Below are 459,580 nucleotides of genomic sequence, written 5' to 3'. Positions count from 1 at the left end.
TAGATAGATTTTCTTGGGCATACACTCCGGCCATACGTATATGTCACCCGTAAATCTGTACATATATGACATATTTTTTTCATGATGGATGAATCTAGCATCAAAGGCAAGACAAACATGCCCATGGTCATGTTTCCCATTCCTATTACTAAACCCCATCAGTAAATGGACTAGAACTTCATTGATAAAAGGCAAGTTAACTTTTTCTCTGGTTTTGTGTGTATCTTTAGGTACATACTGGTTATGCAAATTAACACACACACTATATGATATATACCTGAACTCCAGCACTACATGATCAAACACATGTGGATTTATAATGGTAGTAACACCTCCAAGCCAATGTGTGTACCCAACAATAACACCAAAAGTTTTTTGGCACCCATTCACCCACTCCCATAATCCTTTGCACAGTATATTCTGGATCACCACAGTAATATAGTTCCCCAAAGAACAAAGTAGTGTACTACTATACGTGCATGTCATGAAGTATACTTTAGTTTAAGTATAAGTATACACTAGTTTTAAAGTATAGTGTGTCAAAAGTAAACTTGAAGTTCACTACCTCAATTTTAGTATAAAAAAATATATATATACATAGTACAATAGAATGAACTTATTTTAGTAAAGGATTTAAAAGTATGTAAAAACTTGTGTACTCAAGGTACACTTGAATATAGTTATTTTTTTCTGATGGTAGTTTCATAAAGAGAAGAGAAAGCGACACATTATCCATAACTTCGTCACATGACGACTATTAACAATCCAAAATAAAGAGAAAAAACCTAAAAGTCACAAACCTGAAGTTTATTTACTGTACATCAAGAAAAGCATTGAAGGCTTAATGTGACAAAAGTCTGTCAACATTTGATGGTTCATGTTTGAAAATTCACACAAAACCCGAACGCAACGTTTGATCCTCAGTCATGCATTACAACACACCCGTGAAAATAAGTCTTTACAGAGATTCTTCAGGTAATGAAGCGTGAAGGATCCTCCTGCTACGGCGCTCAGTACTTTATCAGTCTGTCCATCTGTCTGTCTAGTTCCTGACACCGTGCTCACGCTCTCGCTCTGATGCTGCCTTCTCGACTGTGCCTCCCTTCCTGCTCCCATCACCCGCCTGGGCTGTTGCTTCAGACCTGGAATCAAAGAATTCCAGAAAGATAATGTCAAATCATGTCTATACAGATTCATGCATCAACAGAGGTTTTTACATTTGGCACGTGTTTTCCTTGATGTGGTTGTTCTGTTTGTAGTAGTCCATGAAGGTCCGAGCCACATTTCTGCCGAGCTTCATGTCTGAGGTTGTGGAGTTAAAGCTGTTCTTGTGAAGTTCAAAACTGTTCTTTTAAGTGTGTGTGAGCGTGTGTGTGTGAGAGTGTGTAAACGAGTCAAACTCAATGAGACAACAGGTGGCAGTTTTTAATGAAACAAGATGAAGTTCCTAAAATATTAAGTGTGTGTCTGCCTGATGATTATGTAGACTACTGACTTCTCAGCAGGGAAAAACTTCACCATTTGAAGGAAAAGGAGCAATGGGGTGGTAGAGGACCCCAATAAAATTCAAAATACGTCCAATTATAATTACATTTAAACCATATGTATAACCTAATAGTTGTATAATATTCCACAATTTCAGTTTATATGTCCAAATAGGTCACATCCATCCATCAATTTTCTGCAGCTTATTCCCTTATGAGGGTTGGCGGTACCCCAGTTTCTATGGGAGCGAGAGGCGGGGGACACCCTGACCAGGACCCGAGTCTGCCGCAGGACACACAAAGACAAACAACCATTCACACACACACTCATACATAAGGACAATTTCCCGAAGTTCCCAATCAACCTCTGTATTTTTTTCGACTGTGGGAGGAAACCGGAGTGCCCGGAGTAAACCATACAAACATACAAACTACACACAAAGGTCACGAGTGGCCTCCCTCCCATCCGGGAAGCGAAACCTGCAACCTTCCACTGCGACATCATGCACATAATAGGTCACATTACAACTAGATTTACCCCATTAATACGTATTAAATATGGATTATATTCAGAATTTCAGCAGCTTTTGGTATAATTGTACACCGAGTTTCTTCTTTTCCGCTCTATTAAGAGTTATTTGGTTTTCAAAATACAAGAGCAACGCCAGGTATTTCCGCCAGTAGTCCATAATAATGTGAAAAAAGTTTCAAGAAAAAGAGCAGTGGGCTGGTGGAACATGATACATTCTGATTGAAGGACATTAAATCGGTCACATTCGACTGTTAACAGCCAAATCTATGAACCTGGAATGAATCACACATCGGCAATTACTTAAGCACAGAGCCCTTCATTCATATTCAGAGGTGAGATGCTGCATATAATCCGGCGGCCCGGTCGTCCCTCGCTACATTAGGACAGATATCAATAACGCCAGTGCTTTTATAAAAAAAAGGCTGAGTGTCTACGAGTGCTGTTGCCAGGCCAGCGGCCATTAGGCTTCCAAGGCAAGTAATGATGCCAATCAGACCCGGGTAATGAACAAGTACAGCGCCGCAGAATGCCGACAAGATTCCCAATCACCAAGAGAGGGTGATACAGTGACTGCCGGATAAATAATAACAATGTCGGTAACAGAAGTAGATTTCATTGACTCACTGAGACGGGGCGACTGAAAACAAGAGGTCGATCTCAGCTGCCAATCAATCACACCTTCCGTCCACACGCCCCCCCCCCTTTGCTTCCTTACAGATATGTATAGATTTTTGAGCTAAAAGAATACAGCGAGGCCTTTTTTACTCACGGACGCCTTGATGAGTCCCCAGGCCGTCAATTCTAAAGAAGGATGGAACGTGATGGAACAATACGGCGACATAATCTGTCACTGTGTCATTGGAGATCGTCAGATATGAGCTTGAATCCATCTGTCACAGTCACGTCGGTGAGGCTCATGCATACATTTACTTGACGCTTTGTTCTAGTCGATTCTTGTTCTGCAGTTCAATGTAGAAAATAAGAAAACTAACTGCTCTACGTTTTGAGTTCTTTACCGGATCTAACCATGCATATGTTTCTCCGATAGTACTGTGATTGTAACAGTTAAATGAGTTCCAAAAATGTGGTTCATATAACATAAACAGTTTAAAGGTTTGGAACTATTGTGGTGCATTATGTTACCTGTTATATATGTGGTGGGATGTACCTACATCTTCAGGGCCTTGAGGAGAGTGAAGGTACTGGCCCATTGAATGTATTTGCGTGGCCCTTATATAGTCTGTGACCACTCAATCCTGATTCCACTGTAAAAAATAACTTTTTTAAGCATATGTTTGCACTTTAAGTATTATTTAAGTTCCCTCAAAGTGAAGCCAATTATAAACCATTTGAATGAACTCTAAAATAAAAATGATAAGGCATTTAAAGTAAAGTACTTTTGAAGAATTTTACATATTTACAATAACTGACTTGGCCTTTTGTTCTTACGTTTATCTACTATGTTATGTCTGGACTATATTTAACACTTGGGACTCTATGTGCAATTACACTGGAATACACTGGAGCACCGGGGGCGTCATAGCACTGATGGTAGAGTGGTTGACTCGTGGTCTGAGAGGTTGCGGATTCGATCCCAGTTCCGGATGAGATTGTGGCATTGTGTCCTTGAGCAAGACACTTTAACCCTGATTGCTCCTGATGGTGGAGCTGGCGCGCTGCGTCGCAGGCTACTCCCATCAGTGTGTGATTGTGTGTGTGAATGGGTGAATATGTAACTTAGTGTAAAGCGCTTTAAATATAATAGTAATCCTTTAGATTCAAAAAGGCCGTGATTCAACAAGGTACTGAAAAAATTCCTCAGAGAGTTTGGTCCATATTGACATGATAGCATCACGCAGTTGCTGCAGATTTGTCGGCAGAATCTCCCGTTCTACCACATCCTAAAGGTGCTCTATTGGATGGAGATCTGGTGATGACTGTGGAGGCCATTTGCGTCCAGTGAACTCATGTTCAAGAAACCAGTCTGAGATGATACCAGCTTTATGACAAGGCCCGTTATCCTGCTGGAAGTATCATCAGAAGATGGTACACTGTGGTCATAAAGGGATGGCGATGGTCAGCAACAATACTCAGGTGTTGCAACGATGCTCAATTGTTACTAAGGGGCCCAGAGAGTGCCAAGAAAATATCCCCCACACTATTACACCACCATCCTGAACCGTTGATACAAGGCAGGATGGATCTATGCTTTCATGTGGTTGACGCCAAATACTGAGCCTACCATCCCAATGTCACCAATGTCGCAGCAGAAATCGAGATCCATCGGACCAGTTTTCCCAAACTTCTGTTGTCTAATTTCAGTGAGCCTGTGCTAATTGTAGCCTCAGTTTCCTGTTCGTTTTAGCTGAAGTTTTCAAGAGTACGTTGAGTAGATACTGAAAAGGCTGACGACTTACTAAAAGAAAACATAGTAAACACAGTTTTAAATGTCTTTTTCCACTTTTTCTTACTGGTTGAAAAACCTGTTGACTTGTAATCCAATGATCATCTAATATTTATATTTGACATCAACATTATATCCGAGTTAAAACATCCTTTACAATGTGCACGCTGACCTCTGTAAAGTTTTTTTGAGAGTGTTTCCTCTGCTTTCATCAGCGCCGCTCAGAGCCAGCGCTGAGTTCTTTGGCCGAGCACGCTCTGTGACAAAAATATCTCCCGGACCCCACCGCGAGCAGATGGCCTCTCAGCTTGGATTGTCACGACTCACCGTCTGATACAGGAGGTTTTGTGATGGACGGTCAGTTTCTGAAGGAGAACTCCATCCGCTGGGTGAACGGTGCGGAGACGCACAGGATGCCCTGGCCGCTGTCTAGCAGGTTGCCGGGGGTAACCGTGAGTCCTGGAAGGAGCCAAAGCTGATCTGTGTGCGAGCCAGAAGACGGTCGGCGGTGTGTGGCTTCCAATTTAAGAGTTGGGTGTAACCACTATTCAAGTGCTTTAAAGTGCTTTGATATGGATAAAGTGTAGATGGGTTCACTTACGATTGATGGAGTCGATTTAATAAATACTTTTATGAGTGTAAAGCGGCGGTCATTCAAGTTGTGTGCTGGACACAATCTCTATTAATGGAACCAGGTTTCCTGCAGCTTAAGGCAAGTTAAATTCAAGAGCATTTGAATTCATTATAAACCAACTCCATAATTAACCAAACACATTCATTACATGGGTTTAGGGACAATTTTTTACCTGTTTTAACATAAAACAAACAGAAAACAGGACCCTTTTTTGCCTCCAATTGTGCTGATAAAAAAGAAAAAAGAAAATCTTAAACAAAGTACTCCTTGTAATGACTTCAGTTACAAGAATAAATGTTGGTTGGACTTCCAATTTTCATTGAATTGTGCACCTGCTTTCACAGCAAGAAACATTCTCTTTTTTCTTCTATGTGAGTCAATTTCAGATTAAAGCACCACACCTTCAAATCTGTCATTGAATTCTCTACCGTCTGAATTATTATTTTCAAGATAATTGTTGAATCTCTTCTGACTATAAAAACAACCTTTGCCATCTTTACAAAACATTTACTACATTTTGAGCCTTCAAACTATATTTAAAGCTCTTTTAGGGCCACATGAAACGACTGGGTGTGTAAGAATATACAATCTGACCTCATGTTTGTGGCTCAAAGTATTTGCACAGGTCAGGTCTACACGCAATCAAAACAGTCCCAGTATCTTCAAAAAGTGTTTCGCTGCCCGACTACTGAGGATGCTGTTGTGTTCTCTAGCATCTCAGGACGCATAATGGCCTTGTTGAATCAATAACGGGTCATTGTCATGGCTCAAGGGCATCCCGGCTTATGCACCGATGAGAGGCTCTGATGAGTTGGACAAAAAAAAAAAAAAAAAAGCATGACTTGTTTGCTACAGATGTTTACTGTCACGGCGGCATTTGGCCCTTCAGAGCGACGTCCCCTCACGTTCAGACGGACAAGGTGACAACCAGAAGCCCGGCCCCGGGTGGCACGATGGACAAGACAACGGGACAACGGCGTTCAGATCTGATCAGTTAACAAGGAGACGGGCAAGGAGACGCCGGACCCATCAATACAGGCCAGCGACACTGGCTGTCACCACGGTGACACGCGGGGAGCTAATTATCAATGAATAATTAAGGGGCCAGTCAACAACAGAAGCACAGGAAAAAAAAAAAGGGGTCAATTTTGTCCCCAGACAAAAGACGCCCTGTTGCCAAGAGATAAACACGGAGCTCAAAGCTTAAATCTTTGTCAGGAGGAATCATCATCGCCATAGAGACAACATCTGAATCTTAATTTATATCAGAAATAAATGTTTTCAAGTTTGCTCTGCCAGGTCGTGTGAACCATGCTGAGAAGAAAACATGTTGACAGTTTAATATTCCTGCTATTATTTTCCTCTTGTGTTAAAAATGTATTTCCCTTTCAAACATTATTATACTTTTATGACGCTCTTGCTAACAATATACTTCAAGTACTTAAAAGTGTTAGAGGGAACAGACAGGTAGAGGGAACAGAATCAATAGAAGCAGAATAAAAGTTAAAAATGTATCACTTATATGATTACATTTTAGTTTATGGTGCTGCAGAGAATATTGAAGGCATTTACTCAGTAGCATAACTAGTTCTAAAAGCAGTAACCAGACTCATCAAGGTTACGGAATCAACCAAACTCTCCTGACTCACTCCCATGTTTTAAAAGTTGAAGTCTTCCTCTCAAGATGCAGGTCTCTCATCATGACCATGTTTTGAGCTTATTACTTTATAAACTCCAACTGGAATCTCGGCGAACAAGAGGTTACGAGAGCAGAGTCCATTATGATGTAGTAATGTCTTCACTCATCCAGCCGGGTGTAATCACTCCCCGATTTGTATATACAACGAGTCCCTTGTAGGTGGAGACTTCCGGGATTGATGACACGCGGTGACAAACCTTGTTGTTTGACTAATCACAGCAGAGTGAGTTTGGTTATGGAAAACAAGATTTAATCTCCAGAAAAACAAAATGTTTTCAGTGGGCGGGGCTTAAGATCATTTTCTAATGTAAATATTTCAATGAAAAGAGAGTTTTGTACAAACAGACACTGATGATACAGTAGAGTCCAACATCTATTTAAGACACACTTAAATCAACACCTGAAATATTAAAGGTAGAAAACAACAATGAAGTCACTTCCAAATTCCTTAAGCACACTTTTGGACATTTCGAATACCTGGGAAAATATTCGGAACAATTCAAAGTGATGAACCCAAACGTTCTTTCAGTTCAACATAAACTGATAAACTTGCCATGTTTGCCGAGTTTGGACAGAGGGATTAATAAAGTCAATCTATCTATAAGAGCAGACAACCACAGTCACAGTTTTGGACCCAATGGTAGAGAAATGTTAGCTCAACACAAGACTCTCCACTCTTACCTACAATCGTCCGTCAAACATCCTGTTTCTGTTTTGCCAAAGACAATCTTCTCCAACAACCTACTCCATATTGGGCTTCCTGTCTAGTCACAGAGGTAAAGCAGGTCAATCATTTTTTTAAATTACAGTTATTTTTGTCAGTCTTAACACCATCCATCATGAGAGTTCACCTTTTGCTGCGTCTCTTCTGCCAGGTGTCTTCACCCGGTCGCCCTCGCCTGCACTCTCCTCCTCGCCTCCCATCATCTCCATTACCGTCAATTACTCCTGACTAACTGACTCCCTCGTCTTCACTCTTCCACACACACTTTACATGTTCTGATCGCCAGGAGGTGACTTGTTGTCTTAAGTCAGAGTTACCTCTAAAAAAGCGTCAACCTCTCGTCAATAAAGACGCACGTAAATGTGTCTCTGGACGCGTTTGAGTTGCGTGGTTTGTGTCTGCCGGTGTCCCGGCCTGCTCGGTGTGCGTTCTCATTTGGACTTGTCGCTGTGATATGATGTGTATGATATGTGATGGCGAAGCACATTTGCCTGCGAGCGCTATCATTTGCATACTTGCCTGTCCGACGGGTGTCGGGTTCACTGATGCGTGCTGCGCCTCATTGACAGCTCCTGCGCTGATGGAGTCCCACCGTCAGGACGTGGCGCACATTTGGGTACAGCTCTTGGCAGGCAGGTAACAAACAGAGAGGAGCTTGTGTGTGTGTGTGTGTCAGTGTGTGTGTGTCAGTGTGTGTGTGTCAGTGTGTGTGTGTGTCAGTGTGTGTGTTATATGCACAGACAAAAGAGTAGCCAAATGAAGAGAGAGCCAGTGCAGCTGTCTAGTCGAAAACAAAACACACGATATTTATCTTTTATCATTTAAATAGACGAGTAACGATTAAAATGTCTATATCAGACTGTATTAACCTCATCAAGTCAAATTATAATCTAAAGTATTAACTCCTTTGATAGCTAACTAACAACTTAATGTATTTATTTTAGAATTATTATTGTTCATCTTAACATATGACAACAACAGGACTTGTTTTTATGCTTTTTTCTCCTCTTTTTAATTCTTACATTTTGTGATTAAATTTAAGAAAATAAAAACGCTTAGAAAAAATGTGCTTATTATCATATTTTATTTTGCATTAAAAAAAAGCTTTGTTATAAAAATGTAATTTTATTTTATTTTTCAATTTCCTTGGTGGGGCGTACAACAGTCACGGTACATAATGTGGCCCCTGAAGGAATTTAATTGCCCATCACAGGTCTATAAGGTTCAGATGACGAGGAGAATTCAGCTTTCATGTTTTTAGAAATAAGATTTAATTTAATTATAATTAGTAAATAAGTTATTTTGAGGTTAAAAAACAAAAAAAACAAGTCTTTACCCTTTTTTTTTAGTATTTGATAAACGTGTCCTTTAGCTCCTGCGCAGCTAAAGGAACATTGGGGTCCCACGCGATCCCAGTGATGACTGGGGACGAGAGGATACAGTCGACTCCAGCAGCTTTTTAAGCTGATGTTTGTCATATTTCGGTTTCAAAACTAATGAAAGCAGTTACGACTTCATCAAGAGTCATGCGGTCTGTAAATTCTGTAACACCAGAGACAATACTACAAATATATACTTACAGTATCACAATATATACTGAACAAAATGTATTATTATTTTTATCAATAATATATTCCATCATTGTCCTTGTATTGCAATATGCATCATATGGCCAGATTCTAGCAAATACACACCCCTACAAATACAACTATCTTAAACAAGGATTGTGTATTACAGATTACAAAAAAAAGTGTTTCTGATCCATTAAGTAAAGTACTTGGTGGAGGTAAAAGCGGAACTTTCTACTGTGTCAAGAAGAAACAAATCTTGTTTCATTTAGAAGTGATGATCAAAATGTGGGATCTATAGTCAAGACCACCTCAGCAGAGACTAAAGTTGAGTCAAAAATAAAAAAAATTAAGTGAGAGACCATGAAAAAAGTTTTCTGAGAACTACAAGTCTAGTCAAAGGGAGTAAAAAACACAGGTAGAACTTGATGGAACTAGGAGCAGGTCTCAAGATGGAAGTTCACACAAATGTCTCAGACAAAAGCAAGAGGACCGGAGCGCAGTCGCACACACACACACAAACACACACACACACACACACACACACACACACACACACACACACACACACACACACACACACACACACACACACACACACACACACACACACACACACACACACACACACACACACACACACACACACACACACACCGTCACACGCGCCTTCAAACGATTAGAGGACAAAGAAAAGACAGACACACGGCGGAGGTTGTCCCTGCGGCTTCCAAAGAGGAGGATTCTCAGCTTGACTAGATGATATAATGAGCTGTTATGTTCTGGATGATGAGACCAGAGGAAGAGGACAGGGCGGGGGACGCGGGACCGGTCGTCGCTAAAAAAAAAACAAACGCGAGACGCTCGTGCTGCGACACAAAAAAGTGTGCGGCGGGTGAAGAGCACTCGGGGTGCAGAGAATTTAGGGGATTAATGTGTCGTGTGCACGTGAAGGGCCGGTGTGTGCGTGTGAGCGACAGGTGTGGACGGGGGTGTCGCGATGCTAAAGGTCACTGTTGATGATTTGCACGCTCCATCAGGCAAACCGCCGGGGCGTAAAAAGTGACATGGCCGCTTCCTTCAACCCGCGTGACCCCAATCTCCACTTTACACCGGGTCCCCGTGTCGCCCCGCCGACCCCTCCGGAACCCCCCACCCCCTCTCTCATGGAACACCTCCACCTCTGCACAAATAAACATACTTCTGAAAAACAAAGATGAAGCAGGTTCTCCCCAGCAGGGTTGACTTTCTCTCACAATGACCTTCAGGAGGAGGAGGAAAAAAAAAGAAAAAAAAAGGCATGTACACATGAGTGTGCAAACACACACACACACGGAATCTGTCGTCTCCTTTCTTGTCTCCTCTCGAGCCCTCGCGCCACCAAAGCACCAGGTGGAATTTGTTATGTGCTGTTTGTTTAGCATAATGGCCAGACATCTGTCTCGTCCATGTAGGGCTAACTATTGGTATGCACTCCATGTGAAGGTGATGTCGTCGCCTCCACTCGCACGAGATTCGGAGGAAACTCTTTCTTGTTCCGTCGCTTCCATTAGTTTTTTACCAAGAGTGCGTCTTTAAGCCTTATTTGTTGGCTTTGAGAAGACGTTCATTAAACAAGATGAAGGGCAGGGAAAGTGACGAGATCAGTCGCAGGCTTGCAACACTAGAGGGCACTAGGGTTACACTCCGGAGAGACGAGTCATATGTTCATATCACGACTCGATTTCCTTCCTTTTTTCCCCACACGCCTTATCTGCGAGATCATAGCAACATGGCCGGGCTCTGAGGGGCTCTTCAACACGGAGAAGGTCAGCTCAAGGAAAACTTCCTCCCCAGCTGCCTCCATTAAGGCACCTGTGACCTTCTGGTCCCCGGATGTACGTGTGCGTGTTGGAGAGGACGGAAGTCAAGCGTGTTTCATTGTTTAACGGTTGAACACAATCAAACACACACTATATATAATATGAACACACAAACACAAATATAAACATAAACACATATAAATACACACACACACAAATATAAATCCACACATATAAACACACAACCCAATATGAACACACACAAATATAAATCCACACATATAAACACACAACCCAAATGTAAACACACACACATACATATAAAGACACACATGCACAAATATAAACACGCATGCACACACACACTTATAAACACAAACACACCCACTTATAAAAACACACAAATATAAACACACACATACACAAATATAAACAAACAAACCAAATATAAACATACACACTTATAAACACAATCACACCCACTTATAAAAACACACACATAAAAAAACAAACCAAATATAAACAAACACACTTATGAAAACACACAAATATAAACACACACATACACAAATATAAACAAACAAACCAAATATAAACATACACACTTATAAACACAATCACACCCACTTATAAAAACACACACATATAAACACACACATAAACAAACAAACCAAATATAAACATACACCCTTATGAAAACACACAAATATAAACACACACATACACAAATACAAACAAACAAACCAAATATAAACATACACACTTATAAACACAATCACACCCACTTATAAAAACACACACATAAACAAACAAACCAAATATAAACATACACCCTTATGAAAACACACAAATATAAACACACACATACACAAATACAAACAAACAAACCAAATATAAACATACACACTTATAAACACAATCACACCCACTTATAAAAACACACACATACACAAATATAAACAAATAAACCAAATATAAACATATACACTTATAAACACAAACACACCCACTTATAAAAACACACAAATAAAAACACACACATACACAAATTTAAACAAACAAACACATATAAACGTACACACTTATAAACACAAACCACCCACTTATAAAAACACACAAATATAAACACACGCACACACAAATTTAAAAACACATACACAAAAACAAATATTAACACACACACACACACACACACATACAAACAAACACACACACAAATAAAGTACACACACACAAACACACACACGCAAACACACACTTAAACATAAACACACACATAAATATAAGCACACACACCACATACAAACACACACAAGCACACCCAGACACACACACATCTATAAAAACACACACATACGCAAGTATAAAAGACATACACGTACACAAATATAAAAACACAGACACACAAACACAAATATAAACACACACATACAAATGCACACATACACCAACACACACACACACACACTAATAAAACAGACACATACACACACACATATATATATATAAACACAAGCGCAGCAACCAGCAACACAAGCCTCCTTTTCTCCTCTGTAATGAAATCAATAGACACAGATCACATCCCTGCTCTGTCGCTGCACATCTGTTGCAACACGAGGCAACAAAAGAGCAACATGTCCTTCTGCGGCACAAACACGACCTGCACACTCTTGTCAAAGAGCAGATATGAAAGACATGATCGGATCAATTAGCTGGAGATCAGTGACGGAGGTGAACTTCAGCGTGATCCGCACACTTGTGTTCACACACGGGTCCATCTTCACGACGCTCCCCAAAGAGTCCAGATAATGGATCCAACACCTCGTGAGAAACCAACAACAAAAGTATGTTCCGAGCGCTTGATGCCGTGAAGGTGCGATGAAACTGGTGGTTTATACTGAGGTCACATGTCAACAGAACACATATGTATCGGGTTTAGGACCAAATATCCAAGAGACCTGGGTTACGTCTGGGAAAAAGAAAATGGAATTTGGTAAACTTGTACTCTGTACTCATGTGGTTCAAATGCTTCGCACAAAAGTCAAAATAGTACAATTCCTATCTAGGTTATGTGTCTTTTTTATAAATGTAATTTATATTTCTATTTTATCATATGTTTTCTTTTTACAAAATAAGCAAGTAGCAAATTAGCTCCTTGGCAGAGGCATGCATGGCCTCAGTGCTTTTTCTATTTTTAAGTCACAAATGAATTTATTTAAAAGTTTATTTGACGAAAATTGATGAAAATTGAAGTATAGTTTAAATAGGTTTAGAGGCGAACGCTAGCTCATTACCAGGATTTTTGTATGTATATCCAAATAAAGTAAATGTATAAGGAAGTTTGGTTGTTTTTGCTTTCTATCGTCACAGTTTAAACTCTTTTCTCAAACCCATATGAATTAGTCGACTTTATCATATATGAAACCATCTTAAAGTACAACTAATGTGTTGATGTAAGTGTGTCTTAAATAGATGTTGGACTCTATTGTATCATCAGTGTCTGTTTGTACAAAAAACTATTTGAAATATTTACATTAGAAAATGATCTTAAGCCCCGCACATTGAAAACACTTTGTTTTTCTGGAGATGTAATCTTGTTCACCATAACCCCACCCACTCTGCTGTGATTGGTCAAACATCAATAGTTGTCACTGCTTGTCATCAACCCCAGAAGCCTCAACCTCCAACGGACACGTTGTATAAACAAAGGGGCGGTGATTACAGCTTGCCGGAGTGAAGCCATTATTATGTCATAATGGACTCCGCTCTCGTAACCTCTCGTTCGCCCAGATTTCAGACGGGGGAGAACTTTATAAAGTAATAAGTTCAAAACATGGTCATAATGAGAGACTTACTGCATCTTGGAGAGAAAGACTTGAACGTTTGAAACATGAAAGTGAGTGAAGAGAGTTGGAGTTTGACATTAAAGTGATCAAAGTTATATAATTTTAGGCTCAAGAAAGATGATTATATTTGAATAAACTTTCAGGATTTGTTATATGTGAAGGTTGGAGTCGTCGTAGACAGAACTGCATACTTTCTTTCGTGAACCCAGAAACACACAAAGGATACAAGTCTCCTCGGTGTAGGCGACAGGAGCGTTGCTGCCGGCGGTCATGTAGCTGTAGAAGGAAACCTCCAGGGTGTAGCAGTAGGAAGTGTCGTCCAGGAGACCTCCCAGGAACCGCCGGCCCGTGCCGGCCTTGACCACGTCCCGGTTGAAAGAAGTGTTGGACTAGAACAGAAGGAAAAAAAAAGGATGGTCAGGATCTAGAGCAGAACCTTCAATGTTCAATTGACATGAATACAGATAAAAACAACATTAATAAAATAGCGCGCCCTGAATAAACCAAACAATAAGTTGATGAAAATACATCTCAACACAACCCTTTATTAAAAGCAGACCTGAGGTGTGTCCCAAACACTTAATATTTTCAGTGCACAAGTGCGTCTACATTCAGCAGTGTGCGAAAATATAGTGCGCAATGAGCACTCTTTGGCGCATTCCAACGGTACGAAAATAAGTGTGTATCGATGGACACTTTCCACCCTCAACAGCCGCCATCTTAGCGACGTAGTTGACACGTCTTCGGAGCAGATACCGGCGTAAAAAACAACAATAGTAATAACACAATGAAACACAACTTAATAACTTGTTGCAATTGGCGAAAACTGATGCCAATTGTCGGCGATAGTGTTCCAACGGTTGTTTTTAATCAGTGTTAAAAAGTAGTAGAAGAAGAAGCTCTCGAATCATTTCCGGTAAGTGTGTAGCGTCAGTGTTTGATTTGAGACAGAACTACCCTCAAAAGATTTGTGCCCTGGGCTGGTTACCAGCTACAATATGGTCCAATACAGAGTTTGTTTTTCGACTCTACTTTCCTTTTTTTTTGAGTAAACTTGACCAAAACAGCCTTTTGACACGTCAAGAGTCACATGCTAATATGATTTTGGAAAGTTCTGACCCCCTTTTTTTTAAACAACTTCCAGACAGTAATAATCGATACAACAGAAATGAAATAATTGATTTTCTCTCTCTCACAGGGAAGGTATTGAACTAAATCTAAAACATTTGGTGAATCGAAGAAAAGTATATTTTGTTTATCATGAGGTTTTAAAAAAAAAGCTTTGATGCTTCACACGACTCATTTTCTGAAGAGTGTTCCCATTCCAGGGTCATAAGGCGGGAGATGGTGAGTTGATATTTACTTCACGTGGAGGGTTTAAAATCCCTCGTGAGAATTGTAAAAAAATGATAAATGAACATCTCAAACTTGACTGTAGGTTTCATACGTTTTAAAGAAGAAAATTCTCTTTGTCCAGAACCAGAGATAAACAGTGTTAATGTTCCCCAAACAGTCATCAGTATGAATTTAGTAAAGTCCAGAGCGGTTCCACATTAATTGGGACAAATGATGAAGCGCTCGAGCCACACACAGTCATTAGGAAAAAAAAAAAAGAAAAAAGGCCAAGAATAACAGAACCTCCATTCTCATCTATTTTGGGTTGGAGCGTGTCAGCTCCGTATGACGCCATCATGGGAATAGTGTGGCAAAAGTTTAGTGTCCCTCTCCTCTGCAGCAGTGAGCGTCGACTCGCTAAAATGCAGACTTGGTTTCCACCAGTGGGAGTTGACCGTGATTGCATTGTGCTGCTGTGGGCTCCGGGTTGTGCTGAGTGGGCAGAAGGACAAAAGTAAAGGACGTCACCTTTCTGTCGTCTACCGAAATATAAATGTATGTACTCCGTTTTACATTTCCATACATGTGTGGGAGATCGACTCCGCTCAGTGCGAGCTCCAGAACATTGTGTTTTAGTGAAGGGAATGCAACACGGTGAATTACTCTGGGCAAAATCTGACTTCATTTCTGGATATCCTGGAATACTTTTGCACTTGCGATGAAACAGACAGAAACACGAGTCGTTTAAAATCCCCCTGTAGTGATCAAAGCCGTCATCCTTAATTTACTGTAGAATTATTTTATTGAGGACTTTCTTAGACTGCGTTGTTCTCACAGCTGGACCTTGTTTTCCTGGTTATAAACATTCATGGTTTATCGTCAATCAACTTCTTGGACATTGTCTACCTTGTGTTGTCTGAATTCTTGATTTATTGGCTTCATTTTTACTTCAGACAATCACATAAACACAATGTCTGCACATACCTTTACGACGTGCTGAATAAATGGTTCGTCCCAAATTATATTTTTATTCGTAAAAGTTCTAATTGTACTTCGATTACATGATAAGTTATTAGTATGTTTTCAGCATATGAAACAGGTTAACACATTTTTAAGCAGGGGATTAATAAAGTAATATCCATCTACGTATTTGTTAATTTGTAATCCTTTTATATGCCTTATTATTAAACACATGTATTTATAGTAAATATTGAGTACGATGAGTTGTTTTTTTCGTTGTTTTATTTGTAATTATGTTGTCTTGTACTCATTCTCACATTTTGCTCTATTCTTCAAGTGTTATGAAAATAAAATAAATAAATAAAACTTAGCACCTTGACACAATAATTTATATGAATTATCTTAAAATAAACTACGTAAAAATAAAAGGTATAACAACAAAATGACAATTTGTACCTTTTATTAATAATGTTTGAGCAAACGCACCTTTTTAATTGATATATTTTACCATCATTTCACTTCCTTTCTCTTTTTCTTCCTCAATGTCTTCTTAACAAATACAAACATGATCATTATTTTCAATCGTTTTTTATTGATGGACCCTCGATTAACTCATTGTAAACAATAAAAAGCCAATTTATGATATGAGATACTCCTAGTTTTTCATCATGAGTTAAAGCAGACATGGGCAATCCTACTGTATTTAAGTGGCCCTGATGAGGTCAAAGGTCATGTAGAAACTAACAATTTTATTCTGAATTTCTATATATTTTTTTATTATTTAGCTCAAAATATACTATGGGGTTCTTGTTTTAGGACTTTTGTCATTTTGTGAGCATTTATTGCGTTTCAGAAAGTGAGTATACAAATATATTTGGCAAGCAATGCTTTTATAAAAGTTTAAAAAGGTTATAAAAATGTCAATACTATTATAATATTTACCATATTTAGCTTCATTTTATTACCTGATTTTATTTAGTTTTCTTTAACTTGATGGCCCCTTACAACAGCCACTGTATAAAATGTGGCCCCTGAGATAATTTAATTTTCCCCCCAACTGACTTATAAGATTTGTGATGTAGGTGGCGCTGTTTATTTCGGTCATGTGACTACGTTTCGATGTGGAGGCTTGATAACTTTAGCAGGACAGAATATCTGTGGCCCCTGTGACACTGAACGAGTGTTGAAGCTGCAGATTAGGTTGACTCCCTCACAGCGCCCCCTGGATTCAAGGTTGAATTATCTAAGACTGTAAAATAGTAATGGCACGAGGGAGTTGGAAGGGGAATCCATCTCCAGACAGGTGTTTGAGTTTAATCAGCAGCCAAACTCACGTTGATACTCTCACACCTGGGAAGACGAGAGCGATGTCTCAACTCTGCAGCACTCGCTGCCGCCGCAGTAATTGTGCAGCATTTGGCAATTAAGTGCCTGAGTGAGCAGCGCCTCCATGCTAGCTGCTAAGACAGGACCAGTGCATCATTTTTGGACCGGCCCCCGAGGTGGGTCGGCCGCCGGTGTGTTTTTCGTTTCACTTACAAAAGAAAAGTCGGGGGCGTTGTGGCACAGCAGCCGGGGGAAGACCGCCTGTCTCTGGACCCGCTCCTCGTCCTCGAACACGTTGCCGTACATGAATCCATTCAGCATGGTGGAGTGGGCATGAACGTCGATGTAGAACTCCAGACTGACTCTCTGGCGGAGATAAAGAGGGCAGAGGAGGAGAGACAAGATGAGTAACAGCAGGCTATCCCACACACTTTCGCAGGAAGTGGAGATTCAAGAATGGAGAATTTAGCGGTGAAGTGACAACAAAACACTCTCTCGTGGTTAAGGATTCAGAAACGTCACCAAACGACCAGTGCAGTGTTTGAAGTATTGAGAGAAATGTTGAGTTATTTGGAAGATAAAACCAGGAACTGACACAAATTTCTTTTGATTTGTAACAAATCTGGTGTTTGGCAATGGCACAGCACAGGTTCCACGACAAGTGTCAGAGCCGAATAATAATAATACATTTCACTGAAGACCGACATAGTAAGATATCCCCTAAAAATACAGCCACAAAACTATGAAAATTGGCAACAAACCCCTAAAACAAAACTGACATTTATTAGATTTAATAAACATTAATATTAATACAAATCGTAAAATAACTTTAAACCATAATATATAAAGATTAAGTAAAACACATAACAGTTAAAACATTTTTTTTAAATGTGTACCAACAAATAATAATTTCTATCTTTTATTAATAATGTTTGAGCAAACTCATAACAATACTACAACTGATATATTTCACCATCATATTATTCCCGCTTCTTATTTCTTAATGTATTCTTAACAAAAACAAACATGATTATTATTTTAATAGATTTCCATTGGTGGGACCTTCGACGAAGTCACGTAGTCTGATGTGACCCATTGTAAAAATAAAATGCAAATGAATGATATATATATTCTAATTTTACATGAATTGAGGTAGACTTGTGCAAGTGCGGCCCCTTGACTGTATTTATGTGGCCCCTCATGAGGTTAAAGATCATGTATAAACTAACAGTTTTAATTAGAATATATTTATATTATTCATTAATTATCTCTAAATATAATATGCTATTCTTGTTTTAGGACTTTTGTCCAGTTCTGTGAGTATTTATTGCAGCTCAACAAGTGATTATAAAGAGATATTTGGAATCAAATTATTTTATATGAGTTTAAAAAGAAACACAAATGAGAATAAAATAATAAAAAATAAGAGTTAGAACTGTAAAAAGTTTCTGTAGATAGACAGTGTCATATATTTAGTTTTTTATTTTGAAAAATGTTGGTAAATGAGAAATCAAAGTGTCCTTGTCAAAGCCATAAAGTATTTTTATTTTTGTTGCTGGTCTTGTGTTTATGTCTCTGTCTTTCTTGTTGATTAGACTTGAAGCCTCGTAATGATCCTCAAACCTTCAGCATCAGGACAAGGACGAGCTGTCGAGCGACAATAATTCATATATTCTCAGAAAACACAGCAAACAATACGATCATAAACACGGATCTGATCAGTATTTATGTCCTTGAATGTTCCTCAGGAAGTACAAAAGTTTGGGTTTTGAAGGAACGATGAATCCTGAAGCTGACATAGTTTGAATGCACAACCAGACGCTGAATCAATAGAGAGTTGAGACTGGATGACAATAGTGAACCTGGTCAAGAGTGATGAGAAAATAAAACCTGCTGATCAAAGTGTAACAAGTGTCGTCTGCAGGAACTTCTGCTGTTGTGTATATTCATGGTTTACTCCTCTTGGAGTACTTTGAGATGACCAATTGTGCTTCTGCTGATGAAGCAATTCTTATTGTGTCTTCAAATTTGCATTTGTTGTATTTTGTGCAAAAATGTTTTAAGTAAATTATTAACATAAAAATAAATAGTGAAAAAGGCGATTTAAAAATGTATATTTAACAAATGATTTAGGTCAACATAGACCAGTTCTCTATCTCATTATTTCATAGTGCGGTTGGTGCAGCATGGAACCCTCTTCAAAAGTGGTAACACTTGGACAGGTATCGACCACTACTTCAAACAGGCAAAGTGTTGGCTCTGAATACATCTACGTCAAAATAACACTTTAAAACTGACGGTTTACAAAATGTTCCGATGTCCATCTAACAATTCTATTACTAGTTCAACTCTATTTATAACTTGTTAGAGATATTTTTCCGAAGTTTTTTTTTTCTCCTGTTTTTATTTTATTTTTTAGGGTTATTGGTTTTACATTTTTTCACTACCTTTATATCATATATTTTTTTAATAAAATGAATATAAAAAGGATTATTTCATAATTGATTTCATGGCACAGTAACACTTGTAAGATTGATCAAATATGACATTTTTTTTTCCTTTAGAATCTTCAAATAATATGAATTTTAAAATGAAATAATATACTTTCAACTTAAAGCTTATTTATTCATGTGATTTTTATTTATTTTCACTTTCCCCATCATATACAATTCTTTATCTTTCCCTTCCTTCCTTTGCCTTCACAGCCCTGTATGGAAGTCACAGTATATATTGTGGCCCTTGAGGATATTTAAACTAAACTTGGAGCAAAAACTATGTAGGATAGAAAATCTAAAAAAACAGAAACATTATACCAAAATAGACCAGAGGAACATTTGAGTCCAGCAATGCATGCTGGGATGCACAGTTTTCAAACGCTAATACACTACATTATGTTAGGTTAATATTTGAAATAAAAATTGTACCATCACTATACATTTGTAGGTGTTTGGTATTAATGATTTGATAACTAGGATAGATGGAAGTGGACAAATGTTTCTTCTTATATATGACAAATATATATTTCTTATATTAAAATACAACTCAATAATGAATGTAAAGTCAATTAAAGCATCATTTTAATGCATCCATTTTTTTCTCCCAGGGATGGCAGTAGGTCATCCTTAAGACTACCTTTAACTTCCCTTTCTCTGATTTTACTCATTGTTTCATCCCTCATCGCTCATCTCGTCACACATTCAGCGCCACTTCCTGCTCCCTGTGGATGAAGAAAACGAAAAAGAACAAGAGCACAGACCCTGGTGAGACTGTTCAAAAAAAAAACCCCCGATAAAGGTGGACAAAAGACGAGTGGAAGAGCGACATGGGGTCCTAGGATGTGTGCGGGGAAGAGAAGCGAGGGAGCGTACGGGGATGAGTAGGAGGGAGAGACGTGCAGGAAATGAGAACATAAAGGCAAACATGGCTGAAAAAAGTATGAGAGATAGAAAGACATAGAGATGTGTGTGGAGAGGTGTGGAGAGATTGACAGCAGAGAGAAAAAAAAAGAGGGAGAGCAGTTCTTGGGCGGCCCCGGCTGATGCAGTGTGCCAGTGTTTGAAATTCCGCTCACAGCCAAAGCAATTTCCTGGCGGTGGCTGTGCTGTCAGCTGCTTGGCTGGCTGGCGGTGAAATATGGTGGCTGGGAGTCGGTCGCTAGCAGCCCCCAGACAACCTGATGGATGGAGCCCCAGAGGAGAGGAGCTGCAGCAGCAGAAGGTGGAGGTGGAGGAGGAAGGTGGAGAGGACCGAGGGAGGGAGGGAGGGAGGAAGGGAGAGCGATAGAGAAACACAACAGCAAATAGAGCACGGAGCAATAAAAGCAGCTGGGGAGAACAGCAGCCTGAAATAAAGAGATGAAAAAGGAGAGTTAAGAGGCTCTGTAGGCAAAAAAAAAAAAAAAAAAAGTCCAGCGGAGGAGTTTGTGAAGTAAAGCACTGAAATAATGACCGAGCTAAGCTGTCCGTGGGAGGTGAAGGAGTGAGTGAGAGAGTGATGGAGGAGGGCGAGACTTTCTTTGACTCGCTGCTACATGTTAATACTCACACTATTTCACACATTTTATTATCTATGAGAGTCATTTCTTTGTTTTATGTCACTGTTTGCAGATCCAACTCAAGCTAGGAATCAAACCTGCAACCTTCTTGCTAGAAGGCAGTCGGACTCACCACTGAACTCCCACCTTTTAGCCCACAGAAATAAAAAGTAAATTATCATTGTTACTGTTTGTTTTGCCATGATTATGCTTTTATTTCTATCTTTTCTTTTATCTACATCCCCAAAAATATTTCCATGTCTTATTTTTTATACATATAAAATATATATTTTTTACTATTAGTGGATGCAAGATTGACATTTTTTTTTATAACTGGTAAATATGCAATCTTTTTAAATAGCATTATATAATAACAAGACTTATGTCAAGTACAACTGAGGTCAACCAGAAATACTTATGACAAATGATTGTAAACTCTAATTACATTTTTACAACTATTTTAATTAAACATTTTTTTGGACATTTTCATCAAACCCACGCACTTAAGTTAAGGTTGTTCATGTTTTGTAAAGTTTATTACATTTAGATTTCATTAAAGAAACACAGAGTTTGAATATAAGCTCATTTCATCTCAAAATCTCATTAACATTAACTAACTCGTTAATAAATGTTAATAAAAAAAGGTGTGATTGACTTGAGTGACACATAAACACACATTCGATTCTAGAGACTCAACTTATGTAAATTAGTTTGTCATTTTTCAAACTCTCCAAACCAAACATCTTGACGGAGTTTTCGGCGATTGGCTTGAAAACCGTGGTTCAGTGACAGAAAGTTGACATCACAGATACTACATCAATACCTTTAACCTGAAGAATAAAAACCACCAGGAATACAAATTCCAAAGGTTACAACAACAAAAAAAACCTAGCTACGCTAAGGAATTGTTGAATAAACAAAACATCACAATCACATGAAAGTACTTCTGGATTTTGGATGATATACTCTACACCAGGGGTGTCCAAACTACGGCAGTCCCACTGAGTGCAATGTTCTTGGCATTATAAGTGAGTTAGAAATACACACTGTTAAGACACCCTGAGCCACCTGCAGGCCTGTTGACACTTTTTACTTTAATAATAAACAGTTCTTTATTTAAAACCTAAATTATTTGTTTGTGTTCCTTTTTATGTTGAGACCTTGAGTAATGAGCCAGGTCGTAACAACACAGTATCCATGTGTCACCTCTAGTGTGTGGCCCGGCCCTTTGTTTATTTTTCTGTATTTGGCCCTCACTAAAAAAACTTTGGACACCCCTGCTCTACACAGTCCATATTGAGCTTTCTTTGGTAGATCTAATTGGAGTTAAGCATGTGAATCCATCTTAAAGCGCCTATTAGTAAAATTAAAAAAGTGTTTCTGGCTCACCCTTGTGTCAGAACAGTGTCATAACAATTTATGTCGTAAGATCTTAATTTCGCCTTTGGCAATTTTCGAAAATAGTCTTGTGGCAAAAAGTCTCTCAGTACTTCATATTCAAAAGTTTTGTGGTCACATGACACTCACAGACACTCCCAACGGGTCTTCAAGACAGCGTTACATTGTGAAGATGTTCTTAAAAAAATCTAGCAGTTTTACCCCTGATTTATGATTTTGCAAAATTAAATTAACATTAAAGAAAACATGAAAACATTATAACATGGTCAAATGTTACATACTGTTGCTTTAAATCAAACAAAACTCTACAATTTCTAAAAATATGTTCCATGTGTCCTGTTTATTTCATAGAAAAACAACTTTTGTTTTTTTTCCCACAAAAAGATAAACGCAGGGGGAAAAAAAAACTCATTGACGAAGGTAATGATCGGGAAATAAACTACTATGTATGAACGATACAAGTTAGCGTTAAATACCGATCAGGGCGCTCGAAAGATGTAGGTAATGACGGATATTGTGCGACGATATAATGACAATTATCGGTGGTTTATTGCTTTATTTTCCGCAATATTTCTACTCACAGCTTGATAATGGGACAGAAATTGCCGCGGAGAACGACACGAGTGCAGCCAAAACCTCCACAAAGTCACGATCAAGCTCGCCACAATACTCACTAAATGCGCTGTCAATCAAAAGCGGGACGGCTGTGAAGGACCCCCCCCCGCCCCCCCGCCCCCCTGCTGTGATTGATGCTTCAATTAACAACCCGGTCTGACCTCCAGAATTGTTCATTTGAAATTGTAATTAAGCAATTAGGGACAATTAAGAAACAGAGACTGTCGGAATGAAAGTCAGAAGACAATTTGATGGAGAGAGGGGGGGGGGGAGAGAGAGAGAGAAAGAGAGAGGGGTCCAAATTAAACCTCCCGGAGAGAAACAAAAGCTTTAGTCCGACCAAACTTCGGGGAGCTCAGAACTTATGCGGTGAACTCGCAGTGGCCGCAAACAGTTCAACGTAAAAACCCTAGAAGGTCAAGCGAATGAATTTTGTCGACAAGTACTTATCTCCCGCATATTAATTAGAGAGCGGAGTGTGTCGGCGCCGAGGTCCGTAAACGCCGGGCTTATCGTTACACAGAAAGAGAAAAGAGCTGATTGAAGCAGGATTACATGCGTCTGAATAAAGCTCTCGGCATCAGCACCGGCGTACCTTTGGAGGAGCCGCGAGACTTGTGCTTGTTCAGGAGAATAACGTTAATCCTGCTCGCCGTGTAATGCATATTATAAAACATTAAAGGAGAGGAAGGTGTGACATGTGCAGAATCTCACTCGCCGTTAAAGGGAAACTTTGCATATTTGACTTTTCCATCATTGGAACAACGTTTAAATCCTCTTTACTGCGCCGCGCTGTTTAGAAATTCATGGCTACTTACGGGGCCGGGATAAAAAGGAGGCTCAGCATATCCAGAGGAAAGTTGTATTGAGTGTTTGTGAGTCTGCAGTTCGGCGGTGGTCTGGTGGTAACGTGTGACGGATACCTCGGGTTACTTAACGCTTTATCTACTGGCCTGATGGTTCATTTGTAGCACAACGTTTTGACGTCTAAAATGTCAAATAGTCCACTATCTCATCACTGACAACTGAATATGTTAGCTACAGTTTCAGGTTTCATCTTCCTGGTAAGTTGAAAAACTACAACTGAGTGACGTCTTAAAGCGCCTATCAGTAAGATTTTAAAAAGTGTTTCTGGCTCACCCTAGTGTCAGAACAGTGTCATAACATTTTATGTTGTATTTTATGTTGTAAGATCTTATTTTTGGCTTTGACAATTTTGGCATATACAATTATTTATTAAACAAAAGAACATGTGGCAGAAAAAGTCTCATATTACTTCATATTCAAAATATCCGTGGTCACATGACACTCACAGACCCTGGTGGGTCTTGAAGATTCAAAGATGTTTTAAAAAACTCCTATAGAGTTCTACAGATTCATAATTAAATCAACAGTACAGAAACAGTAAAAAAAAAACAAACAAGTAATAATATGGTCAAATGTTACATACTGTTGATATATATATATATATATATATATATATATATATATATATATATATAAATATGTCTCATGTTTCCTGTTTATTTGATAGAAAAACAACTTTCAACAAAGTTGAAAAGTCTCTTAGTACTTCATATTCAAAAGTCACATGGTCACATGACACCCAGAGACAACCGAGGTGTTCAAAATAAAATCAACATTACAGAAAAAATGAACATTTATTTGTTCACATAATGCAGCCCAAGACTTTTTTTTAGTGATTCTTTATGATTAATTATCATTGATAAAAGACTTTGTTCTTTAGACACTCACATGTTAAGATGGTCAACTTGAAACAGTACTTCTCAACATCACATCATAATCATTTCCTTAAACTTTTCTCCTCTGACAATCACTTGGTAGGAGCCTAAACTACCCTAAGATCAGAAGTTATTTTGACGGGGACTCAAAGTCTGTGACCAAAACAACTTCCATCATTCAATAATTGCTCCGTCTTAAAACAAAATATAAATAAATACAGTAAAAACTGCTTCTCTTTAAAGGGTGATCGATGACTGTTGACATTTTATCTTAACTATTGCAGAGTCCTAAATTGATGGTTCACCCAAAATTCACTCATTTTCTAGGGTTGGGATTATTTTCAGAGTAATCTGTTCCTTTTTCTAGAGTTATAGACAAAAATGTTTGTTAATTTTAATGTAGTGACTGGATATCAGTTGTCTCCTTCTTCATCTACGTCATCAGTGAGCAGAGAAGCAGAATGAGTGCACGAATGCTCCTTCCCAGGTGCAAAACAAATAGACTCAAGGACTCATTCATTCCTTGGGCTATTAAATTGTACAATTCTCAGTTCGGGGGCAGGAGTGGAGTGAAAGTATCTGGATGTTCTGTTCTATGTTAGTCTTTGTATCCTTTGTCTTTGTTATTTTTCTTTGATCTATGTTCTTTGTCTTTATCTTTATCTTTATCTTTAGACTTAGATTGTATCATCTTGTTCTTTCTCTTTATGTTCTTGTTCTTATTTTATTTTTTTAATGAAAAATTGCTGTATTTTCTGTGGCTATTTGGAAAAAAACAATTTCCCGAAGGAGACCTCCTGAGGGATCAATAAAGTTTTACCTTACCTTACCTTACGTCCAAAAAGACACTTAAAAACATCCAAATACCTCCATAATGCTCGTCTGTACCGTCCATCTTGTATTGAAGCCTCGGCATGAAGAATTGTTAGCATATAGCATGTTAGTCTTTTAGCTTCTAGCAATCTTGAAATATGGATTAGGACATTAGAGCTTATAATATTCTCAACAATGTCTCTCGTGGACGTGTCATTACAAAATGAACATTACGGATGAGAAATATGGAAGTATTTGGGTCTTTTTAGAGGAAGAAAAGTTACGAACAAACCTTTCTGTCTGTTACTCCAAAAAGAAACAGATTAATTCGAAAATAATCCCAACCATGAGTAAACATGAGTGTGAGTAGAAAATGTTTGAAATTTGACTCACTCACTATCAAATCGCTTCAAATACTACACTGAGCTTCAAATTTTTTAATATGTTTTTTAATTCTGAAATGTCTAGAAAATCTATTTTAGTGAATTTAATTTCCCTGTTATTGGTGAATGTGTTTTCTTATGTGTAATGAGTGAGTGTCATGTTTTACTGTATCATATTACATTTAATTCATTTATTAATTTTAGGTACTCTTTGACTCCTGTTAATCCGAGTACTTGGACATAAAAACATAAATGGTTATATAGTTACATATACTGTATGTGTATTATATATAGGTATATTTAATTGTATAATTCTAATTTATTTTCATTTGAACTTTACCAAAAAACTCTCTTAAAGTACCAACTTCTGTCCAAATCAAACTGTCCATCCAGAGTTTTATTCAACGCACGTGTTTACGATGCTGTTTGTGCGGCAGACGCTTCAACCTGATTCACAGGAGAGAACACAACACACTAATCTCTCCTTCTGTCCGTCTCCATTCCTCTAATTTCCTCCACTTCACACTCTATTTCTGTCCACCTTGTCAAATCGATGCTCAGATTTGTTGACGGAAACAAAGTTTATTTGCGATCGGAGGTTTTAAGGAGACGGTAGAATAAAGGGAGTCTCGTTCAAATCACAGGTGATATTGTTATTGTGATTTAAATCACCAGGTAATGACGAAAGAAGAGACAGTGAGATGAAGAGGATCGTGGTTCAGACACTGAGAAGTGAAATCAGCTTCATTAAAATCAAGCTAAACCTTTTCTATAGACACAAAAAGCAGATCAGGAAGCATGTTACTGTTGAATAAACAGCATTAAAAACAGACTGACAGAGAAAAATAAAGGCTGAAGGAAGTCTGGTCTGGTCGGACGCTTCAAGGTGCGATCATTTCCTACGTCGCTGTGACAGAATCTAATGCATTTGTTTCAGAAAATTAATTGTCTAATATTAAAAAGGTCAAAGCGAAGCCATGGCAACGATGACCTCTTCGTCGTCTTGAACAAATTATCCAAAATGGCAGCTCGGAGCCGGCGTGGACGTGTCGGGCAGTGATGAATGCTTCTGGTAATCAGCCAATCAAAACGAATTCCTCGTCTGCTTTTGATAAATGAGCTGGAAAAGCAACACTTTGGAGCGGAGATGGGTCCATTTGTTTCTCAAGAACCCTTTTTCCCTCTTCTGCTCCTTTCCCATTTCTCTTTTCTCAAAACAAACAACAGGGGAGCGTTGGGAACAGATTATAGCTTCTTGCATCACTGACTCTTTCAGACAATCTTCCACGGCGACCAAAGTTCAGCAGCATGTGGTGAATAATGGAATCTTGTCTTGACAGCCCATCTTCCAATAAATGACAGAGACAGGTGTTTTAAGAAAGACAATTTAATTTAAAGCTATCAACACCAGATTAGTTCTGGACTTTCTCTCTGTTGGCTGTTACGTGAGTAGTTTTACTATGAAATACAATGATATTCAATCTTGTTCAGTCATACGTAAGATTACAAAAAATAAAGTCAAACTGTAAAACAAATCATTTATAGTATATATTGCTAAAATATTAACGTAAACGTAAGTGAGTGACACTAAATGTAGCTTTTTCTTTAAAAAAAAAAAAACTCTATTAAGGATTTTAATAGTGTCTTCTTCTAAATGTTCTCAACCTTTTAAAATAAATGCTCAGTTAAGACAACAATTAAAATTAACAATGTTTTTAATATATATTGCACCAACATTACCGAGGTGTTGTTGAAGTCTGACTGAAGAATTTGTCATTTTGTGGCCCTTTGTTTTCTTATATATTCATGTTTAACTGTTGAGATAAGGATCTCTTTTACTTTAACATTTAAAGCAACTTTGTACAATTAGTGAATAAAAATCCACACAAACATAAAAAAGAATTCATAAAAAACGCACAAAAAGAATTTCCCATAGGAATTTAAAAAACATTATATTTTTATTTTTAAGATGAATAATTGTGTGACAGACAGTAGTAGTAGATCAAAATTAAGATTGTAGGGCTGCGGTGTCACTCTTTATAACAAACAAAAAATACCCGAATAAGATAGATAGACTAAAAAATGGACTTAAAGTGATGGTTCACACCAAATTCAAACTTCACTAACCTTCTGCACAACCTCATGTTGACTATGGGTTGGGATTATTTCTGGAGAAATGTTTGTTCATTTTAATGTAGCGACTGGATCTCAGTTTTCTTTATCTTCATCTTCGTCCAAAAAGACACTTAAAAACATCTAAATACCTCCATACTGCTCGCCTGTACCGTCCATCTTGTATTCCTCGACATGAGGAACTGTTAATAAGTAAATGTAACAAGTCTATATTTGAAGGTTGTTTTCACCTGAAGCTGTTAGGCTAGACCTGGAACTTCAGCTACAAACAAACTTAAAATATAGTGTCTTTTTGGATGATAATAAAGAATATCCATGTCTATGCTCATCAGGGTCACCTCGAAGTCTGATGACCTACTGGTTTAAAGGTGACAAGTGGAGCGAGGACAGTCCTGAGATTGACATGTTATCACAACATCTGGAGTCATGTTGCGAGGACAGCCAGTCCCGTCCCTAAAGGCCTGGACTTCCCTTACCCAGCTTTACAAGAGAAATACCCACGCAGAGATGCTTTTGAGCATTTCATCAGGGAGGTGTCCTGACTAGAGTCTCAGGGCAAATCAATTGACTTGATGTAGGAGAGTTCAAAAACTCAATCACTACCCAAAGCCCATGAGCACAGGTCGGAGGAGGAACAACTTTCCTTTTAGGCTCAGCTCCTTCTTCCCCTTCACAGTCCGACACAGTGTCTAAAACTCTGGGATCTCATTCTTCAACCGGACTCAATCTTTTCAAAATCAGAAACATGGTCTTGTTCTTAAGAAAAGAAAATGATTTCTCCAAACATATTCATGAGTTGTCCTTTACATAGACAGTGTGTATATATTCATCCATCTTCTCCTGCTTATAGAACTTATAGTTCCAGGAGGAACATAGTCTATTTGGTGTGTCTAAGGTCTGCCCTGAGGTCTCCGCCCCAGATTTGACATGCCTTGAACATCTCCTAAGTGGGGCTTCCAGGAGGCTCCTAAAAAGTTTTCCAATCCACCTCAACTTTCTTCAACGTGATACAGCAGCAACGGTTTATCTTGAGTCTCTTCTGAATGACTGAGCTCCTTATCTTATCTTAGAAAACATGGCAGATGCTTCAAAATTTATAAAGAATCACTTTTATAGTTTATTTCCTTTTTTTTTTTTTTACTTTTCAATTCATTTAATATTATATTATATATTCAATATATATTCAACATATTTTCCTGTTGTAAACATCTCAATGTCCTGCTAACTAGCTAGCTACAAGCTAGCTACATGCTAACGGTTGCAAACATCCAGGTTGACAAAGAACTATCTAAATAACCAGACATAATCTAACTTTAACCAAGTGCAATATTCTGTGCAATACAGTGCAATACTGGAATTCTCTCTCATTTAAGAATATTTATTCTTAAGTTTATGTTTTTTTGGGTACATTGTTAAAAAAAAATGTATTTCACATTTTGCCATATTTTGCTTCCAATTCTTCGGGCCCCACTAGTGGCCCCCACTTTGAAAACAAGCATCTTAGAGCACATGTTTCAAAATCTACTGGGGCCAAAAATGTCCCGCAAAGTCGTTTTATGTGACCAACAAGATGGTTTGTTCAAAATCAAAGTAGATAAATGTCCATGTCGGTGATCTATCAAAATGCCAGTAGTTAAGGTAAGATAAGGCACAAAGATAATGTAGTAAAACAGATGTTAAAGGTTAAAGAGTGTTTGATAAAGGAGGACAAACTCAGAGATAATAACAATACATCGATCCTGAAAGAATGAAAAGACAACATCACAACATACATCTGGTTATAAACTGTTTGATTAACGAAATTCAACCCAAAAAATAGTCAAAGAAATGAAGGTGAAGCTCAAAAATACGGATGCGAAAGACGTACAGATTGAGGACAAAAGCAATTATGGTTTCAGAGGAAGTTTCTAATGAATCTGCAAGAAATAAATCAGAGTTGATACTTAGAGAATAATAACTCTGAGAAGATCAACACCTCCTTCCTTCAGCTTGAGCAACTTTCCATCTCAGGTATTAACACGAAGTTGGAATGTTTTATTAACAGCAGGAGAATCAAGAAAACCGGATGCGATGAAGTAAATTTGTTTGAAGAAAGGTTTTATATTGGTTGTTCAAATGTGAGACCCACAGTTAAGCATCTAATGCTGCACATACCAGAGCCTTTATGACTTTGTTACCTCCAAATAAATGGACTTCACAGCCAGTAAGACGCTTTCACGTTTGGGATTTGGTCTTATTTGTGTTCACAGCTCCGTCAGCGGTTCAGATTTATTCATACACTCAAGAGGGGAAGTGTTTATCATCACTTCCCAATACCGGCTGTATATTATGTGGGATGATGAATTTGCAACCTTGATGCCAAACAGTAAATATATTCAATATTCATAAATAACCGGTTCATGAGAGCGCGCTGATGTGGTTTTAAATTAACATCGCTGGAACGCTGCTTATTGTTTATAGAAGGAGATTGCACCTACACCGGCAAGTGTTCCGTTTCCAGCCGAGTTCAATTTTATACAAATCTTTGTCAAATAAAAGTTTCCAGCGATCAATACAGAGGCAGCAGAGATTGTTTCGGCAACCAGCTTTGATTTAAATGGCACTTGTGTAGGAACTCGCAGCCTGTTATTGAAGTCACTGACTGAACAGAACAAGGTAGTTGTTTCCTGAGCGGAGAGAGCGAATCGACCCAGTTGTCTGTCTCACAGAAGGAGGCTCGACGAAGGAGGTTTTTTTTGGGCAAAAGTACAAGTGATTTTTGGATTATGATGCTTTGAATGATGGACGTGTTGACGGTGCAAGTTAGATGATGAGTCAAATTACAGCAGTACAAAAAACATTACAATATTTCAGATTAACTATATGCACCTAAGTGAGAGTTTTGAGTCATTTTTTTAAAAAGCAAATTGCAGTGTCTCTTTGCAGTGCTGTGTCTCCAATCACACTGCTTTACCATACACTGTAAGACAGTGCATTTACTAGCTTAGTGCTCAAATTTGGACAGGGTAGGACTGTCTCACATAAAACACTGCTACACACTTACCGGAAATAACTCAACAGCTTCTTCTTCTACTACTTTTTAACGCGGATTAAAAGCAGCCGTTGGAACCTTATCGTCGACACTTGACACTGCTTTTCATCAATTGAAACAAGTGATTAAGTTGTGTTTCATGGTGTTATTACTGTTTTTGTGTTGTTTTGTGGTAAAATTAGTGTTTCTTCAAGACATTTACGTCAGTATCTGCTCAAAGACACATCGTCGGTGACGTAGCTTCCATTTAGAGTCATCCGTTAAGGGTGGAAAGTGTCGATCCACACTCAGTTTTCTGGCCTTCTGAAGTGCGGGATTTTGGACACATCACAGTTCCTGCCGTCATGTCAGGATAAGACAAGCAGAAAGATTGGGACAAATTCCACCTCAGGGGTAAGTATCCTATCATTTATAAAGCCACGTCCAGTGTCCATCAGAGGCGACGAGGTGGAGATAGTTGACAACTATAAGTACCTCGGTGTGTGGATGGACAGTAAACACCTGGACTGGTCCTGCAACACAGACCATGTATATAAGAAAGTTCAGAGTAGACTGTACTTTCTGAGGAGGTTCTGATCATTTAACATCTGCAAGAAGCTCCTCTGCATGTTCTACCAGTCTGTGGTGGCCAGCGTCCTGTTCTATGCTGTGGTGTGTTGGGGTGGAAATGTGTCCAAGAGGAGTGTCAACAGGTTGATCAGGAGGGCTGGCTCTGTGGTTGGAATGAAGCTGGACTCACTGGTGACAGTTGCTGAGAGGAGATCACTGAACAAACTTCTGTCCATCATGGATGATGACAGTCATCCTCTGAACACTGTCATCAGTGAGCAGAGAAGCAGATGGAGCAGGAATGCTCCTGAGTTCGGGGGCAGGAGTGGAGTAAAAGTAGAATGATGTTCTATTCTATATTAGTCTTTGTATCCTTTGTCTTTGTTATTTTTGTTCTTTATCTTTAGACTTAGATTGTATCATCTTGTTCTTTCTCTTCATTTCTCTTTGTTCTTGTTCTTATTTTATATATTTTTTATTTTTTTTATGATAATAATAGCTGTATTTGCTGTGGCTAATTGGAAAAAAACTATTTCCCAAAGGAGACCTCCTGAGGGATCAATAAAGTTCTACTTAATAAAGTACTTTGTAAACGGTGATGATTTTTGAATAGTTAAAAAACTGTATAAACACACCCTAAAGTTTGTTGTGTGCAGGAAGACACTGAGTGAATTTGTAATTGTTCAGACATTTCAATCAATTAGTAGACGCCACTCAGAGTTGCGAGTTTGATCCCTGCACGCATTTTCATTTTACATTTTGTTTAAGAGATCTTATGACTTGTGCTCTCCTCGCTTCTTTCTTTATTTAGTGAAGGCATTTATTCTTGATACACACCGTCTGTACTTACAATGAAATGGCTTTTTAGAAGAGCATTATCCCAGCTTGTTACGAAACAGAAGCAGATAGTAAGAGATGAATTAAAGAATACAAAATATATCGTGGCTATGAATAATTCTTTTTTTTTACCATTTCATATCCAGGGCTCGGTACTTAATCGACTTAATATTTAAATTTCGCTTCACTTGGACTTGCTTTTTGACATATCCGGTGAGAAATGATCTTTTCAGCGAGCAGGTCTAAGTTGTAGCATTCCAATGAGGAAACGCGTGAGAAAAATTGCCTGAAAATTAAAAACGATCTCTGGTGTGTGCTCCTTGTTAATCTCCTGTTTTTCCCAGCAAAGAACCAATCAGAGCGAGTTAGCGAGTCACATTTGTGAGTTTAGGCCAACAGCTCAGCCATAACTACACGCTGATCTCCTGTTAATGGAGTCCTCCAACTCGTGTAGCCTCATTAGACTCCCTGCCCGCTCTCTGAGAAGAGCATGAATGGAGGGCAGCAGCACGGGGCCTCCTGGCTGCAGAGTTGGCACTGGAAGTGGCGCCTGGGAGCCTCAGACATGAGTAGTGTGTCTGATGGGATTAACCGGCTGTGGCGGAGAAGGAGAGGTTGCCCAGGCCTTCAAATTAACTCTGCACGACTGACGGCAATCATCGGGGAGGAAGAGCGGCGGCGTCGGAGCCGGTGTGAAGATCATCAACGGCGCTGTCAGATCTTACAACAAGTTACTCCCATTTAAATGCTAATCTTTGGAATCTATTTAACACCTTTAGTCTTAAAGAGATATTATTTTTGAATAAGTAAATGGAACATTTTAACGTGTATTTCAAATGTAAGTAAGTAAGTAATAGTTACTTGTAAAGCTCCTTTCTAGACCAGGGTCACAAAGTTCACAATCAAAAACAATACACAGTTAAAATATATATTTTAAAAGATCAAGACATATAAGACAAATACAGGAGTTCCAGAAGATTAGAAAAAAGTCTGCACGAATAAAAATGTCTTAAGATGAAACACAGAGGGAGAGGAAGATCGTTCCAAAGCTTAGGAGCAACAGCCTGGAAGGATTTCTCTCCTCTGGTCCTGAAGCGTGTTCAGGAACCATCATTAGATTCTGATCCACAGACCTCAGAGCCCGAGCTGGGGTGTAAGGCTGGATAAGATCACTGAGGGAAGGACAAGCCTGACCATGAATAGATCTGAAAGTAAGAACCCGAATTTTGAAATTGATCCTGAAAGAAACTGGAAGCCAGTGAAGAGTTTTAAGGATCGGAGAAATGTGAGTTCTTCTACTAGAGCGGGTCAGAATTCTCGCTGCAGAGTTTTGTATTAACTGCAGGCAAGACAGCTCCTTCTTGTTAAGACCTGAAAATAAACTGTTACAAGTTTAGAGATTTTTCTCAGTTGAAGGAAACAGTTTTTGGTCAGTTTTCTGCAGTGTTGTACTAGAGACATGTAAGTAAGTAAGTAAGTAAGTAAGTCATTTTTATTTATATAGCGCTTTTCCAGACCAGGGTCACAAAGCGCTTAAACAATCAAAACAATACTCAATAAAGTATATACTTTAAAGGGCAAGATAAAACTGATAATAAAACAGGAGTTCCAGAAAATCAAGGAAAAGCCTGAACAAATAAAAACGTCTTAAGATTTTTCTTAAAGGAGTCAGTAGATCCATCATCAAATACAACACCCAGGTGTCTCAGGCTCAGTTTAAGTCACCCAGGTACTGACTCAATGTGTATCCATTCTAACCGTTTTCCAGCCCTAGTAACCAAATACTTTCCCATAAATTACAGATTATACTTCAGTGTTGTGTATCCGAGTGTGTGTGTGTGTGTGTGTGAATGACAGGAATGAGTGGATCCTCCCGCCGTGACAGATTCTATCGATCAGTGTCAACCGTTGAGGAAAAGGTTAATCTGCCCGATGCCAGCCCCGCGTCTCACCCCGTCCACAGCCTGCCCTGCATCCCGGCCAAGTCCGCTCCTCTCTTATCAGGATTAGAGGAGTGTACAAAAGGGCAGAGTATTCCCAGGACACCCGCTGACCTTCAGTAATCCCACCAACCTGCCGCTCTGCTTATAATTAACACCGGGAACAAAGAGAAAAATCCCGTCCCGCGCTCCGGACTTCTTCTGGAGGGAAAAAGTTGGGAGGGCGGGAAGACTTGCTTCTGTCATACGTTTTCAATGTCCAAGAGAGGCTGGACTGACATTCTTCAGGTGCTGAGCGGTCCACTCCGACTCCTGGGAGTCCAGAATCCACTATTTTTACACGCTGATCCAAGCACGAGAAGAAACAGTGCTGGCAGTCAGAAATTTTGGGTGTCCAATAGAAAACAAACGAACAAATAAACTGAACATAAACAAGTGAAAATGGAGAATTTTGGAGTTTAAAAAAGTAAGCAAAAATAATTTTCATGGTTTTTGAGCAACTTCTCAACTCTTTCTGTATCAGAGAAGATTCCCTGTAAGGTAGAAACTTCCAGGCTCCAGAGGTTTACAGTGAACATCACCTGAGGATTGTTGAAATACTGGCAAAGCGGTCGATGCTAGAGGCAGGCCTGAAGCAAGTCAAAGTGGGAGCCTGAAGAAGCAGAATGTTAGACCTTTACCGAATGTGGAAGTATGAAAAAAAAGGAAAGAAAGATCTGGATGCAGCAGTTTCTGTGTCGGTCAGATCCTTCAGAGGGTCTGTCAGTATCATTCAATTCTGCTTCTTCTTCTTAATAAATCTTTGCTCTCTGCGTTTTTGAGTGTAAACGAGCAGCAACTTAACACGGAATTCATATTTTTAAATTTGAAGTGTGTCACATTCCACGTAATAGCATGACCTCTGCATTGACCTTGACACGCCTGTCCAGAGTATGGCAAGATGTTTTTCCGGACCACCATTGCATGTAATGAGAATTTCATCAAAAATATTAATAAACTCCAACTTTGATTTACAAAACATCGTATATTCACACACTTAAATAGTCTAAACCATTGGCTGCAGGTAGTGAAGACGCTTACTTGTAAAATGAATATCATTATATTTTTTTAAAAATCCTGTAAGATTTAAAGGTTTAAATCATAAATTATGTAGTGAAAATCTCAAGCGATTTTTTTGAAAGATATTGTTTATCTGGACGACCCGCCTGGAAAGTCTGTTGGTGTTGTAAGATCAACAAACTACTTTATAGCATTGAGTCGGAGTCAGCATTTTTAAAATGAAGCTTTAAAATAGTATTTTAAAGTTACCATGAAGATAGAATCAGAAATGGATACAACAAGAACTTTATAAAGTTTGTAAACAATGGTAGAAAATTGAAAATGTAAAAACGAAGAAGTTACGAAATTGCAGTAACAATGTATGACACTAGGGGAGCCAGAAACTCTTTTTATAATCTACGGAGTGGGCCTTTAAGTGAACTACAAAGTCATATTGAATTTCTTATTGATATTAAACTACTGAACCAAACATTATGTAAAGGTTTTTGTGATTTTTAACCATTTTGAGAATGACTGGCAGTGTTGACTGCATCATATATGCAGGTGACCAAAAGGAACTCACTTGAGAAATGATGGGATCACACCAACCTTGTATTGAAAGTTTAAAAAAAAGGACTTTAAATCTCAAAAACATTGTCAACACGTCCGGTGTTTACTTCTGTGAAGCTTTGAAAGATTCTAAAAATAAAAGAACGGCAGACGTGTGTTCCTGCTCACTCACCGGGTCCTGGTTCATCTGCACTATGAGTTGTTTGACAGCGTGCAGCGTGGGATGTGCCCACGGAGAGGGGTCCTGCCAGTGGCGATTCAGGTCAAAGCCCATCAAAGAACACCTGGACAAACACATGCATTGTTTTCTCCTCTTGTGACACGGCAGAAGAACCCAACAATTCTTGTTAAGTTGAATAACACTTTCAATAATCAGCTGCTCAAACTGTAAAAGGTTTATTTAAAGCTGTTGTTGAACGGAACACCAGTGGACTGAGAGAGAAGACGCTCTTGTGTAATCAGATCCTCTCCAGGAACAAGCTGCAGTGGTTGTAATGGGCTCTGGGTATTGATGTCCATTGTTTGTTTCCATCTTTGGATCTCTGTATCTTTGACATTTATTGAGGCTTCTGTTAATGGCGTAGGAGTTACTGATACCGAAGAGCCGAGCAGCCAGCCGTGAACAAAATACTCGTCCCAGGTTAACTGCCATTGATTCTCCGCTGTGTGAGTCGCAGTCCAGTCCTCACTGCAGTCTTTCCACGAGATTTTTTGTCGAGGGATAGATAATGCAAGTAATGTCTGCTTTATACTGAATATAGATGAATATTTATGTATATACTAAGACAATTTTCCAACTAGATATCGACATATTACTCCCTTTAAGAAGCATATAGTTTTCAGCACCTCTACTGTGATTTATTTATTAAAACTATAATTTGTTTTTTCAGGTAAAAAATATGATTTTAAATATTTCACTGAGTATTAAAATAAAATTGGAAAGCCATACACAAGAAATGAATCTGAAAAGAGTCAAAATAAACAATGCAGAGAAAATAGAATATTTGCTTGAAAAACTTGTCTTGTAACAGTTAATTAATAATTTCAAACCAAATATACAAGAGAAAAATACAAAAATGAACACTGCAGATGTATTTGGATAGTAGAAATAAATTAAAAGTAATTATTTTCCTGAATAAATCATTTTATAAGATAAATAAAATTGTGTTTACATCCATTACATTTGAACTATTTAAAATTAATTTAATATGTATAAGTGATAATAAATGATGCGAGTAGTGAATAATTTAAAATTAACATCCTTCTTCATTCGATCCAAAGGTGAAGAACATAAAATAAGCTTTAATTACAAATAAGTAAAGTTCTGGCTCCATATCGCAAATGCAGTGGCGAGATTCAACCACTCGATGGCGCTCGCCAACACACCGGGAGCAGACGTGATCTTATCTCAGTCAGCATTAGTATTCCTGGGGCAGAGCCTATTAAGTAAAAGGCAATTATGAAGAAGGGAAAGAGAAGCGAGGGAAGGAGAAGAGAAGATGCCCACGGAGCTGCAGTGTTAAAGACGGAGGAGGCTGACGGTGAGACCGACAGGCTGAGCGGCCCCAGAGCCAAATACTATGTTCTGCTAAACATACTGCTGTGAGCGATATGAATTAATTAGTCAGAGTTTAGATCATATCACTTCTCAGCAGGATATAAAACCATGTATTATGTAAATTCAATTTAAAGCGGCTGAATTCAAATCAAGATGAAGTGTGTGTGTGTTTGTGTGTGTGTGTGTGTGTGTGTTTGTCAATATAAGTACCTGTAATTGCCCAGATAGACTCCATCAGGATTCAGCATCGGGACGATTTTGAAGATCACATAATCTCTTAGGACCTGAGCGACAGGATGCTGGCTCACCAAAAAGTCAATCACACCTATCAAACGCACACAAACACACACACACACACACACACACGCACACACACACACACACAAGACAGGGTTTGAAAGGAGAACCAAAGACAGACGGGCAGTTAATTGAGTTTGGAGAAACAAAGGCAGGAGGAAGGACACGGAGGGGGCATCTTCAGAATCTGAGAGGAATAGGAGCTGGAATCGATACAAATTGTATGGCGGAGACGGTGCTGGAAAAAAACACATCACACGTCTTGGTGGAAGCGATCATCTGACCCGTGATGCACACGCGTGATCTGCTGGAAATGCTCTGGATAAACTGGGCCTGGATGCATTGCAAACCCGTTCATCCCAAAAATCACAGAGACCCTGACCTTTGACTCCTATGATCTTAGGATGCTGTCAAGGTGCATTGTGGGACTTGTGACCTAGGAGCGTTTGTTCTTAACAGCTGACTATTATAAAATAAAGTTGTAGTACCATATGTCCTGTCATAAATGTAGTTAAATTTAATGTGGAATGTCAATCATAGCAACAGTGACATCAATGGGGTGAAAGATTCATCCTTTTAACAGGAAGACACCTCAAGCCAAACCGGACCAAATGTGTAAAAGAGAAGGTTTAAGATGACTTTGAAAAAAAGAGAATAATAATACCAAGGCTAATAATTGGTTCCACAGCGGAGGGGCTTGAAAACTGAAGGCCCTGGCTCCATATCTACATCTGGAGATTCCAGGTTTAACGTATATGTGTGATGTATGTCGATGCTAGACCTCGTGAAGCTTTGCTAGTTAGGGAGGAGGATCTTCAATTGTATCTAAATTCTAGGTCAATGTACAGGAGAAAGAACAGGAATATCGTAGTCACGCCTCTGTTTTAGAGTTCTGAGGGACAGTAGTCTATTCTGGAGGTAAGAAAAAAGCATGGATGAGCTTCTCTTGTCCAAGAAAGGAAATGACTGATTTTTTAAATGTTACGAAGGTTAAATCTTTGATTGTTTTATGTGTGAGTTAAATGATAAATCCTGATCAAAACAAACACCCAGAATATTTACAGTGGTGTTAGCAGCAGGAGCTAATCCATTGCAGATCATTGGTCAGGGATTGTCTGAGATGTTGTGGACCAACTATTAGAAGCTTTTTGTCGTCTGTAATTCAGTCAAAGTTTTGTGTCATCCAGGACTTGATATGTGTAACACAGGACTGTAGTTGTGTTACATGATTCTTTCATCTGGCTTCATTGACGAGTTGAGTTGAGTGTCATCATCATAACAGTGAACGTTTATAGAGTGTCTTCTGATCAAGTTTCCTAGTGCAAACATATAGATTGTAAATAGGATTGGACCAAGAACCAAACCTTGTGGGACACCACCGCTGACCTAAGTGTGTGTCCATGAGTTTTGGTTGACTTGTACGTAATGCTTTCTGTCTCACAGATTGAGATTAATTGATTTAAACCAGTTTAAAGCAGTTATACACATCTGTTGTTCTAGTATCTGCAGAAGACTTTTAGTGTCAAGTAAAGGAAATAGTTCTTTTAACAAGGGTTTAACAGGAAGTACACGTGACAGAGCAAGAAATAAACTAAATGGCGGCTCAATCTAAGGAAACCCTCAAGAAATCAATGTGGACATAACGCAGGTTTATCATCATCCAGTCATTCTTCCAGGCAGCCTCAGCCATCAGAGCGACAACTGTCGGACACATTCGTCTATTTTTAGATATATTTTTGATCAACTGCTCCAGTTAACCATCTGTTACCGTGGAGACGGGAGGTGTTCATCAATGTTAATTCCAACTAAATCACCTGCTTTTGATCTAATTAGTGGCGCAAAGTGGATTTTGTTTTTGCTTCAGAACTACTGTCTAAATGATCTACTTTATCATGTGTTGGAACTCACTTGGACAAGATGAGTTTGCATTTATACGAAAAGACGATCATAAGATCCACGTAGTATTTGTGTTGTTTTTTGAAAGACAAACAAAGAAAAAGAAATGAGAAAAATAATATACTTAGACACTTAAAAAAGTGTATCTTTTAGCTGCCTTTCTGCAAGTAAAAACGGATTTTGATAATTATTTTCAAGGTGCATAGATTATAATTCTTTGGATTATAATCTGGATCCTGTGGACTACCACAGCAAATATTTATATATATAAATATATTTTAGGGAAAGATTACACTCAAAAAGCAAAGAAAAAAAATCAAATAATTACATTAAGGGGTAGAATATTATATAAAAACAATATATACAGTATATATATATATTTTAACGATACATAGTTTTAAAATATGTATACAAATGTGTGCACATTATAATTATATCAAGATAACTAGACTGATCAGCAAAGTTAAAGACAATGTGTTTAAAATAAAAAGTGTCTTTTGACTGAATAATGACTAACGAAAGTCTTCTGATCTGTGCTTCCATCACCAAAACTCTGCATTACTGAAAATGTTTTGTAAATATTGGAGACATTCTGTGTTGAGTATCAATTATATAGTGATTTGTAGGACAATGATGTTCATGTCTTAATGATAATTACACTTGAATCGGGACAGAATTATATCATAATAAACAGAAGAATAAACAGAGTTCTATCCAGTCTGACTGTACTTCCTCTGCCAGATCTTCACACCTAGTTTACGTTGACGGATCGGCTGGTTCCCGGTGCCAGAGTGGACAATAGAGGCCATATTTAGGAGTAAAGGACACGAGCACCACTCTTCACCTCGACGCCGGTGTCAGTAAACAAGGAAGTGAGATCCGGCGGGAGTGAATCTGCTCACTCACCTCTGCCGGAGCAGTCATTAGATCCTGCCAAAATTGTCTTTTTAGGTGGTGCTGGAGCTCAAAGAGGGTATTTCCCTCAGGTTCTCCCCAGTTGTTCCAGCTGTTTTATTAGTTTGGAGATAGTAAGCTCAAGAGTGAGACACTGTGATATTGTATATAGAAACAGAATTCCTCTCCTGCCCGCGGTGGAATTATTTTCATAAATGTTGGCTCAAGTCGATGCAGGTGAAAAAACTCTCACTTCCTGAAGAGCCAACAGAATAAAATTCCAATTATGGAAGAAGAATAAGCCTCTTATTAGTTCTTCAGTGAGCTTAGTGAGCCTTTTATGATGCAAATAAACGTGGAATGTGTGCATCCATTAACTGTATGAATGAAGTCCCAATTTTAATTCCACGTTAAATGTAGAAGAAGTGAAGGCCGGGAATAGAATTGAATTCAACTGGATTCCTGGAGAATCAAAAGAGCCAGAAGAAACGTATAGAGAAGATTTTATTAAAATTAATTTTCTGCAGGACACTGACCACTGCAGACCTAAACAAACTACCTGAAGGTTCATTTATGAATGGGTACATTTTTAAAGCTACATTTTCTTATGACAGGCATACACAGATTAAATAATAATATAATTCAGAATAATGATACATAAATAGATAGTAAGTAAGTTAGAGAGTCATTTTTATTTATATAGCGCTTTTCCAGACCAGGGTCACAAAGCGCTTAAACAATCAAAACAATATTCAATAAAGTTAAATTAATTAATTAAATAAAGATAGATAATAATAATGTCTATTTTCTTTTAGATGGATGGATGGATAGATGGATGGATGGATGGATGGATGGATGGATGGATGGATGGATGGATGGATGGATGGATGGATGGATGGATGGATGGATGGATGGATGGATGGATGGATGGATGGATGGATGGATGGATGGATGGATGGATGGATGGATGGATGGATGGATGGATGGATGGATGGATGGATGGATAGATAGATCTTGATATATTATAGAGTGATAAAAGTCACAGATGCTTTGACTCAGACTCTGTCACTACAGTGTGAAGAACAAACGAGCAATAGTTCTGAATCTTGTTTTAGAAAAAGATTATTTTCCTCAATCTTTCATTCATGAATCTGAACAAACTATTCCAGAACAGAAGGATGTTCAGAACAAATGCTACCGAACCCCTGGAGCCAGAACACACCGACATCTGGTCCATTATTTAGGTTTCCTGGAAACTTTACTGTTCATAACTTTTCCTGTTTACGTTGCTGACCTAAGACTTCAACAGAAAGAGAAAAACACTGATTGTTTTGGTTTGTCTCAATGAGTCACGCTGTTTCACGCTGTTTTGATGAAGCTTCATGATTCAGAAACATTGCTCTCTGACCCTGGACGACTCTATGTTGCTGGCGCCACCTACTGAGCTCTGAAGAATAGAAACCTGCTTCATGAAGCTCCATGAAGACACACAAGCAATGCTATCAATGCTAAGCTTACAATAACAACAGTCTGATTCTTGTGTCTTTTACTTTGAACAGTCATTATATTGAAACCTTATCATAGATAGATAGAAAGATGGACGGACGGACGGACGGACGGATGGATGGATGGATGGATGGATGGATATAATCTCTCTTAATCTCTTTTTATTTTAGTTTTCTTCTATTTTTCTCTTTTTTAAATTATTTCTTAATATTTCGTTTTTATATTATTTAATACCACCACGACAAATTCCATTGTTGTAAACAAAGTTTTCTGATTCTGATGTTTAAACACTGCCGCCTATAGGTGGGAGGCCATTACTTTAAAAAAAAAGGTAACCCTCTTTTCGATCTATTATTTGTCTTTTTGAGGGGGATTATATTTAAAAAAACAAAGGGTTTTTATATCATTTTTCTAAATTAGATGTATTAAAAATGAAATAAAGCATATACAATAACAACTTTTGCCTACTTAGTTTCATTATTTGACATCACTCAGCTTTTATAAAAACATATATTTTTGTTGTTTTAACAACATATAGGAAATATAAAAAGGTGTTTCCATCTTATAGAAGATCTTTTTACTCATCCATTCTATTTTTTTCCACACGACAAAAATAACGTGGCCCCTGTGGGGAATCAGACCCCCCACGAAGTCATACATATATTTGAGTCAACTATTTTGAACTCCTGGGAAGAGAATACGGTACGAGGGGTTCAGTCTGGGGTCTAACATCTATTAATACATTCATTAATTCAACGAAGTCACACTTTTTTATTGGAGGAAAAAATATTAAATATTAAAATTGTGAATCTCATTAAATTGTTACCTTGACAGATAAACGAAGCCGGAGACTCTCCGGGGTGAACGCGAGCCGTGAGGAAGACCAGCTTCTTCTCTCGTTCTGGATCCAAATGTTCTGTAGCAGGAAGAGAAATGCGATGAGTTCAAGTGAAGCAGCTTCTTCACATCACTATTCCAACAGAGTTTCTGAAATAACAAGTAGACCATCAGACTCCATTGTGAGACTCCGGGCCAGAACATAATCTGACCTGTGCGGCCATGTTCACACAGACACACATGAATCAAACATCAAAAGCAACACATGGCTCAGAATTTTCTACCAGGGGGTGAATTATACATCTACAACAGGTGTGACCTCACAGGTCTTTGAGTCTTCAGGTGTGGATTCACTGCTGCTGTGCTGAGACAGACTCCAGGTCCAGAGACTAGTCGACTCTTAACATCGCCTCGCTCTGCTCAAGACTAAAACATAGCAACACACCATCTGTAATAAGAACCTGTGGTTGAATAATTTACTGATAGAATCATATTGTTGCATCATTATTACAAGATAGGTGCTTCAGATTGAATTTTTGTGCGATTATTTATCACAAGATACTAATATCTAAAAATACAAATTTCAAGAGATACTTATATCTCAAGATACCAATATCACAAGATACTAATATCTAAAAATACAAATATCAAGAGATACTTATATCTCAAGATACCAATATCACAAGATACTAATATCTAAAGATACAAATATCAAGAGATACTTATATCTCAAGATACCAATATCTCAAGATACTAATATCTAAAGATACAAATATCAAGAGATACTTATATCTCAAGATACCAATATCACAAGATATTAATATATCAAGATACTTATAGCACGAGATACTAATATCTAACGATATAAATATCAGGAGATACTCATATCTCAAGATACTTATATCACGAGATACTCATATCTAAAGATACCAACATCACAAGATACTAATATCTCAAGATACTTATATCACGAGATACTCATATCTAAAGATACCAATATCACGAGATACTCATATCTCGAGATACTTATATCACAAGATACTAATATCTAAAGATACCAATATCACAAGATACTAATATCTCAAGATACTTATATCATGAAATACTAATATCTAAAGATACTAACATCACAAGACACTAATATCTCAAGATACTAATAGCACAAGGTACTAATAGCTAAAAATACCAACATTACAAGATACTAATATCTCAAAATACTTATACATATACACAAATATTACATCCTTTGCAGCTAAACATTTAAATCCTGTGAGATCCGAACTATGACTGAGGATGAGGGGATACAGTTGACCTCAGCAGCTTTCAAAGCTGATGTTTGCACATATTTTGGTTTTAAAACAAATGAAAGCAGTTGTCATCATGTGGTCTGTAAATTCTGCAACGGCAGACTCGATTACTTGACAATACTACAAAAATAACCATGTTCCTACAGTATCGCAATATATCGTAGTGTTGCCATTATATGATACATGCCGTATTGCCATATCTTTGACAATACACTTGAGATACTAATAGCAACCGATGAAATCATTACCTTCCAACTCTGTGGTTTTCCTAAACAACACAATCTCTGCACTTGTTTATTCTTTCTTTTGTATCAACTTCAGAGTGAGGTTCATATTTTTGTGATTAGTTTCGGACATGTGTTCGCCCCCGCCCGCCCTCACTCTCTCGCGGCCCCTCCGGGAGAATGAATTGCCCTCTGCAGGTTTGAAATAACAAAGGTGAAAATATTGCTTTCTTGGCCACTGTTTCTTCTCCAATCTGCTGCTGCTAATGGAGGAAAGTGATCGTGCGCCTCATTGCTAAACACAAACTTAATATATTATCGATCTGTCGGCTCACTTCTGCTGAGCAGAGAAAATGCTAATTATCAACAGGCTAGGCACCTTTCCTTCCACATAATCCACGATTCAGCCTCGGAGCGTGGCGTTTGTGTCGGAGTGTCGGTAAACAAATGGGCGGAAAAAAAAAAAAGTCCATTTAAGTACTTTCTCTGATTTTATTTCACTTTTCTCTCCCTCTGCCCTTCACAGAGACAAATGGCTTTGCCATTCAGGAGTCTCCGCGGAGCCGCGGCGAGCCGTTTGTTGTAAATGTGAGTGCTTGTGGTTCGGGCCGGATGCCGGGCTGCTCGTCGGCTGTGAAATTCCATCACACAGAAAATTTCTACTTTAGCCTAAAAAACCCCGGGCCCGGGGTCCGGGGCTCTTGACGCAGCGACACAGTCACGACAGACACACACACACACACACACTGTACTGTACTGGTGTTACACACAGCTTTTCTCCCCGACAGTAAAAACCAAGAACCCAGAAAGTTGTGAGCCGAACCAGAGGCAGCTGCCAAGAAGCCGACTGTCAGGGAATTCAACCATCGAGGCCATGCTACATTTAGTCTCAGTGCTGGTGTGCCCTCGCTGATCCATCAAAACAATCTCTTCAAGCAGACTCCTGGAGCTTACAATGGATCCACTGCTCATCCCCGTGTGTGTGTGTATGTGTTAGTATGTGTGTGTGTGTGTGTGACAATGTCTCCTCGGGGCTCCCTCAAACGCTCCCCATGTAGTTGTTGTGTTTATGTGTCTCCGTGTTCCTCCGGATCAGGCTGAGCTCGGTGGAGCGATGTTGCTTAAAATCAACTCCCACATTTCTATAGGAACTTCTCTCCCCCGCGGACACACACACACACACACACACCAGCGACACACACACACACACACACTCACAGCCTGGCTACGTGTGAGAGAAAACACCCGCGCTGCATAAGGGTCCGGGGGTCGGCTGAGGCAGAGAGTGTGACCGTGCAGCGGCCACCGCTAGGTGTCACTAGAGATCAGGAGGCAGGACAGTGTCAGTGTTTTGCAGGAGAGGTGGAGGTGGAGGAAGGTGAAAGAATCACAGTGACGTAAAAGTGAGGAACAGGGAGTGAAAGTTTATGGAATTCAACATGTTTCCACTGTAAGATATGAAGGTATTGTTTCTGTATATTCAGCTCATAAATCGAACAACAATAGACTCTAATATAATTTACCTAGAGACCAAAAATCAACAACAAATCAACTTTCTATCAAAGCCACTTAATGACCACCTGTTCAGTCACACAGTTTCTTTTATGTAAGGAATCTATTATTTTATATTTAAAAAGTGTTATATTAATAACGTTTAGTGAGGTTCAGGTGCTTCATCATTCACATTATGTTTTATTTTATCACCTTATTTCATGTTATCATTAATGTTAGTTTTATAAAGTAAAGGTATCTTGAGGTAATGTTGTAAAAGTCAAAGCTACACTTTTTTTTCATGGGTTGTGCTGCCTTTTATCTTGTATTCACGATACACGTTCAAGGGTTCATTTAGAAGCACAGATTGAGAGGTGGGGGTTCACACTGGACCCCGGAACATGTATTCATTCAATTTAAAAGAGTATAGTACCAGGTGATCTGCTGATGTGTCGGGGAGTGAAATAAAAGAGAGAAACGCTCGAATTCAAATGAACTTTTACAGACAAAGTGCATATAAAGTACCTGTGTTACGGGCATGGCCATGAAAAATTAGTTTTCTCTCATCAAAGACTCTCTCTTATAAGCCTTATCAACACTTTAAAGAGAGAATGATACTCTATCTCTATTTTTATTTTTGTATTTGGTGCCAAAATAAAAGACATTATTTTGAGGATCACTAAACATTTAAAGATTGGCTTAATCGTTTTCTTTTCTACTTTTTGTATAGTTTTTATTCTTACACAATCAACGGCATCCACTTTGTTCTTAAGAATGTACTATCATCAATCTTTATAATATTTGTTTGACTAGAAGAGATTGTATTATGTTATAAATCAGAGTATTTATACAGAACCATTACAGACCATGATGCGCTGATCATTTGCGTCAAACAAATGGATATATTGTTTAACACAAGTGTTGTTGTTGTTCAAGAGGACTGGTTAAATGTAAGTAAGTAAGTAAGTAAGTAATTTTTATTTGTATAGCGCTTTTCCAGACCAGGGTCACAAAGAATTCAGAATATGTGTTTAACTGAGATACGACATGGAAAAACAACACTCGACCGACAAAACTCTCAAATCTTTGCGACAACTCCACGTAGTAGTAGTAGTGTCCTGTTTTTGGAGATCTAGGATCTAATCAACCTATTTAATACAATTATTAAGCAGTAAGATGGTACCTTTTAAAGGTTCTGTCTTAAAAAGGGGGGAGGATGTGAAGTTAAGGGAGGAGTGAGAGCTGTTCATCACACTGACAGCAGAACTTTCAATCTTTCACACAGACACATTTAGGAACCCACTCAAGTCTATACTTATTTATTCTAGGCCTATTGCAAAAAAATGGTAAAAAACAAAAATAAAACAGTTATATTGTATTTTCGATTGAATTTACAAGATGACTCGATGATTATATATTATATAGTCTAAAAATTTACTTTAGTTCAAATATTCATCATATTTAAGAGAGTAATAGTTTGCAATCCTTCCATACTAAACACATAAAATATAATAAACAAATATTGTTTGTGTCATTATAATTCAACCTTTTACACTTGCTATTTGTTCTAAACGTAACATTGACGACAAAAATCCTTGCCAGTTATTTACCACCATTTAATATTTGGTGTGTGTGTTATATTATGTTATATGCAATAATCTGGTGATATGATGCGATATATTGTGATACTGTAGTAACAAGGATATATTTGTAGTATTGTCGAGTATTTGACTCTGGTGTTGCAGAATTTACAGACCGCATGACTCTTGACAAGATCGTAACTGATTATATTTGCTTTGAAACTCCTGTATTCTCTCATCCTCAGTCGAACTTCCTTCAGCTATGCAGGAAGTAATGAAATCCAGCAGCTGGAATTTTAATTGCAACTCAGAATGGTGTTACTGTGAATATTTGCATGTTAATTGTAAAAATTCTTACATTTTATACACACTTTAATCAAATATAAACATTTAAAAAGACTATGATTTGAAAGCCAAAAGATAAAAAAAAAAAATAGGTACAGTGCTGTTGAATATTAATACATTACATACAAGCAACAAATGCGGCAATATTTAAGTGTATCAATATTTTCTCACACTTGGACACTTGATTTTTTTGTATTTTTTAATACTTAAGTTATTTTCTGTATGCAGGTGAGGATGTTTTTTGTTTTGTTTTCTAGTGACATTTTTAGAATGAATATTCAACAACGTAATTAAATCTTTCTCAAAATTACTAAACAAATTGGTCATTTATTGACTATTTAAATGTTTTGCATAACATTCTGGGACTTTCTGACCTAGTGTTGTAGTCTAAAGCTGAGTCAACTGTAGTTGTCCATCATCATAAGTTATTTTAAATGGTCGAGAGAATTAATGCAATTTATATGTGAGTATTATGTCCAGTAAACATCCAAAGAGTTCCAGTCATGGTGCAAACAATGTTAAATGAAGCGAAACGTTTCTCACAAAATCCTGTAGAAGTCTTGAGTAAATAAACCGTTGTTTGTTTCTTTGGCTTCACTTCACATCATTTTTTACCAATCAAAGAAGCTCCTCACGTTCAGCTCAGGTTTTCTATAGTGTTTGTATTTTTTTTTTTTTTAACCGCCTCAATGTCAGAGCTCCAGCAAATGATGGCGGAGGAATAAAAGAAACATGAGCTGGTGCGAGCAGGGAAAGAGGAGCTGCGACAGTGAATGAACGAGCGTGTCATAGAACAAATTTATGCCCACACTTCAGAATCAAACTGCACACTCAGCACTTTTCCCGGCTGCCAAAGTCACACAGTGGGCCGCACATTCTCTCGCCATCGGGAAATAATGAATTAAAGGTTGTCAAGCGGCGATCGCCTCAGATAACTATGGAAATTGGAGGGAAAAAAAAAAAAAGGTAAATTGTGAAGGTCATGTGGAATGTGCTGGTCAGCTCTCTGTGACAGCAGCTTCAAGAACTTACCGATAAAAAGTGACATGATGTAATTAACCGAGATCTTCTTCGGCATTTGACTACACTTGATTTTATTCACCTGCTTAATGAGATTTCACAATAAAAACCTTGACAATGTTTCCCCGTGTCAAAACCCAAAGCAGAGACTGTAAATCAAATCTAAACTCTTTAAGTCCTGTCATGTTTTTAAGTGTCAAACTGGATTCAATATAAACCGTCCAAACTTTTTATGGCCCTGTTAGGAGAAAGTGCTGCTGGGTCGCGGTGCAGAGCTTTTTTAAGGCGCACAATAAAAATACAATGTCATCCAGGCCACGGATTTATGCGACACTGCACCGGCAGTCAGAAAAACCAAGGCCTCTCCAGACCCCGGTCCCCCCCACACTTGCTCGGCACCGTGGGTTTTAGCGCTGTCATAAATTAGCCTCAGTGCCGCGTGACGGCAACAAGACATGCTTGCTACTCCGCTCGCTGCATCATGTTGCTGGCCTGGAGCTGTAAATTTAAACTGAGCCCTTGGACCAGACGCTGCACTGTAATGTCTGGAAACCGAGCTCGGCACTTTCTCTCAGCTCCACGTCTGCTCTCTGGACCAGGTTTTTTTTTCTTTTTCTTCTTTAACATTATGATCAAATGCTAGATGAGATCTATGAATTACATCTTCAGATTCTGTGTCTGCTCCATTTAATGAGCTCAACAATATATACAACTGATTCAAAACGTCATTAAAAGACCAAAACTGTGACATTAAGTGTTATTTTAAACATAATTATTTAGTCACTTTTATTATTTTCCCAAATGTCCATCACATCCACTATAACATTGTATTCTTAATAGTTATAATATACATGTAATATACTCTATTAGAGTAGTTGGTTTTAAAACTAATCCTGTAACACTTACACAGTACATAGACACTGTTTCTTTAAGTGACATCACAGACAGCACATGACATCACTCAAGCCCGCAGAGAAGCCAAGGCCTCAATAGAGACACTGTTAAATTTATATATATACCTGTATATATATATATACATATTTACTTTTATGAAAGTTAAAATACATTTTAAACTGAATGGTATACTTGCTAGCTTAGCTTTTTGATAACAGTGTTAGCTTCAGTCATTCTGGGTAATAATTACATCTCACTCTGTATTTGTATACACTATTAAAATGAGAATCTGATTCCTGTTAAATGGATATTTCTGATCTTAAATAGAGCAGGGGGCCCGCAACCATTGTTGCAATGCGGGAATTATATTCTCAGACCTTCATATACATTTTTTTACCACTAGTTCACAGGTTCATATTTGGAGTAAACTTGACTGAAACAAGCATCTTGACGTGTCAAGAGTCACAGGCTAATGTTACCACTAATACCTTCTTATTTCAAAACACCTTTAAGAAAGTAATAACCAATAGAACAGAAATGTTTCATGTTTCTTTCTGTGCAGCCCGGCAACAAATGCCTCATGAACCAGTACCAGGGGTTGGGACCACTATGTGGACATATTTATGACGACATTATAAATAAATGTATCCATTATCTAACAAATTAATCCTGTAGACTAGATAAATGATCTAGATAAACTTTATTGATCTCTCTGGAGATTTCCTTCTGGAAATAGTTTTTCCAGCATACAGCAACACAGATGATAGATTCATAAAACAAGAAAAAGTGCAATAAAAAGAAAGTGCAAGATGACACTATCTAAATCTAAAGTTATGTATGTATGTAAAAGAACATAGATCAAAGAAAGATAACAAAGAAAATGCATACTAAGATTAACATGGAATATCATCGGTTCACTCCGCTCCTTCCCCCAAACTCAGAGTTAAACAATCTAATAGCACGAGGAATGAATGAGTGCCTGAGTCAATTAGTGTTGCATCATGGGAGGAGCATTCATGCTCCATCTGCTTCAATAGTCAGTTACGGGCAGATCAAGACTAATTGATCTGTTCTATAAAAAATCACACGGGTCTTACAGAACAAAAACAATATCAATAAAGATTTTTACACTTTTAATTTGCTACTAAGAATTGTTATTATTTTATCAATAAACACATACATATTCCCAAATTAAAAATATATCCTGAATACTAATACATATTTTCCAAAATAATAACTATTTTGATTCATGCCTCTCCTGAGGTTGTACGCCCGTAACGCCTTCATGTTAGGTCAAAAGATTGCTTGGATTCAGAAGAACTTTTTTGAAATGTGGTTCTTCATTTCTAACTTTATTTAACCTCCCATAGTGCAGTTTCCATGTGATAGGAACTAATAAAATACTAGTATTTTAAGTTTGAGGCCAAGATTTCCACAGAAAGCAAATGTTGCAACACATAAGAAGAGTCTAAGGTTCTCGTACTTGAATACTCAGACTATAGCGACTGATAATATATTCAATTCATGTTGCTCCAGACGACCAAGAGTCAATAAAACACAACGACCACTGGTCTAGTTGTTGAGAGTCGATGCTAACTGTGTGTGTTCAGTTGTGTTGAGATTGTTTTGTTTGGCCGTGATTCGGCGGCTGAAGGACACACGGACGAGCATGGCTGCGGGTTCTCACACACGTCTGAGATTGAACATGTCTCAGGTTTGTTCATCTTATCAAAGAGTCGGAGCAGAAACGGGATAAGAGTGAGTTTTTCCATGAACGACCGGAGGGAAGAAAACACGGGAGAAGATGAGGTTCACAGTCACGTGCGCACAGAGGGTGAAATTAAACAGATAAACTTGGTTGAGTAAATATTTTCAATACGAATAGTGTCATCATATGGTTGTGTTCGTCCATGAGGTGAGAAAGTTGTAAGAAATAATTGTAGCGCTTCAAATATTCTGAAGCTGGCGATTACAGAACAATTATTTTCTGATACTTGACTAATGCTGCTAAACTTTGTAACACATCTTTCTGACTACACAATCAATGTTTGTGAAGATTATGTTTGATATGGTTTATTTAGGCCTGATGTCTCACACCTGATAAACAACAAAAAATCATCGTTTTTAAAAATGAAGCTATATTGTATGTGAAAAAAAAAGATGACTCATCATTTTTCATATTTGTAAAAAGTTAAAAACACTTACATACTCGTCTCTTAAATCTTGCTCTATTTGATAATGTCGACTTAAAAATGTGATTCCAGTGTTATATATGACGTTTAACTTTACATTTTAAATCAAACAATATCTTTAACCTTATAGTTATATAAGGTAAGGTAAGGTAAGGTAGAACTTTATTGATCCCTCAGGAGGTCTCTTTCGGGAAATAGTTTTTTTCCAAATTATCCACAGCAAATACAGCAATTTTTCATAAAAAATAAATCAAAATACAATAAGAACAAGAACAAAGAGAAATAAAGAGAAAGAACAAGATGATACAATCTAAGTCTAAAGATAAAGAACACAGATCAAAGAAAAACAACAAAGACAAAGGATACAAAGACTAACATTGAACAGAACATCCAGATACTTTTACTCCACTCCTGCCCCGGAACTCAGAATTGTACAATTTAATAGGAATGAGGAATGAATGTTCACTTTAAACTTATTCACTATGAACATAGATTTTATATATTAATTATTTCTAAATTAGTTTAATAACAACCTGTTTTTTGTAGTAACTGTGCAGACGGTAAAATTCAATTTATTCTTGGAGAAAGATTAACCTAATTCAACTCTTTTATTCATGCTTGCTAATTGCCATTATGGATGGCCATTGTATTAAAATAAGTATATAATAACATCCATTTATACCATGTTACTTCAGCCGTACAATAACTCAAATTAAAAGTTAAATAAATAAAGTTAAAGTTATAAAATAATCTTTGTGTTTCCCCAACAACCCACCTCCATAGAACAAGTGATTGTTCTCAAAGATCAAATGTACGTATCAATTTTGCTCTAATCTGATTCAAGTTTTGTTAACAAACAAAAAACAAGAAGCATGTGTTGGGTATACATACTGAATGCTCTGGTGGACCCCTTGAAATTACCTGGGGGGCCCCATTTGGACCCCGGATGATGGGATATGCATAAAGCAGAAAAGGTTTTAGGTAAAATAGTAGAAGTTACGGAGTGCTAAGAACGTTTTTTTACTGGCTTTAGTTTTGGATTATTTGTTGAACCTGCAGTTCACGATCGAGCCACTAGGTGCAACACAACATTATTTTTGACCATTCGTGCTACATCATAATTAAGTCACTGCCTCAGATTTCTACTTTCACATGGACTTCTTGTAGCCAAAGAGAGAAGAACATGTCTGCTCACAGGTGTGACCGAACATGTTCGTGAAGGAACCAAAGAAAGGATGTCTCTCATTGGCTCAGACGTTAAAAAGGAGTGTCGTGAAAAGGATGAAACGCAGACAGCGAGAACGAAAAAGGCAGAGCGAGGCAGCAGAGGAAGCCCTCGAGAAGACAGCATGCAAATACAGCGACAGCGGGGCTCTTAAGTGGAGATGGAGAGGTGGCAGGATAAAAAGCTCTGTGTGATTATGGATCAATTTGCCGCAATCAAGCCCCCTTATGGCTGGTCCCTGTGAAATTGAGAGATTTTTTGCCTGTCAAGGGCAGCCGTGATGGCAGCGGAGGTCACAGACGGAGGGGAACACGCCTGTGAAGAAGCACCAGTCGATGGCGGCGAAGAGACGGTCTTTGTTAGCGGCGATCAGCATTCAGGCCGAGGATGGAGAGCTATTTAATTATGCTAATGGGGAAAAGGTGCCGGAGTGGGAGTGGGGGTCCGTGGACATGATGGCGAGGGTTTCGCTCCCGTCCTCTAATGAGTCCCCACAACAGACGACTAATGATCTCAATGATGGTGATTCTGATTGTTAAACTGTGAATACAGCGCGTCGGTGTGCAGCGCTGTGGCGACCACTAGAGCAGGAACAAACCACTACATCCACATAAAGCCTTTTTTGATACACTCATGTGACAAAGTGCCTTTTTAAAGGAGCGTCGACAAAAACAATTTAAAAAAAGAAATGTAACAAAGAATGGAAAAAAGGTGGGAAAAATAAAACATTTCTAACTTTACTATTGTTTACAGAATTTATTCATTTTACAGTACTTTTCCTGATCCCTTCCTTGTTTTCTCCTTGTCAGTCGGCAGTTGACGTGGGCAGTTCTAGACGCTAATCTGTCAATCATCCTTTCCTGAAATTACGCTAGATTTCTACGGACCAGCGTCAGCTCGTTTCCCAGTTCTGCCTGATATGACGCTGACTCTCCCTCGTTCCTTGGTTGTGTACTGACTTTCTGGATGTTTGATTTGGGAAACTTTGATCAGTTGTGACTCTTTATCATCACCGTTTCATATTGATCAGCTTTATTTCGATTATTGACTCTGATAATTTACTTTTCCTTATGGTGACTCATGTGTCTGGTCGCCACATCGTTATAGATATCCTTGTTTGTGTTTGTTTTGGACTATTTAACTTTGGACTGAGAGAAAGGATTTGATCTATTTACTTTTGTTAAAGCATTGTTTTCTGCCTCCGGGTCTCCTTTGTTAAACCATTTATAGGAACAAAACGATGTTAGATTTAAAAAAAAAATCGAATCTGGCGAAGGGTCTAAATTTAGAGGAAAGTCAAAATGGCATCTTGGAGACACAGAATTCTAGCAATTTACCTCACATGCAAAAAAAACTTTTGCGTTTCAATATTTGAAGTAAATGTCCAATTTCAAACAGGGGTAAAAACAAATGGTTTTTACAAGGTACAGGGGTTAGACAAATATTAAGGTTTACACACTTTTGACACATTTTACCGCACCATTGTATTTATTTCATATTGTTGTTTGTTTTTGTTAAGAGTAGAAAAAACACCAAAAAAACTAAACAGGACATACAGGAAGCAAGATAACCTATAGTACTAGGTATTCGGTGGAGAAGGTGTAGGAGTTAATAAGATAATGCTTCTTCCTACTCATTTTTTTAACATACAAAGGTTTTTATCGACTAGTGCCTCAAGTATAATGCGTTGTTCACGTTTGTAATAAAGCATCAACCATTTACAAGGGTGTATAAAAGAGAAGGGATTCATTCAACTGGGCTTTCAACGTCTTCTATTGTCTTATAAAATTGCTGTTGAAGTTATGATTTTTCTAACTGGAGTTTGATACTCATTTTACACCAGCGATCTGTTCCTCTCGACATGGACTTCACAGGTAAATACATGGTGGTGATCGCACCCCAAGAACCTCGACGTAGAAATGATGAAACGAAACCGATTCATCTTCTCAATAATTGGCTTGAATATCTACTTAAACTAAGGAGGTGATCTCAAGTTTTTGTGCCCACCATCCAGATTTAGGGGGTGTTTCGTTTGTAAGATGCGAAAGACATTTCAAGCGTCTTTGATTAATCCTCCGACACAAAGATCCGAGAAGGAATCTCCAAAATCGACATCAGAAGATTTCCGTCAAGTATGGAAAATAATGGGCCCTTTAGTCACATAATGTGGACGTCTGAGGCGAGGACTCCTCGAGGGGTTCGGGGCGATTGCTCTCCGGCCCCCCGGGATTCCTGCTTCTCCTCTGAAGCCTTGAGAAACACAGACAGTGGGAGAGGAACATGAAACAGGAAGATGGCAGGTCTGTGCGCGGCGTGATACTGAATCAGAAGCGGCCAGTAATAGCCTTTTTTTTTGAAGAACGAGCCGCTGGACTTTCAGGGCTGTGCTGCTAGTTAAGAACAAGGGAAAGGAAGGAAGAAATGATTTCAGTCCATACACCTTTAGGGTGTAAACAGGGGGGGCTATCGCAGCAGCAACACAACTGGAGTGTTCTTGCACGAAAACCAAAAAAAAAATCTTTGTATTATTTATCGGTCAATTTATGGGGCAAGAATCCATTCGTACAAGCAGAGCAATCAGATGGACAAACAGACAAATGGATGTCTGGGTCTTTATCACGGACATCTTTTCCTGCCTATCAATAATTTCTGAGCGACTCCGATCCACCCACACCGAGGTAAACACCCCGGCTTTAATATCTCCGGCTGCACCTCTCAGCTACCGTTCCCTTCATCTTCCCTCTGTTGTGTTTGATTGTGTTTTATTCCCCCATCTCTTCCACTTGGTATTGTTTCTCCGGCAACTGAAAGTGACTGTTGGTCACTGAGAGTGTGCGTCTCTAATATAACACACTTGTGTGTTCTGAAGGAGACTGCGTGACCTCGTGTGTGTGTGTGTGTGTGTGTGTGTGAACAGTGCGTTTGTTTGTGTCTGCAATGCGGGCGTCAGCGTGGCAGCGGCCACAATGTCATTCAGCAGTTTAGTAACAGGCCATTACCTTGTTAATACCGGCCTAATGGGCGTTCTGCTACTTTTAAACTACGGCCATGTTTGTGCCATTAGCTGCCACTTAGAGATCCGTTAGGAGACCCGGCCCAAAACAATAACACAAAGGCAGCGACGGCATGTGATTTAAACGGCTCACGACAAAATGCCTTTTGATTTGATCAAATATATGGATGATTTGAAATGAATAATGTCATTTTATTTCATGTTCTAATCAACTTTACCATTTAATAATAGTTATTCTAATCTAAGGTATGCTTGGAATCATAGTAAAAAGGCATTATATAAAAACAATTTTAATCAGACAGATGGTCAACTTTGTGTTTTATTCAAGTCTTATTTGACTAAAGTGTCATTAGCCAATAATATTCTTGAATCATGTCAGTCATGTGAAATCATATCCTTGGCTTTGGAGGTACAGTTAGTTTATTAGTATTACATTTTAAAAAGGTTACTTGAATAAATATTCCAATTTTCAAGTTCATAAAGTTCATAAAAAAAGTTGCTTCAATAGAAGCTTCAATCAAATCAGGAAAAAAACAACAAAGCTTTTTTAGGTCAAACTAAGAAATGGACGATTGAAAAGATATATTTCTATTACTTTTTTTTTAATACTTTTTAGGGATTGAATTATAAAACACACTATGGATATAACACAAAACGGAATAATACTTAAATCAAAGTAAACAATTGAAATATTAAACAAAAAACACTAAAAGAATAAACCTTTTTATAGAAATATAAATTCTGATCGAAGCAACTTTTTTGTGATTGAAAATATTTTTGTTTTGATTTAAGCGACTTTTAATTTTTTTCTTTTTTTAAGGAATAATAAAGGAACAAATGTACCTCCATACTTGACAGAAGTTTACTAGAATAAGGTAGTTTGACACAATTTTTAACGGGTGGCAACGTGTCAAGTAAATATAGAAAATTGAAATCTCCATGGTTCTGGTTCTAAGATGATAAGGGTGAGAGATAAGGATGTACTTCTCAGTTGTTGCAGGGTCTTCACTCATGTGACTTCGTAACGGTGTCAGGACTAGTAGGAGAAGCTATTGTGAGACGCCAGTTGAGGTCCCTCTGGCTTTTTATCAGGATGCATTCAGAACACTTTCCTAGGGAGGTGTTTGTCCATATGGAAGGAGCTCCCGGGGGAGACCCGGGACACGCCGGCGATGACCTGGATGAGCGTCAATTTAGTTCTTAAAGGAGGTCTCTAAGGAGGCGCTAGTCCTCTTTGCATAGACTGCCTCGGTCAGGAAAAGAAAAATGGAGAGATGGAATAAAAAACACTTAGGAACACAAGGAAAATATAACCTATATGGACACTATAGTAAGTAAGTAACAGTTATTTGTGAAGCGCCTTTCTAGACCAGGGTCACAAACTGCTTTAACAATGAAAAACAATACACAGTTAAAATATATAATTTTAAAAAGGCCAAGAGACATAAGACAAACACAAGAGTCCTTGAAAATCAGGGATTTCTCTCCTCTGGTCCTGAACCGTGTTCAGGAACCATCAGTAGATTCTGATCCACAGACCTCAGAGCCCGAGCTGGGGTGTAAGGCTGGATCAGATCAGTGATGTAAGGAGGAGTCTGACCATGAATAGATCTGAAAGTAAGAACCAGAATTTTAAAATTGATCCTGAAAGAAACTGGCAGCCATTGAAGAGTTTTAAGGATCGGGGAAATGTGAGTTCTTCTACTAGATCGGATCAGAATTCTCGCTGCAGAGTTTTGTATTAACTGTAGGCGAGACAGATCCTTCTTGTTTAGACACAAACATAAACTGTAACAATAGTCCAAATAAGAAGACACAAACACATGGATTATAAGATCCAGATCATGTTGTCACAACATTTTCCTAAATTTAGAGATTTTTCTCAGTTGAAGGAATCAGTTTCTGGTCAGTTTTCTGCAGTGTTAGATGATACCCTTTATGTCCAAACATTCGAACATTACAGATGTTTGCATTGGTTGCTCCAGTTCTGAACGAAAGCACAAAAACAAACGTTTCTCCAGGTGTGTACGTTTCAGGTTCGCCTGTCATTGAGATGCAACGCTGCAGTGACAGAAGTCCCATTATGTTCGGATCATTACCCCCATAAATTCATCCAATCATTCCTTGTCTGTATGGAACAACGGCGCGTTGAAATGGCTTCCATCATGAAATTCCTCAGTTCTGGAACAATCAAAACAAGCTGAAGATGAAATCAAACTGAGGAATGAGCGTCTGAACAGAGTCATTAATCAATCCAGGATCAGACGTTGATGAATGGAATCTGTACTTTCCTTTATATTTCCCTTAAATAAGCAGAAAATCAAGCAGCAGGAGTGGATTTAATACTATTAATATATAGTTATTTATACCTGTTTAATATTTTCGCAGTGCATTTCTTGAGGGTAACCTTAATTTTCATTTACAACAGCCTATTTTTCCAGTCAATATTTTATTTTCAAAGCCTTTTTCTCAATTGCTGATTTAAGTTGCCACTACTCCACCATAGATAGTGTTAAAAAATAAAGAAATGCAGTCACAATACTTGTTGCAGCAGCTATGGCAGGGACGAAACTTATAATAAATACACACAAAATGAAACTTCTTACGACATTTAAATTAAACAAAAAAGTATGTGTTGAAAATTGTGTGAAAAAAAGATAAAGATAAATAGAAATTAGAGTTAATTTTCTTATTGTGTTGTGGGATAAACTAAAAATAAATGATATACAAGCTGGATAAACAACAAAATGTAACTGTTTATAGCTTATCATTACGAGGGGCCCCATCAGTACAGGTATAGACCCTCAAATAAACTATGACCCGGGTCTAGTGAACCGTTAGTCCTTGTGTTGCAGAATTTACAGACCACATGACTGTTGAGGAAGTCTTAACTGCTTTCACTTTTTTAGAAACCAAAATATGTCCAAACACTGGCTTTAAAAGCTGCTGGAGTTGACTGCATCCTCTCATCCTCAGTCACTGCCGGAATCTAGTGGGATTTCAGTGTTCATTTAGCTGCAGAATGACTGCTGCCATCTAGTGGCTGGACGTCAATTTTCTGATACAGTTGTTGACATTATTGAGGTATAAACTATAAAGAACTGTGGTAACACATAAAATATGATTTTCAAGCCAGTAATGAAAGAAACTAAATACAAAATAATTAATATGATGCTGTTGAATACAGTATAGTAGAAAATATACATGGATATAAATAAATAAACATCATTTTCTAACACCCCTAAGAGTGATGTTGAAAAATCCAAAGTTTAATTTACATTTTGAATGGCCTTTTTTTTAAAAGTACCTCAGGATCCACGGCTCTATTTTAACATCATTCAGCAGTAACGGATAAGGTCTCAAAGTTCCATAAAAGATTCCATTAACCGGTGAAATAATAGTCTCTTGGTTCGCCGGCGTGATTAAAAAAGTCCACCGCGCTACAAATATCGGCTGCAGGATCTCTCTGTAAGTTACCTTGAAAGGAGGAGAACCAGCGTGAACCAACACATCAAATGTCTCCGATAACATCACGATTTAAAAGTTGGGAAAACGATTTGGGGGAATATATATCTGTGTGTTTTGAGATCTTTGGGGGGACTGTTAAATGAAGCGAGTTATCTGCCGAGGATGAAATTAGAAAGGAAGCCCTGTCCTCAATTAAAAAATGCGTCTGCGGCGGCGTGATGTTCTCGACCTTCTCCATCTGTCGGGCGACACTTCCACGCGGCGGCTTCAACTTTGGGAGGCAGACGAGCATTGAAATGGTAATAAAGCTCACGACTCCTGTTTGTATCTCATCTCATTACCGATTGGCTCGCCTGACGCAACAACAACATGCCGGTTGAGTTTTGGATTAACATGGTTGCCATGACGACCGGACGGCGGAGACGGCGTGTCGGAGTGAACGCGCCGGCGTATCGGTTGGTGTGTGCACTGTGTTTGAAGTGGCTGCATTTTTTCTTTTTTTTTTTTTTCCCGTAGCTTTGATCAGGGAAATGTTTGTAGTGGGGGCAAACCTGGAGAACAAACAGGACTTCAGAGAGATTAAAACACACACACACACTCTCTCTCTCTCTCTCTCTCTCTCTCTCTCTCTCACACACACACACACACACACACACACAATCTCAGTATGAACGACGTAAGATACTCTTAAGGTCATTACATAGTATTATCTTTATTTGTTCTGTCATTTTAACAGGAATTCCTTTTCAGATTTTTGTTCGATTTATTTTCTGTACTGTCTCTAGAATTCTCTTGAAACTGGAGGACGAGGTATTCCCGCGCCAGAGTGGACATACATGTCCTGGTGTGGCCCTCAAGAGGTCAAAGTGTGATGGTCTACGTAGACAAGAGTCTCACAGCTAATTAACCATTTCATTTCTTATTTATTTTTCTATTATTTATTTAAATGTACAAGAACAAAAATGCATTTTTCCTTATTTTTCTTTGTTATTTGACAGTATTTCATCAAAATATTTGAATTAAAGAAAATATTTCATATTTCACTTCTTTCTTGACTTGGCTTGACGGCCCCTTAGAAAAGTCACATTATTTTATTTGGCCCCTTAGTTAAACATTATAGCAAATCCATTACCGGCCTTTAAAGAGAATGTGTGTGAGTGTAGTTTTAAGCAAAACAACTCAAAAACAGATGAATGTATTTAAGCAAAGAGGAAATGTTGCTAATGTGACAGAAATTGTTCTTTCTTTTTATTTCTCTATGTTCTTGTTCTCATTTTATTTTTGTTCATTTTTATGAATAATTGCTGTATTGCTATGGCTACCTGGAAAAAAACAATTTCCCAAAGAAGACCTCCTGAGGGATCAATAAAGATCTACCTAGGAAGCAGACCTTTAAATGTTGGTGGTCCTCACTCTCCGTGGCGCAGAAGGAGCTTGAGATTCAAACCTTAGAACGACTTTTGTCTCCGACTCTACGATGAACATCACGCTAAAGTGTGCGTGAAAAGTTTCAAAGGTTTTTAAAAGGTTCGGTTCAAGTAATAAGAGGTGGTTTTTTCGTGCACTCGGTTCAATTTAAAATTCAACGTGAAGGTGTCGAGAATCACAAGAGCCGCGTGATGTCGGTCACACGACCAAGAATAGACGTGTTGAGAAAGAACCGACTTGTCAGCATCATACCGGGTGAAGAAGAAGAAGAAGAAGAAGAAGGAGGAGGAGGTTTCGAAAGGAAGTTCGTTCTCGCTCTCCATCACACCGCGAGGCGGATGATTCCGGAGGAAGCCGACCGGACATAATCAAGCGAGCGCGTGGCTGTAAATCAATGGGTGCTGAGGAGAGTCCAGGTGAGCGCTTCAGCAGCTCAGGTGTGACTTCTGCTCCCCGAGCTCCTCCATCATGCTGCGCCGAGCAGGATCGGGTCCGCGTCAGCAGGCTGGGCGAGGGCGTGGGGGTCAGAGGTCGAGACGAAACGTGCGAGGCTTCTGATAAATACGCCGACGGCCGCTCGAAACCTGAGGGGGGGCAACAGGAGCCGATCTCTGACCCGTGAGCCGCCCCCCCGGAGCGCGAGGTGAGGAGTCAATCATGTGGCTGGAGGATGTGAGGCCGACTGTAAATGGTGCGGTTTTGAAGAATCGATCCGCCGTTGTGAGTCACTCCGGCGAGCGCCTCACACCTCAGCACTATAAACGTGTCAACATTGTTGGAAAAAAAAAACCTCTCGTCAGCTTTTGCTTACATCGGCAAAAACACGGATATTGAGCTTTACGTCACTCACTGAGGCGGTGTGTGGTAGCACGCGTCATGTGACATGGTTAGAGTTGTGTGCGCTGGTGGTCTTTTTAACAGCGACCCTAGTGGAGGAGAGGGAGGATGGAAGGGACACCCTGGACAGGAGGACAGTCAATGGAGGGTTTTTTTGCATCGCAAACTGGTTCAATGTTGGGATTTATTCACGGACTGACCTTCAGATAAAAACAGTGAAAATTAAATAGATTGATCTACAGAGTTTGTATTTATACTACTTCCTTCACCCTTTTTTTCCCCATTTTACAGGTTTATTTCTTGAGTAAACTTGACTGAAACAAGCGCCTCGACTTATCAAGGGTAACAGACTAATGTTACTTTAGAAATCATCTTCCTTTCAAACGCTTATCATCAGCGGAACAGAAAATATTAAAATCATATTTTCCCTGGGCGTCCCGGTAACAAAGTCCTCGTGGACTGGTACCACTAGATTACCTGGAGAAAATACACATTTGAAGAAAGGTACTTTTCAATAACCCTCAAAATATGTATTCAAAGTATAATACGTTTAATTAATTGATTTTAAAACATGATAATAGATGTATGAATATAATTGTCTATAAACATTTTCAAGACACTTTCAAGCCATTGAACAAATTGTGAAAGATTTTAAAATGTGTTATGTTTGTAAGAAAAGATTAAGAAAAACAATATATATTGCAATAAATATAGATATATCATATTGTTGACAAGTTGTAACTGCTTTCATTTGTTTTGAAACCAAAATATGTCCAAATATCAGCTTTAAAAGTAGCTGGAGTCGACTGTATCCTCTCGTGCTTAGCCATCGGGAGGATTTCAATGTTAATAAAGCTGTGGATGATGTAATGACTGCTGCCATCTAGCAGCCGGAAGTTTAATTGCAACAGAAACATGAAAAGAAAAAAAGCTTGAATATTCGTGAATATACGATACAGGGGCAAAACTATGTCCAAACATAAACTTTAAAAAGCTGCTGGAGTCGACTGCATCCTCTCATCCTCAGTAATCGCTAGGATTTCAATGTTAACTAGACGATTCCCCGCCGAGAAATCTACAAAAGCTACAAAAGAGTCAAATCCCACGTTAATCATTTGGACTTTTATCTACATTTTAAAGTATGAATGGTGTTTCTACGTGAACATATGCCAGAGCAGGAGATGTTTGAAAAACGTCGCATATTTGCAATTATTTTTACCTCGTCCCTTTCATTCCTTATGGGAAAACGCAAAACTTATATTTTGGTGAGAAAAATAATAGCAGTGCACGTATTGTGTTTCAGAAACAAATTATTGAATTACAAACTGTAAAAATTTGGAAACATAAAATATGATTTACAAGCTAAAAATAAATAATAATAAATATATATATATATATATATATATATATATATATATAATAATCATTTTTAATCGATACAGTGCTGCCGAATATTGAAAAGGATATCCCGATATATTGATATTTACCAACACCCCAAGTTAATCCTGTTAATGCTATATTTGTTAGTTTAGTTAGTCAATAACTACACTAGCCGCAGAGGTGAAATTTACAACCTGGTAAAACTTTTGATGGAAAAAAAAAAATCAGAAAATGTCAAATAATATAACAAACTTTTAATAATTTTTTTCTTAAATCAAAGGAAATTAAAATATAAATATATATTTTGAAATAAAAGTACCTGGCCTCGTTGTTATGGAATACATCTTGTCTTTTACTTAATAGAAAATGACACCTCGGTCACAATAAAATAAAAACACACTTAATTAAAATGAAATTAAACATGATTACTAACATATAATAACAATTATTTATAAAACGCCAACAGGACATCGGTTTCATAGACTGACCGCCTCTAAGAAAGGATGCAGGTTCACCATCAGAGAACATCTACGAACAAGCCTTCACAGTCTTAGTCCAGCTTCACACGTCTCCCCCTTCAGGAGTGAGGGGTCCAGCGGTGGCCCCTCGCTGGCTCCCACAGGACGCCCCAAAAGGAGCAGATTAGAAAATGGTGATGCAATATTAATTGGGGGGGCGGGGGGGGTTCGTGCCAGGGAGCGCAGGGTTGTCCAAGGTTCAGCTCTCTGAGGAAAGGCTGTCAGGAGCTGCAGAGACGAGTCCCTGACCTTGTCTGTCAGCTGACAGAGGAGCGAAGTGCTCGGAGGGGAGACCCCCAGTTCCACTGACACTCAGATCAACACTCTGCCAGTCTATGGAGGGTCTGCAGGGACCCGGGGAGGCAGACGGAGTGACAGGAGGCGAGAGGAAAGGAGGAGAGAGGAAAGGAGGGAGGACGGACATCTACATACTTGGGTTCATCTCAACGTGCTTCACGCTCATTATGAAAGATTTCATTCAATTTTTTAGTCAAAGAAGAAGAGAAAAAACCCAAATACTTGTAAAAAAAATGTGTTCCTAAAATCATCTTGTCGTTCTTCACCTCATGCCATCAATCCTCACATCTAGAGTCGCACACTTGTGTATTGATTTTGTGTCGGTGTGTTGTTTAAGACTGTATTGAGCTCCGCTGCCCCCGCCCCGAGGTCGTGAGGTCAAGGAGGTGTTGACCTGAACGATCCGTGTCACGAGAGTGTCCTTGAGCAAGGCGGCTTCAATCAGCGGCAGCACTCGGCGGCGGCGGCGACAATCATCGGGGAGAGTGTGGCTGCGGGCGTCGAACCGCAGACTCACTGGGAAAGCATTGAAGACTTGATTTAGTGGAAGATGTTTGATATTGTGTTTTCTCAGGATATCATCTTTACTCATCAATAACTAAGGTAAGGTAAGGTAAGGTAGAACTTTATTGATCCTCAGGAGGCCCCCCCTCAGGAAGTTGTTTTTTTCCCAATAGCCACAGCAAATACAGCAATTTTTCATAAAAAAATAAATCAAATTAAATTAGAACAAGAACAAAGAAAAATAAAGAGAAAGAACAAGATGATACAATCTAAGTCTAAAGATAAAGAACATAGATCAAAGAAAAAGGAACAATGAAAAGAAAAAAGAAAAAGAGAAAGAAAAAGAAAAAGAAAAGAAAAGAAAAGAAAGAAAAAGAAAAAAAAGAAGAAAATACTCTGAAAATAAATATAGTTCTATAACTATATACAGTGCCTTGCGAAAAGTATTCGGCCCCATTGAACCTTTCAACATTTCGCCACATTTCAGGCTTCAAACATAAAGATATAAAATTTAATTTTTTTGTCATGAATCAACAACAAGTGGGACACAATCGTGAAGTGGAAGGAAATTTATTGGATAATTTAAACTTTTTTAACAAATAAAAAACTGAAAAGTGGGGCGTGCAATATTATTCGGCCCCCTTGCGCTAATACTTTGTAGCGCCACCTTTTGCTGCAATTACAGCTGCAAGTCGCTTGGGGTATGTCTCTATCAGTTTTGCACATCGAGAGACTGGAATTCTTGCCCATTCTTCCTTGCAAAACAGCTCGAGCTCAGTGAGGTTGGATGGAGAGCGTTTGTGAACATCTTCAGCTCTTTCCACAGATTCTCGATTGGATTCAGGTCTGGACTTTGACTTGGCCATTCTAGCACCTGGATACGTCTATTTGTGAACCATTCCATTGTAGATTTGGCTTTATGTTTTGGATCATTGTCCTGTTGGAAGATAAATCTCCGACCCAGTCTCAGGTCTTTTGCAGACTCCAACAGGTTTTCTTCCAGAATGGTCCTGTATTTGGCTCCATCCATCTTCCCATCAATTTTAGCCATATTCCCTGTCCCTGCTGAAGAAAAGCAGGCCCAAACCATGATGCTGCCACCACCATGTTTGACAGTGGGGATGGTGTGTTCAGGGTGATGAGCTGTGTTGCTTTTACGCCAACATATCGTTTTGCATTGTGGCCAAAAAGTTCGATTTTGGTTTCATCTGACCAGAGCACCTTCTTCCACATGTTTGGTGTGTCTCCCAGGTGGCTTGTGGCAAACTTTAAACGAGACTTTTTATGGATATCTTTGAGAAATGGCTTTCTTCTTGCCACTCTTCCATAAAGGCCAGATTTGTGCAGTGCACGACTGATTGTTGTCCTATGGACAGACTCTCCCACCTCAGCTGTAGTTATCTGCAGTTCATCCAGAGTGATCATGGGCCTCTTGGCTGCATCTCTGATCAGTCTTCTCCTTGTTTGAGATGAAAGTTTGGAGGGACGGCCGGGTCTTGGTAGATTTGCAGTGGTCTGATACTCCTTCCATTTCAATATAATTGCTTGCACAGTGCTCCTTGAGATGTTTAAAGCTTGGGAAATCTTTTTGTATCCAAATCCGGCTTTAAACTTCTCCACAACAGTATCTCGGACCTGCCTGGTGTGTTCCTTTGTCTTCATGGTTCTCTCTGCGCTTTAAACTGAACCCTGAGACAATCAAAGAGCAGGTGCATTTATACGGAGACTTGATTACACACAGGTGTCTATTTATCATCATCAGTCATTTAGGACAACATTGGATCATTCAAAGATCCTCACTGAACTTCTGGAGTGAGTTTGCTGCACTGAAAGTAAAGGGGGCGAATAATATTGCACGCCCCACTCTTCAGTTTTTTATTTGTTAAAAAAGTTTAAATTATCCAATAAATTTCGTTCCACTTCACGATTGTGTCCCACTTGTTGTTGATTCATGACAAAAAATTAAAATTTTATATCTTTATGTTTGAAGCCTGAAATGTGGCGAAATGTTGAAAGGTTCAAGGGGGCCAAATACTTTCGCAAGGCACTGTATATACATATATATATATGTATATACAGTATATATATAGTTATATAGTTCTCTCAGAGAACTAGAAAGGCACTAAGGTGGTGCATAACTCTGCCAAGGAGCTCATTTCACACAGCTTTATCCAAACACAGTACACATTCAATTCTATTAAAAATAAAGTCAATAGTAGATAAGATAAGATAAATTAATAGAGATATATCTTGGGTTTCACAGTGAAAAATAGTAAAGAAAAATAAAAAAAACATCCAGAATCTAAACCAAAAAGTTGATTCATTTCAATGATTCTATTGTATTTTCAAGAAATAAATCTTGCTAGTTCTGAACGCAGCAGCGGTGAGAAGCCATACAGGTGAGCGCTTAAACCTTCAAAAAGTGTCCAGTATTCAGACGGAACTACAGGACATTTTAGTGCAACCAGACTGTTTTGTGATCATTGGCTACATAAGGTTTGTTTATTGTTCTTTAATAAATAAATCTTATTCACATCGTCCACCTTTTTTCTTTAAATATGTGAAATTGAAGAGAGAAAGTTTTCTCTTCAACTACAGCTCTATTAGTCACTAGGTTAGCAGTTTAAACGATTAAGAAAAACAACCTCTAAATATGTTTCCCAGGTCTTTTCGTCCCTCCGGGGCGTGACCCCGAGACGACCTTCGCTCCCACACAAAAAAAGGTATAAACCTCTCCGGCAGGAAACACAATAAGGAGAGCAAATAGGATTTGAGCCGATGATTCCCTCACCCCGGCGCTGCGAGTCTGCTCCGAGAGGCGAGGGAGGACGAGGAAAAAGCATATGGGCGAGAGCGGGCGAGTCATCCGGGGACACACCAACACTGGACACATGTCGGCTTCAATTAACCCTCTCCCATCTGTCCGTCGCCTTCCTCTCGTGTCTCCCTCCGCTAAGAGGTCTCAACTAGGTCACCCAGTGCAGCTAATCCTCGCACATACACAGCTCCGCCGAATCCTAGCAAAAAAAAAAAAAGCGCAGCACCTGCATAAAAACCACATTAAACTCCATCTTGAATCCTTCTTTTCCTTTCTGTCAAAACAGTTCTTCCACGTTAAATTATCGATGATGCGAAGCTCAATAATTCAGACCAGTCCAAAAGTCTTCTCTCAGGAGAGCTTGTCTAAGTTTCTCGGTGGGAGAGGAAACTCTATTGGGGTAAAAAAAAAAAAGAGGGTGACAACTCTGGAGTGGGAATAATGATAGCTCTGATTCTCGGCCCGTTAACACCTCAGCACTCTCGGCGCCGAACCACTGCAGCCACACACACAGGTGTCAAGAAAAGGACAAGATGACAGCCAATATCGCTTTTCTGTCTCTTTCGCTTTCCGGAACTACATTCCCGAATCCGGCTTCTCTTCCAGACACGGATCTCAATCCCGGTCCTGGTCACGCTGCCGAGATGATTCCTGACACTGGAGGTCTTGCTCGCTGCTCCGCCAACAACCGGGCTTTTCTTTTTTAACCCCGACACGGTAACATGCGATCCCGTTAACTTGACGAGCAGCCGGAGCGTCACTTCCAGTTACACTAACTCAAGCACACAACACACTGTTAACTACACAACATGGCGACGAGTTAAGGATCAAAGCACCGAACATGGATCGACGTATTTCACGGTAAATACTCAGAAGTCAGAGAGTTTCTTAATGATTCTTTAGAGATGTGTTGGTTTCTGAGTTAAATATAAATATATTACATAAATATAATGGTTGAGGATAGGAAAAAATTTGAATATTTTAGAATAGAATAGAATAGAAAACGTTTAATTCATCCCCAGAGGGGAAACATACTTTTACAACAGCAGCAGCAGGACAATGAAAATAAAGTGCATGGAAAAAAAGAAATAGTAAAAGAGATAATAAAATAAAATAAAATAAAACAATCTTAAAAATATACAAATTATTTACAGTATTAGAAAATTAGCACTGTTAACAGAATAAAATAAAGTAAAATAAAAAAATAAAAAAATAAATAAAATAAAAAATAAAATAAAATAAAATAAAATAAAGTAAAATAAAAACAAAAAATAAAAACACGCAAGAAGAAAAACACTACGGATTAGCATCAGGATATTTAAAGTAGAGAGTTAAATATCCTGACACCAGTTGGGATGAAGGACCTTCTATAACGCTCCGTCCTACACTGGGGGTTCCTGAGCCCATTTTGAAACACTTACTATAAAGGTCTTGTATGGAAGTAAATGTTTGACATCAGACTATTAATAAGACATTTAAATATTGCATTTTTACACAATCAAGGCCTTCACATTTCAAGTACTGTCATGTTTCTATTGTTGTTTCCAATACATTAATTCAGTGTAAAATAAGATGTTTAAAAAATGGCATTTAAAAAAAAAATTCATTATAATCATTCAATGTAAAGATTCCATGTATTCTATGAAAATAAATTCACCTATTTTGGAATCCATGACCTGGATGTTAAAACTGATTGAGTGGTTTTACATTGAATATATTTTATTTAATTGTTAACGCTGAATACTTTTTATTTTCATTAAACAAATAATTGAAATAGATAAGAAAAAAATAATAAAAAAGAACATTTGAAATTCAAAGTCTATTTTGATGGTGTAAAGATTCAGTTTTAGAATGTATATTCAAAGTCTGATGTCACACATTTACTTCTTAGTCTCAAACTTACACATCATTTCAGAAGTCATGAGGCGTTTACAAGAAGTTATGAAGGTATTTCAACTTATAACAAGAAAATGATCAAGACGTAAAGGAAATTGAAGTCTTAAGTTACATTTAGTCATGTATCATATGATGATATATATAAATATATATCTTAGGGACGATAGAAAATAGTATATGGCATCATTTGTCTTCTATCATTTCAATCGCCATTTTATCAGTTTTGTTGGTGTTGGCTGACTTTTTCACAACAACCGACACTGACGTACTCATTTGGTACCATCACAAAAAACACAACAACAACACCAGCTTGTTTCAGAGCCGTCAGTAACAAAGAAGAACCACTGAAAAAAGTGGAGGAAAACTGAGTAATTATTAACTCAACTTCAAAGTACAGGATTATTTTCTTTATCCTATAGAAAAGGTATTGAACAAATGCACTAGTATTGATAAAGACCACTGACATTTTGAAGATGGTTTCATAATACAGGGAGTGAAAAAGCAAGTTTCTGTAGAATGTTTAAATATGTTTACGTTATTCTATAAATAACTATCAACATGTTTTGTTATCGTGACAAATGATAAAAATGGTCTATATTGTAATAAAACATATTTTCCATATTGCCCTGCACTTGTTACACAGAACAATAAAACTTAAACACTGAGTGAAATTCAAAGAAAAAAATAATGTTCAGTTAAGAGAAACGACATTGTGGTCTACGACTTAAACAGGCAGTGATTTTTCTTTTTTGACATGTTGTTGGATCATTTACTGGTTAAAATAAAGTAGATTTTTGTGCGTTTTTAAAGAAAATAAAGGTTGTTTTTGAATTTGTTTGAATTTGTAGACATTTTCTTCTGGCAGAAAAATAGACTGACGTCAACTAGGGAAGTTTCCAGCAACATCTCAAAGTTATTTATATTAAAAATGTTTACCACCCAGGTGAATTTTTACCAAATTCATACTAACCACTTCACCGCGTTAGGAATGTAAAACAAATGTAAATAAAATAAATGTATTATTATTATTATTATTATTAAAAGCTTCACACAAATAACGTGGATCTTCTGTATTTGTAACAATATGTATCAGCAACCTCGTAACTTTGCTTCAATTCTAAATGCTAAATGAACAATATGTAACATTGTAAAGTTATTTTCTTTCCTCCAAATCTTCTGTAACAATTGGTTTTATATCAAACACCACAAAACTGCTCTACAGCAGTGGGACAGTGTTGCCATGTGACTTACTACCGTACATTTTGAGATGCTAAACCAGAAACTGACACAACATGAGCCTTAATCTTGTATTGTTATCAATTGTTTATGTGGTATTTGGCAATGGCGACATTGCAGTCACACTGTTCTGACAACGAGGGTCAGAAATATGATCCAATCTTCCAATTGTAGTAAATTGTCGCTCTACATCACAAGATTACATTTTAGTTTTAATTATTTTTCAATCTCAACCGGAAAATAACTGAGACGATCAAGCAACACTTTGTGTGTAAGATTTATCAGGATTCATTTTCTCAACAAAGTGACTCAAATCTGCTGAAAAAGACCTGAATTGATCTGATCTGAACTGTATTGCGTTAAAACATCCAACACACGGATGTACAATACTAACACAGACACACACACACACACACAATTTGTCAGACAAAGCTATAAAACAACACAAAAGATACATTTCTCTGCCGCTGACAACAAATGACAAAAACAAAGGATTAGGAAACGCTGATGCAGTGATAATGTAGCGACTGGACGGGTAATTAGGTGTAATGAAGGATTCTCTGTGCAACAACACACCCACCGTCTCTCCTCGCACAATATCACACACACACAGACACACACATGCTGACAGTGTGGTGACCCCTAGAGCTGTGAACACGGAGCCGGTGTCAGTGTGGCCCGGGGTCAACTGACGACACTAAACAAGCCTCTCATTAACACCAGCCGATAAAAGCAGCGTGTGTGTAGGTGTGTGTGTGTGTGTGTGTGTGTGTGTGTGTGTGTGTGTGTGTGTGTGTGTGTGTGTGTGTGTGCGTGTGTGTGTGAGCCTTGGATGAGGAGTTTGCGTTGACATTGAGAAGGAGAGACGAGTGTCATTTATAATTTCTGTGAGGAGCCTCTCAGACAACACACTGCGCCGTGTAATTACCTTATTATTCATAAATTCAGATCCAAATTAAGATTTCTGGCTCTTTTAAAAAATATGTGTTTAGGTTTTTATTGAGGAGAAACAATCATACTTTTATAAATCATAAACTACAATTGACCAGACAAAGATTTCTGTTGAAAATTAACAGAATGAAAACTGTTTTTCTTTGTGAAGATAATTACATTGATTCGAAGGTATAATAATAAAATTTATCTAGGATTTATAAACAATGGATTCAAATAAAATATAAATAAAAGGTAAACTCTCCTGACAAAACATGTTTCAAATATTGAAGTCTCTCCAAGATGCAGTAAGTCTCTCATCATGACCATGTTTTGAACTTATTACTTTATAAAGTTCTCCCCCGTCTGAAATCTCAGCGAACGAGAGGTTACGAGAGCGGAGTCCATTATGACGTAATAATGGACACTCCTCCTCTAACCAGCTGTAATCATGCCCGGCTTTGTTTATACAACGAGTCCCTTATGGGTGGAGACTTTTAGGATTGATGACACGTGGTGACAAACCTTGATGTTTGACCAATCACATCTGAGTGGGTGTGGTTTTGGTAAACAAGACTTAATCTCCAGAAAACAGAATGTTTTCAGTGGGCGGGGCTTAAGAACATTTTCTAATGATACAATAAAGTCCAACATCTATTTAAGACACACAAATCAGCACATTAGTTGAACTTTAAGTTAATAAAAAATAGAAAATAGAAAATAATTACTTTCAACACTCTTCTCAATGGGGCCACATATGCCTATCATAGGTCTGGTCCAGGGGCTGCACATTGTTTTAAAGTCCACATATTAAATTTACCTTAAATTAAAGTTAAACAAAATGTTGTTAAAGAATCGTGTGTACCTAATAAGATTATAATATTGATGCAAGGGTGGAAAAGAAAACTATATAGTGCAAAATAGTTCAAATCCTTAAAACGATTACTTGTTATTACTGTTTGATCAACAATATAAGGATTTAAGTGATTATTTTTTGGGGTTATTTTGCCTCCTTCAGCTTTTATTTTGCTATCGTTACTGGTACCACAACTTTTTTGAAGCGAGGTCCTAAAGCCTAGAGACGTGTCCATGACGTCGACACATCCTTGTCTCTCTGTCATTAATCTAAAACTTCACGAGGACTACGATGGTCCTCATTGACTGTTAGGCTTAAGTTTTATCGTCAAATCTTCTGCTTCTTATCAATGATAAAGAGCAGCAAACGATCGTCGCTAACAAAAAACGTTCTTTGGAGAAAACTAAGCCAAAATCCAAAAACACCTCAGCTCTATTCAACCCTAAGATCCTCAGCTGTTTCAGGTGTAAATACACATTTAGATCACACACACTTGAACCATTAGTTTAACAAACGAACTTGACTCTGATTTCAAGGATTCTAAAGACGCCTCAGTCTCTCTCTCTTAACTAAGGCTCAAAATTAAAAGAACATTCAAAGACTTTTTTTTTGTCTTTTAAAAACACTTCGATCTGTGGCTGTTCGGTTCCTCAGGTCTCGCCTCAGTGGAGTTGATAATATTCCGCACATGAATCAAATGAAAAGCAACGTCTCCTCGCACGGAAAAAATCTAATCTCTTGATTGGCCGACGCTGGCCGGCCAAGATAAACCGACTTGAAACATTTGGATATGGTAAATTGATTTCACACTCGATCAATAAGAGGCGAGGAAACACTGGGTATACATTTTGTTTTGAAGAAGGCAAGTAGATGAAAAGGGAGAATGTCAAGCCGTAATTAAAACGACGCCTCGTGGATCAATAGTGTATTTGTAGATTAACCGCATGATCTTTCAATGTTTCCATTAAACACTTCAAACGCTGCGAGGTCGCAGCTTGATGAGGTGCACGTCACTCCGAGGACACTTTTCAACTCCCGCGGTCTGTTGTGCGACCATACTGTTTTCTGACGACAACAACAGAGCCAATGCTTATAACACACTGTGATACCGGAGTATCAAACTGAAAAAAAAACACAAAACGTTGGACACAGTTTGAGCTTAGATTAGATTTGTTTTCTGGAGATGAAATCTTGTTCACCATAACCACGTGACATCAATGCTGGAAGTCACCTCCAAGTGACTTGTTGTATAAACAAAGCGGGGTGTGATTACAGCTGGCTGGAGGGAGGAGTGAAGCCATTATTAAGCCATAATGAACTCTGCTCTCGTAACCTCTCGTTCACCCAGATTTAAGACGTGAGGAGAACTTTCTAAAGTAACAACTTATAACTTATGTAGTTCTTACTGTGTTACATTCCACTATCCATCATTTTTAATTTCCGGCTGCTATTATCTTTAACAATCCCCTCTTTTTTTTTACGTTCTCTGCTCCGCCACTGCTGGCTCAATCCGTTGCCCAATAGATATGAAATGACATTTTGACATTGAAGATGCTTAAAAAACAGTCTCTGGAACACTTTAAACCAGTGGTCCTCAAACAACGAACCAGTTTACTGTCAGATAATGTTTCTTTAGAACAGTTTGACCAAAGAACAAAGAGCGATTTATCCGTTACCTCTGTGTATGGGTGGGAAATACATTCTTCTACCATGGTTTTGATCCAAAAACCCCGACAGAGTTCTGGTCTCAATGATGCTGTAGTGAGCTGTAGTCAAACTAGTGAGGATGGATATCTTTCTAATCACTGTCAGACACAGATGGCTTTATCTGAGCAGCGGCTTCAACTTGAACTTGACAACACAACTTGGGGAAATCGCAATATTTATCCGACCTAACTTATTAATGGTGCACACAGTATTCAACCTCCCATGATGCACCGCCGCCCAATAGCCAAAGCTGATTCGTCGCTACTTTTAAAGCCGCTGTTCGTTTTCTATCGCCAGCAGTTGACCTTCTTGCACAGACACCTGGGGTTTATTGACACAAATACATTATTTACATAAACATACATGGGCTTGTTTGAAACATTTTAACAAGAGTAAAAAACTGCAAAACAGAAACTTAAATCGCAGAGTTGTGATGATGACGACGAAGATCGTCTGATCCTCTCTGTGATACATTTAAATGTGAGGCTCATCCGCACAAAATAAGTATTTTGATAACAAGTAATGTCACCGTGTTATAAGGCATTATTATAATTGTATAATAATATAATTGGCTTTGATCACGTGACCACACGAGGTACAGTGTACTCGCTATAACCCGGTTCTCACCCATCGCGGTCTTGCTGTTTCACCGATTTTTTTAGTGTAATTTTCCTTCTCCTTTTTACAGCGTACAGTATGAAAGCGCATTCTGTTCGGTGTCCTGATTTTACACCTATTACCGTCTGGATATTTTATCTATTGGGCAACGGATCGAGCCAGCGGCGGCGGCGCAGAGAACGTAAAAAAAAAGAGGGGATTGTAATGTTAATGCCTCTGTGAGAAAAGTGTATAAAAGTGTGTGATTAGGGTTATACGTACTTAAAAAATGTATAATAATTGTAAAAAATAAAGATGATTACTTTGCAGATTTTCGTCTACTGCAGGTTATTTTTTAGGATGTATCCCCGCAAAAAAAACGAGGGACCACTGTAAACTAGGCTTTTTCTTCGCCTCGCTTGCTGCAGCTTCAGTTTGATACAACAAATAACGTCTAGGGCGCTTTTGCTATTGTGCAGGGGTGCATCATGGGAGGTTGCAGTTCAGTTCTGTGTGCACCATTAACAAGTTACGTTGGATCATTATTGCCTTCCACCAAGTTCTGTTGTCATGATCAAGCTGATGCTACTGTCAAATGAGGTCCAAGGCAGTGTGGAGGAGAACATCAAGATGTTCTTGTTTGACTACAACAGTGGCAGTAGTTTTTGATTCACCTTCAATTCATACCTTTTTGTTTTTAACCAACTACATTAATTTTACATCCCTTGTGTGCTGCGTAGAATGAGCTGGATTAGGTTCTACACGCATGTATGCAGGAATGACAAAGTTAGGTCTTTCACCAGTAACGTTACAACGTGGTGAATGGCTTCACTCCTCCTCCAGCCAGCTGTAATCACACCCCACTTTGTTTATACAACAAGTCCCTTGGAGGTGGAGACTTCCAGCATTGATGACACATGTTTATGGTGAACAAGATTTCATCTCCAGAAAAACAAATCCAATAATGACATCGACGAACATTTGTTTAAAAGTAAGTTGAATCTTGAACGAATATTTTATCTGCAAATTCCATGTGGAAACTGTAATTGTTTAAACAAAGTTAAAATTCATTTATAACAGACAGTATAACGTACATGATGTACTTTTGCAGTTTTGCTCCTCTAAGATGTAAATATTTGTGTTACGAATAAGATATTTTATTAGAATTGACGGTTCTTCCATCTTTCACTTTCTCACTCTGACATTCGTGTCAATTTAAAGTCTTCATTTCTAAAAAACAGTCGTTGAGTTTCTGTGAACCCGGAATCACGACTCCGGAGTGTTCCTCTAACTTGTGTTTGAGCTTAGCTAGCCGATAATGTTCCGGCAAAACTGCTGTCGGTGTAGCTCAGCGCCCCCAAGGGGGCCGACCGCGTCGTGCGGGACACGGAACTGATTGTCCTTGAAATCCCAGAAAATTGCTTGGCTTGTAACAACCTTTATTTACTACATTAAATTATCATTAAGATGCTAATCGAGCAATTAGCCGATTTCCATTTTAAAAGACGTCATTGGTGAGAGGAGCATGCTGGGAGTTCAGGGGCTGGCGGGAGGTGGAGAGAGGTGAGTGTGGGGTGAGAGCGGTGGGAGACGGATAGCAAGTTATTAGCATGAGCCGAGCGCAGTGGAGGTGTGACAGTGACTTTGGATGATTCACTGAAACCTGCTTCATTTGGGCCGTAATTGGACTAAACGCTCAGAGAATGAAAAATTCATCATCGCACTGAATCTCGTTAATTGGCCGAGTCGACCACATTATCCCGACATATTTCCCGACGACGTGCTTCCACGTAAATACATGAATATATGTACACGAGGCTCCTTCTCTGAGCTGGTAAAGATCAGAAACACCACGCAGAATTTAAAGTATTGCCATTTTTTATCGGAGGAAATGATAAGCAGAGCAGGATTTAACATGCGGAGAGATTTAGTAAAAAACATACACTTCGTGGCGAGAACTTTTTGAACCAGTCACTAGAAAGTCAAAATACATTTGAAATATCTGGTGATATTAATAAGTCACATTTGTTTTTAACTGGAGAAGAAATCTTGTTTATCATAACCACACCCACTCTGCTATCATTGGTCAAGCGTCGAAGTTTGTCATCGAACGTCATTATTCCCGGAAGTCTCCACCTCCAAGGGACTCGTTGGATAAACAAAGCAGGGTGTGATTACAGCTGGCTGGAGGAGGAGTGAAGCCATTATTACGTCAGAATGGACTCTGCTCTCGTAACCTCTCGTTCGCTGAGATTTCAGACGGGGGAGAACTTTATAAAGTAATCAGTTCAAAACATGGTCATGATGAGAGACTTACTGCATCTTGGAGAGGAAGACTTCAACATTTGAAACGTGGTTTGGTTGGGTTTAGACGTTAGTTGCTCTTTTAAATCTGTCTTTGAATAGTAGAGAGCAAATTTAAGTGTCCCTCCACTTGACAAAAAGTAGCTAAAATGCTAAAAAATTACATATTTCCTGTGAAAATGGATTGATCATTAAGAACAGTGTGTATCTTTCCAACTATTATTTTGAATTTGATTTACAACAGAACTTCATGTAACCATTAAACGGCTTATAAGCAGTGGGTTAGAGACGACTGTTCCTTTCATTTCCATCATAAGTGAAGTATAGAGAGGACTTTTTGAGCCTATAGTGAAAAATGGATGAGTGTATAAGCATCGATTGAGACAGGTTTTTTTTAACAAAAAATGCGACGGTATCGTTTTACAATCTGTATCGTGGGCTGAACTAAATGTATGTTTACTAAACTTTATTTACAATCAGTAGGTTAGATTCAGATATATTGTATTAATCATACATGATATTGTATTTTTATCATAATCTATCGAAACGATGTCTGTGTTTGTTCACTCTTACTTGGCTTTGCTTCAAGGTCAACTAATGTGAAAACCCAACTCTCACATGTTTCGAATTTTGAAGTCTTCCTCTCCAAGATGAAGTCTCTCATCATGACCATGTTTTCAACTTATTACTTTATAAAGTAGAACGAAAGGTTACGAGAGCGGAGTCCATTATGATGTAATAATGGCTTCACACCTCCAGCCATCTGTAATCACGTCCCGCTTTGTTTATACAACGAGTTGCCTGGAGGTAGAGATTTCTGGGATTGATGACGCACAGTGACAAACCTTGATGTTTTACCAATCATAGCAAAGTGGGCGTGGTTATGGCAAACACGATTTAATCTCCAGAAAAACAAAGTTTAAACAACAATATCGATTGATCTACTTAGATTTTAAGGAGTCCATGCAGTGGGCCACTTTAAATGACCTGGCAGGCCAGATTTGGCCCCCAGGCCCTTTGATTTTTCACAGATGTGGACCCGATGCCTGTAAAGACTGGGTTCTACTCTGAGTCACTCCTGGATGTACCAGCTACACAATATCTTTTTCCTTCAGTTGATTAGTAAAACTGAGGCCCAGAGGTTCGTCAGTTCTTTACACTGAGATAGTAACAGGAAGTAACAAAGACAAAGAGTCAAACACCAGGATCTCGTACGAGATGCTTAAGAAAACACCTATAAAGTAGAAGAACAAGTGTTTATTACGGCATTAAAGATCATTTTACTTTCTCCAGTGTAAGAAATCCGACAAAGTTTCCAGTGTGTGTCTCCGATACGTATTCAAAGGATGAACGCATGAATGAGATTTATACAGCAGTTATCAACTCTAAAGTGTGTAGTAGAGCGTGTGCATGTGTGTGTGCGCGTGTGTGTGTGCTAGAAACACTGCTGGACACTCATTGTGCCGAAGAGGAAAAATGTCCACTTATTTCCTGGCGGCGAAGACGGATCCGGAGCAATCACAGGGCGAACAAAAGCCGGGCGTGAAGAAGCTTCAATAAAAGACTGTGGAGTTTAGTTAGCGGTGACTGCGGCGCTCGCTTTAGTTCAGCCACACACTGAAGTGTTACATATTCAGAGAGAGAATATGTGTGTCCTTGTGTTCAAAGTGTGTGTGTGTGTGTGTGTCGCCCTCTCTGAACTCCCCTCACATAATAAATCCCGCAGATATCGGTGGTTATAAAGCGTCGTGATCCGAGCTCGGAAGATCAATCAGACGAGTTGTGTAAACGTAGAGACGTAACACAAGAAGAAACACAACACGCCCTTCTCTACACTGCAGTGTGTGTGTCTGTGTGTGTGTGTGTGTGTTGATGCACCAGACTGCAGAGCCCGGTCTGGCCCAGCTCAGCCCGTCCCGCCCGGCACTAATCCATCATCAGCGGCCATGAATCATGGAGCTGCCAATAAAGCTGTGCAGCAATACATTACATGTGCAGCCGCGGTGACATTGAGAGTCTCCTCGCGACACAACGCTCTCGCTTACGGAGCAATAATGTGTAGAAGTGTTTGTGTGGGAGAGAAGTTTCTACCTTTACCTCCTGCTGTGATGGTCCTGCTGCTCCACTGCCCTACTCCACTCTGCTGACACTTGTGTGGGTCTGTGTGTGTGTACTTGTGTGTTGACATACTGTGTTTCCTATTGGGGTTGTTTGTCTGTGTGCGAGTGCTTTTCTGTGTTGGGATGTTGTTTGTGTGTGATGGGGTGTGAGTGTGTGATTTTAGGTTGGGGTTTGTGCGCTTTTTGTGTCTCTGAACTGGGTTTGTGTGTGTTTCTGTATCAGAGTTGTGTGTGTATGTGTTTATCTGTTGGGATGGCTTTTGTGTGTATTAGGGTGGGGTGTGTGTGTGTGTGTCTTTTTGAGGTGAGTTCATGCATGTGTGTGTGTGTGTCTTGTTGAGGTGGTGTGTGTGGGTGAGTGTGTTAAGGTGGTGTGTTTGTGTGCGTTAAAGTGGTGTGTTTGTATGTGTCTTTGCTTCTGTGGTGTGTGCTTGTCTGAGTTCAGGTGGTGTGTGTGTGTGTGTGTGTGTGTGTGTTAAGGTGGTGTGTTTGTGTGTGTCTTTGCTTATGTGGTCTGTGTTTGTCTGCTTTCAGGTGGTGTGTGTGTGTCTCTTTTTAAGGTGAGTTCATGCATGTGTGTGCATCTTGTTAAGGTGGTGTGTTTGTGTGTGTTAAGGTGATGTGTTTGTGTCTGTCTGGAGGTAGTATGTGTGTGTTTATGTGTCTGTGTTTGTGTTAAGGTGAAGTGTGTTTCTGGGTGTGTATGTGTATCGATGCATGCAAGTGTCATGTTGAGATGTTGTGTTTGTGTTAATCTGGTGTGCATCTGTGTTAAGGCGGTGTATGTGTGTTAATGTGGTGTGTGTGAGGTCATGCATGTGTGTGTCTTGTTAAGGTGTTGTGTAATTGTGTTAAGATGGTGCGTTTGTGTCTGTGTTAAGGTGGTGTATGTCTGCTTATGTGGTGTGTGTCCGTTGTAAGGTATTGTGTGCATGTTTTCATTGCGTTTGTGTGCATGTGTGCATGAGTGTGTGTGTGTGTGTGTGTGTGTGTGGGGGGGGGGGTTCTGTGTGTGTCTATGTTAAGGTGGTGTGTGTGTGTATGTTTCTAGGTGGTGTGTGTGTGTCTGTGTTGCAGTGGTTTGCGTGTTTATATATGTGTGTGTTTATGGGTCTGTGTTAAGTCGGTGTGTGTTTTTATTGGCTTGTGTTGACTTTACTGAGGGAACTCCACATGTGTAACTAGTTTAACTTGATAACTGAACATTTTGCTGAGATCGTCACTTTCATACGTTCAGGTGAACAGCGTTGATGACATCATCAATATTTACGACAATAGTGATTAAAGTCTCAACTGATGAGATGAAAACGACAGGAAGGTGAAGCAGGTGAACCTCAGCATCGTCTGTGCAGAACAGACGGAGTGAGTCTGTGATGGTGACGCAGTTAAACCGTCTGCTGTCACTCACACTAACATTCAACACAACCTTGTGTAAATCCTCACCATGTCATCAGCAACAAGATCCTGCAGCAGTTGTTCTATCGCTCGCGACAAAGCAGCAGATGATCTTCGGTTAATCCTCCACTCTAAATGCAGAAGTCAACCAAAATAACTTGCTCTCATTTAAGCAACATATTATCCCCCCCCCAAAAAACAAACAAACAACTGTATTTTACACGCCATCATTTGTGTTGCTACAGTGTGGTTCGGGTGGGGAAGATGTTGTGCGACCACACGACCGCTATTAAACTGCAATTTTGGACGTGAATTAAAGGTTTGAAAGGTCGGCGCGGAATTTAGATATGACAAATGGTTTTATTTAGCTCGGGCTGACGATACATTGTCCGGGTTTGCCCTTTCACGAGTTCTGCAGCTCACATGGACGAGCGCTAGATAAAGTCTCACACACACCAACAACACACACACACACACATTAATATTTACATTTGTAATTTACACAGGAAGTAATGAAAGAAGTAAGCGTGACCAACATTTTTTAACCCTTTTGTTATCTCAGGGTCAAGGTGACCCGGAGGTCGTGTTTGTGGTATCCCTTGTGTTCACATCCCTGGCTTCCATAAATACATATGCAGTGGTGGAGGTCGTTCACCTTGACCCAGAGACAACACAAGAGAAACCACAAACACATTTGTTTTCAGGCCTCCGGGTCACCTTGACCCTGAGTTAACACATACTATAATCGGGTTAGGAATGCAGTGATTGGACAGTTAAGGTGTTCGTCTATGAGAGTGAATCTCAAGTGGTCCTTTGGTTTAGAGTCAGACCCAGGACCCAAGTTAGAAGAGACTGTCTTTTTCTTGAACTGTGAACGCCACAGTGTACGATTAGAAGAGCTGAAGAGATCCTTAGGTTGAGGAACCTCTGAACCCTTTGTAGAAGATGGACTGATGAGCTATACTAATAATAACACAATATTGAATTTACAAAATTTTGCCTCCTGATTAAATCAAATGTAAACATGAATGTTGTGTCTAAATATGTATGAGTATGTTGTATCACAATACAGGGGCAATGATGAAGTATATTTGTATACAATTATAAGATATTTTTGTAATATTGTCCAAGTATTTTACTCTGGCATTGCAGTATTTAAGTAAACTGGACTGGTCCTGCAACACAGACCATGTGTATAAGAAAGTCCAGAGTGGACTGTACTTGCTGAGGAGGCTCCGATCATTTAACATCTGCAGGAAACTTCTCTGCATGTTCTACCAGTCTGTGGTGGCCAGTGTCCTGTTCTATGCTGTGGTGTGTTGGGGTGGAAATGTGTCCAAGAGGAGTGTCAACAGGTTGGACAGGTTGATCAGGAGGGCTGGCTCTGTGGTTGGAATGAAGCTGGACTCACTGGTGACAGTTGCTGAGAGTAGATCATTGAACAAACTACTGTCCATCATGGATGATGACAGTCATCCTCTGAACACTGTCATCAGTGAGCAGAGAGGCAGATGGAGCATGAAAGCTCCTCCCATGATGCAACACTAATAGACGCAGGGGCTCATTCATTCCTCGTGCTATTAGGTTGTATAATTCTGAGTTTGGGGGCAGGAGCAGAGTGAAAGTATGATGTACGAATGTTAATCATTGACTGTATCCCCTTATCCTCAGTAGTCACCAGGATCTCGCAGGATTTCAATGTTCCTTGAGGGGCGGAGGACTTAATGACTGCTGCCATCTAGCAGCCAGAAGTTTAATTGCAACACAAAGATGAACAAACACTGTGAATATTTGCTTTTTCATTTAAATTTAAAAGATCTTGTTTTATACACACTTTATACAAATAGATGGATACTTTATTCATCTCCTTTTTCGCAATATAGATATATATTATAGAAATAGAAATATACAGTACTGTACAAAAGTTTTAGGCAGGTGTGAAAAAATGCTGTGAACTAAGAATGCTTTCAAAAATAGAAGTGTTAATAGTTTATTTTCATCAATTAACAAAATGCAGTGAATGAACAGAAGACAAATGTCAATCAAATCAATATTTGTTGTGACCACCCTTTGCCTTCAAAACAGCATCAATTCTTCGAGGTACACTTGCACAGTTTTTGAAGGAACTCGGCTGGTAGTTTTTCCCAAAAATCTTGGAGAACTAACCACAGATCTTCTGTAGATGTTTCTCAAATCCTTCTGTCTCTTCATGTAATGCCAGACAGACTCCATGATGTTGAGATCAGGGTCTGTGGGGTTCATACCATCATTTTCAGGACTTCTTCTTTACGCTGAAGATATTTCTTAATGACACTGGCTGTATTCTTGGGGTCGTTGTCCTGCTGCAGAATAAATGTTGGGCCAATCATACGCCTCCTGATGGTATTTCATGATGGATAAGTATCTGCCTGTATTTCTCAGCATTGATATCATTAATCCTGACCAAATCTACAACTCTATTGCAGAAATGCAGCCCCAAACTTGCAAGAACCTCCTCCATGTTTCACTGTTTCCTGTAGACACTCATTATTGTAGCGCTCTCCAGCCCTTCAACAAACTGCCTTCTGCTACAGCCAAATATTTACAATTTTTCTGCACCAGTTCCTATGCTTTAATGAAGTTAAGACGCTCGGCCTTGTTTCAGTGTCAGACGAATGGCTTTTTGGCTGCTGCTACTCTTCCATGAAGACACTTCTGGCCAGACTTCTCCAGACAGTAGATGGTGTTCATGGGTCCCACTGGTTTCTGCCAGTTCTGAGGTGATGGCACGACTGGACATCTTTCGATTTCGAAGTGAAATAAGTTTGATGTGTCTTTCATCTGCTTAACTAAATTTCCTTGGCCGACCTCTGCGTCTACGATCCTCAATGTTCCTTTGTGCTTCTTCAAGAGAGCTTGAACATCTTGAAACCCTAGTCTGCTTTGAAATCTTTGTCTGGGAGAAACCTTGCTGATGCAGTAGAACTACCTTGTGTCTTGTTGCTGTGCTCAGTATTGTCATGGTGTATGACCTGTGACATGAAAGTGTCTTTCACAACCTCAGCTTGGCAGCAGAGTTTGTTCCTCACCCAGTTTTAAGCTCCTACACATCTGTATCCGTTTCACTTCATGACTGTGTTTCAACCTACTTGTGAACTTGATGATCATTAGCACCTGTTTGGTATAATTGGTTGATCATATACCTCAATATAATCCTACAAAACCCCTGACTTTGTGCAAATGTACCTACAATAATTGATGCTGGTTTGAAGGAAAAGTGTAATAACAACACATATTCATTTGATCAAGATGTATCTTCTGTTCACTCACTTTGAATTTTGTAAATTTATATTAAAAAAAAATATTATATATATTTTGAATGAATTTTTTCACACCTGCATACAAAATTTGCACAGTACTGTACATCATAAAAGAAATATCATTAAAATACAAGACACAAATATATAAATATACATAAAAAAAGAAAAACAATACAGTGCTTTAAATATCTATGCAGTATCGTGAAACAAAAGTTGTGAGAAGAGAAGAGGTATATTGGAAGTTTACAGCTGCTCTTACAAAAAAAGTATCTTAAAGTGGAGAAATATTGAAAGAAAAGTCCACAGTAAACACGACTCTAACGGATAAAACAATTGAGTGTGTAATAAAGTGTCATAATAAATATAAAAACACACAAAAAAATGCAGATGGTTCTGTAAACATGGGCGCAGCAGGAGAGAAGAAACCACATCACACCAGTTGTGCTGATAGAATAAAAGTCTGGATTTATTTCTATACATTAAAACAAGTGTTCCTGAATGCAGCAAGAGAGAGAGAAAAAAAAGACACACAACAGGACGCCAAGCATCAGAGTTGCTCACATAGCCGAGGTGTTTAGCAAAGACGTGAACACTTCCTGACACTGAACATTGTGGCTGCCTGTGAGGCCTACAGAGGTGGAGAGGGAGTGTTTGAGTTTTGAGGTTTTATTCACCTGATCACTCGCTCTTTTTTTTTTTAGTTTTTTTTCCTTTTCCTTTCGCTGCCACTTCAGTCCAGATACACACACTAAAGCTCTGATTAGTTCGACACCCTTAGAGTCCTGGCGCTCCTCGAGGACTTCACCCGAAAAACATTCACGAGGTGTGTATCTTTGCAGCTTTGTTCATCCACCATAAGACCTGCATAGGAATTCAATAATAAACAAAGCTGAACAGTTTAGCACTCAACAGTCCATTGAATGGCTTAAGAGCTTCCAACCGCACGATCACGCTCACAGTAGAGAGGAATTCCCCAGCATGTTCACAGATGTGGTCGGACGAGAACACCCACGTTTATACAAACAACAGCAACAACAGAAAAACAAAGAGAAAAAAAACAAAACAAAATAACACTTTGCTGCGTAAAATATACAGATTAATTCCAGCGATCTCCTGCGTAGTTCTGCACGGTGCTACATGGACGTGAGATGTACAGTAAAGACTTCCTTTTAAAATCCTCTAAAGACGAGATCAGATTCACACTCCTGAGTCAGAGAGAGAAAAGGGACCAGAGAGTGAAGTGGCCCCAACAGAATTTGTCTATAAATCCACGTGGGAAGCTTACTAGTGAAATGAAGCGAAGAGTAGAGTAAAGACACGGTGGAAATCATCAGAATGTCAATTTACTTTAAGATCAACAGACAAATTCCTAGGGAATACGAGACAAAAGTTGATATTATGGGAGGATTGTGGGTGGAGTTAACTATAGATTCACGTTGAGAAGATGGTTGATGACTATATGGAAGAGTTCAAGCATGTTCAAGAAGTAATGGGATCAAGAGACGGATGTCATTTTTCGTTAAAGAAAGGCGTTCATCAATCAACTTGACTACAGAAGAAACAACTCAAAACTTCAGACCTAAACCCGGTACTGCTGAGGACTTCCTCTGTTGCAACACGTCGCTTTTGTATTCGAAGTTTAACTTCCCGTCGACCAATCTTAAAAAAAATAAATAATCAAAAGCAAGGACGCGCTGAAAGCGAGTGCGATATTCGGCAGATTTTGAGGTACTTCTGATAATCACAGCTGATGATATATAATCGATATATCTACAATATTTGGATGGATAGCATATAATCGATACAGTTGAAGCACGGTTAGCGAAAAAACAGTTTGGCTTTTTAAAATTTCGATAAGTCGATTAAACTGGTTGGGGTAGTAGCGGTTGACACACCTGAATACACTGTTGCTGTATGAGGATAAAAACATAGAAAAAAACAGCACCATTTGAGGTCCGTTGGACAGATCCGTATAGAACTGTATGCTGGTAGCACCCGTCAACCAGTAGAAATCTCAGAACGCGATACAGAGACAGAACACGACCACCGAACCACGACAACATTAGCAAAGAGCGACGGTAAATATTGACCCCTCAACGCAGACGCCCGCCTGTACAGCAGCATCTTTAAGCAGGTAATAAAATTCCTCTATGATTGATAACATGAACTGAGGCGTTAAATAAGTCTTATATCTGTACAGGTTTAGTAACCATGGTATAGCTTTTCCTCTAGATATTTTTTTTTTTTTTAATATACACATATAGTTTACAGTCACTGACAAACAAACACCAGAGTAACAATGAGGTAGGACGGTGAAGTTAGATGAAGTAGAACCGGTTTGTGGATAGTATATAAAATTACGGGTACCGTAAGAAAAATATAGACTAAATGTGTTCCTGCTTGTTTTCAACCAAGTCTCACGGTGTGTGTCTGAGGCTCCGACAGTTGTGTGATATCGTGGACAAAAAACAGCCGTTGAACTTGTCCAACACTTGTGAAAATACTGCTGATCTACTCCCACCAGCCAACGTAAAGCTCTTCCTGCGGGGTCGACAGAAAAGTCACCGGTGGAGGTGGAGGTTTTTTTCTTCTTTTTAAAAACAGTCCATAGAAATGTCAGGAGAGTGAGACGTGGCACGTGTCAAGGATCCAAGTACCCAACAGCTTTTTCTTCTTTTTTTATATATATCCATACCGTAGCGCAACAGTGAAAGCACTGGAAGGAACTTTCATGACACTAAACTGGTGCGACCCGAACCTTTTGAACAGATTGTAGATCGTCGGCGATCGAACCAAATCTGGGTTGAAAACAACAAAAACACAAAGTACTTTCATGCAGATCTTGATCCAGCAACAATGGTTTTGCTCAAGGGCGGTTTATGAAACTATGACATCTTCCTCAAGTTTTTCTTTTTTTTCTTTTTAGCTCTATTAATGCTTAAAGCATCGGTTAACCCTTTTGGCATCAAACAACAAATGAACAAAACACAAACACAACACATGACAATGTGTTTTCAGCGAGTACGTAACAGCATTTCTTTTTAAAAAGGACTTTCCATGAAACGGTGTTTTTAGAAAACACGGCAACACGCACACACACACCTCACGGCTCGCTCTGTACAAGGGAGGCAGTCGAGGGAGGATCCACGGGAAAGACGATTAAATCGATTTTTAAGAGTCGCATTGATTGGAGATTGGGACGTTTGAATGTGCAAACCCAATTCTCAGTCACTGGTTTTCAACTCTGCCACTTTGGCTTACGGCGACGTCTCGGTACAAACAGTCGTTTCTCAACACAGATCCAGCATTAAAGCACATTTTATCGTGAGGACGGGGGGGGCTTCTGGCTTCCTGCTCGTCACTTCTTCAAGTCATTTATTATTTTTCGTCAGGCTGGTGCTGGAGTCGCTAAAATTTTTGTTCAACATTTGAGGGTCTTTGAAACAAACCAGCTCATCTTATCAAATCCCACTCTTGCTGTACAAAAGAATAAGCTCTAAGGTGCGTCATGATCATGATTGTTCGGTCTTCTTCTATTACATAGACATTTTTTTTTTTTTAAAAAGGACAAAGACCACGATACGTTTCCTTAGGATTATAGAAACTGCCTCAAAAGTTTAAAGTGCGTAAATGATTTCAGTTGATCAGCCTCTAACGTGAAGAGAGAATTCATAAATATGGTTTTCGACTGAGGCGTGTTGAGTTCAGCATGCTTCGATAAATGTGGAATACTATATTTTCATCTGAGCCTCTGTTGGCTGGGAGACCGTTCGCTCCCTTCGTAGATTCTTAAAACCTACGGATATGAAACCAAACTTAAAGAAAAAAACACCATTATATTGATAAAAAGAAAACAAATCTGGTTAATTCCTCAGATCCGACCCAAAGCTTTGATATGAAACGTAAAATCTTGTAACACAAGAAGGAACCGCAATATTTGGTAAACAGTAGAAAAACAAGTATGTCCAACAAAAAAAGAAAAAGTCTCACAAAACGGAAACAACAAAATGATAGAGACGAGTAAACCGGCCAACGAAAAAACATCATTTGCAGGAGAAAGGCTTGATGGGCGGCTCTGTCGCAGATTCACAGTTTCAACACTGCCAGGTCACAGTCGAGATTTCAATCTGCAGCGTTTAGTTCCAGCCTGCAGACGCCACACAAACCATTCTGGATCAAAAACGACCAAAACAGAGACGGACGAAAAAACAAACAAACAAACAAACAAAAAGTTCCAAGTAAAAAGTGAACCAGTAAAAAGAGTATTTTTGATTACAGATGGCTCAGAAGAAATTGTCACAGAAGCAACATTATTTTGTTCCCCCACAGAAAGGTGCCATAGAGTCGATTCTCAACAGTTTTTGGACGTGTCGTGTCACTTTAAACGGCTCAAAAGGATCAGCATTAGAGTCGATGACAAATTGTGAAAACGTTCTATACACTTGTAAACTTAAAAACACAAATTCTTAAGACATAATTGACATAAATACTGAATATATACTAGCTACCTGCTTGTCCAGAAAAACACCATTTTAACCATTGAAATTTCAGCTTCATTCTTAATTAAGTTCTCAAATTTGGTTCACATTTTTGCAGACTCAATGTTTTATATGTGCAACGTCGTTCTGTTAAAGTGTCTTTGTAACTTATTTGACAAGAGTAACCGTTAAGAATAATTGTATTAGAGAGAAATCATAAACGGAGGAACCATTGACCAGAACCATAAAAGCCAAATGATGAGACTTGTTTAAGATAGTGGTCAATAAAGACTTACTTTCAAAATACTCAGAAGCCTGTTAGAATTCATTGGCATCAAAAATTTGGAGGACATTGTTAGGACAGACTGGATCCTGGTTTGTAAGACCAATACTATTGTGTATCGATACAATAAGTTGTGTGGAAACAACAGCGATATCTGACACAATTATTGCCATAAAGAAAGTATTGATATTCGTAAAGTGTTTTGGGGACCAAACGCACTTCTTGTTGGTTTGTATTCTATGGCACCGATCGGGCACGAGGGAAGGGACCCGGGAAACACCGGCACCGAGGTGTGTGTCGGACAGCTTCGCTCTCAGCCACGCAGGGACGACCTAAACCACGTTGTTTCCACCCACAGTTGGTCACTCTCGCTCAAGTTGATTCACACGGGAAAAAAAATACCAAAACCACCTTTTTTATCTTTTTACATTCTCACAGCAAAGTGCAGGTTGAAGTTTCGTCACTTCGGCTCACTATACATTTACAATCACAGCTTGATAGAAAACCCAGAGGCGTGTCAGTCTCCGGTGATTGCCAACATCTATTTTTAAGGCCTTTCTAGGCATCAAAGTGCGACCGGCACCGACTGTCGAACAGTCTCTGCTCGTGCTGACTCAGAGGAATATTGCATCAACCCTTTCCTTGTGCTCTCCTGCCAACGGACTACCGAGATAATGAAGGACTCGATCCCAAGACAATCTTTGACTTAACCCGTCCTGTGGACGCCTCAACTTTGACATGCGTTGACCTTGACCTACACTCGGGCGGCAGCGACTGGATGATAATCTATTTATCTGCTAAAGGATTTAAGACTGGAGTTAAATTGGCAGCATTGATCGGAGGGAACAGTCTCGAACCTGCCACGACATACGAGCGAGATGTTCTGCTCTAGGCCCTTGACTTTTTAAAAGTTTCAAAACGTGTTCTGACACAGAACAATAAGAAATCGTCTCACATTCACATCTCTCTCCTGACAAACCTGTCCCAGAGTAAAGCTTATAAAACACAACACACCCATGTGACCCACTCGTGGCTGCCGAGCGAAGCTGTCCCCGGGGGGCCCCCGCGACGGAGGTGATGGCTCTTTTGTAAATATGGATCGTTTAAGTACTCGTAACGTGACGGCGCTCTGTGACAAACATCCTCAACCCACCGAGAATCAAGTCCTCCAAGAGTGCTCGAGAAGATGGCGGCGGAGGGGTGAGGGGGGGGGGTGGTTTGAGGGGCGAAGGCGCTGGCGTGACTATTGTCGACCACTACATGCCGTCGTACGCGAAGTTCTCCATCTTGACCGTCTGCCTGATGAGCAGCTTGGACTCGCGTCGCTCCTCGTTCTTGATGGACTTGTTGATGTCCATGATCTTCTCGCAGATGTATTTGTTCACTTTGGACAATCTCTGCGTGATCTCGGCGCTGTCCGCCGTCTCCTGAGACACCCGGTCGTAGAGACACTCTGAGGAAGGAGCCGCTTTTAGACGCTTAATTCCACACACTGTGACTAACGTGTATCATTTGGGCTGACAGGCGACAATTTCAAGTCCTCATTTCATAGATTTCCAGCCTTACCTCGGACGATTTTCAGCTTGCTGGGCGAGAGGGGGGGTTTAGGCAGTGCGTCCTTCTTCTTTTTGGTGGCCACTCCGGTAACGCTACGGTTCTTAAGGGTCTCTGTGCCCCAAATCATCACAGCCAGGTTCTTTGTGAACTTGGAGTCCCCCTGGGTGCGCTGCAGCTGATGCCACTTTTCCTCCTCCACCCAGATACCCCCGCCCAGGTGGACCTGTGAGGAAGACTGGGGTTACACTTGGTACCGTCACGGAATTATCACACAATTTCAGCGAAGAAGCAACTGGGATTCCGGGGCTTCATTTTGGTCTCATTCTTCCTAAACCTTTTTTTTGTTACAATCAAAACACACGCTTAAAACGCACAATTGAACAACTTCTGGACAAACTTTACACCATATAAAATATAGCATTTTTGTCCGTTGCGCTTTTTCAAGTAAATGTATTTATGCATGTAATGTATATACTACACGGCCACAGAAGAAATGTTTGTGAAGGTCCAGCTGATAAGACCAGTACCCCAACAAGCTAGAAAATGAACCAATGTGTAGCTTACTTTGTCATAAGGTCTCTCCATTGAGTCTGAGCTCTTAAATGTTCCATTGATCCTCAAGCTGTCACTTAAAACACCTGTTTCTGATGAAAACACTGGATAAAACTAATGAAATGTTGGGAAGAAGTCAAGCGTCATCACAGAGGAAAGGGGAAGAATATATATATTTAACATCTGCGTACACCGTAATATTTAGTAAATTCACAAATGCACTTTATTTTTACCATCGATTCCCTCACTGAGTCATTTTATCAACATCGACACTGCGTCATGACGTGAATAACATAGAAGTCAATCCTATTTTAGCAACGGAGCTCATGGAAAAACAAGCCCCTGCTTTTTATTTAATTCTGTTGGTGGATTTGCTTTAGTTCCCTTGTCAAAAACAACAATAACGACTGCTTTTGCTGCGAGTCTTGGGGCAACTATACAAGTACAGTCCACTTTGAAAGTGAGATGAATTTTCTCAAACCGAGTAAAAGCAGATGTATTTGTCGAATATTTATTTAACAGTGCGACTAGTAATATTCTCCAGAAATAAAAGCCTGGTATAAATTCCTTATGCTTTGTAAGGTTTATAGATTTTGGCAGCTCTTGTAACGTTCATTCATCTCACTTCAACTGTCATTTGAATTCATTCTCTCCTGCAGGTCCTTCCTTGAGCAAACTGAAATGTTGAAACCCCAGATCAGGTTGCACACCAAGAATGTTTTTGTTGTTGTTGTTGTTGAACAAAACTATCAGGACGAGGTTGAAAGAAAGAAGCTTGATTTACTAAAGACATTCAAGTTGCTGGGTGCTAAAGGCTGTTGGCCTCTCAGGATCTAAGCTGATGTAAAACCCTTAAACCTCAATGGACCCGGAACACCAAGGGTCACAGGGGTCACACCGACTCCTAATAACAAAATCCCAAGAAGTCACAACTTTCACCAACCGGGATACACAAATAAGCTCAGGCCACAGGGAGCCTCTAGGCTGGATTAGCTCCCGCGGAAACATAGACCGCCTTCTTGCACACAGTGCCACCACACATTGCATAAGCTCGCACCAAACAGTCCAAGCCGATTGGCAGCTTCAGTCGACCCTGGTCATCTAGGTGAGCTAATACAGCAGGGGGGCATCTGTGACTCCCTTACCCTTCCCTGCTCTCTTATCACTCTAAAGTCTTTAGGCCCGCGTCCAAAAGGCTTTTCCTTGTGCAGCTAATGTGCTTTAGGCTCCGTTCCAGCAGCTTTTTTACGGGCCCCAAGTTAGACAAGATAGGTTTCATCTCCTCTCCCTGGTGTACTCGTTTATTCCTCCCCTCGCTTCCCCTTCACCTCTCGGACCCCCCCTCGCTCTCTCACCGCCGCTAACCTGTCAGTCACTTTTCATTTCTCTCGTGCAAATAATTAATACGGGGTCCCTGATGTAGGAGACTTCTAATTTGCAAGTGTTCTTCACGCGTGAGATGGCAGGAGGCCCCAGAGCTTGTTGCACCAATTGCACCCGTCATCGGAGACAGGATGCTGGTTGACTTACAGCAGCGCGGAGAGTAAAGAACACTAACAGGCTAATAAACACTGATGATGCGGCCTGGGTTTGCAAGGCCAATAATAATCTCCTCAACCTTGTTTACTTGCTCAGGTAGGGCAGCCAGGAGGGAGGAGGGGGGGGAGCTATGACTGCAGGCGACCAAGTTCATGGCTATGAAGAGCACATGCAGCATTTCCTGAACATCTAGACCAGTATGAGTGGTGGAAGCTGGATCCACAGCTGGCTGTTTGGTTGGTTTGAAGAACTAATTTGTTGATTAAAGTTAATCTTAAATGGATCTTGTACTCTTTTTCTGGAGATTTAATCTTGTTTTCCATAACCACAACCACTCTGCTGTGATTTGTCAAGCATCAATTCTTGTCACTGCGCGTCATCAATCCCGGGAATTCTCCCGCTCCAAGGGACACGTTGTATAAACAAAGCTGGGTGCGATTACAGCTGGCTGGAGGAGGAGTGAAGCCATTATTATGTCATAATGGACTCCGCTCTCGTAACCTCTCGTTCGCTGAGATTTCAGACGGGGGAGAACTTTATAAAGTAATAAGTTGAAAACATGGTCATTATGAGGGAATTACTGCATCTTGGAGAGAAAGACTTCAATATTTTAAACATGCGAGGGAGTCAGGAGAGTTGGGTTTTCACAGTACTTGCCCTGTAATCTTCAACTAGTGTAGTTGTAAATATATCTGTATGAATCAAACTTTGTAAATGAATTAATTAAAATACTCCACTTCAAACAAATGGTCATGTTAACTATTCAGGAATGACCCTTTTTTTAACTTCTTTTCAAGGCGTTGGTAAAACATCCACCAGATGACAAGTTGCCACATCAGAGGAATGTTCTGAGCTAAACTATTATATTAGTCTCTATGTTTTGAAGTTTTGGAATTTTTGCTTGAGGCAAGAGATCCTTAAAAAATTGAAAATATTATTTCTCTGAGCAGCACCTTATGCGTTTCCAAGAATTTTGACTTATTTCCATTTTACGACAACTGCCCATTTGAGGTATTATTGGAGACACTAGTCCCCACTGTAGTGGCTAAAAATGCTATTTTGACATAAATACTCGTTCATTTTGTACCAGCAGCCCACCTTAAATGGGCCAATAGTACTTATCATGATGGTTAAAGCAGGCGTAAGTGTATTTTTAATTCACATTCAAACTAATTTTCTAAAAAGCTTTTCTAAAAGAATCTTGTTCGGTTATAGTTTGTTTGTTTGTTTGGTTGGTAGAGTTTATGGAAATGGTCCTATACAAATATTGGGTATGATAACATAAACAAGCTAAATAGCATCTTATTTAAGAAAATAAAGTTGTTTCTCAATAGATTAATAAAATGGCTACATAAGGAAGTCAAACCCAGGTCCAGAAAGTGTGTGTGATTGTTGCTTTGAAATGGTGAAACATTCTGAATTTAAAGCAGTAACAGAATGTCTGTCTCATTTTGAGGTACATTTAAAGCCCTTGATGAACAGAGCACTATTAAATAAGACTTGTGGGTTGAGCCTTTTTCCCACATAAAAAGTGGGTAAAGTGAATTCTTAAAAAATGGTAAGAGGCAGCTGGAAGACACAGAAGGCTAAAGAAAATGCTTGTCATTCGATGAAGAAGGTGAAGAAGAATGCAGCAATACATTTGCCAGAATCCCACCACACACTTGCAACAGTATATTATTGAAAAGGATTGGCCAAGAAGCTACCCTGAACTTCTGAAGAGTGTCATGAATGCATGGGTTCTACGGTCTAAACAATGGCACTGACCTTCCCGTCGTTGCAGGTGTACACGGTTCTGGGAGAAGGCGAGTAGCTGGAACTGGTGTTTGCTTCTTCTCGGCACGATTCCTGCGACTCAACAATGGGTTCGACCACTTCAGCCTTGATTGTCTGAGTGCCATTGTCGTGCATGGGCTCTGAGGGCGACACCAAAACAAAAGAGTCAACATCAGATACAACCCCGTTTCAGAATGTCAACTTTCATAAGGGGCTCGTTTTGCACTCGCTGGCACCCCTTAATCCCCGTGCTGCCCCCTAAATAAAGCCATCATGTCTAGTCCTTCAAGCAGTACAGGTTTTGTTTGCACATTCAGCCTCATATTCCTGTGCCCGGAGATGGGCGGTTATTTTAGACCAGTGACTAAGCTGGCTTGGTGGCTGGCCACGCTAAGCTTCAATGTAGCTGATGAGTTTTAATATCAGGCAGTGCACTCTAGCTCATGCCCAAAAGCTCACCCGGGCACGCTAATCTTTAGCCAGTCCATTAGATGGACTAGCCACCAGAAACTTTGTCTGCACTTCTAAAAGAGGCGCTGACATTAAAACCAGTATTTGGCAACTCAACACTATGTTGACATTTTGACACGACTGTCATCGACTCCTACCACTTCACCATATTCACCATTTCGATAATTCCAGGTATTCATTCCTTCAAGTGTGTCTTAAATAGATTTTGGACTCTATTGTGTCATCAGTATGTGTCTGTTTGTACAAAACTCTCTTTTTATTGAAATATTTACATTAGAAAATGATCTTAAGCCCCGCCCACTGAAAACACTTTTTTTTCTGGAGATTAAATCTTGTTTACCATAACCAAACCTACTCTGCTGTGATTTGTCAAACTTCAAGGTTTGTCACCGTGTGTCATCGATCCCAGAAGTCACCACCTCCGAGGGACTCGTTTTATAGACAAAGTATAATTGAGTAAATGCAATATTAACATGAATATTTTCATTACAAATGTAACTTCATTGTTAATATATTTTTATTCATACTTGGAGCAGCCATGTTTTAATTCAATCTGTCACTAGTGTGTATTCTACAACTTTATTAAAGAGTTCTGTAGCTAGTTCAGGGTCGGTAGTTATTTTTCTTGACTCTCCATCAGAGATAACGTGCTAAGATTAGTCAATTGTGAGAGATGTCATAAAGTCAGTTGAGGTGTGGCATGTATTTAGGACGCCTCTGTAGGGAGGTGATCGGGTCATTGTTAACTGGGTAGAGACTCCGGGCGGACCCAAGGCACTTTAAAGAGACTTTGTTTCCCGCTTAACCTGGGTACACCTCTGTGTTATCTCAGCTGGAATAGGTTTCTGGAGAACGGAAAGTCAGGGCCGTTCTGTACCAAACTTGGATAGGCCATAGAAGACCTATACATGTTTGTAATTCCGATGTAAATGTATTAGTTTCTGCTTTGATTACGACAATATTTGAAGTACCCTAAATTGCAAGTACCTCTTGAATATGATTAAATGTTTTAAAAAGTGTAAACGCATGATTTACCCATTTTGGTAGGTTTTTTGCATTCAATTCTCCTCTTATGGATTCTTTTTCATCGCGAGACTGTAAATGTATGGTTTAAAACATTTTGTCAGGCAGATAAAATGATTTACTTTCGAACAACTTTAACAATATTTTAGTACATGAATGTCTACTAAAATAATATCTCAAATTTTACTCCAGAATTAAACTTGGATTGAGATGCCGTATATGCAATTAGTAATTTGTCTTATAACCCAACATAGTGGGGGAACCTTTTCTGCACCATTCACAGGTGCCATGACAGCAAAAACATCTGCATATCTTTCATTATAATGCATCACAAACGCTTCAGCATCAAACTAGGTCACAAAAAGCTACTTCCTCATGTTTCAGAGACTTTATAGATTAAGATTAATTTTGTACTCCATAGCTGTCAATCAACATAAAACAATAGCAGACATGTTAGTCTACTTAAAGGTGTGGTTTTATCATTTAAAGGTTGAATAGTTTGTCAACATCTTCATAGCAAAGATTTGTTATTCATTAAGACTATTTTCAATGACATTCGAGGAAAGGTTTCTTGACTTTGTGTGTTTCTGGTTTCTCACCGCTGCCCAGTCTCATTAGAAGAACGTCCTGCAGCCTTCGATTGAAGTCCCTCAGCTCTTTGACCTCCGTTAACAGGCTTCCATACTCCTTGAGCTTCTTTGCCTGTTGGACCAGTTGCCGGCGGGTTCTCTCCAGCTCCTGCTGCAGCCTCCGCATTTCCTCCTCCTGCTGCCTGTAGCTGTGGACCAACTCCTCGTAAAGAACTCGGGGAACCACAGCAGCCGCTACCTCCGAAACACAATCCCGGTCCACTTCTAAATGCTGTTGTTGTTGTTGCTGTTGTTGTTGTTGTTGTTGCAGCTGCTGGTGATTATAGTTCTGCTGATGCTCTCCTTCCATGTCATCCTCCTCATCATCTGCATCCTCTCCCTCCTCAGCCAGACGATCCTCGTCTAGATCTTCTTCGCCCTCCATGTACGAGTTCGCTGCATTTCTCTCCAGACGTGCCACTACGGCGGCCAAGCTTTTAGAGGAGTTGGAAAGAGGCCTGGCATGGTCATGGGACACGGCCTGAGGCCGAGAGACATTGTTAGAATATCACCATCAACTTATGCATTCAATTGAAAAGATTATGCATCACAATTACACACCGATGTTATTCTGAATATGGAATTGAATACATTTTTTCTTAATGCTGAGTGAATCTCAAAAGACCTGAATGGAGTTACTGAGCACTTTCATGAGCCGCTCAGAGGATTTGTCTGTGAAAGGGCAGCTGTCCAGAGTGCTGAATTTGTGTTAATCCAGCATATGGTAAAAATAGTGTGAGGGACTTTGGGTGTAAGCCAGGTTTATGAAGAACGTATATTCTACAAATACAACCTTAAAAGTCATACAATAGAATTTGCATATTGTTTGTACTTGACTGAAAGTGTACAGGCTAAAGATACATTATCATACTATAAATTGAATTCATATGTATTATACACATGTGTATAAAATCACGAATCATACCAAAAATGTTTCACTTTAAAAACTTTTCCTGTCTCTGAAGAACATATATTGCATTTTTTCCTCATCATTTTCCTTCGATAAAATTCCAATATTATTCTTATGTGTTTTTGTTTTAAACAACAATAAAACAGTAAGTTTTAACAATGTTCTACTGTTGATTAATGAAATATAAAGTTTAATGTTGCTTTAGTTCAAACCTTTAAAAGAAAACCTCTATAAAGTTGTTACAATATAATACAAACACATATTTAACAGACACTCAATATACAAGGAAATACGTTTAAGAGTCAAGAGTTTGTGCCACAGACGTTCTTTAAAATGCTATATATCTAAAGATATTTATCACATACCTTTTTGTGCCGGAGGGGCAGACTTTCTTCCCCAAAACCTTTATCCACCGAGTTTCCTGAATTCCTGACAGACATCTTGGGAATTTTCATCTTCTTTTGCATCACACACTTTTCAAACTCCTCTACAGAATCTGTGGAGCAAGAGAAAAGAAGACACATGTGTCACATGTTCATCCTTCAGTCCATCTGATGGATGCAGTTTCAAGGATCATTCTGGGACAGTAAACTTAAAGTTCAATGAAAGTTTAGAAATACAGTTATTTTTTGCGGTTGCTTTGGTTTCTTCTTGCTCTAAAGAAGGACTTAAGTAAGATCGGATAACTGTAGCAATCCAGACAGCTCACAGTCAGGGATTAGTCTCTGGTTTAAAGATCGAGTCGACACATTAAAAACAGCAGGAAATGGAAGTTTTTAAAGAAAAACGTAAGGTTAACACTGTTGACATTGTTACCTGCAGAGGGGAGACACTGCAGCGCCGCCACACACACATGCACGTAAAGTTGCTGCTAGCGTCCGAACTACATCACAACATCCACCGTCAACAACACAAAAAAAACATGTCGTTCATTCATTTGTACTCGAGTCAACAAAACGCTAGAATTCGTCTTTGTGGCTCGACAGCGTGCTCGAGGGGAGAAGAAGCAGAAGAAGAAAACACAAAAGCTAGCAGGCGTTAGCTACAATGTTGTAAACAACCGGGGCTAACGTAGCATGTCACGTATTTTTGTCGGCGAACCTGCGGGTGTCAAGACGTGACAGCTGACCCATGACACACGCTACCGTCGCGGGGGGACGTTTGTCAAAAGCCCTCACCGTCTCACGGTCGTGGGAAGGCGACATTGACGTCGGCGTGTGTGGGGGAGCTAGCATACGATGCTAACCGCAGCCGCAGCCGCCGCCGCCGCTGCTTGTGTGTGTCATGGATCCAGCTGATCACGTCCTGACAGATCCGGACTCAAAAAAACAAACTGTCCAGCGACGGAACTTTAGCGGATAAAAACAAAAACGCGGAAGGTAGTCAGGCGGATATGGGTGTCTTACCTGCAAGGGCAAGGATCTGTGCTTGGCACGGCTGGCCTGCGCTGCCATTCTCTCGTGTTCTGTGAACCAGATACACCTTCAGACGATCAAAGTCTGCGCCGTGCCGAGGGATGAAGTCCTGCACGGTGGACGCGGGCAGCGCGCAGCACATGTCGTCCTCAAAGAACCGGACGAACGCATACATTATTTACTTGGCTTTTTTTTGGGGGGGGTTCCTGCACTTTGGATGTGGTTGACACTTTTGCTCTTCACAAAGAATTACAACAACAACAAAAAAAATATACACATAGAAGAGGATAAGGATGCGGTCTGCGCTCGGCTAGTCATGTCTGGTCCATATCATCAGTGCCAGGACGTGAAAAAAAAAGGCAGAAGTAATGGACGGAACTGATGTTCAAAACGTTTCAAATATAAGTTTATTTTTCTTTTATATATATATTTTTTATTATGGAGTATTTTTTAGAAGTGTCACAAACAATACATGTTTATTAACAGACCAGCAGTCTTGTTAAAGTTCACTTTCTCCTAGTTGAAAGTTTAGTTCACTAACTTTAAAATAGTTTAAATATTAATACAAGTTTTTTCCCCAATATGTTGCTACAAACTATTTACTTTCCAAATTCCTACCATATAAGACATTAAGACGTTTTTATTTGTTCAGGCTTTTACTTGATTTTCTGGAACTCCTGTTGTGTTATCAGTTTTATCTTGCCCTTTAAAGTATATACTTTATTGAATATTGTTTTGATTGTTTAAGCGCTTTGTGACCCTGGTCTGGAAAAGCGCTATATACATAAAAATTACTTACTTACTTACTTACATATATAACCGCAAACAGCAGTTATGATATTTGTTTTAACATTAAAAATATGCAGCAGATTTCATTGTCATACCAGATACTATTACACATTTATTGTCAATATATTGTAAGAAAACACATTTATTTCCTCTGTTGTAATGGAATACACCGTAGGAAATAATGCATGAAATAAATAGAAATAAAATAAGATGAATTAAATACAATTAAATAAGTGATTTATAGGTTAAGAACCAGGGTTTAGATCGCGTTTGAAAGTCGCTAGGTAAAGTCTGCACGTTCAAGACATAATTTATATTAGTTTTTTCTTTATTTTATTCATTACTAGTCTCTAAATATGACTATAGGGCTTTGTTTTGTCATATATGCGAGTATTTATTGCCCCTCAAAAATATAAAAAAAACATTTGGGGGAATTAAGTGCTTTTATATGATGTCGAAAAAGTTATAATTAACTATTATCTTTTGCATATTTGGCCTAATTTTATTCATTCTATTCTTATTTTTGCTTGCCGTTCCCACACAACAATCCAATCTAAGGAAATAGATACAAAAGTATAGTGTCAACGTAACATCATGTGTTTATTTTTAATAAAGCTGCTTCATTTTAAATTTGTGAGCGAGTAATAGATGTTAACACTAGTGTTGTTCATACGACTGGCCTGATCATTCAGGCTCTGAAGTTCTCAAGTCAAAGGAGGTTTTGTTCTGCTTCAACTGCTGTAATTGAAAAGTTGTTCAACGACATGCTCCGCCTTTCATGTGTAACTTTTCATGATTTTAAGGATTTCAGCTGTTTATGATTAAACCGAGTCTCACATGTCAGCCATTCCTGGATCAAAGCTTTAAAACTTCATTATTGAGCATCTGAACTAAAAGTCCATCCAGGCTTAAATAATTCATCAGGAAAATACTTTGGTGATATTTTTTTTGGGCAAACAAATTTTCATTTTTCTCTGAAGAAAGTTTCATTTTCTAGTGGTCACTGCCTTCATATATATAATAAAAATAATACATGTTTGCTAATACTATGGTGTAATTAAAGTTAATTTCTTGCACATTTAGAAGTTTTATGAAATTCTTTCTTTTCAAAAATACGTTTTACACTTAAATATATACTGTGGTATAATTCAATCAATATTTAGAACATTATAATAATTAAATACTAAAGCAAATGAACGGCTTTACGGGTTAATAATATGTGTCATTTCTCTTACAATGAGTTGGGAAAAGACAACACTTCCAATTATCGTCTCAGTAATGAATCCTGACACTCTCGTATAGATGATTAATTTAACATTTACATCTTGAAAAAGGTATTTGAAGCTTGATAGTGAATGGAAGAACAGGGTCACATGACACGTCTGACATTTGTGACTGTGTGTCGATGAGCGAAAGTCTAATGAGTTGAACTTTCTTTTCAGGTTTATGAGCTGGACCTCAGAAGTGTGTTCTTCATCCTTTGACTGAATACTCACATGCTATGAATATCAAAGTGTATCAAAGTGTGATAGCTGGAACACACTGGTGGAGAAGTCATGGAACAAGAAAGTTGTCGGTTCAATTCTAGCCTCAGGCAACTTTTGATTTAGAGCGAACCTTTGTGGAGTGTGCCCCAGTGGAGTTGTATGTTGTGTCGGGCTTTGTTGTCACCACATTATGTATGCAATGCGTGGTCGTCGCCTATATATGCGCTGGAATGGACTGTAATATCGAGGGGTCAGAATAATTGCATACACCTTATAATGACTCCAGTACCTGTCGAGATGAGATCATGTATTGTCGTCTCTTAAACACAAGCCACAGTCGCCAGATAAAAACTGTCAGAACACACATTTTTTAAATAAAGGCGGCGTATTTTTTTTATATTGGCATCTTTTGTGTTTTCTTCTTATTCTTGTTGATGCATTTTTAAATGTTTCTCATGTTGATGAATCCTTTAAAAGTTTGATGAAGCGCTGAAACATTTTGGAGGCCATGCCACGGATTATTGATGATTCTTCTTGGAGAGATTTCCAGTGAAGCGCTCGAGACACACCAGGCAGAAAACACACGCACAGCTCAAATGTACACAAGTTAAAGTCGCTAGTTTGTCACAGAGAAAAGGTATGAATTTATGTATCAACATATTTATATTTGATAATAACGACAGTCTGTGTAATTAGTTTCAGTAAACATTTGAAAAGTATATTTACTTTTGTTCAGGTGAATGCTGTTGTTTAAGGAAAGTATCAATAAAAAATGTATTTTCAAAATGAATATTTAAACAAAACTACACATATCATTGATTTGCCCTTTCTAAACTACATGGAAATAAATGTATTAGTACCTTCACTGTAGTTTTGTGATAGCTGTGTTTATGTTTATTTAAACATTCCCAGGAAATGTTGATAATAGGAACAGATTCCGGTTGTGGTTTGTAACATCCTGATTCAGGTAGATTTAGAAACAAACACTAAAACAACATTGCTACAAGAGTTTTTCTTTAAACTTCTCTGTTTGTAAAGAGTAAAATTATGGAAAACACAACTTTATAAACCACTAAAAAGAACATCTTCCATATGATTGTGGTGACAAAAAGTTGTGTTAATGATCATCTAACGTTTAGTTTGGAGGTACATTCCTGAGCTTTGAAAACTCTGGTATGGGCCTGAACTAGTAAATGGTTATGTAAATGATAAGACACAGGTTCGCTGGATTTTTCCTGATGCAAGATACCTGGAAAATGACAAATTCAAAATTATATTTACTTGTAAATTGTTGAGGCATTTATTCCTAAATATATTAAGTACTTCTTCATATGAACAATGTAGGTTGATGTACCTTTCATAACTACATGAGACAATATAAGACGATAACCAATGTATTTTCTTTTATCATTACCTGAATTTAATCGAATGACTTTTTCTGAAATAAGACGTTTCATTAGTTGAATCCAAAAATCGTCAAACATCCAAACTCCAACATTCATTGTCAGTGATCAAATAATCCAATTAAAGGTCGTTTTTTGCAAAAAACAAAACTTAAGACAATCAACGCAAACATAAAGTTTATATATAACATATTTCATTTTCTCGTCCAATCAGCTGAACCCTGACAAACATTGTGTTCAGGCACAGTGTTGTGTCAATAAAGTTAATAGGTTTCAATAGACGGACGTTACAGACGAGCAGTATGGAGGTATTTGGATGTTTTTAAGTGTATTTTTGGACGAAGATGAAGACGAAGTAAACTGTGTTACATGTGGAACGTTTGTACTGAGAAACTGTTTCCAGGAAATGTGGGACACAGGTCAGTGAAAGCGGATTTGTTGAAAGTTCGCTGGAGTCACTTTAAAGATAAATAAACATTTATCTTGGATTTGAAGATTCTGTTTCGTCGTGTCATTCGGAAGACTTGGATGGAGAGAACAAACCGAGCTTCACTCGCTACATTAAAATGAACAAACATTTTTGTCTTTAACTCTAAAAAGGAACAGATTAATCAACTCTTAGTCGACATGAGGGTGAGTAGAAAATGAGTGAAGTTTGAATTTAAGAGAGATTTCCAACAGTGAATACAAATCCCTGCAGGGAGTCGGCCTTTGTTGCCAACACAACTCTTATAGACGTCGTTTAATTATGACTTTATGTTTTTAAAAGACATGTGACTTTTACATGTTGTAGTTCAGATCAGTAGAGTGAACACTTGTCTGAATAATCTTCAATCCACACGTGGAACAATCGTCCCAAAGGTGATGCATGTTAAACCTCAGCGGTTTGACCTTCACCTCTGTAAGACACCGAACGTTAACAAGCTCCTCGTCGAGGACGAAACCTAAGCAGCGGCGCTGTTGCTATGTTGCGTCTGCAGGCCTCGATTGATCAGTGGAGACTTTGAGTCAGGACAGCAGCCAGACATCATGTCCTGCCTATTAGCTCCACAGTGCCAGGCTCATTTATCTTTATTGGTCATCCATTAGCCTGCATTAAAGGGAGACACCAGATAATAGCAGTAATGATGCTGATGATGGAATTAGACTGCCGGTACACACGTCATCATTGCACCGCGGTTCCTGGAACCAGGACGAGCTGCAACACAGATGGACTTATAGACCATGATCAGATTAGGGTTAAAAAAAAAAAAATGTTGCGTGACATACATTTATGTAGACGGTTCAGCGGGAGGTCTTGAAGTCGGGGGAAAAAAAGATAAATGACTTGCTGGTGATGCGTTCGAATTAACTTCATGGCGTCGGAGGAAAAGCGACACCTGTGCCCGGTCTGGAGGACGCACAGATGCCGGTGCAGGTGCGCGGATGATGGCGTTTTTGGCAGGACGAAGGCATCGCTAACACCCGCCACGTGACACCCCTTAGATCAGGGGTGGGCAATTAAAATTCTTCAAGGGCCACATTCAATTCTGTGAATGTTGTTAGGGGCCATCAAGCAAAAAGAAAGAAGAATAAATCCCTAAAAAAAGGACATTCGTCATTTGGTCGTGAGATTTATTAAGTAAGTAAGTAAGTAAGTAATATTTTTTTATATAGCGCTTTTCGAGACCAGGGTCACAAAGCGCTTAGACAATCAAAACAAAACTCAAAAAAGTACATACTTTAAAGATCAAGATAATACTGAGAACAACACATGAGTTCGAGAAATTCAAGGAAAAGCCTGAACAAATAGAAACGTCTTAAGGTGTTTCTTAAAGGAGTCAGTAGACTCCATCAAGCGCAAAGAGAGAGGAAGATCGTTCCAAGGAGCAACAGCCTGAAAAGATTTCTCTCCTCTGGTCCTGAGCCGTGTGCGTGGAACCATCAGTAGATTCTGATCCACAGACCTCAGAGCCCGAGCTGGGGTGTAAGGCTGGATCAGATCAGTGATGTAAGGAGGAGCCTGACCATGAATAGATCTGAAAGTAAGCACCAGAATTTTAAAGTTGATCCTGAAAGAAACTGGAAGCCAGTGAAGAGTTTTAAGGATCGGAGAAATGTGAGTTCTTCTACTTGAGCGGGTCAATTAAGCTAAATAAGCTGCAATTTTATTCTTATATGTATTTTGAGTTTTTTTCAAAACATTTCTTCATTAAACTTAAAACAAAGGTTTTGAGGGAAGAATATATACACAAAAAATTACAAACAAAAAGGAGGGACGTGTTATCTGAAAATGTAAATGAATAATAAATACATTTGTTAATGCATTATAACCATTTATACATGATCATACTTTGACATTACAAGGGCCGCATTAATACAGTCAAAGGGGCACATGTGGCCCCCGGGCCGCACTTTGCCCAGGTCTGCCTTAGATAGTCAGGGGCAGGGATTGTTATCAGCGAAACTTTTCAGGAGGATACAGGAATCCCGTCAAGAGATAAGGACATAAGTCGACAGGTTGAGATCAACATTTATCGTCGGTCGGCCCCTTTTAAGTGAGACTGTTTACGGAGCAGGATATTGCAGCTCGGGCTTCATATCGCCGTCTTATTAGACCTTTAAATTACAGCCGCATGAATCGCTAATCAAGCGTGAGGAAGGCATCTAAAGGCCATGAAATGAACAGCAGAGTTTCATAAAAGCGCATCAGTTAATCATGAAAGCCGATGGGGCCTCGAAAACAAACCTTTGGACCTGGGGAGAAAAAAAAAAAAGAAAAGCATCCCTGCTGTGAATAAATCCTTCATTAAGTATTTAGAGAGGTATCCTGCCTGGATCCTAGTCATCTGCCCCCGCGGACATCGATCCCTCCACCTAAGAAGTTTCACGACCACCAGAGAAACACTGATCATATTTCAGCAGCAGTCAATTACGTTCATTAGAGACGCTCGCCCTCCTGCTGCGCCTCCGCATCGATCGCCTTCATCCGAGCCGAACCGGAGGAGCGGCTTCGCTAAACTGTATTATTTACACTGGTAATAGTCACAATGGAGAACGTATCAAGCCGTCTCCGGGTGTCAAAAGGAAAAACGCTTCTTAACGTCTCTAATACCGTCTTCTCTTATCTCCAGCTCGGGCTGGCAGGTGAGAAACAGCACCAGGGCTGCTGGGCAGACTTTGGTTCTTATATAACAGTATTTCCTCTTCCCTCCCTGTGCCTCTTTTTTACCGTTTCCTCCGGGGCGGCTGTCAGACGGAGTTGGAGCCAAACAGAGAACTTCTCATCGCTGATGTAACTGACAGCAGGGAGCCGCTGGGATTGGCCGAGTCCACGTAAACGTTTTTTTTTTCGTGGAGGAGCAGCCGAGCTCGCAGGTGCACGGCGTCTGACAGATAATAGTGGATAAAACGCAGTTGGTTTCGGCGCCGGGGGGTTTGTTACCTGAGGGGGGTTGGGGGTGGTGAGCCGGGTCAGATAGGGGGTGGCGCGCCCGGGGGACTCGGAGCTGTCAGAAATGGAAACCCCTGGAATACAGGGCCACACGGACATGTCTGCAGGTATGAAGGTCGCGATCCAGATCGACACGATTTATGATTCTGTGAGGGGAATATGTGGATCGCTTGTCAAGGAAAAGATCTAAATTCAAGACTTTTTTATCTTATTTTACATTAAATTTAAGCCCAAATCAAATTGAAAAATGACCATCATGTCGATTACTTTATTAAAGCCAATTTAACAAAAATGTACCCCAAGAAATATGACTTTTAGTCAATTGAAAGCTTCCATCTTGCTGATTTTTAAAACATTTCCTGCACAGATACACCTTTCCTTAAACACGTTGCCTGGTACCACTTTCACTTTTTGAAGTTTGTAAGTGCAAGTAAAACCAAAACGTCTGCTTTAAGCGCTTTACTGTTCTGTTAGTTCCCCTATTACGTTTGCACGTCAATCTTTAAATCATATATTTTAAATAAATTAATACATTTTAACAGATATTTTGAGTTTTAAAAATAAGGTGGGATTTTACATTAAATTTGTTCACATTATAAGACTTTTGAAAATTTGATTCAAGACATTTTAATGCAGGCATCGATTTATGGATTAAATACATTTTAAAACTTCTCGAGGGTGGGAGGGAACCATTTACAAACAATGGTTGATGAAGTTCAATATTTTCCTATTTTCATGTGTAGTGCTCGAAATAAGTGATAATCATTTATTTAACATTAAATCTGGATACACTCATCACAAGGTGTCAAACTAAAAATACAAGTAGTGCCATTGAATTTTAGCAATCGACCTTCAATAGTATTTTTTGCTTGTAATTTTACTGGATTAGTTCAGTTAAAAAAAAAAAAAAATATATATATATATATATATATATATATATATATATGTGTTTGGACATAATCTTATACAATTACACGCAAAACAGTTTTCTATTTTTTGAGTGAAGCTTTGCCAAGTTAAGTAAATACTTAAATGGTAAGTAAATTAACTTTACTTTAGTGAGTACATACGAAACACTACTTTATAAAATATGCCATCGACTTAAAATGAATCAACCATTGTTACTTCATGTCTTACTTTACTGATATTTTTCCTAGTTCTTGCACCATGGTGTGATTTTCATAAAGCAATGTTTAATGAGCTCCTTGGAGGAGGTATGCTCTGTCTTTGTGCCCTTTTTCTAAAACTTTCCATTTTATCAATGGACTAAAGGGGGACACAATATAATAAAGGTGATAGTATTTCAAAACATTTCAAAAGTTTTAATCCAGAGATTATAAATGAAAAATAATAATAATAAAGCAGTTTAAAGAGCAACATCTACAAATATAAATTACTTACTTACTTATTGAATAAGCTGGTTTCCTCCATCTCTGTTCTTTTCATTTTAACTTTTTTTAATTTCACACAAAGAGCTGCTTCTGTTGATAACAAACACAACTTTCATTCCTTTGAGCAGAAAGATATTGCTGACATCAATATATTTAGAGAACAACTCAGCGTCTGCCAGATTCATTCTCACCTGCTTCTAAGCCTGCAAACTAAGTCAGACTATTGCTTTGACAGCAATGATGTGTTGAGGCTTAACAAGTGAGTAGTTTTGTCTTCAGAGCATGTGAGGATGAGGAAGAATAAATATAATAATATAAAGAATAAAACACAACAACGTGATGGTCATTCAATTATCTTTAAAGTGTGTATTGACCGACAGGGTCAGATATTTCTACTCTGTTGACGAAAGATCATTGTCTTCAATCTTCAATACAACTTTTGTCTTTCAAGCCAAACACAATCCCCACAGATGCTGTCAAGGTCAAAGTAAAAACTCAGTTTAACTCGTGGGCCAAACAGGATTAACATTCGTTGAAGTCCGTGAAACTAAACATGTTTGTAATTAGATTGCATCGTTCGCCTCTGATGGGATTTCTAGTGGTGGAAGTGCTTTTTACCGGCGGCCCATCAACAAAATAAACGACGGAGCGTCGTTGTGCGCCACATTTAATTAGATCACTGTTGGGACGTGGTACGCTGACCTTGACTTTGACATGTCCGTTCGGCCGCTTCCAGTTCTCCGTCTTTCTCTCCTCGCTGTTTATTTCTTCAATTCACCTCAGAGTGTGTTCACTTTAGTTTGTGGGTCCGTCGACTTTATGTTGCCTGGATGTTCAGAGCAACAAATACTTTGATTCTAGAGACTCAAACTATTTAACAGAGACTTGGTTTACAGATCAGACGAAGACAATTAGACAAATAAACTTAATGTCAACTAAAATCCGGGATTAATCACAACAAATGATGTATTTTAAATGATTTTAACCTTATTTTTAAAATTACATTGTCTTGATGCAAATATCATTCCCTTTACATTGACAAACACATATCATAAATATACAATAATAAATACCTGCATAAACAATCAACTGGAATAATTATGTAATACTCATGGTATGACGCTCCTGAAGATCACAAACAACTTTGGAATAACTTTGCAAGTATTTATATCTCTTGTCATTTTGACTTTTATTTCTGCCTTGAATTTGATTTTCATTCTTTTTTTTGGCAATTTTGCCCATATAATAGGAAATGTCATTTTTATTCTTAAATTTCATTCATTTTCATAATCAGGTAAGTATGGATGAATTAGATAATGATCGTTAAATAATAATAATAAATAAATAATAATAGGGGAAGAAATAATAAGAAGTAGGGTCGCACGGTGCCAAATGGTTTAGCATGATCGCCTCACAGCCAGAAGGTTGCCGGTTCACTTCCAGGTCGGGAGGGAGTCAACTTGTGACCTTTCTATGTGGAGTTTGTATGTTCTCCCCGTGTTGCATGTGTTTACTCCGGGCACTCCGGTTTCCTCCCACAGTCCAAAAACATACAGAGGTTGATTGGTAATTGGGGAAATTTTCCGTAAGTATGTGTGCGTGTGTGAATGGTTGTCTGTCTTTGTGTGCCCTGTGACAGACTGGCGGCCTGTCCAGGGTGTCCCCCGCCTAATGCCCGAAGAAACTGGGATAGGCCCCAGTCCCCCCACGCTACCCTTAAGTAATATATATATATATAATATTTATTTATATAGCGCTTTTCCAAAGCACTTAAACAATCAAAACAATACTCAAAAAAGTATATACTTTAAAGATCAAGATAAGACAATGAATGAATGAATGAATGAATATTAAGAATTATTCTGTCAAAACATTAAGTATGGAATTGTGTTTTACTAATGCAAATATAATTAGGATCACATGAACATAAACAGAAGCTTTCTGATTACAAAGAAGATCTTAAATAACTAAATATTTATTGTGAAGAAATTGTTTATTTGATTCTGTAAACCTGATAAAATAAGCTTTGATCACAAGTTACAATATAATTAAAAGCACTGATTTAAATAAACTATGATTTGATATTTGATATGTTTTTTTTAATTAAACAACACACACACAAAAACATCATCCCCCATGAAATACACATTTGGGAACCAATTAAATTGTTACATAAGTAAATAATATGTAACAACAAAGTGACAAATATACATCTAAATCCTGTGTACAGAAGGTTAAACACTAGTAAGTAAGTAAGTAATATTTGTAGAGCGCTTTTCCAGACCAGGCTCACAAAGCACTTAAACAGTCAAAACAATACTCAATAAAATATATACTTAAAAGGTTTGAAAGTACTAGTCACACGTCACAGTTTAACCGCTGAATCCTGACCAGGAGTTGAATCTGTGTTTTCTACAGAAGCTGAAAATGGACAATTCAATCTCCAATTCCCCTGAAGGGATCAATAATTTACACATTTGTGATTAATGCATACCTCGCCCGGCATGCATGCCCAGGAGGCCGACATAAACGCTGCGCACGTGGATCCCGAGCCACAGAGGACGCCGGCGATGACCTTCGCCTTGACAGCGACTTCCTCGGGAAAAAAAACACTTAAACCCGCTGAAGTTTCCGGCACTTTCTCAGCCGAGCCAGAGTGACAGGTGCTCGCATTATCATTTGATCGGATGGGGAAACTTAAATGTAGACTCTATATGTTCCCGGTCGTTCGGAGAAACGCGCACACACACACACACACACACACACACACGCACACACACACACAGAGTCCGAAAACTCAATTCTGGAGCCATAACACTGAGACAGAGTGGCATCAACCTCTATTATCTAGTCCCTATGCTGCTAACACAAAAGGCTCCCTGGAACAAAAATCCAATCAGTCCTTTCTGGGAGGATTTGCTCCACAGCAGTGCTCAGCAACACTGGTGGCTCGGCTGGTGACAAAGAAATAATCTCAGAGCCCACAGCCTGTTCACGGCCTGTTTACAGTCTTCATCGCGTCGCCCTTTTAGAAAAGAGGACAGACTGAATCCCGGCTTCAATGTTGTCATTTACTGTCCTCTCGGTTTAGCATTTTCCTCTCGCCCTCTCTCTCGGCTTGTGAATACATGAAACACATGGCTGCCTGTGCGAGCCGGGCGTGAAATTAACGTATTTGCCATGCGGCGAAATATTTACTCTGAGCATTAGTAATACAGGCTCCATTACAAAGAACCTTCGGGCGCGTGTGTGCGGACAGGTTTTTTTTTTAATAACTGTTTGCCGACAAATATTTTCTAAATATTTTTTTCAATATCCTGCCGCCTTATCTCCGGCGTCTTTGTCTGGTAAACGATGACGATTCATTAACACGCTGGCGCTTATTTAGCTTCGCCGCGCCACAAGAATCCTGCAAAATCAAGTGGAAAATGCTGGATACGAGGCGTCCGCCCCTCCCTCTCCTACCACCCCCCCCACCCCTCCGCCAATCTTTCATCTCCCCCTTTGTTTGTTTTACTTTTGTTTCACGCACATGAAAACGGAGGCATAGTAACCCATAATGAAGGAAGGAGATAAATTATGCAAATTGTCAGAGAAGGGATATAATTAGGGCAATAATGGGAAGTCTTGTTTTCGCAGCTGCTCGTTTACACAAAAGCCTGACAAGACTTTTATATAAATAACGTTCTTCCCCCATTATTTCTGCTCTTTCTCTCTTTCTCAAGGTGCCAGATTTAAAAACTAATCTCCCGCACAGATGAACAGCAGAGTCCAAAGGTCTCCACCTGCTTTCAACGGGGAAAAAAAAAATCTTCTTAAATTATGAATAAATGATCAAATAGGAATTAATTGTATTACTTTTTTTTTGGTTGTGGCCATGAAGTTGAATCAGGTCTTCTTTTATTAAACTTGAGAATCCAATTATGTACTTTTTAAATGGTTTAAACACATCACTACTGCTCTTTATACATTTGCCCAACTATTCTATTTTATATATTACGCCTATCTGAGCCACTATTTAGGCGCAAAGGTTAAATTTCCAAATGGCGATTTTTTTCGAGCAACTTCAAATTTTTGTGCCAACTTTGCGACCTCATGTCTGCGGCATCGAAAAACCAAACGTCTCAAAACTTTGCACCGACAAAGTCCAGGCAACGACCTGTGACCTCTCAAAATGTTGGCGGCCCAAGTCTGTCCTTTTCGGCCACAGAAACTTTCGGAAAGTCACTACCTATCAGACTTGATGGCGACCTCCATCGACCTTGGAGGTCACTTTTTTTTCCCATCAGCCCTGTCAGTACACAATCTGGGAAATCTGGGTTACCTGGGAACACATGTGCAGCGAAATATTTCGATCATCCATGTTCGTGCGGCAAATCAATTCGGACAAAAATATAGCGTAATACACGATTTGGGAAATCAACGATTCATGTGTGCATGTGCATTACATTGAAAATACACTATTTTATTTATATATTCAGTAAAAAAGTGTCGCTACAGTCTTAAAACATTAACTTAATGAAAGATACATAAGAAAACAAATAAAAAAGTCTGTGTACATTTTGTATAAAAATTATTTTCCTCTTATCTTTCTTAAAATCTATGCTTTGAGACTAAAAAGAGACGCTAAGTCACCGGTTATTTGAATAAAGTTGTGTATTTTGAATGCATTGATTGATGCGTTTCCCGGATCACACGGATCAGCCGGATCGTGTACTGACAAGCACAACCTAGTTTGTAAGTAAGTAAGTAATCTGTATTTATATAGCGCTTTTGTGGTGGAGGTACATAATTAAACATGACCCAATAAGGCTCTATATCGGTGTGTGTCGGATACACTATCTGCCGATCCAACAACAGACAGAAATTATAGTTAAAGTTCCAAAAAATGGCAGCGTAGTTAAAGCAATAACATCACTGGAAAATAAATGGATGAAAATATGTATTAGAAGGTAATATTGTAGCTAATGGTTAGCATGTTTAGCATGTTTTTATAAAGTATAAAGTAAATGCATTTAATGCGAATGTGAGAAATACATATGCAGTGGTGGAGGTTGTTCACCTTGACCCCGAGACAACACAAGGGATTCCACAAACACATTTGTTTTCCCGCCTTCGGATCAACTTGACCCTGAGAAAACACAAGGGTTAGTGAAGAAACAAAACTAATTTATTGTTTTTTTCAGCAGCTTCTCTCCATTTCTAGATCTGGTATCGTAGATATAACTGAATTTTTAGGAGAACATTTACTGAAACTGGTTCGATTTTTCAAATCAATATAAATTCAGTTTCTACATACTTTTAAACAACAATATTTTGTATTTGTATGAGCGATAATTATGGCTAGTTTTGTTTGTTAGCCGACAGGTTGGTGAAGTTTGGCAGCCAGTGAAGTAACTCATACATTTAATATAGTCGTCTAACTGTATTTATCTTCAATAAATAAATAAATCAGAAAAAAAATGGATGCCTCGACCGGTCAGGCTTGTTCCCTAGTGACAGCCTGCAAGTCAGTCGCTAAAGTGGTGGTTCATGTAAACATGATCTTTCTCTAGGTCTGGTTTAATTCTATTCCTTAATGAATTTTATACCACGGCTCAGACTGATATCGTTCTTCCTTCCAAAGTGACTTCTGCAAAATGATACATCAAGTGAAGAGCAGGAAAAAAGAATCAATAAATAAAAGAAAGGGTTCAACATAAAATTATTTTCTGTGAGAGCTTGAGGCAGTTAAACTGTAGAATAAATAGAAAAAAAAACAATTGACCTTTTGAAGTTACCTCAGTTATAAAGTTTGAAATGAGGTTTTTAGTTGAAAGTTTAAATACTTAAAGGGCAACTAACGTCAAACTCCAACTCTCCTGACTCCAACCCTCGCATGTTTTAAATGTTGAAGTCTTCCTCTCCAAGATGCAGTAAGTCTCTCATCGTGACCATGTTTTCAACTTATTACTTTATAAAGTAGACTCTGAAATCTCAGCGAACGAGAGGTTACGAGAGCGGAGTCCATTATGATGTAATAATGGCTTCACTCTTACTCCAGCCAACTGTAATCACCCCGCTTTGTTTATACAACGAGTCCCTTGGTGGTGGAGACTTCCGGGATTGATGGCGAGCGGTGATAAACCTTGATGTTTGACCAATCACAGCAGAGTGGGTGTGGTTATGATAAACAAGATTTAATCTCCAGAAGAAAAAAAAAGTTGTTTTCAGTGGGCGGGCCTTAAGATAATTTTCTAATGTAAATATTTCAATGAAAAGAGAGTTTTGTACAAACAGACACTGATGATACAATAGAGTCCAACATCTATTTAAGACACACTTAAATCAACACATTATTACTGTTTTTCAGCTAAATAAACACATGAAAACTTTATCTGAGGTTTATTTTGCAAAACCGTACCCACAGATTCTGGACTGTGGGAGGAAACATTAGTGTCTATTAAGAAAAAGCTCAGGACGAGTGTCACACCCCGGTGGACGATCTATACATTTTTTTTTAGCCTGAATATTGTCTTTCACCCCATTATCGAGATATAAGACAAAGCGTCTTCCTGAAGACGTTGGGATGAGAGGGAACGACCTCTGACCTCCCCCCGCCACGCGAACCGCCGCCGCGCCGTGCGGACCGCAGCGGCGCCGGAAGACCCGGTAGAACGTGTGCGGATGTAAGCTCTAATGAAGAACATTCCCGCTCTCGTCTGACAGACACACCGGGGAAACACAGACACAAAAGCGAAGCCCGTCGTACACGGAGAGGCAACGCCAGACAAGAGATCTGAGAGGTTGCCCATTATCTTCAAGCCGGTCGGTTGCTTCAGACACACACACACACACATACATACACACACACACGGGCGCTAACTCAGTGGAACGTACTTCCCTATGAAACCGTCCTCTCAGATCCCCAAACTCATGAATATAATTGACCTTTTTCCCGCGGAACGCTGAAGGAGCATAAAGGGCCCGGAGAAAATCAAATAGTGGCAAAGCAAGTTAATTTACAACAAAACATTATTGGCTGCTGACTGCAGATATGGAAAAGGACAATCTAATCAATAACCTGAAAGAATGACAATGGCCTCCCGAATCAATGTCTGCACCTTATTTTCTCATTGTGGGGGAGACAAAGCCTGGAGCGCGACTGTTTGTGTTGCTCTGTTTGCACCTGTGAATGTGTGTGTGTGTGTGTGTGTGTGTGTGAGGTAAATGAAAACCCCCCGTGCAAGTGTGTGTTGTGTACCTGCCGGTTGCTGTGGTGGTACAGTTGCCAGGACTAATCATTATTTAGTTGTTGCCAGGGCTGGAAAGGTCAGCAGTCTGAAATGTCAGGCTGTGTTCAACAGGAGCCAGATGCAGCCATGCGCTGCTCAAGTGTCCAATTAAAGGGGGCCGGGTGAGGTTTGAGTGGGTCTGTGTGTGGGAGCCGGTGGGTGCGTGGAACCAGAAAATGGACTGGGATTTCTTCCTTTCACATCTCAAACAAGAAAAAGAGTTTTTTTTTGTGTGTGTGCACCAAACATTAGGTGTGTGAGAGAAGCGAGTCATTTGCACCCCCCTCCCCCCCACCCCAAAAAAAGAAAAAAGGTGATGAACATCATTAAGGACGAGGAGCAACAAAGAGACCGAGCTGCTCTCGCCTCGTTCTCGTGCATCACAAAAGCCACTTGAGCCCATTAGTTTGTTCACATCCTGAGATTCTTCCTGCTGTCAGGGCTGCGAGACAGAAAGGGCAAGAACACCGAGCTGGAGACGGAGAATAACAGTGTGTACTCAGGGCTGCAGAAGTTAGAGCGCAGAACAGGAAATAAGAGAAGAAGAAAAGACTGGAAGCATGTTGCAGTTAAAATAAAGAATAAACTCTCATTATTCAAACCAGCTTCAACCTCTTTGACTGCTGCAGGTACAGGTGAGTGAACTGTCATTTGAATTGATCAAAAGTAAGTGGTTTTACTTTCTTTTAAAATAAATAAATATATAAAGATAAGTTTTCAGTATCTTTAATTTCTTTTTAACATAACCATGAGTTTTTAAACTTTCTAATACACATTTTAAAAGAAAAAAAGACACATTTGTAGCACGTTAATAACTATTTTGCACATTTACAATTAGTAAATTCTACTTCTCGTCTTTCACTTTCCATTTTCCCGACTAAAACTAAACACTTAAACTTTAACTTAAGTGATATTTTCAGTCATTTTGAGTTCAGAAATGTAAAAAAGGCTAACCAACTTTTTCTCACTCTGAAGATATATCCTCAGATTGATCCATATATATGTACTCATTGAAGGGTTACATTATATATCCTCATTTTATGTACTCAATTGTTAACATTGATAATGTTATCTTTTATTCAGAGTTAAAACATATTCTTGTATTTTATCTTTAAAACAACTTGTTATTCCCAAAGAGCAGGGTTCAAAAGTTGAAGGCTCTAAACATCTGTGCCTCAACTTTGTATAAATCCTCTCCATGTTGAGATAGGAAGTAGAACGATCTTAAAATGTCATGATCAGTGTTTAGGTCAAGGCATGAAAACAACATCTGTTGTTTATAATGGAGTCAGATTTTGCAAAAAATCCCGTACCCCAAGTTCGCAATTGTATACTCAAACTACTTCACATGAACGGGAGGGTCTTGAGTTCTTTAAAAGAAGGGACACGCTAAGAGGTTTGGAGCCACTCTCTGGAAGGATCTGGTGGGTGAACCAGGATTTCGGACAGACACTGGACCGAGCGCTCGAACTTCTGGTATTTCTGAATAATTTGCATTCTTTGTTAACTGTTGTATTTAAGGTCTTGTATGGCTTCTTTTGTAATCATTTTTTACTTTTAATAAATTGACTGTTTTAATTCTAAATGTTTCTCTTCCTTGGATCAAACGAATGTGCAGAACTTATTAGACAGGAAGGAGCTCTTGAGTTTTCTTTACTCCCTCTCAGTGGATTCATCTCCACAATGCAGATGACACTCGTTTATTTTAAGTTATAATTTTTACATTTGCATTATTGTGTCACAATTTTTGTACGCATGGATTTAATTTGAAAAGTAATGACTCATATGAAGTACTTAATGACTTTTAAACCCTTTTTTTTTATCTCAGGGTCAAGGTGACCCAGTGGCCGAAAACAAATGTGCTTGAGCTATCCCTTGTGTTGTCTCTGGGTCAAGGTGACCCAAAAACAAACGTTAATGTGGTATCCCTTGTCTTGTCTCTGGGTCCAGGTGAACGACCTCCACTACAGCATATGTATTTCTGGTAGCCACCGGGTCACCTTGACCCAGAGACAACACAAGAGTTCAAAGTTACCAGGCGGACAAAAAAAAAACGGACTGACTGAGACTTCACTCGGTTTGTTTACAAATGCAGTGATTTTACGCCTCAAGGATTTTAAGGTGTTGCAGTAACAGTTTTTGACACAAGAGGTCACCAGAAACAATCGTTTGAATCTTGTGTATTGTCGCTTTAGGTGAACATTTGAATCCACTTTAAGTTTAAATATAATGGAATAACAGGTATTTAGTGTAAAAAAAACTACGTACAGTACTGAAAAAATGTGTACTTCTTTCTCTTCAACACTGCCATCACAATCACAGAGAGAAAGACAAAAAAGGGTTGATAATAAATCGTCAGTTAAAGGAGTACAAACAATCTATTGTGATCAAAGCTAGTTACGATATCGCTAACTCAAGGAGCTTCTGGTGTGAACATCTTCTCACACTCCAGCAGCTCCTCTCACTGATGCCTCTTGTCAGGTGAGACCAGAGGAAGCTTCTTCCCAGAGAACAGCTGCGACACAAACCTGCTCAACGAAGCGACTGCAGGAGCGCCACATATGTATTATTCTAATCAAAGCGCAGCATTATCACCCAGATCCTCGCCACATCTGGGTCTGTGTTGGTCCTGCTGACCATCTCCATCTGTTCCTGCGCCTCTGTTCTTCAAGTTCCATCCCTCTCCGAGTTCATCCTTCGCTCATGCAGCTGCTTCTTCAGAGCCAACGTTCACCTCCTACACGTGTTCGTCATACGACCTCTGAGCGCCAGATGTTCTCTCCGAACATCCGTGTGACACTCACTGCTCCACAATAGATCGTGGTGGAGGATGGAAGGATGAAAGTGTGGAGTGAAGAGAGAGAGAGAGAGAGAGGAGAGAAGAAGAAACCCAGTGGGGACTCACCAGTGTTGGTGATGGTCAGCAGGTCAAGTCTGCGCTGTTGCTGCAAGAAATGAAGACGAAGAAACGATTTGTTAAAAAAGGCATAAAGTCGACATCATTTTTTAAATTGAATGAAATAAAAACTGATGAGAGTCAAACAGGGAAGACAGTGAAAGTGCTGAAGATAAACCAGGAGCAGCTACTTTACTCTTAATAATCTCCCTGAAGCTTCAACTGTTTCATCTCTCGGTGTAAATCATTCCATCAATCGCTCTCTCAATATTCTTCCCATGAATGTGATACTCGACGTCTGTTTGTATGTGTAAGCCGGTTCGGGTTGTTCCCCGCCTCTCGCCCTGAGCAGCTGGGACGGCTGTAGAAAATGAATGAATTATATTGAGATCACAAAATCCGACCTTGAAGTATTAAGAGAGATGAAGACGCCTCAAAAGTCCACAGTACAGCGGAGCAAACTTTTATTTAATCAATAAATACATGAAAAATATATAACAAAAACTATATATACATAATGAATATGTAATTATATATATGAAAATAGTTTAATAAAAGTTTAATAATTAAAAAACTAGTGATGGGCTGTGAAGCTTCATGAAACAGTGTCATGTTGTCTAGAGGTCAGTAGGTGGCGCCATCCGTTTAAAAATGATTCAATGTTTTAATAGAACAGATTTTCAAATTGAAGGGAAAATAGTCCAAAGACCGCCATCTAGTGGGCTCTGAAAATAATGACACTGCTTCATCAAGCTTCATCAGACCATAACTAATTAAAACTAAATGCTACACAAATTATAACAAACTACAAATTTTAAGATAAAACCGAGTTAGCTACTTACTGACTAGGGAAGTAAAGATAATAAAAACATAAAGATAAAAAAATAATAAACAATAAATGCCAGTTTCATTTTGTTTTTACTGTAATTTATTACTGTCACACTCACTCAAAATGGTTAAAATCAGTTAAAATGAATAAGTTACTTTAATTTTAAAGACTGAACATTCTGTGTTACCGATAAAAACAACTACAGAATAATGTGAAAACACAATTGTTGAGGTCAAAAGTCATCAAACACAAAAGCTGCAAAATAAAACTTAGACTCACAAGAACCGGGAACATAAAAATTGAAGAAGAATGTAAAACCTCAGCAAACATATAGTAAGAGTAAACTTATTTATTATTAAAATAATGATTTAAATCACTGGCTGTCTATACAAACAATAACATATTAATCTTTAATTTAAAACATGAGTAATGAGTAATATTGATGTATGAACATTATCTTTGGATGGAATACAGCTGGTGCATTGTGGGTATTTATAATGAACCGTCAAACACTGTACAAGTCGTTTTTCTTACAGGATTGTGTCGTTGAAGTCACATGAAGAGCTGCATGTGTGTGCAGGCTGGGCCGGTGTGTAAGCAGCAGAGGTCACTGTGACAACATGAGACACGGAACATCAAGGTACCAACACGGACCTGGACACACACACACACACACACACACACACTCACACACACACGCTGCCACTGCCCCCTGCGGATGCCGCTGACTCCGTGAACTGAGTCAGTTACGGAGCCTCAGCACGGATCAATAACAATAGAAAACATTTACACCAGCAGTTCTGCCTTTGTCTGGACTCTTCACACACACACAACTGTGGAGGGTCTTCAAGTTCAATCATTCACAAGTTTTAACCACTATTCTTACGCCAGGTAATGACACACAACTGCAAAGAGATTCCAAATTGAAATATTTAAATAATGTCAATATATCATGAATCAATAAATAATTTATTTAAAACAAAAAAAGAAGGAATATTGTTCCGACATATTTTGTAAATATTCCCTTTACCATTAATACACCCCTTAAAAAATAATAATACCCGAATGTATCCATATATTTTGTCCTTTTTACATATAAACCTCTAAAAACCTGAGTTTATGCTATTGTACAGAAAGTAGCAGCAATATTTATAAAACAGAAAAAACAACATCAACAATTAATAAGAAAGTGTTTGCTAAAAGTTGACTTAATACTACGATAACAACTATTCTTATCTATATTACTACTTAGTTTTGATGGCATACGGAACAAGACACTGAACTTTAACTGGTTAATTCAGGAAGGATTAGAGAGAATATTCCAACTATTTATTTGCTAGGAGCTGTAGGAGTCTTTTTCTGACATTGTGTTGGTTGGTGTAATGTTGTACAGCTGCTTAAAGGTGGCGCTGGTGATCATAGTTAAAACAAATACAATGAAATAAAGTGAAAAAATAAAAAGGATGGTGTTCGAAACAATTTAAGGCTTGTTTTTTTTTTGGTCCACAGTTTCTGCAGCATTCATATGACAATCTGATAATAAAATTGTGACCATAAATCAAAATATATTTCAATAGTTCTCTTATCATCTTTAACATCGTGACAAAAACAATAAACATGATATTTAGGATAAAAGTCTTGTCAACTGTGTCACCCTCTGCTGGCGCTACTGTTACTTACAAGAGCAACTTCTCTCATCCTATCACTGTGTCTCTTAAAAGTTAGATCTGAAACCCTCAGAAACTGTGTTTATTAACACTCCAGCAATGAAGTGTGAGGGTTTCATTGAGTGCTTAGTCAGAGATAAAGAATCTGCGGCAGAGAATTACAGCCGAGCACCACTGTTCTCTCCTCCTGCTGCTTTGTTGGTTGTTAGCACGGATAAGGTGCTTAGATCTCCTTCGAAAGCCAAGGAGCGAGTGAGAGAGAGGGAGGGGAAGAAGAGGGGGTTGGTTGGTATGACACAGAGAATTACATTAGTGAAAGCATTTCGGAGCAGAAAATAGGATTGAATTAATCTTTATCAAACACAGCCAAGAGCTGAAAGATCACGCTGCAGTGAAGGGGCCAGCCGACCACTGCCCCTCACTGCCGCATCTTCCAGCCGCGGCCCATTACTGCCACCACGTCCAGCCACTGCCACTCACTTCCGCCTTGTCTAGCCACTGCCTCTCACTGCCATCACATCCAGCCACTGCCACTCACTGCCGCCATATCTAGCCACTGCCCCTCACTGCCGCAATATCTAGCCACTGCCGCAATGTCTAGCCACTGCCCCTCGGTGCCATCACATCCAGCCACTGCCCCTCACTACCGCCATATCTAGCCACTGACTCCTTGTCTAGCCACTGCCCCTCACTGCCGCAATATCTAGCCACTGCCCCTCCGTGCCATTACATCCAGCCACTGCCCCTCACTGACGCCATATCTAGCCACTGACTCCTTGTCTAGCCACTGCCCCTCACTGCCGCCATATCTAGCCACTGTCGCAATGTCTAGCCACTGCCCCTCACTGTCACCACGTCCAGCCACTGCCTCTAGCTGCCGCCATGTCTAGCCACTGCCCCTCACTGCCATCACGTCCAGCCACTGCCTCTGACTGCCGCCATGTCTAGCCCCTGTCCCTCACTGCCACCATTTCCAGCCACTGCCCCACACTGCCTCTACATCCAGCCACAGCCCATCACTGCCGTCACCTCCAGCCACTGCCCCCCACTGCTACCACGTCCAGCCACTGCCCCTCACTTTCACCACGTCCTGCCACTGCCACCATGTCCGGCCACTTCCCCTCACTGCCTCCACATCCAGCCGCAGCCCATCACTGCCATCACCTCCAGCCTCTGCCCCCCACTGCAACCACATCCAGCCACTGCCCCTCACTGCCGCCATATCTAGCCACTGTCGCAATGTCTAGCCACTGCCCCTCACTGTCACCACGTCCAACCACTGCCACTCACTTCCCCCTTGTCTAGCCACTGCCCCTCACTGCCACCACGTCCAGCCACTGCCTCTAGCTGCCGCCATGTCTAGCCACTGCCCCTCACTGCCATCACGTCCAGCCACTGCCTCTCACTGCCGCCATGTCTAGCCCCTGTCCCTCACTGCCACCATTTCCAGCCACTGCCCCACACTGCCTCTACATCCAGCCACAGCCCATCACTGCCGTCACCTCCAGCCACTGCCCCCCACTGCTACCACGTCCAGCCACTGCCCCTCACTGCCACCACGTCCTGCCACTGCCACCATGTCCGGCCACTTCCCCTCACTGCCTCCACATCCAGCCGCAGCCCATCACTGCCGTCACCTCCAGCCTCTGCCCCCCACTGCAACCACATCCAGCCACTGCCCCTCACTGCCACCATGTCCGACCACTGCTGCCACGTCCAGCCACTGGCCCTCACAGCCACCATGTCAAGCCACTGCGCAATAATGCCGCCACGTCCAGCCATTGGCCCTTACTGCCATCAAGTCCAGCCACTGCCCCTCACTGCCGCCACGTCCAGTCACTGACGGAGCCAAGGTGTGGATTCTGCTGCTGACGAGTTTCAAACATTTTTGAAAGCAAAATACATGAATGTATTTTCTTTGATTGGGCACCGTGGTAAGCGCACTCGCCAGAGGTTGAAGAATATTGCCGGTTCACTTCGGGTCCGCAAATGGGAAACTTGTGATCTTTCTGTGTGGATTTTTCCCCCTGTGTTGCTTAGGTTTACTCCAGGCACTCCGATAATTTTACTCTATTTACCCTATTATTAACTCAAATAAACAACTTGTGGGGAAAAAAACTCTCTGGATTGAAAAACAAACCAGACAGTTAAAGGTTTTAGGGTCAGGAGTGAAGGACATGCTGGGACTAAAGGTGATGGACGCACCAGCTGCTGCAGTGGTCGGTGAAGACAGACGGAGTAAACAAAACTCAGACAGGAATCACAAAAGTCTGTAAAGAGTGGAAACTTTGAGCTTTACAAAATAAATGAATATATGGATAAATTTAATAATAAAATAGTTTTACAAAATAATTACTGTGGTTTATTTAAAAGTATGGTAGGTGTAGAGTCGAGAATTTACCCCTGAAACCATCTAAAGTGTTTCATATGCATAGATAGAGTGGAGAGCGGTAAACTAAGTTTGACTGACCGATATCATTCCAAACTTTACTTAAAACGATGAGACAGGTTTTGACGGTTATGTCTGTTCCACAGGTCAGTTGTTGTTTGGGGTATAACTTTCATACTAAACAAATCAGCTGATTCTTTGACTTCCATTTCTCAGATTACTGTTTTCTTAAAGTGCAACTTCGGAGGTGGGCGGGGCTTAAGATCATTTTCTAATGTAAATATTTCAATGTAAACAGAGTTTTGTACAAACACACACTGATGATACAATAGGGTCCAATATCTATTTAAGATCTATTTAACACACTTAAATCAACACACTAGTTGAAATATATGATAGGAAGTAGAAAGAGGAAGAGAGAGAAATTAAAAACATGAGAGGAAGAAGACAAAGATTATTGAATTAGTTTGATTTTCAGCCCAATTTGTTCAAACCAGAGTAAACTTGTTGACTTGACTTCCTTCCAAACACAATCAGAACCGTAATCAAAGCTCCCTCTTCACAACATCCTTCAGTGCGACGTGATATCATTGTCAAGGACATGTTTCATTTCAAGAAAACCAACACTAACGCACGTGTGGTTCATACCAGTTTTCATTTGTAAAGCACTGAGAGAACACTCTATTCTGTGTTTTAACGTCGCCTTTTCCTGTTTTTGTGAAGTTGGATGTCTTTGGCCAAACAAGGGAACGATCAATCCCTCTAAACATCCCTGGAGCCAGATGGAACTTTAACCATCTGCTCCTTTTTTGAATATAGACATTTATTTATTGGAATTTCATTTAAATGAATGTACAAACCGACAAAACAATCACATGATTGTAAATTGTAACCATGAACATTTAACGAGTACATATATACAGAAATCTTTTGGATTTTTATCAACAATTCTACATTTAAATATACATAAACGTCGAGGCATTTAAGCTAAACTAAAGCTGCACATGTTGTTTCTGTTGAAGCAGTTTTTTTAAAGTTTTTATTCAAACATAAGACAAAAGTCAAACCTCACAGCTTTAAAGTCGTTTCCATATTTGCTCAAAGTTTCCGGATATTAGTTTCCTGGTCTTAAGTCGACGATAATGTTTGAAGATTTGAATGAAATTTAATAATTAATCTTCTAATAAGAGTCTGACAACCTTGTAAAAAATAAATCCCAACTATTCTAATCAGTCTAAATACAGTCATTAGCAGAACCAATCAGCGGCCGCGATAGCCGGCTGTGAACCCGTCTTAATTTGGGGCGAGCAGGGGAGACGAGGACGGTTTAAAATAGAGTGTCAGCAGAGCAAAAACCATTAAACTACTAAACCCCCGACTTCATGACTAAATGAAATATTCATGCACAATCTTCCAAAAACCCATTTGCCAACTTTTCTTCCGAAATTTACTTTTCTTATTTGCTGATTGTTATCACAGAGAGAAGTGAGCGAGAGAGAAAAGAGAGAGAGAGAGAAGGAGAGAGAGAGAGAGAAAGAGGGGGGACTCAAATCCAGGCAATCATTTTGTAGCTCATTTCAATTTAATTTAAAGTCAATATGGCTAAATTACACTGCAGCCACCATCCAACCAGTTGCACGCTTTTCATATTTAAAAAATGAGAGACATTAATGCCGGTGTGAAAATGGAATATTTCCAATTTGACATGACCTTCATTTATGGGAGGATGTAACTTAGCATGCGAGTAGAAATGTTAGCTTTTCTAATGCGTGTTATTTTTGGAAGCGCAATAGATATGATCTGCTGATATACAGCAGCAATTTTTAAAGGTGGAAATCCATTATGTTTTATACAATTATTTATTTATAAATGTATATACAATTTCAAGACATCATTTACTTTCCCATCTCAGTCATTCATGAAATATCATCTCCTTTATTAATGTATTTTTTTTACTGAGCAGATTAATTCATCTTTACCAAACTAAACACTAAATATTTGACACAATTAATACAATTATTTCAAAACCATCAATATTCATTGTCAGAAGAAGGTTCTCAACAAAATTAAACATTCTAGGCTAATTGTTTATTTAGAGATTTACAGCATAACATGACATAAAACTCATTTTTGTGTTGCAATTACCCTTCCAGACTCTAGATGACAGTCACTAAGTCTGCAGAATCTAAATGAACATTTAAATCTCAAAAGATCCTGGCAATGACTGAGGACGAGAAGATACAGTAGACTTCAGCATATTTAAATATGTTTTTTAAACTACTTTTACTACTACTCCCTTCACAGCACAATTGTCAAACTAATTTTATGATGACCTTGAGCTCTTTGAAATAAATATTTATCAGAATGAGGAAACCTTTAATGCCAGTGTTGTAAATACAACCCTGGATTTTCTTCGTGGTAGCAGCATCAAAATTATATTTAATTATGTATAAATATAACTAATGAATATAAATAAAATGAAACACAATACATTCAGTTGAATTAAACAATACTGTAGTAATCGAGACTTTCTCCAGAGTTTGAAACCCATGCCTTACATTGAGGTTGTATGAGGTTTAATAGACGATTTTAGCTACAAAAAAATCTAATTAAATATACAAAATTTCAAGAGAAATTGCCTGACTGAAACCTTGGCTCCTGCAAGGGTTTGAGTGATGTCAATGTGTGTCCTTGATGTTAAAAAACAAAACATAAATCTACAGGGAGGGCATGTATAATGTGTTTTTATGGATACTAATATTTTTTAAATACAAAGTAAACTTGTAAAACTTGTTCAAATGTTAAGTCATCAGTTTCGTAGAATGATGCTTCTGAACGCTCAAGTCTGTGGAATCAACTGGTTTTCACCAGTTTCATGATGATGAGAAAATGCTAGAATTGCAAAAAGGGAACTGGACGAACCAGTTATGTGAAGTTCAAATTGCTCAGCAGATACCATGTATTTCCATGTATGTAACTCCACTAGTTTATTTTCTGTGTCGTATTATTATGAAACAATTGTTAGATCATGTCAATTTTGAATTTAACAAACCGATAATGAAGCTTATAATTCAGAAATATATATTTAAAATATATACTGTATATATATCCTGTTAAATTAGATAATTTTTTTCGTTTAGTTTGTTTACCAAGGTTTAGTTGCCGTTACACTCAGAGCTTTTAATTCCTTTAAATTGCAAAATAGTTTTACACTTAATGCAACATTTATTCTGTATTAACTATAAAAAAAACAAGTAATAATCAAGATTTAAACGGATGAGATAAATGTACTGACATCAGATCTACTTCAAACCCTCTGAGAAAAGAGGATGAGATCAGTGTTTTTTTTTTATTGTGTAAAAAGAACACAAACAGACACACACTTATGAAGAACACACTGACTCACACTCTCTCCTCACAGACCAATCACTCCATCCCACTGTAAGTCGTTGAACCCCCCAGTGGAAGCAGGGGTGAGGTAAGGGGGTGAGGTAAGGCTGAGCTCATGCTTTTTAACGCCCTTCAGGGGCGTGTCCGTCTGAGCGGCTGAGATCATCGTGATGTCAGCGCCGATGAAACAAGAATATATGCATCGAGAATCACATGTTCGGGAGACAAAAGAGATTTTTTTTGTTTTTTTCTTTTCCTTCCCCAAGCGGAGGAGATGTCTCTGGTCGCATGACGAAGTCTGTTGTGACTCCGAGAAGAGGAGGGATGTCAGCCGAGGAGATGGAGAGCAGGGGCTTTGTTGCGTGACCAGCAGGCCTCGGTTAAAAATACAACAAATCAAATAAAACATTTATTCTTTCTGAAAGAGGCAGCTTCCTCTCCAGCAGGGGATGGAGGGATGGTGGTGGTGGTGGTGAGGGAGGGGGGGCATCGGTGGCCACCTGCACGGGGCACACAGTCTTCCCTGCTGCTGCCGATATTGCTCTCCAACACTGTGGACTGCAGTGATCTGATAATGTGTGGCACGTCAGGAGCATACTGATGAGGCGGACACGTCCGTACAGAACCGCCGAGCTGTCGGCGCTCCTGATACAAACATGATTTCATTTCATCTTGATTTCATTAACTATTCATGGCCGGCAATTAAAAAAGAGCAGCTCAGGCGAACGGGCGAGAGCTCGTTCCCTTCCCGTCTACTTCTTCGGCGAGAGCTTTTTTTCGAGAACGCGAGGACCTCGGGGGTCGAGGCTGCTCGGACGCCATTTTTTATTTCACGACGTTACGACTTAGGAGACGATAAGTGGCGCAGCTGCCGCGATAATGACGGGTCTGTGAGATGAGAAAATGTCCCCTTTTCGGGTTCAACCTTAATGCCGGGTTGCCCCCCCCCCCCCCCCCCCCGAGTTAGACTGGACTGATCCAGGAAACGGAGTCGACCAGACACACCTCAAGTACCTTTTCATCTACTGCAGGTTTGGACAGTAGGAGAGGAGGGACGGCGGCCATGTTGGGCGAAGGAAAGGAAGAAGAAGAAAACGAGGTTCATCGCATCATGGTCTTCATACATGTACAAGAGGAGTTTGCTTCTGGTTTGCTTTAATGCGGGGGTCTCGAACTCAAGCAGTTATTCTGACACGTTTGATTAATATTTTGTTTTTAATGTTTTAAATAGTTTGTGAATTTTGGCCATTTTTCTTTACCAAGCACGAGACATTCATTCATTCATTTATTCATTCATTTTCTATGACGCTTAATCCCTTATCCCAGTTTATTCGGGCGAGAGGCGGGGGACACCCTGGACAGGATGCCAGTCCGTGGCAGGACACACAAAGACACACAACCATTCAAACACACACTCGTACCTACGGACAATTTCCCATAGTTATCAATCAACCTTTGTATCTTTTTGACTGTGGGAGGAAACCGGAGTGCCCGGAGTAAACCCACACAACACGGGGAGAACATACAAACTCAACGCAGAAATGACACAAGTTGGCTCTCTCCTGGCCTGGAAGCGAACCGGCAACCTTCTTGTTGTGAGGCGATTGAAATTAGTATTTAGTGGCCACGAAACTCAAAGTCGTTTCCACAAATTAATTCAAATTATTTAATATATAAACTTGTTTTTTTTTACTTCTGTTACGTCACTAGCATGGATAGCTCAGTAGCTAGAGAGTTCAGACCCCAAAGTCCCTGGTCTCCATCCCTCAAACATTGTTATTTTTACATCTTTACTTCACAAATCTTATCGTGTTGCGGCTGCAGTAGTAGACTTGCGCTCCCTGTGCTTCTATCGTTTTGTTCAGTGTCGATGCATCCAGTATATATGTCATATAGTCATAAAAAGACACATTATTTTCAAGAATAACTTAAATTTGTATATTCATTTCAATACATTATTTTTTACCATGTCATGTCTGGGGCGCCGTCATTTCTGTCTAATTCCAATTATAATTTTATTATATGAATCCATTCCATGTTAACTACGTAATAAAGGCTTTATTACAATATTTGACGTGAAGATGGAGGTATAAGGTAAAAGGTATAAGTAATAAATCATTTACATATTCTAAAAAGGTGTTTTTTTATGAAAATATTTGTAATAAAATTTGCTGGTGCCTCTTGTCTCGTTCCCCCCGGAGTCCCGGCTTCAACTGACTCAGCATTACGCTGACGGTTTCATGCTTGTGACACATGTTTTCTCGCTTCATTTTACTGTTGCCCTTTTTTTTTTACCGCTGACATTTAACCGCTCCAGAGGGACGTCCAATATTCCAATAAACCAGAGTCTTATTAGGATGTGTGCGTTTCTGATTCCGTATGCAAAACCATGTGACTGAAGATCTTGCTGAGCAAAGAGTTTTTTTGTTGTGTGTGTGACCTCGCTGAGGGGGGGATTAATGACAGAATGTTGGCAGCACTTGCAACCGATCAATGACTATGGAACACTGACAGCATACCTGAAAAAGCCGACGCACAACTGCCCACGATTCCACAAACACACGCGCACCGGCGTGAATGTGCTGGACTCATCATCATTTCCCCATTGGGCCGTGATTGACCTCGTCTGATGGAGAGCAGGTGTAGTGACCTGGCATTTGCCAGAAGACTTGAATCGATGGGCTCCCAGCAGAACACACATTATCTGGACGAGCCATGCATGCTAGCACAGGGACTTGTGTCGCGGCTTTTAATGCCACATGGATTCAAATACTTTTTGGTTGATAACTTTACGGTTAAAAAATAATAGGGAAAGATGTTTCTCTTTATTTGCCAACGGTGCCTTTTTTTTAACAAGGGTGTTACAAAAATATTGATATTCTTTTACACAATACTGTATTGGATTGCATTGTATTCATTTATTTTAAGGCTTGTAGATCATATTTTTTTTCAATAATGTGTGAAATAAAAATAACATTGTTTGTGCATCTTCGTGTTGCAATTACGCTTCCAGCCGCTAGATGGCAGCAGTCTTTAGGCTTCCAAAGCTAGATGAACATTAAAATCCTGGCGATGACTGAGGACGAGAGGATACAGTCAATGCTTGCAGATTTTAAAGCTGATATTTGGACATATTTTCAAAGTCAAGAGTCATGTGGTCTGTAAATTCTGCAACAACAGAGGCAAGTACTCGACAATACTACAAATATGTCCTTGTTACTTCAGTATTGCAATATACCAGAAAATATTGTACTGTGATACATATTGTATCACCACATTTTAGCCGATTAACACCCTTACGTTTTTCTCTGTCTTACTAGTCATTCAACAAAAACACTGTCACAGTCTAGGAAAATACATTTCAATTCAATTCAGTTCAATAATATTTAAAGTGTATTATCATAACAAAGTTATCTCAAGACACTCTTGAGGACACTGACTTAATCAAAGACACAAATGAAATGCATACACGAAAGAATTAACGGTCAGTGTGATCCTTTTTATTGTGACCATGATTGTAATACATATGAATTAATCCACCCCATACCAAACAAGATAGACTCCATTTAAAAATAAATGTTTTAATTTACTTCAAAATATAATATATAAATAATTATTATAGGCTTTTTGTTTAGTTGAAGATCTATCTAGAAATCTAGAATCTTCAAAATATACACAGAAACAAAGTGTTACGGGAGCAAAACCTCTGTTAGAGCCTGTTAGCAACTATCTAAGCTAGCTAGCTAGTATTCATCACCTCTTTACTTCACAATACAGACGAAAGATAAATAATGTAACTTGAATAGCCAATCTAACTACCAAAAACGAGAAATAAACAATATCAATTTGTTAGTAAATTATGTGTGTAAAACATATTTATACAGTAGGGCTGGATGATATATCCATTTCGTCATCTGTGTCATTTAGAAAATTACTTGTTTTTTTATATATTAAGGTTACATTTATTGAGTTTATTTTAGTTTTTCTCCTGCTTTAAAACTAAAACATGAACAAGTTTCCCTTCTTTAAATGAGCTCAAAACATTTTGACTAGTATTGTCAAAAGAGCTTTTGACTTTCTTCGAAACTCAGAGCAATTTTCTTTCTTCAACAAATTGAGTTAAAATAAGAAGTCAAAGTGTCAAAGTGTATAATGAAAGCACATTTTAAATAGTTGTTTGATTTCTTTTTTAATTCTGCATCCATCTTCACCTTCTCTTGGTCCAACACTGGAGATGTATTGTACCTTATTCAGGTTATAGATGTAGGTTCACACCGGACGTAAACAAAAGGGACTGAATCTGTCTGAGGATAAACGTTCTCCAGGTTTAATTGAGGTCGAATCAGTCCGTGGAATAATCTTTTACCATCAACTCTTTAGCGGTCCATTCTATTTCTACTCTCAAGCTGTTCTTGTAATGTTTTCTACAGACAGAACCAGATCACTTTTCTGCGTCTAACTATCAGATCGACATTTGTGGATCTGGTGTCCCATTGTTGGAAACCACTGTGTGACTTTGTGATATCATTGTGTTGTTCTAACATAAGATGTATCAATTAAACAAGAAAATGGCAAAATTATAAACAGCTTTTTTCCTGGATTTTTTCAAGATTAAAGGTACAGAGAAGATAGAGAGAGCAGAGGATAAAAACACAAAAAAGAGTCAGCGTAAGTAAGTGACAAACAGAGAAATAGGGCTATGTATTGGCTAAAATATGGCTGTGATGATGATGTGATGATACCATATATTGTGATACCTAAGTAAGTAAGTAAGTAAGTAATATTTATTTATATAGCGCTTTTCGAGACCAGGGTCACAAAGCGCTTAAACAATCAAAACAATACTCAAAAAAGTACAAACTTTAAAGATCAAGATAATACTGAGAAGAACACAGGAGTTCCAGAAATTCAAGGAAAAGCCTGAACAAATAGAAACGTCTTAAGATGTTTCTTAAAGGAGTCAGTAGATCCATCAAGCGCAAAGAGAGAGGAAGATCGTTCAAAAGCTTAGGAGCAACAGTCTGGAAGGATTTCTCTCCTCTGGTCCTGAAGTGTGTTCAGGAACCATAAGTAGATTCTGATCCACAGACCTCAGAGCCCGAGCTGGGGTGTAAGGCTGGATCAGATCAGTGATGTAAGGAGGAGTCTGACCATGAATAGATCTGAAAGTAAGAACCAGAATTTTAAAGTTGATCCTGAAAGAAACTGGAAGCCAGTGAAGAGTTTTAAGTAAACAATTTAATGTACAAAAGCCATCATTGCATAGTAAACATTCAATACTATTACATGCACATGAGTTACAGCTAGATCTAGAGAAAAGTCATGAACTGAAGAGTCTTCTGAAGGAAGACAAACTGGTCCACATGCCCAGATTTCAAACTGCAGATCGCACGTTTCTAATCGACGTCACCACTGTCTTGCTTTGATTTAAAGCCAAAATTAGTAATTAACATCAGCTTTAAAAGCTGCTAAAGCCTGTGCTGTGTCTCAGATCGCATACTTCTCTTAGTATACTAGAAGTTAGTATGCATCAGGATAGTGTACTTACTAACTAGTACGCAAATTCTCAAATCAAACACTGATGCTACGCACTAACAGGATATGACGCGACAGCTTCTTCTTCTACTTCTATTTAACGATGGTTGCAACCAGCTGTTGGAACTCTATCGCCGACACCAGCTGGCAGCACGTTTTGCAAGTTTGGAAGAAGAAATAAAGACAAAATATGAGAAACTAAATATTGGCGAGATATTTATGCCGGTATCAGCACCTAAGACGTGACATCCTCCTACTGTTTGCTGAAAAAGCACCTGTAAGTATATATATATATATATATATATATATATATATATATATATATGCATATGTATATGACGTAACTTCCGTTTACAACGTCACTAAGATGGCAGGCGTTTAGGGTAGATAGTGTCCATCGAACCATACTCAGTTTTGCGGGCATTTTAGTACGCCAATTTAGTGTGCATGGCGCACTACATTTCGCATACTAAGAATTGAGACGCACTTACGCACTAAAAATAGTATGCGATTTGAGACACAGCACTGGTGTATGGTTTATATTTTAACCCATTGCTGCCTTTGTGTTTAACCTTTGGCACGGAGTAAATGATGAATGTTGCCAACTAGTGGCCGGAGGATTAAATGCATCATACAAATTAATAAACGCTCAAAACGCTCAAAACTACTGTGGAAGACGTCCTGTGTGGTACCGGTGCCGAAGACTCAGCACCCTAAGGATCCCAGCTGCTACAGACCTGTGGCCTTGACATCCCACCTTATGAAGGCTCTGGAGCAGCTGGTCCTTAGTACCTGAGTCCTCTGGTGCGCTCTTCCATGGATCCGTTGCAGTTTGCCTACCAACCTGACATCGGCGTGGAGGACGCCATCATCTTCCTTCTCCACCGAGCACTTTCTCACCTGGAGTCGCCTGGAAGCACTGTGAGGATCCTTTTCCTGGATCTAAGCAGTGCTTTCAATACCATCAGGTTGAACATCCTGAGGGACAAGCTGGAGCTGTCTGGGGCGGACACTCACCTCACGGACTGGATTGTGGACTACCTCACCAACCGTCCACAGTTCGTGAGGACCCGGGATGGTGTTTCGAAGACTGTACTGTGCAGTGTAGGGGTCCCCCAGGGAACAGTGTTGGCACAGTTCCTCTTTTCACTGCACACTGCAGACTTCCAACACCTGTCTCCCACCAGTCACCTGCAAAAGTTCTCGGACGACTCCGCCATCGTCGGCCTCATTAAGGACGGGGATGACGGGTCGTACCGGGGACTTGTCCAGGACTTTGCTGACTGGTGCCTGGAAAACCACCTCCAGATCAACTCCAACAAAACTAAGGAGTTGATTGTGGATTTCCGGCGGTGTCCCTCCATCTCCCCCTCACCACTGAACATCCAGGGACAGGACATTGAGATTGTCACGTCTTACAAGTTCCTGGGTGTTCACCTCAACAACCGCCTGGACTGGGTGGATAACACTGCTGCTCTTTATAAAAAAGGGCGGAGTAGACTCTACCTGCTCCGGAGGTTGAGGTCGTTTGGTGTCCGGGGGCCACTCCTGAAGTCATTCTATGACTCAGTAGTGGCCTCTGCCATCTTCAACGGTGTGGTCTGCTGGGGGAGCAGCATGACAGCAAAGGATAGGGCTAAACTGGACAGCCTTATTAAGAAGGCCGGTTACGTCCTAGGGCGCCCCCTGGATCCTGTGGAGGAAGTGACTGGGAGGAGGATACGGAGCAAGCTGGGCTCCATGAGGAGGAACTTGTCTCACCCTCTCCAGCACACACTGAGGGCATTGAGGAGCTCCATCAGTGATAGGATGCTCCATCCTCGGTGTGTGAGGGAGAGGTACCGCAGGTCCTTCCTCCCTGCTGCCATCAGACTCCACAGTAAGAACACAGCCAGATAATCGTCTAACTGCACCTTTCTTGTTATTTTTGTAAATATGATTGTGTATATAATATAGTGCAGATTTATTTTCTATTCTATTTAGATTTTTTCTTTTCTTTTTAATATTTTATTTCTGGGTGTTTTATTTTTCTTCTGGTATATTGCTCTTGCTGTTTGTTAAAAAGAATTTCCCCTCGCGGGACAATAAAGGGATTCTGATTCTGATGAACATAACATGAAGACACTAGAAACCAGTGTTCATTGATCCATCAGAGTCCCACTCTCAGGTGTCGCACCGGGTTCCGTCGAAATCTGGCTCAAAAGAAAAGTCCATTGTCAGTGGTCGGTGCGCTCGGATCCAGTCGCCGCTTTAATCAACTGTGAGATGGAAAATTGAATAACCCTTCATGTGGAACTTGTGAAGCCTTTCAGGACTGTCAACAAACTTTTAAAGTCTTGTGACTGAACGTGAAGCCTGTACCTTCCACGAGAGTGAACATGAATATTGACCGGCCCGGAGCCGCCTCAGAACAAACCTATTGAAGTATCAGGAGACAAGACGAAAGGTTGAAAAGTTCACACATCTCTCCTTGGGGCCTAATTGGAGCTGAAGGTCAGCAGACGTGTAAGTTCCTATTGCTTTATTGCCTTTATGGATCCAACATGTTGCCGAATGTGTATATGTGGCGGCTACAAAACAATCCTCCGCCTGTCTGACTCCTTTTTCCCCATTTCAAGCTCTTGTTTTTTTTTTTTATTTCCACTCCTCATGGATCCCCCCCCACTCCCCCCGAAACAAATTCAGATATCTGTTATCTTCAAGTGAGCAGACAGTGGGAGACATATTAGAAAAGAAATGAAACAAAATGTTGTGTGACTAAAGCATTTTCTCCAGCACAACTTTTCCATTTAACCGAGTTCAATCAGGTATCGAAATAGAGTGCTGAATAGTTCTCTAATGCCTAAGCAGGCCGGATTGTTGCTGGTAATTAAAGCGGGACAATAATTAGCAGTTAGAGAGAGAGAGAGAGAGAGAGAGAGAGAGAGAGAGAGAGAGAGAGAGACAGAGAGAGATAGAGAGAGAGAGAAAGTTTCGGCGAGGAAAACAGAAGTTGGTGTCAAAAGTAAACAAAAGCAACATTTGAAAAAATGAAACGGGAAGATGTGAGGGACGCGTTGAGTCGACTCACTCCCACTCCAGATGATGAAGCGAGCGGCAGATGGACACTGTGTGATGCTGCTTTTAATCACAGCTCACAACGAGGCGACCGACAAAAACCTGCTTTGATGATGTATTCTCAGAAGAATCCCTGTGAGAACGTAACCTGCACTTAGACGGCAAGGTTTGAATGATGACTTACTGGTTCAATAAACTTTATTTTGAAACAACAAGGCCAATAAACACATGATTATATAGTTATTTAATACTACAACTAATGTGAAAACTCTCCTGACTCACTGGCTCATGTTTCAAATGTTGAAGTCTTTCTCTCCAAGATGCAGTAAGTCTCTCATCATGACCATGTTTTGAACTTATTACTTTATAAAGCTCTCCCCCGTCTAATATCCGGGCGAACGAGAGGTTACGCAGTCCATTATGACGTAATAACGGCTTCACTCCTCCTCCAGCCAACTGTAATCACACCCCGCTTTGTTTATACAACGAGTCCCTAGGAGGTGGAGACTTCCGGGAATGATGACGGTGATAACCCCTTTTTGCTTGACCAATCACAGCAGAGTGGGTTTTCAGTGGGCGGAGCTTAATATCATTTCGAAAAGAGAGGTTTTTTTACAAACAGACACTGATGGTACAATAGAGTCCAACATCTATTTAAGACACACTTACATCTACCTATGAGTTGACCTTCAAAGATGTGTCGATATAGCATTTTTTAGCAACTAGGGAGACACATTCACATATTTTTTTAAATTAAATCATTATAAATAAAGGAAAAAAAAGGCTTATTATGAAAATTAAATAAAAAACAAAACACAAAGTGAAGAGAAAAAATGAAAATACATCCACGTTGTGCATAACATTATACAATATAAATATTTTAAATTAAATATAGTTTGATTTGATTTGTATTTTATCTTAACTTCTGTATCATATATCTATGGAAAAGAAAAACATGTTTTCAAATGTGTGTCTTTTGATAAAAAAACAACAGACCTTTTCCAGACCAGGGTCACAAAGCGCTTAAACAATCAAAACAATATTCAATAAAGCATATACTTTAAAGGTCAAGATAAAACTGATAACAACACAGGAGTTCCAGAAACTTTTTCATTACTCTAAATGCAAAACTAAGAACCTTAAAATCAAATGTTTTTATGTTTCCACCAGTTGAATTATAAAGTTTATATTTGCAGTGTAGAGATTTTTCTCACTGTCTGACAGTAAAACAGATGAATCACTTCCTGTAATCGGTAAATTAGGGTTAAAAAAATGAAGATTTCCTTTAAAAAAATATCAGAATGATTAAGTCAGAGAATAGTTCATTAGTTTCTTAAAAACATTTAATAATTATTTTGGCTGTGTGTCTTTTCCTCAGACTCCAAGTCTTTATCTTTCTGTGAACAATCACATTATAACCCTTGTGTAATCTCAGGGTCAAGGTGACCCGAAGGAAACAAATGTGTCTGTGGTATCCCTTGTGTTGTCTCTGGCTCAAATTGAACCTCCACCACTGCATATGTATCGATAGAAGCCAGGGAGGCTGTTCACGACAAATAACGTCTCATTATTCACTTATATCAGAATTATTTAGATAATAAATCTAATTTTAGTGAATGTGACGATCAATCAAGTACTTTCAATCAATAAAAATATATGTTTTTAAATGTATTTTAAATGAGATACTGACATATTCAAACTATTTTAACCAGAGCACACACATTAAACCAACGACAAACATGTGTTTTCAACAGTTTTGTGTACTCAAGTGACTCGTACCACAACAGCGTGAATATCTTTAAATGAACATGTAAATACGGCTCAATCTCAAGTTCAACCATCGCCGTCTCAACGGTGATTAAAGGGCAGCGTTAACGCAGCAGCCGATGAAAATGCATGAGCTCGCTCCAACCTTTGTCCGTCCCATCTGATGGACGACACCATGTGTTTACTCGTTCGCCTAAACAGAAAAACAAACATGCATCGGTAATCACCTGTTGTTGTTTTTTTTTTAATCCTGGGTATTTTTTCAATTGGTTTTCACAGCAGTCCGGGCCAAATTGAATTTGTTAATTAAAGCAGAAAAATGAATGGCTGAGCGTTATTGACAAGATGCATATTTACTTGGTGTGGGAATTAGAATGGTGAGCGAGGGGGGGGAACGAGCGGGTCAGAGGGGCGAGGAGGGGGATTGGGGTAATCAATAGTCTGGATTGTTAATGAAACTGCTTGTCATTTTCTTACTCAAGTAAATAAATAATGAAGCGCAGACACACATTAGCGCAGAAGGAAGAAGTTAATTAGTCAAGTGAGGGATTCTTGTTTTTAATAGCTTATTTTAAATGCATTTTTATTCATTTTCTACCACTCGTTTCCTTTCCAGGTATTCAGGGAGAGGTCATGTGACTCACTCACACCATCGATTTAGAGAGTTTGGGGTTAAAGTTGAGAACGTTCATCCCCCCACATGTGTCCAATTTATAATTTCAAATTTATAAAGTTATTTGTCTTCTTTTTTCTGTTTTTTTTTTTACATCTGACAAGGGATTGTGCTGTTGCTGCTTTTTTGCCTGATAGCAAAATTACACAGAGAGATGGAAGCGAACCAGCAACCTAGTTGTTGTCACGGTAACAACTACTACAGTGTGCGTCCTTCTTGTTATTGAAATTAATGTTATATAAAACAAACAAAAAAAAGAAATAACTATTACGAATGCTAATGCTATGCTAATCCTTACGGTACAATAATGATGATAATAATAACAACAATAATAACAATACTACTACCACTAATAATGATAATAATAACAATACTACTACTTAAACCTTTAACAACAACAACAATACTTCTACAGTACGACGACTACTACCACTAATAATGATAATAATAACAATACTACTACTAACACCTCTAACAACAACACCAATACTACTACAGTAATATCATAACTACCACTAATAACAAGTACAAAAATACTACTACTAAAGTACTACTACTACTACCATAAATAATGATAATAATAACAATACTACTACTAATACATCTAACAACAACAACAACAAATATACTACTACAGTACGACTACTACTACTACCACTAATAACAACAAGAACAAAAATACTGCTACTACTACAGTACTACTACTACTACCACTAATAATGATACTAATAACAATCCTAATACTAATACCTCTAACAACAACAACAACAACAACAATACTACTACAGTACTACTACTACTACCACCACTAACAACAACAACACTACTACTACTACTACTACTACAACTAATACAAATTATAATAATAACAATAATAATAACAATACTACTACCACCTCTAACAACAACAACAACAATTATATTTGTACTATTTTCTTTCAAATATTTAGGGTATAGACAGACCCTAAACATAATCCATTGGGTGTTAGGTGGGGGACAACCTGCTATATATTGCCAAACAAAGAAAAAGACCAACAACTCCCACATACAAAGAAGAACAAGTCAAAGTCAACATAGAAACCCAACGGTTTCACGCAGGTTTGCCACGAAAGCTTAAAACTGGACTCAAACCTGCAACATCTTCCTCTGAAGCTGCAACATCATCCATAAAACGTTGCACGTATTTATAGCAGGTTAAAAACGAAGCGGAAAGCATGAACAAGTTATCATGTTATAGGAGGAAACAAGTTGCCGTCTTCGATTAAATATATATCTTTCATCATTAAATACAAAAACAACGAGAAATTGACGTTATTACACTAAATAAAATAGTCAGTTTATTTAGTTTTAATATCATTTTTTGTCTTGAATCATTAGTTAACAACAAGGGATAAAAAGAGATAGAAAATGTTTCTATTTTATTGTGGAATCATTCACGTACAAGCTAAAATTCCTCTGGCTCATATTAAAACTTGCTCTTTCATCGAGTCATTGACCCCAGTAAGCTCAGCTGGACACCAGGAGACACAGTCATGCTCAATACAACTGAGCTGAGAAATAATAAACACTCGATTATACAGTGTTTTCTTTGCTTCTTCGAGCGGCAAACGCATTCAGCCGTTCACACTCTGGTGGCAAGTAGCCAGCCACTTAAGCATCAGGAACAATCGGGGGTTAAGCGTCTTGCTCAAGGACATGCGGAGCTGGGATGGAGCCAACAACCTTTGAGTCGCAAGCTTTCGTCTGAGCGACGGTTCACTCGCTCATCCTCAGATCCGTGAGAGCGAAGCTGGTGTTTGTAGACGTGGCCCAGCGTGAGACGTTTTCTTTTTTTTTAACGAGGACTCAAGAACAACATGATCCACAACAAGCCTGGTTGGAAAAAAAAATGTTTGTGTTTCACCAAAGCAAGGTCTTATCTTGCTCTTTTTTTTCTCCTTCTGTGTTTATCTGGTGTTTAAAGAATGTTCCGCCACGATTCTGATCTTTGTTTGTTTTGCCAAGCAATTCATTTCATTAAACACGGCTCAGGTTTCTTTTTTTTCATTTTCCCCGCAGAGGTTAAGGGGCCTGACAAAGAGATTGAACTCACTGTCAAGCGTTTTACAAGCTTTTTAGTTCAGCAAATTCTATCACGCAACACCCCATTTGGAGAGGCAATTATGATTTCTATTCATGGTCTCTATCACCAAAATGTCCTCATCAAGCAGAAGCACTCAGCTCGCGAATCAACCTGAAAGAAATTGAATTGAGGGACGCCACAGAATTTCACGCCGCAGATAAATATGTCGATTTTCCCTCATAATGATTTGAAGCTGTGTTTTGCAGCGATGAAAAGGGATTGAATTGACACGAGCTGTACTTTTTTAAGAGTTACAGCTTTTGAAGGGAGTCGGCAAACGCCGATAACGACGCGCCGCTCCATGAATGTGCTCGGGTTCTGAAAGTTTCCAGCAGACTGACCGAGACGATAACAAACCGCCTCTTAAACAGCAGACGGAAAGGGCCTCTGAAGGTAAAAGGGGGCGGAGGATGAGAGCCGGGAATTAGTTTGCTCATCACATACGGCTTGATGAGATAGTCCAGAGTTGTAATTAAAATCCTCACAAGCGTCCAAAGGTGCTTATTTTGATCCAAGAAAAAGGATGAAGCTGCCTCGCAACCAATCGTGACACAGTCTCGTCCTGGTAATCCGGTTCCTTCAGCCTCAAAGTCATACATACGTGAGTTTTTTCTTGTGGGGAAAACAACAACAACCAGGGAATAAATAAGATAAGAAGTTCAACATACACTGTATGACTTTGCATAATGTCCTTGCGTTTCCCGTCAGATAAGAGCGTCCAAGATGGTTCGTCCCATTTATCCTCCACATATCTCCGCGCAATCACAAGTACACACCCGAGCAGAAACATTCCAATATGATTTCTGTTCTGAAGATACGAAGATGGTCATGAAACTCTGACTCGCTCTAATAAACGGCAGCATTAGAAGTCATTGATCAACTCAAACTCTTGTGATGACACACTCTTGCACTGAAGAAGAAGAAGTAGATGAAGAAGAAGAAGAGGAGGAGGAAGAGGAAGAGGAAGAGGATGAAAAAGAATAAGAGGAAGAAGAAAAGAGGAAGAGTTAGAAGAGGAAGAGGATGAAGTAGAGGAAGAAGAAGAAGAAAAAGAAAAAATAGGAAGAAGTAGAAAAAGTAAAAGAAGTAAGAGGAGAAGAAGAGGAAGAGGAGGAAGAAGAAAGAGGAATAAGTAGAACAATTAAAAGTAGAGTAAGAAGAGGAATAAGAAGAGGAGGAAGAGGAAAATGATGAAGGAGAAGATAAGAAGAGGAAGAGTAAGAGAAAGAGGACCAAGTTAAAAATAACAGTTTAAATTTAGGGAAATAAATTCAGAATTAAAAATTTAAGTTAAATAACATTTAAGCCTGATTTGTGTATATATATATTTGCAAATAATAAATAAATAAGGCTGTTTATTTTGAGGTAATTGGCTAAAGTAAACAAACTAATAAAACGTTTTTATTGCCTTTTTATTGTTTGAATGGATGAATTACTATATTTATTCCTAATTTGGTGTATTTATTCCATATATATGTTACTACTAAATAATGGATCGATATTTTGTCCTTGCTCTTCTCCAAGTGTCTGCCACAGGTAACAGCTATTCTTGGTCAAAAGGTACATCAGGCCACTATTACTAATGTCATTTTTATATTATTACACATCATGTATTGGACATGTGTGTGGATTTAAAAATAAATGTTAAGCTTCTACTTCCTACTTCTGAATAAAGTCTAATTACATTTGTAACACCTTTTAAATACATCACTTAATGTTGTTATAAACAAACCAAGGCTGGCAAAAACAAGTACAAGAACAAGAACAAGAAGAACACAAACAAGAAGAACGAAAACAAGAACAAAGAACAAGGACAAAAAAAAAAAAAAACTAGAACAACAACAAAAAAAGAACAAAAACAAGAACAAGAAGAACAAGACCAAGACCAAGACCAAGACCAAGAACAGAAGCAAAAGCAAAAGCAAAAACAAATCAAAAACAAAAACAAGAAGAATAACAACAACAAAAACAAGAACAAATACAAGAACAAGATCAAAAACAAGAACAAGAACAACTACAAGAACAAGAAGAATAACAAAAACAGGTAAAAGAACAAGAACAAAAACAAGAAGAACAAGACCAAGACCAAGACCAAGAACAGAAGCAAAAGCAAAAACAAATCAAAAACAAAAACAAGAAGAATAACGACAACAAAAACAAGAACAAATACAAGAACAAGATCAACAACAAGAACAACTACAAGAACAAGAAGAATAACAAAAACAGGTACAAGAACAAGAACAAAAACAAGAACAAGAACAAGAACAAAAACAACAAAAACGAGAACAAAAACAACAACAAAACAAAATAATGACCTCCTTGGCAGAGGTTATCATGTTTCATGTGCACCAACAGACTCCATCCATGTTGTGATAAACACTCATGGTCTCTTTCTACAGCAGGAATACGGATAATAAAGGGACACTAAACAAGACTCCACACCAACTACACACATGTGAAGACGACCACCCGTCAACGCTGCGCCCCCCGACTGTCACAACAGACCTGCGATCCCGGGGCGTGGTCACGAGGTCGACGTGTTCACACATTTCAGCCGCCGGCCGCCGCCGCCGCCGACTTGTTTTCCCTTCACACGTCTGGCGAGGAGTAAGTAGTGTTTTCATGGCGCCTTAATTAGACGACGTGATATGAGACGTCCAAACAGAGCGAGCCTCCAGACATCGGGAGAGAGAAAGAAAAGAAGAGGGCGGAGGAAAAAATAAAGGCTCATAATTACATGTATGCTTCGAAATTGCAACTTGTCTTCTTGTTTGTCATGTTTTCTGTCACAGGTTTAATTCTTCCTCTCCATCAACTCCGCTCTTCAACCTCTCTCCCCCCTTTTTTTTTTTTCCTTTCCTTGTCCTTTTTCCAGCTCATTACCCCTAAACAATTATATTTTGGTAGAAAGCCTCTCGTTCTCAGCGCGGCTGCTGGCTGGAATGAAAACACTAAGTGCGGAGGCAAGACGATGGATCACAGTGTCAACCTCAAAGTTATCATCACCTTGAAGGATTTATAAATCCGGGCTCCTTTTTTTTTTTTCTTCTGCTCTTCACTTTTCACTCAGACAGACGCACACACACAATTAGACCGGAGGTTTTCTGAGGCGAACGCTGCTGCCTGAGGTGGTATTAGGAGCTAACGGGCCATCGTTCCAGCATCACACCTCCATCCAGGCTGTAAAATTAAACAGCCAATTTCACCTCTTAATTGGATTGTTGGACTACCGGTGGTCCGACCTCCTCCTCCCGCCTGAGCTGCGGAATCGTACAGTGGACAAAGAGAAACACACAGAGAACGCAGTCAAAGTTAACTATCAATACAGCCGCGCTTTTATATCCACTCGGAATGATGGTCATTCCCAGTAGTCGCTGGTAGGAACGGCGCGACGCGGAAATGGACGCCGTTAAATTTTTAACGGCCTCGGTCGTTTAATGGCCGAGAGATCTACGGGTCATTTTTAAACTATGTACAAAAATTGAAGGTTAACATGATACGGTAACACCTCATCAGGTATCTAGGTCACCTGTTCTTACAAACAGGTGTGACTGAGAATGTTTCAAATGTTGAAGTCTTCCTCTCGAAGATGTACTGTAAGTAAGTCTCTCATCATGACCATGTTTTGAAGTCATTGCTTTATAAAGTTCTCCCCCGTCTGAAATCTCAGCGAACGAGAGGTTACAAGAGCAAAGTCCATGATGGCGTAATAATGCCTTCACTCCAGCTGTAACCACGCCCGCTTTGTTTATACAACGAGTCCCTTGGAGGAGGAGACTGACTCGCCATGACGAACCTCGATGTTTGACCAATCACAGCAGAGTGGGCGTGGTTTGTAAACAAGATTTGATCTCCGGAAAGTGTTTTTCAGTGGGCGGGGCTTAAGATAATTTCCTAATGTCAATATTTTAATGAAAAGAGAGTTTTGTACAAACAGACACTGATGATACAATAGAGTCCAACATCTATTTAAGACACACTTAAATCAAGACATTAGTTGAACTTTTAACAAGTGAATCGATTCATATCTAGAATAAAAACCTTGACCTGAGTTGGTCACTAAAGCACTACTGGGTGAAGTTATAAGTTTCCAGATGTGACTATGTACAAAATGCTGGTAGACTTTAAAATAAAGGTCCAGAAAATTGACTAATGGTATTAATTCTCGTGTTTGACATCATTTATTTAATTTTTTATTTCTCGTACCTTCGGGATCATCGCAAATTAAAAACCTTCTCTTAACCAACGTTTGTCACAGAATGGGGGTCGTAAAGCAACCTTGCTATTAAAAATAAGGGCCCGAGATGACACTTTTATTCATCTGGTAAATTTGCCTCCCCGGCGTCTGTCACAAACACTAAACATTATGGGAAAACACAGAAGAATCCCGGCTGTTAAACTTGTGCATCGGCAGTCGAGTCAGCTGCACAGTCAGTGTCAGCAGCGAGACAAGGCCATAATCCAATTCTGTTTTTACACAGCGTCATGCCTTTACCTTTGACAGCGTGATTGATGCCTATGTAAATGTGATTTGAGGAGGTCTGCGCGGCAGCTAGTTAAAGCAGACATTTAGGGTTCGGCCCGTCAAACGTGAAGGCGGCAAGAGAAGGAGAGGAATGTGAAATAAAGACAACTATTGATCCATGAATGAAGAAGATGGACATTAGAGGAGCTCCGGACACGACTTGTGTTCCTCTCTGAATTCATAGGGAGGCGGCTTGACAGCTCCACAATGGTCGACTATTGGGAGTCTTTATCGGACATATAGCAAGTCGGAAAAGGTTACTGCCTTTTTAAGCGTGCCTCTATTGTGCTCCTTCACCCCGCACTTTCTTTCATCCTGCTCTTTCTTTTATGTAGAAGACAGAGGCTGCTGGAGACCCTGATAGAAACAGTAAGTGTGTGGCTTAAGAATGTGCTGTTTATCATTGCTAGGTAGCATTCTTGGACTCAAACACAAAGTCATAGATGACAGGGAATGAAAGGAAATCTTGTTTAAAAAAAATACATTTAATGTAATGTAATTTCATTTTAAGCAATGATGTAGTCAAGCTACAATATCTACGATACCCTCCACTTGGTAACTGGGTCTGGATGACCCCTCCAGGGAGTCGGTGAGTTGTCATGTGACCACCATACAGCAGTGGCTCAGAGACTTTGTTTCAAATTACCACGGAGATAAAAACAGAAACTTGCTCACCAAGAGACAAAATAAATATAATTGCTGTGTTTGCAACATTCTGACACGCAGGTTAAGTAGAAAAACATTTTGAAATGTACAATTAGTTACTATAATCCAACTTCAAACAAGGTGAGAATAGAAGAGTGAAACAGATAGAGGGTGAAAGGTAAACACTAGTTTAATTTGTCCTTTTTTTTTACTGATGTTTTAAATGCTGTGTTACTGCCGTGTTACTGGCACTGTTTCTTTACCGTCTTTATGCGTAAATGTTCCACATTACAACATTTATACTTGCGACTTATAGACAGATTTGACATGTATTTTAACATTTTCTTTCTTTTAAAATGAAGTTGGTGCTTACGTTAAATATTCTCTATTAGGGTTGTCAAAAGTATCCAAATTAAAAAAAATATCAAAACTAAATGGTTGAATCCGGTATTTATATGCCATATATATTGTAATTTTTTCATCAGCTGATATTTAGGTGTGCAAAAAACACAACTTCAAAATATTGTTGTAGTAGTCATTGTTAATTTTATTTATTTATTTTGGAACTGCCTCAGACCTGAAATTTGTCATCAAAAAAATAGTTATTTTGGCACAACTGTTTTGTATTATATATATCTTACGTGTGGTTACTGTTTTATTTAGTAGCAGAGGTTATACTTCCATTTTAATTGTTAATATAAATATTTATTTTAAATGATGGGGACTCTTTTTTTAATCCTTAGTATTGGTATCGAGATGAAGATTTTAGTATTGTAACACTACTCTCTATAGTCTGAAAATAAATCAACTCAACTTTATTTTATAAAGCACTTTAAAAACAACAACAGTCGATACAAAGTGCTGTAAAATAACATAAAAGTGCTAAGAAAGCACAGTTAAAACACACAAAGATAAAACAATATCAAATAAAACAAGTAAAAAGCACTAAAAACCGCTCTGAGTCTCATGCTGTGTTAAAAGCCAGAGAATAAAAGTGTGTTTTAAGACGAGATTTAGAATGATTCTCTTCCAACTGTGTGTTTGGTTTGGCAAAATAGTTATCTTTATGTGTAACATATTTTCTAAATATATTAAAGAGGAAAAGAGCCTGATGTGTCTACTTCCCAAACCTTAAGAAAAAAATAAGCGTTCACAATTGTTCATATTTCTTTCAAAAGTGAGGCTTAGACAAGACTGCAGGTTTGGACCCACAAGTCACACAACACTACACATGACACACTTAAAAAGTAGGTCTTCTCTGAGAGGGAGGAAAAAAAAAAAAAAGTTATTTCGTGAACAATATTTCAGATGATGAGGTGCAAACGCGGTGATTCATGTGGCCCCGGCACTATTCTTTCCCGGTTCTCTGGTGAAAAGTGGGCCACAATCCCTTTCAATTTGGGCAGTGTCCCCACTACTGTTAAATGCAATCGACTGGCTTAAAGGAGGCACTATATCACAATATGCAGGTCCAGACGACCCGGGCTGGAAAGACTTGTCGTGCCTCAGAAGAGCGAGAGAGACACTGGCATTCATTTTTCTAACAGTGACAGTCAACCATTGGGGAGCAGCACACACACAATAACTCACATACACGCGAGAGCAACTCCACCAAAAGTTGAAATTGAAAAGTGGAAGTCCGTTGGAACAATTTGCTTGCTAAACTTCCCTCTTGCTCGGAGAATAGAACGCTGGCGGCAACAAAAGGAGATGCGAGTAAAAACAGTTATATGGGGATTTGCTGCTCTGAATTCTCCTTTGAGGGTCAGAGGCTGCAGCGACGCATTATATTTAAAGCATTCAACAGCAACTCTTGATCAGTTTTCCAAGTATTCATGCACGTCAATGTACAGTTGCTACATGTGTGGTGATCCGATCGTTAAAAGTGGAGATTTTGTGGTGAAGAACTCACACGCTCAAGTAAATTATTTATCTGTTACATCGGTAAAATAATAATATTAACTGAAGGAGATAGAAAATTAAATATATAATATTGTTTAATATAAAATGATTTCCTATACTTGAATCAGGTCAGGAAAAGTAATTATGGATGTTGTTGTTTCATAATAAAAATGATTAAAGTATCACTTTTGCCGGTCTTTTTATTTTTGTATAACTAAAAAGGGACATGAGAGCTAATGCTAACTAGCACCGCAGCTATCTTTTGCTTCTAAAGAGTCCAGAGATGTGATTTCCAGTTCCTCAAACCAGTGAATCAATTCTAGGATGCTTATGATAATACATTAACTAAACTATGGGACAATGTGATGGTGGTTGAAGCCAAATCTTAACATATTCATAATAGTCATTGTGTTTAAAGTGGATCTAAAAGTTCTGTTCAACAGATCTTAACAAAGACCGGAAGAAAATTAGCTGTATCTAAAAAAACCTCTCTTTTCATTGAAATACTTGCATTGAAAAATGATCTTAAGCCCCGCCCACTGAAAATATTTTCTGGAGATAAAATCTTGTTTACCGTGACCACGCGCTCTCTGCTGTGATTGGTCAAGCATCAAGGTTTGTCACCTCATTTAATCAATCTTGGAATTATCCACCTCTACGGAACTTGTTTTATAAACAAAGCGGGCTGCGATTACAGCTGGCTGGTGGAGGAGTGAAGCCATTATTACGTCATAATATACTCTGCTCTCGTAACCTCTCGTTTGCCAAGATTTCAGTCGGTAGAGAACTTTTTAAAGTAAAACTTTTTTTTTTATTTCCTATAGTTTCACTGGTAGTTAAACAGTATCTGTTTATTCCTTAATTTTTTATACACCATAACTTGAACTGATGTTTCTATTTTTCACATTCAGCACAAGTTGCTGCTGCTTTGCTTGGACACTCAGTTGAAAACACGTTGAGGAGATACAAACACATACTTCCTGTGCATGTAAAGCCTGATGTTGGCAACAACTCTGACAGCTTTTAATTCAGAGAAGTAAAGCCGTCTCTCCAGAAGTAGTTACGCGGTCAAGAGCATCTTCTTTGGTTACAGAATGTGAAGTAGAAGTTCAAGTTCACCTGCAAACTCTAAATGGCCCTCCTTGTTGAAAAAAAAAAAGGGAAAAAAAGAGGCAGAAGTACCTTGAAGAGTCTGCGTATAGATGGAGGACTTCTGCTGCACACTTGCCGTGTGAGAGCATCAAGCATTCATAAGCTCTCATCCACTTGAAGGGTCGGGCGGAGAGAACACTGAGGAAATGGAAGCTGATAACTCTCTGTACCGGATCAGGTCAAGGACTTCATGTCAGATGAGGTCTGATGTGCACCATGAAGGATTCCAATCACATCCGATCGTTGGAAATGGGAGGTATGTAACTCTGGGATTATGCTGCTGCAGGCGTGAATCATGTTGAGACTAAAATATATGCTTCAGATGCTGGATAACAACATTATCTGTGCACTTGTTATTTTGTAATACCTTGATAAGGATTACAACATAAGTAGAATGATCGTCAATTATATTTAAAATAAGGATTTTTGTTGAACTGCTAAAAGGAACCTGGATTAAATGATCAGAATGGTGAGTCAGAAAAAAATGTTTTTAATGCGATTAAACCATTTGAAGCACAGAGTGATTCACTGAGACTTTAAAGTAAGTAGAGCACAGACCACCTGACGATTTGGGCACCATGGGAACGCATGCTAGTGTCCATCAGTTCAAAATACTGTAAGGGTATTTCAGACACAAACTTTTTATTAACAATGATCCTTCTAGATCCTCACTTGCGTCATCCTTAACTCCCCAAGGTTTGTTCAGAATGGTTGGACTTCCATGCATTCAAATTTCAGTAACGCTTTGTTATTAAATCTAGAATTCAAAAGGTTCAAAAACCCCATTCATTATTTGTTCAAATAATATTATATAGTTTGTAAGGAAAATAACAGCATATTTTAAAGTGTTTCAATCTTTCTTTTCAACTTATAACAGAAGAATTTGTTGAATCAGTTTGTTAATGCAAAATGAAACATGATTACAACAGATGAAAACAAATGTCATTTAACTAATGTGTTGATTTAAGTGTTTCTTAAATAGATGTTGGACTCTATTGTGTCATCAGTGTCTGTTTGTACAAAACTCTCATTTCATTTAAATATTTACATTAGAAAATGATCTTAAGCCCCGCCCACTGAAAACATTTTGTTTTTCTGGAAATTAAATTTTGTTTACCATAACCACACCCACTCTGCTGTAATTGGTCAAACATCAAGGTTTGTTGTCACCGCTCATCATCAATCCCTGAAGTCTCCACCTCCAAGGGACTCGTTGTACAAACAAAGCGGGGTGTAATTACAGCTGGCTGGCGGAGGAGTGAAGCCATTATTACGACATAATGGACTCTGCTCACGTAACCTCTCCTTCGCAGAGACGGGGGAGAACTTTATAAAGTAATAAGTTCAAAACATGGTCATGATGAGAGACTTACTCCATCTTGGAGAGGAAGACTTGAATCGAAAGCCTTTTAAAAGAGTCTCTCCTTGGACTTCAACGCCGGCCTCTTTTCCTAAAAGGAACCTCAGACAATCTTTTCTCCGCATCTTGTTGTTTGCAAGCACACTTGAAAGGATAACTTGAGATCAGTCATGTAGAGAGTGGATGCTGTTACTGAAGTTATTAACAGGCTCCAGTGTTTCCCTCCTCTCAGCTGAGCTATTCAGAGCATAACGTCCTCATCTGCCACACACACACACACACACACACACACACACACCCCCACACACACACACACACACACACACACACACACACACACACACACACACACACACACACACACACACACACACACACACACACACACACACACACACACACACACACACAGGCGCGGTGGGCGGACAAACCACACAGCTCCTCCATGTTCTGTGGAGTAATATGTTTTTTGCCCATTTACAACAAATTAAGTTTCCCTCAAAGTGAATTTCAGGCTCGGCTGCCTTTGAGGGGCGAGCAACTTTTCATTAATTTTCATTCTTTCACCCAAACAAATGATCTACTGTACTGCCGACTCCTCATTGCTGCCATCTTACACTCTATTTTTCTCCTCTTTGCCTCTTCTTGCACTCGCTGGTAAATTTGGGCCTGCGATGGAAAGCAATTACACTGTCAGAAAGGTGTATTCTGATTTATTAAATGCCCTGAATGCTATCCGTTTTGCTCCCTCTTTGTTTCCCCGGAGGGAGCCGAGGCCTGACACCAGAATGAGATGGAGCGAGTGTGCCCTCCTCGGCGCTCCATCCTCACCGTCATCGAGGAAGCGGCGGAGTAAATATCCATGTGAACAGAAGAGACAGACAGCTATAATGCGGCAGCAAGGAAGGGAATAGCTTCACTTCTGAAAAGCGAAAAACAGAGAGAGACGGGCGGAGAGACAGACAGTGATGCTGCACGCACACTATCTGAGGCGACATCTTTCTTTTTGGGGGAGCGTCAGGATTTTGATGATTCACAAGCTGCTGAGCTCAACAAGAATCTCTGCTCATGTAGCACTGTTTTTATTTTGAGGGAAAAAGAAAAGGGTCAATCAAGGGAATCCAATTTTCGGAGTTAATAATTGAAAGTCAACCACTTTCCACAATTGGTTGTGCAAATAATTATGAGCCACCAAAAAAAAAAAACACTGTTTAAAAAGCAGTTACTTTTGTTTTATGTTGTCACAGCATTTGGCTTGAGCTCTTTCTATAGTGGTAAGTGTGATTACTCTTTCCTCCCACAATTCCAGGGTTGAGTCAATATTTGAGCCAAAGAAACCTGGGTGTTGTATTTGACCAGTACAACACTGCAGAAAACTGACCAGAAACCGTTTCCTTCAACTGAGAAAAATCGCTAAACTAGTCTCGTTTAGACTATTGTAACAGATGTTTTTTGTGTCTAAACAAGAAGGATCTGTCTCGCCTCAAGTTAATACTAAACTCTGCAGCGAGAATTCTGAGCTGCTCTAGTAGAAGAACTCACATTTTTCCAATCCTTAAATCTCTTCACTGGCAGCCAGTTTCTTTCAGGATCAATTTTAAAATTCTGGTTCTTACTTTCAGATCTATTCATGGTCAGACTCCTCCTTACATCAGTTATCTGATCCAGCCTTACACCCCAGTTTGGGCTCTGAGGTCTGTGGATCAGAATCTACTGATGGTTCCTGAACACGGTTCAGGACCAGAGGAGAGAAATCCTTCCAGGCTGTTGCTCCTAAGCTTTGGAATGATCTTCCTCTCTGTCTGTGTTTGATGATCTACTGACTCCTTCAAGAAAGAACTTTTTAATTAATGCAGGCTTTTTCTTAATTATCTTGCGGCTGCTTTGTTTATCTCTAGGTTATCTTGGCCTCTTAAAGTATATGTATTTTAACTGTATTGTTCTGTTGTGAGCATAGTCTGTGAAAGGATCTTTACAAATAATAACTACTCTCTTACGTACTTACATACATCCACAGGTTTGTTTGTGATTTGCATTGTCCATGTAACTGCCTTGTGATGCAGTGTCAACCTTTCAACTTTCTCACATAAGTAGCGAGACTGAGGAAGATGAATGAATGCATGAATGAAACTGTGCGTGACAAGAATGACAAAACACTACAACATCCAGATTTGCTTTAGTTCAGTAAATACACAGCAAAATAACTAAATCAAATGTATAATTTATGAATGATTGTTGTTTTATTTTCTCGGTCGACAATCTGTCTCTGCTTGACTCCGACCTAACCATCACTTTGGACAGTTACTTGTGAAATAAATCTGTTCTACCTTTTGTCCAGTGTGTGTTTGTTTTGACCACCATGTTTATTTTTACATGTTTTAAGATCATGCTGTTAACCTTATTTATGGTGTTGGCTAGTAATGTTGGCGATATACTTATTTTAAGCCCTTAAATATCTCTACATGACTGATATTGATTTTATCTCTTATAATTATTATTTGTTCGTCTGTGTTTACTATTTGCACTGTTGCTCTTATGTTCTGCTTCTGCTTGTAACCATATATACATGTTGGGTATATTTGTGTTACATATATTTTATTCTTTAAATCCACGATAAAAACACCCCCAAAATATTAAATGTAAACATGAAATAAATGTGTTTTATTTAACACATTTATCTGTGTTTTTATGTTATAATGTTTTTTGTTTATTATTCATTAGCGATTGGTCTTGAATTAACACACAAAAAATGACTATTCACGGAATAGATGCTATAAATTCCTTGTGATGCTAGCAACGAGCAACCGACTTTAAAATGAGCAAATCATTTATTTTCATCATCTCAAATATTTTTTTATTATTTTGGTGACACTCGTGAAAAGATGAAATAATTAGATGTTGAATTGGTGAAGCCAAAAAATTTGTATAAATAATATTCATGTCCGAACGCTTCTTAGTCTTTTCGGAGTTATTAATGGAAACTAAATCACTTTCCACAATTGGTTGTGCAAATGATTAAAAGCCACCAAAAAAACATGTTTAAAAAAAAGGTACCTTTGTTTTACGTTGTCACAGCATTTGGCTTTTGTAACAGTTTATTTTCGTGTCTAAACAAGAAGGATCTGTCTCGCCTGCAGTTGATACAAAACTCTGCAGCGAGAATTATGACCCGCTCTAGTAGAAGAACTCACATTTCTCTGATTCTTAAAACTCTTCACTGGCCGCAGTGAGATGAAGATGAAAAATTTAAATGTTAAATTGGTGAAGGCAAAATCTTTGCTAATATTCAGGTCTTTCTTATTAATGGCTGAGATCCATCTTCCTGGTGCAATAAGGGGACACACTGGAAAGCTCCCAAGTCAATCACAGGAAAGAGATAATTGGACAACCAAGTACATGCACTACACTTGATGTTTGGAGATAATGATCAAACTAATCCAAACTAAATAGTGATTAATTCAGGAATAAAACACTACAGTTGCTCGTAAGAAGGAAAAAAAAAAAACAGCAAAAACACAACAACTTGGTAATCAAATCAAACTACAGATTAAAAAAAGATTAACTCAAGTGTCATACGTCTATAAAAAGTTTTATCAAAGCAAAAATCTTCTTCATCTAAAAAGAGCTTTAATCCAGGTTTTCTCTCCCAGGTGATTCTAATCTCGCCCACAGACAAGATCCCCATATTATCAGACTCTGGTAGGAAGAGTCTGATAATATGGCACTTATCCATTAACGGATTGAAGAAGGCGTCGGCATGAAAAGATCCGCTGCCAAGGAACGGCAGCTGATTAGACGCTGACCTCTCCTTTGAGGAAATTTTTGTTGCCACTGCGCCGACAGTGATTAACATATTCTCAGACGGGGAGAGTGCTGAGCTTTTATCATCGTACCTGTCACAGGAAAAACTTCTTGAGAAAAAAATATATTTCTGATAAGTAAAAAAAATAAATAAAATAGAAACAGGAGGGAGAGATAATGCCGAGATCCATAAGGTGAGCGAGGAAAACATAAAGTGAAACATCAACATAAATAAGCCGAGTTAAAAGCAGGCGGGGGAATTCAATTCGCGCTGACTGGTACAAGTGTTTCATAAGTCATCTTTTCTACTTTCGCGTTTCTTATTAAAAAAGTTATTTTCCTGTTTGATGTTAAGGCCACAGCTAATGCATTCATGAACAGTCTGCCACTAAAAGGGAGGAGAGAAAAAAAAAAGTGTTATCTTGAGCTGTTTACTTCTCAGTCCGAGGAAGAAAGCCGTTTGCTTACATGAAGAGTGAAATTCTTGTGTCTGCCTTGAGTATATGCTCGGAAACTCTTATTTTTCCAGCTATAAAATGCCCGCATGCCTGCCACTCTCCACCCGGGCTGTTTGTTTCTCATTGTATTGGCAGTAAAAAAAACACATTGACGTATACATCTTTATTAAATTCAAAACCTTAGGGGTCTCACTTCTAAATAATTTGATGCAAAAGTTGACACAAACAGATCTGATTATATATTATTATCTACTCGTGCTGACAACAATTCAACCTTTTTTTCTTTTTTTTTTTACACAAATTAGATTTTAATGGATAGTTTTCCACAGGCGACTAATGGTCGAGTTTCATCAGCTTTTATTTATTTGTAATTACTGCAGAAATATAGCATGAAAAACAATCCTAAAGACTTTTCCAACATCCGTCAGTTAAATCTAAGCTTGACGAACACAACAACACGGAAGTTAAGTTTCAATAATAAAGCAAATAATAATTCATTATTTTTATTTTAATTTCCAGGGTCACAGAGGCTAAAGGCTATGCTAGCTTCACGTGGCACAGGCTGGGTCAGGTTGCCATGACACCACTTTAACCCCAGTGTTGTCTCGGGGTCAAGTTGACCCGGAGGCCCTAAAACAAAGATGTTTATGGTATCCCTTGTGGCCTCCAACCATGGTCGTAGGCAGCAAACAATAGAAGACTCTAATGTGTGTCTTTTAGCAAAAAAAAATATGATATTAAGATTAAATGTGTTGATGAGGGAAAACATGATAATATTTTAAAGTTGTTCCAAATTACCATCTGGATATACTAATCTTTTAAAGGATTCAACAAGTTACACTTGTTTGGTGTGTGTGTGTTGTGCAAGCTAGCAGGGGAGCGTGCCGGCCACCTGTTGCACCATTCAGCTGATCACTTGTATTTCAAATGCTCAAAAAAGTATATAATATATATATATATATATATATATATATATATATATATATATTAAAGAGCAACAAATGTGAAACTCCAACTTTCCTCACTTCAAAAAAAATCTAGAAAATCTCAGCGAACGAGAGGTTACGAGTCCATTATGATGTATTAATCGCTTCACTCCTCCTCCAACCAGCTGTAATCACACCTGCTTTGTTTATACAACTAGTCCCTTGGAGTTGGAGACTTTCGTGATTAATGACGCGTGGTGACAATCCTCAATGTTTGACCAATAACAGCAGAGTAGAATCATAATAGTAGAGTGAAGAGCAACTGTCAACATCGGTTAGCGACGCAAGTTTAAAAAAAGCTAACCTGGACACTGGTTTGTGACGTCGCCCCTCACATGCTGCAGCACGATACCATATGCTTTATTTAAGATTTTCGGGCTCCTCCATCAGTTTTCTCATCCCAGTGCTTTTAGTGTGTCTGCTGACCTTCTCCTCTCAACACACTTGGAGAGGTTATTGATTGGATCTTGGCACACGGTGTACAAACACACAGATAAGGAGAGACAGAAGCAGCCAGGCACATATCGCCTTATTGCCCACTCCTCTCCCCTTGCCTGGCTCCAGACGCACAGAAGAAAAAAAAGAGAGACTCCACTCCCACTGAGAAGACACCCGTGCTCGCCGAACACTGATAGTGGACAGGATTAGGTCTTAAATTCAATCACAACAGTCTAAGTGATGTTAAGTCACTGCGGCTGACAGTGAGCGTGGCCTGGGCTGGACATGGTATCTATCATCTTTTGTTGACGCCCGAGAGTCCGGCGCGGAGGCCGAACACGAGGCCCGGGTCAGATCGATACTTTACATTAAAGAGCAAATAGAATCCCGGGGTGAGAGAAGACCCACAAACCTGTGCTGCCATGCTGCTTGTTGCATGTTTTTTTTTTTTTTTTTACATTTCATCCACAGCAGGCGGGTTCTAACTCGTGTACAACAGGGGTCAAAGTTCAAACAGTGGACAGCAACATAGTTCTACTTATCATTGTGTTTGATGTGATTACATTTTTGGAATAGCACAAACTGTTTTGTCCCTTTAAGAACATTTCTCCATTTTCATTTATAGGCTGAAAGTCAAATGGAACAACTGACCTCTAGTGTTTATACTTTGTCATCCCTTGAACTTTGCTCTTTTGTTTGCACTTTGTTCTTGTTTTTATGAAACTTGCTTTAACTTCTATTGTAAGTAAGTAAGTAAGTAATTGTTATTTGTATAGCGCTTTTCCAGACCAGGGTCACAAAGCGCTTAAACAAACAAAACAAAATTCAATAAAGTACATACTTTAAAAGGTCAAGATAATACTTTTCTGCTGTGAACTGGAAACCACATTTCCAAAGGAGATCTTCAAAGTCATAGTCTATCCATCCATCCATCCATCCATCCATCCATCTGATAGAGAAAAGTAAAAATACAATAGCATGACCTTCAAAAAAACTACAATTAAGTGCATGAAAAAAAACACCTCATTATAACGCTGAATCAGCAATAACTCTGGACTGGTTACAACAGATGTTTGTGTATTTGCATCTATGTATATTTGATTGTATGCGTTAAAAAGCACCTAAAGAGATGGACGTCTAAAAAACAAGAAAGAAAAGTGGAAAAACAAGTAAGTAAGTAAGTAAGTGATTTATATTTATAGAGCACTTTTCCAGACCAGGGTCACAAAGCGCTTAAACAATCAAACCAATACTCAATAAAGTATATACTTTAAAGGTCAAGATAATACTGAGAACAACACAGGAGTTCCAGAAAATCAAGGAAAAGCCTGAACAAATAAAAATGTTTTAAGATGTTTCATGACAAGTAATAAATATGCATTTTTAAAAAAGTCCGAAATATTAAGAAAAACAAATGCATATATATTCAAATATATCAGTCCATATTATTTATTAAAAAAAAAAGATAATATTAAAGCCTCAAAGAAATACGGCTCTAGAACATTTTGTCGACGGAATCATTGTTTTTTTTTCATTTTATTCTTTGACAACGACGTGGCTTCTGTGATTTAAAGTTCTCGACACTGGCTGCGTCTGCCAGTGAACGAGTGAGCAAGAGATCCATCACAAGTCTCTGCTGGAGGAGCCTGAACTACTGCCATCTACTGGCTGGAGGAAATCACAAAATGCAAGATTTTGGTCACATATTCTTTAATATGTGTGATATTTAATCACATTATTTCAAGCATCAACTGAACTGAATAAAATATCTTACAACCTTCATGAGAATGAAACAGAACAGCTCAGACTCATACACATGAAATTCTATCCTGATCTTGGTTTCTTTAAATAAAAAAAGGCAATAATTTAAGAAACAAAACATCTAAAATTGTTGTCGTTCACAAGAAGCTCGTGCTGAGAACACTAGGGAAAAACAACATGTTCAGAAATGAAGACACAATTGGAGACCAACAGGAAGATCAATAGAAACACAAGTTCAGAGGCCACAGGTGGCCCCGGGGCCCCTTTGACTGTATTCACACGGCCCTGATGAGGTCAGAGTCAAACTATGAACTGATCTTGTAGAGCAGGGGGGACGTCTCGACGGGCTCGTCTGAACTCATTTACAACAGACATATTTAAATGGAGGCGTGGAAAGGGACGAACCCGTCTGAATTCGACGTCGATTTCGATGAACAAAAATCTTGGATTCGTGTCAAGCTCAGATTCAAACATCGTCATATTTTTGTATACTTTTCCGGGTTTGAATGTACGCATGTTTTTAGTAGGCAGAAAATTGAGTGTGGATCGATGAATACTTTCCACCATTAACAGCCGCCATCTTAGTGACGAGGATGACGCTAAACGGAAGCTACGTCACTGACGACGCGTCTTCAGAGCAGATACCGGCGTAAATGTCTCGAGAAAACACACATTCTACTACAAAACAACAATAATAACACAATGAAACACAACTTAATAACTTGTTTCAATTGTAGAAAGTGATGTCAAGTGTCGGCGATAGTGTTCCAACGGCTGGTTGTAATCAGCGTTAAAAAGTAGTAGAAGAAGAAGCCGTCGAGTCATTTCCTGTAAGTGTGTAGCGTCAGTGTTTGATTTGAGACAGTACTACCCTGGCCAAGTACGTGCACTATCTTGATGTGTACTATAAACCAGTGCACTTGGAGAAGTGTGTGATTGGGAAACAGCACTGTACGTTAAAGAGAGTCTAATACAAATATACCAGTTAAACCACTTTGATACAATAACGAGTCAAAGCTTTGACGTCATTTAAAAAAGTTTTCGCATATTCTGACAAAAAAAAGTTGTACTTCTTCTCAGCACATACACGATATTTGTCGAGTCTCTTCTGCTGCGATGTCTTATCCAAGTTGTCGACCGATATTTTCCGATATTTGTGTTCTTATTCATGTGTTGTTGCGTCTCTTCTCTGGGCCGGCGCTGGTCTTTCATCACCTGGTGTTTCCATCTGCTCTGTAGGCTGCAGAGTGTCAGGGGTGACTAATAGTGTCGTCGCCCTGCGTCCCCATCGGCCCCCACAGGAGGAACTCAAACTGCTGTCTCCACAACTGCGAGGCAGAGACTGCCAGCTGGAGACGAGGCAGAGAAATGCTTCGTCAACAGCCGCGTGGGCAAATGGAGTGCGTTCTGGGTTGTTTTTTTTTTTCCCCGATCTGGCCCAAGGACACTCGTGGACTTAAAACGGCCAAATAGTTTGTAAAGGAAGCACTTGGCTCGGGGTTTCGGGGAAGGCTTGTTAGAACTAGAAGCAGGTCAAACATGTGTTGCCTTTTTCTCAGAGTCTCTCAGGATTTCTGGAGCCTCGGGGGGGGGGAGGAAGAGGGAGAGTTGCTGTGCAGCGCTGACAGAGGGAAGTGAATGGGAGGAAAGACAAGAGCCTCAACCCCTTCAGAAAGAAGTCTGGACCTTCTGCGACAAACCCACGTCTAGTGTGTGTCCATGTGTGACAACAATCTGAGAGAAGCTGAGAGTCGTTGTCAATATCAGATTCAAATACTTTAAGCGTGATTTTCTTTTTGTAGTTAAACTACTTCACACACACATTGTTTGTGTTTTTGTTGCATATATTTGCGCATATTATAGTTGCGTGTGGTGGTTTGTGTATTTTTAGTTGTGTGTGTGCATGTATGGGTTTTTGTGTGTGTTTGTATATTAAAGTTGCGTGAGTGGGGGTTTGTGTATTTTTAGTTGTGTTTGTGCATGTATAGGTTTGTGTGTGTGTTTATATATTAAAGTTGCGTGAGTAGGGGTTTGTGTATTTTTAGTTGTGTGTGTGCATGTATGGGTTTGTGTGTGTGTTTATATATTGAAGTTGCGTGAGTGGGGGTTTGTGTATTTTTAGTTGTGTTTGTGCATGTATAGGTTTGTGTGTGTGTTTATATATTAAAGTTGCGTGAGTAAGGGTTTCTGCATTTTTAGTTGTGTGTGTGCATGTATAGGTTTGTAAGTAAGTAAGTAATATTTATTTATATAGCGTTTGTGTGTGTGTTTATATATTAAAGTTGCGTGAGTAGGGGTTTGTGTATTTTTAGTTGTGTGTGTGCATGTATGGGTTTGTGTGTGTGTTTATATATTAAAGTTGCGTGAGTAGGGGTTTGTGCATTTTTAGTTGTGTGTGTGCATGTATAGGTTTGTAAGTAAGTAAGTAATATTTATTTATATAGCGTTTGTGTGTGTGTTTATATATTAAAGTTGCGTGAGTGGGGGTTTGTGTATTTTTAGTTGTGTTTGTGCATGTATAGGTTTGTGTGTGTGTTTATATATTAAAGTTGCGTGAGTAAGGGTTTGTGCATTTTTAGTTGTGTGTCTGCATGTATAGGTTTGTGTGTGTGTTTATATATTAAAGTTGCGTGAGTAGGGGTTTGTGTATTTTTAGTTGTGTGTGTGCATGTATGGGTTTGTGTGTGTGTTTAGTTGTGAGTGTGAGGGTTTGTGTGTGTGTTAAGTTTTGTGTGTGTGTTTAATTGTGTGTGTTATAGTGATTTTAGCCCTTATAAAAAAAGGTTTTCTTTCAGAACATCTAAGTTCTGGTTGATTTAACTTAAAAATTGCCTCTAGGTAAGAATACCTGAAGTAAGAGCACCACCTTTGATTTATAGTACAAAGGAAACTATTAAATGTATGTGGATAATAATGAATTAATTGGTCTTATTAATTAACTATGTAACACTAGTTTGAATCCATCTCATTAACTGACAGTTACACACCAAAATGGATACACGTACAATTGCCTGAATTTTAATAGATTTATTAAAAAAGCTATGATGATGAAGGACAAAAATGAGTTTCTATTGCATGTTTTGTTCAGTCCATCTGTTTGTTCTTCTCAAGGTAGATGAGACATCTCTCAGACTTCTGTCTCCGAGGGTCACGAATTCTGACCCTCCAAGCCAATTTTATACGACTACTCAGGCCACAGATTTGGTGGTTATGGGTGAAGGACCCAATGGTTACAATTATATAGCATGCAAGGTTTTCTGAAATAGATCCGTTATCCAAAGAAGGAATTTCCACAGGAAGCATGATTCACTACAGTGTTTCTGTGAATGTTTAGTTGTGTGTGTGTGCCTCTGTTGGTTTGTGTTGTGTTTGTTGTGTTTGTGTGTGGGTTTCTGCATGTGTTTAGTCATGTGTGTGGGTTTGTATGACAGTGTACATGTTTAGTTTTGTGTTATTAGTCGTGTGTGCATGTATGGGTTTGTGTGTGTTTCTGGGAATGTTTATTTGTGTGCGTGTGCATGTATGTCTTTGTGCATATGTTCGGTTGTGTGTGTGCATGTGTGGGTTTGTGCGTGTGTTAAGTTGTGTGTATATGTGTGTTTTTGCATGTGTTTAGTCGTTTGTGGGTTTTTAAGACAGTCTGTGTTTTTAGTTGTGTGTGTGTGTCTTTCGGTTTTTGTGTTAGTGCGTGTGTTTAGTTGTGTCTATGTGTGATTGTGTGTATTTGTGCATGTTTGTGCATATGCGGGTTTGTGTGAGTGTGTGCATTTAGTTGCGTGAATGTGTTGGTTAATTTGTGGGTTTGTGTGAGTGTTTATATGTTTGTGTAGGGTTGTGTGTATCTGTGTGTGTGTCAATGAAAAAAAAAACGTACTGTGACAAACGACTGTAAAATAGTTTCCTGAAGTTTTTTTTTTAGTTTGTTTAGTTGTTGTTATCCGTGTGTACTGTTTATGGAAACACAAAGACGTGTCGTGAACATTTCGCTTCATCTTTTTGCCCACAATTGTGACTCTGACCCACAAATGAAGAGTAAAAATAAACTTCTTGCAACAGAAAAACGCTCAGTATCACTAGTTTTGTAAAAACACATCAGGTTGACGGACTTTTCCGTGCATTGATTTCACATTACAGGAGTTGATTTTATCCTCCAAATTGCCTCATCTGGGGAAAAACCTGAGCCGAGTGTGAAAGAAAATCAATGGAATCCCAGAAGCTTATTCCATAATCGTATTCAAATTCTCAGTTTGACCTTTTCCTGCTTCAGCTCAAAACTCACTCATGGTTGCTGCAGCTTCTGTCTCATGGACGCGACACGTGGCAGCCGAGGATTGATCCAACTTTCACGCGTGTGCAGCAACGGCAGCTTTATCCACTTGTTATTGTTGTTGAATACAACTTTTCTTTTGGTTGATTTAAAAAAAAAGAAGAAAAAGTTGGGTTGAAGATAGAAAGAAAGATAAATATGTTACATTCCTGTAAACCCAAGTAATAATAAACTATACTCAAGTATTATGAACGTGCTCTAATACGGCCTTAAATCCACAAAAAATCGTAATGCTTATCAGTGGAAGTCAATAACATTTCCATTATATAAACTGACTGTTGTAATAGAGAAGGAAAATAAATAAATCCTTGATATGAAAGTACTGAAGAAAAAGTGACACATTTGTGACCAAAAAATGTAATTGATAACATTTTATTGTACGTAGAATTTTAATTTTTAAGTTAAATGTATTTTTAGTTTTTAGTTTGATGCACTTTTTTCATCAAAAGTCAATGCAAGTTTTAGATTTGTTCCAATTATTTCCAAGCGATAGTAAAATTAAATAAAAATAATAAACTTCAAATGTAATTTTAATGAAATGCTGGAGTTAATTATAAATATCTAAACTTCCAAAATAGCAATTATAAGTCTTAAAAAGTCTATAATTTAACGTAGAAAAATGTTGAATAATGTGAATAATACAAACAAACAAATAAAGTACAATAATATCTCAGTTGTTTCAGCATATAAACTAATAAATACATACATATATATATATATATATATATATACAGTATATATTGTATATATATATATATATACTGTATATATATATATCAAAGATAGATGAAGACAAGCATTTGCTCAACCCATCAGAGAATCTATGCTAAACTAAAGACATGGAAGAAACAATTGAGTGTTTGCCAACAGCAGCAGTTGAATTTATCTCTGGTGCGACTGCAGTGGCCATTAAAAGGTTAAAGCTTGGACTGGCAGCAATCTGTCTTTAAAGTGGGAAGCAGCCAGAAAGCCTTTCTCATCCCTCCTGCACTGACCCGTGTGTGTGTGTGTAGGTGTGTTGTGTATGTGTGTGTGTGTGTGTACCATTGCAAATGTGCATGAGATAGAGAGGGTAAAGAGTACCAGCGAGTGAGGGAAGATATACGAGACGTCTGTGCTCCGGGAACTTAAAGCGAGAAATAGGTCCATAAAACTTCTCCACGAGCATGAATATTAAAATTGAGCGGCTTTTGTTGTGAAGCCGTCACACGTCGTCCCCGTCAGTGAGACGAGCAGAACAGACCAGAATAATCACCCGGTTACTCTTGGTGTCAGTGGAGTGAATACGATATCTGGTGTGTTCTATAATGTTTCGTAATGAGCACCGAGACAGAGAATACCTCAGCCAAGGAGAAACACTATATATTATAATTGTGCGCTCAGTTGTCAGATTCACAAACCTGGACCACATGACTTGTTGGCTTGACTTTACAAAGCAATAGTGATGTCATCTAAATCTAGATCTAACACATTTGGCGAGTGAGCGACAGCAACTCGAGGCCATACAAGTGAACCATTCAGTCAAACCTTGCAAAGTAAGACTCACCTACACAAACACAAACCTACAGAGAGACACACTCAAACACACACATGAGCACACATGCACAGAAAAGCATGCACACATATACTGTACATATAGCCCTTACACAAGAACACAACTAAACACACGCACATCCGCACACACACAACTAAACACATGCAAAAACCCCCACACACACCCAAATACATACAACTTAACACACGCAGAAACCTACACACAACTAAACACATGCACACACACAAACACAGACACATAAACATGCTCAAAAAACTACACACAACCAAACAAATGCACAAACCCACACACAACTAAACACACGCACAAACCCACACACAAACCCTAACACACAACTAAACTCACGTACAAACCCACACACAACTTAACACAAGCACAAGCACACAAACCCTTAAACAGACAACTTAACACACACAAAACTAAGGAAATGCGCGAACACATACAAACACAACTAAACAAAAGCACAAACCCACCCACACACGCGCACACAATTTAACACACGTACAAACACACAAACCCAAACACAGGTAAACACGCGCACAAACTCACACGCAGAAACTAACACACACAACGCTCCCATACACATAACTAAACACAAACAATTAACACAAGCACACAAAAAAACACACATACACACACAACAGAAGACATGCAAACTCACGCACACAGGACTTAACATGTACGCAAACACACACACGTACACACCAACATACAACTAACCACTCGCACAAACACACACACAGGTACACACCATATTCAAGTTGTGTTGTTACGACATTCATCAGTGATTCAAACCTTTATGTTATTTTTAACAGCAGAAAATCATGGTGAAAATTCCTCCTTCAACACCTCATTGTGCGTCGCTGTAAATCACTCCAGACTTCCTCGTTTCAACGGTATCATCGTCGACGTCTTATCGGGATTTTTTTTACAGTCCGGAGTTCCTCTACAAACTCTGCATTCAGGTACACAACATTCCCGGCAGAAAGCTTTCCCTCACGAATCTCGGCCGGACAGAAGGAAAACGTCACAATCTCTCAAGCATTTCTAATGAGTTTTCCCCACAATTATTTGATAAGAGCAGGAAAGACTGGAGGCAGCATGTATGATACAACAGCTCCTGCTGCCGAGGTGAGAGCTCTGCTGATTACACCACACACACACACACACACACACACACACGCACACACACACATCATCTCAGCGTTCTTAATAATAACATGAGAGGCAGAAGTTATGACCGCGGGCACAGAGAGGTTACCAATCTGGGTCTCATGATTCCTGGTTCTGATTTAATCCCGGCAACACTCGTGAAAGCACTTCAACTCACCACGCTCAGTCCCAGCAGCTCCCTCTGCAGGTAGGGCAGGCTCCTGCGCTCCAGGCTGGCCAGGTAGTGCTGCAGCCGGGAGTAGGTGTAGGGGTAGCAGTAGGCGAACTGGTAGACCTCGTCCTCCCTGTCGAAGCAGAAGGCGAAGGACATGACGTAGTTGCGGCGGTGGTCCGGGCAGCGGTAGTAGTAGACGTTCTTTGGTGGGAGCCTCTGCCTGGAACAAGAGAAGGTGGACCATTAAGTTTACTAACACATTGACAAGTGTGAGAGGAAAAGAAGGATGAAGAAAAATAGTCTTCATTTGTTGATGTGAAAAGTATATACTTGGGTGAGTAAAATAAAAAAACTAAATCAAATGTCATGAATATAATAGTTACTAGAGAAATTAAACTGTGTTACAGTAAAAAAATATATACTTTATTTGATTTAATATTGAATTTCCTTTCAATTATTAATATGAACCATAAAGTGATCAAGTATTCAGATACCATGTCACACCACTACATTGGAATAATTATAATTTTTATTTATTTATTCCAAGGGCCAAGCAATAAAAAAAAAACATTTAAAGGGCAACTCATTTCTAAAACTCAACTCTCCTGATTTTTAAAAGTTGAATCTTCCCCTCAAAGATGCAGTAAGTCCCTCATCATGACCATGTTTTGAACGTATTACTTTATTCTTATATAATATTATTCTTATACTAAGTTCCTTCCCGTCTGAAATCCCAGCGAACGAGAGGTTACGAGAGCAGAGTCCATTATGACATAATAATGGCTTTACTCAAACGTTGATGTTTGACCAACCCCAGCAGAGAAGGTGTGGTTATGGTGAACAAGATTTCATTACTAGAAAAGTGTTTTCAGTGGGCGGGGCTTAAGATCATTTTCTGATGTAAATATTTCAATGTAAATAGAGTTTTGTACAAACGGACACTGATGATACAATAGAGTCCAACATCTATTTAAGACACACTTACATCAACACATTAGTTGAACTTTAAAAAGGAAAAAATTAAAACTTTGGCCTTAAACCCTAGTTTAAAATACAAGTTATTGAAAAAGTAAATTGAAAAAAGCTTCAGAAACAGTTATATGTTTCACTCTGATCACATGATTAGAAAGTCTTCATGAAGCCACACCTTGTTCAGAAAAAAAACAAAAAAAACAGCCATTAATTAATTTGTACTGAACTCATTTTGTCAGCAACTGATTTAAAATCATGAGCAAAACTGAAATATAGTTTCCACATCAACGTAACTGTTGTTCGACATCAATAATGTTTCCCTGCAAAGGCTGCAAAGAAGCAGTGGCCTTTTCATAATGGTGAAATATAAAATGTATATTTTATAGGTCATAAGGTAATAAGAAAACTGTTCAAGGGTTGGATATTTGAACTTAGAAAATAACCTTTCTTGTTTTTTGTTGAAAAAAAAAACTAGAAAGAAAAGTAGAATTTTACTAGTGGCCAAAAAAACGAACATTTGTGAATTTATGTTTAAAAAATATATATTTTTTAATACGAAACATTATTTAAAAGTCAGTCCCATGTTCATGCAAGCTGAAACATACGTTTTATTTGGGGTTCATCATACTTTCACTTTTTTAAATTATTATCAGACTTAAAAATGGCGTAATCTCTTTACATAAACAATGTAACCAAATATTTGTTCCAATACTTACTGGTAGTATTAACTAGGTACTACAACAATATTTGAACTTGTATCTACTGACTTAAGATCTGATAATCAAGATGAAGGTCAAAAGTTAAATTAAAATATATATATATTTAGCAATTGAGTAGAACTACAATATAGAAGACAAACAGGTATTTAACGGTGGAGTTGAATGTTTTTACGGAACATTTTTGATTAAAAACTAATTTACAACCCATTTTTTTAATAACACAAACACATTTGAGTCACCTGTGGAATCCACAAGACAAGAAAACTATCATTTTATCCATGAGAAGAACAAGAGAATAAATGCTTCTCACTTCTGGAGGCGTGAGATCAGGGGAAAGACTGAAGAAATGGAGTTTTTTTCATTTAAATAAAAGCTGCTTTAATCAGTGTTGAAGGAAATCGTGAAAAAAAACTTGAATTTACTCCAGCCCTGCATCAGTTGTGTATCTCAGCGTACACCGAACCCTGTGCTACACACCAGTTGTGTAGCTTTATGAAGCTGACAACGTGAGCGAGACGAGACATGACTGCACTTCTTTCGGACGTTCCAGTACGAGCGCCATGTTTTTCTTTCACACGTCCATCTGTCCGTTTTCGTCTCACTCAATGTCCGGCTTTGATTTTCACCACAAAGACAAGGTGGTAAAAAAAGTGTCCACATTCGTTTCTTTATCGAAATCTCAGATTATACTCTCCGTCTCTCCGTCGCCGTGGACGCGTCGAGGAAAATGGAAGAGGAGGTTTTGGAATTCAAGAAGAGGAGAGGATAAAAGGAGGCGCAGGAAGATGTTGTGATTAGTAGACTTTGGCGCTGTTTGGATCCACATTGAAGGTGGAATAAGGAGATAAGGAGGAGATGAGAGAGTGTGTTCTGATATGGAGATAGACGAGAAGGGGGTAGTGGCTAGCCGAGCTGTGTGATGGCGGCTCCCTAACGTTAGTCTCTGGGAACACATCAGATGGAGATGTTATCGTGGCCGTGATAGGAACATGGCCTGTTCATCAACAAACAGGACTGCGTCTGTGGGGAACCGAGGAGGGACGGGAAAAAACCACGGGGAGAACCAGAAATGTCCTGAAGTTTACAGGCTTCGAGTCAATTCATTAGGACTCAAATATTTTTACATCTGTTCGATTGAACTTTTGTAGCTTCCACGGCCTGTTAGAGTGTTACGTGTTTGCAATATTGTGAAAACCACAGTCTGCAAGTGTACTTGTTGAGACTCTTGTGGTGTTCTTCAGTCATTATGGAAATGAAGGCAAACACCATCACCAACGCACTGCCGTAAAGCAGGTCAAGTGGTAATGAGGGTAACTGGGCGGGTCTCACGCTACATTGTGTATTGTTAAAACAAAAGCTAGAGCTTGTGCAATAAACATTCTCGCCACTAGGAAAAGAACCTTAGATATGCCCGACAAGCTCAAGTTTGTATCCTTCTTTGTAAAACATTAAATAAAAACTAAAAACAGATGAAAGTGTTTCAATTAAATGTTCAGGAAAAGTTGAGAACAAACAAAAATCCGATGATAACATTGTCATCGACTGAAACACGTTAGAAGTGATCTTCATTTCATATGGCTTCTAACCTCTGCTGCACAGGCGGCGTGAATAAAATGTAAAAATCAATCAAAATATAAACAAACTCCTGTTTGACCGTCATGACGAAATGTGTTGCTCATTCATTCAACATACTTGTGTGTGATTTGCTCGATGATATAGCTAGAGGTTTAAAAACTTGCTAAGAATGGTAAGCTAATATCACTGGCTGCCTGGTCAGGGTTCCGCCTTATAATCATGAGCCAATTGTTAAAGTTTAAGTGTTAATATAGAGTTTGTTTTTGATTTTCGTTTGCTTTGTTTTAATGAAGTCTGGAGAAGTCAAGGGTCAAGAGCTACGTGGAGGACGTATGCACAGAGCTATTCTAGTGGATTTGATGTCAGGATTTACAGTTTTTTTTTCAATCGTCTGAACACAATGGACACAGTTTTTAAAACTCTTCACACGTTTAAAAACTGTCTCAAATCATTAGACCGACAAGCTCTACCACGGCCAAATCAATTTAACTGATAAATGAACAAATGTTCACACAGTAGGTCAGAACAAAAATCAGGTTCTCAATGTAACCATTAGGATGATGTTCAAGTGAGCAGCAGTTCACTTTATAAATAACACTTGAAATACTTGAAGTACATTTTTTTCTTTAATCCACGCAATGTTGGAAATTATTTTTGCAGGCTTGAAACATTTCCTGCAGAAATGGAGCCTTTGCATGAATTCCATTAAAGTGGTTTTATCATCAATTCTAAAGAAACAGCAGTGAAAATGTACAACAAAATATACCTTAAGCATAATAAAGTGTCTGTAAATCCAACATTTGTCAGAGTTTTTAATGACGGTCTGATCTGGTGTGTTGTGTTCTTGTATTTTGAAAACTAGTATAGGTTATCAGTTTACACAGCGAGTTGTTCAGCATAAAGTTAGCTTATTGGTCAGTTTTCTGTACAGGGTTAACCGTTTACGAAACGGTTGAGATGTGTTGGTCGTTGTTTTCCGACAATTATTTAAAAAAAAACTGTAAATAATGAGAAAAAAGACAAATGTTATTTAGTCTACTGTTGGTATTATTATTTATATACGGAAGATATAAAGATGCACTGATGTCTCTATAAAACTGAATAAAAGCTTAAACAGAATGCTGCAGTATCTTTTTTTAATATCATTAGACGCTAATTTACACTTTAATTTATACACAAATGGTAAAGTCTAGTCGAGTACTTGACTCTTGTGTTGCAGACTTTTACAGACCACATGACTCTTGCAGTCTGCTTTCATATGTTTTGAAACAAAAATATGTCAAAACATAATCTTTAAAAGAGCTTGAGCCGACTGTATCCTCTCATCCTCAGTCATCACCGGGATCTCCCTCGACTTCATTGTTTATTCAACACAAAAATGAACAAACACTGTGAATATTTCCAATATATTCCCAAAAAAAGGAGAATTCTTATTAGTGAACTTTACACTGTTAAAAAAAACACTTTTCTTTTTAATAATCCATAAAGTGCCGTTGAATATCGATACAGTATCATGGGAAATATATATACAGTATATCGCCATATTGATACTCTGAAACACCTCAAACTCTATTTTCTTCCTTAAAGCACAAACATATTTTCAATACATTTAATCATTTTCCGTTCCTTGAAAAAGCAACCTGTTTATTGTTACAGTATCACAGGTCACGATTTAAACATGGTTGGTAGATAAGGTCGTTTTTGGGTCACATTAAACTAGTATTCAACAGGGATTTAAAACTGTCTCCGGCCACATGAAAACGACTTGTCGGACCGGGTTCGGCCCGCGGGCCCGGGTTGCCTGTCTTGAGAACGAACCCGCTGCTCTGCATGTGTGTCTCATCGTCAGAATATGAATGCGGCGAGCGTCTGCCGGCACCACACCCATTACGCCGTAATTGCCGGCACATCAACCTTCTGCGGGCGACCTGCAGGGAGCGACTTGTACTCGAGCGCTCGTCCGTCGTCAGAGTCTGCTGCGGATGCAACGGACAGGCAAGGACAAAGAACATCTAAAAAAAATGACACAAACACATGTACGTCCTGTACTCGTCCCCCCATCCCGTCCCCTCCCTCCTCACCCACTCCGGCGCCAGTCGTCCAAGGAGTAGGTTAATTAAAATAATATGACACTTCACCTCTTTACATACTTCCCTGTGTAGCTCTGCCCGTCCGTGTAATCCCCCCATCTCTTCCCTCTTCCCTCGCCATGACCTTGCCAGGGACTGTAAAAGTCTCAGCTATTGATTTTAATTACGGCTGTGACTTCCCATCGTGGCGTTTTTTTTTCAGTTATAGGGGCCGGGGAAAATAGCAGCGTGTGAAACGAGAAACGGCAGAGCGCGGGAATCAGTACGAGCTGCTGAAAAATAAAAAATAAAGGATTTTAAAATGCACCCACAGAGTCCCTTTGGCTTTTATCAGAGCAACGGCTGCCTCCGCTCGGCAGCTGGCAATTTGTTTTATCTAAGAAGTAGCTCCCTGTGCTCCTTCCGTGGCCATCTCCTGACGTGGAGCCATGCCGTTGTTTCCAAACAGAATTATCACTATGTGCGATGAGGGGAAGAAAAAAAAAAAAAGGGAAGCTTCCTCTGGATGATAACGCTCGCACACACAGTTTTACAATTCACTGATTGCAGCGACACAAACAGGAATATGCAAAGTGGCGTCACAATAAAGTACGAAGCTGCAGAGTCACGCTGCGTTAGCCACCAGCAGATATCACTTCCTTAAAAGAAACGGTTCAAAATGGACGCGTCGAACGCAGATTACGGTTGAGTGACAGCAGCAGGACCACTTGTAGATTGGGTTAGAATCGTGAGTTATGGTTGGAAGTGTGATTTAAAGTATTTTTGAAAAAAACTCAATGCACTTTTCTTTAAGAATACGTCGCCAAAATGTTTCAATCCTAAAGGATCTTTCACACATTGCAGCCAGTTAACACCACAAGAGTTTACCATCGACTTGACCTGAATATCCCCAGGAAGAAGATTCAATATGCTGGAATGAAAATGGAAGGATTTCTCTCCTCTGGTCCTGAAGTGTGTTCAGGAACCATCAGTAGATTCTGATCCACAGACCTCAGAGCCCGAGCTGGGGTGTAAGGCTGGATCAGATCAGTGATGTAAGGAGGAGTCTGACCATGAATAGATCTGAAAGTAAGAACCAGAATTTTAAAGTTGATCCTGAAAGAAACTGGCAGCCAGTGAAGTAGAAATGTGAGTTCTTCTACTAGAGCAGGTCAGAATTCTCGCTGTAGAGTTTTGAATCAACTGCAGGCGAGACAGATCCTTCTTGTTTGTTCCTCTAGCTTTTTATTGAGTGTAGAAGTATTTTATTTGATGTCCTCCCGAAACATGTGTCAAATCGTTTCATCTGAACTGAAGAGCTTTGCATACATACAAATGCTTGAAAACAATGTTCAAAAGAGAAAGTTTATTGTTATAAACATTGTTTTTGAGGATTATAACTGTCTGGAGACAAGATTGTTTTTATAATCTGTTTAGAATTGTAATTCCTGTAAATTGATTTCCAGTTAGGAATAAGAATGCATTTCAAATTCGGGTCCTGAAATTATAAAGTTTTTAATCTTTAGAATCTTAATTTGACCTCTCTGTGGCGGCCATCTTTGAAATGGAACCTTCCGATTAAACACAGTCAAGAGCAGTTCAGACTGAACTATTGGCGGATGAAACCGAGACCATTTAGTTGAGGCTACTTCAAGTAATCTGCTCTGCTTTTAAGCACTTTAACAATCAATATAAGACTTCTTTTGGTGCGAGTCCTGGGTAAGGATGTCATACAATGGGTACACAATCAACACAAATTTTCTATGGCCTGGTAAAAGTCCTGGGACAAGATCTGTGGACCATCTTGTCTGGGCCGATATCACGGGAAAAGACGCGAATCAAGTTGGAAGTTGATCTAGTAGATTCAAAGAATAGGTCAAAATATCTATAGTGACATAAAATATACTTGCTATGTCGACACTGCAAAATACACAAACATACAGGTGCCATCTTGATTATTTATTCATCCATTTTTAAACTCCCTTGATGTTCCTTCGCACAAAAACATGACACATGACTTTCAGGAGGGGGACGACCACGTGACAACGAATACACTGGAGTATCTGCAATTGTCTGGCGAAGCCGTCGCTCCAGTGTTTGGGCACTGCTTCATAATAAGTATTTGCTCCCATCAAATGTGACAGACCTGCCCAATCTATTTTTTTATGTGGCCATTTCACAGTGAGCGGTGTGTCCCTCCGCCCCGGCTGTGCCGCTATAATTGAGGAGGCGATATTTCTTGGATTTCTAAACTGATGCCAGATGTTAGATTGGCTTATTGTTTTTAAAGCGCACTGCCATGTTCTTGTTTTGAATACTAAGTCGAGCAGAAAAGCACTTTCACATCATCAGAGGAATGCCAAATGCGTGTGCGCATGTATATTCATGCGCATTTGTGTGTAGACATGACAGCATACATAATCTTAAGGCATCCATCTTTTTATGCAAATTGAGCTATAACAAAGCTTTCTGGAAACACTGTTACTAGGCAACCTGTGCTTGCTTGGTTGGTCCGCGCTATATTGTTTTTGGCAGTGGGGTTTATTAGACTGATGTCCTTCTATCTGCAGCCAGAGAGACACATAGAGAGACTGTTCCAGACAAACCTTTGATTTTACCCTTTTGTTTAAGGAACGTAGGTGCAGTAGTACTGTATATACGCAACATTCCATCTTTTAAAATTGATCTGTTTATTTATTACAATGTTTTGGTTGCTTTAATAACGAATTATAATTTTTAATGATGATGGATTAAAGCCACTAAATATTCAACTGCACTTTCATGTTCATATGAAGCATTTATTTGACTTGTTTAAGTAAGTTTTTATAACTCCTTCAAAAGTCAGACTCACACAGAACAAGCAAGAAAATATATTCTTTGTTTTATAGCTTCCATGATATTATTATAATCATGACATTTATTCGAGCTCAACGTTACATTTCTCTCTCAACCACCCTTTGAGTAACGGTGACCTGAACCCATAATGCTTTGCCGCCCAGCCAACCAATCGCAGATGTAAATCACTGTTTACACAGGAAAGTCAAGTATTGTTGGGACTAATGTGTAGAAAGGCATCATGGGAGGTCGCTGTTTTGTAGGCCCCATAAGTTAGTAAGTAAGTAAGTAATATTTATAGAGCGCTTTTCTAGACCAGGGTCACAAAGTGCTTAAACAATCAAAACAAAACTCAATAAAATATATACTTCAAAATAACACAGAGAACAACACAGGAGTCTCAGAGAATCAAGGAAAAGCCTGCACGAATAAAAGTGTCTTTAGATGATTCTTAAAGGAGTCAGTAGATCCATCAAGTAAGGTAGATGTGGTAGTAAGTGTATCGAAGTTCTGTGGTTGTATTGATGTTTATTTGGTGTTTAAATGAATCCCATGTGGATTTTTTGTACCTGAATCTTATATCATCATATTTAAATGTTCAGTACCATGTGCAAAAAAAGAAATCTGCGAAATAGCAAGACCACATAAAGTGAACCGCGACATGGTGAGGGACCACTATATTTATATATATTTATATGTATATATAATTAGTTTAGTTCACACTGCAGACGTAATCCCTGTTGACCACTTTTAAGAAGACATTTTACCTAATATATATATATACATATATATATAATACATACACACACAAGTGCAACAGCAGTCAGAGAAGTGATCTGTCTATTTATATCTGGAGCACTCTCAGCTAAAAAGAGCACATTGGTCCTGCTGGCACTTTGGTCCCCTGTGTCTTTCGGGGGCAGCAGAGCAATTAGCTGAAAGCAGACGATCACTGTGCCCTCACCAGCGCGGCGCCAGCAGTTCCCCTGTGGCAACAGGGCAGGTGCACAGGCGTTGGTTGTAATGGGGGTACAGGGAAATGCACCCAAGCAAACATTAAAAATGTTCTACCGATACACACACGTAGAAACACACACTCGCATGTCCAATAAATGATGATGTCCGCATTGTGCCCTGTGGTGTGTCAGCCGGGGAAAGAGAGGCTTGTCTAAGGGACCGCAGGGACCCGAGCATCTTTCTGAAATTGCGTGATGAAGCATTTCGCAAAGTGCAACAGTGAACTTGCATCTCTTTTTATGTGTGTGTGGGTGAAGATGGGCTTGTGTGCGCGTGGTGTGTGTGTGTGTGTAACTGTTGAGCAAACAGACAGATTGGCGCCAGACTGTGTCATAATAATAATAATGTTTCCAGGAGACTAGACACAGCGACAAATCAAGATAAACATGCGCTCTGGAGGCAGATGAACACCCGCGCTAGAACAATCGCACACACATGCGACGACACACACAGGCTGGAGTCTAAATTGGGCTTCTTAGTTTATTTATCAAGGATGAGTTTTTCTTAAAAAAAAAAGGCAGTTGAGCGTTTCTTTTTTATCCTCAAATATCACCCATAACTGCAGATTCTAAAGAGTCCTTTAAAGATCCACACTGGGTGACCACCTTGTCAAGTACACCTGGTCAACTGCTTGGTGACTGAACCCACAACACAACAGCAACTCAAAGAATGGATGATGTGAAGTCAACCCACTTGTGTTGAAACTGAGCATCTGGACTTCCATCTTCAAAAATAATGATCAAGCAGTAGTTGTTTGGACAAAAATGGATTGGAAAGTGCAACATAAACTGAAATATCCAGTGGTTATAAGGGAGGTATGCAGAACAAGTGGAACCCTGAGGCGGGTGTTCTACAGCAGCAGGAGATCACGACAGGTACTAGAACCAGAGGCTACTTTTCGTACAGGGCCATAAGAATTGGGAAATAGGACAAATGGATGAGTAGTTGATGCCGTCTTCTCACCATCCTAAACAGCCACTAGAGTCACTAGCAACACAGCTAAACTTGAGGTATTTGAACTGACTGCGTTGGTTCCAGAATAGATGACCATCGCCTGCCCAAGATAGACCTGTACGGCGAATTCTTGACCAGCCACCATTGCATAGGGGCACCTAAGACTTCCTTATGAAGTCCCTTGCCCACCGCAAGTGGTCGACACTTGCTGCTTACCACCAGGCCTGGCACTATACTTCTACCACAGGGTGGACCTGGAGGTAAAAGACCACAGTAGAAAGTTGCGTAAGGCGTTGACAGCTATACCAGACGAGACTTACGATTGCAGCCACCATGGCTGGATAAGTCTGTCCCGCGTTGGCCTTGTAAGCCACCAAGATGCCTGCAGTCAACATGGACAAAGCCCCTTCATGAAAAGACTTGACTTTGGTAGACTTGCGGATCTCATTATGAGGTCACTGTGATCAACGATAAATGTTTCTTCACTTTTTTTTTCCCTTTTTCTATACATAATGAATTATGAATAACAAGATTTTTCAAGAAATGTTCACTATGACTAAGAAAAGAACCACAGGTCCAACTGGTACCCAGTTTAACAGCCACAAAGAATGAACACCCAAAGCAAGATAAAGAACTTCCTTTTTAACCAAAGACTTACATTTCAGTGACAGATCTCAATTTTAAAAGACCAAACATTCTTTATAAGCAACTGAGGTTCTGAGAAGATACGGTTAAGTCGACTGAAAATCTTAGAAGAGAGGATGAACGACAAGATGGAGTCCGGAAGTTTTCGGGTGGCTAGCCGGGCTAACTTTAGCGTGTCCTGTGACGAGACAGAGATGTTTCTTTTGGTGAAGAAAAACTCCAGACGTCTCCCAAGAGGCACAACAAACACTTTCATTGCTGCTTTAAAAGATTAAACTATTTGTGTATTTTAATCTGTGGATTATATTTGAGCTTCTTTATTTTTTGGGGGGAAAGTACTTTAAGTTTCAGAAGCTTTTTTCTTACCTTATTTGTTTAAGTACAACTTATTGTTATTGGATAAATAAGTTTAAGGGTCAGTTTGTCTCTTTGCAGTCAAGTTTTATCATCTGTTTATTAAAGTTTACAGGAAAACAATCAAATTTCCCAAACAAGCCATAGAAGCTCTCATAAAATGGGAAAATATTTCAGGCTGATAAAACATGTAAAGTTTTAATTAACTGTTCAAACCATCGCTATGTTGTGTGAATAAACAACTGCGTTAGGTATTTGGAAACTTAATAGTTTATTGTATTTTTAGCAGTTAAATTAATCCATCAGGAAAACCACCGCCAAGTTGAGTCATATCTCAACATCAGAACGTGACTGAGGAAATCCCCGGTGATCTCCCTCCTTCCGACTCGCACCGTGAGTCACGCCATTCCAATGATCTCACATCCAGCATCATAAATTATGACATCACCCTGAATATTTATAAGCACGACCGGTGAGGGCAGCGAAAAAACAAAGGCATGACACATCAGACTCAATTGTGCCCAAGTGAGCTCAGCAGAGAATGATGTTAACAACAAGCGTTATTTTCAGCAACATAAAGTGCACATTTATGAAGCGTATTAAATGTAAATATGTCCATCATGTCATTGAAGCAGAACAATATTTTCCTGAACAATTTGAATTGTGTTGTCCGAATTTACTGGGTGCCATCCTATACCTTCTACCGGGGGCTACTCGCTAGCCTGAAAAAACAGTCTGGGATCGCTTGATCCGTTTGGAATTTGAAATTAGGTAATGAAGGCATCACGTGGTTTATGCTGGGCGGGGCATCTTCCGATTGGATGACCCTTCAATACCGCGATCCAATCAGATCGCCTTATTATTCACATGACCGTGGTTTTGTGTTGCGCTTAGAAATCTGTCGCTAGATTCACACATGTACTCGGGTACAGGCATTTCTTGTAGCAAGATGTTTTTACGAGCTGGTTCCCGACACGTCATCGTAAAATAGTCATAGTAACACTTCTTAGTAACTTAACAACATGAGGCTCCGAAAGATTTTCTTACCGGGAGAGACGTTCTTGTCCTGCGTCGACCATGTTGATGATGACGTTTAGCCCTGATGATGGGGGCGGAGATAGCAGAGACCGATCAGCGCGCTTCGTCCAGAGTTGGGACGAATTTTGAAATTCCAGACTGTTTTTTTAGGGTAGTGAGTGGCCCCCGGTAGAAATAGGATAGCACCCAGGCTACGAATTTAGGGGGGCTGGGTAACAAAATACTAAATTACAGTTTAAGTTACTGATGTCGAAACGAAGCCTCATGAACCACTGCAGCCTTCCATCCAAGTGTAAAAATTTTACATCATTTGTGTTGCAAAAATGTAATTGAATTACTTGTGTTTGGGGGAACAGTTTTTACATTTTATTCGAGATAGCTTATCCAGAGTTCTTGGCTTAAAGATTATTTCATTCACATTCATTCATTTTCTGTGCTACTTAATCCCTTTTGGGGCCTATCCCAGTTTCATCGGGCGAGAGGCGGTGGACATCCTGGACAGGACACCAGTCTGTCGCAGGACACACAACCATTCACACACCCACACACATTCATACCCAAAGGAAATTTCCCCATGTTCCCAATAAATGTTTTTGGAATGTGGGAGGAAACCGGAGTGCCCGGAATGAACCCACGCAACACGGGGAGAACATACAAAATCCACACAGAAAGGTCACAAGTTGGCTCCCCTTCCAACCAGCAATTGAACCGGCAACCTTTTTGTGATGTCACCGCGCCACTGTGGGCCCTCTTTCAAAAATACATCACATATTTATTGTACTTAATAGTAGAGATCTGCTCAAAATGCTGCCACACAGGACAAGATTCCAGTCTTTCTGGCGCCATAAGTACAAAAGGTTGGATCGCCATGTCTCCCACAAAAATCTTCTGAATCTAAAAAGATGTAAGGGCAGATCCACTGTGTTTAGATGGCACCTACATTTCCAATTTCGAGGAAGGACAAAAGCGCCTCCAGAACCGGTGACATGGCAGTTATCCTGGATAACTGGACACGCGCTCGAAGCCTCGACACCGTATGCTTGACACGGCATTAATATCTTGAACTGGCACAACAGGATATGCATTTTTTAAGGGGATATTTTTGACCAATAATTCTATTAAACTTCTGGTTTTATCTTCCCGAAACTTAAACTGTGTTGAGGTGTTGTCCAAAATTATAGGGGGCAGGTATCAAAACACAGGTTAAGTCACTAAAAATCAATAGAGTCTGTTGGGTTTTAAAAACGTGATCATGTTTATTCAAGAAGAAAAACTTAATTTAATAACTTGGAAAATATTTTTTACCAGTAGATGATTGATAACAGAGATAAGGAAAGGTCTCTTTAGGATGTTGACACGACAATCTACCAAGTCATTCATACGATAACAAGATATCCTGAATTAAAACATTCAACTTATTCTAGTGAAAGGTGGACAAAGTCTAAAAGTAAAGATGACACAAGTTACTTGACAAAACCGCAGACTCTCCGAGCCATCGTAAATCTCTAACAGGGTCTGTTTTTTATCCTCTTTATTTTCGACCCCGACGCTTTGTCGCTTTCTCCCTTTCCACTCCCCCCCCCAGGGTCCCGCTGGCCTTGCCACAGAGATGCCAGCCTGTCTGCCCGCATTTCCCCTGGCAAGAGGGTGGCAGCTGGGGGTCTGGCTGCCCTGTCTGCTCCTTTACCCCTGATACAAACACACACACACACACACACACACAAACACACACACACACACATAGGCACTTTATGTTCACAGCTTGCAGCCAGACTGGTGTCACCATGTGTATGCCAGGAGTAGCAGCAACCACAGGGGGGGGGGGGGGGGGTGAGTGGACGGAGTAGAAGGGTGGAAGTGGGCTCTTGGGCTCCCAGACAGCCAGATGCTGCCAATTAACTTCTCCGGCCACCGTGGGGGAGAGTCTGGCACCTGTTCCGGCGACTTTTAAAACATCCTCACCAGCACGCGAACAACACGACGACGACGACGATGACGCCGCGCCGCGCCCGTGATTGGACGGTTCAAAGCAAGTCGTCAGTCACGGTTAGTGGAACGGTCATTTCGCTGACTCATGCGAGGACGCGAGCCTAAGTGGTGATCAGTCACGGACCTCTAAGGGGAGATGAAAGAATCCGCACCGCCATCGTACAGACGACGCCCACCTTCGTCACCTTATATTTCTTCCGACGGTCGAGGATGTGATCGGATTAAGTTATAATGTAAACAGTTTAATGTTATTCACATCTATGTTGATGTTAGTTTAAATCAGTATTATGTTAATCTACATCCATACATCCACACGTCCATCTACCATTTAAACATCCATCAACTGTCCATCCCTCTACCATCCACCGATCATTTTAAACATCCATCCATCATTCATCCATTCATTTATGCATTAATATGTTGTTTTATCCATTCATCCATCAATCAATGTCACACTTTTAACATCCATCCATCTGTTATTTTATGCATCCAACTACCATCCATCCACCATTCATCAGCCATTTTACACATTCATCCATTCATCTTTCACTTTTCGGAATCCAGCAATCAACAATCTAATAGTCCATCTATCATTTTATCCATCCATTTTACACTTTTAACATTCATCCATTCATTAATCTATCAGTTTACCATCCATCTGTCTACCATATTAAACATCCACCATTCCAAAATGTTATACATCCACCATTCATCAGCCATTTTACACATTCATCCATTCATCTTTCACTTTCAAAATCCAGCAATCTAATAGTCCATCCAACATTTTATCCATCCATTTTACACTTTTAACATTCATCCATTCATTAATCCATCATGTTACTGCTTTAAACATCCACCCATCCAAAATGTTATACATGTACCATTTCAGCCATCAATTTATCTTTCATTTTATCCATCCGTCCATTTATTGAATTGAATTGTCTTCATTGTCATTGTACCAGGACAACAACATTTGAAGTACAATCCCTTAAGTCTGCACTTAAGGGAAATAAATAACATTTAAAGCATAAAATAGACCTTTAAAAGATACATTTAAAACAGCATGCTTACCGACGCACCCCCCCGCAAACGCATACATACAAAATACCATAGCAGCTTAAGAATACAAAACATCTATTAATCTAGCACTTTGTCCACCAATTTATCTACCATTTTATCCATCAATCCATTCATCTACCATTTTATCCAACAACCCATATATCTACCATTTTATCAACCCATTTATCTACCATTTTATCAATCCATTTATCTACCATTTTATTAATCCATTTATCTACCATTTTATTCATCAATCCATTCATCTATCATTTTAACCATCAATCAATTTATCTACCATTTTTTCCATCAATCCATTTATCTACCATTTTTCAATCAATCCATTTATCTACCATTTTATCCATCAATCAATTCATCTACCACTTTATCCAACAACGCATATCTACCATTTTATCAACCCATTTATCTAACATTTTATCAATCCATTTATCTACCATTTAAACCATCAATCCATTTATCTACCATATTATCAATCCATTTATCTACCATATTATCAATCCATTTATCTACCATTTTATCAATCCATTTATCTACCATTTTAACCCATCAATCCATTTATCTACCCCTTTCCCACCCATGCATCTACCATCTAACCATTCATCCATCATATATTAAAATGGAGGCTCTACCAGGCGACACAATGCTTGTGCTTCCTTGGCCACTCTTAGCAGTTCTGGCCGAGGCAACAATCAAGTTACGACTAAACACATTCAGAGAGAAGGAGGGAGCAACAAAAGGATGTGGACGGGTAGATAAGACCGGCTGCGTGGGACCATGGCCTCCACCACGTGGCACTGATAGATACAGTGTGCCAGACCATATCTAGGAGATATAACCCTAAATCTAATATGCTGTCGGTCGTGCTGCTCTTGTCTTGTAAGCTGAAGCAGGACACAATTTAAGTTTGTGTTTGAGTGTGTGCTGTCAGAGTGAGTTGGTGATTACACTAGACAGAAGGAATTACAGGCTATTACAGAAAAGTGCCTGTGGCTGCACCAGCCAGAGTTGAACTGCGCTTAAAGGCTTATGACTCTGGAAAACTGGGCCTATTATTCCAGCTGAAACACACCGCTGCCTGCTGTACATCAAACACAAACACCAGAGCCGAGCATGAATCCACATTCTGACAAAGTGCTTAGGTTTTTTTTTTTTCACGCTTCTCCTTTGACAACAAAGTGTGACCCATTTGAGAAGAGGAATGACTTGGAAGCCTGCAGGACTGAAGACGCAGACGCCGGACAAATTACCTTCTTTTTATTATGCGTTCTTAAAACAAAAAAGAAAGTGGAGTCGTTTAAACATCGTTGAAAAATACATTATAACATACTTTATATTAAATCAAACTTTGTAAGAAAGTAATCTTGTTTCATTCATTCAGAGTCAAGATTTCCAACTGGATTAATATAATTATGTTTTTTCTGCGACTACAGCAACACTAACTAACTCACCCGTCCACTCCGCAGCGTGCCAGCTCCACCACCAGGGGCAATCAGGGGTTAAGTGTCTTGCTCAGGGGACGCTACGACACAAACATGTCTGCAGCTGGGATTGAACCTCTGCAACCTCTCAGTCACAAGTCAACCACTTCACAATCTGAGCTCTGCTGACCTTTACTGGCCATCGCCCAATATTATCTCAACAGTAGAGGGCAGTGGTGATCAGGAACTCCCTTGAACCACACACACATTTGGAGCCAAGAAGAAGAGATGGTCATTCAGAACACCGCCAATATATTTTACCATCAGTATCTTTTAAACAACATTTCCGTTATATTTATTTGGAATCTGTTTCCTTTATTTTTTATAGATCCTGTAAAACAAGGTTGAGAGACAAACATATAATCTCAGTAGATTATTATAAACTTGCTATTAAAAACTAATAATCCTATATAATTATTCTGATTAATCCACAATAAACATGCTTTTCCCAGCGTTTGTTTAAAATAGAATTCAGAAGTATGACCTTCTCTTTACTAGTTTTACAATAATAATACAGAAAAAAAATCAGGAAGGTAATGTTTCAATAGATTTAATGTGTTTAAAGAATAAACGATGAAACACTTTTATAGCAAGAAAAGCATAAAAAACATTCCAACATCTGATTAATTACTAAAAATACGAATGTTATTGATACATACAATTACCCTCTGCTTCCTACTGGGAGCCAGACTCCAGTATTTGGAGCATAAGAGCTGAAAAAAACGATTCTCCGTCATTTTTTGATCAACCATTTATTGTGATTAAAAGTCAATTACCCAGAACACCGCAGGTCTGAGAGGAATGATTTGTTCAAGGAGAGCCGGATGAAGACAAGGAAAACGATTGTTAGGATATTTTTAAAACAGCTCCTATAAATATTACTTTTATTTCCCTGTGAATTGCTCATTCAAGGTCAGGTAGTGGAATTAACACACTGTGTAAAAAGATCAAGACGCCGCTAACAAACAGCTGCTGTTCATCTGCCAGAGTATTGAAACCAAAGTGTCGAGAGTAATTCTTAGTTTCAGTCCTTGGTACCAAGATGGCCTTTAGTGAGCATTTTAACTGGAGTAGCTTTTATCTTCTTCTAACAAAGCACTGAGGGAGCGCAGACCTCCTCCAAGCAGCTCAAATGTTTTCATCTTTTTAAACAAATACGTTACTGGCCGATGGGGATGACGTTCTGTGGTCCTTCCAGTGTAGACTGGAAGTGGTCGAGATATTTGCCTGGAGTACTTCCTGTCTGTTAAGCATGTTAGCCCATTAGCTTCTGCTACAAACAACCTTAAAATACAGAGTTATTTAGGTTTTACTGGAACAATTCCTCTTGAAGAGGCTTCAATACAAGATGGACGGTACATACAAGCACTATGGAGATATTTAGTTGTATTTTAAGTGTCTTTTTGGACGAAGACGAAGACAACTGATCTCCAGTGACTACATTAAAATGAACAAACATTTTTGTCTATAACTACTAAAAAGTAGTGGATTACTCTGATAATAATCCCAACTCTTAGTCGACATGAGGGTGAGAAGAAAACGAGTGAAGTTTGAATTCTTGGTCAGCTATCACTTTAACAATAGGCATAAAACAAATATCCAAGAATGTAGTCTGGACCAGAAGTGGTCTCTGGTGGCCAAACAGCCGATTGAGTATGAGACTCAGATAGTTATTTGAAACACCAATAAAATGAGCCGAAATCCACATTTTATTCATATCTTCTTCGTTTTTTTTTTGCTATGATCTAAGATCATATGGAGATTGTTCCACCTCGGGTCTCTCTTCACAAGGACTGAAAGATCTTCCTGCTGCCCATAATTCCTGAACAAGATGTTTGATCTTCGTCTAGTTTAGTTCCCAAACCCAGCATTACTCCTTTTTCCCGAGCAGCTCCGGTGACAATCAAAGGTGGCAGCTTGATGGCGCCACAAAGACGGCATCATCCGCCAAAATCAATGACCTTGAAGCCAGCCAACCAACAATCCTGGTCACAGTGTGAGGAGACATTCTTTTGGTCAAAGTTTTGATTGCTGGCAAAACTAGGTCCGACTCCAACCAAACTAAAAACCTGTTTATCACCCGCTCAACACACTCTGGCACCAGTAACAAAAGGCGTAAACGACAAGTGTTTGCAGGTCTGGTGATGAATTTTCCTGGACGACCATCACAGAAGAACATTTTCAGTTCCTTTTAAAAACGTTTTTTTTTAGATTTGCATGTGAAATATATAATTTACGAGCATAACACACACACAAATACATGAGCAGTGACTTCTGACTGTTTTAATCTTAAACGGGAGAATATTCCGCAGCATATTGGATGAAAAAAAAGAGTAAAGGAGACGGCCCATTTGTCACTTTAATGTCCTGCTAACACCTTTAGTTCCGTTTAGTCCCTCCTGCGTTCATTTTACAGACTCGCATCAGTATTTTGCTGTGATACTTGGTGGTTTATACAGGACTATAAACACATTTTTTTGGTGCGTTAGATTATTATCGTTAAGTACAGTACAATTATATTTATATATTGGACTTGTACACAAACCTTTTGATGTTTTTATATACTGTATATTTTTTTTAAAGATCATGTCAGTTGAGCAACAAGTAAGAAGAAAACAATAGATAAAGATAAAACTAAAGTCCTATTCGCACGGGATCAGTATAACCTGGGGACCTCGGTGTTTTGTAAATGACCCCCCTCCTTTGTGTTATTTTAAGAGCAGTATTTACTGACATTATCTAGAGATACAGACCTAAAAAGGAGCTAAATTACTAAAAGAGAAAGTTAGTGTAACCAAGCGTTCTGCGTTTAGAGAAGATCATTATTATTCTTACAGAAGAGACATTCTGTTTCAGTAGTGTAAGCGAGTGTTTTTCGAGTGGGAAACAACGAGGCTGGAACTTAGTTTGTAGCTGTGCAGCGCGCACGCCTTCTTTACGTTTGTCATGTGGAACAACGAACTCGATCTACTTCCTTTTCAACCCCATCAAAATAAAACAGCGGAAGTAAATATGAACACAATGGAGAGTGCCTAGAAGTCCGTTACAGTGGCATATATGCCGCAATCGGAATTACAAACAGACATCTGTGTTTGGTGAATTACAGTAGGTTATTTGCGACGTAATTATTACATTACAAATCACAGACATGGCGCATTCCCACAGGATTAAAACAGAGTTTTAATCATTCTCCGTAATAATTACAAATTACCAGAGGTTCTCAGGTAATATCTTATAACTTATCCCGTGAGAATCGGACACAAGACTGTCTGAAGTTGGTTTCGTTGTTGAGTCACGAGATGTTCTTTAAACAAAATTCTTTAAATAAAGGTTTTCTGGACTACCATCACAGAAGAACGAAGAAGTTTCTTTCGATTTGTATGTGGAAACTTTGATTCACAAGGAAAACTAACAAACTAAAAAACACACGCAGTGACTTCTGACTGTACCTATCTTAAACGGGAGAATATTCTCCTGCATACTGGGTGGAAAAAAAAGAGAAAATGGCCAATTGTGGGGTGAAAAAAAAGACATTACACCAGAGAGGTGGATCACTTGATGCGTTGGGAATCACACATTCACATTTACATTCACACACGTGAACTGCTGCACATGAAAGAAGTAGATTAACCCTCCGCCTGTCTGCCGCTGAACTTTCTCCTCCTCGCAATTTCACACATTACACATTTGCATGTGTGCGAATATATATGACACACACAGACACACACACAAATGGACAGCCGAATCTGTCCACGAGACAAGTTGGGGGGCTGAATCAATGTTGGGCTCGGGTGATTAGCCCTAATTGAGAGAAAAGAGCTATGGGAACAAAGAGACATGATGACCTTTTCTTCGTCTGCCCACACCACTCGCCTAATCAGACACATTCTCATAATATCATAGCGAGCAGACATTTCTTACCACATCAAAACCCACCATCTCATACGTGGAGTATGCAAATGGACGACGCGCGCAGAGAAAAACAAACCCTGTAGATAATTGACTATCCTCGCCATGTTTTTTGTGCGTGAACGGCAATTTTCGCTCCTCTGTCGAGAGCACGCTGATTATTCCATCAGACAAAAAGAGGTTAGTGCGCGATGAAAAGATTGGCAGCGTTCTACATCCCAGCGCCGCCGAATGGCCTGTCTCTTTCAGGTTCTTTTGATTTCCTTCCGTTCTCTCCGTCTTCCTCTCGGTGCGTGTCAGCTTTCCGACTCGAGTCAAATACCACTTGTCAGGAGAGGCAGGTTGGAATGGCATGAGATAAGAACACACCAAACTAGACAGCTGTGTTACGTCCGTCTGCAGGGCTGTGTAGCAGGTGATACCATAGTCGACTTAAAGTTCAACGAATGTGTTGATTTAAGTGCGTCTTGAATAGATGTTGGACTCTATTGTATCATTAGTGTCTGTTTGTACAAAACTCTCTTTTCATTGAAATATTTACATTAGAAAATGATCTTCTGAAAACACTGTTTTTGGGGGGTTAAATCTTGTTTACCATAGCCACACACACTCTGCTTTGATTGGTCAAGCACCAGGTTTGTCACCGCGTGTCATTTAACCCAGAAGTCTCCACCTAGAAGGCACTCGCTGTATAACAAAGCGAGGGCTGATTACAGCTGGCTGGAGGAGGAGTGAAGCCATAATGGACTCCGCTCTCGTAACCTCTCGTTCGCTGAGATTTCAGACGGGGGAGAACTTTATAAAGTTCAAAACATGGTCATGATGAGAGACTTACTGCATCTTGGAGAGGAAGACTTCAACATTTGAAACATGTGAGCGAGTCAAGAGAGTTGGAGTTTCACATTAGTTGCCCTTGAAGTAAGAGCTCCTGGAAAACCGGATGAATTCATCAATATTTTTAACAAGTGAATCTCATATATTTGCTCAATAATAGATCATTTTAAATGTGGTCATATTCAGCAGCCTACTCCGTCTCCTTTTCCTCTGGACTTCCTTGCCTTGTGGAAACCATCAATCACAGCTTAAATTAAAAATTAACTGAGAAATCCGATTCCCTGTATTGTAATACATGAACTCACGTGTCATTAAGATCAAATTTCCAATAATTAGAACCCCTCAAAATATCCTACATTTTCAACGTTAGCGTTTCACTGTTGTCACCACTGACTTATTACACCACTTATTTAATTTATAGATTTGTTTTAAAAATCTGATTTTGTTTGTACTGTCTGATCGAGCGCTGTAAAGCCGTTGCACTTATAGAAATTCAGTTTGTGATGAACACTTATCACCAGGCATTGGCATCTATATGAGGAGTGTGATATGTGTACGTTTTACATGATTAAAGGTAATAATAAAGGTAAGAATAAACGTGAAATACATGTATTTTACCCCCTTGCATAGTCTGGTTATTGTGTTGTTACTTTGTCACTACATTAGAAGTAGTGGGTCATTTTCCCGAGTGGGAGAGTGAATCTAGCTTTTAAAAGTTGGAGCAGGTATTGGTTAGAGATGGTGATCTCCATCTCAACTCAAGTAGATCAAGTTGTGAGAGTCAAAGAGATGTGAGAAGCATTTTATCCATCTCCATGTAATAGGGAGACTGAAGATCAGAATGGCCGATGTATGAAATAAAAGGGCAAAAGAGCAAGCATCTTACAAAACAACAAAAGTAATATTTTCATGGACAATTTCAAGGGACTGACGCGCGTATCTTTCATGTATCTATAATCTTAATAACGCTGGACGATACCGAGGGATTCCATGTTAGTATATTAAAAAGAACAAAACATATCAGAAGGTTATGTTCTGCTGTGTTACTTTCAATATATTAAACATTTATTGATCTAGTTTTATTTAACATTATACATCGAAGCATCTACACCAACTTCACTTCTAGACAGAAGTTTAGCATTAAAGTAAAACTTTACTAAGTCTAATTCACATTTGTTTGTATACAAAATGTTCGATTAAAAATCAAAGTTTCTCAACATGAACTTCAGTGAACAAAGTTGGCAAATGCAAGCTGGGGCTACATGTGGCTCTAAGACTAATACATATCTTTCTATATAAACACATTTACGGTAGTTCCAGGTTCAAATGTACGTGAACATCCCTGATGTTCAAGCTTTTCCATTAGTGTTCATAATGATTATTGTTTGGGCTATTTTTAAAGTCATTGTAAAAAGGTCACCAAAAATGTATATTATATTATATGTATATTACAAATCCATTCAATGTTTATGAAAAACTACTCATTATATTATATTAAACTACTCATTATATTATATTAAACATATATAAAAATAAAATATAATCTGTTCTGATTTGCTTTCTTCTTCGTTGTTCCCTACGATACCATAACATTCATGTATTTATAAAGTTCTTAAAAACAACACACGTTCGCCACTGATGTACAAAAGGAGATATAATTATATTATTTAAAATATACACAACCAATAATAAAATACAATAAGAAAGCTTAAATATTTAAAACTGAGATAAAATTAAGGATAAAAATAGCCGGTGTCCCTTGACAAATGTAATTGGGACGATGTTGTATTGCTTTTATATTTATTATTTATGAGTGTGAATTGATAAACTGAACCTCAACACTGGAAGTTAATATCAAGAATTAAAAAATGAATCATTTTCAGCGTGATTCATTGAATTAACAATGGTTTAATAATGGCTCATGTCATTCCTCAACATCCCACAAAAGTGTAAAAAAACCCGGCGTTTTCTAAGCAGAAAAAAGGTGTATTGCTGGTGAAGTGAAAGTGCGGGTGTCAGTAGACTTGAACCCCTTTAAGTGTAAAGATGTTAATTTCACAAGAGACTGAAATGAATATAACACTTTTAACAAGAAACCTGTGAAGAATCAACTTTAACAAGAAGGATATTTTAATTAACTACGGCTAAAAACATGTAATTTACACGCTTGTTAATTTCCTTTCTCTCTTACACGTTGCTGAGCTGGTTACACACACACACACACACACACATCAGTGGCAGGCGCACATTCACGTGCATGCGTAAAGTGATTATCACCAAAGGTACCAACGCCTGCTTGTAGCCGCTCCCACTGGGAAACTGGCTGTACAGCTCCACCACTCTCATTTTTCATTGTCTGCTTATGATGCCCCATGTGTGCACGCTGACTTTCATTTAACCCCTCACGACACACACACACACACATAAACTCCGGCTCATATATCCGGCGCCAGCTCCTCTTGGAAATCTTTTCTTTTTTTTCTGTTCGAATTTTAACTGTATTTCTTTGTACTCTTTGACCATGTGTACTTAACACTGGCAAAGAAAACTCTTTCTGCACTTTGCTACGAGTAGAATCTCACGTAAAAATGACACCATTTCTCAATAAAATAACACATTTTTGCTTATACTGTTATAAGGTTATTATAAATTAGACGATTAGACAATTTATTTTTCAAGACACCAGAATCCCACAAAACATATTTTTGATTAAACTCTACATAAGAATGCAATAATTGGATTCCTAAAAGCTATTAAAGTAATTTATATGTGTGTAGTTAAAAAGTGACTTAAGATGCGCGAGGAATACGTTTCGATAAATGTGCAAACAAGCTAATAATTCATAGTTGTTGCCATGTAAATGGATATATTTACATTTATACCTGGTTCTGAATTATTAAAGGGCCCCTAATGTGAAAACCCAACTCTCCTGACTTACTTTTCATTTGTTGAAAATGTTAAAGTCGTCCTCTTCAAAATGCAGTACGTCATTCATCATGACGTTGCTCTATTTTGAATTTATTACTTAATAAAATTCTCTCCCGTCTGAAATCTCGCCAAATGAGATCACGGTTTAAATTAAACATTCTGACGTCACACTGATGCAGGTGTCCTCCCCTAGAAGCCCTAAAGTACCTACATGTTAATCATGAAACAAAATAAATATTTATGTAAACATGGTGAGAGTTACTTCTGCCTTTAGGTGTTTTTTGTAATGTGTACGTTAAGCAGCAAACCTTGTTTTTATTATTCAGAGCAGAGTGGGCGTGGTTGCTCGGACAAGATTTTAGTCTCAGCTGAAACGCATTTTAAGTGGGCGGGGCTTAAGCGTATTTTCTTATGTAAATATCTTTATTAAATGAGAGTTTTGTGCAAAAAGAAAGATACTGATGAGTATAATAGAGGTCCTAGAACAATTTAAGAGACACTTAAATCTGCACATTAGCTGCCCTTTAAGGTCAAACAGAGTGGAATGTATTTATGCTTTTGAAAACATAAGCAACATATTTTAGTTCATATATACAAATAACTTATGTATATCCGACCTCTAAAATCCTGTTTTGTTTTTTTTGAGGGGCTCTCAGTTGTGTGCCGATAATTCTAAAGAGAATGAATAGTGAGTAACAACATTTCTGGAGATGTATTGACGGTAATATTTTGTCTCGCAAGTATTCAGAGCGTTCCAAGAGAAACCTCTACATGATAAGAGGTCACAGCACGCGGTGAGAGACGTAGTGTAGAGCCTGGATTCTTAAAAATAAAACAAAAAAACATTTTGTAAACGAGCAAGACTAAAGGATTGTGTGACGACCAAGCTTTTCGTCTTCAGGGCGGCGCCACGTACCAGTGAGCCTGTGCGTCTGCTTGCGTGCGATGATTGATGTCTTCCAGGGCGGTCGCGTGATTGAAACGCCTTCTCGCCGTAAAGCTGTCCTGCTCGTGATGGAGTCACAGGGTCATATTAAGCATTGCACCTGCACTCCTTTTTCCGGCGACACGGAACCCCCCAACCCCCCACCCGATCAAATAGGAAAATAGGCATATTTGTTATCCCGGCCTTGGGAGGGCTTTTTCGTGTGTGCCTGCGTTGGGTTTGTTGTTTTGAAAGAACAGATTGCGAACAACAAATAACCAGCCGGCACACAAGGAGCCTGTTAGTAGAGTCAGGTTTTTTTTTTTTAAGGAATTGTACTACAGACTTTTGTAGAGCACCACCTTTAAGTCAAAGATATTTTCACCAAGAAAAAAATAAATGCAAAAACAGGGAGAGTGTCGCCACATACTGAGTTTAGCTAGCCTTTGAAGTGCTGACCTTTAACGTCAGCGCGACCTTCGGCAAGGTCAAACCGTAGTGACGATTAAACCCTTTCGACGATAACTTTCCGTCATTTGCATAAAGATTGATTCGGCGTCTCTAAAGCAAACAGGCTCGGAGGAAATATTTGAGGGAAGGAACAGGGAAAGCCCGCAAAAATAATGGCCGTGGCTCGCTGCCATCGAGACAGGCAAGACAAATGACATCCATTGCTGCTCGCTGCCTTTAATCAGCTTGTGATAATTAACGCCACACTTCATTGACTAAACAAATATCTCTGTCAAGGTGTTCCCTGCTTTACAACTTCTTCCCCTGTCCTCCACACGATAACAACAAGTGCTTTATCGACTCGGGGTACACATGTAAGATCCCGACATTATGCTATAGCTTCTATAGGTTGAGTTCGTCGCATCCTCTCGGACGGAGACGCGGTTTTAATAAAGCGAGCGACCTGGTGGGTGTGAAGAGGGAAGAGATTAGGTTACACTTCCACACAAGCAGCGACATAAGTGGTTTCTTATCTCGGGCTCCACTTAATTACCTATTTTAATTTTTTACATTCTTTAAAATGGCCGTCCACTGCGGCGGAATGAAGTCGTTTCAATTACACAAATGAACGCGTCACTTTATCGGGGCGGCATCTCGGCTAAAGGATGGCGTCGGACGTCACCTTATCTGGAGCGCGGCCCGGGTTTCCACCGCACGCAGGATGGAGCGGTAAATGTTATCTAAGTGTATGATGTTACTGTAGAGATGTGGACGATTGCAAACACCCCCATTAGATACAGCAGACATGTCCACTTAGTCACGTCGTAATCTGATGAGCCTCCTAATGATGCTATGCATCTTTTTTATGGCTGGAACATGGTTTATGGAACGCGGCGGGCAAGTTCGGAGGGAAGAACAGTAGCCGGGAGAGAGAGTCCCCCCCAAAAAATGAAAACCAACTGGGATCCTTGAACTACAAACTAGGAAATGACGGTAATTGAAGATTAAATTGAAAATAAATGAGTTAATATTGTGGCAGATGGGTTTGCTCAATGAACCTGAGATAAGCTTCAACTAAAGTTTTAGGTTCAATTTATTTGTTGGCCAAAAAAATACCTGGACAGTTTAGAGCTCATTTGGAAGTTCTGAAGTCATTAATGAAAAAAAAAAAAGAAAGGAATTAAAACTTCCCAATAGTTAAGTAAGTTAAGTACTAGTCAGTTTAAGCATACCTCCTTTAATGGGCTGTGATTCAAGAAAAGTTCATTTTAATTTTTAATTCAAAACAGGGGATATGATTGAAAGCACTGGACTCTGACCACCTAGTGTCACTAGCAAAGCGTTCTTGAAAATCTTCTCTAGAGAAACAAAATAATGTGTGAATGCCAGAAACTGACGTGACCAATACGAGGCCAAGACAGGCCGAGTCAGGACCAAGACTATTCCTGCTCAAGACCAGAAAACAAAATAAAAATAGAATTCATGGAATATAAACAATGACTAGCTGGAGATGAAGAACATTATAATCATATTGAAGTCGATGACCCAATATTCTGTTGTTTCAATTGATCTCTGGAGTGGTGCGTCAACATTCCTTTCATGTGTATTAATGTGTAATATGTGTACAAATCCTGGTCAATTATGCTTCAACCTGGCTCTAAGACAAGAACAAGTCCACAGACTATCAAGACCAAGACAAGATCAAGCACATTGGACCAAAAAAAAGAACAAGAACAAGAACCATAGAAAGTCAACCCTCAATACTAAGACCATAGACTTTTGAAACCAAGACAAGAGCAAGACTCTAGACCGTCAAGACAAATGTCAGGTACCATAGAAAGTCAAGACCAAGAATGTAGACCCTGAAGACCAAGCCCATAGACTGTTGAAACCAAGACAAGACCAAGACTATAGACCGTCAAGACCAATGTCAGGTACCAGAGAAAGTCAAGACCAAGAATGTAGACCCTGAAGAACAACAAGAAGAACCATAGAAAGTCAAGACTATAAACCCTCAATACTAAGACCATAGACTTTTGAAACCAAGACAAGACCAAGACTATAGACCGTCAAGACCAATGTCAGGTACCATAGAAAGTCAAGACCAAGAATGTAGACCCTGAAGACCAAGACCATAGACTGTTGAAACCAAGATACGACCACGACTATGGACTGTCAAGACCAAGAACATAGACCCTGAAGATCAAGCTTATAAACTTTCAAGACCAAAATAAGACCTGTAAATTGTTTATACCAATAATCACTCTACATCTACTGAGTCTAGTAGAAAGCAAAATGCATTTGGTCAGATCCCTCCCATCCAGGATATGGACTGACTAACTGAGATCCATCAGGAAGGACTTTTTATTTAATTAACAATGTCACTTTATACTCTGTCTCTCACTTTAAACACTATTTTTTCCCCCTGTGTATTGATCCCTTAAAAAAACATTCTAGAATCCAAATGGAACCAAAGAACAACTCCAAATTTGAACTACTAGTCTTGGGTGCGCTGCGAGTTGTATCACTTTGTCGCATTAGTTGCGTTAGCCGCCAATAAAACGACGACAACAAACACACAAAAAGCTGAAGTACAGAACAGCCACTCACGGTCGAAAACAGGGAGCAGCCTGTTTATGGCGGTTCTCTGACAATATTTTACAGAGTGCGGAGGGATCCTGGGCAGTGCGACCCGACCACATTTAATGGGAGAAGTGTCAGAGAAGCCATTAAACCAGCGGGGGCTCACACAGGCCTATTACATATGGCTGCTGGCTGCTAATGTGCATAAGCAGGAGACCGAGAAAGCAAGGTGAAGATAAGTGATTTTGCAGTAGCTGGCTAAGTAGGACAAAGGAAGGGAGGGAGCAGTGTGAGGGAGGGGGAGTCAAAGAGGGAGATCTGTTTGGGACATAACTAGATTTTTTTTTTTCTTTCTGTGTAGCTGATGCTAAGTGGTGATTCTACTGTTGTGCGATGTGAGTTGTTGGTATGACAACAGACAACTGGAATATTTGACAACATCAGAAGGTGGATTCATGTTTAATAATTTAATGTTACATTTTCTAAAGTACAACTAATGTATTGATTTAAGTGTGTCTTAAATAGATGTTGGACTCTATTGTATCATCAGTGTCTGTTTGTACAAAACTCTCTTTTATTGAAATATTTACATTAGAAAATGTGCTTAAGCTCCGCCCACTGAAAACACTTTTTCTAGAGATTAAATATCGTTTAACATAACCACGCCCACTCTGCTGTGATTGGTCAAACATCAAGTTTTGTCACCGTGTATCATCAATCCCAAGAGTCTCCTCCTCCAAGGGACTTGTTGTATAAACAAAGCGGGCGTGATTACAGCTGGCTGGAGGAGGAGTGAAGACATTATTATGTCCTAATGGACTCCACTCTCGTAACCTCTCGTTCGCCCAGATTTCAGACGGGGGAGAACTTTATAAAGTGATAAGTTCAAAACATGGTCATGATGAGAGACTTACTCCATCTTGGAGAGTAAGACTTCAACATTTGAAACATTAGTTGCCCTTAAAAAAAAGTATATATATATTTTCAAAATATATATACTGTTTATTTATTGAAATGTAAGTGGGCTATTTAAGCCATTTTGGTTATTTAGGAGACTTTAAGGACATTTATATTACCCAAATAAACTCATTTTAATTGCATTTGTACTTTTTACTTTATAAGTTTTGGGTACTATAATTGAGGTCATCTTAATGTTATGAAACTTAACTCCTTGTAAGAAGAACATTTCTCATGTTTTTTTGGAATCTTCCGTCTATTTTTAGTTCCATTTCATTTCTTGGTTTCAGTTTGATTTAAACTATTGGTGGCCAAACCACTGTCTCATAAGTGACCTTTTGGGAGAACGAACTGCCCTCAAGAAATCGTTTCATTGCTCCAAACTCCAAATGAAAAGTCCATATTGTCGTCTGAAGTCGGCACCAGCCGCGATAAGACCCATAAAACCGTAAAAAGTCTGAGAGTCTGTCACAAGACATTTTTCCCGGTCAACGTTTCCCTGACAGCCGACATGGACCGATCAGATCTATATGTTGGCGAGATCAATCTAAATCTTTTAAATCAAAACAAAAGTCTGGGAGCATCTCAGAACAGAAGCCAGTAAAACAAGGTGACAGCTCCTATTTTCTTTTCAGTGAATAATTTAGCGAGGATTGAGGGCTGCTCTTGGCAAGAGCATGTTCGTTGCTGTGCTTGTGCCTGTCAGCAGCAAAATTCCAAACACAGTATTTTCTACTTGAGAGGGCACCTTGCCCAGCCCAGGAATCCCAAATGCAAAGAGAAAGTGGAGAGCCGAGCAGAGCTCCCTGCCAAACACTTTAGTTACTATTTTTCATCTAAACCTTTATCAAACTATCGGTGGGACTTCACTTCTGATTTCAAGGAGGCGATGGCCAAGTTTTGCCGGAAACATGAAAAATGAAGAGTTTGTTGGTGAGCGAGACGCAGTCTCTGGCAGCGCCCTTGTTCTCTGTGTGCCTGATGATAAAGTTGCTTAATGACTTGGCAGAGCGAGGACCCGGTGTGCCAGCTGCTGGTCCGGTCAGTGGAGCTCTGATGGTAAAAGACTGACAAACTCTGAGCACGACTCGTTTTTTTTACAGGTTCAACGAGTCGATCCACTGCTGAGACGGAGGAGCATCGGATTGGACGGATCATTTTTTTAATCGGGTTATATTAAAATGACAATTTTGAAAATCACAAATGATTTTAGTAGGTTAACGATCGTTCTATGTTCAATACCTGGATCGACGCCAAAGCATTGAGCGTCTCCTAATACTGATACCAATCTGATGCCAATGATTTTCTTTTCTCCCTTATCAGATCATAACAATAATATTTATTATGACTATACTCAACTAGAAAAACTATTTCTACAGAATCACCACAAAAAAACATAGTCGACTCCATTCATCGAAGAAATACAATGACAAGTTAAATTACCAAGTTAAGAAACATTAACGTGATAGTAGGAGCTCCTTTTAGTTGTTTATTTTAATTAATGTTTGATTCCACTTGCTGTATTATACAGTATTCCAGTTAAAGTCACTGCAGTGTGTAAAGAGCTAATTTGTTTGTTTAATATATGTGTATTAATAGAAAATTTGTCATGAATGAATGATAATTAAGTTCTAATTCAACCTTGTTTATCGTGACGATATTCTTCCTTTAATAGCATTATTATTAAGAGTTCACCATGAACTGCACATTAATTACTGATTATTAAAAAGAAATAAAGAAGTAATTAAATATTAGAGAACATTTTTGATGAAAACTAGCTTGACTGAATCTACCCTTTATTAATTGTAAAAACCACCAGAAGTAATTCAATATTGTGTGTTTTTACAGTTTCCTTATGAGTGACCAGGTTGTTATTAGATGTATGTCAGGAGGTTGATTCATTTTGCAAAATAAAAAAATATTTTTCATCGTGAACAAGTTATTGGAATGGCCATTGATGAGAAGCTAAAATAAGCTAAGCTAAGCTAAGCAGGAAAGGATTGAAAGGATGATAATATTCCATGTTAATCTTTGTATGCTTTTCTTCGTGTTACTTCCTTTGATCTATGTTCTTTACATTTGCACTTTGTCCTCCATTGCACTTTGTTCTTTTTATTTGCACTTTGTTCTTGTTCTTATGAAACTATCGTCTGCTGTGAACTGGAAACCCAATTTCCTGAAGGATATAATATAGTCTGTCCTTCCATGTTTCGTGGATTTTCTATTTCATGACATATATGAGGTTAAATACTCATAGAAATGCCTCATAATGAAAATTAAATATTAAAATACCAGTGCTATAGTGGTATTAAAGAAACATGATGCACCTGAAACTCTTTACTCGTGAAAGCAATAGAGACAAACAAAGACGATGGTTAACTTGAGAAGGTGTTGATCCTCAATGTGTCGTATTTGTCGTTAAAACTCCCGTGAACAGATGTCTTTACCATTTCTAATGACTCTTGTGCCTTTTGAAATTCCTCCATCACTCTACTCCTCTAGAACTTGGATGTGATGCAATCCTTGGTTCAGTGCGTTTCAAAGCCTACATGAAAACTAGGAACAACATCAGCGGCAGCAAAGTTAAATATTTAGCCTTAAATATCGCTTTGATCGTCAGCAATATGCAAAAAACCAGGCTGAGCCCGGGAAAACAGACCGACTGATCACCTGCGCCGAAGATTCCACCACAAAGACGTGTATCCTGCTCACTGCCTCATGAATATTCATGCGGTTGATGGTAACCAGATTACAGGCTTCTGTGTTGACAATCGTGACTTTCAAACAGAGCAAGGAGCTTTCAGGCTGATTGCAGAGATATGTCCGCTGATAATGCTGGAAGTGGGATGCGTGCGACTAGATTGCAAGACATTGTTCCATAAATGACAAGATCGGTCTCTCTCTCCACCTCTTTAATTATCTTCCTCAGTCGTGATTACACGTGTGAAGGTCCAGAGGACAATCACTGTTGTGCTGCACTGTCAGCCAGCTGAAACTAAATGAGATGTGTCGGGGATAAGCCAGAGAACCTGATGCTTAATGACCGGTGTTGTCTGTTTTTATAGATGGCACTTCATGTATGTTTTAACTGGTTCAGGGGAAACCGAGACGGGAAAACACCAGTCACTTACATTTTTTATTCATTTGAATGTGATTCTTGGATTTTTAAATACTTTAATTACATCTTCCTCACACTCTCCCTTCCTTTAAAAGGTGAGGAGTTCTTTCTTCCTGTGGCAAGAATCAGTGCCAGAACCCTTCGAAGAAGGAACGAATTCCAGAGCTGGACTTGTACATTTTACCCCAAAATTAATTGAAATACCCATCAATTACATTTTATTTTACATGTACTTATAAGTAAGTTAGTAATATTTGCAGAGCGCTTTTCTAGACCAGGGTCACAAAGCGCTTAAACAATCAAAACAATACCCAATAAAATATATAGTTAAAAGGTCAAGACAACACCAAGACCAACACAGGGGTTTGTTCATATATACTATTTTATTTTCACTATTTTTATATATATAAATAAACATACATGTATATTTCTTAAAATATCCTTAGAGTTGTCGCTTTCAAAGTCAACCTAGGCAAAATATCACTTGTAATTTGGTCACACTTTATTTTCTGTTATGTTTGTCATGCCTTTAAACTTCATTCCTCATGCATTTCAACTATTTACTTAAAGAAACCACTGCATATGCAGAGAAAACACAAGGGAAACCACAAACACATTTGTTATTTTCGGGTCACCTTGACCCAGAGACAACACACGGGTTAAACTTATCAACGCACAAATTGAGTTCATTGGTATTCTTTCAACGTGTTTTTTTATTTCAAATAACTACGCACAAATGAATCATGTCGTAAGCAGAATGCCTTTGACAGCCGAAACATTCTGTCATCTTTTTAAAGAAACTGATGGCTGCGGTAAGTGACCTGGGGGCCCCACAGTAATTGTCTCCTAATGAAGATGATGAAAAAATGATTTGAAGGACTGATCCCTCATTATCATTTCCCTCTGAGGTGAGACGAGGCTTAAAGGAAGACCATTTATTTACTCCTTTTTTCTTTTCTTTTTTTTTTTTAGTTCTCAGCACTCTCTGCAGGCCATCTTGCTTTTCAATTGTCCTCTGCCTTTTGTTCCCCCAAAATTTTCATCAGCTTGACTCAAAGTTAAAAAACATATATTCGTGGACAGTGAGAGTGGGCGACTGAAGGACAACCTTAAAAAACACACTAATCTTATCAAACTGGTGCTTGTGTGCCGGCAACCCTTCCGGGATTGTACGTGTTGTTTTGTCACTTTATCTGTTTTTGTTTTTCACTTTGGGTGCGGGAGTATTTCCCGTAGGGCAACAAGGGCGCGGTAATGAAAAGAAAATTCATTCGGCATCTTAATTCTGTTGGTAAATCTATCGAAGGGGACACATTAAAAAGGAGAAGATAATCACACAAGAAGGTTTTACTCTAAGAACAAAGACGGCTGATGTAATAACATGAACAGATGTGGTTGTAACCAGTGGAAACTGGTTATTAGGGACATGTGGGGATCAGCTCCACATAGAGTCAATAAAATCAACTGTATTAGTGATTGTACGAGTTATTTTTCTTACAGGTTCGTGTCTGTAGTGGACTAGGCTAGATTCAGAGTATTTCGTGGCCCCGCCCCTTTCTCTCAGCTCATGTGTATTAAACTGCGAACATTGTTAAAAGCATAAGTGTTCATTTATTAATTGTAAATCAATAATAAATAATGATGAGTGGGGCTCACAGCCTGCTGCCCCACTTAAAATCTCACACATTTTTGGGTGATATTTTAAGCAGTTTTCGATGATTGACAATCAGAACGCTGAGCTGCTATAAACACACCTTCTTATAGATGAATGAAGGTTGATTTTTTAAGTAATAGGTTCACCCAAAATTCACTGATTTTCGACTCACCATCATGTCGTCTAAAGGTTGCGCTTCTAAAATACTACTGTATAATAATACAGTAATACTGTCTACACTGGAAGCGCTCCCAATATTTACCCAGAGTACTTCCTGTCTGTGTAGAATGTGAGCCTTTAAAATTCTACTACAGACAAACTTAAAATATAGACTTGTTTAGGTTTTTCCGGAATAATTCCTCTTAACAAGGCTTTAATACCAGATCGCCATTACAGACGAGCAGTATGGAAGTACTTTTTTAATGTTAAGTTCAAAACCTAGACACTAGGGAATAAAACGCTTTGGACCCGTATATCAACAAGACATTATCGTCACCGAGGGACAAACATTGGTTAACCCTGTGAAACCCCAAACTGGAAAAACGCAAAATAATAAACTAATAATCAACCATTCAGATGTTGTTTTAGGAAGCAATGTTGCAGTGTTTTCAAAGTGTTTATATTTTAGTATTTTTTAACAGAGAATTCCAACCTTCTCTAGTAGAAGAACTCACATTTCCCCGATCCTTAAAACTCTGCATTAGCCTTGCATTCTTGGACGCCTCTGTTTGTCTTATGTGTCTTGGCCTTTTATTTTATATATTTAAACTGTGTATTGTTTTTGTTTGTTGAAGTGCTTTGTTACCTTGGTCTAGAAAGGCGAATTACACATATAAATTACTTTCTTACTTACTAATATTGCAACATTGGGCTTAATGGGGAGCAAATTATCCTTCATTTCAAATTAACAACACAACAGAACTATATATTTATTTGCAGGGCTTTGTCTTTTCTCAAACCAGTTTAATAAAAAATACAGGTTGTAACGAACACCTCCATCTCTAATAATCATGTAGTAAATAAGCATTTTGTTTGATTTAAAAGCCAAATGTTCCACGATGAAAAAAAAATAGGGACAGTCCAGACATGTAGCGTTCACCTTTTTGTTCCACGAGGCTGTCCTGGACGGCACAACATTTAGGTGAGCTATTTCTGCCTGCTGTAAAGGCTGAGCCGGATAGTTAACATAATTCTAGTTAACTAGAAGCTTTAAGGGTGCGTCATTCTACGCAGTGGCCCGGTTCTATTGCTCATTAGAATGGCACATAGCGCAGCTTTCTACGCTCCAACATTCCAAGTAATGGCCCATGATAAAGACACGACTGTCTTCATTTTATGGCTCTGCTTTCTAATGGCCTACTTGGCTTTCTTGCTGTTCTCTCAAAGGAGTCATCTAGGTCTCTTTAAGACCTTCAATATTCTCAGCACACTCTTTCATTCCAGCCCATGTTTCACTCCACCTATTCTTCCACATTTCCATACCTTAACCCATTCATTCATTCTGCAACCAAGTGAGGTGTTTGCTTTACGTTTGCACGACCTAAGTGTTAAGCAACGAAAATATATAATCAAAAAGCTAAAGCTGACACCCAAATTCTACCGGATGAAAAACATTAGCTGCTGAGTCATTTCCTTATCGACGCACAAGAAAGCTTGAAGATTTCCGAACAAATACATAAAGACTTGGTTGTGTATTTTTCTTGGATCAAATTAAAATCACTTCCATCAAATGCTTTTTACTTAATCAAGTTTTCAGTGTTGACATGAAGTAAATTTCATAATTAGGTTTTCGGAGGCTTTTATGATCCCATAAAGATAATCTTGTCACTAAACATTAGATAAAAACTGTCGGAGACCTCTCTTTAAACTGTAATGAGGAGCGGCGGAGTAATCATCTGCCTCAGGGCTGGAATACATTTTTGTGTTTCAAACATCCTTTAGTTTGTCTTTGATCAAGGAATATACGTCTTACAGTAAAGTCATGTATTTTCCATTTCCAATCCAATTACTGTCAAATCCAGTCCGTCGTTTCATCAACAACATTGATATCAAGCGTCAAATGTTGGATCCTAAAACTGGCAAAATACCAGCCACAAAGCAGCACTTTTTCTTTATGGCCGGCTCACATATATATAGAACCATGTTTTTAATGATAACCAGAGGGTTTACCAGAAGCCATTATTCATTCATACCATATTCACACAGTAGCCACAGATTCCCTGAGGCCGACTGACGCCAGCTTGAGTATAATTTTGTGCCAAACTGCCGCTCCTCTCCGTCGTCATGATCATTCATACGCTTCAGGTAACGTGGGTGAAGGTATCTCGCCCGAGGACACGACGGACGCGACTAGGGGATACTTCAAGCCGAAGAAACACTGCTTCTGAGGATCTTTGGATATTAACCGGCACCTGAGACTTAACGGTAACTAAAGAAAAAGCATCCTTCATCGGGTCCAAATAGCAGATGACATTTGTGGCCAAGTAAGAAATGGGCCAAATTGGGTAAGTAAGCAAATAAGTCAGTAATTGTTACTTTTAAAGCACCTTTCTCTGCTCCTTCTTGTTTACACACCAAAATAAACTGTTACAATAGTCTAAATGAGAAGATACAAACGCATGGATTAGAAGCTCAAGATCGGGTTGTGAAAATTCTCAGTTGTAGTAAACAGTTTTCTGCAATGTTGAACTAGAGACATCTGTTTTTTTTTAAAATACAACACCCCAGTTAATACAAAACTCTGCAACCCGCTCTAGTAGAAGAACTCACATTTACCCGATCTTTAATACTCTTCACTGGCTGCCAGTTTTTTCAGGATCAATATTACAATTCTGGTTCTTACTTTCAGATCTATTCATGGCCAGACCTTACCTCAGTGATCTGATCCAGCTATACATCCCAGCTCAGGCTCTGAGGTCTGTGGTTCAGAATCTGATGATGGTTGGAACGATCTTCCTTTCCCTCTGCGGTTAAAGAAGTCTACTGACTCAAGAAACAGCTCAATGGCTTTTTATTTGTGCAGGCCGTTCCCTAATTATCTTCGAGTTGTTGTGTTTGTCTCTATGTTATCTTGGTCTTTTAGAGTTTATACATTAGTAGGTATTTTTAACTGTGTATTGTTCTGTTGTTTAAGCGCTTTGTGACCCTATTCCCCCGACAATGGGGAATACTACTACTATCAACCATTCTCGCCGTCTGCATTTCTATTTTTGTCTATACTATTAATTAGTTAGTGTTTTGTTTTTTTATAGAAACTTGATCGTTTTCTTTTGAAAAAAGCCCAGAATGTACAGTATATCCACTTCAAGAGTCAATCGTTGATATTCCTCCACCTTCCTGAGGTGCAACGTTCAATGCTATTGGGTCGTCATACATCATGTATTTACACAAGGGTGTCAAACTCAGACAAGGGGCCAAATATTCTATTCGTTGAACAGTCTACAAGCACTACTTATATTATACACATCTTTGGTTTGCCACCATAAATATTCAGATTTTTGGAGGGTGGACATAAAAGAACCAGTAGAATATATCAAAAGACAAACCGTCACTCCGTCAATCTCAATGGGATACTCTACCAAAGTGTAATCTATTTTTTGATGCATTTTAAATGAATATATGATTTATAGTATATGTATTTAAATCTCTGGTGGGCCATATTTAATGAGTTGGCAGGCCATATTTGGCCGCTGGGCCTTGATTTTGACGAATGACGTATGACGTTCCATCAAACGATTCGTGTGAGTTCACCTGAGGCGGCAGTTAGAGCGACCTCTGCATCTTCAAAATCATAAACAATACTGACAAAATGTCTAAAGCCATTTTTACACACATATATATATATACTGTATATAATTGTGGCTCTACACCATCTTACTTCCACTGCCGAGAGCTTAGAAGTGGGCTTTATGAGTTTCTCTGTGTACTTCCCTTCCGCCGTGAACCCCGAGTTTATGCATTAATGAGGGGTTGAGGAGAGTTGAAGACAATTATGAGACGAGAAGGATTTCCTCTAAGATCGCACTTCAAAAGCGAGAGGACACTCAGTTAGTGGGCCTGTCTGCTGCAGATACTGGAACATCTGTGAAGTCTGTTCCCCACCAGCGACGACTCGGTGGACCCACCAGAAACAGTCCGCTCGTGTTCCGTACACACACACACACACAAACACACACACACACAGACACACACACACAGTCCTTTGTTGGACGGCATGCAGATACCACCCGGTCTCAGCGTGTCCTCAGACGTCTCATAAACACCTGACAGACTGTCTTTGTGGAAGCGCTGAGATACCCATAATCCTTAAGTTGGAGTGAGGGGGTCAACTTGCAATTGTGCTGAGTAAAACCAATAAGCTTCAAACACTGTCTGAGCTGCGAAGAAATAAATAAATAAATCACTGTATTCCACACAGCGTGCAGCTCAATCTTCCATATGCAGCGTAAATGATCAGCCCGTGAGTTTTTTCGCGACGACTTCGGCTGCGGAAACACTTTATGAACCACACCGGGCTTATAACCGGAGAATTCTGCAAAGTTCATCAGATTCTGGTGCAGGAACAAAGTGGGGTGATGATGATGATGCCCCCCTGTCTCCCGCAGTAAAAGCAGCTGCTGACTTACAGTAATCAGGGGACTGTTGGCTGCAGAAAACTGCAACGCCTCACCTAGTTCATTATAAGATGACACAACCAATTTGTACCTCTGCCGGCTGCAATCTACCAAATCTCCCCTGACAAAAGCGTTTAGATTAGAGCTCTTTGAGGGAGGGCGCCACTGACATGCGTACCAGCCTGTAAAGGGGGGAAATAAAGTGCCTTTTAATTCTCCTCCAGGCAAACATAAAACTGTCCAGGTAAGTCATTTGTAGCTTGAATAGAGATCCCAGTTGGCTCCGGCACAACATATCCCCCCTCCTCTCCACTCCTTCTTCTCACAGGCTTTTTCTCAGACTAAACCTAATGATCAGAGACGTCCCTTTAATTGTTTTTCCGGTGTACGTTTATAAATATCACGTACTGTAAATGTTTAATTCAGTATGGAGCGGAAGGTTGGCGGGAGATCATCGCTCGACTTTCAACTTCCTCGGTCTATTTGAGCTGTGATGTGTATCGACTCTCATCTTTGATCTTGAAATCCCCCATCTTTCCTTTTCAGAGAACGACATGTAACACAGGTTTAGGAAAAACTCTCGGCTTTCGACAGATTAAAAAACACAACGTAAAAACAATATGAATGTGGAGTTTTTACCTGCTTTTATGCAGCCTTCAGGAAGTCAAAGGGAAACTGTAAAATTGATCAACAGTACTCATGTTAATAATGTGTTTGTGGTATCCCTTGTATTGTCTCTGGGTCAAGGTCAACAACCTTTCTTGCTTGGTCAAGGTTGTTCACCTTGACCAAGAGACAACACAAGGGATACCACAAAGACATTTGTTTTCAGGCCCTTGAGTCATCATGACCCTGAGATAACACAAGGGATACCACAAACACGCTCATTTTCAGGCTTTTGGATCACCATGACCCAGAGGCAACACAAGGGATACCACAAACACATTTGTTTTCAAGCCTTTAGGTCACCATGACCCAGAGGCAACACAATGGATACCACAAAACATTTGTTTTCAGGCCTTCTGGTCACCATGACCATGAACAACACAAGGGATACCACAAACAAGTTTGTTTTCAGGCCTTCTGGTCACCATGACCCTGAAAAACACAAGGGATACCACAAAGAAGTTTGTTTTCAGGCCTTTGGGTCACCGTGACCCAGAGACTACACAAGGGATATCATAAACACGTTTGTTTTCAGGTCTTTGGGTCACCATGACCCAGAGACAACACAATGGATACCACAAACACATTTATTTTCAGGCCTTCTGGTCACCATGACCCTGAACAACACAAGGGATACCACAAACAAGTTTGTTTTCTGGTCTTCTTGTCACCATGACCCTGAGATAACAGAAGGTTAAACTAAGGAAAGTTTTTCATTAGAGGAGTAATGCCATTTTAGTACCTATTACCTCTGAACTAATATAATATTTTTATAAATATTATTCAGCCATCATGTCCCATCCATCCGTTTTATTTCTATAAATCCGTATCGGACTGAAGCGAGGGATACCATGAACATGTCATAAAGAGGAAACACACATATGGACCAACAACCAAGTATCGTTATCATAAGTCAGAAAATATATTTTGACTAGAAATTGGAAAAATACTGCAAGACTTGTCTAAAGTGTCGTAGCTGAAGAGGAGATTAATTCGATCTTATAGAATCCAGTCTACGGCTCTTTTCTGTCCCTGGCAGGGTTGAAGGCACCTGAGGTAGGTTGAGACGGGAGTAATTGCGGACGAATGTGAACATCAATTTGGTCGGTTCTCTGTTTTCTAAAGATACTACAACACGTGTCTCCATTTCCTCTTCCACGGACGAGCCGTGACAGGCGTTTGTCTCTATGCTCTGCTTTCATTTTGTCCTGCTCTCGCTCTTTATTAAAAGATCCGCACATCCCCCTTATCTCACAACGTTGACACCAGGGAATATCATATATAGGGCTTTTTTTTTTTTTATCTAGCGCTGTAATACAAAGATAGTTATTTGCTACGGGATGGAACTCAGAAAACAAACAACGCAGATGATAGTTTTTGTTTTAAATTAAAATGAAGATGAAATCCGAAAACACGTCTTCTCGGTTCCATAAGGAGTTTGATAGTGACACCTATTGTTACATTACGACAGGTTTCATCCTGCTATACTGTTGGATGTTATGGAGTTTAAAGGTTTAACATATGTTAAAGTATAATTTCAACATTTTATAATTATTAGCCTGTTATAAAGTTTGGTATATAAACTATTAGTATTCAAGGGATCAATAGCCGCTCTGACAGTAAAACGCTGCATCTGAGAAACAGCAGTTCACCATAGCCCCGCCCACTGTGCTGTGATTGGGCAACCATTGAGGTTGGTCACACAATGTTATTAATCCCAAAAGTCTCCACCTCCAAGAGACTTGTTGTGTAAACAAAGCTGGGGGTGATTACAGCTGGCTGGAGGAGAAGTGAAGCCATTATTACGTCATAATGGACTCCGCTCTCGTAACCTCTTGTTCGCAAAGATTTCAGACGGGGGAGAACTTTATAAAGTAATAAGTTGAAAACATGGTCATGATGAGGGACTTACTGCATCTTGGAGAGGAAGACTTCAACATTAGAAACATGTGAGTGAGTCAGGAGAGTTGGGTTTTTACATTAGACTAGTCGGTCAGCCTGCTTTCCATTACTTAGAATGAGGCCCAGTTAAGACGACTCAGTCTCAATGCAGCTTAATTTTGAGGTCATATAAGTTAATGTCATATATTCAGGTAGAACTGTGATTTGACCCTTGACCTTTTTAAGGATGCCTTTAACCGACAGATAGTGTGTTTCAATAGCTTTTGGGCTTGTTCCTAATTTGCCCCAACTAGGTTTTGAAAACAGGAAGAGGTTGATAAAGAGAATATAAAAGGTTAAAAAACATTGCTTTTATTGAATACATGTACAATAATATAGCTCATTTTCCTTCTACCATTACTTTCCATCTTTCCTTACAAATATACAGAACAAAGTTATCTGATAGTACACTAAAATAATTAGAACAATGAATTGAATTATGATTTTCCATACAATATAGGTAGAACTTTATTGATCCCTCAGGATATACTGTATATATATGATATATATATGATGTTTGTTTTTCACACCTGACTTAAATAAAGTTTTGCAAAAGTATCAGTGATTCAAGTAAAGTTCAACATAGAGTGTGTAAAGCATGTTTGCATGTACGATTATTGTCGAATAGTTTAATAAAGCTTTGTAAAAACAAAGTCAGGTTGAGGGCCAGGAGTGTTCTCAAACAGCAATCCAGGGGTCACTTGATGTATTTATGAAGCGGATCTGTGTGGAAATGAATCGTTAGTCTCGGTTTTACTGCTCAAATTACTGGAGCCGGTCCTTGTCCTGTTTGCCCTTAATTAACAAGCGTTCAATTCCCTTATTAATTAGCAAAGGCTATTAGCTATTTTACATCACTCTTCATTTGTCGACAATTAAAATGTCTATTAATAAAAGACATGCCACATAGTTAATCGTGCCAGTGTCTCGGCGGCCAGGGGTGAGAGTGCCACTGAGGGGGAACTTTGTGAGTGCAAGAAGGCGCCAGAGACATCTTCAGCAACACTAATAAAGTTTGCTGTCTTTAAAGGGCAACTAATGTGAAAACCCAACTCTCTTGACTCATGTTTTAAATATGGAAGTCTTCCTCGACAAGATGCAGTAAGTCTCTCATCATGACCATGTTTTCAACTTATTACTTTATAAAGTAAGAGTAGAAGTCTGAAATTTTGTTAAGGAGAGGTTATTATGAGGTAATAATGGCTTCACTCCTCCTCCAGCCAGCTGTAATCACACCTCGCTTCGTTTATACAACGAATCCCTTGGAGGTGGAGACTTCCAGGATGGTGTGGTTATGGTAAACATGATTTAATCCTAAAAAAAACAGTGTTTTCAGTGGGCGGGGCTTAAGATCATTTTCTAATGTAAATATTTAATGAAAAGAGAGTTTTGTACAAACAGACACTGATGATACAATAGAGTCCAACATCTATTTAAGACACACTTAAGTCCACACAGGAGAAAAACTGTTTTTTTCCCACTGATGCTGCAACACATAGCGATATATACTGTACGTATAGAGAGAGAAAACATTTTTATAGCAAGTCTGGGTTAAAATATTTCACGCTGTATAAAATAAATAAAATAAAAATTATTATTATTAAGAATAATAATGTTTTTTTTGGCAATGTAATGCTTATAATGTTATGGAGATTACACATTTTAAGATGATGCACTGATGTGTATAAGAGAAACCTTAAGCAAAATGTAAATAACAAAAATATATAATTATAGATATAAATATATTTGTAAACAGGGTTATATTCATTTTTCATGTTGATGTTAATGTTTATTTAATATTTGGACTTGACTCATTTAACTGGAAAAAAAATGGTATCTAGAAAATAAATGAATAAAAAAGGAAATGTATTTAATGAAAATAATTTAATTTAAATTGGTTGGAATTTTTAATGCCAATTTTGTTTATTTGTTTTGGGTCAGTATGACATTAAAATATATAAAAGGAATAGAAATACTTATTATTAAACACTAGTTGAGAGTAAACAACTACAGTTAAGAGAATTACATTAAACATATATATTTATCCCAACTATGGTTATTATATACAACAGTGAAAAGTATGAATACAACATTTAAAAAACATACGATGATTTAATAATAAGTATGATAAAAAATAGAAGACCTATTTCTATTATTTACATTTTAAAGTATTGAGCTATTGTCATGATCTCGGTCACAGTAATGTCGGACGCAAAAGTAGGTTCAAGGTTATTGGGCAGCAACAAGTGAGCAGCAGCATAAATGAATATTGAGGAGATATGCAAACACAAATGGAGAAGCCTGCGAGAGAATGAAACCGCCGAAAAAGGGCACTTGTCGGTAGAAATTAAGCGTTTACACAGTCAAAGGTGAGCGAGGAGCGACGCGTTGAGCTGTAGTCACAATCTCTTTCTCACCTGCCTCACCTTTCTGCACCCTTCACCCTCTGTCAGGGTTTAACAAGTGCCAAGGGAGGCAGCGGGCAAAAGCGCCGCAGATTGACAGAACAATTATCACCAGCGCACACACCCATGCACGCCGAGACATCTGAAAATAGAGCTTTGACATGCTTCCGCATCACACCTGAACACTTTTGGTTGAGATTGTTTGCTAGTTTTTTGTTTTTTTTCCCCACTAACTTACAGCCAAAAGTTGCTAATCTCTCTCTTTTTCTCAAGCGTCTCCCTTAAAAGCATTTACCCTTGAAACAGGTTGTGTGATTCCAACTTTAGAGGCAATACTTGGCAACCCATTACCTCCATCTCTGAGTGTTCATCTGTTAGCTCAGCTAGAGGTGCAGCTATTTTCATCCACTCAGCTCCCGGCTGACAAATAAGTGGGAAGTTAATTAAAAGAGACACCACACTTTGGAACTTTCTAAACACATTATAAATCCCAGATCTAATAAGTAGGAAATCACTTTGATATTGGAAACGCACATGATAAAACTATGACCTTTTTTTCCCCCCATTTTAAAGCTCCTTTAAATGGTTTGCGGCTTCTATTGTTGAAGCCTCACATCTTTTTTTTTGGCAAGACCTAAAAAAAACCTAAAGTAAAGTATCCTGAAGAGTCGCTTTCAACTTCAGCTGCTCTTGTTTCAGTTATATCAGAATAATAGAAAAACTAAAGAATTTTCCCAAATACAACAACCGCACAAAGACATTGAATACCTTCACCAAGGAGCTCATCCAAATTATTTCATTTAAACAAAGCATAAAATACATTTATTATAATAACTCCAGCGATTAAAGAATTCTGTTAGCCGGAAAAAACATGTCAAAAAAAGGTTCCATTGCCAGAACTCAAACCTGGGCAAATGATGGGTAGGTGACGAGGTAAGTTATGTCAGCTTGGCTGTATTCCATATAATATTACAATCAATCAATCTTAGTATGTCGATCTATTTACTGAATGTGAATGAATTGTATAGTCTCCTTTATTAAAGTGATAGTTGACCCAAAATTCAAACTTATTTTCTACTCACCCTAAGGGTTGTGATTATTTTCAGGGTAATTTGTTACTTTTTTGGGGTAAGAGGCAAAGATATTTATTAATTTTAATGTAGGACTGGAGCTCAGTTGTCTTCGTCTTCATCTTCTTCCGAAAAAACGCTTAAAAACATAAAAATACCTCCGTAATGCTCGTCTGTAACGTCCCTCTTGTTTTGAAGCCTCGACAAATTGTTCCGGAAAAATTTAAATTAGTCTTTTTTGTAAGATTGATCGTGGCAGATCTTTTAAAAATTAAAAGTGATTTAAACAGGAAGTACTCAGTGTAAATATCGTGAGCACTTCTAGAGCGCATACAGTCTACTGTCTACACTGTAAGTGCTTGCGATATTTACACAGTACTTCCTGTTTACATCGCTTTCTATTATTTAAACCGTTGTGTTATTTCAGGGTCGAGGTGAAGAAGATGCCTGAAAACAACATAAGGATTAAAATTGTGCTACAAACCAGCTAAAAAATATAGATGTATATAGTTTCCCGGAACAATTCCTCTCGTCTAGTCACTTCAATATAAGATGGACGTTAAAGACGAGCAGTATGGAGGTATTTGGATGTTTTTAAGTGTCTTTTTGGACGAAGATGAAAACAAAGAGAACTGAGCTTCGGTCACTAAATTAAAATGAACAAACAAGTTTGTCTATAAGTCTAAGAAGAAACAAATTACTCTGAAAATAATGAGTAAATAATGTTTTTCTTTCTTTGTTTGATAGAACTGAAAAGAGCTGCTGTAGTTATAGTTCAAGTATATGATGTTTCCTTCAAAGTCTGCCTTAAACCAGATGGAACAACAAAACACAATCAACATTTCTTGACACGCTACTTTTTATCTCGCTAAGTTAGACAGACAGACAGATAAATACTAAATACTAAAAACATTAACTCCTGGGTGAAGATAAATTCACAAATGCTAAGCAGTGGAAACTTCAATTCACCGAGAACCATCAGTGAGTAAAAGAAAAATGCAGATGAGTTTTTGTGAGTTTTTAAACTGGAATTGCAACTTCATTGGCTCATTTAATGGGTAATGAAGTCCGAGACAAAAGATACGGGTCACACTTTCTTCCTAGATGAATTAACGACTGGCCATCATTCATTAAGATCATTGTCACCTCGAAACAACTGAACCCTCTTTTCATTTGAAACCTAATTTGCTGAACTAAATCTCTATACACTAACAAAGTTGCTAAATTAAAAATGACTAAATCATCATGTGAAGATTTTATACGTATGTCTGTAATTAATAGCCACACCTTAGGTTTCATATTTTTTTTCTTCTTTAATTTACGAGCAAAGGGAATCATTTCTGGGTGTCAAATTGGGTTCTGGGAACTTCAAATGGACGTCTATTACATTTAATCATCTCAGGGATTCATCAAACAGTTAAGGAAAAACCTGGAGTTGACCCGATAATGAGAATGATCTTTCAGGGCAGCACTACTTTCAAATGTTGAAAAACATCTTTTCCGTGTCTTCTTTGCACATGACTCTGCACGGTCGTAATTTTTTCTTCGGGGTGACCTTTTTGGTCATTCAGATTCATTCGGCCCCCCCTAGTTATTACTCCGTTCACTCGGTTCTAGGCCCAGCAACACCCGCTGATACCGCATTGTGTGATTTTCTAATTAGTTTTCTCAAAGCGGAGAGAGTTGAATTGTTTTCTCCAACAGTCTCGCAAGCGGCGAGAAAGGTAGTTATTAAGGAAGGGTAGCACAACACAACACTTCCCATAGGTTACGCCTCCTCCTGCGGCGATAAGACCCATGCATCACAGTTTCCCCTCATCCTTATTACTCTTCACCTCACATAACCTGAATGAAGAACCCCCTTATTACTCCCCAGCAGCCAGGGGGCGATGATGGTGCTGATTGAAGCCGAATCTACCCTTTGGGCAACTGGTTCTGCACTACTTACTAGTTGGAATTATGTTTTCTTTTCTTAAAATTGGACGACAAAAGCATGCATACTTTTCAAGATCTAAATGTGTGTCTATTAGGGAAGTATATCTCCACCACTAAGGCCAATTCAATACATATTTCGATACACTTCAATACAAGTAAGTAATATTTATTTATATAGCGCTGTTCCAGACCAGGGTCACAAAGCGCTTTAACAATCAAAACAATACTCAAAAAAGTATATACTTTAAAGATCAAGATAATACTGAGAACAACACAGGAGTTCCAGAAAATCAAGGAAAAGCCTGAACAAATAGAAACGTCTTAAGAAGTTTCTTAAAGGAGTCAGTAGACTCCATGAAGCGCAAAGAGAGAGGAAGATTGTTCCAAAGCTTAGGAGCAACAGCCTGAAAAGATTTCTCTGGTCCTGAACCGTGTTCAGGAACCATCAGTAGATTCTGATCCACAGACCTCAGAGCCCGAGCTGGGGTGTAAGGCTGGATCAGATCAGTGATGTAAGGATGAGTCTGACCATGAATAGATCTGAAAGTAAGAACCAGAATTTTAAAGTTGATCCTGAAAGAAACTGGAAGCCAGTGAAGAGTTTTAAGGATCGGAGAGATGTGAGTTCTTCTACTTGAGCGGGTTAGAATTCTCGCTGCAGAGTTCTGAATCAACTGCAGGCGAGACATTTGCTTCTTGTTAAGACATGAAAACAAACTGTTACAATAGTCCAGACGAGAAGAAACAAACGCATGGATTACAAGCTCCAGATCATGTTCGATACGATATGATACACTTAAATCCTGCGATGTAATCCTGATACGATTTCCTCAGGATATGACCTTAATCATAACAGCATTGTTTTCGATATGTGATCATTCAATACAGTTAGATTTGATTTTAAGCTAAGATACTGACAATTACCTTCTTAAAACCCAAACTGTTTTACTGTCATTTGAGGGATGTCTACACGGATTCCTCAAAAGTTATTTTCAATAGAGAAAAACAAAATGATCATAAAATGTCATCAAATGTCTCGATACTCACAGATCCATCTTTGTTCGTTGTCTCGTAACTTCTGCGTCAATGCCAGAGGCCGCCTCGGAAATCAATGTTATCATTGCATTTGCCGATGCATAAAGACTAAAGTCGATGCACCTTGAATCTACCAATGCAATTACATATTTGTATCGATGCACCGATGCGGATTGATGAATCTCCACATCCCTAGTGTCTATGGTTTTTAACAGTATCCTAAAGTCTCATGGTTTCAGACGTGTCCACCTCTTTTCTTTGTGTCTTCCCCTTAAATAACATTTTGTTGTAGAATCAAAGGACTGGATCCAGGCACCCTGCTGACAGACCTTGAAGAAGTAGGTCATCCACTTGCTTATCGAAGTCATGCCTGAAAACGTCTCGGCCTCTTCTTCTTCTCTCCGCATACATCACGCCATGCATTTTCTCGGTGAACCAGTCATGTCACCGGGTACGTCGAGCAGCCGTTGATGGATTTAATAATGTTCCTCAAGGGCATTGTGAATGTCCAACTCACAAACACGCCGCTACCTGTTAGATTAGCATTCCCATCATTCATATTTATCAAACAAGGAAGGCTTCCAGCAGGGATTAATGCCAGATAAAACTGTCAAAGCGCCTCTGATGTTTCCTGTAGCAGGAACTTCAGCTAGAAGAGTACTGGTGTAAAAGATGGAGAGAGAGAGAGAGAGAGAGAGAAAAAGGCAATAGAGGAAGGGATAAGAGGTAGATTCCACCACCTGTAGCTGTGAAAGTTCAGCAGGACTGTAATCTGACGGTTGTCTCTGGCTGAGATGCCCAGCTTAGCAAAAGCCAGCCAAGCCCTGCAGCATCCAGCACAGAAAGATGCTGGGACCCTAGGAAATAAGGCACCTGCAGCGAGAGATAAAGGCTTCAACTCCTGGGCTAATACGGACGATCTTTTGATAAATACAAGCGCGGGGGGTGTCGGGGCGGAGGGAGGCAGAGCAATCTTTTCTGGCTCAACCTCTTTCATTCATCCCTGCCCGTCTACCTGTCTGAGTAATCTTGCTTTCTTGTACTTTCTCTTCTTTCTTTTTTTTTCTTCTTCCACCTTCGCTTTGGACTTCCTTGTAAGTTATTCTCATACTCCAACCTTCTGTGGCGGCATTATTCTTCCCCGTGTCAAACTCACACTCCCAGTTTTGTGTATCAGTGAAACGTTTCTGTAGGAGCTTCCAATATTAGCTGAGGGAAGCACCGATACACAACTAGCAAGAAATGAATATAAAAACTCACACAATCAAATCAATTAAAACAACCGGCAAGTATTGCGTTACCTCACAGCAAGCTGAGACTCCAACTTGCAAGGTGTCTTACCCACTTCACCACCAGAGAGATAGATGAGCCACATTCCCCTTTTCAGACCTCAAACAAGTGGACCAACTCTACAAAATGTTGTACACACATTTTGTCACCACATTCACCGCAAGGTCGTTGCTGAAAATAGCAGCGGATTGAAGCCATACAAGAGAATGACGAAACCTTCAAAATCTTCCTATATCCAGAAACTACTTGAAGGGATACTTTTATAGTAGGTTGTTACTAACCATTATAACCAGTTCCATTGAAATTATGATCTTAGATAATGGATAAAAGCTGATGGTAGGGCTAGTGGCGCAAAGGATGATGCATCTGACTCTGGACCAGAATATTCTATCTTTAATAACAGGCCAGCTCAGGCAACTGATTTTTTCTTAGATATGGTTTTCACCAACTTTCTAAGCTAGTTAATACTTTTGGTAGGGAAGCCACACAAGCGCAGTGCAGAGAAATACAACTTGAGACTCTCCACGAAAATCTTAACCCTTGTTGTCGTCTCCTGGTCAAGGTGACCCTTTGGCTGAAAAAAACATGTTTGACGTATCCCTTGTGTTGACCTCCCTGGCTTCCACAAATTCATATGCAGTGTGGCGGGGCGCTCTTGTATTCAGTCAGTTTTGACTAGATGCAAAGAAAATGGGATATTTGCAGAAAATGAAGGGCGACAGAGAGTTAAGGAAAAGGCTAATTCTGCAGATTGTACATCTTGTCCCACTAGCTTGTTTGGGTTGTGCGTTCAAGCTCTACATTTGGCGCAGTAGAACCTTTCCTTCCAAAAGTCAATGCATCACATTATAAAAATGCTACTATGTCTTTAAGATGAGAAATTCTTATTGAAGACTTAAGACAAACACACAACCATCACATAACGTTGGCGATGTTGCTTTACAGCAGGGTAGCTCAAAAGATCAACTCCTACCTGAATCAACAAAAGTCTCATACACTCTAAACATGCAGAAGCAACTGGTGGAACCCACATTCTTGCATATGTTGCTAGAGGGACATAATTCACCTGCGTACCCACAGGGAAAGCACCTGCTTCTGAAAACTAGTGCTGTGTCTCAAATCGCATACTAGTGTACTAAAAGTTAGTATTTTTAGTACGTAAGTGTGTCTCAATTCTTAGTATGCGAAATTTAGTGCGCCATGCATACTAAATTGGCATACTAACACGCCCACAAAACTAGCATGGTTCGATGGACACTAACCATACTAAACAGCCGCCATTTTAGAGACGTTTTAAACGGAAGTTACGTCATATATAAATGCATATATATGCATATACTTAAATGTGTATTTTCAGCAGCAGTAGGAGGATAAACACATCTTCGCTGCTGATACCAGCTTAAATATCTCGCGATTATTTAGATTCTCATATTTTTTCTTTATTTCTTTTTCCAAAGTTGCAATACGTGCTGCCAGCAGGTGTCGGCGATAGCGTTCAAACAGCTGCTTGAAACATCGTTAAATAGAAGTAGAAGAAGAAGCTGTCATGTGATTTACGGTTAGTGTGTAGCTTCAGGGTTTGATTTGAGACATACTATCTGCGGAGAATTTGCGTACTAGTTAGTATGCATACTAAACTGATGCATACTAACTTCTAGCATACTAAGATTAGTATGCGATTTGAGACACAGCAAGGGTATATACTTCTGATCAGCCAGAATATGCAACTGGTAGGAAAATAATACTTTTAAAATACATTTGTATGAGATAATTTAAGCTTACAGTATGTCTTTTGTTAAGACTTTAAACCTTATTGTTAAGCATTTTCCTTAATCCTTAATTGTTTTAAAATCTTTGGTTTATTTAAATCTATATATCCAAAAGTACCACGAGATCACTGGACATAAAAGTGGGCAATATACATTCAGCTTAGCCAGAAATACCTTTGACTGCCAACAACAAACTTTTTTTGGACAGAAAGGAAGTTTATCGAGTTGAAAATAAAAGGAGGAAGTACGCCGAGCCGCTCTGCATCATCACCTCGCCCTATCACATTACATTATCTTGCACCGGGCATGCTACAGTGTGTTCAGTAAGCGGGCTCGGCTCATACGCGCAGACAGCTCAGGGTGGCAGATGCCAGGCGTTCCTGCCGATGCCCTCCATCAACCGATGACAGATGTCAGGCTCCTCCTGGACAGCAACACTTCATCACACAGCTTTGTTCTACCTCCTTGCCCCGCTAGATACACCATCCTGCTTAGCAGACGTCGCACCCACCCGACTGCACCAGCCCAATTTTCTCCTGACACACCTTTTCATTTGCACACACACAACATTCGGCTTCCATCAGTCAAGTGTTATTACCTCAGACAGCCGTCATACTGGCAACCAACGGATCACATGCTAATGTGCTCAGATGCATCCGCGTTTGAAATTTCAAACAACTCCACATCCATCTTTCTGCCCTGCGTTTGTCAATTGGTCGAGTTTTTCCAAAATGTGCAAATCGGTGAAGATCAGTTTAGCCTGAGAAGCCTGACATTTTCAAATCGCTGTAACAAATTTACTCTCGGGCTCTTCTGAAGAATCGTCTGATTTAAAAGAAGAAAAAGAAAAAAACTCACCACTTTGGCCGGCTGGTCGACTTGACGACGGGGGACATGCCGTCTCTGTAAAGGCTCTTCGTCTTGGAGAAATTGACGATGTTGAATATGACCCTCTGAAAAACATAAAATTCATTCTTCAAAATTTGCAATAACAATATTATTTATACATGAACCACTGTTTATATGGGAACTGTGATGGACTCGTGACCTGAACCACCTACCTGCCTCTTACCCTATGTAGCTGGGATAGGCTTTGTCTAGGTAAATGAACGTGGTAGCAGTGGCCTATTTTTAGGGGTGCTTTAGCAATTTTAATTTTTTTTAATTTTAAGTCCATAAGCCAGTTTGTTACATAATTATGACAAACAAAAACTCGTTAAAGGTAAAGTTTTAAATTAAAACACACCCTGCTTTGAAAATGGTTTAATCCATTTGCTATTTTTGATCAGAGGACCGACTTTTTAAATAAATAAACAATTATTTTTAACCTACAAACCATAAAACATTATCTGTTCATATTGTCCGCTGTATCTGTACTATGTTCTGTGAATTGAACCCAAGATATTTTCTTAAACTGTGTCCATAGACAGAAGCTGAAGTTAGTTTTTCATTAATTTCTCACCTAATTAAGTAGATAGAAAATAAAAGGATTCCAAGACTCAATTTATTTAGGTATCTTTGTGTACCTTTTTCCTGATTTCTGACTCAAAAACAGTATATATATATGTGCAAGTACAATTCTGCTCAGGTATTATATATATATATATATATATATATATATATACCAATGAAAATGAGATCCAAGACAATAGCCAGTATATGATCTGTGTGTGTACAGTTCCGCTCTGTCCCAAATGCCCGCTTGGTTTTTCACCTTCCCCAGACCCGGCAGTTTTCCTCGGTCAAACAATAATGTGAAGCAACACTTCCTCCCTCCCAACACCAACAAGCAGGATTAGGTTCAGGGGCAGGCGGAGAATGTGGGAGGGAAAAAAAAAGAAGAAAAAAACTATAAAAAAACGATATTTTACTTACTGAAATAAATGACGACGGTAATACTGCAGCGAGGTAAATGAATCCTATTGATGGGGCATATCAAATTACCAACTAACTCTAGGTGGGGAAAGTTAACTGGCTGCTACTGAAATCCTATTATAACCCCCCACCCCTTCATTTCCTTTCTCACCCCTCTCCCACCATTTCCCCTCTTTTCTCCTGCTAGCATCAGAGGAATTGGGATTGTGGATTGTGGCAGGCTGATTCAGACCTAGGTAAAATGACATCTAACTGATGTTGAGACTGGCAGCAGGCTCCTGTAGCAGGGAGATAAGACCATTGCTGCTGGCATTTCAATTACACTTTACTGCCCCGCACATCTGTTGCGAGAGCTACTTTTCAGCCTTTTCCCCCTCAGGCAAATACAGCCTTACTTTTACTCTACTTGCTTTCTTTGACTGCACATCCTCCTCTCCCGTTCTCTCGCCACCACAAATTCACATATTCTTCCTCCTTAGTTTCACTGTGGCCTCTGTCGCTAATCTATTAGTCGGGCCTGTTTAACTTGGAGCACACACTGAGGATTCAGATTCAGAGGGATAGAGTTTGAGAGGTAAGATTCGTCGTCAGGATATGACTTGCTCTTGACGTAGAATTAACTTTTTCTAAAAGAAGACAGAATGGAGTTTGCAGGGTCAAGTTAAGCACCGGCTTAATGTGGTCAACCTGATCAGTCTCTGGTGCTTGATGAGACACCATCGACTCTAGTGTCGAACAGACTCATGCATATTTTATTTCTCATAAAAAATAATAGTTACATTTGGCTCAAAATATATTTCTATAATATCCACCAATAAATGGTAACTATACAACTAAATATTATCATACATTTCTATAGGTAACTATTCAAATAAAATGCTTAATTCTTGGTGTAAATATTAATTAAACAATTTTTTTTTAATTAATCATGTAAAACAATGTTTTACTGAATAAACCTCAGCCTGTTATAAAAATATAAAACCACTCATTTTAATTTCTTAATTAAAAAAATATACTTTTAATCCTAATATACTGTACGTTTTGATGGTTTTTTGTTGTTGGAATTGCTTTTTCCTAATTCCTACGACATTTTATTTGGTTCATTCAAATGACCTTTTAAAATGCCCTCTCATATAATAAAATAAAAATAAAATATAATAACATGCTACATTTATATTAACTCCTTTTATTAACTCCTTTTTTTATTTCCCACTGTCTCGCCTGCAGTTAATACAACACTCTGCAGCGAGAATTCTGAGCTGCTCTAGTAGAAGAACTCACATTTCCCCGATCGTTAAAACTCATCGGCTTCTTTCAGGATCAATTTTCTTCAAGAAACATCTTAAGACATTTTTATTTGTGCTTTTCCCTGATTTTCTGGAACTCCTGTGTTCGTCTTATGTGTCTTGGCCTTTAAAAGTATATATTCTAACAGTGTATTGTTTTAGATTGTTCAAGCGCTTTGTGAAGCTGGTCTAGAAAGGCACTTTACAAATAACTGTTAATTACTTACTTAGTAAGTAACAGTATATAGAATACACTGGCTTATTTATATATCTTTAATGATCATCATAATCCTTGTGTTTTCTCAGGGTCAATGTATTTGTGTTGAGATAACACAATGGTTAAAATGAAATAAATATAAAATGTGAAAATCTATCATTTAAATACTCTTTTTTATAGAGTGACTGAAAACAATCCCATTATTATGTGATGCCACATGAAAATTAATTGCACACCCCCGTAGCAGATGTTAAGATCATAAACTTACTTTTTGACTTGTCACTCAAGATATAAGATGGTTTTAATCAATTAAATGTTCTGTTAATACATATTTTACGGATACACTCCTGAGATGTTTTTCCACCTTTTGTTAGTTAAAATAAAACATTGAATCCTTAGACTGGGTTGTTGCATCGAAGCAGCTACTATTCTGTGTTTGCATGAATGTGCCTCACACGGTATCAAGTGTCAAAACCGTCCGTCAAACGTCGGTCAGACTGGGGCAGGTGTCTCTTCCTAATATATCCCTCAAACCCCACAGGGTGGGATCGTGTTCAGGACAAAACCATGTCTTCTGATCTCCATTGATCTGCTGTGTACCCAGATTTTATTGCTTCCTGGAAGAAGCCATGATAAATTATTCATAAATCCTTGCTAAATGTGATAAAAAAAGACCTCCACTAAGAGAGTAATCCATTCTGGTCAGACAGGGAAGAAGTAGAAGCACAAACAGAAGCCATTACTTCTGAGGATGTGACTTTGTTCCCCGTAAACTGGATTCTGAGGGTTCAGTAAACAACACAGCCCTCAGATGACCCTTGAACGACAGTGAGGTGTGACTACTTGTTTAAAAATATGAATAAATAAAGATTGAATTCTAAGAATACAGGTTCTAAACACAAAACACATATTTATTCCAACAAGAATGAGTCAAAAATGATTCCATGTTACTTCATTATTTGGATAATCTGCTCACACTTGACCACTTATCTAGTGGAGCATCAAAGAAAGTCTACCTGTCAGGTATCAGATAATGCCGGAGGAAATTAAATGATCAGAGGACACGCAGTGTTTTTCATCAACACAATGTACCAGAGCTCCCGACACGGATCTGTCCAGAACTATTATACCACCAACAGACCAACAGTTGCTGTCAGCTTCGCTGTTCTGCTCTTCCACTCTTTGATCTGGCCATTGAAGCACAGCAGCCAGCAGTCCATCACACACGCACACGCACACGCACACACACACACACACACACACACATACATACACACACACACTCATAGAACCCTGAGAAACACAACTATCGCTTAGAGCCAACATTCATAACACAATGGTGTGTCTACACACCTAGAGAGCACTTTCATGTTACAAAAACATCTTAAATATTTGTATTAATCAAGTTATTGAGTTAAGTATATATATATGTATATGAACATTGTCTACTTAAAATGAGACCATGGACATTAATGTGACTTAAATGGAAATTAGATTCTATTCCTACATGTATGTTGTTATTTTCTACAGAGACTCAGATATAACATGTTGAGTAAATGATTTTTGGCCATAAAATGCTTATTCCGGGTCACAAATGATTGGTAGAGTACACCACTAGATGTGGGTTCATTTGTCGCACACTGCATTTTAACTTTTAGTATTTTTCAATATCTTATTGTGTTGCGTCTGCAGTAGTAGACTCATGTTGAAATGCAGAACAACGAGACTGAAAAACTCTTTCTTTCAAACCGCCATCAGACTCCTCAACAGTTAATCCACATCTACCTCATGCACTACGTGTACTTTTGCTGCTGTGTTTTTAGATTTTAGTTCTTCCAAATGTGTATATATTTATTTATATATATATGTATATATATATATATATATATGTTTATACTGTGCACTTTTGTTGGGGGTACAAAGTAAGAATTTCATGGTACGTAGTACCTATGACAATAAAACGCTTTGAATCTTACAGAGCATCTTTGGTTTTATTCAACATTGATCTATTTTTTATACATTTTTGAACTAGCGACAATAAGAGACATTATTTTGAGGAATAACCTAACATTGAAAAAATTTGAAATAAAATAGACATTATCTATCTTCTAACATCATCAACACCAGATCTAAAGATTATACTCCCTCGGTTTATTGCTAAGATTTGTCAGAGTAAAAGAGAGATATTAGTTGGAATTTGTTAAAAATCATAATAGGTATGCAGACCTTTTACAGATCATGACTGGGGCTCCGTAAATTTCATAAAAGGTGAATTTTCTCTTACTGTCACTATAGAAAACTGCTACTTAAATGACAAAAAAAACATCAATTCCTCCTCAAGTCTACTTAATACTTCATGAAACATTTTATTTTTTATAATATCCACCCCTATTATGTCTCCTAGTCAGTGTTTTTAAACGGTTGTTATCTTTTGTTGTTGGTATTAATATTTTATTCTTCATGTGCCTTTTCATCTAGTGAAGCATCCTGGTGATGGTTTCCTCGCCATTTACTTATTAATGTGAACACTGGCATGAGATGGATCTGGTGTCTCCTGCCTTGTGACTCTTCAACTCACACTGGAGGCCAAATACAAAAAACGGGGTTTAAGTCTCGCGCCATAAACTTAACTTTGATTTTATTTACAATTTGCATTTCTTTCCCACGTGTTACAGACTAAAGATCACAACTTACTTCACAATAAATCAAATTCAAATGAAATCATGACAATAATAACACCAATTAAAAGCCTGTTTAGTCAAAACTGCTTAAAAAACTTTACGGTAATGTTGTCTAGATCAGTGGTCCGGGCCGCAAAGAAAGAAAAAAATATTTAATTGTGTTTGATTGATTATTAATGTGTTGTTTTGAAAAGTAAATTGTGTATATCTGAAGCAACATTAGCATGTGACTTGTCAACACACTCGTTTCAGTTTACTTCAAAAACAAACCTGTGAATCAGTTGAAAAATGTTTTAATATGAAGGTCGGTCCCTGAATATATTAAGACGACCTTAAATTGATCCTCGTGCTAAAAAAAGTTGGCGACCCCTTGTCTAGATGATCCCTAAACTCTCACACACACAAGTAAGACTCATATACACTCAGATAAACATGAGCCGAAGCTGTCGTCGCTCCTTCATCCACACCTTCTTTATTCCCCTCTGAGTACGATTGTTGTTGACAGTCCGGACCCTCAGTGACTTGTGTCAACTCAAGGTGCTGATATGTTTTAGAAGAAGAAAGGGCCGTTTAAGATGTCCGACACATCCAAAGTAAAAAAAAAAAACTAGAGACACTGTGTAAAGTACTCCTGTCATTTCCTGCATCCCTCCTCTTCGTCATCCCTCTATATACGTTCAAGCAGCAACACCTCGCTGAGAGAAGTCGTCACTCTGGGAAACGAATTAAGTCCCACTCACTCAGCGACTCATCCACGGGCTCACAAACAAACCTGAGGGGGGTGAACTTCACTAGACAACACACTAATATTACAGTAGTTTGTGTTTGTCGACGGCTCGTGGCAGTGGTTACATGTGGGGGAGAGTGAGAGACATTTCCTTATTGATCCTGGGAGCCATGAGCCAGTGATGCCGCTTCTCAAATGTCAGATTTTAATTTCCCTCTCCCACCATCGATGACACTAAAAAAAAAAAACAGGGTGTACATGTCATCCTTCCAGGAAACATGACAGTGATATGATCAAATGCTACAGATTACTTACGATAAAAAAAACATTTTTGGGTCAAAGAGACAGAGCAGTAATCCAATTCATGTCCTAAATATCTATATTTTTCTGTCCATAATAGTTAAATAAAACAATCAATTCACAGTTTTAATTCAACGATTTTCTGATGCTTGTTCCCTTACAGGAGTCAGCGGAGGATGTCCCAGCTACTTAGGGCGAGAGGCAGGAGACACTCTTAACCAGCCTGTCAGGGGTCACACAGAGATAAACAACCTCTCACACAGACACTTGCAACAATAGATGATTATTCAATGAACCTCTGTATGTTTGTGGAGTGCGGGAGGAAACCAGAGTGACCGGAGGAAACCAACGCAACAAATAGTGGGAAATATATTTATTAATAAAAAGGCTTACATGAGTTGAACGATGATAAACTTCTGAACACAGAAAACAAAACAAAATAAGTGAATATACAAACCAAAAACACAAATGCTTTTTTTTTTTTAAAGTGCATTAAGTAAAATCACTTTAATGTTCCATTGAGGACATGTATTATGATGGTAATGACATGGTAATGTTCCTATTTTATTTCAAGTAGTTTGTGTCAAAATGACCTCATTTCACTTATCAGAGTTAGTCGCTTGTTCCTCATGTAGTAATCATATTTCCTACCACTTGTTTTGGTTATAAATATGGAGATAAGGTTAAAATAAATAACAGGATGAATGACAATATTTAAAGTGCAAGTGAAACATCGTACAACAATTCAGACATATTCACCTCAGTTGTTCCTGTTCACAGTTACACCTTTCATGTCTTTCAATTAAACACAACTATTGCTTTCCTCTCCTTCTTTCAGGTACTTCCATCACCATTATTACTCGTTCCATCTCTCCACGTCCTCCGACCATCTGACTCCCATACCTTAGAATCCAAACATACTTGGCGTATCTTTGACAAGGTCATCAATGTATGTATCTTCTTGTTCAGAGTATTGTTTATTTTTGTGTCTTAACAAGACTTATCTGTCTCGCCTGCAGTTGATACAAAACTCTGCAGCGAGAATTCTGAGCTGCTCTAGTAGAAGAACTCACATTTCCCCGATCCTTAAAACTCTTCACTGGCTTCCAGTTTCTTTCAGGATCCATTTTGAAATTCTGGTTCTTACTTTCAGATCTATTCATGGTCAGACTCCTCCTGACATCAGTGATCTGATCCAGCCTTACACCCCAGCTCGGGCTCTGAGGTCTGTGGAACAGAATCTACTGATGGTTCCTGAACACGCTTCCGGACCAGAGGAAATAGAAATATTTTCATACGGTTGCTCCTTCTGTGTTTGTCTTATGTTTTCTTGGCCTTTTAGAGATTTTAAATGAGTAGGTATTTTTAACTGTGTATTGTTTTGATTGTTGTTGCTTTGTGACCCTGGTCTGAAAAAGGCGCTTTACAAATAACTGTTACTCACTTACTAATGTCTCACTATAAACCCCTATCTAACATGAACACCCCGAGAAAAGACCCAACTTACTTGTTTAATATAAGTCATGGAATCATAAATAATAAAAGGGTTTTAAACACTCTCCCTTAAGATAAGAAAAGAGATGGATTGATGGAAGGATTTGGATTCAGAGCTGACTTTAATGAGTCACCACTCTCTTCCTTATCTCCATCTAAACATCGCTCTTCCTCCCCCACCCTTCTCTCCATCCTCCCCAGCTACTCTGCTGCTTTAAACATGGAAGAGTTAATTTACTCATTCCACAGGAAGCATCCCTTTCTATTTATCTTCCCCGCCGTCTCTTCCTCTCCTCCGTCTCTGCACCTCGCCCGGGCAGGACTGTGCTGTCAGGCTCTTTCAGAGCGGAGGGGTTGTCAGGAGTGATGGATGACTATCAACCTTCTGCTGTCTTCCACTATGCTCCTGGGAGATTTACAGGCTCGCTGACTACCAGGCATGAAAACCAATCTCTCTTTTTCATTCTTTCCACCCTCTCTTCCTCTACCCAACGCTCGCTCCTTCCATTTCAACATGTCCTCTATTACCAAAAAAGCTTTCATAATGGAGAAATGTGCGCAAAACAACATTGAAATCTGTGTGTGGACAGCAGAAAGCAATTGCTTCTCCTGGGGTTTTTGTGGTTGTGCCAGAGTGATATTCCCACTCTTTGACAGCTTATCTCACACACGTTTCTTCCCTCCATTTACTCTCTTCAAAGCACACCCACATCCAGTCAGAAATATGCTGACCGAGGAGCTATCTAAATATAGTCGTGCGTTATTACGGCCATCACTTAGCCTTCTGTCAATAAGAGCTTTCAATGTTCACGCCAGAAATATAAACTGGAATAAATCCACCGCGTAAAGAGCTACTGAAAATTAGTTTAAATTGATTTGAATTTTTATTTTGTAAATGCTATTGTTTGGTTATTGTACATAATTGCATTCATCACAATTTGATTTAGATTTATTTGAAAAAACGAATTAAATAATGTTTATTTGTGAGACATTTTACCATAAACAAGACACTGAGGTAGTTTGCTTTAATAAATGAGGCAACCATGTCGTGTGTGTATTTTTGGAGTCACATGCAAAGTTATGGATGAAAAAAACACATAAATAGAGCAGCATTGATGCTGAGGTTCAACACAGATTTCATGCATGTTGTTCATCCCAGCCTACTGTAAGTGTGCAGGAAATCATTGATGTGTAAATCTGTACTTTATTTATATATATTTGAAGCCAGTACAAATCTTGCACAGAACATTGAATCTAATGATGACCAGTGAGTCTTCTTGTCGACGACATTTGAACCCATCTTGTACCCTGTGGTGAGAGAAGGATAAAATATGTATTTTTATAGATTTTAAGTCGACCGATTTTAACCCAAACATTCTTAAAAGTGAACTCTTTTTATCATTTCTTCTGTGTTTAGTGATTTAACATAATAGTTTTGACAATATTTAAAATATATCTATAATAATTATTATTAAATATGATGATATATATCTATATTTTTTATGACATGACATTGATGTAATTGAAAATATATATTTTATACGATTTGATCTTAACAAAATACAATATAATAATGTCTCTTTTCTAGTCTTACAAATATTAGAAATTCTGAGGCAGTACATTTTTCAGAATAACCTCTCAATGATGTAAAAATATTAATAATGCCTAAACAAAAAAGAAAAAAAAACATTGTAGTCCATTTTTCATTGTTAAGTAAATTCTTTAGAATAATGTTTCTAATTATGGCTAATATAAAATGAATACAAAAAAAATATATACAAATAAAGAAGCCCAGAGAGCACCAGTCCGCTCTACAACATAAATAACATAATAACATTTTTAAAATAACAGCGTATAATTACAATGCTGAGTTCAGGGGTCAAACCTGTGCCTTAAGGGTCGAGGGTTAAGCACAAACATTGTGAATTAAATTATTAAAAATATTGTCTGGGGCTTGAAGCATTTAGAGAGACAGAAATTCCACTCTTAATAAACATATGTTCATTTTAATCTTCGTTATAATTATTTTCACAAATTACACAGTTTTGTTTTATTTATATATTTATATGTTTGCATCACAACAATGAAAGGTAAAATCACAGATGGATTGAAAATGTTTTTAGAACATCGAAAATCCTCATCGGTTACTTGTAATTTCCTGGGATTATTTTGAATGTTGAGCATCTTATTTCAGTTTTTGATGTCGTCGCTGTGAATATGTAGATTGTGATATTGAGTGGGAGGCAAAGGGGGGTGGGGGGGGGGACGGACACTGAAATCATAAATAAACAGGAGCTTAGGGGGTTTTCCTGCCACAGTAACTGCTTCTGTTTGACCTCAGGTGGTCTACAGAGTGCAGGGATGATAGATCTGCCCTTCGCCGTCCTACAGCTGTTCACACATCAACAGCAGAAGTTCCAATTAAAACATTGAAGTGGCAGCATCTTTATCGCTACTGACACTCCAGAGGCCCATGTGTCACTTCAGGGCTGGATGAGCTGATGAAGGAGACTTGGAGAGGAGAGAGGCTCTGGGGGGGTTAATGAGAGTCCAGTAAAACGGGGCGCTCATATTCCGAGCGGATCTCTGAACTGCTGTCAGAGGCCGTCAGCGTGACACATCGTGTTGTTGCCCGTCCAGGCTAATTTGAAGGCTGGCGAGAAACGGAACAAAACAGAGGTCAAGAGGGGACGAGGGCTGTTTGTGTGTTTGTGTCTTCAGAGCGCGGAAGGACGGATGTCGAGGAACGCCGAGGCTTATCTCTGACAGCTCCGCTGTGTCAGCAGAAAGTGATGTCACAGGTCACCGTTCGGAGTGTTGATGGCGATAAGTGCTCGAGGAGAATATCAATGGAATTCGACAAACTCCCAAAGTTGAGCGCACACACGGCGACCTCCCCGGCTCTGTTTGACTCATTTTAATTCTCCTTCATTATTCATGTCGTCGACACCTGCGTGTCCTCGTTCACTCTTTGGCTTGTTTGACAACATTCAGCCAATTAATTCCAGCCTTAACCCTTCATATACTTTACACCACTTCAGCACGACTGCTCGAACCACCGTCTCAAACTCCACCCGACTGCCATTTCTTCTCAGTCAACTCATCCTAACCCTCATAGAGTATGAATCTTTTCATTCGTCGCTCTTTTATCAACTATTTCCTGAAGTATATGAGACCCTAAGATCATCATAGAGGGCCGAATATAAGTGTCAAAGCTTAATAAAGAAAGAGGTGTCTAAACTAATTACGTATTTCAAGTTCATTTTCAGGTTTATTTGGCAATTTATCAAAAAGCTCATTTCAGAGTATTTTCTCTTGTATTCTAGGGCGAGATTAAAAGTTGCATTTGTTTTGATCATTAAGGATAACAACTAAATATGTTCTAGCGACGCCGCGCCAATTAATACAGCCGGCACTCGCAGGTAAATTAGATGTATCTAATTAAAATGAGACGACAAAGCCGCAAAACTTTTTGAAAGTAAAATGGCCTCAATAATATATTATGTAGACGGTCGCATCAGGTCACAGGGACTATCTTATATTTATAGTTATTTTAAGTGTGTCTTAAATAGATGTTGGACTCTATTGTATCATTAGTGTCTGTTTGTACAAAACTTTTCATTGAAATATTTACATTAGAAAATGATCTTAAGTCCCCGCCCACTGAAAACACTTTTGGTTTTTCTGGAGATTAAATCTTGTTTATCATAACCACACCCACTCTGCTATGATTGGTCAAGCCTCAAGGTTTGTCACTGCGCGTCATCAACCCTAGCAGTATCACCTTCCAAGGGACTCGTTGTATAAACAAAGCAGGCATGATTACAGCTGGCTGGAGGAGGAGTGAAGATATTATTACGTCATAATGGACTCCACTCTCTTAACCTCTTGTTCGCTAAGATTTCAGAACATTAGAACTTTAATAATAAACAAGATACTATAGCAAGATTACCGTATAGCGAGGTGACACCCAGGACATTTTCTCACACAAGTCTAGGGCTGAATATCCATCGAACATTTCCTGTACCAGTACTTATAGCTATACCTCCAATTTGAACAATCCTTTTTTTTTTCCTATACCCCTTTTTAATATTAATTACAAGAAAGTAACACATGTTCAGCTTTAGTAAAATTCCCGTTCAAGCTGTTATCATAGAGAAATAAACAAATACTCTCCAGTGCAAAATAACACTTGAATCTGACATTCACTATTCAATATAAAGTTTTTATCACGCACGAGTATCGAAAACCTGGCACCGGAAGATGAAGCATGTTTTTCGATACTACTTAAGTACTTGCGAAGCATTTCGTCGATGCTATGAAAGAACCAAAGTACAATACTCAGCCCTACACGAGTCCCAGTTTCTTGATAAATTGACTTATCAAGACCACCAACTTCCAGGTCCTGATTCCAGCACCTTTTACGTCAAAAATAATCCAAACATTTCCTTTAAATTGAGGTTATTGGCCCCATCATTATTATTACTTCTGTTGTTGGTGACAGACTCTCTACACAGAAGTGACACGGGGTGAACCAAAGGTTGCCTGGAGCTGCACTTGACCTTCTTGCTATGATGATATATACTACCCTTGCATGCTGGGGTCAAACCATTAATAAATGTCAAGACGGTGAATACATTTTCCCACCGTCAGCCGTGGACAAAGTTGAATTCTGGGAAGTGTTTTGCGGGGTTCTCTAGAAAGCACCAGCTGTCCAGTAAGAATTTTCTGCTTTAACTCCGGCAACGGTCCGTCCTGTCTGTGCCCGAGTGTACGTTTGCCTCATTGTGATTGAGAGGCTATGAAAAAGCAATCTTCTCCACCTCCAGCTCATCAACATGTCTGGGTCCACACATACACACTCGCACCCACACATGTTCCACCCTTCAAAACAAGAGCCTTAACTGTGGCAGAGTGTTTATTTATGATTACGTGCCTAAAGTGTGAATGAAAAAAAAAAAAAAAAAAAAGAACTTTTAAGTCTGTTTCTCTCTCTGAGCATCGTGGAAACATAAAAACAGACATCTGCTATTTACATCACCCAGGAAAATAAACACATGGTGGTAAAAAAAAAAAAAAGAAAAAAGAAGAAGTAATAGGATGTTGGCCCGGAGTCACAAAATGAACAATAGCTTGAGCCTTCTAATGTTGCGGCAGATGTATCATCACTCCGACGCACAGGAGAGGAATGGATGGAGGAAGACAAAAAAAAAAAAAAAGAAAAAAAGAAAGGTTCAATATCTGTGAAAACATGATGGAATTAATGGATGGACAAACCTTTGGAGCGTCAAGCGAAACAAAAAGTGATAGTTTTCCTCAGTTGACTGATTACAGTCTTATAAGCATGGAAAACACCACACCCTTTATCGACGGGCAGCACAACAAATCAATAAAGCACAATCAGCACACATGTCAGGTAGACCGGGATCCAAATAATAAGGCTCCGGCATATCTTGGAGAAAATGTTTATATATATATATATATATATATATAAATGAGGTGAAGTTCACAAGTCAGCCAAAGCAGTTTAATGATCAAACAACATTTTAATTTGAGCATCTCATCTGCTGTCTGCTCAATAAATGGATGTATTCCTGCCCAGTCAAATAATCAAAGAGTATAACATAAATTCATCGATGATATCAAGTTGTGTTTTAATTTGATTACAAACATTAACATTAACAAACCAACTTGCACACATTTTGAATTTATGAAATGTACGTGTTAGAAGGACTTTTAATTAAAAGTTTCTTTTCAAAGTTGTAGCTGAACTTCTTCAAAGCTATATCGCTTTAAAGACTGTCCTTAAGATGGGGTTATGTCCGGGAGAGTCCAATTGCTAATTAATGATGGAGTGCGTTATTCAATTTGAGAAAATCAAAGGTATTTAAATGTTAATCAATGATTGTGTTTAGACCTTGGCTTGGTCTGAGTTTGGAATCAAGTGTGTGTGAACGTCTCAACGGTACACAAACCTTGTTTATTTAGATAAGCAAACTGGAAGTAATCTATCTTTTACCTTCATTGAAGACCATCTGTAAATAATTCTAGTCTATTTGTTGTTCTGTTGTGAACTTTGTTATCGCCTCTCGGATAATCGGTCACTTACAATGGACTTGTTACTTCAGTGAAAATGGGACAATCAATAAGAAGGTTCTGTACTAAACTCACCTTGCAAGTAAAATTGTGACTTTAAACCAGTTCTGATCTCTGGACAATACTTTGTTATCTCTTTATCCACACAGTTCACATCCTGACATTATTCATTCCAATATGTCACAATAATAAAAGGGTCCTTTTATTATTGTTGTATTGTTTCAGGAAACAATAAAGAAAGGTGAGACATTTCATTTACTTTTATAGTTAAACATGAGTGTTTACAATCTTCTCATTGAAAGGTCCAAACAGAAGGTACTGATTCAACCTCACTCGTTACTGTTGATATAATTATTATAAGTATCAGCTTTAAAATGAACAAGATCCTGGAGTGTATGAGTCTTCCATCAAACGTTGAATTCTCACTAGTGTGTAGAAATATATTACAGGCTGTTAATACATCTTTTCAGTAGGATCTGGCAGCACCCCCGCATTACCTCCTTGGCAGAGGTGATAATTTCTTTTAAAATAACTAAAACCTTTTGAAGAAGAAGCATCTGCTCTGACACAACAAATAATGAAGATGAGAAAATGTATTAAGAGACACAAAAAGGTCACAGTTGCGGTTTTTACTACAAACACAAGCAAAAATGTCACAGCAGAGAGGTTTGTAAAGTAAATATATCAAATATATTTCTGAAGATTTTTGTTGCATAAGATGTGTATCCAAAGCATTAAAGCGATAGTTCACCCAAAATTTAAACTTCACTCATTTTCTACTAATACTCATGTCTACTGAAGGTTGGGATTATTTTCAAAGTAATCCTTTCCTTTTTTAGAGTTATGTTATTTGACGGTTGTGGCTCAATTTCTTTCGCCAAAAAAAAGACACACTTTTAAAAAAGATCGATGGTGCTCGTCCATCTTGTTGTGACACCACGACAAGAAAATGTTCAACAGGTCTTTATTTTAAGATTGTTTGTAGCAGAAGCTAAAAGGCTAACGTGCTGCACAGACAGGAAACACTCCCATAAATCCAAAAAGGAACCAATTATTTTGAAAATAATCCCAACCCAAAACCGACATGAGGGCGAGTAGGAAATGAATGAAATATGAATTTCCGTTGAACTATAACTTTTATTCTGAAGGAGGCAAACTGGAGAACTGACACCGGACTCTGCAATTTAATTGAATATCTGTGTGACTCCATCGCGATGGCTCAGTGGCTGCTAGAAGAGGTTCAGGTTTGGCAACAGACCAATATTGGACACTCACTCGGGCTCTAAATCCCAGGTAATTGGTGTAAGTCAGCGGCCCAACTATAAGGCTTTACCTGGAATGTGATTCGGAGAGCCGAGGCCACATGCTTCACCTCTGAGCACCAGGAAGAAAGGCCGGCCTGAAAAGAGCGGCGGAGAAATGGACCTTGGCTTGATTAAATGGTCACTGAGTTGGAAAGCAACACTGATGTGATCTGTGACCTGGCACTGCCCTAAAAAAAACTTTTTAAAAGAAATGATTAAATGAAAGCACCTTCAAAAGGAGCCTGAAGGGGCCTCGGTGAAGTGGATGAAGTGAGGGAAGGTGTGAGAGAGCGGCTGGTGTAAGCAAAGACCTCGTGGCATCGCACTCAGGAAAGAGAGAAGGAGGGATGAGAGAGAGGTTGTGTACTCACTCGGCTAGCTTGTAGCCCGGGGCAGGAAGGCACACTTGAAAAACACTTAACTGTATTGTGGGGGTGGCTTTTCCAGACAACTTTGATTCTTTACACCCTCTTCTCAAAACATTTTGAGAAACAGGTTCAAAGGTTTACTCAGGGGAAAAAATATCTGAAATTGAATCAAACCGAAAAGACCTTTAAGGCCATTCGAGGACTCCTCTGAGAGAGACTCGGCGGTTGACCAAGAGGCAGAGTGAGGCAGTCTCTTAAATTTGAAAAGAGGCAGGGGAGATATATTTACACAATAAAACACCACAGAATGAACAAAAGCATTGTTTTATAGCGAGCTGTGGCCCTTTGCTGCTTTTCTTTTATTGCAATGTGTGGAATAGTGTTTCCTGATGTCCACATTTGAATTGCTTTAAGTATTTCGATCTAGTAAATTCACAGGTTTAGAGCCAGAAGAAATGTTTTTGAATGTTTAAATGTACAGTGCACGCTTTTGTTTTGAGAAAAAAATCAATTGAATAACATTTCCAATAAAAATACCAACAAAATAATATAATTTAGTGATTGACATCCATCCATCCATCCATCCATCCATCGTGTCGCTTTTTTACTATAGTTTCTATCGCTGTTTTATTTATTCAAGTGTATCCACAATGTTGGAAACAACGTCTTTAAAAAAAAGGAATTTAAGTTGAAACAATTCCAAACACATTTGGAAATACTTTAAATTCCATGCGGATGAATCTGGACTAATTATTAACCCTTAAAAACCTGCCAGCGTGTCTCTGAAGTTTGGAAACTAAAGGAGGAAACACTTTGAACCAACAAACACTTGAAAGACATCCTGACTTGTTTAAAGAGTTCAAACTGAGTGAATTTTAGTTTCTCTTCATCTCACGCCATGTTAAACTTAAAACACCCGCTTTTGAGGGACTCCTCAGTTCAGCTTCACTTAAAAGTAATGTTTGTTTTTTTTTAATCATGGTATCAAAGTGTCAAAAAATGTACTACTGTAATGTTGGTATCGTAACAACATGGCTTCAAATAAAGGAACTGAAATAGTAAGCAGATTCTGTAGTGTTTTGTACAGTATATTTTCAAGTTATTCTATGAAAAACTACAACGTGTTATATCATTATTGTACTATAAAATGGTCCACATCGTGATTCAAGATTGTCTCGCGTATTGCCTGATCGCGGGCAAGTCAATCCAAGCTGACAAATATATGAGGAAACTGTTAAAAAACGTGTAAATGTAACTGAATAAGCAAAGTCCGTCTTTCAGACTTGTAGACAAATCATCATAAAACAAGAGTCAAATATAAAAATCTTTTAAAAAATATTAGGTACAGTTTTCACCAAATTAAATCAAAACACTGATAAAAACAAGACTAGAAAGAAATCAAAGAGAATATTTCCATTTGTTTACTTGATATTCCAAATTATCTTTTATTTTGTCGATAAAAAAAAAACACTTAGAGGTTCAAAGCTACACACTTGTTTTAAAAATACAATTTCCCTTCCTCATAAAAAAAAAAAAACAGGTTTGTGGAAAGATGTAATCTGAAACAACACAACATTTTATCATCCGTTCCTTGTCCACAAAAAATATATATATATATAATTTCCTGAAGATTTCATTGAAATATAAAAATCTATTTTTGGATTAGTCACCAACAGACAAATGCTGGAAATCAACCTTGATCACCATATGAAGAAGATCTGCTCGGAAGAAGGACAATAAATCATGGAAGTATGTTTACACTGAGAAGCATCACAAGAAACATCGAGCATAATGATCTTCAGGTGTTGGAAGATCATGTGATCATGAGAACCAAAGGTTCTTTCACCCAGATTACAAGAAAAAAAGAAAACAATTAAAATGAGCCTTTTAAAAAGCAGGATCCTCGTACATATAATATGTATCTCTACTACTATAACTATAAGTAATACTACGTTATAAAATGACGGGCTGAAGTTGTGTAACGGTCCAGCGAGAGGAGGGGCTGGTGACCGCAGAGCTGACCTTCACAGAGCAGTGCAGGAGCGACACCAGAACGACACGAGTTTTCCCGTCTCTGCCACTGTTGCTGTTTCTGGAGGCTGTTCCGGGACGAATAGCAGGCAGACATCATTATCTCCTTGACTCAGGGCAGAGTAATCTACCTGCTTGCTTCTGCTTTACTCAGTTGGATAAATATAATATGTGACTCCATGCCATTATCTACTAGAGAACATCCCTATTTATCCGGCAGGCTGAGGCTGCTGCTCGTGTTTATTAGTTTCTCTCTTAAACCGATCTACACTTGAGGAATGGAAGTTTCTCGACAGTTATTTGAGGGATTTTTGAAGGTAGAGAAATAGAACATAACTCCTGCAAGCATATCTAAACAGAACCAATTATTATATCAGTGTCAACGTCTATTCTGTCGAGTCGTAACTGAATCAAGTCCTTTTTTCACCGTGACTTCTTTAGTTGAGACCAGATTGTTCTCATATGTATTTAAAATAATTATAAATAAAAATGGCTGTTTTTCTTTTTATTCAAATATCAGTTGACATCAGCTTACAAATCAGTTGTATTATTTCTTACTTGTATGAATCAACAGATTTTCTTTTGACTTATAACTTGTTTTTGTTTTCATTATTGAAATGTATTGTTAATGTTGTTTTATTTGACTGATGGTGTTTTCATTATTAAGATTGTTTTTGATTGTTTTAATCACTTTGTTGACGTTTTTCATTATGTTTTCATGTTGTCATTGTTGATTATTAATGTTGTACATGTTGTTAATGCTATTGTTTTTGTCTTTCATGTCATTGTTAATGTTTTTATGTTTGATGTTATTTTTGATGTTATAGTTATCTTCTATATCGTCATTATTAATGTTATTGTTTTCATCTTTGATGCCATTTTTGATTTTGTAGTTATTGTTCTGATGTCATTGTTGGTGTTTATGTTTTTGTCTTTGATGTCATTGTTGGTATTAATGTTTTTATCTATGATGTCATTGTTGGTGTTTATGTTTTTGTCTTTGATGTCATTGTTGGTATTAATGTTTTTATCTATGATGTCATTGTTGGTATTAATGTTTTTATCTATGATGTCATTGTTGGTGTTTATGTTTTTGTCTTTGATGTCATTGTTGGTATTAATGTTTTTATCTATGATGTCATTGTTGGTGTTAATGTTTTTGTCTTTGATGTCATTGTTGGTGTTTATGTTTTTGTCTTTTGATGTCATCGTTGGTGTTAATTTTTTTATCTATGATGTCATTGTTGGTGTTAATGTTTTTGTCTTTGATGTCATTGTTGGTGTTATTTTTTTTATTTATGATGTCATTGTTGGTGTTAATGTTTTTGTCTTTGATGTCATTGTTGGTGTTAATGTTTTTGTCTTTTGATGTCATTGTTGGTGTTAATTTTTTTATTTATGATGTCATTGTTGGTGTTAATTTTTTTATTTATGATGTCATTGTTGGTGTTAATGTTTTTATTTATGATGTCATTGTTGGTGTAAATGTTTTTGTCTTTTGATGTCATTGTTGGCGTGAATGTTTTTGTCTTTCGATGTCATTGTTGTGTAAATGTTTTTGTCTTTGATGTCATTGTTGTGTTAATGTTTTTTTCTTTGATGTCATTGTTGTGTTAATGTTTTTGTCTTTGATGTCATTGTTGTTGTTAATGTTTTTAACTTTTTAATGTCATTGTTGGCGTTAGTGTTTTGTCTTTGATGTCATTGGTAATGTTTTTGTCTTTTGATGTCATTGCTGGTGTTAATCTTTTTGTTATTATGTCATTGTTTTTGTTCTTGTCTTTGATCTCCTCTGCATTTATGTGGAAATCATGTTAAAGAATGATCGAATCATTGGTTAAGTGTCACTCATTCAACAGCGTGACAGTGACGCTCCTGCACAGACAGAGAACCAGCAACACAAGCAGACAATAAAGAGACATCAATTGACCTCATGATGAGAAAATTAAATACCAAAGTGCTTCACCTCCTGTCCTGCCGTGACATTTCTCGTCGAGCAGTTGAATGGAAAGAAAAGAGAGGAAAATAAAATGATAAACGATGAAGCTAGAGGTGAGACAACGGCTCTGAGTTGACGGATACAAAAGTCCATCATTGGACCGTGAGAGCTCAGTACGACCTTGTGCTATTCTGCCGGACGCTGAACGTGGAACGACGTCCCTGATGCGAGTCTGATGCGTCCGATTCTCAGCCAGACAACTTAACTGCAAATCTTGGCTTTTCCCCGTGACAGCCGCACATACGTTATACGTGCATGACTTGTTTGCACTGTCCTTGACTGCCGCGGATGTTAATGAGAGCATATTACATGAAGAGTTATTTCAGCTGCTTAATCACAGGACGGGCCCGGTGTTTGAGGGAAAAGAAGCTTGTGGTGTCTGGTGAAGGACCGGCTGAATTTATGGGCTCCAACACAGCAATCTCGGTGTCCCTGAACCCGGATAAGCAGGTCGAGACAATGAATAGATGTAATGAATAAGTGTTTTAGATGAAGACTGGCTGCCTGGGAAAGGAGACTCGGTCCCAAGTTGGGAGAATGCTGGTCTCAGCTGCCGCGTAACTGCCAAATCAGAAAAACTGGGATTATCCACAGGCCACAAACTCTGTCCTGCTGCTCCATTGTCCTTCAATCTCATCTCGTATATTTCCATCACTTCATGTCCTTGTTTTGTTCTTTCCTCCCCAGATGTCTTCTTGTCCCGTTTCTCCTCTCCACTGTTTTTTTTTCCTCTCTTTAAAAAATGAAACACTATCGTGTACTCGACAATAGCGACATGAACCTCAGCAAAAACAACTAAAGTGAATCATTGGAACAAACAACAAAGATATCTTCGCATCAATACAGTTTATTCTGTACACAGTATGGCAAAAGTAATCGCCTGTTGAAACTTGAAAAACATAATTTGTCAACTATAAGAGATGCTTCTACAGTAAGTCAAAGATTCTTTTGTTTTAAAAATAACCCAAAAAGTTTGTTCTTACCAAATTAGCACTCTGAAGTCAATAGTACAATAGCTCTGGGATAGTTTTGCAAAGCATCATGGGACTTGTGACTTGAACTCAAAACAGGTCCTGGAAAAAATCCCTACATTGCATTTATATTGTTCTCTAAAAGATGAAGTGTGTTTCTGGTTGAAAGCCAAAGGGACCAGATGTTGTCTTTTCTAAAGACCACTATAAAGGATCTTAGTTTTACATTCTCTTTAACAATAGTGAATAAAATGCTGAACCCATGAAGTTAAACACAACAAATAAATATAATTAAATCATCACTGTGATTGATGATAGTAATGTTAACAAAAGTAGGTCAAAAAGAAAAGACGTATATGGAGGATTCTTTTTTCAAAAAGTCTCCAGACGATGTAAGAGTTGAGCTGCAAACATTCATTGAACATTATTGATATATTTGTCTGCAACTATAATGAATATGAAGACATAAACAAAAGAAGGAAACCATGAAACGTAGAAAGATCTCAGGAAATAAAAGTATCTCAGTCATTATGTATTAAATAAATACTTTTTACTCCTATTGAGTAAAGTCACTTAAAACAAAAAAAAAAGTTTTGTTAAAAGCTATTTGAACACTTCAGTAGTTATCGATTTTATCTTTTAAAACTGTATTATAATTTTTTTTACAATTGATTATGGGTAACAGTCTCATTTTTGTGTTATTTTCTAGCTAGGCAGCCATATTTGTACACTTTAACATCATTTAACTGGCTAAATATAAATCAATAAAACGTTGTTTTAATGCAAAGATAATACAGAACTCTGCAACCAGAATTCTGACCAGCTCTAGTAGAAGAACTCACATTTCTCCGATCCTTAAAACTCTTCACTGGCTTCCAGTTTCTTTCAGGATCAACTTTAAAATTCTGGCTCTTACTTTCAGATCTATTCATGGTCAGACTCTTCCTTACATCAGTGATCTGATCCAGCCTTACACCCCAGCTCGGGCTCTGAGGTCTGTGGATCAGAATCTACTGATGGTTCCTGAACACGCTTCAGGACCAGAGGAGAGAAATTCTTTCCAGGCTGTTGCTCCTAAGCTTTGGAATGATCTTCCTCTCTCTTTGCGCTGGATGGATCTACTGACTCTTTTAAGAAACATCTTAAGACACTTTTATTTGTGCAGGCGTTTCCTTGATTCTCTGAGACTCCTGTGTTGTTCTCGGTGTTGTCTTGACTTTTTAAGCATCTATTTTATTGGGTATTGTTTTGATTACTTTCTTACTTACAAGTTAAAATGCTAATGCTAATACTATTATTGTGAGTTTATTGAATTACTTTATTTTTGCAAGCTCATTCTCAAAAAAGAATGGGAAGAAAGTGCTCCAACCGATGGAAAACATCCACTTATTCCATTATCATCAAGCCTCAACTAAATTAGCCGTTCATTATTCATCTCGTCTGAACTCCTGACCGGACTCTGGTCAAAGGACGCAACCATGGATGGGTTTCAGAATTGTGGTTGTATTAACAGACAGCTGACTTATATAAAGATTATATACAGGCTTAATAGCAGTGAACAAAGACAGTTGGACATGGTCGTCGTAGTCTTTCAATTAAAAACTCCATGCATAGAAAAATAGATATTTACATCCTCATTTTTTCTCACTTCTGCCGACAAATAACCAACACTATATGCTAGAGAACGGTTGACAAACTGTGGTCGACAATCTACAGCTCACATAAACATCTACGCTGGGAGATATGGGTGGGGATGGAACAATGGATTGAGGGAAAGCATTTCCATCTTGATCCATTTGTGAATATCCGGAGAAAAGAAGATGCCATAATTGCTCTAAACACTGGAAATACATGAACACAATCCTCTCTACATGGGATCAGGCTCAGAAAGAAATAATGGTAGATGTGAGCGGAAGATAATGCAGATATAAAATTGCTATTGTATGCTATTCAAATCCTTGCATAGCTGCTGTTCGGAACGACACTATATAGAACATATAGAACAGGGCGCTAAGCCTTTAGTTGCACGGCTAAATAATAACCTGTGACAAGAGAAATTAATTGGCTGATATCGTCCAATTTACTGAATTTGCAATTCTGAAGTTCTAGCTCTCCGGCGGAGGTAAAAGTCAAATGAAAGAGAGGAGGAGGAAGAAAGACTGTGTCTTCTTTTCAAGTGTCTCCGCTGTCAATGAAATGCATTAAGTGGATACAAAGCAAGCCATTACGGCTCAGCATTTGTTGAATCTCCGAGAGCCCAAATAGTGACAGGTCTATTTCTCTGGCCCTACTGAGAGAGACAGGCGGACCAGAGGACACCTAATTATGCCTCATTGTGAGGCACAATAAAAGTCTTGATAAGCCGGGGCGACAGAACCGGCTCTGTCGGTTAGTGTCCATATATTCAAATGTGCTTTTTTCTATACGTGTCCGTTCGGTTTAAGTTGTTGACTTTCTTTAACGCTAAGGGAAATATATGTTATTCCGCCTCCCTCTCCGTCTGTTGACGGAGGCTGTCGCCGTGTTCATGACTCACTATCTGCTGATGCCGGCAGCGAGTGTTGTTGATGACTAGTTTGTTCATCAAGGAATGTACTTTTTTTTTTCCTCTCACCGCCGTTAATGACATGTTAACACACAGTTCTAATTGGTTTTTAAGGCGTCACAATCCACATCATTTCTGAAGCTGCTTACCAGGACGTTTGACATCAACCTCTGGAAACATCTGTACGCAGATTTGCAAGGCAGTGTTTATGCATCGTCGCTACACTCTTGATAGAGTTAATTGCTGACACAGCATACTAAAGTCTGATTACGATTGTCGTACTAATGTCTTCGTGGAGGGCAAAGTTTCCGTAGAAAACTACTTCTGGATACAAACCATCTGCAGTAAATGAGCTCTTCTTTAAGAAAGAGGTTGTATAGTCCGCCAACTACTGCAAACCATTAAGAGTGAAAATACATCATTCTGCAGTACCTATAGGAGAACCTTTATGTGGATGTAGGTACTTTTAACTACTTAAAAAACGCCTTACCCAACATGCATCGTGTGACACAGACAAATGACTAAACATTGGAGATTGCTTTTTTTTTTTTTTTACATATGTTGCCACGGTGGGAAGCTGAAGCATTACTAAGATGGATGACCGCCTGACTAAGTGTAACATGAGGATTGTATTGACTGTTTCACGGCTAAGATAGTCCTGAGGAGGGGTCGGCCAGTGCATAATACGAGGGTCTATTCGTGGATAAAAGAAGGCATTTGAATGTAAAATAGCGCACGTTTATTATAAGATAAAAATGAAGAGTGGAAAAATGCACGATTATTGGTTATAAATGATGAAGTTTACCATGTGATGACGAATGTATCTTCTGCTTTATTTTATTAGAAATCCATAAAAATAATGAATACTTTAATCTCATAGTTTAATAAAGTTTTGCTAGAAAAGCAGTTTTATTTAATGTGACTTCATAAAAACATGAAATGAATCGCTTCCAAGATTTAAAAAAAACTTTTGAAAAGGTTGAAAAGTGTCTTAAGCATTAAGTCACACCAGTCACACTCGCACTGCTGCATTAAAAGTCCTAGAATATGTGAAAAGTATTGATTTTGCTAGTCTAAAGAAATATTAAACAAAAAATAAAACCATAATTTTTCACTGCAGTTAAGTGGAAATCAACTTATCTACTCATTTGTCCAATACAATGCTTTATTAAGTAATGTATTTTTCTATTTCTGGTTGTATTTTCATGGCACATCAGCAGTTAGAAGCCATACAAGTGAATAAAAAACCTTTAAAATCCAGATAAAACCCTTTAGAAAACCTTCATCCAGATTTGCTTTTACATTTTTATTTGAATCCACTTGACTGAAAAAACCTTCTTGATAAAAATGTTACATAAGCTCACCATAAACTAAGTAAGTCAACTCACTAGCGTCAACATCCGTGTGACTCCTTGTGTTGTCCCCACAGAGATCCACTGCTACATAAAAACAGACGTGTGACTTGGTAGCACTTCGCTTCCCTCTCTGTAGTTTTACATTCAAAGCAAGCCACCGAGGCATTTTTACACTTCTATGCACGTATAATCATTTCACGCCATTAGGTTGTCCCGTCTGTCACGAAAACATGCATCTGTGATCCGGGACTCGGGGTGAGATGGAGGTAAACGCCTGCAGGAAGACCGGCTTTGGTCAGAGAGAGACGGTGTGATAGGAATATATTCCACTGCAGTTGTGCAGCTTCACATTATCTTCATATCTCCAGGTATTGGTCACAGTGTGACGGTTGTAGAAATAATTCACAAGAAAACTTAAAGATATAGAATGAAATATGTTCAATAAGGAATCTGAACATGTTTATCATGCACTTGAGCTTCAGGAAAGGATCGTCATGGACTGTTTTAATGAGGCTCCGGGTTATGAGGTTGACCCACATGAAGCATAATAAAGTATCTCAATCCTGCATAGAATCGTAGACCAAGAGCGGATCTTACAGCAACCAACTGTGATCCCGAGTCGTGAAAAAAGACTCTGTGTTTCCGGCAGATAAATATAGCTTTAATGCCTCTTTACACCAACGATTCTCCTCAGAGTCGCTTCTTCCTCCTCCGTCTTTGACACCATCCAATTGTGAGTTCGCACCCTTACACTGACTTACTGTCTGCTGGAATGAAGGCGCCGGCGACTGATGTTGACTGACAGATGGCTACCACCAGCACCAGAACCACCAGCACCTCCGTGGCTCCGTACCAGTGTGTGTGTGATACCTGAGGGTACGAACAACAACCTAGGGTGCAGGTTGTGCTGGCCAGACATCTGTTGTTGGTGGTGAGAGCTAACTGAGTTTGACAGACCTGAGATTGAACAGGAGGTATTCAGCCAACCAAGTGAGAAGAGAAGCTTCACCCCCTGGAAAAAAAATCAAGGCCAATCTCACACGTTTTTTTTTATGTTTAAATAACCGCTGCGTGTTCAGGCGATGTGTGGCGACGGTTTAACTGACGAATCCGAAACTATTTAACCGTTAATGACAAACTTGTAGGTGTAAGAATGTAACTTACGGTTATAAAGATTTGTATTTTTTTTTGCATTTGATTATTGTTAAAATGGTTAATATAATAAAGGCAAGATAAACAATTGAAATGCTATAAGGTGTATTATATTTAAAATATAGAAAATACTATGAATACAGTGGATTATTTTGGATCAAGAAACAAGGGATAAAAGTGAGTAAAAGATTATTAAGTTTTTTTTTTCTAAGAAAAAAATGAATAAAAATCAATTAAAATGTAGTAATTGAAAATAAGTTTTAAATTGAAAAAAGGGGAAATTGAATGGTGAATAAATGAAAGAGTAATAGAAGAATTAAATCAAATATTAGATCTGCAATTTAAAAATGATGTCTTGACTGATTAACTTAGAGAAATGTTCAAACATATGAAAATGTTACAAAAACATACTGCGTGTCTCGCTTAAAGATCAATACCCAGTTTTGAGTTGCAGAAAAAAACATCTTTAAGCTTAAAAACTGTCGCAATAGATAGATAATATATTCTTACATGAATTCCTTATTAATTTGGTATTTATTTGGTCATAGTGTCATTGCAGGAAATTAAACTACAAAATGAAAATAAACTTAGTTAGAAGAATTTGGAACAATAATGATATTTGTAGTATTTATTCAGGTGGTGATAGACAGATATTCATTGAAAGTTCAACTAATGTGTTGATTTAAGTGTGTCTTAAATAGATGTTGGACTCTATTGTATCATCAGTGTCTGTTTGTACAAAACTCTCCTTTAATTGATCTATTGACATTAGAAAATTATCTTAAGCCCCGCCCACTGAACACTGGTGCTGTGTCTCAAATCGCATACTGCTCTTAGTATGCTAGAAGTTAGTATGCATCAGTTTAGTGTACGTACTAACTAGTACGCAAATTCTCTGCAGATAGTATGTCTCAAATCAAACACTGCTGCTACACACTAACCAGAAATCACACGACAGCTTCTTCTTCTATTTCTATTTAATGATGTTTCAACCAGCTGTTGGAACGCTATCGACACCTGCTGGCAGCACGTTTTGCAACTTTGGAAAAATAAATAAAGAAAAAATATGAGAATCTAAATAATCGCGAGATATTTAAGCTGGTATCAGCAGCGAAGACGTGTTTATCCTTCTACTGCTGCGGAAAATGCACCTGTAAGTATATGAATATATATGCATTTATATATGACGTAACTTCCGTTTACAACGTCACTAAGATGGCGGCTGTTTAGAGTAGATAGTGTCCATCGAACCATACTCAGTTTTGTGGGCGTGTTAGTACGCCAATTTAGTGTGCATGGCGTACTAAATTTCGCATACTAAGAATTGAGACGCACTAACGCACTAAAAATACTAACTTTTAGTACGCTAGTATGCGATTTGAGACACAGCATGGATTTTTCTGGAAATCTTGTTTATGATAACCACACCCACTCTGCTGTGATTGGTGAAACTTCAAGGATTGTCACCGCGTGTCAACAACCCAGGACGTCTCCACCTCCAAGAGACTTTTGGATAAACAAAGTGCGGCGTGATTACAGCTGGCCCAAGTGAAGACATTATTATGTCATAATGGACTCCCCTCTCGTAACCTCTTGTTCGCCCAGATTTCAGACGGGGGAGAACTTTTAATAGAAATAAGTTCAAAACATGGTCATGATGAGAGACTTACTGCATCTTGGAGAGAAAGACTTCAACATTTGAAACATGGGAGTGAGTTGGAGTTTCACTCTAGTTTCTCTTTAAAGACTCACTGATTTATTGATTGTTCTTTGAACTTGATTATATCTCGAATCATGAAGTTAAAATCCATCAATAGCCGCCTTTACAAGACACGAAGACAGTAGAAGAAGACGAGTGTTATAAATTATCCGTGATGAGCAGTTCAAACATTAATTGTATTTTCCTTAAATTACAACCATCAAACGCTACATTTCCTCCCTCGCCCCGAGCGAAAACAAAAAAAAAAGCCATCTCGTCACTGCCGACACAGAATCTTTGGCGAAAAACGTTCATTTCCAGTTTTTTTCTCCCCCTACACAGGGTGGAATCAAATCAAGCGAGAGAGAGGGAGGAGATGCTTGTCTGCGAAGTAGAAAGTGTATTATGAGGAGGAGCAGTAATGAGATCCTTCTATGTTGGGCCATCACTACTATCTGCTGGAAGCCTGCAGCTATAGTGTGCTCTCTTGCTTTATCACTCCCATCTAAATGAAGCCCACTCACAGCTGGAGAAAGGTGACCCGACTGCTAATCAACCGGGCGATACGTGCACGACTGCCGGTGACGGGACGCCGCTCTCGTCGCTCCACGAAAAAAACCTCGCCGAGGTGATCTGTTATTGAACCGAAAAAGGAAAGAAACATTTTTTCGCTCCTCCGCCGGACCCTCGGCCTCTTCTCTCTCCAGCTGAGTATTAAATTCAGCCACTGAGAAGGTGACCTGCGTGCTCTGCCATAAAGAGCAGGGGAGCGGAGGAGAGGGAAAGTGAAAGAAGGGAGGGAGGTGGAGAAGCGAAGGGCTGCCGCATCAGCAGAATCCGAGCGTTTAGAGACACAGAAATGTGTATGTGTGCAACGCTCTGGCTTTTTTTTTTCTTTTTTCCTTGGGCTCCCGTTACTCGCTCGCCCTCCTCCCTGGGTTGTTGCCGAGGCGTCTGGGGAGCCCAAGGGCGAGCGTAAAAGGGGGGTCCGTCACCGTCACCTCCTCCTCCTCCTCCTCCTCCCCACCGGTCTCTCCTGCCACACCTCGTACGAGCCGCACCCCGGAGGATCATCATGAAGCACAAACCTGCTGCCGGGCGATCGCTGCCAGTCTCACACGACGACACACACATTTGTGATCTCTCTCTCTCTCAGTCTGTTTCTGCTGCCACTCCGTCAGCTCAGTCGGGAATGGAAGGAAGGGAGAGGAAATGAATATGTTTCCTGACGACAGCACAGATTTTCCGACAGTACCTTGGCATGGAGCTCGGCCGTGGTGCACAGAGGTGTGGGGGGGGGGGGTGGGTGTGTTGGGGGGGGTAGCTTCTGGTTTTTGTTACAGATTTATGCCACGCTGCTACTTACTGGAATTACTGACGCTGGGTTTTAAAAGGTTCACTCACTGATCTGAGGAGTGGATTGTTTTTATTTTGTCACTTCACTCTTGAACACAACATGTTATGTAAGAGAAAAAACCAGAAGGATCAATAAAGTGTGTTTCAGTCCTAGTGTCATAGAGCTCTTAAAAAACGTGTGAAAAATGTAGATTACAGGCTTTTGTCGGGGGGGAAGGAGACTTAAAGTGTTGAACTTATACACAAAAATTACTTTAGGGATCAGAAGTAATTCAAAGTCACTGCAATTTTACTTGCAAGGAGAGTTTAATACAGAACCTTCTCATCGAATGTCCCATATTCACTCTTAAGTAGTTTGGTCACAAATTATAGTCAAACGTAAGTAATTGATTATTTGAAAGGCGAGAACAAAGTTCACAGACTAGAATGCATTACAGATGGTCTTAAATCAAGCATACAATGATTTGTTTTTTTATCCTGTTTGCTGATCTAAATAATCAAGTTTTGTTTACCACTGAAACATTCACACACATTTTATTCCAAACTATATATATATTTTTTTAGCTAATTAAATTATGGCAATTATTTTACAGACCACAACATAAAACTTTCCCTATTATAATTTTTTTTTTTTTTTAAGTTATAAACCCTTTCAGTAGCCAAGGTCTCAAACATTTAGCTCCCACATGGTTCATCAGATTCGTTCAGTACTTAAAGTTTGTTAACACTTATTGTGTTATATCAGGGTCAAAGTGACCCGAAAACAAATGTGTTAGTGGTATCACTTGTGTGTTCTATGGGTCAAGGTGGCCCCGAAAACAAATGTGTTTGTGGTATCCCTAATTATCCCCATTGACTCAAAGTTAAAGACTGTTTTACAAAATATTAAATATGTGTGATAAAAGATTTTGGACGATTTTGTGATTGATTGTGTGACAGACTGAGGTCTGTAAATATTTTTTCCCCCCCAAGAACAATCCACCTAAATTTTAGTTCCCCGATGACGAACCATTCCAGACTAACAATGCAGAGTCTAGTGGAAAGTAAACACCCAACTGATGATCCATTTCATTACCATAATAAACATCTCGCGGCACTGAAGATGAATGAAAAAAAAGAAACAATGCATACATTAAGATCAACCTAAACTGCCTCAGAGGGGAATAGTAACAATATGCATTTATAACACTGAAGTAATCCACAACCTGCAGATACTACACATACATGTTGGCTGAATAAATAAAGGGACAATTGGAAAAAACCTGAAATCTAGAATTCATTTGTGTTTAGAAAGGCTTGAGTATCTGGCTTAGATTGTAAAGTAAAGTAAAAGGAATTCAGCCATTTTAACCATCCAAATTTTTGATGATTTTAGAGAAAGATTCTGTAACTTTACCACAGTTTGATTAACTGCGTTTTATTTTGACATTTCATGGTTACTTATTAAAATCTAATTAACTTTCCTCGCCACATTTTTCCCTTTTCTGCCTGAACAAAATGTTTTCACAGTGAGTTTAATCGATTCAATCTTTTTTGGAAATGTCAGATACGCTTCATTCACGGAGAAAGAAAAATGCATGTTTTATTATTACCTCTGCCAGGGAGGTTATGTGCCCATCGCAGGTCTGTTTAATGTATCAGAATCAGAATCAGAAATCCTTTATTTGTCCCGCGAGGGGAAATTCAGTTTAAACAACAGCAAGCGCAATACCTAAAATAAAAAAAACACCCAGAAATAGAATAATAAAATGAAAAGAAAGATCTAAATAGAATAGAATAAAAATCTGCCCTAAATTATATATACACTATCATATTTACAAAAATAACAAGAAAGGTGCAGTTAAATAATTATCTTGGTGTGTTCTTGTTGTGGAGTCTGATGGCAGCAGGGTGGGAAAGACCTGCGGTACCTCTCCCTCACACACCTGGGATGAAGCATCCTATCACTCATGGAGCTCCTCAATGCCCTCAGTGTGCTGGAGAGGGTGAGAGAAGTTCTTCCTCATGGAGGCCAGCTTGTATTTCAATGTACTTTAAAGTAAATGTTGATGAAGGGACAACGAAGGAATGATTATGATCTTGTTCTGAAGTTCCATCTGGACTCAAGATGGTTTTGAAGAATAAGTTGTTTTTTTAATAGATTATAAATGCTGTTGGTCTATTCAAAACTTGAGTAAAAATAAGGGAGAATGTAATTTTGTAAAATTGAATATAAGGTAGATTTCTTATAAAGCATTTAATGGAGGTATGTTAATATTTTGTGTATTAATCATATGGAAGGAGCCTCGATTGTTATCGTTATTGAGATATAATCTTTTCATGTTATTAAACAGTTTCGTTTAAATTTCTCTAAATTTTACAAAGATCTTTATGATGCATTTTAAGCCACTTGTTCTCACTTGATAACCACAATAACCGTACAAATGAAGTGACAAAAAAAATAAAACAAAACTTTAAAAATCAATCAAAAATAAATATGAATACACTGTGACGATTCAGAATAAAAAGGTAAATGTTGCGAATTGATCTCTTTCCATCGATCCTGGCGTTCATTAGTCTCATCACGACTCATCACTATTAAGCGATCGTAAAAGCCTCTAAATGTACACGGCTGATGGTAATTTACGACCGGGCTTTTATTGACACCGCTCTTAATGAAGAAAGCGGGAGGAGTTCCCGGGCAGGAAGAAGGAGAGCGTGGAGGAGGTACGAGGGTCACGGATCACCGAGGACGAGGTCACTTGTGTAAGATTCATGTGTGTGTGTGTGTGTGTGTGTGTGTGTTTCGTGCAGGAAGGACAACCCAACAGATCGCACTTCTCTACCATCTAATCCGATCACGAAGAAGAGCTCTCTAAGGAACAGATGTAATTTCAGCGCACACGAACAAAAAAAAAAAACAGGTTAAAATGTTCCTGATCACATTAGCCGGCCATCACTAAATAGAATTTCTGCAATGCCACAGTGAATGCGAATTATGAATGACTTAGACACTGCACATCTGTAACTCAATAGGCAGGAGCGAGCGGCGAAGAAACACAAGGGGCCTGAGATTCCGGGTCGATATTCATCAGTAATTATTATATTCTTCCCCACGTTTTTCCCGTCTCCTCTCCAACCTTTCCAAAGGAACATATAGAGCATTAATCAGCGGGGAATTCACTGCTCGATAAGATCATTAACATTATTAGGGGAGCAGGAAGCCCTAATGATGTGAGGCAGTCGCCCGCTACTCGGCGTGCCAGAAATACCCCTGTGCTCACACAGCAGAAGTGCTGAGCTCAGCGCCGGCAGGTAGAACAGGCTACTTCACTCCGTAACAAGGAGACGACAGAGTTGGAAAAGGCCTTGAAATAAAATCAAACAATGGGAAAAAAAAATGTTTCCCTTCAAACGCTTAAAAAGAAAGCTCTGACAAATCATCTGTATGAGATTTCCCTACATGTCAGGAAAGATCTAAAGATCCTTCTTGGTGTTTAATCCTAGCTTGATGCTAGGATAAGCGATTTCTTCGGTCTTTAATTTTCTACTTTTAATGTGACAATAAATTAGTTTAAAAGTGTTGTTTTTGACAACCCTGTGTGTCAGGAGATTATTACTGCAATGTCCTAGAATCTCACATGTGCCATTGCCAAATACAGTATGTACATTTTTTTATGATATAAAAGATGAAGGCTATTGTTTTGATCATTTTGTTTTTTTTACTCACAGGTGAACACTGTCGCCCAGACAAAGTTGTGATTCAAGTAATCATTACAGCAAACAAATAAATACTTATTCAGTCAAAATGTTAGATTTTGTTGCTTGAATGATCTTGAACCAATAATTAAGGATTAGATATACGTCCATACATGCATGGGTGCTCACAAAAAAAAAAGTATAGAATCAAATTATTTGAAATAAATCACATGTGACTGTACAGAAGTTACGAAATGTGTTACTATTGTGTGTCTATGATTCAAAAATGTTCTTTGGGTTTCTAGATGATATTTCCACACTCTCTCATACAACCAATGTCACTGTTGGTCTAGTTTTTAACACCTTCACTCCTGAGGATCAAGTTATTAGTTATTTTTTAGTTATTTTTCGCCCCCAACTTCTGACACAACTTTTCAAATTCAGAAATTTGTGTATCAGTTATTTTGGTATGGGCTATTTTTGTCAGTTTTTTTATATTTAAAAAAAATTCAAGTTAAACCAACTTGGATGCACTGTCTCAGTATTTTGAATGTATTTTCATCATTTGTTTTGATGTTACTCTATCTTTTATTCAACTTTACTTCACTGCAGATTTATTTGAAAGTTCAAAATAATGATGGGAAAAACTCTTTTTTCGGGGATTGCAGTAAAATTCTTTTATGATTCTGTCCATCAAATACAATCGATGCACTTTAATACAAGTGAAAATGGGAATTTAAGAAAATTCACCGTTTACAGAAATAAAGAACCTTATTAAAATAAAAAAATATATTTAATACAGCATTTATTTGATATTTTAAGCTTTTTTCTTTTCTCATTGAGAGCATTTGTTTGTTTGCTCATATAATCAACACAAAAAACACTCAACATTCTCTCATTATTTAACTAGTAATTGCATCAATCGTAGCAAAAGACTCATCAAGGTGAAGCGTTTCTACATTTGTAAAACCTCACTATTTAACTGAAACGACATCAACACAGTCTGAAGGATTGCTCCGTTAGAGAGAACTGACAAAGTGATGAGACGTATAAATAATTTGGTTTTTGTGCGAGGATTTGATAAATGTTTAACCACACCAGCACTGAGACGGCACATACCTCCGCCAGGGAGCTCATCTATAAAACACGTGGAAACAAATCACTACAGTCTGGAAAACATCCATGATTTCACACGTTCATTGTTTCATTGCATCAGAAAAATAAGTCCCCGAGAAACTCTATATCACCACCAACATTTATCACCATGTCATTGACAAAAACCTCCTTGGCAGAGGTAATAGATTTGACTTGAAAGTGATGTCTATGAAGAGCGAACACAGGCAGGTCAGTTACTAGCACTAGCAGTTGTGTTAGTTGTCTTGTAAATAAATTAACTTCATTGAACACACTTGCAACCGTCACTAATCATGTTTAAAAGGAAAAGTAATCAACAGTACACCCTCCAAACAACACCTCAGCCATCATCCAGCAAGAGGACAAAAAAGTGCAGATCTGCAACACGAAGACTGGAAACATTTGAGGTTAATTAGGAGAAGTGGTTTGGAACCAACTATCTGGTGCTAAGCACTCTGGATCTATGAGGTTCTGCTGAATGGCCCTAAAGGAGGGAGTTTAAATCTCAGTGAAGGCAAAACTGCCCCGTGGAGCTTTTTTAGAGTTTCCTTTAAGTGCAAGTCATTTACATTCTGGAGCCGAGGTTTAGTCGTTTTTATTAAATATAAATATGTGTTTGTAAGAAAGCAAACCTTCGAGGTCAGCTCTAGGAATGTAACGTGTGTCTTCAACGTGTATCATATTGTGTTTTCTATTATGAGATAATATTGACCATTATGTAAAGATTTATTTCCAATTATAAAATATTGTTTCACTTATCAAACTTATTTATTGTTTTATTGAAAATTCCTCTTTACTATATACTCTTTTATTTTGACAATACTAATCATTTAGCTTCAGTCATGTGAGTGATTGTGTTACATCTGCCAAGGAGGTAAATGAATTTGCCTTGTGTTTAGCAAATTATTTACATTACATTTTCAGAATAGATTATTGTTTATTAGATTATATTCAGATATTTATTTAATAAAGAAAAATATGTTACATACACACAATTTCCGAAAGTGTCAATGTATGTCTTAAAGTGACGATCCACCAGAAATGCTAACTAATTTTCTTTAAGATTAGGACGAAGACAACTGAGTTCTAGTTGCTACATTAAAATGAACAAACATGTTTTGACTATAACTCTAAAAAGCAACAGATTACTCTGAAAATAATCCCAACCGTTGAAGATTAGAGTAGAAAATGAGTTTTGAGTCAACTGTTCCATTAAGTTTTGGTAATAAAATGCGGTTTATTTACTAACAAATTTGAGTTAGAACTTTCACTTCCGCCTTTGAGATTCATTACATTCACAAATATGAAGTGTGACCACTTCACCACCATCTCCGCTCGACCGCCAACGCCACAAGTTCTACGGGAAGATGATTTTCACGTTCCGTGTGTTCCTGTCAACCGCGAGCGTGTCATTTTCTTAGTCCAATGAGTAAGTCAAACAGCAAACAGTTCCACCGTCAGGACATCAAGGCCGGTCCCGAGACTGACAGCGCGCGGCGCGAGAGGCGACCATTGATCTTAACGTCAGATGTGGAACTTGGGCTCTCAAGGCTAAATGGTAGTGACAGCAACACCATCCATTATATATGATTCCTCCCGACGGCAGATTAGCCTGCACGTACAGTTCTAAAGATAAAAAGAGCAGCGGGTAGAAGCTTCTTCTAATTGTCCTGTTTGATGCAGACAGCCACTCAAAAAAGAACAGACGAGAGCACAACACTTGTGGCATTTAGAGGTTGCGACCTGATTTGGCACCGGATAAATAAATAACGCGTTGCTAAATTTAAACGAGCACTTCGGAAATACATCCGACCACACGCATTCGTATTCAAGAACACCCCCTCACACACACACACACACACACACACGTCATTATTCATGGCCGTATATACAAAAGGCATCACAGGAAGAAGGTGCATCCACCGGTTTCATTAGCTGGCGTGTTGCTCGGTAATTGCGTGGGACAGGTGATGAAGAAGGGTGTGATGATGCATCAACAACATCAGCCCTGGGTGGCACCACCTGCAGAGGTAGCAGATGGTACACATGACTGCACAGCACCAATACACACACACACACACACAGACACACACACACACACACCAGACCTGATCCAACATTGGGGAAAAAAAAGACAAAGAAAAGAAAACTGCTGGTTACAGAAATATAACTTTAGTTCACTTTGCATTGTTAAGTACATTGCCCTTGAGAACACTGAGGGAACTAGAAATATTTGACAATTAAATAATAGTTTTAACGATTTAGAGTCGGAATTCAACTTTGGAAACAAGCATTGCTGTAATACTTCATTTGGAAATTCAAGAGGAAATATACATCCCACAGTTTTCAAGTCGAACAACTGTTTCTGCAACAAATGATTGTGTTCCATCCATTTTTACTATATTAATAACATACATCACTTCTCACTTCCTTTCAAAGCCTTGTAATAATTGCAAAGTTATTAAAATGGATTTCAAATCGATGACGCATGCAGAGGAGGATCAAATAAATATGCTTTGTGTTCTATATATGGTTTCATATGATCACTGAGTTGACTAAAAGAGAGTCTGTTGTTATGCATAGAACCACTAGAGAGTCATCTCTCAATTCAAACCTCTTTGTCCCAATCCCATCACAGCAAAGCTCTTCCAGTAGTGAGACAAAATTCACTTCAAATAGGTTCTAAATTACAGATAAATCATGTAACTTAATTACACGTAAAGTGAACACTTATTGAAACCACAGTCTGAGTCGGACATCACATGACCAAGTACAGTCGCCTCATTGGTCTGCATCACTTTCAGACATGTATCCATTAGAAAGGAACGCAGAGGAGGAGGAGAGAAAATAAAACGTGTTTACGGTTATTGATTTTTCGGTTATGATTTCATATCCGTTTAAACGTTAACATGTGTAGACGTTGACACCCCTAGTGCCAATAAAAACACATTTTATAAAATGACAGTGATTGAACCTGTTAAACTACAGAGCTACTGTGGGAATCCTCTGTGTTAGAAGTTTCCATTTTCAATACAAAGTACCTTTGCAATCAAGCAGAAAACCAAGTATCCCTGTTGGTATATGTGCCAAGTATTAGCCAAGTACAGCCTTAGTGTTGTGGCTGTATCACTGTCTAGTGCTCGCTATGTAATCGACCATTAGGGAGCGCCTTAGGTTTACAAGTGCAATCCCCTTAAATTAGTCATTTAACTTATTTTATGTAATTAAACATACACTTAATTGATCCACAAACACCACCCAAGGAATCACCACATATCACACTATCCATCCAACCCTTTAATTAACCATCTATTCAACGATGTACAGGCGTATAATAACAACACAACACTAAGACAAACCTATTTCTAACTAAACTTAATTTAACCAATTAAATGTAGGCAAACAAATCAACATAGGTCACTCTCTGACATCACAGTAAGTAAGTAAGTAAGTAAGTTATTTTTATTTGTATAGCGCTTTTCTAGACCAGGGTCACAAAGCGCTTAAACAATCAAAACAATATTCATTAAAGTATATACTTTAAAGGTCAAGATAAAACTGAGAACACAACAGGAGTTCCAGAAAATCAAGGAACAGTGTGCATTTCAACCAATTTTAGTGGCAACAGTTCAGCAATATATCATTGTTAAAAAAAAACTTTTAAAATTTAATTTAGGGCTACAAATTTTTTCAATGCCATTTATTTTGTGTGTTTTTTTATTTTATTTAGTTTGTTACACGAGGAAGAGCAGACCCCCAGCAAAACAGTTTCAAGAATGTATCCGTGTATCAATTCAGGTGTATCTGCTCTTCTTTCTGGATTATCTGACCCGTGAGTGAACCAGCAGGACCCAGGCGTTGACAAGCTCTTCAATGTTTGTTATCCGTGTACATCATCACACAACAAACGACATAAGCTGTCGCTCATCGCACACGTCATGACTCCGACATTGGCTTTTATGGACCCTTGAGGTTTTACTTTGGGACTGCAGTCTGATCCCGAGAATTGATCGGAACCGGGACTAGTTTTATGATTCTCCCTGAATCCTTTTTAATGTTTACATTTCAAATTCTGGTTTCGATACCGAGTCCGTGATCAAGAAGTAAAAGCTTCTGAACACCAACGAAGAAGTCTCCACAGGAACAGTTTTTATAACCGAGCAGGCATGGAGCAGTTGACGGTTCAATGATTATATAAATAAAGATTATTATTATTATTATTATTATTTACTGTAAAGGAAGGTAAACAGCCAACATGGAAAAGTATGTTCTTTGGTTTATTCAAGAAGAAATAACTCATCTTAACCCCTGTGTGGCAGCAGGTGGCCGAAAACAAATGTGTTTGTGGTATCCCTTGTGTTACCTTTGGTGGTGAACGACCTTCCTGGCTTCTATAAATACATATGCAGCGGTGGAGGTCGTTCACCTTGACCCAGTGATAACACAAGGGTTATAAGAATCATAATTAAGAATAGTTGGGAACCGTAATGGAACAAAGAATCGTTTAAACTCGAGTAATACTCCCTTTTTTGCTCCAAAACAAAAACCCTTGTTACAATAGTTAAGTAAGATGAGAAAAATGCTTCCATTCATGGAATAAATGAAGATATATCAAGTATATCAAGTGTGTAATATAGGGACAGAAGGGAAAATCCTGGTTGGTTGAGGCTAACGGCAGATGGTTCAGCTGTGACCTTTACATCATAGACACATTTAAATAACTTTTGAGCGCTCAATAGAAGCGGCGAGAATCTCATCAGATATGTATACCGCAGTAACTGGAGCTTATCCAACCACAGCAGAGGAGGCCATGAGCGAGGCAGTCAGCAGCCATGCAGAGCACACTCCTTCATTTCCTCGCTACCTTCTCTTTGTTGTAAATAAAACATTATTTCAGATGTTCAATTAAGATAAGTACCCTTAATTTAAGACCTCAGTCAATGTGCTGCCATCATTATTCAACCCGGAGTGTGCCCGGGCCCCGACTCCGGCTCCAGCTCAGTGCACGATCACTCAGAGGCCTCGACTAGTGAGTCAATTCCAGGACTCATTTTCTTAACAAGGGCATTAGAAAAAGCAGAGGCTGGAATGAGAGAAGAGAAGCAGAAGGAGAGCAGAAAAAAAGGGGGTTGAATATCAATATGCTGGAATTCATGCCAGACAATGCAGCAGTTCATATTTCCAGCCAATATTCATTTCACATGAGAGGTGAAACGGTCACTATTGCAACCTTCATGTTGACCTAGAGTTAGTAGAAACCTAGTTAGTTGATCAGCACTAACATACAAATAAAAAAAAGATGAACATAAAATAAAATCATGAATTAAACAATTGTAACTTAACTTATTCCTCTCCATGACCATGTTTTCAACTTAATACTTTATTCATTTCTCCCCCGTCTGAAATCTCGGCGAACGAGAGGTTACGGGATTATGACGTAATAACTCCTCCTCTAGCCAGCTGTAATCATGCCTGCTTTGTTTATACAACGAGTCACTTGGAGGTGGAGACTTCCAGGATTGATGACGCGTGGTGACAAACATTGATGCTTGACCAATCACAGCAGAGTGGGTGTGGTTATTTGAAACAAGTGTTTTCAGTGGGCGGAGCTTATGCATATGTTCTAATGTAAATATTTCAACCAATTGAGGTTTGCAAATTTAGAAAAAGTAGATAAAGGTGCTACAGAAAATGAAAATCTTATTAATAAACTGTAACTATTAGATCAGATTGCTGCATGCAAACATTTACCCAACAGTGAAAAAAAGTTTCTGCTCTGGACAAACCTTTTTTAGTACTTTAGGTTAATTACAGTAGGAGTAATCCAACATTTTAACACTTCTATTATTTAACTGGCGATCCTTCTATGGGAAATGATTACAAACAGAATACAAAATGTGTCTGTCTTTGATTATTGGAAGCTTAGTTTAGTGTACCACAAAATATATACTAAAATATGTTTTACTTCTTTATCTAAAGCTTATTTTCCTAAAAAAAACATAAATCCAATTTTTACATTTTTCATCAAATTCTCTGACTTATTGGATTTTCCTGTTTTATTTACTCCAATTTGTTGGTCCCATAAATGGCTTTTCTGTCAGATTTGGTCCCACCTGGAGTTTGACATGTGCGTCACAGAGAAACAGGCTCTCTCAGTGAAGACTGATTGCTTAACTTAAACACTTCCTGTGCAAATGTATCAAGTCCTTGACGATGTAAAAAGGTTTGATCCGACTGCGAGAGGACTTTGTTTGCACTTTGGCAGCGGCGCTGATACAAGATTAGATAAACATTGTACTATCTGGCCCTGCATCTGTTTGACTCTGCAGAGTGCACTTTTCAATTCCACTGATGACCTTCACACAGGCTGGCTGGCAGACACTAGATCTCAGGAGGAAGTAAAAGTGAAGGACGAGCCCCGAGGAGAATACATGCATAAAGGCCATTTAAAAAATGTGTCGTAAATTTATCTGCCGTGCATTATCGCCTATAATGTCTGAAAGGTCTCAGATGCTGCACGGAATATTCTGCACTCGTCTTTAAGTAAAGGAGGCGGAGAAGGACGAGGGAAAGGTTAAGTAGGTGTAATTGTATCACACATCTGAAGAAACTAATCACAGGATTAGGTGTTTCAACTTAGTTAACAACGTGTCGCCCTTTTAACATGGTTTATGTCGACATTAAAGTTTGTTTTTTTTACAGTTATTCATGTGACAGTAGTCTCCACTTATTTCTCTGGCATAACATTACAAAAACTTTTTCTTGGGGTTTCATAGCTAAGAATTCTTTCTACACGTTTAGTCGACGGTTGTAACCGTTTTGTAACCAGTTACAAGCAGTTGCTCTATATAACCACTAGAGGCTTCTGTCAGTTAGTCTCGTAATCCCATCACAGCGAAGCTGCTCCAGTAGTTATCAGACCCAAAACCTTTATTCTTGTAGACTTACAGTACATGTAAATTACAGCCAACATAATAGATGAATCAAATAAAACCCTTTGGTGTATTTTTCAGATTAAGCGGGACACTTAAGATCCTTTTAATTTTTTATCAAAAATCCACTGTGTTAAAGCCACACTGCAAGTCACCGTAGTATCGATCCACAAGTCACCATAGTATTACTCTGCAAGTCAGTGTATTATTACTCCGTCAGTAACTGTATTATTAATCCGTAAATCACAGTAATATTGATTCACGAGTCACGGTAGTATTACTCTGCAAGTCAGCGTATAAATTTGTCGGCGACACACCGTAGTATTACTCCTGCAGGTCAGCGTATTATTACTCCATCAGTAACTGTATTTATACTCCGTTAGTCCCCATAGTATTTCTTCACGAGTCACCGAAGTATAACTCTGCGAGTCAGCGTATTACTATTCCGTCAGTCACTGTATTATTACTCCATGAGTCACTGTATTAATACTTCCTGAGTCACCGCAGTATTACTCCACAAGTCACCACAGTATTACTCTGCGAGTCAGTGTATAATTACTTTGTCAGTAACTGTATTATTACCCTGTGAGACACCGTAGTGTTACTCCACGAGTCAAGGTAGTATTACTCTTCCAGTCACTGTAGTAATACTCTGCGAGTCAGCGTATCATTACTCCCTCAGTCACTGTAGTATTACTCTGTGAGTCACTGTAGTATAACTGTGTGAGTCACGATAGTATTACCCTGCAAGGCTCCAAAACTTTACTCTGCAAGTCACCATAGTCTTAGTCTGCTATGTTCCATAGTATGCATGGCAACTCCATAGTATTGCTTCGGATGCTCAATTATTATAGTCACTTTAGTATTACTCTGCTAGTCACTTTTGTATTACTCATTGAGTCACCGTGGTATTACCCTACAACTCCATAGTATTACTCTGCGAGGCTCCTTTGTATTACTGCGAGAGCCTTCATTGTAATATGCTCAGTGAAGAAATACTACGGAACCACAGCGGCTGCATTCTGGAGCCATGTTTATAGTGGTGAGAAATGAACACAAGGGATGAGGGGAAGAAAGATGTGTAAGCGGAAACGGTAATACATTTTTCTAAACATTAATTATTTTTTATCAGTGTAACCGTTTACATGCATAGACATTGACATCCCTAGTTCATACTCAATAGTTTCAGTTTCTCAGTGAGTGAAAGAACAATTAAAAATAATACTGTCCGATTTGAGTATCAAAAAACTATATGAAAATTGAAAAATTGCAGAGAAACAAGCACAATTATTTTAAATACTTGCTTGAATCAAATCAATTAGATGATTTGATTCAAACAAATATTTTAAATAATTGTTTGAACCAAATCAATTTGATGATTTGAGTTAAAGCTAAATAGTTGCTGAAGCTAGAGTCAATGCTAACTTAAATAACACATTTAAATATTTAAAACTGAAATCTAACCAAATAATCTCCTCAAATGTTTTGTAATTATTATCTAATCTACGTCGTTAACCAATCCTACAATAAGTTGATCTGCGGCTCCTTCATCTGGTCGAATGGAAAGCGACACAATTAGCAGCAAACTTGCACTTAAGAGGAACCTGCAAGACCTTGCACATTTGTTTCCAGGCAAACCTTTTCACCTGCTCTATTCTGGCGAGTGTTAATTAGAAACCTCATTAGCCAGAAGTCATGTGAACGCACTTTGCGCATTTATCTTCGGCTCCTTTTCATTTACTTTTAAAGGATCGCGAACTGAATGTTGTTAAGGAGGGAAATGAAGAAAAATAATACCCTAAATGTTTAAACTCACTGAGGAAGTCGAAGTAATTAACTTGAGCGGTGTTTGCGAGAATCCAGACAACACTTCCTTTTTATTAAACACGGGGAAAGAAACTGGGAAAGTTAACTATATTAGATTTCCCACACTGTCTCCGCCAGGTGTATAAATATGAAAAGACAGCCTCATATTTCTAGACAAAACAACAAACAGGGTTGTGTAAGAGGGAGATGTTGGGTGGGTGAGGGGGGGGAGACAGGGGTGAGACAGAGATGCAGAGAGAAGGCGAGGGCAATGACAGCGATAAAAGCTGGCCGGGCCTCTCCTCTGCTCCTGAGTGGCAGGGTCTGTGCCAGCCTGTCAGCCTGTCTGTCAACACCGTTGCTTAGTATTCTCCTTAAGACAATCTGCCTGTTCATTATAAACAGCCTCATGTTCTCAACTGACATGTTTTCTTTAGATCGCACAATCAAATTCCCAAACCAGGCAGAAGGGGAGTGTCTGTGGAGATTTCTTGATCAAGTAATATTTCATCATGAAGTGTCTTGCACAGGGGGCCTCGCTGAAATATGGCCAAGTGCAGAACTATAGCTGCTGTGAGGGCTTTTTTTTTTTTCTTTCTGTTCACTGTGGCCCCTTTTTTTTTCTTCCGTCTCTGTTGCTTCCACAAGCAGGTTTAATTTCCTCTAAAGACGGCATTATTAGAAACCAAGGTTAAAAGAACGAGGCAATTTAATAAAGATCTTAGACGTGCTATCTGCCAGCTTATGGGGGGGCGAGGGGGGAGCAGACAGACAAAACAAGATCACAAAATGTGGGCCATTTCTTCTGCAGTGTCACTAGGAGACAAAGGATACCATCCTAGTTCAGGTAAAATCTTTCTTAAATATTGCAATAAACAATATCATTAAATGAAAAATGTGGGTTCAAAGATCAATAAAATACTGTGCAAGAAACAAAACCTGAGTGGTTTTATTGATTCTCAAATAGTTAAGGTGGCAGTTTGATCGAAGGAAACTTATGGCAATTAAAAAAAGTTTTACAGTTTGTTTCATGATACTGTGTTGATATTCTTCAGCGCTGTTTAGATCTTTTTTGGCTTCAACCAATATTTTATTGTTTATCGTAATTTTCACAGCTCAATAAAGTGAGTTTACCATTAAATAATTCATTTTTATTTACAGTTAACAATCAAATATTCCGTTTGTTTATTTTTTTCTTGCATTTAAACTTCCTGCCACTAGATGGCAGCAGTCATTATCTCCTCTGCAGCTAAAGAGACAATGAAAGCCTGTAAGATCTCAGGGACAACTGAGGACAAGAGGATACATTTGACTCCAGTAACTTTTAAAGTCATTTTTTGGACATAGTTTGGTTTCAAAACATATTAAAGAAGTTACGACACATTCAAGTCAAGTACTCATGCATTACTATAAATATATCCTTATTACTGTAGTATTAAATGATATATCCCGATATAGTGTTGTACCTCGTATTAGCAAGAAAGTTGATTGAAAACTTTAACATGTTGTAGCAAATTAATTCATGTTTTAACCTGTATGTTGTCTCTGGGTCAAGGTGACCCGACTTCCAAAAACACATGTATTGTTGGTGGTTGTTGAAACACATTTGTTTTCAGGCCACTGGGTCACCTTGACCCTGAAATAACACAAGGGTTAAGAGTTAGCCATAGTGTTTGTTAGTAACGGAATATTTTAAGGTAAGGTAAGGTAAGGTGGAACTTTATTGATATTATTGAGGAGGTCTCCTTCAAATTTTAAATGTAATAAGATCTGCTAACCCACAAAGAACTCTATTGGGGGCAAATAATTATTTAAAAATAAATAATGAATAAATAAACAAACACGATAGTGTGTTTAGACACGTAAACAAGGAATAAACCCACAGAAAAAAAATAAAGCATTTACATATCAATGATTCTGTATCAATATTTGTCTAAAACTACACTTTGCTAAATCATATTTTAACTCGCATTGTTCCAGCGCTCGTCATCTTCCTGCTGTGTTATCTGAGAATATCCTGGATAGTAAATCTACCTTCAGCCCTAAATATCCCGGCAGTGGTCATTAAAAAAGCCCAGATAAAGTGTCTCCACCTGATTGAATACCAACGTTGTTTTTGAAATAATACACTGGCGGGGGTGTTATTATCCTCTCAGTGCTTGTGCTTTCATGTATCCTATTCCATGTTATCAGTCAACTTCTCAAAGAGAGAAGCTCCGTCAGTGGAGCGAGAGACCCCCATGCTCACAATGTCACTGTCATTATAAGGCTAAAAAACAAGACAGATATTCAATTTAGATAAGTTCGCCGACCACGCTTGCCTCACCCGCATGAGACAATGCTCTATTTCTCTCAAGCATGGTCCACGGAACATGGATGCAGCATTGTCCCTCGCTCCGGCACGGTTGGACAGAGGAAAATTCCAATTACCGGTTGAAAGGAGAGTGAAGAGTGGAAAAAAGTGACAGCAAGATTGAGGGCAAGTAAGAAAAAAGAACATGGCTATCAAGCCCTTTTATCATTTTCATATTAACCTTAAACATTGCTTGAAACGGAAAAGAAAAAAGAGAGATTAATTGAAGATGGCAGAAGGCAAATCACTATACCACACAAATATATGTATAAAATACAATAAAATGTGATCAATTTCAATAAGAAAAAATGTTGCTACGCCTTCAGTTGCTGCTTTTTTTTGAGGTAAAACCGACTTTCCAGCTACATTATGTTTTATTTTTCAAACAGCAGCTTGATCCTGTTTGAACTTTTCAATCAAACAAACACTTTTCCAAAAAAAAACAACTACAATGAGGATTCAGGAGGAGGAACTGCCGGCTTCAGGTGCCACTGTGTTGATGTGTGTTGGCAGACACTGCCGTCGCCGGTGCAGAGAAAACACAGAGAAATCTGCTCTGCTGTCCTGTCGCCCTCAACCATGGAGGACGGACAGTGCGGGCTGAGTGACAGGAGCTGGAGCTGCTTATTGAGCCCACTGCCAGGACCGAGACCACAACACCCACCGTGTTTGTGTGGCGCTGGCGGTGATTTGGCTCTTCGCGCCTCGTAAGGTCCAATAAAGAAGTATATTTGCCAGCACCTGATTGGATGTTTGTGTTAAACCTGTGAGTAGGTGGGAGTCACGCAGCGATAAACATGTTTTTGTCAAATCCCTCTTGAAGAAAAATGATGTTGATTTTGTACATTTTTAATGTAGCATGAGAACAAACTCATTTAAGTCATGTCAAGACAAATGAAAAATGTGTTTTTATTACATTCTCACCACACTTATAATACTTATACATGCAAGATAACTATTGAAATATATAATATTAATCCCATTTGTTTGTTCAATTAATACGTCTCTCACCTTTCTACGTGTGGTGTTAGAAGTAGGATAGTTTACTAAATGACCTTTAAATCTTTTGGATTCCTATGAAGGACCTCAAAAGCTATTATATTTCATGGAAATAAAAGCATGAGTTAATGATTAAAACATGAAGTTTAATTTGCAAAGAAAATTGCATAGAGTATGTTAATATGAAAAGGCACTTTGCTACAATAATTTAATGTAATATGCTTTAATTTATTTAAATGAACAAGAAGATAAAAAGCAAAATAAACAATTAATGAAAATCAAATGCTGAAACAATAGGTTTTGTACATAATTGCAAAGGAAAAGTATATTTAACACTTGTGTCAGGAGCCGTAAGCATCACACCTCTGTTAGGCGAAGTCGATGCGGCCCACTGACACAGAAGGGAGGTTACAATGTGGGGCACTGGTCGAAGGCCCGAAAACTAATGTGTTTAAATTGTACCTTGTTTTTTCTCTGGGTCGAAGTGAACAACCTTAACCACTCTATATACATTTCTGGAAGCAAGGGAGGTCGTTTACTTTGAACTAGAAGCAGCACAAGGGATACCCCAAACACATTTGTCTTATGGCCTTTAGATCACCTTAACAAAGAGAATACACAAGGGTTAAAAAGTACGAAAAAGGAATTTTGTTCTTTATGATCATATCTTATAATTTCTTCTGACTTCGTGAGGGCCTCGTATATACGGGAAAACTAACCACATGTGACCTCCGAGCTGCATATTTAAGGAATGTAAACATATGAAACGTTTGTTTCTGCCCCCGGGGGCTCTTAGATAAAGAAACCTGAATAGCTTAGCAAAGATGTGTCACCAATACGTTTGGAAGAAGCTCAACACACAGACGAAGGTCTTTGTCACGCAATAAGTAAACAGGTCCGTTCAGCACCTTGGACAGTTCCTGGGCCATAATAAGGTAGGAGGCCTCGATCTTAACAGTCAGCAAACGACTCTATTCCCACCTGGAGCTGTGAGCATCACACCTCTGTGAGCCGAGGTTGATGTGGCCCACTGACACAGAAGGGAGGTTACAATGTGGGGCACTGAACCAATATGGAGATTTCAGAGGCTCATGAGGGACCATGCTCAATATTCATGAGGGATTCCAGGGCTTCCCTCTTGTATGACAAAGCTGCAGTTAATATTCATGAGGCGACTATCTTCTGTGTGTGTGTGTGGGGGGGGGCTCTGTTTGTTACAAATATGACGGCCTGTACTTTTTCAGCACCATGGACAGTTCAGATTTCCCATAGTGTGTATCAGACATCCCTTCATGTTAAATTTTCATATATATATAAATACATATATATTATTTTTAATTCCTATACTGTATCCAACTTATCTACTCAGCTTGTGTGTCGAGCCCTTTCTCTGGATGCGTTTCCAGGCAGATACATGTCAGCCACTGCGACATCCCACCTCCTAACATACACACATTTATATGTAAACAGCCAGAGACAAGCTATTTCCCTCAGAGTGAGTGCAGCGGAGCACAAGCTGCTTAATAACTGGCAATGATGGGCTGCTCGGTCCCAGTCGGAGACCGACCTGAAGCGTTCTGCTCAGGATGTCAACTCTACTCACATCAATTACCACTGACTGCTTGCCTGTCTGTAGCACAGCCCTGACTGACAAATAGATAGCACTTTCAATACTTAGGGCTATGGTGACTTTGAATTCGGCTTCTGCGGTCGTTACAATGTCAAACACCTACTCCTCACAAATGTCAGGCGGCCACTCAGGTTGAGATGCTTCTCTCCAGAGCCCACTGCAAGGGTAGACCGAGGAAAACCACTTAAATGTGTTCCTGCACTTACATGGTTTAATTTAAATAGAATTACATCTGCAATCTCATAAAGATTTTTAAAGCATATCTGAACTTTAAATACTAAAGAAAACAATTTTAAATTTTATTCTATGACATTTTTTATTTAATTAAAACTGAACAAATCCAAGTAACATTTTGGTAGCACTCATAACAAAATAATATATAAGGATGACATTTTAATTAAAAATGGATATAAAGTACCTTATAGTTGTGCAGTATGTATTTGAAACAAAAAAAACATATTTTATGCCAAACTTGCATCTAAAAAATTTCAATAAAGGAGAGAAAGAGGGGGATTTCCAATCCTGTTGTGTACAGACTCCTTCATACATGTGATTTTTCTTCATGTATTTAATATTGGACCTCTGTTCTAGGGGGGAAACCTGTTATGTGACAGTGTTTTGGGATGATCTTGGTATAACAGAAGCCCCTTCTTTTGTATGTTTTACAGCCAATTTCATCCAGAAAATAATAATGCATATCTGATCCCATTTAGTCATTCATTCATTTTCTGACACTTAATCCCTTATGGGGGTCGCGGGAGATCCTATCGCATATTCTTGGGGCGAGAGGCAGGGACACCCTGAACAGGAAGCCAGTCCATAGTAGTAGCAGACCATTCACACACACACACTCACTCCATACCTACGGACATTTTCCCCAAGTTCCCAATCAACCTTGGTATGTTTTTTGACTGTGGGAGGAAACCGGAGTGCCGACGTACGTCCAAGATGCCATTTAGTTAACATGATATCATTGAAATAGGTGTTCAATGATGGATTAGGATGCATTTAGACTGATGTTCCTCAGCTATCAGTGGCCACTATGTGGTTTACCACAGTAGTGTTGCTTCTAAGAGGCTGCGGAGACCCGTCATGTGGTCTCAAAGTAATAACTCAATAGCTTTCACAGAAAACACTGCAATAAAGTGAAGTTGAAAAGAAGTATTTCAAATATGCAGCACGACATCTGGAGTGAAATAATTGACCGTCTATGTTGCTTTCCTTGTCAACTGAACTGAGAATAATACACGGTGAGCTCGTCTTATTAAACCTCCTGAATGTAAAGCCCAGGTCTGGGCTAAGGCGGGGTTTCTTGCCGAGAGCTTATAAAGCACATTCCTGTGGGTTTGTATATAATGAGTAGAGCGCCCCGGAACCTCCGTCTACATGTTCCGCCGCTATTGTTCTCCCAGCCCTTCAATAAGGCACCACAGTTCAGCGGGGATTTCCACAAGGTCCATGTTGATCACATCTGGCCGTGCTCCAGCATGGGCGCTTTATGATCGAGCACAGGCGAGGCTCCACGTCTCTCTAGACTCCAATATTCAAGGCCTGCTCCTTTTGAAATTGACTGTGACCTCTGCCACGCTTGCAATAGACTAGTGCTCGCCACTGCACGGGCTTTCTGATCTCTGTGCACTTCCCTTTGCTATCTTATCTGCCACATTTTATTTTTCGCTGGGTGCTATTGAATAGTGAGGAGCGGAATACATATATTTACACAGACCGACCCACACACACACACACAAACTGCTATAGATGTTCAACAAGAAAAAAAAACTTAATATCACTGTGAACCTTTGGATAGATTTTATCACAAGCTCTGAGAGGTCAACAGCTAACCTCAGGTACGTGACCTGAGGCTAGAATTGTTGTGTAAATATCTGGAGAAAAAAGGGCGGAATATGATTTATGTCATGAACGAAACACACTGATGAACATTTAAGGCGTCATTAATTATGATGCAAAAAAGAATCCCACAAGCTCATATCCAATGGATTCTTTCATTGTGGATTTTGAGGTGTCATACTGCACTCCCAGCTGCTGGCCGTGACTTTGAAATGCCAGACTTTGTGTGTGCGTCTCAGTGTGCGTTTTCCAGTCAACACGATTGTCACCGAAAGGTGTGGTACCTCGCGTGTGTGTGTTTGCGAGCGGCGATGGGGTAATAAATCATGATCTGAATGTGGACACGGCTGAGTATGAAAACCTCGAGCTCCCACTGCCACCTCAGGCAACTGCTGCCCTATACCAGCCAACCAGCGCCATGTTTCACTTGCGCTCTAATCAACAGGGGAAAGTGTAACTGGATTAATCTAGCTGGACGTCTAATGCCACAGATTACGATGCATGGCAGCCTCATGCAAAATGCATGTTTCGCTCCGGGAACATGATAGGGGGAGAAAGAAAAAAAAAAAAACTAGTTAGAAACATAGTTCAATTTAAGACAGGCAGTGCTTTAAGGGTTTACCTGCTGAGATGCTCTTTACTTAACTGAGCTCTCAACATGGAAAGAAACATGAGGATCAGGAAAGGTTATATTCGTTCTGTTATTCTGTGGAAAGACCATTTTTCTTCGGGATTTAAAAATGATCCATCAACTGTCAACACAAACAAATCAAGATGTTGTGTTTACAACACTGACAATGAACGTTTCTGATTCTGAAATGATGCCTTTCATACTGTAATATAAGCCCTTAAAAATATAGTACAAACTTCCCCACTGTGTTTAAATAAAAGATTATCTTATCTTATCCAATAGAATTTTTCATGGCCATCCCACTGTTTTAAATACCATTCTATGACACTGAGATATTCTTGACAGTCTTTTACGCAATATTTTAAAACCAAAATATTTACATATATTACTTCATGTTTGGCGTTTAGATCTATAATAAATAAATAAATATATATTATATTAAAATATTATTTTAAGTCAAATTATGATATATATGTATATATATATATATATATATATATATATACATATATTGTTTTTTTTATACATACATTATTTCATTTATGTGATATGTTTGTTCCGTTCAATGTTTATAAAACGCCAAATAACAATAAGAAATGATTCTTATCTAATTGAGCATATATATATATATATATATATATATATATATATATATGCTCAATGCTAGAAAAACATAAATGTGTTAGTTCTTGTTGTACCTCCGTATTTTCACGAAACTACATGAATAAAATACAGGCAAATGTGACCTTTTTTGAAGATCTTTTTTTTCTGTGGACGTGACAGCAGCAACATTGTATGTGAGATGACAAATGAGCACTCAGAAATGTAACATGAAAGCAAAAGGCACGTAATTATCTTCAATCTCGGTGCTGCCTCATCACACTTAGTGGACCAGACACGGCAGACATTGTATATAGAAGCAGGATGTGGTACGAAGAGAAGTGTTTGTATCCCTGATACATTTATAGAAAATGAATTATGTAAAAATGAAAAAAAAAAAAAAGTGTGTTCGTGCATGTCCGCGAGACAAAAAGAAATGTATGTTTTACTCTCCTCCCCATCCTTCTTTCATCTTCTCGGTCTCTGTGGACAGAGAAGGAGAAGACGGTAGTGTTTAAGGAGAGCAGTCAGTCTCCCTGGAGTTTCCCCATCCGGTAGGAATCTCATTATCAACAACCGCCGGTACTTCAGAGACAAGGAATGAAAGTGTATTTTCTCCCTGTGTGTGTGTGTGTGTGTGTGCGTGTTTTAACTGTGCCGATGTGTATAACATAGACAGTAACAAAGAAGGCACTTGAGAGAGACACAGGAAAAGAGTGCACACAAGAGGCCATCGTTTTGTGGAATCTCAAATACCGACATGTCTGCATGGAGCCATTTAGCTAATGAATGCTGCTTTGACTCACTGCTCCGACTGAAGCCTGTAGATTCAGCCCGCTGAGGACGGATCGTCTCCTGGAGAAATCATTCGCCCTACAACCACAGATGATCATTTAACTCGAGACATGTATTTCAAAAACTATATTTTCTCTCTCACTGTTCTCATTTAAATGTGATTTTTTTTTTGTTCTCTTTCTGCTGAGCATCAGTCGAGCTGGAGCGATTGTGTTGCTTAACAATTTATATATTTCGCAGATTAGATTGTTCATTTCGACTTCTTTGTCATGGAAGATTCTATAGAAAAAATACTAGAATATATTCTAGTATTTTCTGCAGATATGGGCAACACGTATAGTTGAGGGTTGATGGACAGTCTCATAAAATGAACCTTTATCCTTGTGAGTGATGACATATAACAGAGGGAGACTTGATATGTGCTTGATTTTTAAGTGTGCAGAATAGATTGATAATGTCACAGCTCACACTCTTCTTTTTTCTCACCTGCCGCCTGCTCGTCATGAATATGAAGAGACAGGCGGCAGATGTTGTCCTCCTCACCAACCTTGTTATCATGCCTGCAGCAGACATGTGCGCAAACATGATATATAAACATGTTGTTTTCTTCTTCCCTTTTTATTTCAGGTCACCACAGCATCTTCTGTTTCTCACCCGCAGGATGGAAGTGTATGGGATGAGTGAAAAAGGAGATATATGGGGTTTAATGTAAATGCGGCCAACGGCCTGAGGTCGGAAAGTCACATAAACGTTGGTCCTGTCAGGTTGACGGACCTACAGGGTCACGTCTGCCTCACGCCACAGCCGTGAAAGCACTCACCGCGATCGACAGTAAATCAAGCTGCGCTTTATATCATTGCTTTAAACAAATCCTGCCTCGGAGCCGAACAAACCTGCTGCGACAAAATAACATTTATCGGAACAGAATACTTTACGCTATACTTTATGTAGAAAATTACAAATCAGGCTAATTTCTATATCAGAGGATTTGTTCATATCCATAAATAACTTAATAACATATGGTTTGTGTGTCAAATTACAATTTAATATAAGTACATCTGAGGTGGATTTAATATTTATGAAATTATTTATTTATACAGCTGTATACTTCAACTGTAGTCAAGGCTTGCAACAGTCGTGTAACCGGTTACACAAAGTTGCGCCACTAGAGGGTTCTTTCTTCGTCTGTAGTGATTATACTCAAATTATTTCATTCTTGTAGACACACTAGACAGGTACTGTAGTATATCCAACATAACAGATGAATCACATTACTTAATTTACTGTACTTTTGCACTTAAAATCCTTACATTTTCTCAAAAAATAAATAAAAATAAAATAATAATAATAAGCGTTTTGTATACATTTAAGTTTAAGTAACTGACCTCGAACTGATTCCTTTGTGGTACATGACGCTCAAAAATGGGTAAACTCTGCAAAGTGACTGTAGTAATACTCAACAAGGATAATAGTCATGCATGTCAAGTAGTAATACTATAAAGCTGCAATACATTTACATTGTAATTTATGATCATAATCAACCCTGTAGAAGTACAATAAACAATTGTGTATCTTTAGACAGACGTTCATAAGTCATCGCTGTCAATACGGAATCAAAACTTTATCGACACCGCATTGTTGAACAGCAGCTCTGCGTCACATGACACGTATATATTGGTGAGAAATAAACACGTTGGAGGAAAAAACTTTGTAAAAAGGTGAGTGATTGTCTACACATTAATGTATATGAACATACATATTCCCGTGGTAATACGAGTTGGTGAGCCGAGCGCACAATCATTTTCCGGAGCATTGATTTATTCCCCGCTTATATCTATATGGACCCGTCCATCTGGTGGACCGGCAACCACCATCAACACTGTAATTAAAATGCAATTACCATCTCCACCCCTTTCCAAAAGCCCAAGTGATCCCGGAGAGGTCTGTTCATCTGGGCAATATGTCCTCTGTCAACATGTTAAAACACGCGTGTGTGCACATGGACAAACACAGTGCTCCGCTCCTCGGCGTGTTGAACCCGTTTGACAAAAACACTCAAATCTTCAGTGAAAACCCAGTATTGCTTCTGAACAATTCACTGCACCAGCAGAAAATGTTGACTCAAAACTGTAGAAAAACAGAATGAGTCAAATGTTATTATTTAATCTTTAAAATCGGATGGAGTTATGTCACAAATAAATAAAATAGAATGAAAAATACTTTTATACGGTGACATTTTTTACCACACATGAAAGTTTGTTAAAATCTGCGACTCCTAGTTTTGCCTTTCCAAAAGTGTTTTACGGAGGATGAATATAGAGCTCCTCGACCAGATTAAAAAACACTAATGACTACTGAGTACAAATGTAATTAAAATATATCACAGCTGCAGCACTACCTGTGTGTGTGTGTGTGTGTGTGTGTGTGTGTGTGTGTGTGTGTGTGTGTGTGTGTGTGTGTGTGTGTGTGTGTGTGTGTGTGTGTGTGTGTGTGTGTGTGTGTGTGTGTGTGTGTGTGTGTGTGTGTGTGTGTTCCATTGCAAAGGGATCTCAGTCATTGCTACAGATAAATCACCTCCACACACAGCTCACCAGGGGAAAGGGAGTGCTGGGGTTGGGGCGGAGGGGGTGGGGGGGTGATAAGAGGAGGAATTGCAGGGAAGGAAAGATGTAGCAAAGGTGGGAAAAGACAGGAAGCGAAATGGAAAATATCGTGTCCTCATGACATACTTTGAAGCTCTTCTTGTAGAGGAAATCTAAACAGAGGAAAAAGTGCCAATGTGGAATTGAATCCTGGTCTGTGGGCTGCTTCCTCACAACACAATGAGTCAGCCGAAAAGACCACCTCGGAGTCATGAAGCATATTTTCATTGCTACTGCGAGGAAATTTGAAGCGGGGTGAGGGAGGATAAGGTGGGATGACAAATAGTGAGCAGCCGAAGCCATCGGGGGTTAAACACGCCTGTTGTTGCAGAAAGAGGACATTATTGGAAATGGCATTGCCACCGTGGGCGACCCTGGTGAATAGCTTTTCCCAGGCAAGTGATGATTCCCCTCTCGCTCACACACACACGTTTTTAAAACACACACAAACCTGTGTTACAATGAATGTAGTAGCCAGTGATAATGCAGGAGAATCAATAAAGAAAAACATGTACAGGCAGGTTTAACAAACACAAATCTAATTTCTGCAGCACAAATTATTTAGAAATGCATTTTTCTGTGTTGTCACATATAAAAAAGACAGTTGTTTTGGTACAAAATTAAAAATAGTTTAAGATGTACAAATTTTCAGTAAGAGAAAAATTAAAACAAACAAGAAATTGCTCCATTTTTTACTGATTTATTGGTAAAGGTTGTGCCATTTGAATCTTGATTTAGTAATGCTAAAAAAAATAAGTTACCATTGATAACCAAATAAGCAGAGAGAGAGAGCAGACTTCCTCCAAGCAACTATTTTTTTCTACAATGGCAATATAATACAGTTTTTAGCATTTGAAATACCGTAAAAATACGTGCGCTTGATTGGAATGCAGGTGTCAGTAGAAAATTTAGTTAATACTCAGATGGTAATTCTTATGAATATTTCAGGAAAATGTCTTTATAACCCACGCAAGTTAATTTTCAAACAAATAACTCATTTTAAAAAAGTTTTTAGTGACACAAAAATGCAGTAAGATATGTGTCAATAGAAATACCTACAAAACATCAAAGAAGTCCATGAAAAAAAAAAATAAACAACACAATTAATGACACAAGGCAGATTTCAGAGTAACCCATTTAAACACAAACTACTGAGAAAGTAAATTATGGTTAAAAAAAAAGATAATATTAACATGGTATAGACACAATTAAAACTTTATTATTAAAGATAAAATGTAATGTCCTTCTTTTCCCCCGATTTCTAGAAATTTGTTAACTATCATCAGGTACTTGCCACTGCAAAACAGGAACAACTGCAACAAGATGCAGTTTTCACTGGATTAATGTGATATAAAGTCGCTGTTAATAATTGTATAATAAGTTAACCGAATGTGTGTTTCTTCACCATATAATCCTATGCTTTCCTCCTAGAATGCGACGGAGGCTCGTCGAATAAGTCTGTCCGTTCACCACTAGATGCCTCTAAATCTCCTATTTGCAAAAAGCCGCGGGGCTGATCCTCAGAGAATGCGGGTGAGCGAGGTGGCGCAGGACAATAGGCATCACTATAACGTCTAATCATTGCGTGAAGGTCGCTTAAAACCCTGCAATAATAACCCTTCAGCCTCTCCCGTCCCACCGTATCAGTAACACGACAGGAAGGGACATTTTGTTTCCCCGTCCATTCTCCAGACGACTCTAGGGGCTTCCCCCTCTGCTGCGGTTAAACAAGACAGCCCTTCACAGGTTTGTGCACCTTTTACTGGCTCCCCTCGCCCTCGACAAGACGTGCGCCGTCCAATCGGTCTTTGTCAAACTATACAATACTGTCGGCAAAGCGCAAAAATAAAAAGCGTCAGATTTATCCACACAAAAAGCAAACAGAAACACAACTTTAATCACAATCGCGTCAGAAGGGAAAGGAGTTTTTTTTAGCGAAGGGTCCAGACGTATTGATTTTCTATGACATTGGGGACTTCTGGATTCCTTGAGATGCTCTACCCCTCACTCGAAAACATGCAGGCCGGGGTTTTTTTTTTTTAATCTTATCTCTTAAGTGACAAAATAATGGTCAGAAACTATTGACTGTTCTTGGAGAAGATCGTTGGGCTTGTTATCAGGTTCTTATCACAGGGGGCACGCTGGAACCTATTGGAATGTCAGGCAGTCAATTGAACCACACAAAACCAAGACCAAGAAAAAGTCTTTGAATAGATTCGAACACCCATTGTTTCGTTTGGGTTCCAATATGCAGCTTGATAAGTGTCTAAATGACTCTTACTTCACTCTCTTTTAAAATTAAAACTAGTTCCTGGAGGTGAATAATCTTGTAGAGTCAAATATACACTTGATTTCAAAACACCTTGAATATTAACAATGGCTTCCTAGGCACTCTTTTCCGTCTCACTTTTGTGCTTCCTGCTAGAGCGCCACCTGTATAAAATGAACAGTTACAGACACACTACGGTAATCTTTAGAAAGTTCAGTTTGACAGATATAACATTTGATGGTCGACAGCCGTAAATTTGATGCTGACCAAACCAAGTTTTAAAAAATCTACTCACTAGAAGACGTTCATTAGAAACTACATTTCGAGCTGTTCACTCTCCAAGACTTTCTCCAATAGTTTTATAATGTTCCGATCAGTCAATTTCTAACACTCAACACACACACAATGATAGAAAACACAATCAGTTCAATCTGGTTTAAAAAAAAAAAAAAGAAGAAGTAAATAAAGATGCTGCACGTTATCTTGGCATCAATCCAAAGTCAGACATTGGAGACGGCAGCGTAAAAAAATAACTCAACGCAAACAACAGATGACAAGTTTTTTATGTGATTATATGCAAGTGGCAAATGGCAAGGTTTCTGCCTGTAAAAAGGAACATTTTCCCCGCCTTGTTTTTTAAAATAAAATTTTAAAAATAAAAATAAATAAACTCTAATGGTGGGTGTACCGTGTTACACAGTCATTGAAAAAAAAATACAATTTTAAAAATATATCATGTTACAACTAGGCCTATATTTAAAAAAAGAAAAAAATGTATTTAATATTAAAATAGTGCAGCTTATTTTAAGGCGGGCCCAGAAAAAAAGATAATAATAAAATCATAGAAATTGTATTTTTAGGAAGTTAAAGAGCAACTACAAACAAACAAGAGAAAAGATGAAAAGAGAAAATAATATAACATATTAATATTACAATACAAATAAAAACAAAATGCATAACAATAAACATGTTATATAATATATTATATAGACATAAAGAAAAGTATTTAAGTATTAACCAAATTCAAAATCCTCATTAACAAAGCTTAAGATAAAAACAACACACAGTAACCAGCAGTTTTGTTAATTATTCCATTTCTTATTGGCACAGAAAAATGGAGTAAAACCTTTTCAAGTTACGTCTCTTGTCAGTGAAGCAGACTCCGCATCCTTGCCCACCCTGCCTTCTGGTATCTTCTATCAAACTTTGGTGAACTAATTATAAGCATGTCTCCAGTTTAGCATCTCGTCTTCTAAAAGGTGGGCGCCTGTGAGGAAGAGGATCTGTGTAAAACTGTCAATGCAAATGCAAAAGGCTTGTAAAAAAAAAAACGACTTCAATCGGCGAATGCGGCGCAGAAGTGCGTGTGATGTTTCAGCTCCATTAGCATGTGCGGTTGGAGGCGTGCAGTAGGTAGCTCGCGCTGACATGTGTTCGGCACAATATGAAGGCTCAAATCAAGCCGCTTCATTTTTCCCCAGAATTGTGCGTCTCCCAGCAGGGGGCCCGGGCTCCAGTCTAAATCAAGACGGAGCAGTTGTCAACCAGTCGGAGGGGACAGGGAGTGTGTTAGCTCCGGCAGATTGAATTAGGCGGAATCCCCCAAAGAAAGCCCATTCAGGCAGGATTCAGGTCAACCAAGAGATGACAAGCAGCCAAGTATTGATGACCTCCCGTTTTCCCAATCATATATTCTCCTTCCTCCGACTGATTCAATCCCCAGACGGACGGTTGAAAATGCAGTTCATAATTACAGTAATACTGAATTACAAGCCATCTTGCGAAGGAATTGGATTATGTGGTTTCAAAGTGTGCCGTTTGATTGCATCAAATATCGATGGGGGTACATGACCAAATCAAGGAGGCGAGTTTAACCGAGGCAAACGCTTCTCTCCCGCTCAGTTGGGATATGAAAGCAAACTACACGTGTTCCAACAGATTTGATTAATGTCACGTTACATTCTGAATGTCATTGTGACTGAGCGGCACGGCTTTATTAAGCGTCGCCGTACAAGCTCTTTTTGGCAAAATGAAACTCTTGTTTTTGTCACAAACCGCAGGTTCTAAGTTCGTTTCTGGATTCCACCTGAAAGTCACGGTAAAGGGCAGAAGGCTCTGTACCGACAAGGATCTCAGCCTGCGGCATTGATTTGTTTACTAATAGCTGATGGAAACCCTAGAGCGCCTCTCCTCTTTACCACCAGCCATTGGGAGATGAATAATTAATGCCCTTTTAGCTCCTTTTTTAGCTTTAAAAGGATTACTGAAAGTCTATTCAGTAATGTAATACAAACACTTTGGAAGGTTGTTTCATGCCAGCTACAGCTAGTTCTGGAAATAAGACTATTTTTACAAGTGAAAAACATTGATAGTATCATGATACTTAATTTAAGTGTCACCTTCTTTTTACTTTTTAAATGAACGATTTAAAAGCGAAAGACCCGGCGTTGAAAACAATTGCACTGACAGAAGTAATCAAGACATCTTTGTTGATTTACTCAAGCTCATGTTTGCATAATGGATATGTCATTGTTTGCGGAGAGCGACACAGATTAAAAATAAATCAAAGTGGTTGTTTCAATATCACAGCAAAACGGACCAACGGCGGCAGGAAAACACCGAGAACGTCACAGAGCGCATACCTCTGACAAGGAGCTTCTTAAAATGACAGCTGACAATGAAATGAATAAAGAATATTCAATGGGTTAAGAATATTCATGCAAGCCTGTGTACATTATTTATGTTCAAACTAATCTATTTGTATATGTTTTATGTTTGTTTTAATACACATGTTGATACTACGTAGCATTGAGTAGAGCAAGGGGTAGAGCTGTCCCAATTCTTAGTCGATAACATCACTATACAGGGTTTTTTTTGTTATTCAATTGGATGTTGTGTTTTTCAATTTGCATATAAACGTAACCTTCAAAACCTTTCAAAGTCCAGATGACCATAATCGTTGTTAACATCTAAGTTACTAAACAAAGCAGCCTTGAGGAAGGTTGGTTTGAGTGAGTGGTCAAAAGTTACTTAAGATAGTAACATTGTAACATGACAAAAGCTTTCCTAAATGTTTGATTCTTCTTAAATATGAGAGCGGTGAGAAATCAAGTCTTAAAGCAGATGGAAACGCACACGAAACTGTATTTAAAGGCGCCATAATGACGCCACAGTGTTGCAATACGCCGCACGACACATGAGCAAATAGAAAGTGAGTCATGTGAAATCTAATCCAAACAAGTCAGTTCAATGTTATTTGCAATTCGATTTGGCAAATGCTCTTAATAATGCCTTGCAAACATCACTCGGCGTATACGCACTGAAATGACAGACAAAGGAAGTGAGATAATTGAATCTTTGATTAAAAAAAAAAAAAAAGGGAAAACAAAAAGCAAGGAGACAGCGATCTAGCACAGGAGAAGGAAAAAAAAAAACACAGAACACTTTAATCTTTCTTTCCCCCCCAGGCTGGAGAGAAAAGAAGAGACAGACACAGAGATTGAGAGATGGAGAAAGAAAGAGACTGAGAACAGACAGAGTGATAGAGACATTGATATAACTGAATGTGACTTGTTCCAAGCACCCACCCAGCACTCGGTCCATCTGCAGACAGCTCTGGACCCACCATCAGCACCAAACAAAACCAGACTCTCTTCCCTCCCTTCACTTATTGCGCACACCACACACCATAATGGAACATCTGGAGTGTGCACCAGTGGACCAGGTCCAGTGCCAACCTGCCTAATAGCCTATGGAGTCAATTATAAAAGAGGAGAACGGCTCTGGCTTAATTGCTAATGGTGCCATCTGGATAATGGCATATTTTAGAGAGGAACTTTTGCTTCTTCTTTTTACCTGGTCATCAAGGGATGTCTTATCCAATAACAGGGCCTCTTCTATGCAACCAAGTAGAACCAAAGAGGATAAACAGTTTATCACATTAATGCTGTTTTCTTTCCCAGAACACTTCCAGATACCCAGAACTCTCTGACCTCCATTAAGTTTCAAGGTATTACAAGACATTTTAAAGCAGTCATAAATATAGTGCATGAATTAGGTTGCAAAAAATGTGTCTATTCGCCAAACTCTGTTCTTCTCTTTATTGTTTCCACCACATTTGCCTCTTTTAAAAAGGTAAACTTATCTTCTTCTTATATTAAAGTGGGATAGCTTCTATGTTTCTCCTTATTTTTATTTTTATTTTATTTGTTAACATTGCAAAAAAAGATGTTTCGTCCCACTCATCATACTTCTATATGAATTTTAAAAATAATGTTTGTTATTTCTCATGAGCATGTAAAGTGATTTTTGGTAGGTAAGTAATAGCTATTTGTAAAGTGCACAAATAAGAATGTCTTAAGATGTTTCTTGAAGGAGTCAGTAGATCATCAAACACAGAGAGAGAGGAAGATCGTTCCAAAGCTTCAAACATCCTGAAGGATTTCTCTCCTCTGGTCCTGAAGTGTGTTCAGGAACCATCAGTAGATTCTGATCCACAGACCTCAGAGCCCGGGCTGGGGTGTAAGGCTGGATCAGATCACTGATGTAAGGTCTGACCATAAATAGATCTGAAAGTAAGAACCAGAATTTTAAAATTGATCCTGAAAGAAACTGGCAGCTAGTGAAGAGTTTTAAGGATCAGAGAAATGTGAGTTCTTCTACTAGAGAGTTTTGTATTAACTGCAGGCGAGACAGATCCTTCTTGTTTAGACACACTTGGAAGCAGCTCAAATGAAACTGACTTGTCAATATTGTGGCCCATGATAATCACAGTGTTTCACCTTCACCATCAAGCTAGATTTAAAAAAATCAAGAGATACCAGGTTCCTTTAAAAACAAAAAAAGATTCTGATCCACAGACCTCAGAGCCTGAGCTGGGGTGTAAGTCTGGATCAGATCACTGAATAGAATAGATCTGAAAGTAAGTTTTTAAAATTGATCCTGAAAGGAGCCAATGCAGAGTTTTAAGGATTGTGGAAACGTAAGTTCTCCTACTAGAGTGGATCAGAATTCTCTCGCAGTTTTGTATAATTCAATAAGTCAAAGTTAAATGATATAGCAGTAGTTTTAATTACATTGTTAAGTGTCACTATAGCTAACTCAAACAACTAGTTATTGTTGTTTTCATCGAGGTGTGAAAGTGTAGTAAGTTCTGGGCTGTTGGAAAAAAGAAGACCCTGCTTGCCTTTGAGTTCAACTTCTCACAACACTTTCAGCATTTTCACTTCTTAGCTTGTTGTCCTTAATCCAATGTGACTGTATCAACTCCTTCTACCTTGTATTTGATATTTTAACAAATCCGCCTCAGTGTAGCCGAGGGCCAGAGAGGTAGCAGGTTATTTATTGACCCGGGAAGAAAAATGGCAGGCATATTGGGCAGCCAGGAAGGTACCCAGGCAGGCGGGCAAGAGATGAGACGACACTGAGATTGTCCGAAAGCACAAGGGACTGGAAGGAGTCCAGGAGCAGGGGGAGAAGGATGAGAACAGGATTGTTTGGGAGCAGATAGATTGAAAAACACATTTACTTAGCGCCTCGCATAGCAGCGTTCACAAATTCAGCTTGGCATGAAGGACAATTTGGAATCGAAATAGACAGTCTTTTAAACGAAGGACATGGAATGGATTGAAATGGAGAATGAAAAAGAATGAACTGGCATTAAAGATGAAACCAATGTTTAGGTGAATGGATACCAACATCTCTTCCTAGTCGCCACGCTGTGGAACAAACACAAACAGAAAATTATTGATCCCAAAGGATTTCCCAAACTTGATCAAGAAACCGTTTATTTTAAGACACTTTGTTGACACTGTTGGGAATTGATTGTTGATTGATGGAAAAATATCCTCCTTAATAGGTTTACTACATTAGTAAAGATGCAATAATAAATGTTACTATAGTAAACTTAAAAAACTTTACTATGAATGTGACCAGTTTTAGTCACAATACTTTAATTATTTCTTCTAAATTCCCCTCATTCACACTGGTTCAACTGTTTAACTATTTCAATAAGCATCTATTTGTAGTATTATTCCTGAATTTAAAATGTGTGTATCAATTACAAACCAGGTAAATACGAAATTGAGAATAATTGTTGCTGAATTATTGATAAAAAATGTTCAAAATAAAAATAAAAAAACAGCAACGTGCACAGAAATGGATGGACTGCAAATAGGAATTTAATCCACATTTGCACACCCGACTGCCCCGTTACACTGGCTTTTAAAACTAATGTCAAACTATTACCATTACAAAGTAAAAGCAGTCTTTTACCAGCAGTATATTCCTCGACATATTTTCATGGAAGCTTCATAATTCTATTCATATTTTAATAAATTAAGAGCAAGAACGTACTAAAACATGAGCTGCCACAAAAAAATCCCCACAGCTACAAAAACATGCTACTTAAACTCCATCTTATTTATCCCAACCTTTCTGAGAGGCGTCAGTCAAACGCGGTCGGCCTTAATTGAAACCTTGAGACGTGCAGAAGTAATAAGTGCAAAGAGAAACAAATGTGCATTTGATTTGTTATTATCAGTAAGGGAAGGGGTTAAAGAAATAACAGTGAGGGCTAACAGCACACTGACAAATGAAGAACAGGGTATATGAACCATGAAATGAACACTCTGGCAATTGGACGGCAGCAGGCTTTCAGCACCATGGTCAGCCACAAAGTGACTGCAACAGCTCAATGCTTGAGCGATGGTATTCACAGAGCCACACAGAGCTGGCCAGAACAAGAGAGAATGGGCAACAAAAAAAAAAAGATAAAGCTCAAAGAATGGAAAGGAGATGAAAACCTTTTTTTTTTAATACTGGAGCTTAAAAATAAATACAATTAAACCTCTCAAGGTCATTCATCACCTCTTCAGATGCATAATCCAACACATATCTGTGAAGAAACACAAACGTCATTGAATAGTAGCTATTTCTTCTTGAAGGGGCTCTTTGTGCTTCAATTAGTATTTAAAGATGTAAAAAGGAACTGAAATGTTGAATGTGTATTTTCTCTCTTTTTTTTTTTGCTCCAGAAGTGGAAATACTCAATTTTATTCAATCATTTTCAGATGAGAAAATGATGGATATGTCAGAACATTGCAATACTTTCACCTCTGATTTAAAAAATGTTCTTGTAAACATAAAAATAAATGTTATTTTAGCCAAGATTCAAATACAACACACGTTTCCACACCTCCACTAACGTAGATGGAGTTTTTTTTAAAGAATAAACAGTAAAAAACTCGTTTTTTAATCAAAAACTTTAGACTTCATTTGCCCTTTAAACTGTGAGAAATGTTCCGTGAAAAATATCGCAATATATTTTATCGATGCCAGTTCTTGCCCATATTGACCAGTAAAAAAAGATAATAATTTGAGAATACTTCATACAATAATCCGGCACGGCTTCACCGCTCGATCAACCCGCCAAGTTATCCACACCATTATGAGCGTTGACTACATCCTGATCAGCGGGTCAAATGAAAAATATATGCCGATATGTTGGTTTAATAAGATTTTAATCCATAAAAGAGATAGATAGTTAGATAGTTAGATAGTTTGATAGATATCAACAATGCATGTGTGATTAAGGAAGACTGTCTGTTTTCTCTGCACCTCCATGACACACAAAATCATTCATTCAATGTTGTTAGGATCATATTTAATAACTAATAACATGAAAACACTCATTGGACAAATGTACACAGAGCAAACATTGGGCTTTCTATCAATTGAATTTTACAAAATGTGGGAAGAAAAACTTGTTGCTATAAAAGTGATAACTGAGCTTAAGTTTGACCGTTTTCTGCACTTCCTTATTTAGGTTAATTATTTATTTAACACTTAGATTTGTATTTTATTTTCACTTAAATGTTGTTGTTTTAGAACAGTGTTGTTGAGTAGTATGGTTGCTATTTAACAGGTTCGTGATGAAAAATAATAGTGACTTTTGTGCACCCCTAGAATCACCTGAAATTAAAAGGTAAAACTGAGATTAACTAATATCTATTAATTTACATGTTAACTAATCATTTGGGCAGAATACAAGCTTGTTTTTCATTTCTTCATGTGTGATATATGTTAAGACAGCTGCAGTAAAAATAATATTGTGTTAGTCGTACAACGATAATGTGAAATTGTCTGTATACGTCGAAGCCTCGCCAGACATAAATAAAAGCCTATTACAATAACCCAAGGTGAGCATTTTTTTTCACCCCCCCGCCATAGTTTGTAAATGTAGCTGTCCTTGCTGCTGTCAGCTTGTCTGTCTAAAAGCAAGGTGTTGGGAGTTTATCTGCGTGAAGCAGAAGGTTGAGCACAGATAAAGTTGGGAGAAAATAACCTCCACCAGCCAGCTCCCCTATGGTTTAGCAGTGTGGCTTTTTCTCATTAATTGTTGCGGTGGTGAAGTATCCAGCCATTAAACAGTAAATAAGTCGTTAACTATGCTGGCTGCCAGGCTGTCGGGGCCAAGACCTGTATTTGTTGCAGAGAAATGGAAGCGCCGGGCCCTGCAGGCACAGAGGCCGAGGGTTAATTCAGCCGGGCTGATGACGGACAGCTCGGTATCAAGTGCACAAGCAGCATCTACTGAAGACCTACGGAGTTGACCCATTCATATTCCCTGTGTTTAACCAATTTATATCAATTAACAGCAAGAGGATGAATTGCATAACGACTGATGCCGACTGATACCAGGAAGGTTATCCCTTGATCAATAGGTCAGGTGTATAAGAATGTATATGGAGAAAAGTATGTCAACAATCCCACCTTACCTCATATCTCTACATACATCCAGATGAAAAAAACACATCGCACCTATATTAAGTTCCGTCAGGGGTGTATGTGTGTAGGCTAGGGGGTTGGGATTGGGGAGGGGGCGCTATAAAATCATTCTTAATTACACATTTGTCACATAAAAAGCTTTCTGCCGACTTTCTATGAGGTCTAGCAGTCTGATTAATTCAGCGATCCTCACACTCCAACTGCTCATTATACACCAACTTCAACTCCTCTCTGTCTTTATTATACATGTCTTCCCCCATTTCATTTTCTCTCCTCACTCCTCTTGGTCCTTAACATTTCAGGCTTCTCATTGGAGAGCAGCGATGTGCGCTCACCACGTCCAGTAGCCAGAGAGACTAGCTTCTCTCTTGGGGGGGTTTTTCTCCCCGAGATTCGACGGCGAAACATTCACTGTCAGTGTTGAACGTTGGCCGACGATGATAGCACACGCGTCTCCGTGTTTTTGGATTTGATGGAATCCATGTAACCCTCTGGCGATCCGTCGCAAACACTGCCTTTCATACCGCAAATGAGTCTCTAATAATTGAGAAGCGTTTTCCCAAATAAAGCTTTGAGAATGATGGAGCCGAGTTATGTGTTAATTTAATCCATGATCAATAATAATTACAATTTTATCAGATACTGAGTATCATGATGAAGTGCTTGAAAGGCATAGAGCCTCAGGTCAAGCCAGAACTACATGATTGTTACATTTTACAAAAAAAAGGTTTAAGGTCATAGAAATGTTCAATATTTCAACTTCATTAGATACAAAGAACTGAATTAAATGTTTCAAATGTTCAAGTCTTTCTCTCCAAGATGCAGTAAGTCTCTCATCATGACCATGTTTTGAACTTATTACTCTATAAAGTTCTCCCCCGTCTTAAATCTCGGCGAACGAGAGGTTACGAGAGCGGCGTCCATTATGACGTAATAATGGCTTCACTCCTCCTCCAGCCAGCTGTAATCACACCATGCTTTGTTTATACAACGAATCCTTTGGGATTGATGAAGCACAGTGACAAACCTTGATGCTTGACCAATCACGGCAGAGTGGGCGTGGTTATGACACACATACTGATTATACAATAGAGTCCAAGATCAACTTAAGACACACTTAAATCAACACATTAGTTGACTTTTAAGCAATCAAAACATATGAGCTTAGACTCACGACTAGATGATTTTTATTCAAATTCAAAAAATCCCTGTGATTTGAGTGTAATTGCTGACTCGTGTCAATGAGTGTCGCGCTGCGGTTAATCCTTCCAGACATCAAACAATTCGTCAAGACAGACAACCTTGTTTACGACCATTAGGGAGTGATGAGCCATCTCCGTTTTGCCCGTATTCATCTGTTTCACCTATATCTAGAGGGGGTTTCTTTACGAGCACGTCGAAAAACCACAGGTCTGCTGCATCCCAAGAGAGGCTACATTTCAACTTAAGAGAGACAACCAACATCTGTTTGGCCTCAAACGCACAAAAATCAATGGAGCTTCAAAAGTGGAGGTAGATGTGGAAAGGAATCTATTTTTTTGTTGCCCATCATTTACTTGAAAGTGACAAGTGTGGCTGTACAGTCTAATGAAAGCAGTGATTTGTGGCTGGATGATAGTTTGTTTCACAATAAATGCAAAAATATTTTTTTTAAAGCAGATCACTTTTTTCCAATCATCCGGGTCACGCGTGTTTACTTTAAGCATGGATTCACAAACCTTCAGCAAGAGATGGAATCCATTATGGTTTTATTGACCAGAGCACATCAGTAAAAACCCCCAAAGGAAGGTGACCAGTAGACAGCCTTGGAATATCTCTAAAAAAAACACATTAAATCAGCTGTTTCTAGGAGGAAACGGGGTCTCTAATCTGACAGATGACTGAGCTCCTCATGAATCCCTTAAGGTCGATAACACCTGCCATGATGTATGGTTTAGAGACAGGAGCGCTGACACAAAGACAAGAAGTGGAGTCAGAAGTGTCAGAGTTTAAGATGCTCAGGTTCTCGTTGCGAGTGACTGGAATGGACAAGATCAGAAATGAGTATATCAGAGGGACAGCTCATAAAAAAGAAGTTTGGAGACAAAGAAAGCCAGATGTCTAGGATACTTCTTGAAGCAGGTAAATGAAGAGGAAGAAAAACCTTTTCAGATTTATGAATGCGTAAAAAAAAAGGGCATAAAGATGGAATGTGGATGGTGACTTGTTGATGCTATATCTGATAGAAAACATTGAAAAAAAAAAGAATATAAAGTTAATAAAGAATATAACGAATCAAAAGTAACATCATATATATATATATATATGTATATATATATATATATATATGTTACTTTTGATTTTATATATATATATATATATATATAGCTCACATAAAAGTACAATGCAGAAGATGGAGTCTCCAACGGTCTGCTCCATAGTAGCACCAGTTCAGACAGGTGTCGTCCATCTCTTCCCAGTGTGTACGAGCGCGTGTACATGTAAACTGGCAGCTTTCAACGCGGCATGACACGATACACTGATAACAGATGTGACCATCACACAGGAAGCTGGACGACCCTGAGGCTGAATACACACAGAGGTAAACTTGTACACACATGTGTGTGTGTGTGTGTGTGTGAGTGAGTGTGAGCCACCAACCTGAATGATCACTTTGTTTTTATCGACGGTTTGTTTTTTTTGAAACTATACCTGCAGGCACCAGCAACCGCAGCACAGACACACACACACACACACACACATACACACACACACACACACACACGGCTGACAGCATTCAACCAGTAAATTATGAAACACACAGACAAAAGAAAAATGATTATTCTGAGGCAAGGAATGTAGCATTAAATACAGTGAACAGTGAAATCTCGCGAAATCTCAGCAAAGACTGAGGACGAGAAAATACATTCATGTGTTCGAGGTATCCCTCACCTCAGACACGTTTGTTTTCTGGCACTGTCGGGTCAACCCGGGTTGACCCAGAGAAAACACAAGGTTTATAGGTGATGTCTGAAAATGTTTTGGTTTCATAACAAATGAAAGCAGTTACGACTTCATCAAGAGTCATGTGGTCTGTAAATTCTGCAAACATCAGAGTCAAGTACTCGACAATACTACAAATATATCCTTGTTACTACAGTATGAAATACATCACAATATATCACAATATAGTGCATTGTTGTATAGCTGCCATTAGATTTACTGAACAGTGTTTGTACTCTGTAAAAGTTTGTATGTTGAATCTTTTTTTTTCTTACATAATCTGTCAGAAGTGATTATGGTAATCATATTTATTTATCAAAAGTAGCAGTGTTGTGGTCCCACTGCAGCGCCATAGTCTCTCTTTTTTAAAGTCCTACTGTCATTTACGAACGGATGAAAAAAATATAATAATACTTTTCAAACATATGAAAAAATATGTATTTATTTATTTAAAATCAAGGAAATACTAATGAAAATGAAGCCAAATGAAAAGAAAACCTAACAAAACACTGTAGTTGAATAAAGTAGTACATCTCCTAAGCTTTTGTATCTGTTGGGAAAAATACATTATATTAAGTAAGTAAGTAAGTAAGTAATATTTTCTAGACCAGGGTCACAAAGCGCTTAAACAATCAAAATAATACTCAATATATTTAACCCTCTTTTGAGTAAATAACTAACAGAATTTATGTTATACTTTTAATACTCGTGTTATCAAAGGGTCAAGCTGACCCGAAGTCTGGAAAACAAATGTGTTTGTGTTTAAAAGGTCAAGATAACACTGAGACAAACACAGGAGTCTCAGAAAATCAAGGAAAAGCCTGAATGAATAAAAGTGTCTTAAGATGTTTAACACCTCATCATCCTCATCTTTTTTATCACACTCCATATACTTGTTCACAAATGTTTGTATCTTGGAAACTCGTTGGCAGGCCTAAAAAATAACCAAATACAAACACTTGTAGGTAAATAGCTCTGGCATTGGCAGAGACTCAGAGTAGATCCACATATTCTCTGCAGTGACTCATGCAGGCGTCGATCACATGGCCCACGTTAGCCCGTCAGAGCAGTCGAACAGCCGTCGCCGCACACGTTAGCCAATCAGCGCTCTGCTAAATTACAGCCATCAGCTCCTCCACACCTTCATCCCAACGGATATGAATCTTCCCTCTCTTCTCCAGCACCAGGAGAACAATCTGCGGAGTAATTACCCTTCACCGACAGACAGTAAGGAGGACGTTTGGCGTGATTAAATTATTAAACCATGCAAACAAAAAAAAAAACAAAAGCAGCATCAAAGAGACACCGCGGTGCTCCCGCAAAGTGCCTCGCATTCCCCTAAATACAGAATACAGAGAACATGTTCTCCCAAGCCACTAGTTGGCATAATTAGCGATGTGTGTGTTTGTGCGAGCGCACGTGTTTGTGTAAGAGCGTTTGCTGTGATTAGAGCCATTCTTCCGACCGCTATCTAAAATAACCAAGTGGTTAACGACAACATGATGCCAGGGAGGCACGCCACCCCAGTGTAAACATGCACACACACACACACTTCCACACACACATTAAACAATGCTCTAATTACAACATTTATAACTCTCCCTTGCCTCCTGCATCTCTGCAGCCCCCAACCCACAAATCTGCGAGTCTGGAATTGAATTTGCCCAAGTTGAGGGCTGTGCTGGCATGAAAAGACTATTTGATTAGAACGGCAGTTGTTTCATTTGTGGTGCAGCAGATTGCAGGGGCCCTCTATCCGGTGTGCAATCTGTATTCATTACTCGATGTAAAAGGATGATCCATGTCCTGACACCAGACGCGTCATTTCATGCAGATGAACCGGAGCTTCACCAGGCCCCGGCTGAGCCACACTTCCTTCCGTGACACCTCAGCCATGCTCTCTCCTCAACTATCATTGAGTCCTGGATTAACATCTCTAATAAATTGTAAAATGACCTAAAACAACATGATTATAAAGAGAAACACCTATATGTGAGTTTTGTAATTTTCTTCTCGAATAGCGCCGTAGCGATTCACTAATCTCACAATACGATCGAGACCATGTATAGTAAAAAATATGTCCAAACATCAGCTTGTGTTATCTCAGGGTCAAGGTAACCCGATTGCCCCGATGGCATAAGGGATACCTCAAACACATTTGTTTTCAGGCCTCTGGGTCAACTTGACCAAGGGTCAAAAGCAGCAGAAGTTGGCTCTATACTATCCATATTTTTTAAATCCTAAATTTGTCCAAGGATCAGCTTTAAAAGCATCTGCAATCGACTGTATCCTCTCGTCCTCAGTCATCGCCAGGATCTTGCATGTTAAACATAAAATGTAAATTAAAAGCCCCCCAAAAAAATGACATTTAAATAAATCATAAATAGTATTATTTATTGTGGGAAAAATGTTGAATTAAAGTATATTTATAAAATGTACTTAACCACATATGACAGTATTGTACTTGTATTAATGCTGATATTGTTTGTCTGCTTCATGTGTGAGAAAGAGATTTGGGGAGTAGAGATGTCTCCGTGCCAGGAACTGAACTCCAAACGCCACCTCTGACCTAAAGTGTAATAAAACTTGTGAAGCAGGTTGTGGAGCTGAGCTGGAGATATAACAGCGAACCCCCACTTCTGTGTCCTCAGACAGGATTGGAACACGGAACTGAAACAAGACAATGTACATCAGAATTGCCTTGGTTCACGTGTTAGAAGACTAGCTCTGTTTAGCCCAAAAGATACATTTTACAGTCAATAATAAAAATTCCAAAATCATAGCCTTAGTGTAGGTTTATCTTCTCCTCTTTTTGAAAGTTTGTTTTATGGCTCATCATCACTGTTGACCACAAACTACAGATCATTTCTAAAATGGTGAATATCCAAAATGGTTGTTCTACTTATTGCTATTTACACATATTTAATTTAAATTTTTTAAGAGGCCTATTGAATATAGAGGCTTCGTAATAATTGTGTGCCTGTTTATCGTTTATAATAATCTGTAATAATCTGTTTGCACCTAATCTGGACCTTTTTGGACAAAGTTTGGTCGCGCCTTTTATAAATAGTTTTGAAGTTTTACGACCAAATATGAAACCAATTGATGATAAAAGTTAAACACACACGTCCATAATATAACCCTTTTATATTTCCTATTAAATGGGTTCAACATCTGTTAAAACAGCACCTGTGTCAAAATAAATATAAAAGGCAGAACATCAAGTGAATACCTTAATTGAGACCATTGTTACAAGCTTAAGCTGTTTAAGTCATGATAAACGAAGCGCTTACTAAAAGTAATCTTTGATTGAAAGACATGTCTTTAAGCCCTCGGTCACTATCTTAAACCGAGCAAAGAAAAATAAATTATGATTGGGAACATGGTGTCACCATAGATAACCCAGGGAGCATTCATTTCGCTATCAGAGAACATTTTGAAAATCCATTAAATGCAGTTATTGTCATATTCTTTTGTTCGTGTCATTACGGAGCGATCCGGGGAGCATCAGCCTTGACAGTGGGAAGGATGCGTTTGCTTCACTTAAGAGCGTGAGGTCACTTAAGAAAGCCAAGCCATCATTAGTGTCTGATGTATTATCTCCAAAGTTTCCCTTAAACTACCACTTTCAACCATCACTTCAAATTGCACCGGCGTCTTCTTGAGTCATTCCATGAGTCATGAGGTGAATCTTTTATCAGACGTTCGATATCATTTTGTGATATTGATGCTTCCCACAGACCTTAAGAGTGGGAAGCGATCCCACTGTGACGCTCCACCACTGAACAGCTGTGTGGTGCATATAATGGCAGCCCTGTTACACCGTAACGACTAATGGCTCGCCAGAGAACTTTCCTGCGCTGGTATCCAACCGTCAACACTGAGGGCGATCAGAACACCTACACGACTCAGTTAACGGTAAGAGAAACAGTCGGATAGAAGGTGTGAATAATAACAGATCGAGAGCTATTTTATGATCAGGTTATTAAGTAACGAGTTACAGTGACTAGGTTAGTTTCTCACTAGTTTGTACTTGTCGTTCAATGACAATGGGATTGCCATGGTGCGTTCAGGAATGTATGACATTTTAAAACTAAACACGTAACACTATATCTGAACACTATCACTTTAATAATAAACTGTTAAAAAATAAATAATTAAAAACACATGGATTTTCAGTCGGTCAGGCACTGAGACAGAAATACTATGTTTTGTGAATTTTTCATTGTTGTCTGCACTGGTTTTATTTTTGTTATTTCTTTTATTTCACACTTTGAGTTGTGTTTTGTTAGTTATTCTTCTTTAAAGGTCGTTGATAGTTTAAGATTTTCACACTGTTGTTTCATTTTATTGTTTATTATTTAATAGGTTTGTAAGTAAGTAAGTAATATTTATTTATATAGCGCTTTTCGAGACCAGGGTCACAAAGCGCGGTTTGTGTGACCAATAGTAAAATAAAAAAAGGGGACTTTGGTGTGTGTTTATGTTCCTGGGATAAATAAAATGGCCACAAAATGTACGATGTTTATTTAATTTATCGTTCCGGCTTTTTATCTGAATTGAGTAATCACAGCATCCAAACTTACACTGACCTGTACACTGCCAACTTGATAATTAGTTACTTTCCCTAGTAACTAGTTACTTTGGAAGTAATGAGTAACTAATAATGTAATCAACCCTTGCGTTATCTCAGGGTCAAGGTGACCCAAAAGCCCATAAACAAAAGTGTTTGTAGTATCCCTTGTGTTGTCTCTGTTGTTCATTTAGACAACTCAGGGGATACCTTTTTTGGGGGGGTGGGGGGCAGAGACAACACAAGGGATACCACAAACACATTTGTTTTCAGACGTTCGGGTCACCTTGACCCAGAGACAACACAAGGGATTCCATGAACACATTTCTTTTCGGGCTTTTGGGTCACCTTGACCCAGAGACAACCCAAGGGCCTAGTTATTATTTTAAAGTAACATACCCAACACAGTTTACAGTATGACGGGGTTGGTTTTTTTTTTCATTTAAACATAATTATTTTCTTTCTCTCTACATTTCTTAATAAATATATAATATATATATATATATATATATATATATATATATATATATTATTTAAGAAGACGAAGATGTGACTTTTGCACTTTCAGGTGGAGAAACATGTAACACATTATCCAGTTATTTAAAGGAACCCATTTGTTGAATCATTTATTCAAGGCTGTATATACCGGGGGTTTATGCAATGCTGCTGAATGGCCATAACATTACAGAGGATGAATTTAAAAAGGTGAGCATTGTCTCAAACATTAACATGATGATGGCTCTTCAGGGATTCCTGCCAACACATGGCCTATACCGCTCCAGTTCATCCTCTTTCCTGATTATGGTGAGTAACTGTCCTGCACTGTGCTTTCCCTGGACAAGTGAGGCTTACAAATCACCCCTGCAGCAGTTGGAGGAGTTGAAGGTGCTCGACGCAAGGTTTTAGTGCCTGTCTTCCCTCAACAGCTCCCTGAAGGCTCTTATGATAATAGCTCACAGCCGTACCCTTCACGGAGCCTGACATCCAGCACAGCCCTCCAGCAGAATGGAATGGCATATCAACTTAGCCAATGAGCTGTCATATCAACTCATCCACTGGCTCCTGGTCATTAAAGATCAGGAACCGGGACTCAAAAACTGGGACAGCCACATATGTTTGGAAGCTGTGACACACATGCAGAAGTTCAAAGGGGTGAAAAACATTACGTCTGGCACAAACATACACTCTCGGAAGAACACAACGTCTGTCAAGACCAACTTGAGTGTCAATCCACAGCACAGTTGGATAACATCAAAACAGACCATGTTAAATAAATTGGAATTAAAAGCTGGCAACACAAGAGGAATTTGTATATTGTGAAACATGTCAAGGCCTTTTATTGGTCTAATATTATAATAAATAAAACACTGATTTTTTTTAAATGTATTAACATAAGAATAACAATTTAATATTTTCTTAATCAATGTATTCAAAACATTATCTGATGTGTTGGTCGAATCCAATTCAAAGCAGAAAAGTAGAAGAAAATCATAAATAAGGAACATTGGGATAAAAGAAGGATTGGGATTTTTGTTTTAATTGTATTATTTAAGATGAAATCAAAGGTATATTATCAATCAATACAGTAAACCTGATCCCTTTTGTTTTATTAGAGTTCTTCCCCTCAAAATATTACATTTGTTAATTCTAAAAAAAACAGGTTTGAGTCCATTTTATTTATAATAATCTGTAAAAAAAATGTTTTACAAAAGAATCAGAAATATCACCAATAATCTTCATCCTTAATAGAAATAAGCCATGTGAGCAAAACTTTAATTAAACTATATCATCAGAATAAAGTAAAATAATAGAGTTAAATTCAATAAATAAAGATCACAAAAATCGGAAATGTAGTTTATATTTCTTTGAATGCCATTTCAACAAATCCTGACTAAAATACGTTGTGATTCATTGTAATAAAAAACTGCTCACATAGCCCATTCACTTTTCTTTTTTTTAATAATAGCCATTTCAAGAGAAGAATACTTTAAAGGTGAGTAATTTGGATGACAAAAGAGAGGACGTTTGAAAACAGACATTCATCCATCCAGTCATTTATCATAACCGGTGGTACGACGAAGCCAATTTCCACAAAGCTGCTAAGCTGATTGAGCCAGACCAAATCTGTTTCACCAGCTTACATTCCTTCAAAATAGCCATCTCACTTCCAATATCACAGGCTTTTACTGTTCACCGTTCCCCTGGCTCAGGCTGAGAGTTAGCAAGGCTTAGCTGGATGAAACACTCCAACAGCCCAGTTCTCCCCTGAAAACAGCTGATATCTCAATAGCACACTCCCTCCGTTGAGCAACTTGCATTCCGTCGCTAGAACTCTCGCTTGTTAAGAATCCGTGTGTGAAATGGTATTTATCGTGGTCGTGCATTGATGATGAGCAGTGTTAGAAGAGTCGTCTTTCATCGACTAGAGTCAATAAGATCCGTACTAGAGAAACTGGACAGATAAGACAATATTATATAAGGAGAACATGCAGGTAATGAGAACATTCAGTCAAACGGCTGGTCCAACCATATATCAAGCTGCAATAATTAACAATATCATGGTTTTTTATTAAGTCCTACTGAACTGCACGCTCTATCTCACACTTTCTGTCATTTCGCCACAACAGCAAATATCCTGTTGGCTGAAGCTGCAGGCTGCGGGTTCTGGTCTATCTGGCCTTGGGATCGATTCAGCTCCAAGTCGAGGCCTCCCATTCATCTCGGAGCCATAAAATGTGATTAGTGCTGACTACAGCACTGCGGGGAGATGGACTGATAGGCCGAATAGCCTCAGATAGGCTTGCGTTGGACCCTCCAGAGAAGACGGCGGTGACGGTATGATGTGGATTCTTATTTTACAGATTATGTTCACACTTGCAGTCTCGTATTTGTCGGTTCAAAGCCGAGCACCATATGTGGCTCGTACCCTTCATTGTACAGCAAACTTTTCAACAGTAACACTGTCTAGAAACCAAATTCTTGCTTCCCTTATTATATATATTCTAACATTGTTGGACATATTCTGGGCTGTAGCTTTTGTTAATCGAAATAAATACAGTACAGGCCAAAAGTCTGGACCAGCTTCCACTCATTCATTTTTCATACTGAATGACCTAATTATTTTTAAAATAATTAAGGCCACTCATTAAATTTACTTGATGATGCCGATTCTTTCCATAATATGAATTATAAGCTTGTCCAATAGGGCTGTATCAACCTTATTCCTGCACAACTACTGCTCCCAACTGCATTAATAAGGCAAAGAAATCCACTAAGTTACCCCGAAAAAACACAGTTGTGGACTAAAAACCATTTCAGGTGACTTCTTTTTGAAGGTCATCAAAAGAATTCCAAAGGTCTGCATAACATTCATCCGAAAATAAAGTGGCTACTTTGAAGAAAATAGAATGTAAGAGAAGTTTTTAGTTACTTAATTTAAGTATTATTAATTAATCACGAAACAGACCTTTTCTTATTGAAAATATCAATGGCACAGCATAACAAAACAAGACTTTCTCAAACGCAGGCCTTGACCTTATGTGGTTTAAGTCATGATGAAGGGTTTTTTTTAATCGCACACGGTTATTTAATAGTTTAAATTAATACATACATTGTAGTGAATTACACACATGAATATCAACCAGACAGTTTCAAATATAATTCAGAGAACTGAAAACATGCATTTCTTCATGAGGTCTTATCACACTGAGGAAGCTGAATCAATTTCTCCAACCCTATTTGGTTGGAACATAAAATAAGTTGAAGGCTGTAAATAGTCATCACATTTTAAATGTCATTTAATGTCGAAATACACGTTGCTACGGCTACACAGGCTTTGATTGGATAACATTCAGGTGGCAACCAGTGGGTGAAATAATCAAGTTGTTTATTTGCCATTTCTCATGTATCTCTTTTCCAAGACTATACTCCAAACTTTACTTAATAAAACCTCTTTAACACTTTCATTTTTAGGTCTGAAATATATCGTCTCAGTGCGTAAGCTCACCGAAAACAGACGGAACACATAAAACCGAATCATTATCCATGTAGTGTTGAACTGCACTCTTTACGATCATAGGGGGGGAAAATATTTGAGAAAAAGTGCTGACCTGTGTCTCTCTGACATTCTCCACAGTGAAGTTGAACCAGACTCTGAAGCGGGGATTGCAGGTATCTGGTCGGATGAACAAGTCAAACTCAAAGTCACTGATGTAGTCAACCCGGCCCAGGTTCCCTGGAGAAACAATAAAACACATCAGATCACCAGTGCAGAGATTCTAGAAGCCCTGACCATTATATTTCACACAAAAATCCTCAACTACGAAGAGAAAAACTTGTAATGAAAAGCATTTTACAGCTGAAGAAAACCGTCTTGATGGTGACAAACGACAGGGATATACCAGCCATCCAAGGATGACACATTCACACCATTCACAACAAACGATCCAGATGATCAGTGGAAGGATAATTAATCCGATGGGAAATATTTCCCAGGTACCGACTCTCGTGGCTGTCTATAAGATGGCGGTGTGTTAGAAGACAGGCATTCTAATTATAGGGTTTACTTGTATCTTCCAATTTGTGTCTTGTGAATATCTGGACTCCAACTGTACAGAGCAGAGACTCCTGTGGTGAGCGCACGTGTGAGCGACTGTCAAAGTGAGCGCTCAGAAAGTTTGAACGTGCGCTTGAAAATGTCATATTGGGCTTTTTTAACCAGAGGATACCTGGTTGAAGTATTGACTTTAAGTTTAGAAAAACATGCATTGTTTTTGCAATTTTCAATAGTATCGGTTTGGTTATCAAGAGCAGCAATATCTATGATAGCAAATCTGAGAAAAATTAGCTGTTAAGATAGAACTCAACATGAGCACATGTAGAAGAGCAAGTGATAGAAAGAAGCAGTTCATGACATTTAAGAACCCGTTTTAAAAAACTAGAAGAAGGTAAGGTAAGGTAAAACTTTATTAAATTGTTGTTTTCCAATAGCCACAGAAATACAGCAATTTTTCATGAAAAATAAAAAATAAATCAGAATAAAATAAGAAGCAAAAGGGAAAGGAAAATAAAACATGACTAAATTATAAAAAAAAACAGCTCATGATCAAATCCCTGAAAATAATCAGATTTCAAGCAACTGTGATTACAAAATGTGTTTTGTTTTTTTTGTTGTGTAACAGTTTGGTGTTGCAAGATGGCGTCAGAGTTGGCATCACCTATTTTGCCAGTTAAACGATGTACTGTATGTCCATATAAAACTATTCTATTGTGTATTATAAACCAATAAAAATGCATGAATACATGGAAAATATAACTTAAACTGTGCTTTTTACCAAAAACAGCTTTTACTTTTGATCTTTCCATTTCCAAAGAAAATGTCACAAAAAAAAAAAGGTGTATTTTAAGCTCTACAAGCCGTGTTGTGTTGTGTTTTCACCATCCCAAAGTTTCAGGAGATTCTGGAGCATAAACACGTACAAACAGATGGTATAACGACCAAAGTGTCAAAGCAGATCCCTCCCCTTCTGCCCCAGGAATGCACTAGACTACTCTTTAGAATGCAAAACACAGACACACAACTATTCTTCATTCTCCACCATTGGAAGCTGCCAAAATGATTACATTAAACAGTAAATTAACTCTTTTATGCTATATGCTGTTTCCCTGCAGGAGTGCAGGAGTTTGAACACAACTATATATTTGAACAGAGCATTGATTGTTCTTCTAAACGTGTTCTCTGGCGAGTGACCCGTCCAAGTTTTCAGCCAAGTAGCCGGCTCTCTATGACCCCGTTGTGAAAGTGGAAAAAAAACATAAAAATGATTATCTTTCATTGAAAAACGTAAGGTTAAACCTTTGAGCAAGGCCCCGCATCCATTCCAACAGCAGAAGGAGACGGAACTATTCTGGTGAAGATTTCGTACACGTAAAAGAGAAAACTCATTCAAGTACTTTGGAGGAAAGAAAAAGTAAGATGTGTAAAAGTGGGAACTCAATTGAAATGGTCTTACACTTGAATAGTTTGTCAGGGGCAGCAAAGACAGCAGCTATGGGCGGCTGGGTTATTGAACCCGACGCTGCAAGGCCAGGTGAGAGACAGCTGCGGCTTCAAGGTGGAAATGACTTGTTCAGCCTGCAAAGCGGCAGCGATATGACACGCCATTGATCCCACTTTTAATTTTATGGTGGATATTATACAGTGAAATAGAAAGTAACATAAACAAGTATAGAGCTGTTTATTAGCAAGTACTTTTTCTGAAAAGAATAAGGTTTTAGTTACAATACAGTCTGCACTAAATATTCTCTAATAAAAAAAAAAGTCAGGTATGCTTAAGGAATCGTCACTGCAAAACCCCCCCAAAAAAGGGAAAGAAAACCATGAGTCGGCCAAAAGAAGGGTCAGCCGTTCACCTCAGCCCTTATTTGTATGTGTGTGTGTGTGTGTGTTTCTGGCCTGAGAGCAGAAGATTCAGGCTAATGTAATCCCATTATGGAGGTACAAGAGGGAGCAGTCACAGTGCTCAGCCCACACAATGGGCCAACCTGCAGCCTGTAGCGATCCACTGGATGGATGTTTCCTGCCATGCAGATGGATCATCGTGGAGCTAAAGCAGTTCTTCGGGCCTCGGGCCTGAAGTGGAGCAGGCAAATCGTGACAATGGTAATAGCCAGTTGTCTCGAAATTAAATCAAGTGTTAGGCCGCGCCGAAAGTGGCCATGTTGTAAATATTTTATGCCTCCTCTCGCGAGCATCCATCCATCAATCCTCATCAGCTTAGGGTTTTGGGGGGAAAAAAATGATAGAATCTTTCCCCATCTACAGCCGGATAAAGGAAAAGCAATCGGATTATTTACACAGTTCAGACAACAAACCCACCTCGATATCAACACCTGAATTGCAAAATAGCAAAACAACTATGAAGTTTAAATAATGATTGTAGTAGTAGCACATCTGTGGTTTGCCCTTGAACAGTAGATCGTGTTGTAATGTGATCACAACGATTAATTTCATGCCTTTCAATGTAAATAGTCTTATTCAAAGTTAGAAAGGAGAAAGTGTAAGACCAGAATGGCTAGAATGACTTAATATATTTCACATAATACAAAGAAAAAACACCTCTCGTAAAGGTAATTGACTTTAAACCAACACACAACTCAGAATCGAATTCATTAATTCCCAAAAACATGTTCTAGTGTAAAACAACTGTATGTCAACTATAGTTTAAAGCTCAAGTAGTAAAGCCAGGCTTCAACTTAAACCTATTCTCTGCCGTGTTTTATTTCATTATTGGAAAAACACATCCCCCCCCACCCACCCCCGCGGTGTAAGGAGGATTCCTGGACACAGACGAGGAGGACTGATAAAGACTGAATTGACTCCAGCCATAGGGTAGCTTCTCTGTTGAGTCCTGCAGCAAAACGTCTGTTTTCTCTCTCCTTCGCTCTGCTTTTGCACGTCTTAAGGCGAGTCACTGAGGCAACATCAATCTCCTGCCTCGTGACTTCCTAAAGCTCGCCTTCTCCCCTGACTCCTTATCACTTCATCTGCAGGCAAGATTAAAGAGGTCACCTCCAACTTCTACGGAATATCAGAGGTATTCAAAAGTGCATTAAACACAGTTTAAGCGTCAGGTCTTTGAGGTTATATGTGAAATAGCTTTACATTTGTTACATCAAACCGCTACATGTAAGCCTGTTTACAACACAGGAAAATAAGATGACCTAAAAGTTGTTAAGTTTCCAGTTAAAGCGATTGAAAAGACCGGTTAAAATGTTTTCCTCTATAGCATGTCTGAAAAAGCAAATCAACAAAATTGACATGTCCTTAAATTGGAGTATACTGCACTACTGTTGCCTTAGTTTAAAACTATTAACACAAATTTTGTTTGCAGAATGAATAACCTTTGTTATTTATTATTTTCACTTAAAACTAAACAAAAGCTGAAAATAAATAGTATCTGTAAAATTATATACATTTTAATGACATTTGATTGTTGCACTCTCTTTTGGTTCATTTGTTATATCTGAAATACGTCCAAGCATCAGCTTTAAAAGCATCTGGAGTCGACTGTATCCTCTCGTCCTTAGTTATCCCCGGGATCTCGTGGGTTTTCTTTGTTCCTTTAGGTGCCAAGGACATATTGACAAATGATATCTTAGGTCCGGAGGTTCGATTGCAACAACAAAATGAACAAATGCTGTGAATGTTTGCATGTTGTTAATAAAAAAACATTGAATTATTTTATTTTACACATGATTAAAATATAAACTATATAATAACTATGATAAAATATAATTTGAAAGGCTAGAGAAAGAATATGATCCTGTTTGGCTTCGCTCTACTTATGAGTTCAAGGTGACACTTTAGAATGAGGAACACATATTAACTTTTAATAAACTACTTATTCACAAGTGCATTAATAGTAAATTAGCCACTTAATAACCATTATAAGGTACTTACTCAAACCTTGTTCATTGTGATGATATTCTACACTTAATAGCATAATCATTAAGAGTTCACCCTTAACAACACCTTAATTACTGACTAATAACAAGAAATAAAGAAGTAATTAGAGGTTAACTATGATGACAACTAGCTTTTCTCAACAACTCTTTATTAGGTGCAAATACCTTAAAGGTATTAATATCTTATTACTTAAAATAAGTCTTATTATTTAGAATATGTTCCCTATTCTAAAGTGGCAGCTTGTTCATACTTAATTAACATGTATTTGAGTTATAAAGTTACAAATAACTTAACTATTTAAAGTCTATTTATACTGGGAAAGAAGATACATATATAGATATTGTTATTAGCATCACAACTACCCAATATTGAGGCCTAACAACAAAGAAGATGTTCCCTATTCTTAAGTGACCTTCTCAGTACACGACAAAACCAATGTAAAATGGACATCAAAATAAGAAAAGTCATCATAGTTAACCTCTAATTACTTATTTAGTCCTTGTTATTAGTCAGTAAATGAAGGTGTTATTATCGTCACAATAAACAAGTTGTGAGTTAGTACCTTATAATGGTTAATAAGTGACTAATTTGCTATTAATACACATGTGAATAAGTAGCTTATAGATAGTTAATATGTGTTCCTCATTCTAAAGTGTTACCGAGTTCAATACCAAATTAATTGATCCGAATTCCAAGAATACGTTTTTAGAACTTGAAGAAAGAGCTAATTTAAAAATAAGTAAATCATCGCCAGTGTAAGTGTTTACTCAAGTCTAGACACTTTTATACTGTTTTGTTTACAAGAGCGCAATTAGAAAAGTATTAGAAATACACTCAAATCTGTTGTAACCATAGAGAGGATCGACAGTTCAGTAATAATAAGTGTACTACCAGGCTTGGTGAACTAACTTTTCTCATGAAACAATTGAGATGTGTAACATATTCTAAAAAACAAAGTCGAAGCCCCTATGGATAAGAAATACATTACGAGTCCATATACGCTCCAGTGAGCTCCTCTTTCAATGCAGATGAGGGAAGTCAGGCCCTAGGACAGCAGCCAGATATCCAGGCAGCTCGCTCATATCTGATGATGTACAGGCCTGCCTCTACATTCTAAAGAGAACACATTTTACAGCTAGCCTTTATGATTGTTTCTTTCTTTCTTTTTTTCCCATTCCAAAAGACCCTACAGCCAGAATGGTGTGCTCCATCTGAAGAGGGTGTTGTAGTAATGGGTCATAGTGATGCATTCATACTGGGACAGGCTTAATTGTATTATCAATCTCATCCAGACACTGCTTTAGCCCCACAGCTCTGGACATGCTACTGGCAGACGATCTGTATTAGTGGAGGGAGTCGAGTACGAGGCTGAACAAGTGCCGCTTTTATCTCTTCCTGATGCCGCGAACGATATGGTTGGTTGATGGTTCATTAGAATCCTGACACAACAAATGGTGCAGGAACCAAAGTGGATCAGAAGCTATATGTAGGGAAACATATATTTAGTTCACACAGACAGTTTTTCTGTCATATAAATAAAAATATAAATATTGTATTGAAGTTTTAGTACGTCTTCATGAAGATACTAGAAACTGGTTTTCCAATTTTAACTGGTGTTCTGACATTACATCTGGAGAAACTTATTTTCTAGATTTAGGAATGCAATTCAGGAATTACTAGAAAAATGGAAAATAAAATGGTGGCAGATTTCTTTAAATTTAATCAGACTTATATGGTATATATAGGTCATCAGATACATTTTCAATTCCACATTGTTTCGGAGAAGATAACAAAACTTATTTGATACTTCTCAACCCAATTATGTGGTTCTGATCGCTACCATTTTGCACTTTCATCAGTGAGCAGAGAAGCAGAATGAGTGCACGAATGCTCCTATCCAGGTGCAAAACAAATAGACTCAGGGACTCATTCATCCCTCGGGCTATTAAATTGTACAATTCTGAGTTTGGGGGCAGGAGTGGAGTGAAAGTATCTGGATGTTCTGTTCTATGTTAGTCTTTGTATCCTTTGTCTTTGTTATTTTTCTTTGATCTATGTTCTTTATCTTTATCTTTATCTTTAGACTTAGATTCTATCATCTTGTTCTTTCTCTTTATTTCTCTTTGTTCTTGTTCTTATTTTATTTTGATTTATTTTTTATGAAAAATTGCTGTATTTGCTGTGGCTATTGGGAAAAAAACTATTTCCCGAAGGAGACCTCCTGAGGGATCAATAAAGTTTTTCCTTACCTTTCCTTACCTTTCACGACTTCATTTAAGTGTCAAGCAACTCTTTAGCATTAGCCTTTAAAACATGTTTGTCAAGTGCTAACAATGACAATATAACCTGCTAATTCTACATCATAGAAGTCATTTGATCATTTTATTACATTTTTTGTTTTATATACTATTTTAAATCAAATTAAAACGTTACACGCATGACTTTAAAAACGCGATTTAAAAAATGAAATCAAAAAACAGGTAAAAGAAGCTTCACAGTATTTGAGCAAAAGTTCGGACATTAAAGCTCTGGGAGCAGAAGAGTCCTTGGCGAGCCTCAGGCGAGGAGAAGGTCAAACAGGAGCGTTCAGAAGGACTGTTATCAACGCGCTAACCTGTTATCAGGGAGCCTGCAGTTATGTTTATTTACTAGTATTTCTCCCTTTGGGAACTTCAGCGCTCGAGGCTGATTGTTCTGTAACGACCGACACGACTCAATAAGTTAATGCAAAAAGTTAAAAAAAAACATGGGTAGAAATAAACTAATATTAAAGAAAGAAACTCAAGACATTTTCAAGACATTTCTTTTACTCCTGTAGGTTTGTTTTTTTTATTGTTACAACATATTACAAGGATTTGTTAATTATGGTAATTTGAAGAATACATGACATCTCTGCCTTTCTTTTGGAAATTGCTTTTTTAAACCAAACCAAACTGGCTGTTACAGAGATTATCAATGTCAAGAGGTTGTTTTGTTTAACGGCAATCTAATTTTAAATCAGGATATAATGTCAGGGAAGCCAGGCACAGATGTTTGAAATATTTGAGGTACATTTAGACAGAGAAGAGCAAGACGAGCAATGATCATTAATGGATGAAGTAAAGGAGTAGAAAACAGGATGAGACACCATAGGTGTGACTGCAACATGATGCAGGTGTTACATTACAGTAACACTTCTAATGTATTCAGAGACGAATAACAAAACAACAATCATTGATACCATAGGCAATTTAATTTATTGTGTGAATCCTGAAGGAAAAACTAGTAATTCTACAACTTCTTCAACTTCCACTACTATTTCTACTTCTTTTTCTACTCCCACTACTACTTCTGCTACTTCTTCTACTAGGTACTAGTACTTCTATTAATTAGTCTACGACCTATTCAACTCCCACTACTACTTCTTATTCTTCTACTTTTATTTCTACTTCTGCTACTTATTCTACTATCGCTAATACTTCTACAACTTCTTATACTACGTGCTACTACTTCTACTAATTATTCTACTAATTGTATTACTTATTCAGCTCACACTACTACTTCTACTAATATTTCTACATGTTATTCTACTCCCACTACTACTTCTTCTACTAGGTACTACTACATCTACTAATTCTACTACTTGTTCAATTTCCACTACTACTTCTGCTATTTCTTATACTAGGTGCTACTACTTTTACTAATTCTACTACTTCTACTACTATTTCTACTCTCACTACCACTACTTTTTCTACAAGGTACTACTTCTTCTACTAATTCTACTAGTTATTCAACTCCCATTACTACTTCTAATTATTTAACTTCTACTGCTATTTCTACTTATGCTACTTATTCTACTCCCGCTACTACTTTTACAACTTCTTGTACTACATACTACTACTTCTGCTAATTATTTTACTAATTCTACTAATTCTTCAACTCAAACTACTACTTCTACGTCTACTATTTATTCTACTCCCACTACTACTTCTTCTTCTCCCAGTACTTACATAATACTTCTACTTCTACTACAAATTCTACTTATTTCTTCTTCTTCTCAACCTTTTTCACTTTATTTAAATCAAATCATCTTCCTACTTTATGCCATCATTTCAACTGTTTCAACACATTTTTACTTTGAAATGCTTGAAAGTATTGAATTAGTATTCAGTTTACAGATTCAGTACATCCAGCATTCACACTGCATTTTCTTCTGGAAATTCACATTTTCTCCTTTATTTAGAGACTGAACTTAATTCTCTGCATTCTTCTATACATGTTAAATATGACATATTCAAGTCACAATGTTCCCTCTGAGAAAATACGATTGGTACATCTTATTATATCTATGCAATGTTTTGTTATTTTGAGGTCATTGAACCACCTTTAAATTTTTCAGAAAGTGCACCTTCAGCCATGTACGTGAAAATGAAGTTCATATGCCAACACAAGCAATTCATATTTTATCTACCAAATGTGATAAGACACGACCATTAATCAAGTGAATAATAAAAGCCATTAACTTAAACGTCCTTTAACAATGCTTTTCATTGAACGAGGTGGTCTTTCCGAAGAAACTTCTTGGACAACTCGAATGCATTTCCATATTCCGCTCATGACTCAGGAGGAAGAGAGAGGAGAGAAAACTGCTAAAAGGGAAGACTAGAGAGGCCATTTAGTGATTTGAGCAGTGAAGCTGTTCTGCTGCCAAGGACATGTAAGGGAGACAGAGAGACTCAGAGTGGCTCTCAATACATCAGATGTTGGGAGTGCTCCCTCCCACTCACACCAATGGCTCTTCTTTTGGAAAGCCCAGACAAGTGAAGGTAATTTAAGTTTTAGTGAGCTCCACAGAAAACAGGAGGAAAAGAAACAAAAAGAAATGTGACCCATCCATCAACACCCATTTATCAGAGCCGTAGATTATCAAAATATTTCAAATAACTCCATATGAAGAGGTTTTATCAAATAAATGCAACCTATTGTTTATGAAATAAAACTGGTCTTATTCACAAGCCCCTGCAGATTAATTGTTAATTCATTAATTAATTAATCAATATAACAGGCTTAACGTCTTTAATGACCCAGCATGGATGCAAATGTACTTCCAGATTTCCTCTGTTCCTTTCAGTCCAGGACAAGAAAAAAAATTAAATTTAAGCATTTTTTTGCCAAAAATAAAGCTCTAATCAAATCTTACATCCTGGACACTAGCTTCTTAACAATCACAAATAACCAAGTGGCCAATTCCCACCCTAGAATATGACCTGCCCTACACATTAATTATAAATATGGATGTTGGGTTCAGAGCCAGATCTACAACAAACTGAATCATCTAAATGTGACAACTTCATCCCTCAAAGTTATTTGAGTATTCTTAATTGGTTTCTTTGGCAGTTCCCCTAAAATGACTGGCCCACGAACAAGAGTCTGGTTGTCTCAATATTTCAGTCTAAATAAGAGAGGTGTGAGGATTTTGGATCTTTGCGTATACAAAGCTTGATGATGGCTACATACAAAGTTCATATTTCATTGGACTAAACTGGCATAATACACTCAAGGTTTCTTTCTCGGTAAAGAAGGACAAGTCATAGAATACAATTATCATTTGAAAGTACCATTTGAAGAAACACATTTAATGACCATTTGCCAGTACGATATCTATCTTAGAGAAAATCAGTAAATTAGTTTGAGGTTAGACACATTCATGCGTTAGTAGTTCTGAATGGCACATTTATGGAAGCTCGGATAGTTTTGAGCTGCCCAAAATCAGAAGAATGTACACAAAGCAGATATACAACTCAATTTGTTGAGAACCAAAACCCAGAGGACATGAAACTGAGATAATAAAGGAACAAACAAATATGAATGCAAGACAATTAAATTGATACTGTTCATTGGTGTCCTGATTCACTTTACGATTTGCATTTTCCTTCTATAATTTATTGGAAATAACAAATGATATCACAGTACACAATATATTGTACATAGTTCTTTGTTTTCAACTAACTTAAAGGACAAGTAATGAGAAACCTCTCCTGAATCACATGTTTCAAATGTTGAAGTCTTTCTCTCCAAGATGCAGTAAGTCTCTCATCGTGACCATGTTTTCAACTTATTACTTTATAAAGTTCTCCTCCGTCTGAAATCTGGGTGAACGAGAGGTTACAAGAGCGAAGTCCATTATGACATAATGGCTTCACTCCTCCTCCAGCTAGATGTAATCACGCCCCGCTTTGTTTATTCAATGAGCCCTTGGAGGTGAAGACTTCCAGGATCGATGACGCACAGTGACAAACCTTGACAGCAGAGTGGTGTGTTAGTAAGAAAAGATTTGATCCGCAGAAAAATAAAGTGTTTTCTGTGGGCGGTGCTCAAGATCATTTTCTAACATAAATATTTCAATGAACTAGAGTTTTGTACAAACAGACACTGATGATACAATAGAGTCCAACATCTATTTAAGACACACTTAAATCAACACATTAGTTGAACTATATCCACCTCTCTCACCTCAGAGACCCAAAGACACTTTTAAATAATAAGATTTGATTTTCTGAATAAAAACATACACATCTAACCCTTGATTGGCCTATTCTATTAGCAAATATTCGTATTATGTACTACCACCAAAAGTACTAGATCATGGCAGACATCATTCGTCAGAGGAACTTCATATGGTGACGCAATATAATCGGTTCCAGGTATTCAAATATCAAACGTATAAATTCAGTCAAAGTCTGGGAAGAGGAAAATATGTGATCACAGCAACTTTAGGGACAAGAAAACCTCTTTTTTTACGAACAAATTGATGATTTAAAAAAAGTCCAGATGTGCAGTAAATATCCAGCACCCACACTGAGCCCGTCGATGAGACAGCTCCTTGGACAGCAACATGGTGGTGAAGCACTCACAAAAGAATTTAGGATTTAACTGAAAATGCCAACAGTTGAAGTGAGAGACTTTATAAATGTGTCGGGGCAAGATAAGAATGGAGGAAATCTCCACACAGTGCTCAATAATAAAACCTGAATGTTATGTTAAGGCCTAATAAATCAGCTTCAAGAGTAACTTTTCTTTCTCAGATAACAAGCCTGGAAGATCTCTGACAAAATAATGTAAAATACAAAAATAACAAATGTTTTGTCGAGCTTTTTGACCACAGAAACAGTGACCATTCTGTATGTGTGGAATCCAGTAAAGGGTTTGACCAACGTATTATTATATCACTCGTCTAATTACAATTGTCCTTTTTTTTGGTGACATTTCAACCGTATTTTAATTTGCTCAAATGTGCATTTATGTAGTAAGTTGTCTGACATTATTGCCGATCTTAATCATTTTGATAACCCCAAGCGCTCCTGTCTGCGTAACCATGACAACCGGCAACACCAAGGGGGCAGAAGTGCAGTGAAAGAACTACATTCCGGTACCAAGAGCGATTAGACCCGTGTGGAGTCGAGTCAAGCTGGTACCATGTGGAGGGAAAAAGGGGCTAAAGTGCATTAAGACTCATCTAAATGTAAATGAGGTTCGATACCTTTGGCAAACAGATTACATTTCTAGAACTATAATAAACGCATTAGTTTTAATTCTAACGCGACAAAATAAAAAACATGCTTCACATGGGTGGCGGATTGTTGTGGAACAAAGACAACCGGGGTCTTCACACGTTCAGAACGACTGATCCACTTCATGCATATTTAATTAAGTGTCACCTTCAGGCTGCAGCCATCTTCATCAGGAGGAAAGTCGGCAGAAAAAAACAACTTTTCATCAGATTTGAGGGTGTGAACGCGTGACAGAAAGAAGAACGTAAGGGTATGTTTCTCTTGTTGTTGCCATCACACCGTATTTTTGATGCTCTTAGAAGTTAAAACGGATTAGATTAAAGTTTGGATCATTCAGAATAATTATGATACAAAAGTCCAGGCCTCTCTGAAACCTGGCCTGGGACATAAAAAAAAGAGTTGTTGTACATGTTGTACATGAGCCTTAACAACATATTTTACCAGCATAGTGACATGAAAGTTACTTTATTTATGTGATTAAATTGCATATCGTTTTATAAAGTGAAGTGTCCTGGTTTTTGCTAGATCTTACCCAAGTTTGATGTTGAAAGAAATGTCAAAATATCATGAAAATCCCTTCAAACTTTTGAGTACAAACAATAAAATGCCAGAAAAAAAACAAAAGTTCTGCCACTTCTTGGTCGAACATTCAATTGATTATTAATTGCCATATCACAGGGATTATACGGGGCTAATTCAGATAGCTTTGAGTTTTACATTTACGTCTTTATAGATCAATAACAATGATGAGCATTACATTTGTTAATTGCTTTAATTAAGTGTTTTGCAAAACGAGTAATAATAAATATTCACTATACATCAAAACAATGTACAGACACAGTAATACAAATGTGAATCATTCATAAATATTGATGTAGGATTTATAAAGACACTGAAATACTGTACTTGATATTTTCCAGGGATATATATTCATAGTTATTTTGGAAAGCATTTTCCGGAAAGGTATTTATATCAATGGCATAAATCGTTCAGCAGATACATCCTGAGCCGGAGAGACGTGTATGTTAGCTGATCCCACCGAGGGAGATCTATGCCCGATGATCAATGCCTGATCTTATCTGACCACACCATCTGCGGAGCATGCTAATATACAAATCATCACATTGATATTCCAGCACTAATGGAACAGGATGACACGTATCAGGCCTCAGGGATACTTGAACACGTATCTCCTTTTTCCTATGTTCTATTTATTCAACTTATACCTCCTTGCTTGTTTCTTTTCGAGCCTGAATACAAAATAGTTTTTTACATTTCAGTAAAGACAAAAATACTATCAACTAAATAAAAATCTAACAACATAGGGAGATTTTAAAACAGTGTGTATGCTTTACAAAAAAATCTACAGCCCATTGAACATGACATGAGTGAACCAAATAAACGGCTTCAACTCTTTAGCCAACATTAGCGACTGGCAACTGATACAAGTGTGTATGTTCTGCTACATATTGTCATGTTTTCCGTATTTACTTGCTCAGAATGAAGCAGGGCGCGTGTGCAGCAGCAGTTAGAAGCCATACAAGTGAATGATGACTGAGAAAAATATTCCTGAATCCATATAGAGCTACAGAACGAAGGCAAAATTGAAGGACTTCCTACTTTCCCATCATGAGCGCTATCAATTCCAATGAAGTACTTTATGAGTAAGACAGCAATGAAATAAATGCCAGAAAAGGCATAACCTCCTCTAGTCTATAAACATTAACTACTCATTGCTTTTGAAATGGGAGGAAATAGGTAACAAGATTTTTCATGTTGTAGATGATCATATTGTCCCCATAGTAAGTAAGTAAGTAATTCATTTGTATTTATATATCGCTTTTCCAGACCAGGGTCACAAAGCGCTTAAACAATCAAAACAATACTCAATAAAATATATTAATTCTTGTGAATAAATTGTATACCGTTTTATAAACTGTAGTTTCCTCATAGTTGCTAGATCTTGTTGTACATGACCCTTAACAACAAGTATTTTTTTAGGTTTACAACTCACCGCTTTCAAAACAGGCATCGAAGACGATATGTCCTTTTCGAGGAGATCCCGTGTACCCTGGAGGGCTCAGCATCAGTTTGTTCACGTTCCCCACCAGAGCATCTTCACCACCGGATTCATTGGCTATAGGCGTCACAAAAAAGGATATATATTTTTTTACATGTTACAATTTTTAAACTAAAATAAAGACATGTATTTTACTCATACATTCAAGAGCAACTAGACAGAAAAAGAAAGTAAAGTGGAAGTGTATACTAAGTGTAAAACTATTTTTCATTGTTGTTCTTTTATTCAATTGGAAAGAAGTTGAATTTGTCAATTGAAAAAAAGACTAAAGAAATAGTATGTTGCCGAATTCTGAGCAATTTAATCCATAACATTCACATGAAGGACACATTGTCTACATTGTGTTTTATTTGCAAATCTTCCAGGTAAAAAGTATTGTATTGTGTTTACGTTCTGTGTTTGATGGATCGTCTAACTCCTTCAAGAAACTTCTTAAGATATTCTTATTTGTGCATTTCCCTGATTTTCTGGGACTCCTGTGTTTGTCTCATATGATATCATATCATATCATGTCTTGATCGTTTAAAGTATATATTTTAACTGTGTATCATTTTTGATTGTTAAAGCACTTTGTGACCCTGGTCTAGAAAGGCAATTTACAAATAACCTTTACTTTACTAACCAACTTTAGTCCAGTTACTTATTTGTTGGTGAAATTGCCCCAGATAAGTAACAATAAATGAGGGGCTCGAGCCGTGTTGATTTCAAGATATATTTCTGTAATAGCAGGATCTTTGTCATAACATTTATTGTGCTATTGTGCCAGAATTGAGCCACTGAATTGTTATTTCTAGCCTTCGGATCATCACCACATCACCTTTGGTTGGGTCCATAATAAACTGTCATTTAATTCAATAAAAGAAAAACATTACTGCTCTATCCGTTATTCACAGGCAGACACAAACAAATAGCAGTGCAAAAGAAATTTTAAGTACGACTTTTTAAAAATAATAATAATATAAAATAATATTATCATACATATAATATATATATAAATTAAACTTGAGCTTAGGATCCAAATCTAGAAAGATATCAGTGGAAAATAATAGATTTAAAATGAAAATAAGTAATGATATTATATATAATACATATATTAATAATATAATATAATTAATAATAACAATAATATAAAATTATAATATATATATATATATATAAAATATTATTATACATATAATACATATAAATTAAACTTGAGTTTAGGATCCAAATCTAGAAAAATATCAGTGGGAAATAATAGATTTAAAATTAAAATGGAGCATGGAAAAATAAAAGTAAACGACAGCACATTTTTTAAAAAGTACACTGTGTGAGGAAACCATAGTCCCAATATGATCATTCTATCATTCATACGGGTACTTAAATGAATTAAATAAGAACTTATATTGAACACTATTTGATATACATTTCAATAACCTGGAATAATGTCAAAATTCCGACGCTCAGCTAATTAGCCACAATGAAGGACAGCTGACAGAAACCCAGCTAGCTTGATGCGACTTGTATCCGCGACATATTTTATTAAAATAAAACATTCTTTGAGCAACGATCACTCCCACTGTGAGAGTTCACACTATGACATGTGAAGACCTCAGTCGAGCATCTCAGTAACACTGGCGTCACCGTTGTTTACATCCGTGCACCTGCTAGCTCTAGGGTTAGCACAACATTAGCATCCTCAGAAACACGCGCGGCTGCTGAACACTTGGCATGTGTTCATCCAGAGAACATGTGTCGTGTGATATCACACCTGCAGGAACCAGGAGGAGGTCAAGACTCATGTGTACTGACCGGTTTGTGCTTCCTGAACGATGTTCTCCTCCATCTTCCTCTGCCTTCAGCCACAGAGCAGGAGACGCTCGCCGAGCGTTGCCCTAGCAACGGCTCATGAGGCGTTCAAGGTATGCGAGAATTTCGTGTTTGGTTTTATTTTACTTGAAAATGCAAATTAAAAAAAAAAAATCATTACCACATTTCATTCATGTTATATTTATATATAAGGGAATTATTATTGTATTTTTCTGTCGTTTAATTTGATCAAAAACGACTTTCTTATACATTAAAAAAACACTTTTTAATTTGATTGTTCGCATAATAGCTGGTGCTTGGTTCTCTTTTTCATTTTTTATTCTGTACTGCCACCTAAAAAAAATAAATCTACATTGTGTTTACAAAACATGTTCTAAAATGTTTCATTAAGCTATTCCCAGTTTCGTTCGAAAATGGGGTTATTTAACTTTATTTCGCATATTTCAAAACGTTTATGATCACATTTATTTTACCAGAAATATTATATATATATAATTGTGTGCTTGAACTGTTTTATTTGTGTGTGCCTAAAAACATTTGAATATTATGTTTCATTCCATTTTATAATGGAATGAAACATAATATTAAAATGCATTGTTGATTGTTGTGTGTGATTTAATGTGATTAAATAATAATCTAAATGCATTTTGTGTTTTGTTTAACTTGCATTACATAAATAACATAAAATCCTTTAAAAAAATGTATTTAAATTGTTCTTGAAATTTCATTTGTGCCACCATTAACTTACTTTAATATTTTTACATTTTAACAAGTTTATGAAAACCTTTATTTTTATGCACATGTGTATTTCTTATGAAAATGGTGCCTTGCAGAGGTGCTACAACTTGTCTTAATTGATTTATATATATATATATATATATATATATATCCTCCATTTATAGTTGTATTCATGTTGCATTACGCCCTGTTAAAATCATGTGCATTATTAATATTCTACCCTCATACACCTGCGTAATCGTTAATCTTTATTGATCTCTTGAGCTTTGTTAAGCCGGAAACTTTTTCAGATTTTTACCCATGTTTGATCTAAATTGTTGTTTTGTTTGTTCTTTAATATCGATCCGGTCCGACACAACCATGGGAAAATCGACAAGCTCATCCGAAAATCTGTTTGTAATTTGAACCGTGCGCGAGGCCGCCAGGGTTAACCTCTTCGCCACCCTGCAGTCTATAATTGGGATATTGTTGTCTCAATATTATTGCATCCAGACCTGCATTTAATAGTGTTTTCAAAGAAAGCCAATCATTGTAGGAAGCCGTCGGAGATTCTGATTCATCCTGGGGATTGATTAAACCTGGAGCTTTTCCAGACAATTGAAGCATAGATGTCATCAAGGCCAATCAAGCTGGTTCTTATTCCATTTCTATTACAAAGGCTGCACCTGATTAAGTACATCAAATGAGTAGCTGCGCAACTCCAGGAGCCGGCGCTGCTCAGACCGCCGCTAATTTTCAGGTTATAAGCAGGCGTGTAACCAGACCAAATGAATAAGACCGAGGAGAAGGCAATGATTTTCTGTGTGTGTGTGTGATCTGTATCCGATGCAGAGCATCAACAGACCACTGAGCAGATAGGTCAGACTGATTATTTCTCAAATGACAGGAAGAGAATAAAAAGATGCAGAGTTATATTTTGTGCTTAAGAGGGCTCTCCACTCTACATTATCACAAGAGCGATGCATCAGGAACAATAAAATATCTAATTTATCCTCATGATCAAATAAATAATGATATGCAAGGATTCACAGCCTTTTTTATTATTTTATTATTCATTATATTGTTTAGAAATGTAGTACAACGGCCTGCAGCAGACCATCAGAAACATAAGCAACAGTAGCTAAAATGTTTGCTGGTAGCTAACAATTGAGATTAAAAGGTAAAAATTAAATTAAATCTGTTTCGAAAAACAATCCGATTCGTTCAAGAAAGAAAACTAAAAAAGCAACGGGAACATACAGCAAAACAAGTGTTTCACAACACAAGTTCAAATATAATGCAAACACAATGCAAAAATCCACTTTGTTCCAAAAGTAACTACACTTCATTGAAGGAAGACAAATATACACAAGTAAAAGGATGCCATACTATGGAAACAATGCTATGCTATGAAACGCTATGCTATGACACGCAATACTATGAAATGCTATGCTATTAACCACGATGCTATGCTATGATATGCTATGCTATGAAACGTGATGCTATAAAACGATATGCTATTAAGCGATATGCTATGAAAGACTATGCTACAAAATCCTATACTATTAAACACTTTGCTTTGATACGCTATGCTATGAAACGCTATGCTATGAAACACTATGCTATGAAAGGCTATTCTATGAAATGCTTTGCTATGAAACACTATGCTATGAGAAGTTATGCTATTAAATGCTATGCTATAAAACTTTACACTATAAAATGCTATGATATGCTATGAAATGCTATCCAATTGAATGCTTTGCTATAAGGTAAGGTAAGGTAAAACATTATTGATAAAACACTATGCTATGAAATGCAATATGATAGGTTATGCTATAAAATGCTATGCTATTCAATTCTAACCAATAAAATGATGTGCTATGAAACTCTATGCTATGAAGGGATATGCTATGAAGGGATGTGCTATGAAGGGATATGATATGAAACGCTATGCTATTAAAAATGCTAGCAATGCAATACTTTCCTTCTTTTATAGCCAGTTACGATGTATTATCATACAGAAAGATTGAGACTGTTAACTTCTCTTCCCCTACAACTGAACATATTAGCAGCGTTTGCAATGTTGTGGTGAAAAGCAAGTTAATGACAGAAAGAAAGCTGATCCATCTTTGGAATAAAAGGAGAAATACATGAAAGACGTTCACAATCCTTACTGTTGACTGTCAGATTTTAATTACCTCTCAGGAGGACGTGTTTCTTTATGCTTTTCTGAACATTTGACCCTTCAGGATGTGTGTAAATGTGATTTTCTTATACGCATTCAATACAGAAATAAATCAACTAGATGTTTGTTGGTATTTTTGTGGTTTGCTGAGGGAAAAATTAGTAGGAGAAACCAATCTCCTACTAATTTTTCCCCTCAGCGTTGGTCTTGGCATCAAATTCTATAAATACAACATCCAACTGTCCAGGGGTCCTTGATCAATTTTTATTGTTTTCATGAAAAACACCTGTTCCATTTATGAAATCCTGAACTGCTGGAGGAATGGACGGATGGATGGACGGATGGACGGATGGACGGATGGATGAATGGATGGATGGAAGAATGGATAAATGGATGGACAAATGGACGGCTGGACGGATAAATGGATGAATGGATGGACGGATGGACGGATGGACGGATAAATGGTTGGTTGGTTGGTTGGTTGGTTGGTTGGTTGGTTGGTTGGTTGGTTGGTTGGTTGGATGGACGGATGGACGGATGGACGGATGGACGGATGGACGGATGGACGGATGGACGGATGGATGGATGGATGGATGGATGGATGGATGGATGGATGGATGGATGGATGGATGGATGGACGGATGGATGGATGGACGGACGGATAAATGGATGGACGGATTAATGGACGGATGGACGGATAAATGGAAGAATGGATAAATGGATGGACGAATGAACGGATAAATGGATGAATGGATGGACGGATGGAACGGATAAATGGATAGATGGATTAATGGATGGACGGATGGACGGATGGACGGATGGACGGATGGACGGATGGACGGATGGACGGATGGACGGATGGACGAATGCAAGAAGGCTTTATTATACGAAGCCTATATTTCAGAAACAACTTACGTTTCATCAACTCGAATGGGATTTGGACGACATCAGGTTTAGAAAGTGCGTACATCTTTGTACTGACGAAGTAAGTTTATCCAACGGTTGTGCAGAAACAAACCTCATACCTTGAGGGTCATTGTGTTTCCCTGTCATTATAATGTATACTTATGCAGAGCAGACAGAGCTAGAAAACATCTGTGGACGTCACCATCTTTATCTGACTTATCTAGACGGTGACTTCTCTGGCATCGTCGCACACCCTAATCCCATATCACCGCCGTACCTGTAAACACATCCCTGCCACTGAGTTTAGTGGGGAATGGTGGGGGAGGTTCTGTAGGACCAGAGCACCAACAGCCAGCAGTGCATTAGAAGAATCACTATGGTGACAGCAATCAGAGGGGCTCATGGGAGTGAGGAAGGGTCAGCCAGGAAGGCTTGAGAGGCAGCTGACTGAGGAATCAGTTCTCACACATGATTCGACTGACAGGATCCCCCCGAGGGCCGTGACGGACCGCCGCTCGCCACAGACCACCAGTATCAAAGAAGGATGTCGATAGTTACGCGGTGTGAAGAAACACATCGTTTAATAATTCACTTGGCAGCGCCGATCTTCGGGGTTAAGGGAAACAAAAAGTCACAGTAACTTGAAGATTTAACCGACACGTCAATGAACACTATTTATGTTTCTTGACTTTTCTTTTTTTTTTATTTTACTGATGTGACTATCATGAGTAGTTTCTTTTCTACGCTTCTAATAACATCCTTATCTTTATAAAAGACTACATATGTACCTTTTTTTATTTTAAAGAAATATAGAAATGTTCAAGGTTGAATGTTTATTTTTTATTTTATACTTAAATTCATCATAAATAGACATTTATTCGTCATATATAGCAGCAACGCTATCCCTAGAACATTTATGCAATCTCAAGTAACTTATAAATGCTGAAATACTCCAAACATATGTATTCTATGTTAAGAAAGGGCAGGTCAAATTTATTAAAATACATTTTTTGCTAGGTTACTACATATTGTACATAACGGATCTTTAATCTTTTTGTTTTAACCATGAGTTTGCTATTGATGAACTTCAAGCTTTAACTTTTGAAACCATCTGACATGTAGATGCTCATGAAGTAGCAAAAAAGGAAACAGATAAAACATACAACATCACATGAGAAAAAATATACAATAAACTCATTTAAACAAACAAACCTTTACTATGGCGACAAAATGTGTTGTTATTTATTCAAAAATAGTTTTAAGGTGACTAGAAAACACCTAAGATAAGTGGTTAAGACTTTGTTTTTACTGAATTTGGCCAAAACTATTCTTAAATCACGAATGATTGTCTTGAAAAGTAAGTAAGTAAGTCATTTTTATTTGTATAGCGCTTTTCCAGACCAGGGTCACAAAGCGCTTAAACAATCAAAACAATATTCAATAAAGTACATACTTTAAAGGGCAAGATGAAACTGATAAGTAATACCAAATGAGCTTCTTGGTGGATTTATTCTCCTTTTTTTTAGTGCTTTTCTACTTCCCTTTTCTCTTCATTCTATTAGTCGTCACTCGGTCCTCTCTGTGTGCGTCATCTTCTCTGTTCCCCAACATTGTGTGGAGCACTGTCCACCAAAAAACAGATGGTCCAGTGTGTGTGCGCTTCTTTTAATTGCTCTCTTTTAACCATTTGATCTACGAACATTAAACAGTCGCATCAAAGTCACCATTTTTTCAGGAACAGCTTCCGCTTCTAAATCTCTCCTTTCGCGTACGTGCTTTAGCATTTCGGCGAGCGGTCGTTTGACTCGTGAGTCATCTACGTATTTATTTTTGTATTTTTAGCTTTTAGCCACCAAAAGACAACGGCGTGAGTCATGTTGCTTTATAATAATTACCTGATGTCATTTTTTTTTGTTGTTGACACTTTTCATTTTCCTTCCAGACGGAATCTCCGAGCCAAACGCCGGATACTCACTGCCTCGTCATCGCTGGGCCACACCCTGCTGAGGGGTGGGAAAAAAAAAAGGACATCCGGCTGACCTTCACATCAGCTCGCTGCTCTTTTTTTAGGGGGGGGGATCTAGCTTTCATTTCCACTCGTGTCCCCTCTTGATAGACCAAAGCTTTTAATACTTTCCTTAACTCCATATGAACCCCACCACGAAGGTGCTGGATGCTTTCCAGGGGAGCTTCTTTTTTTCCCCCCACCTTGAATCTTTCCTATTTTAAAAGCAATTTCTTTACAGGACAATCTTCTAACTGGTTTGATTTGGTCGGGGATTAGGCGATGCTTAAGTTTAATTCTCGGTCTCACTGTACGTCTGTTTAAGGGGACGCTGTGGGGGGGGGGAGATAGGAGTGGCTGTGGGAAAAAGGACTGTTGCGAGAACAGTTTTCCCACCTTGTGGTCGAGGAGTGAACTGTAGCTGCACCTCCATTAGCATTGGGGGTAGAGAGAGAGAGAGAGAGGGAGAAAAGGATGGAGGGAGAGAGAGATGCATAGAAAGATACAGTGAGAGAGGGAGGGGAAGCCAAGGAGAAAGGCGGTGGGAGTGATGCAGAAAGAGAGAGAGAGAGAGAGAGAGGGGAAAAAAGGGAGGGGAGTTTAAACTAAGTGCTATGGTTCGGGACAGGCTAATCTGCTAGCGAGCAGTGTGAGGATCGGAGCGTATTGTGTGAGCCAGTGTGCGGGGGACAGATAAGGCAGCCAGCCAGCCCGCCGAGCCGACCCACCGACCGCCTGACTGCCTGTTTTAATGTGCTGACTCCGGGGAGATTTTTTTTTTTCCACCCCAAAAAAAAAAAGAAACTGCATATTGACTACTTAGACGCGTGCGGAGATCCTGGGCACAGACGCGACCACCTCAGCCAGCAGGCGCATCAAAAGAGACTGAGAAATCCCAACTTCCATTTGCAGAAAATCTTTAAAAAAAAAAGGATTTTTTTTTTCTTTTTGTACCCCCTTGTTTTTTTTTCCTGATTGATTTCCATTTTTTTTTTGGTTTCTTTCCTATTTTTTTTGTGTGTTTTCGGGACTGACCCCCCGACCGGTAGACGAGAAAAAAAAAGGGGAGCCGAAGAAGTCTTTATTAACGGACAGAACGCAAAAAAAAAAGAAAAGATCATGTTCGAAATAAGCCGAACACTCAACGCCGCTTTGTTGAGCAACGAGGTAAAGAGATTTTGTTTTTTTGTTCGCCTCACTTCACCTGTGTGTGTGTGTGTGTGTGTGTGCCACCATCCCCACGTCTAACTGTTCCATCACTTGTGCTGTTGTGCCCGGAGATGTTTTGCTGTTTTCACGCCAAGACAAGGGATTGTTCCTCTTCTGACACACATGGCTACCATTATTACTATTGACTTCTCATCCCATTGTTGTCGCCACTAAAAAAAAATGCTGCTAAACCAATCAGACCTGCCTTTTTTCAGATGACGGTAAAAAAAAAAAAAAAAATGGTGTGCTTTAATGTGCACGTTTCTGTAAGTTTGTGTGTACGCTTGTGTTTGTTAAACACATCCATTTGTGGGAAAGCAAAGTATTTTTGTGATTTCCCCCCTTCTTTCTTCTTCTCTTCTTTCTTGTGTCCTCTACCATCCACGTTGTCCCTTTTTCTACCTGTTTCTCTATCCTCCTCTCCCCTCCGTCCTTTTTTTTTTCTTCTTCTTTCCCTCTCTTCCTGCGCCTGTGTGTGAGTGTGTGTATTCTGTGAGCAGCATCTCAAGATGATGGCGAGGCACGGGCAGCTCTCGGGACTAGCAGCTAGTGGCTTGGGCTCCGTCCCTGAGACGCACTCGCCGCTATTTCCCAGGGATCTCCTGTCATCGCAAGCCCAGATGGGCTCCAGGTCACCCCTGGTAAGAGGACAGACAGAGCGATATATCTATCTATCTATCTCCATCTATTCAATGATCACACTAGGATGCATTTACAAGAGCAGGGAGAGAGAGAGAGAGCAAATCCATGGTGTAAAACTTGTTGTGTGTCCTGAATAGTGTTAGTAAATATTTGCATTATTATGTTTGTCCAATTAGTCTACGCCCACTCTGTCTTTAGCCTCTGCCAGACTGTTGTCGAGGGATATGAACGTCTTTGTGTGTGTGTGTGTGTGTTTCCTTGAACAGTCTAGCTTAGATTATCGCTGAAATAAGCTCATGATTGATCAGTAAGTACGACTCTTAATTATGACAGCGGAGGGCCGTGACGGACAATTTCATTTATATCTACTTTTATTGATGGCAGAAAGAAAAAAAGTAGGTCCCAGTTCAACTACAAGGCACAACAAAAAAAAATAAAAAAATCTCAGACTCGCTGCATTTTCAACGACATGAAACTGTGGGTGATGGATCAGCTGCGGGGTCTTCATTGGTTCAGCTCCCCCCTTTAAAGCTGGCTCAGATCCACTCCACAATTTCATCCGGAAGCCCTCGTGCCACGCTGAGGCTATGCCAGGGCTTCCACGAATGCAAAGCAGTCGAAGCTTCAAAAGGTGCCACCTAATAAAAAACATGGTAAAAAGTAAACGTTTGCTTGTTTTTAACTTCAGTAGGACACGTGATAGTTTGGCAGCCTTGATGCTAGTCGATCAAATACCCTGATTCCAGATGGTTTTAACACTTTGATTTAGGATTATATCTTTATTTAACCTCCAATATAATAACATTTCCACTGGATTGTCGCATGTTTTTCACGTGGTTGATCCTCATCATTGTTCTTGGCTATGTGTGCTAGGGCGTGAATATGTGTTGGTGTGTGTTACCGAGTGCATATGGCTGTGTTGCGTTTAAGTAAGTGTGTGTTCGTGCATGATTACCCTTCCTTAAAAAGACCAGTGATAATGATTAATGGTACCGTCATTAAGCAGCCGGATCATTTGCATGCATTAACTATGTTTGATGGAAGATTTAAGTGGCTTCTACACGCACCGGGAAATTTGGCGATCACGATTTTCACATCGAATTTTCCCTTTTTACTGCGACTCTCTAAGTATGATTTATGATCTCTTATCTCGTTTTTTTTTTTGGTATTGGTTACCCAGGTTAGCTTCTGGTAGCCTCCTTGATAATATTTAAAACAGGAAATATTCCATATGCTTGGAGCGTGTTTGTTTGTGGCCATTTGAGTGAATAGTCTCAGTCGTCTCAAGCTGTTAGATTGTGCTAAAAGAACAGCCAAACCATTCTAATTACCGTTAAAAAAAAAAAAAAAAAACACTGAGGACACAGTCGGCGTGGACTAAAAAAGAAATTAAACAGATACCCGTCTGTCAAAAAACAGTGCAGGCCAATTCTGCTGGTGGTTTGACAGCAAACAAGAAATCAGAGCCTGATAAAAAAAAATTCAAGAAGAATTGTTTTGTGGCTTCATCGCCAAGACGTGAAGAAGGAAAAAAAAAAAAGAAAAGAGCAGTCGGCTGTGCTTGAGATCTGATTGTCGTTAATTTGTGGAAAGCTTCCCTGATTACCTGCTGCAGACAGCTGCCGTTCTCTCTGTGACTCTGTGGCTTTGTTTGACAACTCAAATCCTTTCTCTTTCAACATTTCCAAAACAAGACAGTTGGGTGGTTCTCCAGAAGTAAATAAAAAAAAAAAAGAATGTTTTTCTTCAGGATATTAGCTCAGAAGGTTCATCCCTGTTTCACAACAATCTCCACCTCCCTGCGTCCAAAAAACACTTACCGCATTCCCGTCTTGATTACTGCGTTTCTGGATCTCCAGGAAAACGGGCTGGTTTATGCTAAACAACTGGCATCACGTACAAAACAAGTGCGTCCAGGGCCAAAAGCAAGAGTAGACGCACACACACACACACACACACACACTGAGAGAAGACGATAACAATGAACGAATGTTTACGACGACATCAAACATCGGGGTTATTTGTGGAAGACTCCAAAGGGACCGGAGCGTAGAAAAAGCTCCGTGTCCGCGCACTGTAAACGTGGCCTGATCCGAGTGTGTGTCCATCAGGCTTGTTTGCACTTCATATGAGCACATGTGGTGTGCGAGATGTAAGGAGAAGCAAAGAGACACTGGGAGGGCGACTAAAGGGTTCGGACTCACTGGAGAAGAACCGCATGTCATGTGAATGTGTGTGTGTGTGTGTGTGTGACGTGTGTGTGTGTGTGTGTGTGTGTGGCCACCAGTGCTGCAGGGAGGGCCTAGTGATCAGCAGCTGAGCCAGTGTCCCGCTGGGAGCCATCACTGCAGAAAGGAGCAGGTGTCTGCAGGCACACACACACACACACACACACACACGCACATGCGCACACCCACACACACACACATACACACACACACGCTGAACACTCCTTCTCTTCACTCCCTTCCAATTTAGTCAGTCCGCAGGGTTCCTTTTAACATACATTTCATTACACATTACTCTGATTTTTTAATACATCAAGCCAAGGCATCCGACTGTCGCGTAAACACACTTTGTAAAACAAACACAGATTAAGCTGATGAGATTCATTTAGAAATAATTAAACCGCCAAAAAAATCTGATTTAAAAAAAAGATAATTTAACCTCTGGGGTGTCGTAAGACACACCTTTTTTTACATGATAAATACATGTTTACTATTCTATCATAATGACGTTTATTCCAAATAACAGTGATATATTCATAAGTACGTTTCCACATATCTTCCAAGTTGTCGTTGGATTATGCTCCGACTTTAATGGCTGTTTGTCACAAGTCAGTGTTTACATCCACAGTTCAATGGGTCAATAATGCAACACATTTCCTATTTCCTCCCTTTTTTTTTTTTATCATCTTCAATTCAAACCATCCCATGGCGGTTTTTCATTTCTCGGTGGAAGAAAGCATTTAATTTCAGAAGCAATTTCTCTGGCTCTCTTTGACAATGTTTTTCAAATCCCGCAGAACTTATATCATTCAGCTTAACGGATAAATAGAGAAGGAATAATGAAGCAGACAAGGCTGGCTAGATGGCTTTATTGTGTCGGGGAAATTCTGCATACTCTCGTATTTGCAAGTAAATGCAGATGATTCTTTGGCGATTGGCAGGAAAAAATGCAGCTTTACCACAATCGTGTTGTGAGGGTCGTGACTTATACTCATTTAGTTTCCGGGGCGGTGTAATGATCCCTTTTTAAAAGTAAAAATTGCTCCTGCTTCATGCATGCATTGGATCAGGTCGGACAATAAGCATCAGATTTACCGAATTTATGCAAGTTTGAATCGTGTCGTTGAAATGAGCAAAACACATGTTGGGACAAAAAGCTTCAGCTTTGTCATCTGACGCTAATGAATGATTTCAAATGACATTATCATAAAAAAATAATGATTTATTTATCATCTGCCGGTTGTGTTTGAAGAGTAGCGATGAAAGGAAATGTGTCTGATTTTTTGATCGATCGCTCGCGTCTAAGATTCTGACATGTTGATTAACTACACTAGTTTGTCCTCTCTCAGGATTGATGCCTTCAAAGCTGATGCCATATTATTGATTTGCTTATTGACAGGGACGAGGCAAAGCATTTGCTGTCACCATGAATAAATGATGAATGGCCAGGCTACGCACTACTGGCTCGTATTGACTGCTAAAGTCGCAAGAGCTGCTTCTGCAGACGTCCAAGCTTTTCATAGTTGTTTTCATAGCATCTCGCTTGTTACGTTCCATCTCAACTCTCACCGATACGATTACAATTTAACTTAGATTCTCTACGAGGCACAACGGGTTCGTCTCAAAACAGACTAGAGGTTCATTTGTGACTTGTCCCTTCTTGCCCCGGGATACCCTCCACTTACTCCTTGCCGTGTATTGGCTCCAGTAAGCATAACACTAGCTTTACCAAGCAGTAGATGACAATTGATGGAACAAACCAGAAAAATACTTTTGTGTTATATATGAATAATATGAACTATATTAATAAAATGAAACTGATTTATTTGTTGAAATATTGGCCCATTTACGCTCAAATGCTAAGAAAGTAAAACATCTGTATCTCTGACTTTATAATAAATTATTTTATGTGTGATATATTCATTTGAATAACGTCTAACCACACGGTAACAACACTGATCTTATTCATTCGTTGAAAAGATCAAGGACAGATATCTTTAAGTGGATTTGAAAAAAAAAAGTTTGTCTATGAAGCATTTAGTGTCATCACCGATTTACACAATATTGTGGCCTTTTTTTAATAGGACTTTTTCAAAATAATTGATGTGACAATTATAAAGCCTTTATTTCACATTTGAATGTTTGGATTTTTTTTATTTATTTACTATTATGGTGAGCCACAAACAACTTGGATGCTCTTTAATGTGGTCCAGACTTGGGACACGCCTGGTTTAACGTTGTTGTAAATTTAACTTTAGAATGATCTGTTTTCTACAAGGCCCCTGAAGGGACATGGATGACGAAAATTTAAAGAGAAGTTAAAAAAAAAGATCTGGAGAAGGTGAAAAAGATCTGACTCTTCTCGAGCTCTTTTGATTTCTGGCTGTTAAGAACCCCAACTTGACGATGGAGGACGACTTGTAAAGCTTCTTGTAGGTTGTCTTGAAACCCTCAAGAGTGATTCCTGAACATGAAATACCACAGATGAAACACTAAATCCGAGAAAAAGGCTTTGTCCTCTTTTAGCTATTATCGTTTAAAGTGACTCTCACCTATGCAATAGTTATAGTCTCTCAAGACAAGATCGTAATTCCTTGTACTAGAGGCCAAGCCTGTAGCAAAACTCAATGGGCCTTTCAGTCGCTAACAGTCATTGAACATTGAACCGGAAGGAAATCACAGCACTCGCTTGTCTTGTCGCATGTGATAGAAAGTGTAAATAATAATGCTTTTTTTAAGATTTTTTTTAACCAGAAACTACAGACACATTTTAAGGCTCACAATAGCCTTCATTTAAATTAAGAATCACCTTATTTGTGGTGTTACTGTGAGTCCAACAAGACCTTTTATCTGCAGCTCTGAAGCACTAGTTAAATGATTTAGTCAAATAAATCTTCTTTATTTTTGTAACAAATACCTGATATAAGTAAATTCAATAAGTGAATTGAATCTATGATGCAGCATTTTTAACAAGTAGACCTGTGTTCATCTCTGCTTTTTTTTCTTTGGGGCATGAGACAAACAAGTGTGATGCAAGTCAGCTTCAAGATTGACAGATACTGATAATCTAATATTCTTCGATCCATGTTGTATAATTCAGGGGGTTTTTGTTGCACCACGACACGGTTGCTTCAAAACGTCTTAACAAGTGAGCATCAAACTGGAGAAAACGTTCTATATTGCTGGCAGCAACTATAAGTACATACTGTGTTCTTCCATCAGCTGTGTGTTTCAGGCGAGTCGCATAACACTATTGAAACTCACCTCCAAGCATGGAGGCATTTAACTCAGAGCCTTTGGAGTTTTTTCCTGTTATGTACTGCCCACTTGCTTTTTCTCAAGCATGAGAAAAGAGCGGCTAAGCATGAAGTGACATTTCCAGAGTTGGATTTGTGCAGCCTGGGCGTGATTTGGTCCATAGCGCCGCAGGCCTGGCCTGTGTGAGGACTCTGCATGGCTCTAATTTTTAAAAGGTTATAGCTTATCAAGAGCCACAGAGATGCCATTTATGCAGGTCTGATGGTGAGAGATTGTTCGAGTTTGTGCTGTGACATGATGAATATAACTAACCTTTCCGTGCAGATGAAAAAATCTCTATTTTTTACTATTTAACTAAACATTACCAAAAGTATATCAGGGCATTGCAGCAAACTTGTATGTGTATATTGAAAAAAGTGACCTTTGAATTGTACTTACAAAGTGTAGTTCTATATTAAATAATCGAAGAAATTCACTTATTTCCTTCATATATCATAATTGAACAAAGTAGATAATGATTAATAATGATTATCATAATTTTTAACAAGAAATGACTGAAAGAAAGAAAGAAATATACATATTTAAATTAATTTTCCCAATAATAACATTTAAGCTCAGGGGTATGTCGTGATGGGTGGGGGAGATAAAACTCCATTTCCAGATGGATCTCTCCAGTCACACTGTGAGCGCGGAAATTCAGCGACAAAGATCAAACAAAAAATGATCCGCCCGTCTTCACAGTCCTGAAAATCCACCGCTGCCTTGCCTCAGGATGCACCTCCATGATCTTGTTTAATATGACAGATTCTAGTTTTCGGCTCAGAGTTACTGTGCACGGGCGTCATATACATGTTTGCTTATTACAGTCAGAGTCAACAATATAATGAGTCTGAGCTACTGGACAGATGAAGTTGAATGTCAACCTAAGCTGCAGCCGGCGCTCTCGTCCAAATGGACACTAATCCACCCAAGTCCTGTTGAGAATTCACTCTCGGTGCCAATGCACATGCTGGACTCAACTGCCAATGCATACCTAAGCCTTTCTGGACTCACCCAAGGAGCTCCTCATTGATGTCGGCCTCAACTCAACGTCATTTGTGTTGTCTAATATTCAAATATATTAAATATAAAACACATTATTATAGAAAATAGGATTGTTTGAAATCACTTCTGAATCTTTTTTCCTAAAGAAAACATAATAGAGTTAGGTATTTTTGGATAAAGTCAGTCATATATTTAATCTTTGAAAGTCTTTTATGAACATGAAACAAAAGTCTAGAACTTTGTTCTATGTGCGGACATACCTCCGCAAATGACACTGGATAAACAATGGTTTCAATAACTACCCTCCAGCGAATATCTCAAATATCTTGATACATGAACGTTTATTCATTTTAGTGCAGTTTTCAGCTGAAAGTCTTACAAGTGAGTGACAAATCAACCAAAATATTAAAAAGTCTATTTTGTGTTGCTCCTCTGTCTCTGTGTGAATTAAATCCAAATTATTATTTAAGGTAAGATAAAGTTTTACCTTACCTTACATTAGAACACCAACAACAACGTGATCATAAGTTTGCTTGTCCTATGACCAATATATCCAAAAAATAATATTTAATAATTTGGATTTAATTCACACAGAGACAGAGGAGCAACACAAAATATACCCTAATGTTTCTGGTTAAAATCGCTTTAAAAAATACATAAAAACACCATTATCTCGATTTGTTTTCCAGTAAAAAACGTACAGTTTCCTCTAGTTTATGGATCCGAGTATCTGTCATGTTCACCTGTGTGTATCTTAAAGATTGTTTCTTTACTAAACAGCTGGGTCACAAATGAGTTCGGTGGCTAAATGTTCTTTATATGTTCTTATTCCTATGGAGATTCCAAGCCTACAGAGTTCCTTCAGCCACTGATTAAGCGCTCACTCGGTATTCCATAGATAGTGACAAAGCGTTCAGGCTGAGCTTTGAAACGGCGGCTGTCACAACTCTGCAGTCGGCAAAGCTGCAGCCAGAGCAAACAGCTTTGAGTTCAAGGAAGCGCCTGTGACAAATGCAGCACGGCCTTGTTCCAGGATCAGTGTGGAGAATTCATTTCGGATCTGAAGGGTTTCTCGACATGGGAATCACTCTGGCAGGGGTTAAGCTGAATATGTTTCATGTCTCCAGACATGCAGCAAAGAGGATGTGTGAGGATTGGTTAGTAATGTTTTGGAAATGTCACCAACATTTGTTAGATCCACAACAGGAATGCACCTTTTTTTGGAAAAAGTAGAAAGTATAAATGGAATTAGTTTTAAGGTTTTGGAGGCCTTTTGGATGCATTTCTTTAGAATATAGTTTAGATATGTTTTGTATCTGCTGTGTATTTTGTAAGTGAAGCTTCATTACAAAAAGGTATTTTCTTCAGGGGATACTGTAGGTATAGCGTTTTAATCCGTCATTAATCTTTATATTGGTAAGTCAAAACAAAAACAAAACACTTAAACCATAACTACAGATCGCTGAGATCTTCTCTATATACCTATTTTCCACGTATAATTGGATTTTCATTGGATTTTGTTGTTGTTTTACATTTATTTGCTATATATTGAAATCCTTTTTACTATTTAATGTATAATTCATATTGTTGGAAATCAAGATCAAAAGCGATCGCGAGGAAATCAGGTTGCCTTCTCGCACAACCTAGTAGAAATGGACTGACCCACAACAACATCAGCAGCCACTTCATTGTGGCGACTCACGTATAGTGACTTGATGTGTTGGGAGAGTGACCACGTTGCATTGGTTTACTCAATCAGGTTATTCTTGTATAACTGAAAATTAATAAAGTATTATTGTACGTTTTTCTTTCTCCACATTCATAACTTGAATGACACTACACGGTCACAAAAGCAATGTCACGCTGATTGGACGGTGCGCGAAAAAGGTTTAATTGGATTAGTCAGCTGTCAAACTGATGATTGGCATTTTAAAGATTCCTGGATTAAATTTACGAAATGTTTAGAAGAAGTGATTAGAGTTCGTCATCACGTTGGTGAAAAAGCGACAGTTATAAAGAAATGCTATGAATTTAAAGCAATTTAAAGCTGGACGTCCTTTACTTTTTTAACTAATTTCCTGCCTGAGCGGTCGAAGTCGAGGCCATGACACGACCCTATAGACGGATAAACTCGGGCGTCTCAGCAGAGGTAATGAAATCTCATCTTATCTGCCTCATTTAATTTTCAACATCTGACATTTAAAACCTTTAAACTCAGTAGTTTCACCACAAAAAGTGACAGGAAAAAAAACAATTCTTAAACCACGATAGCATCAGTGGTTATCAGGCAGCTGCAGCAGTGCAGCAAAAGAGGACATTATCAATAGAGGAGTGCTGGGAGGATAGTCCGGGGACGGATGAAGAGGTTTTACAAATGACTTAACTGCAGGAACTGTAGTATTTGCAGACGTCCTTCAAGTAAATACAAGTGTTTTAGAGAGAGGAAAACACCATTCAGGTAATTAAATGATACGTGCAAAAAGTGTAATTTGTGTTTTTATATGTACCCCAGTGACATAACATTGAAGCCCAAGAAAATCCTCACGATAAATTCTATAATAAAAGAGAGTATTAGGGATAATTTATTGTAATGTGATTTGAACAATTAAAAATAATATATGTATATATATATATATATATATATATATATATATTGGATAAATCTAGTCCATTAACATTAACATATCTAATGTTTGAAACAAAAAAAACTCAAATATTTATACATTTTATAGGGTTTATTCATGCCAGAACCTCTGTAATAAAAATAAGTATTATATGCAACATATTACATGTTAAATAATATAAGCTACTTCATATGTTTGTCCAGTGAAAAGAAAACATTCAAATACATCAGAATAGCCATTTGATAATAGTTCATGAATAAATTTAAAAAAAAGAGGTTTTCCTTAATAAAAAAAATTGATCTGTTAAAACAATTGTTGCAACATTTGCATGCATCTCCTTAAAATCTTCAATCCTCCTCTTTTTTCCGTTTCATCATCCGCTTCCTATTCCGGCTCAAAGACTTTTTTTTCGTGAATGACTCTCTTTGAGCAAAAGTCATTTAACATCATTTGCTCACTGGTGCCATTGTGTCCAATCTGCTCCTCCAGAGCATCAGTAATCATAAGAGCTACTTTTAGCTGCGCAGGCTATTACTAAAATGTCAGAACACCGTGGCTTTTTTTTCCCCTCCCGCGAGGAAATAAAAGAGACGATTTGATCTAACGTAAGACAGCGTCGCAGGTGCGGCGAAAAATCCTCAGACCATAAAATTACCGAAAAAAAAGAATCGTGCGCCGACGATGAAAAATAAAGCTGCTGGTTTTAACACTAAACAACTAACGCAGCTCCCAAAAACTAGCTATTGTTGCTCGGCTACAGCTGCGTGATGCTAATGTCCGCCTGATGTCCGGGATCCACCGATGGCGAGATTGAAGTTGGCAAAGGAGACAGGCCAGTTGAAGGCCGTTACTCTCATTTGTTGATTGTTACCGGCAGAGGGTGGACACCTGCCAAGACAGTGGCCATCATCAGTCTGAGTAGCACAGCGAGCTCCTACTACAGTCTCCACTTCCCTTCTGCTACTAAATCTATCCTTCAAGGACAAATCATAAAAAAAAAGGGCTGAGTAAGCTGCCGCATACTGAGGAGAGTGTTCCGGGTTATTAAACATATTGGGCTCTTTTACTGCATTGACTGCTGTGATATTCCAAATTTGATTCCGCCGCTTTTAAACGGCGCCGACGCACTTCCCGACCCTCATTTAAAAACCCCTCTGCCTACATCTGAGCCTTGTTTATTCCTCCGTGAGTTAGCGGGAAAGCCGACACCATATCGGCGACAACAAGTTCCCCCCCCGATAATAATAATAAAGATAACACCTCCACCTCTTGAAATAGAAGATGTTGAAACATCTGCCGGATCTTCAATTATCGCCGTAATCACGCTCGATTCAAATAGTGTGTAGCGTAGCCACCAATTAAAAGGGCCGCCCCGGCACAGCCGGGGTGGGAAAAAAGGCCGAGGCGAGCGTTAACCACAATTAGCCAATTCTCTCTTCGTGAATTAGTATGCTAGGAGCATGGGGCTCAAGTACTTTCTCTGGTCCGGCACTTTAAAATCGCAGCCATGTCAGAGTGAGAAAACACTGTCTGTCTCTGTGTCTGTAATGTGAGTGTGTAAGTGTGTGTGTTTTCATGGGGTCTGAGGGGGGGTGGGGGGGAAAGAATTTTAGCATCGCTGGGAGAGCACAGTGGCATCGCGGTTAGTTCTCCAGCCTCACAGCAAGGTCCCTGATCTGAATCCAGCTCCGAGCGAATCCTTTCTGTGTGATTTGGTTTGGAAAATGTGTGATTTCACCCATCACTCCTGTGTCCTCGCTCGGTCCACATTCATAAAGGTTCAACTTTGATTTTAAAATTCAGCTTTTTGTGGCGATGTTCTCGGTCGTGTAGGGTCAAATCCAATCGGAGCGATGATGCAGTATTGACTATAAATTAGGGAACAAAACACTATTTGTTCGGTTTCATGATTTATTATAGACGTGAAGGATGTCGTGGGCAGAAGCCTCGTAACTCTTGAGAAATCCGAAAATACTTTGCAGGAAGATGGACTTTGAAATCATGTTTTTCTAAAGACTGATGCTTTCAGAAGTGAATTGGTCATGTGATGACTTAGTGGAGCTTAAAGTGATAGTATGTATGTTCATGCTAATGTAGCAACCCCTGCTCAGTTGTCTTTGTCTTCATCCCGAGAGAAACACTCGTCTTTCAGAGCCTTTTTTGCTTTTATGATATTCTTGAATATCAGAATAATCTTTGCATAAAAGCACTTTAAGCGATATTTTTATTTTTCTAACCTATTTCGACAACATGTGTCAAACTCATGGCCTTGGGGCCCAAATCATTACCGCCAGCGATTAAGCGAAAATGAGAAACAGAGATTATGGATGTCAACAACTACACAACCGTTTTGACCCTGTGACTAATTGAGCTCGACGCCACTGATTTAGACTTTCTTTTATTCAAGTATTTCCGAGGACGATGGAAACGCTATTACCATATAGTATTACATTGTCTCACACCAGCAGCACAAAATACAACTCTTAACACAGACTCACTGAGAAGTGGAATAATACAATCATATTTTTGAACAAGTTCAACTTTTTCATCAGTTCTATATTCATCCTGGTTAATGCAAGTATTCACGAGTTAATCTTGAGATTCATTAAAGGACAACTAACGTAAAAACCCAACTCTCTAGACTCACTTACATGTTTCAAATATTGAAGTCTTCCTCTCTAAGATGCAATAAGTTCCTCATCATGACCATGTTTTGAACTTATTACTTTACGTCTGAAATCTCAGCGAATGAGAGGTTACGAGAGCAGAGTCCATTATGACAAAATAATGGCTTCACTCCTCATCCAGACAGCTTTAATCACGCCCCGCTTTGTTTATACAGCGAGTCCCATGGAGGTGGAGACTTCCTGGATTGATGATGTGCGGTGACAAACCTTGATGTTTGAGCAATCACAGCAGAGTGAGTGTGGTTATTTTAAACAAGATTTCACCTATAGAAAAACAAAGTGTTTTCAGTGGGCGGGGCTTAAGCACATTTTCTAATGTAAATATTCAAATGAAAAGAGAGTTTTATACAAACAAACGATTGATACAATAGAGTCCAACATCTTTTTATTACACACTTAAATTAATATTTACCCTTTAAATAGCATCGCATGTATCACATATAGTTACTATAACAGACACTGATAATACAATAGAGTCCAACATCTATTTAAGACACACTTGACAATCAACACATTTGTTAACCTTAAGCACAATACAAGCCAAATGAATCAAGGACTTTACCAACAGTAATGTCACTTAATTTAACCTTCGTTGAAATAAATATTAATAGATAAGGGTCTATGTATAACTATATATTCAAATATGATGTTCAAATACACACAGCTACAAACGTACCAAAAACATTTTGGGGATGTTTCACTTTAAGAGAATATGAACCTGATCCCCATGTTGACGTCCACCTGCTACTGACTTTGCACGGGCCTGACATTGTGTTTTTCCTCGATACAGCAAAGAGCCAGAAAGAGAGAGAAAAAAAAAAGACAATAGTGCTGTCGATAATTAAGCTGCAGTGCAATATCTACGACATCCAGGCTATAAAGTATCAGCATGAATGCCCTTGATAGAATGTCTCGAACACTCCCTCCATCTGTCCGTACACAGTTTTCAAACGCGCAGTGTGCAGGCTTAACTAGGACATGGCAGCAGCATGGTTCCCTTCATTTCTTTATTTCCTGAGCGCACAAACACACACTCACACTAGCGCACAAGACGAGGGGGAGATGAGCAGATTGTGTTTGGAGCTAATTTACTCAGTTGTTGCAGTCATTTTCAACCATCGTCCTGCGAAGCAATTTAATGAAATGACATGCCGGGTGAGATTATTTAGCTGTGAATCACATTTATTTTTTAAAAGGCATTTTAAGAGAGATTGATGTGAAAACAAATTGTTCCGCACTTATTTTTCATTAGGGGTAGAAAAATACATTTCAATATATATTTCAAATACGTACATTTGCTGTCTTGACATGTTTATCATGTATCCAAAGGGTTTAACAATAACTTAAGTCATGTGATATTTGTCAATATTATAAATGTATTTTTTACATCACTTTAATTAACACCAGAGAGAGAACGTTCCAACACAGAACTGTATAAATCGGTGAATGATTTTGGATCTCAAATGTTCTTTAAAAATATCATCCTTTATATTGTTTTTAAGAATATATACAGATTAGTTCTAAATACATTTTTGTGTGTTCTAAATGATATAATATTAATTTATCTTATCACATTCTGGTGTTATTATTAAACATTACAAGACTTATTCAAACTTTGACTACATCAGATTTCCTGCTACCAAAATGTATTTCACTTTAATTGAATACATTTTTAATGCATGCATATTTTAGTGTAGCTTTTTTTCAAAGGTATAAAGATATGCATTGGTGCTATGTTCATCACCAACAAATAAAGAAAGAAAAATCTATAATATGGCAATAAAAGTTTCTGATTCTGGTTAAGTGAAGAAAAAATAGATATTATCATCACTAGCAAACATAGTGGAGAAAACAAAGAGATTGTTCACCAGAAGTCTTTCTTTAAAAAATACAGAAATCTTAAAACATTATGTCTTACTGCTAATACAACAAGTAGTCATGTAGCCCTGATTCATCTTTTATTCATCACGATATGTACGGTCAGTGTTCTGGGGGATTCAAAGAAGTATTTTACAAGGAGTATCTCACGTGTATCAAGGGACTGCTGTCCTGTAAGTGCCTGCGAGGAAAGCAAGGGCTCCCTCTTCTTGTCTGCTTGTGATATTGACCGGAAGGACAGAGTCGGTTTCACCCAGACCGCAAGCTATTTTATTCTAGAATTGAAAAAAAAACTGCGTCTAGTTTAATATTAAAGGAGAAAAAAGGTCGAAATCGTCTGCGTCCTGGTGTGCAAATGAGTATTTTAACTTAAACCAGCAGCAGGAGTGCGATCTACTTCTCCACATTCATCCTTTTCTTCTGCTTTTGTTGTGGCAGCTAGAAAAAAAAAAGAGAGTCCATCTTCTGTCTCCGCATCCTTCTCTCAGACACGAGGACCACTAGCAGTTTCCTCCTCTGGAGCCCCGCCCCCTCCATCCTCAGCAGCCAACCAGAGCAGGCGTCGCTTTAATAAACTCTTCTCTTTTTTTCCACGGAAAGATTTTTTTTTTTATCGTTACATTTGTAGTTAATTTTTTTAAGATTCAGGTTTGACTGTCGTTTTTAAGTCGTTTCTCTGACTGGATATAAAAAATAAATAAATAATCCGCTTTTGTGAGTTTCCCGCCGTGTCGCTGCTTTGATCTTCACGCCTGCACTCGTTATCCGGCTTCTTTCCTGCGAGCCTCCCAGACACCGAGAACAAGAATGGTCGTGGTGAGTAGATAACAAGTAGTTGAAGTCTCGTCTCTGTTGTCTACACTAGAAACTCTCTCGTGGTGCGGCTTTAAACGCTTGATAATGTGAAATACATTGGCTTGGTGTGTGTGTGCGCGTGCGCCTCGCTCCTACGAGCACTTTACCTAAATCCTTTTTTACAATTCTCCCTTCTTTACTTATATGGTTTTAATGATATATTAATTCGTATTTCACATTTCCACTCCATGAAAAGCTATTTTGAGACATTTACTTACACGTTAGACACGCATGGTTTGCAAATATATTCGTAATCTAAACAAATAAATCCACCTCAAACATATACTCATGTTATTGTTTCCGTTTTATCCAGGTGTCGTTGTTCATAGATATGAAATAGACTCCCAACTCTAACATCTATCTTAGATGGACAATGTCTAAAATAGAGAAGGAATTTAGCTGCTTGAGACCTTGGCTCCTGCAAGACTTTGATTGTTGAGTTGTCTGTGTCTTTGGTTAAATTGAATCATGTTTTCATGACAGTTAAAATGTACCATAAAATCGTCAATATTATGCTTTTTGAATATGTGATGGTGTCTAATAATATAACAGCAATTGAATGGTGAACGTATTTGATTCATTGAAAGGTTGTGTTTGGATAAAAGGATTAATTTGAACTCAAGGCTTCTTTATGAAGGCATTTGTTGGTCAATTGATGCATTAAAACTAGCATTTTCTTGTTTGTTTACTACAGAGTCTCACAGTTGCTTCCCCTGGTACTTTACCTTGTTTTAGAATATGAATATGAAAGAATACGTTTTATTATTTTCACTGTTGGTATTTAAAAGTAGAGAAAGGTTAAGGTTGCGTTGTTAAGAGAGTAATGCAATTTGCAGAAGCATAGACTAGCATAATAGTTTGATACATGTATACACTTATTTCTTATTAGGGATGAACCACAAAGTTATTGGGTATGATCTGTAAATTGAGAATTTCATACTGAATACTGAAAACGAAATAAATTCCTACATGTTGATGGGATTTTCAGATATTTCTTTAGTTTTTTAAAACTGAAAGTTTTAAGTTTTAACTTGTACTCTGTTGAATTATCATTGCAAAATAAATGTTTTTAAAGCAAATGAAGAAAGTTACAACATAAAAAGATCTGACATAAGGTCCCTTGCCGTCTCAAGAAATGACATTTAGACGTATGTTTTCTAAATAAATCATTAAAAAAAAAAGTTATGTAGACATTTGTAAGTATCTGGATGTGACACCTAGACTTTAAGTAATAATTTGGCAAAGTTTGTAACAAAGTTTCATGATTTCACTTAAGTAAGTTTCAACCTGTTTTCATCTCAATAAAGAATTAAATGTATTAGCAATATTGAAATTATAAATAAAAACATTACAAGTTCAGTATATTTCCTAAAAAAATCTATATATTGAACTCATCAAATTGTAAAAACTTGTTGCTTTGATAAATATATGACGCCATGCCTATTAATGTTTGCTTCACAGAAAATCAAAGTGAATCAATACGTCCTATTTAAAAAAATCTACAACCTTTCGATAGTGTAAGTGTTTTTCTTTGGGGTAGTTTAAGTGGCAGCAAAGGAAAGAAGGGTCTTGATAAGTTGTCAACATGGTCTAGTAAATGTGTAAGGGATTTAAACATTCAGCCATAATAGCTAATTTATATACACAGTGCTGCGCAGGCATCCTATTACCATAGTGCCTGAGGCTGCAATCACTCTCCAAGAGCTCCACGCGTCTCAGTCCGGCTCACTCAAGCACAGACCTCAGCAACGATTGATTGCTTTGCTGGGATTCAAAAAAAGCCTATTTTTTTTTTTTTTTTCCTGCCAAACTCCCAGGCTGAGGCCGGCGTGCGCCGACGAGGGCTCTGAGCCAGCACGAAAGCGAAGGTGTTAACACTCGGTAAGGGGGAGGCGAGACCGGGGGGCTGACAGGCAAACCGAGAAGCCAATCGCAGGCTCAAGCGGGAAGGCGGCGGCGGCGGCGACGGCGGCGGCGGGGAGGGGGTTGAGACGGCTTGTGATCTCCAGTTGAGCAGAGTGGAAGGGGCGGGTGGCTACGGGAGGGATGGAGGGAGGGAGGGATGGATGGAGGGAGGGATGGAGGGAGGGGAGGGAACTTGCTGCAGCCCAGCACTCTCATCCAGGCTCATCATTCTGCTCTCAGCATCTGTGGAAAGAAGGCGATGTCTGCTTCATCCACCTCCAGCACGCGGCTCTCCACTCGCCACTAGCGTTCGAACAGGAAGCGAGACGAGGGAAGGCAGTCTGAGCCCAGCGACACTTAGACACCGAAAGAGTTGATTTTTTTTTCTCTGCTAAAAGGCGTCGCTTTTGCTTTTGTATGAGGAGCGAGAGAGAGACAACGACCGGCGTCTCCCAGATGGAGTGGAATGGGTTTAAGATGGTAAGGAAAGGAAATCGGACAGTTTGATATGACTATTGTTGTGATTGACGTCTGTGTTGTTGATTCCGGGGAGAATCTAGTTTTTTTTTTAATAGATTTTTATCACCACTTCATTTTACTACGTCCGCTCGGTGATCGTAGTAGCAAAGTTTGGAATAAAAAGGGGAACGATGCTGGATTTTCCCGGTGTTCGCCGGGTGAATGTGAGAGTCATGCTGATGGAGGAAGGTGGGAGTCGTGGCAGGGATGCATGGGGGAAAAAGAGCAAGGACAGGATGAAGGAGCATTACACCTTGTTTCAGTTTTAACAACCTGCAGCTCTTTTTTTTTTTTCTTTTTCTTTTAAAAGCATTTACAACTTCTGCTCGAGCTTCTAAAATAAACATTTCCAATTCATGAATGATAGGATGAGTAATCGTGTTATCCGTCACGCCGCCTGTGCGCTCAGTGTAAGTCTGTTAACCATGTGCCGTGCACGGTGGATCATTCTCAAGACCACGTCTTGTGTTTCCGTGCGTACTCACGCCCGCTCGCCAGCGAAGACTGACAGCCATCTCCAAGTCTTCTGCTTCGCTCAGCTTTCCGTGACTCACTTTAACTTTAGAAGACGTTCACGTCCGTCATACTCGGGAGGAGATGAATTATACAAGTAGCAGTCATCTCGACCGTCACTGCGTCACCATCTCCAAAGACTATCTTTTTTTGTCTGATTTCAAAATGGTTCTAGTAGAGACTTAATTTGGATTCTGCGTGTAAATGTTTGGGAGTTTTTTTCTCTCTTCACTGACTGCTATCCAAATGCTAATTGAAAGGGAGGCGACTCCCCTTGCTTGTTTTTCTGGCCTAGTCTCCCCCTTTATTCCATCCTGGTGGAGCTAGCAAGAGCAAGACTGAGAGATGAAGACATATTTGAACATCAAATCTGGTTTTGAATAGGGGGGTACGTACATGGATAAAATGGAGGCTGGTGTTTAATAGGAACATGCTGAAGGAAGCCACCTGGTGGGAGCCTGTGGGGTACCTTGGCTATCATCGCTCACACACACACACACACACACTCGTGCGCACATAAACAAGTAGTGACTCTATTACCCTCAGGCAGAACGCCGTGAGCTCCAAGGTTATTCGCGTCAATGCTAATAGGTTGAGGTGTCATGAATATAATTCGGCGTGAGATGCAATACGAAGGCAATACTGTATAACGTGAACATCGCGGGTGAAGTTCTCACGAGACCAAAGGTCAAGGTGATTTGTGGAACATGAAAAAAAAACTCAACATGAAATTCTTCTTTGCACACTGGATCATGGTATATTCCCTGGAAATGTATTATCTCTCGTTTTTTTTAGTATACAGTCTCTTTTGTCGTCTTCAGGGTCCAATAGACTTGATAATTCTAAATGTTCTATATTTCAATTTCTGTGTCAAGCTTATGTTTTTTTCTGATCTTGAATTGGTTTACGAAGGGTTCACAGAATAATGGTCGACTTCCTATAATGGTGAAACGACATAAAGAAAAAAATAATTAAAAATGTACTTCGACAAAAAGTGACAACACATATTTTGGCTTATATTTCACTTAATTTCACAAGATGTGTGTGTATCAGTCATGGTAGTGTAGCTGATATGAATCCATCATTTAAAAGTGTATGCTCACGAATAGGTTTCGCAGAATAGGTTTGTGATTCGCCTCAGCTGCGGCCAGAACCTCCACAGTGTAAATGCAAATGCATGAATTCAGCTCAGGCGCAGCACCAGTGGGACAGTAAGAGAAGCACTGTAACGAAAATATCATCCTTTTCCTTTCAAAGTGAAAACTATTTTGATCCCGAAGTGATCGCAATTTGACACAGCAGAGTAAACGCATCTAGTGGAACCTCGATGTTACATCGATGTTAACATAGCACTTGCTTTGAACTTAGAAATACTAGAAAACATACATTGAATATAAACCCTATTCCTTGCCCAAATAAAGGATGTGAAGTACAAATGTAGGCCATAGTAGAAGGAGACGTTTTATTGATAAAATAGGATATTCTAAAATTTGAAGTGTGTCTCTGAGTATGCTTGACTTCATCTTAAACTCATGTTCCCAGCTCTGAACAGAAGAAAAAAATATATTTTTTAAATTAATAAACTGCAATTTTTGCAACTCGCAGTAAAAATGTGAGAAGCAGCAACCCTTGGAAAAACAATCACTTGAACTGGACCCATTTGAAAAAAACTTCACAATCTATTCTCTGCTTGTTCTCATAGACGTACCTTTTACATGTTGTTTAAGACTTGATCTTTTATTTGATGAAGCATAATACACTGTTACACTCTTAACACTAAAGAAAATAAGTGAAGGGATCGGAAAAGAGGACATTTTGCTGTTCTATATTCAGCTATTTGCAATTATACAAGAAGAACATTAACTCATTCTATTGTTAATTAGTGATGGTTTTCTAATGTAAGCAAATATCATTGTAAAGAAATGTATTGCCTTCACGCTTTTGTCACTGATGCTACACCTGTTTAAAAGCTCTATCTATGCTTAGCTAGCATAAATAATGCTAAGGGTGAATTATTCCATGACAACTCAAGACCCTCATGACTTCACAGACATTCTACGAGAGAAAATCTAAGGCGTGTTACGAGCTTTCATGTTGTTCTCGTGGGTCTTGGATGTTCATTAGGTTGCAGCCAGAGACTTTAAAATAGTGTAGCTAATTTGATCTTCATCCTCCTCAGTGAATAATGTATGTAGTGGGATGATATTTTAATGTCTCTCGGCGTTTAGTTGAGTAGTTACATCGCATGCTTCTTATCAAGTAGAATAGAGATGTCTATACTTCACACTGGTTCTGTCAATCAACCGGCTTTTTTTAATTTCATCATTCTTGTGAGATGAATAAAGTATCTATCTATCTATCTTCTTATTTTGAGACAAAGCAGCCACTGACCCAAGAACAGTTATTTTTTAATGTCTTCTGCTCGCCCTGAGCTATGATGATGGATGGTGATGCACGTCTGAAGGTAGAAAAGAGGTTTACTCTTATTTATTTGTATCGGATAAATCGCAACCAATATAAATCTTGGTCAAACATTTCTGTTTGTTACATCTATGGTTCAAGATTGTATTATATCACGATAAAGGGGAAACAATATATTACAAGATAATTGCAATTACAATAGTATTATTGTGCAAGTACTTGTCTTTGGTTTGCAACTACAGACCACATGACTCTTGATGAAGATATAACTGCTTTCATTTGTTTAAAAAAAACAAAGTATCCAAACTTTAGCTTCAAAAGCTGCTGGATTCGACTGTATCCTCTCATCCCCAGTCATCACTTGTAACTCATGAGATTTCAATGTTTTAGCTGCAGGGGACTTAATGAGTGCTGCCATCTAGGGGCCGTAAGTTTATTAGCAACATAAAAATAAACAAACAGCAAATTGTATTATTTTACAAACACATTATTTAACTCTAAACGATTAAACAAAAGATGAAAACACATAGCATATGATTTAAAGGTAAAACAGAAAAACAGAAAATGGAGAAAGAAAAAAATATTGATACAGTTTTGTGGGAAAGAACATCGCGATGTATCGCAATATCAATATTTTCTATCACCTCTTCTGCAAATGTTCTACAATAATCCTATAATACACCTTCTACCATCGTTAAATAACTTATTTATCCTTTCTTTATTTTCTTAACATTACCATCTTTCTCTCGATAAATTATATTTGAGTTTTAGTGTAAGTTAACTGCTTGATAGGAGTGTAAAACACAATCGCAGTGGTGATTCAATTTTACTGAAAGTGATTATGTTTAAACCCGAATACAGATTTGATGTAAAACGTCTCCCACCATAACATCAACTATAGTACAGCTGTTCCTGTCTTATGAGGGAGTATATTATTATTATTTTTATTGACTGACTTATAGAATAGCATCTGGATCAGATACAGCCCCTGTAACTCTAGTTTAAGGTTCACAGTTTTACATTTTAGGTTTTGTCTATGATTGTCTTAGAGATAATGTATTATAAAGACTATTTGACGCTGAAGAATACAACATAAACTATAATGGGAAAACGAGAGAGAATTAATTTCCACTTTGGCCAACAATAATGCCATGATCAAAAGTAAGAAGAATAATTAATAAATAAACTTGTTTTTCATAACTCAATCTAGCCAATAATCCATCAGTTAAATTACACACATGTTCATTTCATTTTGTTTAAATATTTCCCTAAATTATTCCAAATGTAGTGAAGAGAACATTGGAAACCTCAAAAGCCCCATAGATCAGTAGTTTTTTTTTGCAGTCTGTCAGCAGTCACAAGGTCACAATATCAATTCCCTTCACTGAGAATGATGAGTCATGTTGTCCTTGAGCAAGACACAGAGTCCCAACTTGTTCCACTACATTTGGCAGCCTAGATTGGATTTCCCATGTTGGTGATTTATTGAACTTAACATTTTCCATCTCAGAAACCCGATCCGCCGATGACTCAGAGTTTTAACCTAAAACAAGCTTAAATTCTGCCACATATTTCCATGGATCCGTTTATTTCGTCAAATGACAACACAATTATTTTTGCCGTTTCATACATAGTGTAATTTCCTGTCGAGCTATTTTCTTACATGCATTATTCTGTCATATTCAATTTGGACCATTATGTGTCAATATTGCATTTTTCTGCACGCGTCTTTTCCACTTTTCTTAAATTCAAAGCTGGATGGAAATGCTTAATGAGCCAGAAGCCTGTTTGAATAAAAAAGCTGCTGTAACAATCTCTGTTCCAATTAGCACGCTTTGGTTTTTAAATATTCCTTTTGTGCACTGCCTAAACACACATGAAGACTCACAAAACGGTTGCGTTGTAAATTTAATAGGCTTCCACTGCGACTTTCTTCATTTATTTAAGACGTTTCCCTCTTTTTTTTTCTTCTTCCTCCTTTTTTTTAAAAAAAAAAAGCTAGAAATCTGAGCAGCATGGCGAGATATTCTGCTTTGAGGAGAAGCTGCATTCACAAATATGAAACGTAATTCCTTTGGCAGCAGCTCAAACTGCTACAGACAGACATATAATCAGCTCGGGAGTGTTAGCGCCCCAGCCCACTAGCAAACAGAAGACGGAGCCCTTGTTGTGCGTCGCTCCTTTTTAGAAAAAAAATCTCCCGATGGAAAATATAGTGGGAGGAAAGAGGTATTCATGTGAGCATCGCTTTTTGTTGAGAAAAAAAGACGCAGGAGGAACGTCGGCGTTCCCTGCTTCTTTAGTGTTTCATTCAGTTTCCATCCCTTCCCTTGTCCTCTCCCTCACTCCTCTCCGTCTCCCTCTTGACTGTTGCTGTGTGTTCTGCTATTCATACAGATGTTTGGAATTGAGTGGCAGTTTCTCGTGAGACAGTGCACACGCAGCGGACTTGTATCATCGGCATTTTGCATTCTAGAAAAAAAAGAAAAAAAAAAAAAAAAGCCCACAGGCAGGTTTTGCTTGTGTGTGTGTGTGTGTGTGTTCACGTGCAAGAGTTTGTCTGACTGTGTGTTATATTCCTTGGCATCTAAACTGGCCCCAGTGCAGGTTCTGCATTTTTTAAAGGACATTTCAAGGTCAGAGATTTGACAGGCCTCGCTGCTTCTGACATATTAAGCATTTATGTTTCTGTAGTTGAGTGAATTATTGATGGGATATTAATCCCAGAGTGAGAAGGAAATGGCTCATCTGTCTTGGTTATTAGATTCCTTTGTAGCATTTTGAGTCTCTAATGCTCTGCTGTTTGCTTTTCGTTGAACGTGGAATGAATAGTTAAAGAAAGTCTTTATGTAACATCCTTTTTTGAGATTACTCACAAAACGATGATAAGATGTGTTCTTTATATTTCTGTGTGAAGTAAAACATGCGCTAAAGAATAAATCAACTGATAGATATAAGTCAAGTCTATACACGTGTTGCTACTAGACTGTCCGGTCTTCCTCCTAAATGACTGTAAAAAACAACATCTTCAGGTTTATCTAGACGCTAAAATCCAGGAAAGAACATTTTAAAACCTTTATAAATATTGTGAAACCTTAATTCATCTGTTAAATATCAATTAGATAGCTCACTCTATGATTATTTCTTACACCAAAAATTCAAACCCTTTAATTATTTCCACATCATTTGTAAACTTATATGGCATTTAAAATAGTATCTCAAAGAGACTGCAAGTGGAAATTGGGATTTATTCCTACAACAATTGTTAGGTAAAGAAGAGTTGTTTGGGAGGAAGAAACCTTTATAAGATTTATGAATCTACATGCCTATAACCACCAATAGTAATTAGCTGTTCTTTATATTGATAATTGATACAAATAGTTTAATCCGTTTTTGAGTTATTTGGCCAACAATCACATAACCCTAAATGTAGGAACAACACTCATTGTCTATTGGTGAACTAACATATGTTGCAATTTAAAATATATTTTAAAAAGTAACTCAGCAAAGATATATCAAAAGGACATTAATATTGACCTAAAAGGCTTCCTTGGATGGAACTGATGGATAATTCCAGGCCCACTCCTTCACTGTGAAGCTTGACTTGTTGTAGCTTGTTTTAAAATGTTTATTGTATTTATTTTTACTTAAAGATTACATGTAATCAATCACATATTGTGACAATACATCTGCTTGAGGCCTAATTTCATTTCATTTTAATCATATTTTGGTATAACTTGATTCAGTACTGTAACGTATTTTCTGCTACTTCTTATATATATATATGATGTTATATATAATGTTGTTGCAAAATCATCCCCCGGTCTCCACAGTATGATGGACCGAAATGTAATGGACTTTCTCTGAAATTGAATTAGCATGGCGCCTGGTTAGCTTGAGTAACAGGAGAGGTCTGATTCCTAGTGTGTACTGCTAGTCTCTCACCAAACAACCGCGTCGTGGAGGTAAATATTGATCATCGTCATGGGCTGGAAAAAAAAAAAATCTATACCATGCTCTGCTGTAGTCGAGAATTTGTGTCCACACTTGAACAAATGCCACAGGAGATGGTTTAGCTCCGGGATTGATCTCTCCTGCTCTGCTGCTGTACTTTAATGTGCTGCTGCAGATCCGGCCGTTTTGGATCGTACCACGTCTCGTTAAATTGGGATTAGATTTTCCCAGTGTAAAAGTGGACTATAAATTCTGCATCTCAATCTAAAACGTTGACTATAGTCAATGATGGTGAATTTTTTGGAAGCAAGTTTTATGATAAGCTTAGATGTACAGTAGATCTGTGGATTAATGTAGCTTAGGATCTAAATGTCAAAACGACTTTATGACTTAAACATACTGAAGACACAAGGCTTTCACTAGATTTGTCTGTAGACAATTTTTTTTGCTCGTTTCCGTCAACATTTTCTCAGCCATCTCTTTCCAACGGTTTGCTGATTTAGGTTTCTGATGGACGTCTGTCTTGTCTTTGCGGCTATTTGATTACATGAGCTCCGGTTCTGAGCAGAATCAATAACCAGATTATCTCGGCCCACACAAGCACATGCTAACATGCACTCAGGCACTCCCTCAACTGCACTCTGGACTAAGGAATGATTTCTTGTCTATATTGATAAATGAACTAAGAGACAAACAGGATGCTATAAAGGCTGCGGCTGCAATGCTAGAAGAAGTCTTTACTCCCCTGGTGTCTGCATGTCTGGGAGTCTCATCATAGACCCTCAGGCTGTTTACTACAATAGCTGTTCAAATAAGCATCTCTTAAAAAATGTCATATAATAACTATATGTGATAAATGCGGTGCTATTTAAAGGGTGACAATTAATTTAAGTGTGTTTTAAATAGATGCTGGACTCTATTGTATCATCAGTATGTGTCTGTTTGTACAAAACTCTCTTTTCATTGAAATATTGACATTAGAACATTATCTTAAGCCCCGCCCACTGAAAACACTTACTGTATCTGGAGAATAAATCTTGTTTACCATAACCACACCCACTCTGCAGTGATTGGTCAAGCTCGGAGGATTGTCATCGCGTGTCATCAATACTAGAAGTCTCCACCTCCAAGGGACTTGTTGTATAAACAAAGCGGGCGTGATTACAGCCTGCTCGAGGAGGAGGGAAGCCATTGTTACGTCATAATGGACTCCGCTCTTGTAACCTCTCGTTCGCCCAGATTTCAGATGGGGGAGAATTTTATAAAGTAATAAGTTGAAAACATGGTCATGATGAGAGACTTACTGCATCTTGGAGAGGAAGACTTCAACACTTGAAACATGGGATTCAATGTCTATTTTTTCCCACCAAGTGCACGTCTAGAACTGAAGACTGAAATGGGCTGCATGCCTCCCAGGTGCACGTCTTCACTTAACCAGCAGCTATTCGGAGTTGTTGTGCAATCGTCCTGCAATTTATGCTGAGGCAGCGAGTTCGACTACCTAACTATTTGTTTCTGTCTTAGAACGGCTAAAAGTAACTCCAGCTCCACAAAAGGGGGAGTAAAAGTACAAGCTGTTCGGGAAATAAACAGCAGAGTGGATAGCAGGTTAACGTTGGTCTGTAGCTCAAAACAACGTCACACCAGAAATAAATGTTGTAATGATGGCACCAGGACTAACTAACAACTTCATTGTAACATAATCCCTAAATCTCTTTTCACAACAGATGTAGAAAGGGACACAATGGCATGAGGGAAATCTTAATTTGCCAAAGTAATAGTCTTTTTTTTCTCTTTATTTCTCTTTGTTCTTGTTCTTTTTTATTTTGATTATTTTTTATGAAAAATTGCTATATTTGCTGTGGATAATTTGGAAAAAAAACAATTTCCTGAGGATCAATAAAATTGTACCTAACCTAACCTAATAAAAGATCCTGGATTAGGTGCTTTTTGTGAGGAGATGTTTTTATTTACTTTTAAGTGTCTCAAGAATATCCAGACAAAGGTGTGACAAACAGGGAAGGTTCATAAGACACTGCAACATACACTTAGTTGTCATTCTCTATAGAGCTTTCCTGTCATTTGAAGATGTCTAGATGATGGTTCTTCCTCACTTGTGTGTTAAAAATTGAGGCGCAAACTTCATCGCTGTAAAACTAGGGTTGCTCTGAGGACTGGCATGAATCACACGGTGACTCATGGTATGAAATGAAACCGAGGAAATCAATCTTACGATGGTAACTTTCCAATTAAGAACAAAAATATCCTTCAAAAAGGCAGATGGCTATATATTCAATGACATCTTCTTTTTTTCTTCGGAAAATGACGTCCTCCCAGTCCGATCAAGATGTCACAGTCACGTCTATTTCAGATCCAGGCAAAGTGCTGCCCCCGAGGGCTTTTTGATTTCTAGTCTGATTCAAATATAACTTGATAAAGATCTTCATTGTTTTTAAGACTCCCCTTTTTCCTTCTCTTGTAATTTTTTTTTATTTATGATCACTTAAAATTTATTTTTTTTAATTGCAATATAGTGCACATTTTAATGTGTTATCAATAGTTCAACACAAACACATTTGACTCCAATTAAAAATAACAAATATAACCTATAAAAAAATCAAAATGAAAGTACACTGTGTATTATTCTTGTAACATTCAATCATTTTTTTCCTACTTTCCACTTGTAACTTAAGTATTTAAGAATTTTTAAGACCATTTTCAGACACTGTTCATAATGTGGCCCCTTCATACATTGAATTACCCACCTTTGTTGTAAATGATAATTCAAACAGTAGTTTCAAATATATAGTTATGGCCTATCAGTACTTTTCTTTCGAACGTGAAATGACAACGATTTAAATAGATTAATTGTGGAGAAAAGAAAGGCAAAGAAATCTACCGTATCATTTATTTAAAAAAAAAGGTGGGTTATAAATATGCAGTGAAATTACTATGAAAAAAAACTCATATTGTTACTATTAATGAAGATTTGATCAGAAATTAAACAAGCCAACCACCTCAGAGCAAGAAGGTTGCTGGTTTGCTTCCCTTTGTGCAAGTTGGTACCCAGTTAAGATTGATCCAGCTTAAGTTAACATGGTCCTTCAGACTTTGCAAACTGTAAAGTTGTTCAACCTTAAAATGAAAGCCAACATCTGCACCTGATATACAGTTCGTAATTAATCATACTGTTCTTTTGTCAGTGAATACAATCTCGACCTCCAGCACTGCTCTGTGTATAATCGCAAAAATCACAAAGGTACTTTTGTGTTTTTATTCAAGGTGCAAGGTCGTCAATTTTGTGGCTGATACCCATTGTGGATTTTTGAGAGTCTCGATAGGCCAATACTGATTTTTTTTCCCCTCCATAGTAGCACACAAAAGTTGCTCGAGTTTTAATGGATCACAAAAACCTGTTAAATAACTCACAATAAAACTGAACAACTATATAAGAAACACAACAAACATCAATACATCAAACAATACGATGGATTATGGAAGACTTCAACATCCGCAATATCGCGGTGAAATCTGGTCTCAGCTCGTGAAATTAGCAGCATTTAGTTTGGACTCCACGGCTCCAGCAGTTTTGAACATTTATCACAGTGACTCACACAATGAGACGGAGGAGGATGGAACCACTCGGTAAAGTATATGCAGATTGATGAGTCTGGAGGATGTCAGGCCATAGTAGAGCAGAGAAGCACTCTGTGCAGGCCTCTGAGTAACATGTCTCGTAATGTTTGTGTGAGCGTGTGGAGGAGTCGTATCTAGTGTGATTGATCCCGCCTTGCATGGAACACAGGCAGCGGCGAAGACAGTGCGAGATGAGACGGAATAAGATACAGGACTAGAGGCGGAGGAGCTCTAGGAAAATTGGTACTGATAAACTGGTTAGATCATTCATTTAACGTACTACCCTCAATTTCCACAGGAAATATGTAACAAGTATTATTGTGTTAAATCACAAGAGGGAACAATGTAGCAACACAACTTGCTGGATCTCAGATTGTCTGTTATGGTTAAACGAAACCTTCCAAATAACTCCCAAAAGAAGTTTGTTCCGTAAAGGTTAACATTTCTTTGATGATTATTTGCATCAGAAGACAACATGCATTTAGCCAACCATCTGATGAAATTCAACCAACATAGAAACGCATTCAGCAAGAAATTGGCCGGTTTTCCGATATTTTTTGTGCAACAAATTGAACCTTAGATAAATCCAGAAATGCAAGATATACGGATCTACATCATGTGCAATATTATTTAGGTTATACTCTTTAATGGGGAACAACACAAACTAACTTAGTAATGCATTAAATCCATATTTACTGTATTAATCTGTCATTATGGTGTTGTTTAGAGTGAAGTCTTTGTTCCTATTCTAGTGTGGATTTTAACCATGCCGAACAAATGTTAATACATTGTTTATTATGATTCATAACTGGCTAATATGCTGCAAACACAACTGTGTTAAGCACTTTATTAATAATAGTATTTGCCATTATTTATTGTGATATTTCTTTTCAGATAAAAAATTGATTTATATTCAAAAACAGATGCGTTTTGTACTCAACAAATGAAATTAACAACAAAAGCGTTACATTTACAATTGAATGTTCATGTTTTTTATTCATAACTTCTGAATGTCTTTGGGAACAGTCGGCCACGCCTATTTTTTAAGAACAAAACATTTTATAACCGGCCTGAACCTGTCGTCGAGCCAGGAGTGTCCACTGCATCATCTTAAGATAATACGTTAAGTTGTTACGTGTGATTTGGCTCATTAAGAAAAGCAAATATCTGGAAAATACCTCTTCTGAAGATCATCAAAACCATGCTGTGGAAGAAAGCAAGGTCCATCAAATGTCACACCTTCTTCTACGGTAGATCCGTAGTGTTATCTCACGTAAGAATCTACAGGTTTTCTTTAGCAAACTGAATGTTACACATTATGAATAAATCTAGCAAGACAGACTTTGCACATTGACTCCATTTTGTAGCTTCTGGCTGTGGAAAGACTGATGCTTTCTGTCTCACATTCTCCAGCCTCTATACATCGTTGCCAAATCAGCATTCATTGATTGTTTGAGGAGAACAGCTACACACTACAGTACACAAGTGTACTGTGGCTGGTTTGAAAATGTAAAGGGTGACTAGGGTGAAAAGGGCAATAAAGACCTTGGCTAACATTTCGGTGGTATTCACTGTTCATTTGGACTCGCTTCGCACCGAGTGAGCGCCGTTATCGATCACAATGCAGCAAATAAATATATAAATATTGGTTGCAATTTAGAAAGCATGAACTAATGTATACTTCCTGGCTGAAGGTGGATAATCCTCCTTGTGTTTGACTGTAACTCCCAGACACCACTAGCCAAGAGCCCGAGGAGACAGGAAGCACTTTTATGGCATGAAATATTAATGGCGTTATAGAGTGTATTGATTATATAATAAGTTTTCCCAGCATCTGAGCACTGACTGAAATGTATTCCCTGAATAATTGAAAATGTATCCATGAGCAGTTTTTCATCTCAATGGCTGGTGAAAGTAATTGCATTGCACCCTTATTCCAGTGTTATTTGAGATTTTTATCTGGAGATCCATGGGTGTTCATGTGATAAATGCAAGGACAGCCGGAATATGAAGACGGATGAAACCGTATGCTTGTGTATGTGCCTGCTTTGGCTGCTGCCGTGTTTGTGTTATTGAACGTCTGAGCGCTGAATATTGAGCAGTGGGCTGCGTTTAGAAAAAGATTGATACATAAATTTAGAATCACTTGTTAGAAAAGTAATATTTGCCAACATCAAGCTGAGGTGTTCTATACGTTAGTTATGGAAATGAAGACTCGTGCATCCGCTCGCCGCTTCCTACATTTTCATCATCACACATTTTGAAAGCGGTGTGTTTGCCGCAGAGATCCGTCCTCATCTAAAAGGTTTCAGTATGCAAACAGACAGCTTACGGAATGATCTGGATGTTTCACCTCCGTCTAACATTTGCTTTTCAGGGTAGCTTCCCATCTTTATGTAGCATATCGTAGACGACTTATGTGGAGGTTTTGCTGTGAACTGAGTCAATACTTTTAGACTAAATAAATAAGGATCCAGGTTTAAAGCATATTTAAGGATGTTTTACTGTTTGTTTTAGCTTGCAAGGCGTTAAAAAAAGGAATTTAAAGAATTGACTATTCAAACAAACCTTTAATTGTGATATTTCTCACATATTTACACATTTTCCAAAGTGAAAAAGCGAAATAAAAATTATATATGATTTGATATTGTGATGAAAGGTGGCTTGATATTTATACAAAAAGCATTTTATATAGGTTTATTGAACCTCAGAGGTGGGGTGATATTGCCATAAGGTTTAAGCTACAATACTGTGCATTAAGTAATCTGTGGCTGATAAGAACAGTTGATTAAAGTGAGAATAGAAGAGGCGAGACAGAGGAGGGGGAGGGACAAATAGTTTTGTTTGACAAGGCACCATCCAATCATTTTGATGGATCAGATAAAGTAATTGGAAGGTGTTTTTACAACAGGAAACCCATGTTTATATTATTCTGTAGATGTTTTTTTTCTAGTCATGGATTGTAGGAGATTTAAAGCAATATAGTTTAACATGCTTCAGGAAAACATCTCATACCCCACCTTTAAAGTCTGCTGTGCTTAACAAAGAATGACAGATCATCATAAGTAAGTAAAATAAACACGTGAAAAATATGTACTTAAATGTGCTAAAGTTGGTTTTATTTCAAATATATAAGAGATATATGTATACTTTCCGGTTAAGTATAAATCTAGCTACCAATTTGTCCAAATTCAAATTACATTTTTATTTATGTTCACAAATGTATTGCAATATTTTAACCATTTGAAGCATGTATTAAAGAATAATAACTAATTATTCATGACATTTTAGTTTTTTAAGTATTTTAAAGAAAATCACAGTTGTTGTATTTTAGAATGGCCATTGATATTCAAGTATTGTCCTGTATTTTTATTTTATTATTTTTCATTTATCTATTTTTATTCATTTTGTATTATTTTGTTTTTATATTCTCTAATTCAACCACAACATATTTCAGTGTTTTGTATACAGCACGTTTCTCAGTAAAACATTTTTTAAATGCTATTATTTAGTTTTTGAATTACAAGAACAGGAGAAGCAACTTATTCAAAACCTGATGACAGATTGTATTATATCACATATCAATCACGTCTTTATTAAATTCATGTGTATACTAAAAATGTTTTATTGTTACAGTAGATAAGTATTTTTCTATATGTCGAATAATATTTTAAATCAAGATGGTTGTGACATAGATACAGCCCTTATTGTTACGTATAGGATGAAGTATCTGAAGGCATCACAGTCCTAATTTAGGAAGTATTCAAGCAGTCTCCATATTAAAATGGCTGGGATTGAACCCGTGATATATCAAATCTACATTTCTCAACTGTTCTGCAGAGACACCTCTTGTTTTCCTTCCATTCTGACAGTACGTTCTCATTTAAAGTTCCATTATGAATTCCCTTCCCTTCGTCTTAGAGACACATTGACAACAGAACATGTTCAGGTTCTCCTCCCCCACCTCCGTCTCCCTCCTTTTCTTTGAAGTATTAGAAGTGTCTTCCCCATTACTCAGCCTTCGCCTCTCCTCCCTCCTCCCATCTGATCCCTCACTCCATCCCTTTGTCTCTCCCGATGAGTAAATGAAGGCAGAGGTCATCCAGCCTCTCTTCCTCTCCTCCCGGTAAATTGGCTGCTTGTAGCATCCATAGATAGCTCTGGGCGTTTAAGCCGGTGAACAGACTCCCTGCTCATTTGTGGCGTGTCTGTGTCTTCATCCGTTGGGCTTGTTTGCCAACAGAAAAGCAAGAGGGAACCCCTCATTATAAACCCATAAACCTGAGGTCATTGCCGGCTCCAGAGCACGGCGGTGACTGACATGAGCAGATTATCTATCAGCCGTACCTGAATACATGAAACCAGGCTTTGAATGATCAGATTTTATACCTTTTTTTTATTGAATGATTCAATAATACATAACATTAACTTATATTTTATGACATTTCTCCAGCCACTGCAATACAAAATTAGCTCCAACCCACATTTTAATGAGATTCTCATGGAAGACATTTAGCATTAATGCTAAAATATTCCTCTCACTGCTCTGAGGGCGAGAGCAGATTTGATCAGCGGAGACGAGGAGGCAGCATCACTCCTGCCTCCAGCAGCAAGTCCACCGCCAGCAGATGCTCCCAATTTTCAACCAGCCACATACTCTTAATCATGTGTAAAAACCAATACGCTTCCAGATTAATAGACGAACTGAGTAATTGTTTGACATTACACATCATGAATCATGCCAACACAGATTATTATCAAAACAAGCATTTTTCATCACCACTAAATAGGATTGTCTTTTCTTTTTTTTTTCCCTGGACTCATTTCAAATTGTTTTAAATGCCTTCTGAATTCAAGATGTGCTTACAGTCTTTTAAGGTGATTTTAGGTGATTTTTCTTTGTTATTTTCTGCCTGTTTAGTAAGTAAGTAAGTAAGTCATTTTTATTTGTATAGCGCTTTTCTAGACCAGGGTCACAAAGAGTTTAAACAATCAAAACAATATTCAATAAAGTATATACTTAAAAGGGCAAGATAACACTGATAAAAAAAATCAAGGAAAAGCCTGAACAATTAAAAATGTCTTAAGATGTTTCTTGAAGGAGTCAGTAGTTTAGTCCAATTTATATTTGTACATTCATTACATATTAATAAAAAAAATGTTTTAACTTAATGTATTTGTTTTATTTGATGGGTAAAAACTGCTTAAATCGCTTTTAAAAGTGAAGATGGAATTGGGTCAGGGCATGTTGAAAAAGAAAGAGCTGGTAGTTTTAGTTTGACTGCGAGAATGACTGTCAAGGTACACTGCATCCATCCATTGCCCCCCTCCATCCTCCATCCTCCACCCTCCACCTCCTTTGCTGCTCCCCAAATCCCGTTACAACTGTAACCTTGTAAAGTGTATGAAGCTGACTGTGGGCTCTGCCTCCCTCCCTCCCTCCCTGTGCTCCATAGGGGTCGACAGAGACACAGTGGCGTCAGGCGGAGCTCCCACAGCTCCAGGGCTGGGCAGAGAAGGGATTGCTGACGCAGCCAAAGATGGTAAGGAGACGACTGCTGCCAAATGGATGGCCCTGCCATTTTACACACCCATGAAGTAATATGATCTGATTTTCGCGCTGTGTTTACATGAATGCACACTGACAGTGACGCTGCTGACGGAGACAATGGAAAGTGGAGCAGATATTGATGGAGCGGAGAGACAGTAGACATGGTTTTAGGAGGGAAAAGGTTTCACCAGTTCCTTTGTGCCTCATAGCTAGCATTTCTACACACAAACATGAGCATGACTTAAATATTCTTGGTTAAGTTACTCTTCCAAAATGCATTTTTCTCTTCAGGTCTTATACATTTGCTCACTGGCTCCAAGTAGATTATCATTTATAGCTACTTAAACATTGTTTTAGGCCTCGCAGGTCCATTTTAAATACTCTATTGCTGCAGAGGTTTAAAGAAAAATAGACTTAAAATAGTCATAAAATCATCTTCATATTAAAATAGTCATAAAATCATTGTGATCTTAAAATAGTCTGTAAAATCAAAGTTAATTTAATGTAAAAACAAACAAGCACAAAGCAGATTCAGCAGCACTAGCATAGGCGATTAAATAGGTTAATCTGAATAATCTTTGATTAAAAACATTTACAGAATTATTATTTCTCACAACAGTTAAAGTCTTAATGCACAAAGAAGCAGCGATGAATTAACGGAGACAAAGAGAACATTCTTTTAAGTCTGAAAGTGAGTTCAGAGGCTATTGTAATACTGTTAGAAGGCAAATTAATCAGCAATGTTTGCTTTTTTTCACTATAACCATTACTGATAAAGAAATGTTAATTTCAGTTTCAATGTAGAACGTATTTAAGTCCTTTAAAAACACCAAGACATCTAACATATCAACTGGCTAAAGGTTAAAAAAAAATAAAATAAAAAAGGCCAGAAGTGAAAGTTGTTATACATGTTTCAAATAGTCCAACAGTTCAAAGTTCATTTTCTTTTCTAATATTTCATTAAAAAAAACTAATCTGAAGTTGAATTATATTTAAAATGGAATTTATATTGCAAATTTGTTTAATAAAGCCAAACACATATGATTAAAATAAACCCAGGTTACCTGTAAATATATTTGGAGTAGTAATGGTTAAATGATCTACTTCTTTCGCAATACACAAATATTAAACTGTAGTATTTGAACTTTAACTAGTATTTGTCATTTTTAGGCTCAAATCTTTAGATTCTTTTACTTTAAAATTATGTTTCATGCACCAATGGCTGAAATGGATTCAAATAAACATTATTATTGATAATAAATTTAATAGGACTAATTATTTTGCTGCTACTGTTTGATTGATAACACTAAATTGTTCTTTTCTCTTTATTGATTTTAGATGAAAGAAACATCTATTCAAAGATAACCGAGCACTTAAATGCTATTAAAACCTTTACAAACGAATAGTGAAGTATTTAAGTGTAGTCTAAATGGCCTGGAGTTGGTGATAAGAAATAATCATTGCAACATAATCCTTGAACATTTGGATAAACTTTAGCGAACAAGCTAATACAAACCAACATCTTAAGCGAGGGATTATTATTGTTAGAAAGCTGCAATTATAACACTAATAATGAATAGAACGTGCGTGAGAAATGCAACTATGGACGATGGTAGGTCAGTGATGTTAGAGTTGCTGTGCTGCTGGTTAAAAGTAGCTCTAGTTGCCTTCAGCGTCTTGAGATGGAGGACGTGAGCCGGCTGGTGTTGTCCACAGTCAGCAGGATGTGAAATGAGCTCTCTCAACAGCGCCGGACTCAACAGTCAGAGTGTTCGCCACCGACATGAAGTGGACTGCTGAGCAGCACAACTGCTGGTGGGCAGGGACGAGGAGAAGAGTATAATTGGCCACTGGGACTCAGCGGGTCTCTGCTAATTAGAGGGAACCATTTTGGTGTAAAAACTCCTCAGAAAAAATGTCCCACCGAGTTGAAAGTCCCTGGTAGAACGGAGCTCAGCGGGGAATACAAACAGACCCTCCAAAGCAACACAGCCATGCTTGGACACAGTTGTGCACAGCCTCGCTCTGTCACTCTCTCTCTCCTCTCTCTCTCTCGCTGCTGTCTTTTTCTGCCCCTCTTTCTGTTGGTTTAGAGTGATGAGCAGGGAAGGTTTTGTCAGAGAGAACAATTTGCATGCAACTCTCATCTTCTGTGCTGTTAGACGTCTCCTTGTCTATTTGTTTTTTTTCCGCTATGGGCACAGACTATTGTGTGTGTGTGTGTGTGTGTGTGTGTGTGTGTGTGTGTGTGTGTGTGTGTGTGTGTGTGTGTGTGTGTGTGTGTGTGTGTGTGTGTGTGTGTGTGTGTGTGTGTGTGTGTGTGTGTGTGTGTGTGTGTGTGTGTGTGTGTGTGTGTGTGTGTGTGTGAAGGAGAGATGTGCACACTTTTACTCATTATTCTAACTGGAGATGTGCAGGAAAACAGAGCTGTCTGCTTGTGTCTGTCTGAATAAAATGAGAGGACGGAGGCAGATTTAGGACTCAATTTATGTTTGTGCTGATGCTAAACACTTGGATTAAATGTGAAAAATACAATAATATAGTAAAGTCCAAGACATATTACAATTAATCCAAACCGACGCTCACTTTATGATATGTCGATGTTTAATTTGGCAGCATTTAAGCTTTATTCTTGCCTTAAAAAATAGCGTAAAATACTATTTTTGTTGAGTAATATACGTCGTGTGGCGGTATCTTTAGAAGCATGCTCGCCTCAGGCAGATGATTGTTGGCTATCCTCTTCACCACTTCGTCCAATTTCTAAAAATAGATTAGAGCATCAGAATTGTAAACATCTAAAATGGGTTTTTGAAAACTATTTCTGGACAAATTGTTAAACGGTTAAAATCCACTTTGAGTGATATTATTAGAACACAGGTCGGGCCTTCTCATAATCCATAAATAGAGTCAAATAAGACATGGCTGTTGTTCTTCTTCTACCAGAAAACCACCCCCCACCACCACCACCACAACCACCAGCCAGTTGTCTGCTGGAGCTGGTTAAAAATAGAGGCTCGGCTGACAAACACACAAACATTACTCTGGGATGGAATTAACAAAAGGTGCTGCAACATGTGTTAATTAATCCAAAACGAACAAGAGAAAAACTTTGTGTCTTCGTTTTCCAGATGCGTAGATTTATTTTCTATGGTAATGTCAAGATGCTTTTATGAGCTTTCTTCTATTAACTATTAACACAGCAGCAGCAGTTTGTAAAGACAAGTGTGTGAAGGACTGACCTTGTGTTATGTTCACATATTCAAGAGCACAAGCTATTAGAGGAATCAATGTTTTGTTTTATGTTTGTGTATTTGGATGTTAGAGGTAATGTTGCCTTTTACACCTACACCTTACTGAAAATTATTTTACTGATAATAGAGTAAAAAGCAAGAATCTTATATGTATTGATTAAATTAAGTGTTTTTCCTAATTAAAGCAAAGGTTAATGTGAAATGCATTATTTGCTGCTACTGTCTTGTAAATATGTCCTAAGTCTTAAGTGTGTAGTGCTGCTCAAATAAACTAGTTTTTAATGAACCTCTAGTTTTAACATTTTAGATTATATTTTCGCGACAAAAGTGCACCATTTTACAATTTGTGGCTACAGATTAGGAAATCTAATTTCATGCTTTTGTGATGAAAATAATTAATACTCAATTGACTATTAATGTCAATAGATGATTTAAGTAATCTTATTTTTTACGTCATTTTGGTAAAAGGTTAGTGATATAATACTTGGTGTCCATAAATTCTCAAAGAAATGAATTTTAAAATATGATGAAAAGATGATAAACCAACCAGAATGTAGATGAAATATATCAAACAGAACATTTATGAAATAACAAGAACCAGATTATTGCAGTTAAATATCTTTATTTTGGTAAAGATGTTTCTAAAAACCCTGACCTCACTTTTAAAGGGTTTTAAATTCATATCTTCTCAAACCGAAAGTACATAAGTAAAAGTCACGCCTCTTTTTAAAGTGCATGCATGAAATGCTACAGAGCCTATTTTCTTCTTCTTCTTCTTCTTCTTCACATGTTTCCTCTCCGTCTTCTTCCTTTCCCAGATCATTAGTAACATGGAGGCTGCAGTGACAAATGGCCCCAGCGGAGGAGGCAACACAGCTAATGGGCCGACCACCAACAGCCGCGGGTGCCCCTCGCCCATGCAGACGGGCCCGACAAACGACGACAGCAAAACTAACCTCATTGTCAACTACCTACCGCAGAACATGACCCAGGAGGAGTTCCGCAGCCTGTTCGGCAGCATCGGCGAGATTGAGTCCTGCAAACTCGTTCGCGACAAGATAACAGGTCAATCTTCCTCCTTTTTTTTATCATTTAATAGCAAAAATAATTTAAAATTTGGCCAAATTAAAATGGTGTTTATAAGTTTTATTTCCTTTGTGCACGTTAACCAGCTGAAATGAGTAAGAAAGTAAACTTAACCAGAAGTGCGTACAGGGAGAAACGACTGGAGTCTTTCCCAGCCGAAGAGGTTGTGTCAAGGACAAACCTTGCACCCGTGTTTGTGCGAGTGTTCTTGCGCTGCGGCTCGACAAAGCAGCAAAGTGCCACATGTTCTCCAGAGGTGTTTAAATTAAGAAGTACTTGGCGGAGCTAATCGTGGCGGTAATCTGGGTATAGCGGCTGTGTGGGTGGTCATACAGCAGATGGATTGGGGGCTGGGTGAGTGAATCTCATGGATAATGCTCCATAATGGCTTTCATTTTAGATCCTACTTACTGACACTCTTCTTCTGATAATCTCATTAAAGAGCACCGGGCAGTCAGGCAGTCAAGATCAGCAAAGCCATTCTTGGATGGCAGACAAGTGAGGCATTAATGCAGGAAGTAAAAAACCTCGCTGCATTTAATTAAATTTAAAAGATTAGCTGGAGCCAAAATATTTCTACTTTGGCTTCAGAAATACATCTCTGCCGCACTTTGCTGCCACTTAAGGAGTTGTTTTTTTTTTTACCCCTCTTTGCTGGAAGAGGCTCCAAACTGCAGTCCAGATTCACCAATACATTGAAGGATGCTGTGACCAAGAATTACAATTGGATACCAAAGGAGCCATCATCATCGGTCTGGATTTCCTTTTTCTGAGCAGAACTAAAACATACATTTAATCACTCAAAACCTGAGGCTCAATCTGAATAAATGTCTATTAAAGACTTGTATGTTACAGCATTTCTTTATCTTAAGCACAGACATTTATGATGTTAACCAAATAAATATATCTTAAAGGGAAACTAATGTCAAACTCCAACTCTCTTGACTCACTCTCATGTTTCAAATGTTGTAGTCTTCCTCTCTAAGATGCAGTAAGTCTCTCATCATGACCATGTCTTGAACTTATTACTTCCCCATCTGAAATCTCAGCGAACGAGAGGTTACAAGAGCGCAGTGCATTATGACGTAATAATGGCTTCACTCCTCCTCCAGCCAGCTGTAATCATGCCCCGCTTTGTTTACACAACAAGTCTATTGGAGGTGGAGAGTTCTGAGATTAATGAGGCACGGTGACCTTAATGTTTGACCAATCACAGCACAGTGGGTGTGGTTATTTTAAACAAGATTTCACCTACAAAAAAGCAAAGTGTTTTCAGTGGGCGGGGCTTAAGATCATTTCTAATGTCAATATTTCAATGGAAAGAGAGTTTTGTACAAACAGACACTGATGATACAATAGAGTCCAACATCTATTTAAGACACACTTAAATCATCACATTCGTTGCCCTTTAAATTGAAACAATTAAAAAAAATCATTTTTAAGCCTCTAGTGGGAAATAAAAACAATTAAATCTTTTCCACATTATCTTTCTGACTCTTGACAATAGTACCCAGCTTGTTTTTGTTTAATTGTTTTTTTAATCAATTATTGATCTCTGACCTTAAAAATAAGAGTTTGTTAGCTCTTAACAGCCTCATGAAGAACATATTAAGTTGCTGTAATATTTTTGTCAATTCAGAAACACTTAACAATAGTTTAACATTGTGTTGGTAAGAGTTTAAATATTAAAAAAAAAAAAATAGGTGGAAGAGCCTGAAGAGTCTGACAATAAGCATTTTTGTTTGGCAAACCTGTGAAATTGTGCTGACATGTTGTGAGCATGTGAGCTTTTAGAGGACAGACAGGTCCTGAGCTTGTTGTCTACCAGCTCCTGTCAGCTCTGATGAACCAGAGTGCTGAGAGACCTGGACGGGCGTAGACGCTCCAGCTTCATCTGTCACCTTCACTGACTTCAACCGCTATAAAAGCCACCTCTGGATTTCTTTCCTTCTCCCCCACGTTCTCTCCGTCCCACCGTCCTGTCTGTCTGGCTCGCTACCTCTGTCTGGTGTCGCCACACCGAAGACACAAGGTTCTCATTTTTTTATGAACACATACCAGACTCAGCTTTCACTGAAATCTATTGTATATCAACAAATCAAGTTAACTTTTAGTAGACTAATAACAACTCTTAAATAACACACGATTAATCGCTCAGTATTTGTTCTAGATTTTCTACAATACAAAAGATGTGTAAAATTTTTTTTATTAATAATAGTTATCGTTGCTGAAAAATGAACCCAATTTATGTTTGTAATGTGATTTAAGAGGATTACTAAGCTTTTCACTTGGGGCTTTTTAGTGAGTTTATGAACATAAACCAGTGGGAAGTATTGAATGTATTTTGTGCTACAAAAATAAGTGTTTCGTCCCACAACTTTGACAGCTTTCAAAAATGCAGCTCCACAGTTGTTCCTGGTTTGAACTAGGGTCACAATTCAAAGAAAAACAAATGTATCAGCAACAATTGTTTGATTTTATAATCGATAAATATTTCATTAATTAAATTAAATGTACTAGAGTTGTTCATGAAAATTGTCTGTGATCCAGTGATACGTTACATACATTTTTACATGGTGTAATTTGAGTAAGTAAATATAATTATTTTCTTTGTAATGTCACAGATTAGACATTGAATATGCAATCAAATAAAGCGCATACACGTGCATTAAAAAGATAATCTACTTTGAGGTTTTACCTACAGTCAGGTTACAAACAACAAAGTAGCCATTTATGTTGTCAAATTAAATAACACATTTTCCCTTATCATGGGTAGTTTTGTCGCTGAAATGAAGTGAACTCACTCTTATTTCTTTAAAGGCATTAAAATCATGATTTGAAATAGTAAGAAAACAAGGCAACGAGACCTGTTTAAATGGCCGGTAAGGCTTAGCTGTAAATGCTCTGCAGGGAAACACTTAAGCATAATCAGCGAATGTATTTCTTGCTTTAAATGAAGGTGATGTTTGCATTAACACACTGTAAATAGGATTAAATCAGAGTCCAAAAATAAATGCAATTAAATGTACAGTTGGTTATCCTTGGCACGAGCTGGTTGCTTGAAGCTAGAATTTGACTGACATAAATCATTGGACCTTAAAATAAATTGTCTGGATTATATCGTGCATAAGACCATCACAAGGTTCCCCGTGTTGTTTTTAAACACGGAATCTTGGAAACAGATGCAAATTAAAGTGACAGTGTAGCAAGCCAAGCAGATGTTGGCAATGAAAAATGGATGCACTGTGATGTCAGCTGTAGCGCAGTTAAAAGCAGAGCACCTCTGACAGACAGCCACTTCGATACAGTGTGAAAACCTACAGCGTGAACAATTCTTACATAAGGGCACTGTACGTCCCAAAAAAAAGGATTTCGGGTTTGCCGGGCTCGGTTGTGCTTCGCATGCATATCTCCGTGGCTTTAGCAGCAAACTTCCATTAGTCTCATGGTTGTTCCATTTCTGGTACGGAACACCAAGTGCACCCGCAAGTATTGCAGCATCAAAAATGCATCCAAGCAGGATCTTCGAGGACAGACGGCTGGAGCTCTGCTGCTGCTCCAGGTTTGTCAGTCTAACCGAGAAGAGATCTTATATTCTCCTTGTACAGTTCAGGCAAATCGCTTTATAACAGATGTCCAACAAAAAACTTTAAAACAATGACGTTTCTCAAATAGTAGCTTCTCAGAACAGTGAAACAATGCAAGAAGATTTTTTTGTCCCTACTTTTATAAACACACTTTCACACATACACACAAAAACCAGCTAGAAGAAAAAGCAACATTTAAAGCCCATACCTTTGCCACGGAGCTTATTTTGCAGGGTTTACAAAAAAACATCCTACGATCACACAATCAAAACAACTTCAGTGATTTAAAATAAATTGTTGAATCACAGAGAAAGATGAATTCCTTGACTAGAAATCAAACAGAAGATTGAATCAGTTAAAGGATATGTCCACTGCAACAACAACACTTACTGCACAGTAACATGAAAGTAGCTTTAATATTGTGACTTAAGTTTTTGTCTTTTTTTTGGGCTGGTCTAGTGCATGTGATTTGCAGCCATAGATTAAAACTACATCCATCAAAACCTTTCTAAATCCAGATGGAAACACCACCAACATATACTCATCAGTTCCTTGTCTAATTATCAACATCCTAAACCAGTGGTCCCCGAACTAAAACTTGTCTCCACATTGGGGCCCCTGAACAATACCACACTTTTTTCTTTTTTTTTTCATATACAGTACGAGACAACAAAATAGAACCTTTCACTTTAGGGGTTAAATTATTTATATAGTATTAGCATAGTATTATATCTATAGTAGCTAAATAAAAATCAAGACTTTTTTTTTTATTTTTGACCTTTTTTTTTTGCTCTCCATAAAAGGTTTGGTTTGAAAGATGTTAACAATGTAGGGCCTAAAATCTTTAAATCTTTCTACTGAGGGTTATTTGTTAGTTTACTGATACATTTCTTGACTTTTTTTCTGTGAAGATCCCAGAGAGGGTTATTAACCTTTAAGCTCCCTGGAGACGGTCGCACGTTATCTGTAACAAACTGACCCTCAGAGGAAAAAGTTTAAGGACCCTGGTCCTAAAAGTGTCATTGCATCGATTTCATCTGTTTTTGAGTTATTTTTCTAACTGGTAGAAAGACACAAACTTTCTAGTGAAGGTTACGAGACTATATAAGTTATAATTAGTTTGTTAAACTATACTCTCCAGGAAGATGTTGATCATATAAGAGGAACAGACAGCAGTTCACACACAGATAAATATGAAAGAATGTTGTAGACAGTGGGAGGAGAAGAAGTGCCCGGAGAAATCCCACACAAGCACAGGAGAAGATTAGAAAAAAAAAAAATTCCAGACAGACAGGATGCAGGTTGACGTAAGCTCCAGATTTGGACATCCTCACGCAAAATCAGTCAAGTTGACTAGAATATCAATAAAAACATAAAAAAAACAACAAGAAAAAACATGATACTCTCGTGAGAAGTCGTGCAAAGAGAAGGTATTTTGTCCGGGCGAGGCCATGAGAGGTGAGGTGTGTACAAAACCCGTGAGGGACCAAAAAAGCGGGACACATTAAACTTTCAGGTTATCACGTCCCAAGAAAACCCAGACTCTCGTCTGAGCGCCCATCCCTGACCTCCACCATCTTGTGCTCAGAACTAAATGTCCCAAGATCCTCCCCAGTAACAGGGCTTCTCTAGTGACCTTCAAATTAGACAGACTGTCTCATTTCATTCCACCAGATATGTCCTTTACAGGGAGCACACAGGGATTTGACTGTCCCGTGTTCCTGACAACGATCCAAAGGTTGGACGTGCCTCAGGGCTCGTGCCTCACCTCTTGACCCTCACCTCGAACCAGGGTTCAGTCCCCCGGTCGCTCCGTCCGTGGCAAATAAGCTGCCGGGTTGGTAGGTGGAGCTGCTGAGCGGATGCTTTAGAGTTGGCACTCTGACGTAACGGGGGGGTTATCCAAGAATGAAAGGACTCTTCGGTCTGTCACGATGCCCTCTCGCTCTCACCAGCGCTGCCAACCAATCGGCCCACACGATTTCAGGTTGTAGCCCACTGGCCCTCAGGCTCAGGGAGCCACCGTGAGGGGGAGTTTTTCATGCATGTTTGTCCCTGAGCTTCTAAGTGGGCATATGTATGTGTGTTGGTGGGAGCTGGGCCTTGGGAACCGAGAGTGGGAGCCTCCTGACTGCTACAGTGACTGCTACCTTGGCAACCCAGGATGGAAAGATGTGTTGAATGAGTGAGTGGGAGATGGATCTACAGTAGATGTGTGCGGGGGACGCAGCTCTGTTTGTGAATTTAGTTATTTAAACCGACTCAACATTCCACATGTTATGCATCAAACTCTAAATCTGTTGTTTAAGATGGAGCATTTTTGATTTGTTTGTAGTTCGTTTTTTAGATTTTGACAGGCAGGCGACAGGTTACATTCAACCCCTGAGGCGAAGGATTGGAGTTCAAGAACGTTTTCATGATTAAAAAAGAAAACTCTTACACACTTCATGAGTTTCTTAAGTACACGTCTTCTTTCTCCTTATTGTCTTCTTCAATCTTCTGTTTTTATTAATCGTTCTCTTATTTTTAATTGCTGTTGTTTCCTTCTAAAAATTTTCGGCATTCTGTTCTTCAGCAACATCTTTTTCTTAGTCTTTAACTTCTACTACATTTTCTTTTACAGTTGCCTTTTATTAAAATGTTGCCTTCATTTTATTAAAATTAATTATTTTTTGAGTGAGTATTTGGCCATCACCCATTCTGTCCTCCTCTTCTTCGTTCTCTTTTTTCTTCTTTCTCAATGTCTATTTCAACATCGCCGTCTTCTTTGTCGTTCTCTTAGTCACCGTCTTTGTCGTCTATATTGTTGTCCTCCTGTCATTTTCATCCTCACTTTGTCCTTCTTCTTCTTCATTGTTGACTTCTACAGTTTTCTTCAATTCAACTCAGTTTTATTGAAAGTGCTAAATCACAACAGAGTTATCTCAAGACAAACAGACTCTAGGGAATCACAATGAGCAAAAAGTGGCAACTAAGAAAAACATAATTCTATCCTGCAGAAACCTCGAGAAGAACCAGACTGAAGTGTGGCCAAAGAAAGAAAGATGCATTGTTAAAAAACTGAAATTGTCCAAAAGACAGTAAAAAAGTTAGTAACACTTTTTGTGATGCCGTAGTTTTAAAGTAACTTCTGCTTTGTATGAAGTATTTTCAAGGTGTGTGTCCTCTCAACTTCTCCTGCATTGGTTAATGAGCGGCTAAATCTAAGCCATCAATGTGATGAAAACATTAGGTTCTAAAAACCTTACTTCTCATTTTTATTTCATCCCAAATGATCACACTGTTCCAGAGATTTCGGTCTTCTATATATATTTCATGTCAGGTACAAAGTAAAAGAAAAAGAGCCATTAAAACTCCAGTGTGTGTCTACTTTCCATAGCTTCCTCTAGAGATCAAAGAATATATAGTCCATTGTGTGAGTCTTGGCTGATAATGGCAGGAGAGGAGTTAGCTTTCATATCTGTATGATGGGGCTTTTAGATTTTACAAAATGGAACAAAGTAATGATCGTGAAAAAATACTACCAGCCTCATCAAACAAATGTCTCATGTTGCCATCAATGGGCCTCTCTTTGTGCTCCACATACACTAGTCTATACCTTACTTTTGCCTTTTTTACTCTTGACATGTGGTAACTATAAGTATTTTGTATAACAGAGAGAATTTTATGAAAAAAATAAATAAATTGAGAATAATTTTTTTTGGTAATAATCTCAAGTAAAAGGTTATAGTTATTTCATTTTACTTGAGATTATTACCAAAAAATCTTTTTTATTATTATTTTATTTTGCTAGCAATATAATAAAAGTATCCTATCGTTTATTTAACGACCTTTCAACTCCACCCATTTTTATTTTTTACGTATTCCGAGGTTATTTGTTGACATTTTCGGTAAGAGGACGCAGGCTGAGTCTAGGGATAGTTACCATTATTGTACTATAATATAATCAGTTTTATTTTCTCTTTCAACTATTAAAAAATAAATTTGAACAATCCAGACATTCACCAGATATTTAGACATAACCTTCCAGATCTGACACCCAATTTAGTCCAAAAATATTACAGAAAGGACACAGAATACTCTGTTAACGCTGCTCAATTTTAATTTTTTAACAAAAAAATTTGAAGAAATTCTTTTAATTTGCAATTAGGTATGAAAAAAAATAATAAAAATGACCACAACACAACAAACTTATATTGTCTGGAGCAGAACAAACAATGTTATCTTCCAATTCTTTAAGAAGGTAAATAATGTTCCTGTTTAGGTGGAGATTCCCCTTCATGTTGGTTCACTCTTGTTTCTCCTTCTTTAAAAGTGTTTAAGAAACAAATCATCGTGTGTGCATGATCTGTGCACATAAGTCATTTCCTGCGTTTCCTCTCGTGATGAAGCTGGCTTCACACGAATATCATTTGGGCACAATCTTTATTACATGACCTCAGTCGTTATTAGATTTACATAATATTCATTAAGATGCCACTTTCCATTGTTGTAACCGAGTCGTTAGAAGCGACACAATTGGCACGAGCGGCTCTGTAAGCAGCCGCGGATTCAAAGGGAAATGAATATCTAACCCCATTAAAAGGCCATTATGAAAAGCGATGCATCATTTGGGTTCTTGCATTTAATTGACAATTAAAATATATAAGTTAGTTTATCCATTAAGCTAATTGATCAGCTCAAAGCTGATTTTACTCTTAGCTACGACCCCATTAGAGGCTATTAATCATTCTGTTTAATGGCTTTACCATATTTCCTCAGTTTACTCGCTTCCCAAGTTTATTTGTTGTGAAATTTTTAATCATAACTTGCATTCTGTGTCGCGGCTCTCGCAACATGAAGAGCTTCAGATTTGATGTCGGTGCTGCAGATTTCTCTTGAAAAGACAAGGTATCGTTTGCGTTTTATATAATAACAAACTGGCACTTTTCAGACAGTGTTGATGTGAAAATGATGACTGTTATCCTCATTATCGGGGTATTGTTGCAATCTCAAAATGTACCTAAATCATTAAACATTGTGTTAGTTAGCATAATGAATTCATTATGGTGTTTAGAACGAAATTAATACAGTAAAAAGAAAGTAAAATAAAAGCACACTTATGAAATAACATATAAATTAAAGAAACACTCAAATGTAAACATTTTTTAGAACAACGCAAGTAATATTTATAAATCAAATAAAATGTAAATGTAAAAAGCTGCGAATGTGCGTTTCCTAGTGAGGACACATTTTGTTCGGAGGACCATTGTTCACGACGCACTTTAAATGCATGAAACACTTATGATAATTATATCACTAATGGCAGATACTGAGTCATGCGTGATTAATTGAATTCCGATGAAAGGTTGTGAAACTTCATCTGATCCATGTTAAACACGATTTAAAGAAAGATTACCATGTTCAACTTTTTTACCGCTAACTGTAACATCCCTAATGACCATCGTGACCTTTTTCTAAATGTGTTGAATGTCTGACACTGTGCTAATATTATCGATGACCAACTCCAAATGCTAGCAGCAAATCATAAAGTGTAAAAATAAGGAAACATAACTCCTAGTTTGAGCTTCATATAGTACTACAAATAGATTTTCTACATGGTACTTTGTGTCCGTGTATAAGTAAGCAAACGTGGGCTTAGCATAAAGTTTCTCAGTTTCTACATTATGCATTCACATGAGTCATTTATTTGGAAAGCAAGGTCAGAATAATTCAACGCTGTATTTATTTAAAGATGTACATCTGTGTTGGAACTGTAATGTACATTCCAGGTGGGCTGCTCGAATGTGGACCAGGCCGTTATGTAACTCCAGCCTCTTTGATAAAGAAAACATGTTTTTCATGTTCAATAAACGCTTCTTTCTGGACTTTAGCACCTTCGCTGGCCTTTAGACTTTCACTTTAAATGGTGGAGAAAGTACTTCATGGTTATTTTGAATGCGTGGCATTTACTTGGGCTCGTGTGTTGCCAGTGTTGATGTTTCTCCTCTCATCCATCCTTGTGAATTGTGAGCAGCTGAAGGCAGTCTGCCTGAGGCTCCCTGCTGTTCCCTTGCAGTCTGGAAATGGTGGGCGGAATCCCCTGTTGGAGTTTTCCTGGTGCTGCATGCAGATGTCTGCCTCTGTCTTCCTCTATCTGTCGGCCCACCTGGGGGTTCGATCGCTCGGCAGCTGCAGACGATCAACTCTGCCAAAAATATGAAGTAAATATGAGGGTGATGAAGGTGAGCCGTTCCAAATAAATACAGACTATTTGTAGTAGGACAAAGAATAAGGGCGTGCGGATGCTGCCTTCTGACTCCTTAAACACATTTATCGATTCGCTTTATATTCCATGTAGCTCCACATCCATTTATCACAGTTACTTTCCTACCTTCTGAAGTTTCATTCCCTTTATTGTTGAGATGGATAATGGTCTTTGTTGTTAAGGATAGAGCTGCTTTTCTAAACCTCTTCCTGGTGTTAGGTTGGTGCCACATTAGCATATGAAATCTCCAAATTTCCTTATTGACCCTCAAGTGCGAAGCTTTTTAATGCGCAGGCATGGCTGCGTGTCATGAAGGCATCCCTGCTGGTCCCTTCCGAGCAGCTTTTCTGATGTTTTTGTCTATCCGTGGCTCAGTGGGGGGGCTCCCCGAAGCGTGCTCTGGATTTCTGCCACAAAGAAAATGTCTAATCTCTTACATTTGGAAAAGTATACCTCGTCTGCCGCCGTGCAATAAAGCCACCATGGCGGCACGGATGCGCGTTTGAATATCTTGGCAGGAGTATTTTTGAGATTATGTCCAAACTGCCCATTGAGTAATATATTTTTTTGTGAACTAATTTGTGGGATGTTGAATAAATCCATATTTATAGTGTCACTGTATTATATCTTCAGGCGTTACAAGTGTAGGATTTCTGCATTATTATTTGGAATGGGTTGAGTCTATACTCGGTACAGCTGCTTATCAGTACCAACAGTGAGCCGACCCACTTCTATCAATTAAATCGTATTTAAATCAATTAAAGGGCAGCTAATGTGAAACTCCAACTCTCCTGACTCACTCTTATGTTTCAAATGTTGGAGTCTTCCTCTCCAAGATGCAGTAAGTCTCTCATCATGAACATTTTTTGAACTTATTACTTTATAAAGTCTCAGCGAATGAGGGGTTACGAGAGTGGAGTCCATTATGAAGTAATAATGGTGTTCACTCCTCTTAACCAGCTGTAATCACACCCCTCTTTGTTTATACAACAAGTCTTCCAGGATTTATGACATGCTGTGAAAAAACCTTATGCTTGACCAATCACAGCAGAGGGGGTGTGGTTATGGTTAATTTTAGATTTAATCTCCAATATTTTTTCATAGAGCTGAGTTTAAGATCATTTTCTTATGTAAATATTTCAATAAAAAAAATAGTTTTGTACAAACAGACACATACTGATGATGCAATAGAGTCCAACATCTAGTTAAGACACACTTAAATCAAAACATTAGTTGTCTTTTAAACATAGAACATATACGTAGGTACCGATTTACCAAAAGACAAAAGACTTATTTGCAAAAAGTATAGTGTAATGTCATATCTAGAAGATCAAGCTTGTGCAGTAATTTTAAAAGTAAGAGCCCATCGGAACGTTCTTCACACGGTATTGCTCAAGAGTACAATAGAGGTGTTGATGATGGAGTTATTTATAGCTTCAATTGAAGGGGTGGTCCTAACTTGGACCAGTGGTTGATTCCATAGTCTTTGTAGTCTTGATTTTCTCATGTTTTTGCTCCGCTCCGCATCTCAGTCCTGGTTATTCTTTCTACTTCTTTGTGTAAGATGTGTGATTTCGGTGTGACTTTTATAGCATTTTAATCTGTATGACTATAAATCATAGATATAACAATCAATACTATAATCTCATCGATCACTGAAATCGTATGTCCTTCAGAAAACAAGTGAAACATCCTTTCAGTTTTGTTTGAATCCATTATTCAGCCTTTAAATAGCGGGAAATCTCTTCCATCTCTAGACATGAAAGTTCTCCGTATATTAACATCTATAGCACGCTGTCCTTCGACTCACCTCTTGCGTATGTGCCTCTACTTTGTCTAAGAACACAATTAGACCAAGAATTCACAGGAGTGCTTTTGTGAGGCATATTCAAATTGCCAAAGTTAAAACTTGATGTCAGCAGAGAGTCAGAGTGAAGGAGTGGAAGATGGAGTAGAGGAGAGGTAGTTAAAAATAGCTGAAGTCTCTCCAGGATGGCAGGTTTTTAATTAACAATAAAGAGTGTCTGATAATCCACAGTTAATCCAGTGGAGAAGAGCGAGGAGAGAGGAGAAGAAGAGAAAATCACCAGCTGTTTGATGTTAGGACTACAAGTCCCTCCCGGCCCTTCTACCGCTCGGCGCCGAGCTGTTCCGTGTGTTGATATCCACAGCCCAAATGTATTTATTTTGTGAAACAGCCATGCTCTATATTTTGTGATTCACTTTGTCTCCGTTTTTTAAACTGACAGGGATTCTTTGCGCTGGTGCGATGTTAATAGTTTGCGGCTGTTTGAGGAAAAGTAGCTGAGCGAGAGCTCTGATGGCTGGAGGCTTCCACTCCAAGTCCCGAGCTTGTTGAGAAGCTTGATCTGTGGAGGAAACACTAGGATATGTCAGAGATGCTTCGCACTCAGAGAGATTCTGCTGCTGAGACACTTTACAGGGGAAAAGAGTTCACTGCCAAATTTCCCACAGAGCTCCGAGACATTTATTGCTCAATATGCTGAGTGAACGATTCACCAATTATTGATGAGTAATGTCATTTTTCATTAACTTTCATTGTGGTTTAATGATCCGCTTAAAGCAATTAGGTGTTTGGATTAATATAAGGATGTCAAAATAACAAAAGGTGCTAATGAGGATTACTTTACGATGGGATTGAAGGATTTTAAACCAAACATTCACATTTTCTTCAAATATATAACAGCGATATAAGACACCTGCTATCAGTTCAGAAGGAGTCAACCGAGATCACATCGGTTGTTTTGGAATCAGAGGCAGAAGTATAGGAGGTTTTACTGCAGATGAAGAAGCTGCTGTAACATAAAGATGTTGTTTTCTTTGTTTGTGAAACTCAGACTCCGTCAATAGTGAGTCCTTGTAGAGCCTGAAAGAGTTTTAAGTAGAGAAATGAGTCAATGGTCTGGAATGTCTGTCCACTATATGCTTGATCTTGTTGAAGTGCTTCTCATCATTCCATTGAGAGACATTATTGTTCATTATGTTTCTTAGTAGAACAAACGGAGGACTTTGTCTAAATATCTCTGGCCATAGGTTGACGGCTCTCTGTGAACGCACCAGAGTGGATTATGGTATTGAACACTGTAAAGATATTTCATTTGAGAAACAAATCTTCCACCAGCTAGAAATATTCTATCCCTCAATGACTTTTGTGTCTCGAAGAAAGCGAACTCTTCAGTTAAAGCAATCTTTTATCTGGTTTCTAGCTCAGAGGCATTTATGGAATGTATAGCTTTTAACTCCACTTCATAATTCCCGTTTTTGAGCTAAGAGATTCAGACTGAAACACTCAGAAACTACTCCAAACACTCTGGAGGTTCCTCCAATTAAAATGTATTATTACCATTACACACATTTATTTTTAACGATTTCTTTCCTAAGCCAGAGAAACATTTGGATCATTGCTCGACTCAAAAACACATTCGATGTGAACCTTTGGCCAAAAAAAAAATCACTTATTATGAGAGGGGTTTTCTTACTGTTGGGCCATTGATAATAGATGACTTTATCCTTGAGCTTGAGATGCCTGATCTTAGAGGACATTGCTTGGAATTTTGAATTTAGAGGTTGGAATGGCATCACCAGGAACAGTAGCAATGGATCCCATACCAATGTTGACGCTTTCAATGATGTTTTGACTTGGTATTACGATGCAGATATTAGCCCTATTGAATTTGACAAATATTTGAATTGCATCTTTACCATTAATGTATAAATTATGAACGTAGTATCTGCGACATCACTCGTCCGGTACTAAATTATGGTTTTAAAGCACAGTTTCCTGGTCTACCATCACAGAGTTCGGGCAAGGTGACTTATGATTGGGTGAGTCAAGTCGACCACGCCCCTTATACAAAAATATATATTTAATGCAGTAAAAGTATTTCTTGCTTGGTCCGTGTACCTGAGGTTATGTCTTTCTGAAGTCAAGTGGACACTCGAAGAACTGCATTGGTTTCACTTTTTCGCTTCACTTGGATCTTAACTAACATTAAAACCCTGTGATTGTGTTTTAAATTAAAAAATAACTCAGTGCTGATCTCTTCTTTGTTTTTTTTTCTTTCAGGTCAGAGTCTGGGCTACGGCTTTGTCAACTACATTGATCCAAAGGATGCAGAGAAAGCCATCAACACATTAAATGGACTCAGACTTCAGACCAAAACAATCAAGGTAACTGGACAAATCATCTTTGACTTTAGGACTATAACCATGTTTTTTAATTACCCGTTTAATATTTTAAATGAGAAAAAACAACAGTGGAATTGTATCTTAAAACTCTGCAGACTGAGATGAGACTAAAAAGCAGGAGTCTGGCGAATACAAACACCGGCCAAATCAAAGACAGCCAGTACTCTAATTAGTCTTCACCAGTCAGGGTTTGAAATGAAATAATATAGATATTTCAGGCAGAAATGAAACAAACATGTCAATTTCCCGAGCCGTGGAAAGAATACAAATTCTAACTCAGTGACGTGGAGAAAAGGCAGGCTTGACAGTTGACAGTCAGGGAGAGACAACAGATAATTTAGTTCAAAGACTGTTGGGTCCTCTTTCCAAACCCATTTGCGAAATAAAGAATTCATCCCCGTGGTGCAAATTTCTAGTTGATGAATTTATTCTCTATTCCCAGGAATAGTGTTCTGTGCCGGCAGATATGCTGTTGCTTTAAAGCCAGGCGGTAATCTGTTGCTCAGGGGTAATCTCTTGATTCTCATTCATGTCAATTGATCTAATCTAATATAATCTAATATAATAGGATCGGATTAGTCTGGAGTTGTGAGAACCCTCTGAGGTTCCCCCTCTGGTCCCTCGACGACAGCAAACTGGCCTCTGATCAGAACAGCTGCTTCGCTCTGGACTCAATTCGCTGGTTTAATTCCGTAGTTGAACAACGTGGGAAGTTTGGACAATCAGATTTTCAATTGTTACTGCTTCATTTGGTGTTTTTTAACGGCCATCGGTAGCTGTGAGTTAGACCATTTTTACAGACTGGTGCCACACAAATGGATTTATGAGCATTCAATATTTAGTTTAATTTTATTTAATTTTTTCACTCTCAGTGAACTCTTTAAAGATGTGTTTTTGCTAATGACCTGAGTCTAGCAGTGTGTTCAATCTTTATCTATCAATAATCAATGATCAATAATTACCATCTGTATGTACCGTTCTTGTTGCGAGGCTGCAGAATTGATCACTTTGTTGAGATTTGATTCTTTTTTCATCATCCGGTGTAACATTGTAGAAGAAGAAATGATACGACTCTATTTTGACTTTTACAATCAGAAAATGCCACAGAAAGTCAACGACATTGATCATTGATCTTGATCATCCTCTCTCGTCATCCCTCTGTTCTTTATGTCCATCAATAGTTTGTCGTCTTCGTCTCCTTCTTCTTTTACCTGGTACTTCAATTTCTAACATCTTCTGTTTGACACGCCCAAACCTCACAGACATGTGTCTCCACCTCGTCAGAGTTCTACAACTCTTCACTTTCACTCCTCTGTCGTAGATCACCTCCGCCATTAATTTCCACTCATTCCCTCCCGCCTGCGCTCACTTCTTCACCTCTCTTGATCGTAGCACTCTACCTTTACTGCTTTCATCATCGCTGGTCCTCGTGTCTCTCTTATTCAAACTAGCTTCTGTCTAGCTTCTTCACTGATCTTCATTTCTTCATTTAAAGGCCAATTAACATGAAAACCCAAGTCTCTTCACTTACTCATGTTTCAAGTCTTCCTCTCCAAGATGCAGTAAGTCTCTCATCATGACCATGTTTTGAACTTATTACTTTATAAAGTTCTCCTCCGTCTGAAATCTTGACGAACAAGAGGTTACGAGAGCAAACTCAATTATTATGGTTAAATGAATGGCTTCACTCCTCCTCCGGCCAGCTGGAATCACGCCCCACTTTGTTTATACAACGAGTTCCTCGGAGGTGGAGACTTCCAGGATTGATGATGTGCGGTGACAAACCTTAATGTTTGACCAATCACTGCATAGTGGGCGTGGTTTTGGTAAACAAGTTTTTATCTCCAGAAAAACAAAGAGTTTTCAGTGGGCGGGGCTTAATCACATTGTAGAGTTTTGTGAAAACAGACTGATGAGTACAATAGTACTTAGAAAGGATGCTTTTTGTATCCGCGATAAGTACCTGTATTATGCACAGATATTTACAAGCAATGTAGTTATAGATAACAGGTTCATTCTGTCCATGATAATACAGAGGTTTTCATCACAAGCCTTTTAAAGCAACATATCTAAAGCATATATTTTAAATATTTACAGTTGATTTCATCCTACAGATGACAGTTCTAAAATAAGAAAGCTTAATGACTTCTTGGCATCTATCGTTACTTCTCATGGCCCCACGTCCCCTCCTGTCTCTTCCTCTCTTCGCTCTCGCTTCACAATAGCATCAAGTGCCCCGGAGGTTACAAGGTAAATTAAAAGGCTCGGCAGTAAATCTAAAATTAAGTTTGTCGCTCTTTCATGTCACATCCTTCCCACTTGCAAGGAGAAGCTTGGCCCAGAGATTCAAATGCTCTCCGGCAGTGTGTCCCTCCATTGTGCCTCGGCGCTTTTGTTTATGCAGCTTCCTGCAACATGACACCTCAGATTGTGTCAGGGATGGCTGCGATGCCTCCTCCCCACCGAGGTGTGAGGGGAAGCAGCATGCCAAAGGTAAGAGAAGCTCATACTGACACACATGATGCATATAAATTCAGACACATTTTTACCACGTCGCTCGTGAACACTCCTTTCACACTTACAGTCAGCGGAACTTTTTTTTCTTTTTTTTTTGCGCTAACACACCGTCATGCACACGGTGCTTTAACACATTCATCACACTCGTACAGAATCCTGCTCACAGTTTGAGGAGGTGTTGATGGATTAGACATCTGGAGTTAGCTGACAAGGAGTGAAAATGAGAGCGAAGTGGAGAAGAAGAGAGAGGCTGGATCTGGAAGTTTGGAGTGGAGAGAAGCCGAGTGAAAAGTGAGATTAAGCAGACTGCAGAAGGAAATGTGTTTAAAACGGGAAACAAGAAAACCAGACGGGCACCATCTCATTTACCCACTTAAAGCAGGGATTCTTTGCTGATGGTTGAGTTTGCGACTGCACATCCGCCATGTCTGCCTGACTTTAACTTTGTTTGATGGCTTATGTTCCTGCATGTCAGAGGTAATGAAGACACTCGAAGGGAAAGCTGCTCCAGTCAGCAGCAGCAGTAATGGGATTTACACAAACTTTACTCAAGCAAAATGGGGGTCTGCGTATTAAGATGTTTAGGATGGCAGCTGACAACTAGCTCGGAATAATGACTGCAGGCTGAGCAGCAAACTGCTTTTTAAATTCTAAACACCAGTACATATTAGTATAAAGTTTAAATGAAGGTTCAGTTATGTAGGCATTTATTACATTTTTAAGGAAGAAAATTAATCGCATATAATTGAATGATGTTTTTTTGTTTTTTTCTCGTGTTCTGGTCTGTGTTTTTCTTAAACAAAATAAACATTGCAATAATGGTGTGACACAAAACTGGATCGGAGAATCCTGAACATCACCAGTTTCAGAACTAAAACCATGCTGGAATCAAAGGCCACATTTTTAAAATGTATTTCCTTCATCCTAATAAAAAAGTAGAAAAATACTAAGACAGCGTGTACAAAGGCTAGGGGCTTATTTTGCAGGATTTCTGCAAAACCAGTATTTAAACTGTGGCCATTTGTGTTGAAGTGTTGTAACCACTACACCATCAGGAAAATAGGTCAGTTGTAACTACCTTCTCTAAAGTATGTTGACCAATAAATATGATTTTCATCACAAACTCATGAAAGTTGATGTAGTTAAGGAACAGGAACTCATTCATTCCTCGTGCTGTTAGACTTCATAACTCTGAGTTTGGGGGCAGGAGTGAAGGGATGATGTTATTCTGTTTGGATCCTTGTAGTTCTTTGTGTTATTTCCTTTGATGCTCTTTATACTCGCACCTTGTTATCTCTTTGCACTTTGCTCTTTTTAATTGCACTTTATTCTTGGTCTTGCTTTTATGAACTTGCTGTACCTTCTGTTGTCTGCTGTAAAGTGGAAATCTAATTTCCCGAAGGAGATCTCCAGAAGGATTAATAAAGCAGATCTAGATGTTAAGAGAACCAAACCAAACAAGTGAATGATGATACAATTAAACATTTTTTATGTCTTAAAGAGCAAGAAAATCTTGACAGATACTCTGTGACCAACAGAACTAAGGCTAGTTTCGACATAAATCCTACTTTCATCTCTTAATCACACATAGAACTGAATAATTGTGTTGAACTATTGTAGTTGCACCACAGTAAAAGGACAACTAATGTCAAACTCCAAACTCCTTACTTGGTCAAAAGTTTCAAATGTTGAAGTATTTCTCTCCAAGATGCAGTAAGTCTCTCATCATGACCATGTTTTGAACTTATTCTTTATAAAGTTCTACCTATTCCAAAATCTCAGCAAACGAGAGGTTACGAGAGCAAAGTCCATTATGATGTAATAATGACTTCACTCCTCCTCCAGCCAGCTGTAATCACTCCCGCTTTGTTTATACAACAAGTACCTTGGAGGTGGAGACTTCCGGGATTGATGACACTATATGACTAACCCCAACGCGGGCCAATCACAGCAGAGTACATTTTCTAATGTAAATGTTTCCATGAAAATAGTTATACTGATGAGTACAATATGAGGTCCAAGATCAACTTGACACACAATTGAATTAACACATTAAGTGAACTTGTTACAAATAAACTTTCTTACTTTAAGATGCGTCCTTGTTTTCGAGGAAACATTTACTCTGGGAAGCAAAACGAATAAACTGAAAATAAACAGTTCAAACTCACCCCAAGAGCACAAGTTTGAAGTTGTTGTTTTCTTCTCGAAGGAATCGTTGCTGTCAGGTGATGCATTCTTACCGTCAGGAGAAGTATTTTCAGCTACAGAGGCTTTTAGGACATTGATTGACACCACAGCTCAGCTACACTTTAAGAATGAAGAGGGAGCTATTATTGGCATTAATTTGTTCTCTTACTGGAACCATATAAGTCTTCCACTCCCGGTTCTCCCAGGAGATCATACCTCAGACTATAACAAACACGATTTTCTTCCCACAGGCTCAGAGTACTCACTGTCCCAACCCCAAAAAAACAACTTAAATTCTTCCTCTACAATGTTCTGAGAAGCTAAATCTTTTTGCCACGGTATTCTCCAGAGAAGGCTGTACAAGAAAATCCCATTTTCCTCTCTGGCGATTAAATGACCAGGACTTTTGAGGAAAACACACTTAAATCAACAGCAAAAGCCACTCGGCTCTAATCCCAGTCTCGCTGAATTGTGCTCGGAAGGTTAAATACTAATTAAGGTCTTGTAACATTTGCATTCATGAAGCTCTCTTTTCCTCACAGGTGTCATACGCACGACCCAGCTCAGCCTCCATCCGTGACGCCAACTTATATGTGAGTGGGCTTCCCAAGACCATGACCCAGAAAGAATTGGAGCAGCTCTTCTCCCAATACGGACGCATCATCACGTCCCGCATCCTTGTGGACCAGGTCACAGGTATCCATGGGGCAGAAGCTCCTCTGTCTTCACTTAAACACATCTTTTATTTAACCGATAATGACTTCACAGCAGCACAATGTAACATTACGACCTACTGAACAATATTTTTGTTTCATTTTCAATAGTATCGACTCCCACAGTTCGACCTCTCTAAGTATTATTTTAATGCTTCTCTTAACTATTTGGCCTGGATGCTACTGAAACTAGTTTATGTTTTGTAGACAGCGGTTGCATTCATTTCCATCAGTGGAGAGAGCCAGGCACATATTTCTTTATCCTGTGTGTCTGCTTTAGCTTTATTGCTTGTTCTCCCAAAACAATTCAAATCATTGCTCACATGTGCAAGAAAAACGTAAAAATAGAAAAGTAATTACGACCTCACTTTTGTCTCTAAATGAACATTTCCGCTCTATTAGGTAGATTTTTCTCGGTAGGTGAAATGTAGCTGTACTAAATATTTTCTTTGTCTCCGTAAATAATATTTTTGCTTATTTATTTTGTTCCTTGACTAATGCAAACTGAATCTTTGCATCATAATCTAGTTTTAATGTCCACTTTATATGTAAGACCGCCACAATTAATACAAAATTGGACATTGATTTTTATTTTTATGGATGCAAAATTATCTACACTATCACTTTAAATCGATACACCTTAAATTTAACATTGAAATACAAAATATAATAGCTATTAATTCAACACCGAGACTAAAGTGACAATTATAAAAAATGTATACAGAAAATAGAGTTTAATTTAAACTCAGGAAAGCGATTAAATGTTTTTCTTTGGTCATGCGGCTCATAGAAAGAAACTAAATCTTGCATTTAATGTTCAGATATTATTTGTTTATTTGCAGTTTCATCCTGGTTTAACAACATAGCATGATACGTTTCTTGGTAGTTTTGTGAGAAAGAAAACAAAAGAACAAATTAATATATCAATGCAATACAATAATGTTTCAGGTTTTTAGTAAGAATTAAAAAGATAGTGTTTGTGTTATTTTAAACATCCAACATTGAACCGATATGTCCGCTGAGGGTCAACATCAGACAATTTTACGAAAAGCTGACCTTCACTCAAACATGAGAATAGTTTCCGAGGACTTTCTCCAGCCATGCTTTCATTTCCACTGCAGTGGTTGTACGTGTTTTAGTTCCCTGTGTTCCCACAGTCTCCGACCGGCTTGAGCGACATGCGCACTGTGTACTGATGAAGGAGAAATGGAGCAACATATTTAAAATCACACTCATTTGCCTAAGCAGAGCGACAGTGAAGTGCTTACATGTCGGCGCCGGCGGAGCAAAAGGGAAAGAGTGAGAGAGGGAAGGGAAACAAAAGAGGTGCTGGCAGGGGTGCAGATGAGAGCGCAAAGACAAAGAAAAGTCACATGAGGTGAAGACGAGTGTAAACGTGGGTAGGAGGAGAAATGAGAGGAAGTGAGGAGCTAAGAGTGGGGCAGCGGAAGGAGAACTTGGGATATTTTCTGCTCTCATCAACACTGGTTTATGGCGAGCACACATTTTCTCCCATCTGTTAAAAATGCTGGTATGTTGGTTAATCACAGCCTGCGATGCATCACGACTATGCATCACTTTGCCGCGCGATGATTCATTAAATGTCAAGATTAACCATTTGTCTTTAAACAACTTTATTGTTTATTTATCTTCATCTTTTGTTGCGCAATAGAAAACTAATGAATCATTGTTGTCATTGGTGGCATTATGCGGAGAACAGACGGTTTCGAGATAGTCAGGACACGCATCAATTTTAACATAAAATATCCTTTTCTTAATGATGAGTTTGTTGAGGAATATTCATAATAGATAAATGATCAAAGGAGGAGTTCCTATTGTGTGCATGTTAGCACGTGGTAGAGTAATTAGCAGCTCATCTTATCCAGTCTTGGCTCGAAAATTATTAGTTAGCGGTTCATTATTGCAGCTTCCGTCATCGTGCTTGGATAATAATGATGTTCAAGTTGTATAATGGTGTATAAAAACACTGGCGTAAAAACCATAACACACAGATACTGAGCTTCATAGAGTTACCAAAAATATATTGGGTCCAAACATAGCTTCATAGTTGCAATCAAACCCTTCATCTTATGTGTTATAACCACATTTCTTTGCTAGTACCTGCAGAACTTTTTTAACCTTTTTCTTCTTTTAAATCTTTAATGTCATTTCTCAGCAACTAGTCAACTTCCTTCACCTTTACCTTTCTTGACTCCCTAGACACACCTATGAATCTCATTGGTTATCTTCTCTGTTCAGCACGTTCACTGCCTCTACTTGTAACTTCCCTAACTTTGTCTTCAAACTCCTTGACCCGTCTTTTCTACTCCCAACCTTCAACTCTGACTCTTCCAACACTAGTTTCCCGTCTTTTCTAAAAAATAATATGCGACTAATGATGGCAGTAGAACGTGCATCTGATTCTAGAGATCCTGCTAGAGATGTATACATATCACATTGACCCAACAACTCCTTATTTCCATAAATGAACAGTACAAACATTACTCTACAGTTATATAACAGGCATTTCAATGTGACACTCTACCGAGGGAAACGATGTGTGTTTGGACCTTAAACCCGTCTGACAGTCTCAACATCAGTCAGAAACCAAAACAAACCTTCCCTGAGAACACGTACATGTATGTATGCACAAACACACGGTGATGAATGTATGTGTGTGTGTGTGTGTGTGTGTGTGTGTGTGTGTGTGTATAGTAGACGTTCTTCAAGGTGTCCCCGGAGCTTCCATAATCAGCAGGAGAAATGTTAATGATTAATTAGACGATAGAGCTGCTGCTGATTAAAAATATAGAGGACTCTAAAGAAGCCTCCAGGGCAGTACGCTCGCATTACTGGCTCATCTTTGCCGCGTCCCTGTAACTACACCAGAAGAAGCAGAAAACACAAACATAGATAACCATTAAGAGAGACAGTGACTGCGAGTAAAGTCTCTCCAGTGACTCTCCGAAACTGTAAGTACAGAGCAAGAATTCCTCAGATGAATTTGTGTAGCTTGACAAACCAGTTCCAGATTAAATAACTGATGCAGAAGAAAGAACCTGGTTCTGGTACTGTTCGACCGACCGCTCAGAAATGTGTCCTGCGGGAATGTGAACCGACAGATGCCAAGCTAGTTTTGTTTTTCAATTTATGAAAGGCATTAAACTTCGAACCTGAGGGTGTGAACCTTTGGTGTACTTATAGATCCTTTAGGCATATACATGATTGTGATTGGTTGAGCAATCTGGGAATTATCTGGCTTTATCTGCCATTGTATGTAGCAAAAGATGCATAAAGTCTCTTATCATGACAATGCTTTGAACTTATTAATATATAATAATAATAATAATAATGTCTATTTATATAGCGCCTTTCTATATATAAAGTTCTCCTCAGACTGAAATCTCGTCAAATGAGAGGTTACGAGAGCGGAGTTCATTATGAAGTAATAATGGCTTCACTCCTCCTCCAGCCAGATGTAAACATGCCCTGCTTTGTTTATACAACGAGTCCCTTGGAGATGGAGACTTCCGCTATTGATGACACGCAGTGACAAACCTTGATGCTTGACCAATCACAACAGAGAGGGGAAGGGATTAATGACTGTCCCATAATGCAGTCAAAAATACTAATATCATTTTTATTTTCTAACCTGTATTTATTTTTATTTTATTTGAGAAGCTTTCTGTTGATTGAAGAGTCATCAATCACTTTTGAATATTGTATATGCACTGTAATGTTTATTTTAAATAATCTTTTTTCAATTTACATCGAACTATACACAGATACCGTTATTAAATTGCAAAGGCTCAAGAGTAGCTCTAGATGCACAAAAGAAGCAGGAATAGGATGTTGATCAAATTTCTCTGTGGTCGTACAAACAAACTGTTTTTCTGAAGATTCTGCCAAATTGGGAACAGAAAGTTTGTTTACTAAACGGTCTTATCAGTGGCATTCATCTGCCTGCCACTCTGCTGCGCAAAAAACAAATAGGAACTTCATAAAAATGTCACATTCATTTTGGGGCTGAGACAGCCAAAACCAAATCTGTAAAGATTGCTTTCCACGCAAATCTTAACAGGCACAGATGCAATGTTTTTTTTTATACATTCCTACGATGTCTTTACTTTTTTGATAAGATCCTGTGAGTTAATGTGAATGCAACAAACCTTTTCCAAATGATCCGTTAGTCAAAACCAATTCAGGATATCTGCTTAATCTTAATACGATTATTTACCTTTTAAAACATAATTGAAAAACTTGTTTATAGGTCACATTTACCAAAGTTATACATTCATCTTACTTTATAGAACTGTAGCTAACTCATTAATGTGGCTCTTTTAGGATAATTCAATGATGAATCAATGTTTTTACAGCACTTAACTACTTAACTATTGAGTTTGTGAGTCACATGAAACCAAAAAAAAAATGTAATCAAATGACTTTATTTTAATAAAGAAATCTTGGATTGATCAGTTTGTCAAAAAGAGAAGTGAGGTAAATACTACATAATTGTGTAAATTAACATTTCTACATAATGTATTGCATTAATGTACAATAACATAAACGGGTGAATCCTCATGCTGTCGTAGTTTGATCTTGTAGAACAAGAAACTAATGTGTTAAACAAATGAGTGAAAAATGCAAGATAGAGCCTATTAAAACTGTAATAAAACTAGGTAGAAATTGATAGCCGTGTTCAGCCGTTCTAATCAACTCTTTTTGTTGAGTCATTTATCAAAGTGCAGTTAATATCTTGATGCACTAAAGTGGGCCCAGACACAGGTTTAATTGAGTTTGGTGAGGTACCAAGAAACTGCCATATTTCTAGAATGTTAGTTGGCACTAGATACAAAAGCCTCTCTTGGAGAAATCCATTCTGACAGCTGGTAATTACTCAGCAGTTTTAGAAGAAGTCGATTCTCCTTCCTCTCCTTCGATTCTTTTTAGAATTTCTTGTTTTTGTTGGGATGATTAGGCCCTCGACGCTTAAATGCAAGTCTGTAAAATCTTAAATGGCAATTTTCTGTTAAAAGGTTGGTCCCATATGTTCGATTGGAAGGAAAAGCTTTTTCTCTTTTATAGCATGAATAAACGTGTCTCTAATTTAACGCAGCACAAATTTCAGCATCCTCAAGCCATCGACTACAAATATCTGCCAAACTTTTGGTCATTAACGCAAAAATGGTTTAAAGGTTAATGATTGAAATAAAAATAAAGCATTTTAGGCAGATTTTAAGTTAAGCATTGATGTCATCAGTTGACGATGTTTACAGTGGCTCTTAAAGTAGATTGTATGACAAATAAAGATGTACATTAGCTGATCATCCATCGTCACTATAACATGTGTCACTGCGAAAAGATAATGCAACTCTCTCTGCAAGCCCCACCTTCACTGGATTGACAACTAGTCTAATTGATAAGATGTATTGAGAAACTATGTGATTCCAAGACCATTTTTTAAAATTGAATTTGCCATTTAAAAAAATATAAATGGCAAGTTTGGACCATATAAGATCAGGTGTTGATCCCTTGAATGATTGAATTAGAATTTATAATTATTGATTAATCTTATTTTGAAGTTTTGGCTCACAGTAGAACTCTCTAGTTGTTCACTAACTGACGTTGAGCACTGAACTGCTTTACAGCAGTGGGTCAGAGACAGTGTTTTTATATGAAGTACTGGGAGACTATTTTCAAGTTACCAGAAAGACAAAACTGACATAAACGCTGCAACAGAGAAGCGGCAACAATGCAGTTACACCGTTCTGACAGAGGTGGAGCCAGAAACTAGATTTTCAATCTTCCATCATGAGGCTTTAAGTTGTTAAAGAAAATTGTATAAATAATATAAATCTACAATTATATAAAGGCAGGTTTAAGCCATTAATACTAAATCACTGAAAAGGTACCAGCAATTAAGTAACAGACAGTAAATGAAATAAAAGCACATTTTAGAACATCCAGTCAATGTGGCTTTTGGTATATACAGTATATAGATATACATATATATGGATATAAATATAGATCTAGAGCTACTTCATATTTCATATATATATATATACCCTTTTTTTTATAAATATATATATATAATTATTATTATAAATATATATCAATATAAATTTAGATATATGTCATTATAAATATAAATATTGATATAGATATACAGAGTTCTCACCAGGATTTAATTAACAGCATAGTAATTAAGTAATGGGGGGGCCTGAGCATGGCGCTACAACTTTTGGAATTTGTAACACTAAACGGTATTTCCTGCACTTTGAGGGCCAAATTTTGTGAAATAAAGGCAAAAACAACAGGGAAAATCCTCTCTATGCCACTTCAGACACAGCGTCGGGGCCCAATTCACACCGTAGGGGATCAAAATCACAGCACAGTAGGAGCCCCTACGCTGACTTGTGCTGTCGAGAACCCTGATATATTTTGATATAAATATAGATATATACCAACAAATATCCAACCGTCTTTCCATGATAGTAAGAAAGTAGGAAAACTGGTCCGACATGTTAAAAATGGCTTCCACCTGGCTCTTGTCGTCTTTTCTTCCTCCGTTTCTTCTTGAAAACATACTATCTTTGGTAGTCGAGTCGCATGGACGCATAAGCATGCAGCGATAGCGACAAGACAGATGGTTGCAGCTCTGCGCTGACAGAGGCTAAAGCACAGGGCACCTCCACTCTTCAAAGTCTCCTCTCGCTGCGTTTGAGAGCGCCATCTGTACCAAAGCACACCAATGTTACATGAAACAAACAAATAGCATTTTTCCCTGCCTCTAATTAGAAAACAGCAGAGAGTCGGTTTCTCTTGGCCTCTGCCATATTATGAGTCTTTCGGAAAAAACAAGTGGAGCCATTTGATGCAGTTGGCGCGTACTTTAATCCTCGGAGGATGAAAGGACGGGAGACGGAACAACAGCGCCGCCGAAAACATTTCAAGTGTTTGCTTATCTAGCTTTGGTCGCTCTATCGTTGAACCTCCTACAAGGAAACACTGCAGTAGATTTCTGTGAGTTGAAGAGAGAAAATGAAAGTCTTTGCGTTTCATTACCCAGCGGCAAGGTTTCTCACCCCTCTGTTCTTTTCTGGTCTCTCGCAGGAGCGGTCATTTCTCTCTGTCAGTCAGTGTTTGGAGAAATGATAGTGGGTTTTACAGAAACCGTGGCTTTGTTTGAGTAGAAGCAAGGAAAGAATAGATCTGTTTCCTTTCATCATCGTCCCTTTTATCGCCTCTTTCACTTCCTTACCGCATGTTCCCTCTCTTTTTCTTTTTTTCTTCCCCAACCCCACCCATAGCCCTTGCTTTACCAGCCTCTCTCCCTCTGTTTCCACCTTCCCCGGATGGAGCATGTTATTAGTAAGTCAGCCAATGTGCCTGTCAGTGTGTGTTAGCGCGAGATAAGCACAGGTAGAGAGAGTTACATAAGCCGCCGTTGATTACTGTGGAGGAGAAAGAGAGCAAAGGCGGAGAGAGGGGTTGCTGTACCTGAGTACATTGTGCTCCATTGTTGCCCGTATGGCTGCAGGTTGATAAGTAGAGTCTTTTTAAGCTTTTTGAAAAGACCCTCATTAGTTTGGACCCGTAGACTGGCAGCCTGCCTCGTAGATTACAAGTTTGTTTCTGTTAAAATTATAACGAGAAAAAAAAAATAAACCCTCTTTAAGTCTAATGCGTTAATAAAGGATTAGCGACCGGTAATTAAAACACTACCGTCGGAAGTTTGAGGATAGAAACGGCTCGATTAACTCGCTGTATCTCCGGCTCGCATGCAGTTTAAATTTGCATTTTAAATCGTGGACATGATCCGGTTAAAAGAATGTTTTCCCCACTAATAATTTGTTTGACACACGAGTCTGTGGAGCGGAAGAGGAATTTAAAGGTCAGGCTATCTTCTGTCAAGACATTATATCAATTACCTAGCAACAGATTATAAGATGATGATGCTGAATCATTTTACACCATTTTTGCTTTTGCTTACTTCCAAATATGAATTCCTGTAAGTAAAGATGTTGTATAATTATCATTAGATACATACGCCTTAAGTGTCATACAATAGAAGTGAGAACCGCTTTCGTTAAAGTCTGTATGTCAATAAAGTTATTAATGGTTAGTGGTTCATACAGAATACACAACACTGATGCATTTACTTCAATCTTATCTGTCTTTCTGACCAATGGAGATGCAGGAAGGTGTTATAATGGGTGTTATAGTCCTGTGGCAGTTACAAACATTGCAATGCATTACAGTACTTTTTTACATTTTTACATTTAGTAAATTACCATTATAAAGTAGAAAAGTAATACTTTGAGTCAGACTGGGTCATCTGATGGTTACATAAACCTAGGTACAGTATTTGAAACATAATAATAACAATCATTTAGTGTAGTTCTGTCGTATATTGACTGTACACACGATTCAGTAATACTCTTAGGCTTATGGTGGAGCTTCTCAATTGATATCAACTAAGAACTTAAAACAACAGCATATTCTCACGCTGTATTTGACCAGGGTCTTGCATGTACATATACTCAAGAATCCTTTTTGAAATAGAAGTAAAACGACTTCATGAACCTAAAGTGAATAGTACTAGTAGTAAAAACACTAGCTATATAAATCGATCATAAATATAGAATAATGTGACTAAGTTAGAAAGGTACATTTAATTGTACGAATTACCCAGATTTATTTTAATTCAATGCAACATTATTGGCACTGGTTTGCGTGAAAACCATTAAGATGAAGCGGTGAAGTCGTAAAGTTACAGTTGGTAACTGCTAAAGCACACTCAGAGTGTCACCGATAGAGTCAAGGACACCCTCACAAAAGACACATTTCATTTGCCCACTTGCATCTGTGTACTTGGGAATGGCTACCAGCCACTCGTGGACATCTCCACTCCTGATTTCACACTTCATTCTCAATCGTTCCTCTTCAAGTCATCACTTAAGCATTTGCATGTGTTTGTTGGTGCCGCGCCTTTATCTGTATGCCAAGCGTTTGTCTCGAAGCCCTCCAGCCAGAGCCAGCCTTGGAGCAGCTCAAGGCCAAACAAATGTGAGGATTAAAAGACAAAAACACTCCTTTCTTCTTCTTTCGTCTCCTCTCTGTGGATGGAGAGAATGGACAACACTTTTTCTTTCTTCTTTTCTAAACTACCCCTGAAGATGTAGTCTTTGTGGCTCCGTCTGCCAGCGAGTCCCAGAACTGGACAGTAACCAATTAGCAAGGTGAATCATGGCGTCGGTGGGAGAAACATTTCATGCTAATTCAATTTTCCTGTCGAAACAGGAAATACAAATGACCACTAACGCTCATAGTTGTTAACTATATCTCAAGAAAACAGCTCTCCCAAGAAACGGCAGCAGCTACGATAATTCCCCCAAGTCTAACACATGCCTGACAACTGTAATAAACAAAGAAATATGTAGGAACAGCTATGGCTGTTTGTTTTTACTATGTAGATCCCATTAGATTTGTTATTTTTCGGCCCCTGACAAGCTAATTAAAATGTGCAGGTACACAGTTTGGCACAAGAGGAAGGAAAGGAGGAGGAAATTGTGAAAGCCTGTCAAGGGACAGAGAGCTGGGAAACGTTAAAATGAGAATTAAACAGAATAATTTACACAGAATTGAAGTTAATGAGATCATCCAGGAGCCATAAGGAAGCAGAAGTTTGTGTCGCACATGTCTGTGCAAGGATTTGTGAGAAAACAAGAATAATCGAGGAGGTTAATCCACGACTAAAGAGAATTGTGGCCATTAACATTGAACCTCTGAGTGAAGTGATGGTGGCCTTGAATGGTCAGGCTTTCTATTCAATATTATATTATTTAAAGTGTCAAATGATTCATTATTTTAAGACACAACAGTTTAAAAAACACTTCATAAGAGAAGGAAAAAACAGGTTCCAGCCAATTACAATGAGAGACAAAGAAGCTTTCCTTTCCGTTACAGATACAGCAGTGTTTTTTTCTTCCTGTTGTTTTGTTCAGATATAAAGGAAGAATGTCATTGTCACTGGTTCAAATCATTTTAGCTGAGGATACAACAGACACACGTTTGAAAAATGTTGTCGTAAGTTATGTTGGCCTCACAATAGTTTTCATTAAATAATGTTTTTGGCAGGATTTGCACTTGTCCCTTACACTGAAGTTTAATGCTGCATGTGTAATGGAAGCACCTACTTGCATTTATCGAAGTCTTATAGTCTTGTGTTGTTTGTTTTTTTTCAATAAATTGTGGACGATAAATTATAGCAAATTCCTAGTGAGGAGTTTATCGTCTGAAATATCCAAAGCAGACGTCAATGTGTTGTCAGTTCAAAGATCCCAAACTGTATTTAAATAGATTCTTAAAACAGACTTCTTTAGATACAAAGTATCTCTTTACCTAGTCGTATATTTTGTTTTCAAATAAATATTCCTCACAATGTAAAGAGACATTTCTCAAGCCGTGATCTCCGTGTTCCAACCAGGAGTGTGTGGTCTAAACAAGTAGGTTGATATCAGTGGGTGAGGAGCTCAGTCGTCATTCAGTGACTCAGAATTGTGCCACAGCTTCCCCACACAGAGGAGACTGTTAAGGATGTCACCTAGTTGTGTCCCTCCAGGTATTTCCAGCTGAGAGGAACCAATTTGCTACATCTCAACTCTAAGCTGAAAATGACTCACGAGCTGACAAGAGCCCGAGATAAGTTTTCCGAAGTGTGAAGTGAGGTCGAGATAGATTGAGATAAGTTATATTTTCATTATCATTCTTAAAGGGCAACTACAGTGAAAACCCAACGCTCCTGACTCACTCCCATGTTTCAAATGTTGAGGTCTTCCTCTCCAACTTATTACTTGATAAAGTTCTCCCCCGTCTCCCCCAGCCAGTTGTAATCAACCCCTGCTTTGTTTATACAACCAGACCCTAGGAGATGGAGAATCTTTGGATTAATGACGCGCAGTGACAAACCTCAATGTTGGACCAAACACAGCAGAGTGGTTGTGGTTATTGTAAACAAGATTTTTAGCTCAGGAAAAAGTATTTTTCAGTGGGCGGGACTTAAGCACATATTTCTTATTTAAATGCTTCAATGAAAAGAGAGTTTAGTACAAAATAAGTAAATTAAATTGAATAACATGACAGTTTGTAGTTAAATAAGCTTGAGTAAGGAGGTAAGAACAAAAAAAATGCTTAAAATTTGCAATAAATATTCTAAATAAATGAATAAAGTTTATCTATCTAAATAAACCTACATGAAGTGAAATATCTTCATAGTCTACGGCATGAGTACACTTTTGAAAATAAAAAGGCTATTTTTGCACAAATTAATGTTGTGCATTTGAACGAGATTTGCACAGTGTTTGGAAATGAACCGTCAAAGAACAGAACGTTGCCTCGGGCTCATGCACAGTCCAGGTCGGCGCTGGTGCTCGCTACATGGAGTAAACCCAGAAGTGAACCGGTCAATGTGCTCTCCCAAATAAAAGTTGTGGAGCATGAAGCCGGATGAGACAAGTCAACAGAAAAGGGAAGACGTGCGGAGCGGTGGGACATCACGTTACAATCCGCTGCTCTTTTATGTGTGAGAAACTCGCCACACACATGATGCTCAAACACAAGAACTCCCTCTTCCCCGCTACCTTGCTTTTATTGAGTGTGAGCTGCGCAGACGTGCCTGTGTGCAGACACAGAATTATGTAAATAGTCTCTTTGCCCGTGTGCTGCTGTCACCGAGCGAGCATCCTCTGGGCCATGGAGGCAGCCTCATTAAAACATGGCACAGCATCCATTAATAGATACCACTGAGCTTATACACATACAGACCGTCAGCTACACACACATTTGTGTATGGCAATAAAGGACCTCCCAAGAAGTGTAGCTCTAAATTCCTCTCCAAGATCTCCAAGGGAACGACTGAAATGTCACTCCCAGCAATAGATAAAGCTTTTGTGCTTGGCGAAGGGAATAAACTTCTGATCACACTTTAGCCAGAAATGCTCTTTCAGTTTGTGTTGCGTAACCGTCTCTGTCCAGACTCAAGGTGACTTTTAAAGATGCCGCTTTAGCTCAAGGGCACTATTGTGACATCATCATTGTCGTCGTCACAGGCCTTGGTCGATATTTAAGACTCCAACTAGACATATTTTCTAGTACATCAATAGAGAAAACTGACCAAAAACTGTTTTTTTTTCAACTAAGGAAATTTCTAAACTCAGGAAAATTGTGCTAGACACGATTATCCATGCGTTTGTGTTTTCTTGTTTGGACTTTTGTAATGATTCTATTGTAGCTGTCTCGCCTGCAGTTAATACACAACTCTGCAGCGAGAATTTTGACCTGAACTAGTAGAAGAATTCACATTTCTCCGATCCTTAAAACTCTTCACTGGCTGCCAGTTTCTTTTAGGATCAATTTTAAAATTCTGGTTCTTACTTTCAGATCTATTCATGGTCAGACTCCTCCTTAAATCAGTGATCTGATCCAGACTTACACCCCAGCTCGGGCTCTGAGGTCTGTGGATCAGAATCTACTGATGGTTCCTGGTTTGTCTTATTAGTTTCACGATTTTGTACATTAGTTTCACGATTTTGGAAATTAGTTCTACAAGCTAAGCTGAGCTTCAGGAAATCTCAAATGTCCAGTAAATGTTGGACAAAGTCAATCAAATGTATGACTAGAAAAGTAGAAATGCTCTCGGGAAAGATTCTTTTTTTTTGACCCAATATCATAGCTTCTACTTTTCTTATGTTAAAATGAAATGTGATACAATTTTGGTTCAATGTAGGTAAAGTGTTCCGTTTTTTCCATGCATTACGTACTGAACACAAGAAAAAGAACAGCTTTCTGCACCAAAATTCTTCTTGTGGTTCATGGATACAGATTGTAATTTGGATCAGCAATCTTCAAGATTTTCTTACATTTTATTGAAATCTGTGAAAGCAAAGCACGATGAAAAAGGACAAAGACATGATAATAGCACTTTTTAAAAAGCCATTTTAGTCCGATGGAATTCATCCTAACAAAGGAAAATAATTTACAAAAAAATATTTCAATCAGAATAATTGTATTACCATTGTAAAGGGTTCCACCAATTAATGATTAATTGAAACCGAAATTATTTTGCAGTTACACGTCACATGTCGAGTCACATGTCGAGTCACATGTCTCGGAGAATATGGCCTGAGACACACTGAGTGCACATAAACCCAGAAAGAGACTCTTCTTGGTGTCATACTTGAAAAATGTATTCCTGCCAAAGTTGACAGTAAAAAAAAAAAAACCAAGGTTTTAAAACGTCCACTTTCCTGCAGCGGTGTGACAGGATCTGACATTTTCGAGGCGTCTGCCCAAAACAACCTTTAATGGAAACATGTTCACAGCACAATTGTCAAAATTGTAGAACAATCACTACATATAATGGAAACCCTCTAAAGTTGAGAGACCGTGTGACAGATTTTCTTGTCCTTCAGATCCTTTTTTTTTCCTTCTTCTTTACAAGAGAATACGTGAGTCGACGATATCCATTGTTAAAGTCAGTCAGTCTCTGAGCAACAAACCGTTATAAATGCATTAATATGTATACAAGGCTCCACATAATTCATTGACAGCCTGGAAAGAAGTAACGCAAAATGCTCAAATAATTTAGTCCTCATCCTTCTTCATATATATTCACCTTTTGCTGCAGTGGACTTTCTTTCTTGTTTTTTATGTTTGCTCATATAAAAGTGAAGCCTGTTTTTCAAGCAGTATTTTGTACAGACTGTTTCATCCAAAACTCTGTGAAGTAAAAGAGGCTGTGTTTGTTTGTGATCTGCTGGCCCCGCAGGTGGCTCCCGAGGTGTGGGCTTCATCCGCTTTGATAAGAGGATAGAGGCTGAGGAGGCCATCAAGGGCCTGAACGGACAGAAGCCATCGGGAGCGGCTGAGCCCATCACAGTCAAGTTCGCCAACAACCCCAGCCAGAAGACCAGCCAAGCTCTTCTGTCGCAACTGTACCAGTCGCCCAATCGCCGGTACCCAGGCCCGCTCCACCACCAGGCCCAGAGGTTCAGGTGAGGAAGTCCTGCAGATATTTTGGAAACTAAAAATGTGACATTAGGTTGGCTTTCGCCATCTTTAAAAAAAAAGGATTGATGTGTGTTCATTTTCAGAGTTCAAATAAGCATGGAACTAGGTAAACAAGCTAAAACGACTGAAACTAGATGGATCCATTCAATTAGATAAAAATATATTTGTACAGTACCGGCCAAAGATTTGGACACACCTAACAGGCTCATTAAAAGTTTTTGGTCTGGCTGAACTTCGTATCTCAAAGTTATGATGGTCAGTGGTTTCTCCAAATTCAGCTCATTGGTTTTTGAGACAAGACACCTGCTAAGTAAACACTGTGTCATGTCTCATCAAGATAAAAGCTAAAATTCTGCAAAGTATTCAGCAGTATTCATGTATTCACTCATAGGTTTGATGCCTTCAGTGATAATCTACAATTAAATAGTCTTGACAATAACATTGAAAGAAAGGGCGTGTCCAAACGTTGGCCTGAACTGTAGATAAATACTGTATAAAGGGTTTATTTTTTCAATTGATCATCGTTTCTGCTCTTCTTTCTATTTAACTCACTTCATTCACAACTTCAATTAAACAATGTTAATATGAATTTTAAAAACTGAAATTAAAAGCAGTTTCAGTGTGTTCAAAAACACTAAAAGTGCAATCTCAGTGACGGTTTTCAGCCTCTTAGCGTACAACAGTTTCATTTTCATGTGTCTAAAGCATGTCATTTAACAAACACGTGTTGAGATGATCTGGTTGTCACTTCAGTCCAGCTGCTCTGTCTCAGTCCAGGTCAATGGTTCAGTCGAGAATGTGGGGTTCTGTCATTCACACGTTTCATCATCAAATAGGTTTTATATTGATCCAAATTTGACCGAGGACAAATATTATAAATTTAACTCAACTTAAGAACATCATCCACCACCACTTAAACTCACCATCTCATCCTCCAACTTTAATTTATTAATCTGAGAAATCCATTCATTCTCCCCCTGCTCAGTTTCTTGAATGATGTAAAAAAAAACTGACTGAAAACAGCATGTACAACTTCTTTGATATCATTTCATCACCCATTGTCTAGTAACTCTCTCTTCATAGACTTGTAGGTAGTTCAGATTCACCTCAAACCCCTAAAATATAACAAAGCCCCTTATCCTCTGATGTGATGCCCCATCTTCTAATCCTAAATGTGCTCATAGAATTCTTTCACTTTCAATGATGCAGCTCTGGATGTGCTGTTTACTCTATATCAAAGTCAGGGCTTGGAAGAATTTTTTTTTATTTTTTTTAGAGAGCCTTCCCCGGTGTGACACCTGAGCGATGTAGCGTGGCTGTGTGTCTGTGATACGCCAAGCCAATTTACAGGCTCCACAGGAGAGCTGTCGCTTCCCATCAAATCTCACAACCACAGGACACTTCCTGGCTGCGTCCCTTTGCTCCAGCTCTCCTTAGCTTAAAAAAACGAAAATTTGGATAAAAATTTTTTCAGTCTTTGAAAATTCTAAATTCATATAATCGATTTGTATTATTGATCAAATTCAAATAGGTCACAAGATGTAACCTCTAGAACCGCGCAAGGATCGATTTCTGTGTCCGAACATATATCGAAGAGCTGTGAACACAGAGGTGCTATTGTTCATATTGATCGTTGGTTCAGTGTTTTATGAGAGGCGTTGGGTCGACGTTTGTCCGGACATGTAAGCGTGAGGGATCCGGCGTGAGCAGGCAGGTTGTGGAGTCGTGGCCCAGCGGCTCAGTGGCCACCAGATGCCTTCCTGCTTCTGGGCCCCGCCGCTGCTGCTGCTCAGCCTCGCCAATTGACTCATTTACCCACAATCAGCCTGCGTATTCTTTTACCGCATAATGGACTAATTACTAGTTTAATTATTCTGAATATCCTTCTCGAGCATTTCCTCTTTTTCTCAGATTTCCTTTCATGGTTAATCACGACATAAAACAAAGACACATCGGCAGAGCGTGACAAGCCTTTTACTGAATTAAAAAAAATCAGTCAACACTTGTCATTTTAAAGGTTTTTGTTTCTTAAAAACTGTTTTTGTTCATCTTGGCAAGGCCACTGATTCACAGAGCAACAGTGCCCATGTTTGCTGTCAAAACAAAATGAAAAAAAAAGCAATGTTTAATTATATCGAAGGGATTTTAAACCTGTTTTGAAAAATACGTTTTAAGAGCCGATATTCACTTTTAAAGAACCCAAGGTGTAGCCACCACACTAAGTAGCAAATACCCTCATTATGAGAGGGAAAAATGCTTTCATTGTATTGTGTTTAACATCAATCTTTGTCAATTTAAATGTAAATCTACACAATTTGGTCAATTGTTTTAACAAAAACCTTTTTCCCTCATCTCCAGAAAGTCCAATCCAATTCAAATAATTCCATCATAATGTATGATATTTATAAACGATTTATAACTGCGCTTCCTTATATGAAGTCATTATTTCACATAAGAAATTGGTCAAACCGCAGAAGAATATTTAATATATGCGTCTCACATACTGTGAATGTCTTAAAATGCCTCTTCCAGTATGTGTTTGTGTTTGTTGGCTTTGTTACAATATAAAACATAACTGGTTTTGATAAGGTCTTACTGCATTAATAGCGCATTAATAAGACATTATAATGTATTCATAAGGCTTGATAGATGTTATAATAAATATAATCATATTTGGCTGTAGAGTTCTGCTAAAGTACAATTATGATAATCATCATAAAAATGAACGAAGATAGAAAAAAAGATTTCCTTCTGTTGTTTAACAAAAGATACATTGACAAGAAACTAACAATGTTAATTACACCGACTGCAAAACGTGTTCGCAGTAATTAGACATGACAGGCGTATAAAAGCAAATGAATATAAAAGTAGCAACAGGAGCATTTATGATTTCATATTACCTGGAAAATAGTTTTGACTCAATCTAAAATACGGTATTTAATATCAGTAAAAAAGAGAGTCGGGGTGCCCAGGTGGGTGATGACTGGATCAGCAACCAAAGCGTTGGAGTGAAACTCTCAGAGTTTGTTGTGTTTTGAGGACGAATGAGACGTGACGAGCCAGCTGTTGCTCAATAAGCCGCAGCCCTCCTCCATTAGGCCAGACAAGTTAATAGGACATGAGACAGGCGGGGCCCAAGTGAGGAATGGAGGTCATTGACTCACCATGACTGCATCCGTCCAAGAAGAGCAACATTTCTATTCTGGCCACATCTTTCCTCCACTCAGATCAAACACACAATTACCTGCAATGTTCTTAAGCCACACCAAACCCAACACACACTATTTACCTCGAGTGACTGCAATAGCCTTAGCTCGCAGGTGAAAGAGGATATAAAAGCTGAGCGTGTCCTTAAACTAGAACAGTTAAACTGCTATATTTATTTATGAGGCGCCTCCTGTAACACACAGTCATTCCATCCGACTCTTAATCACCTCTCTCGCTGTCATTCCAAATTCCAAACCATTGCACAGACAAAGCTCTGTACTTGGGTTTTGTATTCCTTTTTTTTTCTCTCATTCAATTGTGGTCACTAGAATGTTCTTAAACGTGATGGCTAATCAAAAATTCAAACTTCAATCATTTTCTACTCAACCTCGATTGAATAAGGGTTGAGGTTGTTTTTTCCTTTTCAGAGCTATAGGCAAAAAGTATATTTTAATGTAGCCTCTGATGCTGAGTTGTCTTCACCTTGTCCAAAATGACAAACCTAAAAACATCCAAATACCTCTGTGGTGTATGGCTGTAACGTTAATCTTGTATTGAAACCTGAGGATGAGAAACGGTTCCGAAAAACGGTATTTTAAGCAACAGTAGACTGTGGTGGCTCCGAAAGCACCAACGATGTTTACCCAGAGTACTTCCTGTCTGTATCGCTTGTTGTTTTTTAAACTTATGCTACAAACTATAGACTTGTTGAAGTCTTTCCGGAACATGTCGAGGCTTCAATACAAGATGGACGTTACAGACGAGCAGTATGGAGTTATTTTGATGTTTTTAAGTGTCATTTTGGACGAAGATGAAGACGAAGACTATTGAGCTCCAATCGCTACATTAAAATGAACAAACATTTTTGTCTATTACTCTAAAAAGGAACAGATTACTCTGAAAATAATCCCAACCCTTAGTCAACATGAGGGTGAGTAGAAACTATTTGAATCCTGGGTTAACTACCACTTTAAAGGACTGACCAGAAACGGGTTAATACAGCAGAGCGGCAGAACACAGGAAGAAGGAAGTCCATGGTCTTTAACACGCTGAAGCATTTGTCAGCAAAGGTGAAAACTCAAACAATCTGAATGGCCGACTGAACAAATGACAAACATACTGACGACTCTGTAGGTTCATTAACTGGCGACAGGCTCTTACTGGTGAGGCTCTTCGGTGCGATGGGCCAACTGTTGATGGGTTTGTTTTGCTCTCGAATGAGGAATAATTCCTACAGAGACTTGACATTAGTTCCATTGAGTGAGTCGACCATCTGCCCACCATTAACCCCAGAACCCTCCTTCTCTTTACAGGCTGGACAATTTGCTTAATATGGCCTATGGCGTAAAGAGGTAATTAAAAACTTCACCCAATGCCAGATGTCCATGTTGACTCAATGATTTTCAGTGTTTCTTTGATGTTTCCTTCTATCACTTTACGTTCGACAGTATTTCAGGTCGATTGCATCCTTTGGTTCTTTATTTGATTTTGTTTTTTCCGTGTGAGCTTGAGTTGAAAACACCTTAGGTGTCCGAAATAGAAAACAATCTGTCTTGTTTTCCGTGGTGATGGATTTGCTTTGTTTTGATTATGACACATGCCGGTGTTGTTTCTATTGTTTTGGGTGGTTTCTTGTGCAGACAGTGGTTTTTGATTTCTGGTTCCTTATTTCTAGGTGTTTGTGTTTCTCTACTGGATTCAGGTTCACCTGCTTTATGACACCATACATAAATGCCTTGCTCAGTTTAGATCTACACAAACACAGTGACTGGAATTCCAAGCATCCGACCAGTAATTCATTTTTTGGCTTAAAGTTCAATCAAAAGATGCGTGTGGATGAACCTGGATCCATGCAGGAAACAGAACATGTTTTTCTACAGACAGCTACAACTTTGCTCGGCACTGCTCCGCTCGAATTCCATGTTTTCGCCTCCATATTTCATTTTACTTCCTCACCACCGTAGGTGTTACATAACCCCGGGCTCCAGCTGCTCTCGTCGGTGTCTCAAGTGCTGCTGCTGGCATCTTGCATGTTGCATTTAATTCAACTTATCTACATGTACAAACAGCGCTTCAACTAGATGGCCTTTAAATTCCACAGAAACCAGATTTGAAAGGACGCGATTCAAGCTCATTTTCTCATCTTTATTGTGCTAGCGGTGACATCTGAGGGCTAACGTGAGCGCCACGTCTCCAGCACGACCCCCGACTCTAATCCATTTATATAATCCTGATTGTAGGGCTATCTTTTGACTTCAAAGTGATTTCCAGCGTCTGTAGTTGTATTATTTCAACTAAAAGACAAGAAAGGTGTTAGAGCTGGGGATGGTTGGCTTTGGAATTGAAAGAATAGACATCTGCTGAGCTAACACAGTTGCTATGCAACCCCTGGTCTCATCTGTAACATCGGTGTTACAATCTGATGGCTACGTTGTAAAGTTTCACATGCCGCCTCGCTCTGGTTTACACAGCCTTCCTCCCAATCACAGGGATGCTTCAACAGATTTAGAACCCTGATATTAAGACTCCTATACGAGCAATAATGAAGAAGTCACTCGCGTAAGACGATTACAATTGATGTCCAACTCCAGGTTGTGTTACAGACATTTCACAGAAGCATGATTGAGCTTCTTTTTTCCCCCACTTAGTGCTTGACCCCAGCAGAAAGATGGCGATGCAGGGCTGCTTCTGCCGGAACCCATGGAACTAATTTTAGATCAAATAGATATGACATTTGAACACTAGTTGTCAAGAGGTCATAGCAGATTTCACCCAGCACACTCCCGGGGCTACTTCAGTCACACCAGATGACTAATCAACAGTGGCTGAGTTTCCATCCCTGTTGGAAATACACAAAATCAACACAGCACAATAATAATAAAATATATATAATGAAAAGATCTGAATACCCAAAAACTTCTGAAATATCTTCATCAAAACATTTTGGTTGTTTTATGTATATTACGAAGGCACAATGGAAATACTTTTCCTGCCTTTACAGCATGTAAGTAAGTTATTAAGTACTTTAAATTTATAGAGACCAGGGTCACAAAGCACTTAAACCATCAAAACATTACTCAATAAAATATATACTTAAAAGGTCAAGATAACACAGAGAACAACAGATGAGTTCCAGAAACCAATTATGACGTCTCATGACCAGTTTACTCTGTTTAAGATCCTCACTAAGAAATAGTTTCAAGAAAAGCTTGGTTCATGCAAATCATAACAGTAATAACATATTAGTAGTTTAACAAGAGTCATGAGATTTAATGACCAAAATCTACGGAGCCCCAGACATGACAAAAATGTAATTCTTGGCCACACAATAGTTTAAATACTTGAGTTTATGAATGGAAGTTTAACCCCTTCACGTCATCAGCCCATATAGCTCATGGCTAAAGAACACAGCTATGGACTCGAAATCTTCGGGTCGAGTTATTGTCATTTTTAAGTGATTGTTTCAGGAATCTTAGTGTGATGTAGACATTCATATAGTTTGGAGTTAACCACAACAAGAATAGCTAAACGTTGAATAATAGGCTAGCTATAGTTTGGTTTTTTAGACATTATTTATATTCTCATATAATTGACACCAGAGAGTTTAATGTAAGTAAGTAAGTAAGTAATATTTATTTATATAGCGCTTTTCGAGACCAGGGTCACAAAGCGCTTAAACAATCAAAACAATACTCAAAAAAGTACATACTTTAAAGATCAAGATAATACTGAGAACAACACAGGAGTTCGAGAAATTCAAGGAAAAGCCTGAACAAATAGAAACGTCTTAAGATGTTTCTTAAAGGAGTCAGTAGATCCATCAAGCGCAAAGAGAGAGGAAGATCGTTCCAAAGCTTAGGAGCAACAGCCTGAAAAGATTTCTCTCCTCTGGTCCTGAACCGTGTGCGTGGAACCATAAGTAGATTCTGATCCACAGACCTCAGAGCCCGAGCTGGGGTGTAAGGCTGGATCAGATCAGTGATGTAAGGAGGAGCCTGACCATGAATGGAAAGAATGAACTACATTAATATTTCTATAATTTCTTAGACTAGAAAAGAGATATTACATTGTGTTTTGGCCACAAATTATACTTTTTCTTTTATCATGTCATGTCTGGGGCTCCGTAAAAATCTCGCTGTTTAGTGGAAAACTTTCTAGCATATGTATTGTTGAACCGCTCAAGTGTTAAGCTAGTTTAGCTTTGTACTGTAACTCTTAACTTACACATGCCCTTTCAAGGACACAATTTAAGTCATCAACCATCGTATTTAATTATCTTCTTAATGCGCTTAATTCCCATAAAGTTTTCAACATCTTCTCTCCAGCGCAGCGGTTAACCAGAAAGAAAATAAAATCTCCACGCGTCTCCGGCGCCACAGTGGTGCTGAAGCATGAACAAAGTCATTAAGGAAGGTCGCAGTGAATGCCGGCCATATATAGTACAAGGCAGATCTGGGTAGGGGGGCGCAGCTGTTAGCAGTGCTATCGATCAGTGCCACGAGCTCTGCGATGGAACACAACAGAGCGCCCTGCACACTGCTGCAAGAGGAGGAAGAATACACTTTGTACCTTAATACCTCAGGGCTGAAAAGTGCTGCCATTTTCCATTCAGCTTGTCCTGTAACCCCCCCCCCCCTCCCACCGCACCACTTCAACACAACCGATTCTCAAAAGACTGCGACAAAGTGGAAATCTCAATCAAAGTTTGTAGAGTAGAGACGTGGAAAAAGAAATGAGTCTGTTTTATCTCGTTTGCTTTATTTTCTTGACCCCTTCGTCTTCCTTTCCTTGAAGCAGGAAAGGTAATTAAGTGATGTCGACCGAGAATCCAAATCTTTCGCATCAAAAAAGAACAAGAAGAATATGAAGCCAAACAGATTTTTAGAAGCAGTGAGTTTAGATGAATGTCAAGCAGGAATTTAAATTCAACCACCTGCCGGTTGTTAAGCTCCCAAAAGATCCACTCAAAGACTCAAAAAGTCCTGAGCCCGCGTGCTCTTGAGCAGACCAGGAGGTCCTGCAGAGTTGCAGATTGAAGAGACGCATAGAGAGTGCTCGACAAATCAATACATCTCATCTAAAGTGTGTTTAGCTCCCATCATCTGGAGAAGTGCTGTGTCATGCTTGCGAGGGTCATTTAAGGCATTTTGAGAACCTCTTCCGAGTGTTGCTGCGAGTCCAATAACCTCCGCCTTTCCCTCCTCTCTGCCCCAGGTTCTCCCCCATCACCATCGACAGCATGACCAGCCTGGTCGGCATGAACATCCCGGGCCACACGGGCACCGGCTGGTGCATCTTCGTCTACAACCTCTCGCCAGATTCGGACGAGAGCGTCCTCTGGCAGCTGTTCGGTCCGTTCGGCGCCGTCAACAACGTGAAGGTGATCCGTGACTTCAACACCAACAAGTGCAAAGGCTTCGGCTTCGTCACCATGACGAATTACGACGAGGCGGCCATGGCCATCGCCAGCCTGAACGGCTACAGGTTGGGCGACCGCGTCTTGCAAGTCTCCTTCAAAACCAACAAGACACACAAGTCCTGAACTTTAACAGATCAAATCGGTCGCCCTTTCGACCCCGTCAAATCAGAAATTGTTCCCCCGAACATCCCCCCGTCCAGATCCCAGCCCCTCTGGTTACCACACGACACCCTACCGCAGCCATCCAACAACAGCAAAATCCGACCGGGACATAAAGCGTCTTAGAATTTGAACTCCAAATGGCTTATATATAACTTTGGACCTATAAGCCAACGTTGCCTAAGTATAACAAAAAGAAGGAGATGTTGATAATTTTTAGGAAGTTCCTGTGACGAGCAGGTTTCTTTGGTTGTATATTCTTTAGTTGTTTGTGGTTGTTGAAATTATTTCCTCTTCTGTGTAAACAGTAGCAAATCCCTGAACCCCCAAATTTCAGAGAAGAGAATGTCCTTTTTTCGATCCAAGCCTTTTATCTGTCCTGATTCAGGATTCTTTTCTTTGTATATCCGGATCCACTGTCGTTAATATGACCCACCACGTGGTTGAGAGGGAGGGGGCTCTTTAGTTGAATTGGTGAACCACTCATTTTGTTTTTAGTGTGTATTAAAAGGTCCCCCCTTCGACGATCCTGTAATGTAGAAAGAAAAGAAATTTCTAACATTGATTTTCTTTTATATCGCTAACAAAACATATTGTCTTTCCTCACTGGGGTTCAGGGAGATGGGTTGAGGGAGGGGACGGGTTAGCTTTCCGGAAGACACGTTCAGTAATTTAAGAAAAAAAATATATAACTGTTGCCAAAGAGAAAATCTCTTTGCTTGGAAAAAAAAAAAAATATGTTTAGAAAAAGATAAAAATAAAGAGAAATAAGATCTATTTTTATAAATGATAATTAAAAATAATAACTATTGAAGAATTTTTACAAGAATCTGGATTTGAAAAAAGAGAAAAATATTTTGACTGGCTAACTGGGGACGGGGCGGGGGGGTGGGACCACCTTGTCTTGTCGTTGGAGAAGGACGTTTGTTTTTTGGAGAATCCATGTTGGCGGTGATTTTGTAGAAGGAAGGTTTTGTGAAAGGGAATACACACTAAGGCAGGTGATTTTGGTAATTTTTCACATGTGTACTAGCGCGTGGTTATTCGACGACGATACCCAAAAGGGAGGGTAGAGGGTCTTTCCCTGGCCGAACCATCTTTATCGTCCAGAGCCCAAAGCAAGAAGACCCTTCGTCCTCTTCTTTATGCCATTTGTCAGTATGGGATATTAGTAAATAGTTATATGCACATTAATCCATTTAGACGCTGAATATACACGATATCATTTCCTTTGCTCTGCATTTGTGTACTAACATTTAAAGAAAAGTTCCTTTTAGTGATCAACAGTAGGTGCTAAACTACATTATCCACATATCTTAAATATCCACGTTTGTTGTTCTGTGTTGTTTCAAAAAAATATTTCGATGTTGGCATTGAATTGAGCTGCTGTTCTTCGTTTACTATTCGTTTATTGTTGGCCTGGAAACATCTGGCGAGCTTCTTTGCGTATCGACCAGATTCCGGCCGTGAAAGAATCACTGAACAAAATTTGTTTTCTGGGTTTGTTTGCCTCGTTCTGTTTGTTTGGCTTGCTGACTTTTTTCTTTGAGTTCCTTGCTAAGCGTGAAATGTTTGTCAAAGGTTTATGATGATTAGCTAGTTCTGTTAGTCTAGATATTTGTTTCCTTCGAGGATCTATGACAACTGTGTCTTTCTTTGCTGTGTACAAATAGATGATATACATATAAATATATATATATAGTCTACATTTGTTTTACAATATCTACTGTATCTGAGTTGTCACTGTTATTTTGTTTGAGCTTGTCTTTTTCATATGACAACTTATTATGAAGTGGTGGTTGAGTTATTAGAAAAAAAAAAAATTGTGAGGAAACTGTTCAATTGTCGTCATGTTGCTTGTGGAGAAAAAAAGAATAAAAACAAAAAAGATTTGGATTAACTTTGAGTTAAACACCGCGGCAAAAGAACCCGAACAAAATGCTTACAACAATGGTTTGTTTACTATGTTGAAACTATTTATTTTTCTATTTATTTCTATTTATTCTCTATTTATTAATTTATATGTGTATTTATGTATTTATTGGTTTCATTGTCTGTGTATTTGCGTGACGCTGGTACAGGGAGGGGGGTGTTTCTAGTGGAGCGGCTCTTCCACTGCACTGAGAGAACTTTTAGTACGTTTGTGCTTTGTACCAATATATCAAAATGACAATATAAAAAAATCTAAAAGTAACGAAAAACGGAGAAAAAAAAAAAAAGTCTGGAGGGTCGGGGGATGCTCTTCCCTTATTACTAGAAACAGTTACTCGCTATGCATAACCTAGTTACTAGTTCAATTTGCTATTGCTTTTTTCTTGTCTTGTTCCAATGACTCTTTAGAATCTTTTTCAATAAAGTTTAGTCTTAATAGAATGTTATAAACAGTCGTTCTGGTTCAATATAACCTGTGATAAGTTTGTGTAGTTCCAAAAAGCCACTCCGTCCACACCCTCCCTCCGCTTACTACCGCTTTGTGATGACACTTTATGCAAAAATGTGGGTCTGAGAGATTCTTTGGGAACATTTGATAAGACATTCAGCTGGTGGAGGCTCGGGCGCGTCAACACAGCGTGAGGGTCGTTCATTGCACTGGACTTTGAAAGGAGTTTCTTTTTAGAGAAAACGCCATCTTTCAACGAAATATCTAAAGAAGCGACAAAAAGGCAACACTTGACTATACTGAGGTGTTCTGGAGATGAGATGGATTGTACCAATTCTATATTTTATATACTCTAATATGATATATATTATATATTTTGAGAGGTGAGGGAAAGGTTCCAGAAGTATACAGAATTGGATTCTTTTGTTCGTTATTAAAAGATGGAGGTGTGACGCCTGCTTGCATAAGTTCATCCTCTCTCTTACACCTCGGACACTACTTCCGTCATTCCATTTACCGTCCACGCCGCCGCCATCCCATCGTTACAGGAAACCATCCGACCAGCCGACCAACCAGACCCTTCATGCTCCCGCCTCCATTGGGAGCTTGAATTATGCAACGACCCCGGTAGAATGTTGTTCAGATGTGTGAACTTATTTCCTACGCTGTCTGACTTTTGAACTCTTTCGATGCGAGTGTTCCGCCTAGACCGTGTGTGTGTGCGTGCATGTCCGTGTGCATGTTTCTTTATGTAACCGCGCGTGTGTGTGTGAGTGTGTGTGCGCGTGAGTGTGATCCACATTTGTGCGATGCGTTCACGCCACATCCGTCGTGTACGTCCTCAGTACACTGCCGTATGCGTCTTCCTGAGTGCGATTGTCGAGCGTGTGTGTGTGTGTGTGTGTGCGTTTGTGTTGAAACATGGGGCTGTGTCACCTTGCTCTATGCCCACCCCTATGGCTCACACCACCCCCTGTAGCGCCTTATAGTGGCAGCCTGCCAGTAGGATAACGCAGCCAGTAGTGGAGGAGGGAAGGTGAACAGAGGAACTAGGCTCTCTTCTTGTCGGTTTTCATTTTCCTCCTGAGACGTGTTTGTTTACTATCTGAGAAAAGCTATAAACAAAATCTTTAAAGACAAAAAAGACGAGGAAAAAAAAAAAAAAATGTTCACGGGGCCTCATGACCGCGGCTCTTTTTCTCTCTCTATCTCTACTCCTGCTTATGTTATTACCAATTATCAATGATTATTATGATTATAATTGCTATTATTCTTCTTATTCTTATTATTAATCCAATTACTGCGATGAATGACTTCATGTTATCCTTGCTAGTTTAGGTCATTTCTGAAACTGGAAAAATAAAATCTTGCTGTAAATGTTTGTTTTTTTCTTTTTCATAAAACTGTTGTGTTTGAATTATTTGTACTTTTGAATGTTGGGACAATAAAATGAGGTGTCAAAAGTTCTGCTGCGGTTTTTTCTTCACTTTCCTCACTTTCATAAACATGTTCGTTGAAACTGATTTTGCATTATATAGTTTAATAACTTTTCTGTCACAAAGACCCAGCTAAGTATATTAGATGGCAGACTTAATATGCAGCCACAGACAATGTTTCATGTATATTTTAAAACAACAATACGTAAGAACCCACATTTTTGCGTCATTGCCAAATGCAGCATGTGGATATGTTTTTAAAACAAGATGAAGGCTCGTATCAGTTTCACGTTTTATCTTTCTAGAGATTTGAAAAAGTCTCTTGGCACTTAACCCTTGTCTTATCTCAGGGTCAAGGTGACCCAGAGATGAAAACAAATGTGTTTGTGGTATCCCTTGTTTTGTCTCTGGGTCAAGATGAGCCAAAGGCCGGAAAATAAATGTGTTTGAGTAATCCCTTGTGTTGTCTCTGGGTCAAGATGAACAACCTCAGAGACAACACAAGGGATACCACAAACACATTTGTTTTAAGGCCTTTGTGTCACATTGATCTTGATATAACACAGGAGTCAAAAATATTTTGTCTGGCAACCCCACGTTGTTGCGTCATTGCCAAATACAGCATGTGGATACGTTTACAAAACAAGATAAAGGCTCGTGTCAGTTTCTTGTTTTGTCTTCCTGGTGACTTGAAAAAGTCACATTTGTGAAAACCTTAGTACATGAAAAACAGTTTGGTGGTCACATGACATAGACAGAATCTTCAGAGGTAGTGAAGAGCATTGTTGATGTAGTAGCTAGAGCGTTCTACTACATGATGACTGTTGAAAATTAAACCAACATTACAAATAATGTTACGTATTGTTGCTTTAAGACACTTTAAAAGACTTTTCTTCCAACCGTCATGTTGGTTTTTGTGATCTCTTTCCTTTGTGACGAGCCACCGCATGATCACTTTTCATTTAAATATAAACAACACAAAAATAAGTAGCATTTGCTACTTATTTTTTCTTTGAAGAACAATCTTTTAGACCAGGGGACACCAAACTTGTTGCAACTACGAGCTACTCCAGGGGCACCATGTGACCTAAAGAACTACCCTCAGTGTGTCACACACTACTCAAAATAACTTTATTTACATTATTGTTATGGGTAATAAATGCTATTCCACTAATACCCAAATCAAATCAGTGATTCTTAAATAAAGGCCAATGGGGCGACTGAAAATTAAACACAAAATAAACATTTTAAAATGTATGAAAAATAGTTTTTGAACAGGTTTAGACATTTAGAATCAGAATCTTTTATTACACAAAATAGAATTTTGTTTGTGGTGTCAGTTGAGAATAAAACAATGGAATAAGAAAAGCACACAAAACAAGCAATAGAACAAACAAAGGCATCCATTATACTTTTAATGAACTCCACTAATTAAACACCAGTGTTACACGTGTCACATGAAGGGAGGTAACGCTTTGAAAAATGCGACAATAAACTCCAGCACTGCGCCGACTCTGACCTTACAGCTACCAGGGGACAGTCACGACCGAGGCAGGAACGCCGCAGACATAAAACACTGATGTGAGCCTGCAGCCATCACACAGGAATCAGGTGCATCAGTGGAATAACACTGAGCCCTGGTGTCACGCCGGGATATCTGAGACCGTTTTCAGCACAAGAAAGAAATCAATTTTCTTTTATTGCACGGACTCGTGCCTTCGGGGAACGTTTTGTGTCTAAAATCATTTGACTTTCAGCATCAGGAAATCGCACCAAACGGCAACATTTGCTTATCAGTTTGAGCGGCGTCAATAAAAGGGAGGGCTGCGAGCGATTTCAGTTGAAAAGACGGTGATCAGAACAGTAGCTGGTGGTATTGAGGCCACGGAAGCTCCTGTCGATGCTCGTGTCGGAGCAGATCCCACCCAGAGATCGCGAGCTGGAGGTCGGTACTTAAGGTTCAGTACTCGTGGTTTTCTTGGAGCCGTTATCAATAAACTACTTATTCACCTGTGTATTAACAGCAAATTAGCTACTTATTAACCACCGTAAAGTACTAACTCACACCTCGTTCATTAATCCTTAATATGACAATAAGGAGTCCGCACTGAACAACACCTTAATTACTGATCATTAACAGATCATTAACAGGAGAGGAAGAAGAAGTTAAAAATGTACTTTGGTGAAGACTAACTTCTCTATATCAACCCGTTAAATGGTGCAAGTATGATAAGAGACATAATTCACTATTAGCGATACTGTCTCTTTTAAATAAGATAATTCCTATACTAGTATTAATAGCATCTAAATTAATCAAAATTAAAATTTTGCTTGTTGGACGTACAGGACTGAGAAACACCTTGCAGTGGTTTTATCAGACCCACTGATGCCAACAATCATTTGTCCCAGCACAACGTTATACAAGTTTTCTCTCAGCCATGGTTGTTCTTTCCGAATTGTCACTGCAACACGCCACGATGAAAGTCTTGCATGAAGCTCTGATGATGCGACTTCTGTTCTCCATGTGGAGAAGCTCAGGACAGAAGAACATATTTAAGACAAGGTCTCACTCTAACACTTGCTGTTGAGTAGTTTCTAAGGGTTTGATACAACAGGACGTGGAATCAAGTGAATAATGGTAGAAGATCACAAATGACAAATAAAAGGTTATGAAGTCACATGTTAAGATTCTCTCGTCGATGTCGACTCTTTCAAACCAGTAACGATGCTGTGAGTTTGTTGGTGATGCTGTGCACGGTTCAGCACTGATGTACATCACTGATCTCATCCAAACATTTCCTTCTTCTATGATGTTTGGCTCCTTCTATGATCTCACATCTATATGTCATACCACAAATCTGTAAATACAGACATGGAGCCAGGGCCTTCAGTTATCAAGCCCCTCTTAAAACTCTTCTCTTTGACACACAGAGTCTGGTTTTGGTAAGGTTTCTGCCTGTTTAAAGGAAGGTTCTTCCTCGCCAACGTCGCTCATTATGATTCATTGGAACCCGTTTTCTCTTCTCTTATATACAGTAGAGTTTATTTAAGGTTAACTAATGTCAAACTCCAACTCTCCTGACTCACTCTCATGTTTCAAATGTTCAAGTCTTCCTCTCCAAGATACAGTAAATCCCTCATCATGACCATGTTTTTAACTAATTACTTAAAGTTCTCCCTCGTCTTCTCAGCGAATGAGAGGTTATACGAGCAGACAAAAATCCAGAATAACAGTGTTTTCAGTGGGCGGGGCTTAAGATCATTTTTTAATGTAAATATTTCAATGAAAAGAGAGTTTTGTACAAACAGACACCGATGATACAATAGAGTCCAACATCTATTTAAGACACACTTAAATCAATACATTAGTTAAACTTTAAACTGCAAATTGCTTGAAATAACTTTCTGTTCCGTTTTCAGAATGATTGAACGATTAAATCGGAGACAAATCGGACTTAAATCCGAGCGGGCCACTAGTGAAAATTAAAGTAAAATTTCAATTAAATCATTTGTTTTCTGACCTGAAAAAAATCAAACCATTTTCCAAGATCACCTACCCCCCCTTTAACCACTTGTTACTTACTCCCTTTAATATAGGACACAACTGTACTGTGGCTGTTCAACTTTTATTTTGAAAATTTCACAAGTTTAAAGATTTTGTTGTGACAGGGATGTTCTAGTTTTTGCAATCATTTCTGTGAGTTAACACCTTTTAGATCATTATAATTTGCTTCACTAAAGAAAAAAGGGGCAGTTGTTTATGGTAAAGGTGAAAACACGTCTTTTTAAATTCAAAATAAAAGTCAAATGGTCGACGTGAACACGGATCCAACAAGACCTCGCTGTAGTCGTGACATTATTGACGCGTCTCTCTGTCAATCACAGGGACGAGGGTGAGGCGTGGACGACACTTGTGTGTGTGTGTGTGTGTGAATCTCCTCACACACACACACACACTTCAGCACAAAGAAATGAGTCAGAGCTCGACATATTCTGCTGCAGGTGCGAGCATATGATATTGACTCTCAGCTTCTATATAAACCCCGGCTCGTCTGCTCGGGTGCGAGCGGATCACACTCGCTTCATGGTGTGAATGTCAGCTTCCTGCCGAGCCGCGATGTTGACGGCGGTCCTGCCAAACCACCCGCCGGAAGCACATTATTTCATAAGGAGCCACTTGTCTTTGGCGAATCTCGCCGCATTCAGATCACGTCGGCGTGGGAAGCCGATCCCGCACTCCTGACGTTTATGGGATGCTTCTTCCCACTTGATGATCCGTCGGAGCGCGTGGAAGTCTGAGGACCCTCGACCTTGTGTTTGTGTTTTAGCAACCGAAGGTAACTTTGGTGCCGGAAGTTGCTGAATTAATTAACACTTCTTGTCAAACCTTCGACACAGAGTTGAGTCTGAAGGGAAAACTTGACTGAAACTGAAGAGTTCACAGCAGGTCTGGAAGATTCTTGATTTCTGCTGTTGTTTTAGAATTAAATGTTAAATTGATGCAAAAGTGAGACTTTGAAAAGAAAATTCTGAGTTTAAAGTGACATTAAAGTGAAACTTGAAGTGAAAATCCTGAGATTAAAGTGACATTAAAATATATCTTTGAGGTGAAAATTATGAGATTAAAGTTTTGTTAAAGTGAGATTTTGTAAAGAGAATTCTGAGATTAAAATGAGATTTTAAAGCGAGAATTCTGATATTTAAGTGACATTATAGTGAGACTTTGAAGTGAAAATTATGAGATTAAAGTCATATTAAAGTGAGACTTCGAAAAGAGAATCCTGAGAATAAAGTGAGATTTTGAAGTGAAAATGATGAGAATAAATTGACGTTAAAGTGAGACTTTAAAGATAGAATTCTGACATTAAATTGAGACTTTAAAGTGAGACTTTGAAGTGAAAATACTGAGAATAAAATGTTGTTAAAGTGAGACTTTGAAAAAAGAGAATTCTGATATTGAAATTTTGTTAAAGCGAGACTTTGAAGTGGAAATCCTGATGTTTAAATTAGACTTCAAACAAAGCTTTGTTAAAGTGGGACTTTGAAAAGATAATTCTCAGATTAAAGTCAGACATCATAGCGAGAATTCTGGGAGATTTTAAAGTCACAATTCTGAGATTAAAGTGACAATTCTAATGTTCCATAGATGCAGAATCAGACGATTCATTGTCAGAAAGAAACCAAAAAAAATAAATCAGCAAAATGACACATTTGATTGAATTTTAAATGTTCACTTAGTAGCTCTAAAGTCCTTTAAACCAACACACCACTTGAAAACTAACAACCTCAATACTGGACTTTGAGAAAAGGATTTGAGGCAAATATGAAAATAAACACAACTCCAGGTCATCTTGAAAACTCCTGACGCAGCACAAACGTCCACAGAGACCAAAGGGAACAATGCAGCGTCCAGTTATCTAACCCATCACGGTCCAGGGTTAATTCAGGAGAAATCTTCATTCCAACGACGACCAGGCCAAGAGGCACAAACATCTCGTTGAAGTCACGACGAGCGACAGCAGCAGCAGCAGCAGCTGGTTCTGCTACAGTGTCTCGTTAGTAACTTACGGCGACGTGAGATCTCAGATGAGCGGAGAAGTTAGAGGAAGCTATAAATGAGCAGCTGCATAAAAGTTTAATGCAACTGTCCAAAAAAGACGTGCTCTCAGTAAACCCCCCCCCCCCCCCATGTGTACAAATAGATCCGCTTCCTCCGAGTAACTGGGCTGTCTCCAACATCATGTTGCAGAGACAAACAAGGCAGGACTTCCTCCACTGATGACTGGACCAGCAGATGGAGTGTAAATAATAGATGTGCTCTCGTGGGAAGATCTAAATTAGACAAGATTGGTTTGATGCAATATACCCCCCACTCTCTGCTACTGTACACACTAAATGATCTTGAGAACTGCAACCCACTACAGGATGCGTTCACGGACGGGCTTTTCCTCTTTATTAGTGGATGTTATTGATCGTGTTTCGCACGTCATGGTCGTGAAGACGTGGATTTTTAATTAACCCTTAAGGTACAAAAACAACAACCGGTCTCAATGTTTTGACATTTAAGACGATGTTTTTCTACGTTAGTCTTTTTATCCTTTTATTTCCTTTGATCTATGTTCTCTATATTTGCACTTTGTTCTTTTATTTGCACGTTGTTCTTGTTTTTATGAAACTTCTGTACCTTCTATCGTCAGAGGGATTAATAAAGTCAATCTAATCTAATCAGAAACTCAAGTGTGAGGTTCTTTCTATCCTGCCTCGTGAAACCAATGAAGCCATCATAGATGGTATGAATGATCGACCTGCTGGATCTCAAATGGCACTTTCAACAGTTTGGGTTGTCGGATGACAGTTTACTTTTGTTTCTTTTTTTCTTTTTTTTGTGTAATATAGCATCAACTTCTTAATCCGCTATAAACAACTTTGCAACCTGAACTAAGTACATCGGCAACATATTGTCACTGGTCATTTAAAGGTTATTTAAGTGATCCAGTCATCAGTGAGCAGAGAAACAGATGGAGAACGAATGCTCCTCCCATGATGGAACACTAATAGACTCAGGGACTCATTCATTCTTCGTGCTATTAAATTGATTAATTACGAGTTTGGGAGCAGGAGTGAAGTGAAAAGATGATTCTATTCCATGTTAATCTTTGTATCATTTTATTTGTGTTATTTTTCTTTGATCTATGTTCTTTATCTATCTATCCACTCATCTATTTAGTACTTGTGAGCATCAGAGCATCATCAATCTTCAATCTTTGTGGCATTATCAACATTTTCCGAAAGCTTCTTTCAAATATGTTTATGTGTTGTTCCGTCATAAAGCCATCAGACAGAAAGATAAATGCAGACCACTTAGCCTTAGTTGCGGTTCTTCCATTATCTGGGCCAAAAGAACGACTCAGCTAACACAGACAACGGACGAACTTTGGTCTTGACAGACAAACTGTTGCACTTAATAAATCTCTTACAGCCACAGAAAATGTGTTTAAGTAGATATATTTTCACAAAACAGGGGTTTTGAAGTGAAAAAAAAAGAAGTGATAAGACGAACTGTCTTGACGTGTTCAAAGAAAGCTAGTGAAGCGGAAACAAAACAAGCGTCTACATCTAAATTTCAAATTGGACAAAATTCAATATATCAAAAAACATGTTTTAAGCGTTAAAGTGATACCTGCTCTAGTAGAAGAACTCATTTGATTGATCCTCCTGATTTTAAAATTCATGGTCAGACCTTACAACAGTGATCTGATCCAGCCTTACACCCCAGCTCGGGCTCTGAGGTCTGTGGATCATTAGCTTTGGAACGATCTTCCTCTCCCTCTGTGTTTGATGATCTACTGACTCCTTCAAGAAACATCTTAACTTAAGACATTTTTATTCGTGCAGGCTTTTCCCTGATTTTCTGGAACTGGAATAAGGTATTTACTTTAACTTTGTATTGTTTTTGAATGTTAAAGCACTTGTCACCCTGGTCTAGAAAGGCGCTTTACAAATAACACTTACTTACAAAAATGTTTATTCATTTTAATGTAGTGACTAGAGCTCAGTTGTCTTCATCTTCATCTTTTTCCAAAATGACCCACTTAAAAACATATGGAGGTATTTGGATGTTTTAAGTGTGTGTTTTTGGACAGAGATGAAAACGAAAACTGAAAATACTCCGAACTCTTAGTCAACATGAGGGTGAGTAAAAAAAAAAAAAAGAGATTTGATTTGATCAAGCTTGTGATGCTCAATGTAGCTAAAATGCTAAATGATTTACTTCTTCTACAGGTGAAATGAATTTTGAGAATTTTATTTTCGCTCCTGTCATGAACCAAGTCCAAAACAGTGAAAATCAGAGAAAATAAATTGACCTCAGTGCGATCTAACGACACATCTGTGCGTTGTTTACAAGGAAAGTTTAAAAAAAAAAAACTACTTTTGAAGTCATTTTATTTAAGACATTGAAAGAAGCCACAAGAATGCTGACAGCTTAAACTCGGCGATTGCTCCAGAGTTCCACTCCTGCCTTTGTTGCCTGTCAACATAATCATACGTTGTTTTGTTTGTGCGCCCGGCGACTGCCGTGGGTTCTTGCATCGGCGGCAGAGCTTAAACCGGGACAAATTGGCCACTTTTAGGAAATAAAAGAAGCCATTTTGTCTGGAGCGGAGATGTTAATTGGTAAACAGGCTTAAATTACACTTGATAGCAGACGCCGACTGTAAACAGCCATAGAAGCCTGCGGGGCCGCGAGTGGACCACTTGCTCTTCCTTCAGCGTCTCCACAGGGTTTTGGATTCAGATTCTTCGGGAGAAAACGAAGACATTTATGACGACGTAACTGTATAATTGAAGGAGCCAGCAGTCCTTCGGTCAGAACCTAATGTTTGATAATACACTCAACGGAACATTCCGCTTCAAAAGTCGCCCCTGGTGGAGACGTGCGATCCATGCTGTGGCCGTGCGGGTGTTTAATTGTGCTCAGTGTTCAGGTCTCCTTTGCTTTTTAAGACCGCTTGCACTCCCCCCGTCTGGGGTCAGATCCTTTGGGGAGAACAGGATTCTCACTCGCCGGGTTGACCTCTGGTTCGCGGTTCACTTTGGGATGTGAGCGAATATTGATTTTTGGGTTTGGATTTCCTGATGGTTCCTCACTTTCTTTCTTTTCTTTTTTTTTTTTTTTAAAGGAGAAGCTGTAAAACGGAGCCGTCCGACTCGGTCCCCGGAGAGACCACTAGACGAAAGAAGGTCTGGAACTGGAATTAAACGGTTTATCCGGAATACAAATTTCATTTAGACTTTTATCTCTGGTGACCTCTTTTAAGAAGGGTGGGTCGCATCTCATCGCGGAATTCATAGTATCTCAAATAAGACTTAAGATACCGGAGATCAGTGGATCCCAGCTAAGAACAAAGTGGCTTCACTGAATAAGATAATATTCACCATTAAGAGAAGAAAACTAACATCAGGGCCTAACATCAGCCAAATTAAAACAAAAGATGATTTGAGAGATAAGTCGACAACTATTTATCATTATTTATCTACTGTATGTGAGCTTCAACAACTTTGTCCAGTAAAAAACCCCAAAAACAACAATTAATTATAAATAAAAAATAAAATGATAAACTCAATAGCAAAACAATTAAACATGTAGACAAAGAGCACCATGTTATTTACATTTTGTATCCTCTTTTTTTTTTATTAATGTGCTTTGGGAACTTTTTCCATTTTATTTCGTTACCATTAATTGATTCAGAACACAATAAAATGTCAAAACATGTTAAAAATATAATTAAAATGCATGCACTCACCAACATGGATCTTCTTTCTTTTCTCCAGACTCAGGAAGACCTCAATGAGTCGCTTCATCTTTGTTCTTCAGCTGAATAAGTCCTCAGAAGCGACTCAGGAAACCCACAGAACTTAACTTAACTGAAGCAATCTCCAACATATGCTGCAGAATGAAGAGAAAACATCTCATGTTTTGATGTTTTAAACATAATAGACTAGTTATAACCAAAGTTGCAATAAACCATTGACGATAATAAAGATTTCAGACACAAGTTGGGGCCCGTTTGTTTTTGCTTTCTAGGATAAATTAAACACAGAGTATAAAGAAGAGATTAAATCAATAGTTCAGAAGGTGCAAAAACCTGGAGGCTCTATCTTGTATAGTGTGACAAAAAAAATGGAAATATCATCAACACAACGGACCCGTCGTTGAATTTTAAACAGACAAAACTGAGGTCACCTCAGTGTTTTATATCAACAGCAGCCGTACATTCATATATTTGCACATCTGGATGAATAAAATACGTTGATGTTTCACATCCTCAAACATTTCCGTCTGTACTTTTTCGGGTGTTTTTTTTTTGTCAGGGCCACTTTGGCTCAGCAGCTTCTCCCACCAACTGCCCGGACGTTCAAGCCTTGGCAGGGCCGCCGGTGTGAACTGCTATGGCTCGCGCGCTGCTGTTATTTGTTGCCGCTGATGGCTGTGATGATGGTGGCGCTGACAGTGAGAGCGGCGTTGGCTTGTGGAAGCGGCGGGCGTCACATTTTTCATTTCTGTGAAACGCTCCACTGTTGCTGCACGACCACGGCTTTAAAAAAAAAAAAAAAAAACACTCTCGCTGGTTCGACCACATGTTGTTATCGCGCCCCGTTTTCTCAAGCCGCGGCCGCATCCGTCTTGTTGTCAGTTATTCTTAACGTGCCGGTCAGAGCCGCTGGAATCAGCTGGAAAAGTTCTGACGAGCGATTTGACAGCTTCATCACGGCGGTAATGGATTCGTCAGAAGACGTTCATCTCCGCTCATATATGTCGGGCCATGTGTGGACGTTTTCGCACGCCTCCGTGCACGCATGCCTATGTAAAAAGGCGTGCGACGTGAATGTGCGAGTGGGTGATTTCAGCTCTGCTCTCGCAGCACCCATCCATCTGTCACAAAGGGGCCAGCGCTTTCTAAAGCCAATCATCTCCATCCAACAGCTTCTCGGATCCTCGCTGTGCTTTCCAGCGACGGTCCGGCACGCCAAATGCACATTCACACACAATCAATGACGATGCTGGCCACATGCTCCACACACACAAGCACACACACACACATTTGCCTGGGAAACCTTTGAAAGAGCATTTTTAATCTCAGCCCTGCTTTTTTAAAAGAGATCAACTGGACACTGGAATTGTGTATGTTGTGTATATGTGGAAAAAATGTACATTCATTTAAAATGATAATTCACCCAGAATTCAAACCAACACTCGTTTTCTACTCACACTCATGTCGAATAAGGGTAGGGATTATTTTCAGAGTAATCTGGTCCCTTTTAGAGATATAGACAAAAATGTTTGTTCATTTTAATGTAGCAACTGGATCTCAGTTGTATTCGTCTTCAAAGACAAAAAGACACTAAAAAAAAAGATCCAAATACCTCCATACTGCTCGTCTGTAACGTCCAGCCATGAGGCATTGTTTAAAAATAACTTAAATAAGTCTATATGTTGAAGTGTTTCTTTTGCATAAGATCGAGGGATATCCATGTAAATCGACACCAGTATTGCAGTGAAATAAGATAGAAATATAATATATAAAGAAAAGTGGCCGCAACCATTTTATGCTCCAGAAAGACAGAGATTACGAGGAAAATAATCCCAACCCTTGAGTGTGAGTAAAAAAAGAAAATGAAGAATTTTGGATGAACTATCACTTCAAAGTGGATCAAGAAAAACAAAGTATCATAGGCTACAGGGATCACAGAGTATATTGTTCTAGTCAATCATAAATTAGTGTAGAAATACCATTAAACTCAAACAGTGATGCAGAGAAAGAGTTTCTTATGTGGCTTGTTATTGTTTGTGGAACTACAATGTTTTCTGCTATATTTAAAACAATAAAGATTTATGGTATTACTTTTCCACCTGCTTTAAACGAGGGCCAGTTATATATATTTTAGTTTCACCATGAGTGGAGATTTTGTTTAACATTGTGGCCCCTGCTTTTATTTTGTTTAACACACCTGCTCTAAACTACCTAATTTCACCAAGGAGATCTCCAGAGGGATTAATAAAGTCCATCCATCCATCCATCCATCCATCTAAATGATCGTGAATGAGTAGTGAGTTAAGGGTACACTTAAGGGCTTCTCTACACCATGGTCTTCCAGTGACAGTTGGGGTCCGACGGACGGCAACAGACGCATCAACAGAAATGATGATCAATTTACTATGAAGACGGTAAGTAACACCAGCTCTACCATGAACAGTATCTTCGCATCGAAAACAGCAAATGTTTGAAGGAAAATAGAAACATTTTTGCCGATTCATCCATTATAACCCTACTTTATTAACTTTTTACATGGTTAGTTTGTGTTGTCTTGACCTGCCTTGAGACTAATCGTTTTTTATCTTATTTTGGTACGGTTTGTGGTCTTGTCCTGCTCTCATGTTTACCTTTATGTAATGACGTCAATGACACCAACATTGACATCTCAACATTAAGAGATCAATTGACAGAACGTCGTCAAAACGGACTGAGCTAATGTCGCTAATGCTAATTCGTCAACTTTCAGTTTGTCCTGGATCTTGTACTGGTCTCGATCCTGTCCCTGACCATAAATAGTTAGTGTGAGACTTTCAACTGCTGATGTTTTTCTAAAGTTCAACTAATGTTTAGATGCAAGTGTGTCTTAAATAGAAGTTGGACTCTATTGTATCATCAGTATGTGTCACTCTGCTGTGATTGGTCAAACATAGATATTTGTCACCACGCGTCATCAATACTGTAAGTCTCCACCTCCAAGGGACTTGTTGTATAAACAAAGCAGGGTGTGATTACAGCTGGCTGGAGGAGGAGTGAAGCCATTATTATGTCATAATGAACTCCGCTCTTGTAACCTCTTGTTCGCTGAGATTTCAGACGGGGGAGAACTTTATAAAGTAATAAGTTGAAGACATGGTCATGATGAGAGACTTACTGCATCTTGGAGAGAACAGTAACATTAGAGAATTATATATTGAGCATAAAGAACTACAGGCTAACAGGTGAAGTTCAATTCTCCTTTAGTTCAATCACATCCAGGTCATTACTATAGGTGTAGGATTGTGAATACTCTCAATGTAAATGCGATGTCTTCAGCCGGCAGGGTCACCGCTGTGCATAATACCCGACAAACAGCCCTTCAGTAGCTTCAATAATGCGTGTGCTTGACTGGGACAAGAGATCATAAACAGGTACATCAGAGCGACGAGTGTGTAGAAGGGTGGAATAGCAGTGATGGCACCAGTTAAAGGTAAAGAGGAATGTCGTAATGAGGACATGAGAAGGACAGGTGTGACGAGGGAGGAGGGTCAGGACGGGTCAAGGTAGAGGACGCTGGTAATGAAGCTGGAGGAAGGATATCAGGCTAACGCTGGACGATTGAACGACCTCTGCTGGAACTTTGTCGACATCTAAAGCTCTGCCCTTCGTCCTGAAGCTGGTGAGCAAAGGTGTTGCTGGTTTCATAAATCAACTCTGTGAGTTCACACAACACACTGGCATTCCTTACTGGAATATACCTGAACTCTAAGATATATATACTGTATGTCTCATCACCTAACCATGTGTTGTCCCTGGGTCAAGACGATATTTATGAAACCAATGAGGTCGTTCACCTTGATCCAGAGACAACACAAGGGATACCAGAAACACATTTTGTTTTGAGGCCTTTGTTTCACATTGACCTTAAAATAACACAGGGGTTAAGGATATTTTTTCTGGCAACCCCACGTTGTTGCGTCAATGCCAAATACAGCATGTGAGTCTTTGGGTCACTTTGACCCTGAGATAAAACAAGGTTTATCACAACATTTGTTTTTGGGCCTTCGGGTCACCTTGACCCAGGGATAACACAATGGATACCACAAACAGATCTATTTTAAAGGCTTTAGGTCACCTTGACCAAGAGATAAAACAAGGGATACCACAAACACATTAATTTTCAAGCCTTCGGGTCACCTTTACCCAGAGACAACACAAATAGGATATGAAAAAACACGTTAATTTTTAAGCCTGTTGGTCAATTTGACCCAGAGATAACACAAGGGATACCAAAAACACATTTATTTTCAAGCCTTCGGGTCAATTTGACCCAGAGATAACACAAAGGATACCAAAAACACGTTTGTTTTTTTTGGGCCTTTGGATCACCTTGACCCAGAGACAACATAAGCAATACTACAAACACATTTATTTTCAAGCCTTCGGGTCAACTTGACCCAGAGATAGCACAAAGGATACCAAAAACACATTTATTTTCAAGCCTGTTGGTCAATTTGACCCAGAGATAACACAAGGGATACCAAAAACACATTTATTTTCAAGCCTTCAGGTCAATTTGACCCAGAGATAAGACAAAGGATACCAAAAACACATTTATTTTCAAGCCTTCGGGTCAATTTGACCCAGGGATAACAAGGGTTAAGAGCTTCTGTTTCTCGTCAGAGTGAAAGCTGTGCTGCGTCGATGATCCATGTGTCGTGTTGTGCAATTGCACGGAAGAAACCGTGCATGTGAAGAACTCGTGTGTCAAACGGTTTGTTCATGAGAAGCTCGTCTCTCGTGCACCTCGGTCTCAACTCCTTTGACAGTTTCACGTCTTCACTGGATCGTGTTTCTTTTTTCGCGTATGATCGAGTCATTAGGGTAACTTGTAAAAAAAAACACATTTTCATCTTATTATGCGTTTCTTGTCAACTTCACTTCTTGTACTTTCTGAAAAAAAAACGGATGAAATGACACGTGGTTGTATTTATAGCAGGAGACACATCTGTTCGTATTAATTGTGTGTCGACGTCGTCTGCGAAGGATAATCGTTGCTACATTAGATGGAGAAACAACGATCTCCGGAAGAAGGGTTTCGATGGCGATCCCCCCGGTGAACCCCGTCACTAACACGGTATCGACACGAACCCCGTGATCTTCGTGCTCGGAATCAACAGCTCGAGTGTTGTTCTGTCATCTCGCCGCGAGAAGGTGTCGAGGATTTGAGAAGAAGAACTTTTTGACACTTTTGACTGAGGTGCTGGAAATGACTGTTAACCCAGAAGGGGGGGGGAAGTTCTGCCATCATCCCTCACTCTGGTACCAGCAGCAGAAAATTAGGCGAGGAAGCGTTTTTCTTCGCATGATTGTGACCCAGTGCTCTGCTTAGAGGAGGGAAGAAAAAGAAAAAAAAAGCCAATCGCAGCAGTAACTCCGGTCTCTGCAGGTCCTGGAGCTTCCTCTGAAGAGGTAGATGAGTATCAGCGTCCTCGCAGGTTTAAGGGTCCGGACGCTTAATAATCTCTCGAAAGTAGAATCCACTTCCATTTACTGGTCGACGACGAGGCGCCTGCAAGCATTAGCTACACGTCCAGTTGGAATTCAAACTACATAAATGTACTTTTTCCCTCCAAACTTGCAAGAAGTAATGGTCACAGAAATGAGAAATGAAAAGGCTGAAAACAGATTTCGTGGAGAAATATGTGAAGACGCTTCAAAGACTGGAGGCTTTGAATGAGCAACAGTTGTGACATGACCTGAGCGTGCAGCTAATAATGAACTCATCAACTCTCTCTGGACTGTTGATCTTGTTATGTCAGGAGAGCACGAGTCTGTTATCAACATTATTGTCTGAAGACACTGTACAGCATATGTTACTGTGTGTATGCATTAGTTTATGCAAGTATGCATAATTGTATTTGTTTTTGAGTAAAGATAATTGTCATTTATGTGTGTTTTCATGTATTGATGTATTTAAATATGAATGATGTTTATTTGTTTATGTATGTGTTCACCTATCTTTTAATCTGTGTATGCATGTAATTATATATGTATTTATGTGTGCATTTATGCATGCATCTATGAATATGTGTATATATGTGTGTGTGTGTACATATTTGAATTAATGTACATATGTATTTGAGTATGCGTTTGTAAATATTCCAGGACATATGTGTATGTAGTGTAATTCTTAATGAGTGTGTTTGAGCGGTGCACTACTAAAGTACATTTTCATATTGTTATAATGTTCTTGTTTTATTTTTATTTTCCTGAGAAACTTGCTCCACTGTGGTATAAAAAAAGGTTTATCTTATCTTGTCCTGTGTTTGTATGTGTGAGTATTTTTTATACATCTTTGTATATTTTGAAAATAACTTGCATAACACTGTAGATGAAATGTGTATGTATATTTTTATGGATTTGGATTTGGATGTATTTATGTGTATGTATTTGTGTATGTGTGTATTCATGTGTATGTATTCGGATATGTATGTATTTATGTATGTGTTTTTATGTGTGTGGGTATATATGTGGTTGTACTTATCTATATGTATTTGTCTATGTTTGTATTTATGTCTGTCATTTTATGTGTGTATTTGTGTGCGAGTAATTATGTACGTTTGCATTTATGTGTATGTATTTGTGTATTTTTGTATTTATATTAATGTGAATTTATGTATTTGTGTTTGTATTCATGTATGTATTTATGTGTATATGTGTTGGCGTGTATGTAATAGTGAATGTTTGTATTTATGTGTATGTATTTGTGTATTTATGTGTATGTGTTTTTGTGTGCGTGTGTATTTATGTTGGTGTTTTTATGTATATGTATTTGTCTATGTTTGTATTTATGTGTATGTTATTGTATGTGTGTGCAAGTCATTATGTAGGTTTGTATTTATGTGTATGTATTTGTGTATTTGTGTAGGTGTGTATTTGTGTTTTTATCCATGTATATTTGTATTTACGTGTATGTTTGTAAGTAAGTAAGTAAGTAAGTAATTCTTATTTGTATAGCGCTTTTCCAGACCAGGGTCACAAAGCGCTTAAACAATCAAAACAATATTCAATAAAGTATATATTTTAAAGATCAAGATAAAACTGATAACACAACAGGAGTTCCAGAAAATCAAGGAAAAGCCTGAACAAATAAAAACGTCTTAAGATGTTTCTTAAAGGAGTCAGTAGATCCATCAAGCGCAAAGAGAGAGGAAGATCGTTCCAAAGCTTAGGAGCAACAGCCTGAAAAGATTTCTCTCCTCTGGTCCTAAACCGTGTGCGTGGAACCATAAGTAGATTCTGATCCACAGACCTCAGAGCCCGAGCTGGGGTGTAAGGCTGGATCAGATCAGTGATGTAAGGAGGAGCCTGACCATGAATAGATCTGAAAGTAAGAACCAGAATTTTAAAGTTGATCCTGAAAGAAACTGGAAGCCAGTGAAGAGTTTTAAGAATTGAAGAAATGTGAGTTCTTCTACTAGTTTCAGTTTTGTCCACATTTAGCTGCAGAGTGTTTTCACTCAGCCATTGTTTGATTTCTAGCAAACAATTGACTAAGCTGTTCAGCCTCTGGGGCTCAGTTGGATCAAAAGAGCAGTAGAGCTGGATGTCATCAGCAAAAATGTGAGAAGAAACATCAGGAAATCTCTGAATGATTTTACCGAGGGGAATCAAGTACAGGAAAAACAATAAAGGACCCAGAACAGAACCTTGAGGGACTCCACACAACAGATCTGCCGATTCAGACCTCATTTGATTGGCAGATACACTAAAACTGCGCCCAGAAAGGTAATTTGAGAACCATTCTAACACAGACCCAGACAGTCCCACTTCATCCCTCAGTCTTCTCAGCAGGATCTGGTGATCAACTGTGTCAAAGGCTGAGGACAGATCCAAGAGAACCAGAACAGTGGATATACCCGAGTCAGACGACATCATGATGTCACTTTCAATAAAGCTGTCTCCGTAGAGTGATGTTTACGGAAGCCAGACTGAAACTTCTCATGGATGTCGCTCTGATCCAGGAACAAAGACAGCTGCTCAGACACCACCTTCTACAAGATCTTGGACAAGAAAGGGAGCTTAGAAATTGGCCTGAAAGAGGAGGGTTTCATCTTGTTCACTAGCGCTGAAATATCACCCAAAGATACAGCAGTGAAGGAGGACAAAGAGGAGGAGAGGGGCTAAGAGACAGTAGGAGTTTCAAATAAAGGGGAGGAGATTTTCTCTTTGATCAATTTAATTTTATCAATGAAAAATCTCAACAATGCATTGCTGTCAGCTTCACAGAAGACCGGCGTGATTTGAGGAGCAGGAGACACGAGTGAATTAATCGTGTCAAACAAAACTTTGGGGTTTTTCTTATTTGCTGCTACCAGTTTTCTGATGTAATCAGATCTAGCAGTTTCTACCATCTCATTGTAAGAAGACATCAGATCCCTGAGGTGAAGTCTGTGCACCTCAAGCTTAGTGGACTTCCAGAGACGCTTAGTCTTTCGACAAAGTCTTTTCAGACTCAGGAGATCTTCATTTGTTCAAGGGCACCGTTTTTTTCAGAATTTTCAAGTTTGATTTAACAGATGCCACTTGATCCAGTATTTCGACACAATGATCAGTGAAACAGTGAATCAAACTGCCCACATCTGTGCAGTCATCAAAGGAAAGAGCGTCAAACATCGCAGAAAAACTGTCTGCAGTATCAGCTGAGATGACACGCCTCTGAGACCTAACTTTCAAAGGCTTAGGTTCAGGGATGAAGTCCAGGTTAAACAAGACAAGAGAATGATCACTGTGTTGGTGTGCATGTCATTTTGTATGTCTATTTATGTGTATGCATTTGTGAATGTTTGTATTTATGTGCACGTGTGTATTTATGCGTTTGTATTCATGTATGTTTACTTTTTTGTGTATGTATCTGTGTACGTTGGTATTTATGTGTATATATTTGTGTATTTATTTGTGTATATTTATACCTAATTTGGTTTTAAATGCATGTCATTTTGAGTATCACTCTACTAAAACTGTACATTGTAATACTGAACATCTGCGTGAACCATCACAGTCATATCTGTTCTAAAGGTTGAAACAGTAGAAGGAGGAGCTGTTTTTATTTCAAGAGCAGTAACGCCATCATCCACCCGTGACAGTAGCATGTTACAATACTCATGCCATGCTAGCTAGAAAAAGAGCAGAAAGAGCCGGTTTAGTTACTAGTTTGGGCGATTGTTTGTTCACCTGCTGCCGCTGACGACCGGCGGTGTGATTCACTGGAGGGCGCGATTGTCAAATTATGGTTATTACTTTAATTGGGGAGGTCGCGTCGCTCTCCGGCGCGGCGGCGGGTCAATTAGAAGGCACCAGAGTGGTGCTCTTCAGCGCTGGAGCACACGGCCATCTTTGACCCGGCTGATTGCTCCGCGTGTCCGACCAAACACCGCGATGGGCTGAGAGCGCTGAACTACTCATCTACTGTAAGTGCTGCCATTAAAAGTTAGCGAGACCATATGTAAGTCGATGCGATCTGTGAAAAGCACTAATTGCCACTTAAAAAAAAAACGGGGATTCTCGCTTCGGCTCGGCTCGTGAACACGTCCCCGTTAATTGATTCTTTTAACCAGGTTTCTTGAGCGATCGCTTCTCCAACGGCCTCGCCGGACAGCTTCGCTCGACGGCGGGGGGGGGAAAAAAAAAACTTTCTCTCGCCAGCTCAGCAGAACGTCACAAACATCGAGGCGACGTCTTGCGAGGCGCAGATGGTATGCGGGGCGCGATTTGTTTTATGTAAAAAAAAAAAAAAAAAGCCCAGATGAAATCAGCGACTTCCTCCGGTTGGAATAATATGTTTCGGGTCAGCAACAAAGTTGCTCCTGTCGCAGATGAAACGGACGTGTTGCCGTTCCTCGGGAGTCAGCTTTTTCTGTCCGGGCGTCAGGTTCTCTCAACACATTTACAAAGAGCAGGCTTCTTCTTCGGGAGTCAGCTCAGATAGCGGCGGCTGCTGTATTGAACGGGTATCTGATACGCTGACCTTCTCGCCGCCTCATGCCTTGCTAATGTAATCTAGTGCTGCTGCTGCTGCTGCTGCTGATGCTGCTCGTGCCGCTCGCCCTCTTTCTTCTGCTCACATATGTAAAAACTCCTGCAGAAACACGCTCATCTGGCTAAGCGTGTGTTTACAAGACCATCAGTCATGGAGCTACAGGCTGATGGTTGTGAGCAGTAGGGCTGGAAGAAGGATCTGGAGATACACGTCACGATACAAAAGGCAAACGATACGATGTATCGCAACGATATGTTTGTAGTATAGTCGAGGACTTGACTCAGTCCGGTGAACGTACAGACCACACGACACAATCGTAACTGCTTTGTTTTTGTTACTGAAATATGTTTAGATATCAGTTTTAAAAGCTGCTGGAGACGACTTTATACCCATCGCCGGAATCTCATAGGTTTTTAATGTCGCTTTATAGCTGCAGATGACGTGATTGCTGCCATCTAGAGGCCGGAGGTTTACTTTGCAAGGAAAAAAAACTCCATAAAAAAACAATATAGTACAGTCCACATTTATACAGTATCATGGAAAAAGACTCACCTAGTTTGTGATCACATGGAAGATTAAGGGAAGCCAAGTGATGATCTATTCCATATCCTTAATGTCACGTGTCAAAAACACACACTAGTTAATCAGTGGGTTTCAAAAACTCTGATATGTTAACTAGTTAAACCTAAATTAACTGAATCAGTCATGCACTTCAACATTACTAAAACTAGGTTAAAAAGAATACTAGTAAACTATCAAAGGCCAACTAGTGAACTAGTTTAAGTTTGTTTGGCCTTTCTAGTGAACTAGCTGGTCCCAACATGTTAACTAGTGAACTAGTAACAGTAAGACAGTTACTAGTTTACTACAGTGTTCTGACAGTACTTGTTAACTAGTGAGGTCCAAAATGTTAGCTAGTTTACAAGTGAATTCTCCCTTCACCGTCCTAGTTCATTGGTTTGCGTGTTTTATTGTGACTGTTCACTAGTTCATTAGTAAAATAAAAAATCATCTTACTGGTTAACTAGTGAATCGCAAATGCTCACTAGTGCACTAGTAAACATATTGGATCAAGCTAGTTTACTAGTAAGGACAAAACAGCTTGCACTAGTTAACTAGTGAGTTTTTCGGCCTTCACTGGTCCACTAGGATTTTTTTTTAAACCTTCACTAGCTCACTAGTGAGCTTGATTTAGGTTGACCTAGTTAACATGTCGGAGTTTTGGAAGTTTTGCTTTTGACATGTGATATCAAGGATATTGAATAAATCCTCACTTGGCTTCCCATTGAAGATTTTATTATTGGTCGCCTGAAATGCTGCTGCAGCGGGAAGATTAACATGTTTAGGCTGTTACTTCATTCAAAGTAGTCATTAATGTTCACGCAAAGATAAACTTTACTTGTTTATCATGTTAGTCCTGTAACACTACTAGCATGTCAAACACCTTTTGCCATTCTACTATAAGAAACTTCTTTAAATGCAGGAATCTGTAGTTATTTTCAAGATAGTTTTTACAGGGTTGGATATTTCAACTTAGAATGACAGCAGCTAGCATCGCTATTGACTAGCTAAGCTAGCTAGCAAGCAGTTTAAACTTTCAGTTTACATTTCAGAAACATGAACCCTAACTTAGTTCTGAGTTACAGGGTAGTAAAGTGGAGCAAATCTGAAATTAAATAAACATGATTTTATTATTAACAAGAGTGCATCAGGTGAAAACTATTTGTCATTTAATTTGAACTATTATGTTGCTATAGCATTTTCTTTATTTTTTGAATACTTGTGTTTTAATTATCGATTTAAATTGCATGTCAGCTTAAAAAATTGAAGAATAAATTATGATTTATACAAATTTTCTATATCATTTTGTGTATAATAAACTTTTTAAGATATCTATGGAACAAATGAATAAATAAAACGTTTTTGTTTTGTTTTTTAAAGCGACCAGTTGCCACAACGTTTTGTAAATTATAACTTAAACCTAAATGTTCCATTTTCCTACAGGACTTTAAGACAATAACAATAACTAAAAAAAAGCGTAGATTAACATTTATAATGACATTTAGGAGAAAAAAGTCCTCACACTTCACTTTACAGTCACATTTTAACATTTCCTAAAATTGTCGTAACAGAAAATGAAGCTGTTTTGTTGAATTACTGATAAATAGTTAAATGATAAATGGCTAAACAAAAAAAAAAGCTTTTTTAATTCAAATAATTCTATTTGATTGTCTTTATAATGTAAAGATACATTAATTATTTCCTGATATTACAATGATTCTGAGGCCTATCTAGCGTCAGAGGCAGGTGACACACAACGACTCACACACATTTATTTTCGTGTGTAGCTGGGCGACACACAAACACAGACTCCTCACCCACAACTTCCTAGATCCAAACCAACCGAGCTCGTAGCCCCTTAAGAGGATCTAATCCGAGCTGCTCAAAGGAGCCCAGAGGCATTTTACGATTCTTGCTCAAGGACACCTGACGACACTGGGAATCAAACCATTGTCTTGCTGACAGTCGGCCATTTTTACTTCTTAGATTTCCGTCCCTGAACAATTTCAACTGGAGCGGAATACAAACGTACGCGTGTTTTATCAGGGCCGACGACAATCCCTGCGAATGCTTTATTTACCACGCGTGTGAATAATTAACACTTTACACGCAGGTCTCCGGTTGAATTCCCGAACACGCGCTCTATATTTAAACGCTCGGACAGCTGGTTGCTGATCGTGAACGGCCTCCTCCCTCATTTTCAATTCATCCATCACTGAGGGAATATCGAGCACAATTCCGCCGCCGGCCAGATCACCGGTCGGATCTATGAAGCCGACATCACAGCGGCGGCGTCCAGCTTTTCCAGGCGATTTCCCTTCCCAACCTTTTTGTATGTGAGCGACGCAGGAATCCTAATGGTGTCACAACGGGTTTGTGAATCAACCGATGACATGGAAACATCAACCGGACGTTATGGACGTACACACATTGACACACATTGACACACACACACACACACCTAAAGCAGGTGGAATTTTACATGCAAGGCTGTGCTTTCCTTCGCCGTAGCTGCGGTTGCTAGGCTACGGGTGATTCCAGTCTTTGGTGGGAACCTGACATTAGGGAGAGCAAATTGACCACAGGAGGCTTTAATCTGCTGCGAACCAGCAGCTGCCTCACACACACTCACACACACACACGTGTCAGTATGACTGTATTTCAACATTTGCTCATCCCCGCGATGGACAGATCAAAAGGAGTGGATATTATCTCCTCTCTCTGCTCTTCAGGCGAAACAATCGCACAACAGTCGCCCCCTTTTATTCCCCAACCTCGGTCTCTCTAAGTCTGGACGCAAACCTGGACCCCGTTGGAAGACCATCAGAGTAGCTCCGAGGGCCGCACACACTTCCAGAAGCTCTCGGAGGAGACACACCGAGGGTTTTTTTCCGGGTCAACCATTGATCTGTCCATCAAGATGCTGGTCCGCCTCTGAACCTCCTCCACGCTCAGCATGACCAACACCTCACCAAGGAAGTGACCAACAGACCTCCGGACTTGAGAGACGAACCAGCTGTTACACTTCAATATAGTCCTTCAACACAGAAGAACCAGAGGAACATTCCACGGATTAGATGGTCAGATCATCTCACCAGACTAAGAGTTTGAGAACATCCTGGTGTTGAATTCAAGAGGCTTCTAGAAGCAGAAACTATGGGATGTAAACGGTCAAATGGAGCATCCATCAAATCAAATTATTTAAACCCATTTTATTGTATTATTTAGCGTCAGGTATTAGCAAGAATAGGTTACGCATCATGAGACCTGGTCCATGATGTTTGTATCACAATATCATGTATAAACGCAATATTCTACACACATTTAAGTGTGTCTTAAATGTACAGCTTTTCTATTATATTCTTAAATAGATGTTGGACTCTATTGTATCATCAGTGTCTGTTTGTACAAAACTCTCTGTTCATTGAAATATTTATATTATAAAATTATCTTAAGCCCCGCCCATTGAAAACACTTTCTGTAGATGAAATCTTGATTACCATAACGACGCCCACTCTGCTGTGATTGGTCAAACATCAAGGTTTGTCACAGCGCGTTATCTATCTCAAAAGTCTTCACCTCCAAGAGAGCCATTATTACTTCATAATGGACTCCGCTCTCGTAACCTCTTGTTCGCCTAGATTTCAGACGGGGGAGAACTTTATAAAGTAATATGTTTAAAACATGGTCATGATGAGAGACTTACTGTATCTTGGAGAGGAAGACTTCAACATTTGAAACATGAGAGTCTGGAGAGTCTGGTCTTCACATTAGTTAACCTTTAACCAACAGTATCAGGAGATGTTAGGATTTGTATTTAAAATTGACTTTGACTCAATCACCTTTTTAGATAAGAAATTATACTTTTTAAAATGAATAGAATTAAATGTCAAGATGCTAATTCTATGTTGGAGTTTATAGACCAGTGAAACTTGTTAAACAAGAGAGTGAAAAGTTTTAACTTTGAATCATACATTTTGTGATTCACAACAATTTAATCACACAATCGTTTGGTGATAAATCACCTTGAGGTTCTTCTTAACTTGGAGCCGAGAGTCAGGATTAAGTAGTTAAAGATTTGTGATTTGAAGTCAATTCATCAGTTGGCAGTAGAAGTCGTTGACGTTCATGTATACGATGTTTCCACGCCTCAGATCCAGAGTCTCCTCGTGAGCCTGGACACGGTGTTCTGATTCCACCAGTGGAATAAAAATGGAGGAAATGTCAGAAAGGTTGCTTCACCTTCCTCTTGCTCCAGACACAGACTCCACATTTATAATCCAGTTAATGAATTCAGTCTCAAAGTCTTAGATCTGCAGCAATTACCTTGAGTTTGACCATTTTTTGTCCCGACTCTCTCTATCTCGTCCTCCCGAATGAACCTGTTGTCTTATCTGATTTAATTGTCCGGCGCAGAAAATTCCACTTTATGAGCGATAACCCGGTCACCCCGGGGACACATCAATCCTAATGCATCTATTAAAGTGTACGACAGGATTAAGAGTCGCCCTCTTCTCAGGTGCAAATAACTTTTCTAACATCTCATCTTATGACAGAAGTTTCTTTCTTGTGTCACTTCAACCCTGAATCGGATAACTTAGAAAAGCCTCTTTATTCATCAACGTGACAGTTTGGAGGTCACATGCTGCGTGACGTGTCCAGACAAACAAGTCAAGTGTCTCCAGTCGAGCTTGTTTTGTGTGTTTCCATTAAGTCGCTGAGGCAAGAGTGAGAAACATCCGCAGGTAAACTCTTTGTTGTGAGGAGAGTCTGCATCTTTTTCTGCTGCTCGCGTTGTTCAAAGACGCTTCAAAGACGACGCTGTGTATTGATAGTTTGGTGTCAACCAGAGTTTTCTCAAGTCGAATATACATACCTCTTTCTATGAAGCAGTACATGTATTTTTCATGTGTTCATCCGGGGGGGGGGGAGATGGAGAGATGTAACCATGTATTATCTCATGTTTCCCAATGGAAAATTGAAGAAAATAAAAGTATTAATCCCTCGCTATATCTCCGTTAACTTTTAATAAACTTGTTTAAGTATTTCAAACTAGTACATACCGTCGCCCATAACTCATTTCCTCCCATTATTTCGGTCAACCTATAATGTCACAGGTACACAGAGTGGTTTTTGTGTCCTCCTGCTGGAGCGAAAAAATACACAAACTGACCAAAGACAAAAAACGAGAAGGTAAAGTAATTTGTCACAAGCTTGGTAAGATTCTATAAAATCTTCTTTCATGATACAATTCATTGTCAACACAGGCACGTAGAAGTTTTGTATTTTTGTCTTTAATATTTTTTGAAAATTGTCCTCGATAAATCCTTCAAAAGATTCCTGGATTAAGATGGTAATGTAGAGCTATCAACATCTTCTGAACATTCCCTTCAAATATGTTTCTTTTTGGGGGATTTTCTAACAAAACATGAAGAAAAAGTAACATCAAAGTCAAAGGTATCACCACATTAAAAACAAAACATGTCACTGTGACATGTCGGTTGGTTCTGGCTGTTGTTTAACACTTATTTAAACTTGTGTAAATGGTTTTGTGTGATTTCACAAAATATACATTTTATAATCAAGCATTTTATAATAAATTATTGTTCATGGTTGTTTTATATTTCAAATATATTATTCTTTACTTGCTCTGTGGCAAACGTATGTTTTAAAAGAACAAGGATCTCATATTATTGTTATATATGTATATTTTTAAAGGTCATGAATGATCCAGATAAATTGTTGATGCACTGCACGCTAGAGTAAAAGTGTAGTTTCACTCTCTCAGAGGAGGTCAGGTGAACCGTGTGCTCATTCAAAATGCACCGTTTGTTTGTTTTTGCTTCACAATGTCTCATTAAGTGCTGCTTATTCATCCTGGCGCAGCTGGAGTTATTTGAAAAAAAAAAAAAATCTGGCTCAACATTCGACCCAGAGTGGAAGCCTGGCCTCTCACCTGCAGGAGGATAGTTGGACGAACAGCTCCACCCAGTGGTCAGGTGAGGCACATCCACGCACAGATGTCCTCTCACGGCTCGTTTCCTCCGCCATGAATCAGAAACAGTTGATATTTATCTGTAATTAATATTCCTAATCTGGGGAATGGGAGCAAACTGAAGCGGTCTGTTGTTACCCGGGGAAAATAACAGCCTTCGTAATTACAAATTACTGAACAGACATTGGAATGTCTCACGTTTGTTATTACACCTCATTTTTTTCCAATTATCAATTCTATTTTTTTTAATTATTATCGATGTTAAAGAGCAAAGACAATTTTCTCCTGGAATGACTACGATGAGGCTCACATAGTCATTTAAAACTCAATTATTTAACATGACAATTGAATAAATATGCTATCAATATAGTCATTAAAATATAATTGTATTTTATTTATTTGATTATATTCATTTGAGGATTTGTGAAGGTCAAAGTTATCATTCGAAAGATGCGTCAAAATAAATGAACAATCCTTTTTTATATACATATATAGATATATATTTCTTTATTATTCTTTTTTTAATGGAAAGTAGTAGAATGAATAGTCGGCAACTCTGGAAAATAGTGACATCACAGTGAGATCACATGATCTATATTTCTTCACTCGCTAGCTTTTAGGTTTTAGAATCGCTTTTATTTTCTTCTTGTTAATCTTATTTTAACCTTGAACCCCCAGAAAAATATTTTTCTTGTGATCGCTGACTTATGTCTTTTCTTTGAGTTTTAATATGTTTAGAAATATAAGTTTACCCATTTATTTGTCTCATAAAGTTTGAAATCCAACGGTGTCGGTTCAGAAATCTTTTCTCTCTTCTTACAATGACAAACTATGTTTTTAAAGTTTTGTCGATGACTTCAAACGTCGATATATTTCTGTTCTCTCCCTGATGTACGACTTCTCAGTTAATTAAATCCTCGTCATACTTGAAGCAGCATCTCTCGGGCGATATACGACCGAGAAGAAGCAGGAACTGTGTGTTCCATCTGGACCGTGAGAGTGAAAGTCAGCCTCACATTAGTTTGTTGTCCAAAATAAAACCTTGTTTCAGAGCAGGAAGTCGAAGCGACTGAAGATGTAAACCCGTCAGCAGACATACGAGGGAGCCGAACGTACGACGGGCAGCTCGTGTTAGCGACAGCTCCACGACTCCCACTTGTGTCGTGATGCATAACAGCTGGAACATTGATTCTCTTAAAAGCAGGATTGTGCCTCCATAAAGTGAAGGGACTCACATGAGACAGATTGAAAATCAACTGCCAAAAAGCCACGTCCGCGACAACATGCAGGAGCACGAAGACTTCCAGTCTCTGTGGAAACATCCACATAAACTGGCAAAATACAAACTCCTGCGTCGGATTTGTCGTCTGTTAAAAAGTGTTGTTTTATGGAAATGGATATGGATCGGACTCGTGTGAGATTTGAGACGCCCCTTGAATAGTTTAAGTGTTTTTGGACCGAACTGCTCAAGATTGGAATAAACCCCACTACTACCTGAGATAAACATACATTAGTTTGGTTCTAGTTGGTATAAAGAATGTGGCATATAACAGAAAACAATGACATTTTAACAGATTGTTTAATGTCAACAAAAAAACACTCATTCCTCCTTCTTCTTAGTCAACTACAAGCTGTAATGAACCATCTTTTTATTCAGTATGTCCACGGAGTGGATCTGGAGGTTCATGTGACTCACCGACACTCAGAAAAACATCTAGTCAAAAGTTCTAGATGGAGATTTAAACCCAACACATCGATAACACCACAGTTATTTAAAAGTGCAAAATAATTTTTAAAAAAGGTAAAAAACCAAAGGATCACAAATTTACTAAAAATGTTGGCCCCGGAGTCTGAACTCGAGTTTAAAGCTTTACTCAGGAAGCCTTTACAAAGCAGACAAACAGTCCATTCTATCGAGCAAAGTTGGTGTTAAAAGTCTATTGACAATGATTTACAAGTATATTATATGTATGTTTCAATCTTTGTTCTAGGGTTCTGGACAAACTACTCGCACAAGGTAATGACATTTAATATGTGACATTTTTAGCGACAGATAAGGTCTGAATCAGTGGATCTTTTTTGTGGGGTCCCTCAAGGTTTTGTTTTGGGTCCTTTCTTGTTTTTGCTGTACTTGATTCCTGTGAGTAAAATCATTCAGCCATTTCCTGATTTTTATTTGGGCTTTTCCCCGATTATCTGGGACTCTTGTGTTTGTCTTACGTGTCTTGATCTTTTAAAGTATAGTTTATATTTTAACTGTGTATTGTTTTTGATTGTTCAAGCGCTTTGTGACCCCAGTCTGGAAAGGTTCATTACAAATAACTATTATTTACAGAGCACACGTCTGGTATTGAACATGAAGTTATAAAAATCAGGGTTGACATTACAGTTTATTACCAAGTACAATATTTTGCCGGTTTCTAAAAAGTTGTGAAGCATCTTTATTAAAGGTTTTGTTTTTCAGGTAAAAACATGTAATCTCAGTTTCCAAGAACCTTGTTGTGACCATTATTATTATATTTTTTTTGGGAAGTATTTTACCTGCGAGTATTCAATTACAATATCAGAAGGGCTGGAAAACCTTAATAAAGGAAGCTTTTTCGTGAAATAATTGTTTTTTTATTGCACTCAGATCTCTTCCTAATGCTCAACATGCACTTTTTACTTTTGGTTTGAATTATTTATTTATATGTTACATATGTTTTGTATGTATTTATTTGATTGTATTCATGCATTTGTTTGATTGTTTTTACATGTATGTATGGATGTTTGTATGGATGGATGCGTTTTTATTGAAGGACCAAATGATTTCTCCTCTGAAGATCACTAGATCTTTTCATCTACTCCATCTATCCATCTATCTAGTGAGAATGGTCAAAATTGAGCTGATGTCTAAAGGTAAACAAGCATCCAATTCTGCAAGATTTCTAAGGGATCTTTGTTTCTATTTCATGTGAACAATCTTATGTTGAACCTCTCTAAATCCAATTTCTCGAAACACATAAGAGTTGAATCTGTACTCGAGAAACCAGGAACTAACTTCGATTTTATCGCAGCCAAAATAAACAATAAATCTCCATCAAATATAAAGAGTATTGTGTAGGAGCTGGATTCATGTTCATAAACCTCTCTCTGAGCCGACATGTAAAACCCTCGGTCTAAAGTGCAGAAATATTGACAGTGACGAGCGACAGAGGTCTGAAAGTCAGAACAAAAGAGGAGAAGAAGCAGTTTATGTCTCAGACCCCTGGCCGGCTTGACAGGATCTGCTGCTGGCAGTCACGCCGAGGTCGATGCTCTCTTCGATGGTTTTCGCTGACAAAGACCTTGAAATTTCCAGCACATTTAGACTTCCAGCCAGTTCAAAAGCAGCTGCACACTGTGATGTGTCTAACTGTGAGGACACGAGCAGGTCTTTTCAAGGTGGACAGTCTGACATGTTGCTACATGAGACGGAGGAAAATAGCTCAGCGACTCGGACGCTTTGCAGTTTTCATGCTGTTCTGGTGTCCAGAGTCGGGCTGTGCTAACCTTAACCTGCACATGCTACATACATGTATTCATTCAGTCTGTCAGGCTTTAAAAACAAATCTTAAAGTGATAGTTCACTGAGAATTCACTCATTTTCTACTCGCTCTCATGTCGATCCAAGGGTTGGGATTATATTCAGTCATTTGTTCCTTTTTAGAGTTATAGACAAAACTGTTTGTTCATTTTAACGTAGCAACTGGAGCTCAGTTGTCTTTGTCATCAAAACATCCAAATACCTCCATACTGCTCGTCTGTACCGTCCATCTTGTATTGAAGCCTCGTCACGAGGAATAGTTCCTCCAAGACTTAAACAAGTCTATATTTTAAGCTTGTTTGTCGCAGATGCTGATAGGCTAGCAGCCTAAAACATGCGCACTGACAGTGCTTCAATGTTTAGTGTTTCAATGAAGAAAGACGTCAGCAAGAACTAAGAGACTGATAACTTCCTCTACAAACATACTTTAAATATACAGATCCGTTTAAGCTTTTTCAGACAAGATGGATGTTAGAGGTGAGCATATTTGGAAGTTTTTAAGTGTTTTTTTGGACGAAGATGAAGACGAAGACAACAAAGCTACAGTCACTAGTTTAAAATGAACAATGACTTTAAAACACACAGGACATATCTTTGCTCATTTTCCATGGATTTGTAAAAACATAGAAGACAATCAAATCAGTAAAACTACAAGATTGAGGCATCGTGCTAAATTTACGTCCATGTAGAGGAAAACTGTTGACTGTATTTACATGCCACTAGATTTTATGATCATGTATAAAATATTTCTGACAATTCTATTTTTCTAAATATTCTTGTTTTTCATTACTAGTTCATGTCTAAATGCCATTTATTAACATCTGCATTTTTGTTTACCACTAAACAAGTGTTGTTTACCATTTTAGTTTGTGTTACCATTACTTCCCTAAAAATAGATAAACATTTTTAAAGTGCTTTAATGTCATACTTAAGATTTAATAAATTAATGTTGTATATACAATCACAAAGTATATTATTTAAGAGCATAATTGTACTGTGTAATAGCATTTTTTTTTATTTGTTCTGAATACCACAGTTTTCAGTCATATTAAAGATGCCTTTCTTCTTCCTGCTTTATTTTGGTTTGAACGACTTCTCATAAAAGAGGGTAATGTGGCCTCATAGTAAATGTAATTTCTCTCCTCTGATGTTAAGCGACACTGATCTACAAGGGAAGAGTTGCAGGTTCTATTTCTATCGACCAAAAAAACTGAATCTGAAATTGGCTACATACAAACAATAGTCTTGGCTTTTCCAAAGTTTGGAGTCATTGAAAATGTCAAAGATTAAATTTAACCACATTGTGGGAGAAGCTTCTCCTGAACCCCAGAAGAAAGCGGATTTAAATTGGATAAAATGGAAATTTAAAAAAGGGTTTCCTGCCGTTTCATGTGTAGTCACTGTATTTATGCAGTGCGACTGGCATTTGAGAGTCTTGGCAAACTGCATGAAGGCACTTCCTTCTTATTGCCTCATCTCCCATTTCTAGAGCTGCCAGCGTAACAGCCGTTTATGGTCCGACTCCGGGCGCCTCCTCTTGAAGCTCCCGTTCAATGACCGAGCAATATCAGAATAAACTTGAACTATCCAACCACAAACACATCGGTATTCCACGTGTGTCTCGGGGAGTCTGAGGTTTGAATCCATAAATGTGGAGTAAATACAAGCTTCTTGGCAAAGAGTAAATCTGATCACCCGAGAGACATCAGAGACTCACAACCCTGCTCACGAAGCCAAAATTATTTTTGCTGAGGCTCCATTTGTGTAAGTGGCCACTAGAGGCAGTGTTAAGTGGGCCTAAAGGGTCTCCAAGGTCATTATACACACACACACGAAGGCACCAAAATTTGGAAATTAGCGTGTCTGCCCTGGAGGGACCGCGGGGTCGTTACACTTCTAATAGGGCCATATGGCCACAAAACAAACACAAACTGTTCCTCATCTCCGATAATAAGGTCATGAAGACGCTGGTCTCCTCAAATAGAGCAAGAAAGACGCTGGAAAGTGTTGCTAACCTCAGCATGGTGACATGTATTATTCATTCAGGTTTGTTAAACGCTTCAGATAAATCCACAGTGTTCTTGTTCCTCTGGGATCCAACTGTTCTTTAATACACAACTCAGTCATTCAGAGAGTAGACGAGTTACGAATATGAAGCTGCTGATGAAGACTGTGCTTCCATGTAGGTTCGAACCAGCCAACGTCCGCTGACAGAGGTCAGTATTCGTCAGTATTTTGTTGACAGAAAGACGGCTGATTTTGAGTCTTTGGCCTGGTTAGTCAGCTGGACAATTTATCCATCAATCTCTTTTTGTCCGTAAAGATGCCAAGATCTTCCCCCAACAAGCTCCCAAGACAGCTGAGAAATCCCTCGATGTGCCCCAGGAAGCTACAGCTCTACTCCGAGTCTCTACTTGAATCAGGAATACGGTTCTTTAGGGAATCTGGCAGGGCTCTTAGTTAAATGTGGCTCATACAAGAAAGTAACAATTAAATTATCCATCTATTTATTTCTCCTTCTCAGAAACAAAGATTTGTTTGTGGAACAATAAAGTACAGAAGTGTCCGGTGTTCTAGCGTAACATTTCAGTTTAAGCAACCATAGCACTAAAAACAAAAACAGTATGTTCAGAAACCTTTTTAAAACGGTAAAAACTTTTGATTCAGTCCCTACATTATTGAAAAACAACCAGTTGGTTAAGCTAGCTATTGGCACCTGACCTGTATCTCTGAGATACAGTCGGAGGAAAAAGAGGTGCAAGAAGAGAAATGTCACTGATAGTCTTGCTAAACTAAACGCTTAAACTAATGATCAGTCATATGTTATAGTTGACCAATCAGTTCCTTTAAGAACACGCTGCTGTGGAACTGTATATTAACATTTAATTTTCATTTCATCATGAATTAGGGACACAAGTTTACTTTTAATGTATTAAATATAAAGGCAAGGACAGCGCAGTACAGTATGCTGCCAGAGGGGGCATCTACTGTGGACTCTGGGTTGTATGCAAGTAAGTAAGTAATATGGGCTTGTGTGGTGACTGCTGGTCTTTAAGGGGGTTTGGCTGTATGTGCCAGACCAAAAACACACACTTATGAACAATCTTAAGATACTGGAGATAAAGAGACCAACGGAAGAGTAAATCATAAAGACTATGAATAGTCATTTTAAGCTCAGAGAATCATCCTTTAATTCTAACTACACTATGACTTTTATAATGCATGGAATGTGATTTTTCACATTATGTATTACTTATAATGTTTATTGTAGTGTTAGATCTTTCAAAGGAGTTGGTGAACATTGAAATTGAATATGTCGAAATGTTGTATTGCTGAGAGGTACTCATAGGATAGGATAAAAAAAATTAAAAAAATATCAATTCCTGCAATTGTTTGAGGGTATGAGTCTCATACCGGCAAATACAGCCCATGTACCTCCTGTCATCTATAGAACCTCATATGATCAGAAACAAAATGACAATTCAGAATGTCTTTTCATTTAAACAGTTCCTCTGTCGGACGCCAAGACTGTCAGCATCACAGGGAACTACGCTTTCATGATCATCATTGTATGAACATAAATCATCTTCTTTTTAATCCTGCATGCATTGCTTTATGTATTTCGGTGAATTAGCATTTAAATTAAAATAAAAAACACAAACAAGTAGAATATTCTTTGTTTCATGAGGAGAAAAACAAAGAGTTTTTGATGATCAGTTCAACATTTTTTTTTTTCTTTTCACTCTTTCCAAGCAACCCTTCTGGGGACCAATTAGGCCGCGTAACGCTGCAATGGTCGGCATGTTTGTGCGTGTGTGTGTTTCCACGGCGTGTGTGAGTGCCAGCTCAGACAAGAAGCTATAGACTACCTGTCAACGTGCACTTCAATACTCACCATCTGCTCGTGCTGCAAAGTGGCCTCCTTCTTGCAAACACTTTAAATCCAACACCAGCCTCCGCAAGTGGGGAAATAAAAGCAGGCTGGACACCCCAAATCTGTCCAGAGAAGTATTTAGACTCATGGTATACGACCCCCCCGTGACACCGCCCATCTCGCTGATGGAAATAAGACATCCAATGCAGTTGAGATATCATCAAGCTAGTGCAACTGAGACTGAATCCGTTGCCATCTTTACACCATCATCAACATTCTTTAATGCATCCATGTACTTATCGTAGCCTGATAGAGGAAGTTCTCCAGGAAGAACATTGGGAATTACATCTCCAGATACACTAGATGAGATCTCTTAGCGATCCATGACTGGCTCTTAAATCAGCACAACATCATATAAAGACAGTTTCGACTTAAGAATTAGACGATTTTCTCATCTAGGATGAGCCTTCACAGATACTCAAATTACTTTTCACAAACCATATACTCCGGGGTTCATGGTATTCACTTTTTTTTAACCAACATTAAACAACTAAATGAAAACAAGAATGGCTGCTGTGATGACGAAAATGAACACTTATGGACAACAGAATAAGTTCCCCAGTCAGAACTGCTTTCTTTCTGAGATCAAAATGATCTCTTTCAATAAAATAAAATGTATTTGATAGATAAGTATGAGCTATGGTTAGGATGAAACGACATCTGGTCTTCCTTCTATTTACACTAGGACAACCAGGCAGATGTGCATTCACACCAACACTATTTTAAAAAAAAAGTCTTCTTGCTACTTGCACCAGACTGGTCTTTGTTTTCCTGTGACAAAATGACTTTCCACGATCGCTCAGATAGCATCTGGAAAAGTAGGTTAATCTGCAGGCAGGTGGTTTTAAAGTAAGCAGTAAGTCAAAACGGAGGATCAGAGAGGCAGAACTGCAGCCATTTATTTAAAGTGAGAGTAGAACAAAAGCAAAAAAAAAAATTTAGATGCCACTTTCTCAATGCATGTCCTCGTGTCAGATCATTGATGAGTTTCATTACATTTCGCTTCTTGTTGTACTTGATGAATTTTCCTCCTGAACCTTCAACACATATGTGGCAATTGATATGAAGAGTTTTATACAGTTTTATGACGTTAAAGCTAAATTAACTTTCGTCATGTTTGGAATCCAACCTAAAGCTACGAACCCAAAGTCACAACATTTTTTCTCGCAGCTATGAAAGTTAAATACAGAACCTTCTCAAAGAATATCCAATTTCACTGTGAAGTAAGAATTGTTTCGGTTGCATCTTTATACTCCATCATAAGGTATTGATTATTGGGGAAACAAGAACAAAGTTCACAACTGGTAAAATACAGACTCAAATTAATAACTGATGATCTTAAATGGACTAAACAAAGGTTAGTGTTCTTCCTAATGGCTAATAGGAGTTAATCCAGTATGTGTCATTTTCTCCAATATATTCTATTCCCAGCTCAGACCAAGCAAAGCTCTAAAACACAACCAATGATAAACATAAATACCTGTTGTTGAACAACTTTGATAACACTCAACACACTAAGCTCAGTATTTTTCTATCACATCTACTAGTTGACAGGTTTCCTCGTCACAAGACTGATGGTGAAGACGTCTTGAAAGATAATAGTCAGTTGGTTGAATATAATGAAAATGGACAATTTAATGGAACCACAACATCACCATATGTACAATAAATCAATTCAAAGAGAGATTGATCGTGAACACAGATCTTTACTGACCACAGTTGATCGATGGACACTCTAAGAGTTGATGCTTTTCAGAGAAAAAAAACAAACAGTCTAATAGGACTGTGGGATGTTTTGGAATGTTTTTGCAACAAATGGATTTTATTTTATTTTAGTGCTAATCAACCATTAATACAGGTCTAGACCAGAGAAATATTTCATGGCCATTTTAAGATGTATTATTTGATTTAGTTGATTTCAACTTGATTTTTATTAGACTAAAACTAAATTGTGTTCATCAGAATAGCATCATAAAATCAGAATTAACAGGATATTCAGTGAGAACATCAGGCCTCATCAAATTTGTCCTTAAATGTGTTAATAGTTAGGACCCAAATTGAACCCTGCAATGACACTTTAACACCAGTATCACCAGGATATGATGCATCTGAACTCAGTTGAGGTCAACGTCATTCTCTTCTCTCTACCATCATATGCTGAAGCAGCAATTTTCCACAGACAGCGGGCTTATCTGGAGAGCTTTAAATAAATTGCTGTTAAGGTAAAGTTATATTTAGTGAATATTCCCATCTTGACTGTCCCATATCACATACCTGGAGGAAGTCTGAAGAACAAGCAGGAAACTTTAGCATAATATAGTTGATTCTCTTGGTTCTATTAGTACAGAATAGTTTTAGAGTAAAATATATTTTCGTAGCAGAAAAAAGGCTTGAAAACAAGTGTTAAAATGTCATCCGTCGAAGGTCAAGTATGATTCGATTGAATCCAATAAGCCATCAAAATGTCACATTTCCATTCAAAAATGTTGCGATGGTGCCGACACCACAGTTCCGACGCATCAGCTCTTTCTCCTCCACATGTAAATGGACACCTCTCCCACTGTCTTTGCATAAAGTCATGTGGACATACATCGCTTCCAGCCTCTGGGCCATGGGGAATACATACAGCGTATATTTATAGAGGACACGAGCTGTTCAAACATATGCTCCCCTTAACAAAGTCGTCAATGTCAAACGTAGCTCTGGAGGGCTACACTAATGCTACGTTTAGCTTTGCATGCATAACATTATCAGCAGCTGCTCTCAGTCTTGGAGCCGTCGTCGACGCTAATAAGATATGTCCGTGACCTTCCCGCGTCCCGATAATTACTTCAGTAATGTCGGAAATTGGACTAAATGTGAGGACTGGAATTCAGAATACAATGTCAATGCAGTTATCAGGGAGTTCAAAACACTATTGTATACTTTAGCATTTTTGATTTAACCAACTTTTACACTTACATTGTATAAGTGTGCATTTGTACAAGTGAATTATTTAGGAACAACATAATTTATGCATGACGAGCAACATCAGGTTTTAAAAAGTGAAGTCAATGCAGTCGTGCAAAAAGCCACAGTTGAGTGTCGACGCGAGTCAAAAGTCACGAACACGCCCCGCCTAAAAAAAAGTTGTCTTTGGGTTGGCTAAGAGAAATACAAATGCAGTGGCGGAGGTCATTCACCAAGTCCCAGAGACACAAATACATTTGTTTCTCTCTCTGGGTCACCTTGACCCGGAGGTCGCAGTAGGGTAAAAAGCATGTGTAAAAAAAGCGATGGGTCTCAAACACTTATTTCACTATCTGTACATATTTATCTTTAGATTGGATCCTTACGGACCTTGACATTTTTTTAATACTTTGATACTGTTCTCGTCAGAAACTAAAGTTAATGAATGAAGTATCATCTTAACCAGAGTACGTCGACTTGAAATCTGATTTTCAGTAACAGACGGGTGACGACAAAGACATATTTTGTATAGTTTAAAACATTTTATGTAACTTCATAATATTAAAACTATCTTTTTAAATGAAATATAAATGAAGACAAAGAAACTTCTTCAGCGTTCAGGTGTGCGTTCCCGCACTTCAAGTGCGACACTCTCAAAGAGTAATTTGTATGAAGGCTATAATATACACGTTATTTCTCACCTTCAAAAAGACACTGATCTATGTATATAATTCCAAGTGGCAATTTCTGTCTCACTTAACTAAAATTGTCCTTTGAGTTTGTCGGCGATGCTTTTAAATAGAGTCGCCTATATGATAGCAAGTTCAATAGTTGTGCTAATTGTCACTTTTAATGGAAACAGTTTCTGACTATGTGTTTGTTCTGTCCATTGCAGATAACAAATAGCTTTTAATGTCATTAAAAACCATGGGGGAAGTCGTCGGATATAATCTTTGCTTAGGTGCACAGTTTTCAGCAGCACTATTCGCCGCTAATAGCACTCTCGCTCTGCACTCTTGTAGTTCCAGCACTTAAGTGAAACTATTTACATATTCCCATGTGAGGAGCTGATGCTTTCATTCCACCTATCCGTCTCCTCTTTTCGCCCATTTCCCCTCCATTACTGGCTCACCTCCACATCTTGTAAAAGAACGTATGAAGTAAATTATCCTTCCATACTTTACATTGAACTGCTGCTGCAGAACAGCTGTGAAGTCGACTGATAGTGATTGATGCTGAGAAAAGTGGTGAGTTTGTGATACAAGAGGAAGAGCAAGAGAAAATACTGTATCTCTCCAGCAATCCGACAGAACTTGCCAGGGAGGCGGAGGAGTGTGAACCCCGATAGTTGGAACACAACCTCCCACTCTTCTTAAAAAGAGGTGGACCAGAACCTTTTAGAAACCATACAGAAGTCACTCTCTATGGTCACACCAAACACCACCTATACCTGGGTTTTTGCTACTACTTAAGTTGCAGTCTGCTAGGCCAGCCGGTACCTTTAGCTGCACCCATCAGTCCCACAGCACAAAAAGACCCAATTGGCCAGTTCGGGTCTACCAATGGGTTCTGGGATTACTGCCTACACACCAACCACTTTGCGGCCACACCTTAAATTTGCCCTCTTAACATTTGCTATACGAGGCTTTGGCCCAATCGGGAAAAGGTTGAAGGGAGTCCATCAGGAGAATCTGTCAGACTTCAGAGTCCGACCCAACACTGCTGGGTCTGATCAGAATCTTCCCTCACCATTAAACCCAATTCACTACCAGGAGGTAACCAGTTGACAGCTCGGACCATCTTTTAACCGAGTGCCAAAGATATGCAGCCTCAAGTCTGAAGACAGAACTAAAAGGTTTTTCATCGAACCACAGCCCAGGGTGTCCTGGTGCACATGTGGACACCTTTATACCTGAACATGGTGTTTAATTATGGACGATCTGTGATGAGAACAGAGGTCCAATGAAAAAGTACCATTTGGTCTTGGATTATGTTGGCCAATGCCCCCAATGCAGCTGTTGAAAACATGGGCAATGAAGTCCCCCCAGGAGGACGAGGGAATTCCAGTGGAGCAGAACCCCTTTGAACAACTGTGCGGAACCAGTCAGAACTTCTCAACCGCATCACAAGCTCGGGCCCATTTCCTCCTAGAGGTGACATTCTATGTCCATATCTTTTTCAGCTCTATATCCAGAAGATCCAAAGTCTTCTGTCTAACATCACACCAAACCCATTTAAAGCCTCTCATATGTGGTGAGCCCATAGGAAGGAAAAGGTAAAGAAAATAAGGATGCTAGGAAGAAAAAAACTAAACAAAACGCAAAGTTGGTTCTGAGGCATTTTTACGTTGCCGTTTGTTTTACCACTTGAATATGCAGGTTTAAATCCAGTTTAAATTGACATGTTCACTCTGCACTACGCAATTTCCACCCACACAATAACACCCTGCGTTCAGGTTAAATAGTGATTCTGAGTTCTATGCCAGTGTGTATATTTCCATTTAGTGTTTGCGTTTGTTTCGTTTAATCCAGACATTTGTATAAGAAGCAGAAAAGAATGTGACCTTTTAAGAGAAATCCAATTTGGTCTCCGCAGTGTTGTGTTAGCGCCTCTTAGCTTCGACTGTCGTCCTTGTTTGCCGAGTGCTGTTTACTTTCTTGGAGCAGCAGTCGCCTCATAAGTAACTTTTGAGTGACGGATTATTATGTTTTTTCATTTCTCTCTCCTCTCTACTGTGGTGTTTTTTTTTGCTTTTATAGGCGATACAATTTGCATCTGATCAACGGAGTCCTGTAAAGATCCATGCTAGTAACACTTGCGGTGGGACTTTGGGAGCATTAATGACTGTCTGAGGAGTTGTTACACTGTCAGAAGTAACTGCTTTTACTTGAGTTTACTGCATGATTTGATGTTGTACGTATGATGAAACCAAGACTCCGTCACGACTTCCCACTTCAGGCGCCTTATATTAAGTACACAGCTCACTCCAAAATGCCCCCTGCCTGCCCTGGTTATTGGAAACCCTCTTAGTATGAATAATGACGGACATCAGGGCGCCAAATGTCCCGTGCAGGACACTGTCTGCAATTCTCTGAAAAACAGGAGGTGAACAACATCTGTTTGGCAGCTGAACGTCACGCTGATTCATCAGTCTTCCTCGCACACTGCTTCTCCGAGCGGCGGTGAAAAGTGTAGCTTTTTTTTCTTTATTTCTGATTTAAATGCAAGGCATTTAAAGCCAAACTTCGTTTATCATTTGATAATTTTGTCCAGACAGTTGAAGGCCGTCGGGACTCGGCAGTGTAGCTCGATGCTGGTCAACTCTGAAGGACGCTCGGTCTAATGCAAATTTTTCCAACAGGGCAGAAAATTGCCGACGATTCGTTTTAATGTCTCATCAACTTGAAACTTTGTGCTGATGCTGAGGTGGAGATGGTGAATGTGACCCATGACGGGAAACTTGTGAAGTATAGAAAAGTTTTAATATCTGTTGACACTCATCCATGAAACTTTGTAGCCCTTTTTCTCACATCGCATTAGTCCTGCTTTTAGTGAAGATAAATCTTTAATAGAAATTCACATATAAAAGTGATTAAGACATAAATCAGAGTGAGGAATCTTGGACCAGAGCTTGGCTAAATCTGGCTTACACCAAGTTTTCTGTGTCAAGCAAAAATACTTACACTTTGTCATCCCTTGAACTTTGTTCTATTCTCTGAACTTTGTTCTTGTTTTTATGAAACGTGTGTTCTATTGTCTGCTTTGAACTGGAAACCCAATTTTCCGAAGGAGATCTCCAGAGGGATTGTTAAGCAATTTAAAAAGGTTTCTGAGTGTGTTAAAGTTGGTGGTTGAGGACTTGTGAAAAGAAAAACTGTTTTAATGCATTTAAAAATATGAATATAAATAAATATCGATTTTAGCATTTGAAATAAAGATGACAGTAGTGAGCTCAATGGGACTGTAGGTGGCAGTAGTGTTGAGGAACTTGTATGCACATTACAGACCGTAGTAGAGCAAGAAACAGAGTTCGCTCATTCTGCAGTTTATCTGTTTATGAATAAATTGAAATTTCAGATATTCTCCCGCCACACTTGACACCTCTCACACTAATATTTACCAATTTAATACAGTATTTTTATTTTTTTTTAATAATGAAGGCTTGTCCTTTTTGCGTAAATTTATCCAATAACAGAAGGCACTACGCAATATTAACCATTTAGAAGCAACATAAGGCGGATTATCTTTCATTACAGAACCATTACTCGCGCTGATAGTGACGACATCACTTGGTCGAGGCATCGTAACTTAGCAACAACATCATATACTGCTGTCAAACTATATGTTTTTCGAGTTTCTACAGTCATTAGCCGCACTTAAATCTGGAGAGTTCTCGCAAAATATTACGGTAAATTCCCAAAACGCCATTCAGAAGGTGGAAAGTAGTCCATTGTTATAACGATTAAATGTAGAATTTTAGAGAATTTGAAACACTGTTAAAACACCATATTTTAGCTGTGACTCGTAACCATTACTTACTCATACATGTGATTGTCAAAGACGACATGTTTACGGTGCTTTAACTCAATACTTATCCTGCCATTGATGTCTTTTAGAAGGTGTAGACTACTTACCCAAAAATGTCATAATTCAATGTAGACTTTTCACATCATGACACTCTAGTCTTTCGCTGAAACTTTGCAGCCCAGTATTATATGTGTATTATATTATATTATTGTATTATTATTATATATTTAAAGATGTTGATACAAGTTACTCAGTTAAGCTCTTGGTAACACAGTAACCATGAAGGGTCAGGCACTCTCACTGTGACACACTTACTCATCCCAACCAGCCATTACATTCTGACCACCATGAGAAGGAACCAGACTCTCTTCAGGGAACATAAATTCAACTTAAACGAGAACGTCAAATGTGCTGAAGCACAAATTAAAGTCGGCTCCTGCTTAAATCTTGTCCTGATGGCTGTCGAAGTATTTGCCTGAAGGCAGTGTTGATGTCTTCTTTAAGAGTCGTTGTCATTTCTGCTGATGCTTCCCTTAACCGCTGCCACGGTTCTGTTGCTTATTTAATCAGACTGATAGATGTGGAGACAAATTTAAAACCACAGCATTCTTATCTGAAAACCTCTGGCATCACCGTTACCTTCTGCCTCCCCCTCAGGCCTGAGACACCTCCGTCCAGGGAGCCCACAGTTTACGAGCATCCCCACTGGAAACCTGCTGATAAATGTCACTGTCTGAAGTGAAATTAAGCATTTAGTAGAAGTCCTTGGAAAAGGCTCAGGGAGAGCCGTAATCCAGCGAGTCCTGAGGGTTCTGCCTCTTTTTTTTGTTTGTTCTTTCATGTGTTTTAATTAAGAGAGGGATTGAACAGAACGTCGGCGAGCGTACTGCGCTGCCGGGCTGCTTCTCCTCCAGTCTCCCGGCATTTAGAAGGCAAAAAGTCAAGCGAAGAAGATCTGCTTGTCAGACGGACTTAATAGCGATGCTTTGTAAGTCAAACCACTTAATATGTTCTCTCATCTTTGTTAGCCATGGTGGGAGTGAAACAACTTCATTCCAGTCAGTCCCGGAATAAGATGTCAGTTGATCAGATCAGAACAAACAAAATCAGACTGGAAATAAAAAAAACTTGACCTCTGGGCAAAAATGTCCCAAAAGATATCGACTGAATACTCAAAATAAGAAACTGCAAATCGATAAATAACCACTTTTAAAAAATACGACTCAAAATTTCAGGCTTCTTTTTTATGACTATTCAACAACACCAAACAATCAGGACAAAAATAACGTCCTGAAATAACTTTATGATCAAAATAATAAACCCTACAGTACATTTTGTATTCAAACAATTCATGAACTTCAGCATCAACTTTCAAGTTGAGTTTTAACACTTGTCTCATCAAAGTATCTTGCCTTATGAGTTATAAGTAGTATGAGACCTCCAGAGGGATCAATAAAGCTTTATCTATCCATCTATCTAGTAGGGATGGGAATAGTTAAGGCTTTGTTCAAAACCTGTGCAGGTGCTTAAAGTGATAGTTCACCCAAAGTTCAAACTTCACTCGTTTTCTACTCACATGAGGGTGAGTAGAAAATGAGTGAAGTTTGATGTGGGATTATTTTCAGTGTAATCTGTTCTTTGTTTTAGGTTTGTAGACCAAAATGTTTATTCATTTTATTGTATCAACTGGAGCCCAGTTGTCTTCGTCTAAAAAGACACTAAAAAACATCTAAATAGTTTCTCTATAAAAGTCTATATCAGATGTTTCAAGCGCATGTTGCTTGACTAGCTGCTAGGCCGTTAGCCTACATCATTGCAAAGTGTTTCAATAAGGAAATATGTCACGCAGCAGCTGGGAGACTGGCAGCTTCTGTTACAAACTTAAAATATAGATTTGTTTTTTCAACACAGTTCTTCATGTCGAGGCTTCAATACAAGATGGACGATACAGACAAACAGTATTTTGATGTTTTTAAGTGTCTTTTTAGACGAAGATAAAGACAACTGAGCTTCAATCGCTACATTAGTATTAACGTAAATTTGATCTATAACTCAATAAAGACACAGATTAATCTGAAAACAAATGTGAATGAAATTGGAATTTTAAACTATCACTTCCAGCAAAATCCTTCCAAGTTATTATTTTTTGACATTTTAACAATACAATAAAATCTGAAAACATTTTGTCCGTCTTACCTTCAGTTAAAAGGTTTGTTAAATATTCATTCTGTGTTAGTCACACAGTGACACAGTAAGAGCTAATTAAGTTTGGTACACACTTATAAAATTAGACAATAGAATGTGGATGATAAATGAAATTACTATAAAACACTGATCACATTATTGGTTCTTCAATAATTAATAATGGGACAGCAGGAAAGGAAAAACTAAATCAAAGATTATTAGATGGTTTTGTATAAAAAACATAATGTAATAGAGTTTGGCCCCTTGAATGAATTTAAAAAACGCTTTCATATGCAGGTACAAAAACTGACAAATACACAATTATTAAAGCATAAACCATGTCATCATTGGAGACCATTATTCTCCTGCTGAGAACCTACACATCAAGTCTTCAGTGTCACAGACACGACTGATAATATTACTGAGTGGGATCAAGTGTTTATACCAGACGGCACACATCATCCTACACTCTTTGTTTTGCAAACACCTTCTTTCATCAGACGGCCTCTCAAGTCTCCTGGTGGCTACAGATCCGAGTGGGCTAATGGTGTGAGGACGTCTCCTTGCTTTCAGCTACAGACGTATCTCAGCTCCGGCAGCAGCTTAATGACTCCGTCTGTGCTTTTACGACCATGAATCCGAGCGGCCCCTTTCTCCAGAATTACTGCACACTGAGGTGTGGCGAGGAGGAGGAAGAGGGAGACCTCTTGGGGGTTTGGGGTGACAGGCGTTTTATGTTCGCTGTGCACCAGTTTGTTGAAGGCTGTTTGTGCGTCTCTGGTCGAGTGGAGGCCTGACAGAGGTAATCATTCAGCGATATGAAGGAACACGGCAGCTTTAAGCAGCAACTCTGTTTTAGGCTTCACTGAATAACCAAATGACGCTGTATGTGTCACCGTGGCTAATAAGCCGTACACCTTCTCCAAGCAGCTGAAGGAGAAAATAGCTTTCCTGCCTTCGGAAAAAAAAAAAAAAGGCATAACAGTATTCGGCTCCATTTTTCTGTCCAACCACTGACAAATAAATTGCATGTAATTTTAATGATTTTTTTCTTCATCCCAGCGCTGTAGAAAAAGCAATGACACATCTCACTGCCCTGCAATGTCTTCATGTGGGTATTTATCAGCCCCAATGACTCCTGGTTGTTCATAATCCCGCAGCAGTGCTTTAATGGATTCAACCAAGCCTCCTCTTTATCCCAGGTATCCTCGCCGTCTTCCGCTCAATCCACAGATTATTGCTGAAAATACTTTTTCTCCCGCTGTCTAATAGTTGTTCTGTCAAATGAGATCCTTCAATGTTTTGAGCCGGTTGATGGATTTACAGGAAGCTTGCGGAATGTTTGCTGAAGAATTCCCGGTTGCCATTAGATTAGATGGAGAACATCATCCTAGATGAATGTGGTTGAAAAGTTCGGTGGGAAAAAAGTCAAATCAAGTTAAGCCAATGTCCTCTTTAAGAAAAGTTATATTGACAGTATATTTTATGAACATGATACAAAGTAAGGTGTTTCAACTTGTTGTTGTTTGGTGCAGTCCTTCAATCTTCAGTAGTCTTTAAGCAGAGCTGTTAGTAAAATGTTTTTTTTCATGATAAAGTTCAATAGTGTAGATCAGGAATGTTTTTATACATAGATATAATTGAAAATGAGAAGATGCAACATTGGACAATAGGTTAGTGTCAAGATAAACCAAGTACTGCCTAACAAAACTGCAACAAGTTATTTTTGACAATTGTATTGGAAACTTAGACAGAAATTGTAATATTGTTTGTTTAGTGTTTGTCTTTTTGATTTCATTTCACCATTTGTTTTTTGTATTTATTGTTTAAACAATCATTGGGTAACTCACCACTGATCAAACGCCACATGTCCTGGTTTGGGAAGAGAAACAGAAGGACTGAACCACTCTGACAATATAGGGGTGTTTTGGGAGGGGCAGTGGCATGTTCCATTTAGACGGGGTAGTTTTAAAGGTGATGTTTAATTGGGGGTTTTGTTCTTCACGTGGTGTATTTTGTTTGCCTTTTGATGGTGAGCTATGACATTTGTTTTCCTTTTATATTTCTATTGGTCATTTTTGATAGGAAAGATGATTATTTGTTCATAAATATTTTTCTTTTTTGTTAACATTGATTGTACAGTTTTCAAAAAGGAACAAAGTAAAAACTTAAACTATAATAATTGACCAACATATTTGGGGGACCTAATTAAACAGTAAAGTAAAGAATACTAAACCATGTTAAAGTGACGATATGAGAGATTCAGAACATTGATTCTGGCGACCCCAGATGTTAGAAAACTGTAATTATATCCTCTGACCCACTGCTGTAAGGTTCATGTGACACTCACAAAGTTACGTAGTGAATAACATTGTTCGAATAATATTGTAGCTAAATTGTTCTACTTTGAGTCATGATAGTTAAAATTAAACCCAAATCATTACAGTTAAAAATAAAAATAACAACACATTATATTGTACAAATACATTACATAATTAAACTTGAGTGTGTCCAGTTTGACTGTTTGGTTCAAGTTATTACTATGGTTTACCCACATTTTCTACCCGGTGATAGCTGCCTCCATTCATTTTCACATAAACGTGTTTGTTCCTTTCATTTCTTCTCAAGCGTTCCTAACTATCCATCAAAGACATTCATTTATGTCGGTTCCTCCGTTTCTGACGACTAGCATCCAAAACAGTGAGTGGCTGAAGCGAGCGAGGTCCAGGGATGCATGATGGAGTGCTCTGCTCAGCAACCTGGCACCGACATGAACAAATTGATTTTCTGACAGATTAAAAAAGATTAAACCAGCCATAAAAACAAGAAGGAAAGTGCTTAATGGACCATACATGCACAATAACTTTCACATTATTTCCCTTGAATTCTCTCGGTCATTCATCTTGTTTACACTGATTGGTCACACGACATGTTAGTGTGACTGTTTGACTGCACACTCAATGATACCAGACAGGACACGCTTTTTTTTTTTGTGCACATGTAGTCATGATAGTTTATTGAATATTATGACGTGAATAGATTTGTCAAATCTGTCTGGAGAAGTGTCATGTGACCACAAAACTGCTTTACATCAGGGCGTCAGTTTTCGTATGAGATAGAAGTAGATTAATACAACACAACCCTTTATCCTGGTTCATAAAGAAAAGTTTATGCTGTATCTGGCAACTTTGCAACAGAGGTTCAACAACTTGGCAGTCGATGCTTGTTAATTTGGCAGGCAGCGAACATACATTTGATCAATACACAGAATTTTGACCTGAAGGAAACTCTGTCGTCAGTCAGGTAAATCTTCTGGTGAAAACTGTATTGAAATGATGGGACTTTCATTAAAGTACCCTTGAATTATTACATTAAAAAGAATACAACTTCAAAAACGGCATTATAAAAGAAGTTAGTGATATTTCAGCCAAAATTCAAACTTCATTAATTTTCACTGATGTCGAAGGGTTGGGATTATTTTCATTAATCTGTTTCTTTTAAGAGTTACAGACGAAAACGTTTTTTCATTTTAATGTAGCGACTGGAGCTCAGTTCATCGTCTTCATCTTTGTCCAAAAAGACACTGATCATTCCCAGCAAGTACTCATCAAAACAATGTAATAGTCTATATTTTAATCTTGTTTTTAGTGGGCGCTGCTAGACCTTCGGCCTACACTGACAGGAAGTACTCCTGGTAAACATGGCTAGCACTTCCAGTCTACTGTCTGCATGGGGAGCGATATTGACCTGGAGTACTTCCTGCCTGAGTAAGCTGTAGGTCTAGCAGCATCCACTAAAACACGCTTAAAATACTGACTTGTTCAAGTTTTTATGCAACATTTTTTCATGTCTAGGCTTCAATACAAGACAAGTACAAGGATCAAGACGAAGACAACTGAGCTCCAGTCGCTATATTAAAATGAACAAACATTTTTTGTCCATAACTCTAAAAAGAACAGATTACTCTGAAAACAATCCCAATTCTTAGTCGACATGAGGGTGAGTAGAAAATTAGTTATATTAAAATGTGATTAAGATCAGATCAAACAAAATTACACTGAAAAGCCTCAGCCAAGAATTAAATAAAACAATATTAACAAATGTTTTTCCCTCATTAACAAATCTTTTCTCGTCTTTTGTCGAAACACAGCTGAATATGCAGGTGTGTTGAAGTCTGGCTGGAGAGCAGGTGCTTATGTTTTTCATTGAAATCTGAACGCAGGTGTCGAACTGCTTCTCCCATTTTTTCAAATATTTGTTTTCACACTATCTACTTAGCTTTCTATGAATCCATTTACTCATTTTAACAAGCTATATATACACTTTTCTAGCAGAAAATAAAGCTGCAAACGCACATCAGGGACATACATACAACACAACCACTGATTCAAAAACATTTAAACGTCCTACAGCAACATTCTATGGCCAGAAATCATAAACGAATTCAGCTTCTTCTCAGAGATTCAGTCCGTCACCAGAGACCTGTTATCTTCCTCTGGAGGAGGAAACAAAATCCTGTTAAAATAGTGTCTAATGATCCAAGACGGAACAGGGAGAGCCGGCTCCTGTGGTTGAGGAGCTGTTTGGAAGGGAAAGACACGAAACTTAAGAAGAAGCTATTGTAGATGATGAATTCAGTCCGTGAACAGGTCTTGGTTCAGAGGACACTGAGACGACACTCACTGCATTTCAACGAAAGGAATCTGAAGTGGACCATCCAAGCGTACATGTCAAAGTTTGTCTTGTTGTTTTTGCCATTCACTTTTCCAAATCAAATAAAAAATAAATAGTACAAAGAGAGTAGAGTGTACCTGCAAACATTCCAGGGCTTTTGAACTTTGTGTAGCTTTGTATCACTGATTTGTTTCGTGAATTGAAGGCAGGAAGTGTTAATGCTTTTTCCGCTCCGTTCTCTTGACTGGTTTGTGTGAGGAAATGGAAATAGATGCAATCCTCTGAGGATTAAACAGGGATAATTCCAATAATGGTCTCCACAAATCTCTGTAATATGTTAGTCACACACTCATTGATCTACAGTTAATTAATCCTCGCTCGGTGTGAATACAATTTGGATTTCATGCCCTGGGAAAAGACGGTTTGCGTCCCCACAATAAATCACCTGAATCATGAACTATAATTTTAATTCTCTTAAGGGTCTGTAGTTCAGATCATTTTTGCTGCCAATAATCTTGATTGTCGTCCAACAGTGTGTGTCCAAACAGCAATGACTGGAACGACATTGTCGTAAATATCAATGTTTATTAATAACAAGGTCTTATTCTGAGTCAGCAGGAAGAGAATCCTTTTCCTGTGTTGGCGGTAGATGAATGAAGCGAAGCGTTTATAAAGTGATCATGAGAAGCATGTCAACATGTCTATAATAAAGCGTTTCTGTTTATTGTTAGAAGAGCTCCTGCGAGAGGCACGTACCATATTTAGGGGCTCATTTGGGATCTCGTCTTCGTTCAGCCTGAAGCAACTTGTGCAGACCGTCAAACCCATCGTGTCATTGTGATTTGCCAATAAGCTATATTATAAGAGTTTTTTCGTGGCTCTCTTGGTCCCTGTTATGCCTAGAGTACCATAGGCCTTGTTCAGGCAATGGCTGACGAATCACCGGCTGCCCACGTCCACTGGCATCTGGTCCTCCAACATTCTTCTACCAGCTCCTAGCGTAGATCCATTGGTTCTAGAACTTATGGTGGTTCCACTGCCAGATGTCCTACCAGGTGAGGTGTTGCCGGCTCATTTTTCATCCATGTTCTCTGCTGCTTCATGGCCACAGTTTGACTGATGGGATCAGATTATTCTTCTAAATAAAACAAAAAAGAAGCTGTGGATCTTACCTTTAATCCTTGATGATCATTATTAAGCAGTCTTCATTTTGTTTGTAAATTATGCATTTGTAGCCTCATAAGAGAAGGAGTATCAAAATGTGCGTCATTCACTTCCAGGGGAGACACTTGTCGCCGTAAAAGGTCGAAAAGGTTGAAAAATTCTCACGTCTGTATTGTTGGCAGAGAATGGATGAATGTCTCTTTCCAAACAAATAACTGGTGATGGACAGATATGGGATGGCACCGTTTGTAAAACCAAGATAATGTAGTGTTGATGCAGCACTGTGGAAGTGCTGACCGGACACTATCGTTCTGTTATTGACCCGCTAAAGTGTGTGAAGTTCAGTTAGTTCAATCAAATTCCTCTGCGACTTCTCTTCGAAAAGGTGTTTAGAACCAACTCAACACTGGGGTAGAGCCACATCAATGAAGGCCACGGAGCGTCAAACAGCAGGTCACCCTCTTTTTTATTTTCCTTTAGATATATTTTCACACTTTCCTCTTTGAACTTTTACTTTCTGCCTCCGTTCAAACTGCAGTCCTGGCGGCAGGAGTCGACAGTTTCTCGTAGCAGTTGCTGCTGCATTTCAAATCAGACCTCCTCAATTGTTGAAGCACATTTTAGTCTGCATTTAAACTGACAGTGTAAGGAGAGGAACAGATATGAAAAGGTTGTTTTTTTTGAGGATGAATATAAAAAATACCAGCATTCGCAGCAGTGTCCACTGTCTCAACATGAAAATGTCAATACCACTAAACAATTTATCCCAATTATGGAGAATTCTGTTGTTTTTGGCAGACCGATAAACAATGTCGACCAGATAACCCTTTGGTCAGAGGTAAAACACATGATTTGTTTTATATACTTAGCAATTAATCAGTTTATTCACACCATTTCATTAGCGGTAAATGTCGAATGAGCCCGGCACAGTACCGTCTTGGTCTTCGTATAGATGACGAAAAGTTACTGATAATCTCAGCTGGAGAGAGACTTGGTTTTTACAATGTAGTGGGTTTTTGTTTTTATCATGAAGACAACATTTAGTTTGTAAATGAAACGTTCACGAACAAGTCCCAAAACAATCTTTTATAACCTTGATTTCATGGATGAGGTCAAAAGGAAATAACGCAAACATGAAAGCAGAGATGCAGTCCTCATGCATGGAGATTATATTCTTCATTCTGACAATGATTCCATAATGTTTCCTCCGGAGTCAAACCTTTGTCAAGCAAAAGGCCTAATATTTGACTCACTTGACACTTGGACTAAACAATGATTTTAATTGGCGAGAGAGAACAACACAAACCAAGTATATGTTGTGTTGATTGCCAGGGGCAGGTGAAGTGGTAAATACATCTTTAAATCAACATATTTCTGATTTGTTTTATCTAGCGAGGTGAGCTATAAGTTAAAATTGTAAAAAATACTGACTTTCACTCATTCAAAGTTCAAGCTACTCAAGCTACAGTTAGACAGACAAGAGATAGTTACTGGAGAAGAAAGTCAGCAGTTGAATATCTATAGAAACGGAGCTCCTCAGAATGAGAAACTCTAGAGAAAATCGAAGGATTCCGCAAGTATGGTATGTGGCCGTTGACCGTCACAACATGAAGAGACCAGGAGTCGATCCAGATTTTTCTTTAAAGCAAGAAAACATGATTTAATTCAGCCGACTTATATGACTTCACTCTCCTGGCACTGACTTCTGTTTAATGAAATCTCCGTTATAAAAGCTTTCTTATATACAATTTGAAACAATGTGTGATTTGTTAATAAATCTCATTCAAACCCTCAGAAGGGGAAGGAACAGTGACATTTCAAGGATCGTGTTTATTCCTTCACTGAAGAAAACGAGGATATAAACATTGTTTTCTGTATTTGTTAATGTCACGTCCGATGACAGCTGTATGCGTACTAACTCTGATATGACTAATATCTGACTCCTTGTTCCTCACTTTGATTAAAACTTCATATTTTACAGAGTGAACTCACAGCCGAATCTGAGGGGCCCCAGGGCCAAACACCAAGCACCCCTAGACCCTGGTTCTCCCAACACTCCACCAGTTTGGGTCACAAGTGCCAAAGCCTGCGGATGAGAAAAGAAAATATATTTAATATTTAATTTGTTGAATTCATAAAACAAAACATTTTTTTATTTGAGGAAAGACAGGCAGAGTTTTGCTTCCCATTCAATTCAATGAACATTATTACACAGAAAACATCATAAAAAATAAGCAAAAATCTATATAATGGTCTTCTACATGCCAAGAAATAGTAAAATTTGGTTTAAATAAAATATTTTACAGCACTTAAAAAACAACTGTTCAATGAAAACAAATCTAAGTGTGTGTAAAGTATAACTATAAATTCACAAAGCATCAGATATAACCAAATAAACAACCCATACCCTTTTTTAACCAATAAATGATCGAAAAATAGGTCGAAATAAAAAATAAATTAACTTTCAGGAAACAAAAATATTTCCAGAGTTGTTGGTAAACACAGTTGTGTGCATGAACACAATCTAGCACTGACATAAACCTCCACATTAGCACAATCCTTCACAGTGTGATCACACACTAACACACTAATCTATTTTTACATAAATCCATGCAGACACGTCGGCACCAACACATGCACACTTGCACGCCGACGCCTCACACACTCGAGGAAGCCTGCAGGAGCTCACACAGTCGGTGATCCCGCAGCATCTCTGGCTGTGCTTCAGTGTCATCGCAGTGTGCGAGCGCCACACTCTGTCACTCTGCCTCGCTGGCAACCGTCCTATCAAAATGCAGCAGCTCACCGCTGTGATCGAGTCCAAGCACTTTCCAGAAAAAAGTCTCCAAACATCATGCACTTTCTCCGTTTAGCCACGGTTGTGTCGGAAAATGTTCGAGAAAGAAGAGGCTAATATTGCTAAACACCTTCGCGGCTATGGACTCGGAAGGATTAGGCGTCGCTCAAACACATGGGCTTCTGTGCGTTGGGTTCATTCCCAGCAAGTACTCATCAAAACAATGTAATAGGATTTTTCAACAGTGCAATGCAAATGTTTAATCATTTTTGCTTTGATGTGCTAATTATAAAGGATAATAGCATCCATATCACCTATGGCACTCGACCAGAGAGGCTTATATCATTATTTTTTGGGCGTTAAAAATGCTTGCTCTTAACTTCCCCATGAGCTTTATTTTTGTAATAACCTGAAAATATCTTGCATGCAGTGATTAGCACCAATCTCTAGTAAGCCTCCACTGCAGTATTTTCAATTAGCCGTACTTTGTTTCCCTTTTTCATTTTGTTCAATATCAGCCGTTTTCCCATGAATCCACAGTCTCTCTGGACGAATCACTCGCCTGCTGGACTCCTGTAAGCCACTCTAAGATAATAACATCGGCCACACGGCTGCTTAAAATGTAAAACCCAATTTGTCTCTGATGATTTCATTAATTTCTCAGTGCAAGAGATTAAATTAAATTAAGTTCCCGGACTTCTAAACAGGTGCCGGTAATACTGTAAGTGGTCTCTCGAGGTCTCTTTCCTGGCTTTTCTGTTTACGATTTTCCCAGCTTGGACAAGAAAACAAGTTTTCTCTATGTGTGGTCAGCAACAGGTGAAGTGGGATTGATCTTGTCGTACAATTGACGCAAATAAAATACTTTTCCTAAAGTCCTTCTCTCCAAAATGCAGTAAGTCTCTCATCATGACCATGTTTTGAACTTATTACTTTATAAAGTTCTCCCTCGTCTGAAATCTCAGCAAACGAAAGGTTACGAGAGCGGAGTTCATTATGACGTAACAATTGCTTCACTCCTCCTCCAGCCAGCTTTAATCACACCGCTTTGTTTATACAACAACACCCTTGGAGGTGGAGACTCAGTGACAAACCTCAATGTTTGACAAATCATAGCACAGTGGGTGTGGTTATGGTAAACAAGATTTAATCTCCAGAAAAACAAAGTGCTTTCAGTGGGCGGGGCTTAAGGTCATTTTCTAATGTAAATATTTCAATGAAAAGAGAGTTTTGTACAAACAGACACTGATGATACAATAGAGTCCAACATCTATTTAAGACACACTTAAATCAACACATTAGTTGCTCTTTAACAACAGCTTAGTATCACGAAACACAAGCGCAATCTTTGTATTTGCCGTTATTTCCTCTTTCCTGTCATATTAGAAAATCGTCACCTACATAAATCCACATTAAAATGTCTAAACCATGTTGTCCAGTTTGTTTGAGTGACCAAAAAGGCACAAAAACAGTTAAATATTGTTTTGAAGGTTTGTCACGTGATGGTGAAAGGTGCAACTGTCTGAGTCACTTAATAAAGGTGTCGAAACCACAGTCACAAGTCCAGAGTCGTGTCGGTTCTATAACCTTTTAAAACAGTTTGAGTTAGATTTATATTCAACAACCTTTCTTCAGATTCTCCCCTGAAGCAACACCACCTTGTCTAGTTAGTTCAAGTTATTATATAGTCAATTTATTTTTTCACAATTGACAAACGGTTTGATTATGTTGAGGTCAAATGAGCAACAATAGAGTTGGACTCACCTGCTTATAACCAACAGCCGACCTCCCAGATATCTCCGGGATGTTCTGCTAGTTTGTACCAGAAAAAAACTGAATTATTTGTAAAAAACAACAGACAAAAGTCAGAGCATGCAAACACAGACTTCATGAAATGAATATCAAATATGAAACAAGCAGGTGAATCAGAGCGCCTGAAGAGCTTGATCATCCATTAAACAAACATCTTCAGGATAAATGGAGCAAAGCTTAAGTGCTTTTCCAAGCTTTAGGCTTTTTCTTTTTTTTTTTATGAACACAAAAACAGGGTTTAATCTAAGTCTGATGAGTATTTACTCACAACAACTTCACAACTGAGCCTTTGTAATCTCACTACTTCTTCAACAAGAAGCCAGAACTCACATTTTTACAGATACTTTGTTGTTGCGGACGATCAGAAAAGACGAATTTTAAAGGCGCAGGTTGATAGTTCTTATCACTAAAACTCTACTGTAGTGCTGGGAGAACAGAGCACCTGTAAACGAGGAAAGTTTCTACGCTCTGATCCAACTCCAGTCTAACGACTGTTACAACGACACAAAGTCTTCCTGAAGACATGATTCAAAGAAAGTTAAGAGCGGACGTGAACCCATGAGCACCAACTATACTCACCATTGTCATCATTTAAAAAACACTGTTTATCTGTCAAGCAAGGTATCGTTCTACCTTTCGTCCATTTAAATATCAAAACGTTTCATAGTTAGGCCTGGAATCCAATCAGGTCCTCAGTTACCCGAGTATTTTTACAGTATTTTTCAAACTATAAGGTGCATTTAAAGTACTTACCTTTTCTCCCGTGCACCTTATAATCTGGTTATGTATTATTTTGCTTTTCTAACTGACCTAGGACGATGTTTTGTGGTACACAGCACTCAAAAGATCTGTTGGTGAATGAGGCGCCATAGTATTACTCTGCAACGCTCTGTAGTATTACTCCGTGAGGCACGATAGTAGTACTCTGCAAGTCTTCATGGTACTACTCCAGAAGGCACCGTAGTATAACTCCGAGAGACTCACCAGTATTACCAATTTCTTTAAGTCGGTAATTCTTTGGATGAGTCTGTTTATTATTCACTCTTTTCACGCTCGGTTTCTTTCTCTCCAAACCGTTACAAACAAAACTTACTTCAATATCATCAACTATATGCTCACTAATAACTGCGCATGTGTGTTGCCAACAAAAACTATTCCTGGGTCAAGACAGTTACAAGAGGAAATGGGTGTGTCCCAAATCGCGCACTTCTGCCATTACAATTAATATTTTGAGTACACAAGTGCGTGAAGATGAGCAGTGTGCTAAAATGTAGTGCGAAATGGCCAGAAAATTTAGTGTGGATCGATGGACACATTCCACTATTAACAGTCGGCATCTTAGTGACGTAGATGACGCTAAACAGAAGCTGCGTCTTTGAGCAGATACCGACGTAACTGTTTTGAGAAAACACAGATTTTACCACAAAACAAGACAAAAACAATAATAACACAATGAAACACAACTTAATAACTTGTTGCAATTTGCAAAAGGTGCTGCCAAGTGTCGACGATAGTGTTCCAACAGTTGTTTTTAATCAGTGTTAAAAACTAGTAGAAGAAGAAGCTGTCGAGTTATAAGTCTTTAGCATCAGTGTTTGATTTGAGACAGTACTACCCTGTCGGAATTTGAGCACTGCCAAAGTCATTGCACTGTCTTACAGTGTACTGTAAAACAGTGCACGATTAGAGCATATGATTAAGCTTAATGCGACTTATGGTCCGAAAATTACGGTGAACACATACATGATATTGATGTGTTAACTTACTACGGACCATGAATCCCTTTAGACCTAAAGCAGTTAAGTTTGACTCCAGATTAGCTCACGAGAGGTTTAACACTTGTTTCATTTCAGATATTCCTGGAGGAGTGGCAACATAATGGCGTCGTCATTTCAGCAAATTATTACTTCTTCCATGCCTTAAAGACGTCCTCCAATTAGATTTCACTCCATGGGTCATAAGCCGATGTTCAAGCAGGATCAGGACTCTGTCACGGTGGCTGTAGATAGGTTCAGTTTGGTAAAGATTCAGTGGTATTAGGTATTGGGTTACGGTTTTCTTTTAGAAAAAGAAAGTGTTAAAAATGTCAGAAATTGTTCTACACGAAAGCTAGATCAATAGTTTCTCCGTATATAATCAGTTTATTCCCTGACTGGAGAAAATAAAAAATCCCTTTTAAAAGTCTTTCCACATCAAGCGACGATGACGTCCATCTAAGATTCCCCTTCACAGATTACCTGAACCAGTCGATCCTAAAGTGAAGGAGACTTCACGACCAGTCTATCAAAGTACAGACACTGCTGTCATGGAGTACACAGTACTTCTTATATATACAGCCTGTAGATTCAGTTGCTTGCTCATGCACACACTTACAGGCAGGCATCCCCAAACACGGCTGAAGAACACGGATGTGTGTGTGTGTGTGTGTGTGTGTGTGTGACTGTGGACCCTCAAACACACCGATGCGAGCGCGCAAACACACACTTTTTCCTCTGTAGGATTCTCCTCTGGGTGCTGTGTCCAAGGTGAGCGCGCCGGCTGGCAGCTCCAGAGGAGTTGGTGGGAAGAGATAGCTGAGCGAAGCTATTAAAATACGGGCAGGAATTTCCCTTATCTCTCCCACCGAGGCAGCTCACGCCGCTTTGTGCTATTATGGAGATAAAATGCACAGAGGCTTGGCATGAGGGAGAGAAGGGAGAGGGAGGGGGAGGGAGGCGTAAGAACGTCAGATTTATGGAGCTGGGGAAGCTTAAGGTTATTAAATTGGAAGATTACTCAACTGCGAAATTGTTGAAGTTTTTTTTTTTTTTTTTTTTTAAAGAAGAAGTTGGGGGGATTTAGACCACAGCTAAACAGCCGAGCATTAAGAGACCAGCAATATACATTATTCACCATCTTTAGCCCGTCTTCGCACGTCGACTCACCTCGGCGTCGCTTCTTTCTTCTCGACATTTCCACCCGCGTCACTGCTGACGTCCGACTCCTCCCACGGCCTGGAGCGTCGACGCTCGCAGTATTGCCTGTTATATCACCTCTGTAATGAGTACTTTGTAGCAAAAGATGTTCACAAGAAAAGATTTAAAGAATCAAGTTTGTAGTCACATTTCAAAATTTCTAGGGGGGTCAAATGTTCATTAGTTTTTGTCTTTCGATTGTTTAATGTGTGCAAATGTGTGTTAAAATTAAAGGGAATTAATGTGAAAACCCAACTCTCCTGACTCACATGTTTCAAATGCTGAAGATTTCTTCTCCAAGGTGCAGTAATTCCCTTAGTTTACATATATACTGTGTGTCTATATATATATATATAGGGCAGGGTTATGTTATATATATATATTGCTCACTTACACAGCAGCAAAGAGGAGGACAGTTAGTGAAGTATGAATAATACAAACGCACGTCTTATATATTCCCCGAGACAATAGTTTTGTGCTTCAACTCTAAGAGATCTGCTTATTGAAAGTAGATTTGATCGATGGGGTAAAAATTAAATATGTGTTATAGAAGAAGAAATAATCCTGTTCACAATCTTGTTGTTCGTTGGAAAAAACATAAACATCTTGTATTTGAATTGAAATTGAGTTACCATTCATTTTAAATTTTCTTTCTAGTTGTATGCGAGTTGAATTCAACTTACCAGAAGATACACACAATATATTTCCAAAGCATAATATCAAGCATATCTGGCAAAGTCTTCATGTTAGGCGGATTCTTCTCACAAACACATACACGCTAAGATGTATTTACTATTCATAAAATAAAACATACGAGTTGACTCACCGAACAGTAGACTTTTTTCTATCTGTAATACTATGATCTATCTTTTCCGCACGCTTAGCTACTGTTAACATGTTAGCGCGCCTGCGTTTGTTTAAGTTTTCAACCGATCATTTATCACCTCAACACTAAGTACAAGTGTAAGTATTGTAATTATGTGTTCCTTGCTGCTGTGCTGCTGGTCCTGATATATTACCACCAACACTACTTGTTAGCTTAGCTTAGCAGTAATGCTAGCTGGTGTGAGATGAAACTGTTTAAGGAGCCACTAAGGGGAACATGAATGAGAGACAAAAATAAATATCTCTAAGTTTTAAACAATCTTGAGAATCTTTTTTACATGTTTTTATATTTTAAGTATAAATAAATTCTACAACTAAAAAACCCCCAAACCTTCTTATATCAAAATGAGGACCTAATAGTGTGTGTTTATGCATTATGTCTCAGATTTGTTGTCTATTACTGGGTTTAAAGTAAAATCCACTGCTCAATGAAAAATGACACCTGGGTCCAACAATAAATAATACATTTTAAAGTGATATTGTGAGGTTAAAGTGAGGTTGTTCTGGTCATATGTTTGTATATTTTCCTAAATAAAAATACATTGAATTTAATGTGGGGACGGCAGCAGTTTGTTAGAATATCAGCGACTTGTCTCCAACTTCCACTGATGAACACCTGCAGCTCAAAGAGAGTTAGCAGGTCTCAACTGGACTAATATATCCATCCATCTATCTAATAGCAAAACAAAAGCTTCAACAGTTTCCACAGACCGAGGCGTTTATATCTGGACGATAATGCTCGATGTTCCAGCTGTCATTTTCCTTTTCAAATAAATGCTCCAATTTCTGCTACATTGGCTACAGCAAGAATCTGGACGTCACTATTTGTATTCCCGGCTGTGCCCGTGTTGTTGTTGTTGGTGTTTTTTACCAGTTTTCTTGAAAAGTGCTTCGCATTTATCTTTTTTTCAGAGTGGCCATTACAACAGCAAGTCATTTATAACGCATCACACCACAACACACATCAGACATGAGTGAAAAATGTCCTTCCTCTCCGCCTGCTGACACACACACACACACACACACACACACACACACAGCCCTACAGCCTAGACGTTGCACACTCCTGGCACTTAATGCGATGTGTCACTTGAGATCCACAGGAACACGAACACACATCTCGACTCTCACAAACCAACACCCACAGTTCCTCCATGTCATTATGTACTTTACTTCAAAAGTCTGCATCGCCGCATGTTCCCCCCCTGCACCCCCTCGGCTCGTCTCACTCAGGTCAGACTACAAAACACATCTCTCAACAAAATATATTAATAAGATGCAAATACATACTCAAAAATACATGCACACACGCGCACACAAACAGCTCTGGAGGAGCATCCCCTCCTGCGTTTTCCCCGTGAATATCATTTGTGTCTGAAGGGTTTGGAATTCTCTTCAAGTTTTATTCCATCAAAATGTTATTCACAAAATGTTGTTTTCTGTCTATTGTTTTGTGAATTTAATCAAATTGGTTGGGAAACAATGGAAAGAAAAACATTAACCTAATTAGTCATTTTTCTTTTGTGTGTGTTTTCGTGAGCGGAAACAAGCTTTTGTTTATCTTTTTTTTTCTGGAGTTCCAAACATGGGGATCTATTGGTGAATCTAAAAAATGTTTTTTTTTTCTCAAATATAATCACATCTTTTGTGTGAGTTTCTGGTGTTTGTGCTAATGCATTTAAACACACTGCTCTTTGATTCTCAAGCCAGCCTTGAGGATATTTCTCGCTCCCTAATGCATGTTTTTTTTGCAAGGCTCTCTCTCTCTCCGACTAATTTGCACAATTTCACTCCATCCATCTCCAGCTGCCGTAACTCTTGGGGAATCTACACAACCCCCTGCTGCGATCAGACAGACGGAGAACTTTTTATAAGTCAACAGGCCAAGTTATTTGTCTGCATACTGAGAGTTATTGTGGGGCTGAGACTCCTCCACGAGTGTCTCATCTACATCCATATTTAACTTTCTGTGGAGATTGATTACATTCAACCCAAAAATTTCGGGGGTAAAACGGCAGCGTAATTTCGTCACGTATCCTTTCACTTGCCCACCCGCAACCCCCGCCTGGTTGTTGACACTCCAAAAGAGAAGCAGCCATCTCGTGCTTCACTAGCTAATTCTCCTCTGTAGTGCAGTGGAGAGAAACTTCATTAACCCCGCTGCCACGCAGCCAATCCTGGAGATGTGCATGTGTAATGTGGCTGAAAGCCGCCTTTTAACGCTGTAAACACTAAACTTGCTCGACGTCAAGATGTATTACACACTACAGCTAAATCGCGGAGAGCCAGTCGACCGTCGTGTATTTCATGAGCTGTGGATAAGTACAAAGATTATGTCATAAATATTGGATCAGTACAGTTGTGCAGTTATAACCGCGAGGCTCATCACACGTGAAACGTTGAATGTACAATGATCTCCATCGGCGCTGGAGGATGATCTCATCGCTGTGGCAAAAAGGAGGAAAATCATCGTTGATTATGAGATGAAGAGTCCTTGAAAATCTTTCTTGAGTACAGAAGAAATGATCCTAAAGCACACACACAGGAAAGTATCTAGATCTGCAGGTGTTTTCGCACCTCAATAGTGCAACCTTCCCACAACGTTCTCACCTGGAATAAGTCCGTTCTTCACGATTCTTTTAATTCAACAATGATCGTTTAGATTGAAGCTGCAAATGCTGATGTTTTACCGCTTAAAACATTCACTTAATATCATTCAGACAGTCTGTTTAAGATGATGGGATGTTGAGAAATACTCTGTTCAAGGGGTCCTGTGTTGCAAACTTCAACAATACGTAACATTTTGACATCATTATTTTCACAACCTTCGATGACGCAGCTGTGATCGACGTCAAAAGAGATTAACAAAGAGACCCAGGCGTAAAAGACAACGTACGAGGCAAATTGTAAGATCAAATATAAAGTTATTTACAAAACACACACAAGATTTTAAATCGCTGACTTAAAAAAGAAATTAAATAAAAGTCATCGCAAGTCAAGAGAATCAACAGACGAACGACAGAGCGAGGGAGAGTCGAATTCATACCAGGCAGAACTGCGAACGAGCTGACGACAGCCTATGGTAATCCAGCGTACATAAAAGGGATGAAGATTGACAGATCGCTGGCAGCCGTGGGTTATTAGGAGGTCACGCCACAACCGCCCCGTCAACCGCCGACAGAGGAGGGGAAACAAGCAAGAAAACATGGAGAGTCCTGGAAAAATAAGATATACAGATATAGGGAAATGTTTTCAGCGCATGCATACCGAAAAATATGTTGGTTTTTTTCAGGAAATGTGACAATGTAAAATAATTTTAAGATTAATATGTTGTTGGGAAACATCACGTTGTGCAAGAAGGTGCCGTAGAGATGCTGCCCATGTCTCAAGGAGCTCATCTGTACCGACAGTATTGCTAAAGGAGAAGGTCAGAGGGATCTTACTAGACGAGACCGCTCACACACATCCATTAAAAACTGTGCTGCAGAAGGACTAGTATCCATGGCCACGTTCCTTCAGGCTGCAAGTGGCCAATTACAGCCTCAGTGGGATAGTGGAAGGCGCAGAACCCTCGTCCCGCGTGTTTTGACAACACCCACTCGCTGCCAACCGAGGCGGCCTCCTCCAGGGACGGAGCGTCCACCCCGCCTGCAGGCCTCCAGTACATATGGAGGACGCTTCGGCTCACAGGCGGCGAAGAATCGAATCCGGTCGCAGCTTGTTTTTGGATAATTAATGAGATTATTGTTGTGGTGAACCAATGACTTTGGTGGAACATTCTGATTTTTTTGCCTTCAGTGATGGCACCTGGTGTGAACGCCGGGCTGGGGAGCTGCTGGCATGTCATTTATTTCCTGCAGTATCTGCTTCCAGCACACTCACGCACACCAGCCAACCGGCTCCTTCTGCTCCTTTATCATGAACACCAACATTCACACACAGGCCTGCAACAGGGAGTAAATATGCACACACACACA

At 38.6% G+C, this 459,580-nt stretch overlaps 3 protein-coding genes across 4 annotated transcripts; 1 reads left to right on the top strand and 2 right to left on the bottom strand.

Moving 5' to 3' along the window:
• Positions 1–906: 906 nt before the first annotated feature.
• agbl4 (AGBL carboxypeptidase 4) lies at positions 907–307,098 on the bottom strand. Its single transcript, XM_087782661.1, has 13 exons — positions 307,045–307,098; positions 305,188–305,310; positions 291,266–291,390; positions 214,900–214,994; positions 163,241–163,457; positions 117,581–117,620; positions 43,374–43,463; positions 38,165–38,279; positions 36,569–36,680; positions 17,528–17,680; positions 13,920–14,082; positions 1,218–1,302; positions 907–1,142 (listed from the first exon to the last, which is right to left on the bottom strand). The coding sequence occupies exons 1-13, from the start codon at positions 307,076–307,078 to the stop codon at positions 1,043–1,045; spliced, it is 1,452 nt and encodes a 483-aa protein (XP_087638787.1). The 5' UTR covers positions 307,079–307,098; the 3' UTR covers positions 907–1,042.
• On the bottom strand, positions 87,170–99,073 carry bend5 (BEN domain containing 5). The gene is made up of 6 exons (XM_087783722.1): positions 98,890–99,073; positions 97,849–97,979; positions 96,544–97,054; positions 94,442–94,590; positions 90,593–90,806; positions 87,170–90,479 (listed from the first exon to the last, which is right to left on the bottom strand). The coding sequence occupies exons 1-6, from the start codon at positions 99,071–99,073 to the stop codon at positions 90,283–90,285; spliced, it is 1,386 nt and encodes a 461-aa protein (XP_087639848.1). The 3' UTR covers positions 87,170–90,282.
• A 6,329-nt stretch (positions 307,099–313,427) lies between the features above and the next one.
• elavl4 (ELAV like neuron-specific RNA binding protein 4) lies at positions 313,428–398,297 on the top strand. Of its 2 annotated transcripts, XM_087783717.1 has the most exons (9): positions 313,428–314,042; positions 314,585–314,725; positions 347,705–347,791; positions 351,869–352,115; positions 366,058–366,161; positions 371,426–371,579; positions 385,425–385,650; positions 390,187–390,225; positions 394,088–398,297. In XM_087783717.1, the coding sequence occupies exons 1-9, from the start codon at positions 313,995–313,997 to the stop codon at positions 394,413–394,415; spliced, it is 1,374 nt and encodes a 457-aa protein (XP_087639843.1). In that variant the 5' UTR covers positions 313,428–313,994; the 3' UTR covers positions 394,416–398,297. The 2 variants fall into 2 exon arrangements, with proteins under 2 accessions (XP_087639843.1, XP_087639847.1); XM_087783721.1 differs by lacking the exon at positions 390,187–390,225.
• The last annotated feature ends 61,283 nt before the right edge of the window (positions 398,298–459,580 follow it).

Source organism: Callionymus lyra, chromosome 2, assembly GCF_982586985.1.
Source record: "Callionymus lyra chromosome 2, fCalLyr1.hap1.1, whole genome shotgun sequence".
NCBI classification, from domain to species: domain Eukaryota; kingdom Metazoa; phylum Chordata; class Actinopteri; order Syngnathiformes; family Callionymidae; genus Callionymus; species Callionymus lyra.
Note: the sequence above shows the minus strand (reverse complement) of the source record. Positions and strands in the feature narration are given on the sequence as shown.

What these genes read in the sequence shown, in the direction of transcription:
- bend5 (XM_087783722.1), bottom strand. Translation starts at nt 99,073, where the DNA reads ATGTATGCGTTCGTCCGGTTCTTTGAGGACGACATGTGCTGCGCGCTG. An exon ending in ACACCTGCAACGACGGGAAG is followed by an intron (nt 90,807 to 94,441) that starts GTCAGTGCCATT and finishes TCTTCCTCACAG; the next exon opens with GTCCACCTGGGCGGGGGTAT. An exon ending in CAAGCTGAAAATCGTCCGAG is followed by an intron (nt 90,480 to 90,592) that starts GTAAGGCTGGAA and finishes CTCCTTCCTCAG; the next exon opens with AGTGTCTCTACGACCGGGTG.
- agbl4 (XM_087782661.1), bottom strand. Translation starts at nt 307,078, where the DNA reads ATGGAGGAGAACATCGTTCAGGAAGCACAAACCG. An exon ending in AGAATGTCAGAGAGACACAG is followed by an intron (nt 214,995 to 291,265) that starts GTCAGCACTTTT and finishes TATGTTTTTCAG; the next exon opens with AGGGTCATATTCAACATCGT. An exon ending in CGCCTACACCGAGGAGACTT is followed by an intron (nt 1,303 to 13,919) that starts GTATCCTTTGTG and finishes CCACAACCTCAG; the next exon opens with ACATGAAGCTCGGCAGAAAT.
- elavl4 (XM_087783717.1), top strand. Translation starts at nt 313,995, where the DNA reads ATGTTCGAAATAAGCCGAACACTCAACGCCGCTTTGTTGAGCAACGAG. An exon ending in CCTTGTGGACCAGGTCACAG is followed by an intron (nt 371,580 to 385,424) that starts GTATCCATGGGG and finishes CTGGCCCCGCAG; the next exon opens with GTGGCTCCCGAGGTGTGGGC. An exon ending in CACCAGGCCCAGAGGTTCAG is followed by an intron (nt 385,651 to 390,186) that starts GTGAGGAAGTCC and finishes TTCTCTTTACAG; the next exon opens with GCTGGACAATTTGCTTAATA.